At 45.0% G+C, this 439,881-nt stretch overlaps 3 protein-coding genes, 2 non-coding genes and 5 pseudogenes across 18 annotated transcripts; 7 read left to right on the top strand and 3 right to left on the bottom strand.

The window, feature by feature from the left end:
* Positions 1–12,309: 12,309 nt before the first annotated feature.
* On the top strand, positions 12,310–24,250 carry LOC133762136 (adenylate kinase 2, mitochondrial-like; annotated as a pseudogene).
* Positions 24,251–36,811: 12,561 nt separating this feature from the next.
* Positions 36,812–36,916, top strand: LOC133762642 (U6 spliceosomal RNA). The gene has a single exon (XR_009866313.1). It is a non-coding gene; the product is annotated as a U6 spliceosomal RNA (small nuclear RNA).
* A 13,695-nt stretch (positions 36,917–50,611) lies between these two features.
* Positions 50,612–52,054, bottom strand: LOC133762135 (large ribosomal subunit protein eL29-like; annotated as a pseudogene).
* On the top strand, positions 52,007–88,274 carry BID (BH3 interacting domain death agonist). Of its 2 annotated transcripts, none has more exons than XM_062194462.1 (6): positions 52,007–52,052; positions 74,363–74,435; positions 80,933–81,161; positions 85,209–85,345; positions 86,042–86,254; positions 88,043–88,274. In XM_062194462.1, exons 2-6 carry the CDS (start codon positions 74,397–74,399, stop codon positions 88,052–88,054), a joined length of 630 nt encoding a protein of 209 aa, XP_062050446.1. In that variant the 5' UTR covers positions 52,007–52,052; positions 74,363–74,396; the 3' UTR covers positions 88,055–88,274. The 2 variants fall into 2 exon arrangements, with proteins under 2 accessions (XP_062050446.1, XP_062050445.1); XM_062194461.1 differs by lacking the exon at positions 52,007–52,052 and adding an exon at positions 52,401–52,474.
* A 2,211-nt stretch (positions 88,275–90,485) lies between these two features.
* BCL2L13 (BCL2 like 13) lies at positions 90,486–194,447 on the bottom strand. 11 transcript variants are annotated; one of them, XM_062194458.1, is made up of 9 exons: positions 194,359–194,409; positions 179,557–179,634; positions 178,396–178,569; positions 146,752–146,859; positions 141,644–141,800; positions 136,683–136,752; positions 123,643–123,786; positions 114,178–114,311; positions 96,130–96,205 (listed from the first exon to the last, which is right to left on the bottom strand). In XM_062194458.1, the coding sequence occupies exons 3-8, from the start codon at positions 178,511–178,513 to the stop codon at positions 114,222–114,224; spliced, it is 687 nt and encodes a 228-aa protein (XP_062050442.1). In that variant the 5' UTR covers positions 178,514–178,569; positions 179,557–179,634; positions 194,359–194,409; the 3' UTR covers positions 96,130–96,205; positions 114,178–114,221. The 11 variants fall into 11 exon arrangements, with proteins under 11 accessions (XP_062050433.1, XP_062050434.1, XP_062050436.1 ...); XM_062194449.1 differs by lacking the exon at positions 114,178–114,311 and having other exon boundaries at positions 90,486–96,205; positions 194,359–194,399; XM_062194459.1 differs by lacking the exon at positions 114,178–114,311 and having other exon boundaries at positions 96,099–96,205; positions 123,651–123,786; positions 194,359–194,406.
* Positions 140,844–140,906, top strand: LOC133762653 (small nucleolar RNA SNORD43). The gene has a single exon (XR_009866322.1). It is a non-coding gene; the product is annotated as a small nucleolar RNA SNORD43 (small nucleolar RNA).
* On the top strand, positions 161,360–168,906 carry LOC133762557 (peripherin-like; annotated as a pseudogene).
* A 9,414-nt stretch (positions 194,448–203,861) lies between the features above and the next one.
* ATP6V1E1 (ATPase H+ transporting V1 subunit E1) lies at positions 203,862–234,402 on the top strand. 3 transcript variants are annotated; one of them, XM_062194447.1, is made up of 10 exons: positions 203,862–204,020; positions 205,766–205,832; positions 210,145–210,210; positions 221,214–221,323; positions 222,043–222,109; positions 226,120–226,209; positions 226,781–226,849; positions 229,645–229,739; positions 232,666–232,753; positions 233,843–234,402. In XM_062194447.1, exons 3-10 carry the CDS (start codon positions 210,154–210,156, stop codon positions 233,903–233,905), a joined length of 639 nt encoding a protein of 212 aa, XP_062050431.1. In that variant the 5' UTR covers positions 203,862–204,020; positions 205,766–205,832; positions 210,145–210,153; the 3' UTR covers positions 233,906–234,402. The 3 variants fall into 3 exon arrangements, with proteins under 3 accessions (XP_062050431.1, XP_062050430.1, XP_062050432.1); XM_062194446.1 differs by lacking the exon at positions 205,766–205,832; XM_062194448.1 differs by lacking the exons at positions 205,766–205,832; positions 226,781–226,849.
* LOC133762396 (probable ATP-dependent RNA helicase DDX6) lies at positions 212,583–214,591 on the top strand (annotated as a pseudogene).
* Positions 234,403–235,874: 1,472 nt separating the features above from the next.
* On the bottom strand, positions 235,875–312,001 carry LOC133762134 (mitochondrial glutamate carrier 2-like; annotated as a pseudogene).
* Between the last annotated feature and the right edge of the window lie 127,880 nt (positions 312,002–439,881).

Here is a 439,881-nt window from a genome sequence, read left to right as displayed (position 1 = left end):
TTGAGATCCACTTCTTGCATTTCTTCGATCTCATCATCTTCATAATCTTGAATTGGGGTGTCTTTTTCATTTGGGGGCGTCATAGTGTCTTCCTTGTTCTTGTTAGCTTGGTTTTTGCGTTTGTTGTTTGGCATGTTGGAGATATTTGGTTTCTTCACTGTGGTGTTTTTTCTTGTTACACTATGGCTCTATATTAAGTGGATTGTCTGCTTTCAGTGGAGCCTTAGAGGCTTGAGATGAGTGTGGACTGAGAGCTGTGTTTGGTTCCTCAGGGTTGAGGGTGTGTCAAGGATGACACTCCCAGGTTAGGTGTGGTACATCTCTTGGGCTCCCACGCTCTCCACGCAGGTCCACTGTGAATCACTAGTTCCAGAAGAGTTTCCTCTGCTGTTTCATGCCCTACTCTTCCTTGACCCTGCAGTATCTCCACTTATATTAAACTTTCTCTCCTCCCGGACTAAGTGTGCTCCCTGCCTATTCCGCCATCTTGTCGCCTCCTCAACAGATCATTTTTTAAAGCGCTTATGTAAGGGGCCAGTGCTGTGGCAGAGCAGGTTAAGCCACTGTCTGCAGTACCAGCGTCCCATATGGGTGCTGGTTCGAGTCCCGGTTGCCCCACTTCCAATCCAGCTTCCTGCTAATGCCCTGGAAAAGCAGCAGAGGATGGCCCAAGTCCTTGGGCCCCTGCACCCACTTGGGAGACCTGGAAAAAGCTCCTAGCTCCTCGCTTCAGGACCAGCCCAGCGCCAGCTGTTGTGGCCATCTGGGAAGTGAACCAGAGGATGGAAGATATCTCTCTCTCTTTCTCTCTCTGTCTTTCCTCTCTCTCGCTCTCTCTGTAACTCTTTCAAATAAATAAATCTTTCAAGAAAAACAAAAGTGTGTATTTAAAAGTATTTCGGGGCCAACACTGTGGCAAAGCAGGTAAAGCCGCCACCTGCAATGCCGACACCCCATATGGGCAGCAGTTCTAATCCTGGCTGCTCCACTTCCGATCCAGCTCTCTGCTATGGCCTGGGAAAGCAGAAGATGGCCCAAGTCCTTGGGCCCCTGCACCCATGTGGGAGACCCAGAAGAAGCTCCTGGCTCCTGGCTTCGGATAGGCACAGCTCTGGCCATTGCAGCCAATGTGTAATTCTGACTTGCAAATAAATAAACGAATCTTTAAAAATAAATAAATAAATAGAAGTATTTCATTTGATTTCCCCATAGGGCTGCTGCTGACCTGGCTTTAAAAACGTATCCACCTTGAGTGATTAGTTCAAATTGTGTTGGCACTGGGAAAAAATAAATCATGGACTTTTTTGAGATAATACAAAAAGACTCACTAACTTCACATAAACTCAGTTTGGAGGATGTTTCTCCAGCCATTAGCATAGTGTATTTCTTCAGTATGCCAACATAATGTGTCTGGAAATTTCTTCCCTGGTTCTGTCAAAGAGGAAGTCCCATCCTTAAGTATTAGGTTTAGTGGTCACCTAAAATACACTAAGTAATACTTAACTAATTTGTAATAATGGGGTAAAAGCAGGAAACTGATGAGCATGACAGCCCAGAAATCCTAGGACCAGGGTAAGTCTGTAAAACTTGAAAACCCTTAGTGGTTAAATGCAACTTCAGTGGCCAGATAAGATGGAATTTAAGTGGCTAACCTTTAAAAGGGCTACAATGTTTCTTTCCATACCCAAGAGAGAGAGACTAATGTCCATACAAAAGCTAGGTTTCTGACAATGAGGACTACGGGCTGACGCGCATCAAATCCAAGAATATGAAACTGGGATCCTGTTCACCAGAAACTGAATTAAAATATCTTCGTTTTGATGCGAAAATGTTTTGAAAACCATGCAGTGTTTTCATTTCTTACGGCTTCCTTTTCTAGGTGGCGTTCAGTGCCATCCCGGCGGCCCGCGCGTTTCTGCAAGTCTGAGGCTGGGTTTCTTGTGGCCCCGGAGCTGCCTGTTTTCCTCGCCTCTTCATCTCCTGGGGGTTCCCAGGACTCCTGGGGGGTGTCTTTGAGGCATGTGACTTTTTCACCCCGCCTTTTCCATCTTCTCCAGCACCCTTCCAGGCCTCTCGCACCTGCACGGTTCCCTTCCCTTCCCCTGGGCTCCTGCGGTGCCCAGGCTGAGCGGCACCACCCTCAGCAAGGTCTCTGTTGCCCACAGTCCCTCAGGAAATTCTTTCCATCTCTGCCACCTTCCGAACTTGTCTTTTAGTCCTTCTGTGGGGAGACATCTTTGGATCTCCATATGTGGTTTCCTGGGGTGCCTGAGAAGAAGATGGGGCTGCTCCTACAAGAGGCGCGATGGGGTTGGCCAGTCACAGCCCCACTCCCCGCAGCCCTGCACTCACCTACATCTGCCCCGCCACGTGGCTGTCTCCCGTCTAGCTCAGTGGTGGCTCCTGTGCACAGGCAAGCGCCAGGCCTGAAGCCCTCCTTGGGCACCGATTGCAAACACCACCTCACCGTTATCCTCACGTGATCTGCAGCTCTGCCTCCTGCGCCCATCACCCATCGGTTAATTCCTAGGTGCTAGGCCTCCCCCAGCACCCAAGCCTGCAGGGGCACCTGCTGTCAGCATTTAAAAATTCTCATAAAGGAGCAACTTCATTTCTATATCTCTGCTAAAGACACTGATCACCTGTACCTGTACATGGGGGTGACAAAATGGGCCTCTGCCCAATACTGACCAGATATTTGTATTACACAAATATTGTCCTTTTTTTTTTTTTTTTTTTTTTTTTTTTGACAGGCAGAGTGGATAGTGAGAGAGAGAGACAGAGAGAAAGGTCTTCCTTTTTTTGCCGTTGGTTTACCCTCCAATGGCCGCCGCGGTAGGCGCGCTGCGACCTGCGCATCGCGCTGATCCGATGGCAGGAGCCAGGTGCTTCTCCTGGTCTCCCATGGGGTGCAGGGCCCAAGGACTTGGGCCATCCTCCACTGCACTCCCTGGCCACACAGAGAGCTGGCCTGGAAGAGGGGCAACCGGGACAGGATCGGTGCCCCGACCGGGACTAGAACCCGGTGTGCCGGTGCCGCAAGGCGGAGGATTAGCCTAGTGAGCCGCGGCGCCGGCTCAAATATTGTCCTTTTCACAGTGCTGCTGACCCCGTTGGAATCGGAGCAGCTCCAGACCCTAGTGGGTCCTCGCTTGCTGCTTTTTTCTCCCCGCTCCTGTCATTGTGCCACTCCCTGGCTTTGCTGGGCCACTAGAGCCTGACTCCTTGGCCCTGCCAGTGTGGAGATTGATCTCAGCACAGTTGGAGGCAAGGCAAAGATGCCACTCTAGGAATCCTGCCTCTGCATTACCTGTCATCTTTCTCGGTTTTGTGCTGCTTTTCTCTTCTGTGGGCATGCTCACTAAAGAAAATTAGGGGGAAGTCCTCTGGCTGGCTAGCACCGTGTAGGGCGGGGACCTTGTGACCAGCCCTGCCTGAAATCCAGGCAAGTGCTGCAGCAGCTGGTGGGTTAGGCTGGTCTCACAGTGCTGTGAGTCCAGCCTTCCTTTCCCCACCCACCCCAGAATCTTCCCAGGGCAGCAGAGAATAAGCACCAGGCCCAGCTCCTTATGCCAAACTGTTCCTTTCTCATGGGTCAGCCGGATGCTGGCTGTGTATAGCTCATTGAGCCACTAATGGAAAACCGGGGGGCTGTGGCGCTTGTCCAGTGACAGAATCAGCTCTCAGCCGGCGCCGTGGCTCACTAGGCTAATCCTCCACCTTGCGGCGCCAGCACACCGGGTTCTAGTCCCGGTTGGGGCGCCGGATTCTATCCCTGTTGCCCCTCTTCCAGGCCAGCTCTCTGCTGTGGCCAGGGAGTGCAGTGGAGGATGGCCCAAGTGCTTGGGCCCTGTACCCGATGGGAGACCAGGAGAAGCACCTGGCTCCTGCCTTCGGATCAGCGCGGAGCGCCAGCTGCAGTGCGCCAGCCGCGGCTGCCATTGGAGGGTGAACCAATGGCAAAGGAAGACCTTTCTCTCTGTCTCTCTCTCTCACTATCTACTCTGCCTGTCAAAAAAAAAAAAAAAAATCAGCTCTCAGCCAGTCTGGAAAATTCCACTGTTAGTGCCAGATCAGTGCAGAAGGGGCCCGCCAGCCAACTCCTGGCGAGGAGGGGTCAGTGTAGACAGAACAGAGGCCCAGCAACTCCTCAAGGATCCTGAGGGTGGTATAGGCCAGGGGTCCATGCTGACCTTGGAGTTTCCATGAGAATCCACACTGTGCCTCAGTTCAAACCTTTATTCCAGCTGCAAAGGACCAAGGAACCTATCTTATTCTTCACTTTGTCCAGAAGTTGCAACATAGCAGCGATCACAGCTCTGACTTCGCTTCTCCTGTCTTCTGATGAGGCCGTCTATTTTCATTCTATCTCATTCCGGGTGGCAAGGAGGGTGTTCTACATCTCCTCCACACACCCCAATCTTCCCATAAAATTGGACTTGGGGAAGGGCCTTCATTGCCTGCGTGACTTTCCCAAACTCCCTTCTCTCAAATGCCACCATAGTCAGCCAAGCGGCAGAGCTGTCTCCATTTCCTTGTAGTTCCTGCTAAACTCTGAACAAGGAAGCAGTTTCAGAAGTGACTTGCAAGGGATGCAACAGTAGTCAGCCTCAGCATCCCTGCATCTAGCAAAGCACACATTGCTGCTTACAGTTACTAGAAAGGAAGATGTGCAGAGCAACTTCACACATCCACTGCCCTGGGGCCCACATTGTGGCCCAGCAGTTTAAGCTACTGCTGTGAATCTAGCCTCTGCTCCTGATCCGGCTCCCTGCTAATGTGCCTGGGAAGGCAGCTGAGGGTGGCACAGATATTTGGGCTCCTGCAACCATGTGGGAGACCAGGATGGAGTTCCTAGTCCCTAGCTTCAGCCTGGACCAGCCCTGACTATTGCAGCCATTTGGAGAATGGACCAGCAGATGGAAGATACCTCTCTCTCTTTCTCTCTCTCTCTCTCTGCCTTTAAAATAAATCAATAAATCTTTAAAGTAACCCACTTCCCTGCACAATGATCCCCTACTCACCTCTCCCAGCAGTGTTAAGACTTCAAGTTCCAGTAAAGCCATTTTTTAAAGCTGAAGCTGTCACTTTGTAACCACTAGTTTACAGTTGATTTTAGTACTCTCCAGATTTGCTGCATGAAATATTTTCCAACTCTGAAAGTACATGCAGCTCCAGGCAGATTTTCTTTCCAAGATTTAAGTCTTTTTTTTTTTAACTTTTATTTAATGAATATAAATTTCCAGTGTACAGCTTATGGATTACAATGACTTCCCCCTCCCATAACTTCCCTCCCACCCACAACCCTCCCCTCTCCCGCTCCCTCTCCCCTTCCATTCACATCAAGATTCATTTTCAATTCTCTTTATATACAGAAGATCAATTTAGTATAAAGATTTCAACAGTTTGCACCCACATAGAAACACAAAGTGAAACATACTGTTTGAGTACTAGTTATAGCATTAAATCAAAATGTACAGCACGTTAAGGACAGAGATCCCACATGAGGAGCAAGTGCACAGTGGCTCTTGTTGTTGACCCAACAAATTGACACTCTAGTTTATGGCGCCAGTAACCACCCTAGGCTCTTGTCATGAGTTGCCAAGGCTATGGAAGCCTTCCAAGTTTGCCGACTCTGATCATATTTAGACAAGGGCATAAAAGACAGAGTGAGGATAGTAACCAATGATCCTAAGAGTGGCATTTACCAGGTTTGAACAGTTATACAGCATTAAGTGGGGAAGAGGACCATCAGTACACACAGGTTGGGAGTAGAGCCATTGGTGGTAGAGTAGAGGTTATGATTACAAAGGAATGAGGCCCAAGTATGCTAGACAGGGCCTAGAACAAAGGACAGAGTCATTATTAGAGGAGCTAAGAAAGGTGCTGTCTAAGCTACAATTAAGTTTTCTGATTGAGAGGCAAATAGAACCTGATAGAAGGGGCTTGATAATAATCTGTTGGGCTTTAGGCCTTGTAAGTTAAGAGGCCCAGACCTATCTATCTCTTCACATGGGGTATATCCTAAGGGAGGTGTGAACCTCCTAGGGGAAGGCACTCTGTTGATTTACATTACTTGGCTGGCCTGGGAGGAGAGCTGGCCAGGTAAAGGCAGGGGGCATCTCTAACAAGAAATTTACAGTTCTGCCTGCAATGTTGCTGACCCTACTTGACCATACCCTCAGCTGCAGTGGTCACTTTGGAAGTTGGGCTGAGTGAAGGGCTTTTCAGCTTAGAGCCAATAAGATCTGTGGCTCTGACCTGGGCATCCTTCGACTCCAGGGCAGGTCCATTTCCAGTGATCCAACTCTTGGCAGAGCTGCCAGGGCTCTTCACAAGCTGACTTCTGCTGAAGCCCATGCTTACCACATTGAAAGCCACTGCAGTGGACTGGCCTGTTGGGTCTCCTTGAGGGCAGATCACTGTACAGATCAGCCAGTAATAGGCCTGCCGCCCATTGCTTCTGATGCCTAGCTTTCTTTTCCTCCTGGTTTGTGTTAAAGCAGGCCAGAGGATGCAAGTCAAGGGAGTGCCTGTATCCCATCTCTAATCTTCAGTGGCCTGAACTACAAGTCTATAGTCACAGGCATGTTCTGTAGAAGTTTTTCTAAGGTAGACAATGCCCATGAGGAAAATTATATTCTCACTTTAAAACTTTCTTTCCCTTTGGTCTGAAAGGGAGGTTTTTTCTACTTACTGTATACTTCGCTGATGGCGAAGTGAATCTAGCTATGAGATTATTATTTAAGTTCTTATTTTGGCTATGCTATTACAGAAAAATGTTAGCCATCTCTTTTATAAGGTCTAAAGATTAAATTGTGCGTTCTACAGATTCCTTCATAATAGAATTAGTTTCCTACCTGGAAGAGAATAGAGAAATGAAAGAATAAGTTGGGCTTAGAATAGAGAAATGAGGGAGCAAGTCCTAGATCGCTTGCTGACAATAGCAATGTTACCTGAATACTTAGCAAACCGTTTCAACCATTAGATTACAACTTAAGAAAACATTTACCAGAAGGTCCAATGCCTTCTATAAATTTTAAGAATCATGTATTTGAAAACACCTCTTAAATATCTAACATGGTGTAGTTTGTTTAGCCAGTAAACTTAAGCACAACCATCTAAAATGTTTTTAGTTTCTTTCTACCAACAAGTTTAAAACATATGATACACAGATTCAGGTCACACGAATTAAAATGTATCTTTGATTGATTTTAGCAGCTTAAATTTATGGACAATCTTATCTATAAGCCATTTAAAATAAAACTCTTAATAAAATTTCCTATGTGGACATACAATATGTACACACATATAACATAGCATAATAGACCAATATAGCAATTCTAATAATAGCTTTTAAAATCTTTAACTCTTTTTGTAGATTGCCAATTGATTTGAATTGCTTTTTGTTTTTAGATTACTTTAACACATTGCTTTAACAAAGCATCAGAGTTTAATTCTATGACAAAGAGAAATTTTGCTTTCTGTGATTTTTTGCTGTGAGGTTTCCTTCCTTTACCTTCTTTCATATTGGTGACCATGTTTCTGTGTTTCTGTGTGTAACACATCTTTAAGCATCTTTTGCAGGGCAGGATGAGTGGCAACAAATTCTTTCAGTTTCTGTTTGCTATGAAAAGTCTTAATTTCACCTTCATTCAGAAATGAGAGCTTTGCAGGATATAATATTCTGGGCTGGCAGTTTTTCTCTCTTAGTACCTGGGCTATGTCTCCCCATTCCCTTCTAGCTTGTAGGGTTTCTGATGAGAAGTCTGCTGTGAGTCTAATTGGAGATCCTCTGAGAGTGATCTGACGTTTCTCTCTTGCACCTTTTAGAATCTTTTCTTTATGTTTCACTGTGGTGAGTTTGATTACGATGTGTCGTGGTGAGGATCTCTTTTGGTCATGTTTATTAGGGGTTCTATAAGCTTCCTGTACTAAGATGCCTCTGTCCTTCTCCAAACCTGGGAAATTTTCTGCTAGTATCTCACTGAAAATGCCTTCTAATCCTTTCTTCCTCTCCATGCCTTCAGGAACTCCTAGGACCCGAATGTTAGGTTTTTTAATAGTATCCTGTAGATTCCCGACAATATTTTTTAGATTTCTAATTTCTTCTTCTTTTCTTTGGTTTGCCTGTTTCCTTTCCTGTTCTCTGTCTTCTAAGTCTGATATTCTCTCTTCTGCTTTGCCCATTCTGTTTTTAAGGCTCTCTAATGTGTTTGTCATTTGATCTATTGAGTTCTTCATTTCAGTGTGGTTTTTTGTCACTATCACAGTTTCCTGTTCTACTAGTTATTTCATTTCATTTTGATTCCTCCTTAATATTTCATTTTCATGAGAGAGATTTTCTATCTTGTCCATTAAGGATTTCTGTAGTTCAAGAATTTGTTTTTGAGAACTTCTTAATGTTCTTATCAATTTTTTGAAATCCGTATCTTGCATTTCTTCGATCTCATCATCTTCATAATCTTGAATTGGGGTGTCTTTTTCATTTGGGGGCATCATAGTGTCTTCCTTGTTCTTGTTACCTCGGTTTTTGCGTTTGTTGTGTGGCATGTTGGAGATATTTGGTTTCTTCACTGTGGTGTTTTTTCTTGTTACACTATGGCTCTATATTAAGTGGACTGTCTGCTTTCGGTGGAGCCTTAGAGGCTTGAGATAAGTGTGGACTGAGAGCTGGGTTTGGTTCCTCAGGGTTAAGGGTGTGTCAAAGATGACACTCCCAGGTTAGGCATGGTAAATCTCTTTCTTTTTTTTTTTTTGCTTCAAAAGGGAAGTAATTCCGCACAGCTGAATGTAATTGGAGGTAGTTAGCAGGTAAATGATATACCCACAGGAGCCAGAGATCAGAAGCTCTTTCCCAAGGACCACACAGGGAATCTCTGCTGCCCTCCTTGTGGGCTCCAATTCTCCTGCAGTCTCCCACTGGATTGCCAAGTTAGATCCTAATCTTCTGTTATTTCACCCCTCCCCCCAGAGTCAGGTTTTTCTGCTAGGCTCAGGGCTGGTGCAGACCTGAGGTCGCCCTGCTTATGACGTATGTGCAAAATGGCACCTGCTCTGTCTTGCTCGCCTTTGAGAGGTGAGCGGAGAGAGAGAAACTCGTGTCCGTATCGGTCACTTTTTTTATTTTTTTCCTATCTCTCTTCTAGTTAGCCTGGTGAACTTTTCCCCACGGAGTTTCAAGCCTCGTTCCCTCTAGTCTCCTCTTTCTGCTTGCCCGCTGGTGTCTCAGGCTATTGAGATTCGGCTCACCTCGCGTTCCAGCGCTGGTGCGTTTAGTCTGCCGCTGGTGTCCCGAACTTGGGCTCCCACGCTCTCCACGCAGGTCCACTGTGAATCACTAGTTCCGGAAGAATTTCCGCTGCTGTTTCTTCCCCTACTCTTCCTTGACCCTGCAGTGTCTCCACTTTTATTAACCTGTGTGTCTTGCTGAACTATCAATGTGCTCCTTCCTATTCCGCCATCTTGCCGTTCTCTCAGATTTAAGTCTTTGAAGGATAGCAGAAACAAGGATATATTTACATATATATGTATATAAAATGCCAGAGTTCCTTTGAGCTCAGTAGGAGTCCATGTTCAGTGGCTCTGGAGGTCAGCCAAGAGGTAAGGCTCTCCACTACCCTCCGCCCCACCCCCACTCCTGAGTAGGAGGGTGGTAGGGATGTGGTTGACCAGCAGCTCCATGTGGGATCCTGACCCTGCCCAGATGTGTCTAGGCCTTTCCCCCAGCAGCCATCCTCAAGCTGATTTTGTCCAGCAATGATAGACTGTTCTTGAAAGGGAAAAATATTTAGGGGGGTGGAGAGCAAGAAGGAGGAGAGTTTTGTGTTGTTTGTTGTTAAGATGGTAACAGCTGACCCAAAAGGAGAATAGGCCATTTCACGTGCAGTAAATATATTTTTTAGAAGATACAGGGTAAGGGCAAGCATTTAACCCATTAGTTGAGACCTCTGTTCCCATATCAGAGTGGCTGAAATCAATACTCTACTCCAGCTCTTGACTCCAGCTTGCTGCCCGTGCAGACCCTGGGGAGCAGCAGGTGGAGGCTCCAGTGGTTGGGTTCCTGGCCCACACGGAGACCTGGATTGAGTTCCCAGTCCCAGGTATTGCAGATATCTGGAGAGTGAGCCAGTGGCTGAGAGCTGTGTCTTTATCTCTGCCTCTCAGATAAGTGTTTAATGTAAATACAGAATGTATTTGCTAAGTCATTTTTCGGTGAGACGAGATCGTGGTGTACTGGCAAGCTGTTCTGTCTAGCATGTGCAAGTTGTTGAAAGCATACAGTCTCTCAGTTTGTGCTTTTTTTTCAGTCCTCCATATTTTTTTTGACTCGGCCATCAACTGCTAGCTAGCACTTGAGAAAATGTCTGAGGCCACCTGGTGCCAAAAAGAAGTTGCTCTTGAAAACCTTGCTCAAGGGGCCCCTTGATGAGACACCTGCTCTTTAAAATAGAGATCCTCCACCTCAGAGTGATCCTGTTTCCCTGGCAACCTGCTGCGGCCTGCCTGGACTCTGGCTTTTGGCACAGCTGACCAAGTAGCTTGGGGTCTGTGGCCTCCAGGCCCAAATCATTCAGATGCTTCGGTGCCCCAAGTTTATTCAGTGCATATGCTAAGGGAGACTTCCTTAGCCTGGAATCATCCACAAGAGGTGAAAGGGAACAGTCCTGGCTGGCTGTTCTCCACTTGCTACAAGAAGCCTCCAAGGTACATTCCAGCTGTCTTTAACCCCCCCTTGGTGTGTTGGCCCATCAGAAGTTTTTCTGACTTTGGGGACCACCCACAAAGTTGATCCTAAGGGCACCGTGCTGCTCTCTGAAGAAATAACAGTAGCAGCAAGGTGGGGAAGACCAGGAACAAATGCATGGAGGTGAGCCTGGCCTAGCTCGAGAGCAGCCGGGAGTCACTGCCCTGGAGTGCAGCCACTGTTGGCTGGAGCCTCTGACCAAATATGAGCATTACCAGTCATTCCAGAAAGAAGGCAGGCCTGGCCAGGACAAATGTGGATGCATTCAATAGGAAAGATGAGAACAGAATCCTGGATAGCCAGCTCACGAGTGGATGTGGTGTGGCCCCAGGCTCCTGAAAGGAAAGGTGGGTCGTGGCCCTTGTTCGTAGGGACAAAAAAATGGAATTTGGTGACCATCTGATGTTGACTCTTGCTCCTCACAGGTGCTCGCTTGTTTTATTGTGTATTTTTGTGTAGTACAGTGTGACACTTCATTACCCATACATGATGTATATGTGTAGTTGGCATCTCCATTTCCTGGAATGTCTTCTAAATTTTTAATTGACACATGATAATGGCACCCGCCATGGGGAGGAGCTGGAAGGCTGGGAACATGGGGTGGTGATGAGGAGATGAAGAGTTCCCTGTTTCTTCAGTGCGCACTGTCTACTCGGGCTACAGTGTATGGAGAAGCTCGGGGCCAGCACTTGCCACAGGCAGGATTTGCTATGGTTCCTAGCAACCCCACACAGCAGGAAACTGGAAGGGAAGGCTGCGGGGCTACCTCACAAGCACCCCTCTTTCTTCCAAGAATCTGGCACAGCTGATGGCACCAAAATCCCTCCTGAGCCCAATGTCCTCTCCTAGTCCTTTCTCGGGAATCAGAGTCAAAAACAGTAGAGAAACGAGAGCCATCTGCCCCAAGCCGCCTCCTCTGGGTTCCCTGCCCGGATGCTCCTTCTTACAAACCCAGTGAGCATAGTACAGAGCCATGTTCTAGGCGGCTTGCACACTGAGCCAAGGAATGAATCAGACTAGGCACAGGGGCTGTGTGGCCCTCCGAGAGCTCCTGGAGAGCCCCCTCTGTGGGCCTTCACCTTGTAGCATTTTTGGCAGCCCCCACCTTGTGTCTGCTACCCTAAAATCTTCTTGCAGCTGGAACCTAAATCAGGAAATTGGAGTCCCAGTTTCTCAGGGTGGGCCATGTATGCTACTGCCTCTGCCCAAGGTGCCACCCACTCCCCACCACAAAGTGGCTGGGGAGACATCGTCTCCGTGATACATGCACACACAGACACCACTTCCTTTTCATGACCTCCTGTCCTTTTTGAACCAGAGTGGAAAGCTAGTTCTAAAGCAGATCGGGTAGGCCAGCCACAGCCCAGGCCCCAGGACCAGACACAACTCCAGCTCATCATCTCCCCACCACCATAAACAGCCCATTCTTTGCCAACACCGCAGGTCACACTCCCACAGGTCACATCTCCAAAGTAGGCAGAGGTAGCATCCTGCAGACCCCAGGGAAGGGTTCTTCATAAGGGCACAGCACCCCGTGGAGCTGCCTCTTCAGCTGTCCAGAAATGAGAAAGAGGTTCCTGGGGTCTGCGCCCACCTGCAGAGACAGCGGCAGGGATGAGACAGGTAAGCACGAGGCTGGTGCGCACATGGGACATTTATTCCTGCCTCTCCCCCGACTTCAGTGCAAAAGCTGCAGGGTCCAAGAGAGGGGAATGCATCGAAGGCCTTGAGTCTCTCTCTCTCTCTCTCTCTCTCTCTCTCTCTCTCTCTCAGCGAGGAGAATGCATGCTGGTCTACTCCCTCAATGCCTTCATAGTTGGGGCTGGGCTAGGGTCAAAGCTAGGAACTTGGAACTCAATCCAGGTCTCCTGTGTCAGTGGCAGGTACCCAACTACTCAGCCATCACTCAGCATCTGCGTTGGCTGGAAGCTGGCGTCAGGAACTAGAGACAGGAATCAAACCCAGGCATTCCTATGTGAGCTGCAGGCATCTTAACCTCTGGACTAGATGCCTGCCCACCTTGGAGATTATTTTTTTTTAATTTTTAAAGATTTATTAATTTGAAAGGCAGAGTTATAGAGAGGCAGAAGCAGAGAGAGAGAGGTCTTCCATCTGCTGGTTCACTCCCCAATTGGCAGCAACTGCCGGAACTGCCCTGATCCAAAGCCAGGAGCCAGGAGCTTCTTCCAGGTCTCCCACATGGGTACAGGGGCCCAAGGACTTGGGCCATCTTCTGCTGCTTTCCCAGGCCATAGCAGAGAGCTGGATCAGAAGTGGAGCAGCCAAGACTCAAACAGGTGCCCATATGGGATGCCGGCACTGCAGGCAGTGGCTTAATCTGCTGCACAGCAGCGCTGGCCACTGGAGATTCTTAAATCAAGGCCTTTGTGGATGTGTTGGCCTCTGCCACAAAGGTAACTGGTGTGCACCTTGAAGAGGGGACAACAAACCCAAGGAGACCAATAAGACTAGAGCTTCCCTGTGCCTTTAGCAGCTGGCTCTCTACAGCCCAAAATCATTTGTTTCCCTGTGCTAAGCTAACAGAGTTGTGTGATTATGTTTAATTATTTTAAATGTTGGGCCAAATTCTGTTTGCTCTCATGAATTGCTTCATTGTTGAATACTCCCACAAGCCCATGTGTTAGAGGCTTGGTCTCCACAGTGAGGCAGTTGCGAGGTGGTAGAACCTTCCAGAGGTGTAGCCTAGCTCCCTGGGGCCACACATGATATAAGAACCTGAATGTGGCCCCATCACTCTCAGGATTCCTGGTTCCCTTCCTGTGTTGAGGCTCTGCCTTCTCCATCATCAAAGGTCCTTTGCAAAGCCAGAGCAAAGGCCAAAAGAATAGGCCCTTGCTGTTCACACCCCCAGGGACTGGCTCTGCAGGTGATGGAAACAATGGGTGTTTCGTGGTGGAGGAAGCTTTCAAAGCCCAGGTTTGGCTCTCTAGCCTTTGTGACTTCCCTGCAATCTGAGCGCCAAAAGGTCGCTCTCCTCTCCTACAGTTTATTTAACTTAAAAAAAAATTGGGGCCCTGGCGCTATGGCGCAGCAGGTTAACACCCTGGCTTAAAGCGCCAGCATCCCATATGGGCGCCGGTACAAGACCCGGCTGCTCCACTTCTGATCCAGCTCTCTGCTATGGCCTGGGAAAACAGTAAGAAAATGGCCTAGGTCCTTGGGCCCCTGCACCCACATGGGAGACCCGGAAGAAGCTCCTAGCTTCAGATCAGCACAATTCTGGCCATTGCAGCCATCTGAGGAGTGAACCATCAGATGGAAGACCTCTCTCTCTCTCTCTCTCTCTCTGCTTCTCCTCTCTCTGTGTAACTCTGACTTTCAAATAAATAAATGTCTCCAAAAAAATTCTAAAGCACAAAATACTTTTTTAAAAGTTTTCTTTATTTATCTGAAAGGCAGAGCAGCAGAGAGAAAGAGAGAGAGAGTGGCCAAGACCTTCCATCCACTGGTTCACTCTCCAGATGACTGAGACAGCCAGGGCCGGGCCTGACAAAAGCCAGGAGCCTGCCACTCCATCCTGGTCTCCCACATGAGTGGCAAGGGCAATCTTCCTCTGCCTCCCCAGGTGCATTAGCAGGGAGCTGGATCCAAAACCAAGCAGCTGGGACTTGAACTCACACTGCTGCACAGGATGCTGGCATCACAAGCAGTAGCCTAACCCTTTGCACTGCCACACTGGCCTTAAGAACTATAAATACTTCATAAAAACATAACCAGAACCACACTCTCATTCAACACCAGCTTCATGTTGTGGTAAATAACACTTCTGACCCCAGTAATTGATGTTTCTTCTTTAAAAAAAAAATCTAGAAATTCTGTTTTAAATTCTTATTTATTTATACTTATCTGAAAGGCAGGAAGACAGAGAAAGAGAGAAAGAGATCTTGTATCCACTGTTCATTTCCCAAATGCCCACAACAGCATCCTGTTGCCTCCCAGGTTGCACATTAGCAGGAAGCTAGAATTGAAAGCAGAGGCAGGATTCGAAACCAGGTACTCTTTTTTAAAAATATTTATTTATTTAGTTTCAAAGCAGAGTTAAAGAGAGAAAGAAAGAGAGATTGGCTATCCGTTGGTTCATTCCCCAATGACCATAACAGCCAGGGCTGGGCCTGGCCGAAGCCAGGAGCCTGGAACTCCATCTGAGTTTCTGATGTAGGTAGCAAGCACCATCTTCCACTGCCCTTCCAGGCACATTAGCAGGGAGCTAGATGGAAAGTGGAGCAGCTGGGACTTGAACTGGTGCCCATGTGGGATGCCGGAACTGCAGGTGGCAGTTTTACCTGCTACGTCACAGCACCAGCCCACACCTAAAGCTCTTGACATGAGCTGCCTAGGCTATGGAAGCCTTTTAAATCCACAAACTCCATCAGTATTTAGACAAGGCTATAAGCAAAGTGGGAGTTCTCTCCTCCCTTCAGAGAGAAATATCTCCTTCTTTGATGACCACTTCTTTCCACTGGTGTCTCGCTCACTAAGGTCCTTCATATAGGACATTTTTTTTGCCACAGTGTGTTGGCTTTCCATGCCAGAAATGCTCTCATGGGCTTTTCAGCCAGACAAGATGCCTAAAGAGCTGATTCTGAGGTCAGAGTGCTATTTAAAGCAATTGTCATTCTATGAGTTGGTTGTATGTACTGCTCCACATGTTGGAGCATTCACTCCTTTGTAATTTTATTATTATTATTACCAGACCCTTAATCCTATCCACGTGATCACTTTAAACTCAAGATGGTATTTTTACTACCCAGCTGAAGGGGATTTGGGGTCCCATGGCAAATTTTGAAACTGTACCCTTAGAAGTCAGTCCATAGGAACTATGTATGTAGAACTATACAGCTTTACAGTTACAAACTTCATACATTTCATAATTACAACTTTAGGAAAATGGTGATCCTTCCCACACTCCCACCCCTCTTATTCCTCCCGCAGATTTCTATTAGCTAGTGACTTAATCACGAGGCCAAACATGCACCCCTTGTATTTTATATTTATATTGACATTTCAGCAAAGTCATCACAACACTGTTCTCAGACACAGTGTTTCAGAAAATAGGTCTTTTCTCAAAGCTTTTCCCACAAGTCTTTCCATAATAAAGCTTCTCTAGGGCTCCTGGGCTGCCCTCAACATCTTCTAGAACCAGGAACAGAGGCCTTTTGGAGAGGCTTGGCAGCACCACCCTTGGGCAACAGACCCTCAGAGTCAAGACTCTGTGACTCCCAACTCCTCTGCTTGCCCATGTGGCTGTGATTAAGCCAAACACTGTCATGGCAGAAGGACCTGGGCTGCAGAACCAAGGCAGAGAGAAAGACAGAGTGCGCACAAGCTCTTCCTTTCTCTGCCTCGCAAATAAATAAATGTAATTTTTTCAAAATTCTGATTCTACAAAAAATAATCATATGGGCTGAAAGCAGCTGTATGATCAAGGATGACAAATTAGGAAACTGGCCTATTTCAAGCCAAAACTTGGCTTGGGAGAAGGACATTGAGAAGCTGACCCTGGGAAGGTGACCTGAATACAGTGCTGTCCACCAGAGCCCCTGAGAGATGAAAGAGGGCCTGGGGAGTGTCCCAGAGAGGGGCAGTGTCAAGATGTGGAGAGGGGTGAAGCCTTACTGGTTAGAATGAGTGGTGACAACAGCATGACGTCCCCCCCAGCCTACTAGCCCTGCCCCCCGAATTTCCCCTACCCATTAGAGAGGACTTGTGTAAGCGCCCCAGGGGAGGATCGGTCTCTGTGGAATGGCCTGTGACCACAGAGATGCTGACAAGCCCTGCTCAAGCTGAGGCCAGGGCACATACATCGGGTGCCCAGGAGGGCTGAGGCACGCACACATATGCCTGGGCCTTGTGGTCTCACCTTTGAGAGCTGAACAGTGAGTTCAGCCAGGGCAGGGAGCCAGTGGCATCTGCAGCACCCCTCCAGGCCAGTCTCACTGAATCTGGGAGAGCCACAGTTTAAAGCCTCCCCATCCTCCTTTGCCTCCAAGCTGATGCTGCTATGGGCTCTGCCCCGTCCCTTTTCCCTTTATGCACAACCAGGAATGATCCCAAGAACTTTCTCCCCCTATCCAGGAAGCAAATTCTGTGTTGGAGGCCCCTTGGACACATGAAACAGACACCAGACCGGGAGTCTGATTGGGGACCTGCTTCTGCCTGGCGCCCACCTGTCTGTGCCTGGGAAAGCAGCATTCACATCCCTGTATGTGGTTGCTGAGCCCCAGAGCTCACAGATGCCATATTCCCAGAGTTGTGCGGGGTTCTTTGCCCACCCTGGTCTGCTGCTTACATGCACAGTCACACACCAGCTTCCAGGGCTGTGCCCAGGCCCTGCCCACAGCATGTATTCCAGTAACAGCTCCCTGCCCAGGAAGCCACCAGTTTCCTGGAAATCGGCATGATATCTGGAGCGCTGTGACTGGCAGGGAATCCAATGCCAGAACAAAGATGGCAGAACCTTCCCAGAAGAGGCAGTCTGTGTCACCTGGGACCTGTGATGCAAACCCAGGCATTGATTCTCCAGCTGTCTCAGGTCCAGCTCTGCTGTGCATCAGGCTTCAGGGAAGGAAGACTCCTAGTCCCTTTGCTCTTGGAGCAGAGTCCTGCACCCCCACCCACTCACTGCCACGTAGCAATCTGGAGCCACGCCCCTCTGGGCAGAATCCTGGACACTGTAGTTTGCCCTCTTAGCATCTGCATTAGCCAGCCAGCCCCATTGTAACGAGACCTCAGACAAACTACTCATGAAGGAAGGTTGATTTGGGCTCATGGCTCTAGAGGATCACAGTCCAAGATGAGGCTGTTGAAGATGTACTTCTTGCAGGCATAGTCCCAAGGCCTCTCGCATAGCAAGAACGAAGTGTGCCTCTCTATGCCTCCTGACAAATCCACCACAGGCGCCATCCTAACAACATAATCCAGCCTCATTACTTCCCAAAGGCCCTGTTTCTCATTATTTACTTTATGTCTCTGAAAGGCAGGGATGTTAGGTAGGAAGTTAGGAATTAGCTTATGTGTGTGAGAGAGGAGCCTGGGGAAACCAGCGTCTATAGAAGCCCAGCATCCACACTTCAAAGTCCTGCCCAGACCCTGATAACTTTCCAGGTGGTCCCAGCCCTTCCTTCCATGGGAAAGCCCCCTTCTCAGCATCAAATGGGTTGCCTGGCCTGATAACACTAAAAACCCCTACACTCTCCTCTAAGGCAGGTACACTAGGGGGAAGCCCCTTTGCTAGCAAACCTGGGGTGGAATTTCCTAATTTACACTTAGCAAATCCTTTGTCCTAGAGGAGGGGTGGGGATGGGAGAGGAACCTGGACTCCTTTTCCCTTGTAAGCCCTTGGGCTAGAGCAAGGCTGGGAGTCAGGAGCACAAACCAAACCAGGGATCCCACATGGGTGGCAGGTACTTACCTAGTTAGTTGGGCCATCACCTGCAGCCTCCCAGGGCCTTCTTTAGCAGAAAGCTGGGAGGGGGAACAGAGCCATAACTCAAACCCGGGGACTCTGAAGAATATCCAGGCACCCCAAGCAGCAGTCACTGGGCTAAATGCCTGACCCCAGGCCCTTCCTCCATACACCGTAATTGGCTTAAGTTCCAAGCTTCTGAGCACCATTCTTGTAGAAGTCTGGGGACCCAGTCTTTAACATGTTGGCCTTTGGGGGATGCTCAAAATAATATCCAAATTATAACAGTGTCCCTTTCCCTAACAAATCACCTTGTAAAACTGTCCAGGCACAACCACCTCACCCTGGGGATGAGTGATCCAGGCCAGCCCTGGGGGACAAATGCTGAAGAATCAGGTCCTGAGCCCAAAGCCAGGCCTCAGGACAGGTGGTTCAGAGCTTTTCTAGTTGTTCCAGCCTTAGGAATGAGTCCTCCAACATCATGCTGGTTTGATGCTTGGAGAGGGGTTGCCCATAGAGGAAATCCCAGACAGTACAGGTGCTGAGTCACAGCCCCAGAGTCAGAGCCAACCGCAGCTTCCCAGGACCACGCCCGCCTTCATGCCCTGGCACACTCAGGGCTCAGCTCTGCCTGCCCAGGTGAGCCACGCTTCCCTTACGGGCCTGAGCGTCACTTCTGCCTTGCAGTCCCTGGTCTCGGATCTCACCAGCTTGCCCATCTCCTCCAGCAGCATTTGTGGGCCTTTGCTCTCCCTGGGTACCTGCCTTCCAGACCCACCTGTCCTCTATGTCTCAGAGCCCAGCCCCTGACCCGGCAGATAGCACTTCGGAAGTAGGGGAGCCAGCCCCACCTCTTGGGCCAGGCAGACACTGTTCCCTGCCAGGAAACTATTCTGCTGCACTGGTCTGTGTGTGCACCTTCCCAGGACAGGAGACTCAGCTCCCTCACAAGCCCCTCTCCTGGCCCCCTTGACAGCAGGCACCTTAACCTCGCTTTTGTTTCCTGAGTGCCAGCCTCGCTGCTACAGGAGATGAGAAGCCACCAGTCTGATGCTTCATGAGTCCCCTGCCCTCTGTTAGTTTGATGTTGCCTGAGAGGGCCTTGTCACATTTTTGCTTCCTTTTTGCCACCTCAGAGCTGGGGCAGGGATTTCTTTTCACTTTCTGTTCCAGAGGGGAGGCGATGGGGCCACCAGGGTAGAAGACACCTGGGAGCTGCACCCAGGAGCCAGCTGGGTGCTCTCCAGCCATCAGCTGTTGTAAGCTCTGTGCACAGAGGGGAGAGGCCGGGGCTGTGGCGATGGGACCCACAAGGCAGTTTGGGAGTTCCTCCTGTACCCCCTACCCAGACTCTTACCCACCCTAAGATAGAAAAATGCCCAGCCTGCTGAGGTCTGGGCCCTCTGCCATGTGTTCAGTCGGCGTGCACACTGGCAGTTGGTTACCCACCTCTGTGAATTTATTATTTATTTGCTTAGAATAAATTCAGCTTGGTTGTGAGTGTGCATCCTTTCTCCTCTCTGATCTGCATCCCTTTTCCTTAACATTTGGTGCCTCGTGTGAGGGAGAGAGTGAGGGATCCGCATCTTGCTCAAACCAGCCACTCCTACATCCCCTGGGTAAGAGCTGTGATCCCCCCCTCCTCCCCCGCCCCGACCTTTCTTCTTTCTGAACTCCTTCCCTTCTTTGCTGTCTCTGCCCACCTTCTCTTTCCTACAATCTCCTTTTGTCCTTTCTGGAAGGAGACCATGAATGCATGTGACCGGGACCAGACTAAGTGGAGACTGAGGATTTCTGGCTGAGGCTACTCTTTCGTGGGATCCGAAACTCTCCAGGTAAATACCAGCAACACTGCCCAATGGGGTATTCTAGTGTCACCTTCCTCCTTCTTACTGTCATTTCTTTTCTTTTTTTTTTTTTTAAATTTATTTATTTATTTGAAAGTCAGAGTTACACAGAGAAAGAAGGAGAGGCAGAGAGAGGTCTTCCATCCAATGGTTCACTCGAACCAGCACCCATATGGGATACCGGTACTGCAGGCTGGGGCTTTAACCCACTATGCCACAGCACTGGCCCCCTGTCATTTCTGACTAAGTGCATCTCCTGGATGGAGGGAGAGTGTAACTCTGAGGTCACCCCATCAGATGGCCCTGCGAGACACCTCTCCAGAACTCCCCAGATGAGTTGAGAACCACTGTAGTCACTCACGTTCTCACTTGCACTTTCTCACTTGCACTTTCTCATTTCCCCATGAATTTACAGCCAGATCTCATCACTGCATGCCCACATTGGACCTCATTCTCAGCCCATTGGATGGGTAAGAGGTCAGCTCTTGTCTCCTTAGAGTGAACTGGGGCAGACCAGCCATTGTCTCTCATCTCCAGGAGGTCTAGTGTAGACTTTGGTCCTGCTTACCCATCCCTTTTGTTCCGGGAACAAAAGGAGGCCTCTGGGAAGTCTAACATGGGGTGAACCTGTTCCACTTGAGAGTGAGGACATTTGCCTTAAAGTCCAGACCACTCTTCCCTGGGAGAAGATTCTGATTGTGTGGGAATCCTTGAGGGATGCCCTAAGAGAGTGATCCTCCAATCTTTGGGCCCATTTCACCAGATCCATGGGCTCCAAAATTTCTCATATTTTGCCTGTCTCTTAAATTTGCACAAATTGGTCCAAAAGGGGGAGATAAGGCCAAAGAAATATGCAATCATTTGGCACTTTTGCTCTCAAAATTGTTTATGAACTTAATAACTGCACAGAGAAATGGAAAATAGTCAGAGGTCCCTTACATTCAAGCCTTTGTCCTCCTCCAAGGTCATCTTTCCTCATTCCAAGCCCTTGGGCAGGAGAAAAGCCAGGGGCCTCCTCTAGAACCCTTGACTTTCCCTTCTTCCACTGTTCCTGTTCCCTCAAGGATGCTGCCACCTTTGGAACATACCTCTACTCACCCTGTCGCCCTGTCTGGCTGGATTGGAAGTGGAGTAGCTGAGACTCAAACCAGCACCCATATGGAATGCTGGCATTGCAGGCAATAGCTTTACTTGCTATGCCACAGCACTGGCACTTGTGGGAAATGTTTCTAACATCTCATTTTATCCTCACAATCATAGTACTCTTTTTTTTTTTTTTTGACAGGCAGAGTGGACAGTGAGAGAGAGATAGAGAGAAAGGTCTTCCTTTTGCCGTTGGTTCACCCTCCAATGGCCGCCGTGGTAGGCGCGCTGCGGCCGGCGCACCGCGCTGTTCCGATGGCAGGAACCAGGTGCTTCTCCTGGTCTCCCATGGGGTGCAGGGCCCAAGCACTTGGGCCATCCTCCACTGCACTCCCTGGCCACAGCAGAGAGCTGGCCTGGAAGAGGGGCAACCAGGACAGAATCCGGCTCCCCGACCAGGACTAGAACCCGGTGTGCCGGCGCCGCAAGGCGGAGAATTAGCCTAGTGAGCCGCGGCGCCAGCCCATAGTACTCTTATTCTTACCATGTGTAAGTAACATTTCAAAACTTCTTACAGGAATGAATGGCTGCTATATCCCAAGCCATCACACAGGAACAACACAAGACTCTTCTTCAATCAGTTCAATCCCCTCCCCATGCCAACACCCCATATTAGAAGGAAGTAGGCAGAAACTGGTGCCCCATCTCCTTATCCAAACTCAGAGTCAGGACTGATGGAACAAGAGCATAAGCCTCAGCCATTTTAGGTTTATGCCTGAAAGTAAATAAAAATGTCATTCTACCCCTTATCCCTGCCTTCTTTCAAGAGACCAGTTCAGTCTTATACCCACTGCTCTTCACCCCAACCCCTTCATTCTTCTCCAGGTTTGAAAGCCCATGGGAAAACTTGAGGAACCTGTGTGGAGAAGCTAACCTCCACCTACTGCCCCCTCCAACAGACCCTTACCCACCTAAGATATAAAAAGGCCCATCATACTGCTGGGTCTGGGCCCTCTGCCATGGGTTCAGTCAGTGTGCAGACTGGCAAGTGGTCACCCACCTCTGCGAATTTATTTTCCTTGAATAAATTCATTCTGGCTGTTCTTTACAGGCTCTGTGCATAGAGAGGAGAGGTCCAGGGCTGTGGCAATGGGCCCTGGAAGGCAGTGTGGGCCCCTCCACCTCCCAGAGCCCCCTCTGTGGGGATTTGTTTCCCAGTGGAAGTCAGAGGCCTTAGCTCCTGCAGGTGGAGGGGACAAGATACCTACAAGGCAGGTACAAGGAATGACCCAGAGCCATAGTCAGGGAAGGATGGGCCAGGCACAGGGGTCACCTGTGAGCTGACAGCTGCCTCCCTGCATCTCAGAGCTCAGTCTGCAGGCCCAGGGGATGCGGGCCCTGTCTTCATGTCTTCTGCCTGCCGTGAGAGCCTGAGCAAGGCCTGTAGCAATGCCAAGTACTGCCCCGCTGCAAACGGGAAACACCTGGAGAAAAGCTAATTTTCAAGTTAAGGTGGGTGGATGATGGAAACAACTGGGGGTGGGTGGTGGGGAGAGGTCCTGTGGTGGCAGCTGAGGTGAGGGGAAGAGGTGCTGGGAAGGGGGCAGCCACCACACAGAAGACTGTGTGCGTTTCATGTATTCCCAGGCATGCTTTAGCATCTCCTTTTAGACATAGGACATAGGAAAGGTCACTCTGGGGCCCCAGGATGGTGTGAGCCAATGGCTAGCTGTCTCATGGGGAGCCCTGGCCTCCTGCCTAGTTGCAAACCAGGAAATCCAGGACCTCACCCAAGGCTTTTGTAGGTTGGATTCCTTTCTGCTTCTGTGAGCCTGCCTTGCCCATTCCGATTTTTTGCCTCATAGACTCAGCCTGTAGCAGGCAGTGTGTTCAGAGGTGTTACCATCCCACTGTGATTATCCGTATTTCACAGGTGAGAAAACTGAGCCTCAGACTGGTTAGCCGCTGTGCCCAGGGCCACACAGCTTATATGAAGCAGGGCTGAGAAACCAAACTCCAAAGACAGCGCTCTGAACCACTAAGAAGGAGACCTCACACCCTGCTCCTGATGGCCCCTGTTACCCACACACTCCGTCTGCCCTCCATACACTCAGCGTCAGTGGTGTGACCCTCGCCCTGGCTTGGCTGCACCGCTGCCTCCTGCAGAGGCCACTGGGGGTCTCTGTGTTTGTGCTGCGCTTATGGCCCCACCTGTGTACTCACCTGCCCCAGCGCTCTCCTTCTGGGCTCTCAGTCTAAACCTGTCCTGAGAGATGGAGGGGGAACTCTCTCACATCTGTGTAAAAGAAAACAAACCCAGGAACTGAACAACCTTGAAAAGGAAAAGGAGGGTTGCCTTAACCACGAGTGAATCAAGACTCAGGACAAATTCGCTGTAATGAAAGTGGTTCAGGGGACGTGAGTGATGGTGCGAGGTGCGCTGGCCTGGCAGCGCTGGACCTGTGAAGAGTGAGAGGGTTCGGCAGACACGGCTCCCAGTGTGCCAGCAGGAGAAGAACCTGTGGATCATAAAGACATCCGGGCCTTGCTGCTAGGGCTGCCCCGGGGCTGGCACTCAGGCACCTGGATTGGCTGAAAACTTTTGTGTCTGCTGCTTGGCCACTGGGGACATGCTGAGGGCCATGGTAGCTTCTGGCTCCGAGCTGGGAAAACAGCTGTGGATACTGGGAAATTGGTGAGTGAAGAGATGGTCATGGAGCTGACTGAGAGGCTCTGGAGCCCCCGTCACGGAGAATGATTTTCTGCTAGATGGTTTCCCTCAGACGGTGAGGTAGTTCTCATGCAGAAGAGGGAAGAGAAGCTTGGTTCTGTGATTGAATTCAGCATCCCAGACTCCTTGCTGATCCAGAGAATCACAGGAAGGCTGATTCACCCAAGTGGCCATTCCTATCACTAGGGATTCAACCCCCCAAAGAACCCTTGAAAGATGGCATCACTGGGGAATCTTTGATCTGTCAATCAGATCAGAAAGCCTTGAAAATCTGCCTGGAGGCCTACCATACTCAGACCATCCCAACTGTGGACTACAGGCAACGGGGAATCTACTCTGCCATTGACGTGTCCCAGACCCCTGATGTCGTTTCTGCGAGCATCTTTGAAGTCTTCTCCAAAGCCACATGGCAGTAACAGAAGGCCAGGCAAGATCACACCACTGCTCATAACCCTGCCACGTGAGCCCTGCTCTTAGGGCAGAGGGGAAGGGTGGAGATGGAGGGCTGGTGAGGAACTCAAGTGTTTGGAAGAGCAGCAGTGTTCTCGTAGTGAGGCAGCTTCTTTTACACTCAGATGAGTTTTAAAAGTGTAAGCAAAAGGGAAGAGTAATCAAAAAACTCTGATGGGAGAGACTGGGTACAAATAGAGGCAATCGTATTTCAAAGGAATTGGGTTTTCATTCTCTTGAACTGGTGATGATATATTTTTAAAGCCCGTGCCCTAAGACCTCAGCTTTTATCTCAGAACTTCGTGGATTACCAGGCCAAGAATACAGGAAATGGTACTGGGGTCTGTGTACAGGAAGCATTTTGAATATTCACCTTGGTTCCTCACATCATCAGATCAGAAAGTCATCTGCATGTCTGTGAGATCTGGGGGTTCACGCACACAGGTGCTGGCTCAGCAAATCAAATTTACTGGCATAATGGGAGACTGGACTCAGTCCCTTCCTCTGATATCCCACTGATTTTGCCAGTCCCCCTGCCCTCCTGGCTAAGCCCTCAGCAGCCACTCAATGCAGTGCTACACTTTTCATCCGTGGTGTGTGAAGAGTCCCTTTAAACTAACGAGCAAGGGTCCTATGCTTTATCACCCAAAGACTGGCTTTTCCACTCTCAATGCCTGTGATTGGGATAACTCAATAGCACTGTGATGACTTGTCTTCAATGAAGTGTCTTTCTTAACTCACGAAATGCTGCCTTGTTCGACTTGTTGGTAAAGTATATGAAAAATTTGAAGAAAAAAAAAATGTAGTGCAGTGGGGTGGACATTTGGCCCAAGCAGTTGAGACGCTGGTTAGGAAAACCATGACCCACATGACCCACATCAGAGTACCTGAATTTCAGGCCTGGCTCTGATTCCTGCTAATGCAGAACCTGGGAGGCCACCATTATGGCTCAAGTGCTTGGGTCTCTGCCACCCATGTGGGGATCCCCGGATAAAATCCTCAGCTGTCTTCAGCCTAGCCCAGTTGTTGGAAGAGCTCTCTTTGTCTCTGTGCCTCTCAAATAAATAAAATAATAAATGGAAAGTGATGCAGCATGAATATGATAGCCAGCAGACCCTGGCAAGACAGAGCACTCAGGCATGGAGACTGTGAGTCATTAAGGAACAATGAATTGTTTGTAAATATGTTGGGACCATGAGCTCACCCAAGAAGGAAAGTGAAGCATGTTATCATAAGTAACACTACAAGTAAGAACAAACTTGGGATGAATTAAAGACTTTGGGGCAGGTATTGTGGGCAGCAAGTGAAGCCACCATTTGGGACACCACCTCCTACATCGCAGGGCCAGTCTGAGTCTTGGCTACTTTGCTTCTGATCCAGTTTTAGTGCAAAGGCAATAAAGGGTGGCTCAAGGACTTAGGCCCTTGCCACACATTATAGAAGACCAGAATAGAGTTCCTGGCTTTGGCCTGGCCCAGATCTGGCTATTGTGGGCATTTGGGGAGTGAACTACCAGATGGAAGATCTCTCTCTCTCCATCTCTCCCTCTTTGTCATTCTGCCTTTCATATGAATAAAATTGTCAAAAGAGACCTAGATGTACATTTTTCAGCAGTGTTAGAGGTTGCATCAGGTAGGCCCTGTGAAAGAGTGCACCTCACTAACCCCTACCACAACCCTGGACCCCTGCAGCTGCCCTACTTCTCTGCCCCTCAGAGGACCCAGCCAGCTCCTTGTTCCTGGCAGCTCCTGAAGCCCAGGACTCCTGCCCGCAGCCCACTGGCCAAGCCTGTCTGCAGAACCAGGCATAGGGTGGCAGCTGGCAAGAGCTCCCCATGGCTAGGCCCTCCACTTGGACTGTTCCATCCAGGAGAGGAACCAACTCACAGTGGTGAGGTCAAGTGTGAGTGGGCACTCCCCATCCACTCCACCCAGTCTTGTTTGGAGATTCCTATTAGGGTGCTTCCAAAATTTCAAGGATAAGTGGAATTTAAAAATCAGTTTATGGGGCCAGCATTGTAGCATAGCTGGTAAAGCTGCTACCTGTGATGCTAGCATTGCATATGAGCAGTGGCTTGAGTCCCAGCTGCTCCACTTCCACTACCCACATATTTGAGCCCCTTTATCCACGTGGGAGGAGACCCTAAAGAAGCTCCTGGCACAGTCCCAGCCATTGCGGCCATTTGGGGAGTGAACCAGCAGATCGAAGATTCTCTCTCTATCTCTGTCTCTCTCTGTAACTCTGACTTTGAAATACATAAAATAAATCTTTAAAAAAAAGATCAATTTATTTGATGTAGAAACTTGTTTTGAAATCCACACATTTTCTGTGAACTTGGGAAAACCCCTTTGTAATGCATGGATTTCAAACTTCTTGCACCACAATAATGGGCCACTTCATTCCACTTTCCCCTAGACTTTTGGAAGTGCCCTTGTGAAAAGCAGGGTTCCGTAGGTGACAGAATGACCTGGCCAGATGTCCTGGGTGCAGTCACGGAAGGAGGGTTTGGAGTCCTGAGAGCAGCATGGGGTGGGGGATGGGGGTGGGCCAGGGTTCCATCAGTCTTCTCAGTCACCACAGGGTGCATATGTCAGAAAAGATGGATTCTGATGAGTTTCCAATGATTTTAATTGAATCGTCCAACAGTTAATGTGGAAGGACAGCAGCCAGCACTGCCACTCAAGGTGACATCCATAGTGGCATCAGCAGAGTGGGCTGGAAGTGGACACAGCTTGCCATGAATGTGTCTTGCTTTCAGGAGCAAGGATGACCCCTTCACCAGGTTCACCTCACAAGGAAAAGGACAAGAAAGGCTGCCGCTGTGTCATTTTCTAGGAATCTCTTGAGTTTTAGTGACCACTGCCAGGAAAAGCCCCCATCTTTGTCCTCATGGTCTCCATCACACCAGGCTTTTCTAACCAGCCTTAACAGTGGAGCTGGCCGGCCCTACTGTGGCCAATTACAGACAACTTGAAAGGCCACATGGAGGGTGCTTTGAAGATCATCTAGGGGCCAGTGCTGTGGCGTAGCAGCTAAAATTGCCGCCTGTGGTGCTGGCATCCTATATGGATGCCAGTTCAAGTCCTGGCTGCTCCACTTCCGATCCAGCTCTCTGCTATGGCCTGGGAAAGCAGTGGAAGATGGCCCAGGTCCTTGGGCCCCTGCACCTGCGTGGGAGGCCCAGAAGAAGCTCCTGGCTCCTGGCTTCAGATCGGTACAACTCCAGCCATTGCGGCCAACTGGGGAATGAACCTGTAGATGGAAGACTTCTCTCTCTCTCTCTCTCTCTCTCTCTCTCTCTCTCTCTCTCTCCTTCTCCTTCTCTCTGTGTGTAACTCTGACTTTCAAATCAATCAATCAATCTTTGGGGAAAAAAAAGATCATCTGATTCCTTGTAAATGCATGTGTATAGGCATGGACACATTCCTTTTTTAAGGGCTGACATTTTAGTAGAGATCAATCAGTTTTGGAACCTCAGCTGTTTTCCAAAATGAAGTTGTATGTTGTGAAATAACTTCTGGAATTGTATTGCCTACTATTATCTTAATACAAACATAGGGAGTTTTTTGAAACATAAATTTCTGTCTTTAAAATTTGGGGAACTGGCATTGTGGTACAGCAGGTTAAGCCTCCACTTGCAATACTGACATCCCATATAGGAGCATCTGTTCCAGTCCTGGCTGGTCCACTTCTGGTCCAGCTCCCCAATAATGTGGCTGGGAAGCAGCAGAAGATGGTCCAAGTTCTTGAGACCCTGTCATTCATGTAGGAGACCCAGCTGGAGTGCCAGGCTCCCTGGATTCAACCAAGTAAAGGCCTGGCCGTTGGGGCCATTTGGGAGTGAATCAGCAGATGAAAGATCTGTGTGTGTGTGTGTGTGTCTTGCACTCTCTCTCCTTTTCAAATAAGTAAATACATCTTTAAAATAAAATTGTGATGTCAACTTTAACCTTAAATACACTAAATTAAATCTACAAAATGAGACATCACAGACCTTTACTGATGAAAAAGCTTTTGCTTTCCAGTGGTCAGATTACCAAAAAGCCTATTGTTTTTGTGAATTAAAGCCTTTGTTATTACTCCTGCTTTGAAGATGATAATATTCTGTGTGGACAAATATTTGGACTCATTCCAGGTTTAGATAGTTATTTTTTAAAATATTTATTTATCTACCTGTTTATCTATTTATTTGTATATTTATATATTTGAAACACAGAGTAATGGAGGCAGGGGAGAGAGAGAGAAATCTTCCACCTAGTGGTTCACTCCCCAGTGGCCTGCAGTTGCCAGGGCTAGGGCTGGGCCAGGTGGAAGCCAGCCGGGAACTTCATTCAGGTCTCCCATGTGCATGGCAGAATTCAAGTATTGGGGCATCTTCTGCTGCATTGGCAGGAAGCTGGGTCAGAAGCAGAGCAGCCAGGACTGGTGCTGATATGGGATGAGGGCACTCCAAATAGTGGTTTAAACTGCTGTGCCACAGCACTTGCCCCTAGCCTTAGACATTTCAACATATGCAGATTTGAAAGTTTAACTCCTCACAACCATGATGAAGATAAAGGGAGTAATTTCTGTCTATCTTCTTTTTCAAGTAATTTTGGTATTAAAAATAAAAACTGTGTTTTGTTGTACTATAAAATGTGTTTGATGTACTATAAAATATGGAACTGATCTTTTCAGGATTAGAGATGATCGACGTTTTCTATGTACTTTTATACATTATTTTCTCATCAAACTAGTTAACAAGTATTTTCATATGTTTGTAAGAAAATATGCTATCGCAGAAAACTTTGTGTATATGTAAAGATAAGTATTTAATTCTGTGTGTTTGCTTTTAACTTACAAAGAAACAATCTTAGAAGCTACAGAAACTAGCAGTGTTACTTGCTGGTCTGGTGCTGGTTGTACTCACTTGGGCCAGTCCCATCCCTACACACCTACCTTCTATAACATACATAGGTAGAGATTACAAAATCACTTTCAGCATGCCCTATCAATATTGACTGTTAATTCAATGCAATACCAATCAAAATACCGAAGACATTCTTCTCAGATCTGGAAAAAATGATGCTGAAATTCGTATGGAGACATAGGAGACCTTGAATAGCTAAAGCAATCTTGTACAACAAAAACAAAGCCGGAGGCATCACAATACCAGATTTCAGGACATACTACAGGGCAGTTGTTATCAAAACAGCATAGTACTGGTACAGAAACAGACGGATAGACCAATGGAAAAGAATAGAAACACCAGAAATCAATCCAAACATCTACAGCCAACTTATATTTGATCAAGGATCCAAAACAAATCCCTGGAGTAAGGACAGTCTATTCAATAAATGGTGCTGGGAAAATTGGATTTCCACGTGCAGAAGCATGAAGAAAGACCCCTACCTTTCACCTTACACAAAAATCCACTCAACATGGATTAAAGACCTAAATCTACGACCTGACACCATCAAATTATTAGAGAACATTGGAGAAATCCTGCAAGATATAGGTACCGGCAAAGGCTTCTTGGAAAGGACCCCAGGAGCACAGGCAGTCAAAGCCAAAATTAACATTTGGGATTGCATCAAATTGAGAAATTTCTGTACTGCAAAAGAAACAGTCAGGAAAGTGAAGAGGCAACTGACAGAATGGGAAAAAATATTTGCAAACTATACTACAGATAAAGGGTTGATAACCAGAATCTACAAAGAAATCAAGAAACTCCACAACATCAAAACAAACAACCCACTTAAGAGATGGGCCAAGGACCTCAATAGACATTTTTCAAAAGAGGAAATCCAAATGGTCAACAGACACATGAAAAAATGTTCAAGATCACTAGCCATCAGGGAAATGCAAATCAAAACCACAATGAGGTTTCACCTCACCCCGGTGAGAATGGCTCACATTCAGAAATCTACCAACAACAGATGCTGGAGAGGATGTGGGGAAAAAGGGACACTAACCCACTGTTGGTGGGAATGCAAACTGGTTAAGCCACTATGGAAGTCAGTCTGGAGATTCCTCAGATCCTGAATATAACCCTACCATACAACTCAGCCATCCCACTCCTTGGAATTTACCCAAACGAAATTAAATTGGTAAACAAAAAAGCCGTCTGCACATTAATGTTTATTGCAGCTCAATTCACAATAGCTAAGACCTGGAACCAACCCAAATGCCCATCAACAGTAGACTGGATAAAGAAATTATGGGACATGTACTCTATAGAATACTATATAGCAGTCAAAAACAATGAAACCCAGTCATTTGCAACAAGATGGAGGAATCTGGAAAACATTATGCTGAGTGAAATAAGCCAGTCCCAAAGGGACATATCATATGTTCTCCCTGATCGGCGACAACTAACTGAGCACCAAAGGGGAAACCTGTTGAAGTGAAATGGACACTATGAGAAACAGTGACTTGATCAGCTCTTGTCCTGACTGTTGATGTACATGTAATACTTTATCCATTTTAGTATTTTTTTTTGTTCTAGTACTAGTGGTTGAACTCTGTAATTAACACACAATTCTTCTTCTTCTTCTTTTTTTTTTTTTTTTTTTTGACAGGCAGAGTGGACAGTGCGAGAGAGAGAGAGACAGAGAGAAAGGTCTTTCTTTGCCATTGGTTCACCCTCCAATGGTCGCTGCGGCCGGCGCACTGTGACCGGTGTACCGCACTGATCCGAAGGCAGGAGCCAGGTGCTTATCGTGGTCTCCCATGGGGTGCAGGGCCCAAGGACTTGGCCAACCTCTGCTGCATTCCCAGGCCATAGCAGAGAGCTGGCCTGGAAGAGGGGCAACCGGGATAGAATCCGGCGCCCCAACTGGGACTGGAACCCTGTGTGCTGGCACCGCTAGGCGGAGGATTAGCCTGTTGAGCCATGGCGCTGGCACAATTATTCTTAGGTGTTTAAATTTTAACTGAAAAGTGATCCCTGTTAAATATAAGAGTGGGAATAAGAGAGGAAGGAAATGTACAATTTGGGACATGCTCAATTGGACTTGCCCCAAATGGTGGAGTTAGAAACGTGCCAGGGGATTCCAATACAATCCCATCAAGGTGGCATGTACCAATGCCATCTCACTAGTCCAAGTGATCAATTCAGTTCACAATTGATCACAATGATAGGTCTAATAGTCAAAGGGATCACACAAACAAGACTAGTGTCTGCTAATACTAACTGATAGAATCAAAAAGGGAGAGAACGATCCATCATGAGAAGCGGGATACACAGCAGACTCATAGAATGGCAGATGTCCTAAACAACACTCTGGCCTCAGAATCAGCCCTTAAGGCATTCGGATATGGCTGAAGAGCCCATGAGAGTATTTTAGGCATGGAAAGCCAAGACACTCTGGGAAAAAAAAAAAAAGACCTAAATAAAAGATCTCTGCGGGTGAGATCCCAGTGGAAAGAACAGGGCCATCAAAGAAGGAGGTACTTTTCTCTGAAGGGAGGAGAGAACTTCCACTTTGACTATGACCCTGTCTGAATAAGATCAAAGTCAGTGAATGCAAAAGGCTTCCATAGCCTTGGCAACTCATGACTAGATCCTAGGGAGATTACTGACTCCATAAACAAGAGTGTCAATTTGTTAAGTCAACAACAGGTGTCACTGTGTATTTACTTCTCATGTGGGATCTGTCCTTAATGTGTTGTCCAATGTGAAGTAATGCTATAACTAGTACTGAAACAATATTTTACACTTTGTGTTTCTGTGTGGGTGCAAACTGATGAAATCTTTACTTAATATATACTAAATCGATCTTCTGTATATAAAGGTAATTGAAAATGAATCTTGATGTGAATGGAATGGGAGAGGGAGCTGGAGATGGAAGGTGTGCAAGTGGGAGGGAAATTATGGGGGGGGAAGCCATTGTAATCCATAAACTGTACTTTGGAAATTTATATTTACTAAATAAAAAAATAAAAGATAATGCACCTATGGAAAATTAAAAAAAAATATTGACTGTTAAGTTGACAATTAAGCATAAGCTTTTAATCACCAATTAGTATAATTGTGTATGGCTTCTGATTCTGCTTTTAATTCTGTAGATTACACTTAGACAATTAAAAAATGAGTTTTTGGAGTGAACATTTGGCCTAGCAGATAACCACCAGTTAGAACACCTGTGTCGCTCATCAGATTGCCTGAATTTAATACCCAAATCTGGCTCCTGACTCCTATTTCCTGACAGTGCAGATCCTGGGAGGCAGCAGGTAATGGCTCAACTAATTGAGTTCCTACCAATCCCATGAGAGACCCAGATTGAGTTCTGGGCTCTTTTCTTCAGCAACCCTCAACCCCTGACCATTGCTGCTGCTTAGGGAGTGAACCTGTGGATGGAATCGATGGATCTCTCTGTATCTCTCTCTCCCCCTCTCTATTTCTATCTCTCAAATAAGTAAACAAAAATTGTAAAACAAAACAAAACAAAACAAAATAGTGTTCCTGACTTTCAAATAATAAATGGTATTGTTTAATTTTCACTTTATTGAGTGTATACAACCATGCCATGAAGATTATAAATCTTACCCCTTTGTAGCTTCAAGTGTTGGAATTAAAACTGATTTGTTATCACAAGATTTTTGAAAATGATTTAAATGTAAAAAAATAAATGTATGAAATAGAAAGACTATAGACAACTCTCTTCATAAAATATGGAAGAATGGAGTTAAGCCATTCTTCAAAAGCACAGACTGTAATATGGGAAATAGGAGAAGTCTGCTCAGTGCAGGACACCACAGGCAAAGTCATCAGGCCAAGAACAGACTGGACGAAGATGTTTGCAATGCTTAAAACTAACAAGGTAACTAGTATCTCCTGCCAGAAAGACAAGAACCCCCGGGGTAAATGGGCAAAGGAAACAAATCAGTCATTTATTGATGAATGCGGGAGAGACAGGGATGTTCAAGGGTATTTCAAGTCATTCGTGGAAAAGTGTAATTAAAAGATAAACTTGGTCATCATCCTCCACCCCTCCTGGACTTTCAGGGCTGATGTAATCTGATACAACACTTGCTTTATAAAAAAACAAAAGAGGGGAATGTTAGTAAAATGGCATGGTCTTATCCATGGCACAATCTATGCCCCCGACACCCTCCTAGCCTTTGGCCCCCGCCACCATTGCTAGAAACCAGGTGACCAGATGGCCCAACCTCAGGTGTTAGCTCCACCCCCACTCTAGTGGTATTCACTGCTCCTACTTCCCTGCCCCCCAGGCAAACATATAACAGGACCTGCTTCCCACACACATGCTCTCTCTCTCTCTCTCTCTTGATCTCTCTCTAAATACCCCCCTCTTCCTCTTTGCCCCTTCCCTCCAGCCTGTTGGATTTCTCCCATCAATAAACCCTTTCCCTTTAAAAAAAAAAAAAGATAAGTTTGGGACAGGTGTTGTGGTGTAGTGGGTTAAGCCTGTGACATTGGTATCCCATGTCAGAGCACTGGTTCAAGTCTTGCTGCTCCACTTCCTATCCAGCTTCCTGCTCATGCACTTGGGAAGGCAGCAGAAGATGGCCTAAGCACTTGACCCCTGCCACCCAAGTGGGAGAACTGGATGGAGTTCCTAGCTTAGCCCTGGCCATTGAAGCCATTTGGGGAATGAACCAGTGGACAGGAGAGTTCTTTGTCTCTCCTTTCTCTTTGTCATTGTGCCTTTCAAATAAATACAATAATTTTTTTAAAGATGAGTTACTGGGGCAAAAATTTGGCACAGCAGTTAAGACTCCACTTGGAATGGCTCACATCAGAGTGCCTGGGTTTGAGTTCCAGCTATTGCTCCCAGTACCACTTTCTGCTAATGTGCGCTCTGCAGGTGATGGATCAATAGGTGGGTTCCTGTCACCCCATGATGGAGCTCCTGGCTCCTGGATTTGGCCTGGCCCAGAACTAGCTGTTGTAGGCATTTGAAGAGTGAGTCTAGAGCTGGGGGATCTCTATATCTATCTATCTATCTATCTATCTATCTATCTATCATCTATCTATCTATCTATCTATCTATCATCTATCTATCTATCATCTATCTCTATCTCCTTTTAAAATAAATAAAAAATTTAAAAAGATTACTTTGATGCAAAAATTTTTAAATGTATACATGGTCTTTTATAATACTTGTTTTCCTTGTATGCATGGATTTCTTTTTTATGTTATTTTTTATTTAATAAATATAAACTTACAAAGTACATGGATTTCAAAAGGTTTTTGCATCAAAATAAACTTTTAATTCCATTTGCCATGGACATTTTTAAAAAAGATTTATTTATTTATTTACTTGAAAGTGAAAGTTACACAGAGAACGAAGGAGAAGCAGAGAGAGGTCTTCCATCTGCTGGTTCACTCCCCAGATGGTTGCAACGGCTGGAGCTGTGCTGATCTGAAGCCATGAGCCAAGGTCTTTCTGGGTCTCCCATGCAGGTGCAGGGGCACAAGGACTTGGACCATCTTCTACTGCTTTCCCAGTCCATAGCAGAGAGCTGGATTGGAAGAGGAGCAGCTAAGTCTGGAACTGGCACCCCTATGAGATGCCAACACTGCAGGCGGTGGCTTTACCCACTACGCCACAGCGCCACCCCAATCCATGAACATTTTTAAGTACCCTTGTGTGTCCCTGTGTCCCTGCATTGTCCCCTCTTTCTGGGCATGAAGGAAAGCTACACGCCCAGCTTCCGTGTTATGATAGGCCCTCCAGCAGAGATGTGAGTGGTAAGGCTGATAGCAGATGCTCCAAGTCAGTTAAAGATTTATTTATTTATTTATTTGAAAGTCAGAGTTACAGAGAGAGGGGAGAGACAGAGAAAGTGAGATCTTTCGTACGCTGGTTCATTCCCCCAATGACAACATCAGCAGGGGATGGGCCAAGCGGAAACCAGGAGCCAGGAGCTTCTTCCAAGCCTCCCTCGTGGGTAGCAGGGGCCCAAATACTTGAGCCATCTTCCATCACTTTTCCCAAGCCATTAGCTGGGAGTAGATAGTAAGTGGAACAGCCGAGACTTGAACTGATGCCTATATGGGATCCTGGGACTGTAGGCTGCAGCTTAACTAGTTACACCACAGTGCCAGCCCTTCCAATCAGTTAAGAATTCTGTACCCTTTCTCTTTTATCCTCCACTGGGCATGATGGATTCAGGACAGCAGGAAGGATGGAAACAGCTTGACTCTCATCAGACTGGGTGAGAAATACATCTGTGAGGTATTTTTAAAATTAATTAATTAATTAATTTGATAGGCAGAGGGAGACAGAGAGGCAGAGAGAGAACTTCCATCTGTTGGCTCACTCCCCAAATGCTTACAAGAGCTGAGACTGAGCCAGGCTGATGCCAGGAACCAGAAACTCCATCTGGGTCTCCCACAACGGGGGCAGGGGCCCAACCAGATGCTTCCCAGGGTGCACATTAGTAGGCAGCAGGTGAAAGCAGAGCCAGAACTTGAACCCAGGCACTCTGAGGTGAGATGCAAGTCCCAAGCATTGTCTTTTTTTTTTTAAGACTTATTTATTTAAAAGGCAGAGTGTCAGAAAGAGACAAACAGAGATCTTCCAGCCACTGATTTACTCTCCAAATAGCTGCAACAGCCATGTCTGAGCTAGGCAGAAGCCAGCATCAAACTCCATCCTGGTTTCCCACATGGGTGGCAAGCATCCAAGTACCTGGGCCATCTTCTGCTGCTTTCCCAGGCACATTACCAGCGAGCTGGATCAGAAGCAGAGTAGCAGAGACTCCTCCAATATGGGATGCCAGCATGGCGAGTGGCAGGCTAACCTGCTGTTCCACAACACCAGCCCCAGTCAAGCATCATCGTAACTACTAGAACAGACCCCCATCCCGCCTTTGATATCTGAAGTCCCTGAGCCTCCAGAGTAGGTTACTGCAGCATGCCCATCATGGCAGTCCTGGAGACCCACCACTCAGAGCTGCCCTGCACAAGGACTTGCTCTACAGCAGGCAGCAGGGCAGTAAAGCCGAGAACCTCCAGATGCAGTGCTGTTGAAATGGGCCACAGAGGCTAGGGCCCCTCTTGGCAGAAAGGGAGTGTGGCATCTCCTCTCACAAGCCTTCTTTGCTCTGAAGCTCATAGCTACATCCCTGTCTGCCCCATTCTGCCTCCTCCTGCCCTCTTTCCTCTCGCAGTGGTCTCCCCTCACTGTGATCTGAAGGCTTCTGCTGTCCAATTCTGTTTCTTAATCTTTAATCATTCACAGACCTTACCTCCTCCCCAAATCTTCTTGTCCTCCTGCCCATCTCTGTGTCTGCTTTCCAGAGGATGCAAACAGATGCTTCTGTGCTGAACAATAGCAAAGAAACCCCAAAGGACTTTTGCACAAGGATGCTCAGACTCATCGCTTGCCAAGGAAATGGAAAGACAAAATAACATTGAGGTATCATTTTATGCCTATTGGAAGCCAGATCGCACCAAGCATGGGTGAGGAAGAAGCAAAACAGAACCAGACAGTCACCCATAGGCCCACACTAGCACCAGTCCTTCTGCCCCTAGAATTTGGTTTCAAGATGGCTCTCTAAAGAAATCCTTCAGGGTTCACTTCAGCAGCACAGACACCAAAACTGGAACATACAGAGAAGGTTAGCCTTGCCTCTGTGCAAGTGTTACACATGAATTCACAAAGTGGCTCTCTGTTTTTCTAAGTTTTACCCAGAACTCCACCTGGGTCTCCCATGTGGGCAGCAGGAACCCAGCTGCTTGGGTGATCATTGGCTGCCTCCCAGGTGCATTAGCAGGAGAATGGATTGGAAGTGGAGTAGCCAGTACTTGATTCCAGGCTGATATGAGATGTGCTCCACAACACCCACCCTGACCCATATTCCTAAAAGAGATATCTGGAGCCTGTGTTTAGCCTGGTGGTTAAAATGCCCACATTCTATATTAGAGTACTTGGTTTCAATGCCCGCTCTGTATCTTGACTCCAACTTCCTGCTAATGAGCATCCTGGAACATAGCAGTAGATGATGTCTCAAGTAATTGGGTCCCTGACACCTACATGAGAGATCTGGATTGAGTTTATAGTTCTTGACTTTACCCCGGCCAAAACCAGCCAACATGAACATTTGAGGAGTGAACCAATGAATGGGTGTGAGCTCTCTTTCAAGTAAATAAATTAAAAAAAAAATGATAGTGTATTGTTTGCAATAAAATGGGTGGACATTATGTTAAGTGAAATAGGCCAGGTATGTTCTCACTTATACAGGAGACTAGGAAAAACAGGCACTCCAAATGTGGAGTAGAGATTACTAGAGGCTGAGAAGAGTAGGGGGAAGAGGGTTACAGGCAGGTTGGATAATGACTACCAAAACAGACAGCCAGAAGTGGAGTGGCCATGGTTCACCATAGCATATTACACAGTATTTTTTTGTGAGTAATTTGTTTCTTTTTCTTTTCTTTTTTTTTTGAGTTATTTATTTATTTGAAGGCAGTGTTACCAAAAGAGAGAGAAATCTTCCATTCACAGTGCACTCCCCAAATGGCCGCAATGATCAGAGCTAGGCCAGACTGAAGCCAGGAACCAGGAGCTTCATCTGGGTATCCCATGTGAGAGCAGGAGCCCAAGTACTTGAGCTATCCTCTGCTGCTTTCCCAGATGCATTAGCATGGAACTGGATTGGAAGTGGAGCAGTCGGGACTCAAACCAGCACTGATATGGGATACTGACACCATAGGCAACAGCTAAACACTCTGTGCCACAGTGCTGGCCCTACATTGTACTTTTTTTTTTTTTTGAGATTTTATTTATTTATTTGAGAGGTAGAGTTACAGACAGAGAAAGGGAGAGACAGAGAGAGGAATCTTCCATTTGCTGTTTCACTCCCCAAATGGCCACAAGAGCTGGAGCTGAGCCAATCCGAAGCCAAGATCCAGGAGCTTCTTTTGTGTCTCCCAAATGGGTGCAGGGGCCCAAGTGCTTGGGCCATCTTCTACTGCTTTCCCAGGCCACAGCAGAGAGCTGAATCTGAGGTGGAGCAGCCGGGACTTGAACCAGCATTCATATGGGATGCCAGCACTGCAGGGCTTTAACCAATAGTATTTTTACACTATCTATCTTCATTTTATTTGAAAGGCAGAAAGACACACACAGAGAGGGAGAGGCAGATGGAGAGGGAGAGGGAGAGAGAGAGCAAGAGAGAGAGAGAGAAAGAGAGAGGGAAGGAGAGAGAGAGAGAGAAATATTTGATCTTCCATATTCTGGTTCACTTCCCAAATGCTGACAATATCTGGGGCTGGGCCGAGCTGAAGTCAGGACCCCAGAACTCAGTCTGGGTCTTCCATGTGAGTAGCAGGGACCCAGGTATGTGAGCGATCATCTGCAGGATGAGGGAAATGTTAATTACTCTGATTTGATTTTATGCATTTATTGAAATATCACACTATGTTTTGTTAATATGCACAATTAGTAATTGAAAGTTTAAAAATTAGAAAAATGTTTAAGGGGAAGGAATGCTTGCTAACCTGATTTGATCATTGCACATTGTATACATGTATGAAATTATACTACACGCCATAAATGCATACAATTAAAGTAATGACTAACAAAAATAAAGTGAAAAAAGCTAGACATCCTGTTCAGGATGCTTATCTCAGGGTTATTTGTCATGGCAGTAAATTGGAGGTAACCAGGGGCTCCTTATTTTGGGGGAGAAGAAGGGCAAAACAAGGGTGATACCCACAGCAGAATACACAATGGCACTCAGAAGTAACATATGGCAACATGGAGGGGTTATACAAACAGTGCAGGTGAAGCAATGCTTGTGTCTCTCATATTAAAATACATGTTGGGGCCTGTGTTGAGGCATAGCGGGTAAAGCCGCTGCCTTCAGTGCCAGCATCCTATATAGAGCCAGCTGCTCCATTTCCTATCCAGCTCTCTGCTATGGCCTGGGAGAGCAGTAGAAGATGAGAAGATGGCCCAGGTGTTTGGGCCCCTGCACCCACATGGGAGATCCAGAAGACGCTCCTGGCTTCAGATCAGCACAGCTCAGGCTGGCGTGGTCGTCTGGGGAGTAAGACCTTTCTCTTTCTCTCTCTCTCTCTCTCTCCCTTTCAAATAAAAATAAAAATAAAAATAAAATAAAATAAAATACATGCATACAAAACAATGTACTTTGAAAACTTTCTTTTCTTTCTTTCTTTCTTTCTTTTTTTCTTTTTTTTTTAATTTGAGAGGCAGAGAAACACAGAGATTTTCTGTCCACCAGTTGACTGCTCAAATGCCCGCAGCAGCTGGTGCTGGGCCAGGCCAAAGCCTGGAGCCTAGAACTCAATCCGAGTCTCCCATAGCGGAAGCAGGGAGCCAAACAGTTGAGCCATCACCTGCAGCCTCCCAGGATACACATTATCAGGAAACTGGATGGGAAGCAGAGGAGTCAGGACTTAATCCAGGCACTCTGATATGGGACGTGGGTGTCCCAAACAGCATCTTAACTGCTGTACCAAATGCCTGCCCCAGCAGTATACTTTTTTAGAAAACTGTATACAAACAAGTGATGCCTTCTGTGGAGAGTATCTTGCCTTCCTCTCTGAGCCCACAGGAGATGGAGCTGAGTGTTATCTGGTTCATCTTCCTCCACCAGTTTTCGGCCTTGAGTTGTCCTCACACGAGAATGCCCAGGGCATCTGATGGTCAGAGGTCTGGTCACCTCAGTTGTCCAAACTCAACCTTGAATATGCAAGAGAAAAAACACGGACTCTGAACACAGCTGTCATCATACCCCTACCCTTTGCCCTGTGGTGGCCCCACCCTGCTAGTGTCAATGTGCAGGTGTCTGAGGTTGGGGAACTCCTAGCTTGGGATTTCTTTTTCTTGTGAGCCTGAGTCTGGGTGTATATGACCTGAAGGCTCAAGGCCAAAGACTGGAAAGGCCACAGCTCTCCAGGATATCAGGGAGGCCCAGCACCTCTGCCTTAAAGCTGGCTGTGAACCATGCCTAAGGTCCAGGATGTGGGAAGGAGAGGAAGATTTGATTTTTTCCAAAAAAAGATAATTGTGCTCTCGACTATGGGGCAGTAGGAGAGGTGGGAAGAGGAAGGTCACCTGGCAAGGAACACAGGCAGTGAAAGGTAAAGAAGGCCAACCCCTCCCCAGGGCCCAGGTGACCCCAGAAGGTGGGTCTACACTTTTGCTGTGGCTGCCATCGCAAAGCAGCGTGGAGAGAGGGCCTCAAGTGACAGAGAGGGTTTTGTCACCCTTCTAAGAGCAGGTAGTCTAAGGTGCATGGGCAGGTTCTGTCTTCTGTGTGGTCTCTGTCTCTGCAGCTGGCAGAGGGCTCCTCTCCTTGTGTCTTTGCCTGCTCTTCCCTCCCAATGCGTCTGAGTCCAGATCTCCAGTATGAGTCATGTTGGAGTAGGAGCAACTCTGACTTTAAATCCCTCACAACATGTCCAAGGACTTGGGCCATCTTCCACTGCTTTCCCAGGCTATAGCAGAGAGCTGGATCAGAAGTGGAGCAGCCAAGACTCGAACTGGTGCCTATATTAGGATGCCGGCAACTGCAGGCAGAGGCTTTCCACGCTGCGCCACAGTGTTGGCTCCCTTAATGATCCATATTAAAGTGCCAGTCCCTTCTTGCTCAGAGAAGGGGCAAGGGAAGGAGGGGATGTTGGGGTTTGTGGGGGACGAGTCCAGAGCCAGAAGCAAAAGTGAGGACCCTTGGGGGAAAGTAAAACGAAGGCAGATTCCCAGAGTTGGCTCAGCCAGCCACACCTTGTCTGTTCCACCTTGTTGTTTTCATTACCAAGAGTGCCATTCTTTCTCCTGTAAGTAGTTTGTGTTGTTTCATTATTAAATTAAAATGTAATTTTATGGTGGAGTTGTATGAGTTTTGTCAAAAGTATGCATCCAGGTCAAGATGGTAGAATAGGGAAGGTGTGCTGTTCCAAGCTAAGGGTAAATAGTAAAAAAAAAAAAAAAAAAAAAAAAAGAAGAAGAAGAAGGAAGTACATTCTCAGGGGGAGAGCTAGAGAGAAAACAACAGTGGAAATTCTATGAAAAGACGAGGAACACTGTGGATTGGCGTGGAAGATTCAGCTGTATAGCACAAGCATGGACACAACACACAACTCCAGCAGCTGAAAGCCAGAGAAAGCACCAGCTGTGGAGAGTGAAGTGACATCAGAGTGCAACAGCCCATTTCACTGGTGATATAGCTGGAGGGAGAACATGGCGTGAGTCAAGCCCAGAACCCTAAGAGGTATAGGGTACTTGCTGACCCAGTGAACTTTTGGAGGTATGTTTCTCTCTCCCCATTCCTTCTACAACAGTGTCCAGCAACTGGCTGAGAGGGTGGGTGTCATTTTTGGCATAAGCAGCAGCAGTGAAAGCTCTTGGTACACACCCAGCAACTGGATGGGACAAGACACCATGTGGCAGTGGAGGAGCAGCTTATGTGCACACACCCAGCAACCAGCAGAGAGAAGGCAACGTTGAAAAATGAGTGGTTGCTGTGGCCTTGTGCACATGTGTGATCCAGAGATTCTATCAGAGGGGAAAAATCTGCAATCCCTTTTGATTTTGAGTCTGGCTGGGGGGATTGACACGGGACTGAGCACCCATGTAGGACTGTGAGATGCCCCAGCCTCTCAACATATCACAGGCTCCAGGGCTCAAACTGCCTAGGTGGAACACCCATAGGCTGCTAGTTCTGGAAACATCTCTGCCTCTCTGTGGACAGGACAGACTAGTGGGGCAGAGTGGATCTTCTGCACCCCATGACTGTGGGAACTCAGTGACTGCACGAGAGGGTGCAGGGTGTAGCTGGGTCCCTGGATAATCAATGTGAGCAGCTCTACACACTCAGCTCCCTAATTCCCTGGAGTGGGTTATTGCAATGGGATCTGTGCTCACACTGAGGGCCCCATAGATCCTTTGTGCAGTTCACACAGCAGCACAGATGAATATTGCACCCACTGTGGGCTAACACCTGGGCATTGATCACTTTGGAAGAGAGGAGGTAAGGGTGAAATTATGCCAATAGAAATTATCATAATCCTCCCATCTGCTAAAAGAGGAGATCTAACATGCTGAACTTTGGTGTCACCATGGCTACTTGTTCCACCTGAGCACTGACCAGAGCTCTGTGGCCACACCCAGCACACACTTTCTGGATATTCACTGCAAGAACAGACACTCCACTAAGCCACAGAGGAATAGTTCATAGATAAAAGCCATCAGAGGGAAAAAAAAGCAACAAGTATTCCATAAATGCCTAAAAATAAATGCAGAAATTCCAAGAAACAAGAAGTAAGAAGACAACATAACTCCTGCAAAGGGACATAACACTGTGATATTAGAATGTGAAGATGAAGAGATTGACTAAATGCCTGAAATGGAATTCAAAGATTAATCACAGGATTACTCAGAAACAATGAAAAGCAAATTCATGAATTAAAGAAATCCATACATGATATGAGCAAAAAATTTTCCCATCAAGTTGAGATTTTGAAGGGCAATCAAAATGAAGTATTAGAAATGAAGAATTCAATATGTCAAATAAAAAAAACTGGTAGAAGAAGGAGAAGGAGGAGGAGGAGGAAGGGGAGGGGGAGAAGGAAGAAGAAGAAGAAATCAGAAAAATTGAAGAAAAAAGTTTTGTAGATCTATGGGATACTATCAAATGACTCAACATACATGAAGTAGGAGTTCCTGAAGGTATGGAAAGAGAGAATGGATTATAAGGCCAATTCAGTGAAATGATTACAGAAAACTTCCCTACTTTGGAGAAAGAAAGGAATGTCCAAGTACACAAGGCAATTAGAATGCCTAATAGACATGACCAGAAAGTAGACATGACCAGAAAAGAGCTTCACCACAACACATATTTTTGACAGGCAGAGTTAGACAGCGAGAGAGACAGATAGAGAGAAAGGTCTTCCTTCCATTGGTTCACCCTCCAAATGGCTGCTACGGCCAGCGTGCTGCGCTAATCCGAAGCCAGGAGCCAGGTGCTTCCTCCTGGTCTCCCATGCGGGTGCAGGGCCCAAGCACTTGGGCCATCCTCCACTGGCTTCCCGGGCCACAGCAGAGAGCGGGACTGGAAGAGGAGCAACCAGGACAGAATCCGGCACCCCGACCGGGACTAGAACCCTGGGTGCTGGCGTCGCAGGCAGAGGATTAGCCTGGTGAGCCGTGGTGCTGGCCTCCACAACACATTTTACTCAAACTTTCAACAGTAAAACATAAAGAAAAGATTCTAAAATGTGCATGAGAGAAATGCCAGATTACTTTCAGAGGAGCTCCAATTAGATTCATAGCTGATTCTCATCAATAACTCTACAGGCTAGGAAAAAACAGTGAGATATAGTCCAAGTCTTAAGAGAAAAAAACTGTCAACCCAGATTACTGTAAACTACAAAGCTCTCATTTATGGATAAAGTGAAATAGAGACTTTCCATAACAAACAGAAACGGAAAGAATTAGTCACCACCTATCTAGCCTTACAAAATATGCTTAAGGATGTGTTACACGCAGAAACATAGTCATCATTCTGAAATAATGTAAAGGCAGAAAATCTCCCTGTAAAAGTACAAAGGAAATTCAAAGCAAACAATAGGAATATTTATAGGAAAATGGCAGGGAAAAGTTGTTACTTATCAATAGTCACCTTGAATGTAAAGGATTTAAACTCTCCAATTAAAAGATATGGGCTGGCTGAATGGATTAAAAAATAAGAGCCATCTATTTGCTGCCTACAAGAAACACATCTCACTAACAAAGATAGAGGCAGATAGAAAGAGAGAGGATGGAAAAAGGTATTCAATGATAATGGAAAGCAGAAATGAGCAGGTGTAGCCATTCTAATATCAGACAAAATAAGCCTTAACACAAAAACTGTTAAAAGAGATAATGAAGAGCACTGTGTAATAATTAAGGGATCAATTCAACAGGAAGATGTGACTATAATAAATGTATATGTACCCAATGCCAGGGCTCCTGGCTATTTAAAACAACTGTTAATAGATCTAAAGGGAGACATAGACCCCAATACAATAGCAAAGGGGGACTTGAACACCCCACTTTCATCAATGGACGGATAACTAGACAGAAAATCAACAAAGAAACAACAGAGCTAATCTACACTGTGGATCAAATGAACCTAACTGATATCTACAGAACCTTTCATCCCACAGTTGTAGAATAAATATTCTTTTCACCAATGCATGGAAATTTCTCTAGGATACACCACATGCTAGGCCATAAATCAAGTCTCACCATATTCAAAAAAATAGAAATCATACCATGCATCTTCTCTAACCACAAAGAATGAAGCTGGAAATCAACAACTCAAGAATCTCTAGATCATTTGCAAACACATGTAGATTGAACAACATGCTCCTGAATGAACAGTGGGTCATAGAAAAATCACAAACAGTGTGGAAATGAATGAAGATAAGAATACAATATATCAAAACTTATGGGATATAGCAAATGCAATGTTAAAAGTGAAGTTTATAGCAATTGGTGCCTACATGAAGAAACTAGAAAGGCACCAAATAAATGAGCTATCAATGTATCTCAAGGACCTAAGAAATTAACAAGCCAAACCCAAAGTTAGTAGGAGGAAAAAAATAATTAAAATTAGAGAAGAAGTAACAAAATTGAAATAAAAAAACAATACAAGAGATCAGTGAAATGAGGAGCTGGGTTTTTTTTTTTTTTGAAAAAATAAATAAAATAAAATTGATACACCATTGGCCCAACTAACAGAGAGAGAGACAGAGAGAGAGAGAGAGAGAGAGAGAGAGAAGATATAACTTAATGGAATCAGAGATGAAAGAGGAAATGTAGCAGCAGATACCAAAGAAATAAAAAGAATCATCAAGAATTACCACAAAGAGCTATCTGCCAAAAAATCAGAAAATCAAGAAGAAATAGACTCTTATATTCATACAATCTACCAAAATTGAGTCATGAAGACATAGAAAACGAAAACAGACCCTTAACCAAGATGGAAATTGAATCAGTAATTAAGACCCTCCCAATAAAAAAAATATCAGGACCAGATGGCTTCACTTGTTGAGTACTACCAGAACTAATTCCAATTCTTCTCAAGCTATTCAAAATGATTGGAAGGGAAGAAATCTTCCCAAACTCTTTCTATGAAGCCACCATCACTCTAATTCCTAAACCAGAGAAGTACACAACAGAGAAAGAGAACTACAGACCAATGTCCCTAATGAACATAGATGCAAAAATCCTCAACAAAATACTAGCTAAACTCCAAAAACACATCAGAAAGATCATTCACCCGTAACAAATGCGATTTATTCATGATATACAAGAATGGTTGAACATTTGCAAATAAATCAATGTGATACATCACTTTACCAAACTGAAGAACAAAAACCATATGATTATATCAATAAATGCAGAGAAAGCATTTGATAAAACACAACATTCTTTCTTGATTAAAATGTTAAGCAAATTGAGTACAGAATGAACATTCCTCAACAAAATCAAGGTGATTTATGAGAAACCCACAGCCAACATTTTATTGAATGGAGAAAAGTTGGAAGCATTCCCACTAAAATCCACAACCAAACAAGGAGGCTGACTCTCATCATTGCTATTCAATATAGTCCAGGAAGTTTTAGCCAGAGTTTCATTAGGCAAGAAAAAAAATCAAAAGGATAAAAATTGAAAAAGAGGAAGTCCGGGGCACCGGATTCTGTCCCGGTTGCCCCTCTCCAGGCCAGCTCTGTGCTGTGGCCAGGGAGTGCAGTGGAGGATGGCCCAAGTACTTGGGCCCTGCACCCCATGGGAGCCCAGGAGAAGCACCTGGCTCCTGCCATTGGATCAGCGCGGTGCGCCGGTCGCAGCGCGCCAACCGCGGCGGCCATTGGAGGGTGAACCAACAGCAAAGGAAGACCTTTCTCTCTGTCTCTCTCTCTCTCACTGTCCACTCTGCCTGTCAAAAAAAAAATTAAAAAAAAAAGAAAGAAAAAGAGGAAGTCAAACTATCCCTATTTGCCAATGATATGATTCTATATATAGGGAAACTAAAAGACTCCACCAAGAGACTATTGGAACTCATATGAGTTTGGAAAAGTGGCAGAATATAAAATTCACACACAAAAGTCAACAGCCTTTTATACACAAACAATCCGATGGCTGAGAAAGAACTTCTAAGATCAATCCCATTCACAATAGCTACAAAAAGAATTAAATATCTTGGAATAAATTTAACTGAGGAAGTCAAAGATCTTTACATAAAAATTACAAAACATTAAAGAAAGAACTGGAAGAAGACACAAAAAATGGAAAAATCTTCCATGTTCATGGATTAGAAGAATTAATATCATCAAAATGTCCACACTACTAAAAGCAATTTACAGATTCAATGCAATCCCAATCAAAATATCAATGACACTCTTCTTAGATCTAGAAAAAATGATGCTAAAATACAAATGGAAAGACAAAAGATCCTGAATAGCTAAAGCAATCTTATACAACAGAAACAAAGCCAAAAGCATTGTAATACCAGATCTCAAGATATACTACAGGGAAGTTATAATCAAAACAACCTGGTACTGGCAATAAATAGATGTGTAGACCAAGGGAACAGAATAGAAACTCCAGAAATAAATCCACACATCCACAACCAACTTATCTTTGACAAAGGAGCTAAAAATCCCTGGAGCAAGGACAGTCTTTTCAACAAATGGTGCTGGGAAAACTGGATCTCTGCATGCAGAAGTATGAAATCAGACCCCCTACCTTATACCTTACACAATAATCCACTCAAAATGGATCAAGGACCTAAATCTATGACCTGATCAAATTACTAGAAAACATTGAGAGAACTCTGCAAGACATTCACAAAAGCAAAGACTTCTTGGAAAAGACTCCAGAAGCACAGGTAATCAAGGCCAATTGACAGTTGAGATTACATCAAGGCAAGAAGCTTCTGTACTGCAAAAAAAAAAAAAAAAAAAAACACACACACACACAGAGAAAAGTGGAGAGAGCACTGACTGAATGGGAGAAACTATTTGTAAACTATGAAACTGATAAAGGATTAATATCTAGAATCTATAAAAAGCTCAGGAAACTCAACAACAACAAAACAAACAATCCAGTTAAGAAATGGGCAAAGGACTTGAACAAGCATTTTTTAAAAAAGGAAAGTCAAATGGCCAACAGACATGTGAAAAAATGCTCAGGATCACTAGCCATCAAGGAAATGCAAATCAAAACCACAATGAAGTTTCTCCTCACCCCAGTTAGAATGGCTTCATACAGAAATCAACAAACAGTAAATGCTGGTGAGGATATGGGATAAAAGATACCCTAATCCACTGCTGGTGGGAATGCAAGCTAGTATAGCCATTTTGGAAGACAGTCTGGAAATACCTAAGAAATCTGAATATAGATCTATCATATGACTCAGCAATCCCACTTCTGGGAATTCACTCAAATGACATCAGCATATGAAAGAATTATCTGTACCACCCATGTTTATTGCAGCTTAATTCACAATAGCTAAGATATGGAATCAACTCAGATGTTCATCAATTGATGATTGGATAAAGAAATTATGGTATATATACACTGTGGAATACTATTTAGTAGTAGAATATAAACAAAAGCTTGTCTTTGGCCATAAAATGAATGGAACTGGAAACTGTTATACTCCGTGAAATAAGCCAGTCCCAAATAGACATATGTCATACATTTTCCCTGATCTGGGGTAACTAATAGAGTGCCTAAAATGTAATATATTGGAATAAAACTGGCATTTTGAGTTTCGATGATCATTTATAGCCCCTGTCTCTACTGCTGAGGCTCAGTGTTTTTTTTCTCTTACTATTTGTTGAACTCTTTAGTTCATGTGGGGTTAATCTTATGAATATAAAGTAAATCGAAAATTGATCTTTGTAAAATTTAAGAGTGGGAATAGGAGAGTGAGGAGGAAGAAGGGTGGGAACATGGACAAGAAGGAGAGAAGGATAGAAAGTATCACTATGTTCCTAAATCTGTATATATGAAATACATAAAATTTGTATGCTTTATTTTTTTAAAAGATTTATTTATTTTACTTGAAAGTGAGAGTTACACGGAGAGAGGAGAGCCAAAGAGAGAGAGGTCTTCCATCCGCTGGTTCGCTCCTCAATTGGCCACAATGGCTGGAGCTGCGCTGATCTGAAGCCAGGAGCCAGGAGCTTCTTCCAGGTCTCCCATGCGGGTACAGGGGCCAAAGAGTTTGGGCCATCTTCTACTGCTTTCCCAGGCCATAGCAGAGAGCCGGTTAGGAAGTAGAGCAGCCGGGACTTGAACCGGCGGCCATATGGGAAGCTGGCACTTGCAGGCGGCAGCTTTACCTGCTATGCCACAGTACCGGCCCCTGAAATTGGTTCTTTAAATAAAATTAAGAGAAAAAAAAAGAAAGAAAATACACAGCTGTGTCAAGACTACTGTAATTCAATTATGGAAGAATTCCACCACCTTCCAAATTTCCCAACTAGTGCCTCCCTCCTGGTCTTTGTAACCACTCCAGATCCAGAGTTTCATCTTTGCAAGAAAGGTACATTAGCAGGGAGCTAGATCAGAAGTGGAACAGCTAGGACCCAAACTAGAGCTTTGATATGGGATGCCTGCACTGCAAGTCTTGGCTTGACCCCCAGTGCCACAATGTCAGCCCCTAAATAAATAAATCCTTAAAAAACAAAACAAATAAGAAGAAGGAGAGGGGGAGAAAGGAAAAAGAAGGGAGAGTTGAGTAGTGTCGAAGTTGGAAGGTTTACTAGATAACTAGTAAATTAAGCTCCTTGGATCTGGTGTTGTGTAGAAGTGGGTTAAGCCACTACCTGTGATACTGGCATCCCACATGAGCACCAGTTTGAGTCCTAGCTGTTCCATTTCCTGGAAAATTACCTGGGAAAGCAGCAGAAGATGGCAAAATAACTTGGGCCCCCGCATCCACGTGGAAGACATGGATGGAGTTCCAGGCTTCTGGCTTTAGCCTCGCCCAGCTCTGGCCATTGAGGCCATCTGGGGAGTAAATCAGCAGATGGAAGATCTCTGGCCCTTCCTCTCTCTCTGTAACTCTGTCAAATAAATCTTTTTAAAAGAAGAAAAGAAGCAGAAGGAGAAGGAAAGAAGAAATTAAGCTCCCCTAACAAGATTTTGCTGTGAAAGCCTGGGGACAGCTTTAGGAGCATGAATTGGCCTGGGAGGCCCCTACAGGAGACTAGAAATAAACTTACAGTCCTAGAAACATATGTATGACACTAGACATGAGTGCCAGAAATGACTTTCAGCTTCTGTGGGCCAGTTTCTGTTGGCCAAATGAGGAGCTCTACACTGGATGCAGCACAAGGTTGCACCTGGCCTCAAACTCCAGACTGGCACCGTGAGGACAATGCTGAGCTGGGACTACAGATGGAATCCTCTGTTCTGTCATCTTAGACACCCAAAGGAGTATTGTCCCCTTCACGCCAATCACCATAGGAGCAAATATATTTATTGGAATGAGCCTACTTTTGTTCAAAATGTACAGATTTTTCTTTTTGACACTTCCTTTAGAGCCTATTTAAATTGTGTATGAAAACCAAAAGCATTGTGGCACAGTGGGTTAAGCTGCCCCTCTCTTTTTTTAAGATTTACTTAATTGAGGACCTGGCACTGTTGTGCAGCAGGTTAAAGCCCTGGCCTGAAGCACCGGCATCCCATATGGGTGCTTGTTCTAGTCCTGGCTGCTCCTCTTCTAATCCAGCTCTCTGCTATGGCCTGGGATGGCAGTGGAAGATGGCCCAAGTCCTTGGGCTCCTGCACCCACATGGGAGACCTGGAGGGAGCTCCTGGCTCCTGGCTTCGGATTGGCACAGCTCTGGCCGTTACGGCCATCTGGGGAGTGAACCAGCAGATGGAAGACCTCTCTCTCTGTCTCTACTTCTCTCTGTAACTCTCTTTCAAATAAATAAAATAAATCTTTTAAAAAAGATTTACTTATTTGAAAGATTGCAGAGAGAGAGATGCAGAGGGAGAGACAGAGACAGAGAGATCTTCATTCGCTGGTTCACTCCCCAGATAGTTGCAACAGCCAGGGCTGGGCCAGGCTGAAGACTGGAACCAGGAGCTTCATCTGAGTCTCCTAGTGGGTGACAGACGCCTAAACACTTGGGCCATCTTCTGCTGCCTTTCCCAGGCCATTAGCAGGGAGCTGAATTGGAAGTGGTGCAGTCGGGACTCCACCCAGTAATCTGTTATTAGATGGAGGGGAGGGTTGTCCTAAGCAGCAGCTCAATATGCCCTGCCACAGTACCCACCCCTCCTTTATCTAATTTTCAAATAAGTTTTTATTCATTGTAAAATTAGTGTCATAATAATTTTTTAATTTTTTTTCCCTGTCTCGGGTTTATTTGTACAAACAGCACAGGAGGACACTAGCCCCACGCAGACAGCAGCCCAGGGGTCACACCAGTCCTTCTGCCCTTGCATTGGCAGGCACAGGCTGTTACTAGGGTGCCTTTGTGGGGGGTTGGGCACCTTTGGGAGGAGCCTGAGCTGGAACTGGGGCTGCAGGTGTGGCCTGGGCCTTCGGCTTGGTTTGGGTCTGAGCCTTGGGTTTGGCTTGGGCCTGGGCCTTGGCTTGGCTTGGGCCTGGGCCTTGGGCTTGGTTTCAGCCTGGGCCTTGCCCTTGCCCTTGCCCTTGCTCTTGATTTGAGCTTGAGCTTGGGCCTTGATTTGAGCCTTGACCTTGCCCTTGATTTGGGGCTCAGTCTTGGCCTTTGCCTTGGTCTGTGGCCGGGACAGCCTGAGACCCCTAGCAATGCGGGCACAGGCACGCCTTCCAAGCTTTGGGTGTATGTATGCAAGTCGATCAAGCTTCCGGCTGACACCCTTCGGGATCGTGTCTTTACTTCCTTAGGCTTGACCAGGGCCTTGATAGCTTCAGCACGTGCAGCCATAGCCTTGGCATTGTTGGCCTGCATCTTCTTCAGGCCCTTCTTGTTGTGCTTCTTGGCAAAATGCATGTTCCTCAGGAACTTGGGGTCCACCCCTTTCAGAGACTTGTATCTTTGTGATCGCGGTTTCTTGATGCCATTTCTGTGCCATTTTCGGGACTGGTTGTGCGTGGTGTGGTTCTTGGACTTGGCCATGTCTGCACTGTAACCCGCGGCTGCCGAAGCACCTGGGACCGGAAAGAGAAGAGCCATTTTTAAAATTTTTAAAGAAGATTTATTTATTTGAAAGAGTTACAGAGAGATAGGTCTTCCATCTGCTGGTTCACTCCCCAAATGGCTGCAATTGCTGGAGCTGAGATTACTGAAGCCAGGAGCCAGGAGCTTCTTCCAGGTCTCCCACCTGTGTGCAGGGGCCCAAGGACGTGGGCTTTCCTCTGCTGCTTTCCCAGGTGCATTAGCAGAGAAGTGGATTGGAAGTGGAGCAGCCAGGATTCAGATCGCTGTCCACATGTAATGCCAGCATTGCAGACCAGGGCTTTAACCGCTGTGCCACAGCACCAACCCCGTCATAGTCATTTAAGAAAAACTGGCAAGTACAAAAAATGTACAAAGAAGAAAATCACTGATTTTATTATTTTAATACAACCATATGTTTTTCTTCCAGCCTCCCCTACTTTTATTATTAGTTTCTAATTAGTTTCTGTTCCTATGTTCATTTATAGCAAGTTTCTCGGCCCTATTTGCTTCCTCCTCCTTTCCAGAAACTTACTTTCCTGTTTCTGTTTCTCTTTTGTTGGGGTCACGTGCGTTCCTCCTTTGGGGTGCGCCGCAGGTGCCAACTGTGGACTCCTCCGGACAGGGGACTGGTGAGTGGGGGCTCAGATGACCCTTGGTCCTCATGCCTTTACCAGACGTTTCCATCCTTCGAAGTTTCCAGAATTGCTCTCCTAGGGGTTACTCAGAAGGCAAAGCAAAAAGAGAAGGCATCGCTGGAGGGAGGGGCCACCTTCCCTGACTCTGTTGGGACAGCTGCCGTCCGGCGCTGCGACTCAGCCCTGTCATCCAAGCTCTTCCAACCGGAGCGCCAGGCCGGAATCGGACCCCCCTTTCCCCCCGAGCCCTCGCTGGGGGCCCGGGAGTCCCGCGCTGCGGGAACCCGCGCGGGGAGGCCGGGGGCGGGCCCGGGCGGGGCGGGGCGTGCGTGCGGTGTAGAAAGGAAGCTGCCGGCCGCGAGCTGCGTCCTCGAGCCCAGGGGACTTCGCGCACGGCCCGCGGTGGCGGCTGGCTGGTGAGTAGCCTCTACTGCTGGCGGGCGACCCGGCTTGCGCTCCCTTCCCCGCACCTTCGGTGTTCGCGGTGAGCTCCAGTTCAGGGTCCGCCACTTGCCAGCTCCCCCTGAGCCGAACCCAGCCCCCCTGCGCCCTGTGGGAGCCCGGGGAGGGGAGAGGAGACTGGGCCGTATGGTGCCGCCCCCGGTATCCGGTAAGAGCCTCGCCGCGCTCGCCCCGACGTCCACACTTCAGCAGCCTCTCCCGCCTGGGTCTGCTTCCGACTGGCTGCGACGCCGCCGGAGGGGCACCCTCTTGGAGCTGGCCTGGCGCCGGAGCAGCCCTGTCTTGCGGAAGCGGCGCACCCCTTGGAGGGCAGGAGGAGGCTTTGTTTCCTCCACATGACACGTGGCCCCGAGCGCGCGGGCAGCGAGTGAGTGAGGGGCCCTGGAACAAATCCAGAGATGCAAAAACCGATGGGAAGGGGCCATTTAGATCCTCCTGGATCCACGGCAGGGCCCAAACCCCAGACCAGATTTAAACCTTAAACTCTGAACCAGAGCACTTTCTCTGCACCTGCAGGGCCCGTGTGGCCAGAGGGGACAAGGCGTTCCCTCCAGTGACTTGGAGGTGGTTTGAAGTGTGCTGATAGCTACTGTAGGAAACAGTGTTTTGAATGGGTTGAGTGATGCGTTGAGTGACCGAATGACCTTAGGCGTTCTTGGGGAAACTCAGAGACCCTCACCATTGAGTGACTGAGCTGACACAGTTTCGTTTCTGCAACTCACAAATATGAATGTGCACCTGGAGCTGGGGTCGTGATGGCACCATAGTGCTGGCAGTGAGGGAGTGGCTTGAGCAACACAGAGAGGCCTTTGGAGGTGGGTTTGGGCCTGGGCCTCCTGGGATGACACTTGTCTGTGACAGACCCAGGGAGGGGGGGAGGCACAGGGCAGGGACCAGCAGGGAGCTTCTCAGACGACTCTGTGACCCTGTGACTGCACTAGGAGAGCTGGGGGAAGCCCCAAAAGATGTTTTTCCACATTCCATCTCCACCCAGGCAGCGCACTTGACTCACCCTGAAATGAAGACACAGACACATCTCCTGGGCTGTCCTTTGTTGAAGCAGACTCCGCACCAGGGCCCGGAGTCCCCTGGGAGTCAGTGATGACTGTCTGCAAGAGAATCTGGTCTCAGAGCCAGGAGGAAGGTGGCTTTGAAAGTTTCTGCGGGTGGAGCTCTAGGGTGGGCATTTGATGTCAGAGCCTTCAGATGAGTAGAATTCCAGTTTTCTTCTGTCTCTAATGGAGACTGAGCAGGAGGCTGTGAGTGTCAGTGTTCAAAGCCCAGCGCCATCTTCACAGGACAGAGAGAGTCCTCGTGCTGGTACCCAGGCACAGACTCTATGCTGTTGGCCCACGAAAAAACTTGTTCTAGAGCTGTGGCCACTGGGAGTGCTTTTCATGCCTGTTCCTGTGGTCAGGACGCACCAGGTAGGGGCTGCAAGGGCAGCTTGGGCAGCAGTGTCCCTGCCCACCCCACTGGGCTTCCAAACACAGGACCTGATTTCAGCTCCTCAACTGCCACACCTGCTAGTTACCAAAGGGGCCACTTGTGCCCTTGTGCTAAGCCATTGACGCAGGTTTGAAGCAGGCAGCTGATTGAGTCTGAAGAGGGGAGGAAGGGTGTGGTCAGCTGTAACACGCGGAGCTTGCTGTGTGCCACAGACACAGGTAAAAAGGCTCTGTGTGCTCATCAGCTCAGACATCACAGTAATTAGAGACTGGGTTATTGTCCTCATTCTTCAGGTGGGGAAACAAGCAAGGAGAGTCACTTGCCCAGGGTCACAGCCAAGGGTGTCAGGCTCCACACTCCACCTTGTACTGCCCTGTGTGGAGGCCCAGGCCTCCCACTCCTCCAGTCCATCGCCTAGACCTCCTGGGTGAGACACAGAGTGCATGCCTTTCTGTGCACCTGCCTTCCCAGCTGGGTTGCAGGGAAGCCAGAGTTGGGCGGGGACAGTGTGCAGGTTTAGTAGGGCAGTGTCAAGGGCACCCTAGCAGCCTCCTACAGCCCCTCCCCCTCTCACAGTCTTTATTTCCTTCCTCCTCCTCTCTGCCTTAGTCCAAATAGGGAAGTTTCAACTAAAAGACAAACAAGATTGTCGAAATTAACCATGAAGCAGCCATTTCTGGAGGTGCTGATGGTTTGCAAATTAAATTCTTGGTTGGCGTTTCAAGTGTTATGTCCAGGAGACAGAGAAGCCGCCAGCTAAGAAAACAAGGAAGTGGGTTGTTTAAATTACGCTGCCCTCGTGAAGCAAGTGGGCCTTACTTCTTCTCAGCTTAGGGGTTTTGGGAGAGAGAAGGAAAGGGTTTGAAAGGGAAAAGACCACCATTCAAATCCTGGAGCAGATTTGAGTGAGGTTGGACTCACCAGAATGACAGATGTTCTGTCCTGGTGGCCATGGGCAAGAGGGGGCTGCACAGAAGTGAGTCTGTGGCCACGTGGGGAGAGGCCTGTCACCTGGGTCTTCCTGCCAGGGCTTCTGCTAGTGTGGATGAGATTCCCCCAGCCGTGCTGATGGCTGTGCTGCTGACAGTTGAGCATGGCAGAGCCTGCCTTGAGCACTGGCTCCTTCATGAGCTTTACAAATCTGTGAGTCCTGTGGCCTGGGTCAAGGGTAGGCTGGTCTTTGCAGTTCCAAGTGCAGTACATGTGTGTGTGTGTGTGTGTGTAGGGTCCAACTTGCTGAATCTCCCTGTACTTGTTGTACAGGTGCTCCCTGACTTACACTGGGATTACATCTTGATAAACTCACAGTAAGTTGAAAATAGTCTAAGTTGAAAATGCATGTTAGGGCAGGCATTTGGCCGGGGTGACCACGTCCCCTATTCCAGTACATGGGTGTTCAATACCCAGCTCTACCTTTCTGCTGATGCAGAAAGTGGCTCAAGTGATTGGGTTCCTGCCACCCATGTGGAGACTTGGATTGAGTTCCTGATTCACAACTGAAGCCCCAACCAGTGCAGGCATTTGGGGAGTGAACCAGTGAATGGGAGCTCCGTCTCTGCCTCTTAAATAAATTTTTAGAAAAATTAAATAAATTCATTTAGTGCACCTAACATACCACACTTTGTAGTTTGGCCTGCCTGTGGTTGGGCATAGGCATTTCACACAAAGCCTGTTCTGTGTAATTTATTGACTGCCATCCCAGAGTCAGAAGCAGAATGGCTGTATGGCTACACTTTCCATTGTAAAGTGAAGACATTGTGAGTTGGGACGCTAGTTCATATTAATTCTTGCAGTAATTCTGCAAGTTGTGTAGGTAGGAAGCATAGGTGCTGTGGGGGCTATTTCTCATGAGTGATTTGTGCCTGGACCTATGTTCAGCTGACCACAACTCTGAGCCTGGACTGGGACATGCCTTAGGTGCTCCTGCTTGGGTCCCCCACACCGTCCTAAGCCACAGAGAGAGGAAGGGTCTTTTTAATGGCTGGTACATGCTGGGCACCTCCCTGTTTTCCCATGTGGTCCTCACAAGGCAGGGAGTAGGCCTTTTTACAGATGGGAAGAGTGAAATCATGTTGTGGATTCGAAGGCAGATATGACCTTTCCAACTTCAGGGGTTCCTCTGGGGGCCAGGAGTGCATAGGCCTTTTTTATGTATGTATTTATTTTTTAAGAAAATATTTATTTGAAAGACAGAATGACTGGAGAGAGAGAGAGAGAGAGAGAGAGAGAGAGAGAGAGGAGAGAGGAGAGGAGAGAGATCCTCTGATTCACTCCTAAATGACTGCAACAGTGCAACAGCTGGGGCTAATCCAGGTCAAAGTCAGGAGACTGGAATTCCATCCAGGTCTTCCACCTGGGTGGCAGGGGCCCAAATACTTGGGAGAACTTCCACTGCTGTCCCAGTTGTGCTAGCTGGATCAGAAGCAGAGCAGCCAGGAATTGAACCAGCACTGTTATGGGATGCTGGCATCACAATCCAGGGTTTTACCCACTGTGCTGCAATACCGGCCCCCACGGGCCTCTTACTAGGCAGGTGATGTTAAGGACTAGAGCATCTCTGGGGTTCAGATCGCATTCTGCAGAGCCAACTGAGGTCAGAGCAGGGGACCTGGCGGTGGGTGCCAGCCATGGGGTAGTAGATGGAAGTGGAAAGGGGCTGTGGCATGAAGACACCTGGCAGGTGGCAGACGTGTGTACCTCTGGGATCAGTGCAGGCCCATGATCTGTTGCTGAGGAACTCAGGTTCTATGACCATGAGATGCCTCTGGAATGTACATGCCACAGTCTGGAGGCAGCCTGCTGCATGCATGAGTCCCACCCACCATCTGCCATGCTCAGCTTAGCTCAGTGTGTTATTAATACAGAAGGCACCATCTGTGAAGTCAGACCTGGCATCCGAGGGGGCTGGGAGAGGCCTCTGCACTAGGCAGGCATCTCCCAGAGACAGGAAGGAGGAGGCCTCTCTGGCATTTGGTTGGAGGAACTCTGAGCTTGGCGTGCTGGAGGTCACTGCTTTGGGGACTGACCCCCTTCCTTGCCTGGGCCCAGCACTGCACAGCTACTCTGGAATCCAGGTAGGCCCTGCTGAGGCTGAGGCCGAGGCCATAAAAGAAGCTTGATCATAGCCTCCCACAGAACTTCTCAGGAGGGCTTCCTCACGTGGCCCTGGGAAGGGAGGTGGTGTAGCTCTGGGCAGCTGGCTGATGCAAGCTGGCTGATTCCAGGGGCGGTGACAACACAGCTGTGGCAAGGGTGCTTCCTGCAGCCCATCACACCCTCCCCACCTGCTGGGCATCTCCATTCCTCTTATAGCCCAAACCTGACTTCACCTGTGGTCCAGGTAAGGGGAGGCTGGCTCCTGGCTGGGAGACCACCTGGCCCCTGGGATTCACTGCCTCCAAAAGCTGCTTTTCCTTCCCTGTGTTTCTCCTTACACCCTGGAATGCATCTAACCTCCAAACCCTTCCTTGCCTGGCTGACTGGGGACTGGTTCAGAGCCCCTGCTGGAGGAGCTCCATGGGTGGTGTTTCACCTGTGAGGGACCACAGTCGCAGCGTCTTCACAGAGGCCTGCCCTCTCCCCGGCTGTGGGTTGTGATCCCCCTGCACATGAGGAAAGGGAGTTTTCTGCCGGGCCATGGAGAGCTGCTGTTACCCACCGCAGGCTCCTCTGGCCATGTTGCTGGCCCTCTTACCCTCTCTTGAGATCACCACATCCTATATCAGCGTGCAGCTCCACTCTGATCCCAGCTTTCTCTCTCTCTCTCTCTTTCTTTTTTTAAGATTTATTTACTTATTTGAAAGTCAGAATTACACAGAGAGAAGGAGAGGCAGAGAGAGAGAGAAAGAGAGGTCTTCCATCCACTGCTTCACTCCCTAATTGGCTATAATGGCTGGCTGGAGCTGCGCTGATATTAAGCCAGGAGCCAGGAGCTTATTCCATGTCTCCTATGCAGGTGCAGGGGCCCAAGGACTTGGGCCATCTTCTACTGCTTTCCCAGGCCATAGCAGAGAGCTGGATCGGAAGTGGAGCAGCTGGTTCTATATAGGATGCTGACACTTCAGGCAGCGGCTTTACCCGCTATGCTACAGCACCAGGCCCCCCAACTTTCTCCTAATGCACACCCTGGGAGGCAGCAGGGGATGACTGGAGTGGTGGACCCCTGTTTCTCATGTGGGATTGAGTTCTGGGCTCCTGGCCCAGACCTGGCTGTTGTGGGCATTTGGAGAGTGAACCAGTGGATGGAAGCACTCTTTCTGTCTCTGTGACTTTCAAATAAATGAATAAAATTTTTAAAAATTTAACTCATTTGGAATGTATTTCATATATCATAAAATTCATCCATTTAAGTATACAGTTGACAGGTACTTAGTATATTCAGAGCAATGCAGTCATCACCACAGTCTAATTTTAGGACATTACAGCACCCCAGGAAGAAACTTTTTTCACATAATTGATAACTCTGCATTCTTCCCGCCTTCCCACCTTCCCACCCTCGGACACCCTAATCGAGCTTTTTCTCTATGACTTTGCATACTGTTGTGGATATGTCATATAAATGCAATCATGCACTATATGTTTTTTTTCCCCATTTTAAAGATTTATTTATTTGAAAGGAAGAGTGGGCCGGCGCCGCGCCTCAATAGGCTAATCCTCTGCCTGTGGCGCCAGCACACCGGGTTCCAGTCCCGGTCGGGGAGACGGATTCTGTCCTGGTTGCCCCTCTTCCAGGCCAGCCCTCTACTGTGGCTCGGGAGTGCAGTGGAGGATGGCCCAAGTCCTTGGGCCCTGCACCCTCACAGGAGACCAGGATAAGCACCTGGCTCCTGCCTTCGGATCAGTGCGGTGCGCCAGCTGCAGCATGCCGGCCGCGGGGGCCATTGGAGGGTGAACCAATGGCAAAGGAAGACCTTTCTCTTTGTCTCTCTCTCTCTCTCTCACTGTCCACACTGCCTATCAAAAAAAAAAAAAAAAAGGCAGAGTAACAGAGAAAAAGAGATCTCCCATCCTCTGGGTCTTCCACGTGGCTGGTAGGGACCCACCATTTTCTGCTGCTTTTCCAGGTGCATTAGCAGGAAGCTAGATCTGAAGTGGAGCAGTGAGGACTGGACCTGATGCTCCAGTGGGATGCCAGTGCCACAGGTGGTGACTTGAGCTGCTGCTCAGCAATGCCAGCACCACTCTGTGTTCCTCTGTGACCAGCTTTTTTCACTTAGCATAAGGTTTTCAAGGATCATCCATGTTGTAGCTTGGAGCAGTGTTTCATTCCTTCTTTTGGCTGAATAATATTTTATTGAAATGGATATACCACATTTAAAATTTTTCTTTTTCAGTATTTTATTTATTTGAAAGGCAGAGTTACAAAGATAGATAGATAAATAGATATATATATAGAGAGATGTTCTATCCACTGGTTCACTCCCCAAATGACTGCAATGGCTGGAGCCAGGCTGCTTCAAAGCCAGGAGCCAAGAGTTTCTTCTGGTTCTCCCATGTAGGAGCAGGGACCCAAGGACTTGGGCCATCTTCCTCTGCCTTCCCAGGCACATTAGCAGGGAGCTGGATCAGAAGTGGAGCAGTGGGACTCAAATTGGTGTCCATATGGGATATGCCAGCACCACAGGTTACCCACTATACTACGGTGCAAGCCCCAAGGACAGTTTTTAAGTGAAACAATCCTTATACAAATATAAAATGATAAAACGAACATGTCAAGAATTCATTCAGCTAATGAAGGAACTAGCAAGGTGACACAACCAGTTTCTTAACAATGTGAATTCCTAAGGTGCCTTCCAATTCTAACGTCTACTTTTATGAATGGAAAACCAGCAGCAGAGAGCTACAAGAAGACAGCCCCCTCCCTACTCCCCTCACCACCGCCATCAGAGCAGGAGAGTTCAGTTCCCTGGGGGCAGAGCCAGAAATAAGGCCCAAGAGCCCTGAGCTTCCTCCTTCCCTCAGCCGGGGACCACAGGCTCTCTGCCCATGCTGATGTCTTTCTCTGGTTGGACTCCACCAGTTCACTGACTGGGAAGAGTCAAATTTGTCTTCCTGATAAATATATAAATAAATAAAATATTTTTAAAATTGTCCTTTAACAGTTAAAAATTTTTAAGATTTATTTTACTTATTTGAAAGGCACAATGACAGAGAGAGAAGGAGAGACAGAGAAAGAGAGATCTTCCTTTCTCTGGTTCACTCCCCATATGGCTGTTACAGCTGAGGATGGACCATGCTGAAGCCAGGAACCAGGAACTCCATCTGGGTCTCAAATATGGGTGGGCAGGAACTCAAACACTTGAGCCAACTCCTACTGCTTTCCCCAGGCACATTAACAGGGAGCTGGATCGGAAATGGAGCAGCTAGGACTCAAAGCGGAGCTCTGTATGGGATGCTGATGTTGCAAATGGTGGGTTATTAATTTGCTGCACCACAAGGCTGGCCACCATGGTTGCTTTTTTAAAGATTTATTTATTTATTTATTTATTTATTTATTTATTTGAAAATCACGCAGAGAGAGAGAGAGAGTGAGAGAGAGAGTCTTCGAACTGCTGGGTCACTCCCCAGTTGGGAGTTGCAGCCAAAGCTGCATCGATCCGAAGTCAAGAGCCAGGAGCTTCTTCCAGGTCTCTCATGTGGGTGCAGAAACTCAAGGATGTACTGCTTTCCCAGGCCATAGCAGAGAGCTGGATGGGAAGTGGAACAGCCAGGACTCAAACCAGTGCTCATATGGGATGCCGTACTGCAGGCGGTGGTTTTACCTGCTACACCACAGCGCCAGCCTCCGTGGTTGCTTTTATTTGCAAGTCTCTTGAATGTCTGGCTGAATGGAATATGTATGGATTCTCAGTTCATTGCAGTATCTTCATCATCTAGCCTCTGGAAAACTCCACAGTGTGCTTTCTTGGGTGAGAATTGTTACCAGTCATGGAGGGGAAGGCAGTTGCAGGAGTGAGTTTCATGGGTTCTTTTCCTCAGCTTAACATAGAAATAAAAATCCAGGAAACAATTTGCAAAGAGGCAGAAACTTTTATTTGACAGAAAAGCATATGGTCCGACAGGAGACCAGATGAGAAGTGCTCAGGGTTTTTAAAGCATTATTGTTTTTTCTGTTGGGTCATTCTATGGGGGTGCCCTTTGGACGGGGGTTTTACATATGGTATGTTGATTGGCTTGGGGCTCATGGGGATATTGGGGGTCTCCTGGAGACAGCCCGTCTCCTTAGGGACTGAGCCCCCTACTCTGCCAGCTCTGGTGAAAGATTGCAAGCACCCTGAAGGTGTGATTTAAAACCGCAAGGTCACACATGCAGCACGAGAAGCTATTAGTGGGGGAGATGCCAGCTGGTCTGGAGAGAGGCTTTCCAGCCACAGCTGGGAGCCTGCCTGTGAAGGACATTCCACCTACGTCTGATGGGCCCACAGACCCCAGCCCCACTGGGTGACCTCAGGAATGAGAGGAATAATGATGATAATAATAATAATGGATAATTGTTATTGTGTTTGTTCTGAAGTATTTTTGACCTCATGGATTCATGGATTCTGTAGGAGGGTCTCAGGTACCCTAAGGTTTATTGAAAAATACTGTATCCTAAAGTAATTTACTGGTGTGTTCTAGAGTGTGGGGTTGGGGAGGGTATAGTGAAAGACAAAACTGGGAAACTGAGTTTTATTGCATGGATTTTAATATATGAGTCCAAAAGGAAGCAATGAAATATGCTACAGTGTTAGGCAGATTTGCTTGCTTTAATGTGCTGTGTTCTTTGTCACTCACAGATGCCTTTGCATTCAAAGAGAAAGATTATTTCTCTGTGGATAGCTGATATTGTGAGTGGCAGAATTTTTGGTGCTTTATGTTGACTTCATTATGGTCTTGATTTTTTTTTTTAATGGGGTGGAGGACAAAGAACAAAAGTTCACCATTTATGAGCGCCAAGAGTTGCCAGTTTCATTAATAGGTAACCAGATCTTGATTCGCAGGATTCACTTTGCCTTTGACAGCGCTTTTGATGTTGCCTTCCAAAGATTGGACCCTACATTTAGAAGGGAAAAATTTTCAAGACACTTTATATTTGAAATTAGCACTGAGACTTTCAGGGGGCCCCTGGAGAGTCACATAGGTTTAGTCATCCACCTTATAAGTAGAAACATACCATAAACAAAATTAGATTTAAGTCTTCCTATCCTAAGAGCTATGAGTAGCCAAGAGTAGTTGTCCCATCAGTAGAGGGACTCCTGAAACCTCTGGTAGTGTTTGTGTAGATAAAATGCTATCAGTGTAAATATCCAGAAATTGTGGGTGTAATAGGAGTGGCCTTGCTGCACATAATACACTTTCGTCCTCAGGGGAAATGCGTACCATATGTTATGAAGTCGTTATGGATAGGACCCCAGAAGAGAATTTGACTCTCCACTCTTCTGGTCATGTTGGTCGGAAAAAGAAGTCAGAGACAGTCAGTCTTGGTCCTCTACAGATAGTTTTGGGATTTTGTGCCTCTGTGTATGTGTGTCTTCAACAAAGGACAGAATCAGAACCTTGTAGGAAAGGACTGTACTAACTGAACCCAGGCTTTTGTTCTAACATCTCTTTGACAACTTCAGAGCCCACCACTGCCCTAGGGCAGGATTTCCAGGGTTCTTTCTAAGTGGGAAGGGTTATAGTGTTATGAAAGTGGACTGCTGGTCCCAAATCCTGAGAGCATGACTTGGACTGGACCAAAAGCACTGATGGGGGGAATTGCTGATGTTTTAACTTCTGTTTTCTAGATGTATGAGGGGACTTTTTACATAGTTCAGCATAAAGAATCTGTTCTTTTTCAAAGAAATTTTTTGTTGTGGATAAAGTTGATAGAAGATTTGCCATTTTAACCAGGTTTTTAATTTTATTTTTATTTTGTTTGAGACAGAAAATGAGAGAGCTCCTATTTGCTGGTTCACTCTCCAAATGCCCCAGATGGCTGGACTCTACCAAAGCAGGAGCCAGGAACTTGATCTGGTTCCCCTCTGTGAGCAGCAGGGACCCAACTACCTGAGCTGCCTCCCCTCCCCCTGTCTTCATTGGCAGGAAGCTGGAATCAGGAACAGGAGCAGAAAACAAAGCCTGGCACTCTTGTGGGAGGTGGGCTCCTTAACTGCTGGGCTACCTGTCTGCTCCTGACCATTTGTAACCATAGTTCAGTGGCATTAAGTACATTCACATCTCCAGAACTCTTTGAGCCTTCTAAACTGAAACTCTATGCATTAAACATTAACACCCCATTCTCCACCCATCTCCATTCCCTTGGCAACCAATGAACACTTTTTCTGTGAATTTTATTACCTTAAGTACCTATTAGAAATAGACTCACACAATATTTGTCCTTTTGTGATTGGATTATTTTGCTTAGCAGCGCTTTTCTAGGTTGTAGCATGTGTCTGAATTTTCATTCTTTTTAAGGTTACATAATGTTCCATTGTATGTGTATACCACATTTTCTTGAATGTCCACTGATGGACATTCAGGCCGTTTCTACCTTTCAGCTATTGTGAGCAATGCTGCAAAGAACATTAGTGTACCAAAAGCTGTTCAAGGCCCTGCTCTCAGTTCTTTTGCATGTATACCCAGAGGCAGAATTCAAGATCAAATGGAAATTCTATTTTTAATTTTTTAAAGGAACTAGCATTTGTGTCCTTTATTTTAAAAAAGACATGTTACCGGCGCCGCGGCTCACTAGGCTAATCCTCCGCCTTGCGGCGCCGGCACACCAGGTTCTAGTCCCGGTCGGGGCACCGATCCTGTCCCGGTTGCCCCTCTTCCAGGCCAGCTCTCTGCTGTGGCCAGGGAGTGCAGTGGAGGATGGCCCAAGTGCTTGGGCCCTGCACCCCATGGGAGACCAGGAGAAGCACCTGGCTCCTGCCATCGGATCAGCGCGGTGCGCCGGCCGCAGCGCGCCTACCGCGGCGGCCATTGGAGGGTGAACCAATGGCAAAGGAAGACCTTCCTCTCTGTCTCTCTCTCACTGTCCACTCTGCCTGTCAAAAAAAAAAAAAAAAAAAGACATGTTTATTTTACTTGAAAGGCAGAGTTGGGGAGAGAGAGAGAGAGAGAGAGAGAGAGAGAGAGAGAGAGAGAGAGAATCTTCCATCTGCCCAAATGGCTACAACAGCCAGGGCTGGGCCAGGCCAATGCCAACAGCCAGGAGCTTCTTCCAGGTCTCCCACATGGGAGCAGGGACCCAAGCACTTGGGCCATACTCCGCTGCCATCCTGGGCACATTAGGGAGTTGGATCGGAATTGGAACAGCCCCTATATGCGATGTAGGCATCTTAGCAGCAGCTTTACCTGCTATGCCACAACACCGGCCCCCATTTGTGTCCTTAATCTAAAAACTAGGATGTAATTGGAAAGATTGGTCACATGAGCCATGTTTGTGACTGACGCCCATGTCATTAGCTATGACATGCCACGTTTAGAGGAACTGAAGTTGACCTCATGGAGCAAAGCCCACAGAATCTTCCTAGGAAAACTGGATCACAGTATGGTCAAGGTCGCATCCTGGCAGGCCCAGACATGTACGATATTTGGGGGATGTGAGTAAGAGCCTGAATAGATGCACGGACACTGGAGGGTCACGGATAAAAACAGAACTCTGATCACACCTGCAGCAAACAGCCCAGGGAGGCAGCTGCTGGCTGGCAGACTGGTAGGGGAATGACTTCCATAATTATCAGCCCCAGATGGCTGGAGCCTGAATAACTGACAGATTCCCTGGTTTTTTGTCCCGTGACTAGTCAGAGAAAACGAAAGGCACCTGTAATTAGTGGGCTGTTCAGTTCTCCTCCACTGGTATGCAGCTCCACAGGCCAACAGCCTGCTTGCAGGGCCTGCCTGCGGCCTCGCCTTTATCTGCTTCGTGAAGCTTTTCCCCTCTGGTTGCTTTTGAATCTCTGGGTGAGTCCTGTGCTAGTGCAAGCTCTGAATGCACAGCCTTTGTGCTTGGCATTCGGTGGGCCTGCATTTCTCTCCAAAGGGGCCATGCTCCCTTATACACACTGCAGGTGAGACTTCATGAGTTTCCTTCCCGCCCTCTGGATAGCAAATCAGGGAAGCTTTCAGAGGTCCACTCAGATTCCTTATGACGATTTCCAGGTGGAAGTTGATTTTGTGACCTTGGTAGTTCAATACTGCATGGCTCTACGTTTGTGCAGGAAATGTAAGGAGGCTTAGCTGGTAATGAACACTTTTGCCGCACCTGTAGCAACAGACAGTTCAGTCTAATGAGGTCAGCCCTGTTTTTGTATTAAAGAATATTCTGGGCTGACGCCACGGCTCACTAGGCTAATCCTCCGCCTTGCGGCACCAGCACACCAGGTTCTAGTCCCGGTCGGGGCACCGATCCTGCCCGGTTGCCCCTCTTCCAGGCCAGCTCTCTGCTGTGGCCAGGGAGTGCAGTGGAGGATGGCCCAAGTGCTTGGGCCCTGCACCCCATGGGAGACCAGGAGAAGCACCTGGCTCTTGCCATCGGATCAGCGCGGTGCGCCGGCCGCAGCGCGCCTACCGCGGCGGCCATTGGAGGGTGAACCAACAGCAAAAGGAAGACCTTTCTCTCTGTCTCTCTCTCACTGTCCACTCTGCCTGTCAAAAATAAAAAAATAAAAAATAAATTAAAAAATAAAATAAAAAAAATATTCTGGAGATTATTCTCACAGGCAGGAAGAATGTCAGGAAATCAGAGAGAAAAGTGTGAAAGACTCTGAAATGAATCAGCCTTTAAGGCATTCAGATCTGAAATGCCCATGAGAGCATTTCAGGCATGGAAAGTCAAGACACTGTGGCAAAAAATGACCTACATGAAAGATCTCTGTGAGTGAGATCCCGATGGAAAGAAGGGGCCATCAAAGAAGGAGGTACTTTTCTCTGTAGGGAGGAGAGAACTTCCACTTTGATTAGGGCCCTGTCTAAATTATGTCAGAGTTTGTGAACTTGAGGCTTTCATAACCTTGGCAGCTCATGACAAGAGCCTCGAGTGATTACTGACATCATAAATAAAAGTGTCAATTGTTAAATCAACAACAGGAGTCACTGTGTACTTCCCATGTAGGACCTCTGTTCTTAATGTGTTGCAGTATGAGAATTAATGGTAAAACTAGTCTTCAAACAGAACTTTATACTTTGTGTGTCTGTGTGGGTACAAACTGTGGAAATCTTTACTTAGTATAGAGTTGAACTTGTGTATATAAAGATAATGAAAAATGAATCTTAATGAAGAATGGGATGGGAGAGGGAGTAGGAGGTGGGAGGGTGGTTATGGGGGGAAGAACTGCTATAATCCAAAAGCTGTAGCTATGAAATTTATATTTATTAAATAAAGCTTTCTATAAAAAAAAAGAAAGACTCTGAAATGGGCCAAAAGCATTTCCTGTATTGTCTTGAGCTGCCTCCTAACTCTGTAAGTTGTAGAAAACAGGTATTAACACAAAAGATTTTGTCCATAGAAAGGCAAATGAATTTTCCCAGTGAAATGCACTTGGTTTCTGGCTGGGGGATGTAAGCATTCTGTAAATTCATTTCCTGTTTCCTCATTGCATATGCATACGATTCTCAGTGGTCTTCACATCTTACTGTTTCCCCAGTAAATAATGAGTTAAACACAGTCTTTAACATGTTCACCAAAGGAAACCAAAGGGACCAGAAAGAAACCCACTTTCTCCAGGCCCATTTCTCTGATGGGGATACCAAGGCCCCAAAACATAGGGTGTTGGAAAGTCCTTTCCCTGCCCACTTCTTTTTCTGGTTAGTTCTTGGGCGTTCTTCAGCCCTGACCCGCATGGTGCTTTCTCTCCTCTGGGTTTGTAATCTAGGTCAGGTTCCTTGTTCTACTTTACGCCGTTGCCTTACCCCTTTCCTTACACCTGGCACTCAGTGGGCACTCTGAATATTTAGTGAGTGAATGATTGACAGGGTTGTTAGAGTAGCATATGCTTTTCTTTCATAGTGGTTATCATTTGTAATTATGTATTTTTATGAATACACTTCATGGGGCAGGAACACGTGGACCGTTTTTACCATTGTGCCCTCGGCTCTGTGCACAGTGCTTTGCTCGGTGAGTGCCATACTCAGTGCCATGGCTGGGTCCTGATGGGCCAGGGGGGATGGGCAGGGTTGGTTCCCAGGCTTTAGTCTAGTACACCCTCCCCAGGGGCTGTTTGAGGGACCTGGAGGTCTGCATGGGAGAACAGGGAGGACCCTGTGACAGCCATAGAGAGCTCTGCCTAGCTGAGGATTTTGCTCCATAAAAAGGTCTTCCTTCCACAAGTTCTTGGGAGAATTGCTCCTGCACAGCGTAGCCTAAGCCTTAGCATTGACTGTGTAGGGTTGGTGCTGAGCTGGGTCTTTGTGAACTGTGGGATTTTTCAGTTCATTCAGATTCACTTGGTTTCCCAGGGTGCGGGTGAGGCCTTTGGGGCCTTGGGAAGGGGAAGGCAGGAGTCAGAGCAGACCCACCGTGCTGTCGTCCACTTCCCTTTGCATAGATTCCCAAAGACTGAGTCCTCTTTCCCAACTGCACGCAGCAACAGGGTGGTGGAAGAGAGCAGGAGTGTGTTCTGCAGTGAGCTGCAGTGCAGGATCAGCACGTCTGCAGGTCTCGAGCCTGCACACGTCAAGGTGTGCAGGTCAAGGCCTTCTACTGATGGCTCGGTGACAGGAGCCAGAGTGTTCTTTGTGATGGCAAAGCAAGCTCAGGTCTGAGGTCCCTGGAGGGATTTTGGGTTACTCTGAGCAAACAGACAAAAGAGTGTGGTATTGGGATAGCTGTAGAGGTGGTGACTGAGTCCCGAATCTCTGTGGTTCCACCAGCTTACCCTTATCATTGCATCAATCCCGTATTGCATGAGTTAATCTTTAGCAATGAGTTGCTTTGCAATCTTCAAAGGAAAGATCGAGGAACTGCAGGCTGAGGGAGAGAGCCTTGGGCCTCATCAAGCCTACACTGGATACATCAGGAGTAGGGGCTCAGCTTCAGTCTTGCTGATGAGGAATAGGCCCAGTGGTGGGCAGTGACCTGCCCCAGCACCCCCACTCAGGCCACCATGCAGCCACTGAGAGTTCCTGCCCTCACTGGGTGCCCTCAGCTTCAGCCCTGTTGCTAAGAACTGGAGCAGCAGCGTCCTCTTTGCCAGGGTCTTGTGAGAATTGGAGACTGCACCAGTTGTGTGCTGCGGCTATTGCTGCCTGATGGCCATTGCAGGGTCCTTGTTATCAGCTGTGACACAGTTGGCTGTCCCCATCCTTGAGCCCCATGTCAGAAGATCCTAGCAACCACAGGGCAAAAGTACTCAGAAACAAAATGGTGTCCATACTGGGCATATGCAGACTTTTCTTGTTATTTCTCCCTCAACAGTACAGCAGGACAGCTGTTTATGTAGCATTGACATTGTGTTACATATCATAAAGTCACTTAGAGAGGATTTAAAGTATACGGAGACTGTGTGTAGGTACTGGCAAGTGCTTGAGTGTCCAAGGATTTGTGTCGTAGAGCCAATCTCCATAGCTGCTGAGGGCGACTACGTTGGCCACCCCTGTAGCCAGGCTCATCAAGGGACTCGAAGTCCCAGTGTGTAGGTTTCCAGGCTGCCGAGGTCTTGGCTGTGCTGGTGCGGAGGTGAGGTAGCTGGTTATTGCCTCCCATTCCCTGCCCTCCTGGCCGCTGGAGTTGTCCTTCTTGCTGGCACCTTTAGTCAGGACTGGGGCTTGGGGATGAAACCACTGCTAACTCAGGAGCTTTTGTGGTTTCTCGTTGTGTCTTCATCCCTATCGTACTGGCCCTGCTTATAGCTAACATTGACTCAGTTTCTGCTTAAGAAAGGAATGAACTGAGGTGTGACCCCAACACAGGCAAGTGTTCTGCCCTGAAAGTCATGCATCTCCTGAAACTGTGGGGCCTAGGAATGCAGGCCATCCCTTTAAAGACCTCTAGGCCACCTGTTCCGCAGGAGGCGACCCCAGGTCCTCGAGGTTACAGCCCAATTGGGGTGCAGTCACTTTTTATTATTAAATTAAAAAAATATTTATTTATTTGAGTGGCAGAAACACAGAGCACTCCTATCTGCTGGTTTATTCCCTACACACTTGCATTGGCTGGGATTGGGCCCAGCCAAAGCCTGAAACTCAGCCCAGGCCTCCCATATGAGTGACAGCAACCCAACTACTTGAGCCATCACCATGCCTCCCAGGGTCTGCACTGGCAGGCAGCTGCAGTCAGGAGCCAAAGCCAGGCATAGAGCCCAGGTGCTCCTAGTGGGTTCAGCCACTAGGCTAAACGCCAGCCCCTACAGTCACTTTGTCTTGATTCCCGGGAGCCCATTCTAGGATGGCACTTTGTACTTCCACTGTGCTCTTTCTTATTTGATTCTAGACTTAATAGGAAAGGGCCACACCAGGGTACTAATCACAGTCCTGTTTTTAGTGGTGAAGATTTTTAAACTGTTTAAGTGCCCAACATAGGAAGTTAATGGTATGTTGGTGCATCTGTACACACTAGAACAGGGTTTTCAGATCAGGCACTTGACTTTTTGGTCTAGCTAAACCTGTATGTAGGATGTGTCACTCCCCTGGTAGCCACTATGAGCTGTCTGTATCACTTCACAATCCCATGACAAGCAGAATTGTCTACAGCCATTGCCTAGTCCTTCCTGAGGGCCGCAGTCACCTCTGGTTGAAAACCATTGCAGTAAGATAAAGGCATTAGAATGTTTTGGAAGACTGTATTGGAGTGAGAAAATGATAACACTGTAGATGAAAGCAGAAGACTATGGAAGTTTATGTGTAGATGTGTGTGTGTGTGTATTTGTACATGCACACATTTGAAAGGAAGTCAATCAAAATGTTTGCATGAGTTACGTCTGGAGTGCTGGAGTGACAGGTGAATATTTGCCCCCATGGAAATTTCTGAAGTTGACTTCTTTTTAAAAAATAATCTACTGATTTATTTGAGAAGCAGAGAGATAAACAGATCCCCCACCCCATCCCCCTAGTTTATTCCCCAAGTGTCCACAACAGCCAGGACTGAGCCAGGCTGAAACCAGAAGCCTGAAATTCAACCATATGGGTGATAGGGACCCAATACCTGAGCCATCGCCTGCTGCCTCCCAGTGTGTACATTAGTAGGAACCTGGAGTCAGGAACTAAAGATGGAAATTGAACCCCAGTACTCTGATCTGAAGTCATAGGTGTCTTAACCACTAGGCCATTGCCCACCTGATGTTGTTTTTAATGGGGTGGTAGAGGGATGCAAGCTCCGTAGCTGGAGGTAGAAACCAGAGTTTAATTTACTATGCAGTCACTCTGGGGAGGTTGTCTGGTTTCTGTGGCTTGTTTGTTTTTTTGTTTTTGATTTTTCCTAAATATTTATTTATTTATTTGAAAGGCAGACTGACAGAGGGAGAGAAGGAGAGAGACAGAAACAGAGAGAAAGAGAGGTCTTCCGTCTGCTGGCTTACCCCAAATGGCCACAAACAGCCAGGTCTGGGCGAGGCCAAAGCTATGAGCCTGGAACTCTGTACAGGTCTCCCATGTGGGTGGCAGGGACCCAAGTACTTGAGCCATCATCTGCTGCTTCCTGGTTGCATTAGCAGGGAAGTGGATTGGAAAAGGAGCTGCTGGTACTCAAACAAGCACTCCTGTATGGAATGCCAGCATTACAAGCAGCCTAATTCTGTGCACCAGACACTGGCCCTTGAGTTTTGTCTTGAGGCTGGTAATGACTCTGGCTCTTGCCTCTTGTCCCTTGGAGATCCAGAGGATGGCCTCTGGCCAGTGTCCTTGTGCTTCCCTCTGTCCGCATGCACTTGGTCCTTTGCTCTTGTCCCCTTTTCTTGCCCAAATAGAGCCATACCTGGCCATGGCAGGGTAGGAGTAGACTTTTCCAGAATCCTCAGAGGAGGATTGGGGTGCAGTATGTGCTCCTAAGACAGGGATAGGACCAAAAAGCATGGTGGTGTCACAGTGCAGTTCCTGCTGCTGCCTGGTGGGCAGAAGCTCCCTCCCTTGGGCTGGTCTCATGTTCAGTTTCCTCTTTGGGGAGGGCTAGGGGCCCCCTCCTTTCTTTCCAGAGACAAGTTGATTGTTAATTATTTTGTTTTTTATTTCCTATGTTTTTTTTTTGTTGTTGTTGTTGACAGGCAGAGTTAGTGTGTGTGTGTGAGAGAGAGAGAGAGAGAGAGAGAGACAGAGAGAAAGGTCTTCCTTTGCCATTGGTTTACCCTCCAATGGCCCCTGCAGCCGGCGTGCTGCAGCTGGCGCACCGCACTGATCCAAAGGCAGGAGCCAGGTGCTTCTCCTGGTCTCCCATGTGGGTGCAGGGCCCAAGGACTTGGGCCATCCTCCACTGCACTCCCGAGCCACAGTAGAGGGCTGGCCTAGAAGAGGGGCAACCAGGACAGAATCCGGCGCCCCGACCGGGACTGGAACCTGATGTGCCAGCGCTGCAGGCGGAGGATTAGCCCACTGAGCTACTGTGCCGGCCTATTTCCTATGTTTTAAGATCCATATTAAATTACCAGGGGCCAGCACTGTGGCATAGAATGCTAATGCAGCGTCAACATCCTTTATGGGCACCAGTTCGAGTCCTGGCTGCTCCACTTCTGATCCAGCTCCCAGCTAACAGGTTTGGGAAAGCAGCAGAAAATGGCCCAAGTACTTGGGCCTCTGTACCATGTGGGAGACTGGATGAAACTCCTGGCTCCTGGCTTTGGACTGGCGCAGCCCTGAGTGTTGAGGCCATTTGGGGAGTGAACCAGCAGCTGGAAGCTCTCTCTCTCTCTCTCTCTCTCTGTATCTCTGCCTTTCAATAAAATAAATAAATCCTGGCCAGCGCTGTGGCTTAACAGGCTAATCCTCCGCCTTGCGGCACCGGCACACCAGGTTCTAGTCCTGGTCGGGGCACCGATCCTGTCCCGGTTGCCCCTCTTCCAGGCCAGCTCTCTGCTGTGGCCAGGGAGTGCAGTGGAGGATGGCCCAAGTGCTTGGGCCCTGCACCCCATGGGAGACCAGGATAAGCACCTGGCTCCTGCCCTCTGATCAGCGCGGTGCGCCGGCCGCAGCGCGCCTACCGCGGCGGCCATAGGAGGGTGAACCAACGGCAAAAAAGGAAGACCTTTCTCTCTGTCTCCCTCTACTGTCCACTCTGCCTGTCAAAAAATAAATAAATAAAATAAAATAAATAAATCCTTAAAAAAAGAAAGAGATTGTGAGTATTTGGTTTTGCCTTAAAAAATGACCATTGATTTCATTTTATTCAGCCTACTATTGTGCGTAGATTCACACATACACAGGCAAATACTTTATTTATTTATTTCCTTGAAGGAGAGACAAGGAGAGAGAGAGAGAGAGAAAGAGAGAGATCTTCCATCACCTCCCAAATGTCACAACAGCCAGGGCCGGGCCAAATCAAAGCTGGGAGCCATCTAGCTCTCCCATATGGGTGGCACGAGCCCAAGCCCTTGGTCCACATTCTACTTTCCTAGGTTCATCAGCAGGAAGCTGGGTCAGAAGTGAAGCAGCAGGGACTTGTACTGCCACTCCAATATGGGATGCCAGCATTGTAGGCTGTGGCTTAGCCTGCTTTGCCACAACACTGGCCCTGGCATATACTTTCTAAAATAGGATTATTCTATTCAGACTGTTCTATGGAAATTTTTGTCCAGGCTCTTTTGGATTTTTTCCTTCCTTCCTTCCTTCCTTCCTTCCTTCCTTCCTTCCTTCCTTCCTTCCTTCCTTTCGTTCCTTCCTTGCTTTACTGGGGGAAACCTGACAGACTGGAGGGAAGGGTCGAAGAAGAAAAGAGGGAGAAGGAGAGCATAACAGAGAGATCAAGAGATCGAGAGAGAGCCACATGTTCAGGAACAGGTCCTCTTAAAACTTTGCCAGGGGGCAGGTAGGGAAGTAGGAGCAGTAAATCCCATTAAGGTGGGGGTGGAGCTGAGGTTGAGCCATGGGGTCACCTGGTTTCCAGACATGGCAGTGGGGGCTAGAGCCTAAGATGGTTCTGGACATCTCTCTAACCTGTGCACACACATCTCTCATTCCTTTCTATGGTTAGGTCTGTTCCATTGAAAGGGCATTTATTTTTTAAGTCAATCCTTAGTTGGCTTTTGTCTGGCCTCTGTTTTATGATAGGTGAAGTTCAGATGTGTCCTGGGAAGATATAATATTTTTTATGTAATTATCAAATACAGTCTGTTTCTTTATAAACATTTTATAGGAGGTCTTTTCTGTGTATGAGGAGACTTCAAAAAGTGTGGAAATGACATTAAAGGATAAGTTCATTTTGGTGCAACAGATCTTGAAATCGATGCACATGGGGAGGTCTTCAAAAACTTCATGGAAAGTGAGTGTTATGAAAAATTCTGCATGAATTTTGAAAGTTTTTGCACCAAAATAAGCTGTTTTTTCAGTTCCATTTTCCATAAACTTTTTGAAGTTTATATGGACAATTTCTCTTAACTACTCCTTGATTCTATATGCCTGATGGAAAGAGCTGACCTGTCCGTCCTGGCTGCCATTTAATAGTTCCCTAGGCAGGTATTTGGCACAGCAGCTAAGTTGACACTTGGAACACTCACATTCCATATTGGAGTTCCTGGGTTTGCATCTTGGCTCTGCTTCTGATTCCAACTTCCTGCTAATGTGCACCCTGGGAGACAGCAGATGATGGCTCAAATTGTTGGGTCCCTGCTATCCACATGGGAGACATGGATTGAGTTCTAGGCTCCTGGCTCTAGCTTGGCCCAGTCCTGGCTATTGTAGACATTTGGGGAGTGAACCAGCTCCCAACATAAATAAATAAATAAATATTTTAAATTATATCTACCTGTTTAAAAAGAGAGAGAGAAGAAAGAAGATTGATCCACGCCTTATTCATTCCCCACTAAGTCAGTATCTGCACCACCTAGGGCTCAGTGAGGCACTCTGAGAACTGTTGCACACTGAGTAAATGAGTTGGGCTTTTTATTGTTGGAAGGAGTCATTGTGATAGTGGGCATGGTAATAGTAAGACAGACTCCCTGAAAACTTTAGGCAGAATGTATTAACTAGCTATTTATTGAGCCAAGCTGCCCAATTTGCCTGGTCCATGAGGTCTTCCTGAGTGTGCAAGCAGAGGCTTGACCTCTGAGGCTGGAGGGTTGACCCTGGGGAGGGCTCAGGACTTGGCAAGCTCCTGGAAGGAGGGAACTCCAGTTTGCTCCATGCTGGGGAGAAAGAGAGACATCCAGAGGGCATCATGAGGCCGAGTGACTGAGCTCAGCCTCTTGGCTGTGAGCCTGGGACTGCTTCCTTGGTTTTTTCCTGAGGTTCATGAAGGGGGCATCCTTGCAGGGAACCCACTGACCCTGGGTCTGTCTGTTCTGTTGCAGGCTGCCGATCACACACCTGGGAGCCAGAGGTGACATGGAGCTGCATAGTGCTGCTTATGCCGTGGATCCCAAGGTCAGACTCTTAGGGTTCTTTTGGATGCTATGGAAAGGGGCTTATAAGGTGGCCAAAGGCCTTTCTGGTCTTTATGTCTGTTTTCTTGGACAGTTGCTGCGGCCCAGGTCTTTGACAGCTCAGCAAAGAGGAACTTCATACTTAACAACAAAATTAGCTTCTGAATCTCTGAGCACATAGAAGCACTTAGTGCCTGGAGCTTTGCAACATGCACCTGTCAAATGTCCTTCCAGAAGTGTAGGAATGTGTGGGCCAAGGATGCATGTTAAGTGAACAAACAGAAGAGATCTTGTCATAATGAAACCCTTTAGCAGTGTCACAAAATAGTGCTCTGGGGCGGGCATTTAGCCTAGCAGTTAAGATACCCCTGTCCTGTATCAGAGGGCCTGTGTTTGATTCCTGACTCCAGCTTCCTACTAATGAGCACCCTGGCAGTCATCAGTGATGGCTCAAGTAGTTGCCTCCCCTGTAGGAGACCCAATTAAGTTCCATGTTCCTGGCTTTAGTCCCAGCCAGAGGCTATTACAGACATTTGGGAAGTGAACCAGTGGGTGGCAGCTTTCTTTGTCTCTCTGTCTCTCAAAATAAGTAAATAGAAATTTAAGAAAAAGAAAATAAAACAGTGCTCTGTTTGGTGCCATCTAAAGCTGCCCATTTGTGTCCCTTCTAGCCTGTCATGTTGCTCCCTCTTCCATATTCTTGAGATGCCTGCAGGTTGAAGCAGCCCTGCCACGTGGTGCTGTGCATGCTAACCTTTAGGGAGTGCATTCTTTTGTTTGTTTGTTTGTTTTAAGATTTATTTATTTTGTTTGAAAGGCAGAGTTACAGAAAGGCAGAGAGAGAGAGAGAGAGAGAGAGAGAGAGAGGTCCTCCATCCGCTGGTTCACTCCCCAAATGGCAGCAACCACTGGAGCTCAGCCAATCCGAAACCAGGAGCCAGGACCTCCTCTGGGCCTCTCACATAGGTACACAGGCCCAAGGATTTTGGCCATCTTCCACTGCTTTTCCAGGCCACATCAAAGAGCTATATCTGAAGTGGAGCAGCCAGGACTCGAACTGGTGCCCATATGGGATGCTGGTGCTTGCAGGTGGCGGCTTTACCCACTATGCCACAGTGCCGGCCCCCTGGAGTGCAGTCTTATATAGCATCCCATTTGTAACCAAACCCCAGCCCTGCTAGCCTTTGATGTAGATTTTATCAGATTCCGATAGCTCTTCTTCTTCTTCTTCTTTTTTTTTTTTTAAGATTTGTTTATTTATAAGGCACAGTGACAGAGAGATCTTCTGTCTGCTGGTTCACTCCCCAAATGGCCTCAATGGCCAGGAGTGGGCCAGGCTAAAGCCAAGACCCTGGAGCTCCATCCTGGTCACCCATGTGGATGGCAGAGACTCAAGTACTTGGGCCACCTTCCACTGCTTTCCAAGGTACATTAGCAGGGAGCTGGATGGAAAATGGAATAGCCAGGATTCCAGCTGATGCTCTGATATGGGATGCCAGCATCACAAGTGGTGGCTGAACCTGCTATGCCACATTGCTGGGCCCAGTTCCTTCTTGTCCCTGTCTTTAGCATAGTGAACTCCTCAGTGCTGGCCTCTGATCTGAGAGCCTTTGAGCGACCTACAGGCTGAACTACGAACGCAGGTCTTGAAGGTCATTTATCACCACCATAGCTGACGTCCTCGTGTTAGACCTGAGTTGGGAGGTTTTTCAGGAACTTCAAACCCCATCAAAGAAACCAGTACCCAATCTACACATAGACCCAGGCACACAGGAGCCCACCTTTGTCATTCCAAAGGAAACACACTGGCCCTGATCTCTGGTCAAAAGCCACACACTAGCAGATCACTGTGACTCATCCCCAACTTTCAGCCAGAAGATTCACTACCCTGACTCCCTCAGGGAGTCTTGGAGATCAGTGCTAGCTGCCTGCTCCTTGCTCTGTGCATTGCAGTAAATACCTGCCTTTCCCAGCAGCCGAGTGTCAGTGATGGGCTTACTGTGCTCCGGGTGGGTGAGCAGTTTTGGGGTTCTATAGCAATCCCTCCAGCTAGTTCCTTTGGTGCAGGAAGAGAGGATACAATTATTCCCAGTGTGTTTCTTTTTTCTTTTGCACCGTCAAAGTCAGAGAACATGGAGACACAGAAATTAGGCGGCTTGCCCATCAATGAAGCAGTGAGATATTTTCTCTTTTTATTTTTATTTTATTATAAAGGCAGACTGATACACAGAAAGAGGGAGAGAGTGACAGAGAGAGAGGGATCATCTATCTGCTGGGTCACTCCCCAAATGGCTGCTACAGCCAGGGTTGGGTCAGGCTGAAGCCAGGAGCCTGACCTGGCTTCCGAGTCTCTCACGTGGGTGTGGGGGCTCAAGTACTTGGGCCATCATTCTCTGCTTTCCCAGGCACATTAGTAGGGAGATGGATCATAAGTGGAGCAGCCAGGACTCGAACTGCCATCTGTATGGGATGCTTGCATTGCATACGTGGTATAACCCACTGTACCTCAATGCCAGCCTGCAGTTTTCTCTTATATTTGTGGTTTAGCTGTCCCCCCACCCCTCACATGAGAGCTTTCATCTTGTTGTAAGTATTTCTTTGCTTTGCTTTATGTTTTGTTTTAATAAAATTGCGGTAAAAATCACATCGGATAAAATTCATCTTTTCTTAAAATTTGAGAGGCAGAGAACAGATAAGCAGAGAAAGACAAAGCTTTCATCCACTGGTTTACTCCCCAAATGCCTGCAACACCCAGGGCTGTGCCAGGAATGAAGCTGGGATTCAGGAACTCAGTGAGGGGCAGAGACCTGGTTACTTGAACCATAACCTGTTACCTCCCAGTGTGAGCATTAGCGGGAAGCTTGAGTCAGGAGCTGGAGCTAGGAATCCATCTTCTGTTCTCTGATGTGGGACATGGCCATCCTATCCACTAGGCTGAATGCTGACTCCAAAGTTTACCAATTTTTCCGTGAACAGTTCACTGGCATTAAATGTACACCTACCACTGCCGCCACCACTCACCCCTCTTCAGAATGATATCCTCTCCCTCAGCTGACTCTGCACCCTCAACACTAACTCCTCACTCTGCACGCCAGCCCCCGGCAAGCCCCATTTTTCTTTCTGTCTCTGTGAATCTGGGCACTTGAGGTGTCTTGTGAATGAAATCACGCTTGTCCATTTGTGTCTGGCTTGTCTCACTTAGCACGATGTCCTCAGGGTGCATCCTTGTTGCAACATTCTTTGGGTTTTGATATTAAGAAAAACAAAGAGAAAAAGTGAGGCTGGCTTTATTTCTTGTAGTTTGGTGCTTCTATTTGTTTGCTTGTCTGGACATTGGGCTTATTATTAAACACATGGGGTAGTTTCCATACTACTCTGCATGGGAACTGATTTTGTATCGTGAGAATTCTTTCTGCTTCCTTTACATCAGCTTTGTGATATTTCCCATCTTGATCATTGCTCCTAACTTTTGTTGTTGTTGTTCTGTCATCTGAGAGCATAACTATCAAGTTGCCTTTCTTTTGAGATGTTCAACTTACATCAAAAATGGCATATGTGGTCCCATACTGGCATGTCCTAAGTTCTGTTTGTCCACTTCCCAAGTACATCGCCTGTTTTATGATAAGTTCATGCTGTCCCTGACTTACCTGTCCACACAGGTGCTGTCCACTGAGTACTGCCAAGCATGTGGCATCTTGGGTGACCCCATTGTAGCTTGTGGGCCTGTCCTCCATATGTGAAACTCCTCCTTCTTCTCCAAGACCCCTCTGTTGTTAGAGCTGAGATCTTGGGGCTTGCATTTGACACCTGCGCTGGCCTAGCTGGAGGCATTTACCAGGAGTGGGTTCCTGGATCAGAAGGAAGTCCTGGGGGCATAGACTGCCTTTGTTGGTTTCCTGGGCTGCTGTCCCCAAACTCCATGAATCAGCTTTGGACAATAGAAGTTGACTCTTGAATGAAGGGGTCTTGAGTGAAGGGTCGTTGGAGTGAGTTCTTTCTAGGGCTGTGGAGGATCTGTGCCAAGCCCATCCTCTGGTGGCTCTCATTGCCCCAGCTCTGTGCTCTGTCGACACAGGGCATTTCCTCTGTGTGTCTGTGTGTGAATCTGCCTCTTACAACTCTGCGGTCAGTGGATTTGGGGCCCACTCTAACTCTGTACGACCTTCTCTTTTCTTGGTCACCTCTGCCAAGACCATGTTCCCAAGTAGAGTTGCAGTATGGGTACTTGGGGTCAGCACCTGAAGGTTTCTTTCAGGGGACACAATTCAGCTACCAGCCTGCCCCAGCCCTCCCTTCTCCTCCCCACCAGGGCGCCTCCTGGAGGCAGAAACAAAGCATACTGTGGGATTCTGGGCCGCACTGTGGAGGAAACATAAGGATTTGATACCACGGAACTTTTACATTGTCGTTCTCCTTTTCTTAGAGGCATTTTGGAGGCATAAAAGCTGAACAAGTAAAGCACAGGCAGCTTATGTTCAGAATTCCATCTATTTGACACAATCTGCTTTATAAAAACTGTCCTCTAAAAGGCAGGTCTTTGGCATAGTAGTAAAGATGGCCACATCTCATACCAAGTGCCTGGGGTGGAGTCCTGCCTCCACTTCCCATTCCAGCTTCCTGTTGATGCAGGCAGCAGGTGATGACTCAAGTAATTGAGTCCCTGCTGCTCATGTGGGAGACCCAGATGGAGTTCCAGGCTCCCAGCTTCAGCCTAGAGCAGCTCTGGCTGTTGTGGGCTTTTAGGGAGAGAGCCAGCAGATGAAAGATATATCTCTCTCTCTCTCTTGCTCTCACTCTCTCTTTCTCTCTATGTGCCTTTCAAATAAATAAAAATTTGAAAATCAAAAAATTTTCCTCTAAAAATGTTTTGACTTTTCTAAAAAAGTAGAGGGTAGAAAATAAATTTCTGCCTTGCACCTTGGTTTTCCTCTCTTGGCCTTGTCTTCCGCCCAGTGTGCCTGTTTTGCATCTCTGGGCAGTTCTTAGTGTCTCTGTCTACCAGGTTGTCTATTCCCTCTCTCAGCCTAGTTCTTCACTTGCTGTGGGCACAGCTTGCTGACACTCACCTCTGCCAAGAATATGAGGAGGCTTGGGGCCTGCACTGTGGTATAGCAGGTTAAGCTGCTGTCTGCAGTGCCGGCATCCCATATCAGCATCTGTTTGTGTCCCAGTTGCTCCACTTCCAGTCCAGCTCTGTGCTAATATGCCTGAGAAAGCAGTAGAAGATCATCTAAGTCCTTGGGCCCCTGCACCTAAGTGGGACACCCAGAAGAAGCTCTGGGCTCCTGGCTTTGGCCTGGCCCAGCCCTCTCTCTCTTTCTTTCCTCTCTCTCTAACTCTACCTTCCAAATAAATAAATAAAATTTTTAAAAAATATTTATTTATTTTATTTGAAAGTCAGAATTACACAGAGAGAGGAGAGGCAGAGAGAGAGAGAGAGAGAGATCTTCCATCTGATGATTCACTCCCCAGTTGGCTGCAATGGCCGGAGCTGCACTGATCCGAAGCCAGGAGCCAGGAGCTTCTTCCGGGTCTCCCAAACGGGTGCAGGGGCCCAAGGACTCGGGCCATTTTCCACTGCCTTCCCAGGCCATAGCAGAGAGCTAGATCGGAAGTGTAGCAGCCGGGTCTTGAATCGGCACCCATATGGGATGTTGGCACTTCAGGCCAGGGTGTTAACCCACTGAGCCACAGCGCCGGCCCCTAAATAAAATCTTTAAAATAAAGAATATGAAGGGCTCCCAAAAGCTCATGGGAAATACATATTATGAAAAAATTATGCATGGACTTCAAAATTTATAGCATCAAGATGAATTTGTTATACGATCCCATTTCCCACAAACTTGCTGCAGTCCCCTCGCACAGCCCCAGTCAGCACACCAGACATGTGGGCCCGTCCCCCACAGTACCCCACAGGTGCTGCAGTGTACCGCAGGCAGTGCTGCCTATGAAGGCCGAGAGCTCAGCCCCTGCGGGTTAGAGCAGGGCGCTGTGGGTTCTGGGTTACCCACCTGAACAAACCTAGCTCGTCCAGTGGCAGGCATTTGTTTACTTGTGGCCCTCACACCCCAGTGGTGAGATTCTTCTGTTTGCCCAATACCCCTGAGGCCTCCCAAGGGAGGTCATGGAAAAGAAAGAACTTGCAGCTGTTGGTAGCATCGCCAGGAGAGGCAGGCTCAAGTTGGTAAGGGATCCATGGTATTGGAAGGAGGCATTGAAACAGTGGTGTTTGCCTGACTTCCCGCTTGCCCTGGCTGGCGGCTCGCCCACGGGTACTGGAGGTCAAGCAAGTGGTACAGAGTCGCCTTCTGCAGAGTTGGAGCTTTCTCAGCATCTGCAAGTGGTACTGGTTAGAGCAGGCCCTGAGCCCGCTTACAGAGCGCCAGTACCCATGGGATCCTGTGGGCTTGGCCATACCCGGAGCCCTTTCAGCAGCTGCAAAAAAGGCGTCCAGCCCTGTGACAGGTTCCAGTCTCACTGCCTTCCCTTTCATCTTAGGTCAGCAGTGGTCCAGGCCCCAGGGACGAGCACATCACAAACCTGCTGGTGTTAGGCTTCCTCCAGAGCTTCTGCAGCTGCAGCTTCCATGAAGAACTACAGGTGCTGGGTCGGGAGCTGCTCTCAGAAGCCGAGCTGGCCGACAGCTATGACTGCTGCAGCTACGATGACGAGCTGCAGACGGACGGCAACCACGCCAGCTTCCTCCAGATGGGGAGAGCAGAGGCAGGTAGGTGTGTGACCCTCCTCCGTGGCCCTGAAGCTGGGCTTTGCAGCCCTGAGTAACAGGGTGCCTACAGGCCTGGAGGGACCTTACACATCTGTGTCATGTGATGTCTGGTCTGTCCTTGGCGGCACTTGCTGTTCTTGGATGAGCACATTAGAAAGGTCTTCCCTTCTGAGGAGCCAAAACCTCGTTTCATGGCTGATCCTGGTTCTCCTGTCTGGACCAATATGAAATAGTATTTCGTATCAGATTTCCCAAGTGGTTCTAATGCAATGGAAGCTTGGGAACCATTGATCTGGATTCTGTGTAATTCCAAGAACCTGAGAAGCTTTAACAAATACTGGGAAGAGGGGACAGGTATTTAAGCTGGAGGTTAGGATGCCCATGCCTCACATCAGAGTGCCTCGGTTTGCCGTCCAGCTCTGGCTCCTGACTGCGGCTTCCTGCTAATACATACTGTGGGGGGCAGCAGTGATGGCTCAAGTAGCTGGGTTTGTGCCATCCACATGCCAGACCTGGACTGAGTCTTTGGCTACAGTTGAGAGCCAGTTGGCCAGCTGTTGAGAGCATTATGGTGAGGTCGTTGTCTGCCACTCTCTCATGTCAAATCGAAAATACTGACACCTGGCTCCTACCTGCAAGGGTTCTGCCTGGACTGATCTGTGGCTACTGGGTCCAGGCAAAGCCCCACAAGGGTTTAGCTAACAACAGTTCCGGGCACCCTGAGAAGGCCCACTGGAAATCCACTCTTTCTATAGAGAGTTTTTGCATCCAGGTCTTACACTGCAGTGCTCACTCAGCCTGTAAGATGGCTTGGACATTGACATATTCTGAACCTCATTTCTTTTTCTTTTCTTTTTTTTTTTTAAACAGGCAGAGTTAGACAGTGAGAGAGACAGAGAGAAAGGTCTTCCTTCTGTTGGTTCACCCCCCAAATGGCCACTTCGGCCGGTGTGCTGTGGCCGGCACGCTACACCAATCTGAAGCCAGGAGCCAGGTGCTTCCTCCTGGTCTCCCATGCGGGTGCAGGGCCCAAGCACTTGGGCCATCCTCCACTGCCTTCCCAGGCCACAGCAGAGAGCTGGACTGGAAGAGGAGCAACCGGGACAGGATCTGGCGCCCCAACCTGGACTAGAACCTGGAGTGCTGGCGCCGCAGGCGGAGGATTAGCCAAGTGAGCCACGGTGCCGGCCTGAACCTCATTTCTGCATGAGGACACAGAGGCCTGGAGAAGCGTCTGGCTAGAGTGTGTGCATCAGAGATGGGCCTTGGGCCGGGCCTCCCCAGAGCTCAGTTATCCTCCCCAGCACATGGTGTATCTGTTTCCAGGCTCCTCTGCCTTCCCTGGCCTGGGTCCCTGTGCCCATTGGCAGTGGGGCCGCCTATGCAGACAAAGGCTCTCCTGAGGGAGACCAGAGACAAACTCCCAGGTGGTTGCTTCCAGAAGTGTGTAATACACAGCAAAATCACTTAAGGAACTTGGGAGTGTGCTGGCCCCTGACCCTTCTGCAGCTACCTCGCTCTGCAGATGATTCAGACACAGCTTAAAGTCACTGTCTGGCAAGGCCCCGGGCACAGCCCTTGCAGCCTAGCCTGGCAGCTGCCTGAAATCCAGCCTCCCAACTTGCCTCTGGGGAGGAGGTTGTACTGCCCTCTGGTGGCCCTGGGAGAGACCAACAGCTGACTCAGTCCTGGCTTTCTGCCCAAGTAGATGGGGTTGTGGCAGGAGTTCCTCACTAATCATAGTGTCCCAAAGACTCTCTGCTTTCAGGTCCAGAAGGAAGCCCACTAGGGAAGGTTTAGGGAGGGGTAGGGACAGGACAAGCCCTGCTAGTCAAAGCTGCTGTAGCAGGAACTACAGCCACAGTCCAAGTTTTTCTCCTTCTCTCTTCTATAAAGTCCCTTCCTTGCCTTCAGATTTCAAAACCTGGCTTGATTCAAATGGCCCTTCAAAAGCGATGAGAGGACCATACTTGCAAGCTTACTGGTGCTCTGGTAGAAGATGGCAGGTGAATCAAGCGCCTGAACATACGTGGGGGTCAGGGGCACAGTGGAGGCTGTGGCCGCTGTGCTTTCTCTGGGGAGTTCATTCCCTCAGCTGCACACAGATCCTGAGGTCACTGAGCTAGAGGCCTGAGGGGAGGCAGCTCAGGTACACAAGTAGCTGACGCCAGGTAGAGAGGCTGCCAAAGTCAGTGAGGTATGGACCTGAGCCTGGAGCAGTTGCGAGGAGGAGGGGGCACTCTCAGCGCAGCAGGGAATCCTGCCAGAACTGCCAGCACAGCAGTTGAGCTGGGCCTTGGTGGAGGCATGCAGTTTGCTTCTTTGGGAAAACCTGGAAGAGGCAATGGCAATAGCCTAAGCAGAAGCTGGAAGCCGTACAAGCCTAGGACCTGTGAGGTACAGCGAATGGCTGAGTGTGGCAAGGACATTGGAAGAGAAGCATGGAAAGGAAGTCAGCAGTCATTTGACTCTTTCTGTTGCTTTAGAGGAAGCATAGGAAATGTTGCTTTTTAAATTTTTTCTAAAGATCTATTTATTTGAAAGTCAGAGTTAGAGAAAGGAGAGAGAGAGAGAGAGAGAGAAAGATCTTCTATTTGCTGGTTCACTCCCCAATGGCTGCAATGGAGCCAGGATCCAGGAGCTTCATCGGGGTCTTCCACGTGGATGCAGGGGCCCAGGGACTTGGGCCATCTTCTGCTGCTTTCCCAGGCTCATCAGCAGGGAGCTGGATCAAAAGTGGAGCGGCTGGGACTCGAACCAGCACCCATATGGGATGCTGGCATTGTTGATGGTTTCACCTGCTGTACCACAGCATCAGCCTCCTGTTTTTCATTTTTTAAAGATTTGTTTAAAGGCAGAGTTACAGAGAAAGGGAGAGACAGGAGGTGGGGGAGATTTCCATTCACTGGTTCGTTCTCCCAAATGTCCGCCATGGCCAGGGCTGAGCCAAGCTGAAGCCAGGAACCTAGAACTCCCTCTGGGTCTCCAGATGTCGATGCAGGGGTCCAAGTACTTGGGCATCTTTTGCTGCTTTCCTAGGTGCATTAGCAAGGAACTGGATTGGGAAGTGTAGTAGCCAGGACTTGAACCAGCACCCATATGGGATGCCAGCATTGTAGGAAGTGGCTTAACCTGCTGCACTACCATGCTGGCCTAGCTTTTTCTTTCTTTCTTTCTTTTTTAAAATATAATATAGCTATTTGAGAGGCAGAGAGACAGAATTTCCATCTGCTGGTTTGCTCCCCAAATGCTCAAAGTAGACTCCAGTTGGGGCTGAAGTTGGGAGCCAGGAACTCAACCCAGGTCTCCCTGGAGGTGACAGGAGCTCAGACACTTGAGCTATCAATTGCAGCCTCCCAGGGTCTGCATTAGTAGGAAGCTGGAGTCAAGAACTGGAGCCAGGAGTTGAACCCAGGTACACCAGTGTGCATCTTAACCACCAGGCCAAATGCCTGCCCCCAAGGGTTTTGAGTAGAGAAGTGATACCCTATCAGTACTACCTGTACCATGGTCGGGACCACAGAAGGGCGAATGAGCCTGCGGCTGAGGGAGCCCAGCAGATGTCACTGGAGAGTTCCTGTTACAAAAGCAGGAGCTGGTTACACAAGGCCTTAGGGTGCCCGTGAAGATGTGGGGTTTTGCTGGCAGAAGAAGTACACTCCATGGCCACCCTGGGAGGAAGGGCACGATGCATGGTCCCAGGCGGGGCCTCTGCTGGCACTAAGGTGGACGTCTGTTAGATTCAAGGGTCTGAAACTGGCAGCTGTGAGGATTACAGCCAGGTTTACTCCTCAGGGGCCCAAGTTATGAATGCCCAGTGCTGTCTGCCAGCAGCTGTTGGGCCTGTGTTTGGAGGGAGGCTTACATCTCTCGCCAGTCTTCTGCTCAGGCCTTTCCCTGGACCCCAGCCCCATGGCTGGTCTCCAAGTCTTCCCATCAGGCTCTCTGGGAGACCCGGAGCCAGCCGTGTGGGGTGGGCTGGGCTGGGAGGAGGTGTGCACCAGGGCCTGTCTAAATCGTCTCTTTTTCTGCTGCCTGAACACTCAGGTTCAGAGAGCCAAGAAGAGGTCATCAGGAACATTGCCAGGCGTCTCGCCCAAATCGGGGACAGGATGGACCACCACATCCAGCCAGAGCTGCTGAACAACCTGGTGGTGGAGTTTGTGAATGACCACTCGGAGGAGGTGAGCAAGGGGAGAAAACCCATGCTGGCCTCTATCTCCTTGGCTGTCAGGTGATCCAACAGCAGCTGGTCCAGTGCCTGGCAAAGTGACTCAGCTCACTACTGTCAGACCTGGCACTTTGAGAGAGGAAGTGGAGTCCCAGCATGGCTTTCTGTCTGTCAGAATTGTTGAGATGTAGGGAAGCTGAATGTTAAATCATCCAAGAGAGTTTAGGGATAAAAACCTCCAAAAAGAATGAACTACATGTGACTTCCAGAAATAACTGACGCTCCCTTCAGGCTTAGAGAGAACTTTGTCTTTTTAAGATTTATTTATTTATTGATAAAGAGTGACACAGAGAGGAGACCTGCAAAATCCTCTGGGTCTGGCCCTGGCAACCACAAGTGGAACTCAAAATTCAATAAATCTATAGCAGGCAGATTTTTTAAGTTCCTAATTTTGTGAGGTCCTCGAATGTAATATAAATATCCAAATGACCCTTGGCAGAAAAAAGGTTCCTGTCCCTGCTGTAGTGTCTGCTGGTGAATGCGTTTATTGGGTGGTAACCTCTCCTCCCAGGGGTGATCTGGGCTCCCCTCTGCATTTCTCCCCTAGTTGTGTCCCTTGGAAATGCTTCTGTGTGCTGTGCGCTGGGGACTGGAGTTCCTTTAGGAGGGAAGGGTATTGGCAAACTAGGTGGTGTGTGGCCCTCCACAGGACAGAAGGAGGCGGCTGGCGTCGGCCGTGGAGCAAGCAATGGAAACTTGGCCTGCAGACATGGAGAGGGAGAAGGCTGCACTGATGTTGACCATGCTGCTGGCCAAGAAGCTAGCCGAGCATACGCCGTCCTTGCTGCGCGCTGCCTTCCGTGCAGCAGTGACCCTGATTAACCAGGACCTGCTCGCCTACGTGAGGAACTTAGCTGGAAATGTAAGAACTGGTTCATGGCAGCTCCTTGCCATTTCGTGGAGTCTCCTGGCTTCTGCCCCTGCCTCTGCCCTCTCCCACACTCACACGGCTCAGGTCTAGAAACCTGCTGGAGCACCTGGACAATGATCCTTCCACATGCCTCTCCCCGGGCTCCTTGAGGGATGCTGTCCCAGGCCTCTTCCTGCCCAGGTAGAGCTGTGTGGTCTTGCTCTGTGGTGCAGGTGTTAGTGGACAGCTGCTGTCCATCTGAGCTTTATCAGCCTTATTTGTAATGGGGTAGACATGTAGAGCTAGGAAAGCAGGTGGCTGGATGGACCACACTGAGCCTCATAGGCTGCTTGCAGCTTTACCTGTCACGAGAATGAGTGTAATTCCAATTCTTTTCTTTTTTTTTAATTTTTTTATTCATTTGAAAGGCAGAGAGACAACAGAGAAATCATGCATCTGCTGGAATGTTCCCCCAAATGACCACAACAGGGGCTGAGCCACACTGAAGCTGGAACTTCATCCAGGTCTCCCACATGGGTGATAGGGACCCAAATACTTGCGCCATCACCTTCTACTTCCAGGATCTACATTAGCAGGAAGCTGGAAGTGGAAGTGGAACTGGGACTCGAAGCCCTGATACTCAGATAATGGGATGCAGGCTCTCAAGAAGAATCTTAACTACTGTACCAGATTATTTAAAAATCATGATGTGGGGCCAGTGCCATGGTGCAGTAGGTTAAGCCCCCGCTTGTAGCACCAGCATACCATATGGATACCAATTTGAATCCCGGCTGCTCCACTTTTGATCCAGCTCTCTGCTAATGCACCCAGGAAAGCAGCAGAAGATGGCGCAAGTGCTTGGGCCCCAGCACCCATGTGGGAGACCCAGATGAAGCTACTGGCTCCTGGCTTTGGATGTGCCCAATTGCAGCCGTTGTGGCCATCTGAGGAATGAACCAGCAGATGGAAGACCTCTCTCTCTCTGTCTCTGTCTCTTCCTTTCTAACTCTGCTCTCAAATAAATAAAATAAATTTAAAAACATGATGGTAAAGGGGGAAGGACTCTGCAGTCTTCATAGTGGTGGGTGTTTGGCACAGTCACTACTGTGCTGCGTGGGACACCTGCAACCGTATCAAAGTGCCAGAGTTCAAGTGCCAGCTCCCCTCCCAACTCCAGTGTCCTGTCAACGCATACCCTGAGAAGAGCGGTAATGGCCTAAGTGGTTGGGTCCCTGCCACTCACATGGAGACCCAGATGGAGTTCCTGATATCTGGCTTCATCCCAGGGAGTGAGCCAGTGAGCAGGAACTTGGTCTCTCTACCTTTCAAATAAAATAGATAAATAGCTAGCGTCTAGCCCTCTTAATGTGTACTGATAAGCCTTGAGCACTTTCGCTGCTTGCAGGAGGGTGAATGTAAATTGTGAACCAGGTGAAAAACCAAGCTGAACTGCAGGAAGGAGAGCAGGTTGAGGAAGTCCTGAGCAGGACAGCACCAACAGCCATGTGAGGGAGGAGGCAGAGAGCAGGGTCCCAGCAGTCTGCATTCACAGCTTATTTACCAGATCCTTAGGTCGGAGACAGGCTTGAATCCTCAGACCCACTAAGCTGCCTTGGCGCCGAGAAGGCCTGTTTGTACAGCTGCTCCCTCTCAGCAAAGCGTAGATGCAGGGATGGGTCAGAGTTGTAGGACCCAGAGGGAACCCCAGCTTCACCCCGCAGCACCAGGGTCCTTAAGCACCGAATCCTTGCTTGTGAATAAGTCTGGCTCATTCTGACGACTCTTCCTTTCCTGTTCTAGGGCATGGAGTGAATGGATGGCCACAGAAGCAAGACTGGTTACAACCTGATACCCGGACAGCAGGAGAGCTGCCTCCTGGGGAACAGGAGCGTGGCCCTATGAACTAAGTTCTTCAGAAGACAGGACCTGGATTGTAGCTATTTATTTCTTAATATTTTCAAGGAGATGTTTTAAGCTAGTGATCCATTAGGCAATTTCTACATGAATATACTTGAATGAAAATGTCAACTTACACACGTTTGAGTGGATTTCATACCATCTCCTAAACCTACATGTTGTGCCTTATTTCAGATGTACAAGTCACTACTTGAAAATTATATGTAAAAGCAGGTTATAAGGCAGAAAAAAAATATAAATCACAATTTTTTATAAAAAGACTTTATTATAAAGTACAACCTTGGGTGTGGTCATTAACAGCAGTGTCATGTTTGAGAGAAGAAATGCAAGATCTCTTCCACATGAAAACATCCTGTCAGAGTAGAAAGCGTCTTCATACTGGGAAGTGATATTCTTCCTGTTACACCTTGCTCAATGGGGAACTTGTCCTCCACATGGAGATGTCTGGCTTTTTCAATAGGATTTTCAAGTCAAGAAGACAACCCTAGGCAATTAAAAATATATGGAGGTGGGTTGCAGACCCAACCAACCACTGTTTTCAAAACCAAGTCACTACAACGCATCCTTTTCTCTTCCCAAGAAGTCAGAGCTTTGACAGAATTCTCAGCTGATGGCTTGCCAGAAGCTGCTGTGTACACTTCATGGAAGATTTTTGTCTTCCCTCAGCTCATCCATGCAAAGAAGTCAATCAGAGAGCACAGGTTTCCAGCCAGAAAGGATGGAGGAGCAGTTAAGAGGCCTAAACTTCGGCCACTGAAGTGATCCCCCTTCCTAGGGGCACACTCAAAACACGAGACTAGAACCTACAGGGGAATGCTTAGGGTTAGAAACAGTGCTCAAGGCGTGCTGACCCCAGCCACCAGCCGTCTCCAGTATGCAGTGTGGCAGTGTGACAGTGGGTGCTAGCAAGAGTGATACAGCACTAATATTAGCAAGACCTCCTGTTAGCAAAACACTGTTCTCCTCTATAAGTTTAAATTCAACTGGAAAGGGGCCAGCTTTGTAGTGTTCAGCTGCCACTTGCAATGTCTGCAAGGTTCCTGTTGCTCTGCTGCTGATCCAGTTTCCTGCTAATGCACCAGGGAAGGCAGTAGATGATGGCCCAAGTACTTGGGTCCCTGCCACCCATGTGGGAGACCTGGATTTCCTGGCTCTGGGCTTCAGCCTGGCTTAGCCTGAGCTCTTGCAGCCATTTGAGAAGTGAACCAGTGGATGGGAGATTCCCACTCGCTGTCATTTTGCCTTTCAAATAGATAATCTTAAAAAAAAATGCTCAGCAAAGAAAAAAACGTCTATATTCATTGGAAAAGAAAAACAGGTCTACCTCAGTCCACACCACAGTATGGCCGGGTCTCAATCTGAAGTGGGTAAAGATTACAAATACTAAAAGCAAATAGGTATCGTACAGAATGAAGGCAACTTGTAAATAAATCCGTTAAGCTATTTGGAATGTTTTTGGAGTGAACTTTTTTAAAAAAGGTTCCTGTCACAATGGAAGGTGTGAGTCGCATGTAACAAACTCGTCCATATGAGTGGCATTCAGGTTCCTACTAGGGGAAGGGAGGTGTTTTCTTTTAAAAGGAGTTTAAATACAGTAGTCAGATCTAAACTAGTGGGTATCAAGCAACAAATAATCCCAGACTCTTTTTACAATGCTTTCACAGAATCTTGATTTGCAGCTGTCTGGCCCAAATAAGTAGGCCACCATTTGAATACAGCTTTTAACTGGTTTCCGTATAAATCTTTCCAGACCGAGACTGACATGTTCTTTTGGTTGTAAAGCAAGGTTGCCAGCCCTTCCCCACAGCCGACATGATAAAGATCTCACAGCATCAGAAACCAATGTTCTAATCTTGAGTACTCAGCCCTGACTCGGGTGCACCTCAGGTGTTGGGGGATTTTGCCCTTGTAATGCGATCTTGTGGATGTAACTGAGAGGTGACTTGAATTCAGAGAATATGTTTTTCGTTTTCTTAAATACTGGAAAGAAGCAATGGGCACTCCTTTGTGGAAGGCTGGCATATGTGAAAGTGAGGTGGAAAAGCTGGTGCACTCAGAAGGGGAGATGGTCCCTGACTCTGCCCAGGCCCCAGCATGCACTGCTGAGATGCTCAAGGCTGCCTTCAGCGCCACAGCACACAGCCTGGCCTTGTTTCCCAGCTCCACTAGCTGTGCAGACTGGAACTAGAATGCAGAGTAAGTGTCCTTTGAGTGTTAGGACCCTGTCAGCAGATCCTGGAGTCAAGGCAGCCCACTCATGTAGACAAATTTTCAGAAATGATGCCCCATGTGTCAAGGTCCCCATATAAATACAAAGGTGAGTCTGTTGGTTTTCTGCAAGTCTCACTTTATTGCAACCTCTAATGTGTTCTTCCCAACACATGGCTTCTGACAGAAAGCACAATTCATAGGTTTGAGTGTTTTCCTTTCCCCTGGTGACCAGCAATCAGTCAGAAGAGTCCACAGTAACAAACCGAGCAAATCAGAGCTGCAGCTAGGACGCCTAAAGGGACTCCATACAGGGAAGGGCAAAATGCTGCTTAAGCAAAATGCTTGTGTTAACTACCAAAAGTACCATTTGATTCCAGTATTTCTGAAGAGATGAGAGCATTAGAAACAATAAATTTGAGTTTACTCAAGGAATAAAGTAGGAAGAGGCACTTTTAATCTGAAGGGGAAAAGAAATGGAAACAGCAGGAAACTGCAGGTCTAGGGAGAAGTAGGTTCTTTCTGTTCCTTTGGTGCTGTCCAGTGACCACGTGTGCAACTCTGACACCTTCCTTTGTTGAAAGTTGCCAGAGCCCACTGAGTTATTCCAGACTCTGACAGGGAAACTCCACCCCAACTTCCTGTCCCTAGGGACAGAGGAGAGTAATTTTAAAAGGTCAACTTTTGTTCTAAGTAATGTATCTGTTAACCAATTTCTTCTAGTGATGCAAAGAATACCCACTGAAGTGAACAGTTTCACTATAAAATTTCCCCTTAGGAGAGGGGAGAACAGGGGTAAGAACCTTCTGGACCCAGCTGCTACTTTTTAGCTTGTGACAAGGCCTTGCAAATATCCCTGAGAACAATTCCAACCTGAGCGCACAGTGAAGCAGCGTTCTGGCCAGGGTTCTGGTAGTGTAAACAAACATGAGACGACCCTGCTGGTTTCCACACAGGGAGCATGGCAAGCTGGGCTGAGGCTCAGAAGTCTCGTGCAGAAAGGAAGACGGGATGTATTAATTTAGTAACACTGCAGTTCCCCATTCTGTGCAGCTCTCTATAAACAAGGTGATCACAGAATAGTGACAGAATCCCACTGTTTGTGATCTGGAGCCAATGTTCTGTAACCAGGGTTGTAGGTGCTTTGGCATGTGGTCCAGGTGTTTCACTGGGAGGACCCCTCTGGCAACTTCTGAGAAAGCTGAGCCTGTGCCCTGGCCACCTCCCTGAGCAGGTGGCCTCCAAGTGTCAAGAGGTTAAGCAATGCCTACAGGTGCTTCCCTCTCCACATCCCCACCCAGGCTGATGGCACAAGCAGGGCAAAAGGAAAACTAGGAAAAAGGAAAGAGAGAAAAATGTGTCATGGTGCTGCCTCCACCTGCCTCGTTTACACATGGTATCAGATTGCCTGACCTTGTTTAAGAGCAGAAATACTTAGGGCACTAACCAAGCATCAGCCATGACTGTCGGGACCTCTGTGGATACAGAAGATACTTGGTGCAGCTGCATGTTGGCTCAGCCCTGGACATAAGCTTCACTCTTGACTCCTGTAACAGGTCAGGCTGGATATTAGCTTAGGTAGTTGCTTTGCAGAATTACAGCAAGACTCACCTTCCTGCAGGGTGCATAGTGTGGTAAGCAGTGCCTGTGCCCCTCCCCCCACCCTCTTGCAGGAATCAGGGGCACAACCATTGTAGGGAGCCTGCCAATACTGCGCTGCAAGGTCATGACGATGGTAAAAACCAGAAAAGGTACTAGGACTTGGAGTCAGAAATATGCAGATCATTGCCTCTTGTGTGCTAGAAGACTTTAGAGGTTAACTAGGTCCCAGTCAGGTTTGTGTTGTTTGTACTCACAAGCTGAGGAAATCAGCTGTTAACCCTGCAGGTGTGGTAAGGTGTGTGAGGGCACAGGGATGACCTCTGCACACTTTAAATGCTCAATGGAGTGCCAAGATGAGTGTCCCACACAAAAGTGTGTGTGCGGAAAGCACACTCTACCAGGGGTGTAAACTGACCTCAGCTGGGAGGTTGTCACGGACGCAAGTCCTCTCCCCCAGAGATAAGGAGACATTTTTCTGGCATCCAGTGTGTTGCTGAGACTTTACATGAGACAATGCTTGTGAGGGGATTATGTCAGGGGCTGTAAGAAAATTAGTGATTGGCCTCTAGGTAAACACAGTCACCTCACATCCTCTGAAAGATGAGTTTTCAAAGACTTAAGAAGTTAGGAGAAAGAATAGAAGGGAACAACTGTCTTCCCTATAAAAACCTTTTATTTCTTAAAAAAAATCTCTTAAAATGATTCAAAAATTCAAATGTCAGGTTTTCAAATGACTGCCCACATGTCTGCCACACCTTTAGGGGAAGAGGCAGGGAGCAGGCGCAGCTGTTCTTTCAGGGAATTGGCACAAAGGCTTATAGGACACTGCTGCAGTTCAGAAAACCATGCTGCTGGTTCATCGTTTGAGATGGTACAGAAGCACAGGCAAGAGGATGCATCAAGGGTGCCTCTGGGTGAGGACTGCACAGACACTTCTTTATCTAGAAAGTTCTCAAAAGAGCAATGATCACAAGAGTCTCTTAAGGCACACTGTAGGTACGGATGCACGCCTGAGGGCATAAACTAGTGCTCATAATTCTCGGATTTTTCAAGAAACCTCTACTGGCTTTCTGCTAAGTGACCAGAAACCCTTATCCCGGCAAGTTGGATTTAACTCCGAGTCCTTCCTTTACCTTGGACTCAGGTGTTATGTAAGTTGGGGAGCAGGAAGGACCGGCTCCCTACTATAAGCCCCTCAAAAAGAGGAGGAGCATCTGGATAAATAAATCTTCTTAATGTAATAGTGAAAAACGCAAGCTTCTGGAAGGCCACTCCTCTGCTGGCAGAGGGAGAAGGAAAGAAAGTGGAGAAAGCATGGGAACTAACAAGCATTCAAGGGGCAGAAGGCAGCAGAAAGAATGTCAACCAGCACAACACAGCTGGCCAGGTACTTCAGGTTAACGTTCAGCGAATGGGAATTTGTGTGCATTCACATCACTGTTACACTTGCCCCTGATGTCCTGGGGTGAAACACAGGCATGGGTGTTCTAGGCCAAGGGCTTCAATCACTGCTCAAATCTGCTCTGGTCACTGGGTATGAGATCCAGAGTTAAAACGTGTTAACCCTGGAAGAGAAGATCTTATGAAAGAGAGACTCACCAGTCTCTCAAACCTACACAAACAGGAACACAGCAATTAGAAAACAGAAAACTCCAATGCCCCTGTCAGCGCTGTGGAGAAGGCTGTCCCCACACTGATCCTGCCTGCCCCTCACCTGCAGCTATGCTAACAAAGGTGCAACAAGATCCTCAGAACACCACTAAGTGGGCCACCAAGTTTCAGATCACAAGGACACAGGACTTGATAAAGCTGTGCAAGACAAACAAACATATCCTCAGACCTTTTCTTGAACATTTTTAAAAAATGTAATACTTTAGGGAGAAGGTTTTATTTTAAAAAATAAGTTTCAAAAAGCACATTGAAAGCATTGGGTTTTGGTGGTAAGGGTAGATAAAGTAATTTTATTATAAATTTCAGGCTCTAAAAAGTAATGTGTTACATTTACTAAGTAAATCTGAAGTGACCTTTTTAAAAAAAACCACTCGTGCTCTGCACAGTGACACAGTGACCCTCAGCCACGCGAGGGTGCAGTTCCTCCCCTACTGTAGGGATGGGATGGGCCAGTTGAAAGAAAATGCCGCTGACTCTCCGCTGTCAGAGACTGCTGTGTTGGGCACCCCTGGCATCTGTGCTGTGCTAAGTCCAGGCAGAGAAGCCTCCATTCTGGACTCTGGAAGTCGAGTGTGAATCTCAAGGTGGCCTCTGTCTTGAAACTCAAGCCTCTTTTGTCTTTTACCTTTGATACTTAAATGTTAAGATGATATCTGCCATTTTATCTCAATGATATTATATTTAGTAAGACTTGAAATTCAACTGGGTCTGTGAGCCCCAGGTGGCAAGAGACCCACCAAAAGGTGGAGGAGCAGGAACAAGACTGAGGTCAGCCATGGGGGGCACATACCAACCCAGGGCACAGAAACAGCAGATGCTATTAGGAAGCACCCACAGGCAAGGGGGTGACACTGACTCAAAGGCTGGAAGCTACCCAGATAGGTCACCTAGGCCATCCTTCTGCCTCTACACAAGACAGATGTTTCTCTGGCCAGTCACCTGCACTGCACTCACAGGTTAGGGAGCCCCAGGTCTCATGTTACTCTATATTGACTTATTTTGTAAAAGATTCCTAAAGGCAACATCTCTACAAGGTGGAGGTGGAGGAAGCCTTGGGGAAGTGGCAAGTCTGGGCAGAAGCACAGAGCACTCTCCCATGTGGTCTGAGAAGGGACCTGAGAGATGGCGGAGACGGGAGGGGAGCCCACTCCCCATGAAGGGACAGGAAGAGGGGAGAGAGCAAGAGTCAGAGGTGGCTGGCTGCACACACAGCCTGGCCACCAGGACAGATGAGATCCCAGCAGAGGAATTACTGCCTAGTGGAGTGACAGCAAACCCTCCTGGCTGGGACTTCCATCTTAGATGTTCCCACTCACACACACCCCCCACCAATAACACACTGGCTCTCCATGGGGGACTGCCCACAGCAGGCACTTGGCAACCTCTCAGACCGCTTCAGCCGTCACCTTAGGAAGTGGGGTGCTACTGCATCTGCAGAGGCCAAGATGTTGCTAAACATCCTAGGATGTACAGGACAGCCTCCTCCTACAGGGAATTATCAAAATGTCAATGACGGCAAAGTGGAGAAACTCCATTCTAGAGGGAGCTCTGTACTTGTGTAATTCTGAATCTAACATGAGACAAGGCCCTTGGAATTCACAGATGACCATGAACACCCTCGACCTCAAGCCCTACTGTGTGGATCAACCCACTGCCATGTTGAGCAGAAAACCCCAATTATCCCCAAGTGTTCCACAAACACCCATTCAGCTGCTGGCAGTTCAAATCCAGCAAACATAGCGTCTTCTTCCTCTTTTGGAGAATCTATTTCTTCCGCAGAGCCAATGCCACCCCAACGGCCACTGCCAGGATAGCAGCAGCAGCAGCCCCTCCAAACAGCAGGATGAACTTGCCCTCACACAGTGGGACGGCCTTTGCACCTCCAGTGGGGGAGGGCTCTTCTGGAAGGCTCTCTTTGCTCACATGTGACTCCTCTCCTCTCTGCGGTGTTGATGCAGATTTCAGTGCAGGGGTCACCACCTGCTCTACTTCAGGAGGTTCCACTGCTGCTGCTTTCACTTCTTCTTCATCAAGTTCTACAAACAAAGATGTGGCAGGGCTGGTTTCCTCTACTGCAGTCATCTCTGGGCCAGATTCCCTCGTCTCCAGAAAGGAAGTGGCAGTGACATGTGGGAGCAAGGGAGCTGGAGCTGTAGGGAAGGCCTCATGCAGCTCCCTGGGTGGCACAGGAGCCACAGCGCCCTCTTCCACACTCTCAGGTATTTCTTCTTTCTCCACATGCACAATGTCAGAATTTGAAGAGTTGTTCTCGCTCTTCTCGCCAGCTTCATTGCTGTCTAAGCTCTTGACTTCTTCAGGATCCATGGCTATCTGCTGCCAGGACTCAGGACCTAGGGACACCGGCAGGCTTTCTGTGTGCCAACTCTGGCTGGCCGACAGGGAGGCAGGTAAGCTCTCCGACTGCCACGAAGTGGTCACAGTTGGAGACTCTGGGGGACTGACTTGTGCAGAGTTGTCACTGGGCAAGATGTAAATGTCATTGCTGTCCTCTGCAATGACTCCAGGATATTCCTCCTCCTCAGACTCAAGATTAAATACAGTGCCCTAGAAAAGAAGGAGAGTCAATATAAAGGAGGGTAAACATTTGTTCTTTAAATTCTTATTGATTTGGGAGGCAGAGAGAGAGAGAACGAGCGAGCAAGCTCCCATTGGCTGGTTCACTTCCCAAGTGCCTGCAATAGCTGGAGCTGGGCCAGGGCTAAAGCCAGGAATCCAATTACTGAGCCATCAATGCTGCTTCCCAGCGTCTGTATTAGCAAGAAGCTGGAGTCAGGTGCCAGAGCTGAGAATTAAACCCAAGTTACTCTGATATGGGATGTGGGTATCTTAACTGCTAGCTAAATAACCACCCCAAATAATGGTACACATTTTAAAAATAAATGTCTATCTGGAAAAAAATTCTTTGCTAAAGTCCTAAGAATAAATATAGTGTTTAAGCCTACAGAATTTCTGAACTGATTTCATTTATTCGTAGGCCAATGTAGAGTAGGAATTTTTGACAGTCTTCTGACCAGTTTCCTTGAAACTAAAAAAGTTCAGTTAATTTACATCCAATGTGATTAATATATATCCAAATTCAAAACAAAGGCAAGATCCTGGGTTCAAGAAATTCATCACTAAGCAGGGTATAACAAGGCTATGCTACAAACTGCAATTAACTGTGCAAGTGGGAAAATGACTCCTGTTAGTGGAAGTTGGGGAAGGTGGTATGCTCACAGTTATAGGGGAACTAGCCTTTAATACTGGACACCTGAAGAATAGTAAGAAGGTGGCAGGTGCAGGCCACACAGAAGACACAACACTGAGAGAGCAGCAAGCAGCCCAATTTAATTGGTATACAGTGTATACGAAGAACAAAAAGATCCCTGAGGACAGGAACCTGCAAGATGCTGAATGATGGAGAGCTAAGAAAGATGGGCTTTATTTAATAGGCAATGGTTAGTCACTGAAGTCTCTCAGGTACAAAGTTACTGACAGCCCTACCAGAATGGACAGCCTTCAGAAGCACTTCCTTCTTCAGCAGGATATCAGCAAAAAAAGGGCCAGTGGGCCGGCACTGCAGCTCAATAGGCTAATCCTCTGCCTTGCGGCGCCAGCACACTGGGTTTTAGTCCCAGTTGGGGCACTGGATTCTGTCCCGGTTGCTCCTCTTCCAGTCCAGCTCTCTGCTATGGCCTGGGAAGGCAGTGGAGGATGGCCCAAGTCCTTGGGCCCTACACCCACATGGGAGACCAGGAGAAACACCTGGCTCTTGGCTTCGGATCAGCGCGGTGCACTGGCCGCAGCAGCCATTGAGGGGTGAACCAACGTAAAAGGAAGACCTTTCTCTCTCTCTCTCATGTTAACTCTGCCTGTTAAAAAAAAAGACGGGCCAGTGGAGTGTCATTACAAAAAGGCCAGACAATTTCAGGCATGGAAAGCCAAGACACTGTGGCAAAAAATCTTCCACATGAAGGATCTCTGTGAGTGCGACCTCGATGGAAAGAAGTGGCCATCAAAGAAGGAGGTACTTTTCTCTATAGGGAGGAGAGAAATTCCACTTTTCTTATGGCCTTGTCCAAATACTGATTGAGTTTGTGGACTCAAAAGGCTCCCATTGCTTAAGCAGCTCATGTCAAGAGCCTCGGTGGTCACTGACGTTACACATAAGAGAGCTAATTGTTAAATTAACAATAAGGAGCTACTGTGCACCAACTCTCCATGCAGGACCTCTGTCCTCAATGAGTTGTATTATGAGAGTTAACTGTAAAATTAGTTCTCAGTTTGTGTGTGTGTGTGTATCCGTGCACATGCTCTGGATCAGAATTAGAGCGCCCAAATGGGATGCCGGCACTGCAGGTGGCAACTTTACCCGCTATACTAATGTGCTGGCCCCTAATAATTTTATTCTTCAACCAAGACAAAAAACTTTCTGTATATATCAAGAATCTAATATAAATCAGGAGTCCCTCTTTAAAAAAAATACAGAGGGGCTGGTGCTGTGGTATAGCGGGTTAAGCTGCAATCTGCAGTGCCGGCATCCCATATGGGTGCTGGTTTGGACCCGGCTGCTCCATTTCCAATCCAGCACCCTGCTATGGCCTGGGAAAGCAGTGGAAGATGGCTCAAGCCCTTGGGCTCCTGGCTCCAGATAGGTGCAGCTCCAGCCACTGGGGCCATGTAGGGAGTGAACTGTGGATGGAAGACCTCTCTTGCTCTGCTTCTGCCTCTCTGTAACTCTCCCTTTCAAATAAGGGAGGGAGGGAGGAAAGACAAAGAAGCAAATCACATAATCATGATCTCAGCATCCTACCACCTCATGCACCCCATGGGAGACCAGGAGAAACACCTGGCTCCTGCCTTCGGATCAGTGCGGTGCACCGGCCGCAGCACGCTGGCTGCGGTGGCCATTGGAGGGTGAACCAATGGCAAAGGAAGACCTTTCTCTCTGTCTCTCTCTCTCACTGTCCACTCTGCCTGTCAAAAAAAAAAAAAAAAAAAGAAGAAGAAGAGGTGGAGATCCTAAGTCAAAGCTGTCACTGGATCTCAGAATGTAAAAGTGTCAAGGAGTGTCATAAGCATTATTTTTAACATGAAAGGTTTAGAAATAGCCTCCAGTACCTTTGGAAAAGGTAAACATACATATGGTTCATACAAATTACTTAATAAAATAGAAATAAGTACATTTTAAAATCTATAGAAGGAACCCCATATTGCATAATACCTCTACACACAAAACTATTATTGAAATCAAAAGTTTCCTAATTAAGGAATTAAGGGATATTTATTGTGTTCATAGTACAGAAAACTGAATATTATAAAGATTCCAATAATTCTCAAATTAACCTACTGTTTCCTACAATCTCAGATATAAAAATCCTGGGGTTGGCACTGTGGCGCAGTGCAATAAGCCACCAACTGTTATACCGGCACTTCGTATCATAGTGCTGGTTCAAGTCCCAGCTGCTCTGTTTCCAATCCAGCTTCCTGGGTTGCCATGGAAAGCAGCAGAAGATGGCCCAAGTACTTGGCCCTCTGACACCCATGTGGGAGACACAGAAGGAGCTACTGGCTCCTGGCTTCAGCCTGGCTAAGCCTTGGCCACTGTGGCCATTTGGGGAGTGAACCAGCAGACAGATCTCTGTCTCTCTGTCATACTGCTTTTCAAAAAAAAAATAATTTTTTAAAGATTTATTTATTTATTTGCATGTCAGAGTTACACAGAGAGAGGAGAGGCAGAGAGAAAGAGAGAGGTCTTCCATCTGCTGGTTCACTCCTCAATTGGCTGTAACGGCTGGAGCTGCGCTGATCCGAAGCCAGGAACCAGGAGCTTCCTCCGGGTCTCCCACCCACGTGGAAGGGCCCATGTACTTGGGCCATCCTCCACTGCCCTCCCAGGCCATAGCAGAGAGCTGGATTGGAAGTGGAGCAGCTGGGTCTCGAACCAGTGCCCATATGAGATGCCGGTGCTTCAGGCCAGGGCGTTAACCCGCTGAGCCACAGCACTGGCCCAAAAAATAAATATGTTTTAAAAAGATAAAATATCATCAGGTTTTTGTTTCTTATGGAAATTGACAACCTGATTTTGCAATTCACATGGTAATAAGAAGCCAAAAATAAGCCATTCTTCAAAAAATAACAATGTTAAAAGGCTGATGCTATCAAATAGTAAAGACTCATTCCAAAGGTACAGTAATTAAGACAATATGGTAAGACCTTAAAACAGGTAATAAAAGGCTGGCATTGTTGCATAGCCCATTAATCCACATGAGTGTCAATACAAGTCCTGGCTGCTCCACTTTGGATCCAGCTCCCTGCTAATGCACCTGAGACAGCAGTGAAAAATGCTCTAAGTTTTTGGGCTCCTGCATCCATGCAGAAGACCCAGATGAAGCTCCTGGCTCCTAACTTCAGTCTGGCCCAGCCTCAGCTGCTGTGGCCATTTGGGGAGTAAACTGGCAGATGGAATATCTCTCTCTCTCTGTCTCTCCATCTCTCTCTGTAACTCTGCCTTTCAAATAAATAAATAAATAAATCTTAGAAAACAATGTAAATATAAGGCTCTGCTACCTCATGGAAAGGTGAGATTATTGTGGTTGATCTGCATTTCCCTGGTGACTAATGTTAAACATCTTTTTATGTGCTCCTTGGCCATTTGCATGCCTTTGTTGGCACAATGTCTATTCAAATCTTCTGCTCTTTTTAAAATTGAGTTGTCTCATTATTATTGTATTTTAAGAATTTTATTTTTTATTCTCCTTTTTTTTTTTTTTAATTTGACAGGTAGAGTTACAGATAGTGAGAGAGAAAAACAGAGAGAAAGGTTTCCTCCTGTTGGTTCACTCTCCAAATGGCTGCTACGGCCAGCACTGAGCAGATCCAAAGCTAGGAACCAGGTGCTTCTTCCTGGTCTCCCATGCGGTGCAGGGGCACAAGCACCTGGGCCATCCTCCACTGCCTTCCTGGGCCACAGCAGAGAGTTGGACTGGAAGAGGAACAACCGGGACTAGAACCCGGCGCCCATATGGGATGCTGGTGCTGCAGGCGGAGGGTTAACCAAGTGAGCCATGGCATTTTTTTATTCTTAAACGAGATTGCGATATATCTAGACATTAAAATAATCAGTTGTAGAGGGGACCGTGTGCTTGCAACTAGGCTAAGCCTAAAGAAAATGAGGATAAACAAGTTGTCTTGAGAAAAACAGTTCTATGATAGTAAAGAGTAGTGTATGCTAACTAATAATTTTATTTTTAAAAACATCTATTTATTTTTATTTATTTGGCAGAGAGAGAGAGTGCATGCTAGAGAGAGGCAGACAGGCAGACAGAAACAGAGATCTTTCATTCTCCAAGTGCTCTTAACAGTTAGGAATGGGCCAGGAGAACCCAGTTCTCCCACACAGATGACAAAGACCCAATTACTTGAGCCGCTACTGCCTCTCAGGGTCTGAATTAGCAGGAAGCTCAAGTCAGGAGCAGAGCTGGGGCTCGAACCCAGGCACTCTGATATAAAATACAGGCAATCCCAAGCAGCATCCTAATCACTGCACCAAATGCTTATATCTTCATTATTTTATCTTTAAAAATATCTCTGCCATTAGTGCCATTCCTCATATAAATTTCTTTCCCAGACTTCGAACCCCATATGCCTAGAAGAGACCTTTACAGCTATAATCTTATGAGGTTTCATCTCTTTCAAGCTCATTATGTTTTATAAGTATAATAGTGATATAAAACCATATAACATTTCTGGGACCAATATTAATAATGAATGCTACAAAGAGCCCTTCACAGTTAAATGTAGTACAAAAGACAAGATACCACTGATTTCAGACAGCCAGAAGATTCAATACTTGTCCTCATGAAGAACAAGAAGGATCTTCAAAAAGTTCATGGAAATGCATTGTAAAAAATCCATGCATGGATTTCAAACTTTTTTTGTATCAAAATAAACAAGTGCTTATCTCATCTTCTTCCCCTCCCTTTTTTAGACTACTAAGTATTAAACATATCTCAAAATACTTATTCCTAGGTGTATCTTTCAGCAATTTTCTGCTATAACTCTAATATAAGCGATCATTACCTTCCATCAGAACTAATGCAGCTCTTGAGCATCTGAAATCCAAAGTAGAGATGAAAAGTACAAATTTCAACAGTCAGTTAAACCAAAGATCTGAGAGGCATACTGGATTTCTCCCCACCCCACCCCTTTTTTAAAGATTTATTTATTTATTTGAAAGGTAGAGTTGATGAGGGGAGATCTTCCATTCACGGTTCATTCCTAAATGGCCACGACAGATACTGGATACCAACACTGCAGGTAACAGCTTAGCTCACGGCACCACAATGATGGTGGCCCCTCTTCTAACTCTTGAAATAGCTGCTTCTTATTGCCAAAAACGGTACTGCTTATTTAAGTGTTAGTAATAAAACAATCTCTATCTTCAAAGAGTTTAGAATAGAGTTAAAAACCTATTAAGGACACAAACAAAGGGTACTGTATAACATGGAGACAAAATTCTTGGACAATAAAGTAAGGTTTAAAAAAAATTAAAGGAAACGAGACACAGCTGAATCTTTAAGAATAAATGAGTAACAAAAAAAAACAAATCAAAACAAACAAACAAACAAAAAAACACAAAGAAAGATGAGTAAGAAGCTCCAGAAGGGGCTGGTAAACAGCATCCCATATGGGCTCCGGTTTAAGTCTCAGCTGCTCCACTTCAATCCAGCTCCCTGCTAATGTGCCTGGGGAAATAGCAGAAGGTGGCCCAAGTGCTTGGGCCCCTGCACCCATGTGGGAGACCTGGAAAAAGCTCTAGGTTCCTGGCTTCAGCATGGCCCAGCCCTGGTCATTGTGGCCATTAGGAGAGTGAACCAGCAGATGGAAGATTCATTCTCTCTCTCTCCCTTCTCTGTTATTCTGCCTTTTAAATAAATAAAAATCTTTTTAAATTAATTAATTACTTATTATTATTTTTTGACAGGTAGAATCACACAGTGAGAGAGAGAGACAGAGAGAAAGGTCTTCTTTTTTCCATTGGTTCACCCCTCAAGTGGCTGCTATGGCCAGTGTGTTGTGGCCGGCGCGCTGCGCTGATCCGAAGCCAGGAGCCAAGTGCTTCCTCCTGGTCTCCCATGTGGGTGCAGGACCAAGGGCCTGGGCCATCCTCCACTGGCTTCCCGGGTCACAGCAGAGAGCTGGACTGAAGAGGAGCAACCGGGACAGAATCCAGCACTCCGACCAGGACTAGAACCTGGGGTGCCGGTGCCGCAGGCAGAGGATTAGCCTAGTGAGCCATGGCGCCGGCCAGAAATATTTTTTTTTAAAAGAAGTTTCAGGAAGCAGGAAAAGAATAAACAAGAACATGATACTAAAACATATCAGTCTATACAGACAGCTAGGTCTTCAGTACCCTAAAGCAGAAGACGGGGAGCAAGAAAGATGAAGTTGGAGGAATAGTGCACAGTGAGCAAAATCAATTTCTGCCTGGAAATAAAATATTGCTGTATGTCATAAGGTATGTTTTCCCCTTAGTCTTGCTGAGTCTTACAAAGATCTTAGTTCTACTGAGAAATGAGTTCAACTCCCAACTTCCCAATATGGTGCCTCTTAAACAACATCAATTAACCAGCAGAGAAGATGAACCTAAGATACCATCTGGTCTTTAAGGGCTCAGTTTGAATTTTATAAAATAAAGTACTGCTATATTTGCAATTCTAATTACCTGGTTCCTTCAATTAAAATACAACAGGACAAATTCATATTTGAAATAATGTTGTATCCTTTCTTGAGCACAATATTGGTTTCCTAGGAAACCAAATACACATTTTTAAAAGCTACAGCAGAGGCTGGTGTTGTGGTGCAGTGTAAGCCTCTGCCTGTGACACTGGCATCCCATATGAGCACCAGTTCGAGTTCTGGCTGCACCACTTTCAAACCAACCCCCTGCTCATGTGTCTGGGAAAGCAGCAGAAGATGGCTCAAGTACTTGGTCCACTGCTACCTACCGTGGGAGATGGATGGAATTCCAGGCTCCTGATCTGTCCCAGGCCCAGTCACTGTGGCCATTTAGGGAGTGAATCAGCAGATGGAAGATCTCTGTGTCTCCCTCTCTGTCACTCTGCCTTTCAAATAATTTTAAATCTTGGAAAAAAAAAAAGGCACAATAAACAGTATTAGCCAATCTTGCCTCTCTGTTCTTAAGTCATTAATATGGGGCCGGTGCTGTGGTGTAGTGGGTAAAGCCGCTGCCTGCAGTGCTGGCATCCCATATGGGCACTGATTTGAGACCTGGATGCTCCACTTCCAATCCAGCTCCCTGCTGATGGCCTGGAAAAGCAGTGGAAGATGGCCCAAGTCCTTGGGCCCCTGCATCCATGTTGGAGACCCCGAAGAAGCTCCTGGCTCCTGGCTTGAGATTGGCCCAGCTCCGGCCATTGCAGCCAACTGGGGGGTGAACCAGTGGATGGAAGACCTCTCTCTCTCTCTCTCTCTCTCTGCCTCTCCTTCTCTCGCTATGTAACTCTGATTTTCAAATAATAAATTTAATTTTAAAAAGTCATTCATTAATAGCCCAAATTTGTCTGAATCACGTTAGGTGCTCTATGTAAGAGAGAGAAGGCTTGGCAAGGGTATTCCCTATGACCTGTAAGTGCTGTACTAAATTCCCAAGCCCTGTCTCCCAATTCATACAGACCCTTGTGTTCTTATCATTTTAGAGCAGAAAATGTCTCCAGGTTGATAAAGTTATGTGATCCCTCCCTCAAAACTGGCATCATACAAAGTAGCACACCATTTTAGGGGAAACTTCAGACTCCCTGGCTTATCCATAGGTCCTAGTTTGAGACCCCTGAGCTGGCTCCATCAGTCTCTGGCTCATATTTCAGCCCCTCTGGACTACTGGATCCAAAGTTTGCTACTTCTCCTGACTTCTTAAGAGAGCTTTGAGCCTTAGTGACACAAAGTATCACAGTACTTCTCACTAATTTTTTTCCCCATGTTTCAGTTACCTCCCCAATTACAGAAGCTTCTTGACTTAAAGTGGGGTTATATCCTGATAAAACCATTATAAAATGAAAAACCAGTAAGTCAGAACAGTCCTTAATACACCTAACCTATAAAACATGTTAGCTTGGCCCAGCCTCCCTTAAACATGCTCAGAACACTTGCCATAGCCTGCAGTTGGGCAAAATCATCTAACGCAAAGCCTATTTTATAACATGAGGACCAGCTCATGGAACTTATTTTTTAAGATTTATTTATTTGAAAGAATTACACACACACACACATTCTTTCTGCTGATTCAGATGGTTGCAAAAGCCATCTGGGCCAGACCTGAAACCAGGAGCCAGGAGCTTCTTCCAGTCCTCCAAAGCATTTGTGCCATCTTCCACTGTTTCATCAGGCCATTAGCAGAGAGCTGGATTGAAGTGGAACACCTGGGACACAAACTGATGCTCATTTGGGATGCCGATGTTGCAGCAGCTTTACCCACTATGCCACAGTGTGGGCCCCTCATGGAACTTATTGTAATACAAAAAAATCAGAATGGTTGTATGGGTACTCTTTCACACCACTGTAAAGTCAAAAAATTCTTGGAGCTATCATAAATTGGGGACCACCTATACATTATAAATATTTTAAGAGGAAATATGCTTTAAATGTCTGTTATCTGCCAAGCAATGCCTAACATATACCAAGCAAGCAGTGATACTCAATAAATGCTTGGCTGATAGGGAAACTGGTTACATCTCTGGATATAAAAAGAAGCTCTTGGGGCCAGCCAGCATTGTGGTGTAACAGGTTAAGCCGCTGCCTGTAAAACCGGCATCCCATATGGGTACTGGTTCAAGTCTCAGCTTCTCCACTTCTGATCCAGTTCCCTGCTAATGTGCCTGAGAAAGCAGTGGAAGATGTGCTTGGGCCCCTGCCACCTATGTGGGAGAACTAGAATAAATTTCTGGCGGGGCTGGCACTGTGGCACAGCGGGTTAATGCCTGGGCCTGAAGTGCTGGCATTCCATATGGGCGCCAGGGCGCTGGTTCTAGTCCCGGCTGCTCCTCTTCCAATCCAGCTCTCTGCTATGGCCTGGGATAGCAGTAGAAGATGGCCCAAGTCTTTAGGCCCCTGCACCCACGTGGGAGACCTGGATGAAGCTCCTGGCTTCGGATTGGCGCAGCTCCGGCTGTTGCGGACATCTGGGGAGTGAACGAGCGGATGGAAGACCTCTCTTTCTCTACCTCTTTCTGTAACTCTTTCAAATAAATAAAATAAAATAAATCTTTAAAAAAAATAAAGTTATTTGTTAAAAAAAAAAAGTTCCTGGCTCTTGGCTTCGGCCTGGCACAGCTCTGGCCATTGCAGCCATTTGGATAATGAACCAGTAGATAGAAGATCTCTCTCTATCTCTTCCTCTCTCTCAGTACCTCTTTCAAATAAATAAATGAATCTTTAAAAGAAAATAATAGGCCAGCGCCATGGCTTAATAGGCTAATCCTCTGCCTGCGGCACCAGCATACCGGGTTCTAGTCCCAGTCAGGGCACCAGATTCTGTCCCAGTTGCCCCTCTTCCAGTCCAGCTCTCTGCTGTGGCCTGGGAAGGCAGTGGAGGAGGCCCAAGTCCTTGGGCCCTGTACCCGCATGGGAGACCAGGAGAAGTACCTGGCTCCTGGCTTTGGATCAGTGAGGTGCGCCGGCCGCAGTGGCCATTGGAGGGTGAACCAACGGTAAAGGAAGACCTTTCTGTCTCTCTCTCTCACTGCCCACTCTGTCAAAAAAAAAAAAAAGAAAATAATAAAGCTCTTGAACATTGTTTGGATTTCCTCAGGTACTGTAGGTACAGCTCGTTATTCATCTCCATGTTTCCTCACATATGAACTGAACTGCGCTTCTATTGTTTCAGGTCACATGATGCTGGTGAAGCTAGAATCCAGTCACCTCTCCTGTCTCAAGTGACACTGTTCCTTTCTACCCGAATGCTCTCTCCCTCAACTCTCCTTCTTGTTACCCCTAAATTCATAGGATTTATCTGTTATTCTTAGCTATAAAACATATAGTAAAATGTATCTGCCTTACTTTTCTAATGTGCCTTATAGGATTCTATGATTATTTTATTAATATAATTATACATAACGTATAATTATAATAGTTAGCATTAAAGTTTTTGGGAACTTAGGCTGGTCCAGTTCTTGAATTGAGTCTTTCCTATTCAAAGAGCTGCTACTTCCCTTTCTGCACCCTTGGTGCCTTGGAATCTTCAATTCACATAAATGGAAGATTTTTTATGTGTAACATAATGTGCACTGTAACCTGCTATTCTAGTAGACCTACCAGTCTTTCTGAAAAGGAAATACATCTGTTTTCCAACTTCCTTTTTTTTTTTTTTTTTTTTTGACAGGCAGAGTTAGTCAGTGAGAGAGAGATACAGAGAAAGGTCTTCCTTCCGTTGGTTCACCCTCCAAATGGCTGCTACGGCTGGCACACTGCACCGATCCGAAGCCAGGAGCCAGGTGCTTCCTCCTGGTCTCCCATGCAGGTGCAGGGCCCAAGCACTTGGGCCATCCTCCACTGTACTCCCGGGTCACAGCAGAGAGCTGGACTGATAGAGGAGCAACTGGGACAGAACTGGCACCCCAACCAGGACTAGAACCCGGGATGCTGGCGCTGAAGGCGGAGGATTAGCCTAGTGAGCCATGGCGCCAGCCTGTTTCCCAACTTCTATAAACAAAAAGATAGACACTAAATGGAGGTATGAGTAGGGCTGGATACTTTTTTTTTTCTTTTTCTTTCTTTTTTTTTTTTTTAAGAACCATTCACTTATTTGAAAGGCAGAGCTACAGAGAAGCAGAGGTAATGAAGTCTGCATCCTGGCTTTCTTTCTGATACCAATTTCCTGCTAATGCTCACCCTGGGAGGCAGCAGTGATGGCTCAAGTACTTGGGTTTCAGCCACCAACGGGGAAGACCTGGAAGGAGCCCTGTACTGAGCTTCAGCCTGGCTCAGCCTTGGTTGTTGCAGGCATTTGGGAAGTGAATCAGCAGATGGAAGATCTCTGTGTCTTTCAAATAAAATGAAAAATTTCGAAAAACTACTGAGCTAAGACTTTATTAAGTGAAGAGGAAGAAAAACTGGGGAAATTAATGGAAATAGGACACTGAATAACTATTACAGTCTTAACACTCTAAGATGCAAAATCACTCTATTTTCTCAAATAATTTACATATTAGGGTAATGTAAAATAGTCAAAGGAATATGTTATCTCACTACGAGCCACTTGAAACAATATATCCTTGTTAGTTTTTCATCAAAAAATGTTATTAACCACCCTCACCTTCCAACTGAGTTATATGGAGACAAAGAATGTAATTTCTTAGGTTCTTTACTCTTAGTCTTGGAATCACATCTGCTCTCACTTTCTGTTCACACTCCAAATGCTCTGTAATGTTATCAGCACATTTCAAAAGAAGGAGCCTTATACAGAGTTCTTCAAACAGAAGTGTAGCTGAACTCTAAACAAGTCACTTCTCTGAACCTATGAAAACAGAACCTTTAATAGCAAGCATGAACAGTAAGAAAAAGGGGGTAAATTGGTACCTCCTCACATAGGACACCAAATGTAAGAAAATGGCATAGAACAGAGAGGAGACAGAATACAAACTTGCAGCCAGATCAAACTGATCCGAAAATAAATCTGCAGAGGTGAGTGACCAATGTGCACACAGACTGAACACGTGGCCTAGGGCCCAGTCCCCAGGACATAGCCTCAGCCATTTTAAGTTCTTCTTACCCGTGCCTTCTTTCAAAAGACCAGTTTAATCTTACAACCTATTGTTCTCCACCCCAATCCTGCATTATTCCCCAGGTTTGGAAGCCTGCAGGGCCATACTTGAAGAACCTATACGGAAAGCTCAGCTTCACCTACTGCCACCCACCCTAACCCCTAGCCCACCTAAGATATCAAAAGGTCTAGCCTACTGGGGTCTGGGCCCTCTGCCATGTATTCAGTCTGTGTACATGCTGGCAGTTGGTCACCCACCTCTGCAGATTTATTTTCTTTGAATAAATTCAGTCTGGCTGCAAGTTCGTACCATATCTCTTCTCTGTTCTGTACCCTTTTTTCTTACATTTGGTGCCTCATATGAGGAGGCACCAATCTGCACTCTTTTTATTAAAAAGTCAGGTGAGTTCTTTTGAGTCCTGTGTGGGTAGCCCTGCTGCATTTAGTGCCCCAAAATCCTGGAGATTGCTCGGGGCTCTCTCCACCCCTTGTGGCCTGAGCTTATCTAACCCAGGGACTTTTGGGGTTGAGACATTGTCTCACCATTTTAAGGTGGTGAAAGATGTTTCGAGGACACTCATCTCCCTTCCTCTTCCTTCTGTTTCTGACTCTATAGAACTCATTCTTACTCCCTTCCACATGCTCCTACCCAGCAGTCAATGGTCCAAATTCTCCGAGACTTAGTGTCACCAATTGCAATGGAAAATGGTCTGAAGTTCCACATGTCCAGGTGTTTCTCCTTCTTTGTAAGCCCTTCACTCTATCACCTATCACACTTAGATGACCACTGATACTTTCACTCCTGGGGACTAATTCAAGAAAATACAAAAAAGCAACCTCTCTCTTAATAAATTCTATCTCTCTCTCTCTTTTTTTTTTTTTTTTTTTTTTTTGACAGGCAGAGTGGATAGTGAGAGAGAGAGACAGAGAGAAAGGTCTTCCTTTTCGCTGTTGGTTCACCCTCCAATGGCCGCTGCGGCCGGCGCATCTCGCTGATCCGAAGCCAGGAGCCAGGTGCTTCTCCTGGTCTCCCATGTGGGTGCAGGGCCCAAGGACTTGGGCCATCCTCCACTGCCTTCCCAGGCCATAGCAGAGAGCTCGCCTGGAAGAGGGGCAACCGGGATAGAATCCGGTGCCCCAACCGGGACTAGAACCCGGTGTGCCGGTGCCGCAAGGCAGAGGATTAGCCTGTTAAGCCACGGCGCAGGCCATAATAAATTCTATCTCTATAATAACATCTACAAACAGTCTGAGAGTCATTCCTATAATCTAAATAAGTTCTAATACAAAGTATTTACATTGTTGGAAGTTTCTATCTCACAGTGAGTATTTATCTTACTGACATAAAAAACACAAAGGAGTAACTTCAAATATCCAGATAACAAAATTCGTTGGAACCAACTATCAAAGTTTATATATGCACAAAGAATCAGAGAACTATGTACCTGAAAATGTGTCTGAATATAAATAAAACCCACAGAGATTATGTAACTTTTCCAAGGTCCCTTAGCTTCCTTAAGAATTAGATGTCAATACCAAGAGAGAAGAATCTAGCTGAACTTCACTACAATGCAAAGGAAGTCATACACAATGACGTTTCAAAAAGTTTGTGGAAGATGACTTAAAAGATAAATTTACTTGGATGCAAAATAATTTTGAAATCCAGAGGCTTGTGCTGTAGCACAGTGGGTTAAGCTACTTAAGCTGCCACTAGCATTACCAGCATCTTGCCCCTGCCCCCAATGAGGGAGACCAGGATAGAGTTCCTGGGTCCTGGTGTTAGCCTGGGCTAGTTCCAATCATTACAGTCACTTGGGGAGTAAACAAGCAAATGGAAGGTCTCTCTTTCTCTGCCTCATCTCTTTCTCTCTTTCACTCTGCCTTTCAAATAAGTGAATCTTTAAAATCCAGGCATTTTCCCCCACATTATGCATTTTCTATGAACTCTTTCTGATAATCCTCACATGCATGGATGTCAATTTTTTCTCACCAAAATAAACTTGGTTTTGAATAGGGTAAACAATATTCCAATGCAATGGAACCAGGATCGAAGCCCAAGCACTTTGTCTCCAGGACCTATGCATTTACCAAGCTTGCTATCCTAACTCTTGGGCTGAAACCCCACATCCAATTTTGGTCCTTTTGCCTACTCTATCATGGTACCTTTTGAGTTTATGGCAAGAAGTAAATAGGACAGATTATTTTTGGTGTTATCTTCAAGTAAGCAAAGATATGTGCATGGAACTCTGATTAAAATGAGAATCAGAAAAGAAACTAAGAAACGTAAAAGTAGGTAATATTTTTAAATATACAATAAAATATAAACATAACTGCTTTGGCGGTAGGAACTAAGTAAAAAAAAAGACCAGCTTGGCATATATTCAAAGACCCATTTCAAAAATGTGCAGCAGCTGCTTCATATTATCTATATCAACTACATTTTGTTGTATTTTACTTTTTGGGTTATAAACTATTCTGCCATCTCAAGCAGTATTTTACCTGCTGAGTCATGGCTGCAGATAAGCTGAGCTCCTATGGGCTTAACTTTCCCATGTGAGGATGCTCTGGCAGAATCCCAAAGCCCATCTACACTGAGACTCATTCAGGGACTCATTTCCCCTAGAACATGCCAGCCAACCTTTACCATTACCTCTCTCAAGTATTCCTCTTATAAAATGGAAATAGATCATTGCTTTTCTACATTCAAACAGGCCACTAACAATCAAATGCCTCTTAGATCACTATTAATCTAAAACAGGAAAATGGTGAGTATCAAAGAAATTGCAGAGAAGTAATCTACCCAACACTAATCACCAAGACATTCACACACACACACACACACACAGCACACAAATGGATTTCAGGACACAACAAAATAAACATCACACTCATATATAACATATGTATTTACCCTTACTAGATTAAGTTGATTTTAGCTGTATTCCACTTAATTGATTTCTGATCACCTCCTATTGTGTTACTTCCCACAATAAGGAAACTGTCTTGACTAATTCTTAATGTAAAAGTTTCCAAGATAGTTCTTAAATACACTAGTTCCTCAAACAACAACAAAGGAAAAACAACCTTTTCAAGGTTTGTTATTCTTAAAATAGAAAGGAGAATCTTCAAGTCAAAGAGAAAAATAAGATTAATTTTATTCAATATACTTAAATATTATGATAAACATTAGATGACATTTCTACAATAATCATTTTTTTAACCTAAAACTAAAATCTTCCATAGTAAGTACTGAGCTAAGTACATGAAAATGAGGAAAATAATGCAGAAGCCTTACCACGGTGGACTTGCACTGACCCTTCCAGGAGACAGACTTAGTTCTAATGAAGCAAGATAGTCCCAGGAAATGAGAGAGAGAAAGAGAGAGAGGAGGGAGGGACAAGGATGAGTCACAGAGAATCACAGCAGCCAACTCATCTGGGCTTTAACTGGACTGCAGGGCAAATTAAAGTCAGAATCAAAAGTCAAAGCAAAGTTCAATCAGACTTAAAGAGAGAGGAAAAAATACAGTCTCAGGCACACCAGAAAACATGCCATTTGTAAAAATGTAACAGCTTCACTGAACATTTTCACAACTTTACCTTTGTGAGATAGAGGAGCTAGGCTTCTTTTCTTAGTTGACAAAACTAAAACTCAGAAAATTTAAATAAACTCTCACCCAAAATACATGGCTAGTATTTGGCAGAACAGAAGCTAGAAACAAATCTTGGTGATTTTTTAATTCAGTTCTCAACTTCTCATTCTTTGACTAAAAATGCAGTGAAAAGAACGAGGTAGATGGTGAATACAAACATGCCTGTCTTGTAATTCTAATACCTGAATAAATAGCAATATGAAGCTATATTTCAGCTTTAGCTATGTTAAGTACAGCGAAGATGAATGTTCCTAATTGAGTCCATATTTTTATTACATCTTAATTATTCCCCTTCTTTTGCTTTGTCACTGCACTTGGAACACTATTTATCTTTATGTCCCCTTAACAAGATCTGAAAGAAGGGCCTGTATTTTATTCACCTCTGGAAATTTACCATCTAGCAAAGGAACCAGCATACAACATGCAGTCAATTAAGGTTTGCTGTCCACTAAAATTAACATCTCCAGGGTTGTAACAGCATTATAGATATTAATATTCAAAAACTCCTTATGAAGTAGGCAGGTGTTATATTTCATTATTAACCTAGAACTTATAAATAATCTGAGGAATATGGAGGAAAATGACTCATCTAAGGACATGTAGTTAGGCAAAAATAAACACTAGTGGTTATCAAGAGAAAGCCAGTGAGTTGGCTTCCTGTGATTACTGCTCTAAGAACAGGAGTTTGCATGCCACACAGACACACCCAAGGGCATGAAGAAATGTGCTTCACCCTCATATGACAGTGAAGATCAGTAATGATAGTGCTCAAAGCAGACTGAGAACCTGTTCCATCTATGGTACAAAAGTTGTAACTAAATAACCTAAGTCTGATTAATAATGTCCTTGGTGAAGTAACAAGGACAAAAACAATATATAGCTCTCTGTGTGTATGTATGTGTGTGTATCTTTAAAAAAAAAGCCTCAGTCACAAGAACCTATTATTTTATGAGAAAATAGAAGAAAGGAGCTTCAAGGTTTCAATCATAAAGCAATGTCCAAGAAGGGGAAATGTAGATTACCAGGATTTGATCAATACACTGCATACATGTATTGAAATGCTGTACTGTAGCCCATAGATATGTGCAATTACTACTAGTAAAAAATAACCAGGTGGGGCCGGCGCCGTCACTCACTTGGTTAATCCTCCGCCTGCGGTGCCAGCATCCCATATGGGCTCCGGGTTCTAGTCCCGGTTGCTCCTCTTCCAGTCTAGCTCTCTGCTGTGGCCCAGGAAGGCAGTGGAGGATGACCCAAGTGCTTGGGCCGCTGCACCCGCATGGGAGACCAGGAGGAAGCACCTGGCTCCTGGCTTCGGATCAGCACAGCACGCTGGCCGTAGTGGCCATTTGGGGGGTGAACCAATGGAAGGAAACCTTTCTCTCTGTATCTCTCTCTCACTAACTCTGCCTGTCAAATTAAAAAAAAAAAAAAAAAAAAAGGCTAAAAAGACAAAGAAGTCTCAGCTTGAGGTCACTTTAAATTCAAACTGGTTAAGGCCAGTGTTGCGATGTATTGAGCTGAGCTACTGCTTGCAATGCCAGCATCCCACATCAGTGCTGGTTTGAGTTCCAGATGCTCTGCTTTCGATCCGGCTCCCTACTAATGAACCTGGGAAGGCAGCCAATACCATGCAAGACAGCAGGATGGAATTGCAGGTGCCTGGCTTCAGCACGACCCAGCCCTGGCTGCTGCAGCCATTTGGGGAGTGAACCAGCACATGGACAATTCTCTCTCTTTCCCTCCCTGTCTCTCTTCCTCTTCCTGTTGCTCTGCCTTTCAAGCAAACACATAAATAGATACATATACCTTTAAAAATAAAATAAATTCAAACTGGTCATCTGACATCTAAATCTCAACAAGTGCTCTTCTCAATCCCATAATAAAGGAAAAAACACTCCATACTAAGCCAATAATCACAACACAGAACACAGAAGTAAATTACTGGGGCCAGTGCTATGGTGCAGCAGGTTAAAACCCCAACCTGAAGAACTGGCATCCCATATGGGAGCCAGTTCAAGTCCTGGCTGCTCCACTTCCGATCCAGCTCTCTGCTGTGGCCTGGGAAAGCAGTAGAAGATGGTCCAAGTCCTTGGGCCCCTGCACCTGTGTGGGAGATCCAGAAGAAGCTCCTGGCTCCTGGTTTCAGATTAGCTCAGCTCTGCCGTTGCGGTCATCTGGGAAGTGAACCAGCAGAATGGAAGACCTCTATCTCTCTGGCTTTGCCTTTCTCTGTAACTCTTTTAAATAAATAAAAAGTAATTAAAAAAAAAAAGAAAAAGAATTAAATTATCCACAGAACTGTAAAAGCATTTATTCTAGCCATTTCTGTTAGTAAGTCAGAGGCCAAAATACTGGTATTATTTTTCTCTCTGCAAATCTATTCCTATACCCACCACATGCAGGCATAACCCTCTTCTGTGGGTTTTCTTTCCTTTTTTTTATATTTAAGATTTATTTTATTTATTTGAAAGACAGAGTTAGAGAGAGAGGTAGAGACAGAGAGTCTTCCATCCGCTGGTCTTCCCCTCAGATGGCCACAATGGCCGGATCTGAGCAGATCCAAAGTGAGGAGCCAGGTGCTTCTTCCCAGTCTCCAACACAGGTGCAGGAGGCCAAGGACTTGGGCCATCCTGCACTGCTTTCCCGGGCCATAGCAGAGAGCTGGATTGGAAGAGGAGCAGCCAGGACTAGAGCTGGCGCCCATACGGGATGCTGCTCTTCAAGCCAGGCCTTTAACAACCAGTTCCGTACTGAGAGGCAGTTTCATTCATCTTACGCCAGGTTCAAATGGCTAAGACACAAACAGCCCCTGTGTATTTTGTATCACAGACATGAAGCATCGTGCAGCCAAAGGATTCTCTTCTGGAATGGTGTTAAGAGCTATCAACACAATGTTTAACACAAAGTACCTTAAAGATGATTCACGCTGACACCCTGTATCAAAGATCAACCAGATAACAACAAAAGCAGTATCTTGGTTTTAAACATTAGCAGGTAGACAGCTCAGACACAACAATGTGAAATACATATTTATAAAGCATATTTTAAATATTAACGAACTTATTCTAGTAGTAGCCCTTTTCTTCATGTACAAATATTTGAGTTGTCACCGTCTACAGCACCAGCCTCCCATATGGGTGCCAGTTCAAATCCCAGCTGCTATCAGAGGATGGCGCCCAAGTGCTCAGGACCCTGCACCCACATGGGAGACCTGGAGGAGGATCCTGGCTCCTGGCTTCGGCCTGGCCCAGCTTCAGCTGTTACAGCCATTTGGGGAATGAGCCAGCAGATGGATGATTCTCTAATTCTGACTTATAAATAAATAAATCTTTTAAGAAAACGGAATACGTAATATTCTCTGCATTTTTTGTCTTTTACTGTAAAGCATGACATAGGCTACATGGATATTAACCGGATGTATCCCATAGTTCTCATACAAATCAAATGCTACACTGGAAAACAAAGACAAAAATATGAAGAAAATAACAGTAAATGCAGTAAATGATCAGGTTGTTTTCTTTTGCTTTTGGCTTCCAGAGTTTGGCTTTATTTTGCAGTATACAGATCATTCAGAGACATTCTGAGACACACATTTTTTAGACAGGCTTAGGCAAGTCAACACTACATGTAGTATCAAAGAAACACTAAAGAAATCACACCCAGAACACACAAATGCTTCTACATTTTACCTGTTTCAGGACAGATTTCTTCTTCCCTATTTTACTAGGTTAAAACACCACATATCACAGATTTTATTTTTAGGAACAGCTTTAAAAATGTTTCAATTTTCTTAACACAAATGCTCAGCATTTCATTCAGTGAACATTTACCATGAAATCTAAACCTGATACATTCTACATTTGCATTCATATTAATAAAATATCCTCATTAAAAAGAAATTAACTCCTTAGATGTACATTGGCTATAAAGCAGTAACATACACTATATCCTACCAAAAAATACCCTTACTACAAAGTCACTGATTATTGGATATGTTACAACAACAAAAAAGGTGTTTGTTTTTAAAGAAAAAGGCATTTGGCTTTCCAGTTAAGATACTGCTTTGGGACACCCACATCCCATATTTGAGTACCTGGGTTTGAGTCCTGGCTCTGCTCCTAATCCCAGCCTCCTGCTAATGTGCATCCTGGGAGGAGGCAGGTGATGATTCAAGTACTTGGGTCCCTGCCACTCACATGGGAGACCTGGGTTGAATTCCTGGCTCCTTGCTTCAGCCTAGTAAAGCCCCAGCTGATGCAGGCATTTAGAGTGAACCAGTCGATGGGGGCGCTCTCTGTCTACCTCTTTCTGTCTTTCTGCCTTTCAAACAAAAACAAAATTTTTTAAAATATTTAACTATTTTTAAAAAAGTAGTACAAAAGGATTAAGAACTAAAAATCCACTGTACCCTCTGGCCAAAATGAATTAAGGGTATTATGAACAGGTCTCTGCCAAAACATCTAAAAATTTAGGAAAAATGATCAAGAATTTTTAAGAAAAAGAAGAAACCTTCCTTCAAACAAGATACCAGGTGTTTTTTTGTTTTGTTTTGTTTTATTTATTTTTTGTTTTTGTTTTTGTTTTTTTTTGACAGGCAGAGTGGATAGTGAGAGAGAGAGACAGAGAGAAAGGTCTTCCTTTTTGCCATTGGTTCACCCTCCAATGGCTGCCACGGCCAGCGCATCGCACTGATCCGAAGCCAGGAGCCAGGTGCTTCTCCTGGTCTCCCATGCAGGTGCAGGGCCCAAGGACTTGGGCCATCCTCCACTGCCTTCCCGGGCCATAGCAGAGAGCTCGCCTGGAAGAGGGGCAACCGGGATAGAATCCGGTGCCCAACTGGGACTAGAACCCGGTGTCCCGGCACCGCGAGGTGGAGGATTAGCCTGTTAAGCCACGGTGCCGGCCACCAGGTGGTTTTATGAGCAAGGCACAAATAATTTGAATCTTACAGAAACTATTAGAAAAACAAAAAAATACTCTTCTCAATATTAAACTCTCCCAAGGAGCCAATATACCTTTAGTCTTGAAACCAGAAAAGAAACATTACAGGCTGCCTCACTCAGTGAGACTGATACAACTAAATGATCAAACAACTAAAAGTATTCATTTTAAAAATTCCTTTTTAAATTTTAGGTTAGTATGTAATACTTGTATATTTTAAGGGGTACAATGCAACATTTCAACACATTCACAGCTCAAGTCAACCATACCAAGCAGCCAGCCCTTCCACTTCCTACCTTTTTGTTTGTGTTTGGAAACCAGCTCTGCCATCCCAGCTCACTGTTCAGAATACGACACATCATTGTGAACTGTCATTACCCCCAGCGTGCTGCAAAATGCCAGAACTATCGTATCCATTCTACTGTGTGAGGGTACCCATGATGGTGCAACCTAGAAGTACTCTTTTTTTTTTTTCCCCCCCCATTTTCCTAACACATTTCCCATCCTGTTCCTGGTCTCCAGAATTATTTTATTTAGTTGAAAGGAAGAGTGAGAGAGGAAGAGACAGAAAGAGAGGTCTTCTACCCACTGGTTCACTCCCCAAATGGCTGCAATCGCCGGGGCTGGGCCAGGCCAAGGGTGCAAGAACCCAAGCATTTGGGCCATCCAGGGAGCTGGATCGGAAGTGGAGCAGCCGAGACCTGAACCAGTGTCCCTATGGAATGCTGGCAATGCAGGTGCTGCCCTTACTTGCTACTCATAACACTGGCCCCAGAAGTATTCATTTTTAAAATCAGGAAAAAGGCAAGGATTCCTGCTAATACAAATTCTATTAATACTGTATTGGAGATGCTGGTTAGTCCAATAAACTTTTAAATAAAAGATTCAGAAAGGAAAAAATATTTTTACAGAAGTTATGACTGTCTATACAGAAAATTCAAAGCAACTTAAACAACCAGAATTAATAAGAGTTTCATAAGAGAAGTCAACATTAAAATGCTTTTCTTATGCAAGAAAGCATTTACTTATATAGGCAAGGGAAAATATGTTCTTAGGAACTTATTTAACAGAATATGTACTCTATAAAACTTATGAAAAAAATTTTAAAACACTGAAATGTTTCTAAAAGACAAATAAATTAAGGGATATATTGTGTTCATAAATGGAAAGAGTTAATAATATAAGATGTCCATTATTCTCAAAATTATAGGTTCAATACAATTTTAATCAAAATTTCTATAGTCTGGCAAGATTTCTAAAAGTTTATACAGAAAAAAAAAGCAAAGGGTCATCTCAGACTCAGCATTCCTGAATAATAATTTTTTAAAAAATTAAAGAAGTAGAAATAAGAAAATGGAAGACATGCTCTATTCTTCTTCTTTTTTTTTTTTTAAGATTTATTTATTTATTTGAAAGACAGAGTTACAGAGAGAGGTAGAGACAGAGAGAGAGGTCTTCCATCCGATGGTTCACACCCCAACTGGCCGCAATGGCTGGAGCTGCGCCGAACAGAAGCCAGGAGCCAGGAGCTTCTTCAAGGTCTCCCACGCAGGTGCAGGGGCCCAAGGACTTAGGCCATCTTCTACTGAGAGAGCTGGATCGGAAGAAGAGCAGCCGGGACTAGAACTGGCACCCATATGGGATACCGATGCTTCAGGCCAGGGCTTTAACCTGCTGCACCACAGCGCCGACCCCCACATGCTCTATTCTAAAGCAAGTTACAGTAATTAAGTTAAGATAGTGCCACTTGGCCTAGGTATTTACCATACAGTCTCAAGAACCAGAAGAGATGGCTCAGATAAATACAAACAAACTTGGAAACGTGAACTTGCCCCATTAGGTAAGAAAATAGTAATCCATAAACAGTGCCAGGACTAGATCTCTGGCCTCAAACCATATACAGATTCTAGAGGCCAGCATTGTAGTTGTAGTGCAACGAATAAAGCTGCCGCCTGTGATGCTGGCATCTCATTTTGGCACAAGCATCTCATTTTGGCGCTGGTTTGTGTCCTGACTGCTCCATTTATGATCCAGCTCCCTGCTAATGGCCTGAGAACAGCAGTGGGGGATGGCCTAAGTGCTTGGGCTCTGCCACCCTTGTGGGAGACCTGGAATAAGATCATGGCTTTTGTTCTGGACTGGCCTAGCCCAGAGGTTGCAGTCATTTGAGGAGTGAACCAGCTGATCAAAGAACTCTTTCCCTCTGTAACTCTGAATTTCAAATAAATAAATAAATCTTTGAAAAATTCTAGGTAGCTTAAATGCGAAAAGCAAAACTATAAAGTTTTTGAAAGTAGTATGAGGAGGGCCGGTGCCGTGGCTCAATAGGCTAATCCTCCGCCTTGCGGCGCCGGCACACCGGATTCTAGTCCTGGTTGGGGCGCCGGATTCTGTCCTGGTTGCCCCTCTTCCAGTCCAGCTTTCTGCTGTGGCCCGGGAAGGCAGTGGAGGATGGCTCAAGTCCTTGGGCCCTGCACCCACATGGGAGACCAGAAGCACCTGGCTCCCAGCTTCGGATCAGTGCGCTGCACCGGCCACAACGGCCATTGGAGGGTGAACCAACGGCAAAGGAAGACCTTTCTCTCTGTCTCTCTCTCACTGTCCAAAAAACTGTCAAAACTGTCAAAAAAAAAAAAAAAAGTAGTATGAGGAAATATATTATGGCCTTGGGATAGGAAAAGTTTTCTTAAGAAAAAAAGCATGAACTATAAAGAAAAGATTCATAAATTATATGGAAGCTTCTAATTCCCAAAGACTAAAATGACAAAAAGAAAAGCCACAAATGGTGGTAGTAGGCACTGTGGTGTGGGTGGGTTAAGCCACCATTTGGGATGCCTACATCTCTTACCCAAGTGCCAGGTTTGAGTCGTGGCTACTCCACTTCCCATCCAGCTTCCTGATAATGTGCCTGGGAAAATAGCAGATGACAGCTGAAGTACTTGACTTCCTGCCACCCACGTGGGAGATCCAGATGGAATCCTGGGCTCCTGGCTTTGGTGTGGCATTTGAGAAATGAACCAGTGAAGTAAACTCTCTCTGTAAGAGAGCACTCTCTCTTTCTTCTATCACTCTTAAATAAATAAATAAATCTTTAAAAAAAAAGGGGGGGGGCACTAACAGGAAGAGTATGTTTGCAATATATAACAAAAAATTTAAAAAGAAATATTTAGGAAAAATGGCAATCTATATAAAATTAACTAATAAATTGCTGGTACCTAGGATATGAAATTCTTTTGACTAACAATAAAATACGAAGTTAGCTGGGGCTGGTGTTGTGGTGGTGTGCTGTAGAAGGTAAAGCCATTGTCTGTGACCCTGCCATCCTATATGGGCACTGGTTCAAGTTCTGGCTGCTCCACTTCTGATCCAGTTCCCTGTTAATAGCTTGGGAAAGCAGCAGATGACGACCCAAGTGCTTGGACTCCTTGTAACCACGTGGGAGACCAAGATGAAGCTCCAGGCTCCTGGTATTGGCCTGGCTCAGCCCTGGCCATTGTGGCAATATGGACAGTGAACCAGCAGATGGAAGATCAATCTCTTTCTTTTTCTTCCTTTCTCTCTCACTCAGAACTCTCTCTCTACTTCTCCCTCTCTACCTCCCTCCCTCTTTGTAGTTCTGACTTCCAAATAAACAAATCTTTAAAAACAATCTATACAAAGTGAGCTTTACAAATGCTCTAAACTCTACCATAAAAATACTGTTTTTGATAACACACACATAAAAAATCACTAGTTTAAAATATACAAAAATCTATGGGGTAGGTGTTTTACCCAGCAGTTTAGACACCACTTGGGAAACCTGCATCTCATATAAGGTTGTCTGAGTTTTTGAGTCCTGGCTCTACTTCTGATTCAAGCTTCCTGCTAATGGGTATCCTGGGAGGCAGCAGATGAGTTCGTAATACCCATGTGGGAGACTGGGAATGAGTTCCCAGCTCTAGGCTTTTTGCGTTGTCCAGTCGTGACTACTGCAAGCATTTGAGGAGTGAACCAGCAAACCAGCAGAAGTTCTGTCTCTGCCCTTCAAATACATAAATAAATGATTTTAACACCATATAAAGAACTATTACAAAGAAAAATTCAACTGAGGGGCCGACGCTGTGGCACAGTAGGTTAATACCCTGCCCTGAAGAGCCAGCATCCCATATGGGTGCTGGTTCAAGACCTGGCTGCTCCACTTCCGATCCAGCTCTCTGCTACGGCCTAGAAAAGCAGTAGAAGATGGCCCAAGTCATTAGACCCCTGCCCCTGCATGGGAGACCCAGAAGAAGTTCCTGGCTCCTAGCTTCGGACCGGCACAGCTCCGGCCATTCGGCCAATTGGGGAGTGAACCATCGGATGGAAGATCAATCTCTCTCTCTCTGCCTTTCCTCTCTCTGTGTGACTCTGACTTTCAAATAAATAAATAAATCTCTAAAAAAAAAAAAAAGAAAAGAAAAATTCAACTGAGAGGTGTGCAAGTGACACGAGGCCAACATACTACACAGAAGAAATATAGACAGCTTATAGATGTGAAACGGGATTACAACTTCTCAAAACTATTAAGTCTTTAAATAAAATGCGGCTTATTTATTTTAAGTAAAAATGGGCTTAGATCCTGGAACACAAAAATGACATTACAGGAAAATGGGTGAGATTTAAATAAAGTCTACAGTTTAATTAATTTAATGTACAAACGTTAATCTCTTAGACTTGACAAAGTACCATAGTTATGTAAGATGCTGACGCTACCTACAGGAGACTGGGTGACAAGTATATGGGGACTCTGTTTTATCCTTTTTTTTTTTTTTTTTTTTTTTGACAGGCAGAGTGGACAGTGAGAGAGAGAGAGAGAGAGAGAGAGAGAGAAAGGTCATCCTTTTGCCGTTGGTTCACCCTCCAATGGCCTCTGCGGCTGTCGCGCTGTGGCCAGTGCAGCACACTGATCTGAATCCAGGAGCCAGGTGCTTCTCCTGGTCTCCCATGGGGTGCAGGGCCCAAGGACCTGGGCCATCCTCCACTGCACTCCTGGGCCACAGCAGAGAGCTAGCCTGGAAGAGGGGCAACCGGGACAGAATCCGGCACCCTGACTGGGACTAGAACCTGGGGTGCCGGCACCGCAGGTGGAAGATTAGCCTATTGAGCTGCGGCATCAGCCTCTGTTTTATCTTTGTAACTTCTTCATAAACCCCAAATATTCCAAAATAAACTTATTCTAATAAATTATTTTAAATAACCTATCTGATGGGGGTGGCACTGTGGTGTAGCGGGTAAAGCTGCCTGCAGTGCTGGCATCCCATATGGGTGCCAGTTCAAGCCCTGGCTTGTTCCACTTCCCATCCAGCTCTCTGCTATGCCCTGGGACAGCAGCAGAAGATGGCTCAAGTGCTTGGGCCCCTGTACCTGTGTGGGAGACCAGGAAAAAGCTCCTGGCTCTTGGCTTCTGATCAGCACAGTTCTGACCGCTGCAGCCATCTGGGGAATAAACCAGCAGATGGAAGATCTCTTTCTCTCTCCTTGCCTCTACCTCTCTGTAACTCTTTCAAATAAATAAAATAAATCTTTAAAAAAATTTATCTGACACTACTAATAATACAGAAGATACAGACTGACAAAACTATATACAACTGACACACTATAAACTGAAAAAATATTGTGGAAAACACTCTGGCATTATTTCGTAATTTAAAACACACCTGCACGCTGTGATCTAGAAATTCTACTCCAAAGTACACATATTCTCAGGAACTTTTGCAAAAATGTATAAGAATGGTTATAAAAGCAATGTTTGTAGTAACACAAAGGTGGAAAAGTCCATTGACAAGATACTAGATTATTTAAATAAACTGTCTATATTTACACAATGGAATACCAATCACCATGCATTCTCAACGGGGATATTATCAAGAGTGAAAATGCTTCAGAAAGGTGGGAAAAATCACAAGCTATGAGCGCCTGGGTTCAATGCCTGGCTCCAGCTTCTGATTCCAGTGTCACACTGATGCATACGCTGAAACACAGCAGTAATGGCTCAAGAATTAGGTTCTTGTCACCCACATGGGAGACCTGGACTGTGGTCATGGATCCTGACTTCCATCTGGGAAATGAACCACAAAGATGGGAGCCTCTCCCTACGTCTCTCTAAAAAATTCTTTTAATTTACAAAACAACATTGAGTGAAACAATCAAGTTACAGAAGAATACACATGGCATGATATTATTTACATAAAATTCAAAATATGCAAAATAAGATATTATTTAAGGATACACATGTAGTTGAAGTAAAATAAAATGATTCAGGAGTTACATTTATGAGGTAGACAAGAGCATGACAAAATATAGAGCGTATTTGGAGATTCAAGTGCTAGCTGTATTCTCTTCGTGGACTGGGACAGCATATATATATGTACACACACACACACACATTTTGGTATGGAATTGTCCATAAAAAAGATCTGTTTAAAAGTACCATATACCAATTTATCATAAGCAAAATCGTACAAGTATTGTAAGTTAAGTAACAGCTTAACTTAAAAATAAACAGCCTTTGCACTGTCATCCAATACTGATATAAACCTATGCTGTTAAAAATAAAGAGCTTATTTTTTTTAAAGGGAAGATTGTAAAAAAATATGTAACCATTCATACCCAGCCACCTTGCTGAATGATGTACTCTGCTGAGTAGTCCTCCAGATATGTCACGCCAAACTGCAGCAGTGCACTCAAAGGCTCTTGACCTCGTCTTGTCAATTCGAAAAGCATTTCTCGGAGCAAAACCAGAGGCACCAAAATCTTCAATACAAAGGTAAGAGAAAAAAAAAATAAAAAAACGCAAATTCTTATCATGTATTTTATATGTTCAATGACTGAAAAAATTATATCCAGTGGCATCACTACTATGTAATTTTCATTATAACCAAATTAGAAAAACACTAACTCCTTTTAGGGTTTTTCAGACTATTGCATGTAGGTTTTATACTATAGGGTAGTAGAAACAGTTATTATATGAGAATAATCTGAGTGTGCCTGAACAACCTATGACTAGGAAAACTCACTAAAGTATTATTTATAACAGCAAAAGACTAGAAACAACTCAACAAAAATTCTGGTGAACTAGTAAAATATATAGCTGATAAAAAATTTACACTGTTAACTACTCAATCACTAAAATTTACTTCAAGTGAAAAAAGCAAGATACAGAAGAGTGTAAACAGTCTGGTACCCTTTGTGTAGAAATAAATAAAATTAATAAAATATATACACTCATATATGTTTGCATAATTCTACAGTGTCTGAATAAACACAAGAAACTGGTAATAGTGGTTGCCTATGAGGGGAACTAGATGATCGACAACAAGGGCAAGAGAACACTTCCATTTTTCAAGGTATACCTTTCTGTACATTCTTGTATTTTGTATCATGTGCTTTTATTATCTATTTGAAATAAGATATTTTTAAAACTATGAGCCATATCTCACAAAATTCATCATATCAAAGAGGCTTTATAACCTATACTTTCTGCTCAGCATTTGAAAGCCATCAAAATTCACAACAGAAACCAACCAGAGCCTTCTAACGAAAATTTGCATACTGAAAGAAACTAAGTGCTTCAGCTAACCATCTGCAATCTCTTTTATCTTAAGCATTAAGAGATTTCCACATGACTGAAAAAGGAATGCAAAAGGAAATGAAACCAACTCTAGTTCCTTGTTACTGAATTGCTAAGGAAATAACTGAGGAATGACAAAATATTTCTGCAGAAGACAAATAAAAGAAACAGATATTTCAGAGTAACATTCTTTGGCTTTTACATAAAAACAGCCCCAAGGTGATCTATGTCCAAGTATGAAAGAAAGAACGCAATAAACACTGACCTTCAATTTTGAACATACTAAAAGAATTCCCTTCTTAGCACTAATGGAGGGATACTAGGCTTTAAAGAATGCATCAGGCTTTTTCCACAATAAGGGAACCTATTATACTTTTAAAAACATAGGCCGGCGCAGCGGCTCACTAGGCTAATCCTCCGCCTAGCGGCGCCGGCACACCGGGTTCTAGTCCCGGTCGGGGCACCGATCCTGTCCCGGTTGCCCCTCTTCCAGGCCAGCTCTCTGCTGTGGCCAGGGAGTGCAGTGGAGGATGGCCCAAGTGCTTGGGCCCTGCACCCCATGGGAGACCAGGAGAAGCACCTGGCTCCTGCCATCGGATCAGCGCGGTGTGCCAGCCCCAGCGCGCTACCGCGGCGGCCATTGGAGGGTGAACCAACGGCAAAAGGAAGACCTTTCTCTCTCTCTCTCTCACTGTCCACTCTGCCTGTCAAAACAAACAAACAAACAAAAAAAAGTTGTTTCTCTAGCTCCAATATTTTACTTTATGCAGAAGCAGGTAAGAGGTGACTTGTGAATCAGCCTTGCTAAGTTGTGTCCTAACAACTTCAATGACCAGAGATGCTCTATACCTCCAACTACTCTAATTTCCCATAATAATAAAAAAAATACATAAACATTTTAAAGTTATTCGTGTTAAAGCTATATTATCTCTTGGGAAGATGACTTGCAAATATTTTATACTATATAACACCTCCTCTTTTATTTGTTACAAATTTACCTCTTTCAGTATCAAAAGGAAGATGTCCTAGTTTTCCTATTTAATAATTTACTGTTAAACCTGCAATCTTTTACTCCTGTCTTACTTTTAGTCCTGGAGCACATTCCTTCTCATTTGCTACACGTTCAAGCTGAAATCTACTTTTTCAGTTTGTTCTTTGGATGGTTGTTGTTGCTCCATTGCTTTGATAAATTCAATGAGCTTTCTCTGGATCTCTTCTATTCCAATTACATCTTTCTTGAAATGCAGTAACCAGAGTGCAGAAACTTCATTTTATATGACTAACATTTCCCACTGGGTTGATAATATCTTGCCAGCGATTCACGTTATGTCAGAAGATTCAATTTCCCCTACTTATTCCTCATACAATTTAATAACTCCTATACATCAGGCCCACCTATTTGATATATAGTCTTCAGAGACTTGTAGAGTGACTTCTAGGCCTACTACCTTTTTAATAGTTTCAAATGTTTTAAAACAGTTAAACCCACCTACCTATACACAGAGCTTTGTGAGTTAATTCTACAAATGAGTCCCATCAACCAGGTATTTTACTATCTACAAATATTCTACAGAATCTGTAATCTGATTTCTTTTTCAAAAAAAAAATGTTTTTTAATTTATTTGAGAGGCAGAGTTACAGACAGAGACAGAGAAAGGGAGAGAAAGAGAGAAAGGTCTTCCATTTGCTAGTTCACTCCCCAAATGGCTGCAACAGCCAGAGCTGAGCAGATCTGAAGCCAGGAATGAGAAATTTCTTCCAGGTCTCCCACATGGGTTCAGGGGCCCACGCTCTTGGGCTGTCATCCACTGCTTTCCCAGGCCATAAGCAGAGAGCTGGATCAGAAGATGAGCAGCTGGGATGCGCATATGGGATGCTAGCACCACAAGCAGAAGCTTAGCCTACTACATCATGGCACCAGCCCCACCTGATTTCTCTTTACTCTTTTTCCTCCATATAATTTTTAAATTTTTAAAATTTATTTATTTTCACTTTATTTGAAAGGCAGAAAAACAGCGAAAGAAAGAGACAGAGACTGTCAGAGATCTCACATCCACTAGTTCACTCTCGAAATGCCCCAAAGAGCCAGTGTTAGGCCAGATGAAGCCAGGAACCTGGCACTCTATTTGGGTCTCACAAGTGAATGGTAGGAATCCAGGTACTTTACCTACCACCTGCTGCTGTTCAGAGTGCACATTAGCAGGATGATGAATCAAAACCAAAGGAGCCAGGACTTGAACAAAGCACTCCGATCCAGGAAGCAGGCATCCCCAGCAGCATCCTACCTACTGTGCAAAATGCCTGCCCACCCCCTGCTCCCATCATATAATTTACTTTTTAAATGGTAAAACAAAACTGGATTCCCATGCATCCACTCCAAGATCACATTTTTAGGCCTAAAATTAAGTAAACAGTCTTATTCTTTGATTCTTTCTCTAAGTTACTCCCTTTCTGGATAATTGTAATGCCTACATCACATAATAAATTATTTTCTTCTTCAACAGTTTTTCAATAGAACATGAAAAAGAATTACTTTCACTGGCTTGCCTTCATCAAGATACTATTTAGTCCCCTGATAACTTCTATAAACTTTGTGGCCTCTTTCTCCAGTAGGTTAGGCTCACTTAAATTTACATTATCTTTTTGTTAAAGAATATATGAGCTTGCCTGGTATAGAAACCAAACATACTAATTTATAGCTGTGAGACCCATTCTAGTCAATGGATTTCTGTGATGATAAATTACATATATCAATCCAAAAATCTATGATATAACCCATCGGTGTCTTAAGAATTATAGTAAAAGGCATGTATCATAAATTTTGTCTGCACCTAATTAATTGATTAGATTTATCTTTGATTTGTCTATTTCAAAATACAATTTAGGTGACGACTAGACCTTTATGCATCATCCTATGTGATACAACACGAAATACAGAAACCTATCAGTGAAGTACTCTTGCCAAAACAATTAAACCTGGGGCAGGCATTGTGGTGCAATGGGTTAAGCCAATGCTTGGAATGTCTGCTTCCCATACTGAAGTGCCTGGTTCATGTATTGGTTACTCTACTCTTGATCCAACTTCCTGGTAATGTACCTAGAAAACAAAAGATGATGGCTCTCAGGGAAATGCAAATCAAAACCACAAAGAAGTTCCACCTCACCCCTGTTAGAATGGCTTACATACAGAAATCAACTAACAACAGATGCTGGCGAGGATGTGGGGAAAAAGGCACACTTATCTACTGTTGGTGGAAATGCAAACTGGTAAAGCCACTATGGAAGACACTTTGGAGATTCCTCAGAAACCTGAATATAGTCCTACCACAAGACCCAGCCATCCCACTCCTCGGAATTTACCCAAAGGAAATTAAATTGGCAAATAAAAAAAGCTATCTGCACCTCCATGTTTATTGCAGCTCAATTCACAATAGCTAAGACATGGAATCAACCTAAATGGCCACCAACAGTAGACTGGATAAAGAAATTATGGGATATGTACTCTATAGTATACCACACAGCAGTAAAAAAAAAAAAAAGAAAGAAAGAAAGAAAGAAATCCGGTCATTTGCAACAAAATGGAAGAATCTGGAAAGCATCATGCTGAGTAAAAAAAGCCAGTCCCAAAGGGACAAAATTAATATGTTCTCCCTGATCTGTGACAACTAATTGAGCACCTAAAAGGAAACCTGCAGAAGTAAAACTGAAACTATGAGAAACATGACTTGATCAACCCTTGTCCTGTCAAGGAACAGCTTACTATTTTATTCTTTTTAGTATTTTCTTGTTCTACTTAATACCAATGGTTGAACTCTTTAATTAATAGATAATTATTCTTAGGTGTTTAAATTTAACTGAAAAGTGATCCCTGTTAAATATAAGAGTGGGAATAAGAGAGGGAGGAGATGTACAGTTTGGCACATGGTCATTCAGACTTACTCCTAATGGTCAAGCTAGAAACATGCCATGGGATTCCAAATCCCATTAAGGTGGCATGTACCAATGTCATCTTACTAGTTAAAGTGATCAGTTTAAGTTCATAATTGATCATAAAGATAGGATTAAGTGTCAAAGGGATCATATAAATAAGACCAGTGTAGAATTAAAAAGGACAGAATGATCCAACATGGGAAGTGGGATACACAGCAGACTCACAGAATGGCAAATGCCCTAAACAGCACTCTGGCCTCAAAATGAGCCCTTAAGGCATTCAGATCTGGCTAAAAAGCCCATGAGAGTTTCTCAGGCATGGCAAGCCAAGACACTGTGGCAAAAAATGACCTAAATGAAAGATCTCTGTGAGTGAGATCCCAGCAGAAAGAAGGGGCCATCAAAGAAGGAGGTACCTTTCTCTGAAGGGAGGAGAGAACTTCCACTTTGCTTATGGCCTTGTCTAAATAAGGCAGGAGTTTGTGAACTCAAGAAGCTTCCATAGCCTTGGCAGCTCATGTCAAGAGCTTCGGGTGATTACTGATGTCATAAATAAGAGTGTCAATTGTTAAATCAACAACGGGAGTCACTGTGCACTTACTCCCCATGTAGAATCTCTGTCCTTAATGTGTTGTACTATGAGAATTAATGGTAAAACTAGTCTTCAAACAGTACTTTATACTTTGTGTGTCTGCAAACTGTGGAAATCTTTACTTGGTATATGCTAAGTTGATCTTCTGTATATAAAGATAATTAAAAATGAATCTTAATGAAGAGTGGGATGGGAGAGGGAGTAGGAGATGGGATGTTTTGCGGGAGGTTATGGGGGGGAACACCACTGCAATCCAAAAGTTGTACTTTTGAAATTTATATTTATCAAATAAAAGTTTAAAAAAAAAATAGATGATGGCTCAAGTACTTGAGTTTCTGTCACAAATGTAGATGGAATTCCTGGCTCCTGACTTCAGCATTGTCCAGCACTGGCTGCTGTAGGTTTCTGGAGCGTGAACCAGCAGATGGAAAACCTCTTATATCCATTCATTCATTCATTCTAATAAAAAAAAAATCTTAAAAAAAGATTAAACCTAAATCTGATCAAGCTTCTAGAACTAACTACCAATGCAAAGGAAATATAGAGATAAAACATGGTACTTGACATCTTAGTAATATATTCAGTAAAATCCAGAAGGCAGGATACTTTTCTTGACAAATAACTTTTAGTCAATTGGAGAAAAAAGAGAGAAAACAAGTCTACATGTTAAAAGAGACCTGTATTTATATTATTCCATCTATATGAAATGTTCAGAATACACAAAATCATAGAGGGAAATAGTAGAGTAACTGTTGCCAGGGGCTGGGAGGATCAGCAGATCGAAAATGACTACTAATCAATATGGGGTTTCTTTTTTTTTCTTATTCATTTGAAAGGTAGAGTGGAGAGATTTGGGGAGGAGGGAAGTAGAGACAGAGATACACACATACACACACAAACACACACATACACACACACAAACACAAAGAGAGAGGGAGGGAGAGAGAGAGAGAATGCTTCTATCTACTGGTTCATTCCCTAAATGGCCAAAACAGACAGGTCTGGGCCAGGCCAAAGCAAGGAGCCAAGGACTCCATACTGGTCTCCGAATGGGTAGCAGGGGCCCAAGTACTTGGACCATCATCTGCTGCCTTCTCAGATACTGCATCAGAAGCAGAGCAGAGGGGACTCCAACCCAAACTCCGATAAGGGATGCTGGCATCACAAGTGGCAACTTAACCTGCTGCACAACAATGGCCCCCGATATGGGGTTTCTTTTTGGCATGATGAAAATGCTCTAAAACTATATAACAGTGATGTCTGCACAACTCTGTAAATATACTAAAAATCTTTGAATCATACAGGTTAGAAGGGTAAATTTTACAGCATGTAAATTATATTTTAATAAAAAAAAAAAAAAACTTAAGAAATACTACCAGCCATATGCAATGAATGGACCTTGTTTGGATCTTTATTCAAATAAATTGTGTGTGTGTTTTTTTTTTTTAACTTTTATTTAATGAATATAAATTTCCAGTGTACAGCTTATGGATTACAATGGCTTCCCCCTCCCATAACTTCCCTCCACCCACAACCCTCCCCTCTCCCACTCCCTCTCCCCTTCCATTCACATCAAGATTCATTTTCAATTCTCTTTATATACAGAAGATCAGTTTAGTATAAAGATTTCAACAGTTTGCACCCACATAGAAACACAAAGTGAAACATACTGTTTGAGTACTAGTTATAGCATTAAATCAAAATGTACAGTACATTAAGGACAGAGATCCCACATGAGGAGCAAGTGCACAGTGGCTCTTGTTGTTGACCCAACAAATTGACATTCTAGTTTATGGCGCCAGTAACCACCCTAGGCTGTCGTCATGAGTTGCCAAGGCTATGGAAGCCTTCCAAGTTTGCCGACTCTGATCATATTTAGACAAGGTCATAAAAGACAGAGTGAGGATAGTAACCAATGATCCTAAGAGTGGCATTTACCAGGTTTGAACAATTATACAGCATTAAGTGGGGAAGAGGACCATCAGTATACACAGGTTGGGAGTAGAGCCATTGGTGGTAGAGTAGAGGTTATGATTACAAAGGAATGAGGCCCAAGTGTGCTAGACAGGGTCTAGAACAAAGGATAGAGTCATTATTAGATGTGCTAAGAAAGGTGCTGTCTAAGCTACAATTAAGTTTTCTGATTGAGAGGCAAATAGAACCTGATAGAAGGGGCTTGATAATAATCTGTTGGGCTTTAGGCCTTGTAAGTTAAGGGGCCCAGACCTATCTATCTCTTCACATGGGGTATATCCTAAGGGAGGTGTGAACCTCCTAGGGGAAGGCACTCTGTTGACTTTCATTACTTGGCTGGACTGGGAGGAGAGCTGGCCAGGTAAAGGCAGGGGGCATCTCTAACAAGAAATTTACAGTTCTGCCTGCAATGTTGCTGACCCTACTTGACCATCCCCTCAGCTGCAGTGGTCACTTTGGAAGTTGGGCTGAGTGAAGGGCTTTTCAGCTTAGAGCCAATAAGATCTGTGGCTCTGACCTGGGCATCCTTCGACTCCAGGGCAGGTCCATTTCCAGTGATCCAACTCTTGGCAGAGCTGCCAGGGCTCTTCACAAGCTGACTTCTGCTGAAGCCCAGGCTTACCACATTCAAAGCCACTGCAGTGGACTAGCCTGTTGGGTCTCCTTGAGGGCAGATCACTGTACAGATCAGCCATTAATAGGCCTGCCACCCATTGCTTCTGATGCCTAGCTTTCTTTTCCTCCTGGTTTGTGTTAAAGCAGACCAGAGGATGCAAGTCAAGGGAGTGCCCGTATCCCATCTCTAATCTTCGGTGGCCTGAACTACAAGTCTATAGTCACAGGCATGTTCTGTAGTAGTTTTTCTAAGGTAGACAATGCCCATGAGGAAAATTATATTCTCACTTTAAAACTTTCTTTCCCTTTGGTCTGAAAGGGAGGTTTTTTCTACTTACTGTATACTTCGCTGATGGCGAAGTGAATCTAGCTATGAGATTATTATTTAAGTTCTTATTTTGGCTATGCTATTACAGAAAAATGTTAGCCATCTCTTTTATAAGGTCTAAAGATTAAATTGTGTTTTAAAAGCACATTCATAACAAAAATACATTTATGACAAAACATTAAAATTTTCAATAAAATATGTTTTTAAAAAAGACTTATCTTTTTAATTTATTTGAAAGGCAGAGTTACACAGAGAGAAAGAGTTCTTCCATCCTTTTGTTCACTCCCCAAATGGCCACAACAGCTAGGGCTGGGCCAGGCTGAAGCCAGGAACCTGGAACTCCGTCTCAGTCTCCCACATGGATGGCGGGGCTCAAGTACTTGGGCTATTTACTCCTGCTTTCCTAAGCCAAGGAGCAAGGAACTAGATCAGAAGCAGAGCAGCTGGGATTTGAACCAGTGCTTATATGGGTTATTGCACCACAACACTGAACCAATACATTTAAGAAGACCCCTGCATCCACATGGGAGACCCGGATGAAGTTCCTGGCTCCAGGCTTCAGGCTGGCCCAGCCCTGACCATTGCAGCTATTTTGAAAGAGAACCGGTGGATGAAAGAGCTCTAGCTTGTTCTCTCTGTAATGCTTTAAAATAAAATCTTTCAAAAAAATTTTGAAGATAAAAAATGCTTATCAACAAGGTTATAACCAGCTTTTTCCTACACTTTTTTGGATATATTTAAAGAGCAATCCCACACTGGAGTCCAAAACCTGAATTTGATTCCTGGCTCTGGTTCCTGACTTCAGGTTTTCACTAGTGCAGACCCTGGGAGGCAACAGTATGGAGTATTAGGTTCCTGCCAACCTTGTGAGAGACCTAGATTGAGTTTTGGGGTATCTCTGACTTACAAATAAGTAAATAAAAATTTTAAGAAAAAGCACATTTAACCAAGACACTTTACAAAAGCCCTTTACAAATGAACTGATACTTAGTTTGCCCCTAACTTGGATGCCTTGTGAACATGTTTTCTCCTGATGAGTGTTTCATCTGCACTTCATCTACTTGCCAGCGAGTTTTACTCATATAAACAAGGTAGTATCAGGATTTTGTAAGCAGTCATGCTACATGTAAAATATGAACTAAGTGCTTCAAGCTAGCCAATCTGATTTTGATTAGAGAGACTTTCATAGTCTGTTATCATGAGCCAAGTTCTTTTCATCCCTTGAGGACTTGGGAGAGTAATACTGGATTCAGCAGAAAAAGCACTATTTGGATTGGCAAGCCTCACTTATATGCGGTATTCAAGCCAGTCTTGAAGGCAGACAGCTGCCCACCTGATGCAGATGAGGGAGTAAAATGAAATTGGGAATGGGAAAAAAGGAAGGGGGGGAAAAAGACAGTGAAGACTGTAGTTTATTCAGTTTTGAATTTTTTTTTTTTTTTTTTTTTTGGACAGGCAGAGTTAGTGAGAGAGAGATACAGAGAGAAAGGTCTTCCTTCTGTTGGTTCACCCCACAAAATGGCCGCTATGGCTGGCACGCGGCACCGATCCGAAGCCAGGAGCCAGGTGCTTCCTCCTGGTCTCCCATGCAGGTGCAGGGGCACAAGCACCTGGGCCATCCTCCACCCACTTCCTAGGCCACAGCAGAGAGCTGGACTGGAAGAGGAGCAACCGGGACAGAATCCGGCACCCCGAATGGGAATAGAACCCGGGGTGCCGGTGCCACAGGCAGAGGATTAGCCTAGTGAGCCATGACGCCAGCCATTTATTCAAGTTTTTTACAATAACCCTTGCAGGGTATACACAAGTTAATTATAACCAAGGCAGTAGTGATAAGAAGAGAATAAAAATTTGGTACTTAAATATTTGATGCTCAATTGACTAAGGAAAATATAATAACCAAGCTCAATTTTATTTACAAAACCTATTTCAACTGTCTATATGAGAGAGTATTTTCTTTTACTCCATAAATACAAATGAGGCAAATACATATTTTAATAAGTTTTGTACCACTAAGTAGCATACCAAAACTGCATAGTAGCCCCTACAGTCACATAACTGTTCTGGTCAACAGACTGCACATATGACAGTAGTTCCATAAGAGTACATCACTTAGTAATGTAGCTATCTCAGCTTGTATGATCATACTTCATGAAATTTGCAAGACAAGGTCGCCTAACAACTGAATTCTCAAAACATACTCTCTCATGCAGTGCATGGCTGCATTTGGGAACAAGATCCCATATGTTATGGCTAAAATATTAGCTGCTGCTCACTGAAAGCTTACTGTGATGGTAGAATAAGTGTGAAATATTTAACATATACTATTGCATTTGATTCCAATAAAATGTAGATGGTTGGAAGTACTGTCTCCATTTCACAGATGAGAAAATTGTTATAAAGATTAACCTGCCCAAGGGGCTTTGCCTTTGATAAAACTGAGACTTGAGAATGTAAAAAGAATTATCTCATAGATAATTATGCACAGAGCATAATGGTGGTTGCAAAAGTATAGGGTACTTAGGGGAGTGTAGTGATGGAAAGACATTAATCAAAGGACACATAGTTACAATTAGATATCAGGAATAAATTTCAAGAGATTATTGGATAGACGCTAACTACAGCTCATGATAGATCACATACCTAAAAAATATAATGAGGACAGCTATTATGTATTCTCACTGCAAAATTCTTGCTCATGTGTTTGTTAATTAGCTAGATTTAACCTTTCTACACTTTACATCTACTTCACATCATGTTGTAGACATTACATACAATGTCATATGTAAATTTTAAAAATTTAATTAAAAGGGGCTGATGCTGTGGTGCAGCAGGTTAATGCCCTGGCCTGAAACGCCAGCATTCCATATGAGTGTCAGTTTGAGACCGGGCTTATCCACTTCCAATCCAGCTCTCTGTTATGGCCTGGGAAAGCAATGGAAGATGGCCTAAGTCCTTGGGCACCTGCACCTGTGTGGGAGACCTGGAAGAAGCTCTTGGCTCCCAGCTTCGGATCAGCGCAGCTCTGGCCGTTGCAGCCAATTGGGGAACCATCGGATGGAAGACCTCTCTCTCTTTCTGTGCTTCTCCTCTGTGTAACTCTGACTTTCAAATAAATAGATCTTTTAAAAAAATTTATTAAAAAAAAGCTAAGACTGAAATGTTTGATTATGTACCTACTGGACATCAATCTAGCACACTTGATTCCATGGTGTGGCCCATTTACAGTCAGTACCCCATATCCTAGGGTTCCACATCCAACCACATATTTAAATTTTTGGGAAGAAAGAAAATTCATCTGTATTGAACATATACATACTGTATTCTTCTCATTATATTCTAAATAACATAGGACAATAATTATTTACATATCATTTTCTTGTATTAGGTATTTTTAAAATATTTACTTATTTAATTGAAGGAAGAGCCATAGAAAGACAGAGATCTTCCATCTGGTGTGTTTACCTCTCAACTAGCCACAATAGCCAGGTCTGGACCAGGCCAAAGGCAAGAGCCAGGAACTCCAACCTGGTCTCCTATGGGTGGCAGTGGCCCATGCACTTGGGCCATCCCCTAATGCATTTCCAGGCAAATTATCAGGAAGCTCAATCAGAAGTAAAGCAGTTGGGACTCGAACCCAAAGTGGCAGCTTAACCTACTGTGCCACAATGTTTGCTCCTATATTAGGCATTCTAAAAGTAATCTAGAGGTGATTTAAAATATAGAGAAGGAACGTATATGTGGTTAAATGCAAATACCATGCAATTTTATAAGGGATCTGAGTATCCATGAATTTTGGTATTTTTGGAAGATCCTGGAAACAACTCCCTACAGATACCAAGGGAAAATTCATATAGATGATTCTGAGCAGAGGGTTTATTTGTAAAAATAATTGTACTGAATTTCCACATCCCTAGCACCAAATCATCTAAGACCATTTATTTTTCTCCTTTGAGTGGGATGAGCCATCTTTATTCTATCCCCCTTAGCCTTTGCTTCTTTTCAAGGTGACAGACAGATAATGCAGTCTATGATAAAGGATAAGCAGAATGGGACAGCAGATACAAACACTAAGGCAAGGATCCAAAGATCTTAGCTCTAGAGTTGGTGTCAATGTTTACTAGTCAAGGCAAATCATTTAACTTTTTTTCTTTTTAGTCACCTGACCTAATCCAGTGTGCCCTCTGCAAAAGATGTCTGCAATGATCAAACGAGATGTGACACAAGAGACTCTGCAAAATGTAAACTACAAATGGTGTTATTCATGTCAGAGAACTACATGAGGCTTTCTTCCAAACAACGTCCTTATTCTTTTCCCCCAGACATACTCATATGTTAACAAATAACTATGTGGAGATACATGCCATGTCTAAAATGCACAGAAATGAAGGCGTGATGAGAAACTCAGGACAGACAGAAGAAGGATGCTACACACACTACTGGGCACACATTTTTGAGCCAAGTGGAACCTTGCAGAGTTCATCAAAAAACCAGTTAGAGCAAAAATACCCACTTAATACAACTGAACTTATGTATTAATGAATTTAACAGTTTTCTGCTGAATGATGTCAACAATTCCTCCTATACTTTATTATTAACATACTAAAATTTTGCAAGAGTAAAGATAATGTGGTGAATACCTTATTCCAGCCGCTGGCATGAACTGCAGTCTCCAGTGTACACTCACGATATGCCTGATATGTCACTGGCCTGTAGAGATTTTTTTAAAAGTCTGTGTCACAAACAAGGAAAACTCTATTTCCAGATGAATAAATATACAGTCACTGCTCTTTTGTTGAACTTTTGTTAAAGTGACAAGAATTATTCAACACATTTTTTTTTACAAGATGTAGCTTTTTTACATTTGCTATGCAATTTTAAGCTTTCTATAGGTTTTAGATTTTTATGATATAGGCTAAGGTGCATGCTTGGGAATGTGGTTAATAACACAGCAAGATAAATGTATATTCTCATTAAGTTACTGTAATTGCTTGGAATTTATCTGGTAGAACTACTGTGCTGTAGATAAATACTTGGGTTATTGAAATAAGATCAAACACTAACAAATAAAAATTTATCTCAGTAAAATTAAGAGTGGAATTTTAACTGTTTTTAAAGATAGTCTAAAATATTTAAAAACTAAACATGTCACTGGAAGACTTTTCAAACTGAGAATACAAGGAGCTGGAATAAACAAGAGCAATAAATGGAGTCCTATTTTTAACTTGGAGTCTTATGATCCCAAATCCTGGCAGGTAGAGACAGAAGTCTTTCTGATTATTCATATGTAAGTACTCACACCCAAAACTCATACCTTTGAGTAATGACATCACTCACTAGTATGTTGAGAGATTTTAAGTACTATATTTTTTTTTCATTTATTAAACTTTTATTTAATGAATATAAATTTCCAAAGTACAGCTTATGGATTACAATGGCTTCCCCCCTCCCATAACTTCCCTCCCACCCGCAACCCTCCACTTTCCTGCTCCCTCTTAAGTACTATATTTTAAGCACTAGTTTCACACATAAAACAAACAAAAACATGGTTATCAAGTAATGTATGAAGGCATCCATAGCATGGGTAACAGTTTAATAAAATTTGCCCCTTTTTTGTCTTTTTGGGGTAAAGTATTAACAGACATATACAAATGAGTAAGAGAAGTCTTACTTTTGTAAATTTTAAAATCTTCTTCCAGGGCATTTTCTGTTCTGCCCACTCTGGTGTGTGAACTCTTTGCCCTATGAACATTTAGGCTAACAGTAAATACTACCAGTGATTGGTAGTGTACTAAGCAAGGTTTTCTGTTTTTAAATATTTATATTTTAGACCGGCGCCGTGGCTTAACAGGCTAATCCTCCGCCTTGCGGCGCCGGCACACCGGGTTCTAGTCCTGGTTGGGGCGCCGGATTCTATCCCGGTTGCCCCTCTTCCAGGCCAGCTCTCTGCTATGGCCTGGGAGTGCAGTGGAGGATGGCCCAAGTGCTTGGGCCCTGCACCCCATGGGAGACCAGGAGAAGCACCTGGCTCCTGGCTTCGGATCAGTGCGATGCGCAGGCCGCAGCGGCCATTGGAGGGTGAACCAACGGCAAAAAGGAAGACCTTTCTCTCTGTCTCTCTCTCTCACTGTCCACTCTGCCTGTCAAAAAAAAAAAAATTGTATTTTATATTATTTTACATACTAGAAAACAAAACTCAGAAAAGCTGAGACTACTGCAAAACCACATGGCAGCCAAGCAGCAAAGTAGTGCTTACATCCACTTAGATCTGGCTCCCAAGTCACACTACTCTCATCTCGAGTTATGATTCTGACACATGTCACACACAGCACTATTCAGATGCCACATGCGGCTAATGATCCTTTGAAATGTGGCTAGTGTTGGCCGGCGCCGCGGCTCACTAGGCTAATCCTCCGCCTTGCGGCACCGGCACACTGGGTTCTAGTCCCGGTCGGGGCACCGATCCTGTCCCGGTTGCCCTTCTTCCAGGCCAGCTCTCTGCTGTGGCCAGGGAGTGCAGTGGAGGATGGCCCAAGTGCTTGGGCCCTGCACCCCATGGGAGACCAGGAGAAGCACCTGGCTCCTGCCATCAGAACAGCGCGGTGCGCAGGCTGCAGCGCGCTACCGCGGCGGCCATTGGAGGGTGAACCAACGGCAAAAGGAAGACCTTTCTCTCTGTCTCTCTCTCTCACTGTCCACTCTGCCTGTCAAAAAAAAAAAAAAAAAAGAAGAAAAAAAAAAAGAAAAAAGAAATGTGGCTAGTGCTGAGCTGAAGGGATAAAATATATACACTGGATTTCAAAAAGGAAGAAAAAAGAATGTAAAATATTTCTTTTTTAATATTGAGTTGATGCTGAAATGATACATTGAGTATACTAGGCTAAAAATATACTTCTAAAAGGTAAAAACAAAAATTATTACCATTTTTTTCTCCTAATGTGCCTGGCAGAAAAATTTAAATTACATACATGTGACTTACGTTTTATCTGTAGGACAGCACTGATCTAGATATTTTGGAAAAAAAGTTCTGGTGACATACATATCATTGTTTTATAGAAGTCAATATCAAATCAATACTACAGCATGCTGAAAAATAAGACAGCTTTATAATAAAAAGATGTACACAGTATATAGTATTTTCCTGACATCACATTCCCATTAAAGTAAGCTTAACTTTTTTTTTTTATGACGCTTTGGGCTATATACCAGCTTCCTGTAACCTTGAACTTCAGTATATATTATATAGTCTACGTACCTATATTCTTTCTGAAACTTTACTTGCATGTATCAGTACCTTCACTTCCTTTCCTGAACTCTCTGATGCTGCTGTGGGTCACAAGCAGTTGTTATAGATGTCTATTCAGCTAAATACTTTAGCATCCTTCAGAATGAAACATGATTTGAAATATTATATTTACATAGATATAAGCATATAAAAGCAGATTAAAACATTCAAAGAAAATCTACTACACAGAAACTAAGCTGAATAATCAGTCCCAGAGGAGAATTAATTAATTAATTCATAGCAAAGAAGAAAAGGGGACTATGGGAACTAATATACATAGTACCAAAAAAATGTAATGCATATGAGTATGAAAAAAAAAAAAAAAAGAGGAGAAGGGATGTTTTTTGAACCTACTGGAGTTCTACAGGAAGAGTTCAGAATTTGTGTCCTATTTCAATATAACCATCTAGAGGTAAAGCACGTGGCATTTTCCACCTTGAGATATTGCCTTCAACTAGTATGACACTTCTAGTTTATCATAAATTATTTATTTTCAAGGTATGAGTTAGAGAGCTTAAAACTTCAATAGTAGATTTGTGGAAAAAAATTTACCATAAAGAGAAGAGACTGATATGTGACCAATTTCAAAAGTAATTATATCAGCATTCATGGTTTGGGAAACAATATTTATCCAAGCTAATTTTCTTTTAAACATAATTTGCAACGAGAAGACTATCAATTTTTCCTGTATATTATGAAAGCCTCCAGAATACTTTCAAAAAATCATAATACTATTTTTGACAGAGTTTAAAATTAACAGATGTAGAAATCGACATATAAAGAGTATAGTGGTTTATTCAGAGCCACAACAGTTTATATCAAAGTTTGAAACTTTGTCTATAACTCTCCATTATATTCCCAGTCCCAATAGCCCTTGCAAGTTTGGGGCTTTCTTTTCTTTTCTTTCTTTTTTTTTTTTTGCTTTTTTTTTTTTTTAACGAAGCAGCAAATGTCTTTTGCAAGTCTTACAAGCAACCTCAATATTGCCCAACATGCCAAATACATGAAGGTGTAGGTGTTCTGGTTTAAGAAGAGTAGACAGGTGCTGATGAGCCCCATGCACCCAGCCTATCCCTTACTTCCTCAGTGGCCCCACAGCCTCTCAGAGACCAAGGCTCCATGGAACACTCTTTGAAAATCATTGCTATAAATCCAAATTTCCTGTTTTCCCTGACATCATATTTATTTTTAACTTTACTATATATAAAGAAAATCCATGTACAATTTCATTTCACTGTCTATTCTAATTAAGATGTGTTTACATTTCCTCACTTTAACAGGAAACCCAGAAACAAACTGAATTCCCCTAAAACCCAAATTGCTTTCTTCTTACAAATGGTAAATTATGAACTGTGCCTACATGAAAGGGCAATAGTAATTACCACAAGAGTAATTTAACACATGAATTCTAGCCTTTTTATTGAGGAACTTTTGCCATTTTATGGAGCTGTCAATCTTCATTAAGACAAATACAAGCCATCTGCAAAAAGTTCATGAAAAAATATGTATTATGAAAAAATGATAATGAACTTATTGATGGGTGGGCAGAGACTGTGCACCAATTGTCATGTTCTAGTTTGGAAAACAAATTTAAAAACCAATGAGTGGATTCCAAAAATTTTTTAACATCAAAATAAACTTATAATTCTGTTTCCATGAACTTCTTGAAATCCTCTCATATTTTTTATAATTCATATCAATTCTACAATGAATCTTGGCAAAGAATTAGGAGAGACTGATTCTTAAGATTTATAATACATGATTTAGACCCATTGTTAATACACTTTATTACTAGCTTCTTGTCTTTAGCACAGTGGTTAGCAGAAAGATTCCCACTGTAAATGTGGAAAAAGTTCCAGGGGCAGATGTGCAACCTCAAAGTTTAGCAACATTTGGGAAGCAGATATAACATTAAATTCAAGTATCTAAAATACTGACATAATGTTACTCCAACATGACAATACACAAAAGCCAGCCACTATCTTTTACTGGATACAAGAAACGGTAGTAAAATGTGGTCAGGAAAAGTGAAATAGCTGTGTTTGTAACTCAGTAAAAGCATGTGTTCAAGCTCAACAAATAACTACAAATGATCAAGCCTATGATGAAACAGGTAAATCACTGCTTTGATGCAAAGTTTCACTCAAAACAGAAACAGAGATGCTTTGGGAAAGCAAAATAAGAAGCAGTGCACAAAAGTGAGAAAAGAAATGACACTGTGCATCTACAACAAAGCCTTAACCAACTGAGTGCTGCGTGAGATCCAGGGACTAGTTAGAGAAGCAAGCACATGCCCACTGGGAAATGATAACTCACTGGCTGAGGAGCACCTGCAGTGCTGTATGCAGAGGTTCTTTCAGTTCCTGTGACACTTTGTCTCCAAGATGGGCCAGGCAGTCTTCGATGGAGCTTTCTGGGTTAGCAGGGCTAAAAACTGGAGAAGTATGACGGTCAAAGCCAGTGCTGGTGAAGGCTGAACACAGTACAAAGAAAAATGTAAGTTAGTAAACAATACTATAGATTGTGCTATAGGAACAAGCTAGCAGTTATATGCCACTACAAAGGTCAGATATTCACTACAGACAGTAATCTTTCCTGTAACACAAAAACTGGCAAATCCTAAATCAGGTATTTTTTCCAAAAAATAGAAAGGTTTAATGGAAAATTGTAGCTTTAATAGAAGAAAATTAGTAAACTAACATGTTAAAAAAGCGAATCAAGTTAGTTTGTTCCTACTGACCAAGTCAGTATAAGAATCATGAATTAGGACAACTGAAAAGTGATCCCTGTTAAATATAAGAGTGGGAATAAGAGAGGGAGGAGATGTACAGTTTGGCACATGGTCATTCAGACTTACTCCTAATGGTCAAGCTAGAAACATGCCATGGGATTCCAAATCCCATTAAGGTGGCATGTACCAATGTCATCTTACTAGTTAAAGTGATCAGTTTAAGTTCATAATTGATCATAAAGATAGGATTAAGTGTCAAAGGGATCATATAAATAAGACCAGTGTAGAATTAAAAAGGACAGAATGATCCAACATGGGAAGTGGGATACACAGCAGACTCACAGAATGGCAAATGCCCTAAACAGCACTCTGGCCTCAAAATGAGCCCTTAAGGCATTCAGATCTGGCTAAAAAGCCCATGAGAGTTTCTCAGGCATGGCAAGCCAAGACACTGTGGCAAAAAATGACCTAAATGAAAGATCTCTGTGAGTGAGATCCCAGCAGAAAGAAGGGGCCATCAAAGAAGGAGGTACCTTTCTCTGAAGGGAGGAGAGAACTTCCACTTTGCTTATGGCCTTGTCTAAATAAGGCAGGAGTTTGTGAACTCAAGAAGCTTCCATAGCCTTGGCAGCTCATGTCAAGAGCTTCGGGTGATTACTGATGTCATAAATAAGAGTGTCAATTGTTAAATCAACAACGGGAGTCACTGTGCACTTACTCCCCATGTAGAATCTCTGTCCTTAATGTGTTGTACTATGAGAATTAATGGTAAAACTAGTCTTCAAACAGTACTTTATACTTTGTGTGTCTGCAAACTGTGGAAATCTTTACTTGGTATATGCTAAGTTGATCTTCTGTATATAAAGATAATTAAAAATGAATCTTAATGAAGAGTGGGATGGGAGAGGGAGTAGGAGACGGGATGTTTTGCGGGAGGTTATGGGGGGGAACACCACTGCAATCCAAAAGTTGTACTTTTGAAATTTATATTTATCAAATAAAAGTTTTCTAAAAAAGAAAAAAGAATGATGAATTAGGGACAGTTATTGTGGAACAGCAGGTTATGCTGACACTTGGTGCACCTACATCCCATTATCAGAATGCCTGGTTCAAATGAGCTTCTGTTCTAGCTTCCTGCTAATGGGCCTGGAATGCAGCAGATAATGGGTAAAGTACATGAAACCCTGATGCTCACTTAGGAAATCTGGTGGTAGTCCTTGGACCAGCACCCACTATTGCAACCATCTGGAGACTGAATCAGCAGATGGAAGATCCCTCCCTCCCTCTCTCTCTCTCTCCCCCACCCCCATCTCTGTCTTTCCCTCTTCTGCAACTGTACTTTTCAAATAAATAAATCATTTTTTTAAAAGAGTTTTGTTCTCAAAAAAAATTTTTAAATAAAAGGAAGAATGATGAATGACAGCAGGTACTTAGTGGAATTCTTAAGATGCTATATTGCAGTGCTTGGTTCAAGTCCCAATTCCTCCACTTCTGATCCACCTTCTTGCTAATGAATACCTTAAGAGGCCGCAAATGATGACTCAATTACATGAGCTCCTTTTTATAGAGAGGATTCAGATTGAGTTCTGGGCTCCTCACTTCAGCCTGTCCCAGCCCTGACTGGTGTAGGCATCTGGGGAATGAAACAGCAGATGAAAGAACTCTCTCTTGCTTGCCTATCTCTGTGTGTACCTGTGTGTGTCTTTCAAATAAACTGAAAATTAATTAATTAATTTTTGAAAAGGAATGATAAATCGGGGCTGGCACTGTGGCATAGCAGATAAAGTTGCTGCCTGCAATGCCTGCATACCCTGTGGGCGCTGGTTTGAGTCCTGGCTGCTCCACTTCCAATTCAGCTCCCTTCTGATGCACCTGGGAAAGCAGAGAGGATGGCTCAAGTACTTGGGCCCCTGCACCCATGTGGGGGATCTGGAAGAAGCTCCTAGCTCCTGGCTTCAGTCTGGCCCAGCCCTGGCCATTGCGGCCAGTTGGGGAGTGAACCAGTGGATGGATGAAGGATCTCTCTCTCTGTCTCATCCTCTCTAACTCTGCCTTTCAAATAAATACATAAATCTTAAAAAACAAATGATAAATGAGGGCTGAGTATTTCACACAACAATTAAAGCATCACTTGGGATGCCCACATCCTATACTGGAGTAGCTGGATTCAATTTCAGGCTCTGCTTTTGATTTCAGTTTCTTACTCATGAGCCTAAGAAGCAGTAAATGATGGCTCAAGTATTTGAGTCCCTGACAACCACTCAGGATACCCAGATGGTTCCCAGCTCCTGTCTTTGGAGTGACCCAGTCCTAGCTGTTGCAGGCATTTGGGGAATGAACCAGAGGATAGGAGATTGATATCTTTCTCTCTCGTACTCTCTGTGCTTCAAATAAATAAAAGTAATTAACAAACAAAATATATCTGTAAAAAAAACTCTCTTTAAAGAAACATTCTTTTTAAAAAGAGTGATTTAAAAAAAAAAGAAAAAATGAGTAATAAATAAGAAGCAACTCCTGACTCCACCATCTGCTGCTAAGTACTTTGTTTTTACTTTATTATTGTGGTACTTCTTAAACTAGATTGTTTTTATTTGAAAGTCAGAATTATACAGAGAGGGAGAGAGATATCTTCCATCAGTTATTTCACTCCCCAGATGGCTATAATGGCTAGAGCTGGATCAGACCGAAGCCAGGAGCCAGGAACTTCTTCCGGGACTCCCATGTGGGTACAGGGGTCCAAGTACTTGGGCCATTTTCTGCTACTTTCCCAGACACATTAGCAGGAACCTGGATCAGAAGTGGAGCAGCAGGACATGAACCAGTGCCTATATGGGATGCCGGAGCTGCAGGCAGCAACATAACGTGCTCTGCCACAGCACCAGCCCCTTAAGCCAGATTCTAATTAGTTTATTCCACCTCAGAGGATGAGTCCATTGCTTTCAAATATTCCTGCACATAGATAAATTTTAGCACTCATAAACTATTTCTTTTCAAGGCCGGCGCCGCGGCTCAATAGGCTAATCCTCCGCCTTGCGGCGCCGGCACACCGGGTTCTAGTCCCAGTCGGGGCACCAGATTCTGTCCCGGTTGCCCCTCTTCCAGGTCAGCTCTCTGCTGTGGCCAGAGAGTGCAGTGGAGGATGGCCCAAGTGCTTGGGCCCTGCACCCCATGGGAGACCAGGAGAAGCACCTGGCTCCTGCCTTCGGATCAGCACGGTGCGCCGGCCGCAGCGCACCAACCGCGGCGGCCATTGGAGGGTGAACCAACGGCAAAGGAAGACCTTTCTGTCTCTCTCACTGTCCACTCTGCCTGTAAAAAAAAAAAAAAAAAAAAACCTATTTCTTTTCAAACTTTCGGCTTCTTAACCACTTCCCAACCCCATGTTATAAAGACTTAGCCATTTGTTCAATACAAGGAAGAAAAACTGTTGTTTTTCTTTCTAACATTTTATTTATTTATTTGAAAGATGGAAAAACAGAGATTGTCCACCAGCCAGTTCATTCCTTAAATGGCTGCAAACATCAGGGCAGGGCCATGTTGAAGCCAGGAGCCAGGAACTCCATCCTGGTCTCCCATATGTTGGTAGGGGCCCAAATATGTAAGCTATCTTACACTGCCTTCCGAGGTGCATGAGCAGGGAGCTGGGTTGGAAAGTGAGCAGCAAAGACAGGAACTGATATTCCAATATGGGATGCCAGCATCACAAGTGGTGGTTTAATCTGATGCACCACAACAATGGCCACAGGAAGAATAAATTTTTTTTAAAGATTTCATTCATTTATTTGAGAGGTAGAGTTGCAGATAATTGGAGAGAGAGACAGAGAAAAAGATCTTCCATCCACTGGTCCACTCCCCAAATCACTGGATCAGGTGGAAGCCAGAAGCCAAGAGCTTCTTCCAGGTCTCCCATCTGGGTGGCAGGGATGCAAACCCTTCTTCCACCTTCTGCTGCTTTTCCCAGGTCATTAACAAGGAGCTGGATCAGAGGTGCAACAGCCGGGACACGAACCAGTGCCCATGTAGCATGCCAGCATTGCAGGTGGAGGCTTTAACCAGTGTGCCACAATACTGCCCCTAATGTTATTAGTTTTAAAGGAACCAAATACAAACCAAAACAGAAAACAGGGGCCGGCACTGTGGTGTAATAGGTAAAGCCCCCACCTGCAGTGTCAGCATCCATATGGGCACCTGTTCAGATCCTGGCTGCTCCACTTCCAATCCAGCTCCCTGCTATGGCCTGAGAAAGCAGTGGAAGATGGCCCAAGTCTTTGGGCCCCTGCACCCATGTGGGAGATCCTGAAGATTGGTACAGCTCCAGTGATTGCAGCCAACTGGGGAATGAACCCGCAGATGGAAGATCTCTCTCTCTTTCTCTCTGCTTCTCCTTCTCTCTGTGTAACTCTGACTTTCAAAATATAAATAAATAAATCTTTAAAAAAAAAAACACAGAATATAAAGTACCTTAATATGGTTATTTATTCTGTCACTTAACCAGAAAAGCGTACATCTAAATACTAGAAATAGCTGGAAATTGTTTACAAACCTATCCCCCAAGTGAGAAAAAGGCCAACTTCTACTTTCACCCTTAAAATACTGTGCAAATGAAATTGAATAATGCTGAGAACACTCTACTGCAGAAATCAAATCAAACCAATGGTGAACCACACCAAACAAAAAATAAGAATCAACAGACCTTCAGAAATTTCTTTGTCCAGGGATTTTAGCTCTTCTTCAATTTCAGATTTAACTTTTAATAACATTTCTTGATCCAGAGATTGTGAAGCTACATCTAGTTGAACCCCTGAAACCAACAAGAAAAGTTATTATTCCAAGAGGGAGAGAAAAATTATTATAAAACTGTAATATTTTGGGGCCGGCACTGTGGCACAGCAGGTTAATGCCCTGGCCTGAAGCGCTGGCATCCCATATGGGTGCTGGTTCGAGACCTGGCTTCTCCACTTCCAATCCAGCTCTCTGCTATGGCCCGGGAAAGCAGTGGAAGATGGCCAAAGTCTTTGGGCCCCCGCACCCTCATTGGAGACCTGGAAGAAGCTCCTGGCTCCTGGCTTAGGACTAGCGCAGCTCTGGCTGTTGCAGCCATCTGGGGAGTGAACCAGTGGATGAAAGACCTCTCTTTCTCTCTCTCTCTCTGCCTCTCCTCTCTCTGTGTAACTCTGACTTGCAAATAAATAAATAAATCTTTAAAAAAAACAGTAATATTTTAACTATTAGAAAGTGCAAAAATAAAATTTGATTATCGAAGCTAGGGAGGCTGGGGTAGCATTATGCATAGCAGGTATGGATACCACCTGCGATGCCAGCAAACCATATGGGCTGGTTTGTGTCCCAGCTGCTCCACTTCCAATTCAGCTCCCTGATAATGGCCTGGGAAAAGCAGCAGAAGATGGCCAAGTATTTGGGCCCCTGCCACCCAGTTTGGAGACCTAGATGGAGCTTGTGGGTCTGGGGAGTAAATCAGAGGATGGAAGATTTCTCTCTGTCTTTCCTTCTCTGCAATTCTGACTTTCAAATAAATAAATAAATCTTAATAGGGAGGGTAAGGAGATACTTTCTGCAATCATTTAGAAAAAAAACATTTTTAGAAACACTTGGGTTTATATTGAAAGAGAAGTCTGGTAAAACAGAATACAATAAGCCTCCATCCTTCTAGATGTTTCTGCCAGGAACAGAACTTTCAGAAACACATTAACTCAATAGATTAGGGAAGACTCCTATTAATATGCACAACTCCTTTCTTTTTATACATAATAAATTGTTTTAAATATATATATACACACACATATATATATATGATAAAGCCAAATAAAATAATTCATGCTATTTTACCAGTCATGGAAGATGTCTATCCCTTCACTTCAAATTATGCAGTTCCCATGGGTTAAGCTGTCACTTGCAGTACCAGCATCCCATTTCTGAGTGCCAGTTCCAGTCCTAGCTGCTCTGCTTCTGATCTAGCACCCTGCTAATGTTCCTGGGAAGGTTGTGGAAGATGGCCCAAGTACTTGGGTCCCTGTCATCCATGTAGGAGACCTAGATGAAGTTCTCAGTTCCTGTTTTTGGCTTGGCCCAGCCCTGTTGGGGCCATTTGGGGAATGAACCAGCGGATCGAAGACTGATCTTTGAGCCCATCCACATCTCCCACATGGGTAGCTGGGGCCCTAGTACTTGGGCCATATTCTGCTGCCTTCGACAGCCCTAGACACATTTTTAAACAGTAAACTAGCATTGTATACATGCTTTGTAATTTTCTTTCTTTCCCATTCTCAAACATTCGAACACAGTGAAAAGCTAAGTCCACAACACACACCTAATGCTAAAATTTCACCACTTTGGATATAATGATTTTCTTTTTAAAAGGCAGAGTTACAGAAAGATAGGGAGAGACAGAGTGAGATCTTCTATCCACTGGTTCATGCTCAAATGCTGCAACAGTTGAAGTTAGGAGCCAAGAATTTCAAACAGGTTTCCCATGTAGGTGGCAGGGTCCTAAGCACTTGGGCTATCTTCCACTGCTTTTCCAGGTGCATAAGCAGGGAGCTGGATGGGAAGAGGAGCAGCAGGGACATGAACCAATGCTCATATGAGATGCCAGCATTGCAGGTAGCAGCTTAACCTACAGCACAATGCTGACCCAGGCATAATGATTTCTCTGCCTCAATCAAATCATTGTGATTTATGAGTTATGCTCATCACATTTCTGATGCATATTACTAGTAATTTATTTTTTTCCAATAATTTTTAAACATGCAACAAAATAGAGGCTGACACTGTCACACAGCAGGTTAAGCTGCTGTCTGTGATACCCACATCCCACATCAGAAAGCAGGTTTGAGTCCTGGCTGCTGTGCTTCTGATCCAACTCCCTGTTAATGTGCCTGGGGAAGATGGTCCAATTACTTGGGTTCCTGACACAGATGGAATTCCAGACTCTTAGCTTCAGCTGGGCCCTACCCTAGCAGCTGTAGCCACTTGGAAAGCAAATCAATGGATGTAATATTTGTCTCTCCTTTCTGTCATCCTGCCTTTCAAATGAGTAAGTCTTAAAAAAAAAGTAACAATAGTTATATATCTGTATAAGCAAAATATACAAAAAAGATAGCGCAAAGACCTGAAAGAAGTGTCTGTGTGATTTGACATCCCAATGACCAGTTATAGTAATATCAATACATAATAACAGTTAATATGGAACATCAGGTCCTATACTGTATGCTACACATTCTCTTTCTCCCTTCCTTGCTCCCTCATCAAATCCCTACAAAAATCCTTAGTGATATGGATTAGAACTATCTTCTTTTTATAAGTGAGAAATCTGATACAAAGGGGAAATACATAACCAAAGACATGCAAACAGCAGAGCTCAGATACAAAGCCTGGCAGTCTAGGTAGAGTCTGAGCTCCTAACCACTATACAACATTGCCTCCTATCATGCTTCAAGAAGTAGGTGACATAAAATCAAACACCCAAAAGTCTGATGATCTTCTAATCATAGAAGTTTTGAGGCTTTTCTGAAGCCCCTTAAAGAACCTGAATGAAAGAACAGCACCTCTTCACATTTGTTTGGAAAGCAATTCCACAGTATTCATGGAACCTCCCCAGACTTTCACAATCCTTTGTTAGAAAACTTCATTAATTACCATCTAACTTTCTTTCCCTTCCTGATCCCCACACACCCAACTTGTTGCAAAATATACTGTTCTTTCACTTGGTTAACATAGCACAGTTTTGTACTACTAGGTAAACTGACTTAATGTGCGGCAGTCAATAATCAGCAGAAGGTTCCTGGGGGGCAGGCTTTGTGGTGCAGAGGATTCAGCTGTGTTTTGGGACACCTGCATCCCAAATCAGAGTATCTGTTCCTAGTCCACTTCTCATCCCAGCTTCCTGCTAATACCTGGGGGCAGCAGATGAGGGCTCAGATACTCAAGTCCCTACTACTGACACAGGAGACTTAGATGGAGTTCCTAACTCCAGGCATCAGCCTGGCCTAAACCTGGCTGTTGCAGGCTTTTTGGGAATGAACCAGAAAATGGAAGATTCTCCCTCTTTCACTTGGCCTTTCATATAATCTCTAATAAATAAATAAAGGCATCCAGGGAAATCAATCAAGAAGAGTAATATAGGAGCAGGCATTTGGCCTAGTGGTTAAGCCACAGCTAGGGACACTTGATTCCATATCGGAGTGCTTGGGTTCTAATTCTAGTCAATTCTAACTCTTTGCTATTGTACCCCTTGGGAAACAGCAAGTGATGGCTCAACTTCTTGGTTTTTGCCACCACTGTGGGAGACCCAGACTGAGGTTCCCACTGTTGGCTTCAACTTGGCCCAGCCCTGGCGATTGTGGGCATGTAGGGAGTGAACAAGCATGTATTAGGCTCTCTGTCTGGCTCTTTCATTTAAAAATAAACTTTTTATTGAGTACAAAAAAAAAAAAAAAAAGGAATGTAGGCATGTAGTGGGGGCTACCTAACAAAGGAAAGATTTGTATCCGGAAAATAGTGCAAATGGAGACCAAAAGGTTCTCCTGAAGTTTAAAAGCAGGCAAATATTGGAGCAAAGAGGCATCCTTTCTTTTATTGCTTTAAAGTTCTTAACACATTGTAAAAATATTCTTTCTTGAATAAATTTTTCTTTTGGTTTCAGATGACTTCAGACCTGTAGAGCAAAAGTTTCCATTTGGACAGAAATTTAAAAAAAAAGAGGACAAACCATTTGACTCACTCAGCAAAATCTCTACACTTCTGGGACATGGGCCAGATTCACAATCACTCCAACAACCCTTGTTTGGTTTTTAGCTGAAGGCATTCCAGGAAGTCAAATAATTCTGAAGCATTCTAGGAATCTGGCTCATTTCTGAGACTTACATACAAGGTTATTTGAACACCTTCGGGTTCAAATAAGTCAGATGTTTATCGACCAAAACTGAAGAGCAATTTTTCATTTCCCTGAAGATTTGAGATAAATAAATTGTTAGGAGAGCTAGTGAAGTCCCTACCTGGGATAGGGGAAGGGACTGTGATCAACTATACTCCTCCTTTCTGCAAGAATCCCAGTAAAAAGAAAAGCAGCATGATTTGGGGCACCAAGATGCAGATTACCTACTATTCATTCACACACACACACACACACACACACAATCATTTACTGAGTACTTGCTATTTATCAGGAATTGTCTTGAGCATAAAACTAGGACAAAAATGAGTAAGGCTTGTAAACTATTCAGTGTGGGGGAGTTCAGGAGAGGCAGGAAAACAGTAAGCACTTATTTAACAGATATTGGGGTAACTGTCTAATATGTGTTATTTTATTTAATTTCCATGCCAATCCAATGAGAAATGAAATAATAATTCCATTTAAACATGAAGAAATGGAAACTTAGGTTGTACCACATGATGTAGGAGCTGAAACTAGAAATCAGTTCAGTCTGACTACAAATCAACAATCCTCATCTTCTGGCTAGGTAGCTAAGAAGGAAATATTTCAGAAAAATTTTTATTTTTACATAATTAAGTAGTAACACAGACCAGAAAGATTGTTTTGACACTGACATTCATGGCCCCTTATTTAATCTTCATGTCATGTAGTCTGCAGTTCAAAAGAAGGTCAAAGATTTACATTCTTCAGTTTAAGAAAATTATGAGTATATTTGATGTACTGGACATAAGCTATTTTCATGGAGTAAAAGGAAGAGGAAAGTCGTGACCTCTATCACAGAATGAAGAATAAAGGGGAAAAGTCTAACAGAAACTCAGACCAAATGCTTAACAATTAACCTCTGGTCAATATTTATTTATTTATTTATTTATTTATTTATTTGAAAGCCAGAATTACAGAGAGAGGAGAGACAAAGAGAGATCTTCCATATGCTGGTTCATTCCCAAAAAGGTTGCTTTGGCCAAGGCTGCAAACCAGGAGCCAGGAGTTTCATCTGGGTCTCCCACATGGGTAGAAGGGGCAAAAGCACTTGGGCCACCTTTCGCTGCTTTCCCAAGCACATTAGCAGGGAGCTGAACTGGAAGTGGAGCAGACAGTACTTGGACTAGTGCCTGTATGGGATGCCTGCGTCATAGGTGATGACAAACTGCTATGCCACTATGCTAGCTCCTCAATCTCTTTTTTTTTTTTTAAGATTTATTTAGTTTAAAGGCAGAGTCACAGGGAGGCAAAGGGAGAGGGGTAGGGAGAGAGAGACAGAGAGAGAGAGACAGGTCTTTCATCTGATGGTTCACTCCCCAGATGGCTGCAATGGCCAGAGCTGTACCAATCTGAAGCTAGGAGCTAGGAGCTTCCTCTGGATCTCCCATGTGGATGCAGGGGCCCAAGGACTTGAGCCATCCTCTACTGCTTTCCTAGGCCACAGCAGAGAGCTGGATCAGAAGTGGAGCAGCCCAGACTTGGTGCCCATATGGGATGCCGGTGCTGCAGGCAATGACCCTACCGCTACAACACAGCACCAGGCCCCCTCAATCTTATTTCTACTAATAAAATGATCCCTTTCCCTTCCAGCTTTCTGGAAAGCAGTCCAGTAAAGTGGAAGATGAGCTTTGTAGTCAAGTACTCCAACTCATTACTACATGTGGGCGAAGAAAATATTATTCTTGAACCTCTCCTACATAAAAAAAAAACTGTATCTATCATACAGGTTGCTAAGAATAATGTAAAATATGCTAAGTTCTCTCACATAAAAAATGCCCAATAGGTAGCTGCTTTCATATACCAATCCTTTCAATTCTCTAAAATATTGTTTCTATCTGACAATGATCTTTCCCCAATTCTCACAATAGATTTCTTTCATTTATTTTGAAAGACTTATTTATTTGAAAGTCAGAGTTAAAGAAAGAGAAAGAGAAAGACAGAGAGAAAGACAGAAAGAGAGAGATCTTCCATCTACTGATTCACTCCCTAAATGGCTGCAATGGCCAGGCCAGAGCCAGGAGCCAGGAGCTTCATCCAGTTCTCCCACATGGATTGAAGGGGCAAAAGCAATTGTGCCATCTTCCACTGCTTTTCCTAGGCCATTAGTAGGGAGCTGGATGTGAAGTGGAGCAGCTGGGACTTGAACCACTGTCCATATGGGCTGCTTGTGTTGCAGGCAGTAGACAAACCACTAAGCCACAACACTGGACCTATTAGGAGAAATCTTGACAGTTGCCCCTTAATCATCACTAGAGATAATGGCATAGTAACATTTTAAAAAAAAAAATTATTATTTATTTGAGAGGTAGAGTTACAGACAGTAAGAAGGAGAGACAGAGAGAAAGGTCTTCTGTCTGTTGGTTTACTCTCCAGATTGTCGCAATAGCCAGAGTTGTGCTGATCCAAAGTCAGGAGCCAGGTACTTCTTCCCGGTCTCCCACGTGGGTGCAGGGACCCAAGGACTTGGGCCATCTTCCACTGCTTTCCCAGGCCATAGCAAAGAGCTGGATTGGAAGAGGAGCAGCCAGGACTAGAACCAGCACTCATAAGGGATGCCGGTGCCACAGGCACTGGCCCCCGATAATGGCATTATATCAACTGAAATAAAAGTAAAATCTTCTTCTGCCTCAAGATATATCCAGCAGAATTTAATTGATTTACATTTAAAAATTCAGAAGCAAAGTTACTTAATGGTACATTTCACAACTAATTCACCAGAGAATTTGCACTAAGAAGTTACATTCCTGAATATCAGATGGTCCATGGTCAATGTTTCCAAGGGTGGCTTGCCTCAAATAGAATTGTCTTTACATTTTTTTCCAGTCTAACATCATATCTGCCATCCTCAACAACGTAAAAATTTCAGGACCAGAGTTGTGGTGCAAAGGGTTAAGCTGCAACCTGGGATGCTGGAATCCCATATCAGAGTGCCAGTTGGAGTTCTCACTGTTTTGTTTTCAATCCAGCTCCCTGCTAATGCACCTGGGGAAGTAGTGGAAGATAGCTCAAGTACTTGGGTCCCTGCCACCCACATGGGAGACCTGGATGGAGTTTCTGGCTCCTGGTATCAGCCTGTGCCAGCCCAGGTTGCTGAGGCCATCTGGGGAGTGAATCAGCAGCTAGAAAATCTCTGCAACTTCTCTTTTCTCTGCCTCTGCCTTTCTGCAACTCTGCCATTCAAATATAAAAATACATACTAAGAAAAAAATTTCATCACTCATTCTCATGAGTTACAGTGAATGAAAGCATTATTTTTTTTAAGATTTATTTATTTATTTATTTGAAAGAGTTACAGAGGAGCAGAGGTAGAGAAAGAGAAGTCTTCCATCGGCTGGTTCACTCCCCAGATGGCTGCCACGGCTGGTCTGGGCCAATCTGAAGGAGTTTCTTCTGAGTCTCCTATTTGGGTGCAGGGCCCAAGGACTATGACTTTCCCAGACCATACAGAGAGCTGGATCAGAAGTGGAGCAATCAGGACTTGAACCAGTGCCCATATAGGATGCCAGCACTGTAGGTGGCAGCTTTACCCGCTATACCACAGTGCTGGCACTATTAAGAAACCTTCTTAGGGCCAGAGTTGTAGTGTAGCAGGTAAAGCTGCCGCCTGCAGCACCAGCATCCCAAGTGGGTGCCAGTTCGAGTCCTGGCTGCTCTACATCCAATCCAGTTCTTTGCTGATAGCCTGGGAAAGCAGTGGAAGATGGCCCTGGTGCTTGGGCCCCTGCCACCCACTTGGGAGACCTAGAGGAAGCTCTTGGCTCCTAGCTTTGGCTTGGCACAGCCTTGGCAATTTGGGAGTTAACCAGCGGCTGGAAGATCTCTCTCTCTCTCTTTGTCCTTCCCATCCTAAGATAAAAACAAAACAAAACAAAACAAAAACAAAAAAACAAACCTCTACCCAAATGAACATGGTATACCTTCTAGTTTGGGGGAACAAAGTCTCCTAGAATTAACTATCTATCTACTTTTTTATTTATTTATTTTTTTAGGTCTTAACTCAGAATCAAATTCACCACTCAGTGTTAGTACAACTATAAATAACTTTACAGACTGCCTATCTAGGATCTATTTTTCCCAGCACTGAAATGTACAGTTTTCCTATTCTTTATTTTATTTATTGTTTAGATACTGTGCATTGTTTTAAGCCACACTAAATCACAAGTGGTGAGGAATTTTTAAAATATATTCCTGATTTTTCCAGTATAAAATCACCCATTTCTTCACTATCTAACAAAATATTGTTACGTTTTTACCTACCATAGAGTACCCTTCCTTTTGCTGATTATTCAAATTCTGACTACCCTTTTAAGAATCAATTTAAGGGGCCGGCGCTGTGGCACAGCAGGTTAACACCCTGGCCTGAAGTGCCAGCATCCCATATGGGCACTGGTTCTAGTCCTGGCTGCTCCACTTCCAATCCAGCTCTCTGCTGTGGCCTGGGATAGCAGTAGAAGATGGTCCAAGTCCTTGGGCTCCTGCACCTGTGTGGAAGACGTGGAAGAAGTTCCTGGCTCCTGGTTTCAGATCGGCGCAGCTCCAGTCGTCACGGCCATCTGGGGAGAGAACATCGGATGGCAGACCTGTCTCTCTCTCTCTGTCTCTCTGCCTCTCCTCTCTAGGTGTAACTCTGACTTTCAAATAAATAAATAAATCTTAAAAAAAAAAGAAAAAAAATCAATTTAAGTCTCTATTTTTCCATAATGTCTTCAATGCCTACTATTCATATTTAACAGTCAGGATGCTTCTCAGTCTATTCCACACAGTTTAATACTTAAATATAAGCCAGCGCCGTGGCTTACTAGGCTAATCCTCCACCTTACGGTGCTGGCACACCGGGTTCTAGTCCCGGTTGGGGCGCCGGAGTCTGTCCCGGTTGCCCCTCTCCCAGGCCAGCCCTCTGCTGTGGCCAGGGAGAGCAGTGGAGGATGGCCCAAGTGCTTGGGCCCTGCACTCCATGGGAAACCAGGATAAGCACCTGGCTCCTGCCATCAGATCAGCGCGACGGCCATTGGAGGGTGAACCAACGGCAAAAAGGAAGACCTTTCTCTCTGTTCTCTCTCTCTCACTGTCCACTCTGCCTGTCAAAAAAAAAATAATAATAAAATAAAATAAATACTTAAATATATACTACCCTGTACTTTTTTTTAAGATTATTTTATTATTATTTATTTGAAAGTCAGAGTTACATAGAGAGAGAAGGAGAGGCAGAGGGGGAGAGAGGTCTTTCATCTGCTGTCACTCCATAATTGGCTGTATTTGAAGCCAGGAGTCAGGAGCTTCTTCTTGGACTCCCACGCAGGTACAGAGGACCAAGGACTTGGGCCATCTTCTACTGCTTTCCCGAGTCATAGCAGAGAGCTGGATCGTAAGTATAGCAGCTGGGACCTGAACTGGTGCTCATATGGGATGCCGGAGTTGGAGACAGCAGCTTTACCTGATATGCAACAGTGCTAGCATATACTCTTTTGAGATCTCATACTTTATTTTTTTTTTAAGATTTACTTTATTTATTTGAAAGATATAGTTACAGGGAGAGGTAGAGTCAGAGAGAGAGAAAGAGGTCTTCCATTCTGCTGGTTTACTCTCCAAATGATCACAACAGCCAGAGCTAAGCTGATCTGAAGCCAGGAGTCAGAAACGTCTTCCAAGTCTCCCATGTGGGTAGCAGGAGGCCAAGAAGTTGGGCCATCTTTCACTGCTTTCCCAGGCTACAGCAGAGAGCTGGATGAGAAGAGGAGCAGCTAAGATTCAAATCTGCACCCAAATGGGGTGCCGGCACTGCAGGCTGAGACTTTAACCTGCTGCACTCCAGTGCCAGCCTCAAGATTTCATACTTTATTATCATTAGATTGCAAACACTTTGAGATAGCTCTTTTGTCCTAAACTTGTATCAAGTATAAACTGAAAAAGAACTCATATACTTAATAGTGGTAACTCCCACTATTTACTGTGGTGAAAACTGAAAGGATTAGGATGTGCAAACATACATGTATAGACAACAACCTCTTTGGAATCTCTATGTACATACGTCAACCTCGCTGAGGAGAGAAGACTTGAGAAAAAACACAGATGGGGACAAGCATGGTGGCAAAGCAGGTTAAGTTCCCATATGGGTGCTGATCCTCTTCCAATCCAGCTCTCTGCTAATGTGCCTAGGAAAGCAGTGGAAGATTGCCCAAGTGCTTGGGCCCCTGCACACACATGGTAGACCCGGAAGAAGCTCCTGGCTCCTGGCTTCAGATTGGCCCAGCTCCAGCTGTTGTGGCCATTTGGGGAGTGAACCAACAGATCGACGATCTCTCTTTCTCTCTCTCTGCCTTTGCCTCTCTGTAACTCTGCCTTTCAAATAAATTATCTTTTTCCAAAAAAGAAAACATGAGAGCACACCAATCACATACATAGTACAATAAATATTTATTTATGGCAGTGGATCATGATAAGGAATACTGAGAATGAGGAAAAGAAATAATAAGATCTCAATTGTTACCTTCATACTCATCAACATCTGAATCACAGAATTTTAGATTTAGATTTATAGTTTATAAAGGCTAAGTCCATCCTCCTCTTTAAAAGAATATGAACTTAGAAAATGTAAATGATTTGACAAGGCTCCAATAAATCATGGAGAACCAAGATTAGAAAGTTCATCATCTGGTAAATAAAATTATTACTGAATTCTAGAACATACACTTATAAATTCTGATGCACAGTGACATATAAGGAATCATGAATACTTTATCTGCCACCTGTCATCTGCCTCTTTCTGGAAAATCTACATACCCCAAACATATACACACACCACACATCCAATCACACTACCACCAATACTACCACCATCCCACAAAGTAAATGACAATAATGTCTTGGCTACCATATACCTCACCCTCCAGATTAAATGGGAACAGCTGATTAAAGGAGTGCCTGACTATTCTCATGAGACTAATGTGATGCTGATTACACACGACAAGTTGTCATACCCAATAACAAACCATGTGGAAAGCCTAAACCAGAAACAGTCTACTGTTCTTAGGACACAAAAGGGTATTTACTTAGCTAACCAATGACACAGACAGATTCAGTGATTTTCATTTAATTAATCCTCTCCACCCAGACTCTTTAAAGCATAGAACTACACAAGGACCAATACAGCATAAATCCTGCACAATAAATTCAGAGAAAAATATTTCTAAGATAAACAGACTTCAGCACACGAAGTCCCACCACGTCAGTTTCAAATGAAGAGTCAGGTGAGTCAGCAATCATCATATTTCAGTCCTGACATTCATTCAGAGAGTGTGCATATTAGATTAACAAATTTAGACCAACTAAAGGGGCTAGACCCTCCAGAACAAAATCTTTTCTGAATCTATAGTTTCCCAAACCAGGGACACATTAAAATGACCGACAGAATATATTAAAATACAGATTCTCAAGTCCCATTATACAGTATCTAGTTCTGTGAGTAGCTCTCCATGATCTTGTTTTCCATAGAAAAAGACAAACTAATTCTAAAATCCATGAGAACTGCAAGCGATGTGAAACAGTCAAAACAATCTCAAAAATGAAGAACAAATTTGCATGACCCATACCTCATAATGTCAAGACTTACAAAGCTACAGTAATCAAGTTAGTATTATATAATAACAGACATATAGACTAAAGGAATTAAATTAAGAAGCTATAAAGAAATCCATACATTCATGGATAATTATTTTTTGAAAATAATTATTTTTTGGCTGCTCCAATTCCAATACAGCCTCCCTTCTAATGGCCTGTGAAAGGCAGTGGAAGATGGCCCACATGTCTGGGCCCCTGCCACTCACGTGGGAGACCTGGGTGAAACTCCTAGCTCAGCCCTGGCTGTTGTGGCCATCTGGGGAGTGAACCAGAGGATGGAAGATCTCTCTCTAACTTTTGGCTTCCAAATCAAAATAAATCTCAAAAAAGAATGGCACTGGGACAACTGGACAACCCCATACAAAACAAATAATTGACCCTTACTTCACACTACACACAAAAATTAACTCAGGGATGGGCATTTGACCCACTAGTTAAGACACTGGTTAGGGTTCTAGTCCCGGATGGGGCGCCGGATTCTATCCCGGTTGCCCCTCTTCCAGGCCAGCTCTCTGCTATGGCCCGGGAAGGCAGTGGAGGATGGCCCAAGTCCTTGGGCCCTGCACCCGCATGGGAGACCAGGAGAAGCACCTGGCTCCTGGCTTTGGATCAGCGCGATGCGCCGGCCGCAGCAGCCATTGGAGGGTGAACAAAAAGGAAGACCTTTCTCTCTGCCTTCTCTCTCACTATCCACTCTGCCTGTCAAAAAAAAAAAAAAAAAAAAAAGACACTGGTTAGGAAACCAGTGTCTCTTATCAGAGTACCTGGGTTCCAAACCCAGATCCAGCTCCTGATTCAGCTTCCTGCTAATGAGGACCCTGGGAGGCAGAGGTGATGGCTCAAGTAGTTGGGTTTCTGCCATTCATGCAAGACATCTGGATTAAGATCCAGCTCCCAGCTTAAATCTCCTGATTGCAGTGGCCATTTGGAGAGTAAATCAGCAGATGGGAGATCTCTGCCACATACATATTATACAAATAAACATGAACTCGAAATGAACCAAATACCTAAATTTAAGAACTAAAACTATGAAATTCCTAGAAGGAATCATGGAAAATATACATGACCGTGAATTAGGGAATAGTTTCTTAGATAAGACACCAAAGCAAAAGAAATCAAAGAAAACATACATAAATTGGACTTCATCTAAATTTAACACTTTTGGGGTAGGCGTTTGGCACAGTGGTTAAGCCGATGGTACAGACAACTACATCCCTTACTAGAGTGCCTGAGATCAAGTTCTGACTCCTCAACTTATTCTAGCTTCCTGTTAAGGCACAGACTTGGGAGGCAGCTATGATGCCTCAAGTACTTGGGCCTCTGACACTCATATAGAAAACCAAGATGGAGTTTCTGGCTTCTGGCATTGGTCTGGTCCAACTCCAGGCTATTGCAGTTATTTGGGGAGTGAACTAGCAAATGGAAGATCTCACCCTCTTTCCTTCTCTGTCACTCTGCTTTTCAAATAAATAAAATTTTAAAAAAGGAGAATTTGAAATATTATTCAGTAATAAAATGAAATGACCTACCACAACAAGCAACCACTTCACAATCACTAAGATGCCTGTTACTAGGGATGGGATTGTGGCACAGCAGATTAAGCTTCTACCTGCGGCGCTAGTGTCCCACATGGGCACTGGTTCAAGTTCTGGCTGCCATTGTTGCCTTTTGGGAAGTGAACCAGCAGATGGAAAATCTCTATCTCTGTCTCTCCCTCTGTCCCCCTGTAACTATGCCTTTCAAATAAATAATTTTTTTAAATGGCTATTATCGCCGGTGCCATGGCTTACTTGGTTAATCCTCCGCCTGTGGCGCCGGCATCGCATATGGGCACCAGGTTCTAGTCTGGGTTGCTCCTCTTCCAGTCCGGCTCTCTGCTGTGGCCTGGGAGGGCAGTGGAGGATGGCCTAAGTGCTTGGGCCCATGCACCCACACGGGAGACCAGGAAGAAGCACCTGGCTCCTCACTTCGGATCTGCACAGCACTGGCCACAGCAGCCATTTGGGGGAGTGAACCAACGGAAGGAAGACCTTTCTGTCTCTCTTTCTGTAACTCTACCTGTCAAATAAGTTTAAAAAAAAAAATAAATAAAGGCTATTATCAAAACAGAAAACAAGTATTGGGAAAGATGTAGGGGAAAAAAATGGAAGGCTTGTACAATGCTGATGGGAATATAAAATGGTAAAATCACTGAAGAAAACAGTATGGAAGGACCTGCACTGTGGCGCAGTAGGTAAAGCTGCTGCCTGCAATGCTGGCATCCCATATGGGTGACAGGTGAGTCCCAGTTGCTCCACTTCTGATCCAGCTCTGTGCAATGCCCTGGGAAAGCAGTAGAAGACGGCCCAAGTCCTTGGGTCCCTGCACCCACGTGGGAGACCGGAAAGAAGCTCCTGGCTCCTGGCTTCAGATGGGCCCATCTCTGGTTGTTGTGGCAATTTGGGGAGTGAATCAGTGGATAGAAGACTCCTCTCTCTCTGTGCCTCTGCCTCTCTGTAACTCTGCCTTTCAAATAAATAAATAAGTCTTTAAAAAAGAAAACAGTATGGTGATTTCTTCAAAAATTAAACAGAATTACCTGTGATAAAGCAATCCTATATCAGGATACATACCTCAAAAAATTCAAAGCATTGTTCACAATAGCCAAAAGGTAGGGACAACCTCAAAATGTACATCAATAGACGGATAAACAAAATGTGGTATATACATTCATCCTGAAAAGGCAGGATATTCTGATACATACTACAACATGGATAAACCCTTAAAGTATTATACGAAGTGAAATAAGCCACTCACAAAAGGACAAATACTGTATAAGGCACCTAGAATGCATTATGTGAGGTACCTAGAATAATCAAATTCGGGAGACAGAAATGGAATAGAGGCTCCCAGGTACTGGGGAGACAGAAAGCTATTTAATGACTGATAGAACAATTAACAAGCCAGTATCACAACTACATGTTTTTGATTACTAATTAACAGACATTAACACGCTATCCTTCCAGGCATTGTGGAGCAGTGGGTTAAGCAGCCACCTAACATGCTGGCATCCCACATGGGCACCAGTTTAATTCCCAGCTGCTCCACTTTTGATCCACCTCCCTGAAAATGAACCTGGGAAAGCAGCAGAAGATAGCACAAGTGCTTGTACCCCTACCACCCACAGGGGAGACCAGCATGAAGGTTTCTAGCTCCAGACTTCAGCCTTGCCCAGCCCCAGCCATTGAGGCCATTTGGGAAGTGATCCAGTGAATATGGAAGCTCTCTCTGTAATTCTTCCAAATAAATAAAATAAACCTTAAACAAAAAGAACAAGAAAATGTAATGCTCAATAGGGTTGACTGTATCCAGCATAAATTAGCAGTCTGGAAGGTTTAACTAGTTCTGGAAAAGTACAGAAGTTAACTATTTATGAAAAAGTCTGCACTTAGTACATGACTCACTTAGGAAATAATGAAAGATACACAATATAACAGAAATTGGGCCAGCGCCGTGGCTTAATAGGCTAATCCTCTGCCTTGCAGCGCCGGCACACCGGGTTCTAGTCCAGGTCGGGGCGCCGGATTCTATCCTGGTTGCCCCTCTTCCAGGCCAGCTCTCTGCTATGGCCCGGGAGTGCAGTGGAGGATGGCCCAAGTGCTTGGGCCCTGCACCCGCATGGGAGACCAGGAGAAGCACTTGGCTCCTGGCTTCGGATCAGCGCGATGCGCCGGCCGCGGCGGCCAATTGGAGGGTGAACCAACGGCAAAAAGGAAGACCTTTCTCTCTGTCTCTCTCTCTCACTATCCACTCTGCCTGTCAAAAAATAAGAAAAGAAAAAAGAAAAAAAAAGAAATCTTGAATCATGAATAGTATCACTTCCCTCAGCCACTTCCTCTCATACTTACTGCTTCAAGAACTTGAAACCAGGGGTTGGCACTGTGGTGCAGTGGGAAGCCCTGGCCTGAAGCACGAGCATCCCATATGGACACTGGTTCTAGTTCTGGCTGCTCCTCTTCCAATCCTGCTCTCTGCTATGGCCTGGGATAGCAGCAAAAGATGTCCCAAGTCCTTGGGCCCCTGCCTGGCTCCTGGCTTCAGATTGGCACAGCTCTGGCTGTTGTGGCCATCTGGGGAGTGAACCAGCTGATGGAAGACCTCTCTCTCTTGTCTCTACCTCTCTGTAACTCTTTCAAATAAATAAAATAAATCTTTAGGAAAAAAGAAAAGAACTTAAAACCAAACTTTATCCACATTAAACCAGTAATTGCTACAGCATATCTTATTTATAAATAATAGCCTGGCATAAGAGTGAGTTTCTCATTACATTTTAGCACACAAACAGGATAGCAAAACTGCAAAGACAGCAACAAGAAAACTACTGTTTCTAAGAATTTAGCTTACACATGTTTGTAGTTATGTATAAATACTTTGGGCTTACAAAGACAAAAGTTATGAAGGAAAACAATCAAATCTTAAAAACAAAATAAAAAAAAAAACTAGTCAGTGAACTACAAAGATCTGCAACGTTCAGGTGGAAAAAATCTGTTTGCTAAAGAAGAAAAAAGATGATAAATACCCTAACATCTTTACAAATTCTGTAAATCAGAGGGTTGAAAAGTCCAGGTTTTTGTGGAACATGAAGTCTTTCAATGAAAACTAGCAGAAATCAGTAAAATTAGGAAAGGTGAGGATGGTATGACCCATCCATCCTTGTTTGCCCAGGATTTCCCCAGATTTGCTTAATCCTGAACAATTTGGATGACTGGTCAACCTATTCTGTATGCTTTGAATATCTGTGTCCCTTCCAAAACTCACATTGGAAATGAAAGCCCAATGTAGGTGCTGGCACTGTGGTACAGTGGATTAACAACTGCAACACCCTAACGGTTCTGGATGTTCTAGTTCCGATTCAACTTCCTGTTAACGTGCCTAGGGGGCAGCCAATAATGGCTTAAGTACTTGGGCCCCTGCCACCCATGTGAGAGACCTAGACAGTGTTCCAGGCTCCTGGCTTAGCCCCAAACCAGCCCTAGCCACTTTGGGGAGTGGACCAGTGGATACAGGATTCTTTTTCCCCTCTCTCTTTCTCTCCCTCATGCTATGTAACTTGGCCTTCCAAATAAATAAATGAAAAAGTATCTCTAAAAAAAAATATTCCCCAATGCAAAGAATTAAGAGATCGCCTTTGGGAGCTGGCACTGTGGCATACCAGGTAAAGCCAGCATCACAGGCTTTATGGGTGTCAGTTCTAGTCCCGGCTGCTCCACTTCTGATCCAGCTCCGTGCTAATGTGTGTGAGAAATGTTACCCATGTGGGAAACCCAGAAGAAACTCGTGGCTCTGAGTTTCAGGCCAGCCCAACTCCAGTCATTGCAGCCATTTAGGGAATGAACTAGCAGATGGATGATCTCTATTTCTCTCTCTGTAACTCTACCTTCCAAATAAACAAATCTTTTTTAAAAAAATGGTCTTTGGGAGATGATTACATTCTAAGGGTTCTGCCCACATACATGAATGAGTGTTCTAAGAAAAGGTCCGGGAGACCAGCATCATATTGAATGGGGGAAAAGTTGGAAGCATTCCCACTGAGATCTGGTACCAGACAGGGATGCCCACTCTCACCATTGCTATTCAATATAGTATTGGAAGTTTTAGCCAGAGTCATAAGGCAAGAAAAAGAAATCAAAGGGATACAGATTGAGAAGGAAGAAGTCAAACTATCCCTATTTGCAAATGACATGATTCTTTATATAGGGGATCCCAAGAACTCCACTAAGAGACTACTGGAACTCATAGAAGAGTTTGGTAAAGGACCAGGATATAAAATCAATACACAAAAATCAACAGCCTTTGTATACACAGACAATGCCATGGCTGAGAAAGAACTTCTAAGATCAATCTCATTCATAATAGCTACCAAAAAAAAATCAAATACCTTGGAATAAACTTAACCAAGAATGTCAAAGATCTCTATGATGAGAATTACAAAACATTAAAGAAAGAAATAGAAGAAGATACCAAAAAAATGGAAAAATCTTTCATGTTTATGGGCTGGAAGAATCAATATCATCAAAATGTCCATTTTCCCAAAAGCAATTTACAGATTCAATGTGATACCAATCAAAATACCAAAGACATTCTTCTCAGATCTAGAAAAAAGAGATGCTGAAATTCATATGGAAGGCACAGGAGACCTCGAATAGCTAAAGCAATCTTATAACACAAAAACAAAGCCAGAGGCATCACAACACCAGATTTCAAGACATAGTACAGGGCAGTTACAATCAAAACAGCATGGTACTGGTACAGAAATAGATAGACCAATGGAACATAATAGAAACTCCAGAAATCAATCCAAACATCTACAACCTACTTATATTTGATCAGGGGGATAAAATCAATTTCTGGAGCAAGGATAGTCTATTCAACAAATGGTGCTAGGAAAACTGATTTCAATATGCAAAAGTATGAAGCCAAGATCCCTACCTTATGCCTTACACAAAAATTCACTCAACATGGATTAAAGATCTAAATCTATGATCCAACAGCATCAAATTATTACAGAACATTGGAGAAACCCTGCAAGATATTGGCACAGGCAAAGATATCTTGGAAAAGACCCCAGAGGCACAGGCAGCCAAAGCCAAAATTAACAACTGGGATTGCATCAAATTGAAAAGTTTCTGTACTGCAGAAGAAACAATCAGGAAAGTGAAGAGGCAACTGATAGAATGGGAGAAATTATTTGCAAACTATGTAACTGAATAAAGGATTAATAACCAGAATCTACAAAGAGATCAAGAAACTCCACAGCAACAAAACAAACAACCCACTTAAGAGATGGGCCAAGGACTTTGTTCAAAAGAGGAAATCCAAATGGCCAACAGACACATGAAAAAATGCTCAGGATCACTAGCTGTCAGGAAAATGCAAATCAAAACCACAATGAGGTCTCATCTCACCCCTGTTAGAATGGCTTTCATACAAAAATCAACAAACAACAAATGCTGGTTAGGATGTGGGGAAAAAGGTACCCTAATCCACTGTTGGTGGGAATGCAAACTGGTAAAGCCACTATGGAAGACAGTTTGGATACCTCAGAAATCTGAATATAACACTACCATATAACCCAGCCAACCACCCCACTCCTAGAAATTTACACAGAAGTAATTAAATCAGCAAATAAAAGAGCTATTTGCACCTCCATGTTTATTGCAGCTCAGTTCACAATAGCTAAGCCATGGAATCAACCTAAATGTCTGTCAAAGGAAGAATGGATAAAAAATTATGGGATATGACTCTATGGATTACTACAGCAGTAAAAACAAAAACAAAAACAAATACAACCGGTCATTTGCAACAAAATGGAAGAATCTGGGAAACATCATACTGAATGAAATAAGCCAGTCCCAAAGGGACAAATATATATTCTCCCTGATCACTGACAACTAACTGAGCACCTAAAAGGAAACCTGTAGAAGTCAAACTGACACCATGAGAAGCCTTGATCAGCTCTTGTCCTGTCAAGGAACAGCTTATTATTTTATTCTTCTTACTATTTTTCTACTTAACACCATTGGTTTAACTCTTTATATAACACAGAATTATTCTTAAGTGTTTAAATCCAATTGAAAATTGATCCCTATAAAAAATAAGAGTGGGAATAAAAGAAGGTGGACATGTACAGTTCAGCACACGTTCCCATGGACTTACACCTAAGGGTAAAGCTAAAAACTTGCCAAATCCCATTAAGTTGGCAGGTACTATTGCCACCTTACTAGTTAAAAGAGATCATTTTAAGTGCATAACTGATCATAAAGATAGGAATAAGTGTCAAAGGGATCACATTTATAAATAAGACCAAGTGTCTGCTAATAACGATAGATAGAATTAAAAAGGAAAGTACAATCCAACATGGGAAGCAAACCACACAGCAGACTCATAGGATGACGAATGCCCTAAACAGCACTCAGACCTCAGAATCAGCCCTTAAGGCATTCAGATCTGGCTAAAAAGCCCATGAGAGCATTTCAGGCATGGAAAGCCAGGACACTGTGGCAAAAAATGGCCTATATGAAAGATCTCTGTGAGTGAGATCCCAGCAGAAAGAAGGGGCCATCAAAGAAGGAGGTACCTTTCTCTGAAGGGAGGAGAGAACTTCCACTTTGCTTATGGTCCTGTCTAAATAAGGCAGGAGTTTGTGTTCTCCAAAGCTTCCATAGCCTTCGCAGCTCATGACAAGAGCCTCGGGTGATCACTGATGTCATAAATAAGAGTGTCAACTATTAAGTCAACAACAGGAGTTACTGTGTACTTGCCCCCCATGTAGGACCTCTGTCCTTAATGAGTTGTACTATGAGAATTAACGGTAAAACTAGTCTTCAAACAGTACTTTATACTTTGTGTGTCTGTGTGGGTGCAAACTGTTGAAATATTTACTTAGTATAGAGTTGATCTTCTGTATATAAAGATAATTAAAAATGAATCTTAATGAAGAATGGGATGGGAGAGGGAGTAGGAGGTGGGACAGTTTGGGGGTGGGAGGGTGGGTATGGGGGGAAGAACCACTATATTCCAAAAGCTGTACCTATAAAATTTATATTTATTGCCGGCACCGCGGCTCAATAGGCTAATCCTCCGCCTTGCGGCGTTGGCACACTGGGTTCTAGTCCCGGTCGGGGCACCGATCCTGTCCCGGTTGCCCCTCTTCCAGGCCAGCTCTCTGCTGTGGCCAGGGAGTGCAGTGGAGGATGGCCCAAGTGCTTGGGCCCTGCACCCCATGGGAGACCAGGAGAAGCACCTGGCTCCTGCCATCGGATCAGCGCGGTGTGCCGGCAGCAGCGCGCCTACCGCGGCGGCCATTGCAGGGTGAACCAACGGCAAAAAGGAAGACTTTTCTCTCTGTCTCTCTCTCTCTCACTGTCCACTCTGCCTGTCCAAAAAAAAAAAAAAAAAAAATTGTATTTATTAAATAAAAGCTTTCTAAAGAAAAAAGAAAAGGGCCGGGAGAAATCTGCTAGGTTACTTTTCATGTTTTTTGCCTCTCTGTTCCCCCCACAAGTGAGGACATAGCATTCATCCCCTTTGGAGGATGCAGAGTTCAAGGTCCCATCATAGAAGCAATGATGTCCCTCACCACCCACTGAACCTGCCAACATCTTGTGCCACAATACATTTGGGCCACCACCCTCACTATCTCCCAGGGCCTTCTCCTACTCATCCAGCTCCTGCTTTATGAGCAGCTACCTGCTGGGCTCAGCATCCCCAAGCTTCTCAGTTCACTAAGGAAGCTCTCTTGGCCTAAAGACCTTCAATGGAAGAGTTCCTAGTAGTTTACACATAGTGAGAAGAAGCAAAAGCTGCAGGAACAACAACTGCTTTGCCAACTTCATTGAGAAGGTCCACTTCTTGGGTCTGCATATGTAGCCCAGAGGTGCGCCAGCTGAGGCAGGAGCTATGGCTGCTAGGCTGTAAGTAAGAGCAGGTGTAGGTGGAATGCAAAGGGCTGTTTGTGAAAATCAAGCAGTAGTTGGAGAAGAAAATGGGAAGATGTGCAGCACAACCTTGTGCTCTTCTGCAAGGACATGGCCAATGCCACCCTCTCCTGCCCTGCCTGGAACTAGAGTGCAAGGCTGAGTCTCTGATGGATGAGATGGAGTTCCTAAAGAAGTTGTATGCAGAGAACTGGGAGACCTACAAGTGAGTGTGGAGAACCAGCAGGTGCCAACAGATGGAAATGATGATGGTGCGGAGGCACATACACACACAGTAGGAGAGAATCCCGGTGAATCCCACAGGAGGCACAGAGTGGTCCAAGTTCAAATATGTCGGCCTCTGGATGCCACCAACAGGAACCACAAGGTTCTCTGCCAGGGCAAGCAGGAGATGAATGAGTCCCGACATTAGAACTACAGTTGGATCTACAAAGCAGACTTGATTTACGGTGTTTGAGAGGCACTGCTCAGAGAGCTATAGGAGTTGGAAGAGTAATTCACTCTGCAGGTGAGTGTGTACCTCAAGGAAGAACTGCAGCAGCTAAAGGAGGAGATGGTTTGCACCTACAGAAGTACTGGGGCTCTTCAGCCTCAAAGATGGCCCTAGACCTTGAGATCACCACCTACCAGAAGGTGGTGGAGGGTAGGGAGAGCTGGATACCCAGGCTCATTCACTTCCATTGGCTTCCTAAGTATAAAGATGACTGCGCCTGAAGTGGAGCCTCCCCAAGACAGCACACATGGTTCTAATCAGTACCATGAGACCCAGGATGGGGAGCAGGTGGTGACAGAGTTCCAAGAGTATATCATAAGGAGCTAGATTTCTATTCACAGCTACTAAACACCTTGGTCCTAAACTTCCTGACCCTGGCCTAGACCTATTCTAAGCCCAAACCCTAATATAGTGTCTAGGAGGTAGCACTACACTCCCCTTCCCTGACCCATGGCCATAACCTACATGGCCAGCAACAGTTGGGCTTCTCCCTGCTCCCTTCATGATCTGGTAAGATGCCAGTGTTACTCAGGACAACTCTAATCCACCTACCATCCCATGATCAGCAGGACTGGTCAGGGTCTGAGTTTCACTTTTGAATCAGATGAAGCTTCTGCCAATAGCAATGACAACAAAAAGAACCTCAGATCTATTTAAAGGAAAAAAAAGAAAGAGCACTGGGAAGGGAATAAATGAAGACAAAAACTTTTTAAGAATTCTTAATTTACCGGCTGGCGCTGTGGCTCAACAGGCTAATCCTCTGCCTTGCGGCGCCGGCACACCGGGTTCTAGTCCCAGTCGGGGTGCCGGATTCTGTCCCGGTTGCCCCTCTTCCAGGCCAGCTCTCTGCTATGGCCCGGGAGTGCAGTGGAGGATGGCCCAAGTGCTTGGGCCCTGCACCCCATGGGAGACCAGGATAAGCACCAGGCTCCTGCCTTCAGATCAGTGCAGTGCACCAGCTGCAGCACGCCGGCCGCGGCGGCCATTGGAGGGTGAACCAATGGCAAAGGAAGACCTTTCTCTCTGTCTCTGTCTCTCATTGTCCACTCTGCCTGTCAAAAAAAAAAAAAAAAAGAATTCTTAATTTACCTAACATAGAACAGTTAGCTCAAAATAATACCATCTGTGAAGTAGATACTGTCACACGACAGTTGAAATGAATTAGTTGTACAGTGTACTACAAAGTCTAGGGAAATCTAGAAAAAAGTAAAAAAGAAGCACAACTAATATGCTAAGAGTGGAAAGAAAATGGGATCACAAGGGGCTGGCACTGTGGCACAGTGGGTTAAGATGCTGTCTGCCATGCTGGCATCCCGTATGGGTGCCAGATCAAGTCCTGGTTGCTCCATTTCCAATCCAGCTCCCTGCTAATGTGCTGGAAAAGCAGCAGAGGATGGCCCAAGTCCTTGGGCCCCTGCACTCATGTGGGGGGCCCCTGCACTCATGTCGGGGGCCCCTGCACTCATGTGGGAGACCCAGAAGAAGCTCCTGGCTCCTGCCTTCAGACAGGCCCAGCTCTAAATGCTGTAGCCATTTGGGGAGTGAACCAGCAGATGGAAGATCTCTCTCTCTCTCTCTGCCTTTTAAATAAATAAATAAATCTTAAAAAAATAAAGGTAGAGTTGGGTGTTCTAAAGGGGGGTGGGTGTTGTGGTATATTTGCATCCCATATTGACATGCTGATTCAAGTTCAGATTACTCTGCTTCCAATCTTAGTTTCCTGTTATTGCATTCTGGGGAACAGCAGATAATGGATCAAGCTCTCAGGCCCCTGCCATGCATGTAGATCTGGAATTTCAGGATCCTGGCTTCAGCCTGGCCCACCCCTGGTTGTTATGGGCATCTAGGGAGTGAACCAGTAGATGGGAGATATCTTTCTGTCTCTCTTTGTCACTCCACCTTTCAAGTAGATGAAAATAAATAAAAATAGCGGCTGGCCCTGTGGCATAGCAGCTAAAGCTGCTGCCTGCAATGCTGGCATCCCATATAGGCACCAGTTCAAGTTCCGACTGCTCCACTTCCAATCCAGCTCCCTGCAAATGTGTCTGAGAACCACTGGAGTATGTCCCAAGTGCTTGGGCCCCTGAACCCACGTGGGAGACTGGTATGAAGCTCCTGGCTTCAGCGGCCATTTGGAGAGCAGACAAGTGGATGGCAGATATCTCTTGAGTGTGTGTCACTTTCCTCCCTGTAACTTTGCCTTTCAAATAAATAAATCTTTAAAAAAATAGTAATTTTTTTAAATCACAAAAGATAGAAAAAAGACTAGAAAACAAAGATAGGAACCAAGAACAATAGCAATAGTGGTCAGCATTGCAACATAGTGGGTTAAGCCACCCCACCACCTGCAGTGTCAGCATGCCATGCAGGCACTGGTTCAAGTTACAGTTGCCCAAGCTCCCTGCCAAATGCACCTGGGAATGTAGTAGAGGATTGCCCAAGTGCTTGGGCCTCTGCACTGCGTGGAAGACCCAGAAGAAGATTCTGGCTCCTGGGTTCAGTGCAGCCCAGCCCTGGCCACTGCAGCCACTTGGAGAGGGAACCAGCAGATAGATGGAAGACTTTCTCTCTCTCACTGTCTAACTCTGCCTGCCAAAAAAAAAAAAAGGCCAGCGCCACAAGCTCACTTGGCTAATCCTCCGCCTGTGGTGCTGGTACCCCGGGTTCTAGTCCCGGTTGGTGTGCTGGATTCTGTCCCAGTTGCTCCTCTTCCAGTCTAGCTCTTTGCTGTGGCTTGGGAAGGCAGTGGAGGATGGCCCAAGTCCTTGGGCCCTGCACCCGCATGGGAGACCAGGATAAGCACCTGGCTCCTGGCTTCAGATCGGTGCAGCACTGGCTGTAGCAGCCATTTGGGGGGTGAACCAACGGCAAAGGAAGACCTTTCTCTCTGTCTCTCTCTCCCACTGTCTAACTCTGCCTGTCAAAAAAAAAAAAAAAAAAAAAACAGCAATAAATATGATGGATATTAATCCAATCATATCAATAATCACTTGGAACATCAATGGTCTAAATGTACCATTTAAAAGACAGCAACTGTCAGAGTGGATGAAAACACAAGACTCAACTGTCAAGTATATAAGAAACTCAATGTAAATATAAAGACACATGGGGTCGACTCTGAGGCACAGTAGATTAATCCTCCGCCTGCGGTGCCGGCATCCCATATGGGCTCTGGTTTTAGTCCCGGCTGTCCCTCTTCCAATCCAGCTCTCTGCTATGGCCTGGGAAAGCAGAAGATGGCCCAAGTGCTTGGGCCCCTGCAACCACATGGGAGACTGGGAAGAAGAACCTGGCTCAGCTGTTGCGGCCATTTGGGGAGTGAACCAATGGAAGGAAGACTTTTCTGTCTCTCCCTCTCACTGTCTGTAACTCTACCTCTCAAATAAATAAAATCTTAAAAAAAAAAAAAGACACATAGAGATTAAGCATATATGGATGGAAAAAGATAAACCAAGTAACACTGGTCAAAAGGAAACAAAAGAGGTTCTATTAATTTCATACAGAACAGACTTCAAAGCAAAAGTTATCAGAGATAAAGAGTAGCATTACATAATCATAAAGGGGATAATTCTTCAAGAAGACATAACAATCCTTAATCTGTAATCACCTATCAACAGACCATCAAGACATGTGAGGCATAAACTAACAGAACTGCTAGGGGAAATGTTTGAATCAACTCTTACAGTTGGGGCTATCAAAAACAGATAAATCCCAAAGGCTGGAAATCAATAAAGACATACCATGATCGGGTAGATACAAATGACATTTGAGGGACCACTTCATCCAGCAATAGCAGAATACACATTCTTCTCAAGTTCTAATGAACACCAAGATAGACCATATTCTGGGCCATAAAACACACTTTAGCAAATTTAGAACAGAAATCATACAAGATCTGCCTTCACAGAATTAAACTAAAAATCATTAACAGAAAGATTCTTGCGGTGGGGAGAAACCTTCAAAATACCTGGAAATTAATGAACACATTCTAAATAACAAGTGGGCCAAAGAAGAAACATGAAGGGGCCGGCATTGTGGTAGAGCAGGAAAAATGCCTGCAACACTGACATCCCATATGGGCTCCAGTTCTATTTCTGATCTAGCTCCCTGATAATGGCCTGGGAGCAAAAGATGGCCCAAGTGTTTGGGTTCCCGTCACCCATATGGGAGGCCTGGATGAAGCTTCTTGCTGGCTGTGGCCTGTCTCAGCCCTGGCTGTTGCAGCTATCTGGGGAGTGAACCAGAAGGAAGATCCCTCTCTTTCTGTCTCTCCCTCTCTTTCTTTGTAACTCTCCTCTGATTAAATAAATAAATAATTCTGGCCGGCGCTGTGGCTCAACAGGCTAATCCTCCGCCTTGCGGCGCCGGCACACCGGGTTCTAGTCCCGGTTGGGGCACCGATCCTGTCCCGGTTGCCCTTCTTCCAGGCCAGCTCTCTGCTGTGGCTAGGGAGTGCAGTGGAGGATGGCCCAAGTGCTTGGGTCCTGCACCCCATGGGAGACCAGGAGAAGCACCTGGCTCCTGCCATCGGAACAGCGCGGTGCGCAGGCCGCAGCACGCTACCGCGGTGGCCATTGGAGGGTGAACCAACGGCAAAAGGAAGACCTTTCTCTCTGTCTCTCTCTCTCACTGTCCACTCTGCCTGTCAAAAAAAAAAAAAAAAAAAATTCTTAAAAAAAAAAAGTTCAGGACTGGAGCTGTGGCATAGTAAGCTGAGCCTCTGCCTTTTTAAGATTTATTTATTTGAAGGGTAGAGTGTCAGAAAGAGACAAACAGAGATTTTCAGTCCACTGGTTTGCTCAGCAGATGATGGCCCAAATACTTGAGCCCCCTGCCACCCATTTGGGAAATCAGGATGGAGTTCCTAGCTCCTGGCTTCCACCAGGCCCAGACATGGCTGTAGTAGCCATATGAGGATTGAAACAACAGATGGATGCTCGCGTGTGCGCTCTCGCTCGCTCTCGCGCGCTCTCTCTCTCTCTCTCTCTCTCTATGTGTGTGTCACTCTCCATTCAAACAAATAAATCTTTTCTTTTTTAAAATGATTACTTTATTTATTTGAAAGAGTGACAGAGATCTTCCATCCACTGGTTCACTCCCCAGATGGCTGCAGCAAGCCAGGGCTGGGCCAGGTCGAAGCTTAACCCACTGCACCAAGTGCCCTTATTAAACATTTTAAGGGCACCCATTTTACTTCAGTTAATAATGTAAATAAGGACTGCACTGACATGGTTAAATTCCGAAGACCCTCACTTCTTTATGGATTAACTAAATGGTTGGTATCATCTCCTACTAAAGTGTCTTCAACATGATGGAACTATGTTAAGAAATATGGTTTATACTTTTGACTTTTATTTTTAAATTTCATTTTCCTTGAACCTCTAGAAGTCTCCTTGTATACAAGGAACAGATAATCTGAACAGACCCATGCTCATTAATGAAATTTAATCAACAGTTTTTTCAAATTTAATTTTCTTCAAGAGACAGAAAAAGAGAACAGAGCTCTCATCTCTGGTTCACTCCCCAAATGCCCACAATGGCCTCAGTTGTAGCAGGGAGGCAGGAATGCAATCTAGGTCTCCCATGTGGGTGGCAAGAACCTAATTATTTGAATCAGAGGTCAGTGTTGTGATGCAGTGGGTTAAACCACTTTCTGTAGTGCTTGGGCACATTTTGAGTCCCAGCTGCTCTACTTCCCATCCAGCTCAATGCCACTGTGCCTGGGAAAGCAGCATAGGAGACCCAAATACTTGGGCCCTTGTACCCACATGAGACCAGGAAGAAGCTCCTGGTTTTGGATCAGCCCAGCTCCAGCTATTGCAGCCATTTAGGGAGTGAACTAGCAGATACATGATCTCTCTTTCTCTCTGTAACTCTGCCTTTCAAATAAGTAAATAAATATTTTTTCTAAAAAATTACTTGAATCACCACAGATGCTTACCACTGTATGCATTAGCAGGAAACAAGTCAGGAACTGGAGCTGGAAGTCAAATCTAGGCACTCTGATGTGGGATCTGGGCATCTTAATCACTAGGTCAAATGCCAACCCTAAATCAATAATTAGTAACCTTCCAAAACAGAAAACACCTAACCTAGATGGGCTCGCTTGAGTCCCACCAACATTTAAGTAAGAAATCATAGCAATTCTATCATCTCTTTCAGAAGATACATGCAGAAGGAATATTTCCTCATTTATTCTAGGAAGCCAGAACTATGCATGAGAAAATCCAGATGTCCCTGGGTTTGACAATGACTTTTTAGACAATACCAAAGATATGATGCATAAAAGAAATATGTGATAAGTGGGTCTTCATTAAAATTAAATTTTTCTGCTCTGAGAAAGACACTGTCAAGAAAATGAAAGCATAGGCCACAGACTGGGAGAGAATATTTGAAACAGGTGTATTTGAAGTACTCTTATTCAAAATACACAAATTACTATTAAAATTCATCAATAAGAAACAAAGTTAAAAACAGGCCAAAGAATTTAACAGATACTTTACAAAAGATAGATATGGATGTCCAATAAGCATATGAAAAAGTTTCCATCATTAGTTGATTAAAACAATGAGATACCATAGATGTCTATCACAATGGCCAAAGTTCAGCAAACATCAAATATTGATTGTTGGTAGAAATGCAAAATAGTATAATCACTTTGGAGGACACTGTGGTATTTTCTTAGAAAACTAAACACACTCTTAGTGTATGATCCAGCAATCTCCCAACACGGTATTTCCAAAGGATTGGAAAACTTATGTCCTCACAAAAACCTGCATGCAGGTGTTTACAGCAGCTTTATTCAAAATTACCAACACAAGGAAGCAACCTGGATAGAGTTTGACCTTGCCTAGCCCTGAACGTTGCAGGCATGAGGGGAGTGGACCAGAGGATGGAAGACGTCTGTGAGCTCTTGTGGTGGAATGAGAAGGCCACTGGTGACAGAAACTGCTTAGCAACAGGCTGTGATTGGATGGCTTCAGAAACCACATGACAACAGAGCCTGACTGACAACAGGCTGTGATTGGATGGCTTCGGAAACTGCCTGGCAATAGGCTGTGATTGGTTAGGGCATATACCACCCCCTGACCAGATTGGCTACCTTGGCTATAAAAGCTGCTGTACCAACTGAAATAAATGAGTCTGCAGGCCGCTCACCTCTGGCCTGCTTTCACCCAGCTCCTGGGTTCTGTGTGGTGACTCTGCGCCTCTTGCCCCCACCACGCTCCTCCTCTCAGAACGAATCCACCTCCACAAGTTCTCTCACTCTCTTCCTTTCTCTGTCACTTTGTCTTTCAAATAAATAAATAAACCTTGTAAAAAACAAAATGGAGAACATCTAAATGCTTACTACTAAGTGAAGTAAGCCAACCTGAAAAGACTGCATACTATATGATTCCTGGTATATGAGATTTTGGAAAAGGCAAAACTACAGGAACAGCAAAAAGAACAGTTGTTCCCATGGGGTTGGGGAAGAATGCTTAGGTGGAACACAGAGGATTCTTAGGGTATGAAATCTGTCCAAATCAACAATAAATACCAATGCAAACTATGAACTCTGGGTGAAAATAATTTGTTAAGACAGGTTCATTAATTGTAACCAAAATGGATCCAGCTTGTGGCACAACAGATTAAGCCACTGCCAGTGCAAGCATCCCATATGAGCTCCACTTCTGATCCAGCTCCCTGTTAATAAGCCTGGAAAAGCAGTGGAAGATGGTCCAAGTACTTGAGCCTCTGCCATCCATGTGAGAGACCCAGATGGAGTTCCTGGTCCTGGCTTCAGCCTGGTCTAATCCTGGCCAATGAGGCCATTTGGGGAGTGAACCAGCAGATAGAACATCCCTCTCTCTCTTTCTGTCTCTCCCTTTCTCTCTGTAACTCCATCTTTCAAATAAATAAATAAATCTTTAAAAAAATTATGTCCAAAAACAAACAAAAATTGTAACCAATGTAACACTCTGGTGTGGAATTTTGTTTTTAAAGATTTATTTATATATTTGAAAGGCAGAGTTACAGAGAGACAGAGGCAGAGAAAGAAGAGAAAGGTCTTCCATTTCTGGTTCATTCCCCAAATGGCTGCAATGGCTGAAGCTGGGCCAATCTGTAGCCAGGAGCTTCTTCTGGGTCCCCCACTCGGGTTCAGGGGCATAAGGACTAGGGCCAACTTCTACTATTTTCCTAGGCTATAGCAGAGAGCCGGATCAGGAGTGGAGCAGCTGGGACTCAAACCAGCGCCCATATAGGATGCTGGCACTGCAGGTAGCAGCTTTTACCCACTACACAAACTGCACTGGTCTGAGGGGAATGTTGATAAGAGGAGAGGGTAAGTATGCGTGAAGACATGAGATATGTGGGAATCTCTGTATTTCCCACTCAATTTTGCTGTTAACCTAAAATTACTCCAAAAACAAAAACTCTATTAAGTTAATAAATTTACAAATAAACATAAAAAATATTTAAGATTATTAGTCTTTTGGAGAGAATAGTTGCTCCGTGTATTGAGGACAATGGAAATAACATCAATACTCAAATGAAATAGAGGCAAACAGTTGAGTGGTTTTTCTTGGCCCTAAAAATATTGGCAAATGTCTAATTACATCTCAGCTGTTGTTTATTCCACAAGTCAAGGCTGGATTTGCAGTGAATGAAAAATGGACATAATCTGCAAAGAATTACAGGTGAAAATATTTTCAAAGAAACTGAGAAAACATTCATTCATTATAATTTGAAATGCAGTCTGCTAAGATGTGTTACTCATAGTGGTAAAAACACACATAGAGCTGAAAAGGGGTTATTAGTTGGACATATTTGTAAAGATTTTGACAATGTAAGGTGTTTAAGACTATGATTGTGGGGCCAGCACTGTGGCATGGTGGGTAAAGCCACCATCTGTAGTGCCTGCATCCCATATGGGCGCTGGTTCAAATCCCAGCTGCTCCACTTCCGATCCAACTCTCTACTATGGCCTGGGAAAGCAGCAGAAGATGTCTCAAGTCCTTGGGCCCCTGCATCCCCCTGGGAGAGCTAGAAAAAGCTCCTGGCTCCAGACTGGCTCAGCTCCAGCCATTGTGGCCATTTGGGGAGTGAAGCAACAGATAGAAGACCTCTCTGTCTCTCTGCCTCTGCCTCTCTGTAACTCTGCCTTTCAAATAAATAAATACATTTCTTTTTTTAAAAAAGACTATGGTTATACAAAAAAAAGAAAAAAACAAAAAGTAAAACAAAAACTAAGGTTACTTTGCATCAGTAGGTACTCTGAGAAAAATATCTGAATCTATGTTAATGAGAAAGCAGTATCTATGTATCTACCTATCTATCTATCTATCTATCTATTGACAGAGGGACCGGGTGGGAGAAACACAGAGCTCTCACCTGCTGACTCACTCCACCAAATGCCCATGCAAAGGCCCAGCACTGGGCCAAAGCTAAAGCTCGAGTTGACAGCGTTATCTAGTTCTCACAGGTGGGTGGCAAGAACTCAATCACTTGAACATCACCATTGCCTCCCAGGGTCTCTGTTAGATTAAGGAAGCTGAAGTCAGATCTGGAAAATAAATGTACTAACTTTCAGGTTCTTTTTGTTTGTTTGTTTGTTTTGTTTAATAGAATCCGGCGCCCCAGCCGGGACTAGAACCTGGTGTGCCAGCGCCGCAAGGCGGAGGATTAGCCTATTAAGCCATGGCACCGGCCAATGACAGGTTCTTGATCATTATCTGTGAACATGAACTCCAATATCAAAATATAACTTACTTAAATACACTCTTACAAATGAAGTCCTTATTGTGACTTCTTATAACCAGCCAAAGATAATACCTTGGGGGGAAGAAAGATGTTGCTCTTGCAGCTTTTCCTGAGAGAGTCCCAAGTAGCTGAGAACAACGTACTTTGTTTCATAGTGGAATCCTGCAGGCACAGCAGTAGAGGACGCCATTGAACTGACTGGTAGAGCTCCAATTGGGTCTACTGACAGACACAGACACGCAACACCTAAAGACAGAAGTTTTTTTATTAGTGTAAAGTTCACTAAATGCCAGCACATTTTACTATTGACACCAACCAACCAAATGCCAAAATAAGTGTTTCTCATACTTCTTTCCAGTACTGTTGAAAAATATGTTAATTTACTCACAAACAGCCTGACCGTGGCTGAGTCAGCAGCCTAACCTTCCTCAGTTCCTGCTTTTCTTCAAGCCTAATTTTCCAGTTTTTCCATCTGTGCTTTGAGCTACCCATTACTCTTTTTTATAAATCATTTTCTGCTTAAGTAAACTAAAATCAGCTTATAGGTTTTACAACCAAGACCTACCTGGAATGGCCAATATTGGAACCAAATTTTCTTTCAATTTGTAAGGCAGTTCCACATCAAATATAACATAGTACTTTCATGTGAGATTATTAAATTTAGTTTACAGAAATATTTTAATTCTACAAAATCCACATGTAAACTTAGTAGTGTAGTTAACATCTAGAAGTAAAAATACATTCTTGAATTGAAATAGAACAGTGCCTTCTGATAATTTTTTATGTTTATTCAACATACATTTCTTTTTTTAAAAAAAGATTTATTTGAGAGGCAGAGTTATAGAGAGGGAGAGACAGGTATTCCATTTGCTGGTTCACTCCCCAAATGGCCTCAACAACCAGAGCTGGGCCGATTTGAAAGCAGGAGAAAGGAGCTTCTTCCACGTCTCCCACATGGGCGCAGACGCCCATGCACTTGAGCCATCTTCCTCTACCTTTCCAGGCCATTAGCAGAGAACAGCATCAGAAGAGGAACGATCAGAAACCAACCCCTGTCCATATGGGATGCATGCATCACAGGCAGAAGCTTAAACTCCTATGCCCCAGTGCCAGCCACCTCAACATGCATTTCTTAAACTACAAGGTACTCTATAGGATTTAGGTGCAAAGATAAGTAGGATAAGTCACCAACCCACAGGAGTTCTCAAATAAACAGAATGCAAAAATACATACCCAGTTAAGAACAATTAATGTTCTATGATATAAGCCAGTATCCGTAAGAGAAGGGAATCTAACAAAGGAAGCAAGTCTCTGTGGGGAAGGAAAATAAGGAAGTGGAAGTCAGAAAAGGTTTCTAAAGGAGCTGGCACTGTGGCATAGAGTTAAACCTCCGCCTGCAGCATCAGCACCCCACAAGAGTGCTGGTTCAAGTTCCAGCTGCTCTGCTTCCAATCCATCACCCTGCTAAATGTGCCTGGGAGAGCAGTAGATGGCCCAAGTGCTTGGGTCTCTGCGCCCACATGGGAGACCAGGAAGAAGCTCCTGGTTCTTAACTTCAGATGGGCCCAGCTCTGGCCAATGTGGCCATTTGGAGAGCGAGCCAGCAAATAGAAGACCTTTCTCCCTTTCTCTGACTGTAACTATGCCTCTCAAATAAATCAATCTTGAAAGGAAAGAAGAAAGGGAGGGAGGGAGGGAGAAGAGGTTTATAAAGTCAACCCAGAGTGGCCCTTGGACCATAAGATGTTCACTGGCTGTACCAACTAGGAAATGGAACAGGGATGAATTTCAGACATAAAGACAACGAGGAAAGGCAGGCATGTGGCTTACTGTTAGGATGTCAGTTAGATGCCTACCTCCCATATCAAGTTGCCTGGGTTCGACATCTGGTTCTGCTTCTGATTACAGCTTCTGGCTGATGTAAACCCTAGAAGGCAGCAGTTATGGCTCAAACAACTGGATTCCTGCCACCAACATGGGAGTCCTGGATTGAGTTCCCAGCTCCAGGTGCAGCCCTGGCCATAGCAGGAATTTGGGGAATGTAATAGCAAATGGGGAGCTCTCTTAAAGAGAAGCAGGAATTACGGCGCCATATCCTATGTCCGAGTGTCTGATTGAAGTCCTGGCTACTCTGTTTCCAGTCCAGCTTCTTGCTAAGGCACCCCCTGGAAAGTAGATCATGGTTCAAGTACTTGGGTCCCTGTCACCAAGTGGGACATCCAGACTGAGTTCCATGCTGCCTGATTTGGCCCCAGCTGTTGCAAGCAATTAGGGAATGAACCAGTGGATGGAAGATCTCTTTTTCTCCATACCACGTTGCCTTTCAAATAAAAATTTTAGAAGACTAGGAAAAGGCACAGCAACTTTTTGAGATGGCACAGAACCCAAAAAGTATGGAATTTGGCATGGTTATAAGATATATAGGGGATTACTAGCTAAGCAAGAGTGTGCAACACACCAGATTTGGTGTGCTTTTATGGTATGGGATATTAGTTTGAGTTTTATCCCATATGCCAGGAATTTTTTTTTTAATAAATTTTTATTTATTTTATTTGAAAGTCACAGAGATAGAGTTCTTTTATCCAAGGTTCATTTCCCAAATGCCCACAGGAGGTGGTGTTGAGTCAGGCCAAACTCAGGAACCTAGAACTCAATCCAGGTCTCACATGGGTGGCAGGGATCCATGTGAGCCACCACCTGTTGGCTCCCACAGTGCTCATCACCAGGAACTTGGAGTCAGAAGCAGAGCTGGGATCAAATCTAGGCACTTAAATATGAAATGCATCCCAAGCAGAGTTTAACTGTTGTACCAAGCACCTGCTGGACAAGAATTATTTTAATCACATTCACGAATGCGCATTTACTAACGAACTAAGACTGTATGTTAAATCTGTGTTCATGAGCATTTTTTATAAAGATTTACTTATTTGAAAGTAAATGTTACAGAGAGAGACAGAAAGAGATCTTCCATCAGATGGTTCACTCCCCAGATGGCCATAACAGTCAGCACTAGGCAAGGCTGAAGCCAGGAGCCAAGATCTTCTTCAAGGTCTTTCATGTAGATAGCCTGGCCCCAAGCACTTGGTCATCCTCTGCTACCACACCCAGGCCATGAGCAAGGAGTTGGATCAGAAGCAGAGCAGCTGGGACAGGAACCAGGCCTACATGGGATGTCAACATTGCAGGTGATGGCTTTACTTGCTATGCCACAATGCTGGCCCCTCCTGAGTACTTTTTCTAGAGAAAAAAAGTCATTTTGTTCCTTTCATTAGACACTCAAACTATATATGATACAAACAGATTAAAAACTACTATATAATACCAGAATGAACTAAAGGTTTTTTTGTTTGTTTGTTTGTTTGTTTTGGTAATCATTTTTTCAAAAAAGCAGATATAGAAAGGGAGAGAAAGAGAGACAGCTTCTATCTGCTGGTTCACTCCCCCAAATACCTGCAACAGTTAGGACTGGGCTGAGGCCAAAGCCAACAGCTGACAATGCAAACCAGGTCTCCCAACTGGGTGGCAGTAACGCAATCATTTAAGCCACTTGTTGCCTCCCAGGGTTTGCACTAGTAGGAAGCTGGAGTCAGGAGCTGGAGTCAGGAGCTGTAGACAGGATTCAAACCCAGGTACTCTGGGAAGTCAAATGCCCACCCAACCCTCCCCCATGCACCATCATTGAAGGTTTTAAGCAAGATTCTTGAAGATCATATTTTAGAAAATTCCTGGTAGCAGTGTGGAAGACAAAAGGGAGATTGGAGGCAAGTAAACAAGTTGGGGGCATATTTTTAAAAGTCTAAATAAAAGGTCTGGAGTTGTGGTGCAGCAGTTAAACCACTGCCTGCAAAGCCAGCATCCCATATCAGAGCACTGGTTCGAGTCCCAGCTGCTCCCTCTTCTGATCCAACTCCCTGCTAATACACCTGGGAAAGCAACAGAAGATGGCCCAAGTAACTGGGCCCTAGCCACACACATATGTGGCCATGGAGTTCTAGGCTCCTCGCTTCAGCCAGGCCCAGCCCCAGCCATTGTAGTCATCTGGGGAGTAAACCAGTGGATGCAAGATCCCTTTCTGTTTCCTCCTCTGTCACTGTGCCTTTCAAATAAATACAATGAACATTTAAAAAAAAAAAATCTAAACAAGATGTATAAAGGCATGATCTGGCATAAGACATTGGAAAAAGGAAAGGGGCAGTCAGAAAAAAGGTTAAGAATCCAAAGATTTGTTACCTAACTTGGTGAGTAATCCAGGAGTAATCCAGGAAGCTATAAAGGAAATGGTGTTATTCCTGAACACCAAACCAAATTTACATGGCAACAACTAGTTCCAGGGAGAAGGATAACAAATCTATACTGGGGTAAAGAAAATTTTAAAGTCTCTACAAACTGTCCAGGCAGAGACATTCACCAAGCAGTGGAATGTACATGTCTTAAACTCAGAAACAAGTTCCAGAGGAACAAAACTGTAAATGCTCTGTGCAGATGCCAGTCAATAAAATTATCTAGAAAGAGTGAAGAGAAAGTGGTAATTTCCAAAGGTAGGTGAGTAGAGTCAACAGAGTTTGGAACAGTCAATATATAGTTTCTTACTTGGAAAAGAAAAATAAACTATTGTTTTCAGATTAGAAACACAGGCAGTAAAGCCCAGTAAATCTTCAATCTTTTTTGTAGTAATGATTTTTAGAGCTAGAACAGGAGGGAAAAATCATGTCCCCTACCCACCTACCACTACCAGAAAAGAAGCCAAGGAAATTTTCACTTCCTTTTGATAAACAGAGCAAGAGTTTAAAAGAAAATATGTTAAGAAGGGGCCGGTGCTGTGGCACAGTCAGTTAAGCTGCCACCTGCAGCACTGGCATCCCATATGAGCACTGGCTGGAATTCTAGCTGCTCCACTTCTGATTCAGCTCCCTGTTAATGTGCCTGGGAAAAGCAGTAGCAGATGGCCCAAGTACTTGGGGCTCTGCCATCCTCATAGGAGACCAGGGTGAAGCTGCTGGCTCCTGGCATCTGTCTGGCCCAGCCCTAGCCATTGCAGCCATTTGGAGAGTGAGCCAGCAGATAGAAGCTTGCTCGCTCACTTTCTTTCTGCCTCTGCCTTTCCCTCTCTGTAATTCTGGCTTTCAAATAAATAAATTAATCTTTTTTAAAAATGCTAAGAAATACTTGCATAATCAAAAAAAAAAAAAAAAAACCCATACACTAGAATTCAAGACAAAACTAACATTTAAGGGGTGGCCAGAAGATAAAAACCTGGTGCAAAAAAAAAAAAAAAAAAAAAAAAAAAAAAAAAAAAAACTCAGTCTAGATGGAAAAATCAAAAAGGTAGAAAGAAAACCAGCAGATAGTAGCAATGTAGTAGCAGATAGTAGGGAGGCACTGGGGCCAGCGCTGTGGCGCAGCAGGCTAACGCCTGAAGTGCCGGCTTCCCATGTGGACACTGGTTCAAGACCCGGATGCTCCACTTCCCATCCAGCTCTCTGCTATGGCCTGGGAAAGCAGTGGAAGATGGCCCAAGTCCTTGGGCCCCTGCACCCGCTTGGGAAACCCAGAGGAGGCTCCTGGCTTTGGATCGGCACAACTCCAGCCTCTGCGGCCAATTGGCGAGTGAACCATTAGATGGAAGACCTCTCTCTCTCTCTGCCTCTCCTCTCTGTGTAACTCTTTCAAATAAATAAATCTTTAAAAAAAAAAAAAGTTCTCTAGCACGTGAAATGCTATCACACAGTAGGGAGACACTTCAGTGAGGTAGAGAAAACATGTCAAATTTAACAACATATCATAAAAATGAGGGGTAGGCATTTGGGTCAGGTAGTAAGATGCCCCTTGGGATGTCCACATCACTATCCAAGGGACTAGTTCCAGTCCTGCCTCTTCCACTTTGATCCACTTCCTACTAGTAAGTGCCCTGGGAAGGGGCAGATGGCTCAAGTACTTGGGTTGTTGCCACCCACAAGGGCACAAGGCAGAGTTCATGGCCCCTCCTGGCTTCCATTGCCAGCATTATGGGAAAGACCCAGCAGATGGAGATCTCTCTGCCGTTCAAATAAACAAACCTTAAAAGAAAAAGGACATGGGGTTAGCACTGTGGCATAGCAGGTAAAGCTGCCCACTGCAGTGCATGCATCCCACACAGGTGCTGGTTTGAGTCCTGGCTGCTCTGCTTCCAATCCAGCTCCCTGATAATGTGCCTGGGAAAGCAGCAGAAGATGGCCCAAATGCTTGGGCCCCTGTACCCATGTGGGAGACCCAGAAGAAGCTCCTGGCTTTGAATCAGCCCAGTTCCAGCTGCTGTGGCCATTTGGGGAGCGAACCAGCGAAAGGAAGATTTCACTTTCTCTCTGTAACTCTGCCTTTCAAATAAATAAATAAGCCTTTAAAAAAAAAAAAAAAAAGGACAAAGACAAACATGTTTGGCATTTTAGTTATAAACTCATCAGACCTAAACACAGCCATTCTACAGTATAAAATATCCGTTCAATTTCTAACTTAGCTTGTGAAACTTGCACAGTAACAAAGTAGCTCATTCAGGCCTGTGGCTGTGTGTGTAAGAACAGAGTCCAGATACACTATTAGCTATCTAGTACATTTGTATTAAATTATAGGACGAAGGCACTGAGAAAATGCCAAGCTGCAACAGGTCATGTCTCTGAGGGCATTCTAGGAAGGGCACACCCACTTCCTTGGCAGCATTCTGCACTGCCTATACAGCATACAGCACAATGAAATCCTGCATCTCTCACACATATCATAAACAAAATTACAACTGCACAACGCTTTTTTTTTTTTTTTTTTGACAGGCAGAGTGGATAGTGAGAGAGAGAGAGAGACAGAGAGAAAGGTCTTCCTTTTTGCCGTTGGTTCACCCTCCAATGGCCGCTGCGTCCTGCGCATTGCACTGATCCAAAGGCAGGAGCCAGGTGCTTCTCCTGGTCTCCCATGGGGTGCAGGGCCCAAGGACTTGGGCCATCCTCCACTGCCTTCCCAAGCCATAGCAGAGAGCTGGCCTGGAAGAGGGGCAACCAGGATAGAATCCAGCGCCCCAACCAGGACTAGAACCCTGTGTGCCGGTGCTGCAAGGCAGAGGATTAGCCTATTAAGCCACAGCGCCGGCCAACGCTGCTGTTTTCTAAAGTGCTTCTCCATGTGTTGTCATGGCAATCTTTAATGCTAGAAAGAAAAGTTAAAACTCTCAATAGCTAAGTAAGAGTGCAAACACTTGGGGTATGTGTTGTAGTGCTGTTAAATTGCTGCTTGGGAAGCCTGCATCCCCTATTAGCATGCCTAGGATCAAGTTCCACCTCTTCTTCCAATCCAGCTTCTGATAATGCAGCAGAAAATGGCCCAGGTGCTTGGTTTCTACCACCCATATGGGAGATCTGGATGGTGTTCCTGGCTTCTGTCCCAGCCCTAGCTGTTGCGGGCATTTGGGTAGTGAAGCAGTAATTGGAAGACTCTAACTCTCTCCCCCTCTCTTTCTGCTTTCCAAACAATAAATAAATAAATCTTTAAAAAAAAAATAGTGCAAGCAGTTAATTAGGTGTATCCTCCTGTAACTCAGACCTTAATTGCGTTCATTCAACACATATGAGGATACCTCAAAAAGTTTGTGGGAAAATGAAACATTAATTTTGGTGCAAAAAAAACTTTGAAATCCATGCACTTTTTCCATAATAGACATTTTTCATGAACTTTCTGAAGCCCCTTTGTATGCATGAATTTGAAAATATTTTGGCAGCAAATAAACTTATCTCTTAATTCCATTTTCCATGAACTTATGGAAGTACCCTTGCATTTACTGCATACCATGCAATGCAGCAAGTTAGAGTAAAACAGAGGTAAACACTAATACAAATGGGGGAAGAAATGGTAGAAAAACAGGGTGGTCTTTCTAACATCAGACAACATATTTTTGAATAAAGCGGCAAACTTGTCAATTCTGAGAATGGGGGGAAGAGGAAGGATTGGATGAAAAGCAGATGTAACCTGGATGTCTCCCAAAGCTTTCCTGGAAGCAAAGGACAACATTCAAGGTCATTCCGCTACTGCTTCAGCAACAGGTATTGTGTATCTAAAAGAAAAATATTACAAGCTTCCATTTAAGTGATGAGAAGGGCAGGTACTTTAACTCTTTGTCTAATAGAACCTTTTGGAAGTCAAGTAAGACAAAAGTGTTCTTTGTATCAAGAAACTAAACAACTTGTATGACCTTACATAAAAGCTCTACTCTTATGCAAAATTAAACTTTAAAAAGTTTTTTTTTTTTTTATTTGAAAGGCAGAAAAACAGAGACAGATGGAGAGATCTTCTACCATTTGGTTCATTTCCCAAATGTCTATGAAAGCCAGGACTTGGTCAGGCTAAGCCAGGAGCCAGGAACTCCATTTGAATTTCCTGTATAGTTGATAGAAACCCAAGTACTTACTTCAGCCACCTGCTGCCTCTCATGGTGCATGTTAACAGGATATGAAGCAGAGTAGCTGAATCAGTCAGATACAGGATGTGGGTGTCCTATACAGCAACTTCATTATTGTCACAAATGCCTGTCCCCAGACATATCTGTTATCTATCTGGGTTTTTCCCCCTATTGGGTTGCAAGCTGTAGCTCAAAAGAATAACCTGAGGAATAAATCCTGTGTTGAGCAAGTATTGTGGCACAGCAGGTTAAGCCACTGCAGGGGCACCTGCATCCCGTGTTGTGGTGACTGGTTTGAATCTTAGTTACTCTGCTTCAGATCCATCTCCCTGTTAACATGCTAAAAGGCAGAGATAATGACCCTAACACTTGGGTTCCTGCCACCCACATAGGAGACCAAGTGAGTTCCAGATTTCTGGTTTCAGCCTGGCCCAGCCCGGCTGTTGCAGGCATTTGGGGGATGAACAAGTGGACAGATCTCTCTACCTGTTACTCCCTCTCTGTGTCACTATGTATCTCAAATATACATTTGAAATAAAATCCTCTTCAAATACATATCTAAAATAACAAATCCTGTGTTTAAGCACTGATTTGGTGACATCTCCAAAACCTGGCACAAATGAAATGATGCTCCAGTAATAAATGTAATGCCCACAATTTTACTCTTTTTTAAAATAAAGTTTTATTATGAGTAGTAGTGCAAATTCCAAGAGGCTAATGCTGCAAGAATTAGGCACATTTTGTAAACCACCATGATAAAGTATGTAGCAACTATTAAATGCTACTATAAATTCTTATGAAAAACACATATGCAGCAACTCAACAGTCTGTCATATTTGCTCCCAAACTTGTGTCATCAAGAAAAAAAAATTGTGGCATTTGGTCCAATACTTAAAAGATGCTGCTTCAGAAGCCTGCACCCCATATTAATGTGCCTGTGTTCTAACTCTGCTTACAATTCCAGCTTCCTGTTCAAGTACTGGGGTTCCTACAACCCACATGGGAGACCCAGATTCAGTTCTGGACTCCTGGCTTTGGCCTGACTCAGTTCTGGCTGTTGTGGGCATTTGAGGAGTAAACCAGCTGACAGATTTTACCTTGTGTATGTCTGTCTGTCTCTCATCTCTCTTGTGTCTGTCTCTCTCTCTGCCTTTCAAGTAAATAAAAATTTTTAGGAGCCAGCATTATGGCATAATGGGTTAAGCCGCTGCCTGCACTGCCAGCATCCCATGTGAGCACTGGTTCAAGTCCCAGCTGCTCCAATTCTGATCCAGCTCCCTGCTAATGTGCCTGGAAAAGGAAAGGAAGATGGTCCAAGTCCTTGGGTCCCTGCATCCACGTGGAAGACCTGCATGGAATTCTGGCTCCTGGCTTCAGCTTGGCCCAGCTCTGGCTGTTGTGGGTCATTTGGGTAGTGAATCAGAGGATGGAAGCTCTCCCCTCCCCTTCCCCTGTAACTCTGCTTTTCAAATAAATAAATCTTCTTTTTAAAAGAGTAAATACTTATTTAAAAAAAATAGAACATTTTATCATCCATCTCAGACATGCTAAATCATATCCCCACACACACACACACACACACACACCAGAAAAGTCAAACATTTAATGAAGGAATAAATGTAATTTTTTTTTTTTTTGACAGGCAGAGTGGATAGTGAGAGAGAGAGAGAGAGACAGAAAGGTCTTCCTTTTTGCCGTTGGCTCACCCTCCAATGGCCGCTGCGGCCAGCGTACTGCGCTGATCCCAAGGCAGGAGCCAGGTGCTTCTCCTGGTCTCCCATGGGGTGCAGGGCCCAAGCACTTGGGCCATCCTCCACTGCCTTCCTGGGCCATAGCAGAGAGCTGGCCTGGAAGAGGGGCAACCGGGACAGACTCCGGCACCCCGACTGGGTCTAGAACCTGGTGTGCCGGCACCGCAAGGCGGAGGATTAGCCTGTTGAGCCACGGCACCAGCAGAATAAATGTAATTTTGCATAAGACTTTAGATAACATAGAGATGAGACAGCTACCTGATACACAAAAGTGTAATTAAGTATCATCAACCCAGGCCAGCATGTAGCACAACAGTTAAATCACTATTTGGGATGCCACATCCCATATATGAGTGCCTGTTACTCCGATTCTGAACCAGTTTCCCGCAAAAGCACTCTGGGAAGCAGCAGATGATGATTCAAGTACTTCAGTCCATGCCATTAACAAAGGAGATCCAGCTTGAATTCCTGGTCCCTGGCCTTCAGTCTGGCCAGGCCCTAGCTGTTGTGGGCATTTGGGGAATGAATTAATGGATGGAAGACTGTCCATCTCTCTCTGTCTGTAGCTCTATTTCAAATGAAAATAAATTTCTAAAGAATATTAAACAGCAGCAACACTAAAACCAGAAATACAAAAAGAGAAGGCCGGCGCAGTGGCTTAATAGGCTAATCCTCCACCTTGCAGCGCCGGCACACCGGGTTCTAGTCCTGGTTGGGGCGCCGGATTCTATCCCGGTTGCCCCTTTTCCAGGCCAGCTCTCTGCTATGGCCCGGGAAGGCAGTGGAGGATGGCCCAAGTCCTTGGGCCCTGCACCCGCATGGGAGACCAGGAGAAGCACCTGGCTCCTGGCTTCAGATCAGCGTGATGCACAGGACGCAGCAGCCATTGGAGGGTGAACCAACGGCAAAAAAGGAAGACCTTTCTCTCTCTCTCTCTCACTATCCACTCTGCCTGTCAAAAAAAAAAAAAAAAAAAGAGAATACATACATAGTTGCGTTAGTCCAAGAAAAAAATGTTCTTTAACACGAAACAATCTAGTCAAATTACAGCATCAACAAGTTATAGGGGAAAAAATTTTCATCCTTGCAGTCAATGAAAAAAGCACTAAGACTCAAAAGCTAAAGACGGGGGATATAAACTGACTTAGGAATCAAAGGGACTACCCTGGCAGAGACTATATAAGTTAACTATTACACCAAATTTGCAACAGGGAACTGCAATCTGTGTTGCTGCCTCTCACTGTTCTGATTCTATGTTATTACTGCAATTCTCAGCCAGCAAAATAAAGTAATAAAAATAAAGGAATAGTGTTGAATAAAAATAAAAATGTCATCATTGGAAGTTGAGATCACTGTGTACACACAAAACCCAATGACTCAACTAGAATTACTTTTATCCACATTTACATTTAAAGCTATGTTTCATAATACAAGAGAAAAAAGCTCTTTCCTTTTCCTCCTTGTCCAAATGCAATTCTTAAATATAAACCCAGTTCATGTTCTGGGATTTCTGCTGTGCGAATAAAACAAGTGTGTGCTACATTTGTAGCCAAGAATATTTACTGTTTTAAGCTTAGTTCATTTTTATAATTACCATATCATCATTCAAGAACTTGATTTTTCACCAGTGTCCAAGAATACTCTCAATTACACAGATCTGATCCATTATTTTTTAACTGTGCTAGCTTACTATTTTGCATGATGGTTCTTATCTTGGGTTCTGTGTTTTATAAGAACATGCAGGGGTTCCTCTGGGGGATACAGTCACAGAATTGCTGGGCACTGACAACATCAATATATATTCCCAGAGGCTAATGTTCGTGACCGTGCAAATTACACTGATGACCCATGTTTCACAGGTACCACTTCCCAACCCGGTCTCATATTCACAGCAACACAAAGAAGATGTTTACGAAATGAAGTAGTTATGTATGTCATGTGCCTTGGAAACAGGTACAAAACAGGCTTTACTCTGCAAGGTAATAAGTATAGTATGACACAATCTGGTTAAAATGTAAAACAAACATGAGGAATACCATACAACTAGGAGAGAGCAAATCAAACTTCACAACAGTTACCTCAGCAGTACAAACTTGGAGGACAAGAATAAAAGCACAAGTTTTTATTTTATAACTCTCTCCTTTGCTTGAAGTATAGTTACAATATTAAATGCTGTCACAAACAAAATGGAAAAAAGTTAACACAAGCAGTACTCTCTTGTTGGTATGCTTTGACACCAAACACCGGAGGCAATTCTGCTTGCTACCCAGGAAGAACTGTTCTCCTGGAAGAATGACATGGCAGAAACTGAGTGGCGCCACCTGGTGGTGTGCGGAACACAGTCTGTATACCTATATATGGCACCACTGGGAAGGCCTGTCCCAACCCACAGACAATTCCCACTGAAACTTGAGAAATGATTTTACATCCTAAAGCTCAGAATTATGAAAACTATTTCAATCTCAGAGGTTTACAGACACCAGGTTTTCCTCAAAAACTCAGGTCAATAAATACATGGCATTCATATACTGTCACACATACTAACTTAGAATATCATACCTATATTGTATTCTTTAACCTCTTAGAACCAGAACAGAAACATCTTAAAACTTAACACATCTTAAATAGTTAAATATTTTCAGGAACCTCTTTGGTTTTTCTAAAAACATTTCCTTTCACTGAAATAAAAATTATAATGTAGTAAAATTGTTAAAACAATCACTAACAAACATATCTATAATCTTAAATTTATAAGGACAAAAAATTTAAACTTTCAAATAAAAAATACAGAACTAAAACATTAACAAAGTTTCTTGGCTATCAGATCTTTTAGTCTCAGGGTACTCTTAATAGGTATTTTTTTTAAATTAACATAAAGTCCAGTATAATGGTAATTTCTAATCCATACTTTATTAACTTCTATTAAATTCTAGGACTTTTTCAAAAGAATAACCCTAATAAAAATTATGAAAGTGCAAAAATTTACCAGGCCCTGTTGAGAAATGCAACTGAGTAAGAAGGTGTCATTTTTAAAACTCAGCAGACACTAGTTCTCTAGTGTTGACTATCTTTCTCCAGTTAAACATGCCTAACTGAAACACTAGTTTAATCTGTTAAGAGTGGCCCCCAAATACATCCACTCAGCAGTTGGCATTGGCAGATAATGTACTCACATAAGAATGTCTCACTCCCCCTCCTCTCTCACAAAATTTCACAATAATTAGTCTTCCCAAGTGTGTACACAGGTTGTGAAAAAGGAAGACATAAAATTCAGTTGCATACTCTGTTACCCTACTAGGTATATGTCAGAGAAAAATGAAAAATACATGTTGACACAAAAACTTGCACATGAATGCACAAAGCCGCAAAAAGGGGAAATAGCTGCTCATCCACTGGCAGATTAAAAACATGGGCTATGTCCATAGAATGAATATTATGTAGCCACAAAAAGGAATGAAATGATACCTACAACATGAACTCTGGAAACAATGCTAACATACTAGGTGAGACTGTTTATGTGAAATGGCCAGACAATTCACAGAAAAAAACTCAGAGAGAAAAAGTAGCTAAGTAGTTGCCTAGGAAAGTGGGAATAAATAACAAGTACAGCAGTTAAGACACCACTTAGGATGCCCGCATCCAGTATCAGAGGGCCTGGGTTCTGGCTCCTGGCTTTGGCTGGGTCCAGCTATTGCAGTTGTGGGCATTTGGAGAGTGAACCAGTGGACGCTGGATCTGTCTCTTGGCCTCCTAGCGCACAGTATGCGTGTGCTCTCTGCTTTTCAAAAAAAAAGAATGTGCTAATTGGTATGCAGTTTTTTTGGAGGGAGTGATGGCTGCACAACTTTGTGGATATAATAAAATCTAAACTGTACAACTGTGTCATGTAGTATATTAGTAACTTCTCAATAAAACTGTTTAACAATCTGCTACTCTGAAAATAAGCCCCCTGTCCCAACTCTGTTATATATATTAAGCAAGAACTCTTGGTGACAACTTATTTGGAAGATAAGAATCAAAATCAAGTCTGAAATATGAGAAAAGCAAGATTGAAATACTGTTTAAAACTCATTTTGTATGTCCAAAATATTTCATAAGAAAAATAATTTCAAAAACTTGGATTATTCTTGAAATCACTAGTCCTCAAAGCTTTGTATGTACAACTTTTTTTTTTTATTTTTATTTTTTAATTTATTTGACAGGTAGAGTTATAGACAGTGAGAGAGAGAGAGACAGAGAGAAAGGTTCACTCCCCTAATGGCTGCTATGGCTGGCACTGCGCCAATCTGAAGCCAGGAGTCAGGTGCTTCTTCCTGGTCTCCCATGCAGGTGCAGGGGCCCAAGCACTTGGGCCATCCTCCACTACCCTCCTGGCCCAAAGCAGAGAGCTGGACTGGAAGAGGAGCAGCTGGGACTAGAACCCAGCGCCGGCTGGCGCCACAGGAGGAGGATCAATCAAGCGAGCCATGGCACCGGTCCAGTATGTGTAACATTTAATAAACACTAACAGTGATATATTACTGAACACACTATTTTTTTCCTTTACAAAACTGTATGGACTCAATCTTGCACATCCTACCACTGAATTCAATTACTAGCATACAAGTCTCCACATTAAAAAAATGAGTTTTTAGAAAAAATATTTATGATAGTACCCGACCAGAAAAAAATAAATTTCAAAATCTTTAACTGCCTTGTAGCAAATGAAGAGTAGTTCATAATGGCTAAATATTTCCAACTCACAGGGTACATTTACCCAACCGCATGTAGGAAGTACATGCCTGCTTAATTTTCTGGAGGATTTAAAAAAAAAAAAGTATGTGAAGGGTGTGGCAACTCATCCAAGGTCACACAACAAGTCAGGGCAGAGAGCAAAATTCTGGTTTACACCAAACCTAAACGGGAAATTTTACTGACAATTTTGCAAAAGTATTTTCAGTCTTGTTTTACATCATAAAGCAAAAGAGGGTACTGTCAGTTTCGTTCAAAACTCTCAAGCACGGTGGAATAGCTATTTTCAATAAACAAACATTTCTACCGGGAGTGGTTAACAGCTAAACAAAGTTATCAGTCAACAGCATGTGTACAACTGGCCAGATTTGTCCGATTTTCACCCCTAGGTTAAAGCCCCAAACAGAAAATCTAGGTATTCTCCCTCACAGTCGGTTATGAAGGCAAGAAACTTGGGATCTCTGTGGCTGTGGAGCGGATAGAAGCAAAGGAAAAAACGACTACGTGGGAACCGAATTGCCTCCAGGGTTAAAAAAAAAAAAAAAAAAAGCAGGCTTTACTGGAAAACGAATGGGTGTCAGAACAACAGGGAATTAAGGCTGGGAAACAGATTTCTAACAATCTGTAAGAAAAAACGACCAGGGCTGGCAGCGTTAATAACCCATAATCTATAATCTTTCTAACTGAATCGTATGAAAAAAAAAAAAAAAACCACTCTTCTTTGACCAAAAAGAAGCCCACGTTCCGCAGCCTGGCCCTAAAAATAGACCCGGGTTTTGCACGTGAAGCCATTCGTGGGGAAGAGAAGCACTGTAGAGCAAGGGCGAGTTCTGAGCGGCGGGCGGGCGGGCGGCGCAAGCGGCAGCAGCCGCGCTCAACAAGCGGCTGCAGCCGGACCACGCTGGACAAGTCCGGTGGGACGCCGACGGGCCGCCTCGGGGGACCCTCGGGTGGCGAGGCACCGTTCACTTACATACACACGTACGTGCACACGTATAAACACACCACAACACTCACACGTCGTCGGAGCCATGGGCGGTCGGTGGTTCGGTATAGTCTGGACACCTTCCTACCCAGACCCAAGTGAAAGTCGCCGCCTCACCCAGTTCTACCTGCCCGAAATCCCACTCCCCTCACCTGGCCCTGGCCCCTAGCCCAGAAGAGATGAAAGAGGCGGCGGCGGCGGCGGCGGCGGCGGCTGTTTCCAACAGGGTCCCTCAGCGGCGGTGGCTGCTCCGACCCGTGGCCCTAATCTACCGCCGCCGCCATGTTGGAGGGTGAGGTCACCCCGCGTGCTTCCGTCACCCCGGCGTGCTTGCGTCACCGCCGGCGTCCGGGCGGATCAAGGGCGCCGGAGAGCGCCGGAAGGGGGCGGCTTGTTTATTCTGAGCGGAAGCGGGCTCGATCGGGATATGGAGGTTCCTTCAGGCGGAAGTGACCTGAAGAACCAACCCCGCCCCTAGTCGGTTCTTCCCAGGCGGTCCTTAAATCTGTGATTCCCGAGACCAGGGAAGTTCCTGCTCCCTAATTCATTTCCAGTTACAGGGTCTAGGAGAGCAGCTGGGATAATTGAACGGCTAATCCCTGTGCAGGGACTGAGTGTATCAGTTCTACAGACGTGTTACTAAGTTTCAGTGTGTGCAAACGGGTTACATAAGTCAACAATTAAAGAGCTGCGAAGTCGCCAAACCCATGTCTGGGAAAGATGGTACTTGAAGGGGGAATCACTATAGCAGAGGGAACGTCCCGAAGGCACTCCCACAGCAGCGATCCATTCCTTGTTTTAAGATTCTTTTGAAAGGCAGCGTTAAAGAGGGATCTTTCATCCCCTGGTTCACTCTGCAAATGGCTGCAATGGCCAGGGCTGGGCCAGGTTGGTCTCCCACGTGGTGCAGGGGCCAAGCACTTGGGCCACGTTCTACTGCTTCCCACTGCGTATTAGCAGGGAGCTGTATGGGAAGTGGAGCCACGGGGACTCCTACCTGTGCTCATTTGGGATGCTGCATTGCAGACAGGGGCTTGAGCCCTGCACCACAAGATCAACCTGAATTGAAGACCTCTCTGTCTCTACCTCTCTCTGTAATTCAAATAAATAAAATAAATCTTTAAAAATAGATTTATATTTTATTTGAAAGGTAGAGTTAGAGAGATAGAGAAATCTTCCATCTGTTGGTTCATTCCCCAAATGGCTGCAATAGCAGGAGATGGACCAGATTGAAGATAGGAGCCAGGAACTTCCTCTAGGTCTCCCATGTAGGGAGAGTGCTTGGGCCTCTGCTACTTTCCCAGGCATTAGCTGGGAGCTGGATGGAAAGTAGAGCAGCCAGGACTCGAGCCAATGTCCATATAGAATACTGGTGCTGAAGACGATGGCTTTACCTGTTAAGCCACGCACTGGCCCCCTGGCTGTACCTTTAAGGTCTATACTGTTTTCTATATAAATTTTTTTTAAACAGTCTTCCGCTAGGAAATTCTTCCTGTACTTTATTTATTTATTCATTTATTTATTTTTGACAGGCCGAGTGGACAGTGAGAGAGAGACAGAAAGGAAGGTCTTCCTTTTTGCCGTTGGTTCACCCTCCAATGGCTGCTGCAGCCGGCGCATCGCGCTGATCCAAAGCCAGGAGCCAGGTGCTTCTCCTGGTCTCCCATGGGATGCAGGGCCCAAGGACTTGGGCCATCCTCCACTGCCTTCCCGGGCCATAGCAGAGAGCTGGCCTGGAAGAGGGGCAACCGGGATAGAATCCGGTGCCCCAACCAGGACTGGAACCCGGTGTGCCGGCGCTGCAAGGCGGAGGATTAGCCTGTTAAGCCACGGTGCCGGCCATATAAATTTTGTCTCAATAAAACTTTCCCAAGAAGTCAAATGTAATGCTTCATTTTTCTTTACAATTGGGCTATCAATTTAATATATGATTAGGTTCATTTCAGATTGATTTCAGTTTGGGTTTTCTTTTTTAATTTTTGTGAAGGTATACTGTAAGAATAGATATGTATGTCAATGGAACTGAATAGAAAGTCCACAATTGTCAACCAATTTTGAACAGAAAGAATTTTAAAAGTAATGTAGTCCTCTTACAGAACTTATGTGACTTTAGTAATAGCAATTTATGATTTGGGGATTTTTTTGACAGATTTTAATAGATAATAAAGTGTTCTTGCCTACAGTCTGTTATAACTATGGAATCTACATTCTAGTTCCAGTTGTTTTATTCATTCACATTCATTGATTTTTTTGGCAAATACCTGCTTTGTCCCAGGCAGTGAGCTGAATGCTAGCAAAAATTGATAGGTCAGACATGATCCCTGTTGTGAAGCTATCATCCTAGTTGGAAAACCAGGGGGAAAAGAAAACAAAAGTGTAAAATGGTTGCATGTACCTGTAACAAACAGGCTAGAATACATAAATGAAAGGGTGGTCAGGAAAAGCACCTGACCTGACCTGACCTGAAGGAAAATATTGTATATAAATAAATTATTTTAAAGATTATTTATTTGAAAGCAGAGTTACAGAGAGGCAGAGGCAGAGAGAAAGAAGTCTTCCATCTGCTGGTTCACTCTCCAAATGGCTGCAAAGGCCAGAGCTAAGCCAATCTGAAGCCAGGAACCAGGAGCTTCCTTTGGGTCCCCCTTATGGACACAGGGCCCAAGGACTTGGGCCATCTTCTACTGCCTTCCCAGGCCACAGCAGAGAACTGGGTTGGAAGTGGAGCAGCTGAGATTTGAACTGGTGCCTATATGGGATGCCAGCACTGCAGGCGGTGGCTTTATCCACTATGCCACAGTGCCGGCTCTGATAAAGGGAAAATTTTAAGTTTAGACTTGAATGAAAACAAGGTATATGGAGGGAAAGAACTTCTCAGGCAAAAAGCTTGATGTATGTAAGGAACTGAAAGGAAGCCAGGAAAGCTAAGAGGCAGTGAGCGAAAGGAAGAAGAGTGATGAAACAGGCAGTAGGCAAAACCAGAACAGGTTGGCATTGACAGAGGCCCAGCTGGAAGGTGTTCGGGAATGAATAGAAGACACCAGAGGGCAGTAAACTGGGGAGTGACCTGATGCCATCTAGATTTTTTAAGATTTACTTACTTGTTTTCATTTTATTTGAAAGAAACAGATCTTCCATCTACTGGTTCATTCTCCAAATACCCACAATAGCTTTGACCAGGTCAAAACCAAGAGCCCTGGACAACATCTGAAGCACCTGTGTGGATGGCAGGGTCCCAACTACTTGAGCCACCACCTGCTACTTCCCAGGGTCCACATCACCAGGAAGCCAGATCAGAAACACAGGGGCTGAGAACAGCACTCTATCTGGGGAGATGGCATCTCAAGCAGCACCCTGGCATCTAGGTTTTAAGTCACTCACATATTTGGTTGGAAAGAGGCAAAAAGTACAGGCACATAAATTAGTTAGTATTTTCAGCTAGATTTTTTTCTCTTAAAATTAATCCCAATATTTAAAAGCAAAGATAATTTACATTTATCCATAAGTCTTTCCCTCTCTGTGCTCTTCAGCAAACAAACTTAAGAGTTAGCTCATCTGTACTGTTGAATCAGTTTCCAGTTAACCAACATGCAAGTAGATGAGATCTTGAGTGAATAAGCCCTGTTCTTGTTGACAAACCAATAGGAATCTAGGCCAACGATTTTGGAGAAGCAAAATCTGCTTTAAACAAAGTTTTTCTTCAAGAACTAAGCTAAGATAGAAATTTGCTTTAGAAAATCAGCAAAGGCTCCATCATTACACGCAGAGTAGGCCCTCTGTATCCACAGGTGCAGTCAACCAATTATAGATTGAAAATATTTGGAAAAAAACCAAAAGTGCTGCACATGAACAGACTTATTTCTCTTATGATTCCCTAAACAATACAGCACATTTGCATAGTATTTGCATTATACTGGGTATTGTTTGGTTATTAGGGTATTATTTGAGGTAGGCTGTTGGACATGCATAGGTTCTATGTAACTACTGTATCACTTTATCCAAGGGACTTGAACACCCACAGATTTTGGTATCTAGGAAGGGTGCTGGAACCAATCCCTCAAAGATGCTGAGGGATGGCGTCTCATAGTTTGTTTTTCACTGCAGAGATGTCTGCAAAGTTTACCACATTCTCATCAGACAAGGGCTGGCTTGCTCCTTGGTGATTCAGCAAAAACACCGCAGAGGCTGTCTCTGCAACAAGCAGGAACAAGGCGAAAGAAGAGGCTGCTCCAAACAGGATATTAACTATGCAATTTACTTAAAATGAGGTCCTAAAGTAAATGTGACAAATGCTAATTGTTAATTTTAGAAGATAGTGATTTTTTTCTTTATACTTTTTGTATTTTAACTTATTTATTTTCATTTCTTTGAAAGGTAGAGAGACAGAGACAAATACAAATCTTCTGTTTGCTGGTTCACTTCCCAAATACCAGCAACAACCAGGACTGTGCCGGGACAAAGCCAGGAACTCAGAACTCAATCCAGAACTCCCAGGTGTCTGACAGGAACCCAAGTAATTGAGCCAGCACCTGCTGCCTCCTGGTGTGTGCATTAGCAGGCAGTTGGAATGGGGAGCAGGCAGGGCTGGAACCCAGGCCCTCTTCGTATGAGGGCATTAAATGGGATTAACTGCTAGGCCAAATGCCCATCCCACTTTTTTGTATTTCCTAATGTTTCAAAATAATAATAAATATCAACTGTTTTCCAAAAACAGAAGATAGTTGATTTATACAATGCTCTTCTATTCCAAGTGTTAGATTGTTTCTTGCATTCCCCAAACCCAGTCATTTGCAGGATACTGTAAAAATACATGACAATGGGGCTGGTGCTGTGGGTAGAGCCACCATCTACAGTGCTGGTATCCCATATGGGCGCTGGTTCGAGTCCCAGCTGCTCCACTTCCAATCTTGCTGTCTGCTATGGCCTGGAAAAGAAGTAGAAGATGGCACAAGTCATTGAGCCCCTGCACCCGCATGGGAGAACTGGAAGAAGCTCCTGGCTTCAGATTGGTGCAGCTCCGGCCATTGTAGCCAACTGGGGAGTGAACCAGCAGATGGAAGACCTCTCTCTCTCTCTTTCTCGGCCTTACTTCTCTCTCTATGTAACTTTTTCAAATAAATAAATAAATCTTTTAAAAAAATACATGGTAAGAGGGACTGTAATCCAAATGAGTCAATACCACTTTATCCTGACCCAGAAGCACTACGGAAACATCATAAATCTGTCTTCCCAGACAGTGAAGAATGAAACTGTTATGCCCAGTTCAGTTGTCCCCAAAGACCACCAAGGAGCTGATATTGCTGTAAAGCACACGAGAGTTTTATTGCAGGTCCGGGCCTGGACTCTCAATCAACACCGATGCAGTGGGTCTGAATTGAGAGCCCCGACCCTTCAGTTAACAGGGTTTTCATAGGGTTTTCAGAGACATTATATACATCATGGTACCATTTAGCAAATCATCTCATCCCGAGGGAAATTCAAAGGACATCTCTTAGAATTGATTAGTACATCCAGTGGCGGGGGCGGACCTATTAAAGGTGGTTGGATGGCTTTGGGGTTGATGCCTTTTGAATTGATTGGCCGAAGCATAGGGTCCGAGCTGCTGGGGTGTACATGCTGAACTGCAGGGTCTCAGGTAGCTATCAATCACCTTATCTGCACTGAGAAGACACCAGGAACTCTACGTATTTCTCTGTTATCTGTTAATCAGCTGTTGCTAGGAGAGTTTATTGCAAGGAGAGTTCATTTATTTACTTTTAGGAGCTTCTGGCTTAGGGTTCAGGGCCTGGTCAGGCCCAAGTTACAAGATGGAGGCCTAATTTAAAATAGTTACACCTTGATCCTGGCTCAGGTCTCACAAAACCATTAATGCAAAGACTAACAAAATGAAACAAGTGATTCTATTGTCTGGCTTAGCCTAGTTGCTGAGAATATTGATTGATTTAGTATCATTTGCATGGATTTCTATTGCTGTGTTAATTATACTGTCTTGTGCCTAAATCCTTCCCTTGTCCAACATTATTAGTCTTGTCAAGTACATGTACCAATCTGTCATATATTATAAGGAATGTTGTACACCATACAGCTGAAAAGAATTTGGCAACAGGTATTAAGAGCCTTAGAAATATTCGTACCACTCTCATTTAAAGGAAAAATTAGGGGCAGGCATTTGGCACAGCTGTAAAGGTGCAGCTTAGGACACCCACGTCCCATATCAGAGTACCTACTTTAAGTCCCAGTTCCTTGGCTGCTGACTCTTTCCTGCTGGTGCATCCTGTGGGAAGCAGCAGATGGGAGCTTAAGTAGTTGGGTCCCTAAAACCCACAAGGGAGACCCATATTGAACTCTGGGCTCCTTTTTTTTTTTACAGGCAGAGTGGACAGTGAGAGAGAGACGGGTCTTACTTTTCTGTTGGTTCACTCCCCAGTGGCCGCTGGCACACCGCGCTGATCCGAAGCCAGGAGCCAGGTGCTTCTCCTGGTCTCCCATGTGTGTGCAGGGCCCAAGGACCTGGGCCACAGCAGAGAGCTGGACTGGAAGAGGAGCAACCGGGGCAGAATCCGGCGCCCCAACCCTGGGGTGCTGGTGCCGCAGGCAGAGGATTAGCCTATTGAGCTGCGGCGCTGGCCCTCTGGGCTCACCTTAAGCCTGGCTTATCCCTGGCTGTTGTGGGGATTTAGGGAGTGAACCGGCAGATGAAGATCTGTCTCTGTCTCTATCTTTCAAACAAAATGAGGAGTACTTTTTTCTTTTTAAATAAGAGGACAAATTTACACATAGGTAGATCTCTCTCTCCCTCTCTCTCTGAAATTCTTTCAAAATAAATCTTTAAAAAATAAATACAAATTTTTAAAGTGTATACATTTTTTAAAAATATTTATTTATTTATTTGAAAGGCAGAGTTATAGAGGCAGTGGCAGAGAGAGTAAGGTCTTCCATCTGCTGGTTCACTCTCCAAATGGCCACGATGGCCAGAGCCAGGAACCTGGAGATTTTTCCAGGTCTCCCACATAAGTGCAGGGGCCCAAAGATTTGGGCCTCCTCTTCTGGTTTCCCAGGCCAAAGCAGAGGGCCGGATCTGAAATGGAGCAGCCAGGACTTGAACTAGCACCCATATGGGATGCTGGCACTGCAAATGGCAGCTTTACTTGGTACACCACAGCACTGGCCCCAAAAGCGTATACTCTTCGACCCATAACTCTACTACTAGCATGTACTCTAAAGATAAAGAAGTTTTCAAAAAACTTTTGCTTATGGTGTTGGGGAAAAATAATGAAGTCTGGAGTAAATCCAAAGAACAAGAATGCAAACAAGCCCAGGGGGATTTCTGTCCTAATTGTCCTCTAAATTAGTTCTGAGAGTGGTGAAAAATGTATTCTCAGAAGAATTCCAAACTTATGAAGATATTTTACACTAAAGATATTTTACATTAAGTGTGGATTTCACACAGCGACCACCTTCCAAAGGGGGACAAAAGAATAATTTAACATTGGCAGAAGCTAACAAGCACTGCTTCATTCAAGTGATCAAAAACTGACAGCAAGTCAAAAATGTTGACAGCATGTATGCTTGATTAGACAGATGAACATGATCTTCCTCCCCCAAACCCAAAATCCCAGCTAAAAATGACAAGAATTCCAGAAGAGGCACATCCTACTTATATACCTAACCAGCACTCCTCAAAACTATCAAGGTATTCAAAAACAAGTGTGAAACTGTCACAGCCAAGAGAAGCGTAAAAAGACATGACTAAATGTAATGTGGTTTTCTGGATGGGATTCCGGAACACAAAAAGGGCATAGGGTGAAAACTGATCAGAATAAACTCTGGATTTTAGTTAATACATTGACAAAATACATTTCTTAACAAAATACATTTGTTAATTGTAACAAATGTACTGTAATAATGTAAGATGTTAATAATACAGGAAACTGTGTGAGGCAGAGAAGGCTATAGAGAATCTTTAGGGTCTTTTTTTCTTTTTTAATTTCATAGGCAAAGAGTGTCCACCTGCTGGTTTACTCCCCCATATGCTCACAAGCTCTGGGTTAGGCCAGGAGGCAGGAATCCAGCTAATGAGCCATCACTGCTGCCTTCCAGGGTCCATATAAGCTGGAGGCCAGAGTCAGAAGCTGGGCTGTTGGTGTCCAAGACGGGTTAAATGCCAGCACTGTAACTCTGTTCTATCTTGCTCAATTTCTCTGTAAAGCTAAAACCATTCCCAAAATAAAATCCACTAATAATTTTAAGAAGCAAATTTATTAAACAAATTCATAATTTATTTGAGCAAAGTAAAACAAAAAATTATATAATATTAACGTATTATAATTACACATAATAAATGACTCTAATGCAAGGTGTCAGGGGCGTAACAAATCTTCCCAGGCAGATGAATCAATTAATTCACAAGCTTTTATTGGGATTCTGCTCCCGGGCGAGGTTCACCAGTTCCAACAGAGCAACAGAGCGGGGGCCGGGGAAGTCGAGTGTCAGAGGTTGGGAGGGCTCCTTTTATAGATACAGGGCGTGGGGGTTAAAGGTTGAGACAGGTCTGATCCTCACTGGTTGATCTTTAGGCACCTGTGGGGACCTTGACAAGGACTTTTCTTCCCCGGAAGTACAAGTAGGGACTCTCCATTCCCAGAAGTATAGGCCTTCTCTCCTTGCAGATCCCAAATCTACCATATAACACAAATATATAATAACATAATATTATATATAAATGTGTATATATGTATATATTTCCAAGTCAGGAGGCTTCCAGAAACAGAGAAAGTTCTGAGAAACTCTAAACAACGAAGTTCTCAGACAGCATTTATAGAAAAACGGAAGTGAGGATAGAAAGCGACTTAACTGGTGACAGCTTAGTCAATCAACCAGTCAATTGGTTACAACCTAGTTAATTGGCTACAAGGCCTATTGCAGGCCGGCGCCGTGCCTCACTAGGCTAATCCTCCACCTTGCGGCGCCGGCTAGTGGAGGATGGCCCAAGTCTTTGGGTCCTGCACCCCATGGGAGACCAGGAGAAGCACCTGGCTCCTGGCTTCGGATCAGTGCTGTGTGCCGGCCGCAGCGGCCATTGGAGGGTGAACCAACGGTAAGGGAAGACCTTTCTCTGTTTCTCTCTCTCATTGTCCACTCTGCCTGTCAAAAAAAAAAAAAAAAAAAAAAAAAGCCTATTGCAACCAACTAAAGCTTAGTTACTGTGATTAATCTATATTGATTTGTCCTACTACAGGTGCCCAGTTCAAATCCATGGCTTCCCATAGCAATAAATAAAATATTTATAAGCTTTTCCCATTAACGCTAAGAAAGGAAAATTACAACAAATTCTGGTTTGGTTATTAATAAAATATTTAAACTTTAAAAAAAATGCAAGGGCTGCAGGGTTGAAGAAATCCAAACAGCTCAACTAATTTGAGACCCAGGAGCTTCTCTTCCTCTATCCTTCCTACGGCAAATCAGGCGGTTCAGGAAAACTTAACAGTGGTCACGAGCTAGGAATTAAAAGGACTCCGGCGGAGCCCACTGCACATGCGCCTGTCACAGAAAGCGGGATGGGGCGGGGGGGGGGGGGGAGGTGGGACTTCCCTGGCCTTACTCTCTTCCCATTGGTTGAGAAGGCTCATAGGGATGGGCTGCGCGGTCACCCAGAAGGAACCGGAAGCTTGAGTTATAAGTACAGGGAGCCGAAGGGCGCTCCGGAATTTTCCTCTTCTGTTCAGTCAGCATTTCGTATCGTGCCTGCAGTGGGGACCATCGGCCTAGTATCGCTTTCGCCATGGCCCTCAGCGATGCAGACGTGCAAAAGCAGGTGAGAGTTGGGTTAGTTCTCGGAGGTGGAGGGCTGGAGTCTGGCTCGGGGGTGGGGGGGTTGGGGGGGGGCGCGGGCGAGGACCTGCGGGAGGGTCCTCACCCCGAGTCCCCGGGTCCTAAGTTACTCCGCAGTTCAGGTGACTTCTGCTCGGGTTTTGCGCCCTGCCTGCTTGCCTTCTAGCCGCCTGCTGAAGGCCATTCCTCGTGGGCGGCCGCCTCGGCTACTCGCTATGCTTAATGGAGCTGAGATTTAGGTTGAAAACAGCGTCTACTTGATATTTAATCCTGAAGGAAGGTTTTACGGCCTACGAAAGCGAAGAAACTGCGTGGGGAGGGAGAGCAGCTCCCAATGTTATTTTGAGGTCATTGTCTTTAAGAAGTGTTCATCTTCCTCTTGGTGGCGTCTCCTCTGTCGTAATTAATCTAGTTTGTGTGTTAATATTTGTCAAACACAAAAGCTCTTTTTCCCTACGTTTATGAGCCCCAGCACCTGTTTGGGACTCACCTGTAGGTGAGTCAGTTTGTGGATATTGTGTGAAAGTCGTGAGCATACATGTCCACTGTGAAAGGTTATAATCAGTCCCGGGAAACTAGTTTTTAAAAATGTGCCCTGCCTTCAAGTTTGTGGGTATTAGGAATATTACAACGCAGAGGCCTCTTTGGAGAATGTGGCGGCGTTGGTGGATTTGTAACTAACGTGACAAGTGGTTTCCATCTGTCTTGCCGATAGCCTAAAACCAGGGTCCTGTATTTGATTGCTGGTAGGTTTTGAGAGAAGGTAGTTTAAGGCTGCGGTTTAATATCCGTGTAGTTGAGAGAACTAACCCTCCCTCCTCCTTTCCTGAAGTAGAGCACAATTCTCTGACTAAAGCACACTCACCGGCTCATGAATTTTCTTAGATGAGCAATAAAAAGGTCTTTTGTTCGATATTTCCATTCCCATGAAAATGTCTTTCCGTTTTTTTTTTTTCTAAACCTAATATGCACTAACGAGTGAGGTATTTCCTCATTAATCACAAAGGGGAAATGAGGATGGTAAAAATACCATCTATGGAGAAGTTTAAGGAATCCTCTAGAACAGTGGGGTTTTTGAATATTTGTCACTGCTTCTGATTTTTAGTGTAGGAAAAACTTGATGCAGTGGAAAGGTGCAGTGCCTTCTAAATTGTCTCAGTTGTCACGATACTAATTTTCATCCTCTTATTCCTGTTTTCCTGCCTTGTTATGTTTATTGAAGACTGAGGCGTCCTCAAATGTAGTGTGAAGGTAATGCCGTGTATTTTCTTGGGATCTAGACCAAAAGATTGCTTTTTCCTTATATAAAATTGAAAGGGTAAAGAAATTTTGTCTGTCTTCTCTGCTGTTCCATGATTTGTGTAACCTTTGTGAGCAGCACTTTTTTGTTCACTGTACTCTCACAGGTGAATAGGACAAGAACCTAGGAGGTGCTTTATAATCCAGAATTCCCTGGCCTTGTCCCCATTATATTAAAATATTTGTACATATTTGCTTTTCTATGTGAGGAGTGTGATCATTTATTTCATCAAATTTTTTAAGGAATCCAAAAAACTTAATTACTGGGTTAACAGGAAGAAGAAAGTATTGTTGAAAAGTCAGTTGTTTTCTGCCTTTGGGATGGAGTTGAATATCTTTAAGGGGTTGAAATTATTTTTCTTCATAGAACTCTTGGTTGACTGTAAATATGCTTCTCTGACCTGCGTTAAAATCTGTGTTTTGCTCTAGGCTATGCTGTTCTGGTCAAATCTGGTAGCTGAGAGTACAGCAGGAGTGATAAAAGCAGATAATACAGGTTTGAATCAGGGTTCACCTTTAAAGGCCAAACTTGTCTTGTAGCATTTATAAACACCACTTTTGATTATTGTACTTAAACTACTTTAAAAATTCCAGGGGCCCACGCTGTGGTGGAGTGGGTTAAGCCTCTGCCTGTGGCACTGACACCCCATATGGGTGCCAGTTCCAGTCCCTCCTGCTCCTCTTCCAATCCAGCTCGCTGCTGATGGCCTGGGAAAGCAGTAGAAGATGGCCCAACTGCTTGGGCCCCTGCACCTATGTGGGAGGCATTGATGAAGCTCCTGGCTCCTGCTTCAGATCCCTCCAGCTCTGGCCATTGCAGCCATCTGGGGAGTGAACCAGCAGATGGAAAACTTCTCTCTTTTGTCTCTCCCTCTCTTTGTTTGTAACTCTGTCTTTCAAATTAATTAAAAATTAATTAAAAAATATAAAATGCCCATTTAAAATTTTTTTAAAAAATTAAAAAATATAAAATGCCCATTTAAAAAAAAAATCCAGACAGAGTGAGCTTAGTGAGGCTTCAAACTGCATTTGTAGAGATGCTATTCCTCACCATGATCACATGCATACCATCTGTGGGGGCTAATTCCTTACATGAGGTTAGTGATTTTCCATACATAGAGCTGTGGATTAGATGCTCCACATATTTCAAGGCCTGCCTGCAGTTTTATAACAGTTGAAGTATCAGGCTAGCAATGTTGCATAACAGGTAACACTGCCACCAGTGGTGCAGGCATCCCATATGGGTTCTACTTCAAATTCAGTTCCCTGCTAATGTGCCTGGGAAAGCAGCAGAAAATGGCCCAAGTTCTTGGGCGCTGTATCCACATAGAAGGCCTGGAAGAAGCTCCTGGCTCTTGGCTTTGGGTTGGTCCAGCTCTGGCTGTTGCAACCATTTGGAGAGTGAATCACCAGATGGAAAATTGATCTCTCTCTCTCTCCCTCTATGTAATTCTGCCTTTCAAATAAATAAATCTTAAAAAAAAAAGATTGTTTTTTAAAGAAAAAAGTTGAAGTGTCTATACCATAGGCTCTAGTTATAATTTTTTGGCACCTCAAAAGTAGAGTGGCTCCTAAGGATTTTGATTAAAAAAAAAAAAAAACTTTCTATGTATCTTAAGATCTTGATGCTATGAGCTTGTATTTTTGTTTTCTAGATTTATTTATTTGGAAGGCAGTTACAGATTTTCCTTCCACTGTTCACTCCCCAAATGGTGTCAATGGCCAGGCTGTGTCAAACTGAAGACAAGAGCCAGGAACTCATGTGAGTGGCAGGGGCCCAAGTACTTGGACCATCTTCTACTGCTTTGCCTGGCGCATTGGCATGGAGCTAGATTGGAAGCAGAGCAGATGGGACTTACCAGCACTGGGATATGGGATGCTGGTGTCCATACAGTGGCTTAACGTGCTGCACGATAGCACTGACTCACTTTTGCACAACTATGTGTATATTAGATTTATGGTATATTTTTAGATAGAGAAGCTGCTTTGGGACTTGTTTTTAGACTGTGGGACCCTGGAAAGTACCTGGGATGCCCTGTACTACTCAGAAGGCTTGAAACTCCAGATTTTCATTTACTCATGAATGTTTATTGAATACCTGCTGTGGTGTTGATTATTCTGTGTTCTGGATGTAAAAGACCATCTCTCAGGCTCCATTCAGAATAAGTGGACCTTATTCTCCAATTGTAGCCAGTGATCTACAACTCTTTAGGAAATTCCTTGCTTATAGATGAGTTGAGGGTAGGAATGTATAAACAAATATTTACAAATATGCTTAGGCACTGTGGTAGATAGGATGTAGAGTGTCTGAGATAAGCATACATGAGAGAATCAGGAATGATTTCCCAAAGAAGTTAACAATTAAGTGAGCAAAGGCCTGAAATGTTAGCTAGATGAAGAGGGATAGTAAGAATATGCCAACTGGGGGCCGGTGCTGTAGCTCACTTGGCTAATCCTCCGCCTGTGGCGCCGGCATCCCATTTGGGCGCCGGGTTCTGGTCCCGGTTGTTCCTCTTCCAGCCACAGCTTTCTGCTGTGGCCTGGGAAGGCATTGGGGGATGGCCCAAGTGCTTGGGCCCCTGCACCCGTGTGGGAGACCAGGGGGAGGCACCTGGCTGCTGGCTTCGGATCAGCACAGCGCGCCGGCCATAGTGGCCATTTGGGGAGTGAGCCAACAGAGGGAAGACCTTTCTCTCTGTCTCTCCCTCTCACTGTCTATCTCTGGCAAAATAAATAAATAAAAGAATATGCCAACTGGAAGGAAGAATGTGTTTGAAGTCTTAGAGATAAGAAAGAAAATGATGAGGTCAAGGAAGTTAAATAGATTTGCTATTGCAGGAGCAGGTGGTCTGAGGAGTGGTGAGCAGGGGATTTGTTTCATGTGATGTGTAAAATATAGCAGTGATGAGAGGATCTTCTGAAATCTTTGCATTTTGTCTTAGTGGGGGTAGAGTGATGCAGGGTAAGATAGGCATTTTTTTTAAAAAAAATTGCATTTTTATTTGAAAGTCATGGAAACAGACTGAAAGAAATCCTCCATTTACTGGTTTACTTCCCAGATGTCTGCAGCAGCCAGGCTGAAGCCAGGCCTGGAACTCAATGTGAGTCTCCCACATGGGTTAGCAGGGGTCCAAGTACTTGAACTGTTATCTGTTTCTTTCCAGGATGCATGTTAGCAGGAAGCTGGATCAGAAATAGATGAACTGGGAATTGAATCAGGTGCTCAGATATGGCATTTGGGCATTCCCAGCCACTGCACCAAATGCTCACCTCATCATGGGCATTTTGAAAGGATCTGTCATTGCAGTGTAGATTGGTAGAGGATTGGTGGTAGGGAAAGAAATTTGGAAGCTGTAACAACTCCAGTGAGAAATGATGGGTGAGGACTAGAGTAGTATCTCCAAGGATGGAACATTGTGGGCAAATTGAACTAGTAGAAGAGAGAATTGCTAGGACTTAGCTAGCTGATTGGATGTGAGGACTGAGGTAGAAGGAAGCAAAGTAAGATGTTGATGCTAAGTCCCCGAGACAGAGATCAAAGTGAGAGGTGGGGAGAGGACTGATAAACAGTTAATATTGATTGGGTTGAACTCAGGTTACTATCAGTAGGTTGTCCAGAAAGCTGTCTAGGAGGCTGAGGAAGAAGAGAATGGCCCCATAGAACTAAGGAGAGCAGGGGAGAAGTTATGGAAGCTAAGGAAGAGATTATTCAAGAAGGGAAAGATGGTCATTGTATTAAGTTATGATGAAAGATCAAGTAAGATTGGGGTGGGCGTTGTGGTGCAGTGGGTTTAGCCTGAGAGGTAGCAGGTAATGACCCAAGTAATTGGGCTCTTGCCACCCATGTGGGAGACCAAGATGGAATTCTTAACTCCTGGCTTCAGCCTGACCCAGCCCTGACTGTTGGAGGCATTTGGGTATGAACCAGTGGATAGATAGTATTCCTCTCCTTCCCTCTGTATTCCTCTTCCCCCCTTTCCTTCTCTGTCCACATTTTAAATAAATAAAATTTTAAAAACATCAATATCAAGATTCAAGGGCAAGGAGACTGTCACTTTATGAGACTGCATTCAGAGAGAGAGGGGGCCTTGAAGTGTATTGAGAGTAGGATGTAAGAAAGTTAAAAGGTTAAGGGGCAGCACTGTGGCGTAGCGGGTAAAGCTGCCGCCTGCAGTGCTGACATCCCATATGGGTGCCAGTTCTAGTCCTGGCTGCTCCACTTCCGATCCAGCTCTCTGCTGTGGCCTGGGGAAGCAGTAGAAGATGACCCAATTCCTTGGACTCCTGCACCTGCATGGGAGACCGGGAAGAAGCTCCTGGCTCCTAGCTTCGGGTCGGCACAGCTCCGGCTGTTGCGGCCAGTTGGGGAGTGAACCATCAGATAGAAGTCCTCTCTTTGTCTCCTCTCTCTCTGTAACTCTGACTTGCAAATAAATAAATAAATCTTTTTTAAAAAAAGTTAAAAGATTAAGTGTGCTTGGCTTTTGAAAACATTTCATTAGGGATGGAGAAGAGAAAGAGGATACTGGATGGAGAGTGTGAGGTAGAGGGAGGTATGTAGCCATCCTCCTGTGTATTTCAAGCTGCTTGAGAGTAGGATGATGACCTGTTTGTGTTATTGAATGTTGCATTTTGTCAGTGTGCTAGAACAAACTCCAGACTGTTTTCTGTAGGGTAGAAACTGTTACATATACGTGTTTGTATTCAGTGCATGATATGCTTTCAATAAATGATTATTGAGTGAATCAGGAAAGATAATTGTATTTTCTTTTGTTGAATTGAAAAATAAAATACCTTTTTCCTTATAGATTAAGCACATGATGGCTTTCATTGAACAAGAAGCCAACGAGAAAGCAGAAGAAATAGATGCAAAGGTGAGAGCCATTTTCTAGTTTTAAGCTATCAAGGTTTCATACTGTTCTGCTCTAATAATAAACAGTAGTAAAGTTGTTTAATACATTGTGTGGGACTAAGAAGAATACATGTGTATCTTTAAAGTTAAAAATAACTTTTCCTTTCCAATTGTTGTTATCACCAGTGAGTATCCTGAAATTTTATGGTGGGGCTAGAAATGTAATAAATGGGTTAATTTTCTGCTGTAATCTGAAATTCAACATTTAGCTGTCTCTGGCTAAATTTGATAGTTCACTAGGGGAAGGTATAGTCTTTTAAAGTCCCTGGTCTTATATCAGCATGCCTGAGTTCAGTATCTAGCTTTGCTCCTGACTCCAGTGTCTGGGCGGCGATAGTGATGACTCAAGTAATTGGGTTCCTGTTATCCATATGGGAGATCTGGTTGCCTTCCCAACTCCTAAGTTCAGCTTCGGCTCAGTAGCCCTGGTATTTGTGAAATGAAGCAGTGGGTGGGAGTTGGAGCTCATGTGCGATGTGCTTGCACTCACTCTTGATCTCGCACCTTCCCTCTCTCTGCCCCCCTGCCTCTGAGATTTAAGGGGGAAAAAATGAAAGCCCCTGTACATTACCAAGGTGATAGTCAGCATTTGAAATTTTTATCTGTATTTTTAGTTAAACATTGTTTATGCCAATTGGTGTTTCTTAATGGTATATCAAATTGTTCTTCTCCCTAGGTATTATACAGACATTTTAAGACCTTTATCTTTAAAATATTTTTAGAAAATGACCAAAATGTATGGTCTTCTTCTACTTCCATTCTTATTTTAATGCACCCACTGTGGTTACATTTGTTACTTATACAGCCTTAAAAATGTATATGCCTCTTGGGAGACCTGGAAGATGCTTCTGGCTCCTGGCTTTAGCTGTTTCGGGAATAAACCAGTGGATGAAATATCTCTGTCTCTCTCTCTCCTTTTCTCTTGGTATCTCTGCTTTTCAAAAAAATAAATAAATCTTAAAAGAAAGAAAAATGTATGTGCTTGGGGACCAGCACTGAGGCTTAGCAGGTTAAGCTGCCTCCTGCAGTGTCAGCATTGCCTGTGAGTACCAGTTGAAGTCCTGGCTGCTCCACTTCCAATCCAGCTTCCTGCTAAATGCTCCTGGGCAGGCAGCAAAAGATGGTCTAACTGCGTAGGCCCCTGTTACCCACCTGTGACACTCAAATGGATTTCTGGCTTAGGCTTGGCCCAGCCCAGGCCATTGCAGACATTTGGGGAGTGAACCAGTTAGATGGAAGATATCTCTTTCTCCCTTCCTCCCTGTTTTTCTCTCTCTAACTGCCTTTCAAGTAAATAAATAAATGCTTAAGAAGAATAATAAATGGGACTAGCCCTGGCACGCAGGTTAAGCTACAGCCTACAATTCTGGCATCCCATATGGGCTCCTGGTTTGTGTCCTGGCTTTTCCACTTCCAATCCAGATCCCTACTAGTGCTCCTGGGAAAACAGTGGAAGATGGCCCAAGTGCTTGGGCCCCTGCACCCATTTGGACAACGTGGATGAAGCTCCTGGCTTCTGATTCCTGCTTTGGCCTGGCCCAGCTCTGGTCATTGGCGGCCATTTGGGGAGTGAACCAGCAGATGGAAAAACGATCTCTCTCTGCCCGTGTTGCTCCTCTGTAACTAACTCTGGTTTTCAAATAAGTAAATAAATCTTTAAAAGAATGGAATGAAAGTGAAGAAATAAAAACAGTCTTTTTTAAAGATTTATGTATTTATTTGAAAGGCAGAGTTACAGAGAGGCAGAGGCAGAGAGAGAGAGGTCTTCCATCAGCTAGTTCACTCCCCAAATGGCCGAAACGGCTGGAGCTGTGCCAATCTGAAGCCAGGAACCAGAGAGAGAGAGAGAGACAGACAGACAGACAGAGACAGAGAGGTCTTCCATCTGTTGGTTCACTCCCCAATTGGTCGCAATAGCCGGAGTTGCGCCGATCCAAAGCCAGGAGCTTCTCCCAGGTCTCCCACGTGGGTGCAGTGGCCCAAGGACTTAGCCCATCTTGTACTGCTTTCCCAGGCCATAGCAGAGGGCTGGATTGAAAGTGGAGCAGTGGGTCTCAAACCGGCGCCTATATGCCGGTGTTTCAAGCCAGGGTGTTAACCCGCTGCGCTGCAGCGCCGGCCCTCCTCTATAACTTTTAAAAGACTGTTAAGGGAGTTAACATAAAGGACCGAGGGTGCCGAGTGGGAGTGGCCTCGGTGATTGAACTGAGTGAATTCAGATATAACTCAACCTTGTTAGAGGGCTTTTTAAAATAAAAAGTTGATGCGGTGTAAGAGCAAATTAACTTAAGCTGCTTTCTGTTCAGAGACTTACAGGTGTTTGTCTGCATTGCAATAAAGGACCCATGTATTGAGCAAGACTTATATTTATCTCTTCGTTTTGGAGAGCCTAATAAACTGTTATTATAGTTTCTCTACTGACTTTGAAAAGTTTTGAAGTTTGAAAGAGACACCTTTGCAATTAACACAGCATGAGCATGGCCAGAACAGAGAACCCTGTTATAATGGGTGTGTCCAGTCAGAATGGTCAGCTGAGGGGCCCTGTGAAACCCAGTGGTGGCCCTGGAGGAGGGGGCACACAGACACAGCAACAGATGAACCAGCTGAAAACCACCAACACAATCAATAATGGCACTCAGCAGCAAGCACAGAGTTTGACCACCACTATTAAACCTGGTGACGACTGGAAAAAGACTTTAAAACTCCCTCCAAAGGATCTAAGAATCAAGACTTTGGATGTGACCTCCACGAAAGGAAATGAGTTTGAAGATTATTGTTTGAAACGGGAGTTATTGATGGGAATTTTTGAAATGGGCTGGGAAAAGCCATCTCCTATTCAGGAGGAGAGCATTCCCATTGCTTTATCTGGTAGGGATATCTTAGCTAGAGCAAAAAATGGAACAGGCAAGAGCGGTGCCTACCTCATTCCCTTACTTGAATGGCTAGACCTGAAGAAGGACAATATACAAGCAATGGTGATTGTTCCCACTAGAGAACTTGCTCTACAGGTCAAATTTGCATCCAGGTCAGCAAACACACGGGAGGGGCCAAAGTGATGGCAACCGCAGGAGGAACCAATTTACGGGATGACATAATGAGGCTTGACGACACAGTGCACGTGGTGATTGCTACCCCTGTGGATCTTATCAAGAAAGGAGTAGCAAAGGTTGATCATGTCCAGATGATAGTACTGGATGAGGCAGATAAGTTGCTGTCACAGGATTTTGTGCAGATAATGGAGGATATTATTCTCACGCTACCTAAAAACAGGCAGATTTTACTATATTCCGCTACGTTCCCTCTTAGTGTACAAAAATTCATGAGCCCGTTTACAGAAACCCTATGAGATTAACCTGATGGAGGAACTAACTCTGAAGGGAGTAACCCAGTACTACGCATATGTAACTGAGTGCCAAAAAGTACACTGCCTCAACACACTTTTCTCCAGGCTTCAGATAAACCAGTCAATCATTTTCTGTAATTCCTCTCAGAGAGTTGAATTGCTAGCCAAGAAGATTTCTCAACTGGGTTATTCTTCTATATTCATGCTAAAATGAGGCAGGAACATATAAATCGTGTATTTCATGATTTCTGAAATGGCTTATGCCGCAATCTTGTTTGCACTGATCTTTTTACCACAAGCTGTGAATGTGGTAATAAACTTTGACTTTCCAAAGCTAGCAGAGACCTATCTTCATCGTATTGGAAGATCAGGTCGCTTTGGTCATCTTGGCTTAGCCATCAATTTGATCACATATGATGATCGTTTCAATCTGAAAAGTATTGAGGAGCAGCTGGGAACAGAAATTAAACCTATCCCAAGCAACATTGACAAGAGCCTATATGTGGCAGAATACCACAGCGAGCCTGTAGAAGACGAGAAACTTTAACAAGCATGCTTTGACACACCACAGAAGGCTCGTTTGGTTCTGTGACACATCATTTTTTGGGGGGATGCTCTTCTCTTTGTGGGTTTTTCATCTTTTATTTTGAAACTATGAAGACATAAAAGATCTCAGACATTTTTTTCTTTTAACTGGTGAAGAGAAAAAAAGCTGAAAAGAAGGGATATACCTTTTTTGTTCCACTTGTTTGCACTGTGTGCTGACTGAACATTAGTTGCACTAACTGCTGGTTTTAAAAAAACTGTTTTCTGGGGAAAGGGGACAAGGAAGGAGGAGAAAGAAGAGAAGGGGAGAAACCCTAAAAAGAGAAGAATCTCAGTGAACACATAAGCTTGTCTACGATTTCCAATTTCTCCAACAGCTGACTCTCGTGCATTTCAACTTCTCTTTGATTACTCATCCATTTTTTAAGCCTGAAGAGCTTATTACTTATTTATGCGAAGTGCCTTATGCTATGAGACCATTCAGAATATCATCTTAGACACAGCCCAAGGAATCAACAATAGTAATTATTTATTTCTTTCCTTTCTACTTTATTTTAAAATTTACGTCTTTTTATTTTGGTTTCAAATTGAAATCTTTCTCTTCCCTTTCTGCTCAAGCCCAGGGCTGGAAGATGAAGCTTATTAGTAATGTTTAACACCATTTTCTTTCTTTATGTGGAGGAGTTGATATGCAACTGCAGTTCATCCACACTGTAAATACATGTATTTAAAAAAAAACAATCCCAAGTAAAAATATCTTCTGGGCTGAGTAGATTCAACATCATCGCTCCCAAAGAAAAGAGCAGTCAATCATTGCAGGAGCCGTATGACAAGCCTTTGTGCTCTATAGCAGAACACTAAAGACTGGTTTACATACGCCTCCATTAGCAGTATGGCACTTGATGTGTAGACATGTCAGAGCCTTGACCCTCTTTCCTCTGTGGCAAAGCGTGTCCCATAGAAAATTGGGTGTGTATACTTGTATAAACTTTGTAAATAAGTTTTTCTGGGTTCATATGTATATATATACATATATATATAATTTTTTTTCTGGATGAAGGTTGCTGAGATTAAGGGGATTAGAGTGATTATGGGAGCAGCTAAAGATGAGAGGGGCTCAGTTTTCCGCAACACTAAATTCTAAAAAGCTCTTGGCCTCTTAATATAGAAAGCAGGCATCAATGCAACCCTGTGTTAGAAGAGAGGCCCGTAAGTCTGGGGTACACTCTATGATGTCACACTGCCTCATCTGGTACCTTTTTAGCAGGCTTATCAGAGAGAGCAAGGAAGCTTCAAAAATCTATAATTCAAGATGATTTTTTGAGAAGCTCTCTGATTCTGCTTCTTTTCTCTTTAGAATTTTGAGGGGGAAGCTCAGACTCTGTGAAAGGGGCAAAGATGAATCATTTTGCAGTGTGGGAATTCTGTGGGGTGGCAGTGTCCTTGAACCATATATGTTCAAAGCATGGATTTGCATTTCTGAGTAGTAGCCAGTACCAGCTTTGGTAATGTTAGCAGTTCAGGAGCTTTATTTTCAATGGGTCATCTCCTTAAGTGTGTAAATGTGTTGCCCTCTGCCCACCTTAATCCATAAACTTTTGCAGGAATGGGCAACCCTTGAGAGTTGTTAACTTCCACGCAACAAAAAGCTGCTTGCCATCTTGTGTTGTGACAAGAATTGTCCTGTCATTTTGCATTGTAAATTGCTGCCAGATGCTTTACAGTCAATAGTGTTGCTTTAAATTGTGCCCCTCCCAACATGCTTGATGTTTGGCCTGATCTCCAGGCAAAAGGAGTGAGATGAATCAAAACCAGTGAATTTTTTTTTTAAATGTTTTTAATTCCCTTTAACCCAGAGTACTAGGTCAATCAGGAGGCATCTGGTGGGAGAAAAGCAAAAAACAAATTAAAATTAATTTCCATATTCTATTTTTCAAAACCTTAACAATAATATTGCAAGATAAGTCTTGCATATGCCTTCATGCTTAACACATCTGGATAAAGAAATCAATTATTTGAGATTGCTTTTTTTAAAAAAAAAACTCTGCCTAATTCTAAGAGACTATTTTGTGATTCATCCAGAAATTCCCTGGGGATAAAAATCCTGCAGATGCCTCCTGATCAGACAGAGCCCTAACTCTGTAACAACTGTAGCAAGAGCTGCACAGTACAAACCCAAAAAAGAGCAAGCTCCAAGTCACTCACTGTCTATCCAGTCAACACTGGTTACTAAATGCAAACCCTAATTAAGGAGCTAACCTATTCCCAGGAAGGGATGTGGGAGGGGATTGAAAAGGTGTTAACTTTTGACCAAAAAATCTTGCCCCTGTACTGATGCAGCTCTCGTTCTCCCCCACCTCTGGTGAGATAAGAGGGATCATTTCATTAGAGCAAAAGCAAGACAGCAGTATAAATGCAGTTTTTTTTTTTTTGTTTTGTTTTGTTTTTTTTTAATCTCTCTAGAGGGCATGTGGGTGACTTTTAAAAGAAGTGCAGTCTCCTTTGCCAACTTCTGACTGCTATGCCTGGTGCCGCGTGCCTGTGGGTCCCTCTTAAAGCACAGACTTAAAATGGAAAGTATTATTGAAGTACAGCCTCTGAGGAGGAGTGGCACTTAGACTGTCTGGGACACCACTATTGGACACAGTCTTACAGAAGCAGCTGTCCAGTTTTGGTGCTTGACTCTTGAATAGAAATTGTTAAATGGAAAGATGCTCTAACGACTGGGTCAAAGCCTAGTCTTTTTCCTTTTTATTTTTTCTTTTTACAATTTTTTTATTTGGGGATCCTTCCACATTGTTATTGGAATTATTTTCAGATTGTTTCCAATATTGGTTTTGTTTGTTTTCAGTAATGGTTATATTTTTCCAGTGTGGTTCAGTTGAGTGAGAACTAGTCCCTATTTTTAATACTAAAACTGCATCCAATTCATGTTTGGCTTATGGTTGTATAGTTGTGTAATAAATTATGGACTGTTACATACCATGCTGCCTCGAGCCTATGTTTTTGGTTTTTGTCTCCCCATGTGTTCTGATGGGGAAAACAGCTTTCTTGCCTTTCCCTCAGGAATGCAGCAAGTTCATTTTAAGATCTTCCTGGAAAGAAGTAAGGGAAAGGAAAACCTAAATATAGCTTATTTTCAGTCTGGTCCCAGCATCATAACATGGGTCGGCCCAAAAAGTTGGGGGTAGGGGGTGGGGTGGTCACCAGTTTATGTTTTCAGAATGAGATGGGAGCATCTTTCCTTGGACTCTTGCTTTGTGTTTGATACCATCAGGCGTGGTTAGAACAAGACAACTTAGCCCAAAGCCTTTAGTATAAATTGTTGGATTTAAAACATCTCATTCTGATCACCTCAGTTTTTTTCTTTTCCTATTTTTAATAGGGGTGGGAGGGAGGGTTCTGTGCCCCTACAGGGAGGTTGTCTGCACTAAGGATTTAGAAACACTTTGGGAGCTCATAGCCTCATTAGAAACTGCCTTTAACCACATTCCTGACCTGCTAGATGAGTAACAAAAAGATGAAATAAGTTCTTGGGAATTAAGCCATGTTATTTTAATTTGCTATTTTTTTCAACGTTCTGTGTATCTTTAAAATTGTTATTGTGGAATCATTTTCTTGCCAAATACTTCTGTCAAACAAAATTATTGGCCTGGTGGCAGCTGAAGTGAGTCAGCTTTTTGGTAAACTTAAGTGGACTTTGGTGAGTTTATAGTTCTTTATATCCCTAAAGATAGTTTTTTAAAACTCCCAAAGAAAAATCTCTCCTCTGATCTAATAACTCATCTTTGGGGTAAAGAGTTAAGTGTCCACTTTGTGTTTCTGTGTGGGTGCAAACTGATGAAATCTTCACTTAGTATATACTGAATCGATCTCCTGTATATAAAGATAATTGAAAATGGAAAAAAAAAAAAAAACCTTGGTGTTAAATTGGAAATTACATAGAAAATTAATCAATTTAAAAAAAAAAATCATGGCCGGCGCCGTGGCTTAACAGGCTAATCCTCCGCCTTGCGGTGCCGGCACACTGGGTTCTAGTCCCGGTTGGGGCGCCGGATTCTATCCCGGTTGCCCCTCTTCCAGGCCAGCTCTCTGCTATGGCCCGGGAAGGCAGTGGAGGATGGCCCACGTGCTTGGGCCCTGCACCCGCATGGGAGACCAGGAGAAGCACCTGGCTCCTGGCTTCGGATCAGCGCGATGTGCTGGCCGCAGTGGCCACTGGAGGGTGAACCAACGGCAAAGGAAGACCTTTCTCTCTGTCTCTCTCTCACTATCCACTCCGCCTGTCAAAAAAAAAAAAAAAAAAAAAATTAAAATTAAAAAAAAAAAATCATGTAGGATCTCTGTCCTTAATGTGCTGTACACTGTGATTTAATGCTATAACTAGTACTCCAACAGCATTTTTCACTTTGTGTTGCTATGTGAGGGCAAACTGTTGAAATCTTTACTTTATATATACTAAACTGATCTTCTGTATGTAAAGAGAATTGAAAATGAATCTTGATGTGAATGGAAGGGGAGAGAGAGTGGGAAAGGGGAGGGTTGCGGGTGGGAGGGAAGTTATGGGGGGGGGGTGAAGCCATTGTAATCCATAAGCTGTAATTTGGAAATTTATATTCATTAAATAAAAGATAAAAAAAAAAGAAAAAAAATCAAATAAAAGGATGTTCAACTTCATGTATATAAAAAAAGAGTTAAGTGTCCAAAGGTTACAACAGTTCATGAGGTCAGAGGGAACTAGCCTGGCACCTGGACTCTGCCCCTCCACTGACAGATTCCAACAGAAGTGTATTTAAATTCTCCAGTAGACAGTGCTGGGTAAGGCAAGGGCAGGGGTAGGGCTGGGTTATTAAGATGCAGGCTGCTGTATTTTAACCAATGGTTTGGGGAGGGGTACCTGGAGAAAACAAAGTGACTTCCCTGTTTTGAAACTTGAAATTATTTTTGTTTGGTAAAAATGGGAGAAAATTCTAACGTCCCTAGCCACAAGGGACCACTTCCACTGAGAAATGAGCAGTGGGAACTCAAAACTTTGAAAATATTTTGAGAAAGGAAAAATTGGCTTTCTGTTAATTGGCAAATGTTCTAGTGGGTCTCTGTTCTTGTTGGGATGTGTTATGTTGTATGTACACATTTATGGACCAGAGTCTACTGAGGTTACAAGGTTCAGAAAAGATGAGTAGTAAAATCTGGATTTTTGTTCCTTTATCTCAATAAAAGCCCACTGGAACTCAAAAAAAAAAAAAAAAAAAAGACTGTTAAGGCCAGCACTGTTTGTAGTAGGTTAAGGTGCTGTCTGCAGTGCCAGCATCCCATAAGGGCTTTAGTTCGAGTCACAGCTGTGCCACTTCCAATCCAGCTCCTTGCTGATGTACCTGGGAAAGCAGGAGAGGATGGTACAGGTCCTTGGGCCCCTCCACCCACAAGGGAGACCTGGAGAAAGCTCCTGGCTTCTGTCTTGTGTAGCCCTGGCTGTTGCTGCCATTTGGGGAGTTGAACCAATGGATGGAAGACATCTTTCCCTGCCTGTGCCTCTGCCTCTCCTTCTCTATATCTCTGCCTTTCAAACAAATAAATAAATCTTTAAAAAGACTGTTATGAAGAAAGAATATTATTTTTCTATTTCATTTTACAAAGGAAGATACTAAAACTGAGGTTACTTGACCAAATTTTATAGGAAGTAACACAAATTCTGTGTTTTTTAAATTAGCCCATTAGTAATCCAATGGATTAAATTTAGAATACATAGTAATTTTTTCATGAACAGAACCATCACAGAACCTCCTATCTGATTTATATTCCCTTTGTAACATTGTTACTGGATACTGTTATCCGGGGTTAAATTTTTTAGTTTTACTGATGGTGGCAGTGGCTTGGGCACAACATAGTAATGACTGAACTGCTAACCTGGTGGGAATGTGCCCCACATGCTCCTGGGCTTTGGGCTCTGATGCTGCAGGTGCTGAGCCCACCCCAGCCAGGAAGGTGGTGAAGTATTTTGTGGACCAGAGCAGCCTCTGAAGTTCCTGGAACCAAGTGTTCATTGTCTCATGGCAGCAATACCTGAATCCTTATAGCAGACATGAAAAAAGAAAGCCCCTCTTGGTAGAGTGTCTGTTTCCTACCAATGTTTATTCAGTGTACTTTTCAGAAGACTCCATTGTGAACCCCCAGCATCAGACTGTGATCCTATACCTGGAATATTCACCATGTCTGCTGGTAGAAGAACAGTGTGTTTGCAGTGTGATCTTTGACCACAGTGGCTGACCCAGAAGAAGCCTAGATCTTCTGTAGTTTATTTGGCACCTCCAGAAGTTAGGACTCACCCAGTTCAAAAGCGGTGTGACCAAGACTATGGAAGAGTTTTGAACTTGTCTTGGCTGTGCTAGAAGGTGAAATACCTTCCAGAACACTTGTTGAGACAGCCAGGGAAGCTGCGGAGAGGGCAGTGAAGGATGGCCCAATTTCTTGAGCCCCTGTACCCACATGGGATATCCAGAAGAAGCTCTTGACTGCTGGCATCGGATTGACCCATCTTTGCTGTTTTGGCCATTTAGGGAGTGGATCAGTGGACAGAAGGTCTTCTCTCTGACTGCCTTTCAGATAAATCTTTTAAAAAAATTGAAATTAAAAAATCTTTATTTTGAAATCTGTTTTAGAGACAACTCCCATCTGCTGAGTTCACTCCTTAAATGTCTGCAACAACCAGAGCTATGCCAGGTCAAAGCTGAGAGCTGGGACCTCAATCCGAATCTCCCATATAGGTGACAGGTGCCCAGTTACTCAAACCGTCACTTCTACCTCCTAGGGTCTGCATTAGCAGGAAGCTGGTGTGTCAGGAGCCGTCAGGAGCCATAATTAGTGTGGACACAGGCATCTTATATAGCATCTTAACCACTAGGCTAAATGACTGCCCCAGAAGGAAGTCATCTTTAAAGATGAGAGTCATGATAAATTTCTTGATTTCTTATGGAATAAATAATAAAAGGAAGTATACCTGGTCACCAGCTGCTTGGAATAAAATTATTTTTGCAAAATCTAATGTAATGAATTAATACTAGTCAATTCCCCTGTAGGCGGAAGAGGAATTCAACATCGAGAAAGGTCGTCTTGTGCAAACCCAGAGATTGAAGATTATGGAATACTATGAGAAGAAAGAAAAGCAGATTGAGCAGCAGAAGAAAATGTAAGTAGATCTAGGTTATAGTGCTAACTTAAAGCTTTCAGAAGTCAGTGGGACAGTAGCAAGCGCTGTGGCAGAGCTGTAGCTTGGGACACTTACATCCTATGTGGGAGTACCTGGGATTGGACCTGTCTCTGCTTCCAATCCACTTCCCTGCTAATGCATCTGGGATGCGACAGATGATGGTTCAAGTACTTGGAGACCCAGATGGAGTTCCAGGCTCCTGGTTTTGGCCTGGCTCAGCTCCAGGCATTTGGGGAATGAACTAGCAAATGGTGGATCTCTCTTTTCCTCTCTCTCTAACTCTGCTTTTCAAATATGGAAAAACAAAAAAAGTTAATGAGGCAAGAGGACCAGGTAGATGCTTTGACCACTTTGGATTCAGGTCTTAACTTCAACACTTACTACTTGTCTGACATTAGGCAATTTGTTTAAGTTCATTTTCCTTGTTTCTGAAAATGGAAGCCGCACAGGATTGTTGATTGAGTAAGTTGTAATAACTGATGTGAAAGTGCTTACTTGCCATCTGGTAATTACAAAATAAATGTTCCATTTGCTTTAAAAATAAGTTGGTAGAAACCACGGAATGTATCTGTGTATGTTTATCTTGGATCATTAGAGAAGTATTTATCAGGTCTTTGTTGCACATGCATAGGATGCTGTACATTTCTCTACAGTTTTTGTTAGGCTTTACTGATACTATTTTTCCACACTTTCTGCAGTCAGATGTCCAATTTAATGAATCAAGCAAGGCTGAAAGTCCTCAGAGCAAGAGATGATCTTATCACAGTGAGTAATTATAACCTTGTTAGCTACACAATTAGAAAATGCTTATTGTTTATTATAGAGACTCAAAGTTAACGTTAATTAGGAGATGAGTAATTTTAGAAAATATTTATTCAGCATATTATTACATAAGGTATTATAAAAAATACAAACATGAGTAAGTCAAGCCCTGTCTGCAAGGACCTTCCAATCTTAACAGCATGTAAGACTCTTCTGGTTCACAGTATGTGAGGGGCAGACTGCTCACTGCATGAGAGAGATTGGTACTGGTGAGGGGAAGGTAGGAGGAGGAAATAAGGACATGAGTAAAAGGTGGGGAGGGAGTTCCCTTAGTGGTTAAGATGCCCTTGGGATATTGGAATACCTAAGTTCTAGTCCATGCTCCATCTCCAATTCTTATTTATTTATTTATTTTTTGATAGGCAGAGTGGATAGTGAGAGAGACAGACAGAGAGAAAGGTCTTCCTTTTTGCCGTTGGTTCACCCTCCAATGGCCGCTGCGGCTGGCGCATCATGCTGATCCGAAGCCAGGAGCCAGGTGCTTCGTGCTTCTCCTGGTCTCCCATGCGGGTGCAGGGCCCAAGGACTTGGGCCATCCTCCACTGCCTTCCCGGGCCATAGCAGAGAGCTGGATTGGAAGAGGAGCAGCCAGGACTTGAACCGGGACCCATTTGGGATGCCAGCACTGCAGGCTGGGCCTTTAACCTGCTGCACCACAGTGCCAGTCCTGTTAGAATTTAAAAAAATTTTTTTTTTTAATTTTTTTTTTTATTTTTGACAGAGTGGACAGTGAGAGAGAGACAGAGAGAAAGGTCTTCCTTTGCCGTTGGTTCACCCTCCAATGGCCGCTGCGGCTGGCGCATCATGCTGATCCGAAGCCAGGAGCCAGGTGCTTCTCCTGGTCTCCCATGCGGGTGCAGGGCCCAAGGACTTGGGCCATCCTCCACTGCCTTCCCGGGCCATAGCAGAGAGCTGGATTGGAAGAGGAGCAGCCAGGACTTGAACCGGGACCCATTTGGGATGCCAGCACTGCAGGCTGGGCCTTTAACCTGCTGCACCACAGTGCCAGTCCTGTTAGAATTAAAAAAAAATTTTTTTTAATTTTTTTTTTATTTTTGACAGAGTGGACAGTGAGAGAGAGACAGAGAGAAAGGTCTTCCTTTGCCGTTGGTTCACCCTCCAATGGCTGCCGCGGCTGGCATGCTGCTGCCGGCGCACCGCGCTGATCCGAAGCCAGGAGCCAGGTGCTTCTCCTGGTCTCCCATGCGGGTGCAGGGCCCAAGCACTTGGGCCATCCTCCACTGCACTCCCAGGCCATAGCAGAGAGCTGGCATGGAAGAAGGGCAACTGGGACAGAATCTGGTGCCCCGACTGGGACTAGAACCTGGGATGCCGGTGCCGCAAGGCGGAGGATTAGCATAGTGAGCCACGGCGCTGGCCCTATTTTGTTACTTTTAAACATAGATTTTTTTTTTGGTAAGTTTAGAAGTAATTTTCCAAATTTATTTTCATTTTGTTTGAAAGATAGAGACAGAGATCGTCCATCTACTGGTTTACTCACCAAATGCCTGCAACAGCAGGCAGGGCTGGACCAGACCAAAGCATGGAGTTTAGGACTCAGTCTCCCACGTTGGTGGCAGGGACCCAAGTACAATAATAGAGTAGTTTCCATCACAATCTTGAATGACATGGATCCTCAAACACCTTCGTGAAACTTCTGGAAGCTGTACAACTACATATTAGTAATCTTTACAACAGTATACACTCATTGCTTAAAACTTTCTCTTGTTATGCATCAGAAACAATCTTTATATGTATTTGGATTGTTGTTTAATGTCAGATTTGACTATTAAAAGATTTTTTTAACTGCGTACTTAAAGGAATACTCCTGATTTTTTAAAACTTTGGCATATTTGTACTTAGTATAAAAAGAAATGTTCAGGGCCGGTGCCGTGGCTCAACAGGCTAATCCTCTGCCTAGTGGCGCCGGCACACCGGGTTCTAGTCCCGGTCGGGGCGCCAGATTCTGTCCTGGTTGCCCCTCTTCCAGGCCAGCTCTCTGCTGTGGCCCGGGAGTGCAGTGGAGGATGGCCCACGTGCTTGGGCCCTGCACCCCATGGGAGACCAGGATAAGTACCTGGCTCCTGCCTTTGGATCAGCGTGGTGCGCTGGCCGCATCGCGCCGGCCGCGGCGGCCATTGGAGGGTGAACCAACGGCAAAGGAAGATCTTTCTCTCTGTCTCTGTCTCTCTCTCACTATCCACTCTGCCTGTCCAAAAAAAAAAAAAAAGAAAAAAAGTTTGCAGAGCAAGTATTTGACTGAGGGGTTAAGACACTACTTGAGAACTACATCTCATATCAGAGTCCTGGCTGTACTGATTCCGGCCTATGGCTAATGTACACCCTAGGAGGCAACAGGTGATGGCTTAAGTAGCAGGCTCCCTGTCACTGATTTGAGAGATCTAGGTTGAGTTTGAGATCTCAGCTTTGGCTTGGTGCAACCCCCAGCTGTTGTGGGAATTTGGGGAGTAAACCAGTGGATGTGAGATCTCTATGTATGTGTTTTCAAATAAATAAATTCAAATAAATATGTCTTCTGAGAGCAGATTTTAACAAAAAGAGAAAGAAGCAAATAAATGTTTTCTTGTAATTAGATGTCTGACAGGTTCAAAAAAATCCCTTGGGGGTGAAGGATGTCTATAACCTGGGGTAGAGAAAAAATGAGGAACAAGAAAATGAGGAACAGTGGACCTTGTACTTCTGCTAGGCAGATTATTCAGTTAATTCAGTTCTGCAGACCTGAACCAGACTGAGGCAGCACAGAGTTTTGGAGTCTAGCAGTTCTGGACTTGAATTGCAACTGTGTCCCTTGGTCATTGGTTGTACTTCTGTGCTCTGTACTTGTATTACTTCACAGTGGTTAAATTCTCTTCATGTTTGCTATTGAACAATTTTTTACATACCATCACCACAGTCATACTTTTTAACCAATTGCTGCTCTCTAGTCTGATAATAATGAGACATGTTATCTCAAGATATTAAGCTTTTTTTAAAAATTAGTGCACTGGTTTGGTGTAAAGCCCAGCAAGTGTGTTCATGGAACAGCCTCCTGTGTGCCCTGTGCTCCTGTGGCCTTTTTATGTAGGGACAGTCTTGCCTTGCATGTCAGTACCCTCACATTGGCCCCACCACGTGGAGCAGGCCACAGTCCCTCAGCAGTTCTAGAGGCTGAGTTTCAGGGGGGGGACTCTATTTGAAAGGCAGAGTGACAGAAAAATCTTCCATCCACTGGTTTATTCCCCATATGCCTGCAACAGCCAGGGCTGGGCCTGGCTAAAGCCAAGAGCCAGGAACTCTATCCAAGTCTCCTGTGTCAGTAGCAGGAGTCTGCACTTGTGTGTTTGTGTTTTTTAATTTTTAAATTTTTTTAGATTTGTTTATTTGAAAGAATTACTGAGAAGGAGAGCCAGAGGCAGAGAGAGAGTTTACTCCCCAGATGGCCACAATGGCTGGGGCTGTGTCAGGCCAAAGCCAGGAGCTTCTTCTGGGTCTCCCATGTGGGTGCAGGGGCCCAAGTACTTGGGCCATCTTCTGTTGCTTTCCAGTGCATTATCAGGGAGCTGGATTGAAAGCAGATCAGGCAGGTCTTGAATCGGCGCCCATATGGATGACACTGTAGGTGGAGGCTTAACCTGCTACACTATAGTGCTGGCCCCAGAGGGCCAGCAGGAAGCTGAATTGGGAACGGGGAGCTGGGATCTGAATTGGCACTCCAGTATGCAGCATCAGACCATATGCACAACACCCATCCATGGGATACTGTTGCATCCTTCCTTTGTTAACATACTTAGCATAGCATCGGCTTCAGCATCTTTCTCAGGGACTGTGTATTGAATGAATACCCAGCGATAAAGTCAGAGGAGATGTAACATGACCCAGCACCACCTTCACAAGGAGTTCTAAGCTGACTACCCAGGGATGTAGCTAACTTTTTTCTTTTCTACTCTTTGTAGGACCTTCTAAATGAAGCAAAACAGAGACTCAGCAAGGTGGTGAAAGACACAACCAGGTACCAAGTGTTGCTCGATGGATTGATCCTCCAGGTACTCTCATAGCCCAGTTTTACTGTTTACAGCCATAGTTGTGAGGTGGTTTTCAGGGTCTGTTGGAGATCAACTCTGTTTTTCTTGTTTTTCATCTTAGCTGTTTTCCTTGTTTTATTCTTTATCTTATCTAAAATGTGTACTCCAGTAATAGCTATCTGGTTGGATAAGACCTCGGGCCTACTACGGTCCTTTGTAACTCAATGGTCAAATTAGTTTGAACCCTCCAGCTTTAAACTTCCCTAATGTGATTTTATTACTAAAATACTTGCCATAGATTTTGGGGTTCAGACTAACTGCTATATGCTTAACTATACTTCTGAGCTGTGAGTTTTTCTTTGTTAAGTACAGTAATACTTGTCCTCATTTGCCATCAAAGCATGGGGTATATTTATCTGGTTTTTGATACTAGGATCTTTCCATGTTCTCATGCTGTATATTCTGTCTTTTGTGGGAACTTACCAGGGGACATTTTTCCTTACTAGATCAGGGAACTACAAAAATATTTTGCTATTGTTTCATATATAGTTTGCAATTTCTACTAATTGCATCTGACTGTCCTATGTCTCAGGGTTTATACCAGTTGTTGGAACCCAGAATGATTGTTCGTTGCAGGAAACAAGATTTCCCTCTGGTAAAGGTAAAGAAGTCTTTTTTCTTTACTAATTAAGAATTGGACCTCCCATCTGCTTGTTCACTTCTTACATGCCTACAATGGCCAGGACTGGGCTAGACCAAGGCCAGCAGTCTGGAGTTTATTTTCAACTATTTGAATGGCAGAGTGACGAGAGAGATCTTCCATCCATTATTTTACCCCCTGAATGTCTATAGCAAGAGCTGGGCCAAACCAAGGCCAGGAGCCAGGAAGTCAGTCTGTCTCCCACTTAGGTGGCAGCAACTATTTGGCCATCAACTGTTGCTTCCCAGAAAGCTGGAATGGAGAGTGGAGCAGCTGGGACTTGAACCAGCACTTCAATATGGGATGCCATTGTTGGAAATGGTGGCTTAACTTGCTGTGCCACAACACTGGCCCTTGGGCCCCTGTCCTTCTCTTTTGTAAAAGTTTAATGCTACCATTTTTCTTCTTTTTTTGTTAGATGTATGTTATTTTATTTGAAAGGTAGAGTTAACAGAGGAGAAACACAGAGAGATCAATCTTCTTCCGCTGGTTCACTCCCCAAATGTCTACAATGGCCAGGGCTAGGGCAGGCCAAAGCCAGTAGGCTAGAACTCCTTCCAGGTCTCCCACAGTGGGTGACAGATGCCCAAATACTTGGGCCATTTTCTGCTTTCCTAGGCACATTAGCAGGAAGCTGGATCTGAATTGGAGCAATTGGGACTGCAGCTTAACCCACTGTGCCACAGTGCCAGCCCCAGTAAAATCAGAATCTTAAAATCAAGTGATAAAAGCAGTGCCTCCTACACTAGAACAAATATATAGGTATGTAGCACTTTCTTAAAAGAGGCAGCCTACTGCCAGATGAACAAGACTGGGCTCTGACCTAATTAAATATGTTCATATAACTAGAGACAGAATGTGGATACCAGAAGTTGGTCAAGTCAAAGTCTGTATTATTGAGAACTCTTCATGGGTGAGTACATGAAATCCTGCTACTGACATGGGAGACTCAGATGGAGTTCCAGGTTCCTGGCTAAATCCTGACCCAGCCCCAGCTATTGTAGGCATTTGAGGAGTGCACCAGCCAGTGGGCGATCAATCAATCAATCTCTCCTCCCTCATTCTCTCCCTCCCTTCTCCCTTTCCTTCTCCTTTTTTCCTCTCCCTCCCCCCCCACCCTTGTTCCTTTCAAATAAGTAAACATTAACAAAATGAAGGTTTCTCTTTAGATGAAAATTCTTCCCCATAACTTTGGGCAAGGATGTAAGTACTCACTCCCCTGGCAATTACATTTCTTATAAATTAAAACATTTGTATTTGTATCCTTAGTATAATCTGTCTTGAGTAACTCTTCTCCTTGGAAGGATAATGTGCTGACTGGTACACATAAGTATGTTTCTCTCAGCTGTTCATTCTCCACTATAACACATTGTGGTTGTAGTTTGTAAACTGTCTCAGTAAGCTGGATCCTGCTTTGTGCTGACGTTGTCTCTTGTGTGAACCCATGAAGCAGAGCAGGACTGATGAGAAGGAGCCATGGTGATAGCATCCTACAGAGGCAGGTCTGAGCTGCCAGCCAGCCCCATTTGAGGACACCAGGGTATTTTTGGGTGCTACACAAACTGTTTTTGAAACTTTTGCAGTCCAGTGTCAGTGGTACACTGTATTAGCTATGAAGGGCGGGGAACTATTAAATGTAGGTATCAACTTGTTAATTTTTTTAGCAATATTTTCAGAGGTAAATATTGAAGTCCCTTCAACTCTTTCAAGAAACTATTTTTTCCATGAATACTGGAGTGTGTACAATGTTGTTTGAAGACAGCACTTCCTGGAGCCAGTGTTGTGGCACAGCAGGTGAAGTTGCCACCTGCAATGCCAGCATCCAGTATTAGAGTCAAAATCCTATCTGTTCCACCTCTGATCTAGCTCCCTGCTAATGCTTCTGGGGAGGCAGTGAAAGCTGGTATGAGTGCTTGGGTTCCTACCACCAATATGGAAGACCTGGGTAGAGTTCCAGGCTCCTGGCTTCTACCTGATCCAATGCTGGCTGTTTGAGGAATGAACCAACAGATGGATGCTCACCCTCTCTCTCTCCTTCTCTAAATCTTTGGAGGGGAAAAAGGACTTCCTACTAATTAGATTTGCCATAATTGCAATAGTATAAATTTTAATTTTTTTTTTCTTCTGGTGAGCCAGTTGTGATAAACCTTTTTAAAGTGTATTTTAGTGCCATGAGGTACATTTGCCCTGTGGGCAACCATCACCACCATCCATCTCTAGAATTTCTTCACCTTCCAAAATTGAGACTTTGCCCGTTCCCCTGCTCTGTCCCGTGTACCCCATGTAAGTGATATTATACAGCACCTGGCCTCTGTGACAGGTTTATTTCACTCTGCATGTCTTTAGGGTTCATCCATATTGTAGCATTTAGCAAAATTTTCTTCCACACTGAATAGCGTTTCATTGTATTTTGCTTATCTGTTTCTCTACTAATAGACACTTGAGTTCTCTTTCCTCTCCCCTCTTCCTCCCTCTCCTGGTAATGCTTCTGGTTAGGGTGATGATCTGTATCCTGCTGCGCCATGTTTCATACCTGATAACTGTAGATTCTTCATGAAATTCTCCCCTGTCTTCTCTGCTGTGGGCAAGCTATTGTTTTAGCTCTTTTTTTCTCAGTGGCTGCACAGTTTTAACCATCCAGCAGCTGTGCATCTATACTCTTACTTGAAATACATAAGAATGCATAACATATTGATGGAGGTGCCATCTAATGCATGGCTGCCATTAAAACCTTTCATTGTTTTCTCTCTTCCCAGGCTGCTGTGCAAAAAGCAATCCCTATGTACAAAATCGCCACCAAAAAAGATGTTGATGTCCAGATTGATCAGGAGGCCTACCTGCCTGAGGACATGTAAGGAGTGCTCCTGTTGCCAGTGTGTTGCTGCTCTTGGGTGCAGACAGATTGGCCTTTATTTGAAAGAGAGAGATGGAAATCTTCCATGGGACTTGAACCAGTACTCATGGGATGCCAGTGTCACATGTAGCTCTTAATCCACTGCACCACAGTGCTGGCCCAATCCTGGACCCTTTTTAACATGTATTTCCTCCAACATACAGAGTAGAGGTGTGGTTGTGTTGTCTCCCAACTGTGCCATTCTTCATGGTTACTGGTGACAAGTGTCTGAGGTCCAGCTGGTGGTCACTGTGCTCATCGTGTGGAGGTGGTTCTACTGCACCCAGAATCCAAAGCGGGGCACAGATTTCCATATCAGACAGTGAGGAAACCCAGAACAAGGACCACTATTATGTATAGAAAATAATTAGGTTCCTTGGGGAGAGATTTGCAAATACCAGTAGTTGACTGAGGAAATGGCAGCACATTTCTGGCCCCAACATCCCTAATAAACTGTACACAGCTGAGGTGAGCACTAGGAACCCCTGAAACAGAGTGGAATTGTTGCCTCCACTTACTGTCTCATGCCAGACTGCCTCCCCATGACTGGTGTGATGAGGTCCCCTTACAGACTGAGTAGAAAGAGGGGCAGTCTCAGGGCTTTATGACCTAAGTCTGAGTCTTGACTTGGCCTTTTATCAGCTGTGGAACCTGGACTGTACCAGGAAAATGTGATGAGTTTTGTTTTATAAAGAGATGTGAAAGTACTTTATAAACTGAGAGGGCATGTGACCTAGTAAATGCTGTTGTCAGATATGGGTTTGAGTCTCCATTCTGCCACTTGCTAGCCTAGTGATCATGTCCAAATTGTTTATTCTATTTGATCCTTAACTTCCACATCTCTGAATTGTCACAGTAGCACTTACCTCAGAATTCTTTTAGAGCTGGGGATGGCGCGGTGGCGTACGTCATCCCCACAGCTGCCCTCTGCATACCAACTCTATGTGGGAGCCTAAGCATGCCCCAGGCATTGTGCTAAGTGATAATAGGGCATGATCACATTTCAGCTCTATAAGAATTCTTTTTTTTCTTTTTTTAAAGATTTTTATTTATTTATTTGACAGGTAGAGTTATAGACAGAGAGAGAGGGAGAGAGAAAGGTCTTCCTTCCGTTGGTTCACTCCCCAAATGGCCTCCATGGCTGGCACTGCGCCGATCCGAAGCCAAGAGCCAGGTGTTTCCTCCTGGTCTCCCATGTGGGTGCAGGGGCCCAAGCACCTGGGCCATCCCCCACTGCCCTCCTGGGCCACAGCAGAGAGCTGGACTGGAAGAGGAGCAACCGGGACTAGAACCTGGCACCCATATGGGATGCTGGCGCTGCAAGCGGAGGATTAACCAAGTGAGCTATGGCGCCGGCCCCAGCCAGTTCATTTTTTGGAGCTATGTGAATTAGATTTTGTTCTGCGGTCAGAGCTTTTTGAATTTCACAATTGCAGATAAGGATTGAGGTCTTATCCTGGTGGACATTTAAAGTAATGTTGCCAGGACAGTTATCCTATCATTATCTTCAGTTTTTGTTTTTTTTTTTTTTTCCTTCCCTTAATTTATTTGAAAGCCAGAGGGACAGAAATGGAGATCTTCAGTCTACTGGTTCACTCCCCAGATGCCTGTAAAAACCAGGGCTGGGGGCCGGCGCTGTGGCGTAGTGGGTTAATGCCCTGGACTGAGGTGCTGGCATCCCATATGGCTGCCGGTTCGAGACCCAACTGCTCCACTTCCAATCCAGCTCTCTGCTATGGCCTGGGAAAGCAGTAGAAGATGGCCCAACTCCTTGAGCCCCTGCACCCGCTTGGGAGACCAGAGGGAAGCTCCTGGCTTCGGATTGGCACAGTTCCGGCCGTTGCGGCCATCTGGGGTTGAACGATCGGACGGAAGACCTTGCTGTCTCTCTCTCTCCCTCTCCTCTCTCTGTGTAACTCTGACTTTCCAATAAATAAAATCTTAAAAAAAGCCAGGGCTGAGCTAAGCCAAGCAAGAAGCCTAGAACTCAATCCAGGTCTCCAGATGGGTGTCAAGTCTGGGAACCCAAGTATTTGAACCATTACCTGCTGTCTTCCATATAATGTGCACAGCATTACCTGCTGTCTTCCAATAATGTGCACATTATTAGGAAGCTGGAATTGGGAGTGGAGCTGGGACTTGAACTCAGGCACTTTGTTATGAGATGCAGACATCCCACGCAGTGTCCTAACCACCAGACCCAGTTTCTGCTTCTGTGCAGTCCCCTTTCTGTTTTCATAAAATGGTGAGAAGTTATTGGGGAGATAAATGAAAAGGCATGAGAAGCCTTGGGCTTCATGTTCAGGGAGTGCTTGGTGCACAGCAGGCAGTCTAACTTAATGGTGGTCTCCCTTCCCTTGTTCCCAAAATATGGACAAAGAGTTGTATCACAGAAAGTAGGTCAGGTTTTAACAAATGCCTTAATGAAGAGCATAGATTGTTTAGAGAAACCTAAAAATAAATGAAATAAAGAAATTGGAAAGAGGTAGAGAATAAAATAAACGTTCTTTCCCCCCAAAAATTCACAAACCTTTCCAGAGTAGTGCTTTACAGGCCATAGCAGATAGCTGAATCAGAAGTGGAGCAGCCAGGACTTGAACTGGTGTCCATATGGGATGCTGGCACTGCAGACAGTGACTTTACCCGCTATGCTACAGCACCAGTCCCCAAATAAAATAATCCTTTAAAAAAACAAACTGCACACAGTAGTTACTTGGTATTATCAACCTGAATACCTGAAATCTTCACAAACTTTTGGAATTAAATTTTAAGCCATTTTGTTTCACATACCACATGCCAAAATAGTTTCCTTCAAGGGAATAAGGTCATTTGTGTGTCCTTGCTTCCTTAAATCAAAAATTGCTATTTCTGGTGTTCTTTGTAGAGCTGGTGGAGTTGAGATTTATAACGGGGATCGTAAAATTAAAGTTTCCAACACCCTAGAAAGCCGGCTGGACCTCATAGCCCAGCAGGTGAGTCGGGCTACTACTTGTCTCTTTGAAGTTGTACACAGAACACAGACCTAGTCACTGTTTTGGGATTTGTCACTCACACTTTTTGACATTTTCCTAAGTGGAATGAAATTAAGCATGTTGGGGTGTTACATTGTACTGATAGCCACTTAAGTGTGGGAGGCCTTGGGCTGTGTGCTAACCTGTACGTTTTTTTGCATGTAGAGCTGCTGACTGCAGTTCTGTCTGTAGCTGGAAAGATAGAAACTAATGTAAATACTTTTTAAGAACAATTACCATAAGGTCACTGGCTTTTCAGATGTTTCCAGATTTGTATAAATGTGCTCTTGGGAACAGGCTGGGAAAAATCTCACTTGCTCTGAAATGCTGGGTGGCCTCTGCAGTGTGATCTGTGGCTGCTAACTTAGTTACTCCTTGACACTTGTCTTAATAACTAAAGCACTTGACCTTGAGTATCATCTTGGTAACTTAAACTTTAGATTAATGTTTTCCAGTTCAGCAGCTACTAGCCACATGGACATCCTTAAGTAAAGTTTAAAACTCAGTGTCTCCCTCTCACTAGCCACATTTTAAGTGCACAGTAACCACAGGTGGTTGGTGGCTATCACATTGTACAGCACAGCTTTAGAAGTTTGCCTAAGAATTTATCAGTTGCAATAACAAGTGCTTCACCCAAACTTGCATTATAAGTTTTCTGTGTGGTCATTCCTGATACATGGTAGGTGCTCAGTAAAAGTTTATTGAAAGAAGGATCTATGTGATGCAGAATAGTATGATCCAGTCACGCTGCCACTTCTCCCTATGTCCCAAGCACAGGTGGGGCCTAGACAGGAGTGGCCTGAGATTTTCTTTCTCTTTTGTCATTTGTAAGCAGTAACTCTTAGCCCCAGATCTGCAGTTAAGTTTCTCACCAAGGATTGTTGGAGTGCGGATCGTATAGTATGTATTGGGTGCACTTAGCTTTGTGCTCTCCTCCTTGGCCACACAGAGCCACACAGAAGTTGGTGGCTTCCTGCCTGAGGGTCAGACACACAGCCTGGGTGAGTTCTCAGTCACGAATACTTACTTATTACATTTTTTTCTTCACAGATGATGCCAGAAGTAAGGGGAGCTTTGTTTGGTGCGAATGCCAATAGGAAGTTTTTGGACTAAGCCTTTGAGAGGTGGAGTTCATCTGCTGCTCCACTGCTAAGATATGGAGTTTGTGGTATTTGAAGAAACAATATCAATGTAGCTCCCTCTTTGCTGTTTAAATAGTGTTCTCTATTTACCAGTGGATACATTCCATCGTGGGTGCCCTTGGCCTAATTGTTAATGGGAAAGACTTGCTTGATGTGATCAGGAACCTACCTCTGGTTCATGTGGAGGCTGCAGCTTCTGTTGCTTTTGCAGCACGGAGGGAGGGCTTAGATGGTGGCTGTGGACTGCATAGGTCTCCTGTTTTTCCATTCTGTACTTGCAGGTGGTGTGTGTGGTGTGCTCTGCTGTGATGGCCCCGCTCTTTGTGTCTAAAGCACGTGCAGGCATGCATCCTTCTAGAAGTAGTGGCTTCATTCACTGTTACCTGTTCAATCCTCAACTCTGCTACTGTGATTTAAAATCTAAGCCATGGGTATGCTGTATTTATTAAAATAAAAAAATTATGTGGATTTCATTGTAATATCTTTTGTAAGACACTAAAAATATGTGGTTTGAGAGAGTCAAATTCTTCTTGAGATACCTAGAAAATGAGTCTTCCAAATCCCTGAAGCTTTTGGCAGCTTGCAGTTGTCAGTACTGGAAACTATTGTCCCCATCTGAGTCCTCTGGGGCTTCCTCCTCGTTTTACCAGTCACCCAAAAGTGGCCTTTTCAGTCCCTTAAGTCACCACACATCCCCCTGCACAGGCATGGTAACACACTCTGGAAGAGTTGTACAACTACAAGTGGTTTTTTTTTTGGGGGGGAGAGGTACTTTGTGCTTGAAATCCTCTCCCAGGGGCCTTTCTCTCCCTCTCATTGCCTAGGAACTAGTATTTCCCAGCTCAAAGTTAAGAGCTGTCAAGGTCTTGCCAGGTAGCAAAGGGCAGGGCTGGAGTATGAGTCCATCCCAAGAGCCTGAGGGTATAGCCACTGAGGCTGACCACTCTAACACCATCCTCTTTCTCATTTAAATTAGGTTTAAATTAGGTGGTGACTAAAGACAGTGCCAGCTTCCAGGAAAGGTAGATGTTCCTTAGGGCTTGATCCCATTTGTGTGATGTCATTGTTCTCCTCTGTGGCAGTGATATCGGGGAAGGAATTAAAGCACAGGAGGAGCACTGGTTCCTCAAAGTGATATACAGAGTGACAGATGCAAAACCCAACACCCAAGTCAAGCTCTACACTCTTCCCTCCGGCCTCCTCAGCAGGTTGAAGTGTGGGTGACAGTGACCTGCTGTGGCTTCTTCCTAATGCAGTCTTGATTCTGACGGGATGTGGAATAGTGGGTGGCAGCTCCTGTGTATGGCAGCCCATCTGCCAGGCCCAGGATTATAAGATTGTTGACCATGCTGCTTCGCTTTGGTAGCCCTTGGGATGGAGCCATGGTGGGCATGCGAGAGCCCGCGCTGCAGGAGTCGGCTGCCCAGCCTTTCCCAGGCTCTTCAGTTAGAGTCAACCCCAGCTGTCCTAACCTGAAAGGTCCCTGCTGACTCTGGAGGTTTTCCTGGTCCCCTTGAACTTCTTCTTTTTCCAGAGCCAGTGCTAGAACTGTCAGTTACGTGATTCAAGATGAAAAAAACTAAATCTTCAAACTTACTCAAGTATACTGAGTTTAAGTCTGACATAGAAAGGTTAAAGCATATAGCCTTAGTGTTGATTAAGGTCCTGCAGTTAATATAGCCGGAGCAAGTACCATTTCTGTTGTTGAAAATTGGAGGGTAGCGATTTCAGAGTGTCCCTGTGTTGCAGGCATTGTGCAGGGCATCTCGGGCTACACTCAGCTTGCTCGCTAGTTGTCTTCCGAGATGGGGAGGTAGTGCTACAAGTTAGTGGATAAAGTATAATGTGGGTGGACCACTTTGCTGCAAGCCCACACCCTCTAGTCTAAGTGAAACAGGCTAGAGAGATGCCACAAGGGGATGGCCTGAGCTCATCTGTGTTTACTCAAAGCACTTCAAGATGCACTCTCCAGTTCCCATGAAGTTGACACCTTGGGCAGTCCAGAAGAGCAGTGCGATGACAGGCGCCCAGCAGCCTTTTCCTTTCAGGAAGGCAGATGGCCCCTTCTGAATCCAGAACTTCCTGGGGGTAAAAATGGGCCTGATGTCCTCGGCTCAGCATTTGAAAGCCTTTGAAAGTCACTTCCCAGAGAAATAGCAAGACCCCAAGCATGTGAGAGCTGCACCCAGCCCGTTGCAGCTGGGGCAAGGCCAGGGATGAGGGCCTCCCTCTGGCAACAGACTGGAGGAGAGATGCTGCTGTAGGATGTGAGGGACGGGGAAATGCACCCAGCACATGCTGCTTGTGGTGAGAGGGGAGGGAATGGACGAGGTCCCAAGGAGACGAACTTGCCAGTAATGCTGGGCTTTGACGTGTGAGTGCCCAGGGCCTAGCTCTTCCGCGGCACAAGGGTGCTGAGCTCCCACCTGGTGCAATTGATGAGCCCGCTGTAGACTTCCTCACCCTGGCCTTTCTTGGGGTTTGAATTTGCATTTTCAGAACTAAGACAAGTGAGAGTTAAAATAAGTGAACATCTTGTTCTTGGTGTCTTCGCCTCACCATGAAGTGGTTGCAGTCCTTTCCAGATGCAGCAAATGCAGTCACGAGGCGAGGCCTGCCACTGTGTGGGCTGTAACTAAGATTACCCTCTTTGGGCCTTGTGTGGAAAAAGTGAATTGGAAACCACCCTACCTTCAGGTTAGTCTCTGTAGAAAGCACTTGTGTGGCAGGGGGAACATTGTCCCCTCTTACTGCTGGGGCTCCCAGCTCCATCTGGAAAATGAGGGGAGTTGTCAGTGATAAGACATCAGGGGAAGGTCTCTGAGCCCTACTTTCTGAGGAGCTTGGATGCATTTCTGCTAATAGCCCCATGTTGCAACCCAAGAGGGTTTACAGGGTTGGGACTATTTCCTAAAAGTGCAAAAGTGCTATTGATCCCATAGATAAGTCCATAATATATAAATGCCAACATGTAAATCCAGCTGGCCCTTGGACCCCAGATGCCTAATCCCTGCCTCTGCCACGTACTCACCATCCAGAGGGGTGACTGCCACGGCCACTATGGAACCTGCCACACAGCCTGACACGAAGGAGTGGGTAAAGGAAGCCTTCCCGGCGAGCTCACTGAACCCAAGGCTGTTGAGGTTGGCAAACAATGGGAAGTAGATGATGGAGAAAGGGACGTCCCTGCAGAAGAAGAAACTGAACCAGGGCCTGCTGTGGGGCAGAAATAAGCATGCCACAGTGCCCCTGTACTGATGTGGGGTGATGGATACTGTGAGGAGAGCTGCCTCCCTATCCCGCCCAGCACCTGCACCTGTTCACAAGGTGCTAGCTGCAGATCTGAAGCCTGGGTACCACACTCTGCAAAGGAGAATGGGCTGGTGAATGGAAGGGAAAGCAGCTAAATAGACATGAGGTGTGGGGTCAGACCTCTCACTAGGGGGTGAACTGCAGTCCTTCGGGCTGGCTTTGGGCTACCAGATACCTGTGACTCACATGGGCCTGGTCATAGGGGAGGGAGCCTAAACCCAGCCCTCAGGTACCCACTGTGCATCTCTGGCGAGGTGTGGACAAAGGAAGCTTGGGGAGGGCATGCAAGCCTGCACTTGAGTGTCCTGGTAGCACATGAGAGACCAGGCAACAAGCTCCATGGCCCCCTCACGTTCAGGGAGAAATGTTCACCTGAGTAGAGTGGTGCCCAGGTCCTTGTACAGATCAGGCAGGTCCTGAGTATGAAGCAGCTTCCAGGCAATGAGGGTGGCTGACAGGCACTTGGGCTGGACGCCGAGCCCGTGGTGTAGGACCTGGAGGAGGCAGGCCTGGAGGCCAAACTCTGCTGATGCACGTCTGAAAGGAAAGGACAGACCCCCATCACTACCTGAACCCTGAAGATGCCCTAGCATTAGAACATGAATTGTTGGCTGCAGAGACATCCACGGTCCCTGGAGTGCTGATGTGTTGTGCAGCTGTTGCCTCCTCAGGTTTCATTATAGGAGGCTTAACCCCCTCTGCCCCAAGATTTCTTTTCCTGTTAAGACTGGTTTTGCACTGTTGTTTCTGAACCAGCCGTGAACCTCTTTAGATGGTTGCATCCCCTCAGCACATAGCCAGAGTCCCATGTTGATGCCATGTACTGTTGTAAAGCAGTAGAACCTGACAAACTCCCCTGTCTGGAGGTCACCTCCTGCCAGGACTCTGAGTAGGCAAAGAGGCTGTTCAGATCCTTTGCTGACTTAGGGAATTTGATGCTTTAGATGGCAACCCATTTTAGTAGACTACTTCAGGCCCTGTGGGATGAGTTCAATATCTACAACTTAGAATGGATTTTTTTCCCCCTGTTTTAATAAAAACACTCAAGATGTGAGTTCCATTAATGATCAAAGTACTTCCTTGAAATTGGATGAATTTTTAAATTTTTTTCAGTCCTTGCTAAAAAGAAATGATTGCCAGTGTCGTGCTCCCTGGTTTTGTGAGGTGTCTGGCAGTGCACTGTATGCTTCGTGCACAGAACCAGTTGTTGCACCTGCTTTCCTATGTAATCCAGGTGCAGGCCTCAAGTGAGGTTTAACCACATCAGCATGATTTTTCTTACCGCCATCTCAGATGCACTTCATGACTTCATGCTGGGTTTGAAAAACTGACATTAACAGGGCTTTCACTCTGCAGATGGAAGCACAGTGGGGCCTTTTCAGCACCTAACCTTTATTCCTCCTGCCGCATGGTCTGCTGCAGCCTGGTGCCTCCTTTGTAGAAGCTGGGCTGAGTTCCAGCACGACCCATACATACAGCCAAACTGCAGAAGGGAGAACCCCTGCATTTACCAGGGCCAGCTCCTCCTTGCCTGTGCTGGGTAGGGGCTTTACGGCTCAGCTCACACAACTCTGGATCTGGAGTTCAGTCCTGAAGACAGGCCCTCTAGCCTTCCCTACGAGGTCTGGTTTCCTACTGCTTCGCCCTGGGTGTTTCTGAGAGGACCAGGGTATAGGAAAGGTCCTAACTTCTCTTCCAGGAGCGAAGCCAAAAACTTTTACAGCATAAAGTACCCGCTGACTATAGTTAGTGAGTGGGTCATTGACATTTCTTAATATTTTAAAGAACTCACACCTAAATGTTAGGGTGATTTGTTAGGAGGATTGGGCCTGAGAAGTCTGTCCCTCCTGGATCAAGATTCTCATCTTTGCTACTTGTCTTGGAGCCAGAGTGCTGAAAGGGGTCACTGTAATTATACTGCTGTTGTCCTCCGCAGCTGGCTGGGTCACAGGGTCCCACAGGTCAGGGTGGGCCATGGGCCGTGGGGAATCTAGGCTCAGCTCACATCAAGTTGGGACAGGTCTCACCCATGCACCCTGAGACCTACAGCTGTATCTTGAACATTTCCATGGGACACATAACCACCACCTGGCACACTCCAGCTCCACATCCTGCCAACAGCTCCATCTTCAGGTTCTCCTGCATCCTACAGGAGCAGGAGTCGGAACCCTTCAGTCTTGGGCTTGCCCTCCCAGACACACATACATGGGACTTGGCGTACTTGTGCTGCACCCTCTTACCCTTGGCTGCCACTCACTCAGCACAGTAAACAGTCACCTGGCTCTTGGGCCCACTCCTTAAAGATAGAAACAAAGGCTGCAGGGAGGTAGCACCTATGTAGAGGTTGAAGGTATCTGACAATGAAACTCCTCGTGGCAGATATATAACCCTTTAGGTAGCATCACTTGGGAGAGGAGAGGCACGCAGAGAACTAGAGAGTGTTTGGACCTGAGTTTTAAATATGTATCATGGTGACTACATGTGTATACATTATAAATGTCCTATGTATTATCTGTCTGCCTGTCTCCCAAACTATACTTGCACATTCTCTCCCTTCACACACCAACCCTCAGCCATAAAGCTTCAAAAAGATTCTGGGAAAATAAAATTGAAAGATAAGTTTGGGGGCCAGTGTTGTGATACAGAGCATTAGGCTGCCACCTGCAATGCCAGCATCCCATATGGACTTTGGTTCAAGTCTCAGCTGCTCCATTTCCAATCTAGCGCCCTGTCAATGTGCCTGGGAAAGCAGCATGAGATGACCTGAGTACTTGGGCCCCTATACCCACATGGAAGACTTGGATGAAGTTTCAGTCTTTGGCCTGGCCCAGCCCCAGTCATTGCAGTCATCCGGGGAGTGAACCAGCACTGGAAGATCTCTCTCCCTCTGTTGCTCTGCCTGACTTTCAAATAAATAAATATTTCTTTCTCTCTTTTCTTTCTTTTTTTTTTTTTTTTGACAGGCAGAGTGGATAGAGAGAGACAGAGAGAAAGGTCTTCCTTTTTGCCGTTGGTTCACCCTCCAATGGCCGCTGCGGCAGGCGCATCATGCTGATCCGAAGCCAGGAGCCAGGTGCTTCTCCTGGTCTCCCATGTGGGTGCAGGGCCCAAGGACTTGGGCCATCCTCCACTGCCTTCCCGGGCCATAGCAGAGAGCTGGCCTGGAAGAGGGGCAACCGGGATAGAATCCGGCACCCCAACCGGGACTAGAACCCGGTGTGCCAGCGCCGCAGGCGGAGGATTAGCCTGTTAAGCCACGGCGCCGGCCTCAAATAAATAAATGTTAAAATAAATAAATAAAGCCTGCTTGGGACAGCTTCATCCCATATCAGAATGTGTGATTCAAGTCCTGGATCCTCCATTTCTAGTCTGGCTTCCTGCTAGTGCATCTGGGAATAGAGAGGAAGATGGTACAAATACTTGGACCCCTGTCACACACATGGGAGACCAAGATGGAGTTCCTGTTTCCTGGCTTTGGTCTGCCCCAGATTTGGTTGTTAGGGCCATTTGGGGGAGTGAACAAGAGGATGTAAGCTCTCTCTCTGCCCTTCTCCCACTCTCGTTCCTCTAACTTTCAAATACATAAAAACATCATTTTTAAAAAACAGTAAAGATTAGGGCTGGCACTATTTCATAGCTGGTAGAGATGCCTCCTGCAGTGCCAGCTGCTCTGCTTCTGATCCAGCTCTCTGCTATGGCCTGGGAAAGCAGTAGAAGATGGCCCAAGTTCTTGGACCCCTGCACCCGTGAGGGAGACCCAGAGTTAAGCTCCTGGCTCCTGGCTTTGGATTGGCGCAGCTCTGGCCATTGCGGCCAATTAGGGAGTGAACCGTTGGATGAAAGACCTTTCTCTCTCTGCCTCTGCCTCTTTCTAACTCTGCATTCCACAATAAATAAGTTAAAAAAAAAACAGTAAAGATTATTTGGATACAGACACATTTTGAAATCCATACATAATTTTTTCATAGTTCAAAATTTTCATAATTGCAAATTTCACATTTTTCACAAGCTTTTTGAAGACTCCCTTGTATCTCCAGGAGGAGAGGTAAACGGATCTGCAGTCCTCCCTCTGCCGCCTTTCCCAAATCCCTAAACTCCCAGAAGAGACCTCTCCCTTGCCATGCACCGCCATACCCATATTCCATGAGCATGTGCCACAAGAAGTCATTGGTTGCCAGCTTGATGGCCTTCTCCAAAGTGACCAAGGTTAGGTTGACTGCAGCCCCTGGAAGTGAAAAACCAAGGTGAGAGGTGAAAGCCATCCCAGAAGTGACAACCCCAGCCCTGCCTGCCTGGCAGCGCCTGGCACACTTGGCCCTGGCTGGTGCTTGGGGTAAAAGGCGAGCAGGGCTTCTGGGCCTGTCGTACTGAATCGAGAGTTCACTTTCCATTTCGTCTTTCACCCAAGTTTTCCTCCTTTCTGTACACTGATGTCCCTTGTGGGCCCCTTGGCCCAGCTGTAAGGAAATCCTTCATTCTGCCTTTTCTGGTGCCAAGCGGCTCTGATGATGGCTGGGCTGGGTGTCTGGTCCTCAGCCTGTCGGCAGCTGTGTGGCTCCCATGGGGGCACTGGCAGGCCTGGCTTCCACAGCAGCTTCACACTCACTCTCCATGACCATGGCCAGGGAAAGGACTCTGCTAGGGCATGTTGAGGAAGAATTGCCAGTGACTCTGTTCCAGGAGCTCAAAACCCTGCCCATTTTCTGCCCCTTCAGCCTCTCCCTTTTCACTGCTGGGGGTGCGGGAGGGAAGGAGCTGGGAATAGACCCGTGTCACTTGCTCTGAACGCTGGGCCGCCGGTCTCCATAGTGCTCTCCCTGGAGCCTTGCCAGGAGCTAGGGCTGCCTCTGCCTTCCCCTCAGCACACCAAAGTTCAGGGAGGGTGGAGGCCAGGAGCGCTGGTAATCCAGGCCCCTTTGCAGCTGCTGCCTTGGCAGAAGGAACACTGCTGCCTGCTATCCTGTAAGCTCGCAAGGTCTGGAGCCCCTCACCACACCCCGGGCCCCCGGTGGGGCAAGCCTGGCCTCTGCTGAGGTCCCCGTGATGCCTGTAAAGCTCACCTTGGTACATGCCCAAGAACCCATTGGTCCCCGCCATTTCGATCCTGGCAGAGCCGGAAAAGCACGGGAGTGAAGAGGGGCGGTGCTGGTCTTCTGGACACTCACAGCTGACCACCTCCCCAAATGAGCCCATGCCCAGCCTGGGGGTGCCTGCCCCCACCTACATTCCCTTGTATGAGACTTTGCCAGGCTGGTTCTTCAGTCAAGTCTTGGACAAGTCGATGAGGAACAAACAGGTCATGCCCACCAGCCCCGCCACACCTCCATTGATGAGTTTGGCCAAGGGGAGGAGAGAAGGGCGTAAGGAAAGCAAGCCAGCCACAGTGGGAACAGCAGGGACAGTAGGGAAACGGCAGGGTTGGGATGGCTGTTCCAGGACCTTGGCCCCACGGAAGGTGGGCAGGGCCTATTCCCCTCTGCCCTGCCCCCAGCTGTATGCCTCTCTCCCACTGTGGGCGCAGTAGGGGCCGGCAGCACCTGGCCAGCTCTTCCCAGAGAGCTGTGCTCATCAGGCCTGAAGCCTGGTCCTACACCCATGGGGAGCTGCATGCTGAGCTAGGACACCCCAGGGTTTTTGGAAAGGAGGCAACATGGCCCGGCCCTCCTCTCCCAGGCCCCAGCAGGGTGTAGGGATATGCAGAGCAGTCCTGCCGAACTGCCACCGGTGGCTTGTGCTGGGCTCTTCCTTGCCCTTGCAGCCACCAGGAAGTTTCACACAGACTGCCTTTTTAGGGTAAGGGGTCAGGGTTAAAAGAAAGAGGGATGATAAGGTGCCCAAACTGAGGCTTGAGAAGAGCTGAGAGGCAGGGATCAGCGGTGAGGGATGACGGGGTTTTTAAGGAGAGTTGCTCTGGACCAGGAATCCCTCTCTAGTGTCCAAGAAACATCATGAAATACCTGGGGTGTTTAAAGTGACTTTTTGCCTCTTCCACTGTGTTTCCTGAGCTCCATATGGTCCTACTGAGAGGCCACGCTGTACTGTGGCTCTGAATTTACCTATATTTGTCATGGTGGGAGATGCCAGGGACATTCCTCAGGCACAGGAAGCCACGATAGCCATCATCACCATCACAGCAGGTGAGCAGGGGCCATGGCACTCCTGATTTTTCCTCGGATGCCCCACCCACCCTGCAGCAGGGCCCCTGCAAGCTGCCTGAGGGCCCCTCCTCTCTGTTCCAGAAGCTGCCTGCCATTCTTTGTTGTCTCCAAGTATTTTTTTTTTTTGGGGGGTGGGGGGTGGGGAAGGGACCAGTTTTTGAACTGCCTGCCAGAAGCTCATTGAGAGGGGCCTGGGGGACCCAGAGGCAGTGAGGGCTGCAGTCAAGGAAGAACAGACCTTGAGGAGGGGAGGCAGCATCAGGGAGATGATGAAAAAGGCCTTGAGGCCTGCAGCTCCTATTCCAGTTAAAAGAAGAAGGAACTGGAGAGTATTTTATTTGAAAGGTAGAGAGAGAGAGAGAGAGAGAGAGAGCACTCCCATCTGCTGGCTCACTCCTCAAATACTCAGAACAGCCAGGGCTGGGCCAGGCTGAAGCCAGGAGTTGGAACTCCAACCAGGTCTCCCGTGTGTGTTTGGCAGGGTCCCAACCTCCCAGAATATGTGTTAGCAGGAAGCGGAATCAGAAACAGAGGAGCTGAGACTTGAACCAGGAACTCTGATATGGAATGCAATTGTCCCAAGTGGTGTCCATAAAAAAGATTTATTTTATTTATTTCAAAGGCAGAGTTAGAGAGGAGGAAGGAGAGACAGGGACAAAGAGAGAGATCTTCCATCCACTGGCTCACTCTCTGGATGGCTATAACAGCCAGTGCTGGGCCAGACTGAAGCCAGGAGCTTCAACAGGATCTCCCATGTGGGTGGCAGGGGCTGAAATGCTTGGGTGCTGCGTTCCCTGGGCCATTAGCAGGGAGTTGGATTGAAAGTGGAGCAGCTGAGACTCGAACCAGCACCCATATGGGATGCTGGCAGTGCAGGCGGCGGCTTAACCCCCTACACTGCAGCACTGGCCACCCAAGTGGTGTCCTAATCATTTTAAACACAGTGACTGCTGTGTTGAGAAGAGAGACCAGAGGCCCATTGATGAAAGCAGAAAGATCAAGAAGATGATCACATTCAGGCAAGATCACAGTCATGCTGCCTCTCGGGTGTGGTTAGCAGGAATCTTAAAAGGAAGTGGACCTGGGACTTGAGCCCAGGCACTCCCATGTGGGATGTGAGTGTCCAAGAGGTGGCTTAACCTGCTGCACCACAACACCTACCCCTAAATGGCATGTCTTGTTGTGCCAGATGTGATATGAAGCAGAGAGAACACTGACATGGTGTTCAGACTCATGACTTGTAACACGTGGACCTCCTGGCAGAACAGAGGAAGCTCTGGAAAATTGAAGCAAGCACACCTGAGGAGAGCAAGAGGGAGCCATCCTGATGGCAACTGAAGCCCTGCTTCTGCTTCCTTCCGGATTCTGGCTGCATCCCTGTCCACTCAACTGTCTTGTCAGTAAATTGACCTCATTGCTTAATGTGCTAGAGTTCTTTATTTTTATATTTATGTATTTTTTTAAGGAAGATCTTTTTTTATTTTTTTATTTTTTATTTTTTGACAGGCAGAGTGGACAGTGAGAGAGAGAGACAGAAAGAAAGGTCTTTTGCTGTTGGTTCACCCACCAATGGCTGCCGTGGCCGACGCGCTGCTGCCAGCGCATCGCGCTGATCTGAAGCCAGGAGCCAGGTGCTTAACCTGGTCTCCTATGCGCATGCAGGGACCAAGCACTTGGTCCATCCTCCACTGCCTTCCCGGGCCATAGCAGAGAGCTGGACTGGAGGAGGGGCAACCGGGACAGAATCCAGCGCCCCGACCAGGACTAGAACCCAGTGTGCCGGTGCCGCAGGCGGAGGATTAGCCTAGTGAACCGCGGTGCCAGCCTATTTTTATATTTATATTGTTGATCTATTTGAAAGGTAGAGCATGAGAGAGAGAGAGAGAGAGAGAGAGAGAGAGAGAGAAAGAGAGAGAGAGAAAGAGAGAGAGAGAAAGAGAAAGAGGTATCTTCCATTTGCTGTTTCACTCCACAAATGGTTAAAACAGCCAGGTCTTAGCCAAGATGAAACCAGGAACTCCATCTGCATCTCCCATGTGAGTAACAGGGACCCAAGCACTCAGGCTATCTTCTACTTTCCCTGGCACATTAGCAGGGAGCTGGATCCAAAGCAGGGTGGTCAGGACTGGAACCTGTACTGATAGGTGATGCTGTATTTGCAAGTGGTGGCATCACCCACCGAGTCACAACTCGGACTCCATAGAATTGAGTTTGAATTCTTTGCATCAAGAGTCTTATCCCCAAAATTATCAATGAGAGGTAGCCTTTGCTGGTGACAGAAGCCGAAGGCTGGACTCAGCAGAGGAGCAAGGCAGAGGCTGCAAGGACAAGTTCCAACTCACAGCATCTGTCATCACCTGAAGCTCCAACCGTTCACCTCCACAGCTGGAGCTCACAGGCAACTCAAGTGCATTGGCTGTGCTTGTAGAGAGTCAGCTCCAGGAAGTTTTCTGAAAAAGTGGCAGGAACCAGCCCTTTCTGTCGAATCAGAGAGTAAAATTATAACTGAGCACAATGCAGCTGCCCCTGCAAATGTAGTCCCTGCTGCTTCCAGAGCTATTTTTCTATTTTGGAAATGTTGGTTCCCCAACTACTTAAATAGAGGTGTTTAAAAGAAGCCATATGGAGCTGGCATAGTGGCTTAGCAGATAAAGCCACCACCTGCAGTGCCAACATCCCATATGGGTGTAGGTTCGAGTCCCAGCTGCTCCACCTCCAAGCTCCCAGCTGCTCTACTTCCAGCTGCTCCACAGCTCTCTGCTGTGGCCTGGGAAAGCAGTAGAAGATGGCCTAAGTATTTGGGCCCCTGAACCCATGTGGGAGACCTAGAAGAAGCTCCTGGCTCTGGCTTGGCACAGCTCCGACCGTTGCAGCCGATTGGAGAGTGAACCAAAGAATGGAAGACCTCTCTCTCTGCCTCTCCTTCTCTCTCTGTGTAACTCTGACTTTCAAATAAATAGATAAATCTGAGAGAGAGAAAGAGAGAGAGAGAGAGAGAGAGAGAGAGAGAGAGAGAGAGAGAGAGAAGCCAGAGAACTGGGGACACACTCCTTTGCACCTCCACTAGATGGAAGTGACAGCGGCTCAGCCACAGGAGCCCCCTGCTGGAGCATGCATGTCAGAGCAGCCTGGGTGCTTCCCTGTAGCAGGTGTAGGTCTGCAGTGACTAGGACTTGATATGGCGATTATTAGTAGTGAGTCAACTGACAGCCAGCCAAGATAATGTTTTTTCATTTATTTATTTGAGAGGTACAGCAACAGAGAGACACAGAGGTACAAAGGGAGAAAGAGCTCCCACCTGCTGGTTTGCTCCTAAGTGCCCACAAGAGGCATAAGCCAGGCCAAAATCAGGAGCCCTGGACTCAGTCTGGGTCTCCTATAGGGTAAGCAGAGACCCAAATACTTGGGCTGCCACCTGCTGCCTTCCAGGATGCACATTAGCAGAAAGCTGGATAGGAAGCTGACCCAAGATTCTAACCAGGGTATTCTGATGTGGGATGTGGGCATCTTAACTGCTATGCTAAACAGCTGACTCCTTGCCACTCTCCCCCTCCCCCTAGTCCCACGGCCAAGGTTTGGAGGAGTCACATAACCACACAATCCTAAATCTGGCAATAGGAACCACAAGTGCCATGGGCCCAGTGTTGTTCTATGAATATTTGCTGAGTGCTTACTATGTGCCATTCACAGTTTTGGGTAGCAGAACAGGGTCCCTGTCATCATAGAGTGCAGAATCCACTGCTTCTGACTCTGGTGTGAACACTGTCCACTGGGCCCAGGGAGCTCTTCAGTGCTCTCAGCAGAGCCCCAGAGATCCCATGCAAGGGAGAAGCCACAGCCAACAGGTCCTCGGGTAGCCATAGTCCCTGACCAAGGAGCTCATAGCCCTGCTAAAGAATTCAGTGAACACAAAAAAAGGCCAAAAAAATTCAGAAAAATTTAAAAAATGGGGCTGGTGTGGTGGTATAGTGGGATAAGCCACTGGCTTTCATCCCATATGGGCCTCAGTTCGAGTCTCAGCTGCTACACATAAAATCTAGCTCCCTGATAACGCATCTGGGAAAGCATCAGAAGATGGCCCAAGTGCGTGGGCCCTTGCACCCATATGGGGGACCTGAATGAAGCTCCTGGCTTCTGTCTGGCCCAGGCCCTACCATTGTGAACATTTGGGGAATGAACCAGCAGATGGAATTCTCTCTCTCTCTCCATCTCTCCCTTACTCAGCCTGTAACTCTGCCTTTCAAGTATTAAATATTTCTAAAAAATAAAAACAAAAATAAAGAAAAACAGTACCAAGAAGACAAAAAAGTGAATAGGCAACCGACAGAATGGGAAAAAATATTTGCAAACTATGCAGCAGATAAAGGGTTGATAACCAGAATCTACAAAGAAATCAAGAAACTCCACAACATCAAAACAAACAACTCACTTAAGAGATGGGCCAAGGACCTCGACAGACATTTTTCAAAAGAGGAAATCCAAATGGCCAACAGACACATAAAAAAATGTTCAAGATCACTAGCCATCAGGGAAATGCAAATCAAAACCACAATGAGGTTTCACCTCACCCCGGTTAGAATGACTAACATTCAGAAATCTACCAACAATAGATGCTGGAGAGGATGTGGGGAGAAAGGGACACTAACCCACTGTTGGTGGGAATGCAAACTGGTTAAGCCACTATGGAAGTCAGTTTGGAGATTCCTCAGAAACCTGAATATAACCCTACCATTCAACCCAGCCATCCCACTCGTTGGAATTTACCCAAAGGAAATTAAATCAGCAAACACAAAAGCAGTCTACACCTTAATGTTTATTGCAGCTCAATTCACAATAGCTAAGACCTGGAATCAACCTAAATGCCCATCAACAGTAGACTGGATAAAGAAATTATGGGACATCTACTGTATAGAATACTATATAGCAGTCAGAAACAATGAAATCCAGTCATTTGCAACAAGATGGAGGAATCTGGAAAAAAATCATGTTGAGCGAATTAAGCCAGTCCCAAAGGGACAAATATCATTTGTTTTCCCTGATTGGCAACAACTAACTGAGCACCAAAGGGGAAACCTGTGGAAGTGAAATGGACACTATGAAAACAGTGACTTGATTAGCTCTTGTCCTGACTGTTGATGTACAATTTAATACTTTATCCCTTTTAGTATTTTTTTTGTTCTAGTACTAGTGGTTGAACTCTGTAATTAACACACAATTATTCTTAGGTGTTTACATTTAACTGAAAAGTGATCCCTGTTAAATATAAGAGTGGGAAAAAGAGAGGGAGGAGATGAACAATTTGGGACATGCTCAATCAGACTTGCCCCAAATGGTAGAGTTAGAAATGTGCCAGGGGATTCCAATTCAATCCCATCAAGGTGGCATGTACCAATGCCATCTCATTAGTCCAAGTGATCATCTTCAGTTCACAATTGATGACTCTGATAGGTCTAAGAGTCAAAGGGATCACACAAACAAGACTAGTGTCTGCTAATACTAATTGATAGAATCAAAAAGGGAGAGAACGATCCAACATGGGAAGCAGGAGACACAGCAGACTCATAGAATGGCAGATATCCTAAATAGCACTCTGGCCTCAGAATCAGCCCTTAAGGCATTCGGATCTGGCTGAAGAGCCCATGAGAGTATTGTAGGCATGGAAAGCCAAGACACTCTGGAAAAAAAAAGAGGACCTGAATGAAAGATCTCTGCGAGTGAGATCCCAGCAGAAAGAATGGACTATCATAGAAGGAGGTACCTTTCTCTGAAAGGAGGAGAGAACTTCCACTTTGACTATGATCTTGTCTAAATAAAATCGGAGTTAGCAAACTCAAAAGGCTTCTATAGCCTTGGCAACTCATTACAAGAGCCTAGGGGGATTACTGACACCATAAACAAGAGTGTCAAATTGTTAAGTCATCAACAGGAGTCACTGTGCACTTACTCCTCATGTAGGATCTCTGTCCTTAATTTGTTGTACAATGTGAATTAATGCTATAACTAGTACTGAAACAATACTTATTCTTTGTGTTTCTTTGTGGGTGCAAACTGTTGAAATTTTTACTTAATATATGCTAAATTGATCTTCTGTATATAAAGATAATTGAAAATGAACCTTGATGTGAATGGAATGGGAGAGGGAGTGGGAGATGGGAGGGTTGCAGGTGGGAGGGAAGTTATGGGAGAGGGGAATCAACTGTAATCCATAAACTGTACTTTGGAAATTTATATTTATTAAATAAAAGTTAAAAAAAGGATTGTGTTTAACATTTGGGTAAGAGTAAGGGTCAGGGCTAGGATTAGGGTTAGTTTTAGGGTAATTGTTAGAGCTAGGGCTAACCTAGGTTTACAGTTAGTGATAGTGACAGGGTTATATGTTAGGGTCAGGTTCAGGTTTAGGGCTAGGGTTAGTGTTAGGTTTTGGTCTAGGGATAGGGCTAGGGTTAGAGCTAGGGCTAGGGCTATGGCTACGGCTAGATTTATTGTTAGATTTAGGTTTAGGCTTAGTGTTAGAGTTGGTTTTGGGGTTGTGATTGGGGTTAGAGTTAGGGTTAGATTTAGGGTTAAATTTAGGTTTAGTGTCTGTGTTAGGTTTAGATCTAGGGCTAGGTCTAAGGCTAGGGCTTGTTCTAGGGCTAGGGTTAGGTTTATGGTTAGGTTTAGGGTTATGGTTAGCATTAGGGTTGAGGTTGAGGTTGGGGTTAAAGTTAGGTTAGGGTTAGGTCTAGGTTTAGGACTAAGGTTAGGTTTAGCGTTAGGGCTAGTGTTGGGGTTGGGGTTGAGCTTGGGGTAATGGCTAGGGTTGGTGTTGGTGTTGTTAGGTTTAGGTTAATTAGGTTACGATTAGAGGGTTAGGGTTAGCTTTAGGGTGGATTAGGGTTAGATTAGGGTTAATGTTTTGGGTTTTAGGTTAGGTTTAGGTAGAGGGTTAGGGTTAGAGTTATGGTTATTTATAGGGTTAGGGCTAGGATATCATATATGATAGGGCTAGGGCTAGAGTTAGGTTTAAGGTTAGGGTTATTTTTAAAGCTAGGTCTAGGGTTAAGTTTAGGGTTAGGGTTATTGTTAAAGCTAGAGCTAGGGCTAGGTCTAGGGTGTGTTAGGGTTAGGGTTTAGTGTCAAGTTCAGACTTAGGGTTAGTTTTAGGTTTAGGGTTAGCATTAAGGTTAGGTTTAGGATTTAGGCTGGGCTTGGGGTTTGGGCTAGGGCTAGTGCTAGGAGTAGGGCTACAGTTAGGTGTATGCTTAATGTTAGTGTTAGGGTTAGGGTTAAAGTTGTAGTTGGAGTTGGGCTTGGTGTTGGGTTACAGTTAGGTTTAGGGCTAGTATTAGGGTGAAGTTTAGGTCTAGGGCTAGGTCTAGACTAGGCTAGGGCTAGGGCTAGGTTTAGTTTAGGGTTAGGTTTAGGCTTCTGGTTAATGTTGGGTTGAGTTTGAGTTTGGGCTTAGGGTTAGGGTTAGGTTTAGGGTTCTGCTCAGTGTTAAGTCTAGGACTGGGTCTAGGGCTAGAGTTAGGGTTAGTTTTAGGGTTAGGGTTCCACAAGGGTTGTGATCGGGGATGAGTTTGGGGTTGTGGATAAGGTTGGCATTGGGGTCATGTAAGGGTTAGAGTTAGCATCAGGGTTAGGGCTAGTGGGTTAAGGTTAGAGGATTATGGTTATGGTTATGTTAATGTTAGGGTTAGTCTTAGGGCTAGGGTTAGTTTTAGGTTTAGGACTATTTCTACAGCTAGGGTTAATGTTAAGTTTAGGATAATTGTTATGCTTAGGGATTTGTTATTCATTAGAATTAGGTCTTGTGCTACAGCTAGGTTATTGTTAGTGTTATGGTTAGGGTTATAGTTACAGTTTAGTGTTAGTGTTAAGGTTAGTATTAGTGGTTAAAGTTTGTGTCAGGGCTAGGGCTAGGGCTAGGTCTAGGATTAGGGTTAAGATTAGGATTAGGTGTTAGAGTTAGATTAGGGTTATAGAAAGGGTTAGGGTTAGCTTTAAGGTTAGATTGGGGTTGAGTTTGGGGTAGAAGTTTGGGTTGGGGTTTTGGTTATATTTAGCGTTAGGGTTAGGTTTAGGGGGTTTGAGTTAGATGGATAGAGTTAGGTTTAGGGTTGGGGTTAGGGTTATTAGGGTTTAAAGTTAGGGTCATTGTTATGATTAGGGCTAGGGTTAGGTTTATGATTTAGTTTAGATTTACAGCTAAGGCAGTTGCCTGGGTTAAGGTTAAGGTTATTGTTAGGATTAGGGTTATATTTGGTGTTAGGGCTAGGGTTAGGGCTAGGGCTAGGGTGAGGTTAGGGCTGCGGTTAGGGCCAGGGTTACAGTTAGGTTTAGGGGTTAGGGGCTAGGGTTATTGTTAGAGGTAAAGATATGGTTACGATTAGGTTTAGGGGTTATTGTTAGGATAGCCCTAGGGTTGAGTTGGGGTTGAGGTTGGGGTTGGGGTTAAGTTTGGTGTTGGGGTTGGGGTAGGCTTAGGGTTCTATTTAGTGTTAGGGTTAGTGATAGGGGGTTATAATAGAGGGTTAGGGTTATGTTTAGAGTTAGGGTTTGGGTTAGGGGTTAGGGATTAGGGTTTAAGGTTAGGGTTAGTGTAAGGATGAGGTTAAGGGCTACAGCTACAGTTATGGCTAGGGCTAGGACTAGGCCTAGGTTTCGGGTTAGGGTTAGGCTTAGGAATAGGGTTAGGTGTAGGTTCAAGTTCAGGGTAAGTGTTAGGGTTAGGTTTAAGATTAAGGTTAGGATTAGGGTTAGGGTTAGAGTTATAACTAGAGCTGAGGCTAGGGCTAGGGCTAGGGTTCTGTTAGGATTAGGGTTAGGGGTGGAGTTAGTGTTAGGGGTTAGGGTCAGTTTCAGGGTTAGGGTTAGGGTTATGGTTATGGTTAGGGTTAGGTCTAGCATTAGGGCTAGGGCTATGATTAAAGTTAGGTTTAGGGGTTAGTGTTAGGGTTAGAGTTAGCTGTTAGGTTTAGTGTTAGTGTTAGGGTTTGGGTTAGGACTAGGGTTAAGGTTAGGGCTAGGGCTAGGACCAGGATTAGGATTATGATTAGGGTTAGGGTTGGGTTACAGTTAGGGTTAGGGTTAGGGTTAGTTTTTGTTTTAGGGTTAGAGTTGGAGTTTGGGCTAAGGTTAGGGTTAGGGTTAGGGCTGTTATAGTTAGTGTTGGGCTTAGGTTTAGGGTTAAGGCTTCAGTCTGTGCTTAGGGTTTGTGCTAGGGCTAAGACTAGGACTGGAGCCAGGGCTATGTCTAGGGCTAGGACTAGTGTTAGGGTTAGTGTTAGGGCTAAGACTAGGTCTAGGGCTAGGGCTAGGACTAAGATTATGGTTAGAGTTATGGTTATGGTTAAGGTTTAGGGTTAGGATTAGGGTAGGGGTTAGGGTTGTGGTTTAGTGTTGAGGTTGATTTCATTTCTGAGAGGGTTCATTCATGAGAGGAGAAGTGTGGTGTGGCCAAGAGGTGCGGAGTTACCACACAGACCCTGGGAGTTGAGTGAAAGCAGGCCTGAGGCAAATAGCCCGCATACTCATTTATTTCAGTTGCTACAGCTGCTTATATAGCCAAGGCAGCCAATCCGGTCCAGGGGCAGTCTATGCCCTAACTAATCACAGCCTGTTGATGACAGTTTCCAAAGCCATCCAATCACAACCTGTTATCAGTCAGGCTCTGTTGTCATGTGGTTTCTGAAGCCATCCAATCATGGCCTGTTGCCAGGCAGTTTCTGTTGTCAGTGGCCATCTAGGCATGACCTTCTCACCTTCTCATTTCACCACATTTTCCCCCTTTTCATTTATTTTTGAGCAACGAGAGGCATGATTCTTGGCCATACCATTGTTGACCCCATTTCCATGTGGTCTCCATACATGGCTGTGCCTGTCTTAGGTTGTCCCCCAGGGGATCTTACCCGTCATTGACTAACCAGTGCTCAAAACAGGAGACCACAGGAGTGCTTGCTCAGATGGGGGTAGGAATGAGGAACAGTGGTAATCAGGAATGGCATGACCCCATGCAGGCTGTGAGCCATTTGAGTGGCTGACCAGAGATAGTGGGGGTATAAAACAGTAACAGATGTGGCTATGGGCAGTTTCTTAGGGTAGGATGATAGGGCAGGTGTGTCTGCTAACAAGTAGGATTCTCAGTCTTGTTCAGCTGGTTCTGGTTGGCTATCAGTTGCAGGCTTGATGTTTCTGGCTGGTACCCAAATGGGCTGTCCCACATTCTCTGGAAAGACACAAGCATATCCTCGATCCTTGGTTAGCAGAAGCCTTTTTACAGGCGTTGGAATCCAGGGCCTGAATTCTGTGTTCACTTCGACATTAATGGCAAACATGTGGGTGGAATGGGGTCTAGTGGCTGCCCTGAGAGCCTGGGGTGCCCAAGGACTACCACAAATGTGGGGATCCTCACTGGGTGCAGATGGAATGACCTCGTGTGAGTTATTGTCTTGAGGTCCTCTAAGTTTATCCCACAGGTATGTGGGGGGTGGCTGACTAGGCATTGCTACATTGTTTGCTACATTGTCATTTTCACTGTTGGAGCTCTCTCTCCCTAAGTCATCAACTGTTGTCTGTGAGACAGGGACTTGGAGTGTCAGGCTCTGATCACTCACAGATTCACTATGTTTGGTAATCTGTGTGCGCTTCTGAGAGAGGGGTATCTTTCCCATGTTTGAGCACTTAAGAGCGGTATGCCACACCAACTCTAGCCAAAGGGAAGACACCCACAGCACTGCTGCCATAACAAAGCAAATTTCTGTCACCTCAGCAGCTAATGGCATTCTGCAGGGGTTTCCCTACGTTAGACAAACAGACAGTGGTGTATCAGATCGTACATATGTCCTGTGCTTAGTGGGAGACTTCCTTGATTCATTAGGTCAAGGCCATATGCCCACACGGTGTCTCCAGAGTGTCACCTCTCTTGAGTGAGGGAATATGACTTGGTTCTGAATTCTGGGATGATCAGTCCCTTATGTGAATTCACTGGGTGAATCAAAAGTAAAAGGAGGAGCCGAGAAGTGGTGTACGCTTCTGGGCGGTATGTGCCTAACCTGGGGTCACTTAGACCGAGGAAAAGGACAAGGATAAGGAAAAGGGTGTAGGAGGGGGTTCTGTGCTCACCCTCACAGAACCAAAGAGCACACAAAACACCGAGGGGCCTACTTGCCGAAATCCAGGGGGACCTTGCCGAGTCTGACACGCTGTCTCTCTCTCAGTCACGTTGGCGCGATAGATGTTGAGGTTGATTTCTTCTGAGATGCAGAGCATGGTGGGGGCAAGAGGCGTGGAGTCACCACACAGACCCTGGAAGTTGGGGGAAAGCAGGCCTGAGGCAAGCAGCCCGCATACTCATTTATTTCAGTGGCTACAGCTGCTTATATAGCCAAGGCAGCCAATCTCGTCAAGGGGCGGTCTATGCCCTAACCAATCACAGCCTGTTGATGGCAGTTTCCAAAGCCATCCAATCACAGCCTGTTGCGAGTCAGGCTCTTGTTGCCAGGCAGTTTCTGAAACCATCCAATCATGGCCTGCTATCAGTCAGGCTCTGTTGTACGTGATTTCCAAAGCCATCCAATCATGGCCTGTTGCCAGGCAGTTTCTGTTGTCAGTGGCCATCTTGGCATGACCTTCTCACCTTCTCATGACCTTCTCAACTTCTCATTCCACCACAGTTTATGATTTAGAATTTTGGGTTCTATTTATGTTTAGGGTTCAGGCTAGGGCTATGCCTGGGTTAGGACTATGGTGATGGTTAGGGTTAGGGTTAGGATTAGGGCTCGGGCTCGGGCTAGGGTTAAGGCTAGGGTTAGGATTGGAGTTATGGCTAGGATAGGTCAGGGTTAATGTTAGGGCTAAGATTAGGGTTTGGGTTACGGTTATGGTTAGGGTATGTTTATGGGTTAGATTTAGGTTAGAGTTAGGGTTAGGGTTAGATTTAGGGCTAGGGAGGGGGCGGAGCCAAGATGGCAGATAGTGAAGACGTGCGCCGATAGTCTGCGAAAATAAAGTTTCATGAAAGTGGAATTACTGCAGCCTCAGGAAAAGACTCAAGAAAAAAACTGCAGAGGAAAAGCTTCCGGATCTAGTGGATGTGACACAGAGGACCTACAGAGAGCCCACCGTGTGGAAACCCGCTGCGGGACCTGAGCCGCAGAATCTCGCCAGCGTGGGAACCAGAGGTAAGACAAAAGCCTCAGAAACTCTCCTCCTCCCGCCTCAGCCTGCAGCTCTGCTGCTGTGGCGGCGGCGGCGTCCCGAGCGCCTCTCTCCGCGGCCCCAGTCCCGGGGAGCGCACGCAGGCACTACGGTGGCAGTGGCGGCAGCGATCCTGTGGCCTGGCTCGCCCTAGGCGACAGCGCCTAGAGAGGAAGATCACGGGAGAAGCGCCAGGTGGAGCCGTGGATCGCCAGCTGAGGCAAGGCCTCAGGAAAAGACTCAAGAAAAAAACTGCAGAGGAAACGCTTCCAGATCTAGTGGATGTGACACAGAGGACCGACAAGGAGCCCACCGCGTGGAAAACCAACCGCGGGAGACGAGCCACAGAATCTCCCCAGCGCGGGAACCAACAGGAGGTAAGACAAAAGCTCCAGAAACGTGAGACATTAGTGGGTAAAGGCAGAGGCCCCTCCCTCCACTTGAGCAAAACAGAGAGTAGGCACCATTTTACATATGTAAACCGGCAATGAGTACACAAACTAAGTAACTTTGGGTCTAAGGTGAAACTGGAGAACACATTGAGGGCTGCATAAACTCTGTGTGTGGTCCCAGGGGTAGTTCAAACGAATACTCACAGAGCCCAGATTTCAACTACCCTCAATTCCACTCAGCCATTCGGAATTACTTCCCAACTGAGTTAAAAAAAAAAATAGAGAGAGAGAGAGAGAGAGAGAGATCCAGCAAGGAGCAAGGAGAGTCACTTTTTGCACAGCCTTAAACCTAAAGAATCAAGCAGAGCTCTCTGGCCACACCCCCCACAGCCTCTAAGGATCCGTCAAAGCAGACAGCCTACTTAGAGGCATAGTATAACGAGAAAAAAAACACCACAGCAAAAAACAAACAAACAAACAATCATAAATTATCTCCAACATGCCAAACAACAAACGTAGAAGCCGAGGTAACAAGAGCAAGGAAGATACTATGATGCCCCCAAATGAACAAGACCCCCCAATCCAAGATTATGAAGATGAAGAGATAGAGGAAATGCAAGAAGCGGATCTCAAAAAACTGATAAGAACATTAAGAAGGTCTCAAAAACAAATTCTTGAACTACAGAAATCCTTAATGGACAAGATAGAAAATCTCTGTCATGAAAATGAAATATTAAGGAGGAATCAAAATGAAATGAAACAACTAGTAGAACATGAAACTGTGATAGTGACAAGAAACCATAATGAAATGAAGAACTCAATAGATCAAATCACAAACACGTTAGAAAGCCTCAAAAACAGAATGGGTGAAGCAGAAGAGAGAATATTGGAATTAGAAGACAGAGAACAGGAAAGGAAACAATCAAATCAAAGAAAATAAGAAGAAATCAGAAATCTAAAAAATACTGTCAGGAATCTACAGGATACTATTAAAAAACCCAACATTCGGGTTCTAGGAGTACCTGAAGGCATGGAGAGGGAGAAAGGATTAGAAGGCCTTTTTAGTGAGATACTAGCAGAAAATTTCCCAGGTTTGGAGAAGGAAAGAGACATCCTAGTACAGGAAGCTAATAGAACCCCTAATAAACATGACCAAAAGAGATCCTCACCACGACAGGTCATAATCAAACTCACCACAGTGAAACACAAAGAAAAGATCCTAAAATGTGCAAGAGAGAAACGCCAGATTACTCTTAGAGGATCTCCAATTAGACTCACAGCAGACTTCTCATCAGAAACCCTACAAGCTAGGAGAGAATGGCGAGATATAGCCCAGGTACTAAGAGAGAAAAACTGCCAGCCCAGAATATTATATCCTGCAAAGCTCTCATTTATGAATGAAGGTGAAATAAAGACCTTTCATAGCAAACAGAAATTGAAAGAATATGTCGCCACTCATCCAGCCCTGCAAAAGATGCTTAAAGATGTGTTACATACAGAAACACAGAAACACGGTCACCAATATGAAAGAAGGTAAAGGAAGGAAACCTCACACCAAAAGATCACAGGAATCTCTAACCATATATTAGAAAATATCTTTGGCAAATGGCAGGGCAAAGTTACTCCTTCTCAATAGTCACATTGAATGTTAATGGCTTGAACTGTCCAGTTAAAAGACACCGATTGGCTGATTGGGTTAAGGAACAAAACCCATCTTTTTGCTGCTTACAAGAAACTCATCTTTCCAACAATGATGCATACAGGCTGAAAGTGAAAGGCTGGAAAAAGATATACCATGCCAACAGAAATGAAAAAAGAGCGGGCGCAGCCATCTTAATATCGGACAACATAAACTTTACCACAAAAACTGTTAGGAGAGACAAAGAGGGGCACTATTTAATGATTAAGGGATCCATTCAACAGGAAGATATAATGATTATCAATGTATATGCACCCAATTACAGGGAACCAGCTTATTTAAAAGACTTGTTAAGGGACTTAAAGGGAGACTTAGACCCCAATACAATAGTACTGGGGGACTTCAATACTCCACTCTCAGAGATAGACAGATCAACAGGACAGAACATCAACAAGGAGACAGCAGATTTAAATGACACTATAGCCCAAATGGATCTAACAGATATCTACAGAACATTGTATCCTACATCTAAGGACTTTACATTCTTCTCAGCAGTACATGGAACCTTCTCTAGGATTGACCACATACTAGGCCATAAAGCAAGTCTCAGCAAATTCAAAAGAATTAGAATCATGCCATGCAGCTTCTCAGACCACAAAGGAATGAAATTGGAAATTAGCAACTCGGGAATCCCCAGAGCACGTGCAAACACATGGAGATTGAACAACATGCTCCTGAATGAACAATGGGTCATAGAAGAAATTAAAAGAGAAATCAAAAATTCTCTGGAAGTAAATAAGGATAACAGCACAACATACCAAAACCTATGGGATACAACAAAAGCAGTGTTAAGAGGAAAGTTTATATCAATAGGTGCCTACATCAAGAAATTAGAGAGGCACCAAATAGATGAGCTTTCAAGTCATCTCAAGGATCTAGAAAATCTGCAGAAAACCAAACCCAAACCCAGTAGGAGAAAAGAAATAATTAAAATCAAAGAAGAAATCAACAGGATTGAATCCAAAGAAACATTACAAAAAATCAGCCAAACGAGGAGCTGGTTTTTTGAAAAAATAAACAAAATTGACACCCCATTGGCCCAACTAACTAAAAAAAGAAGAGAAAAGACCCAAATCAATAGGATCAGAGATGAAAAGGGAAACGTAACAACAGACGCCACAGATATAAAAAGAATCATCAGAAATTACTACAAGGACTTGTATGCCAGCAAACAGGGAAATCTATCAGAAATGGATAGATTCCTGGACACATACAACCTACCTAAATTGAGCCAGGAAGACATAGAAAACCTAAACAGACCCATAACTGAGACAGAAATTGAAACAGTAATAAAGGCCCTCCCAACAAAGAAAAGCCCAGATGGATTCACTGCTGAGTTCTAGCAGACATTTAAAGAAGAACTAACTCCAATTCTTCTCAAACTATTCAGAACAATCGAAAAAGAGGGAATCCTCCCAAATTCTTTCTATGAAGCCACCATCACCTTAATTGCTAAGCCGGGAAAAGACGCAGCATTGAAAGAGAATTACAGACCAATATCCCTGATGAACATAGATGCAAAAATACTCAATAAAATTCTGGCCAATAGAATGCAACATCACATCAGAAAGATCATCCACCCAGACCAAGTGGGATTTATCCCTGGTATGCAGGGATGGTTCAACATTCGCAAAACAATCAACGTAATACACTACATTAACAGACTGCAGAAGAAAAACCATATGATTCTCTCAATAGATGCAGAGAAAGCATTTGATAAAATACAACACCCTTTCATGATGAAAACTCTAAGCAAACTGGGTATGGAAGGAACATTCCTCAATACAATCAAAGCAATATATGAAAAACCCATGGCCAACATCCTATTGAATGGGGAAAAGTTGGAAGCATTTCTGCTGAGATCTGGTACCAGACAGGGATGCCCACTCTCACCACTGCTATTCAATGTAGTTCTGGAAGTTTTGGCCAGAGCTATTAGGCAAGAAAAAGAAATTAAAGGGATACAAATCAGGAAGGAAGATCTCAAACTATCCCTCTTTGCAGATGATATGATTCTTTATTTAGGGGACCCAAAGAACTCTACTAAGAGGCTGCTGGAACTCATAGAAGAGTTTGGCAAAGTAGCAGGATATAAAATCAATGCACAAAAATCAACAGCCTTTGTATACACAGGCAATGCCACGGCTGAGGAAGAACTTCTAAGATCAATCCCATTCACAATAGCTACAAAAACAATCAAATAACTGGGAATAAACTTAACCAAGGACGTTAAAGATCTCTACGATGAAAACTACAAAACCTTAAAGAAAGAAATAGAAGAGGATACCAAAAGATGGAGAAATCTTCCATGCTCATGGATTGGAAGAATCAATATCATCAAAATGTCTATTCTCCCAAAAGCAATTTATACATTCAATGCAATACCAATCAAGATACCAAAGACCTTCTTCTCAGATCTGGAAAAAATGATGCTGAAATTCATATGGAGACACAGAAGACCTCGAATAGCCAAAGAAATCCTGTACAACAAAAACAAAGCCGGAGGCATCAAAATACCAGATTTCAGGACATACTACAGGGCAGTTGTTATCAAAACAGCATGGTACTGGTACAGAAACAGATGGATAGACCAATGGAACAGAATAGAAACACCAGAAATCAATCCAAACATCTACAGCCAACTTATATTTGACCAAAGATCCAAACCTAATCCCTGGAATAAGGACAGCCTATTCAATAAATGGTGCTGGGAAAATTGGATTTCCACGTGCAGAAGCTTGAAGCAAGACCCATACCTATCACCTTACACAAAAATTCACTCAACATGGATTAAAGACTTAAATCTACGACCCGAAACCATCAAATTATTAGAGAGCATTGGAGAAACCCTGCAAGATATAGGCACAGGCAAAGACTTCTTGGAAAATACCCCAGGAGCACAGGCAGTCAAAGCCAAAATTAACATTTGGGATTGCATCAAATTGAGAAGTTTCTGTACTTCAAAAGAAACAGTCAGGAAAGTGTAGAGGCAACCAACAGAAGGGGAAAAAATATTTGCAAACTATACTACAGATAAAGGGTTGATAACCAGAATCTACAAAGAAATCAAGAAAATCCACAACAACAAAACAAACAACCCACTTAAGAGATGGGACAAGGACCTCAATAGACATTTTTCAAAAGAGGAAATCCAAATGGCCAACAGACACATGAAAAAATGTTCAAGATCGCTAGCAATCAGAGAAATGCAAATCAAAACCACAATGAGGTTCCATCTCACCCCAGTGAGAATGGCTCACATTCAGAAATCTACCAACAACAGATGCTGGAGAGGATGTGGGGAAAAAGGGACACTAACCCACTGTTGGTGGGAATGCAAACTGGTTAAGCCACTATGGAAGTCAGTCTGGAGATTCCTCAGAAACCTGAACATAACCCTACCATACAACCCAGCCATCCCACTCCTTGGAATTTACCCAAAGGAAATTAATTTGGCTAATAAAAAAGCCATCTGCACATTAATGTTTATTGCAGCTCAATTCACAATAGCTAAGACCTGGAACCAACCCAAATGCCCATCAACAGTAGACTGGATAAAGAAATTATGGGACATGTACTCCATAGAATACTATACAGCAGTAAGAAACAACGAAACCCGGTCATTCGCAACAAGATGGAGCAATCTGGAAAACATCATGCTGAGTGAATTAAGCCAGTCCTAAAGAGAAAAATATCATTTGTTTTCCCTGATCGGTAACAACTAAGCACCAAAGGGGAAACCTGTGAAGTGAAATGGACACTATAAGAAACAATGAACTGATCAGCTCTTGTCCTGACTTTAGATGTACAATGTAATACTTTATCCTTTTTAGTATTTGTTGTTGTTGTTGTTGTTGTTGTTCTAGTACTAGTGGTTGAACTCTGTAATTAACACACAATTATTCTTAGGTGTTTAAATTTTAACTGAAAAGTGATCCCTGTTAAATATAAGAGTGGGAATAAGAGAGGGAGGAGATGTACAATTTGGGACATGCTCAATCGAACTTGCCCCAAATGGTGAAGTTAGAAATGTGCCAGGGGACTGCAACACAATCCCATCAAGGTGGCATGTACCAATGCCATCGCACTAGTCCAAGTGATCAATTTCAGCTCACAATTGATGGCTCTGATAGGTCTAAGAGTCAAAGGGATCACACAAATAAGACAAGTGTCTGCTAATACTAACTGATAGAATCAAAAAGGGAGACAAGGATCCAACATGGGAAGCGGGATACACAGCAGACTCATAGAATGGCAGATGTCCTAAACAACACTCTGGCCTCAGAATCAGCCCTCAAGGCATTTGGATCTGGCTGAAGAGCCCATGAGAGTATTGTAGGCATGGAAAGCCAAGATACCATGGAAAAAAAAGACCTAAATGAATGATCTTTGTGAGTGAGATCCCAGTGGAAAGAACGGGGCCATCAAAGAAGGAGGTACCTTTCTCCGAAGGGAGGAGAGAACTTCCACTTTGACTATGACCCTATCGGAATAAGATCAAAGTCAGTGAACTCTAAAGTCTTCCATAGCTCTGGAAACTCATGACTAGAGCCTAGGGAGATTACTGACGCCATGAACAGGAGTGTCAAATTGTTAAGTCAGCAACAGGAGTCACTGTGTACTTACACCCCATGTGGGATCTGTCCCTAATGTGTTGTCTAATGTGAAGTGAAGCTATAACTAGTACTGAAACAGTATTTTTACACTTTGTGTTTCTGTGTGGGTACAAACTGATGAGGTCTTTACTAATTATATACTGAATTGATCTTCTGTATATAAAGAGAATTGGAAATGAAAAAAAAAACAACAACAACCTGGTGTTAAATTGGAAATGGCATAGAAAATTAATTAATTTTAAAAAATATTATGTAGGATCTCTGTCTTTAATGTGCTGTACATTGTTATTTAATGCTATAATTAGTACTCCAATGGTAGTTTTTTCACTTTATGTTGCTAGATGGGCAAACTGTTGAAATCTTTACTTAATATATACTAAACTGATCTGTATATAAAGAGAATTGAAAATGAATCTTTATGTGAATGGAAGGGGAAAGGGAGTGGGAAAGGGGAGGGTTGCGGGCGGGAGGGAAGTTATGGAAGAGGGGAAGCCATTGTAACCCATAAGCTGTACTTTGGAAATTTATATTCATTAAATAAAAGTTTAATAAAAAAAGATTTAGGGCTAGGGTTAGCTCTAGGGATAGGTCTATGGTTAGAGTTAGGATTAAGGTTAGGGGTTAAGGTTAGAGTTAGGGTAATGGTTATGATTAGGGTTAGGGTTAGATCTAGGGTAGGGGTTATGTTTGGGTTATGTTTGGTTATGGTTAGGGTTAGAATTAGGATTAATGTTAGGGTTAGAGTTAGGGTTATGGTTAGGGTTAGTGTTAAATTTCGGTTCAGTTTGTGTTACTGTTAGGGTTAGGGTTAGTGTTATTGTTAGGGCTGGGGCTAGGTCTATGGCTAGTGCTAGTGCTAGTACTACATTTAGGGTTAGGGGTTAGGGTTAGGTTTAGGTTTAGTGATAGGGCTAGACTATCTATGGCTATGGCTATGGCTAGGGTTAGTGTTAGGGTTATAGTTATGGTTAGCATTAGGGGTTATTGTCAGGGTTGGTGTTAATGTTAGCACTATGGTTAGGGTTTGGATCGAGGTTGATGTTGGGGTTAGGTTTGGGATTGGTGTAGTGCTAGGGTTAGAGTTAGGGTTAGGGTTAGGGATTAGGGATAGTGGGTTAGGGTTGTTAGGATTAATTTTACTGTTAAGGTTAGGGTTTTGGCTTTAAGGTTACTGTTATATTTATAGTTAGGGTTAGAGTTAGTGCTAGGGTTAGGGTTAGGGCTAGGGCTAGGCCTAGGGCTAGAGTTATGGTTAGGGCTACTACTTTGGTTATATTTATGGTTAGGGTTATGGCTATATCTAGTTAGGGCTAGGGCCAGTGTTAGGTCTAGGGTTAGGGTTTGGTTTAGGGTTAGGATTAATGTTAGGATAGGTTTAGGGTTAGGTTTAGGCCTAGGCCTAGGCCTAGGGCTAGGGCTAGGGCTAGGGCTAGGGTTATGTTTAGGGTTAAATTTAGGGTTAGGGTTTAAGTTTAGAGTTAGGGTTAGGTTTAGGCATAGGCCTAGGCCTAGGGCTAGGGTTATGTTTAGGGTTAAATTTAAGGTTAGGGTTAGGGTTAGAGTTAGGATTTGGTCTTCAGTTATGGTTAAGTTCCTCTTGGGCTAGGGTTAGGGTTAGGTTTAGGGTTACAGTTAGGGCCAGGGCCAGGGTTAGGTCAAAGTGTTAGGGTTAGGATTACGGTTAGGGTTAGGTGTAGGGTAGGGGTTTGGGTTATGTTTATTGCTAATGTGACATTGTGCTTGATGTTGGGGTGGGTTGGTGTTGGGGTTCTGGAATGGCTTCATTAGAGTCAATGTTATGGTTAATATTAGGTGGTTAGGGTTAGAGGGTTAGGGTCAGGTTTAGGGTTAGGGTTTGCTTAGGGTTAGGGATAAGAGTTTATGGTTAGTGTTAGGGCTTGTGTTAGGGCTAGGCTTAGGGTTAGGATTAGAATTAGGTTTAGTTTTATGGATAGAGCTAGAGTTATGGTTATGGAGAGGGCTAGTTCTAGGGTAGATTTGAGGTTACAATTAGAGTTAAGTTTATAGTTAGCTTTTGGGCTAGGGCTAGGGTGAGGGCTATGGCTAGGGTTAGGGTTAGGATTAGATCTAGGGCTAGGGCTAGGGCTAGGGGTTAATGTTAGAGTTAAGGTTATGGTTGTGGTCAGGGTTAGGGTTAGGACTAGGATTGGGGTTACGTTCAGGGTTATGGTTGGGTTAGGGTTAGGGTTAGGTTAAGTTGGGGTTAAGATTAGTGTTAGGGTTAGGGGTAGGGCTAGGTCTAGGGCTAGGGCTAGTGCTAGGGCTATGACTATGTCTAGGGTTAGGGGTTAGGGTTAGGGTTAGGGTTTGCTATGATTTAGTGATAGGGCTAGAGATAGTTCTATGGTTAGGACTAGGGTTAGTATTAGGGTTATAGTTATGGTTAGGGTTAGGTTTAGAGTTATTATTAGGGCTAGAGCTAGTTCTAGTGCTAGTGCTAGGGTTAAAACTAGTTCTTGGATTAGGTTCAAGATTAGGATTATAGGTTAGGGTTATTGTTAGTTTTAGTGTTGGGGTTAGAGTTAGGGCTAGGGCTAGGGTTAGGGTTCGGGAGAGGGCTAGGTCTAATCTTTAGTTTTAGGGTTAAAGGTTAGGGTCATGTTCAGGGTTAATTTTAGGGTTAGGCTTAGGGTTAAGGTTAGGGCTTAGGCTGTGGCTAGGGCTTGGGCTAGGGCTAAGTTTAGGGCTAGGTTTAAGCTTAGGGTTAGGTTTAGGGTTAGGGCTATGGTTTGCGTTAAGTTTAGGACTAGGATTAGGTTTAGGTTTAGGGCTAAGGCTATTACTAGGGCTAGGTCCAGGTTTGGAGTTAGGATTCAGGTTAGGGTTTAGGGTTAGATTTACATTTAGTGTTAGACTTAGGGTTAGGTTTACAATTATGGTTAGGGAGAGGGCTAGAGCTAGGGTTAGGGGTAGGACAAGGGTTAAGATTAGTGCTAGGGCTAGGGCTAGATTGAGAGATACAATCAGGATTCCGGTTCAGGTTCAGGTTATGTTTAAGTTTAGGGCTAGCAATAGGCCTAGGGCTAGGGTTATGGTTACGGTTAGGGTTAAGGTTATGGTTAGGATTAGGGTTAGAGTTAGTGTTAGGATTAGGGTTAGGTTTAGGGTTAGGGTTATTGCTAAGGCTAGGATTAGTGTTAATACTAGGGTTAGGGCTAGGGTTAGGGCTAGGCATTAGGTTTAGCGATTAGAGGTTAGGGTTAATGTTAGGGTAAAGGATTGGTTAGATCTAGGGGTTAGTGTTGGAATTAGTGTTAGGGTTAGGGCTAGATTTGGGTTAGGGTTTGGACTAGGGGTTAGGACTATTTCTAGTGTTAATTCTAGGACTAGGTCTAGGACTAGTAATAGGTTTAGTGTTAGGGTTATGTGCTCCATTATTTTTAGTTTTATGGTTAAGATTAGGTTTGGGTTGCAGTTAGGGCTAGAGTTAGGGTTAGTGTTAGGGTTTTCATCAGGGTTAGAGTTAGGATTAGGTCTAGGGATAGGGTTAGAGTTAGAGTTAGGTTTGGGGCTGTGGCTGGGGCTGCCTTGGTGTTGGGGATGGGGATAGGTTTATGGTTAGGGTTGGTGTTATGGTTAGGTTTATGGTAGAGTTTAGGTTTTAGGGTTTAGGTTATGCTTAGCACTAGGGATAAGGCTAGGGTTATGGCTAGGGTAGGGCTTAGGGCTAGGACTAGAGTTAGGGTTAGGTTTAGGTTTACAATTAGTATTAGGTTTATAGCTATAACTAAAGTTAGGGTTAGTGTTAGGGCTAGGAGTAGGTAAGGTATAGGGCTAGACTAGGGCTATTGTTAAGTTTAGGGTTAGGGTTAGGGTTAGAGTAAATAGGATTAGGGTTAGGCATTGGGGTTAGGATTATGGTTTAGGGTTTAGTTTTTAGGGTTTGATTTATGTTTAGGGCTAGGGTTAGGGCTAGGGCTAGGCCTAGGCCTAGGGTTAGGGTTAGGGTTAGAGTTAGGGTTAGGATTAGGGTTATGTTTAAGGCTTGTGCTATACTAGGACTATGGCTAGGGTTAGTGTTAGTTTTAGGGCTAGGTTGGGGCTAGGGCTAGGGCTATTGCTAAGTTTAGGGTTAGGGTTACGGGTTAGGGTTAGTGTTTATGGTTTATGATTTAGGGTTTGATTTAAGTTTAGGGCTAAGGATAGGGATAGGGCTAAGTTAGACCTAGGGTTAGGGTTAGGTTTAAGGCTAGCACTAGTGCTAGGGCTATGGCTAGGTTTGGTGTTATTGTTAGGGCTAGGACTAGGTTCAGGATTGGACTATTGCCAAGTTTAGGGTTAGAGTTAGGGTTAAGGTTAGTGGTTAGGATTAGTTTTAGGGTTAAGTGTTAGGGTCGTGTTAAGGCTCAGGCTAGGGCTAGGGCTAGAGTTAGAGTTAGGGTTATGGTTATGCTAGGGTTAGGTTTAAGTCTAGGGCTAGTGCTAGGTCTAGGGCTAGGGTTAAGATTAAGGTTAGGTTTAGGGTTAGCATTAGAATTAGGGCTAGGGCTATAGCTAGGTCTAGTGTAAGAGATAAGGTTAGAGTTAGGGCTAGGGATAGCTTTGGGCTAAGGTTAGCATTAGGGTTAAGGTTAGGTTTAGGGTTAGGGCTAGGGATAGGGATAAGGCTAAGTCTAGGTTTAGGGTTAGGGTTAGGTTTTAGGGTAAGGTATAGATATAGTGTTATGGTTAGGGTTAGTTTGTGAGTTAGGGCTGGGGCTGGGGCTGGGGCTGGGGCTAGGGCTTGGTCTAAAGCTAGGGTTAGAGCTAGGAATATGCGTAAGGTCAGTTTTAGAGTAGGATTATGTTTAGTGTTAGGAGTTAGGGTAAGGTTTAGAGTTAAGGTTAGGGTTAGGGTTACAGCTAGCATTTGGGTTAGGGTTAGAGTTAGGGTTAGGTTTAGGGCTAGAGGTAGTGCTAGAGCTAGGGTGAGGGCTATGGTTAAGTTTAGGATTAGGGTTAGGTTTAGTTTAGGGCTAAGGTTAGGGTTAGTTTTAATCCTAGGGCTAGGGCTAGGGCTTGGGTGAGGATTAGGGTTAGGTTTATGGTTAGGGTGAGGTGTTAGGGAAAGGGTTGGAGTTAAAGATAGGATTAGGGTTAGTGTTAGGGCTAGGGCTATGTAATGCTAGGTTTAGGGCTAGGGCTAGGTGAGGATTATGGTTAGGTTTATGGCTAGTGTTAGGTTTATGGTTAGGGTTAGATGTTTTGTCAGGGTTATAGTTAATGGTAGGGTTAAGGTTAATGTTAGTTCTACGGCTAGGGCTAGGACTAGTGTTAGGTTTAGGGTAAATATTATGATTAGGATTAGGGTTAGGCTCAGGGTTTGGGATGGGTTTGGGGTTGATGTTCAGGATAGGGTTAGGTTTTGTGTTAGGACTAGGGTTAGGTATATGGTTAGGGCTAGGGTTAGGGTTAGGTTTAGGTCTAGGGCTAGGGCCAGAGCTAGGGTTAGGACAGGGCTCAGGCTAGTGTTAGGGTAAGGAGGGTTAGGGTTAGTTTTAGGCTTATGGTTATGGTTGGAGTGGGTTGAAGTTGGATTAGTGTTTAGGTTAGGGTCATGTTAGGGTTAGGACTAGGCCAATGCAAGGGTTATGTCTAGGTCTATGGCTAGGCCCAGGATTAGTGTTAGGATTCGGGTAAAGTGTTATGTTAGAGATCATTTTATGGTTAGTTTTAGAGTTATGATTACGGTTAGTGTTAAGGCTAGAGCTAACCTAGAGCTAGGGTTAGGGTTAGGGTTAGTGTTAGTGTTAGGGGTTAGGATCAGGTTCAGTGTTAGGGTTAAGGTAAGGTATAGGTTTAGGGCTAGGACTAGGCCTAGGGATAGCACTATGGCTCTGGCTCTGGCTAGGGCTCTGGCTATGGCAATGGCTAGGGCTAGGGCTAGGTTAGGATAGGGTTAGGGTTACGGTTAGGGTTAGTTTAGGGTTATGGTTATGGTTATGGTTAGAATTAGGATGAGGCTTAGGGCTAGGGCTAGGGCTAGGGTTAGAGTTAGGGTTAGGGTTTGGGTTAGGGCTAGGATTAGGGCTAGGGCTAGGGTTAGGGTTAGGTCTAGGTCTAGGTCTAAGGCTAGGGCTAGGGTTAGGGTTAGCATTAGGATTAGGTTTAGGGTTAAGACTTGGTTAGGGTTATAGTTAGGGCTAGTGTTAGGCTTAGGGATTTGGGCTAGGGCTACGGCTAGGGCTAGGATTAGGGCTAGTGTTAGGGTTAGGGCTAGTGCTAGTGCTAGGGTTAGGGTTAAGGTTAAAATTATGGTTAGGGCTAGGGCTAGGGCTAGGGCTAGGGCTAGGGCTAGGGATAGGGCTAGCCTAAGGCTAGGGCTAGGGTTAGGTTTAGGATTATGGTTAGGTTTAGGGTTAGGGCCTTGGGTTAGGGCTACGATAGTGTTAGGGTTAACTTTAGGTTAGGCTTAGGGTTAGCATTAGTTTTAGGGTTATAGCTAGGGCTAGGGCTAGGGTTAGGGTAAAGGTTAGGGTTAGCATTAGGGTTAGGGTTAGGGCTAGGTTTAGGGTTAGAGCTAGGGCTAGGGTTAGGCTTAGGGCTAGGACTAGTGCTAGGTCTTGGGCTAGGGCTAGGCCTAGGGCTAAGGCTAGGCCTAGGGCTAGGCCTAGGTTTAGTGATGAAGTTTGGGTTAGGCTAGGGGTAGGCTAGGGCTAGGATTAGGGCTAAGGTTAGTGCTAGGATTAGGTGAGGGTTAGGGCTAGGGTTTGGACTAGGGCTAAGATTAGGGCTAGGTTTAGGGTTAGGGTTAGGGTTAGGGTTAGGGTAGGGCTAGGGCTAGGGCTAGGGCTAGGGTTAGGGTTAGGTCTAGAGTTAGGGTTAGGGTTAGGGTTGATGCTAGGTCCAGGAGTAGTTTTAGCACTAGGGCTATGGCTAGGGTTAGGATTAGGGCTAATGTTAGTATTAGGGTTAGGGTTAGGGTTAGGGTTAGGGTTAGGGTTAGGTCTATGACTATGCTACGGCTAGCACGAGGGCTAGAATTAGGATTAGGTTTAGGTTTAATGTTAGGGTTTAGTGTTTAGGTTAGATTTAGGGTTAGGGCTAGGGCTAGGGTTAGGGCCATGTCTAGTGCTAGGGCTTGGGCTAGTGGTAGTGTTAGGGCTAGGGTTAGGTCTAGGCTAGGTTAGGTCTAGGCTAGGGCTAGTGGTAGGTTAGGGTAATGTCATGGTTAGGGTTAAGATTAGGCCTAGGTCTAGTGCTAGGGCTAGGGCTAGGTTTAGTGTTGGTGCTAGAGCTAGGGCTAGTGCTAAGGTTAGTGCTAGGGTTAGGGTTAGGTTTACAGCTAGAGCTAGGGCTAGGGCTAAGGCTAGCACTAGGGTTAGGGCTAGGGTTAGGGTTACAGCTAGGGCTAGGGCTAGGGCTACAGCTAGGGCTCGGCCTATGCCTAGGGTTAGACTTAGGGCTATGGCTAGTGCTAGGGTTGGGGTTAGGGTTAGAGTAAGCTTAGGGTGAGGGCTAGGGCTAGGGCTAGGACTAGGGCTAGGGTTAGTGCTAGGTTTAAGGTTATTTTTAGGGGTAGGATCAGGGTCATTGTCAGGATCAGGGTCAGAGTCAGGGTCAGGGTTAATGTTAGGCATATGGCTAGGACTAGGGCTAGTGTAATGAGTAGGGCTAGGATTAGAGTGAGGGCTAATATTAGCTTTAAGGTTCGGGTTAGGGTTGCAGTTAGGGTTAGGGTTAGGGTTAGGTTAGAGCTATGGCTATGGCTATGGCTATGGCTATGGCTATGGCTAGGGTTAGGGTTAGGGTTAGCATTAGGTCTAGGGTTAGGGTTAGGGCTAGGGCTAGCACTATGTTTAGTTAAGGTTTAGTGTTAGTGTTAGGGTTAGGGTTAGGACTCGGGCTAGGTCTAGGGCTAAGGTCTAGGTTAGGGTTAGGGTTAGTGTTAACATTTTAGTTAGGGTTTGGGCTAGGATTAGAGCTAGGGTAGGGCTACGGCTAGGGTTAGTGACATATAGTGTTAGGGTTAGGGCTAGGGTTAGTGCTAGGGATATGGTCAATTCTAGGGTTAGTTAAGGTTTAGTGTTAGGTTTAGTGTTAGGGCTAGGGTTACTGTCAGGGTCAGGCTTAGGGTTAGGGTTAAGATTAGGGTTAGGGCTAGGGCTAAGTGTAGAGCTAGTGTTAGGGCTAGGGTTAGGGCTAGAGTCAGGGTCAGGGTCAGGGTCCGGATCAGGGTCAGGGTCCGTGTCAGGGTTAGCGTTAGGTCTAGTGCTAGTACTATGGCTAGGGTTATGGCTTGGGCTGGGTTTAGGGTTAGTGTTTGGGTTAGCGTTAGGGGTAGGGCTAGTTTTAGGGCTAGTGTGAGGGCTAAGCTTAGGTTTAGGGTTAGGGTTAGTGTTACAGTTAGGGTTAGGGTTAGGGCTATGTCTAGGGCTAGGGCTAGGGCTAGGGTTAGGGTTAGGGTTAGCATTAGGTCTAGGGTTAGGGTTAGGTTTATGGTTAGGGCTAGAACTTGGGCTAGTGTTAGTGTTAGGCTTAGGGCTAGGGCTAGACCTAGGGATAGGACTAGGACTAGCGCTAAGGTTAGTTAAGGTTTAGTGTTAGGTTTAGGGTTAGGGTTAGGGTTAATGCTAGGGCTAGTGCTAGAATTGGGTTAGGGTTAGGGCAATTTTTAGAGCTAGGGCTAAGGCTAGGGTTAGGGTTAGGGTTAATGTTATATTTAGTGTTAAAGTTAGGTCTAGGACTAGGGCTAGGGCTAGGGGTAGGTTTAATGATAGGGTTTGGCCTAGGTTAGGGCTAGGTCTAGGGCAAGAGCAAGGGCTAGGTTTAGGGTTAAGGTTAGGGTTAGTGTTAGGGTTAGTTCCAGAGCAATGGCTAGGGCTAGGTTAGGGTTAGGTTTAGTGTTAGTGTTAGGGTTAGGGTTAGAGCTAGGGCTAGGAATAAGGGTAGGGCTAGGGCTAAGGCTAAGACTAGGGTTAGGGTTAGGGTTAGGGTTAGACTAGGGTTCGAGATAGGTCTAGGGTTAGTGTTAGGGTTAGGGTTACGGTTAGGGTTAGGGTTAGTGCTAGGGCTAGGTTAGTGCTAAGTTTAGGTGTACAGCTAGTGTTTGAACTAGGGTTAGGTCCTTGGCTAGGGCTAGGGTTAGGTTTAGGGTTAGTGCTAGGGCTATGGCTAGCGCTAGGTTAAAGATTAGTGCTAGCATTAGGTTTAGGGTTAGGTTTAGGTTTAGGGCTGGGGTTAGTGTTAGTGTCAGATTTAGGGTTAGGTCTAGGTCTAGGTCTAGCAGTAAGGTGCAGGTATGTTTAGGGATAGTGTTAAGTGTAGGGTTAATGCTAGAGCTAAGGCTAGGTTAAGGCTAGGCCTAGGGCTAGGCCTAGGGCTAGGGCTAGAGTTAGGGTTAATGTTAGGATAAAGTTTAGGCTAAGGCTAGGGTTCGGGCTAGGACTAGGTCTAGGGTTTAGGCTAGGGTTAGGGTTAGGGGTAGGGTCAGTGCTATAGATAGGGCTAGGGCTAGAGATGGTTCCAGGGCTAGGTTTAGGGCTAGGGCTAGGGCTAGGGCTAGGGCTAGGGTTAGTTTTTTGTTAGTGTTAGGTTTAGGGTCAGGGTAGGGTCAGGGAGTGTGTCATGGTCATGGTCAGTGTTAGGGTTAGGGCTAGTGTTATGGTTCGAGATAGGTCTAGGGTTAGTGTTAGGGTTAGGGTTACAGTTAGGGTTAGGGTTAGTGCTAGGGCTAGGGCTAGGTCTAGGTTAAAGGTTAGTGCTAGCATTAGGTTTAGGGTTAGGGTTAGGTTTAGAGATAGGGCTAGGGTTTGGTTTTAGGGTTAGGGTTAGGATTAGGGTTAGCATTAGGGTTAGAGTTAGGGAAAGAATGTGGGTTAGGGCTAAGATTAGGGCTAGTGCTAGGGTTAGGGTTACTATTAGGGTTTAGGGTTAGTGTTTGGGTTATGGCTAAGGCTAGCTCTGGGTCTATGACTATGGCTAGGTTCAGGGTTAGGATTAGGGTTAGTGTTAGTGTTAGGTTAGTGTTAGGGTTAGAGCTAGGGCTAGGGGTAGGGGTAGGGTTAGGGTTAGGGTTATGGTTAGTGTTAGGGTTAGGGTTAGATTTAGGACTAGGGTTAGGTTTAGGGCTAGGGCTAGGCCTAGGGTTAGGGTTAGGTCTAGGGCTAGAGCTAGGGTTAGAGTAGGGTTAGGGTTAATATTAGATTTAGGGCTAGGGCTAGGTCTCGGGCTAAGTTTAGGGTTAGGATTACTGTTAGTTTAGGGTTAGTTTTAGTGTTAGGGTTAGTTTTAGTGTTAGGGTTAGTGCTATTTCTAGGGCTATAGCTATTGCTAGGGCTAGATTTAGGGTTAGGGTTAGCATTAGGGTTAGTTTAGAGTTAGGTCTAGGGTTAGGGTTAGGGCTAGGGCTAGGCCTAGAGTTAGGGTTAGGGTTAGGGTTAGGTGTAGGGCTAGACCTGGGCTAGGGCTAGGGCTAGGGTTAGGCTTAAGTCTGGGGGTATCTGAAAGGTTACTTCTAGGAGTAGGGCTAGCACTAGGCCTAGGTTTAACCATATAATTAGTGCTAGGGCTAGGATAGGGCTGGGTTAGGGTTAGAGTTAGTGTTAATATTAGTGTTCATGTTAGGGTTGGGGTTAGTTTAGAGTTTTGGTTATGGTTATGGTTAGCATTAGGGTCATGGCTTGGCCTAGGGCTAGGACTAGGGCTAGGGCTAGTGCTAGTGTTAGTGTTAGTGTTAGAGTTAGGGTTTGGGTTAGGGCTAGGGTTAGAGCTAGTGTTAGGTTTAGGTTTAGGGTTTGTGTTATGTTTATGATTACAGTGAGGTCTAGGGCTAGTGTTAGGTTTAGAGTTAGGGCTAGGGCAAGGGCTTGGGCTAAGTTTAGGGTTATGCTTAGTGTTAGGGATATGGTAAGGTTAGGGCTAGAGCTAAGGCTCATGCTAGGGGTAGTGCTATGGCTCAGTTAGGGTTAGGGTTAGGGTTATGGTTAGGGCTAGGGCTAATGATAGGGCTAGGGTTATGGTTAGGTTTAGGGCTAGTGCTAACTGTAGGGCTAGGGCTATGGCTAGGGCTAGTGTTAGGTTTAGGTTTAGAGTTAGGCTTAGGGTGAGAGCTAGGGGCAGGGCTGGGCTAGGGCTAGGGCTAAGGCTAGGTTTAGGGTTAGGGCTTGGGCTAGGGCTAATGATAGGGTTAGGGTTAGTGTTAGAGCCAGGGTAGGCTTTGGGTTAGGTTTAGTGTTAGGGATAGGTTTAGGGTAAGAGTTAGGGCTAGGTCTAGTGCTAGGGCTATGGTTAGTGTTAGGGCTAGGGCTAGGGCTAGGGCTAAGGCTAGAGCTAGGGTTATGGTTAGGGTTAGAGTTAGGGTTAGGATGAGGGCTAGGGTTAGGGCTAGGGTTAGGCTAGGACTAGGGCTAAGTCTAAGTTTCGGGTAAGGGCTATGGCTAGGTCTAGGTATAGGGCTAGGGCTAGGGTTAGGCTTAGGGTTAGGGCTTGGGCTAGGGCTAGTTCTAGGCTTATGGTTACACTTAGAGCTAGGTCTAGGGCTAGGGCTAGGGCTAGGGCTATGGTTAGGTTAGGGTTAGAGTTAGTGTTAGGGTGAAGTCTAGGGTTAGGGCTAGGGCTAGGTTGGAGCTAGGGGTAGGGTTAGGATTAGGGTTAGGGCTAGGGCTAGGGCTCGGTTATTGTTAGGATTAGGGTTAGGGTTAGGTGTTGTCCTAGGTCTAGGTCTAGGGCTAAGGCTAGGGTTAGAGTTAGAGTTAGGTTTAGTGTTAGGGCTAGTATTAGTGCTAGGGATAGGGCTAGAGCTATGGCTAGGATTAGTTAAGGTTTAGGGAGAGTGTTGGCGTTAGGGTTAGTGCTAGCGCTAGGGTTGGGTTAGGGTTAAAGTTAGCACTAGGGCTAAGGCTAGGGCTAGGGTTAGGATTAGGGTTAAAGTTAGTGCTAGGGCTAGGGTAGGGCTAGGGCTATGGTTAGGGTTAGGTTTAGGGCTATGGTTAGGGTTAGGGCTAGGCCTAGGGCTAGGGTTAGGGTTAGGGTTAGGGTTAGCCTGCTGATTAGTATAAGGCTAGGGCTGGATTTAGTGTTACATTTCAGGCTAGGGTTAGGGCTAGGGCAGGGGCATGGGTTTGGTTTAGGATTATTGTTAGGGTGTTGGTTTGGTTAGGTTTAGGGCTAGGGCTGGTGTCATGTTACAGGTAGTGCTAGGGCTAGGGCTAGAGTCAGGGTTAAGGTTTGATTTAAGGTTATGGCTATTGCTAGGTTTAGGGTATTCAAGGGCTAAGGCTAGGACTAGGACTAGGGTTAGGGTTAGGGTTAGTGTTAGGGTTAGGGCTAGGGCTAGTGTTACGGTTAGGGTTAGGGCCAGGGTTAGGATTAGGATTAGGGCTAGGGGTAGGGCCAGAGTTAATGTTAGGGTTAGTGTTTGGGTTAGGTTTAGGATTAGGTTAGGGCTAGGGCTAGTGATATAGTTAGGGTTAGGATTAGGGTTAGGTCTAGGGCTAGGCCTAGTTCTAGGGTTAGGGTTAGGGTTACAGCTAGGTTTAGGGTTATGGCTAGGCATAGGGATAGGGCTAGGGTTGTTTAGGGTTAAGTTTAGAGTTAGCGTTTGGGCTAGGGCTAGGTTAGGGTTATGGTTTCGGCTAGGGCTATGGCTAGGGCTAGAGTTTGGGTTAAGGTTAGATTTAGGGTTAGGACTATGGCTAGGTTTAGGGTTATTGTTAGGGCTAAGGCTAGGACTAGGACTAGGGTTAGGGTTAGGGTTAGGGTTAGGGCTAGATTTAGGGCTTGGTCTAGGGATAGGGTTTTGGTCATGGTTTTGTTTATTGTAGTGTTAGGGCTAGGGCTAGGTCTAGAGCTAGGGATAGGGCTAGAGTAAGTATTAGGGTTAGGGTTAGGGTTAGGGTTAGGGTTAGTCTAGGGCTAAGGCTAGGGCTAGGTCTAGGGCTAGGTTTAGAGTTTGGGTAAGTGTTATGTCTAGAGTTAGTGTTAGGCTTTGGGTTGGGGCTTGGGCTAGGGTTAGGGTAGGGTTAGGATTACGTTTAGGGCTAGAGATACGGCTAAGACTTGATTTAGGGCTAAGGCTAGGCTTAGGGTTAGGTTGAGGGCTAATGTTAGCATTAGGATTAGGGCTAGGGCTAGGGTTAGGAATAGGGTTAGGGCTAGGGCTAGGTCTAGGGCTAGGGTTGGGTTAGTGTTAGGCTTAGGGTTAGGATTAGGGTTAGTACTAGGGCTAGGGTTAGGGCTAGGGCTAGGTTTAGGTTTAGGGTTTGTGTTAGGTTTAGCATTAAGGTTAGGTCTAGGTCTAGTGCTCAAGTTAGGGTTAGGGTTATGGCTATGGCTAGGGCTAGGTCAGGTTAGGATTATTTTACTTTAAGGGCTAGGGTTAGTGTTAGGGCTAGTACTAGGGTTAGGGCTAGGGCTAGGGTTAGTGTTAGGGCTAGGGTTAGTGTTAGGGCTAGTGTTAGGGTTAGGGTTAGAGCTAGGTTTATGTTAGGACTAAGTTTAGGCAAATGGCTAGAGTTGGTTAGGTTTAGGTTTTTTGGTTAGCATTAGGGCTATGCCTAGGGTTAGGGTTATGGTTAAGGTTAGGGCTAGAGTAATGGCTCGGGTTAGGTTTAAGGTTTGGACTGGCACTAGGGCTAGAGCTAGTGCTAGGGTTAGGGTTCGGGCTAGGGCTATGGCTAGGGCTAGGGTTTGGTTAGTGTTATGTTTAGGGTTAGGGCTAGGGCTAGAGTTAGGGTTTGGTCTAGGCCTAGTCATGTTTTCAGTTAGGGTTAGTTTTAGGGCTAGGGCTAGGACTAGGTTTAGTGTTGGAGTTGGGGTAAGGGCTTGCACTAGGGTTAGGGTTAGTGTTATCCTTAGGGCTAGGGCTAGGGCTAGGTTTAGTTTTAGGATTATGGCTAGGTCTAAGGCTGGGTTTAGGGTTTGGGTTAGGTTTATGGTTAGGGTTAGGGTTAGAGTTAGGTCTAAGGCTAGGTTTAGGGTTAGGGCTAGGCTTAGGGTAGGGTTAGGGTTAACGTTAATGTTAGGGTTAGAGTTAGGGCCAGGGCTAGACTTAGGGTTACATTTTGGGCTATGGCTACGGCTGGGGTTTGGGCTCGGTTTAGGTTTAGTGTTAGGGTTTGGGTTTGGGTTTGGGATAGGGTTATGTTTAAGGTTAGGGTTAGAGTTAGGGCCAGGGCTAGATTTAGGGTTATGGTAAGGGCTAGGGTTAGGGCTGTGGCTAGGGCTCGGTTTAAGGTTAGGGTTATTGTTAGGGTTAGCGTTAGGGCTAGGGCTAAGTTTCGGGTTATGGATAGGGCTAGGGCTAGGGCTAGAGTTAGGGTTAAGATTAGATTTAGGGTTAGGGCTATGGCTAGGTTTAGGGTTATTGTTAGGGCTCAGGTAGAACTAGAACTAGAGTTAGGGTTATGAATAGGGTTGGGGTTAGGGCTTGGACTAGAGTTATGGATTCGGCTAGCACCAGGGTTAGGATTAGGGTTAGGGATAGGGTTAGGACTAAGGCTAGGGCTAGGTTTAGGACTAGAGCTATGTTTATGTTTAGGGTTTGGGTTAGGTTTAGGATTAGGTTTAGGGCTAGGGCTAGTGATAGGGCTAGGATTAGGGTTATGTCTAGGTCTAGGTCTAGTTCTATGTTTAGGTTTAGTGTTATATCTAGGGCTAGGGCTAGTTCTAGGGTTAGGGCTAGAGTTACAGTTAGGTTTAGGGTTAGGGCTAGGGCTAGGGTTAGGTCTAGGATTGGTTATGGTTAAGTTTAGGGTTAACGTTTGGGCTATTGCTAGGTTAGGGTTATGGTTATGGCTAGGGCTATGGCTCAGGTTACTTATGCTTAGTGTTTGGGCTAGGGCTAGGGCTAAGTGTAGTGTTAGGGCTCTTGTTATGGTTAGGGCTAATACTAGGGCTAGGTTTATGATTAGTGTTATGGTTAGGGTTAGGGCTAGGGCTATAGTTAAGGCTTGGTCTAGGGCTAGGGTTTGTTCATGGTTTCATCTAGGGTTAGTGTTAGGGCTAGGGATAGGTCTAGGGCTAGGGCTAGGACTAGAAGAAGCATTAGGGTTAGGGTTAGGGTAGTGTTAGGTCTAGAACTAAGGTTTGGGCCTGGGCTAGGTTTAGAGTTTGGGCAAGTGTGGCTGGTGCCATGGTTCAATAGGTTAATCCTTTGCCTGCGGCACTGGCATACCACATTCTAGTCCCAGTCGGGGTGCTGGATTCTGTCCCGGTTGCCCCTCTTTCAGGCTAGCTGTCTGCCATGGCCCAGGAGTGCAGTTGAGAATGGCCCAGGTGCTTGGGCCCTGCACCCACATAGGAGACCAGGAGAAGCACCTGGCTCCTGGCTTCCAATCAGTGCGATGTGCCGGCTGCAGTGCACCAGCCGTGGCGGCCATTGGAGGGTGAACCAATGGTAAAGGAAGACCTTTTTGTTTGTGTGTCTCTCTCTCACTCTCCACTCTGCCTGTCAAAAAAAATAAGAAAAAAGAGCATTTGGGTAAGTGTTAGGGCTATGGTTAGGGCTAGGGTTAGAATTAGGGATAGGGTTAGCGTTAGGATTTGGTTTAGGGCTAGGGCTAGTGTTAGGGTTAGGGCTAGGGTTAGGATTAGTGCTAGGGCTAGGGTAAGGTCTAGGGCTATGACTAAGGTTTTGGTTAGGGTGGGGTTAGAGCTAGGGTTAGGGTTAGGTTAGAGTTAGGTTTAGGGCTAGGGCTCAGGCTAGGGTTAGGCTAAATGTTAGGATTAGGGCTAAGGCTAGGTCTAGGGCTAGGGCTAGGGCTAGGGCTATATCTAGTGTAGCATTAGGGTTACAGTTTGGGTTAGGGCTGTTACTAGGGTTTTGGGGTTAGGGTTTGTGTTAGTGTTAGGGCTAAGTATAGGGCTAGGACTACAGCTAGGATTAGGGCTAGGGTTAGGGTTAGGGTTATGGCTAGGACTATGGCTAGGGTTAGGGTTAGGGCTAGGGCTAGTCTAGGGCTAGGGTTTGGTTTAGGGTTAGGGCTAGGGCTAGGGCTAGGGTTAGTGTTAGGGTTAGGGTTAGTGCTAGGGCTAGGGCTAGGGGTAGTTGAGGTTTAGTTTTAGGGTTAGTATTAGGGCTAGGGTTAGGGCTCGGTCCAGGGCTAGGGATAGGACTAGGGTTAGAGTTAGGGTAAGGGTTAGGGTTATGGTTAGGCTGCTGATAAGTATAAGGCTAGGGCTAGATTTGGGGTTAGGGTTAGTGTTAGGATCATTGTTAGGATTAGGTTTATGGCTAGGGCTAGGGTTATGTTTAGTTTTAGGTCTAGGGTTAAGGTTAATTTTAGGGTTTGTGTTAGGTTTAGGGTTAACCCTATGGCTGGGCTAGGGCTAGGCCTAGGGTTAGAGTTTGGGCAAGTGCTAGGGTTAGGGCTAGGACTAGGGTTTGGGTTAGGTGTAGGGTTAGGTTTTGGGCTAATGTTAGAGTTAGAGTTAGGATTAGAGCAAGTGTTAGGTCTAGGGCTAGGGATTGCTTAGGGCTAGGGCTAGGGTTAGGGTTAGGGTTAGGTTTAGGGTTAGCATTAGGGCTAGGGCTAGTGTTATGGTTGTCATTACAGTTAGGGCTAGTGCTAGGTCTAAGGCTAGGGCTAGAGTAAGGGTTAGGGTTAGGGTTAGGATTAGGGATAGCTCTAGGTTTAGTGTTAGGATTAAGTTCAGTGTTAGTGGTAGGGTTAGGGTTAGGGCTAGGTGTAGGGCTAGGTTTAGTGTTAGGGTTATGGTTTTGGTTAGGGCTAGGTTTATGGCTAATGTTAGGGCTAGGATGAGGGTTAGTGTTAGGATTAGGGTTATTGATAGGGCTAGGGTTAGGTCTAGGTCAATTGTTAGGGCTAGGGCTAGTGTTAGGTTTAGGGCTTGCATTAGGGTTAGGGTTAATGTTAGGGTTAGGGTTAGGCTTAGGGTTAGGTTTAGTTAATGTTATGGATAGGGTGAGGGCCAGGGATAGATTTAGGTTTACTGTTATGGCTAGGACTAGGTCTGGCGCTAGGGTTCAGGTTAGGTTAAGTTTTAGGGTTAGGGTTAGGGTTAAGGTTATGGTTAGGGCTAGATATAGGGTTATGGTTAGGGCTAGTGTTCAGGTTAGGGTTAGGGTTAGGTTTAGGGTTTGGGTTAAGTTTAGGTTTAGGGTTATTGTTAGGGCCAAGTCTAGGGCTAGGACCAGGTATCTGGTACGTCTATAGTTAGGTTCAGGTTTAGGGTTAGGGTTAGGGCTAGGGCTAGGGCTAGGGCTAGGGCTAGGGTTATGGTTAGGTTTAGGGTTAGCATGGGGTTAGGGCTAGGGCTAGGTTTAGGTTTAGGGTTTGGCCTAGGTTTAGAATTAGGGTTAGGGCTAGTGTAGTGCTCGGGTTAGGGTTAATGTTAGGGCTAGGACTAGGGCTAGGTTTAGGGTTAGGGCAAGGGCTACAGCTACGGCTAGGTTTAGGGTTAGGGTTAGAGCTAAGACTAGGGTTAGGGCTAGGGTTATGATCAGTGTTTGGGCTAGGTTAAGTGTTAGAGCTAGGGTTAGGGTAGGTTTAGGGTTAGAGCTAGGTTTAGGGTTAGGGCTAGGGCTAGGTCCATGCTAGTTATGGTTAGGGTTAGCATTAGGGTAGGGCTAGGCTTACAGTTATGGTTAATGCTAGGACTAGTGATTTGGATAGGGTTAGTGTCAGGACTACTACTAGGGTTTGGGATAGTGTTAGGGTGGGTTAGGGTTAGGTTTAGTGTTAGGGCTAGAGCTAGGTCTAGGTTTAGGGTCAGGGTTAGGCTAGGGTGAAGGTAGGGCGAGGGCTTCAGTTAGGTTTAGGTTTAGGTTTAGGTTTGGGTTAGGTTTTGTGTTAGGGTTAGGGCTTAGGCTAGGACCAGGGCTGGGGTTAGAGTTACATTAAGGGTTAGTGTTAGGGTTAGGGTTAAGGCTAGGGTTAGGGTTAGGATTAAGTTTAGGGTTAGAGCTAGGTTTAGGGTTAAGTCTAGGGCTTGAGATAGGGCTAAGTTTGGTTAGGGTTAGCATTAGGGCTAGGGCTAAGCTTTGAGTTACAATTAGAGCTAGGGCTAGTTCTATGGCTCAGGTTAGGGATAGGGTTAGGCTTTGGGCTAGGGCTAGGCCTAGGGTTTAGGGTTTAGGGTTTGGGCAAGGGCTAGGTTTAGGGCTAGGAGTATGGCAAGGGCTACGGGTAGGGTTAGGTTTTAGGCTAGGATTAGGGCTAGGGTTAGAGTTAGTGCAAGGGTTAGGTCTAGGGCTAGGGCTTGGTTAGGTCTAGGGCTAGGGTTAGGGTTAGGTTTAGGGTTAGCGTTAGGTCTAGGGCTAATGTTAGGGTTGTGGTTATGGTTAGGGCTAGGGCTACTGCTAGGTCTAAGGCTAGGGCTAGAGTAAGTGTTAGGGCTAGTGCTAGGGTTAGGGCTAGGGTTAAGGTTATGGTTTTGGTTACAGTTAGGGTTATGGCTAGGGTTAGGGCTAGGACGAGGGTTAGTGTTTGGATTAGGTTTATGAAAGGGTAGGTTAGGGATATGGTTAGATCTGGGGCTAGTGCTAGTGCTAGGGCTAGGGCTAAGGCAAGGGTTAGGGTTAGGGCTTGGGTTAGGGTTAGGGTTAGGTTTAGTGCCGTGGACCGGCTCTCGCGGAGACACAGACCGAGGGAGAACAAGGGGCGAAGGCTCTTAGGAGAATCAGGAATCGGCGGGGAAATGACAGACAGACACACACGTTATGAGTATGCTGCTGCGATTTATTATAGTAAGGCTTGGGTTTATATAGTAAAGGACAATGCTACAGGCAAATGTAAAACTTTTATCACAACATTTGTCAACAAAGGTTGACAAAATGAGTTAAAACAATGATGTCATATGAGTGGTTTTATGAGGAACATAGTGGGGGCATTGTTTTTAGACAATTTACTGAGAATGAGAATTGACCTTTGGCTTAGTTTTGTTTTATGAACTGTTTAGGGGAATTACTACCCAAAGTTTTGCTTGCCTTTTAGATACTTGGAGATAACTTTTGAGCAATCTTAGCATTTCTCTGTCACTATAATGGGAACCTAATGATATGTTTTGACTTGCATTCCTGGCTTCCTCATAAATAGTTTTAGTAAATGGAGAGGTAAAGATTGTTTGAATTTCTCCATAATCTTATGGGAAACGTTAACTTCTTTTTCTTGATTTTCTTGTTTCTGATAATTGTGAGAGCAAGCAGTAAAGTGTAAACACAGCAGGTAGATAATGCATAATGAGATCATCAGCAGAGCAGGGACACAGTGTCCCCAAAGTCAGCAAGGACAGTCTTGGCTTCCATAATGTGAGTCGGGGGTCATTACAACCGCGGACTGCACAGGAACTGCCTGAGGCCCCACTCCACAGAGCTCTAACCTCAACCCTGCAGCCTTAGACCCCCAACGCAGCAACATCTTGCTACGCGGGTATCACAGCTGTGGGCGTAGCAGTTTAGGTTAACGTTAGGGTTAGGGTGAGGGCCAGGGCTAGATTTAGGTTTACAGTTATGGCTAGGGCTAGAACTGGCACCAGGGCTCTGGTTAGATTTAGTTTTAGGGTTAGGGTAAGGGTTAGCATTAGGTATAGGGCTAGATTTAGGGTTACAGTTAGGGCTAGGGCTAGGGTTAGGGTTAGGGATAGGGCTAGGGCTGGTGCTGTGGCTTGGGTTAGGTTTAGTTTTAGGGTTAGGGTTAGGGTAAGGGTTAGCATTAGGTGTAGTGCTAGATTTAGGGTTACAGTTAGGGCTAGGGCTAGGGTTGGGGTAGGGTTAGGGTTTGGGTTAGGACTAGGTTTAGGGTTAGGGTTAGGGCTAAAAGTAGGTCTAGGTCTAGGGCTTGGGATAAGTTTAGAGTTAGGTTCAGGTTTAGGGCTAGGGTTTGGGTTAGGTTTAGGGTTAGGGCTAGGGTTAGGGGTAGGGCTAGGTTTAGGGCTAGGGCTAGGTTTAGGTTTAGGGTTTGGGTTAAGTTTAGGATTAGGGTTAATGCTAGGGTTAGTGCTCGGATTAGGGTTAGGGTTAGGGCTAGGGCTAGGGCTAGGTTTAAGTTTAGGGTTAGAGTTAGTGCTACAGTAGGGCTCTGGCTAGGTTTATGGTTAGGTTTTCGGCTGAGACTATTGTTAGGGCTAGGTCTAGGTTAGTGTTCAGGCTCAGGTTAGTGTTAGAGCTAGTGTTAGGGTAGGTTTAGGGTTAGAGCTAGGTTTAGGGTTAGGGCTAGGGCTAGGGCTAGGTCCATGCTAGGGTATTTAGGGTTAGGGTTAGGGTTAGCATTAGGGTTGGACTGGCTTACAGTTATGGTTAATGCTAGGACTAGGGCTTTGGATAGGGTTAGTGTCAGGGCTACTGCTAAGGTTAGGGTTAGTTTAGTGTGGGTTAGGGTTAGGTTTAGTGTTACTGCTAGAGCTAGGTCTAAGTGAGGGTTAAGGTTAGTTTTAGGGTTAGAGTTGGGTAGGTTTAGTGTTAGGGCTAGGGCTAAGGCTAGTGCTAGGGCTAGGATTAGAGTTAGGGTAAGGGTTAGTGTTAAGGTTAGGTTTAGGGCTAGGGTTAGGGTTAGGCTGCTGATTAGTATAAGGTATGGCTAGAGTTAGGTTTAGGGTTATGGTTTATGGTTATTGTTATGGTTAGGGCTACGGCTAGGGCTCAGTTTCGGGTTATTGGTAGGGGTAGGGTTAAGGCTAGGGTTAGGGTTAAGATTAGGTTTAAAGTTAGAGCTGGGTTTAGGGTTAAGGCTAGGGCTCGGTATAGGGCTAAGGTTGGTTAGGGTTAGGTTTGTTGTTAGCGTTAGGGCTAGGGCTAGTTCTATGGCTCAGATTAGGGTTAGGGTTAGGCTTTGGGCTAGGGCTAGGGCTCAGTCTAGGGCTAGATCTAGGGTTAGGGTTCGGGCTAGGGCTAGGGTTATGGTTAGTGTTAAGGTTAGAGTTAGGGCTAGGGCTAAATTTAGGGCTTGGTCTAGTGCTAGGTTTGGGTCATATTTTCTGTTAGGGTCATAGTTAGGGCTAGGGCTAGGTCTATGGAGAGGGTTAGTGTTAGGTTAGGTTTAGGGCTAGGGCTAGGGCTAGGGCTAGGGTTATGGTTAGGGCTAGGGTTATGGCTAGTTCAAGGGTTAGGACTAGGGTTATGGTTAGGGCTAGGTTAATTCTAGGAGAGGGTTAGGGCTAGGGTTAGGGATAGGGTAGGGTCAGGGTTAGGCTTAGGGTTAGTGCTAGGGCTAGGGTTATGGTTAGTGCTAGGTTTAGGGCCAGGGTTAGGGTTAGGGTTAGTTTTAAGGCTATTTTTAGGGTTAGGGCTAGGGTTAAAATTAGGGTTACGGTTAGCGTTAGCATTATGGTTTGGGTTAGGGTTACTCTTAGAGTTTGTTTTGCTAACTATGGTTTTACTAGGGTTTTAGGTTGACTGACTAGGGTTTTGTTTATGGTTAGGGTCAGGGCTACTGCTAAGATTAGGGTTAGTGTTAGGGTTCAGTCAGGGTTAGGTTTAGTGTTAGGTCTAGAGGTAAGTCTAGGTTTAGGTTTAGGTTTAGGGTTAGGGTTAGGGTTAGGGCTAGGGATAGGTTTAAGGTTAGGTTCAGGTTTAGGGTTTTGGTTAGGTTTAGTGTTAGGGCTAGGGCTAAGGCTAGAGCTAGGACTAGGGCTAGGTCTAGGGTTAGAGTAGTGTGTTAATGTTAGGGTTTGGGTTAGAGTTATGGGTATGTTGCTGATTAGTATAAGGCTAGAGCTAGTGTTAGGGCTAGGGTTAGGGTTAAGGTTTAGGGTTAGGGTTAGGGTTAATGCTAGGGTTATAGTGAGGCTTATGGTTAGGGTTTAGGGTTATGGTTATGGTTAGGGCTATAGCTAGGTCTAGGGTTAGCGGTAGGGGTAGGGTTAGGTTTAAGGCTAGGGTTAGTGTTAGGGCTATGGCTAGGTTTAAGTTTAGGGCTAGGGTTAGGTTTAGGGTTAGGACTAATGTTAGGTCTAGATTTAAGGTTAGGGTTATTGTTAGGGCTAGGGCTAGGGCTAGGGCTTGGGCTAGACGCAGGTTTAGGGTTATGGCTAGGACTTGATAGGGTTAGGGCTAAGCTAGGTTTAGGGTTAGATGTAAGTCTGGGCTTGGGTTAGGGTTAGGGTTTGGTCTAGTGCTAGGGATAGGGCTAGGGTTAGGGTTAGTGTTAAGTTTAGGGCTATGGCTAAGGCTAGATTTAGGGCAAGTTTTAGGGCTGGGTTAGGGTTATGGTTTCAGTTAGGGTTAGGGTTAGGGTTAGGATTATGGCTAGGGTTAGGTGAAGATTAGTGTAGGGTGTATGGTTAGTGCTAGGTCTGGTGCTAAGATTAGAGGTAGGAAAGGGTTAGGGTTAGGGTTAGGCTTTGAGATAGGGTTAGGGCTAGGGCTAGGGCTAGTGTTAGGTCTAGGTCTAGGGTTAGGGTTAGGGTTAGGCTTTGAGATAGGGTTAGGGCTAGGGCTAGGGCTAGTGTTAGGTCTAGGTCTAGGGTTAGGGTTTGGGTATGGCCTGGGCTAGGTCTAGGTCTAGGGCTAGGGCTCAGAGTAGGACTAGGGCTAGGGCTAGGGTTGGGTTAGTTTTAAGGTTATGGTTAGGGCTATGTCTAGATTTACAGCTAGGTCTAGTGCTAGGGTTAGGTTTATTGTTTTAGTTAGAGTTAGGGTTAGGGCTAGGGCTAGGGTTTGTGTGAGGTTTAGTGTTAGATTTAGGGTTAGGGTTAGCTGCTGATTAGTATAAGTCTAGGGCTAGAGTTAGGGTTAGGGTTAGGGTTAGGGTTAGGCTTTCGGTTTAGGGTTAGGGTTTAGGATTATGGTTAGGATTTAGGGTTATGGTTATGGTTAGGTCTACGGCTAGGGCTAGGTTTAGGGTTATGTGTATGGTTAGGGTTAAGGCTAGGGTTTGTGTTAGTGTAATGTTAGGGCTAAGGGCTCTTGTTAGGGTTAGGGGTATGGCTAGGATTAGGGTTAGAATTAGGTTTAGGGTTAGAGCTAATTTTAGGGTTAAGGCTAGGGCTAGGGCTAGGGTTGGTTAGGGTGAGGTTTAGGGTAGCGTTAGGGCTAGGGCTAGGCTTGGAGTTATGGTTAAGGCTAGGGTTAATTCTATGGCTCATGTTAGGGTTTGGGTTAGGGTTTGGGTTAGGGCAAGGGCTCAGGCTCTGGCTAGGTCTAAGGTTAAGGTTAGGGCTAGGGTAAGAGTTAGGGCTTGGTCTAGGGCTAGGGTTTGGGTCATTTATTTGGTTTGGGTTAGTGTTAGGGCTAGGGCTAACACTAGGGTGTGGGTTAGGTTTAGGGCTAGAGTTATGGCTAGGTCAAGGTTTAGGGCTAGGGTTACGGTGAGGGCTAGGGTTAAGGCTAGGACAGGGTTAAGGCTAGGGCTATGGTTAGGGTCAGGATTTGGGTTAGGGTTAGTGCTAGGGCTAGGGTTAGGGTTAGGACTAGGTTTAGGTATAGAGTTAGGGTTTGTGTTAGGTCTAAGGCTATTTTTAGGGTTAGGATTGGGGCTAGGGTTAGGGTTAGTGTTAGGATTAGCTTTAGCATTAGGTTTATGGTTTGGGTTACTGTTAGAGTTAGTTTTAGGCTAGGGCTAGTTCTACAGATTTGGTTAGGTTTAGGGTCAGGGATACTGCTAGGGTTAGGGTTAGTGTTAAGGTTGGGTTAGGTTAGGTTTAGTGTTAGGACTAGAGCTAGATCTAGGTTTAGGTTTAGGGTTAGTGTTAGGGTTAGGGTTAGAATTAGGGTTTGGGCTAGGGCTAGGTCTAGGTTTAGGTTTCGGGCTAGAGCTAGGCCTAGGGTTATGGTTAGTGTTAAGTTTAGGGTTAGGGCTAGGGCTAGAATTAGGGCTAGGTCTAGGGATAGGGTTTGGGTCATGGTTTCAGTTAGGGTTAGGGTAAAGGCAAGGGCTAGATCTAGGGCGAGGGTTAGTGTTAGGGTTAGGATTAGGGTTAGGGCTAGCATTAGGACAGGTCTAGGTTTTTTTTTGCATTTTTTTAATTTAATGAATATAAATTTCCAAAGTACAGCTTATAAATTACAAAGGCTTCCCCCCCCAACTCCCCCCCCACCCTCAACCCTTCCCTTTCCCACTCTCTCTCCCCTTCCATTCCCATCAAGATTCATTTTCAATTCTCTTTATATACAGAAAATCAGTTTAGTATATATAAAGATTTCAAAGGTTTGCCCTCACATAGCAACACAAAGTGAAAAAATACTGTTGGATTACTAGTTATAGCATTAAATAACAGTGTACATCACATTAATGACAGAGATCCTGCATGATATTTTTTTAAAAAAGATTGAATACTTTTCTATGTAATTTCCAATTTAACACCAAGGGTTTTTTTTTTTCATTTTCAATTATCTTTATATACAGAAGATCACTTCAGTATATACTAAGTAAAGATTTCATCAGTTTGCACCCACACAGAAACACAAAGTGTAAAAATACTGTTTCAGTACTAGCTATATCATTACTTCACCTTGGACAACCCATTAAGGACAGGTCCTACATGGGACGTAAGTACACAGTGACTCCTGATGTTGATTTAACAATTTAACAATCTTGTTTATGGCGTCAGTAATCTCCCTAGGCTCTAGCCATGAGTTGCCGAGGCTATGGAAGCCTTTAGGGTTCGCCGACTTTGATCCTATTCCAACAGGGCCATAGTCAAAGTGGAAATTCTCTCCTCCCTTCAGAGAAAGGTACCTCCTACCTTGATGGCCCCGTTCTTTCCACTGGGATCACACTCGCTGAGATCCTCCATTTAGGTCTTCTTCTTCATAATCTTTTTTTTTCCCAGAGTGTGTTGAATTTCCATGCCTAAATTACTCTCATAGGCTCTTCAGCCAGATCCAAATGCCTTAAGAGCTGATTCTGAGGCCAGAGTGCTATTTAGGACATCCATCATTCTATGAGTCTGCTGTATCTCCCCCTTCCCATGTTGGATTCCTCTCTCCCTTTTTTTGGTTATATCAGTTAGTATTAGCAGACATTAATCTTGTTTGTGTGATCCCTTTGACTCTTAGATCTATCAGTGTGATCAATTGTGAACTGATACTGATCACCTGGACTGGTGAGATGGCATTGGTACATGCCACCTTGATGGGATAGTATTGGAGTCCCCTGGCACTTTTCTAACTCCATCATTTGGGGCAAGTCCAATTGAGCATGTCCCCAATTGTACATCTCCTCCCTCTCTTTTCCTCATTCTTATATTTAACCGGGATCACTTTTCAGTTAAGATTTAGACACCTAAGAATAATTGTGTGTTAATTACAGAGTTCACAAAAAATACTAAAATGGATAAAGTATTACATTGTACATCAACAGTCAGCACCATAGCTGATCAAGTCACTATTTCTCATAGTGTCCATTACACTTGCACAGGTTTCCCTTTGGTGCTTAGTTGTCGCCGATCAGGGAAAACAAATGATATTTTTCTCTTTGGGACTGGCTTAATTCACTCAGCATGATGCTTTCCAGATTGCTCCATCTTGTTGCAAATGTCTGGGTTTCATTGTTTTTGACTGCTGTATAGAATTCCATAGAATACATGTCCCATAGTTTCTTTATCCAGTCTACTGTTGATGGGCATTTGGGTTGGTTCCAGGTCTTAGCTATTGTGAATTGAGCTGCAATAAACATTAATGTGCAGATGGCTTTTTTATTTGCCAATTTATTTCCTTTGGGTAAATTCCAAGGAGTGGGATGGCTGGGTTGAATGGTAGGGTTATATTCAGGTTTCTGAGGAATCTCCAGACTGACTTCCATAGTGGCTTAACCAGTTTGCATTCCCACCAACAGTGGGTTAGTGTCCCTTTTTCCCCACATCCTCTACAGCACCTATTGTTGGTAGATTTCTGAATGTGGGCCATTCTCTCCGGGGTGAGGTGAAACCTCGTTGTGGTTTTGATTTGCATTTCCCTGATGTCTAGTGATCTTGAACATTTTTTCATGTGTCTGTTGGCCATTTGGATTTCCTCTTTGGAAAGATGTCTGTTGAGGTCTTTGTCCCATCTCTTAAGTGGATTGTTTGTTTTGATGTTGTGGATTTTCTTGATTTCTTTGTAGATTTTGGTTATCAACGCTTTATCTGTAGTATAGTTTGCAAATATTTTTTCCCATTCTGTTGGTTGCCTCTTCACTTTCCTGACTGTTTCTTTTGCAGTACAGAAACTTCTCAATTTGATGCAATCCCAAATGTTAATTTTGGCTTTGACTGCCTGTGCTCCTGGGGTATTTTCCAAGAAGTCTTTACCTGTGCCTATATCTTGCAGGGTTTCTCCAATACTCTCTAATAATTTGATGGTGTCTGGTCGTAGATTTAAGTTTTTGATCCATGTTGAGTGAATTTTTGTGTAAGGTGAAAGGTAGGCATCTTGCTTCATGATTCTGCACGTGGAAATCCAATTTTCCCAGTACCATTTATTGAATAGACTGTCCTTATTCCAGGGATTTGTATTGGATCCTTGATCAAATGTGAGTTGGCTATAGATGTTTGGGTTGATTTCTGGTGTTTCTATTCTGTTCCATTGGTCTATCCATCTGTTTCTGTACCAGCACCATGCTGTTTTGATAACAACTGCCCTGTAGTATGTCCTGAAATCTGGTATTTTGATGCCTCCGGCTTTGTTTTTGTTGTACAGGATTGCTTTGGCTATTCAAGGTCTCCTGTGTCTCCACATGAATTTCAGCATCATTTTTTCCAGATCTGAGATGAAGGTCTTCGGTATCTTGATTGGTATTGCATTGAATGTATACATTACTTTTGGGAGAATAGACATTTTGATGATATTGATTCTTCCAATCCATGAGCATGGAAGATTTCTCCATCTTTTGGTATCCTCTTCTATTTCTTTCTTTAAGGTTTTGTAGTTTTCATCGTAGAGATCTTTAACGTCTTTGGTTAAGTTTATTCCAAGGTATTTGATTGTTTTTGCAGCTATTGTGAATGGGATTGATCTTAGAAGTTCTTCCTCAGCCGTGGCATTGCCTGTGTATACAAAGGCTGTTGATTTTTGTGCATTGATTTTATATCCTGCTACTTTGCCAAACTCTTCGATGAGTTCCAGCAGTCTCTTAGTAGAGTTCTTTGGGTCCCCTAAATAAAGAATCATATCATCTGCAAAGAGGGATAGTTTGAGTTCTTCCTTCCCAATTTGTATCCCTTTACTTTCTTTTTCTTGCCTAATAGCTCTGGCTAAGACTTCCAGAACTATATTGAATAGCAGAGGTGAGAGTGGGCATCCCTGTCTGGTACCAGATCTCAGCGGAAATGCTTCCAACTTTTCCCCATTCTTTTTTTTTTTTCAAATTATTTTTTTTTAATTTATTTTTTTTAACTTTTATTTAATGAATAGAAATTTCCAAAGTATAGCCCATGGGTTACAATGGCTTCCCCCCTCCCATAACTTCCCTCCCGCCCGCAATCCTCCCCCTTCCCGCTCCCTTTCCCCTTCCATTCATGTAAAGATTCATTTTCAATTCTCTTTGTATACAGAAGATCAGTTTAGTATATATTAGGTAAAGATTTCAACATTTTGCCCATATAGCAACACAAAGTGAAAAAACTACCATTGGATTACTAATTATAGCATTAAATAGCAATGTACAGCACATTAAAGACAGAGATCCTACATAATTTTTTTTTCAAATTAATTAATTTTCTATGTCATTTCCATTTTAACACCAGGTTGTTTTTTTTTTCATTTCCAATTCCCTTTATATACAGAAGATCACTTCAGTATATAATTAGTAAAGACCTCATCAGTTTGTGCCCACACAGAAACGCAAAGTATAAAAATACTGTTTCAGTACTAGTTATAGCATCACTTCGCTTTAGACGACACATTAGGGACAGATCCCACATGGGGTGTAAGTACACAGTGACTCCTGTTGCTGATTTAACAATTTGACACTCCTGTTCATGGCGTCAGTAATCTCCCTAGGCTCTAGTCATGAGTTGCCAGGGCTATGGAAGCCTTTAGAGTTCGCTGACTTCGATCTTATTCCGATAGGGTCATAGTCAAAGTGGAAGTTCTCTCCTCCCTTCGGAGAAGGGTACCTCCTTCTTTGATGGCCCCGTTCTTTCCACTGGGATCTCACTCACAGAGATCATGCATTTAGGTCTTTTTTTTTTCCATGATATCTTGGCTTTCCATGCCTGCTATACTCTCATGGGCTCTTCAGCCAGATCTGAATGCCTTGAGGGCTGATTCTGAGGCCGGAGTGTTGTTTAGGACATCTGCCATCCTATGAGTCTGCTGTGTATCCCACTTCCCATGTTGGATCTTTCTCTCCCTTTTTGATTCTATCAGTTAGTATTAGCAGATACTTGTCTTGTTTGTGTGATCTCTTTGACTCTTAGACCTATCAGAACTATCAATTGTGAGCTGAAATTGATCACTTGGACTAGTGCGATGGCATTGGTACATGCCATCTTGATGGGATTGTGTTGGAATCCCCTGGCACATTTCTAACTCCACCATTTGCGGCCAGTCTGATTGAGCATGTTCCAAATTGTTCGTCTCCTCCCTCTCTTTTTCCACTCTTAGATTTAACAGGGATCACTTTTCAGTTAAAATTTAAACACCTAAGAATAATTGTGTGTTAATTACTGAGTTCAACCAATAGTACTAGAACCACAACAACAACAACAAATACTAAAAAGGATAAAGTATTACATTGTACATCTAAAGTCAAGACAGGAGCTGATCAGTTCATTGTTGCTTATAGTGTCCATTTCACTTAACAGGTTTCCCCTTTGGCGCTCAGTTGTCACCGATCAGGGAATACAAATGATATTTTTCTCTTTGGGACTGGCTTAATTCACTCAGCATGATGTTTTCCAGATTGCTCCATCTTGTTGCAAATGACTGGGTTTCGTTGTTTCTTACTGCTGTATAGTATTCTATGGAGTACATGTCCCATAATTTCTTTATCCAGTCTACTGTTGATGGGCATTTGGGTTGGTTCCAGGTCTTAGCTATTGTGAATTGAGCTGCAATAAACATTAATGTGCAGATGGCTTTTTTATTTGCCAAATTAATTTCCTTTGGGTAAATTCCAAGGAGTGGGATGGCTGGGTTGTATGGTAGGGTTATGTTCAGGTTTCTGAGGAATCTCCAGACTGACATCCATAGTGGCTTAACCAGTTTGCATTCCCACCAACAGTGGGTTAGTGTCCCTTTTTCCCCACATCCTCTCCAGCATTTGTTGTTGGTCGATTTCTGAATGTGAGCCATTCTCACCGGGGTGAGATGGAACCTCATTGTGGTTTTGATTTGCATTTCTCTGATTGCTAGTGATTTTGAACATTTTTTCATGTGTCTGTTGGCCATTTGGATTTCCTCTTTCGAAAAATGTCTGTTGAGGTCCTTGGCCCATCTCTTAAGTGGGTTGTTTGTTTTGTTGTTGTGGATTTTCTTGATTTCTTTGTAGATTCTGGTTATCAATCCTTTATCTGTAGTATAGTTTGCGAATATTTTTTCCCATTCTGTTGGTTGCCTCTTCACTTTCCTGACTGTTTCTTTTGAAGTACAGAAACTTCTCAATCTGATGCAATCCCAAATGTTAATTTTGGTTTTGACTGCCTGTGCTGTTGGAGTATTTTCCAGGAAGTCTTTGCCTGTGCCTATATCTTGCAGGGTTTCTCCAATGCTCTCTAATAATTTGATGGTTTCGGGTCGTAGATTTAAGTTTTTGATCCATGTTGAGTGAATTTTTGTGTAAGGTGATAGGTATGGGTCTTGCTTCAAGCTTCTGCACATGGAAATCCAATTTTCCCAGCACCATTTATTGAATAGACTGTCCTTATTCCAGGGATTAGATTTGGATCTTTGGTCAAATATAAGTTGGCTGTAGATGTTTGGATTGATTTCTGGTGTTTCTATTCTGTTCCATTGGTCTATCCATCTGTTTCTGTACCAGTACCATGCTGTTTTGATAACAACTGCCCTGTAGTATGTCCTAAAATCAGGTATTGTGATGCCTCCGGCTTTGTTTTTGTTGTACAGGATTGCTTTGGCTATTCGAGGTCTTCTGTGTCTCCATATGAATTTCAGCATCATTTTTTCCAGATCTGAGAAGAAGGTCTTCGGGATCTTGATGGGTATTGCATTGAATGTATAAATTGCTTTTGGGAGAATAGACATTTTGATGATATTGATTCTTCCAATCCATGAGCATGGAAGATTTCTCCATTTTTTGGTATCCTCTTCTATTTCTTTCTTTAAGGTTTTGTAGTTTTCATCGTAGAGATCTTTAACGTCTTTGGTTAAGTTTATTCCAAGGTATTTGATTGTTTTTGTAGCTATTGTGAATGGGATTGATTTTAGAAGTTCTTCCTCAGCCGTGGCATTGCCTGTGTATACAAAGGCTGTTGATTTTTGTGCATTGATTTTATATCCTGCTACTTTGCCAAACTCTTCGATGAGTTCCAGCAGTCTCTTAGTAGAGTTCTTTGGGTCCCCTAAATAAAGAATCATATCATCTGCAAAGAGGGATAGTTTGAGTTCGTCCTTCCCAATTTGTATCCCTTTAATTTCTTTTTCTTGCCTAATAGCTCTGGCCAAAACTTCCAGAACTATATCGAATAGCAGTGGTGAGAGAGGGCATCCCTGTCTGGTACCAGATCTCAGTGGAAATGCTTCCAACTTTTCCCCATTCAATAGGATGTTGGCCGTGGGTTTTTCATATATTGCTTTGATTGTATTAAGGAATGTTCCTTCCATACCCAGTTTGCTTAGAGTTTTCATCATGAAAGGGTGTTGTATTTTATCAAATGCTTTCTCTGCGTCTATTGAGAGAATCATATGGTTTTTCTTCTGCAGTCTGTTAATGTAGTGTATTACGTTGATTGTTTTGCGAATGTTGAACCATCCCTGCATACCGGGGATGAATCCCACTTGGTCTGGGTGGATGATCTTTCTGATGTGTTGTTGCAATCTATTGGCCAGAATTTTATTGAGGATTTTTGCATCTATGTTCATCAGGGATATTGGTCTGTAATTCTCTTTCAATGTTGCGTCTCTTTCTGGCTTAGGAATTAAGGTGATGGTGGCTTCATAGAAAGAATTTGGGAGGATTCCCTCTTTTTCGATTGCTCTGAATAGTTTGAGAAGAATTGGAGTTAGTTCTTCTCTAAATGTCTGGTAGAACTCAGCAGTGAATCCATCTGGCCCTGGGCTTTTCTTTGTTGGGAGGGCCTTTATTATTGTTTCAATTTCTGTGTCAGTTATTGGTCTGTTTAGGTTTTCTATGTCTTCCTGGCTCAATTTAGGGAGGTTGTATGTGTCCAAGAATCTGTCCATTTCTGATAGATTTCCCTGTTTGCTGGCATACAAGTCCTTGTAGTAATTTCTGATGATTCTTTTTATTTCTGTGGCGTCTGTTGTTACGTTTCCCATTTCATCTCTGATCCTATTGATTTGGGTCTTTTCTCTTCTTTTTTTAGTTAGTTGGGCCAATGGGGTGTCAATTTTGTTTATTTTTTCAAAAAACCAGCTCCTCGTTTGGCTGATTTTTTGTAATGTTTTTTTGGATTCAATCCTGTTGATTTCTTCTCTGATTTTAATTATTTCTCTTCTCCTACTGGGTTTGGGTTTGGTTTGCTGCAGATCTTCTAGATCCTTGAGATGACTTGAAAGCTCATCTATTTGGTGCCTTTCCAATTTCTTGATGTAGGCACCTATTGATATAAACTTTCCTCTTAACACTGCTTTTGTTGTATCCCATAGGTTTTGGTATGTTGTGCTGTTATCCTCATTTACTTCCAGAAAATTTTTGATTTCTCTTTTAATTTCTTCTATGACCCATTGTTCATTCAGGAGCATGTTGTTCAATCTCCATGTGTTTGCACGTGCTCTAGGGATTCCTGAGTTGCCAATTTCCAATTTCATTCCTTTGTGGTCTGAGAAGCTGCATGGTATGATTCTAATTCTTTTGAATTTGCTGAGACTTGCTTTATGGCCTAGTATGTGGTCAATCCTAGAGAGGGTTCCATGTACTGCTGAGAAGAATGTAAAGTCCTTAGATGTAGGATGAAAAGTTCTGTAGATATCTGTTAGATCCATTTGGGCTATAGTGTCATTTAAATCTACTGTCTCCTTGTTGATCTTCTGTCCTGTTGATCTGTCTATCTCTGAGAGTGGAGTATTGAAATCCCCCAGTACTATTGTATTGGGGTCTAAGTCTCCCTTTAAGTCCCTTAACAAGTCTTTTAAATAAGCTGGTGCCCTGTAATTAGGTGCATATACATTGATAATCGTTATATCTTCCTGTTGAATTGATCCCTTAATCATTATATAGTGCCCCTCTTTGTCTCTCCTAACAGTTTTTGTGGTAAAGTTTATGTTGTCCGATATTAAGATGGCTACGCCCGCTCTCTTTTCATTTCTGTTGGCGTGGTATATCTTTTTCCAGCCTTTCACTCTCAGCCTGTATGGATCATTGTTGGATAGATGGGTTTCTTGTAAGCAGCAAAAGGATGGGTTTTGTTCCTTAACCCAATCAGCCAATCGTTGTCTTTTAACTGGACAGTTCAAGCCATTAACATTCAGTGTGACTATTGAGAAGGAGTAACTTTGCCCTGCCATTAGCCAAAGATACTTTCTAATATATGGTTTGAGATTCCTGTGATCTTTTGGTGTGAGGTTTCCTTCCTTTACCTTCTTTCATATTGGTGACCGTGTTTCTGTGTTTCTGTATGTAACACATCTTTAAGCATCTTTTGCAGGGCTGGATGAGTGGCGACAAATTCTTTCAGTTTCTGTTTGCTTTGAAAGGTCTTTATTTCACCTTCATTCATAAATGAGAGCTTTGCAGGATATAATATTCTGGGCTGGCAGTTTTTCTCTCTTAGCACCTGGGCTATGTCTCGCCATTCTCTCCTAGCTTGCAGGGTTTCTGAAGAGAAGTCAGCTGTGAGTCTAATTGGAGATCCTCTGAGAGTAATCTGGCGTTTCTCTCTTGCACATTTTAGGATCTTTTCTTTGTGTTTCACTGTGGTGAGTTTGATTACGACGTGTCGTGGTGAGGATCTCTTTTGGTCATGTTTATTAGGGGTTCTATGAGCTTCCTGTATTAGGATGTCTCTGTCTTTCTCCAAACCTGGGAAATTTTCTGCCAGTATCTCACTAAAAAGGCCTTCTAATCCTTTCTCTCTCTCCATGCCTTCAGGTACTCCTAGAACCCGAATGTTGGGTTTTTTAAGAGTATCCTGTAGATTCCTGACAGTATTTTTTAGATTTCTGATTTCTTCTTCTTTTCTTTGATTTGATTGTTTCCTTTCCTGTTCTCTGTCTTCTAAGTCTGATATTCTCTCTTCTGCTTCGTCCATTCTGTTTTTAAGACTCTCTAATGTGTTTGTCATTTGATCTATTGAATTCTTCATTTCATTGTGGTTTCTCATCACTATCACCATTTCTTGTTCCACTAGCTGTTTCAATTCATTTTGATTCCTCCTTAATATTTCATTTTCATGAGAGAGATTTTCTATCTTGTCCATGAAGGATTTCTGTAGTTCAAGAATTTGTTTTTGAGAACTTCTTAATGTTCTTAGCAATTTTTTGAGATCTGCTTCTTGCATTTCTTCAATCTCCTCATCTTCATAATCTTGAATTGGGGTGTCTTTTTCATTTGGGGGTGTCATAGTGTCTTCCTTATTCTTGTTAGCTTGGTTTTTGTGTTTGTTGTTTGGCATGTTGGAGATACTTGGTTTCTTCACTGTGGTGTTTTTTCTTGTTACACTATGGCTCTATATTAAGTGGACTGTCTGCTTTCAGTGGTGCCTTAGAGGCTTGAGATGAGTGTGGACTGAGAGCTGTGTTTGGTTCCTCAGGGCTGAGGGTGTGTCAAAGATGACACTCCCAGGTTAGGCGTGGTAAATCTCTCTCTTTTTTGATTCAAAAGGGAAGTAATTCCGCACAGCTGAATGTAATTGGAGGTAGTTAGCAGGCAAATGATATACCCACAGGAGCCAGAGATCGGAAGCTCTTTCCCAAGGACCACACAGGGAATCTCTGCTGCCCTCGGTGTGGGCTCCAATTCTCCTGCAATCTCCCACTGGGTTGCCAAGTTAGATGCTAATCTCCTGTTATTTCACCCCTCCCCCCAGAGTCAGGTTTTTCTGCTCGGCTCAGGGCCGGTGCAGACCTGAGGTCGCCCAGCTTATGACGTATGTCCAAAATGGCGCCTGCTCTGTCTTGCTCGCCTTTGAGAGGTGAGCGGAGAGAGAGAAACCTGTGTCCGTATCAGTCACTTTTTTTATTTTTTATTTTTTTTTATTTTTTATTTTTTATTTTTTATTTTTCTCTCTCTTCTAGTTAGCCTGGTGAACTTTTCCCCACGGAGTTTCAAGCCTCGTTCCCTCTAGTCTCCTCTTTCCACTTGCTCGCTGGTATCTCGGGCTATGGAGGTTCGGCTCACCTCGCGTTCCAGTGCTGGTGCATTGAGTCTGCTGCTGGTGTCCCGAACTTGGGCTCCCACTCTCTCCACGCAGGTCCACTGTGAATCACTAGTTCCGGAAGAGTTTCCGCTGCTGTTTCTTCCCCTACTCTTCCTTGACCCTGCAGTATCTCCACTTATATTAAACTTTCTCTCCCCCCGGACTAAGTGTGCTTCTGCCTATTCCGCCATCTTGCCCGGAACCACTTTTCCCCATTCAATAGGATGTTGGCCATGGGTTTTCATATATTGCTTTGATTGTATTGAGGAATGTTCCTTCCATACCCAGTTTGCTTAGAGTTTTCATCATGAAAGGGTGTTGTATTTTATCCAATGCTTTCTCTGCATCTATTGAGAGAATCATATGGTTTTTCTTCTGCAGTCTGTTAATGTAGTGTATCACATTGATTGTTTTGCAAATGTTGAACCATCCCTGCATACCAGGGATAAATCCCACTTGGTCTGGGTGGATAATCTTTCTAATGTGATGTTGCATTCTATTGGCCAGAATTTTATTGAGTATTTTTGCATCTATGTTCATCAGGGATATTGGTCTGTAATTCTCTTTCAAAGCTGCATCTTTTTCTGGCTTAGGAATTAAGGTGATGGTGGCTTCATAGAAAGAATTTGGGAGGATTCCCTCTTTTTCGATTGTTCTGAATAGTTTGAGAAGAATTGGAGTTAGTTCTTCTTTAAATGTCTGCTAGAACTCAGCAGTGAATCCATCTGGGCTTTTCTTTGTTGGGAGGGCCTTTATTACTGTTTCAATTTCTGTCTCAGTTATGGGTCTGTTTAGGTTTTCTATGTCTTCCTGGCTCAATTTAGGTAGGTTGTATGTGTCCAAGAATCTGTCCATTTCTGATAGATTTCCCTGTTTGCTGGCATACAAGTCCTTGTAGTAATTTCTGATGATTCTTTTTATATCTGTGGCGTCTGTTGTTACGTTTCCCTTTTCATCTCTGATCCTATTGATTTGGGTCTTTTCTCTTCTTTTTTTAGTTAGTTGGGCCAATGGGGTGTCAATTTTGTTTATTTTTTCAAAAAACCAGCTCCTCGTTTGGCTGATTTTTTGTAATTTTTTTTGGATTCAATCCTGTTGATTTCTTCTCTGATTTTATTTTATTTTTTTTGTATTTATTTTTTAACTTTTATTTAATGAATATAAATTTCCAGTGTACAGCTTATGGATTACAATGGCTTCTCCCTCCCATAACTTCCCTCCCACCCACAACCCTCCCCTCTCCCGCTCCCTCTCCCTTTCCATTTGCATCAAGATTCATTTTCAATTCTCTTTATATACAGAAGATCAATTTAGTATAAAGATTTCAACAGTTTGCACCCACATAGAAACACAAAGTGAAACATACTGTTTGAGTACTAGTTATAGCATTAAATCACAATGTACAGCACATTAAGGACAGAGATCCTACATGAGGAGCAAGTGCACAGTGGCTCCTGTTGTTGACCCAACAAATTGACACTCTAGTTTATGGTGCCAGTAACCACCCTAGGCTGTCGTCATGAGTTGCCAAGGCTATGGAAGCCTTCCAAGTTCCCCGACTCTGATCATATTTAGACAGGGTCATAAAAGACAGAGTGAGGATAGTAACCAATGATCCTAAGAGTGGCATTTACCAGGTTTGAACAATTATACAGCATTAAGTGGGGAAGAGGACCATCAGTACACACAGGTTGGGAGTAGAGCCATTGGTGGTAGAGTAGAGGTTATGATTACAAAGGAATGAGGCCCAAGTGCACTAGACAGGGTCTAGAACAAAGGACAGAGTCATTATTAGAGGAGCTAAGAAAGGTGCTGTCTAAGCTACAAGTAATTTTTCTGATTGAGAGAACCTGATAGAAGGGGCTTGATAATAATCTGTTGGGCTTTAGGCCTTGTAAATTCAGAGGCCCAGACCTATCTATCTCTTCACATGGGGTATATCCTAAGGGAGGTGTGAACCTCCTAGGGGAAGGCACTCTGTTGACTTTCATTACTTGGCTGGCCTGGGAGGAGAGCTGGCCAGGTAAAGGCAGGGGGCATCTCTAACAAGAAATTTACAGTTCTGCCTGCAATGTTGCTGACCCTACTTGACCATCCCCTCAGCTGCAGTGGTCCCTTTGGAAGTTGGGCTGAGTGAAGGGCTTTTCAGCTTCGAGCCAATAAGATCTGTGGCTCTGACCTGGGCATCCTTCGACTCCAGGGCACGTCCATTTCCAGTGATCCAACTCTTGGCAGAGCTGCCAGGGCTCTTCACAAGCTGACTTCTGCTGAAGCCCAGGCTTACCACTTTGAAAGCCACTGCAGTGGACTGGCCTGTTGGGTCTCCTTGAGGGCAGATCACTGTACAGATCAGCCATTAATAGGCCTGCCACCCATGGCTTCTGATGCCGAGCTTTCTTTTCCTCCTGATTTTTGTTAAAGCAGACCAGAGGATGCAAGTCAAGGGAGTGCCCAAGTCCTATCTCTAATCTTCTGTGGCCTGAACTACAAGTCTATAGTCACAGGCATGTTCTGTAGTACTTTTTCTAAGGTAGACAATGCCCATGAAGATAATTATATTCTCACTTTAAAACTTTCTTTCCCTTTGGTCTGAAAGGGAGGTTTTTTTCTACTTACTGTATACTTCGCTGATGGCGACGTGAATCTAGCTATGAGATTATTATTTAAGTTCTTATTTTGGCTATGCTATTACAGAAAAATGTTAGCCATCTCTTTTATAAGGTCTAAAGATTAAATTGTGCATCCTACAGATTCCTTCATAATAGAATTAGTTTCCTACCTTGAAGAGAATAGAGAAATGAAAGAACAAGTTGGGCTTAGAATAGAGAAATGAGGGAGCAAGTCCTAGATCGCTTGCTGACAATAGCAATATCACATGAATACTTAGGAAACCATTTCAACCACTAGATAACAATTTAAGAAAACATTTACCAGAAGGTCCAATGCCTTCTATAAATTTTAAGAATCATGTATTTGAAAACACCTCTTAAATATCTAACATGGTGTAGTTTGTTTAGCCAGTAAACTTAAGCACAACCATATAAAATGTTTTTAGTTTCTTTCTACCAACACGTTTAAAACATATGATACACAGATTCAGGTCACTCAAATTAAAATGTATCTTTGATTGATTTTAGCAGCTTAAATTTATGGACAATCTTATCTATAAGCCTTTTAAAATAAAACTCTTAATAAAATTTCCCCATGTGGACATACAATATGTGCACACATATAACATAGCATAATAGACCAATATAGCAATTTTAATGATAGCTTTTAAAATCTTTAACTCTTTTTGTAGATTGCCAATTGATTTGAATTGCTTTTTGTTTTTAGTAACCTCAGTTAACCATACTTTCTCTCAGTTGGTACTGTTAATACATTATTGGCTTCATCTGTTGACAGAGCCATCCCAAAGTACTGAATACAATGGAAGTGGCTTGAAAATGTCCATAGGAACCTATAGGAGGACAGCTAAACACAGGACCAACAACACTTTAGTTTTATGAGCAGCACATCATATATAACTGTGGATGACAAAAGACTTTAAGTCGCCATGTTTAAACTTATAAACTCATCAACCAACAAGAGGCACTTGCTTACTTCACAGTATTTTTGAAAGCACCTGTAGGATTTTACAAGTATTTAACCCTTTAGGCCTCTGGGGCTTTCTCATTAAGATAACTATCATGTCCAGTAACACAAGATCATTAGACTTTTTAATTCTCAAACATTTGTATTAATAGCATTTTCCATTATAGAAACTTAAAGTCTGGTACCACATCACATCTTGACAGTCCTTCTAATATCATCCAAATAGACTGATTAGTTGGTGTCTCTATAAGATGAGAGACATAGGTCCTTCGATTTTTTCAGTTGGGCCCAAACTGGAAAAAACAAAGTCCAGGATTTACTGGAAATTTTAGAGGCCAGATTGTTTGAAACTTTGATTTTTGGAATGCCTGTCAAGAATGCCAAGAAGGCTCAAAATCCAAAATATCTGGTTGAAATAAGATTCTTTAAAATCATGACATAACATAGACCAAATTTGATCATTGTTACAAGGTGATTATTCAAATTTTTGAAAATAAGCACATATTTAAATAACCCATAGCTCTTAATAAAAATTCAGCTGTTTTTGAACAATTAGAATTTAACAGACATCAAGAGAACATAATAGATTACTATAACACATTGCTTTAACAGAGCATCAGAGTTTAATTCTATGTCAAAGAGAAATTGAGCTTCCTGTGATCTTTTGCTGTGAGGTTTCCTTCCTTTACCTTCTTTCATATTGATGACCATGTTTCTGTGTTTCTGTGTGTAACACATCTTTAAGCATCTTTTGCAGGGCAGGATGAGTGGTAACAAATTCTTTCAGTTTCTGTTTGCTATGAAAAGTCTGAATTTCACCTTCATTCACAAATGAGAGCTTTGCAGGATATAGTATTCTGGGCTGGCAGTTTTTTCTCTCTTAGTACCTGGGCTATGTCTCGCCATTCCCTTCTAGCTTGTAGGGTTTCTGATGAGAAGTCTGCTGTGAGTCTAATTGCAGATCCTCTAAGAGTAATCTGACGTTTCTCTCTTGCACATTTTAGGATCTTTTCTTTATGTTTCACTGTGGTGAGTTTGATTACAACATGTCGTGGTGAGGATCTCTTTTGGTCATGTTTATTAGGGGTTCTATAAGCTTCCTGTACTAAGATGCCTCTGTCCTTCTCTAAACCTGGGAAATTTTTTGCTAGTATGTCACTGAAAATGCCTTCTAATCCTTTCTCCCTCTCCATGCCTTCAGGAACTCCTAGAACCCGAATGTTGGGTTTTTTAATAGTATCCTGTAGATTCCTGACAATATTTTTTAGATTTCTAATTTCTTCTTCTTTTCTTTGGTTTGCCTGTTTCCTTTCCTGTTCTCTGTCTTCTAAGTCTGATATTCTCTCTTCTGCTTCGCTCATTCTGTTTTTAAGGCTCTCTAATGTGTTTGTCATTTGATCTATTGAATTCTTCATTTCATTATCATTTCTCGTCACTATCAGAGTTTCTTGTTCCACTAGTTGTTTCATTTCATTTTGATTCCTCCTTAATATTTCACTTTCATGAGAGAGATTTTCTATCTTGTCCATGAAGGATTTCTGTAGTTCAAGAATTTGTTTCTGAGAACTTCTTAATGTTTTTATCAATTTTTTGAGATCCGCTTCTTGCATTTCTTCTATCTCATCGTCTTCATAATCTTGAATTGGGGTGTCTTTTTCATTTGGGGGCGTCATAGTTTCTTCCTTGTTCTTGTTACCTCGGTTTTTGCGTTTGTTGTTTGGCATGTTGGAGATACTTGGTTTCTTCACTGTGGTGTTTTTTCTTGTTACACTATGGCTCTATATTAAGTGGACTGTCTGCTTTCAGTGGAGCCTTAGAGGCTTGAGATGAGTGTGGACAGAGAGCTGTGTTTGGTTCCTCAGGGTTGAGGGTGTGTCAAAGATGACACTCCCAGGTTAGGTGCGGTAAATCTCTCTTTCTTTTTTTGATTTAAAAGGGAAGTAATTCCACACAGCTGAACGTAATTGGAGGTAGTTAGCAGGCAAATGATATACCCACAGGAGCCAGAGATTGGAAGCTCTTTCCCAAGGACCACACAGGGAATCTCTGCTGCCCTCGGTGTGGGCTCCAATTCTCCTGCAGTCTCCCACTGGGTTGCCAAGTTAGATGCTAATCTCCTGTTATTTCACCCCTCCCCCCAGAGTCAGGTTTTTCTGCTAGGCTCAGGGCTGGTGCAGACCTGAGGTCGCCCTGCTTATGACGTATGTCCAAAATGGCGCCTGCTCTGTCTTGCTCGCCTTTGAGAGCTGAGCGGAGAGAGAGAGAAACTTGTGTCTGTATCTGTCACTTTTTTTATTTTTTTCCTATCTCTCTTCTAGTTAGCCTGGTGAACTTTTCCCCACGGAGTTTCAAGCCTCGTTCCCTCTAGCCTCCTCTTTCCACTTGCCCGCTGGTATCTCGGGCTATTGAGGTTCGGCTCACCTCGCATTCCAGCGCTGGTGTGTTGAGTCTGCCGCTGGTGTCCCGAACTTGGGCTCCCACGCTCTCCACGCAGGTCCACTGTGAATCACTAGTTCCGGAAGAGTTTCCTCTGCTGTTTCATGCCCTACTCTTCCTTGACCCTGCAGTATCTCCACTTATATTAAACTTTCTTGGCCGGTGCCGTGGCTCAACAGGCTAATCCTCCGCCTTGCAGCGCCTGCACACCGGGTTCTAGTCTCGGTCGGGGCACCGATCCTGTCCCGGTTGCCCCTCTTCCAGGCCAGCTCTCTGCTGTGGCCAGGGAGTGCAGTGGAGGATGGCCCAAGTGTTTGGGCTCTGCACCCCAGGGGAGACCAGGATAAGCACCTGGCTCCTGCCATCGGAACAGCGCGGTGCGCCGGCCGCAGCGCGCTACCGCGGCGGCCATTGGAGGGTGAAGCAACGGCAAAAGGGGGACCTTTCTCTCTGTCTCTCTCTCACTGTCCACTCTGCCTGTCAAAAAAAAAAAAACTTTCTCTCCCCCCGGACTAATAGTGTGCTCCCTGCCTATTCCGCCGTCTTGCTGCTCTCCCTTCTCTGATTTTAATTATTTCTCTTCTCCTACTAGCTTTGGGTCTGGTTTGCTGCTGATTCTAGATCCTTGAGATTACTTGAAAGCTCATCTATTTGGTGCCTTTCCAATTTCTTGATGTAGGCACCTATTGATATAAACTTTCCTCTTAACACTGCTTTTGCTGTATCCCATAGGTTTTGGTATGATGTACTGTTATCCTCATTTACTTCCAGAGAATTTTTGATTTCTCTTTTAATTTCTTCTATGACCCATTGTTCATTCAGGAGCATGTTATTCAGTCTCCATGTGTTTGCACGTGCTCTATGGATTCCCGAGTTGCTAATTTCCAACTTCATTCCTTTATGGTCTGAGAAGCTGCATGGTATGATTCTAATTCTTTTGAATTTGCTGAGACTTGTTTTATGGCCTAGTATGTGGTCAATCCTAGAGAAGGTTCCATGTACTGCTGAGAAGAATGTAAATTCTTTCTGTGTAGGATGAAAAGCTCTGTAGATATCTGTTAGGTCCATTTGAGCTTAGTGTCGTTTAAATCTGTCTCCTTGTTGGTCTTCAGGACAGGTCTATGTTTAGGGTTAGGGTTAGGGCTAGGTCTAGGGTTGGTCTTGGTCTAGGGTTAGGATTTGAGCTAGGTCGAATGTTAGGGCTAGGGCTAGGGTTGGGTTTAGTGTTAAGTTTAGGTTTAGGTCTAGGGCTAGTTCTAGGGTGAGGTTTAGGGTTAATCTTCTAATTAGAGTAAGGGTTAGTGTTAGGGCTAGGTCTAAGGCGAGGGTTAGTGTTAGTGTTAGGGTTTGCTAGGTCTATGGTAAGGGCTATGGTTAGGGTTAGGGCTGGGGCTAGAGATAGGGTAGGGTTCTTGTTAGGGTTAGGGTTAGAATTAGTGCAATGTTAGGATTACAGTTAGAGTTAGGGTTAGGGCTAGGGCTCGGTCTAGGTTTAGGGTTAGGGTTAGGATTAGGGTTAAGGCTAGTTTTAGGGTTAGGGCTAGGGCTAGGGTTAGGGCTTGGACTAGTGTTGGGTTTAGGGTAAGTGTTATATTTAGGGTTAGGGCTAAACTAGGGCTAGAGCTATGGTTAGGTTTAGGTGTAGGGTTATGGTTAGGGTTAGGGCTAGGGCTTGGATTAAGGTTATGGTTAGAGTTTGGGCTAGGGCTAGGATTAGGGTTAGGGTTAGAGTTAGGGCTAGTGTTAGGGTTTGGCCTAGGGTGAGGGTTAGTGTTAGGCTAGGGCTAGGGCTAAGGTTTGGGTTAGGTTTAGGCTTAGGGCTAGGGCTACGGTTACGGCTAGTGTGAGGATTAGGGTTAGAGTTCAGTTTGGGGCTTGGATTAGGGCTAGGGCTAGGTCTAGGGCTAGGGTTAGTTCAAGGTTTAGGGTTAGGGTTAGGGTTAGGGCTAGGGCTAGGTGTCAGGCTAGGGCTAGGACTAATGCTAGGACTAGGGCTAGGGTAAGGTTTAGGTCCAGGGCTAGGGCTAGGGTTAGGGTTAGGGTTTGTGTTAGGTCTAGGGCTAGTGCTAGGGCTAGCTCTAGGGTTCAGGTTTTGGCTAGGTGTATTGTTAGGGTAGGGTTAGGGTTAGAGTTAGGGTTAGTGTTAACTTTAGGGTTTGGACTAGGGCTAGAATTAATGCTATTTCTAGGGCTAAGGTCAGGGTCAATCTTTTGGTTAGGTAAGGGTTATTTTTAGGGCTAGGGCTTGGGCGAGGGTTAGTGTTAGTGTTAGGGTTAGGGCTAGGGTAGTGTTAGGGTTAGGGTTAGGTTTTGGATTAGGGTTAGGTTTAGGGTTCAGGTTAGGTCTAGGGTTAGTGTTAGGGTTAGGGCTAGGGCTAGATCTAGGTTTAGGGTTATGGTTAGGGCTAAATCTAGGGTTAGGGCTAGTGCTAGGGTTAGGTCAAGGGTTAAGTTTAATTTTAGGGTTTGGGCTAGGACTAGGTCTCAGGCTAGTTTTAGGATTAGGGTTAGTGTTAGGTTTAGGGCTAGGTCTAGGTCTAAGTTTAGGGTTAGGGTTAGGATTTTGGGTAGGGCTAAAGCTAGGGGTATTATTAGGGCTAGGATTAGAGTTAGGGTTAGTATTAGCATTAGGGTTAGGTTAGGATTATTGTTAGGGCTGGGGCTAGAGCTAGTGCTAGGTTGGGGTTCAGGCTTGGGCTATGGGTAGTTCTATGGCTAGGTTTAGAGCTATGTCTAGGGCTGGAGTTATATTTATGTTTAGGGTTAGTTTTAGTGTTAGGTCTTGGGCTAGGTTTAGGGTTACTGTTAGCCCTAGGGCTAGTGCTAGGTCTTGGGTTAGGTTTAGGGTTAGGATTAGGGTTGAGGGTTGTCATTAGGGCTAGGTTAGGGAAAGTGCTATGTCTAGGGCTAGGTTTAGGACTAGGACTAGGTTTAGGGTTGGGGTAGGGTTTGGGTTAGTGATAGGGCTAGGGTTTGGATTAGGGCTGGGTTAGTGTTAGGGTTAGAACTAAGGCTAAGATTAGGGTTAGGGTTAGGGTTAGGGTTAGTGCTAGGGCTAGGGCTTTGGCTAGAGCTAGGTATAGGTTTAGGGTTAGGTTTAGGGTTACGTGCAAGGATTAGGTTTAGGTTAGTGTTAGGGTTAGTGTTAGGGTTAGGTTCAGTGTTAGGTCTAGGGCAAGTGCTAGAGCTGAGGTTAGGGTTAGGGTTGCATTTAGGTTTATGGTTAGGGGTAGGGGCGGGTCAGAGTTAGGCCTATGGTTAGGGTTAGGGCTAGGGCTAGGGTTCTAACTATGTATAAGCCTAGGGTTAGGATTAGGGATAGGTTTAGGTTTAGGTGAGGGTTAGGTTTAGGTTTAGGTTTAGGCTTAGGCTTACTGTCAAGGTTAGGGCTAGTGCTTGAGCTGGGGTTAGGTTTATGGTTACAGTTAGGGTTAGGATTAGGGTTAGGGCTAGGGCGAGGGCTAGGGTTTGGATTAGTATTGGGTTAAGGTTAGTGTTAGGACTAGGATTAGGCCTAGGGCTAGGTTTAGGGTGGGTATGGGTTAGGATTAAGGTTAAGGCTATGGCTAGGGCTAGGGCTAAGTTTAGGGTTAGGGTTTTAGCTAGGGCTAGGGGTAGGTTTAGGGTTAGGATTAGAGTTAGGGTCCGGATTATGGATAGGGTTAGGGCTAGGGCTAGAACTAGGAATAGGGTTAGGGTTAGGGCTCAGGCTAAGGTTAGGTCTAGGGTTAGGATTAGGGTTTAGGGTTAGGGTTAGTGTTTAAGGTTGGGCTTCAGATCTATGGTTAGGGTTATGGTGAGGGTCATGGTTAGGGTTAGGGTTAGGTCTAGGGCTAAGGATAGGGTTAGGGATAGGGGTACAGTTAGGGTTAGGGCTAGGGTTAGGGTTAGGGCTGGAGCCAAGTTGAAGGTAAGGGTTATGGTTAGGGCTAGGGCTAGGGTTAGGTTTAGATCTAGGCCTAGGGCTAGGGTTAGGGTTCGGTTTATGGTTTGGATTAGGGTTAGGGTTAGGGCTAGGTCTAGGTCTAGGGTTAGTGTTAGGATTAGGTTTAGTGTTATGGCTGGGGCTAGGGTTTGGTCTAGGTGAAGGGCTAGGTGTAGGGTTATTGTTTCATTTAGGGTTAATTTTAAATTTAGGGTTAGGGTTAGGAATAGCATTGGGCTAGGGCCTGGCAAAGGATTAGGGTTATGGTTTCATTTAGGTTAGGGTTAAGGCTAGGGCTAGGGCTAGGACAAGGGTTAGGGTTAGGTTTAGGGGTAGGCCTAGGGTTAGGGTTTGGGCTAGGGCTAGGGCTAGCTTTAGTGTTAGGGTTAAGGATACTTTTGGGGAGATGGTTAGCTCTAGTTCTAGGGCTAACATTAGGGTTAGGGATAGTGTTAGGGTTAGGGTTCTATTAGGGTTAGTGTTAGGGCTAGGTTTAGGGTTAGGGTTAGGGATAGGACTAGGGCTATGTCTAGTGTTATATTTATGGTTAAGATTAGGGTTAGGTTTAGGGCTAAGGCTAGGGTATCATTAAGGCTAGGTATAGGATTAGTGTTAGATCATGGTTAGGGCTAAGTCTAGGGCTAGGGCCAGGGTTAGGGTTAGGGTTAAGGTTATGGGTAGGCTTAGGGCTAAGGTTAGGTTTATGGTTAGGTGTATTGTTATGGCTAGTATTAGGATTAGATTTAGTATTAGTGTTAGGGTTAGGGTTCAGTTTATGGCTAGGGCTAGTGTTAGGGCTAGGGCTAGGATTAGGTTTTGGGCTAGGGTTAGGGTTAGGGCTAGGTCTAGGTTTAGGGTTAGGGTTAGGATTAGGATTAGGGTTAGGGTTAGGGTAGTGCTAGGGCTACTGCTAGTGTAAGGGCTAGGGCTAGGACTCGGTCTAGTGCTAGAGAGAGGGCTAGGGTTAGGGTTAGTGTAAGGGTTAGGATTATGGTTAGGATGCTGATTAGTTTAAGGTTAAGGCTAGAGTTGGGGTATTTAGGGTTTATGTTTAGGGTTAGTGTTTATGGTTAGGGTTAGGATTTAAGTTTAGTGTTACAGTGAGGGTTAGGGTTAGGTTTAGGGCTAGGATTAGGGTTAGGGTTAGGGCTATGGCTACGTCTATGGTTAGGGGTAGGATTTGGGTTAAGGCTAATTGTTGGGAACCACTGTGCTGGGTTCCCTGTATAGGCCTTTGTTTAGACTAACCTTCACCTGTATTCCTGTAAGGAGGATTCACTAGAAAATTCCATTTGTACAGCTCACTGATATGGTTAGCGCTTGGCCATCTGGCTTCAGTGCTCTCTTTCTTGTACCTTGATAAGCAGGTCTGGTAGCTGTAAGACCTTGACTGTTACAATCCTTGCCTTTTATTATATAAGCTGCCTCCTTCTCCAATAAAGTGAGACCTTGATCAGAATACTGTCTCGGTCTCCCTTCTTGTGTCTGGTTTGTCTCTCCATTCAGGTCTGCCCTTCTTGTGTCCTAGTTGATTACCCTGCGGGCTGGGGCAAGTGGCGCCCAACATGGGGCATGAGGAATGGAAATTGAGCTGAACGTCGCTAGAAAAGCCGGCTGTTTCATTTAGGTCACCGCCTCTTCTCATAAGAGCCACCACAGACAATTCATCTGTGATACATGCCCGGAGAAGGCGAGTGAAGACCTGCATTGTGGCCACCGCATCCTGACCCATCTGCGATACAGGCTACGAGGGTAAGTGTAGCAATGAAACTATGGGACAAACACTCACTCAGCAAGAAATGTTTGTTTAAGGGCTAGAAGCCTCACTCAAGGCACGAGAAGCAAGGGTTAAAAAAGGTGAGCCATAAAACAGTTCATTAATGCTATAGGAATAGTCAGTCCTTGGTTCGCAGAAGGAGTCATGAGTGAGCAACATTGGGATTTGCTCAAAAAAGATTTAAATGTGCATTTAAAGAAACAAAGCAAGCCGTGACAAAGGCTGTGAAAACTTTATTGCAGATGTAGAGAATAGGGTTAAAGAAACAAACTGTAGAGCAATTTATCAGTGCTGTTGAAAAAATTAGTCCTTGGTTTGCTGAGGAGGGTGTTGTGGATAAGAAACACTTAAAGTAAAAAAAATATAGATCAGTGTACACTGGACAGCCCTCACCCTGCATTTAAATATTTCATTTAAAGTCAATGTTACCTGTTGTGAAATTAATATTACTAGGTGAAATGAGGAATTGTGGTGACAAAGTGTCCGGACTACCCATTCTGTTTTTATATTATGTACTAACTCTACCCTTATTATTGATAGGAATGCTTGGACAGATTATACTTGGTTTGCTTTACAAAAAAAATGTAAATCAAAATATGCCACAAATAGTTAAGATTCCACAAACCTGCAAGAATGTAACAATTACAGATAATAAGAGGCTACTATCATTATGGCTAAATGGTTACCCACCATGTTCCATCCGCTGAAAAATTTGTTGTCTTATCAAAAAGAGATGTTGCAAATATTTAATGAAACCCGAATCACAAATTTTAGAGTAATGCAAAATATTAGCGCATTTGTTAATTGGACTGTGTGCGCCTCAACATGTCTGTTTAACAAGTAACAATGCCTCAGATCTCCATGCCATGGGATTGTCTAGGCAGTTCTCAGGCTGTCTGCACCAGTTTGAGTTGTTGTATTGGAATGGTACTGTTTTTTATGTCCCTGACATGGGTGTCCAAGAAGCTAATTCCCCCTCAGATATGTTTCAATTTATCCTTAAAACACCTTAAATATTATTGTGTTTGATTACTGGATGTATGCTTGTATGAAAAATTTGTATTGTATTCTTATGATGTGTTAATTATGTCTACCTCTCAATGCAACCCTAGGGCCAAATGTAAGGACAAATTTTTGGGATGGAGAGGCTTGTACCTAGGATCGGCTCTGGTAACCAAGAAACTTGTTTGCCGAATGACCTTCTCCTGCTCCTTGGGAGCCTGGCCAGTTCCCAAGGAGAAGGATAAAGGAATGTTTCTGATAAACAGGTGGGCAATGCTTCGTGTCTTGGCTCTCTGGCCAAGATCTGAGATGGGATGCACTGCTTGCCTAAAATCTTGGCAATGAGCCACTCTTGTCTTTGGGGCCTTTAAGAGGGAGCCAAAACAAGCCTCTGCTGCTGCTGTTTCATCCTGGGGGAACACGCAGTCATGCTGGATGTTAAACATGCCTGTGATGATTAGTAATGATGTTTAATTCTCAGTATGGATCCTTTTCCGGTGCTGTTTGAAGATTGACTAGTGATGCCCACAGTACTGTAAATTCTACAAAACATAAGTACAATGTGGACATGAATCAATTGGCTATTGTGACTGAGATATTCTGTGACAGTCCCTTTGATGAGGAATTAGCAAAATGGATTCACTCAAAAACAGGAAATTCAGGAACAGCCACTCTGCTTGGTATATCATTACAAAATCAACAAGGAGGGCTATGCCTGATAATTGAGGGTGCTATAAATGTGGGCAGCAGGGACATGTGCAAAAAAAAAAAGAAAAATGTCCAAAAGTCAAAAATCAAAATAAGGCTCCTCCTGGGATTTGCCCTCGGTGCTAAAGGGGAAGGCATTGGGCCAATAAATGTCACTCCAAAACTGATAAAGAATGTAATTCATTAAAAAACAGAGTTCAGGAAACTGGAAGTGGGGCCAGCCTCAGGCCCTCCCTACAGGGATCAATGGACCGTCTTGCTATAGTATCATTCAAGCAATGGAGCCATGTTTATTGCAACATTCTGTTAATCTATGCTCCTTTACCATCTTTTCTCCAAATAATTTTAGTGTGCACTATAAGGCTTGCAGCATATTTCTTGTGGTTTAAACTAAAAGTAACTAAGTCTGTGCACAGCAGACAGCTGAAAAATAATTTGCTGTCACAAATTGGCATAGTTGGCAGGATCCACAAGTATACAAAGCAATGCCTTTCTTTAAAAAGAAAACTGAAGTTGCATGTATAACCTGTGATGTTCCTGGCTGGAAAGACCCTCAGTTGGCCTCTTTGGCAAAGGAATGGGCTCTCTGCTCAGGATTGAGTGAGAATTGGAATGGCAAGTTATGGAGTGCACAGCCTTCACAAGTTATTGAGGTTTTGCAATCGGTGCTGGTAGAAAAGAGGAATGAACGATAGGCTTTGGGGAGGTGAGGATGGATTTTGTTATCTGCATACTGATGCATGTGTAAACAATCAGAAAAAGCAGTACAGGATAAATGTAAATTGGGAAAAAGAAAATGCTGCCCTTTGGAGTCAAACCGCTAGGTAGTGGTAGGAAAATTATATTAAGCTCCTGTACCACTGCCAGGGCCAACTAAGGTTATTCAGTGTAAACAATACAGAATTCCAGGTGGACATGAGGAAATATCTAAAACAGTAAAAAATTATGTTAATGCTGGAGTGATGATTCCCATAATCACTAAAAAGAATTATCTAATTTGGCCTGTTAAGAAATCAGATGAAACCTGGAGAATGACTGTGGATTACAGGAAATTAAACAAAGTTACTCTCCCATTGACTGCTACTGTCCCAGATACCATCACTTTGATGTAAAAGGTCAGAATTATAAAAGTGTATTCTTGATAAGGAAAGTTAAAAGAAAAAAAGGTTTTTAAATAAAGGAAGGACAGGGTTTGTAAAAATTGTTTATCTTAATAGTTAGTTTATACTGGAATTAAAAAGGTTTAAGTAAGTTACAGAAGGTGTAAGAAAGTTACAAAATGTTATAAAATTTTTTTGGTTATAAAACTATTAGTCTATTTTCTTTGACATAAAATCAAAATCTGATCCTGTTAAAGCAATGAGTTAAAGTAATCTACTATGTTCTCTTGATGTCTCTGTTAAATTCTGTTTAAAAACAGGTGTAACTGTTATTTAATGCTATAACTAGTACTCCAACAGTATTTTTTTCACTTTGTGTTGCTATGGGAGGGCAAACTGTTGAAATCTCTATATATACTAAATTGATTTTCTATATATAAAGAGAATTGAAAATGAATCTTGATGGGAATGGAAGGGGAGAGCGAGTGGGAGGGGGGAGGGTTGTGGGTGGGGGGGAAGTTGTGGGGGGGGAGCCTTTGTAATCCATAAGCTGTACTTTGGAAATTTATATTCACTAAATAAAAAAAATTAAAAAAAAAACAGCTGTAAAAAGAACAATGGTAAAATGGAGGGATCCTATCACCAATCAATGGAATGGACCTGACCTGGTACTGGTATGGGACATGGGCTCCTACGGGATGGATATTTTTATGCAACCAATTTGCTTTTACCTCCTTCTCCCCTGATGATTTTCGCAACTGCTCATTGGGCCGTGTGGCCCCGATACTAACATCTGTATTTCCAAAGACACGACAGTGATGCTCATTACCCAAGAACTGTGATGATAATGTCATCTTAATTGGAGACCTGCTTTTACCATGGCTATATAGCTAGTGGGAGTTCCTGGATTGGCTTATGAAAATGATCATGGACTATGAAGGCTTGCATGTTTGGTGACCAAAACCATCAATCTTACTGCTACTGCACTATCCAATATAGCTGAAGAATTGGATCAAGTTCGTTCAGGAGTACTCTTAAACTGAGCAGCTATCGATTATTTGCTGTTAAAAGATCATATAAGCTGTAAATCTGTACCAGGGGGATGTTGTTTTAACATTACTAACAATATGCCATATATAGAGTCTGTTATTAATAAACTTAAAAGAAAAATGCAACATATGTTTATTACTAACCTCCTAACATTTGGAAGATTTCAATGGATTCATTGGTTATTAATGCTGGCTGGACCGCTACTGCTTTTCCTACTTTGCATGGGATGTTTTCCATGTGTTCTGCAATTTGTGCTAACCTCACTACAGTCTGTATGGACTGACATTCATCATTTAAAACTTTGTACCAAACCTCCTTTGTAATAAAAAATAATTAATATTTGGCTATATGTTTCATCTCTCACCTAATGTCAGGCTGGTCCGATGGTAGTGGGTTATCAGAACTTATTAACATTAGTGTCACTAAAGTTGGTATACAACCCCCCACTGCTAAATTTGACTGGCTTTAAAAAATTTATCATTCTTCAACTGCCCTATCTTAATAAACGAAAAACAACAAGTATTACAGCAAGGTATTCTAGATAATCGTGCAGCCATCTGATAACTTCATAGTATTGCTATTGAAATCCAAAAACTCACAAAACTTGCTTCTCACTTTACTCAAGACAAAGGGTCCAAAAGTTTATTCAATTGGCTTACATCTTGGCTGCCAAATTTCTCCTGGCTTAAAAAACCATTTGTGGGGATTGTAATCTTCCTCATAAGCCTCCTCATAAGCCTCCTATCTTGTTGGCAGGTGTTTCATGTATTTTCTAACTAGGCCTTGTAAGTCCGCCAGAAGATAAGACGGTGGGTAGTCAAGGACAGGTAAGATGGGTTGCCGCACATATCAACCTAAGACAGGAATTCATTGATGATGATGGATTCGGATGATGGGTAAGAATGTGCAGGTGGAACCCACGACCTAAGACAGGCACCATCGTTTGCTTTATATAAAATAAAAAATAGCACTGCTCACAAAAACGTAGCAGTATAGCACTGATGACATGTAACCTCATCTTGCTATATACAAAGAAGGGGGAAATGTTGGGATCCACTGTGCTGGGTTCCCTGTATAGGCCTTTGTTTAGACTAACCTTCACCTGTATTCCTGTAAGGAGGATTCACTAGAAAATTCCATTTGTACAGCTCACTGATATGGTTAGCGCTTGGCCATCTGCCTTCAGTGCTCTCTTTCTTTTTTTTTTTCATTTGTTAAACTTTTATTTAATGAATATAAATTTCCAAAGTAAGCTTATGGATTACAATGGCTTCCCCCTTCCCATAACTTCCCTCCCACCCACAACCCTCCCCTTTCCCACTCCCTCTCCCCTTCCATTCACATCAAGATTCATTTTCAATTCTCCTTATATACAGAAGATCAGTTTAGTATATATTAAGTAAAGATTTCAAGTTTGCCCCCATATAGCAACACAAAAAAAAAACTGTTGGAGTACTAGTTATAGCATTAAATAACAGTGTACAGCACATTAAAGACAGAGATCTTACATAAAATTTTTTTTAAAAAATTAATTAATTTTCTATGCCATTTCCAATTAACACCAGGTTTTTTTTTCATTTCCAATTATCTTTATATACAGAAGATCGATTCAGTATATAATTAGTAAAGATCTCATCAGTTTCTACCCACACAGAAACACAAAGTGTAAAAATACTGTTTCAGTACTAGTTATAGCATCACTGCACATTAGACAACACATTAAGGACAGATCCCACATGGGATGTAAGTACACAGTGACTTCTGTTGCTGACTTAACAATTTGACCCTCTTGTTCATGGTGTCAGTAATCTCCCTAGGCTCTAGTCATGAGTTGCCAGGGCTGTGGAAGCCTTTAGAGTTCGCTGACTTTGATCTTATTCTGATAGGGTCATAGGCAAATTGGAAGTTCTCTCCTCCCTTCAGAGAAAGGTACCTCCTTCTTTGATGGCCCCGTTCTTTCCACTGGGATCTCACTCACAGAGATCTTTCATTAGGTCTTCTTCTTTTTTTCTTTTCCATGGTATCTTGGCTTTCCATGCCTACAATACTCTCATGGGCTCTTCAGCCAGATCCGAATGCCTTAAGGGCTGATTCTGAGGCCAGAGTGTTGTTTAGGACATCTGCCATTCTATGAGTCTGCTGTGTATCCCGCTTCCCATGTTGGATCCTTGTCTCCCTTTTTGATTCTATCAGTTAGTATTAGCAGACACTTGTCTTGTTTGTGTGATCCCTTTGACTCTTAGACCTATCAGAGCCATCAACTGTGAACTGAAATTGATCACTTGGACTAGTGAGATGGCATTGGTACATGCCACCTTGATGGGATTGTATTGGAATCCCCTGGCACATTTCTAACTCCACCATTTGCGGCAAGTCTGATTGTGCATGTCCCAAATTGTACATCTCCTCCCTCTCTTTTTCCACTCTGAAATTTAACAGGGATCACCTTTCAGTTAAAATTTAAACACCTAAGAGTCATTGTGTGTTAATTACTGAGTTCAACCACTAGTACTAGAACAACAACAACAACAACAACAACAAATACTAAAGAGGATAAAGTATTACATTGTACATCTAGAGTCAGGACAAGAGCTGATCAGGTCATTGTTTCTTATAGTGTCCATTTCACTTCACAGGTTTTCCCTTTGGTGCTCAGTTGTCGCCGATCAGGGAAAACAAATGATATTTGTCTCTTTGGGACTGGCTTAATTCACTCAGCATGATGTTTTCCAGATTGCTCCATCTTGTTGCAAATGACTGGGTTTCATTGTTCCTTACTGCTGTATAGTATTCTATGGAGTACATTGAATTTGCTGAGACTTGCTTTATGGCCTAGTATGTGGTCAATCCTAGAGAAGGTTCCATGTACTGCTGAGAAGAATGTAAAGTCCTTAGATGTAGGATGAAATGATCTGTAGATATCTGTTAGATCCATTTGGGCTATAGTGTCATTTAAATCTGCTGTCTCCTTGTTGATCTTCTGTCCTGTTGATCTGTCTATCTCTGAGAGTGGAGTATTGAAGTCCCCCAGTACTATTGTATTGGGGTCTAAGTCTCCCTTTAAGTCCCTTAACAAGTCTTTTAAATAAGCTGGTCCCCTGTAATTAGGTGCATATACATTGATAATCATTATATCTTCCTGTTGAATGGATCCCTTAATCATTATATAGTGCCCCTCTTTGTCTCTCCTGACAGTTTTTGTTGTAAAGAATATGTTGTCCGATATTAAGATGACTACGCCTACTCTTTTTTCATTTCTGTTGGCATGGTATATCTTTTTCCAGCCTTTCACTTTCAGCCTGTATGCATCATTGTTGGAAAGATGAGTTTCTTGTAAGCAGCAAAAAGATGGGTTTTGTTCCTTAATCCAATCAGCCAATCGGTGTCTTTTAACTGGACAGTTCAGGCCATTAACATTCAATGTGACTATTGAGAAGGAGAAACTTTGCCCTGTCATTTGCCCAAGATTTTTTCTTATTTTTAAATTTAATGAATATAAATTTCCAAAGTACACCTCATGGATTACAAAGGCTTCCCCTCACACAACCTCCCCCCCACCCACAACCCTCCCCCCTCCCACTCGCTCTCCCCCTCCATTCCCATCAAGATTCATTTTCAATTCTATTTATATATAGAAAATCAGTTTAGTATATGTATAGATTTCAACAGTTTGTCCTCCCATAGCAACACAAAGTGAAAAAATACTGTTGGAGTACTAGTTATAGCATTAAATAACAGTGTACCTCACATTAATGACCGAGATTCTGCAAGATTTTTTTTTTAAAAAAAGATTGATTATTTTTCTATGTAATTTCCAATTTAAAACCAAGGGTTTTTTTTCATTTTCAATTATCTTTATATACAGAGGATCGCTTCAGTATATACTAAGCAAAGCTTTCATCAGTTTACACCCACACAAAATCAGAAATTGTGAAAATACTGTTTCAGTACTAGCTATATCATTACTTCACCTTTGACAACCTATTAAGGACAGGTCCCACATGGGACGCAATTACACAGTGACTCCTGATGTTGATTTAATAATTTAACACTCTTGTTTATGGCATCAGTAATCTCCCTAGTGTGTCTTGGCTTTCCATGCCTAAAATACTCTCATAGGCTCTTGAGCCAGATCCGAATGCCTTAAGGGCTGATTCTGAGGCCAGAGTGCTATTTTTTTTAATTAAACTTTTATTTAATGAATATAAATTTCCAAAGTACAGCTTATGGGTTACAATGGCTTCCCCCTCCCAAAACTTCCCTCCCACCCACAACCCTCCCCTTTCCCGTTCCCTCTCCCCTTCCAATCACATCATGATTCATTTTCAATTCTCTTTATATACAGAAGATCAGTTTAGTATATATTAGGTAATGATTTCAACAGTTTGCCCCCCTATAGCAACACAAAGTGAAACAAAATACCGTTGGAGTACTAGTTATAGAATTAAATAAGAGTGTACAGCACATTAAAGACAGAGATCCTACATAATATTTTTTATTTAAATTAATTAATTTTCTATGCCATTTCCAATTTAAAACCAGGTTTTTTTTTCATTTCCAATTATCTTTATATACAGAAGATCGATTCAGTATATAATTAGTAAAGATCTCATCAGTTTGTATCCACACAGAAACACAAAGTGTAAAAATACTGTTTCAGTACTAGTTATAGCATCACTGCACATTAGACACACATTAAGGACAGATCCCACATGGGATGTAAGTACACAGTGACTTCCGTTACTGACTTAACAATTTGACACTCCTGTTCATGGCGTCAGTAATCTCCCTAGGCTCTAATCATGAGTTGCCAGGGCTATGGAAGCCTTTAGAGTTCGCTGACTTTGATTTTATTCTGATAGGGTCATAGTCAAAGTGGAAGTTCTCTCCTCCCTTCAGAGAAAGGTACCTCCTTCTTTGATGGCCCCATTCTTTCCACTGTGATCTCACTCGCAGAGATCTTTCATTTAGGTCTTCTTTTTTTTCTTTCTTCTATGACCCATTGTTCATTCAGGAGCATGTTGTTCAATCTCCATGCGTTTGCATATGCTCTAGGGATTCCCGAGTTGCTAATTTCCAACTTCATTCCTTTGTGGTCTGAGAAGCTGCATGGTATGATTCTAATTCTTTTGAATTTGCTGAGATTTGCTTTATGGCCTAGTATGTAGTCAATCCTGGAGAACTTTCGATGTACTGCTGAGAAGAATGTAAATGCTTTATGTGTAGGATGAAAAGTTCTGTAGATATCTGTTAGATCCATTTGGGCTATAGTGTCATTTAAATCTACTGTCTCCTTGTTGATCTTCTGTCCTATTGATCTGTCTATCTCTGAGAGTGGTGTATTGAAGTCCTCCAGTACTATTGTATTGGGTTGTAAGTCTCCCTTTAAGTCTCTTAACAAGGGAGAGGGGTAAGATGGTGGAATAGGAAGGGAGCACATTGATAGTTCGGCAAGACACAGGTTAATAAAAGTGGAGATACTGCAGGGTCAAGGAAGAGTAGGGGAAGAAACAGCAGAGGAAACTCTTCCAGAACTAGTGATTCACAGTGGACCTGCGTGGAGAGCGTGGGAGGCCAAATTCAGAACACCAGCGGCAGACTCAACACACCAGCACTAGAACGCGAGGTGAGCCGAACCTCAATAGCCCGAGACACCAGCGGGCAAGCGGAAAGAGGAGACTAGAGGGAATGAGGCTTGAAACTCCGTGGGGAAAAGTTCACCAGGCTAACTTGAAGAGAGAGAGGAAAAAAAAAGTGACCGATATGGACACGAGTTTCTCTCTCTGCTCACCCCTCAAAGGCGAGCAAGACAAAGAGCAGGCGAAATTTGGACATACATCATAAGCAGGGCAACCTCAGGTCTGCACCGGCCCTGAGCCTAGCAGAAAAACCTGACTCTGGGGGGAGGGGTGAAATAACAGGAGATTAGCATCTAACTTGGCAACCCAGTTGGAGACTGCAGGAGAATTGGAGCTCACACCTAGGGCAGCAGAGATTCCCTGTGTGGTCCTTGGGAAAGAGCTTCCGATCTCTTGCTGCTGTGGGTATATCATTTGCCTGCTAACTACCTTCAATTACGTTCAGCTGTGCGGAATTACTTCCCTTTTGAATCAAAAAAAAAAAAAAAAGAAAGAGAGATTTACCACGCCTAACCTGGGAGTGTCATCTTTGACACAACCTCAACCCTGAGGAACCAAACACAGCTCTCTGTCCACACTCATCTCAAGCCTCTAAGGCACCACTGAAAGCAGACAGTCCACTTAATATAGAGCCATAGTGTAACAAAAAAAAAAAAAACACCACAGCAAAAAAATCACAAAAAAACTCGGTAACCTTGGCAACCCGGTGAGAGACTGTGGAGAAATTTGAGAACACACTGAGGGCTGCATAAGCTCTTTGTGTGGAACCAGGGGTAGATCAAACGAATACCCACAGAGGCCAGATTTCAACTACCCTCAATTCCACCCAGCTGTGTGGAATTACTTCCCAACTGATTCAAAAAAAAAAAAAAAAGGAAAAGAAAAAAAGGAGAGAGCCATGGAGGAAGAGAACAATCTGGGTGAGTCACCTTTGGCACACCCTTAACCTGAAGAATCAAACAGAGCTCTCAGGCCACACCCATCACAACCTCTAAGGATCCATCAAAGCAGACATCCCACTTAATCTAGAGGCATAGTATAACAAGAAAAAAACACCACAGCAAAAAAACCACAAAGATTATCTCCAATATGATAAACAATAAATGCAGAAACCGAGGTAACAAGAGCAAGGAAGACACTATGATGCCCCCAAATGAACAAGAAACCCCAATTCAATCATGAAGATGAAGAGATAGAGGAAATGCAAGAATTGGATCTCAAAAAGTTGATAAGAACATTAAGAAGTTCTCAAAAACAAATTCTTGAACTACAGAAATTCTTAATGGACAAGATAGAAAATCTCTCTCGTGAAAATGAAATATTAAGGAGGAATCAAAATGAAATGAAACAACTAGTAGAACATGAAACTGTGATAGTGATGAGAAATCATAATGAAATGAAGAATTCAATAGATCAAGTGACAAACACATTAGAGAGCCTTAAAAACAGAATGAGTGAAGCAGAAGAGAGAATATCAGACTTAGAAGACAGAGACAGGAGGGGGTGGAGCCAAGATGGCGGATAGTGAGGACGTGCGCCTTAGTTTGGGAAAATAAAATTTCATAAAAGTGGAATTACTGTAGCCTCAGGAAAAGACTCAAGAAAAAAACTGCAGAGGAAACGCTTCCGGATCTAGAGGATGTGACAAAGAGGACCTACAGGGAGCCCACCGCGTGGAAACTCAACCGCAGGAGATGAGCCGAGCCACGGGAGACGAGCCACAGAATCTCGCCAGCGTGGGAACCAACCGGAGGTAAGAAAAAGACCTCAGAAACCCGAGACATTGGGGGGGGGGGAATAGAGGCCTCTCCCTTCACTCACCAAGCAAAACAAAGAGCACCGCCATTTTACATATGTAAAGCGCAGCCAAACTCAGTAACTTTGGCGAAACTCAAGAACACTTGAGGGCTGCATAAACTCTGTGTGGTCCCAGGGGTAGATCAAACGAATACTCACAGAGGCCAGATTTCAACTACCCTCAATTCCACTCCCAACTGAGTCAAAAAAAAAAAGAGAGAGAGAGAGAGAGATCCAGCAAGCAGCAAGGGAGTGAACAATCTGGGAGAGTCGCTCTTTGCACAGCCTTAAACCTGAAGAATCAAGCATAGCTCTCTGGCCACACCCATCACAGCCCCTAAGGATCCAACAAAGCAGACGGCCCACTTAGACGCACAGTATAACGAGAAAAAAATCACCACAGCAAAAAAAAACCCAAAACATAAATTATCTCCAACATGCCAAACAACAAACATAGAGGTAACAAGAGCAAGGAAGACACTATGACGCCCCCAAATGAGAAAGACACCCCAATGCAAGATTATGAAGATGAAGAGATAGAGGAAATGCAAGAAGCGGATTGATAAGAACATTAAGAAGTTCTCAAAAACAAATTCTTGAACTACAGAAATCCTTAATGGACAAGATAGAAAATCTCTCTCGTGAAAATGAAATATTAAGGAGGAATCAAAATGAAATGAAACAACTAGTAGAACATGAAACTGTGATAGTGACAAAAAACCACAATGAAATGAAGAATTCAATAGATCAAATGCCAAACACATTAGACAACCTTAAAAACAGAATGGGTGAAGCAGAAGAGAGAATATCGGAATTAGAAGACAGAGAACAGGAAAGGAAACAGTCAAATTAAAGAAAAGAAGAAATCAGAAATCTAAAAAATACTGTCAGGAATCTACAGGATACTATTAAAAAACCCAACATTCGGGATCTAGGAGTTCCTGAAGGCATGGAGAGGGAGAAAGGATTAGAAGGCATTTTCAGTGAGATACTAGCAGAAAATTTCCCAGGTTTGGAGAAGGACAGAGACATCCTAGTACAGGAAGCTCATAGAACCCCTAATAAACATGATCAAAAGAGATCCTCACCACGACACGTCGTAATCAAACTCACCACAGTGAAACACAAAGAAAAGATCCTAAAATGTGCAAGAGAGAAATACCAGATGACTCTCAGAGGATCTCCAATTAGACTCACAGCAGACTTCTCATCAGAAACCCTACAAGCTAGGAGAGAATGGCGAGATATAGCCCAGGTACTAAGAGAGAAAAACTGCCAACCCAGAATATTATATCCTGCAAAGCTCTCATTTATGAATGAAGGTGAAATAAAGACCTTTCACAGCAAACAGAAATTGAAAGAATATGTCGCCACTCGTCCAGCCCTGCAAAAGATGCTTAAAGATGTGTTACATACAGAAACACAGAAACACGGTCACCAATATGAAAGAAGGTTAAGGAAGGAAACCACACAGCAAAAGATCACAGGAATCTCAAACCATATATTAGAAAATATCTTTGGCAAATGGCAGGGCAAAGTTACTCCTTCTCAATAGTCACATTGAATGCTAATGGCTTGAACTGTCCAGTTAAAAGACACCGATTGGCTGATTGGGTTAAGGAACAAAACCCATCTTTTTGCTGCTTACAAGAAACTCATCTTTCCAACAATGATGCATACAGGCTGAAAGTGAAAGGCTGGAAAAAGATATACCATGCCAACAGAAATGAAAAAAGAGCGGACGTAGCCATCTTAATATCAGACAACATAAACTTTACCACAAAAACTGTCAGGAGAGACAAAGAGGGGCACTATATAATGATTAAGGGATCCATTCAACAGGAAGATATAACGATTATCAATGTATATGCACCTAATTACAGGGCACCAGCTTATTTAAAAGACTTGTTAAGGGACTTAAAGGGAGACTTAGACCCCAATACAATAGTACTGGGGGACTTCAATACTCCACTCTCAGAGATAGACAGATCAACAGGACAGAAGATCAACAAGGAGACAGCAGATTTAAATGACACTATAGCCCAAATGGATCTAACAGATATCTACAGATCATTTCATCCTACATCTAAGGACTTTACATTCTTCTCAGCAGTACATGGAACCTTCTCTAGGATTGACCACATACTAGGCCACAAAGCAAGTCTCAGCAAATTCAAGAGAATTAGAATCATACCATGCAGCTTCTCAGACCACAAAGGAATGAAATTGGAATTTAGCAACTCGGGAATCCCCAGAGCACGTGCAAACACATGGAGATTGAACAACATGCTCCTGAATGAACAATGGGTCATAGAAGAAATTAAAAGAGAAATCAAAAATTCTCTGGAAGTAAATGAGGATAACAGCACAACATACCAAAACCTATGGGATACAACAAAAGCAGTGTTAAGAGGAAAGTTTATATCAATAGGTGCCTACATCAAGAAATTAGAGAGGCACCAAATAGATGAGCTTTCAAGTCATCTCAAGGATCTAGAAAATCTGCAGCAAACCAAACCCAAACCCAGTAGGAGAAGAAAAATAATTAAAATCAAAGAAGAAATCAACAGGATTGAATCCAAAAAAAATTACAAAAAATCAGCCAAACGAGGAGCTGGTTTTTTGAAAAAATAAACAAAATTGACACCCCATTGGCCCAACTAACTAAAAAAAGTAGAGAAAAGACCCAAATCAATAGGATCAGAGATGAAAATGGAAAGGTAACAACAGACACCACAGAAATAAAAAGAATCATCAGAAATTACTACAAGGACTTGTATGCCAGCAAACAGGGAAATCTATCAGAAATGGACAGATTCTTGGACACATACAACCTACCTAAATTGAGCCAGGAAGACATAGAAAACCTAAACAGACCCATAACTGAGACAGAAATTGAAACAGTAATAAAGGCCCTCCCAACAAAGAAAAGCCCAGATGGATTCACTGCTGAGTTCTAGCAGACATTTAAAGAAGAACTAACTCCAATTCTTCTCAAACTATTCAGAACAATCGAAAAAGAGGGAATCCTCCCAAATTCTTTCTATGAAGCCAGCATCACCTAAATTCCTAAGCCAGGAAAAGATGCAGCATTGAAAGAGAATTACAGACCAATATCCCTGATGAACATAGATGCAAAAATACTCAATAAAATTCTGGCCAATAGAATGCAACAACACATCTGTAAGATCATCCACCCAGACCAAGTGGGATTTATCCCTGGTATGCAGGGATGGTTCAACATTCGCAAAACAATCAACGTAATACACTACATTAACAGACTGCAGAGGAAAAACCATATGATTCTCTCAATAGGTGCAGAGAAAGCATTTGATAAAATACAACACCCTTTCATGATGAAAACTCTAAGCAAACTGGGTATGGAAGGAACATTCCTCAATACAATCAAAGCAATATATGAAAACCCATGGCCAACATCCTATTGAATGGGGAAAAGTTGGAAGCATTTCCGCTGAGATCTGGTACCAGACAGGGATGCCCACTCTCACCTCTGCTATTCAATATAGTTCTGGAAGTCTTAGCCAGAGCTATTAGGCAAGAAAAAGAAAGTAAAGGGATATAAATTGGGAAGGAAGAACTCAAACTATCCCTCTTTGCAGATGATATTATTCTTTATTTAGGGGTCCCAAAGAACTCTACTAAGAGGCTGCTGGAACTCATCGAAGAGTTTGGCAAAGTAGCAGGATATAAAATCAATGCACAAAAATCAACAGCCTTTGTATACACAGGCAATGCCACGGCTGAGGAAGAACTTCTAAGATCAATCCCATTCACAATAGCTGCAAAAACAATCAAATACCTTGGAATAAACTTAACCAAAGACGTTAAAGATCTCTACGATGAAAACTACAAAACCTTACAGAAAGAAATAGAAGAGGATACCAAAAGATGGAGAAATCTTCCATGCTCATGGATTGGAAGAATCAATATCATCAAAATGTCCATTCTCCCACAAGCAATTTATACATTCAATGCAATACCAATCAAGATACCGAAGACCTTCTTCTCAGATCTGGAAAAAATGATGCTGAAATTCATATGGAGACACAGTAGACCTCGAATAGCCAAAGCAATCTTGGACAACAAAAACAAAGCCAGAGGCATCACAATACCAGATTTCAGGACATACTACAGGGCAGTTGTTATCAAAACAGCATGGTACTGGTACAGAAACAGATGGATAGACCAATGGAACAGAATAGAAACACCAGAAATCAATCCAAACATATACAGCCAACTTATATTTGATCAAAGATCCAAAACTAATCCCTGGAATAAGGACAGCCTATTCAATAAATGGTGCTGGGAAAATTGGATTTCCACGTGCAGAAGCTTGAAGCAAGACCCATTCCTTTCACCTTACACAAAAATTCACTCAACGTGGATTAAAGACTTAAATCTACGACCCGAAACCATCAAATTATTAGAGAGCATTGGAGAAACCCTGCAAGATATAGGTACAGGCAAAGACTTCTTGGAAAATACCCCAGCAGCACAGGCAGTCAAAACCAAAATTAACATTTGGGATTGCATCAGATTGAGAAGTTTCTGTACTTCAAAAGAAACAGTCATGAAAGTGAAGAGAAAAATATTTGCAAACTATGCAACAGATAAAGGGTTGATAACCAGAATCTACAAAGAAATCAAGAAACTCCACAACAACAGAACAAACAACCCACTTAAGAGATGGGACAAGGACCTCAATAGACATTTTTCAAAAGAGGAAATCCAAATGGCCAACAGACACATGAAAAAATGTTCAAGATCACTAGCAATCAGAGAAATGCAAATCAAAACCACAATGAGGTTTCACCTCACCCCGGTGAGAATGGCTCACATTCAGAAATCTACCAACAATAGATGCTAATGAGGATGTGGGGATAAAGGGACACTAACCCACTGTTGGTGGGAATGCAAACTGATTAAGCCACTATGGAAGTCAGTCTGGAGATTCCTCAGAAACCTGAACATAACCCTACCATACAACCCAGCCATCCCACTCCTTGGAATTTACCCAAAGGAAATTAATTTGGCTAATAAAAAAGCCATCTGCACATTAATGTTTATTGTAGCTCAATTCACAATAGCTAAGACCTGGAACCAACCCAAATGCCCATCAACAGTAGACTGGATAAAGAAATTATGGGACATGTACTCCATAGAATACTATACAGCAGTAAGGAACAATGAAACCCAGTCATTTGCAACAAGATGGAGCAATCTGGAAAACATCATGCTGAGTGAATTAAGCCAGTCCCAAAGAGACAAATATCATTTGTTTTCCCTGATCGGCGACAACTGAGCACCAAAGGGGAAACCTGTTGAAGTGAAATGGACACTATAAGAAACAATGACCTGATCAGCTCTTGTCCTGACTCTAGATGTACAATGTAATACTTTATCCTTTTTAGTATTTGTTGTTGTTGTTGTTGTTGTTGTTCTAGTACTAGTGGTTGAACTCTGTAATTAACACACAATGACTCTTAGGTGTTTAAATTTTAACTGAAAGGTGATCCCTGTTAAATTTCAGAGTGGAAAAAGAGAGGGAGGAGATGCACAATTTGGGACATACACAATTAGACTTGCCGCAAATGGTGGAGTTAGAAATGTGCCAGGGGATTCCAATACAATCCCATCAAGGTGGCATGTACCAATGCCATCTCACTAGTCCAAGTGATCAATTTCAGTTCACATTCGATGGCTTAGACAGGTCTAAAAATCAAAGGGATCACACAAACAAGACAAGTGTCTGCTAATACTAACTGATAGAATCAAAAAGGGAGACAAGGATCCAACATGGGAAGTGCGATACACAGCAGACTCATAGAATGGCAGATGTCCTAAACAACACTCTGGCCTCAGAATCAGCCCTTAAGGCATTCGGATCTGGCTGAAGAGCCCATGAGAGTATTGTAGGCATGGAAAGCCAAGAAAGTATGGAAAAGAAAAAAAAGAAGAAGACCTAAATGAAAGATCTCTGTGAGTGAGATCCCAGTGGAAAGAACGGGGCCATCAAAGAAGGAGGTACCTTTCTCTGAAGGGAGGAGAGAACTTCCAATTTGCCTATGACCCTAACGGAATAAGATCAAAGTCAGCGAACTCTAAAGGCTTCCATAGCCCTGGCAACTCATGACTAGAGCCTAGGGAGATTACTGACGCCATGAACAGGAGTGTCAAATTGTTAGGTCAGCAACGGAAGTCACATGTGGGAACTGTCCTTAATGTGTTGTCTAATGTGCATTGATGCTATAACTAGTACTGAAACAGTATTTTTTACACTTTGTGTTTCTGCATGGATACAAACTGATGAGATCTTTACTAATTATATACTGAATCGATCTTCTGTATATAAAGATAATTGGAAATGAAAAAAACAACCTGGTGTTAAATTGGAAATGGCATAGAAAATTAATTAATTTAAATAAAAAATATTATGTAGGATCTCTGTCATTAATGTGCTGTACACTCTTATTTAATGCTATAACTAGTACTCCAACAGTATTTTTCTTTCACTTTGTGTTGCTATAGGGGGGCAAACTGTTGAAATCGTTACCTAATATATACTAAGCTGATCTTTTGTATATAGAGAGAATTGAAAATGAATCATGATGTGATTGGAAGGGGAAGGGAGCGAAAAGGGGAGGGTTGTGGGTGGGAGGGAAGTTTTGGGAGGGGGAAGCCATTGTAACCCATTAGCTGTACTTTGGAAATTTATATTCATTAAATGAAAGTTTAATTAAAAAAATAATAAAAAAGAAGACAGAGACAGGAAAGGAAACAGTCAAACGGAAGAAAAGAAGAGAAAATCAGAAATCTAAAAAATATTGTTGGGAATCTACCGGATACTATTAAAAAACCTAACATTCGGGTTCTAGGAGTTCCTGAAGGCATGGAGAGGGAGAAAGGATTAGAAGGCCTTTTTAGTGAGATACTAGCAGAAAATTTCCCAGGTTTAGAGAAGGACAGAGACATCCTAGTACAGGAAGCTCATAGAACCCCTAATAAACATAACCAAGAGATCCTCACCACGACAGGTCGTAATCAAACTCACCACAGTGAAACATAAAGAAAAGATCCTAAAATGCGCAAGAGAGAAACATCAGATTACTCTCAGAGTATCTTCAATTAGACTCACAGCTGACTTCTCATCAGAAACCCTACAAGCTAGAAGGGAATGGCGAGACATAGCCCAGATACTAAGAGAGAAAAACTGCCAGCCCAGAATATTATATCCTGCAAAGCTCTCATTTGTGAATGAAGGTGAAATAAAGACCTTTCACAGCAAACAGAAATTGAAAGAATTTGTCGCCACTCATCCAGCCCTGCAAAAGATGCTTAAAGATGTGTTACACACAGAAACACAGAAACACGGTCACCAATATGAAAGAAGGTTAAGGAAGGAAACCACACAGCAAAAGATCACAGGAATCTCAAACCATATATTAGAAAATATCTTTGGCAAATGGCAGGGCAAAGTTACTCCTTCTCAATAGTCACATTGAATGTTAATGGCCTGAACTGTCCAGTTAAAAGACACCGATTGGCTGATTGGATTAAGGAACAAAACCCATCTTTTTGCTGCTTACAAGAAACTCATCTTTCCAACAATGATGCATACAGGCTGAAAGTGAAAGGCTGGAAAAAGATATACCATGCCAACAGAAATGAAAAAAGAGTAGGCGTAGTCATCTTAATATCGGACAACATATTCTTTACAACAAAAACTGTTAGGAGAGACAAAGAGGGGCATTATATAATGATTAAGAGATCCATTCAACAGGAAGATATAAGATTATCAATGTATATGCACCTAATTACAGGGCACCGGTTAATATAAAAGACTTGTTAAGGGACTTAACTTTTATTTAATGAATATAAATTTCCAGTATACAGCTTATGGATTACAATGGGTTCCCCCTCCCATAACCTCTCTCCCACCCGCAACCCTCCCCTGTCCCGCTTCCTCTCCCCTTCCATTCACAACAAGATTCATTTTCAATTCTCTTTATATACAGAAGATCAATTTAGTATAAAGATTTCAACAGTTTGCACCAACATAGAAACACAAAGTGAAACATACTGTTTGAGTACTAGTTATAGCATTAAATCACAATGTACAGCACATTAAGGACAGAGATCCCACATGAGGAGCAAGTGCACAGTGGCTCCTGTTGTTGCCCCAACAAATTGACACTCTAGTTTATGGTGCCAGTAACCACCCTAGGCTGTCGTCATGAGTTGCCAAGGCTATGGAAGCCTTCCAAGTTCCCCGACTCTGATCATATTTAGACAAGGTCATAAAAGACAGAGTGAGGATAGTAACCAATGATCCTAAGAGTGGCATTTACAAGGTTTGAGCAATTATACAGCATTAAGTGGGGAAGAGGACCATCAGTATACACAGGTTGGGAGTAGAGCCATTGGTGGTAGAGTAGAGGTTATGATTACAAAGGAATGAGGCCCAAGTGCACTAGACAGGGTCTAGAACAAAAAACAGAGTTCTGATAGGTCTAAGAGTCAAAGAGATCACACAAACAAGACAAGTATCTGCTAATACTAACTAATAGAATCAAAAAGGGAGAGAAAGATCCAACATGGGAAGTGGGATACACAGCAGACTCATAGGATGGCAGATGTCCTAAACAACACTCTGGCCTCAGAATCAGCCCTCAAGGCATTCAGATCTGGCTGAAGAGCCCATGAGAGTATAGCAGGCATGGAAAGCCAAGATATCATGGAAAAAAAAAAAAGACCTAAATGAATGATCTCTGTGAGTGAGATCCCAGTGGAAAGAACGGGGCCATCAAAGAAGGAGGTACCCTTCTCCGAAGGGAGGAGAGAACCTCCACTTTGACTATGACCCTATCGGAATAAGATCAAAGTCAGCGAACTCTAAAGGCTTCCATAGCCCTGGCAACTCATGACTAGAGCCTAGGGAGATTACTGACGCCATGAACAGGAGTGTCAAATTGTTAAATCAGCAACAGGAGTCACTGTGTACTTACACCCCATGTGGGATCTGTCCCTAATGTGTCGTCTAAAGCCAAGTGATGCTATGACTGGTACTGAAACGGTATTTTTATACTTTGCGTTTCTGTGTGGGCGCAGACTGATGAGGTCTTTGCTAATTATATACTGAAGTGATCTTCTGTATATAAAGAGAATTGGAAATGAAAAAAAAAAAAAAACAACCTGGTGTTAAAATGGAAATGGCATAGAAAATTAATTAATTTGAAAAAAAAAATTATGTAGGATCTCTGTCTTTAATGTGCTGTACATTGCTATTTAATGCTATAATTAGTAATCCAATGGTAGTTTTTTCACTTGATGTTGCTATATGGGCAAAAAGTTGAAATCTTTACCTAATATATACTAAACTGATCTTCTGTATACAAAGAGAATTGAAAATGAATCTTTACATGAATGGAAGGGGAAAGGGAGCGGGAAAGGGGAGGGTAGCAGGCGGGAGGGAAGTTATGGGAGGGGGGAAGCCATTGTAACCCATAAGCTATACTTTGGAAATTTATATTCATTAAATAAAAGTTTAATTAAAAAAAAAAATAAAAAAAAAAACAGAGTCATTATTAGAGGAGCTAAGAAAGGTGCTGTCTAAACTACAATTAAGTTTTCTGAATGAGAGGCAAATAGAACCTGATAGAAGGGGCTTGATAATAATCTGTTGGGCTTTAGGCCTTGTAAATTCAGAGGCCCAGACCTATCTATCTCTTCACATGGGGTATATCCTAAGGGAGGTGTGAACCTCCTAGGGGAAGGCACTCTGTTGACTTTTATTACTTGGCTGGCCTGGGAGGAGAGCTGGCCAGGTAAAGGCAGGGGGCATCTCTAACAAGAAATTTACAGTTCTGCCTGCAATGTTGCTGACCCTACTTGACCATCCCCTCAGCTGCAGTGGTCACTTTGGAAGTTGGGCTGAGTGAAGGGCTTTTCAGCTTCGAGCCAATAAGATCTGTGGCTCTGACCTGGGCATCCTTTGATTCCAGGGCAGGTCCATTTCCAGTGATCCAACTCTTGGCAGAGCTGCCAGGGCTCTTCACACGCTGACTTCTGCTGAAGCCCAGGCTTACCACATGGAAAGCCACTGCAGTAGATTGGCCTGCTGGGTCTCTTTGAGGGCAGATCACTGTACAGATCAGCCAGTAATAGGCCTGCCACCCATGGCTTCTGATGCCGAGCTTTCTTTTCCTCCTGATTTTTGTTAAAGCAGACCAGAGGATGCAAGTCAAGGGAGTGCCCAAGTCCCATCTCTAATCTTCAGTGGCCTGAACTACAAGTCTATAGTCACAGGCATGTTCTGTAGTACTTTTTCTAAGGTAGACAATGCCCATGAGGAAAATTATATTCTCACTTTAAAACTTTCTTTCCCTTTGGTCTGAAAGGGAGGTTTTTTCTACTTACTGTTTACTTCACTGATGGCAAAGTAAATCTAGTTATGAGATTATAATTTAAGCTCTTATTTTGGCTATGTTATTACAGAAAAATGTTAGCCATCTCTTTTATAAGGTCTAAAGATTAAATTGTGCATCCTACAGATTCCTTCATAATAGAATTAGTTTCCTACCTTGAAGAGAATAGAGAAATGAAAGAACAAGTTGGGCTTAGAATAGAGAAATGAGGGAGCAAGTCCTAGATCGCTTGCTGACAATATCAATATCACATGAATACTTAGCAAACCACTTCAACCATTAGATAACAAGTTAATAAAACATTTACCAGAAGGTCCAGTGCCTTTTATAAATTTTAAGAATCATGTATTTGAAAACACCTCTTAAATATCTAACATGGTGTAGTTTGATTAACCAGTAAACTTAAGCACAACCATATAAAATGTTTTTAGTTTCTTTCTACCAACAAGTATGAAACATATGATGCAGAGATTCAGGTCACACTAATTAAAATGTACCTTTGATTAATTTTAGCGCTTAAATTTATGGACAATCTTATCTATAAGCCAATTAAAATAAAATTCTTAATAAAATTTTCCCATGTGGACATACAGTATGTACACACATATAACATAACATAATAGACCAATATAGCAATTTTAATAATAGCTTTTAAAATCTTTAACTCTTTTTTGTAAATTGCCCATTGATTTGAATTGCTTTTTGTTTTTAGTAACCTCAGTTAACCATACTTTCTCTCAGTTGGTACTGTTAATACATTATTGGCTTCATCTGTTTACAGAGCCATCCCAAAGTACTGAATACAATAGAAGTGGCTGGAAAAACGTCCATAGGGACCTATAGGAGGACAGCTAAACACAGGACCAACAACACTTTAGTTTTATGAGCAGCAAATCATATATAAGTGTGGATGACAAAAGACTTTAAGTCGCCATGTTTAAACTTATAAACTCATCAACCAACAAGAGGCACTTGCTTACTTCACAGTATTTTTGAAAGCACCTGTAGGATTTTACAAGTATTTAACCCTTTAGGCCTCTGGGGCTTTCTCATTAAGATAACTATCATGTCTAGTAACACAAGATCATTAGACTTTTTAATTCTCAATCATTTGTATTAATAGCATTTTCCATTATAGAAACTTAAAATTGAGTACCACGTCACATCTTGACAGTACTTCTAATATAATCCAAATAGCCTGATTAGTTGGTGTCTCTATAAGATGAGAGACATAGATCCTTCGATTTTTTCAGTTGGGCCCAAACTGGAAAAACCAAAGTCCAGGATTTACTGGAAATTTTAGAGACCAGATTGTTTGAAACTTTGATTTTTTGAATGCCTGTCAAGAATGCCAAGAAGGCTCAAAATCCAAAATATCTGGTTGAAATAAGATTCCTTAATATCATGACATATTATAGACCAAATTTGATTGTTGTTACAAGGTGATTATTCAAATCTTTAAAAATAAGCACATATTTAAATAACCCATAGCTCTTAATAAAAATTCAGCTGTTTTTGAACAATTAGAATTTAACAGACCTCAAGAGAACCTCATAGAATACTTTAACACATTGCTTTAACAGAGAATCAGATTTTAATTCTATGTCAAAGAGAAATTGAGCTTCCTGTGATCTTTTGCTGTGAGGTTTCCTTCCTTTACCTTCTTTCATATTGATGACCATGTTTCTGTGTTTCTGTGTGTAACACATCTTTAAGCATCTTTTGCAGGGCTGGACGAGTGGCGACATATTCTTTCAATTTCTGTTTGCTGTGAAAAGTCTTTATTTCTCCTTCATTCACAAATGAGAGCTTTGCAGGATATAATATTCTGGGCTGGCAGTTTTTCTCTCTTAGTACCTGGGCTATGTCTCGCCATTCCCTTCTAGCTTGTAGGGTTTCTGATGAGAAGTCAGCTGTGAGTCTAATTGGAGATACTCTGAGAGTAATCTGACGTTTCTCTCTTGCGCATTTTAGGATCTTTTCTTTATGTTTCACTGTGGTGAGTTTGATTACAACATGTTGTGGTGAGGATCTCTTTTGGTCATGTTTACTAGGGGTTCTATGAGCTTCCTGTACTAGGATGTCTATGTCCTTTTCCACACCCAGGAAATTTTCTGCTAGTATCTCACTGAAAATGCCTTCTAATCCTTTCTCCCTCTCCATGCCTTCAAGAACTCCTAGAACCCGAATTTTGTTTTTTTTTTATAGTATCCTGTAGATTCCCAACAATATTTTTTAGATTTCTGATTTCCTCTTCTTTTCTTTTGTTTGACTGTATACTTTCCTGTTCTCTATCTTCTAAATCCGATATTCTCTCTTCTGCCTCACCCATTCTGTTTTTAAGGCTCTCTAATGTGTTTGTCGTTTGATCTATTGAATTCTTCATTTCATTATTACTTCTCATCACTATCACAGTTTCATGTTCTACTAGTTGTTTCATTTCATTTTGATTCCTCCTTAATATTTCATTTTCACGGGGGAGATTTTCTATCTTGTCCATTAAGGATTTCTGTAGTTCAAGAATTTGTTTTTGAGAACTTCTTAATGTTCTTATCAACTTTTTGAGATCCGCTTCTTGCATTTCTTCTATCTCATCATCTTCATAATCTTGAATTGGGGTGTCTTTTTCATTTGGGGTGTCATAATGTCTTCCTTGTTCTTGTCACCTCAGTTTTTGCTTTTGTTTGGCATATTGGATATATTCTTTGGTTTCTTCACTGTGGTGTTTTTTCTTTTATATTATGACTCTAGATTAAGTGGACTCTTCTTTCGATGGAGCCTTAGATGCTTGAGATGGGTGTGGCCTGAGAGCTCTGTTTGGTTCCTCAGGGTTGAGGGTATGCCAAAGGTGACACTCCCAGGTTAGGTGTGATAAATCTCTCTTTTTTCTTTCTTTCTTTTTTTGTGATTCAAAAGATAAGTAGTTCCGCACAGCTGAATGGAATTGGAAGCAGTTAGCAGGCGAATGGTATACCCACAGGAGCCAGAGATTGGAAGCTCTTTCCCAAGGACCACACAGGGAATCTGTGCTGTCCTCAGTGTGAGCTCAAATTCTCCTGCAGTCTCCCACTGGGTTGCCAAGGCTACCAAACTGTGATGTCTCTGCAGAGTACTCATGTGAATTCCATGAGTTTTCTCCCCCACCATCTCTTTTTTCACAGTCTCAGTTCACCAGCACCACACATTCATTAGGTCCTAATCTCCTGTTATTTCTCCTCCCCAGAGTCAGGTTTTTTGCTAGGCTCAGGGCCAGTGCAGAACTGAGGTCACCCTGCTTATGACATATGTCAAAAATGGTGCCTGCTCTTTGTCTTGCTCACCTTTGAGGGGTGAGCAGAGAGAGAATCTTGTGTTCATATTGGTCACTTTTTTTTCTCTCTCTCTTCTAGTTAGCCTGGTGAAATTTTCCCCACAGAGTTTCAAGCCTCGTTCCTTCTAGTCTCCTCTTTCCACTTGCCCACTGGTGTCTTGGGCTATTGAGGTTCAGCTCACCTCGCATTCCAGTGCTGGTGTGTTGATTCTGCAGCTGGTGTCCCAAACATGGGCTCCTATGCTCTCAGGTCCACTGTGAATCACTAATTCTGGAAGAGTTTCCTCTGCTGATTCTTCCCCTGCTTGTCCTTGAACCTGCAGTATCTCCACTTTTATTGAACTGTCTCTCCCCATACTATCAGTGTGCTCCTTTCCTATTCCGCCATCTTGCCACTCTCTCAACATATTAGTATTTTCTTGGTAGAAAGCTTCAGCAACTAAGAAAAACATGATATTTGTGTTTGTAAACATGAGATTGAATCCACTTGCTGAAGAGAAAGATTTTGCATTTCTCCAAATCCACTTTGACTGTGATTTTCTGGGTTTATTTAACATGAATGCCACAACATTTTATTGGATATGGCTGGATCAATCCTGAAGTATCTTGTTGTGTTGCAGCTAACTCAATCCCAGATCTTGCAACAGCTTCTGTGTTTGTTTGTGTTTTCTAGAGATTATCTACAGACTTTATGGTTTTGAATGAATTTCACCATGTACTATTGTGTTTTCTGCTTGCAAATGCTAATTGATGCAACTGGAGACAAAACCTCTACACATTTGTGTTTTCTAGGTAGAAAGCTGCAGCAACCAAGAAAAACATGATATTTGTGTTGTAAACATGACATGGGATCCACTTGCCAAAGAGAAAGATTTTGCTTTTCTCCAAAAGCACTTTGACTTTGATTTTCTGGGTCAATTAAACCCGAATTCTACTACCCTTTGTCTGGATATGGCTGGATATAACCAGAAATATCTGGTTGTGCTGTGGCTACCACAATCCCAGATCTTGCTCCAGCCTCTCTGTTTGTGTTTTCTGGACATTATCTACGGACTATACAGTTTTGAATGAATTTTAGCATGTAACATTTTGTTTTCTGCTGGCAAATGCTAATTGGTTCCACATGGAGACAAAACCTGTACACCTTTATGTTTTCAAGGTACAAAGATTCAGAAACCACGGTAAACATGATATTTGTGTTGGTAAACATAACATTGAATCCAACTGCCAAAGAGAAAGATTTTGCTTTTCTCCAAAACCAGTTTGATGGTGATTTTCTGGGTCAATTTAGCACGAATTCTACAATATTTGTCCAGACACAGCTGGATGAAACCAGAAATATCCGGTTTTGTTGAGACTACCACAATCCCAGATCTTGCTCCAGCCTCTGTGCTTGTTTCTGTTTTCTGGACATTATTTATGGACTTTAGGGTTTGAGTAAATTCTAGCATGTAACATTTTGTTTTCTGCTGGAAAATGCTAATTGGTTCCACATGGAAACAAAACCTCTACACATTCCAGTTTTCCAGGTAGAAAGCTAGAGCAACCAAGAAAAACATGATATTTGTGTTTGTAAATGTGACATTGGATACACTTGCCGAAGAGAAAGATTTTGCTTTTCTCCAAATCCACTTTGACTGTAATTTTCTGGATCAATTTAAACCAAATGCCACAAAATGTTATTGGATATGGCTGGATGAAACCAGAAGTAACCGGTTGTGTTGTGGCAAACTAAATCCCAAATCTTGCTCCAGCCTCTGTGTTTGTTTGCATTTTCTGGACTTATCTACAGACTTTATTGTTTTGAATGAATTTTAGCATGTATTATTGTGTTTTCTGCTCACAAACTCTAATTGAGGCAACTGGAGACAAAACCTCTACACATTCATGTTTTTTTAGGTAGAAAGCAACAACAACCAAGAAATACATGATATTTGTGTATGGAAACATGACTTTGTGTCCACTTGCTGAATGGAAAGATTTTGCTTTTCTCCAAATCCACTTTGACTGTGATTTTCTGGGTCAGTTTAACCCAAATTCCACTGCACTTTGTGTAGTTATGGCTGGAGGAAACCAGAAATATCCAGTCGTGTTGTGGGTAAATCAATCCAAGATCTTGCTACATCCTCCGTGTTTGTTTCTGATTTCTGGACATTATTTATGGACTTTACAGTTTTGAATGAATTTTAGTGTGTAACATTTGGTTTTCTGCTGGCAATTGCTAATTGGTTCCACATAGAGTGACAATCTCTACCCAATCATATTTTCTAGGTAGAAAGCAATAATAACCAAGAAAAACATATTTGTGTTTGTAAACATGACATTGAATCCATCTGCCGAAGAGAAAGATTTTCCTTTTCTCCAAAAGCAGTTTGACGCTGATATTCTGGGTCAATTTAACCCGAATTCCACACTGCTTTGTTCAGATATGGCTGGATGAAACCAGAAATATCAGGTTGTGTTTTGGCTGACTCAATCCCAGATCTTGCTACAGTCTCTGTGTTAGTTTGTCTTTTCTGGAATTTATCTAACCCCTTTAAGGTTTTGAATGAATTTTAGCATGTAACATTTTGTTTTCTGCTGGCAAAGGCTAATTGGCTCCACATGGAGACACAACCTCTCCACATTCCTGTTTTCTAGGTAGAAAGCTACAGCAACCAGGAAAACATGATCTTTGTGTTTGTAAATGTGACATTGGATCCACTTGCTGAAGAGAAAGATTTTTCTTTTCTCCAAATCCAGTTTGACGGTGATTTTCTGGGTCTCTTAACCCAAATTGTACAACACTTTGTTCAGATATGGCTGGGTGAAACAGAAATATCTGGCTTTTTGTTGCTAACTCAATCCCAGATCTTGCTACAGTCTCTGTGTTTGTGTTTTCTGGACATTATCTACGGTTTATGGTTTTAAATGAATTTCAGTAAGTACATCTTGTTTTCTGCTGGCAATGCTCATTGGTTCCACATGGAGACTAAACCATTACACATCCGTGTTTTCTAGGTAGAATGCTACAGCAACCAAGAAAAACATGATATTTGTGTTTTTAAACATGAGATTGAATCCACTTGCTGAAGAGAAAGATTTTGCTTATCTCCAAAACCAGTTTGATGGTGATTTTCTGGGTCAATTTAATCTAAATGCCAAAACATTTATTTGGATATGGCTGGATCAAACCTGAAATATCCGGTTGTGTTGTGGCTAACTCAATCGCAGATCTTGCTCCAGCCTCTGTGTTTGTTTGTGTTTTCTGGGCATTATCTAAAGACTTTATGATTTTGAATGAATTTTATTATGTAACACTTTGTTTTCTTCCAGCAAACACTAAATGGTGCAACATGGAGACAATACTTCTACACATTCATGTTTTCTAAGTAGAAAGCTACAGCAACCAAGAAATACATGATATTTGTGTTTGAAAACATGACATTGGATCCACTTGCCGAAGAGAAAGATTTTGCTTTTCTCCAAAAGGAGTTTGACTGTGATTTTCTGGGTCAATTTAACCCAATTCCACAACACTTTGCATCCACTTGCAAAGAGAAAGATTTTGCTTTTCTCCAAATCCACTTTGACTGTGATTTTCTGGGTTTATTTAACATGAATGCCACAACATTTTATTGGATATGGCTGGATGAAACCAGAAGTATCCAGTTGTGTTGTGGCTAACTCAATCCCAGATCTTGCTACTGCCTATGTGTTTGTTGGTGTTTTCTGGAAATTATTATTAAATTTATGGTTTTGAATGAATTTTAGCATTTAACATTATGTTTTCTGCTGGCAAGTGCTAATTGAGGTAACTGGAGACAAAACCTCTACACATTTTGTTTTTGTAGAAAGCTACAGCAACCAAGAAAAATATGATATTTATGTTTGTAAACTTGACTTTGGGTCCACTTGCTGAATAGGAAGATCTTGCTTTTCTCCAAAACGGCTTTGACTGTCTTTTTCTGGGTCAATTTAACATGAATGCCACAACACTTTGACTGGGTATGGCTAGATGTAACCAGAAATATCCGGTTCTGTTGTGGCTAACTCAATCCCAGATCTTGCTACAGCCCCTGTGTTTGTTTGCGTTTTCTAGGCATTATCTACAGACTTTATGGTTTTCAATGAATTTTAGCATGTAACATTTTGTTTTCTGCTGGCAAACACTACTTGGTTCCACATGGAGACAAACATTCGTGTTTTCTAGGTAGAAAGCTACAGCAACTAAAGAAAAATATTTGTGTTTGTAAACATAATTTTGGACCTACTTTCAAAGAGAAATATTTTAATTTTCTCCAAAACAACTTTGACTGTTATTTGCTGGGTCAGTTTTACCCAAGTTGCACAACACTTTGTCTCTATATGGCTGGATGAAACAGATATAGCCATTTGTGCTGTGGCTAACTCAATCCCAGATCTTGCTACAGTCTCTGTGTTTGTTTGTGTTTTCTGGACATTATCTATGGACTTAGGGTTTTGAATGAATTTTAGCATGTAACATTTGATTTTTTGCTGGAAACCCTAATTGGTTCCACATCTAGACAAAACCTCTACACATTCATGTTTTCAAAGTAGAAAGCTACAGCAACAACAACAAAAAACATAATATTTGTGCTTGTAAACATGATATTGGATGCAATTGCCAAAGGTAAAGATTTTGCTTTACTCCAAAACCACTTTGACTGTGATTTTCTAGGTCATTTAAACCGAATTCCACAACACTTTTTCTGGATATGGATGGATGAAACCAGAAATATCTGATTGAACGGCAGCAAACATGATATTTGTGTTTGTAAACATGGCATTGAATCCACTTGCTGAAGAGAAAGATTTTGCTTTTATCCAAAACAAATTTGACTGTGATTTTCTGGGGCAATTTAACCTGAATTCCACAACCCTTATCCAGATATGACTCAATCAAACCAGAAATATCTGATTCTATTGCTGCTAACTCAATCCCTGGTCTTGCTACAGCCGCAGTGTGTGTTTGTGTGTTCTGGTCATTATCTATGGACTTTATGGTTTTGAATGAATTTTAGCATGTAACATTTTGTTTTCATGCTGGGGAATGCAATTGAGGAACTGGATCCAGAAACCTTACACATTTGAGTTTCCTGGGCAGAATGCTGCAGCAACCATGGCAAACATGATATTTGTGTTTGTTAACATGACATTGAATCCCCTTGCTGAAGAAAAGATTTTCCTTTTCTTTTTTTTAATTTAATGAATATAAATTTCCAAAGTACAGCTTATGAATTACAAAGGCTTCCTCCCCACAACTTCCCCCCATCCACAACCCTCCCTTTTCCCACTCGCTCTCCCCTTCCATTCCCATCAAGATTCATTTTCAATTCTCTTTATATACAGAAAATCAGTTTAGTATATATAAAGATTTCAACAGTTTGCCCTCACATAGCAACAAAAATTGAAAAAATACTATTGGATTACTAGTTATAGCATTAATAACAGTGTACATCACATTAATGACAGAGATCCTGCATGATATATTTTTTTTTTGAGACGGGCAGAGTGGATAGTGAGAGAAGAGACAGAGAGAAAGGTCTTCCTTTTTGCCATTAGTTCACCCTCCAATGGCTGCTGTGGCTGGCGCATCGGGCTGATGCGAAGCCAGGAGCCAGGTGCTTCTCCTGATCTCCCATGCGGGTGCAGGGCCCAAGCACTTGGGCCATCCTCCACTGCCTTTCTGGGCCATAGCAGAGAGCTGGCCTGGAAGAGGGGCAACCGGGATAGAATCTGGCACCCCAACCGGGACTAGAACCCAGTGTGCCAGCGCCGGAAGGCGGAGGATTAGCCTGCTAAGCCATGGCACTGGCCTCCTGCATGATATTTTTTAAAAAAGTATGATTACTTTTCTATGTAATTTCCAATTTAACACCAAGGGTTTTTTTTTTCATTTTCAATTATCTTTTTTTAATTAAACTTTTATTTAATGAATATAAATTTCCAAAGTACAGCTTATGGGTTACAATGGCTTCCCCCCTCCTATAACTTCCCTCCCACCCACAACCCTCCCCTTTCCCGCTCCCTCTCCCCTTCCAATCACATCATGATACATTTTCAATTCTCTTTATATACAGAAGATCAGTTTAGTATATATTAGGTAACGATTTCAAGAGTTTGCCCCTATATAGCAACACAAAGTGAAAAAAAATACTGTTGGAGTACTAGTTATAGCATTAGAGTGTACAGCACATTAAAGGCAGAGATCCTACATAATATTTTTTTTAAAAATTAATTAATTTTCTATGCCATTTCCAATTAACACCAGGTTTTTTTTCATTTCCAATTATCTTTATATACAGAAGATCGATTCAGTATATAATTAGTAAAGATCTCATCAGTTTGTACCCATGCAGAAACACAAAGTGTAAAAATACTGTTTCAGTACTAGTTATAGCATCACTGCACATTAGACAACACATTAAGGACAGATCCCACATGGGATGTAAGTACACAGTGACTTCTGTTGCTGACTTAACAATTTGACCCTCCTGTTCATGGTGTCAGTAATCTCCCTAGGCTCTAGTCATGAGTTGCCAGGGCTGTGGAAGCCTTTAGAGTTCGCTGACTTTGATCTTATTCTGATAGGGTCATAGTCAAAGTGGAAGTTCTCTCCTCCCTTCAGAGAAAGGTACCTCCTTCTTTGATGGCCCCGTTCTTTCCACTGGGATCTCACTCACAGAGATCTTTCATTTAGGTCTTCTTCTTTTTTTTCTTCTCAATTATCTTTATATACTAAAGTCGCTTCAGTACATACTAAGTAAAGATTTAATCAGTTTGCACCCACACAGAAACACAAAGTGTAAAAATACTGTTTCAGTACTAGCTATATCATTACTTCACCTTGGACAACCTATTAAGGACAGATCCTACATGGGACGTAAGTACACAGTGACTCCTGATGTTGATTTAACAATTTAACAATCTTGTTTATGGCGTCAGTAATCTCCCTAGGCTCTAGCCATGAGTTGCCGAGGCTATGGAAGCCTTTAGGGTTCGCCGACTTTGATCCTATTCCAACAGGGCCATAGTCAAAGTGGAAGTTCACTCCTCCCTTCAGAGAAAGGTACCTCCTACCTTGATGGCCCCGTTCTTTCCACTGGGATCACACTCGCTGAGATCCTCCATTTAGGTCTTCTTCTTCTTAATAATCTTTTTTTTCCCAGAGTGTGTTGGCTTTCCATGCCTAAATTACTCTCATAGGCTCTTCAGCCAGATCCAAATGCCTTAAGGGCTGATTCTGAGGCCAGAGTGCTATTTAGGACATCCATCATTCTATGAGTCTGCTGTATCTCCCCCTTCCCATGTTGGATTCCTCTCTCCCTTTTTTTGGTTATATCAGTTAGTATTAGCAGACATTAATCTTGTTTGTGTGATCCCTTTGACTCTTAGATCTATCAGTGTGATCAATTGTGAACTGATACTGATCACCTGGACTGGTGAGATGGCATTGGTACATGCCACCTTGATGGGATAGTATTGGAGTCCCCTGGCACTTTTTAACTCCATCATTTGGGGCAAGTCCAATTGAGCATGTCCCCAATTGTACATCTCCTCCCTCTCTTTTTCTCATTCTTATATTTAACCGGGATCACTTTTCAGTTAAGATTTAGACACCTAAGAATAATTGTGTGTTAATTACAGAGTTCACAAAAAATACTAAAATGGATAAAGTATTACATTGTACATCAACAGTAAGCACCATAGCTGATCAAGTCACTATTTCTCATAGTGTCCATTACACTTGCACAGGTTTCCCTTTGGTGCTCAGTTAGTTGTCACCGATCAGGGAAAACAAATGATATTTGTCTCTTTGGGACTGGCTTAATTCACTCAGCATGATGTTTTCCAGATTGCTCCATCTTGTTGCAAATGACTGGGTTTCATTGTTTTTGACTGCTGTATAGAATTCCATAGAATACATGTCCCATAGTTTCTTTATCCAGTCTACTGTTGATGGGCATTTGGGTTGGTTTCAGGTCTTAGCTATTGTGAATTGAGCTGCAATAAACATTAATGTGCAGATGACATTTTTGTTTGCCAATTTAATTTCCTTTGGATAAATTCCAAAGAGTGGGATGGCTGGGTTGAATGGTAGGGTTATATTCAGGTTTCTGAGGAATCTCCAAACTGACTTCCATAGTGGCTTAACCAGTTTGCATTCCCACAAACAGTGGGTTAGTGTCCCTTTCCCCCCACATCCTCTACAGCACCTATTGTTGGTAGATTTCTGAATGTGAGCCATTCTCACCGGGGTGAGGTGAAACCTCTTTGTGCTTTTGATTTGCATTTCCCTGATGGCTAGTGATCTTGAACATTTTTTCATGTGTCTGTTGCCATTTGGATTTCCTCTTTGGAAAGGTGTCTGTTGAGTTCTTTGGCCCATCTCTTAAGTGGATTGTTTGTATTGATGTTGTGAAGTTTCATGATTTCTTTGTAGATTCTGGTTATCAATCCTTTATCTGTTGCATAGTTTGCAAATATTTTTTTCCATTTTGTCGGTTTCCTATTCACTTTCCTGATTGTTTCTTTTGAAGTACAGAAACTTCTCAATTTGATGCAATCCCAAATGTTAATTTTGGTTTGACTGCCTGTGCTCCTGGGGTATTTTCCAAGAAGTCTTTACCTGTGCCTATATCTTGCAGGGTTTCTCCAATGCTCTCTAATAATTTGATGGTTTCGGGTCGTAGATTTAAGTCTTTAATCCACGTTGAGTGAATTTTTGTGTAAGGTGAAAGGTAGGCATCTTGCTTCATGATTCTGCACGTGGAAATCCAATTTTCCCAGCACCATTTATTGAATAGACTGTCCATTACTCTAGGGATTGGTTTGGGATCCTTGATCAAATGTGAGATGGCTGTAGATGTTTGGGTTGATTTCTGGTGTTTCTATTCTGTTCCATTGGTCTATCCATCTGTTTCTGTACCAGTACCATGCTCTTTTGATAACAACTGCCCTGTAGTATGTCCTGAAATCTGGTATTGTGATGCCTCCGGCTTTGTTTTTGTTGTACAAGATTGCTTTGGCTATTCGAGGTCTTCTGTGTCTCCATATGAATTTCAGCATCATTTTTTCCAGATCTGAGAAGAATGTCTTAGGTATTTTGATTAGTATTGCATTCAATCTGTAAATTGCTTTTTATAGAATGGACATTTTGATGATGTTGATTCTTCCAATCCATGAGCATGGAAGATTTCTGCATTTTTTGGTATCCTCTTCTATTTCTTTCTTTAAGGTTTTGTAATTTTAATCATAGAGATCTTTAACAACCTTGATTAAGTTTATTCCAAGGTATTTGTTTTTGTAGCTATTGTGATTGGGATTGATCTTAGAAGTTCTTCCTCAGCCGTGGCATTGCCTGTGTATACAAAGGCTGTTGATTTTTGTACATTGATTTTATATCCTGCTACTTTGCCAAACTCTTCTATAAGTTCCAATTGTCTCTTAGTAGAGTTCTTTGGTTCCTCTAAATAAAGAATCATATCGTCTGCAAAGAGGGATAGTTTGAGTTCTTCCTTCCCAATTTGTATCCCTTTACTTTCTTTTTCTTGCCTAATAGCTCTGGCTAAGACTTCCAGAACTATATTGAATAGCAGTGGTGAGAGTGGGCATCCCTGTCTGGTACCAGATCTCAGTGGAAATGTTTCCAACATTTCCCCTTTCAATATGATACTGGCCGTAGGTTTTTCATAAATTGCTTTGATTGTATTGAGGAATGTTCCTTCCATACCCAGTTTGCTTAGAGTTTTCATCATGAAAGGGTGTTGTATTTTATCAAATGCTTTCTCTGTGTCTATTGAGAGAATCATATGGTTTTTCTTCTGCAGTCTGTTAATGTAGTGTATTACGTTGATTGTTTTGCGAACGTTGAACCATCCCTGCATACCAGGGATAAATCCCACTTGGTCTGGGTGTATAATCTTTCTAATGTGATGTTGCATTCTATTGGCCAGAATTTTATTGAGGATTTTTGCATCTATGTTCATCAGGGATATTGGTCTGTAATTCTTATTCAATGATGAATCTTTTTCCGGCTTAGGAATTAAGGTGATGCTGGCTACATAAAAAGAATTTGGGAGGATTCCCTCTTTTTTCGATTGTTCTGAATAGTATGAAAAGAAATGGAGTTATTTCTTTAAATGTCTGCTAGAATTCAGCAGTGAATCCAACTGGTCCTGGGCTTTTCTTGGTTGGAAATGCCTTTATTACTGCTTCAATTTCTGTCTGTTATGGGTCTGTTTAGGTTTTCTATGTCTTCCTGGTTCAATTTAGGTAGGTTGCATGTGTCCAGGTATCTATCGATTTCTGATAGGTGTCTCTGCTGGCTCGCATACAAGTTATTGTAGTAATTTCTGATGATTGTTTTATTTCTGGGCTGTCTGTTGTTAACTTTACTTTTTCACTTCTGATTTTAATGATTGGGGTTTTTCTCTTCTTTTTTTAGTGGGGATAATGTGGCATCCACGCGCAAGGTGGCACAGGTTTCCTGGGGCTGTGCCTCCTCCCGGCCCAAGGGAGGTGGGGGGAACCTAGGAGGCCCAAGGAACGCAGGAGTGCCCAGACTGCAGGCCTGCAGGCAACGCGAGATGGCCAATGCGTGTGTGCTCAGGCTGAGGATGCCACCATGGTGGGACAGCCCGTATCCCAGCTGCGAGCGCATCTTGCGTGGACCGCCCCAGTGGGCATCAGGAGTAGGTGCGCAGTAGCACCTACCCCCAGGAACGCCCCGCTGCTACACCCACAGCTGTCCCATCTGCGTAGCAAAACTGCTGCCATGTTGGGACCCTCAGGCTGAAGGGTTAGGGGTCAGTGCTCCGCGGAGTGAAGCCCCAGGCGGTTCCCATGCAGTCAGCGGTCGTCATGGCCCCTGGCGGCTAGAGAGGCACGAAACTGCCAGCTTGGCTCAGAGAACTTTCCTTGCTGTTGCTTTTGTTAATTTTAGCAGTGCTTTTTCATTGTGCTATGTGCAGTCAAGTGGGGTACAGGTGGGACACCAGGATTCAATAAATTTTACCTCCGGGAACATATCCTTGTGGGCGCCGCTATTCATCCAGGCTGTGCACAATGCAGCCTGGGCATTGACCTCAAATGACACTCTGGGAACATTGCTTGATCTCACGGAGCAGCTGGAGCTGCTTAGCTTTGATGAAGGAGATGGCACGGCAGAAGCCCACTTGGAGATGTTATTAGAAAATGTGCACGCCCAAAAAGATTCCAAAAGAGAGCAAAAATTAACAAAGATTCCCAAGAAAATTTTGCCAAAAGGATATAAACAATATCTTTTTTTTTTTAAACTTTTATTTAATGAATATAAATTTCCAAAGTATAGCCCATGGGTTACAATGGCTTCCCCCCTCCCATAACTTCCCTCCCGCCCGCAATCCTCCCCCTTCCCGCTCCCTTTCCCCTTCCATTCATGTGAAGATTCATTTTCAATTCTCTTTGTATACAGAAGATCAGTTTAGTATATATTAGGTAAAGATTTCAACATTTTGCCCATATAGCAACACAAAGTGAAAAAACTACCATTGGATTACTAATTATAGCATTAAATAGCAATGTACAGCACATTAAAGACAGAGATCCTACATAATTTTTTTTTCAAATTAATTAATTTTCTATGCCATTTCCATTTTAACACCAGGTTGTTTTTGTTTTTCATTTCCAATTCTCTTTATATACAGAAGATCACTTCAGTATATAATTAGTAAAGACCTCATCAGTTTGTGCCCACACAGAAACGCAAAGTATAAAAATACTGTTTCAGTACTAGTTATAGCATCACTTCGCTTTAGACGACACATTAGGGACAGATCCCACATGGGGTGTAAGTACACAGTGACTCCTGTTGCTGATTTAACAATTTGACACTCCTGTTCATGGCGTCAGTAATCTCCCTAGGCTCTAGTCATGAGTTGCCAGGGCTATGGAAGCCTTTAGAGTTCGCTGACTTCGATCTTATTCCGATAGGGTCATAGTCAAAGTGGAAGTTCTCTCCTCCCTTCGGAGAAGGGTACCTCCTTCTTTGATGGCCCCGTTCTTTCCACTGGGATCTCACTCACAGAGATCATTCATTTAGGTCTTTTTTTTTTCCATGATATCTTGGCTTTCCATGCCTGCTATACTCTCATGGGCTCTTCAGCCAGATCTGAATGCCTTGAGGGCTGATTCTGAGGCCGGAGTGTTGTATAAACAATATCTAATTAGTGGGCAGTGGTGAACTCGTCCTCGGTGGGCCCCACAAGCGGGAAAATATTTACCCCCTCTAGTTATTATTCAGGTAGCAAATTAGTGCGTGTGAGAGGAGGTTGAGATAAAATAATCAAGAAATTTATAAAAGAAAAATTATCTTTAAGTTAAGAAATAAACTCTCTGTAACCTTTCATAAAAGTGCAAAAACGATTCTCACGGCATATGTAGATTGAAAAACCGAAACCACTATTGTCTCACATGTGAGTTAGAATGTCCTGCTGATTAATGATTGTAATCGTAATTTCTTTTCCTTGAAGCCTGTATTTGCTTTGCCAAGTTCCGTGTAAAAGCGGTACAAAAGCTTATGCCTTGCAGCAAATAAACACAGCAGCATACTCAAAGTAGTGTGTCTGTCTGTCATTCCCCTCGCCGATTTCTTTCCTCCTAAGAGCCTTCGCCCTCGTTCTCCCTCGGTCTGCTGACTCCGTGAGAGTTGGTCCGCGGCAGGTGGCGCCCGAACAGGGACTTGAAGGACAGGTAATCTTTTTCTTTCTTTTTCCTCAGGAATAGGAACGCCTCTTACCAGGGAACTGCAGTCCCGCCAGTAAAGAATCACTGGTTAAGTGTAAGTAATCATTGTGAAGGGGAATCATGGGGCATGCTTTAACTAAAAATGAGAAAATGCTGGTAGTAATGTTACAGAAAATGCTGACTAAATCTGGATTTCCTGTGTCTATGAGAGCGGTAGAAAGTTTTACTTCATTTCTTAAAAAAGTTAGTCCTTGGTTCATGGAGGAAGGTTCTTTGACCTTGGGAGATTGGAAAAGAGTAGGTAAAGAAATGCGCAGGCATGTGCAAACGTATGGTGAGGATTCTCTGCCCCCACAGGCATATCAGTTGTGGTACCAAATTCGTGAACTTTTAGCAGAGACTACTCCCTTTGAGGGACTTTGCAGGGAAACAGCCTCAGAGGCTGGTGAGGGACCAGTGTATGAAGAACTGATGGAAAAAGAGAGGCAGAAGGAAGCGACTCCCTTGATGGCTTCGGCCCCAGGATTGGTCTATGCCTCTATTAACAAAGATGATGGGGATGAGGTTGATTGGTCAGAATTAGAAAGGAGACAAGCAGAGGAAGATTGGGAGGATGATTTTCGAGACCATCATCCCATGCCTTTAATGTCTTTGCCTGGAGCCTCTAAAACTTCACGGCCAATCCCAAAACCCCGGAAGCGTCCTCCTCTGCCCCCTACGGGATTTCAAGGAGCAGTCGCAGAGGCAAGAAGAAATGGGGACTTGTCCTTGGGAACGTTCCCTGTTACAGAGGTATTTGAGAATGATGATGAACCGACCTGGGAACCAATGCCATTAAAGACTTTAAAGGAATTGCAAAGTGCAGTTAAGACTAATGGGGCTACAGCTCCCTATACTTTGCAAGTGTTAGATATGGTGGCTAGTCTATGGCTGACACCGTATGATTGGATGCAGACAGCTAAGGCCACTTTGACCCCCGGGGATTATATTCTCTGGCGAACAGATTATGAGGACCGAAGCAAAGATACTATAGTACAATCTATAAAAAAGAAGGGACCTAAGCCCACAATGTCTATGCTTATGGGGACAGAAGAATATACCTCACCTCAGGCTCAGACCAAAATTCCTAGAGATATATTGGTTTTTATAACTAATAATGCTGTACAGGCATGGCGTACATTGCCACCTCCAGGAACCAAGGGGGGAACACTAGCTAGTATAAGACAGGGAACTGAAGAACCTTATCAAGATTTTATATCCAGGCTGGAGGAGGCTGTCACGAGAATGCTTCCTCCTTCAGAGGGCACTGACATCCTTCTTAAGCAGTTGGCTTGGGAGAATGCCAATCCCCTTTGTCAAGATTTAATTCGGCCTTTAAGGAAGACAGGAACACTCCAGGATTATATTAAAGCATGTTTAGATGCCTCACCAGCAGTAGTGCAAGAAATGGCCTATGCTGCAGCAATGAAGGGACAGAAGTTTAGCGCCTATGTAAAGAAAACATATGGAGGAGGCTCAAAGTCTCCCCCCATGAATGCTTGCTACAATTGTGGACAATCTGGACATATGCAGAAGGACTGCAAGCATTCAAAAGGAGACCCCCAAAAGAGGGAAGCTCCTGGATTATGTCCCCGTTTTAAAAAAGGGAAACATTGGAGAAATGAATGCAAGTCAAAGTTCCATAAAGATGGAACCCCTCTAACAAAAGAGGCAGAAAAGGAAAGGGAAACAAAAAACTAAGTCAGGGGCAGGCTCCTAGCCCGGCAACAAAGGGAGAAGCTGAGAGCCGCGAGAACAAGGTGTGAGCAGTTCTCTGAATCCAGAAGCCCCAGAATTTACCATACATGACTTACCAAGAGCCACGCCAGGAAGTGCGGGTCTTGATTTAGCCAGCTCTAAGGATATAATTGTATCTAAATGGGACGGAGTAACCTTAATTCCTACTAATGTAAAGGGAACTTTATTACCCCAAACTGTAGGATTAATAATAGGTAGGAGTTCAAATTACACAAAAAATTTTGAGGTATTGCCAGGAGTGTTGGATTCCGATACCGAAAATGATATAAAAATCATAATTAGGCCATTAAAAGAAACAATACAAATTCATAAGGGGCAAAGAATTGCACAGTTATTATTATTGCCATATATAAATTTACCTAATAAAATCATGAAAGAATGTAGGGGCCAAGGGCAATTTGGCAGCACAGAAGGGATATATTTTGTTCAAGAGCTTGGTCAACGTCCCTTCAAGACTATTCGTCTAAATGGAAGACAGTTCAGAGGGTTACTGGACACAGGGGCCGATAGGACTTGTATTGCTTCTTCAGATTGGCCTTCTGCCTGGCCCGTACATCGGACAGGCTCTTCTTTGATAGGTTTAGGAACAGCAACTGGGGTATTGCAAAGCTCAGCAATGCTGAAATGGACCAACAAAGGAAGGGAAGGGTACATTCAACCTTATGTCCTTCCCTCATTACCTTTTACTCTTTGGGGTAGAGACCTTTTGAATGCCATGCAGGTGCGCCTTGTTACGGCAGATGCCATGGATGAACAGCATTTTACATAGGGGCCACTGCAGAAAATCTTTTTGCAGATAAAATACAATGGCTGACTCAAGAGCCCATGTGGGTGAGTCAGTGGCCCCTTACAGAAGAAAAAATACAGGCTCTTGAGCAGCTAGTGCAAGAACAGTTGGATAAAGGGCATTTGGTAGAGTCAAATAGTCCATGGAACACTCCTGTGTTCGTCATTAAGAAAAAATCTGGCAAGTGGCATTTGTTACAGGACTTAAAAGCAGTTAATGCTATTATGAAAGACATGGGTCCATTGCAGCCTGGTTTGCCATCCCCCGTTGCTGTGCCTCAAGGATGGAAAATCATAGTAATAGATTTACAAGATTGTTTTTATACCATAAAATTGCATCCAGAAGATAGTGAATATTTTGCATTTAGTGTTCCTTCAACAAATTTTAAAAGGCCATATAGGAGATATCAATGGGTAACTTTACCTCAGGGTATGAAAAATTCACCAACATTATGTCAAAAATTTGTAAATAAAACATTACAAGGAATTAGACAAAAATATGATAAAGCATATATTGTTCATTATATGGATGATATATTATTGGCCCATAAAATATCAGAAATGTTAGAAAAAGTATTATATGACACTATTGAAGCTCTTACTGCTTGTGGTTTAATTATAGCCCCAGACAAAATACAAAGAAAAAGGCCTTTAAATTATTTAGGACAAACCATTAAAGATGATTGTATAGTCTCCCAGAAAATATCTATTAGGAGGGATAAAATGAGAACATTAAATGATTATCAAAAATTATTAGGAGATATTAATTGGCTTCGACCACATTTAAAGATAACCACTGGAGAGTTAAGCCCATTATATATGCTGTTGCATGGAGATCCAGATCCAAAATCATTAAGAACAATCACTCCAAAAGCTATAAAAGCTCTACAGTTGGTTAAAGAAGCTCTAAGCAAGGCCCGAGTTCAACAGGTAAATTATGAAAAACCTTGGCTACTATTAATATTTGCTACGGAATATACTCCTACAACATGTTTGTGGCAAGAAGGTGTTCTAAAATGGCTCCATCTACCACACACACAAACAAAGATAGTGGCAGACTATCCTTATTTATGCTCCCTATTAATTACTAAGGGAAGGATGAGATCTAAGGAACTTTTTGGAAAGGAACCAACTTGCGTAGTCACTCCTTATAATAAAATGCAAGTGGATGATTTGTTACAAAATAATGATGATTGGGTATTAGCATTGCAAAATTATACAGGACAAATAAAATATCATTATCCCAGACACCCCATTGTAAAATTTGCCAGACATGTAAAATTAATATTTCCATTGTGGTTTTCCTCTCAATCTTTAGAAAGGTCAGATAATATTTTTACAGATGGGTCATCCACGGGTCGAGCTGTGGTCTACAGCCCTGGTCATGGGATTTATGTAGAAAATGGTGAAAAAACATCTGCTCAGCAAGCTGAGATAAGGGCTGTAGTCTTAGCTTTTACTAAGTTTCCACAGGCATTTAACCTTTACTCAGATTCTAGATATGTGGTTAACTTATTTCCTGCCCTAAAAACAGCGCTTTTATCAGGGAAATCTCCCATTCTATCATTATTAAAGCAGTTACAAGAGTTAATACAAAGGAGAACAGAGAAATTTTACATTGGGCATATTCGAGGACATACTAAATTACCAGGACCATTAGCACAGGGAAATGCTATTGCTAATATATTTACTCAACCATTTGTAGGGAATGTGCAGGAGGCACAACAAAGTCATAAATTGCATCATCAAAATGCTTCTTCTTTAAGAAAAATGTTTTCCCTTACTAGAGAGCAGGCAAGGCAAATTGTGAAACAGTGTATACATTGTCCGGAAGTGTATCATCCTTTAAAAATGGGAGTTAATCCCAGAGGCTTGAAAGCTAATGTAATTTGGCAAATGGATGTGACGCATGTAGCTTCTTTTGGGAAATTAGCTTATGTGCATGTTACTGTGGACACCTTTTTGCATTTTGTGCATGCCTCCGCAAGAACAGGAGAGGCAGTAAAGGATGTTATACAACATCTAGTACAATGTTTTCAAATTATGGGGATGCCATCACAAATAAAAACGGACAATGGCCCTGCATATACTTCAAAGGCTTTTGCCACCTTTTGTGCACAATGGCATATTGTGCATGTGACAGGAATTCCTTATAATCCACAAGGGCAAGCCATTATAAAAAGGACTCATCAAACTTTAAAATTACAAATAGAAAGGCTGCAAAAGGCAAATTCATATTTCTCAACACATCATATACTGTCTCATTGTTTATTTGTGTTAAATCATTTAAATGTTAATGATAAAAATTTAACTGCAGCCTTAAAACATTGGGATCAAGAGGTATATAAAACACCATTACCTAAAGTCCTATGGAAGGATTTATTAACTGGAACATGGAAAGGTCCAGATTTACTAATAACCTCGGGACGAGGCTATGCTTGTGTTTTTCCACAGAATGCTGACGTCCCAATCTGGATCCCGGATCGCCTTATCCGGCCAACTCTTAGGACAGCGCCGCGGAAAACGACGCTGGAAGAAAAACAAAAAACAAACAGTCAACAAGCTAAAAAAGCTAAAGATAACATCAGCCAAAAAGAAAATCACGTGGACAAAGATAAAAAATCTCATTCGCGCAGCGAAGGCGTTGTTACATAAACAAGGGAGACCCCTTTCTGCCCCCTATTATTTTTTGGCCTTTTTAGCCTTAGTCTCAACACCGATGGGGGAAGTGGAGGGGATTTCCTATTGGGCCTATGTACCAAATCCTCCAATTATTCAGCCAGTGGGATGGTTAGACAGAGAACCTATTAAAGTGCTAACTAATGATTCTATAAGAATGGGAGGAGCTCAAGGTTCTGATGAAAGATATTCCACCTCTTCATTAATAATCTTTGAGGGAAGAGCAGATTCTCTGCCCATTTGCCTGTCACTTAAGGGGAAACCACCATCGGGCTGTCTTCCTACCTCATACAGAACTTTTCTAACAAATGGACCAAATAAGACGAGTTCAATAAAAAGTGAAATATCTGGTGGTAAAAAATGGGTACGGGAACAAAAGCGATGGATATGGAAAAGGCAACTGCAGGTAGTAGGGCAAGCACTTTATAATAACAATTGTACAGCCATTCCTGCTGTGTCTATGCCCACAACACCATGTAAGCTTAAATTTCCTACTTCCAAATCAGATAAATTGTGGGATTCTTCTTTGACAAAAAGTCCAACGTGACTGTCATGTGGCTTTAATAATTCGGCTACATTTTATGATCCTAATAATTTAGGACTAAGAATTTGGGATTTCTCTAATTCTATGTGTAAACGCAGCTGGTATCTGGAACATTACATTAATGCTGGGGATAGATTTCATGGATATCGATATAAAGGACATGGGGAACCTTTAAGGCGAAGGTTTTCTCCAGGATATGTGGAACCTATTTTATATGCCAGAAAAGGGAATAAAATTAGGAAACATTTAGATTTATTTAGACTGTCTGCGGCTGCTAATATAATTCTTAAGAAGCGTCCCAATCAGACGAAATCAAAACCTATCAGTGTCAAAGCTTGTGTTGCTTATCCAAATGCTATCTTGTTGCTTCCTCCTACTGGTTCTTTAAATATTAGTGCAAAATGGCAATCATATAGATTATTATGTTTTCACTGTAAGTTGACAAATTATATAGAGTCCACAGTGCAAAAAAAGTATTCTGCTATGCTAATAGTGCGCCGACCTCCCTTTATAATGTTGCCAGTAAAATTAGGAAAAAATGCATGGTATGATAATTCTGCTTTACAAGTACTTGATATGTTATCTAAATTGTTAAGGCCAAAAAGATTTGTTGCTTCATTGATACTAGGAATAACTGCTTTAATTTCTATTGTTACTACATTTGCTGTGGCTACTACTACATTAGAGAACAAAATTCAAACTACTCATTATGTAAATACATTAAACAGGAATATTACAATGGCTTTATTAAGACAAGAAGCAATTGATCAAAAATTAAAAGCTAAAATCAATGTGTTGGAGGAAGTGGTCCTCGCTTTAGGACAAGATATTGCTAACTTACAGACGTTTTCTACACGCTGTCATAGTAGTTTTAAATCAATTTGTGTAACACCATTGTTGTATAATACTTCACAACCTTGGGAAAAAGTAAAAGCACATGTGCAGGGTGTGTGGCATGATAATGATATTACACATGACCTACATGCTTTGCAAAAGGAAATAGCGGTAACAAGCCAGTCTAGACTGCAACTAGGGGATTTGAGTAAATTAGCAAAAAGTATAGGATCAAAAATAAAGGCTCTAAATCCTATCAATTGAAAAAACTACTTAATTTATATAGGAGTTTTAACTGCAATAGTATTAGTGGTGATTTTATTGTTTCCTGAAGTGTTTAAACGTATACTCACTTCATTGCGGGATGTGCAGCAGGAAGTTTTCGAGCTTCGTCTTAAAAATAAAGGGGGAACTGCTACACCCACAGCTGTCCCATCTGCGTAGCAAAACTGCTGCCATGTTGGGACCCTCAGGCTGAAGGGTTAGGGGTCAGTGCTCCGCGGAGTGAAGCCCCAGGCGGTTCCCATGCAATCAGCGGTCGTCATGGCCCCTGGCGGCTAGAGAGGCACGAAACTGCCAGCTTGGCTCAGAGAACTTTCCTTGCTGTTGCTTTTGTTAATTTTAGCAGTGCTTTTTCATTGTGCTATGTGCAGTCAAGTGGGGTACAGGTGGGACACCAGGATTCAATAAATTTTACCTCCGGGAACATATCCTTGTGGGCGCCGCTATTCATCCAGGCTGTGCACAATGCAGCCTGGGCATTGACCTCAAATGACACTCTGGGAACATTGCTTGATCTCACGGAGCAGCTGGAGCTGCTTAGCTTTGATGAAGGAGATGGCACGGCAGAAGCCCACTTGGAGATGTTATTAGAAAATGTGCACGCCCAAAAAGATTCCAAAAGAGAGCAAAAATTAACAAAGATTCCCAAGAAAATTTTGCCAAAAGGATATAAACAATATCTAATTAGTGGGCGGTGGTGAACTCGTCCTCGGTGGGCCCTGCAAGCGGGAAAATATTTACCCCCTCTAGTTATTATTCAGGTAGCAAATTAGTGCATGTGAGAGGAGGTTGAGATAAAATAATCAAGAAATTTATAAAAGAAAAATTATCTTTAAGTTAAGAAATAAACTCTCTGTAACCTTTCATAAAAGTGCAAAAACGATTCTCACGGCATATGTAGATTAAAAAACCGAAACCACTATTGTCTCACATGTGAGTTAGAATGTCCTGCTGATTAATGATTGTAATCGTAATTTCTTTTCCTTGAAGCCTGTATTGCTTTGCCAAGTTCCGTGTAAAAGCGGTACAAAAGCTTATGCCTTGCAGCAAATAAACACAGCAGCATACTCAAAGTAGTGTGTCTGTCATTCCCCTCGCCGATTTCTTTCCTCCTAAGAGCCTTCGCCCTCGTTCTCCCTCGGTCTGCTGACTCCCTGAGAGTTGGTCCGTGGCACCCCGCCCTCCAAGCCCTTAGGGCAGGGAATCAGGGACCATGCATGCGCTAGCCAGCTTGCCCTGGAGCTAGAGCAGAAAGCAGGCTGCCTACTTGCTGGGGCTCTAGCTTCCCTCAGAGACTGTGTGCTCCCCAGGTTGCCGCTGCCTCTAGCTAGCAGCTGGGGCCAGTGGGCAGCGTCATCTGGGCAGCCTCCTAGAGCCAGGGCTCAGGCAGGTTCCATGGGCGAATGGCATACGGAAGCCGAGGGGGGCCCGCCGCTCCCAAGTGCGCTGTGGAGGCCAGGAACACAGGGCACAGAAGTGGGTCTGGGTTTGCCATGCCCGACCAGAGGGAGGGAGCCAGCCGAGGCGCAGCCAGCCGCACACTCCCTCCCGGGGGCTGCCAGCGGAGGTTTTGGGAGTGCACACTGCCCCTTGAGACCTCCAGTCCGTGTGTCCCTGTGCCTGCAGCCTTCCAGGGAGGCTGCAGGGTCGGGCGGGGCCGTGGGCCTATGGAGCTGGCTGCACGTGGGTGGTGCCTCCACGGGCAAGGTGGTAAAGGTTTCCTGGGGCTGCGCCTCTTCCCGGCCCAAGGGAGGTGGGGGGATCCTAGGAGGCCCCAAGGAACGCAGGAGTGCCCAGACTGCGGGCCTGCAGGCAACCCAAGATGGCCCACGCGTGTGTGCTCAGGCTCAGGACGTCGCCATGGTGGCAGAGCCGGTACCCCAGCTCCGAGCGAATCTTGAGTGGACCGCACCAGTGGGCATCAGGAGTAGGTGCACAGCAGCAGCTACCCACAGGAACACCCCGCCCTCCAAGCCCCTAGGTCAGGGAATCAGGGACCAGGCATGCATGGGCCAGCTTGCCCTGGAGCTAGAGCAGAAAGCAGGCTGCCTGCCTGCAGGGGGCTCTAGCTTCCCTCAGAGACTGTGTGATCCCCAGGCTTCCACTGCCTCTAGATAGCAGCTGGGGCCAGTGGGCAGCGCAGGCTGGGCAGTCTCCTAGAGCCAGGGCTCAGGTAGGCTCCGCGGGTGAATGGCTTACGGAAGCCGAGGGGGGCCCGCCGCTCCCAAGTGCGCTGTGGAGGCCAGGAACACAGGGCACAGAAGTGGGTCTGGGTTTGCCATGCCCGACCAGAGGGAGGGAGCCAGCCGAGGCGCAGCCAGCCGCACCCTCCCTCCCCGGGGCTGCCAGCGGAGGTTTTGGGAGTGCACACTGCCCCGTGAGACCTCCCATCCCTGTGTCCCTGTGCCTGCAGCCGTCCTGGAGGGTGCAGGGTCGGGTGGGGCCGTGGGCCTCTGGAGCTGGCTGCGCGTGGCAAGGTGGCACAGGTTTCCTGGGGCTGCGCCTTGTCCCGGCCCAAGGGAGGTGGGGGGAACCTAGGAGGCCCCCAGGAACGCAGGAGTGCCCAGACTGCGGGCCTGCAGGCAACCTGAGATGGCCCACGCGTGTGTGCTCAGGCTCTGGACGTCGCCATGGTGGCAGAGCCGGTACCCCAGCTCCGAGCGCATCTTGTGTGGAACTCCCCAGTGGGCATCAGGAGTAGGTGCACAGCAGCAGGTACCCCCAGGAACGCCCTGCCCTCCAAGCCCTTAGGGCAGGGAATCAGGGACCATGCATGCATGGGCCAGCTTGCCCTGGAGCTAGAGCAGAAAGCAGGCTGCCTGCCTGCAGGGGGCTCTAGCTTCCCTCAGAGACTGTGTGCTCCCCAGGCTTCCACTGCCTCTAGCTAGCAGCTGGGGCCAGTGGGCAGCGCTGCTGGGCAGCCTCCTAGAGCCAGGGCTCAGGCAGGCTCCGCGGGTGAATGGCATATGGAAGCCGAGGGGGGCCCGCCGCTCCCAAGTGGGCTGTGGAGGCCAGGAACACAGGGCACAGAAGTGGGTCTGGGTTTGCCATGCCCGACCAGAGGGAGGGAGCCAGCCGAGGCGCAGCCAGCTGCACCCTCCCTCCCGGGGGCTGCCAGCGGAGGTTTTGGGAGTGCACACTGCCCCGTGAGACCTCCCATCCCTGTGTCCCTGTGCCTGCAGCCGTCCAGGAGGGTGCAGGGTCTTCGGGGCCGTGGGCCTCTGGAGCTGGCTGCGCGTGGGTGGGGCCTCCACACGCAAGGTGGCACAGGTTTCCTGGGGCTGCGCCTTGTCCCGGCCCAAGGGAGGTGGGGGGAACCTAGGAGGCCCCCAGGAACGCAGGAGTGCCCAGACTGCGGGCCTGCAGGCAACCCGAGATGGCCCACGCGTGTGTACTCTGGCTCAGGACGCCGCCATGGTGGGACAGCCCATACCCCAGCTCCGAGCGCATCTTGCGTGGACTGCCCCAAGGGCATCAGGAGTAGGTGCACAGCAGCAGGTACCCCCAGGGACGCCCTGCCCTCCAAGCCCTTAGGGCAGGGAATCAGGGACCATGCATGCATGGGCCAGCTTGCCCTGGAGCTAGAGCAGAAAGCAGGCTGCCTGCCTGCAGGGGGCTCTAGCTTCCCTCAGAAATTGTGTGCTCCCCAGGCCGCTGCTGCCTCTAGCTAGCAGCTGGGCCAGTGGGCAGTGCCGGCTGGGCAGCCTCCTAGAGCCAGGGCTCAGGCAGGCTCCGCGGGCTAATGGCATAGAGGAGGCCAAGGGGGCCCACCGCTCCCAAGCGAGATGTGGAGGCCAGGAACACAGGGCACAGAAGTGGGTCTGGGTTTGCCATGCCCGACCAGAGGGAGGGAGCCAGCAGAGGCGCAGCCAGCCGCACCCTCCCTCCCAGGGGCTGCCAGCGGAGGTTTTGGGAGTGCACGCTGCCCCGTGAGACCTCCCGTCCCTGTGTCCCTGTGCCTGCAGCTTTCCAGGCAGGCTGCAGGGTCGTCGGGGCCTTGGGCCTCTGGAGCTGACTGCGCGTGGGTGGGGCATCCACGCGCAAGGTGGCACAGGTTTCCTGGGGCTGCGCCTTGTCCCGGCCCAAGGGAGGTGGGGGGAACCTAGGAGGCCCCCAGGAACGCAGGAGTGCCCAGACTGCGGGCCTGCAGGCAACCCGAGATGGCCCACGCGTGTGTACTCTGGCTCAGGACGCCGCCATGGTGGGACAGCCCGTACCCCAGCTCCGAGCGCATCTTGCGTGGACTGCCCCAAGGGCATCAGGAGTAGGTGCACAGCAGCAGGTACCCCCAGGGACGCCCTGCCCTCCAAGCCCTTAGGGCAGGGAATCAGGGACCATGCCTGCATGAGCCAGCTTGTCCTGGAGCTAGAGCAGAAAGCAGGCTGCCTGCCTGCAGGGGGCTCTAGCTTCCCTCAGAGACTGTGTGCTCCCCAGGCTGCCGCTGCCTCTAGATAGCAGCTGGGGCCAGTGGGCAGCGCTGCTGGGCAGCCTCCTAGAGCCAGGGCTCAGGCAGGCTCCGCGGGCGAATGGCGTACGGAAGCCGAGGGGGGCCCGCCGCTCCCAAGCGCGCTGTGGAGGCCAGGAACACAGGGCACAGAAGTGGGTCTGGGTTTGCCATGCCCGACTAGAGGGAGGGAGCCAGCCGAGGCGCAGCCAGCCATACCCTCCCTCCCGGGGGCTGCTAGCGGAGGTTTTGGGAGTGCACGCTGCCCCGTGAGACCTCCCATCCCTGTGTCCCTGTGCCTGCAGCCGTCCAGGCAGGCTGCAGGGTCGTCGGGGCCGTGGGCCTCTGGAGCTGGCTGCGCGTGGCAAGGTGGCACAGGTTTCCTGGGGCTGCGCCTTGTCCCGGCCCAAGGGAGGTGGGGGGAACCTAGGAGGCCCCCAGGAACGCAGGAGTGCCCAGACTGCGGGCCTGCAGGCAACCTGAGATGGCCCACGCGTGTGTGCTCAGGCTCTGGACGTCGCCATGGTGGCAGAGCCGGTACCCCAGCTCCGAGCGCATCTTGCGTGGAACTCCCCAGTGGGCATCAGGAGTAGGTGCACAGCAGCAGGTACCCCCAGGAACGCCCTGCCCTCCAAGCCCTTAGGGCAGGGAATCAGGGACCATGCATGCGCTAGCCAGCTTGCCCTGGAGCTAGAGCAGAAAGCAGGCTGCCTGCCTGCAGGGGGCTCTAGCTTCCCTCAGAGACTGTGTGCTCCCCAGGCTTCCACTGCCTCTAGCTAGCAGCTGGGGCCAGTGGGCAGCGCTGCTGGGCAGCCTCCTAGAGCCAGGGCTCAGGCAGGCTCCGCGGGCGAATGGCGTACGGAAGCCGAGGGGGGCCCGCCGCTCCCAAGTGGGCTGTGGAGGCCAGGAACACAGGGCACAGAAGTGGGTCTGGGTTTGCCATGCCCGACCAGAGGGAGGGAGCCAGCCGAGGCGCAGCCAGCTGCACCCTCCCTCCCGGGGGCTGCCAGCGGAGGTTTTGGGAGTGCACACTGCCCCGTGAGACCTCCCATCCCTGTGTCCCTGTGCCTGCAGCCGTCCAGGAGGGTGCAGGGTCTTCGGGGCCGTGGGCCTCTGGAGCTGGCTGCGCGTGGGTGGGGCCTCCACACGCAAGGTGGCACAGGTTTCCTGGGGCTGCGCCTTGTCCCGGCCCAAGGGAGGTGGGGGGAACCTAGGAGGCCCCCAGGAACGCAGGAGTGCCCAGACTGCGGGCCTGCAGGCAACCCGAGATGGCCCACGCGTGTGTACTCTGGCTCAGGACGCCGCCATGGTGGGACAGCCCATACCCCAGCTCCGAGCGCATCTTGCGTGGACTGCCCCAAGGGCATCAGGAGTAGGTGCACAGCAGCAGGTACCCCCAGGGACGCCCTGCCCTCCAAGCCCTTAGGGCAGGGAATCAGGGACCATGCATGCATGGGCCAGCTTGCCCTGGAGCTAGAGCAGAAAGCAGGCTGCCTGCCTGCAGGGGGCTCTAGCTTCCCTCAGAAATTGTGTGCTCCCCAGGCCGCTGCTGCCTCTAGCTAGCAGCTGGGCCAGTGGGCAGTGCCGGCTGGGCAGCCTCCTAGAGCCAGGGCTCAGGCAGGCTCCGCGGGCTAATGGCATAGAGGAGGCCAAGGGGGCCCACCGCTCCCAAGCGAGATGTGGAGGCCAGGAACACAGGGCACAGAAGTGGGTCTGGGTTTGCCATGCCCGACCAGAGGGAGGGAGCCAGCAGAGGCGCAGCCAGCCGCACCCTCCCTCCCAGGGGCTGCCAGCGGAGGTTTTGGGAGTGCACGCTGCCCCGTGAGACCTCCCGTCCCTGTGTCCCTGTGCCTGCAGCTTTCCAGGCAGGCTGCAGGGTCGTCGGGGCCTTGGGCCTCTGGAGCTGACTGCGCGTGGGTGGGGCATCCACGCGCAAGGTGGCACAGGTTTCCTGGGGCTGCGCCTTGTCCCGGCCCAAGGGAGGTGGGGGGAACCTAGGAGGCCCCCAGGAACGCAGGAGTGCCCAGACTGCGGGCCTGCAGGCAACCCGAGATGGCCCACGCGTGTGTACTCTGGCTCAGGACGCCGCCATGGTGGGACAGCCCGTACCCCAGCTCCGAGCGCATCTTGCGTGGACTGCCCCAGTGGGCATCAGGAGTAGGTGCACAGCAGCAGGTACCCCCAGGGACGCCCTGCCCTCCAAGCCCTTAGGGCAGGGAATCAGGGACCATGCCTGCATGAGCCAGCTTGTCCTGGAGCTAGAGCAGAAAGCAGGCTGCCTGCCTGCAGGGGGCTCTAGCTTCCCTCAGAGACTGTGTGCTCCCCAGGCTGCCGCTGCCTCTAGATAGCAGCTGGGGCCAGTGGGCAGCGCTGCTGGGCAGCCTCCTAGAGCCAGGGCTCAGGCAGGCTCCGCGGGCGAATGGCGTACGGAAGCCGAGGGGGGCCCGCCGCTCCCAAGCGCGCTGTGGAGGCCAGGAACACAGGGCACAGAAGTGGGTCTGGGTTTGCCATGCCCGACTAGAGGGAGGGAGCCAGCCGAGGCGCAGCCAGCCATACCCTCCCTCCCGGGGGCTGCTAGCGGAGGTTTTGGGAGTGCACACTGCCCCGTGAGACCTCCCATCCCTGTGTCCCTGTGCCTGCAGCCGTCCAGGCAGGCTGCAGGGTCGTCGGGGCCGTGGGCCTCTGGAGCTGGCTGCGCGTGGCAAGGTGGCACAGGTTTCCTGGGGCTGCGCCTTGTCCCGGCCCAAGGGAGGTGGGGGGAACCTAGGAGGCCCCCAGGAACGCAGGAGTGCCCAGACTGCGGGCCTGCAGGCAACCTGAGATGGCCCACGCGTGTGTGCTCAGGCTCTGGACGTCGCCATGGTGGCAGAGCCGGTACCCCAGCTCCGAGCGCATCTTGCGTGGAACTCCCCAGTGGGCATCAGGAGTAGGTGCACAGCAGCAGGTACCCCCAGGAACGCCCTGCCCTCCAAGCCCTTAGGGCAGGGAATCAGGGACCATGCATGCGCTAGCCAGCTTGCCCTGGAGCTAGAGCAGAAAGCAGGCTGCCTGCCTGCAGGGGGCTCTAGCTTCCCTCAGAGACTGTGTGCTCCCCAGGCTTCCACTGCCTCTAGCTAGCAGCTGGGGCCAGTGGGCAGCGCTGCTGGGCAGCCTCCTAGAGCCAGGGCTCAGGCAGGCTCCGCGGGCGAATGGCGTACGGAAGCCGAGGGGGGCCCGCCGCTCCCAAGTGGGCTGTGGAGGCCAGGAACACAGGGCACAGAAGTGGGTCTGGGTTTGCCATGCCCGACCAGAGGGAGGGAGCCAGCCGAGGCGCAGCCAGCTGCACCCTCCCTCCCGGGGGCTGCCAGCAGAGGTTTTGGGAGTGCACACTGCCCCGTGAGACCTCCCATCCCTGTGTCCCTGTGCCTGCAGCCGTCCAGGAGGGTGCAGGGTCTTCGGGGCCGTGGGCCTCTGGAGCTGGCTGCGCGTGGGTGGGGCCTCCACACGCAAGGTGGCACAGGTTTCCTGGGGCTGCGCCTTGTCCCGGCCCAAGGGAGGTGGGGGGAACCTAGGAGGCCCCCAGGAACGCAGGAGTGCCCAGACTGCGGCCCTGCAGGCAACCCGAGATGGCCCACGCGTGTGTACTCTGGCTCAGGACGCCACCATGGTGGGACAGCCCGTACCCCAGCTCCGAGCGCATCTTGCGTGGACTGCCCCAAGGGCATCAGGAGTAGGTGCACAGCAGCAGGTACCCCCAGGGACGCCCTGCCCTCCAAGCCCTTAGGGCAGGGAATCAGGGACCATGCATGCATGGGCCAGCTTGCCCTGGAGCTAGAGCAGAAAGCAGGCTGCCTGCCTGCAGGGGGCTCTAGCTTCCCTCAGAAATTGTGTGCTCCCCAGGCCGCTGCTGCCTCTAGCTAGCAGCTGGGCCAGTGGGCAGTGCAAGCTGGGCAGCCTCCTAGAGCCAGGGCTCAGGCAGGCTCCGCGGGCTAATGGCATAGAGGAGGCCAAGGGGGCCCACCGCTCCCAAGCGAGATGTGGAGGCCAGGAACACAGGGCACAGAAGTGGGTCTGGGTTTGCCATGCCCGACCAGAGGGAGGGAGCCAGCAGAGGCGCAGCCAGCCGCTCCCTCCCTCCCAGGGCTGCCAGCGGAGGTTTTGGGAGTGCACACTGCCCCGTGAGACCTCCCGTCCCTGTGTCCCTGTGCCTGCAGCTTTCCAGGCAGGCTGCAGGGTCGTCGGGTCCGTGGGCCTCTGGAGCTGACTGCGCGTGGGTGGGGCATCCACGCGCAAGGTGGCACAGGTTTCCTGGGGCTGCGCCTTGTCCCGGCCCAAGGGAGGTGGGGGGAACCTAGGAGGCCCCCAGGAACGCAGGAGTGCCCAGACTGCGGGCCTGCAGGCAACCCGAGATGGCCCACGCGTGTGTACTCTGGCTCAGGACGCCGCCATGGTAGGACAGCCTGTACCCCAGCTCCGAGCGCATCTTGCGTGGACTGCCCCAAGGGCATCAGGAGTAGGTGCACAGCAGCAGGTACCCCCAGGGACGCCCTGCCCTCCAAGCCCTTAGGGCAGGGAATCAGGGACCATGCCTGCATGAGCCAGCTTGTCCTGGAGCTAGAGCAGAAAGCAGGCTGCCTGCCTGCAGGGGGCTCTAGCTTCCCTCAGAGACTGTGTGCTCCCCAGGCTTCCACTGCCTCTAGCTAGCAGCTGGGGCCAGTGGGCAGCGCTGGCTGGGCAGCCTCCTAGAGCCAGGGCTCAGGCAGGCTCCGCGGGCGAATGGCGTACGGAAGCCGAGGGGGGCCCGCCGCTCCCAAGCGCGCTGTGGAGGCCAGGAACACAGGGCACAGAAGTGGGTCTGGGTTTGCCATGCCCGACTAGAGGGAGGGAGCCAGCCGAGGCGCAGCCAGCCATACCCTCCCTCCCGGGGGCTGCTAGCGGAGGTTTTGGGAGTGCACACTGCCCCGTGAGACCTCCCATCCCTGTGTCCCTGTGCCTGCAGCCGTCCAGGCAGGCTGCAGGGTCGGGCGGGGCCGTGGGCCTCTGGAGCTGGCTGCGCGTGGCAAGGTGGCACAGGTTTCCTGGGGCTGCGCCTTGTCCCGGCCCAAGGGAGGTGGGGGGAACCTAGGAGGCCCCCAGGAACGCAGGAGTGCCCAGACTGCGGGCCTGCAGGCAACCTGAGATGGCCCACGCGTGTGTGCTCAGGCTCTGGACGTCGCCATGGTGGCAGAGCCGGTACCCCAGCTCCGAGCGCATCTTGCGAGGAACTCCCCGGTGGGCATCAGGAGTAGGTGCACAGCAGCAGGTACCCCCAGGAACGCCCTGCCCTCCAAGCCCTTAGGGCAGGGAATCAGGGACCATGCATGCATGGGCCAGCTTGCCCTGGAGCTAGAGCAGAAAGCAGGCTGCCTGCCTGCAGGGGGCTCTAGCTTCCCTCAGAGACTGTGTGCTCCCCAGGCTTCCACTGCCTCTAGCTAGCAGCTGGGGCCAGTGGGCAGCGCTGCTGGGCAGCCTCCTAGAGCCAGGGCTCAGGCAGGCTCCACGGACGAATGGCGTACGGAAGCCGAGGGGGGCCCGCCGCTCCCAAGTGGGCTGTGGAGGCCAGGAACACAGGGCACAGAAGTGGGTCTGGGTTTGCCATGCCCGACCAGAGGGAGGGAGCCAGCCGAGGCGCAGCCAGCTGCACCCTCCCTCCCGGGGGCTGCCAGCGGAGGTTTTGGGAGTGCACACTGCCCCGTGAGACCTCCCATCCCTGTGTCCCTGTGCCTGCAGCCGTCCAGGAGGGTGCAGGGTCTTCGGGGCCGTGGGCCTCTGGAGCTGGGTGCGCGTGGGTGGGGCCTCCACACGCAAGGTGGCACAGGTTTCCTGGGGCTGCGCCTTGTCCCGGCCCAAGGGAGGTGGGGGGAACCTAGGAGGCCCCCAGGAACGCAGGAGTGCCCAGACTGCGGGCCTGCAGGCAACCCGAGATGGCCCACGCGTGTGTACTCTGGCTCAGGACGCCGCCATGGTGGGACAGCCCGTACCCCAGCTCCGAGCGCATCTTGCGTGGACTGCCCCAAGGGCATCAGGAGTAGGTGCACAGCAGCAGGTACCCCCAGGGACGCCCTGCCCCCCAAGCCCTTAGGGCAGGGAATCAGGGACCATGCATGCATGGGCCAGCTTGCCCTGGAGCTAGAGCAGAAAGCAGGCTGCCTGCCTGCAGGGGGCTCTAGCTTCCCTCAGAAATTGTGTGCTCCCCAGGCCGCTGCTGCCTCTAGCTAGCAGCTGGGCCAGTGGGCAGTGCCGGCTGGGCAGCCTCCTAGAGCCAGGGCTCAGGCAGGCTCCGCGGGCTAATGGCATAGAGGAGGCCAAGGGGGCCCACCGCTCCCAAGCGAGATGTGGAGGCCAGGAACACAGGGCACAGAAGTGGGTCTGGGTTTGCCATGCCCGACCAGAGGGAGGGAGCCAGCAGAGGCGCAGCCAGCCGCACCCTCCCTCCCAGGGGCTGCCAGCGGAGGTTTTGGGAGTGCACGCTGCCCCGTGAGACCTCCCGTCCCTGTGTCCCTGTGCCTGCAGCTTTCCAGGCAGGCTGCAGGGTCGTCGGGGCCTTGGGCCTCTGGAGCTGACTGCGCGTGGGTGGGGCATCCACGCGCAAGGTGGCACAGGTTTCCTGGGGCTGCGCCTTGTCCCGGCCCAAGGGAGGTGGGGGGAACCTAGGAGGCCCCCAGGAACGCAGGAGTGCCCAGACTGCGGGCCTGCAGGCAACCCGAGATGGCCCACGCGTGTGTACTCTGGCTCAGGACGCCACCATGGTGGGACAGCCCGTACCCCAGCTCCGAGCGCATCTTGCGTGGACTGCCCCAAGGGCATCAGGAGTAGGTGCACAGCAGCAGGTACCCCCAGGGACGCCCTGCCCTCCAAGCCCTTAGGGCAGGGAATCAGGGACCATGCCTGCATGGGCCAGCTTGCCCTGGAGCTAGAGCAGAAAGCAGGCTGCCTGCCTGCAGGGGGCTCTAGCTTCCCTCAGAGACTGTGTGCTCCCCAGGCTTCCACTGCCTCTAGCTAGCAGCTGGGGCCAGTGGGCAGCGCTGCTGGGCAGCCTCCTAGAGCCAGGGCTCAGGCTGGCTCCGCGGACGAATGGCATAGAGGAGGCCAATGGGGCCTACCGCTCCCAAGCGCGCTGTGGAGGCCAGGAACACAGGGCACAGAAGTGGGTCTGGGTTTGCAATGCCCGACCAGAGGGAGGGAGCCAGCCGAGGCACAGCCAGCTGCACCCTCCCTCCCGGGGGCTGCCAGCGGAGGTTTTGGGCATGCATGCTGCCCCGTGAGACCTCCCATCCCTGTGTCCCTGTGCCTGCAGCTTTCCAGGCAGGCTGCAGGGTCGGGCGGGGCCGTGGGCCTCTGCATTGGCTGCGCGTGGTTTCGGGCCTCCACGCGCAAGGTGACACAGGTTTCCTGGGGCTGCGCCTTGTCCCGGCCCAAGGGAGGTGGGGGGAACCTAGGAGGCCCCCAGGAACGCAGGAGTGCCCAGACTGCGGGCCTGCAGGCAACCTGAGATGGCCCACGCGTGTGTGCTCAGGCTCTGGACGTCGCCATGGTGGCAGAGCCGGTACCCCAGCTCCGAGCGCATCTTGCGTGGACTGCCCCAGTGGGCATCAGGAGTAGGTGCACAGCAGCAGGTACCCCCAGGAACGCCCTGCCCTCCAAGCCCTTAGGGCAGGGAATCAGGGACCATGCATGCATGGGCCAGCTTGCCCTGGAGCTAGAGCAGAAAGCAGGCTGCCTGCCTGCAGGGGGCTCTAGCTTCCCTCAGAGACTGTGTGCTCCCCAGGCTTCCACTGCCTCTAGCTAGCAGCTGGGGCCAGTGGGCAGCGCTGGCTGGGCAGCCTCCTAGAGCCAGGGCTCAGGCAGGCTCCGCGGGTGAATGGCGTACGGAAGCCGAGGGGGGCCCGCCGCTCCCAAGCGCGCTGTGGAGGCCAGGAACACAGGGCACAGAAGTGGGTCTGGGTTTGCCATGCCCGACCAGAGGGAGGGAGCCAGCCGAGGCGCAGCCAGCTGCACCCTCCCTCCCGGGGGCTGCCAGCGGAGGTTTTGGGAGTGCACACTGCCCCGTGAGACCTCCCATCCCTGTGTCCCTGTGCCTGCAGCCGTCCAGGAGGGTGCAGGGTCTTCGGGGCCGTGGGCCTCTGGAGCTGACTGCGCGTGGGTGGGGCATCCACGCGCAAGGTGGCACAGGTTTCCTGGGGCTGCGCCTTGTCCCGGCCCAAGGGAGGTGGGGGGAACCTAGGAGGCCCCCAGGAACGCAGGAGTGCCCAGACTGCGGGCCTGCAGGCAACCCGAGATGGCCCACGCGTGTGTACTCTGGCTCAGGACGCCGCCATGGTGGGACAGCCCGTACCCCAGCTCCGAGCGCATCTTGCGTGGACTGCCCCAAGGGCATCAGGAGTAGGTGCACAGCAGCAGGTACCCCCAGGGACGCCCTGCCCTCCAAGCCCTTAGGGCAGGGAATCAGGGACCATGCCTGCATGAGCCAGCTTGTCCTGGAGCTAGAGCAGAAAGCAGGCTGCCTGCCTGCAGGGGGCTCTAGCTTCCCTCAGAGACTGTGCTCCCCAGTCTGCCGCTGCCTCTAGCTAGCAGCTGGGGCCAGTGGGCAGCGCTGCTGGGCAGCCTCCTAGAGCCAGGGCTCAGGCAGGCTCCGCGGGCGAATGGCGTACGGAAGCCGACGGGGGCCCGCCGCTCCCAAGCGCACTGTGGAGGCCAGGAACACAGGGCACAGAAGTGGGTCTGGGTTTGCCATGCCCGACTAGAGGGAGGGAGCCAGCAGAGGCGCAGCCAGCCATACCCTCCCTCCCGGGGCTGCTAGCGGAGGTTTTGGGAGTGCACACTGCCCCGTGAGACCTCCCATCCCTGTGTCCCTGTGCCTGCAGCCGTCCAGGCAGGCTGCAGGGTCGGGCGGGGCCGTGGGCCTCTGGAGCTGGCTGCGCGTGGGTGGGGCCTCCACACGCAAGGTGGCACAGGTTTCCTGGGGCTGCGCCTTGTCCCGGCCCAAGGGAGGTGGGGGGAACCTAGGAGGCCCCCAGGAACGCAGGAGTGCCCAGACTGCGGGCCTGCAGGCAACCTGAGATGGCCCACACGTGTGTGCTCAGGCTCTGGACGTCGCCATGGTGGCAGAGCCCGTACCCCAGCTCCGAGCGCATCTTGCGTGGACTGCCCCAGTGGGCATCAGGAGTAGGTGCACAGCAGCAGGTACCCCCAGGGACGCCCTGCCCTCCAAGCCCTTAGGGCAGGGAATCAGGGACCATGCATGCATGGGCCAGCTTGTCCTGGAGCTAGAGCAGAAAGCAGGCTGCCTGCCTGCAGGGGGCTCTAGCTTCCCTCAGAAATTGTGTGCTCCCCAGGCCGCTGCTGCCTCTAGCTAGCAGCTGGGCCAGTGGGCAGTGCCAGCTGGGCAGCCTCCTAGAGCCAGGGCTCAGGCAGGCTCCGCGGGCTAATGGCATAGAGGAGGCCAAGGGGGCCCACCGCTCCCAAGCGAGATGTGGAGGCCAGGAACACAGGGCACAGAAGTAGGTCTGGGTTTGCCATGCCCGACCAGAGGGAGGGAGCCAGCAGAGGCGCAGCCAGCCGCACCCTCCCTCCCAGGGGCTGCCAGCGGAGGTTTTGGGAGTGCACGCTGCCCTGTGAGACCTCCCGTCCCTGTGTCCCTGTGCCTGCAGCTTTCCAGGCAGGCTGCAGGGTCGTCGGGGCCTTGGGCCTCTGGAGCTGACTGCGCGTGGGTGGGGCATCCACGCGCAAGGTGGCACAGGTTTCCTGGGGCTGCGCCTTGTCCCGGCCCAAGGGAGGTGGGGGGAACCTAGGAGGCCCCCAGGAACGCAGGAGTGCCCAGACTGCGGGCCTGCAGGCAACCCGAGATGGCCCACGCGTGTGTACTCTGGCTCAGGACGCCGCCATGGTGGGACAGCCCGTACCCCAGCTCCGAGCGCATCTTGCGTGGACTGCCCCAAGGGCATCAGGAGTAGGTGCACAGCAGCAGGTACCCCCAGGGACGCCCTGCCCTCCAAGCCCTTAGGGCAGGGAATCAGGGACCATGCATGCATGGGCCAGCTTGCCCTGGAGCTAGAGCAGAAAGCAGGCTGCCTGCCTGCAGGGGGCTCTAGCTTCCCTCAGAAATTGTGTGCTCCCCAGGCCGCTGCTGCCTCTAGCTAGCAGCTGGGCCAGTGGGCAGTGCCGGCTGGGCAGCCTCCTAGAGCCAGGGCTCAGGCAGGCTCCGCGGGCGAATGGCATAGAGGAGGCCAAGGTGGCCCACCGCTCCCAAGCGAGATGTGGAGGCCAGGAACACAGGGCACAGAAGTGGGTCTGGGTTTGCCATGCCCGACCAGAGGGAGGGAGCCAGCAGAGGCGCAGCCAGCCGCACCCTCCCTCCCAGGGGCTGCCAGCGGAGGTTTTGGGAGTGCACGCTGCCCCGTGAGACCTCCCGTCCCTGTGTCCCTGTGCCTGCAGCTTTCCAGGCAGGCTGCAGGGTCGTCGGGTCCGTGGGCCTCTGGAGCTGAATGCGCGTGGGTGGGGCATCCACGCGCAAGGTGGCACAGGTTTCCTGGGGCTGCGCCTTGTCCCGGCCCAAGGGAGGTGGGGGGAACCTAGGAGGCCCCCAGGAACGCAGGAGTGCCCAGACTGCGGGCCTGCAGGCAACCCGAGATGGCCCACGCGTGTGTACTCTGGCTCAGGACGCCGCCATGGTGGGACAGCCCGTACCCCAGCTCCGAGCGCATCTTGCGTGGACTGCCCCAAGGGCATCAGGAGTAGGTGCACAGCAGCAGGTACCCCCAGGGACGCCCTGCCCTCCAAGCCCTTAGGGCAGGGAATCAGGGACCATGCCTGCATGAGCCAGCTTGTCCTGGAGCTAGAGCAGAAAGCAGGCTGCCTGCCTGCAGGGGGCTCTAGCTTCCCTCAGAGACTGTGCTCCCCAGGCTGCTGCTGCCTCTAGCTAGCAGCTGGGGCCAGTGGGCAGCGCTGGCTGGGCAGCCTCCTAGAGCCAGGGCTCAGGCAGGCTCCGCGGGCGAATGGCGTACGGAAGCCGACGGGGGCCCGCCGCTCCCAAGCGCACTGTGGAGGCCAGGAACACAGGGCACAGAAGTGGGTCTGGGTTTGCCATGCCCGACTAGAGGGAGGGAGCCAGCAGAGGCGCAGCCAGCCATACCCTCCCTCCCGGGGCTGCTAGCGGAGGTTTTGGGAGTGCACACTGCCCCGTGAGACCTCCCATCCCTGTGTCCCTGTGCCTGCAGCCGTCCAGGCAGGCTGCAGGGTCGGGCGGGGCCGTGGGCCTCTGGAGCTGGCTGCGCGTGGCAAGGTGGCACAGGTTTCCTGGGGCTGCGCCTTGTCCCGGCCCAAGGGAGGTGGGGGGAACCTAGGAGGCCCCCAGGAACGCAGGAGTGCCCAGACTGCGGGCCTGCAGGCAACCTGAGATGGCCCACGCGTGTGTGCTCAGGCTCTGGACGTCGCCATGGTGGCAGAGCCGGTACCCCAGCTCCGAGCGCATCTTGCGTGGACTGCCCCAGTGGGCATCAGGAGTAGGTGCACAGCAGCAGGTACCCCCAGGAACGCCCTGCCCTCCAAGCCCTTAGGGCAGGGAATCAGGGACCATGCATGCATGGGCCAGCTTGCCCTGGAGCTAGAGCAGAAAGCAGGCTGCCTGCCTGCAGGGGGCTCTAGCTTCCCTCAGAGACTGTGTGCTCCCCAGGCTTCCACTGCCTCTAGCTAGCAGCTGGGGCCAGTGGGCAGCGCTGCTGGGCAGCCTCCTAGAGCCAGGGCTCAGGCAGGCTCCGCGGGCGAATGGCATAGAGGAGGCCAATGGGGCCTACCGCTCCCAAGCACGCTGTGGAGGCCAGGAACACAGGGCACAGAAGTGGGTCTGGGTTTGCAATGCCCGACCAGAGGGAGGGAGCCAGCCGAGGCACAGCCAGCTGCACCCTCCCTCCTGGGGGCTGCCAGCGGAGGTTTTGGGCGTGCACGCTGCCCCGTGAGACCTCCCGTCCCTGTGTCCCTGTGCCTGCAGCCTTCCAGGCAGGCTGCAGGGTCGGGCGGGGCCGTGGGCCTCTGCATTGGCTGCGCGTGGTTTCTGGCCTCCACGCGCAAGGTGACACAGGTTTCCTGGGGCTGCGCCTTGTCCCGGCCCAAGGGAGGTGGGGGGAACCTAGGAGGCCCCCAGGAACGCAGGAGTGCCCAGACTGCGGGCCTGCAGGCAACCTGAGATGGCCCACGCGTGTGTGCTCAGGCTCTGGACGTCGCCATGGTGGCAGAGCCGGTACCCCAGCTCCGAGCGCATCTTGCGTGGAACTCCCCAGTGGGCATCAGGAGTAGGTGCACAGCAGCAGGTACCCCCAGGAACGCCCTGCCCTCCAAGCCCTTAGGGCAGGGAATCAGGGACCATGCATGCATGGGCCAGCTTGCCCTGGAGCTAGAGCAGAAAGCAGGCTGCCTGCCTGCAGGGGGCTCTAGCTTCCCTCAGAGACTGTGTGCTCCCCAGGCTTCCACTGCCTCTAGCTAGCAGCTGGGGCCAGTGGGCAGCGCTGGCTGGGCAGCCTCCTAGAGCCAGGGCTCAGGCAGGCTCCGCGGGCGAATGGCGTACGGAAGCCGAGGGGGGCCCGCCGCTCCCAAGCCTGCTGTGGAGGCCAGGAACACAGGGCACAGAAGTGGGTCTGGGTTTGCCATGCCCGACCAGAGGGAGGGAGCCAGCCGAGGCGCAGCCAGCTGCACCCTCCCTCCCGGGGGCTGCCAGCGGAGGTTTTGGGAGTGCACACTGCCCCGTGAGACCTCCCATCCCTGTGTCCCTGTGCCTGCAGCCGTCCAGGAGGGTACAGGGTCTTCGGGGCCGTGGGCCTCTGGAGCTGACTGCGCGTGGGTGGGGCATCCACGCGCAAGGTGGCACAGGTTTCCTGGGGCTGCGCCTTGTCCCGGCCCAAGGGAGGTGGGGGGAACCTAGGAGGCCCCCAGGAACGCAGGAGTGCCCAGACTGCGGGCCTGCAGGCAACCCGAGATGGCCCACGCGTGTGTACTCTGGCTCAGGACGCCGCCATGGTGGGACAGCCCGTACCCCAGCTCCGAGCGCATCTTGCGTGGACTGCCCCAAGGGCATCAGGAGTAGGTGCGCAGCAGCAGGTACCCCCAGGTACGCCCTGCCCTCCAAGCCCTTAGGGCAGGGAATCAGGGACCATGCCTGCATGAGCCAGCTTGTCCTGGAGCTAGAGCAGAAAGCAGGCTGCCTGCCTGCAGGGGGCTCTAGCTTCCCTCAGAGACTGTGTGCTCCCCAGGCTTCCACTGCCTCTAGCTAGCAGCTGGGGCCAGTGGGCAGCGCTGGCTGGGCAGCCTCCTAGAGCCAGGGCTCAGGCAGGCTCCGCGGGCGAATGGGGTACGGAAGCCGAGGGGGGCCCGCCGCTCCCAAGCGCGCTGTGGAGGCCAGGAACACAGGGCACAGAAGTGGGTCTGGGTTTGCCATGCCCGACTAGAGGGAGGGAGCCAGCCGAGGCGCAGCCAGCCATACCCTCCCTCCCGGGGGCTGCTAGCGGAGGTTTTGGGAGTGCACACTGCCCCGTGAGACCTCCCATCCCTGTGTCCCTGTGCCTGCAGCCGTCCAGGCAGGCTGCAGGGTCGGGCGGGGCCGTGGGCCTCTGGAGCTGGCTGCGCGTGGCAAGGTGGCACAGGTTTCCTGGGGCTGCGCCTTGTCCCGGCCCAAGGGAGGTGGGGGGAACCTAGGAGGCCCCCAGGAACGCAGGAGTGCCCAGACTGCGGGCCTGCAGGCAACCTGAGATGGCCCACGCGTGTGTGCTCAGGCTCTGGACGTCGCCATGGTGGCAGAGCCGGTACCCCAGCTCCGAGCGCATCTTGCGTGGAACTCCCCAGTGGGCATCAGGAGTAGGTGCACAGCAGCAGGTACCCCCAGGAACGCCCTGCCCTCCAAGCCCTTAGGGCAGGGAATCAGGGACCATGCATGCATGGGCCAGCTTGCCCTGGAGCTAGAGCAGAAAGCAGGCTGCCTGCCTGCAGGGGGCTCTAGCTTCCCTCAGAGACTGTGTGCTCCCCAGGCTTCCACTGCCTCTAGCTAGCAGCTGGGGCCAGTGGGCAGCGCTGCTGGGCAGCCTCCTAGAGCCAGGGCTCAGGCTGGCTCCGCGGGCGAATGGCATAGAGGAGGCCAATGGGGCCTACCGCTCCCAAGCGCGCTGTGGAGGCCAGGAACACAGGGCACAGAAGTGGGTCTGGGTTTGCAATGCCCGACCAGAGGGAGGGAGCCAGCCGAGGCACAGCCAGCTGCACCCTCCCTCCCGGGGGCTGCCAGCGGAGGTTTTGGGCGTGCATGCTGCCCCGTGAGACCTCCCGTCCCTGTGTCCCTGTGCCTGCAGCCTTCCAGGCAGGCTGCAGGGTCGGGCGGGGCCGTGGGCCTCTGCATTGGCTGCGAGTGGTTTCGGGCCTCCATGCGCAAGGTGACACAGGTTTCCTGGGGCTGCGCCTTGTCCCGGCCCAAGGGAGGTGGGGGGAACCTAGGAGGCCCCCAGGAACGCAGGAGTGCCCAGACTGCGGGCCTGCAGGCAACCCGAGATGGCCCACGCGTGTGTGCTCAGGCTCTGGACGTCGCCATGGTGGCAGAGCCGGTACCCCAGCTCCGAGCGCATCTTGCGTGGAACTCCCCAGTGGGCATCAGGAGTAGGTGCACAGCAGCAGGTACCCCCAGGAACGCCCTGCCCTCCAAGCCCTTAGGGCAGGGAATCAGGGACCATGCATGCATGGGCCAGCTTGCCCTGGAGCTAGAGCAGAAAGCAGGCTGCCTGCCTGCAGGGGGCTCTAGCTTCCCTCAGAGACTGTGTGCTCCCCAGGCTTCCACTGCCTCTAGCTAGCAGCTGGGGCCAGTGGGCAGCGCTGCTGGGCAGCCTCCTAGAGCCAGGGCTCAGGCAGGCTCCGCGGGCGAATGGCGTACGGAAGCCGAGGGGGGCCCGCCGCTCCCAAGCGCGCTGTGGAGGCCAGGAACACAGGGCACAGAAGTGGGTCTGGGTTTGCCATGCCCGACCTGAGGGAGGGAGCCAGCCGAGGCGCAGCCAGCTGCACCCTCCCTCCCGGGGGCTGCCAGCGGAGGTTTTGGGAGTGCACACTGCCCCGTGAGACCTCCCATCCCTGTGTCCCTGTGCCTGCAGCCGTCCAGGAGGGTGCAGGGTCTTCGGGGCCGTGGGCCTCTGGAGCTGGCTGCGCGTTGGTGGGGCCTCCACACGCAAGGTGGCACAGGTTTCCTGGGGCTGCGCCTTGTCCCGGCCCAAGGGAGGTGGGGGGAACCAGGAGGCCCCCAGGAACGCAGGAGTGCCCAGACTGCGGGCCTGCAGGCAACCCGAGATGGCCCACGCGTGTGTACTCTGGCTCAGGACGCCGCCATGGTGGGACAGCCCGTACCCCAGCTCCGAGCGCATCTTGCGTGGAATGCCCCAAGGGCATCAGGAGTAGGTGCACAGCAGCAGGTACCCCCAGGGACGCCCTGCCCTCCAAGCCCTTAGGGCAGGGAATCAGGGACCATGCATGCCTGAGCCAGCTTGTCCTGGAGCTAGAGCAGAAAGCAGGCTGCCTGCCTGCAGGGGGCTCTAGCTTCCCTCAGAAATTGTGTGCTCCCCAGGCCGCTGCTGCCTCTAGCTAGCAGCTGGGCCAGTGGGCAGTGCCGGCTGGGCAGCCTCCTAGAGCCAGGGCTCAGGCAGGCTCCGCGGGCTAATGGCATAGAGGAGGCCAAGGGGGCCCACCGCTCCCAAGCGAGATGTGGAGGCCAGGAACACAGGGCACAGAAGTGGGTCTGGGTTTGCCATGCCCGACCAGAGGGAGGGAGCCAGCAGAGGCGCAGCCAGCCGCACCCTCCCTCCCAGGGGCTGCCAGCGGAGGTTTTGGGAGTGCACGCTGCCCCGTGAGACCTCCCGTCCCTGTGTCCCTGTGCCTGCAGCTTTCCAGGCAGGCTGCAGGGTCGTCGGGGCCTTGGGCCTCTGGAGCTGACTGCGCGTGGGTGGGGCATCCACGCGCAAGGTGGCACAGGTTTCCTGGGGCTGCGCCTTGTCCCGGCCCAAGGGAGGTGGGGGGAACCTAGGAGGCCCCCAGGAACGCAGGAGTGCCCAGACTGCGGGCCTGCAGGCAACCCGAGATGGCCCACGCGTGTGTACTCTGGCTCAGGACGCCGCCATGGTGGGACAGCCCGTACCCCAGCTCCGAGCGCATCTTGCGTGGACTGCCCCAAGGGCATCAGGAGTAGGTGCACAGCAGCAGGTACCCCCAGGGACGCCCTGCCCTCCAAGCCCTTAGGGCAGGGAATCAGGGACCATGCATGCATGGGCCAGCTTGCCCTGGAGCTAGAGCAGAAAGCAGGCTGCCTGCCTGCAGGGGGCTCTAGCTTCCCTCAGAGACTGTGTGCTCCCCAGGCTTCCACTGCCTCTAGCTAGCAGCTGGGGCCAGTGGGCAGCGCTGCTGGGCAGCCTCCTAGAGCCAGGGCTCAGGCAGGCTCCGCGGGCGAATGGCGTACGGAAGCCGAGGGGGGCCCGCCGCTCCCAAGCGCGCTGTGGAGGCCAGGAACACAGGGCACAGAAGTGGGTCTGGGTTTGCCATGCCCGACCAGAGGGAGGGAGCCAGCCGAGGCGCAGCCAGCTGCACCCTCCCTCCCGGGGGCTGCCAGCGGAGGTTTTGGGAGTGCACACTGCCCCGTGAGACCTCCCATCCCTGTGTCCCTGTGCCTGCAGCCGTCCAGGCAGGCTGCAGGGTCGGGCGGGGCCGTGGGCCTCTGGAGCTGGCTGCGCGTGGCAAGGTGGCACAGGTTTCCTGGGGCTGCGCCTTGTCCCGGCCCATGGGAGGTGGGGGGAACCTAGGAGGCCCCCAGGAACGCAGGAGTGCCCAGACTGCGGGCCTGCAGGCAACCTGAGATGGCCCACGCGTGTGTGCTCAGGCTCTGGACGTCGCCATGGTGGCAGAGCCGGTACCCCAGCTCCGAGCGCATCTTGCGTGGAACTCCCCAGTGGGCATCAGGAGTAGGTGCACAGCAGCAGGTACCCCCAGGAACGCCCTGCCCTCCAAGCCCTTAGGGCAGGGAGTCAGGGACCATGCATGCATGGGCCAGCTTGCCCTGGAGCTAGAGCAGAAAGCAGGCTGCCTGCCTGCAGGGGGCTCTAGCTTCCCTCAGAGACTGTGTGCTCCCCAGGCTTCCACTGCCTCTAGCTAGCAGCTGGGGCCAGTGGGCAGCGCTGCTGGAAAGCCTCCTAGAGCCAGGGCTCAGGCAGGCTCCGCGGGCGAATGGCATAGAGGAGGCCAATGGGGCCTACCGCTCCCAAGCGCGCTGTGGAGGCCAGGAACACAGGGCACAGAAGTGGGTCTGGGTTTGCAATGCCCGACCAGAGGGAGGGAGCCAGCCGAGGCACAGCCAGCTGCACCCTCCCTCCCGGGGGCTGCCAGCGGAGGTTTTGGGCGTGCACGCTGCCCCGTGAGACCTCCCGTCCCTGTGTCCCTCTGCCTGCAGCCTTCCAGGCAGGCTGCAGGGTCGGGCGGGGCCGTGGGCCTCTGCATTGGCTGCGCGTGGTTTCGGGCCTCCACGCGCAAGGTGACACAGGTTTCCTGGGGCTGCGCCTCGTCCCGGCCCAAGGGAGGTGGGGGGAACCTAGGAGGCCCCCAGGAACGCAGGAGTGCCCAGACTGCGGGCCTGCAGGCAACCCGAGATGGCCCACGCGTGTGTGCTCAGGCTCAGGACGTCGCCATGGTGGCAGAGCCCGTACCCCAGCTCTGAGCGCATCTCGCGTGGACCGCCCCAGTGGGCATCAGGAGTAGGTGCGCAGTAGCAGGTACCCACAGGAACGCCCGGCCCTCCAAGCCCTTAGGGCAGGGAATCAGGGACCATGCATGCCTGAGCCGGCTTACCCTGGAGCTACAGCAGAAATCAGTTTGCCTGCCTGCCGGGGGCCCTAGCTTCCCTCTGAAACTGTGTGCTCCCCAGGCTTCCACTGCCTCTAGCAAGCAGCTGGGGCCAGTGGGCAGCGCCGGCTGGACAGCCTCCTTGAGCCAGGGCTCAGGCAGGCTCCGCGGGCGAATGGCGTACGGAAGCCGAGGGGGTCCCGCCGCTCCCAAGCGCGCTGTGGAGGCCAGGAACACAGGGCACAGAAGTGGGTCTGGGTTTGCCATGCCTGACCAGAGGGAGGGAGCCAACAGAGGCGCAGCCAGCGGCACACTCCCTCCCGGGGGCTGCCAGCGGAGGTTTTGGGAGTGCACACTGCCCCGTGAGACCTCCCGTCCCTGTGTCCCTGTGCCTGCAGCCATCCAGGCAGGCTGCAGGGTCGGGGGGGGGGGCCGTGGGCCACTGGAGCTGGCTGTGCGTGTGTGGGGCTTCCACGCGCAAGGTGGCACAGGTTTCCTGGGGCTGCGCCTCATCCCGGCCCAAGGGAGGTGGGGGGAACCTAGGAGTCCCCCAGGAACGCAGGAGTGCCCAGACTGCGGGCCTGCAGGCAACCCGAGATGGCCCACGCGTGTGTGAGACCTCCTGTCCCTGTGTCCCTGTGCCTGCAGGGTCGGGCGGGGCCGTGGGCCTATGGAGCTGGCTGCACGTGGGTGGGGCCTCCACGCGCAAGGTGGCACAGGTTTCCTGGGGCTGTGCCTCGTCCCGGCCCAAGGGAGGTGGGGGGAACCTAGGAGGCCCCCAGGAACGCAGGAGTGCCCAGACTGCGGGCCTGCAGGAACCTGAGATGGCCCACGCGTGTGTGTTCAGGCTCAGGACGCCGCCATGGTGGGACAGCCCATACCCCAGCTCCGAGCACATCTCGCGTGGACCGGCCCAGTGGGCGTCAGGAGTAGGTGCGCAGCAGCAGGTACCCACAGGAACGCCCTGCCCTCCAAGCCCTTAGGGCAGGGAATCAAGGACCATGGATGCGCGAGCTGGCTTGCCCTGGAGCTAGAGCAGAAAGCAGGCTGCCTGCCTGCAGGGGGCTCTAGCTTCCCTCAGAGACTGTGTGCTCCCCAGGCTTCCACTGCCTATTGCTAGCAGCTGGGGCCAGTGGGCAGCGCCGACTGGGCAGCCTCCTAGAGACAGGGCTCAGGAGGCTCTGCGGGCGAATGGCTTATGGAAGCTGAGGAGGGCCCACCACTCCCAAGCGCGCTGTGGAGGCCAGGAACACAGGGCACAGAAGTGGGTCTGGGTTTGCCATGCCGACCAGAGGGAGGGAGCCAGCAGAGGCGTAGCCAGCCGCACCCTCCCTCCTGGGGGCTGCCAGCAGAGGCTTTGGGAGTGCATGCTGCCTGGTGAGACCTCCCATCCCTGTGTCCCTGTGCCTGCAGCCGACCAGGCAGGCTGCAGGGTCAGGCGGGGCCGTGGGGCTGTGGAGCTGGCTGCGCGTGGGTGGGGCCTCCACGTGCAAGGTGGCACAGGTTTCCTGGGGCTGCGCCTCGTCCTGGCCCAAGGGAGGTGGGGGGAACCTAGGAGGCCCCAGGAACTCAGGAGTGCCCAGACTGCGGGCCTGCAGGCAACCCGAGATGGCCCACGCGTGTGTGCTCAGGCTCAGGACGCCGCCATGGTGGGACAGCCCGTACCCCAGCTGCGAGCGCATCTCGTGTGGACCGCCCCAGTGGGCATCAGGAGTAGGTGCGCAGCAGCAGCTACCCACAGGAACGCCCCGCCCTCCCAGCCCTTAGGGCAGGGAATCAGGGACCATGCATGCGCCAGCTGGCTTGCCCTGGAGCTAGAGCAGAAAGCAGGCTGCCTGTGTGCCAGGGACTCTAGCTTCCCTCAGAGACTGTGTGCTCCCCAGGCCGCCGCAGCCTCTAGCTAGCAGCTGGGGCCAGTGGGCAGCGCTGGCTGGGCAGCCTCCTAGAGCCTGGGCTCAGGCAGACTCTGCGGGCGAATAGCATAGTGGAGGCCAAGGGGGCCCGCCATTCCCAAGCGCACTGTGGAGGCCAGGAACACAGGGCACAGAAGTGGGTCTGGGTTTGCCATGCCCGACCAGAGGGAGGGAGCCAGCCGAGGTGCAGCCAGCCGCACCCTCCATCCCTGGGGCTGCCAGCGGAGGTTTTGGGAGTGCACACTGCCCCGTGAGACCTCCCGTCCCTGTGTCCCTGTGCCTGCAGCCGTCCAGGCAGGCTGCAGGGTCGGGCGGAGCCGTGGGCCTATGGAGCTGGCTGCGCGTGGGTGGGGCCTCCACGTGCAAGGTGGCACAGGTTTCCTGGGGCTGCGCCTCGTCCAGGCCCAAGAGAGGTGGGGGGAACCTAGGAGTCCCCCAGGAACGCAGGAGTGCCCAGACTACTGGCCTGCAGGCAACCCGAGATGGCCCACGCGTGTGTGCTCAGGCTCAGGACGCCGCCATGGTGGGACAGCCCGTACCCCAGCTCCAAGCACATGTCGCGTTTACCGCCACAATGGGCATCAGGAGTAGGTGAGCAGCAGCAGGTACCCAGAGGAACGCCCAGCCCTCCAAGCCCTTAGGGCAGGGAATCAGGGACTAAGCATGCAGGAGCCTGCTTGCCCTGGAGCTAGAGCAGAAAGCAGGCTGCCTGCCTGCAGGGGGCTCTAGCTTCTCTCAGAGACTGTGTGCTCCCCAGGCCGCCTCTGCCTCTAGCTAGCAGCTGGGGCCAGAGGGCAGCGCTGGCTGGGCAGCCTCCTAGAGCCAGGGCTCAGGCAGGCTCCGCGGGCGAATGGCATACAGGAGGCCAACGGGGCCCGCCGCTCCCAAGCGGGCTGTGGAGGCCAGGAACACAGGGCACAGAAGTGGGTCTGGGTTTGCCATGCCCGACCAGAGGGAGGGAGCCAGCCGAGGCGCAGCCAGCTGCACCCTCCCTCCCAGGGGCTGCCAGGGGAGGTTTTGGGAGTGCACACTGCCCCGTGAGACCTCCCATCCCTGTGTCCCTGTGCCTGCAGCCTTCCAGGCAGGCTGCAGGTTCGGGCATGGCCGTGGGCCTATGGAGCTGGCTGCGTGTGCGTGGGTTCTCCACGCGCAAGGTTTTTACAGGGTTATTGGGGCTGCACCTCGTCCCTTCCCAATGGAGGTGGGGGGAACCTAGGAGGCCTCCAGAAATCAGGACTGCCGAATCTGAAGGGCTGCAAAACACAAGATGTCTCACGCATGTGCGATCAGACTCAGGAGGCTATGGTGGGACAGCCAATAGCCCAGCTCCGAGCACATCTCGGGTGGACTGCCCCAGTGGGCATCAGGAGTAGGTGTCTTGCAGCAGCTCCCTCAGGAACGGACCTGCGCACTAATCCCTTAGGGCAGGGAATCTTGGACCATGCATGTGCCGGCTTGCCCTGGAGCTAGAGCAGAAAACTGCCTGCCTGCCTGCCGGGGGCTCTAGCTTCCCTCAGAGACTGTGTATGTGGCCCGTGCAGGCCCGCAGGTGTGCTCCCCAGGCCGGCCGCTGCCTCTAGCTAGCAGCTGGTGCCAGTCCGCAGCGCCGGCTGGGCAGCCTCCTAGAGCCAGGGTTCAGGCACGCTCTGCGGGCGAATTGGGTACAGAAGCCGAGGGGGCCCGGCTGCTCCCAAGCCCTCTGTGGAGGGCAGGCACACAGGGCAAACAAACACAGAGGCTCTAGCAAGATCTGGGATTGAATGAGCCAGAACACAACCAGATAGTTCTGGTTTGCTCGGGTCATATGTGGACAAAGTGTTGTGGAATTTGTGTGAAAATGACCTAGAAAATCAGAGTGAAACGGATTTTAGAGAAAAGTACAGTGTTTTTCCTGGGCAAGTGGATTCAATGTCATGTTTACAAACATAAATATCATGTGTCCTGCCATTTCTCTATTTTTCTCCCTAGGAAACACGAAAGTGTAGAGGTTTTTTCTCCATGTGGAAACTATTAGCGTTTGCCAGCACAAAACAAAATGTTCCCTGCTAAACTTCATTCCATATGGTAAAGTCCACAGAGGATATCCAGAAAACACAAACAAACCAAGAGGCTCTAGCAAGAACTTGACTTGAATCAGCCACAACACAACCGGATATTTCTGGTTTGATCCAGGCATATCTGGACAAAATGTTGTGGTATTCTTATGCAGTGGACCCCGAAAATCACAGTCAAGTTGGTTTTGGAGAAAAACACAGTCTTTTTCCTTGGCAAGTCTATTCAATGTCATGTTTACAAACATAAATATCATGTTTGTTTCCGGTAGCTGCTATATCTTTCTTCCTAAAAAAAAACCCGAATGTGTAGTGGTTTTTTCTCCATGTTCAACCCATTAGCATTTGCCAGCACAAAACAGAATGTTCCCTGCTAAATTTCATTCCAAACCGTAAGTGTATTGATAATATCCAGAAAACACAAACACAGTCTCTGTAGAAAGATGTGGGATTGAGTTAGCCACAACACAACCGGATATTTATGGTTTCATCCAGTCAGATCCGGAAAAAGTATTGTGGAATTCATATGCAACGGGCCCAGAAAATCACAGTCACACTGGTTTTGGAGAAAAGCACAGTCTTTTTCTTGGGCAAGTGGATAAAATGTCATGTTTACAAACATAAATATCATGTTTCCCTCCATTGCTCTAGCTTTTTCTCTAGAAAATACGAATGTGTAGAATTTTTGTCGGGATATGGAACCACTTAGCGTTTGCCAGCACAAAACAAAATGTCCCCTGCTAAATTTCAATCATAATCACAAAGTCCACAAAGAATATTCAGAAAACACCAACAAAAAGGCTGTAGGAAGATCTGGTTTTGAGATAGCCACAACACAACCGCATATTTCTGGTTTCATCCAGTCATATCTGGACAAAATGTTCTGGAATTCATATGCAAAGGACAAGAGAATCACAGTCAAACTGGTTTTGGAGGAAAGCACAGACCTATTCCTGGGCAAGTGGATTCAAAGACATGTTTACAAATATAAATATCATGTTTGTAGCATTTGCTCTAGCTTTTTTTTCCTAGAAAACACGTATGGGTAGAGGTTTTTTCTCCATGTGGAACCAATTAGTGTTTGCCAGCACAAAACAAAATTTTCCCTGCTAAAATTCATTCAAAACCATAAAGTCCATAGAGAATATAAAGAAAACACAAACAAACACAGAGGCTGTAGCAAGGTCTCAGGTTGAGTTAGCCACAACACAAGCGTATATTTCTGGTATGATCCCATCATATCTGGACAAAGTGTTGTTGAATTCATATTCCAGGGGCCCCGAAAATCACAGTCAAACTGCTTTTAGAGAAATGCAAATTCTTTTTCTTGGGCAAGTGGATTCAATGTCATGTTTACAAACACCAATATCCTGTTTGTTTCCTGCAGTTGCTCCGGCATTCTCCCTATAAAATATGAATGTTTTAGAGGTTTTGTCAGAATAGGGGACCAGTTAGCGTTTGCCAACACGAAAGAAAATGTTACATGCTAAAACAAACCATAAATTCCATAGAGAATATCCAGAAAACACAAAGAAACACAGAGGCTGTAGGAAGATCTGGGATTGAGTTAGCCAGATATTTCTGGTTTGATCCAGTCATATCTGGACAAAGTGTTGAGGAATTTTTATGCAATGGACCCAGAAAATAAGATTCAAACAGATTTTGGAGAAATGCACAGTCTTTTTCTTGGACAAGTGGATAAACTGTCATGTTGACAAACCTAAATATCATGTTTGCAGCAGTTGCTCTAGCTTTCTCCCTAGAAAACACAAATGTGTAGAGGTTTTTTTTCCATGTTGAAACAGTTAGCATTTGCCAGCACACACACACACACAAATGTTCCCTGCTAAAATTCATTCCATAACGTGAACTCCATAGAGAATATCCAGAAGACACAAACAAACACAGAGGTTGTAGCAAGATCTGGATATAAGTTAGTCACAACCACCTGGATATTTCGGGTGTGATCCCATCATCTCCTGACAAAGTATTGTGGAATTCGTAGACAATGGACCCAGAAAATACAGTCAAACTGGTTTTGGAGAAAAGCACAGTATTTTTCATGGACCAGTGGATTCAATGTCATGTTTACAATCATAAATATGATGTATCCCATAGCTGCTCTAGCTTTCACCCTAGAAAATGCGAATATGTAGAGGGTTTTGTTCATGTGGAAACAATTAGCAGTTGCCAGCACAACATAAAATATTCCCTGCTAAAATTCATTCAAATCTTAAAGTCCATTGATAGTATCTTGAAAACACAAACAAACTCAGAGGCTGTAGCAAGATCTGGATTTGAGTTAGCCACATCACAACCTCATATTTCTGGTCTGAACCAGTCACATCCTGAAAAGTGTTGTGGAATTCGTATGCAATGGACTCAGAAAATCACAGTCAAACTGGTTTTTGAGAAAAGCACAGTCTTTTTCTGGGCAAGTGGACTCAATTTCATGTTGACAAACATAAATATCATGTTTGCAGGAGTTGCTGTAGCTATCTCCCGGGAAAACACGAATGGGTAGAGGTTTTTCTCATGTGGAAGCAATCAGCGTTTGGCAGCACAATATACAATGTTCCCTGCTAAAATTCATTCAAAACTGTAAAGTCCATTGATAATATCCAGAAAACACAACAAATAGAGAGGCTGTATCATAATCTGGGATTCTGTTAGCCACAACACAACCAGATACTTCTGCATCCCTCCAGTCATATCAGGTATTAGTGTTGTGGAATATGTGTGAAAATGACACTGAAAATCAGAAACTGCTTTGGAGAAAAGCAAAGTGTTTTATTGGGGAAGAGGATAAAGTGTCATGTATACAAACAAAATAACCATTTTTTTTTGCCACAGTTCCTCTAGCTTTCTCTCTAGAAAAGGTGAATGTGCAAGGTTTTGTCTTCTTGTGGAACCAATTAGCGTTTCCCACAACAAAGCAAAATGTTCCCTGCTAAAATTCATTCAAAACCAAAAAGTCCAAACAAACACAGAGGCTGTACCAAGATCTGGGATTGAGTTAGGCACAACACAATCAGATATTTCTGGTTTCATACAGTCATATATGGACAAAGTGCTGTTGAATTTGTGTCAAAATGACACAGAAAATCACAGTCAAACTGGTTTTGGAGAAAAGCACAGTCTTTTTCCTGGGCAAGTGGATAAAATGTCATGTATACAAACACAAATATCATGTATGTTTGCCACAGTTGTTCTAGCTTTCTCCCTAGAAAACACGAATGTGTAGAGGTTTTTTCTCCATGTGGAACGACTTAGTGTTTGCCAGCACAACATAAAATGTTCGGTGCTAAAATTCATTCAAAACTATAAATTCCGTTGATAATATCCAGACAATACAAACACAGAGGCTGTAGAAAGCGCTGGGATTTTGTAAGTCACAACACAACCAGATTTTTCTGGATTCCTGCAGTCATATCTGGAAAAGTGTTTTACATTTCGGATGCATTAGACGAAGGAAATCACAGCAAGTTGGTTTTGGAGAAAAGCACAGTGTTTTTCCTGGGCAAGTGGATTCAATGTCATATTTACACACATAAATATCATGGTTGCAACAGTGGCTCTAGATTCCTCCCTTGAAAACCTGAATGTGTAGAGGTTTTTATCTCCATGTGGAAACAATTAGTGTTTGCCAGAAAAAAATATGTTCCCTGCTGAAATTAATTCCATACCCTAAAGTCCATAGAGAATATCTAGAAAACACAAACAAACACAGAGGCTGTAGCAAGATCTGGGATTGAGTTAGCCACAAAACAACCAGATATTTATGGTTTCATCCAGTCATATCTAGATAAAGTGCTGTTGAATTTGTGTCAACGTGACGCAGAAAATCACAGTCAAACTGGTTTTGGAGAAAAGCACAGCCTTTTTCTTGGGCAAGTGGATAAAATGTCATGTATACAAACACAATAATCATGTATGTTTGCCATAGTTGCTCTAGCTTTCTCCCTAGGAAACACGAATATGTAGAGTTTTTGTCATCTTGGGCAACCAATTAGTGTTTACCAGCACAGCATAAAATGTTCCCTGCTAAAGTTCATTCAAAACCATAAAGTCCATTCATAATATCCAGAAAACACAACCACAGAGGCTGTAGCAAGATCTGGGATTGTGCTAGCCACAACACACCAGATATTTCTAGTTTCATCCAGTCATATCTGGACAAAGTGTTGTGGAATTCGTATGCAATGGACCCAGAAAATCACAGTCAAATTGCTTTTGGAGAAAAGCAGTCTTTTTCCTGGGCAAGGGGATAAAATGTTGATTACAAACATAAATATCATGTTTGTTTGCCGCAGTTGCTGTAGCTATCTCCCTAGAAAACACGAATGTTTAGAGGTTTTTTCACCATCTAGTAAAAATTAGTGTTTGCCAGCACAACATAAAATGTTCCCTGCTGAAATTCATTCAAATCTTAAAGTCCATTGATACTATGCAGAAAACACAAATAAACTGAGAGGCTGTAGCAAGATCTGGATTTGAGTTAGCCGCATCACATCCTCATATTTCTGGTATCAACCAGTCAAATCCTGAAAAGTGTTGTTGGATTCATATGCAATGGACCCAGAAAATCAGAGTCAAATAGGTTTTTGAGAAAAGCACAGTTTTTTTCTGGGCAAGTGGATTCATTGCCATGTTGACAAACATAAATAGCATGTTTGCAGCAGTTGCTGTAGCTATCTCCCGGGAAAACACCAATGTGTAGAGTTTTTCTCTTGTGGAAACAGTTAGCGTTTGGCAGCACAACGTACAATGTTCCCTGCTAAAATTCATTCAAAACTGTAAAGTCCATTGATAATATCCAGAAAACACAACAAACACAGAGGCTGTATCATGATCTGGGATTTTGTTAGCCACAACACAACCAGATACTTCTGCATTCATCCAGTCCTATCGGGTAAGTGTTGTGGAATTTGTGTGAAAATGACACTGAAAATCACAAACTGCTTTGGAGAAAAGCAAAGTGTTTTATTGGGGAAGTGGATAAAGTGTCATGTATACAAACAAAATCATCATTTTTTTTTTACCACAGTTGCTCTAGCTTTCCTCCTAGAAAAGGCGAATGTGCTAGGTTTTATCTTCTTGTGGAACCAATTAGCATTTCCCAGCACAAAGCAAAATGTTCCCTGCTAAAATTCATTCAAAACCAAAAAGTCCAAACAAACACAGAGAGTGTAGCAAGATCTGGGATTGAGTTAGCCACAACACAACCGCATACTTCTGGATTCATCCAGTCATATCTGGAAAAGTGTTTTAGAATTCAGATGCATTTGACCCAGAAAATCACAGCCAAGTTGGTTTTGGAGAAAAGCACAGTCATTTTCCTGGGCAAGTGGATTCAATGACATGTTTACACACATAAATATCATGTTTGCAGCAGTGGCTCTAGCTTTCTCCCTAGAAAACACGAATGTACAGAGGTTTTTTTTCTCCATGTGGAAACAATTAGCATTTGCCAGTAAAAAATAACATGTTCCTTGCTGAAATTCATTCCATACCATAAGTCCATAGAGAATATCCTAAAAACTCAAACAAACACAGAGGCTGTAGCAAGATCTGAGATTGATTTAGCCACAACACAACCAGATATTTCTGGTTTCATCCAGTCGTTTCTGGACAAATTGCTGTTGAATTTCTGTCAAAATGACACAGAAAATCACAGTCAAACTGGTTTTGGAGAAAAGCACAGTATTTTTCCTGGGCAAGTGGATAAAATGTCATGTATACAAACACAAATATCATGTATGTTTGCCACAGTTGCTCTAGCTTTCTCCCTAGAAAACACAAATAATTGGAGGTTTTTTCTCTATGTGGAACGACTTAGTGTTTGCCAACAGAACATAAAATGTCCCCTGCTAAAATTCATTCAAAACCATAAATTCCATTGATAATATCCAGAAAAAAGGAAACACAGAGGCTTAGCCAGATCTGGGCTTTTCTAAGCCACAACACAACCAGCTATTTCTGGATTCATCCAGTCATATCTGGAAAAGTGTTTTAAAATTTCAGATGCATTATTCCCTGGAAATCACAGCCAATTTAGTTTTGGAGAATAGCACAGTATTTTTCTTGGGCAAGTGGATTCAATGTCATATTTACACACATAAATATCAGGTTTGCAGCAGTGGCTCTAGGTTTCTCCCTAGAAAACCTAATGTGGAGAGGTTTTTATCACCATGTGGAAACAATTAGCGTTGGCCAGAAAAAAATAAAATGTTCCCTGCTGAAATTAATTCCATACCCTAAAGTCCATAGAGAATATCCAGAAAACACAAACAAACACAGAGGCTGTAGCAAGATCTGGGATTGAGTTAGCCACAAAAAAACAAGATATTTCTGGTTTCATCAAGTCATAAATAGATAAAATGCATTGAATATGTGTCAACATGACACAGAAAATCTCAGTAAAAATGCTTTTGGAGAAAAGCACAGTCTTTTTCCTGGGCAATTGGATAAAATGTCATGTATACAAACACAAATATCATGTATGTTTGCCACATTTGCTCTAGCTTTCTCACTAGAAAACACGAATATGTAGAGTTTGTGTCTCCATGGGCAACCAATTAGTGTTTGCCAGCACAGCATAAAATGTTCCCTGAAAAAATCATTGAAAACCATAAATTCCATTGATAATATCTAGAGAACACAAACACAGAGGCTTAGCAAGATCTGGGATTCAGTTAGCCACAACACAACCAGATATTTCTGGATTCATGCAGTCATATCCGGAAAAGTGTTTTAGAATTCAGATGCATTAGACCCAGAAAATCACAGCCAAGTTGGTTTTGGAGAAAAGCACAGTGTTTTTCCTGGTCAAGTGGATTCAATGTCATGTTTACACACATAAATATCATGTTTACAGCAGTGACTCTAGCTTTCTCCCTAGAAAACACGAATGTGTAGAGGTTTTTTTTTCCATGTGGAAACAATTAGTGTTTGCCAGAAAAAAAATGACATGTTCCCTGTTGAAATTTATTCCATACCCTAATGCCCATAGAGAATATCCAGAAAACACAAACAAACACAGAGTCTGTAGCAAGATCTGGGATTGAGTTAGCCGCAATAAAACGAGATATTTCTGATTTCCTCCAGTCATATTCAGACAAAGTGCTGTTGAATTTGTTTCAAAATGACACAGAAAATCACAGTCATACTGGTTTTGGAAAAAAGCACACTCTTTTTCCTGGGCAATTGGATAAAATGTCATGTATACAAACATAAATATCATGTATGTTTGCCACAGTTGCTCTAGCTTTCTCCCTAGAAAACACAAATATGTGGAGGTTTTTTCTCCATGGGCAACCAATTAGTGTTTGCCAGCACAGCATAAAATGTTCCCTGATAAAAATCATTCAAAATCATAAAGTCTATTGATAATATCCAGAAAACACAAACACAGAGGCTTAGCAAGATCTGGGATTGAGTTAGCCACAACACAACCGCATACTTCTGGATTCATCCAGTCATGTCTTGAAAAGTGTTTTAGAATTCAGAGGCATTAGACACAGAAAATCACAGTCAAACTGCTTTTGGAGAAAAGAACAGAATTTTTCTGGGCAAGTGGATTCAATTTCATGTTTACACACATAAATATCATGTTTGCAGCATTGGCTCTAGCTTTCTCCCTAGAAAACATGAATGTGTAGAGGTTTTTTTCTCCATATGGAAACAATTAGCATTTGCCAGAAAAAAATAACATGTTCCCTGCTGTAATTCATTCCATACCCTAAAGTCCATAGAGAATATATAGAAAACAAAAACAAACACAGAGGCTGTAGCAAGATCTGGGATTGAGTTAGCCACAATACAACGAAATATTTCTGGTTTCATCCAGTCATATCCAGACAAAGTGCTGTTGAATTTCTGTCAAAATGACACAGAAAATCACAGTCAAACTGGTTTTGGAGAAAAGCACAGTGTTTTTCTTGGGCAAGTGGATAAAATGTCATGTACACAAACATAAATATCATGTATGTTTGCCAAAGATGCTCTAGCTTTCTCCCTAGAAAATATGAATATGTAGTTTTTGTCATCTTGGGTGACCAATTAGTGTTTGCCAGCACAGCATAAAATGTTCCCTGATAAAAAACTTTCAAAACCATAAAGTCCATTGGTAATATCTAGAAACACAAACACAGAGGCTTAGCAAGATCTACGATTTTGTTAGCCACAACACAACCGGATATTTCTAGTTTCATCCAGTCATATCTGGTCAAAGTGTTGTGGAATTCGTATGCAATGGACCCAGAAAATCACAGTCAAACTGCTCTTGGAGAAAAGCACAGTCTTTCCTGGGCAAGTGGATAAAATGTTGTTTACAACATCTCTACCATGTTCATTTGCCAGAGTTGCTGCAGCGATCTCCCTAGTAAACATGAATGTGTAGAAGTTTTTTACCATGTAGAAACAATTAGCGTTTGCCAGCACAAAGCAAATGTTCCCTGCTAAAATTCATTCAAAATCTTAAAGTCCATTGATAATATGCAGAAAACACATCAAACTCAGAGGCTGCAGCAAGATCTGCATTTGAGTTAGCCGCATCACAACCTCATATTTCTGGTGTCAACCAGTCAAATCCTGAAAAGTGTTATTGGATTCATATGCAATGGACCCAGAAAATCAGAGTCAAATAGGTTTTTGAGAAAAGCACAGTCTTTCCTGGGCAAGTGGATAAAATGTTGTTTACAAACATCTCTACCATGTTCATTTGCTAGAGTTGTGGAGCTATTTCCCTAGAAAACACGAATGTGTAGAAGTTTTTTCACCATGTAGAAACAATTAGCATTTGCCAGCACTAAGCAAATGTTCCCTGCTAAAATTCATTCAAAATTGTGAAGACCATTGATAATATGCAGAAAACACATCAAACTCAGGCTGCAGCAAGATCTGCATTTGAGTTAGCCGCATCACAACCTCATATTTCTGGTGTCAACCAGTCAAATCCTGAAAAGTGTTATTGGATTCATATGCAATGGACCCAGAAAATCAGAGTCAAATAGGTTTTTGAGAAAAGCACAGTTTTTTTCTGGGCAAGTGGATTCAATGTCACGTTGACAAACATAAATATCATGTTTGCAGGAGTTGCTGTAGCTATCTCCCAGAAAAACACGAACATGTAGAGGTTTTTCACATGTGGAAACAAATAGTGTTTTGCAGCACAATGTACAATGTTCCCTGCTAAAATTCATTCAAAATTGTGAAGACCATTGATAATATCCAGAAAACACAACAAACACAGAAGCTGTATCACGATCTGGGATTGTGTTAGCCACAACACAATCAGATATTTCTGCTAACATCCTGTCATATCGGGTATGTGTTGTGGAATTTGTGTGAAAATGACACTGAAAATCACAAACTGCTTTGGAGAAAAGCAAAGTGTTTTATTGGGAAAGTGGATAAAGTGTCATGTATACAAACACAATCATCATGTTTGTTTGCCAGAGTTGCTCTAGCTTTCTCCCTAGAAAAGGTGAATTTGCAGAGGTTTTGTCTTCTTGTGGAACCAAATAGCATTTGCCAGCACAGCATAAAATGTTCCCTGCTAAAATTCATTCAAAACCATAAAGTCCAGTGATAATATCCAGAAAACACAAACCCAGAGGCTGTAGCAAGATCTGGGATTGAGTGTGGCACAACACAACCAGATACTTCTGGATTGGTCTAGTCATAGCTGGACAAAGTTTTGTGGAATTCGTATGCAATGGACCCAGAAAATCACAGCCAAGTTGGATTTGGAGAAAAGCACAGTCGTTTTCCTGGGCAAGTGGATTCAATGACATGTTTACACACATAAATATCAGGTTTGCAGCAGTGGCTCTAGCTTTCTCCCTAGAAAACACGAATGTACAGAGGTTTTTTTTCTCCATGTGGAAACAATTAGCGTTTACCAAAAAAAAAATAACATGTTCCCTGCTGAAATTCATTTCATACCGTAAAGTCCATAGAGAATATCCAAAAAACTCAAACAAACACAGAGGCTGTAGCAAGATCTGATATTGATTTAGCCACAACAAAACCAGATATTTCTGGTTTCATCCAGACGTATCTGGACAAAGTGCTGTTGAATTTCTGTCAAAAACACAGAAAATCACAGTCAAACTGGTTTTGGAGAAAAGCACAGTCTTTTTCCTGGGCAAGTGGATAAAATGTCATGTATACAAACACAAATATCATGTATGTTTGCCACAGTAGCTCTAGGTTTCACCCTAGAAAACACGAATATGTAGAGTTTTTGTCTCCATGGGCAACCAATTATTGTTTGCCAGCACAGCATAAAGTGTTCCCTGAAAAAATTCATTCAAAACCATAAAGTCCAGTGATAATATCCAAAAAACAGAAACACAGAGTCTTAGCAAGATCTGGGATTTTGTTAGTCACAACACAACTGGATATTTCTAGTTTTATCCAGTCATATCTGGACAAAGTGTTGTGGAATTCGTATGCAATAGACCCAGAAAATCACAGTCAAACTGCTTTTGGAGAAAAGCACAGTCTTTCCTGGGCAAGTGGATAAAATGTTGTTTACAAACATCTCTACCATGTTCATTTGCCAGAGTTGCTGCAGCTATCTCCCTAGATAACACGAATGTGTAGAGGTTTTTTACCATGTAGAAACAATTAGCGTTTGCCAGCACAAAGTAAATGTTCCCTGCTGAAATTCATTCAAATCTTAAAGTCCATTGATAATATGCAGAAAACACATCAAACTCAGAGGCTGCAGCAAGATCTGCATTTGAGTTAGCCGCATCACAACCTCATATTTCTGGTGTCAACCAGTCAAATCCTGAAAAGTGTTATTGGATTCATATGCAATGGACCCAGAAAATCAGAGTCAAATAGGTTTTTGAGAAAAGCACAGTTTTTTTCTGGGCAAGTGGATTCAATGTCACGTTGACAAACATAAATATCATGTTTGCAGGAGTTGTTGTAGCTATCTCCCAGAAAAACACGAACATGTAGAGGTTTTTCACATGTGGAAACAAATAGTGTTTTGCAGCACAATGTACAATGTTCCCTGCTAAAATTCATTCAAAATTGTGAAGACCATTGATAATATCCAGAAAACACAACAAACACAGAAGCTGTATCATGATCTGGGATTGTGTTAGCCACAACACAATCAGATATTTCTGCTAACATCCTGTCATATCGGGTATGTGTTGTGGAATTTGTGTGAAAATGACACTGAAAATCACAAACTGCTTTGGAGAAAAGCAAAGTGTTTTATTGGGAAAGTGGATAAAGTGTCATGTATACAAACACAATCATCATGTTTGTTTGCCAGAGTTGCTCTAGCTTTCTCCCTAGAAAAGGTGAATTTGCAGAGGTTTTGTCTTCTTGTGGAACCAAATAGCATTTGCCAGCACAGCATAAAATGTTCCCTGCTAAAATTCATTCAAAACCATAAAGTCCAGTGATAATATCCAGAAAACACAAACCCAGAGGCTGTAGCAAGATCTGGGATTGAGTTTGGCACAACACAACCAGATACTTCTGGATTGGTCTAGTCATAGCTGGACAAAGTTTTGTGGAATTCGTATGCAATGGACCCAGAAAATCACAGCCAAGTTGGATTTGGAGAAAAGCACAGTCGTTTTCCTGGGCAAGTGGATTCAATGACATGTTTACACACATAAATATCAGGTTTGCAGCAGTGGCTCTAGCTTTCTCCCTAGAAAACACGAATGTACAGAGGTTTTTTTTCTCCATGTGGAAACAATTAGCGTTTACCAAAAAAAAATAACATGTTCCCTGCTGAAATTCATTTCATACCGTAAAGTCCATAGAGAATATCCAAAAAACTCAAACAAACACAGAGGCTGTAGCAAGATCTGATATTGATTTAGCCACAACAAAACCAGATATTTCTGGTTTCATCCAGACGTATCTGGACAAAGTGCTGTTGAATTTCTGTCAAAAACACAGAAAATCACAGTCAAACTGGTTTTGGAGAAAAGCACAGTCTTTTTCCTGGGCAAGTGGATAAAATGTCATGTATACAAACACAAATATCATGTATGTTTGCCACAGTAGCTCTAGGTTTCACCCTAGAAAACACGAATATGTAGTTTTTGTCTCCATGGGCAACCAATTATTGTTTGCCAGCACAGCATAAAGTGTTCCCTGAAAAAATTCATTCAAAACCATAAAGTCCAGTGATAATATCCAAAAAACAGAAACACAGAGTCTTAGCAAGATCTGGGATTTTGTTAGTCACAACACAACTGGATATTTCTAGTTTTATCCAGTCATATCTGGACAAAGTGTTGTGGAATTCGTATGCAATAGACCCAGAAAATCACAGTCAAACTGCTTTTGGAGAAAAGCACAGTCTTTCCTGGGCAAGTGGATAAAATGTTGTTTACAAACATCTCTACCATGTTCATTTGCCAGAGTTGCTGCAGCTATCTCCCTAGATAACACGAATGTGTAGAGGTTTTTTACCATGTAGAAACAATTAGCGTTTGCCAGCACAAAGCAAATGTTCCCTGCTGAAATTCATTCAAATCTTAAAGTCCACTGATAATATGCAGAAAACACATCAAACTCAGAGGCTGCAGCAAGATCTGCATTTGAGTTAGCCGCATCACAACCTCATATTTCTGGTGTCAACCAGTCAAATCCTGAAAAGTGTTATTGGATTCATATGCAATGGACCCAGAAAATCAGAGTCAAATAGGTTTTTGAGAAAAGCACAGTTTTTTTCTGGGCAAGTGGATTCAATGTCACGTTGACAAACATAAATATCTTGTTTGTAGGAGTTGCTGTAGCTATCTCCCAGAAAAACACGAACATGTAGAGGTTTTTCACATGTGGAAACAAATAGTGTTTTGCAGCACAATGTACAATGTTCCCTGCTACAATTCATTCAAAATTGTGAAGACCATTGATAATATCCAGAAAACACAACAAACACAGAAGCTGTATCATGATCTGGGATTGTGTTAGCCACAACACAATCAGATATTTCTGCTAACATCCTGTCATATCGGGTATGTGTTGTGGAATTTGTGTGAAAATGACACTGAAAATCACAAACTGCTTTGGAGAAAAGCAAAGTGTTTTATTGGGAAAGTGGATAAAGTGTCATGTATACAAACACAATCATCATGTTTGTTTGCCAGAGTTGCTCTAGCTTTCTCCCTAGAAAAGATGAATGTGCAAGGTTCTGTCTTCTTGTTGAACCAATTAGCATTTGCCAGCACAAAGCAAAAGGTCCCTGCTAAAATTCATTCAAAACCAAAAAGTCCAAACAAACAGAGAGGCTGTAGCCAGATCTGGGATTGAGTTAGCCACAACAAAACCGAATAATTCTGGATTCATCCAGTCATATCTGCAGAAAGTGCTGTTGAATCTGTGTCAAAATGACACAGAAAATCACAGTCAAACTGGTTTTGGAGAAAAGCACAGTCTTTTTCCTGGGCAAGTGGATAAAATGTCATGTATACAAACACAAATATCATGTATGTTTGCCACAGTTGTTCTAGGTTTCTCCCTAGAAAACACAAATATGTAGAGTTATTGTCTCCATGTGTAAGCAATTAGTGTTTGCCAGCACAGCATAAAATGTTCCCTGATAAAAAACATTCAAAACCATAAAGTCCAGTGATAATATCCAGAAAACACAAACCCAGAGGCTGTAGCAAGATCTGGGATTGAGTGTGGCACAACACAACCAGATATTTCTGGATTGGTCTAGTCATAGCTGGACAAAGTTTTGTGGAATTCATATGCAATGGACCCAGAAAATCACAGCCAATTTAGTTTTGGAGAAAAGCACAGTCATTTTCCTGGGCAAGTGGATTCAATGTCATGTTTACACACATAAATATCATGTTTGCAGCAGTGACTCTAGTTTTCTCCCTAGAAAACATGAATATGTATATGTTTTTTCTCCATGTGGAAACAATTAGCGTTTGCCAAAAAAAATAACATGTTCCTTGCTGAAATTCATTCCATACCATAAGTCCATAGAGAATATCCAAAAACACAAACAAACACAGAGTCTGTAGCAAGATCTGGGATTGAGTTAGCCACAACAAAACCAGATATTTCTGGTTTCATCCAGTCGTATCTGGACAAAGTGCTGTTGAATTTCTGTCAAAATGACACAGAAAATCACAGTCAAACTGGTTTTGGAGAAAAGCACAGTCTTTTTCCTGGGCAAGTGGATAAAATGTCATGTATACAAACACAAATATCATGTATGTTTGCCACAGTTGCTCTAGGTATCTCCCTAGAAAACACGAATGTGTAGAGGTTTTCTCTCCATGTGTAAGCAATTAGTGTTTACCAGCACAACATATAATGTTCCCTGCTAAAAATCATTCAAAACCATAAAGTCCAGTGATAATATCCAGAAAACAGAAACACAGACTCTTAGCCAGATCTGGGAATTTGTTAGCCACAACATAACCGGATATTTCTAGTTTCATCCAGTCATACCTGGACAAAATGTTGTGGAATTCATATGCAGTGGACCCAGAAAATCACAGTCAAACTTCTTTTGGAGAAAAGCACAGTCTTTCCTGGGCAAGTAGATAAAATGTTGTTTAGAAACATCTCTATCATGTTCATTTGCCAGAGTTGTGGAGCTATTTCCCTAGAAAACACGAATGTGTAGAGGTTTTTTACCATGTAGAAACAATTAGCATTTTCCAGCACAAAGCAAATGTTCCCTGCTAAAATTCATTGAAAATCTTAAAGTCCATTGATAATATGCAGAAAACACAAACTCAGAAGCCGTAGCAAGATCTCGATTTGAGTTAGCCGCATCACATCCTCATATTTCTGGTATCAACCAGTCAAATCCTGAAAAGTGTTGTTGGATTCATATGCAATGGACCCAGAAAATCAGAGTCAAATAGGTTTTTGAGAAAAGCACAGTTTTTTTCTGGGCAAGTGGATTCAGTGTCATGTTGACAAACATAAATATCATGTTTGCAGGAGTTGATGTAGCTATCTCTCAGGAAAACACGAAGGTAAAGAGGTTTTTCACATGTGGAAAAAAGTAGTGTTTTGCAGCACAATGTACAATGTTCCCTGCTAAAATTCATTCAAAATTGTGAAGACCATTGATAATATCCAGAAAACACAACAAACACAGAGGCTGTGTCATGATCTGGGATTTTGTTAGCCACAACACAACCAGATACTTTTACATTCATCCATTCCTATCGGGTATGTGCTGTGGAATTTGAGTGAAAATGACACTGAAAATCAGAAACTGCTTTGGAGAAAAGCAAAGTTTTTTATTGGGAAAGTGGATGAAGTGTCATGTATACAAACACAATCATCAAGTGTGTTTGCCAGAGTTGCTCTAGCTTTCTCCCTAGAAAAGGCGAATGTGCAGAGGTTTTGTCTTTTTGTGGAACCAATTAGCATTTGCCAGCACAAAACAAAAGGTTCCCTGCTAAAATTCATTCAAAACCAAAAAGTCCAAACAAACACAGAGAGTGTAGCAAGATCTGGGATTGAGTTAGCCAAACACAACTGCATAATTCTGGATTCATCCAGTCATATCCAAAGAAAGTGCTGTTTAATCTGCGTTGAAATGACACAGAAAATCACAGTCAAACTTGTTTTGGAGAAAAGTACAGTCTTTTTCCTGGGCAAGTGGATTAAATCTCATGTATACAAACACAAATATCATGTATGTTTGCCACAGTAGTTCTAGGTTTCTCCCTAGAAAACACGAATATGTAGAGTTATTGTCTCCATGTGCAACCAATTAGTGTTTGCCAGCACAGCATAAAATGTTCCCTGATAAAAATCATTCAAAACCATAAAGCCCAGTGATAATATCCAGAAAACAAAAAAACAGAGGCTGTAGCAACATCTGGGATTGAGTTAGCCACAACAACCACATAATTCTGGATTCATCCAGTCATATCCTTAAAAGTGTTTTAGAATTTGGATGCATTCGACCCAGAAACTCACAGCCAGGTTGGTTTTGGAGAAAAGCACAGTCATTTTTCCTGGTCAAGTGGATTCAATGACATGTTTACACAAATAAATACCATGTTTGCAGCAGTGGCTCTAGCTGTCTCCCTAGAAAATACGAATGAGTAATGGTTTTTTTCAGCATGTGGAAACAATTAGTGTTCGCCAGAAAAAAATAACATGTTCCCTGCTGAAATTCATTCCATACCATAAAGTCCATAGAGAATATCCAAAAACACAAACAAACACAGAGGCTGTAGCAAGTTAGCCACAATACGACGAGATATTTCTGGTTTCCTCCAGTCATACCTGGACAAAGTGCTGTTGAATTTGTGTCAAAATGAAACAGAAAAATCAGATCTGGGATTGAGTTAGCCACAGCACAACCAGATATTTCTGGTTTCATCCAGTCATATCCGAAGAAAGTGCTGTTTAATCTGCGTCAAAATGACACAGAAAATCAGTCCAACTAGTTTTGGAGAAAAGCACAGTCTTTTCCCTGGGCAAGTGGATAAAATGTCATATATACAAACATAAATATCATGTATGTTTGCCACAGTTGCTCTAGGTTTCTCCCTAGAAAACACGAATGTGTAGACGGTTTGTCTCCATGTGCAACCAATTAGTGTTTGCCAGCACAACATTAAATATTCCCTGCTAAAATCCATTCAAAATCATAAAGTCCATTGGCAGTATCCAGAAAACACAAACACAGAGTCTTTAGCAAGATCTGGGATATTGTTAGCCACAACAGAATCGGATAACATCCAGAAAACAGAAACACAGAGTCTTAGCAAGACTTAGTCACAACACAACTGGATATTTCTAGTTTCATCCAGTCATACCTGGACAATGTGTTGTGGAATTTTTATGCAATGGACCCAGAATATCAGAGTCAAACTGCTTTTGGAGAAAAGCACAGTGTTTTTCCTGGGCAAGTGGATAAAATGTCATGTATACAAACATAAATATCATGTTATTTTGCCACAGTTTCTGCAGCTATCTCCTAGAAAACAGGAATGTATATAAGTTTTTTCTCCATGTGGAAACAATTTGCGTTAGGCAGCACAACATACAATGTTCCCTGCTAAAATTCATTCAAAACTGAAAAGTCCATTGATAATATCCAGAAAACACAACAAACACAGAGGCTGTATCATGATCTGTGATTGTGTTAGCAACAACACATCCAGATACTTCTGCTTTCATGCAGTCCTGTTGGGTAAGTGTTGTGGAATTTTTGTGAAAATGACACTGAAAATCAGAAAGTGCTGTTGAGTTTGTGTCAAAATGACACAGAAAATCATAGTCAAACTTGTTTTGGAGAAAAGCACAGTCTTTTTCCTGGGCAAGTGGATAAAATGTCATGTATACAAACACAAATATCATGTATGTTTGCCACAGTTGCTCTAGGTTTCTCCCTAGAAAACACGAATGTGTAGAGGTTTTGTCTCCATGTGGAACCAATTAGTGTTTGCCAGCACAACATAAAATGTTCCCTGCTAAATTTCATTCAAAACTATTAAGTCATTTGGTAATATCCAGAAAACACAAACACAGAGGCTGTAGCAATATCTGGGATTGAGTTGCCCACAACACAACCGGATATTTCTGGTTTGATCCAGCATATCCAGACACAGTGCAGTAGAATTAGTATGTAAGGGTCACAGAAAATTATGGTCAGAGATCCAAGATGGCGGAATAGGAAGGGAGCACATTGATATTCTTCGGCAAGACACAGGTTAATAAAAGTGGAGATACTGCAGGGTCAAGGAAGAGTAGGGGAAGAAACAGCAGAGGAAACTCTTCCGGAACTAGTGATTCACAGTGGACCTGCGTGGAGAGCGTGGGAGCCCAAGTTCGGGACACCAGCAGCAGACTCAACACACCAGCGCTGGAACGCGAGGTGAGCCGAACCTCCATAGCCCGAGACACCAGCGGGCAAGTGGAAAGAGGAGGCTAGAGGGAACGAGGCTTGAAACTCCGTGGGGAAAAGTTCACCAGGCTAACTAGAAGAGAGAGAGGGAAAAAAAAAAAAGTGACCGAAACGGACACGAGTTTCTCTCTCTCTGCTCACCCCTCAAGGGCGAGCAAGACAAAGAGCAGGCGCCATTTTGGACATACGTCATAAGCAGGGCGACCTCAGGTCTGCACCGGCCCTGAGCCTAGCAGAAAAACCTGACTCTGGGGGGAGGGGTGAAATAACTGGAGATTAGCATCTAACTTGGCAACCCAGTGGGAGACTGCAGGAGAATTGGAGCCCACACCGAGGGCAGCAGAGATTCCCTGTGTGGTCCTTGGGAAAGAGCTTCCAATCTCTGGCTCCTGTGGGTATATCATTTGCCTGCTAACTACCTCCAATTACATTCAGCTGTGCGGAATTACTTCCCTTTTGAATCAACAAAAGAAAGAGAGATTTACCACACCTAACCTGGGAGTGTCATCTTGACACACCCTCAACCCTGAGGAACCAAACACAGCTCTCAGTCCACACCCATCTCAAGCCTCTAAGGCTCTACTAAAAGCAGACAGTCCACTTAATATAGAGTCATAGTATAACAAGAAAAAAAATACCACAGTGAAGAAACCAAATATCTCCAACATGCCATACAACAAACGCAAAAACTGAGGTAACAAGAACAAGGAAGACACTATGATGCCCCCAAATGAAAAAGACACCCCAACTCAAGATTATGAAGATGAAGAGATAGAAGAAATGCAAGAAGCGGATCTCAAAAAATTGATAAGAACATTAAGAAGTTCTCAAAAACAAATTCTTGAACTACAGAAATCCTTCATGGACAAGATAGAAAATCTCTCTCGTGAAAGTGAAATATTAAGGAGGAATGAAAATGAAATGAAACAACTAGTGGAACAAGAAACTGTGATAGTGACGAGAAATCATAATGAAATGAAGAATTCAATAGATCAAATGACAAACACATTAGAGAGCCTTAAAAACAGAATGGGCAAAGCAGAAGAGAGAATATCAGACTTAGAAGACAGAGAACAGGAAAGGAAACAGGCAAACCAAAGAAAAGAAGAAGAAATTAGAAATCTAAAAAATATTGTCGGGAATCTACAGGATACTATTAAAAAAACCAACATTCGGGTTCTTGGAGTTCCTGAAGGCATGGAGAGGGAGAAAGGATTAGAAGGCATTTTCAGTGAGATACTAGCAGAAAATTTCCCAGGTTTTGAGGACAGAGGCATCTTAGTACAGGAAGCTTATAGAACCCCTAATAAACATGACCAAAAGAGATCCTCACCACGACACGTCATAATCAAACTCACCACAGTGAAACATAAAGAAAAGATTCTAAAAGGTGCAAGAGAGAATCGTCAGATTACTCTCAGAGGATCTCCAATTAGACTCACAGCAGACTTCTCATCAGAAACCCTACAAGCTAGAAGGGAATGGCGAGACATAGCCCAGGTACTAAGAGAAAAAAACTGCCAGCCCAGAATATTATATCCTGCAAAGCTCTCATTTGTGAATGAAGGTGAAATTAAGACTTTTCATAGCAAACAGAAACTGAAAGAATTTGTTGCCACTCATCCTGCCCTGCAAAAGATGCTTAAAGATGTGTTACACACAGAAACACAGAAACATGGTCACCAATATGAAAGAAGGTAAAGGAAGGAAACCTCACAGCAAAAGATCACAGGAAGCTCAATTTCTCTTTGACATAGAATTAAACTCATGCACTGTTAGAGCAGTGTGTTAAAGTAATCTATTATGTTCTCTTGATGTCTGTTAAATTCTAATTGTTCAAAAACAGCTGAATTTTTATTAAGAGCTATGGGTTATTTAACTATGTGCTTATTTTCAAAGACTTGAACAATCACCTTGTAACAATGATCAAATTTGGTCTATATTATGTCATGATTTTAAGGAATCTTAGTTCAACCATATATTTTGGATTTTGATATTGGTCTATTATGCTATGTTATATGTACGTACATATTGAATGTCCACATGGGGAAATTTTATTAAGAGTTTTATTTTAAATGGCTTATAGATAAGATTGTCCATAAATTTAAGCTGCTAAAATCAATCAAAGATACATTTTAATTTGTGTGACCTGAATCTGTGTATCATATGTTTTAAACTTGTTGGTAGAAAGAAACTAAAAACATTTTATATGGTTGTGCTTAAGTTTACTGGTTAAACAAACTACACCATGTTAGATATTTAAGAGGTGTTTTCAAATACATGATTCTTAAAATTTATAGAAGGCATTGGACCTTCTGGTAAATGTTTTATTAAGTTCTTATCTAAGGGTTGAAACGGTTTGCTAAGTATTCATATAATATTGCTATTGTCAGCAAGTGATCTAGGACTTGCTCCCTCATTTCTCTATTCTAAGCCCAACTTGTTCTTTCATTTCTCTATTCTCTTCAAGGTAGGGTACTAATTCTATTATGAAGGAATCTGTAGGACGCACAATTTAATCTTTAGACCTTATAAGAGATGGCTAACATTTTTCTGTAATAGCATAGCCAAAATAAGAGCTTAAATAATAATCTCATAGCTAGATTCACATCGCCATCAGCGAAGTATACAGTAAGTAGAAAAAAAAAAACCTCCCTTTCAGACCAAAGGGAAAGAAAGTTTTAAAGTGAGAATATAATTTTCCTCATGGGCATTGTCTACCTTAGAAAAACTACTACAGAACATGCCTGTGACTATAGACTTGTAGTTCAGGCCACCGAAGATTAGAGATGGGACATGGGCACTCCCTTGACTTGCATCCTCTGGTCTGCTTTAACACAAACCAGGAGGAAAAGAAAGCTAGGCATCAGAAGCAATGGGTGGCAGGCCTATTAATGGCTGATCTGTACAGTGATCTGCCCTCAAGGAGACCCAACAGGCCAGTCCACTGCAGTGGCTTTCAATGTGGTAAGTCTGGGCTTCAGCAGAAGTCAGCTTGTGAAGAGCCCTGGCAGCTCTGCCAAGAGTTGGGTCACTGGAAATGGACCTGCCCTGGAGTCGAAGGATGCCCAGGTCAGAGCCACAGATCTTATTGGCTCGAAGCTGAAAAGCCCTTCACTCAGCCCAACTTCCAAAGTGACCACTGCAGCTGAGGGGATGGTCAAGTAGGGTCAGCAACATTGCAGGCAGAACTGTAAATTTCTTGTTAGAGATGCCCCCTGCCTTTACCTGGCCAGCTCTCCTCCCAGGCCAGCCAAGTAATGAAAGTCAACAGACCTCCCTTAGGATATACCCCATGTGAAGAGATAGATAGGTCTGGGCCTCTTAACTTACAAGGCCTAAAGCCCACCAGATTATTATCAAGCCCCTTCTATCAGGTTCTATTTGCCTCTCAATCAGAAAACTTAATTGTAGCTTAGACAGCACCTTTCTTAGCTCCTCTAATAATGACTCTGTCCTTTGTTCTAGACCCTGTCTAGCGCACTTGGGCCTCATTCCTTTGTAATCATAACCTCTACTCTACCACCAATGGCTCTACTCCCAACCTGTGTGTACTGATGGTCCTCTTCCCCACTTAATGCTGTATAATTGTTCAGACCTGGTAAATGCCACTCTTAGGATCATTGGTTACTATCCTCACCCTGTCTTTTATGACCTTGTCTAAATATGATCAGAGTCGGGGAACTTGGAAGGCTTCCATAGCCTTGGCACCTCATGACGAGAGCCTAGAGTGGTTACTGGCGCCATAAACTAGAGTGTTAATTTGTTGGGTCAACAACAGGAGCCACTGTGCGCTTGCTCCTGATGTGGGATCTCTGTCCTTAATGTACTGTACATTTTGATGTAATGCTATAACTAGTACTCAAACAGTATGTTTCACTTTGTGTTTCTATGTGGGTGCAAACTGTTGAAATCTTTACTTAATGTATACTAAATTGATCTTCTGTATATAAAGAGAATTGAAAATGAATCTTAATGTGAATGGAAGGGGAGAGGGAGCGGGAGAGGGGAGGGTTGCGGGTGGGAGGGAAATTATGGCAAGGGGAAGCCATTGTAATCCATAAGATGTATACTGGAAATTTATATTCATTAAATAAAAGTTAAAAAAAAAGAAAATTATGGTCAAACTGATTTTGAAAAAAGTAAATTATTTTTCCTGAGAAAGTTGATAAAATGTGATGTTTACAAAACAAATATCATGTTTGTTTCCTGGAGTTGTTCTAACTTTCTCCCTAGAAACATGAATGTGTACAGGTTTTGTCTGCATATGGAACCAAAGCATTGCCAGCACGAAACGAAATGTTCCCTGCTAAAATTCATTCAAAACCATAAAGTCCATAGAGAATATCCAGAAAACACAAACAAATACAGAGGCTGTGTGAGATCTGGATTTTAGTTAGCCACAAATCAACCGAATATTTCTGGTATAATCCAGTCATACCTGGACAAAATGTTGTGGAATTCATTTGCAATGGACACAGAAAATCGCATTGAAACTGGTTTTGGAGAAAAGCACAGTCTTTTTCCTGGGAAAGTGGATTCATTGTCATTTTTACAGACCTACATATCATGTGTTTCCCACAGTTGTTTTAGCTTTCTTCCTAGAAAATACAAATGTGTAGAGGATTTTCTTGATGTGGAAACAATTAGTGTTTGCCAGCACAAACTAAAATGTTCTCTGCTAAAATGCATTACATATGGTAAAGTCCACAGAGAATATCCAGAAAACACACACAAAGACGAAGTCTGTAGCAGGAACTGGGATTGAGTTAGACACAAAACAACCGGATAGTTCTGGTTTGATCCAGTCATATCTGTACAAAATTTTGTGGAATTCATATGCAGGGCACACAGAAAATAACAATGAAACTGGTTTTGGAGAAAAACAGTCTTTTTCTTGGGAAAGTGGATAAAATATCATGTATACAAACACAAATATCATATTTATTTCCCACAGTTCCTCTATCGATCTCCCTAGAAAACATGAATCTATAGTGGATTTTTCTCCAAGTGGAAACAATTACCATCTAACAGAACAAAATAAAATGTTCAATGCTAAAATTTATTCAAAACCATAAAGTACATGGAGAAAGCCAGAAACCAAAAACAAACACAGAGGCTGTAGCAAGATCTGGATTTGAGTTAGCCACAACACAACCAGATATTTCTGCTATGATCCAGTGATATCTGGACAAAGTGTTGTGGAATTTGTATGCAAGGGGACCAGAAAATCACAGTCAAACTGGTTTTGTAGAAAAGCACAGTCTTTTTCCTGGGCAAGTGGATAAAATGTCATGTTTAGAAACATAGATACCATGTTTCATGCAAATGCTCTAACTTTCTCCATACAAAACACAAATGTGTGGAGGTTTTTTCTCCATGTAGGAACAATTAACATTTGCCAGCACTAAATAAAATGTTCCCTGCTAACATTCATTCCTACCATAAATTCCATAGAGAATATACAGAAAACAAAACAAATAGAGGCTGTCGTAAGATATGGATTTGAGTTAGACACAACACAACCGAATATTTCTGGTATAATCCAGTCATATTCAGACAAAGTGTTGTGGAATTCATATGCAATGGACTCAGAAAATGGCATTCAATCTGGTTTTGGAGAGAAGCAAAGTCATTTTCTTGTGCAAGTGGATAAAATGTCATGTATACAAACACAAATATCTTGCTTGTTTGCCACAGTTGCTCCAGCTTTCTCTCTAGAAACACGAATGTGTATTGGTTGTGTCTTCTTGTGGAACCACTTAGCCTTTGCCAGCACCAAACAAAATGTTCCCTGCTAAAATTCATTCAGAACCGTAAAGTCAATAGAGAATATCCAGAAAACACAAACAAACACAGAGGCTATAGCAAGACCTGGGATTGAGTTAGCCACAACACAACTGGATATTTCCGGTTTGATCCAGTCATATCCAGACAAAGTTTTGTGGAATTTGTGTGAAAATGTCACGGAAAATCACAGTAAAACTGGTTGTGAAGAAAAACACAGTCTTTTTCCTTGGCAAGTGGATTCAATGTCATGTTTACACACATAAATATCATGTTTCCTGCAGTTGCTCTAGCTTTCTCCCTAGAAAACACGAATGTGTAGAGGTTTTGTCTTCTTGTGGAACCAATTAGCGTTTGCCAGCACATAACCACACGTTCCCATCTAAAATTCATTCTAAACCATAAAGTCCATAGAGAACAGCCAGAAAATATAAACAAACACAGAAGCGGTAGCAAGATCTGGGATTGAGTTAGCCATAACACAACCGGATAGTTCTGGTGTGATCCAGTCATATCCAAAGTGTTGTGGCATTGGTAAGCATTGGACACAGAAAATCAGAGTCAAACTGGTTTTTAAGAAAAGCAAAATATTTTTCCTAGGCAAGTGGACAAAATGCCATGTTTACAAACATAAATATCATATTTGTTTCCCACAGTTGCTCTAGCTTCTCCCTAGAAAACATGAATGTGTAGAGGTTTTCTCTTCTTGTGCAACCAATTAGTGATTGCCAGCAAAAACAAAATGTTCTCAGCTAAAATTCATTCAAAACTGCAATGTCCATTGATAATATCCAGAAAACACAAACACAGAGGCTGTAGCAAGATCTGGGATTGTGTTAGCCACAAGAAATCCGGTTATTTCTGGTTTTATCCAGTCATATTGGACAAAGTTTTCTGGAATTCTTATGCAATGGACCCAGAAAATCACAGTCAAACTGTTTTGGAGAAAATCACAGTCTTTTAACTGGGCAAATGGATAAAATGTCATGTTTACAAACATAAATGTCATGTTTACAGCAGTGCCATAGCTTTTTCACAAGAAAACACGAATGTGTAGAGGTTTTGTCTGCATATGGAACCAACTAGCATTTGCCAGCAAAAATCATAATGTTCTCTGCTAAAACTCATTCAAAACCATAAAGTCAATAGAGAATATCTAGAAAACCCAAACAAACATAGAGGCTATAGCAAGATCTGGATTTGAGTTAGCCACTACACAACCAGATATTTCTGTTATGATCCAGTCATATCCAGAAAAAGTGTTGTGGAATTAGTGTGCAATGGACCCATAAAATCTCAGGCAAACTCTTTTGGAGAAAAGCAAAGTCTGTTTTTGGGCAAGTGGATAAAATACCATTTATACCACACAAATATCATATTTCTTTCCTGCAGTTGGTCTAGCTTTCTCCATAGAAAGCATGGATGTGTAGAGGTTTTGTCTGCAATTAGCATGTGCCAGTAAAAACAAAATGTTCCCTGCTAAAATTCATTCAAAACAGTAAATTTCATTGATAATATAGAAAACACATTTTCGGATGCTGCAGCAAGATCTGAAATTGAGTTAGCCATAATACCAAAGGATATTTCTGCATTCATCCAGTCATAAAGGAGAAAGTGTTGTGGAATTCGTATGCAATGGACTCAGAAAATCAGTCAAACTGGTTTTGGAGAGAAGCAAAGTCTTCTTCTTGGGCAAGTGGATAAAATGTTATTTATACAGCACAAATATCGTGTTTGTTTCCCGCAGTTGCTCTAGCTTTCTCCCTAGAAAACACCTATATGTAGAGGTTTTGTCTGCATATGGAAAAAAATTAGCTTTTGCCAACATGAAACAAAATGTTAAATGTTAAAAATCATTCATAAACCTAAAGTCCATTGAGAATATCCAGAAAACAAAAAGAAACACAGAAGCTTTAGCCAGAACTGTATTTGAGTTAGCCACAATACAACTGGATTTTTCTGGTTTCATCCCGTAATATTCGGAAAAAGTGTTGTGGAATTTGTGTGAAAATGACCCAGAATATCACAGTAAAACAGGTTTTGGAGAAAAGCAAAGACTTTTTCTAGGGTAAGTGGATAAAATGTCATGTATACAAACACAAATATCATGTTTGTTTGCTGCAGGTGGTCTAGCTTTCTCCCTAGAAACACGAATGTGTAGAGGGTTTGTATTCTTGTGGAACCAATTAGCCTTTGCCAACACAAAACAAAATGTTCCCTGATAAAATTATTTCAAAACTGTAAAGTCCATAGAGAATATCCAGAAAACACAAACACAGAGGACGTAGCTAGAGCTGGGATTGTGTTAGATACAACACAACCAGATATTTCTGGTTTGCTCAAGTGACATCCAAAGTGTTGTGGATTCCTATGCAATGGACCCAGAAAATCATAGTCAATCTGGTATTGGAGAAGGCAAAGTCTTTTTCTCGGGTAAGTGCATGAATATGATGTTAACAAACATAAATATCATGTTTGTTTCCCGCATTTGCTATAGCTTCTCCCTAGAAAACATGAATGTTTTGAATTTTTGTGTCTATGTGGAACAAATTAATGTTTGCTAAAACAAAACAAAATATTCACAGCTAAAAACATTCTAAAACATAAAGTCCATTAATAATATCCAGAAACAAAAAACAGAGGCTGTAGCAAGACCTGGGATTGAGTTAGCCACAACACAACTGAATATTTCTTGTTTGATCCAGTCATATCCAGACAAAGTGTTGTGGATTCCAATGCAATGGACCCAGAAAATCACAGTCAAACTGGTTTTGGAGAAAAGCAAATTCTTTTTCTTGGGCAAATGTTTAAATATGATGTTTACAAACATAAATATCATGTTTGTTTCCTGAAGTTGCTCTAGATTTCTCCCTAGAAAACATGAATATGTAGAGGTATTTTCTACATGTGGAACCAATTAGCATTTGCCAGCATCAAAAAATTATTCTCTGCTAAAATGCATTCCAAACCATAAAGTCCATTGCTAATATCCAGAAAAAAACAAACACAGAGGCTGTTGCAAGAACTGGATTTGAGTTAGCCACAACACAACTGGATAGTTCTGGTTTGATCCCATCATATCCGGACAAAGTGTTGTGGATTCCTATGCAAGGGACCCAGAAATCACAGGTAAACATGTTTTGGAGAAAAGCACAGTCTTTTAACTTTACAAGTGAATTCAATGTCATGTTTATAAATATACATACCATGTTTGCAGCAGTTGATCTAGCTTTCTACCTAGAAAACACGAATGTGTAGAGGATTTGTCTTTTGTGGAACCAATTAGAATTTGCCAGCACAAAACAAAATATTCCCTGCTAAAATTCATTTAAAACTGTAAGTCCATTGATAATATCCAGAAAACAAAACAAACTAGAAGCTGTAGCAAGATCTGGGATTGAGTTATCCACAATACAACCAGCTATTTTTGATTTGATCCCCTAATATCCGGACAAGATGTTGTGGAATTCATATGCAATGGACTCAGAAAATGACAGTCAAACTGGTTTTGGAGAAAAGCAAAGTCTTTTTCTTGGGCAAGTGGTTAAAACTACATGTTTACAAACATAAATATCATGTTTGTTTCCAGCAGTTGCACTAGCTTTCTCCCTAGAACACATGAATGTGTAGAGGTTTTGTCTTCCTGTGCAACCAATTAGTGTTTGCCAGTGCAAAACAAAATGTTCCCTGATACAATTCATTCAAACCCATAAAGTCCACTGATAATATCCAGAAAACACATACACAGAGGCTGTTGCTAGATCTGGGATTCAGTTAGCCACTACACAACTGGATATTTCTGCTTTGATCCAGTCATATCTGGACAAAGTGTTGTGGAATTCGTATGCAATGGACCCAGAAAATCACAGTCAAATGGTTTTAGAGGAAAGCAACGTCTTTTGCTTTGGCAAGTGGATAAATATGAAGTTAACAAACACAAATATCATGTTTGTTTCCTGCAGTTGCTCTAGCTTTCTCCCTAAAAAAACATGAATGTGTAGAGGTTTTGTCTTCTTGTGGAATCAATCAGCCTTTGCTGGCACATAACAAAATGTTCCCTGATACAATTCATTCAAAATTATAAAGTCAATAGAGAATATCCAGAAAACAAAAACAAACCAGATGCTGTAGCAAGATCTGGATTTGAGTTAGCCGCAACACAACTGGATATTTCTGGTTTGATCCAGTCATATCCGGACAAAGTGTTGTGGATTCCTATGCAATCTACCCAGAAAATCACAGTCAAACTGGTTTTGGAGAAAAACAAAGTATTTTGCTGGGCAAGTGGATAAAAAGTCATGTTTACAAATATAAATATCATGTTTGTTTCCTGAAGTTGCTCTAGTTTTCTCCCAGAAAACACGAATGTGTAGAGGATTGTCTAATAGTGGAATCATTTAGCATTTGCCAGAAGAAAAAAATCATGTTCCATACTAAATTCATTCCAAACCTTAAGGACCAATGATAATATCAAGAAAATACAAACACAGAGGCTATACCAAGATCTGGGATTCAGTTAGTCACAACACAACCGGATACTTCTGGTTTCATCCAGTCATATCTGGACAAATCGTTGTGGATTTGTATGCAAGGGACCCAGAAAATCACAGTCCTCTGGTTTTGGAGAAAAGCAAAGTTTTTTCCTTGGGCAAGTGGATAAAAGGTTATGTTTAAAAACATAAATATCATGTTTGTTTCCCGCAGTTGCTCTAGCTTTCTCCCTAAAAAAACACGAATGTGTAGAGGGTTTGTCTTCTTGTGTAACCAATTGGCATTTGCCAGGACAAAAAAAATATTATATGCTAAAATTCATTCAAAACTGTAACGTCAATAGAGAATATCCAGAAAACACAAACTTACCAGATGCTGTAGCAAGATCTGGATTTGAGTTAGCCACAACACAACTGGATATTTCTGGTTTGATCCAGTCATATTAGGACAAAGCATTGTGGATTCCTATGCAATGGACCCAGAATATCACAGTCAAACTGGTTTTGGAGATTAGCACAGTCTTTTTGCTGGGCAAGTGGATTCAATGTCATGTATACAAGCATACATATCATGTTTTCAGCAGTTACTCTAGCTTTCTACCTAGAAAACATGAATGTGTTGAAATTTTGTGTCTATATGTAACTAATTATTGTATGCCAGAGCAAAACAACATACTCCAAGCTAAAATGCATTCCAAACCGTAAAGTCCATTGATAATATCCAGAAAAAAAAAACACAGGCTGTAGCAAGATTGGGATTGAGTTAGCCACAACACAGCCGGATATTTCTGGTTTGATCCCCTCATATGCGGACAAAGTGTTATGCATTAGTGTGCAATGGACCCAGAAATTCACAAAGTGGTTTTGGAGAAAAGCACAGTCTTTTTCTTGGGCAAGTGGATAAAATGTCATGTTTACTAGCATAAATATCATGTTTGTACCTGCAGTTGCTCTAGCTTTCTCCCTAGAAACACCAGCATGTAGAGGTTTTGTCTTCTTGTGGAAAAAATTAGCATTTTCCAGCACAGAACAAAATGTTCCCTACTGAAGTCCATCTACCTATCTCTCTCTCTCTCTCTCTCTCTCTCTCTCTCTCTCTCAAATGAATGCCTTCTAAAAAGAACTATTTATTTGAAAGGCAGAATGCTACAGAGAGAGAGAGAGAGAGAGATGGAGAGAGAGAGAGAGAGATGGAGAGAGAGAGATGGAGAGAGAGAGAGAGAGAGAGTCCATAAATATCTTCCATCTGCTGTTCCACTTCCCAAATGGTTCCAACAGCCAGGACTGGGCCAGGTCAAAGCCAGAGCTTCATCTGTGTCTGCAACAACTTGATATATCTTTCACTGCTTTTCCAGGCTATTAGCAGGGAGCTGCATCAGAATTGGAGCAGCCAGGACTTGAGCTGGTGCCCAGTTTGGATGGTGGTGCCACAGGTGGTGGCTTTACAAGCTATGCCACAGCCCTGGCCCCCTCTCTGTTTTTCTGTCTGTCTCGCCCTCTCTTTCTCTTACTCTGACATTCAAATAAATAAATCTTTTTAATAAGTAAAATATAGAGACAATAGTGCCAGTCCCAAGATTCTTAGGAGATTGGTTCTGATGTTCTTACAGCACCTGTTTTGGAAGAAAAGTGGAGTAATGTGAGCTGCTGTTGGGAGTGTTTCTTCCAGTTCCTCATTCACTGAGTCAACCCAGGAACCTGGGAGTCATCCTCAATGCCTGCCGTCTCCAGCTCCTGCATCAAGCTGATCACCCAGTGTTGCTGATTTCTGGTTTCCTAGTTTTGGAACCAATAAGCCTTCTCCTTTCCTGATTCCCACTGCCACTGCTGGTGTACAGACTGCACCGTTGCTCTCCCTAGATGAAACCGCAGTCTCTTGCCTTCTGTATGGTTCCTGGGAAACCACCATGCAATGTGTTACCAGGCAGCCTCTCTGCCTAGCGGAGAAGCCCTGTGGTGACTCCCCATCATGTGCAATTCAGACACCAAGATGTCTTATATGGTGGGCCTGGCACTCTTCCTGACACTTAATGCCCTTTAACCACTTTTCTCACCACGTCCTGTTTCCAACTTTGGAATCTGGATTCCAACTCGAAAAGCACCATCCTTCTAGCTACCTCTGCACATTGAGTTTTTTGGCTGTTTCTTGCCTTTATTAGCCAAACTTCTTGGAGTGCTCCTTTCCCTGTTTTTCCCTTATCGATTCCTTATTCTGCAAGCGTAGCTGAGGTGTCATCCCCTCCAGGAAGCCTTCTCTGACCCTCCCAGGACAGGGCAGGTAGCCTTCCATAGAGCTATTCACTGGGTAACTTGACTTGTATCATACTGGATCATTGTCTTTGTATGATGCAACCTTCTTCCCAGCAGAAACCATATAATTCAGTTTCCTATTTGTGTGCCGAGTTGGATACTCAGCATAGAGTTGGTGCTCATGAAATGTTTGGTAATGAGCAACTGAGTTCTCTGAGAGACCTCAAATTCCAGTGTGTGTGGACTACAGTGTTCTAGGGCAAGCCTGGGAATCAGCAGTTCAAGCCTGGGCTGGGGCAGGCACAACTAAAGAGACAGCCTTAAATTCCTTCCACTGAGCACAAAGCCCTAGCACCTGCAGTAAGATCTTCAGCCCTCTAGTGTCAAAGTGAGCCTGAAAAGTATTCCTTCCAGGAGTAAAGGAAAGTAGTGTAAATCCTAGGCTTAATTCTTACTTTATTGTTACTAGAGAACACTTTAATATTTTAGAACCTATGGTAATATCGGCAACTTCTGTTTGCATATGAAGTCCCCTGATAGAAGATCCTGAAGATGTAAGTCTTCCTAAGCAGTGTGACACCATACTATCATTCAGGAACCCCAGTGCGTTGATTGTAGGGCCACCCTTAGATCCCAGAACCTGAGGATGCTTAAGTTTCTTCTTGTATGCTTTAAATCATTCTAGATGCCTTACAATACCTAATATAATATAAAAATGTGTGAACTTGTGAGGAACTATGATGTGGGCAGTAAAGACAAGAAGCAAAGTTTGTGTATGTTTAGTACAGATGTCTTTTTGCCAAATATTTTCAGTCTGCACTTGGTTGAATATACAGGTACAGAACCCCTGGATATGAAGGGATGGCTAGTTTCCATGGAGATGGAGGAAATGTATGCTATGAGAACAGGACTGCTGGGAGCTGTAAATTAGGCCATATTCTTTGAGAGGTTACCTGAATCCCAACTGTCCTTTAAAAAAAAAAGATGATGACCAAACACTGAAAAGCTTGGAATCTTCTAGAATTATATTACCAAATGTAGAGTGCTGTATTGCATCGGAAAATGTTTTATGCAACTCAGAAATGGAAGACTGTTTGTTAAATAAATGAAATTGTTTTTTCCTGCTTCACATTCTCATATCAATCCAAAGCAGCTAAAATATGTCCTGGAAAACAATGTTTACGTTTCTTAAAGAAAGTCACATGTGCTTGCTTTGAATGACAGAGAAATGAGGTGTATAGTTGGATAATAATATCAAATATTTTTACAAAGTAAAAAATTGGAAGTCAAGATTTACTTCCCTTTTTTTCCTTCCATATTTAATTAACTCTGCTCTCTGGCTTCTGGTGGCCAGAATAATGAGAGTAAGTCCGGAGTAAGCCTAGGGTGAGGTCAGATACATCTGCTCCCAGAAGTTCTTAGTCAGGGACCCAACTGCTTGAACTGTCACCTATGGCCTCCCAAAGGTCTGTGCTGGCAGGAAGCCAGACTCACTCACTAGCGCTGGGTAATGAAACCAGGTACCTCAATATGGAATACATGTGTTTTTAATTGCTAGGCCACATGTCTGCCCTTAGACTGCCTTGACTGGTGAGAAGGGTGAAAGAGAAGGTGAAAAGCATTGGAGACTGAGAACAAAGAGTATGAACACATTCAATAGATTGCATATGCTTGCAAGTGCAAACCTTTCAGTGCTAATGGAGTGGAAAGCATGAAATGGAGCCTCATGGACTAGAAAGGGATGTGGTATAGTTGGAGACCAGCTCATCAAGAACCAGGTACCCTCTGTAAGATTACAGGTAATCTTAATCCACTGTCTCAGGAGACATTGCAGCTTGTCAGAACAACCCAGTGGATCGTGAATTTGAGGTTGGTTTGTAGGAAGTTATGGTGACAGGGCAGCTGGGAATGGATGCATACAAGCACAAAAGCAGCCAAAATGTTGCAAAGAATATAGGTTTGAGAAGTTCCTAAGATGTGGAGTTGATGTGATCTTTTGATTATGAGGATATGAACAATACGGAAGAGAACAGTATGTCCCAAAGGATATCCATATATAAATATATATATGAGAGACAGAGAGCAAGGTCTTACTTTGTCATTGGTTCACCCCCCAATGGCTGCCGATGCACACACTTATGCTCTATTCATGACTATTTCAATACAGAAAAGCAGTACCAAGAAAGAATTCCGGAAGTTGGAAGCAGTTAAAGAAGCAGAAGTTGCAGCACGTATGAAGGTGCAGCAGGTGAAGCTGCATAGAGCAAAATGGTATAGATATATAATGAATTGCACCCAGATTATTCTTTCAAGTTTAACCAACTAAAGTCAATTTGTCATTATACCCTTTTCTCACATAAAATTTTCATGAATGTCAACATTTTTCCAATGACATGTTTGGCCACTCGTTCCCATTACAGGGCAATAATACGACTTCAGGAAGCATTGTGTTGATTCACTGATTTACCCACTCACTCAGGAAAGCAACACTTCCTGGGACTATCAAGTAACAGTCACATTCCAAACAGAAGCCAAAAGGACGAAAGCTTGATTTTACCCATTATTCAAGTGGAGGAACAGGTGGGGGAAAACTAGAAGAGCAAAGTCATCTATCAGTTCCCCTCAGACCGGGAAGCAGACAAAGATATCAACTCCCACCGCTCTTATTTCATGGAGTATTGGAAGCCTTCTGAAGAGCAATTTGAAAAAGAGGAAGCCATCAGGAGTCACAAATGGCACTGTCACTCTCAGAGGGGTAGGACAAAGCATGGCTGTCACTGCCACAGGGGTGGAAAAAAGCAGGGCTGTCACTCCCAGGGGGCGGGACCAAGCAAGACTGTCACAACTGGAAGGGCAGTACAAAGCAGGGCTGCCAGGCACAGAGGGGCAGAACAAAGCAGTTCTGTCAATCTCAGGGGTCAGGGAAAGCAGGGCTGTCACCCCCAGGGTGTGGGACAAAGCAGGACTGCCACATCCAGAGGGGCAGTACAAAGCAAGATTGCCATAAAAAAAGAGCCCAGACAAAGCAGGGCAGATACTCGGAGAGGGGCTGGACAAAGCAGGGCTCTCACTCCCAGAGGGCAGGACAAAGCAAGGCTGTCACTCCCAGAAGGCAGGACAAAGCAGGGTTGTCAGTCCCATTGGGCGGGAACAAGCAGACTGTCACAAATGGAGGGGTGGTACAAAGCAGGGCTACCATGCACAGAGGAGCAGAACAAAGCAGTACTGTCAATCACAGGGGTCTGGAAAGCAGGGCAGCCACACCCAGAGGGTGGGACAAGCAGGACTGCCACAACCAGAGGGGGAGAACAAAGCAAGATTGCCATAGCCAGAAGGGCGGAACAAAGCAGGTCTGTCACGACCAGAGGGGTGGGACAAAGAAGACTGTCGCAGTCAAAGGACTGGGACAATGCAGGGCAGATACTCTGAGGGGCTGGACAAAGCAGGGCTCTCTGTCCCAGTTGGTGGGACAAAGCAGGGCTGTCAGTCCCAGGGGGTAGGACAAAGAAGGGCTGTCATTCAGAGATCCTGGACAAAGTAGGGCTCTCACTCCCAAAGGGGTGGGATAAAGCAGGGCTTTCACACCCGGGGGGGGGGGACAAAACAGGGCTGACACTCCCACAGGGGGAGAATAAAGCAGGGCTGTCACTCCCAGGGGTAGGGACAAGCATGACTGTCACAACAATTGGGGCGGTATGAAGCAGGGCTGCCATGCACCAAGGGGAAGAACAAAGCAGTAACTGTCAATCGCAGGGGTCAAGGAAAGCAGGGCTGCTACGCCCAGGGCTCTCGGGACAAAGCAGTACTGTCACAACCAGAGGGGCGGTACAAAGCAGGGCTGCCATGCCCAGAGGGGCGGAAAAAGCAAGACTGCCACAGGCAAAGGGCCGGGACAAAGCAGGGCAGATACTCTGAGAGGGGCTGGACAAAGCAGGGCTCTCACTCCCAAAGGGGCTGGATAAAGCAGGGCTGTCACTCAAGGGGATCAGGACAAAGCAGGTCTGTCACACCCAGAGGGGCTGGGCAAAGACAGACTGTCAGTTCCAGGGGGCATTACAAAGCAAGTTTGTCACTACCAGAGGGTGGAACAAAGCACAGCTGTCATTCCAAGGGGGCGGGACTAAGCAGGGCTGTACTCCCACAGGGGCAGAATAAAGCAGGGCTGTCACTCCCAGGGGACAGGAATAAGCAAGACTGTTACAACCAGAGGGGTGGTACAAAGCAGGCCTGCCACGCCCAGAGGGCAGGACAAAGCAAGACTGCAACAGCCACAGGGCCATGACAAACCAAGTCTCTCACTCTTAGAGGGCCTGGACAAAGCAGGGCTCTCACTTACAGGGTGTAGGATTAAAAGAAAAACCAAAAGTCCATATCTGCAGGTGACATGATTAGACCCTCGGAAACACCTCCACAGCCCATCCAAAAGCTGTGAAAATGGATGAACTATTCAAGGACGAGGTGGGTCACAGAGTCCGTACCTAAGGTGGTCTGGGGCCGCTTCACCTGTGCTGGCAGACCCCGGACTTGGATTTCATCCTACCCACCATTTTCACACCTGATCTCCCTTCCGAAATGGGAAGGAGAAAGCCTTCTCCTGGGCTGAGACTGGCGGCCACTTCTCACAGACTCCAAGGCCTGAGGAACCTGTAGCAGCTGTGTGTAGCCGCAAGCCAGGGGCTCAGGGTGCTTCTCTGAGCTCACAGTAAGTGTTGCCAAGCAACGCCTGCACACACAACAGCACAGGCTCACCTCCCTCACAAGCTCTGTGGGCTGCGCATGCGCACAGAATCCTGGCAGCCAGGAGTGCTCAGTGCTCATGTGCAGGTGGAATCCCTGCACTTGGGTTGCTTTCCAAGCTCAGTAGGTCTTGACTAAGCATTGGTGATGTTTTGGGAAAGCGGTCCCTGGAGTCTGACGCGACTAAGCAGGTGCAGAGTGTCAGGACGCTGAAGGCCTCATCCAGAGTCAACTCCCTTGAAACCCCTCTCTCGGAATCGCCTGATCCCACAGTGGATTCTCCCTCCAGATCCCCCGGGGTCCTAGTCGGTTTCCATGGGAATGTAACAAAGTAAGCCATGACTTGACACACACACAGAGTATAGATACCACTAAGGCAGTCACACATTTCATTTCTAGAATCAGTTTTGACTGCTGATACACTACTCAACCAAACTGTTGTTCCTGTTTACCTTGCGTTTCACATTAGCAAAATGATTGCTAAAACTCTAACCAGTGATTGTCAGTCAGTTCCTCAGAGTCCTGGGTTGATATCATTCTCCTCCTCTTCTCCTAACCCTCATCTGGATGTCACATCTATAACATGTTGATACTGATCCATTCGTGAAAAGATTGATGACTGTGAATGTGAAATCGATGCACACACTTATCCTCTATTCACGACTATTCCAATACAGAAAAGCAGTACCAAGAAAGAATTCCAGAAGTTGGACGCAGTTAAAAAGCAGAAGTTGCAGCAGGTGTGAATGTGCAGCAGGTGAAGCCGCCACAGGAGACAATGGCATCCATATCCAAGTGCCATTGGGAGGCCTGTAAACTCTGCATCTAACCCAGCTTCTTGCTAATGCACATGAGAATGAGGTGGTTCATGATCCTATTCCTGGAGTCCCTGCCATGGCCACCCAGGTCAGGGCCCTGAATAGAGCTCCAGGTTCCTGGATCCTGCCTGGCCCAGCTCAAGTTCTTGGAGGAATCTTGAAGAGTGAACCAGCAGATGTGATCTCACTCTCTCACTCTTCCATTCAAGTAAATACATGTCTGCAAAAAAGTGTTACAAAGAATAAATTCTAATAACAATATCAGCAAGAAATGAGCATCCTATTTGGATCTGCCGAGTATAGCAAAAATAGTTGTCCAATAGCAGATTTTTTAATTGCAAAGTATCTATTTATCATAATTCCTTTTTACATCATTTTCAACCTAGATTCTGGTAAGCATCTGTGTCTCCCCTCAAAGGAGAATGGTCCTGCACATTACAAAGAGCAAATTTTTTTTCAGAATTAAAACTTTAAATGGATCTATTTCTATTTTCTAAAGCTTCTTGAGTACATTGGAGAGTGGAAAAAATAAAGAGGAACATATATACATTAAACAGGGACATTGTGATAACCTTAGGTTGGTAGGGTATATATTCTTTTATCTGTAATTCAGACCCTGAACCCTCTGACATCCCCTCAAAATTCCTAAATCACAATGCTCTAAATTCTCCTACATCTCAATGTCATAGAGCTCCTTGATAACCACACACCTATTATCCTTCCCCAAGAAGGCTGACAAAAAGCAGCAGGCTATTCTAGTGTTTTGTTAGTGCTGAGGTCCAGCTTTCTTTAAAGGCCACTGGAGAGCTATGTTTTTAGAGCCTGGCTGCAGTACCACTTCTTTAAAAATCCGTAGACTCTCAATGTCAGATACATCTGGCCTTGGATATCAGCTCTAGCAATTACGGGCTCTGTGACTAAGGCACTGGTTTTACCTCACTGAGCCTCCCTTTTTTATCCCTATAAATATACGTATTCACATATGTATATATATATAGAATGTATGTATGTATGTAATACAGGTAATATACACAGTGCCTATGCTAAGGCACAATCATAAGAATAGTAATAACCAACTGAGCTAACAGAGTATGTCTGGAAATGCTTCAGAAGCATTTAACAAATAGAGGATGAATTTTAATGCTCTCTAGAATCTTTACTTTTCAGACCTTGGTTTACTAAACTTCCCCTAGAACCCACTTATCTTTCCAATGGAGCCAAAGAGATGTACTTGTCAGAAAGATTAAATACCAGTTTCACTGGATGCTGAAAGGTGTCATACAAAAAAAAAAAGAAAGATTTGCAGAACAAACATGGTTGGGAAAGCCCGGGTTAATCAACATTAAAAAAAAAAAAACAGTCTCTCCTTTGAGACTTCTGAGGACTTCTACACTAACATCCCTTGTGGTCTCTAAAAAATGGTGCCAGTACAGCTTGATTCATTAATCAAGCACTCACTGTGTGCTAGCCTCTGTGTTAAATGATTCACAGATATTAATCCTTGCTTAATAGTGTCACATAACATACATGATATCATTACCTTAATGCTATAGATGAAAAAGTGAAGGCATAGAGTGGTTAAGTACCCCATCCAAAATCGCAAGCAAGAAATCAGCAGAGCTGATACTCTGGGGACTGCACAGATGTTCATTGAATCCATTTCCTCTTCTCATAGGGCTCACCACTGAAGTACATTCCCCAGGCCCTTTGGAAGTTGAACAGATAAGCCCCCACCCTATACTCTGTTTGGAGATTTATGTATGTATTTATGAGAGAGAGAGAGACAGAGAGAGAGAGAGAGAGAGAATCTTCAATCTGCTGCTTCACTCTCAAATACCCACCAACAGCTAGGGCTAGGCCAGGCCAAAGTTGGGAGATGGAAACTCCCCCATGGGGGGTCAGGGCCCCAAGGACTTAATCTCATCACCTGCTACCTTCTAGAGTGTGCATTAGAGGGAATCTGAATTGGAGGTGAAGTCCTGGGACTTGAACCAGGCCCTCTGGAATTAGATGAGGGTGTCCCAAGCGGCAGCTTAACTGCTGTGCCAAAAGTCTGCCTTTATATTCCCTTTTCCCTTATCTGTTGGAAGATTACAGAGGACTCAATATGAGATTCTAAGGATGTAAAAGATGGACAAGAAACACTATGAAATTAACTTGGACCCTGGAATGACTGTACAAGTAGTCCATCAACCCAACCCACCCACCACCCTTTCCAAGCAGCACCAGACTGTGACACTGATGAGAATTATTGGTTACCTTAAACCCCTGAGATTTGGATAGTATCTGTTACAGAATTTATGCTGTCCTATCATGACTAACAGGACGTCCTTTTTTCCAGTGGAATCTCTTGTGCCCAAGATCTGGGGGAGTGTGTTGGCACTGAGGAATGACTGACTGACTAGCATAGTAAACACTAACTTCAAACTCTGTCAGATCTAGATTCAAATTTTGGGTCTGCACCAGCTGTGTAACTTCAGGCAAGCCACTTAACTTTTTTTGACTTGCTGTTACCTAATTTAACAGTGGAGATTTTAATGACCGACTCACAGAGTAATCACTGTGAAGTAGGTGGGTTCATGTACAGAAAGTACCTGATACTCAATGGGTGCTCACTCAAAGGTAGCTATTATGAAAGGGAGACCATGGCACCTGCCTGGCATAATAAGGACCTGTTCGATAGTAATTCCCCTAACTCCTTTCCCCATTCTGATGCCTATAGGCTGGCTTAGATTTTCATGCACCTTATGGTGGACTGCTGTTCTCACAGCTCCATCCTGGCCAGCATCCTCTTGGCTGCATCTTTTCCCTCATTCTTAGGAGCTGGTCAATGACCCATCTTCACCTATCCCAAATGCCAAAGCCCCAGGTGAAGCCACTCTGCTGAGCACCTTCCCTTGAGAATGCCTTGTGCAGTGAATACTGTCCCTCTTCTGTAGATGCTTGTGATCTCATTGTTATCACAGCATTATTCACAATGGCTAAGATAGAGAAGTTTCCTAGGTGTCCATTGACACATGAGTGATGAATGTTATATACAACAGAGTACTATTTAGTCAGAAAAATGAATGAAATTCTGGGGTCTGCTGTTGTGGTTCAGTGGGTTAAGCCACTGCCCACAACTGTGGCAACCATATGAGCTCCAGCGCCAGTCCTGACTGCTCAACCTGTGGTCCAGAACCCTGAGAATGTGTTTGTGAAAACATCAGAAGATGGACCAAGTGCATGGACCTCTTGATATTCACTTGAGAGACTCAGGTGGAGTTCCAGTCTCCTGACTTTGGCCTGGCCCAGCTCTGAATATTGCAGTCATTTAGGGAGTGAACCTAGCACATGGAAGATCTCTCTCAGTCTCTCTATTGCTCTCTCTTTCTCCCATGCATTATCCTCCTCTCTCTTTCTGTAACTCTGCCTTTCAAATAAATAAAATAAATCTTAAAAAAATCCAGTCACTTGCAGCATGGATGGAACTGCAGGGCATGCTAAGTGAAATAACACAGCCATAGAGGGGAGAGCAGCAATATGGCAGAATAGGAAGGTAGCACACTATTAGTCCGGGGGAGAGACACTTTAATAAAAGTGGAGATACTGCAGGGTCAAGGAAGAGTAGGGGAAGAAACAGCAGAGGAAACTCTTCCGGAACTAGTGATTCACATTGGACCTGCGTGGAGAGCGTGGGAGCCCAAGTTCGGGACACCAGTGGCAGATTCAACACACCAGCGCTGGAATGCGAGGTGAGCTGAACCTCAATAGCCCGAGACACCAGCGGGCAAGCGGAAAGAGGAGACCAGAGGGAACAAGGCTTGAAACTCCGTGGAGAAAAGTTCACCAGGCTAACTAGAAGAGAGAGAGGAAAAAAAAAGTGACCGATACGGACACAAGTTTCTCTTTCCGATCACCTCTCAAAGGCGAGCAAGACAAAGAGCAGGTGCCATTTTGACATACGTCATAAGCAGGGCGACCTCAGGTCTGCACCAGCCCTGAGCCTAGCAGAAGAACCTGACTCTGGGGGGAGGGGTGAAATAACAGGAGATTAGCATCTCACTTGGCAACCCAGTGGGAGACTGCAGGAGAATTGGAGCCCACACTGAGGGCAGCACAGATTCCCTGTGTGGTCCTTGGGAAAGAGCTTCTGATCTCTGGCTCCTGTGGGTATATCATTTGCCTGCTAACCACCTCCAATTATGTTCAGCTGTGTGGAATTACTTCCCTTTTGAATCAAAAAAGAAAGAAAGAGAGATTTACCACACCTAACCTGGGAGTGTCATCTTTGACACACCCGCAACCCTGAGGAACCAAACACAGCTCTCAGGCCACACTCATCTCAAGCCTCTAAGGCTCCACCGAAAGCAGACAATCCACTTAATATAGAGCCATAATGTAACAAGAAAAAGCACCACAGTGAAGAACCAAATATCTCCAACATGCCAAACAATAAACGCAAAAACCGAGGTAACAAGAACAAGGAAGAAACTATGACGCCCCCAAATGAAAAAGACACCCCAATTCAAGATTATGAAGATGATGAGATAGAAGAAATGCAAGAAGCGGATCTCAAAAAATTGATAAGAACATTAAGAAGTTCTCAGAAACAAATTCTTGAACTACAGAAATCCTTCATGGACAAGATAGAAAATCTCTCTCATGAAAATGAAATATTAAGGAGGAATCAAAATGAAATGAAACAACTAGTGGAACAAGAAACTGTGATAGTGACGAGATATCATAATGAAATGAAGAATTCAATAGATCAAATGACAAACACATTAGAGAGCCTTAAAAACAGAATGGGCGAAGCAGAAGAGAGAATATCAGACTTAGAAGACAGAGAACAGGAAAGGAAACAGGCAAACCTAAGAAAAAAAGAAGAAATTAGAAATCTAAAAAATATTGTCGGGAATCTACAGGATACTATTAAAAAACCCAACATTCGGGTTCTAGGAGTTCCTGAAGGCATGGAGAGGGAGAAAGGATTAGAAGGCATTTTCAGTGAGATACTAGCAGAAAATTTCCCAGGTTTAGAGAAGGACAGAGGCATCTTAGTACAGGAAGCTTATAGAACCCCTAATAAACATGACCAAAAGAGATCCTCACCACGACATGTTGTAATCAAACTCACCACAGTGAAACATAAAGAAAAGATCCTAAAATGTGCAAGAGAGAAACGTCAGATTACTCTTAGAGGATCTCCAATTAGACTCACAGCAGACTTCTCATCAGAAACCATACAAGCTAGAAGGGAATGGCGAGACATAGCCCAGGTACTAAGAGAGAAAAACTGCCAGCCCAGAATATTATATCCTGCAAAGCTCTCATTTGTGAATGAAGGTGAAATAAAGACTTAATAGCAAACAGAAACTGAAAGAATGTGTTGCCACTCATCCTGCCCTGCAAAATATGCTTAAAGATGTGTTACACACAGAAACACAGAAACTTGGTCATCAATATGAAAGAAGGTAAAGGAAGGAAACCTCACAGCAAAAGATCACAGGAAGCTCAATTTCTCTTTGACATAGAATTAAACTCTGATGCTCTGTTAAAACAATGTGTTAAAGTAATCTATTATGTTCTCTTGATGTCTGTTACATTCTAATTGTTCAAAAACAGCTGAATTTTTATTAAGAGCTATGGGTTATTTAAATATGTGCTGATTTTCAAAGATTTTTGAATAATCACCTTTTAACAATGATCAAATTTGGTCTATGTTATGTCATGATTTTAAGGAATCTTATTTCAACCAGATATTTTGGATTTTGAGCCTTCTTGGCATTCTTGACAGGCATTCCAAAAATCAAAGTTTCAAACAATCTGGTCTCTAAAATTTCCAGTAAATCCTGGACTTTGGTTTTTCCAGTTTGGGCCCAACTGAAAAAATCGAAGGACCTATGTCTCTCATCTTATGGAGACACCAACTAATCAGGCTATTTGGATTATATTAGAAGTACTGTCAAGATGTGACGTGGTACCAAACTTTAAGTTTCTATAATGGAAAATGCTATTAATACAAATGATTGAGAATTAAAAAGTCTAATGATCTTGTGTTACTAGACATGATAGTTATCTTAATGAGAAAGCCCCAGAGGCCTAAAGGGTTAAATACTTGTAAAATCCTACAGGTGCTTTCAAAAATACTGTGAAGTAAGCAAGTGCCTCTTGTTGGTTGATGAGTTTATAAGTTTAAACATGGCGACTTAAAGTCTTTTGTCATCCACACTTATATATGATTTGCTGCTCATAAAACTAAAGCATTGTTGGTTCTGTGTTTAGCTGTCCTCCTATAGGTTCCTATGGACTTTTTCCAGCCACTTCTATTGTATTCAGTACTTTGGGATGGCTCTGTAAACAGATGAAGCCAATAATGTATTAACAGTACCAACTGAGAGAAAGTATGGTTAACTGAGGTTACTAAAAACAAAAAGCAATTCAAATCAATTGGCAATCTACAAAAAGAGTTAAAGATTTTAAAAGCTATTATTAAAATTGCTATATTGGTCTATTATGCTATGTTATATGTGTGTACATATTGTATGTCCACATGGGGAAATTTTATTAAGAGTTTTATTTTAAATGGCTTATAGATAAGATTGTCCATAAATTTAAGCTGCTAAAATCAATCAAAGATACATTTTAATTTGTGTGACCTGAATCTGTGTATCATATGTTTTAAACTTGTTGGTAGAAAGAAACTAAAAACATTTTAGATGGTTGTGCTTAAGTTTACTGGCTAAACAAACTACACCATGTTAGATATTTAAGAGGTGTTTTCAAATACATGATTCTTAAAATTTCTAGAAGGCATTGGACCTTCTGGTAAATGTTTTCTTAAGTTGTTATCTAATGGTTGAAACTGTTTGCTAAGTATTCATGTGATATTGATATTGTCAGCAAGCGATCTAGGACTTGCTCCCTCATTTCTCTATTCTAAGCCCAACTCCTTCTTTCATTTCTCTATTCTCTTCAAGGTAGGAAACTAATTCTATTATGAAGGAATCTGTAAGATGCACAATTTAATCTTTAGACCTTATAAAAGAGATGGCTAACATTTTTCTGTAATAGCATAGCCAAAATAAGAACTTAAATAATAATCTCCTAGCTAGATTCACTTCGCCATCAGTGAAGTAAACAGTAAGTAGAAAAAACCTCCCTTTCAGACCAAAGGGAAAGAAAGTTTTAAAGTGAGAATATAATTTTCCTCATGGGCATTGTCTACCTTAGAAAAACTACTACAGAACATGCCTGTGACTATAGACTTGTAGTTCAGGCCACCGAAGATTAGAGATGGGACACGGGCACTCCCTTGACTTGCATCCTCTGGTCTGCTTTAACACAAACCAGGAGGAAAAGAAAGCTCGGCATCAGAAGCAATGGGTGGCAGGCCTATTAATGGTTGATCTGTACAGTTATCTGCCCTCAAGGAGACCCAACAGGCCAGTCCACTGCAGTGGCTTTCAATATGGTAAGCCTGGGCTTCAGCAGAAGTCAGCTTGTGAAGAGCCCTGGCAGCTCGCCAAGAGTTGGATCACTGGAAATGGACCTGCCCTGGAGTCGAAGGATGCCCAGGTCAGAGCCACAGATCTTATTGGCTCTAAGCTGAAAAGCCCTTCACTCAGCCCAACTTCCAAAGTGACCACTGCAGCTGAGGGGATGGTCAAGTAGGGTCAGCAACATTGCAGGCAGAACTGTAAATTTCTTGTTAGGAATGCCCCCTGCCTTTACCTGGCCAGCTCTCCTCCCAGGCCAGCCAAGTAATGAAAGTCAACAGAGTACCTTCCCCTAGGAGGTTGACACCTCTCTTAGGATATACCCCATGTTCTGTCTCATATCTAGAAGCTAAAAATGTTGATTTCATAGAAGCAGAAAGAATGCTTTCCAGAGTCTGTGAATAGGGATAAAAACTCTATGTACACCTGGTTCATGGGTACTAGCATTTTATAACACAAGAGGGTAGCGGTAGTTAACGATAATAATTTATTGTGTATTCCAAAGTAGCTATTAAGAGAGAATTCTGAATGTTCTAATCACTATAGCAAATTGATAAAGGTCCGAGGTGATAAATAATGCCTATTACTCTGTTCTGAGCATTACATTCGGTCTTCATGTATTGAAACATCACACTGGACCTGGTAAATATGGACAGTTATTTTGTGTCAATTAAAATCTTTAAAAATGATGTCTGTCTCCTATACCCAGTCTCTCAGCCACAATCCCCTCCTATGCCTGGAATGGTGTTCTCTTCATTCCTCAGTGCCCAGTCTAATGCTACTCTAGGAGCACAGGGACCAAATGGGAATTCATCAAGTGTCACCTGTAGGCAGAAGCTGGTGGGGGCACCGGGGATTCTGGTGACAAGGGAATCCTTGATCTGTGTGCAGTGAGTGCTCTGGACAGTGACCCAGAACATTACATTCACACATATCTTCTCCTCCTGGAGAAGAGAAAACAAATGCTTCTTGTGTCCTGGCCAGCACCGGCCATCCTCAGTCTGCCTCCACCATCCAGAGAGAGAAGAAAACAAGATTCAAATTTCCACTATTTTGTTTTGTTTTGTTTTGTTTTTCTTGGACAGGCAGAGTGGATAGTGAGAGAGAGACAGAGAGAAAGGTCTTCCTTTTGCCATTGGTTCACCCTCCAATGGCCGCCGTGGCCGGCGCATCTCGCTGATCCGAAGCCAGGAGCCAGGTGCTTTTCCTGGTCTCCTATGTTGGTGCAGGGCCCAAGGACTTGGGCCATCCTCCACTGCCTTCCCGGGCCATAGCAGAGAGCTGGCCTGGAAGAGGGGCAACTGGGATAGAATCCGGTGCCCCAACCGGGACTAGAATCCGGTGTGCCGGCACCGCAAGGCGGAGGATTAGCCTGTTAAGCCACAGTGCTGGCCAAATTTCCACTATTTTTAAGTCTCTGCTTCTCCAAAGTTGGCCTGGATCTTTCCACTCTCGTTCCCTTTTCCAGTATACCAGAGTTTTCAATGATTTGAATCTCAGTGATTCCCTGTGCCTTGGGCTGCTGAGCCTCCTGGGCCTCTTTGTCTGGTTGCATTGCTGGATGTTGTTTGGGAGGTTGCTCTTGCTGGAAGCATCAGGGGCCTTCTCTTTGGTGCTGCCAACCTCGTCAGAACTATGTAGCCTCTCTGCCATGGTTGCCTTTCCCACAAAATGGGGACATTGTACAGATTCCATGCATACTTATCTATGAGCTATACAGAGCAGAGGTTCCAAAAGATGTAGGGGTGACGGTGTTCAGGAGCAATAAGACATTCAGATCACTTTTGTGAAAAAAGAAATTATTGATTTGAGAGGTAGAGTTATAGACAGTGAGAGGGAGAGACAGAGAGAAAGGTCTTCCATAGCACTCAGCACTCACTTGGCCCCATTTACTTTTCTCTTTGTTTTTTTTTTTTTTTTTTTTTGACAGGCAGAGTTCGACAGTGAGAGAGAGATAGAGAGAAAGGTCTTCCTTTTGCCGTTGGTTCACCCTCCAATGGCCGCCGCGGTAGCGCGCTGCGGCCGGCGCACCGCGCTGTTCCAATGGCAGGAGCCAGGTGCTTATCCTGGTCTCCCATGGGGTGCAGGGCCCAAGCACTTGGGCCATCCTCCACTGCACTCCCTAGCCACAGCAGAGAGCTGGCCTGGAAGAGGGGCAACTGGGACAGGATCGGTGCCCCGACCGGGACTAGAACCCGGTGTGCTGGCACCGCAAGGCGGAGGATTAACCTAGTGAGCCACGGCGCCGGCTCTCTTTGGTTTTAATATGAATTTGTTGAAAATTTCAGTGACCAAAACCAAGTGCAGCAGCACATTGGTGTTTCTACAGGCCCGCAAGTGCCCAGAAAGCTGCCAGGCTTGGGAATGCATGGCCTCCCTGGGAGAAACCTCATGGCAAGGGAGAACTCCCTGGGGACACATATGCTGCAGTTTAATATGTTTTTGAAAAATGTATTTATTTATTTGAATGTCAGAGAGAGAGAGAGAGAGAGATTTTCCATCCACTGCTTCACTGCCCAGATGGTTGCAATGGCAAGGGCTGGGCTGTGCCAAAACCAGGAGCCAGGAGCTACTTTCAGGTCTCCTACATGTGTGGCAGGAGCCCAAGCACTTGGAGCATCTTCCACTGCTTTTCTGAGACCATTAGCAGGGAGCTGGATTGGAAGTGGAGCAGCCAGGACTTGAACTGATATTCATTTGGGATGCCAGAGTCATAGGCAGTGGCTTTACCTGCTGTACTACAATGCCAGTGCCTATATATATATATATATATATATATATATATAAAATTCTAAATTAGCCTTTTTCTCACTAGGCTAATCCTCCACTTTGCAGCGCCGGCACAGCGGGTTGTAGTCCTGGTCGGGGCACCAGATTCTGTCCCGGTTGCCACTCTTCCAGGCCAGCTCTCTGCTGTGGCCAGAGAGTGCAGTGGAGGATGGCGCAAGTGCTTGGGCCCTGCGACCCATGGGAGACCAGGATAGGCACCTGGATCCTGCCATCGGATCAGTGCGGTGGGCCGGCCGCAGTGCGCCAACCACTGCAGCCATTGGAGGGTGAACCAATGGCAAAAGGAAGACCTTTCTCTCTGTCTCTCTCTCTCACTGTCCACTCTGCCTGTCAGAAAAAATAAAAATAAATAAATAAATTAGCCTTTTACTTGTTAGCTTTATAAACTTCCCATTTGATCAGAAACCAAATGAGGCCACCTGTCAAGAGTGGAGCTCTTCCTCTAGCAGCTCCACACTCCACTTCCTGTGTCTCATCTAGTTCTCACCTCTTCTCCTCACCTCCTCTGTCGCCATTCAGCCAACCTTGCCCGCTGGTCCAGAGTGGTGCATGCACATGCCCCAGTGGAATGGGTCACAAACTCAATGAAGCCTACAGCCTGTCCCAATGCACAAGGCCTGCTTGAGCTATGCATCCACTGGCCACAGACTACGCATCTCTAGAAATGTTGGAGCCCAGGGTCCCTGAACTATGGGGCTCACAGGGCAAGAAAGAAGCAAAGGTTTACTTTTTGCAAGGTAGCCAATCCTGTCACAGTTTATTTTCTCCTCCTAACCAAAGTATTTGCATCCTTCATTCTCATATCACCAGTGCTATTCTGCATATGCCCACTCCTCTCAACCCTAGCTCAAGAGCCCTCTACTCCCTTGCCCTCAGGTTGTTTTGTTCATAAGCAACCTGGTTTCCTGCCTCCAGTGGCTCCCAAAGCTAGAACCACTGTCACCACTAGACTCTGGAGTCAGTCCTTCCCAAGGGGAGGATCACTATGGCTTGTTCACTTTGGAGACATATATCCCCATCTCTTCTGGGTCTGAATTGCTGCTAGATTACTTGCAGATGCTGCTTCCCAATTCCCAAAAGTCCTCTCTTTGCTCTCAAAAACTCCCTGCCAGCAGCAAGGACCACTACCCCTATGAACTGTACTGTGTGTTCGGATGCTGACAACTAAAAGCTGGCCCACTAAGGTGGTGAAGTTCACACCCAGATAGTCCACGATTTGAATCCTGCCTCTCATACTGACTGATCTTATGGCTTCATTGTACCTTGTCTAAGCATCCTCGTGTAATATGATGATTGGCCTCCATCTCCTATGATATTCAGAGCTTCTTGGGAAAATCTTACCCATCTGTAAGTTCCTTGTGCATATATTTGGTGAATAAGTGAAATCATCTTCTCTTGGCCTGCTTTCTCATTGATAAAATGGAGCTATTACTTACCTGCCCAATAGAGTGAAGAGGGCACCCATCATGTGTCCACTGGCATAAGTTGGACTCTTAATGGGTGAAGTTTTCTTCAATTTCCTCTTCAGTTTGCTCAACAGTTTTCACCAATTTCTATATCAACTCCCAGCTCAGCTTACTGGGGCTTTCTGTTTTCTCCCACATGGTTACAGGGGCCCAAACCCTTGGGACATCTTCTACCGCTTTCCCACACTATAAGCAGAGAGCTGGATAGGGGATGGAGCAGCTGGGAGATGGACTGGCACCCATATGGGGGACGCTGGCCCTGCAGGTGGAGGCTTAGCCTAATATGCCACAACACTGGACCCCCAAAATTCTTTTATTAATATAAAGATTTTATGCATTTCGTGGGTATGATTCCAAGAAGATAACCACACTTCCCTTAATTATATATATATATATGTGTGTGTGTGTGTGTGTGTGTGTGTATGTGTGTGATTTATCTATATATTTGAAAAGTAGAGTAATAGAGAGAGAAGGAGACACAGGGAGAGAGAGAGAGAGAGGGAGGGAGGGAGGGAGAGAGAGAGAGAGAGAGATTCCATCCAAAAGCCACAGTGCTTCTGGGCTAGATAAAGCCAGAAGCCTGGACTCCATTCAAATCTCCCACATAGGTGATGGGGGGGCTCAAGTACTTGGGTCATCTTCCATTGCTTTCCCAGACACATTAACAGGGAACTGGATCAGAAGTTAAGCAGTTAGGACTTGAAGTGGCACTCATATAGGGGGCCAGTGTCACAGGCAGTGGCTTAACCCACTGTGCCACACCACCAGCCCCATGTTCATTTTTACATCCTCCTTTATCCATTCAGCTAAGAGACAGACTCTGTCAGGTTCTGAGGTTATCGGGTCAAAGAAAGCAAACACGGTTCTTGCTCTCATGAAGTCTGCAGTCTGACAGGAAAGAATGAACCCAGCAAACGATATTTCCTTGTGTAGTAAATACTAAGTGTGAAGTGAATGGCTGAAGATTTAAACCGTCCAAACCAAGCAATTCTAATCTTGTGAACAAGAGACAGAAGGCACAGACATAGAACTGCAAATGATCCAGTTAACTATTTAACTAAACAGCTTCTAATTAAAAACTTAAAATACAAATAACACACACATATCTGAGCACAGCTGTTACCTTAACATTAAAGATAAATAAATGACCATGAAATAATAAGAGTGAGACTTTGAGTGTAATTCATTTTTTAGACAATTTGCAATCCTACGTGGTTTTCTGCAGTGTGTTCTTCTACAGGCATTCTTTTCTTTCTCACATTTTTTTTTGGGAAAGATTTATTTATTTGGAAGGCAGAGTAACAGAGGGAGGGGTCACAGAGAGCGATCTTTCATCTGAAGGCTCACTCCGCACAATAGCCAGGGCTGCATCAGGTTGAAGCTAGAAGCCTGGAACTCTATCTGCATCTCCTACATGTGTGCAGGGGCCCAATGACTTGAGCCACTGTACAGTGCTTTATCAGCCACACTTGCAGGGAATGAGATCAGAAGTGGAGCAGTAGAGACTCAAAGTGGCACCCATATGGAATGCCAGCCTTGCAGCTGGTGGCTTAAGCACTGTGCTACATTGCTGGTCCTCTCATTTTTTTCCAGCTGGGAAATGTGAGGTTTGAGAAACTGAGCCATAAGACAAAGGAATGATTCCTTAAACTGTGTGAGACTTCAGCTGGTGTTCCTTCTGGTCTAAAAGACTATATTCCCCATGGGCAAATAACAAAATCTTTTCCACCTGAGTCTCCTCTTAGCAAACTAGTGATAATATGGTCTCCAGAATTAATCTAAGGGCTAAAAGATATGATGTAAGCCATTTAGTCTCTCAGGAATGTTAGTTCTCTATCCAGGTCTCCTGTTTATCTTTCTGTACTTGATGAACTAAAGGATGATGTAAAATGAATTGAAAATAACTACCAAACATCAATAAAACACCAATACAAATTTTATTCTCAAATCTGGATGCTAAGCTTTCCCCTCTGCAACTCATCAAAAATTATTTTGCATTCATTCTCATGTATTATTTGACTGTTACAGGTAAAAACCCAGAGAAATCTTCCAGGTAAGCAGCAGGTAAGGTACTTTTTGGAAGAAGGCAGAGTTTATAAAGCATCCTGAAATTGGGGTCAGCTTCACTGGGTGTCACTCTTAAGGATGTTGGTTCAATTTCTCTGAAGGGAGGAGAGAACTTCCACTTTGCTTATGGCCTTATCTGAATAAGGTCGGAGGTTGTGAACTCAAGAGGCTTCCGTGGCCATGGCAGCTCGTGACAAGAGCCTCGGGTGATTACTGACAACATAAATAAGTATGTCCATTGTTAAATCAACAATGGGAGTCATTGTGCACTTCCTCCCCACGTAGGATCTCTGTCCTTAGTGTGTTGTACTATGCGAATTAATGGTGAATCTAGTCTTCAAATAGTACTTTACCCTTTGTGTGTCTGTGTGGGTGCAAACTGTTGAAATCTTTACTTAGTATATACTAAGTTGATCTTTTGCATATAAAGAGAATTAAAAATGAATCTTAATGAAGAATGGGATGGGAAAAGAGTAAGAGATGGGATGGTTTGCAGGTGGGAGGGTGGTTATGGGGGGAAAGCCCCACTATAATCCAAAAGTTGTACTTTAGAACTTTATATTTATGAAATAAAAGTTTTATAAGAAAATTTGAAAAAGGATGTTGGTTGAAGAAAGGAATAAGGGCAGCAACCTATCTTTGAAATTTTTGGAGGGGAAGAGTGGAGAGATGTAAACAAAAGCAAAGGCTCTTAGTTCCCATTCTGTCTCCACCTGCTGGAGACTGTAAAGCCCTTGAGGAAGGCCAGGGAGTCTGGTCTGCAGCCAAGCCTTGGTCCTGGACTCCATTTCCCAGAGTCCCTTGTGCCCTGATGTCCTGCATACGCGAGGGCCTGCATGCGTGTGTGTAGGGGCTAGTGGCCCTGGCCCGACATGAGATGCAGCAGGCTGAGGCTGTCCCTTATCTAATCCTGTTTCCTGTGCTTATTGTTCTGAAGGAACAAGACTCATTCCTGCAGGCACAATGTGACTTCTGATGAAGGTTTATGATGTTCTTTGCTCTATCAGCAGAGCTTGTACCCTGATCTTTGCTACCTTGTAAACTTGTTTTGTTCCTGTGCTATGCATGATTGCACACAATGTATGTTATCTGTATGGGGCCTGGGGTATATATCCTTGTCTTTCTGTGTGCTCAGGGCTGGAGGCTGATGAGTTTCCCCAGGGATACGGCCTCCAGTCCCTCATCGCTGGGCCCCCTACTTTGGCCTGGAACGCGATGAGGCAATAAACGTGGTGATGAATTGACTGAGTGCTGCGTCTCCATGTGGTTTGTCGGATGGCCTCCGACACGTGTGTGCATGTCAGAGCATACGTGCGCACAGGTGGTTCCAAGGCCCAGGACTTCGGAAATTCATTCACTGACCAGAGCCAGCGTTGGGAGGCAGGGCAGTGACTTTGCTCTGGCTCAGCGAGTCTGTCACTCTGCACCTGTGGTCCCAGGCAGTTTGTGAGCACAACACCCAGGGCGGCCCCTGCTGCTTCTCCTTCCACTGCTGTTGGTCTGTAGCCATCGCCACTACCATTCCCGCGAGTCCCTTTGCTTCCCTACGCATCCTGAACGGAGCCACCGGGCTCCCTGGGAATTCTCACGGCAGATATGGAGACCATGCAGAGGGGTTGGGTGCCAGGGCTGCTGGTGGCTGGGGGTCCAGGCTCGCTGGGTGCCATCGGGTGGTGGCAGGGACTGAGAGGGACCCAGGCTGTCCTGCATTTGCCCATGCTCTGGGGCTCCCGAAACTCCACTTTTCTCAAGTTTCCTTAATGCCTTTTATTTACGGGGTCCAAGCGGGTATTCCCGGTCACGAAGGGTGTGTGTGGGGTGTGCAGTTTTACTGGAATGGATTTTTAGGTTAATTTTTTTGGCTTAGTGTAGCAATAAATGCCTGGGAAAATTTGCAAAAAGGCAGAAGTTTTATTGCATCAAGCGAAAGTAGAGTCTTATTCGAGCTGGATGCTGGTTTTCAGGAGGTGTACTAGGTTTTTAAAGGTCTCGCTTTTTTTTTTTAATTGGACCACAATCAGAGGAGTGGGGTGGGAGAGTTCATTTTTATATTGTTCTAAGTATGGCAGGGACCCGTCCTCTCGGGAAGAAAAAACTAGCTAAAGGCAAAAAAAAAAAAAATACAAAAACAAAAATAACAGCAAGAGCAACACATTAGAACCAGACAGATGTTTTGGAGCTGAGACTTTCTGAGAAATGCCACAGTGAAGAGCTGGTCAGAAGTCTGGGTGCACGCAGGCGGGTGACTGCCAGGAACTGGAGTTAAGAGCTAGCTTCCTCTTTCAGAGCCCATGCGACCTCAGACTTACCAGGCCATTTTGCAGCAGTTCCCATGAAGCAGGGCTGGGTGGCCCCCAGCAGGGAGCCCAGGGCTGCAGTGGATGGCTCAGCCCTGCAGCGCCCACTCCACACAAACACAGCCCACAAGGTAGGGTCCCCACGGGCACTCAGGGCAGCTAGGGCTCTGCGGGCTCTGCTGACTTTTTCCCCCTCTTCTTCACTGTCCCCACAATGCCGCTCCCTGCTGATTGTGCTACAGTCCCTGTAGCTGGAAGTAAGGGGGCCCCTGAGTTTTCTTATTTTCTGTTTGGTGCTGAGGCCCAAGACATTTTTAGCATTGGGAGCACACTAACTAATAATTTGCACAAGGACTGGTCTGTGGAGGCCTCTGTACAAGTGTGAGGAGTGGTAAGACAGAAAAAGGACCAGATATAAGTGCCCCCTTTCCCCAAAGAGATGCCCACGCAGTGGGGAAGAGATGTAGCCTAGGAAAATATGGCACTTGTCTTCCACATAGTGGAATTGTCAGGAGATTAACCAGTTGAGTGAGTCCCTGTTCTGTTAGATTAGTGCTGTCACCTGATTCCCTGTTGATGACCTGATTGCCCATAATGAGGTTGCCTAGGAGGGAGGAGCAGAAGGGACTCTAGGCAGTGGGTGTGAAGGTTGCCACGTGACTCCTCTCAGCCCCAGTATGGGGTTTGCTTGTCTCCAGGCTGCTTTCTGTCATGGCGCCTCTGATGGACCAGCAGCTGTGTGTCACTGCTGGGAGGAGCTGCTTCAAGCCGGCGTTCTGAGCACCCATGTCCTGTGACCATTCATCCCAGGGAAGCAGCCAGGAACAGGATTCCTAGAGATATCCAGCTGGCTGGCTGTCCTCGGCAGATCATACATACCCTGTGCCGCTGGAGGGTGATATGCAAGGTATTTAGCATCTGGAAGAGAAGTTTTTAATATGAGATACATACTCTGGTGATTTAGCAGTGATGTCTCTAGGAAAGGCACCCTGTGAGGAAGCTGATGGTGTCCATTCATCTTCCCATTAGTAGCAGCCACTGACAGCTGCTGTGGGCTGGAGAAGGAAGCCTTGTCCTTGAACTCCAGTGAGTGGCAGGATTCACCTACAGCTTAATGGAGGCTTCATTTGGAGGGAGTGATTAAAGTACTTCATTTTGCATTTTTTTTTAAAGAGGTAGTAACATTTTTTTCAGTTATAGCTCTGCATGTAAGGATTTTAATTTGTAGCAAATGATAATTTTTTGGTTACATTTTGAGTTTCATTTAGTTTCTGTTTAATTTATGTTTTTCAAGTTAATGAGTCCTAGAAATCAGCTTATATTATCTTGGCTGTTAATGCGATAACCTTTCTCTCATCTCTGACCCAATGTACATTTTAAAGATTTATTTTATTTTTTGGAAAGGCAGAGTGACACAGAGAAGAAGAGAGAGACAGAGAGACAGAGGGACCCAGAACTCCATCTGGGTCTCCCATGTGGTTGGCAAGGACCCAAATACTGGAGCTATCTTCTGCTGCTTTCCCAGGTGTGTGAGCAGGGAGCTGGATCAGAAGCAGAGCAAGTAGGTCTTGAGTAGTGTTCATAGGGGATGCCAGCATTGGAGGCAGTGGCATAACCCTTTGTGCCATGGAGCCAGCTCCTCCATAGACATTTGGAAATGCTGTCGGTAGCATTGAAAAGGTACAGTCTTAATTTTACAAGGGAAAGGGAAAGAAGTCTGATCTAACTCTGGTCAGTTCCAGGGTCTGTTGGCTCACATAGAAGCTGTTTCTGAAAAGAGACACAGGAGATGTGTGTGTCTGTGCCACAGTTTTGGAGGTATCCATGTGTTTGCACACTGACTCACATGTACAGATGTTCCTTGTGCAGATGAGTGTGATGGGAGGATTCCTCTGTTTCTAGGCCTTGTCTGAGGAGATGAAGAGAAGATGCATGGGTGGGGGAACCAGACAGCTGGAAACTGGGCTCTGAATCAGGCCCACCATGCACGGTGCTTCTTCACTACAGAGACCCCCACCTGTTCTGGGTGACTTGGCCTTGCAAAGCTCATCTTCCCAGGGAATATTGTAGCTGAAGGTTCTTCAGGGTTTTTTTGTTTGTTTTTTGTTTTTGTTTATTTTTTGCCTTGGCTCAACTGCATTTTACCCAGCATGTGTGCAGATCAAAGTCAGCTGTGTGTAGATCCCAGGACACCGTCTGTGGATTTTCCTGAGTGACAGTGCTCTGCTGCTGCTGCCCACTGGCTCCTAAGGCCTGTGGTGGCTCTCGCCTGAGCATCTGGAAGCCAACAAGATAGTGGCTCATCTATTGGGGCTTCCCTGTTTTTCTGCCCCTGACTTTTTCTGACTTCTCTGTTTCTATTTGCTGTTACTGCTGGTCTGGAAAGAGGATGATTTTCCAGGAATATTCATTCCTTGATCCAAATTGCCAGTCAGCCTTGTCCCTCTGGGAAGACTGCTTCTTGTGGGACATTGGCCATTGGCAGAGATGCTGATGGACATAATGTGGGCACCTTTGAGACAGCCAACTTGTGCTACCTTTGCAGTCATTTGGCAGTGGAATGAATGCCCCTGCTCTAGCAAGTGTAAGTTCCTGTGGAATGTGGTGGAAGAGATGGCATCCAGAAATCCATCCATCCATCCCTCATGTCTTTGCTTTCCTCCTTATGCCTCTCTGACCACGGTATTATTTTCCAGGGTTTCTGTTGCTTCAGACATAACAGACTGCATGAGATTCTATTTTCACAACTTTCAGCCCTTGTCCACCGCAGAATATTTTTCAGAGAAGGACGGAGGTGTCATCCGTCATCCATAAAGCATCCATCTTACATTTCAAGCAGCTGTGTGTTCCTGGTGCTTCCCTTTAATGGACTAGAAAGCTGACTTCTCTTTGGATATAACAGGCTTGCTCTCCTGAGTCTCACTTTGAGCACTGGACACAGCTGTCCTGTGTGACTGCCCCATATTTCATGTCTACAACTTATGAAATAGCTGTTCCCAAGTTTTTCATGTGCCTGGTGGCACTCTGGCTATGTTCGCCCAGAGTGACAACTAAATATTTATTTGGTGCTTGGAGACTTGGAGTGCTGAGCCCTAGAATCTTCTACTCAAATTTAACCAGAAAATCATTGTGTTTTGAAAACTTTGGGTGTCTGGCGCTGTGGCATAGTGGGTAAGGCTGCTACCTGCAGTGCCAGAATCCCCTATGGGTACTGGTTTGAGAACTGACTGCTCCACTTCCAATCCAACTCTGCTATGGCCTGGGAAAGCATTGGAAGATGGTCCAAGCCCTTGGAACCCTGCACCCACGTGGGAGACCCAGAAAGATCCTAGCTCCTGCCTTCGGATTGGTGTTGCTCCAGTCATATTGGCCAATTGGCAAGTGAACCAGCGGATGGAAGACCTGTCTCAGTCTCTCCTTCTCTCTGTGTTTAACTCTTTCAAATAAATAAATAAGTCTTAAAAAAAAACATTTGGGCTGTGGGTAGACAGGGCATTTTGCTTCAAGCCTAGTTAGAATTTATGAACTGATGTTGTTTTACACCCCATATTAAGGATTCGCTTCATTTACTTTTCTTTCTTTAAAAAAAAGATTTATGTTTTGACAATCAGAGTTAAAGAGGAAGAGGGAGAGACAGAGAAAGAGAGATCTTCCATCTATTGGTTCACTTCCCAGATAGTTGTAATGGCCGGGGCTTTCCCAGGCCAAATACAGGAGCTACTTCCAGGTCTCCTGCATTGGTGGCTGGGGCCCAAGAATGTGGGCCATCTTTCACTTCTTTTCCAGCGCCATTGCATGGAGCCATGTCAGAAGTGAAGCAGCCCTGTGGGATGCCAGCATTGCAGGCTGTGGCTTTTTCCACAATGCCACAATGCCAGCCCCATCTCTTTATTTTCTTTAGCAAACTTCTCTACAGTTTTCTTTCCCCTGTTTTGGAATTTATGTACTTCCATCCTCTCTATAACCACCCTTTTCTCTCTTCTTTTTATTATGCAGAGAAGAGTAATAGAGACACTGCAGCACTCTCCCTTGTCAGCATGGCCTCCTCAGGTTGTCTCCCTGAATTAGGAGCAGCAACTTCCTATGTTCAGGCAGGAAACTTGTGGATCACAGCACCCTCAGGATTTGTGATTTGCTCTCCTCTGTGATGTATTTGAAAAAGCCTTCTCAGCTCTGAGTAGGGGGTGGCATTTGGTACTCTGAGATGTGTCTTTATAAAGTCAGGTGTCATGGAGGACCCTGTGTCTTAAATCAATTGAGCCCATCCAGGCCATGGGCAGCCTGGACTGAGCAGGGCCTGGCTGACATCAGGAAGATGGTGTTGAGGGTCGGGGGTACTTTCCAAGGGCTCTGGTCATGAAGCAGGGGTGGGGACACCAGTCTGGGCTTATAGCAGATCTGCAGTTACTAGGGAGATTGGGTCAGTGCCCAGGTCAGCAGGCTCCACCTCTGGAGTGGAGCTGGAGCCCCCGGTGAAGGGTAAAGTGAATCCCCAGATGACATGGGCCATCCCTCTGTCCAGACTGCATGGAACTATCCCTCTTCCTGCTCAGCTGCTCCTGGGTTCTCTGAGCCTCTTTCCTCCTCTGCCTCTCCAAAGGGGGCCCAGGCTCCTGTGACAAGTGTGGTGCTTTCTGGTTGCTCACTCTCAACACACTGATAGGGACTCCTTTTCCTGCTGCTGGGTCTGTCCTGTCGGGATGAGGCAATGTTTGCACAGCTGAGGTGGGGCCTGGATGGACGGGAGCAGTCCCTGAAGGCTGCAGAGCCATCTGGCCCAGTGTGGCCTGGCTCTGCTTGCTGCTGGCAGACAGCTGGCTGCTCTGCCTGGGGGAGCTGCTGGGTCATCCAGCTGTTCCTGCCCCTTTCAGCCACTGCCATGCAGATGTGATCCCTGCTGCTGCACGCTCAAAGCTGCCTGCTGACTTAACTGAGCTGTGAACCTGGACATGGATCATCTGTGGGAAGTAGTCTCGGGGGCAGCAGGACCAGCCTGGCAGAGGCAAGGCCACAGAGGGGCTCCTTGTGCTCACTTGCCAAGGACATCCCCCCAGTCTCCACCCCTGATGAGGCTTGCAGGTGCTTTAACAGGTGTTGGCGAGCTCATCATCTCTCTGCAGGATGTGGCACTCATGAGTGAGTTCTCTACTTAGAAACCAGAGTGGGAGGGTCCCTTCCACCTCTTTCAGGCTTCTCTGTGCCCCTGGGTCCATTTGCTGTCTTCTGGTGGAGGCTGGGAGACTGGAACAGTAGCACAAACATGACCAGACCTGCAGTGGAGAGCAGACTACAGGGCCATGTTGTGATAGGAGCCAGCCAAAGGTGCAGGTGGCTGTGGGGGTGGTGGTAAAGGGAAGGCATGTGGGGCCCTGAGAGCATAGGAAGTGTGAGGGGTGTGTGGTTATGGGTGTGGATGTGCAGACTCATGCACCAGGGCCTGGCTTTTGGGTGATCTGCTTTTGCTGGGGGAATAGGGGCAGCGCCCAGGTCGCCAGGCTTTCCCTGGTGCACTGGGACTTAGCTTCTCCCTGGGAACCTGGGCAATTTCACGGCCATCCATTCAGTCTAGAGGCATTTCCCTTTTCCTTTTGAATGCCATGAAGCACTTAGGGAGGATTTCCCAAGCCCAGGCTCTGCAGCAGGCAACATGTCCATCCATGGGCCACTCAAAATGCACCCCTACAGGCAGGCCCACAGCAGGTGCTACAGTGCTCATTAGGGCCCTGGTGCTTTTTGGAATTCTTCCCACAGGCAGTTTTTCCAGGGATGATTGCAGGTCAACCCTAGGTTGATGATTTTGAGGTCTTTCTCTGAATCAAAATGCACACATTGTATCTAAACTGCAGAAGCTGCACCATCTCCTCCCTTGCCATTTATAGTAATGTGGGAAAGGAGGGAGGCAGGCTCAAAATCCCTTTTCTGTGCTGTTCCAGCTGCTCTCCCTTTATTATTATCCACACACCAGGACTAGGCCTGGGTTTCCTCCAACTTCTTTTTCCTTTTATTTGATTAAGATGCAAGTTCCTATTAGAGAAACTGAGTCCCTGAGTCAGATGGACTAGGGATAGAGAACCCCCAATCTCAAGATACTTTCTTGTCCTGGAAATTTGTTTTGTCAGATGTTGTTTGAAAAGAACAGTCTGCTAGGATTCGTGTGTCATGGAGATTGTGGTGATATAGAATCAGTTTTGCTGTGATGATATTTGAGCAGCACTCAGGTACAAGGTACAAGGACTTAATGTCTCCGGTGTGTGCATAGACCGTGAATTACACAGATACCTTCACCCTCTGATCTAGGGGAGACACATCTGCAGCCCCTGCCCCCATGTGCATGTCCCAGGCCCATGGCAGGATGGGTTATCTGTTCTCAGTGGAGGCAGAGGATGTGACTTGCAGGGGCCTCCTAGGTCAGGTGAGAAATAAACAGCAGGCCTGAGTTGGGGGAGTTCTGGACAGGGATTGACAGGGGTGTCAGAAAAGCATAACTGGGGAGAGGCCTTTGCATGTAGTCTGTGGGTATCCTCCTAGGGCTGAAGGAGGACTGTCCAATACCCTGAGTGCATAAATAAGCTCAATGTTTTCCTTGTCATAGGAAGGGAGCCCCCTGGGGCTTGGGAATGCCAGAGAAGGGTTCTGATTGCCAGGGAGTGTGCAGTAGGAGTGTGGGAGTGGGAAATGCTGATCCTCTGCCTGCTGACCTTGGATGTGAGTCTGTTACCTAAGTCTACTTGTTTATGTACAGCTTGTGTTTGGAGTCTTACGTTCATATGTGTGTAGCAGATGCAGGAAGATGCTACCTCAAGTCCTCTCAGCTCTTTCATGCCTGCCTTTTGATTTAAGGGAAGGGGTTCAGCTCACTGCTGGGGCAGGACCTCACTGTCAGTCACGCAGCACCACTTCTGCCTCTCCCTGTCCCCAGGCCTTCCCATCTAGGCTCACAAATCTGTTTGGGAGGCAGAAGAACAACACTCAACATGGGATTCAGGATTAAAGGCCATAATCACAGTGCAGAAGGAATTCTAGAAAAAGCCAGGGTGGGGTGAGTGGTGTCTAATAAGTATGGGCAGCAGCCCAGGCTCAGCAGGACTGAAGTTAGGGCCTAGACTTCAGCTACCTTCTTGTGCCATAAATTAAACAACAACAAAAACAGCAACAACAAACCACCAAAAACAAAGGAAAAAAAACCAGCCATTGAATGACAAAAGTCACAATGCATGGGCTTCCTGTGTGAGTGGCCACCCCATGGGGCTTCATTCTGACTGGGCAGAAGTCAAAGGTGGTTTATGGTAAAAAGAACCCAGACAGGTGTGTTTAACTCTTTGCTGCCAGCAGAGATGCTTCACAGCTGCCTCCTGACTTCTCAGCCTGCTCTGGCAGCTTTTATTGTCTTTTTTTCTCTATTTGAATACAGCACCTGCTGTGGAAGTGCTCAGTGCCCTCTCCATGACACAGCTATGGGAAGGTGAGTGAGTGGCTTGTAGGAGACCTTACCATCAAGTCTTGGACACAGCTGGTTATGTGGCTCATGGCCAGTGTGGATCTCACTCTCATGATGACACTGTACTGCCCCTAGAGCATTTTGTCCTTCTCTGATGATGGGGAGTGTCCCATGGAGTCTGTTTCATGGTGATCCTCTGAGCTGCAGTTGTGCCCCTGTGAGCTGCTGCTATTACAGAGCTGTAGCCGTGCCTGAGCTTAGGTGTTGATTGCTGACAGTCAAGGAAACTGTGGCAGTTGTTGTCATAGATAGAGAGTGTGATGCACTCACTCATTAATTTAAGCATCCAGCCAGATATACTGCATGTCCACCATGTCCCAGGTGGGAGACAGGCGCTGAGGACAGGATGCTGAGCAAGGCAGCTTATGCTTCCTGCTTGTCGTACCTTAAATTCTAGTTAGCAAATGCAGGAACTACTGCAAAGTGTTCCAATCTGAAAAGTATAAAATGCCCTGGATTCCAAGGTCTGAGCACCCAGTCTTGTCTAAGAGTCAAGGATAACTTTCTGGAAGAAGTGACATTTGTGTTGATGCCTGAACTTCAAGAAGAAGTAGTTTATTCTAAGGAGCTATGCCTGGCAGGTTGCTTTTCTTGGGACAGTGTACAGCGTCTCAGTGGAAGAAAGAACTCCAGTGCTGCCAGGGCTTGCTTATGAGAAGTGAGAATGAGATTCTTCCTGCCAGGACCACAAGCTGACCTCATCTCCCTGCAGTACTTCTTCATCCAACAGCCAGGCCTGGTTGAGGATGTCCACTTGGAGCTCGTGTGGTTCTGAGGCCTGACATCACAGACGATCTTGCTTTGCAAAGAGAAATCACTATCAAATACTTCCTGATGATGTGTGATCACTTCACCACCAGAAGACCCCAAGAGTATTCAGAACTGTGCCCAGCACAGAGGAGACACTCAGGAAATATTCGATGAGCAAAGGAGGACATTGCCTTGCTGCTGTTTATTGGGAGGTAGATAAGGAGTCCTGATTAAACTGAAGTTAATGCTCA

This window comes from Lepus europaeus, chromosome 6 (genome assembly GCF_033115175.1).
Source record: "Lepus europaeus isolate LE1 chromosome 6, mLepTim1.pri, whole genome shotgun sequence".
In the NCBI taxonomy this organism is placed as follows: Eukaryota; Metazoa; Chordata; class Mammalia; order Lagomorpha; family Leporidae; genus Lepus; species Lepus europaeus.
Note: the sequence above shows the minus strand (reverse complement) of the source record. Positions and strands in the feature narration are given on the sequence as shown.

Bases quoted from the DNA above. Each gene is read 5' to 3' on its own strand.
- BID (XM_062194462.1), top strand. From the start codon at position 74,397: ATGGAGCTGCATAGTGCTGCTTATGCCGTGGATCCCAAG. The intron at 74,436-80,932 runs GTCAGACTCTTA...CTTTCATCTTAG, and splicing joins CTTATGCCGTGGATCCCAAG to GTCAGCAGTGGTCCAGGCCC. The intron at 81,162-85,208 runs GTAGGTGTGTGA...CTGAACACTCAG, and splicing joins GATGGGGAGAGCAGAGGCAG to GTTCAGAGAGCCAAGAAGAG.
- BCL2L13 (XM_062194450.1), bottom strand. From the start codon at position 178,513: ATGGCGTCCTCTACTGCTGTGCCTGCAGGATTCCACTATGAAACAAAG. The intron at 141,801-146,751 runs GTCTGTTGATTC...TACTGTGTTCAG, and splicing joins GGACAAAGAAATTTCTGAAG to CCTTCACCAGCACTGGCTTT. The intron at 123,787-136,682 runs GTATTCACCACA...TTTGTATTGAAG, and splicing joins ATGCCAGCGGCTGGAATAAG to ATTTTGGTGCCTCTGGTTTT.
- ATP6V1E1 (XM_062194446.1), top strand. From the start codon at position 203,988: ATGGCCCTCAGCGATGCAGACGTGCAAAAGCAG. The intron at 204,021-210,144 runs GTGAGAGTTGGG...TTTTCCTTATAG, and splicing joins ATGCAGACGTGCAAAAGCAG to ATTAAGCACATGATGGCTTT. The intron at 222,110-226,119 runs GTGAGTAATTAT...TACTCTTTGTAG, and splicing joins CAAGAGATGATCTTATCACA to GACCTTCTAAATGAAGCAAA.